The sequence below is a fragment of the Chiloscyllium plagiosum genome, unplaced genomic scaffold (genome assembly GCF_037043375.1).
Source record: "Chiloscyllium plagiosum isolate Xiang-an unplaced genomic scaffold, Cpla_swu_hap1 HiC_scaffold_28, whole genome shotgun sequence".
Taxonomy (NCBI): Eukaryota; Metazoa; Chordata; class Chondrichthyes; order Orectolobiformes; family Hemiscylliidae; genus Chiloscyllium; species Chiloscyllium plagiosum.
In genome coordinates this window covers 51,373,172-51,949,887 of record NW_028270166.1, presented here as the reverse complement: position 1 = coordinate 51,949,887, position 576,716 = coordinate 51,373,172, and the positions used below count along the sequence as shown (strand labels likewise).

The 576,716-nt window shown below is 45.1% G+C and overlaps 4 protein-coding genes and 1 long non-coding RNA gene across 8 annotated transcripts; all 5 read left to right on the top strand.

Moving 5' to 3' along the window:
• The first annotated feature begins 149,450 nt into the window (after positions 1 to 149,450).
• palm1a (paralemmin 1a) lies at positions 149,451 to 454,016 on the top strand. 4 transcript variants are annotated; one of them, XM_087976206.1, is made up of 8 exons: positions 149,451 to 149,617; positions 264,572 to 264,617; positions 303,214 to 303,294; positions 384,115 to 384,245; positions 420,622 to 420,712; positions 423,258 to 423,279; positions 429,225 to 429,293; positions 448,504 to 454,016. In XM_087976206.1, exons 1-8 carry the CDS (start codon positions 149,601 to 149,603, stop codon positions 449,175 to 449,177), a joined length of 1,131 nt encoding a protein of 376 aa, XP_087832332.1. In that variant the 5' UTR covers positions 149,451 to 149,600; the 3' UTR covers positions 449,178 to 454,016. The 4 variants fall into 4 exon arrangements, with proteins under 4 accessions (XP_087832332.1, XP_087832333.1, XP_043539549.2 ...); XM_087976207.1 differs by lacking the exon at positions 149,451 to 149,617 and adding an exon at positions 212,949 to 213,197; XM_043683614.2 differs by lacking the exon at positions 149,451 to 149,617 and adding an exon at positions 231,540 to 231,680.
• A 34,852-nt stretch (positions 454,017 to 488,868) lies between these two features.
• On the top strand, positions 488,869 to 514,571 carry LOC148142751 (uncharacterized). Its single transcript, XR_015751936.1, has 4 exons — positions 488,869 to 489,004; positions 512,158 to 512,305; positions 512,422 to 512,494; positions 514,464 to 514,571. It is a non-coding gene; the product is annotated as an uncharacterized LOC148142751 (long non-coding RNA).
• On the top strand, positions 505,526 to 511,399 carry LOC148142752 (zona pellucida sperm-binding protein 4-like). The gene is made up of 5 exons (XM_087975836.1): positions 505,526 to 505,844; positions 510,318 to 510,496; positions 510,799 to 510,896; positions 510,976 to 511,109; positions 511,206 to 511,399. Exons 1-5 carry the CDS (start codon positions 505,526 to 505,528, stop codon positions 511,397 to 511,399), a joined length of 924 nt encoding a protein of 307 aa, XP_087831962.1.
• A 13,832-nt stretch (positions 514,572 to 528,403) lies between the features above and the next one.
• Positions 528,404 to 534,971, top strand: LOC122547550 (zona pellucida sperm-binding protein 4-like). Its single transcript, XM_087976258.1, has 7 exons — positions 528,404 to 528,644; positions 530,699 to 530,877; positions 531,360 to 531,549; positions 532,381 to 532,528; positions 532,644 to 532,716; positions 534,641 to 534,748; positions 534,834 to 534,971. The coding sequence occupies exons 3-7, from the start codon at positions 531,464 to 531,466 to the stop codon at positions 534,968 to 534,970; spliced, it is 552 nt and encodes a 183-aa protein (XP_087832384.1). The 5' UTR covers positions 528,404 to 528,644; positions 530,699 to 530,877; positions 531,360 to 531,463; the 3' UTR covers position 534,971.
• Positions 534,972 to 571,973: 37,002 nt separating this feature from the next.
• Positions 571,974 to 574,547, top strand: LOC148142750 (zona pellucida sperm-binding protein 4-like). The gene is made up of 7 exons (XM_087975969.1): positions 571,974 to 571,987; positions 572,031 to 572,164; positions 572,255 to 572,444; positions 573,753 to 573,900; positions 574,011 to 574,083; positions 574,225 to 574,335; positions 574,410 to 574,547. The coding sequence occupies exons 1-7, from the start codon at positions 571,974 to 571,976 to the stop codon at positions 574,538 to 574,540; spliced, it is 801 nt and encodes a 266-aa protein (XP_087832095.1). The 3' UTR covers positions 574,541 to 574,547.
• Positions 574,548 to 576,716: the final 2,169 nt, after the last annotated feature.

Genomic DNA, 576,716 nt, shown 5'->3' with positions numbered 1-576,716 from the left:
AGTGATCTAGCAGGGCCTCTGTGATAGGTGAAAAGTATGTGGTAATCTAACAAAAAGACACTCTTGTCTTAGCCACGTTTTTGTTTATTGTATGTTAGCAGCTAACTCCAACTTATTTGACTTGATGGAAGGAATCTGATCGGGTCCTGTGGGCAGAAATGTGGAAGAATTACATGAGAAGTGCAGCTCAGTCTTTTCGATGTCGGGAGCATTCTGTTGCATTTTTCCAAACAGTTATGAAAGAGGTCTCTTTATGTGCACAGGCCTCCTCCCAGAAGCACAGGTGAAAGCTCCTTCCTACCCAGTAAATATGAAAGCACTGTGCAGTCAGTGAATGGGAGCTCACAGATGTTGGAGTTCACACAGTCAATGAACACACTGTAGGTTCTGTTTAGCAAGAGCGTTTTTATCCCCAGACACAAATAGGAACATAGGAACTAACAGCGGGAGTAGGCAATTCAGCCCTTTGAGCCCACTCCACCATTTATCATGATCATGGCTGATCCTATCCTGGTCTCAACTCCACTTTCCTGCCTCCTCTCCATATCCCTTTTATCCTGTTTTTCATCAGAAACATATCTATTTCTTTCTTAAATCTTGATTAATTGATTCTGCCTCCACTGCACTCTTGGGCAGTGAGTTCCACAGATTCACCACCCTCTGAAAGAAGTCGTTTCTCCTCACCTCAGTTTTGAACCTATCTCCCCTTGCTCTGTATCGATGTCCTCCTATTCGAGACTGTCCCATGAGGAAGAAGATCTGTTCAACATCCACCTTATCAATCCCCTTGAGCGTTTTATCTGCTTCAATCAGATTCCCCACGCCCACCAGCAAGTGCGAGCCCAAGATATTCATCGCTCCTTGTTTGTCAGCCCTTTCATGCCTGGAATCAACCCGGTGACCCTCCTCTGAACTGGCTCCAGTGCCATCACATCCTTCCTCAAGTAATTATTTGGAGATGTGTGTGTTTTAGTCTGGGGTACACAAAGTTAAAAACCACACAACACCAGCTTATAGACCAACAGGTTTAATTGGAAGCACTAGCTTTTAGAGCACTTCTCCTTCAACCTGTTGGACTATAACCTGGTGTTGTGTGATTTTTAACTTCCTCAAGTAAGGAGACCAAACCTGGACACAATACTCCAGGTGTGGCCTTACCATTACCCCACAGAATTAAATGATAGAGTAATTGTTCAGTCTCAGCTTATCACTTAGTGGGAATAGTGTGTCTGAGGCTGAGGCATGGTGATGTGGCTGAGGCTGGGATTCGGCTCAATTCCCACCCCCATCCCAGTGACCTGAACTGAGTTGCAAGATATCAGCCACCCCAAAGGATCTTATTGAATTGACAAAAAATGAAAATAAGTTGGACTTACATTTATATAATGCTTTTCATGACCATCGAATGACTCATATGTAAAAATTACACAATTCAGTCCCATTAGTCATCTCAGCCATTCAATAAAACTATGGCGTGGAGGTGCCGGTTTTGGACTGGGGTGGACAAAGTCAGAAGACACATAATATCAAGTTATAGTTCAACAGGTTTATTTGAAATCACAAGCTTTCAGAACATTGCTCCCTCGTCAGGTGAAGTCCCTAAGCTCTGAAAGCTTGAGATTTCATATAAACCTGTTGGACTATAAGGTAGTGTCATGTAACTTCTAACAATAAAATCATGACTAATCTATTTATGTTGCGAATTCCACATTCCCATCTAACCCTGGTTATCTTTGATTTCCCTGACGAACAAGGACCTAGCTTCCAAAGAACGACAGATGCTGAAAATCAGAAAATGCTGGGAAAACAGATTCTTTCTGAAGGGTCACTGGATCTAAAATGTTAACAGTGCTTTCTCTCTGGAGAATCCATCTCCCACTATCTTATGACCCTAGTGAAGAACATTACCTCAGAGTACAATGGGACTTTGATTGGATGGGCCAATGGACCAAGGAATGGCAGATGAAGTTTAATTTAGTTAAACGTGATGTGTTGCATTTTGGAAAGGTAAATCAGGGCAGGATGTAAACACCTAATAGTAGGGTCCTGGGGAGTGTTGCTTTACAAAGAGATCTTGAGGTGCAAATGCATAATTCCTTGAAAGTAGAGTCACAAATAGACAGAATGAAGAAGGTGTTTGGTACACTTGCTTGTATTGATCAATGTATTGAGTGTAGAAGTTAGGAGGACATGTTGTGGCTGTACTGGACATTGGCAAAAGTGAGTACTGCATACGCTGGACATTAGAGACAAGATTAGAGTGGTGCTGGAAAAGCACTTTCGCCTAGCTGATTTTAACCTTAGTGCAAATCCTCTTCCAAGGATGCCTACCTTGAAGAAGTTATCCTCCTCTCTCTACAAAGGCTTTTCCAGCACCACTCTAATCTGCACTGGACATTAGTTAGGCCACTTTTGGAATACTGCATTCAATTCGGGTCTCCCTGCTTTGGAACAATGTTGTTAAACTTGAGAGGATGCAGAAAAGAGTTACAATGATGTTCCTAGTATTAGATGGTTTCAGTTATAAAGGGAGGCTGAATAGGTTGGAGCTATTTTCCCGGAGCAACAGAGACCAAGGAGTGAACTTATCTAGGTTTATAAAATCATGAGGGGACATTGATAGGATGAAAGAACAAGGTCTTTTTTCCATGGTAGGAGAGGCCAAAACTAGAGGGTATAGGTTTAAGGTGAGAGGGGAAAGATTTGCAAGGTACCTACGGGGCAACGTTTGGATGCAAAGGGTAGTGCGTGTATGGAATGAGCTGCCAGAGAAAATGGTGGAAGTGGGTACAATTACAACATTTAAAAGGCATCTGGATGGGTACATGAGGGATATCAGCCAAATGCTGACAAATAGGACTAGATTAGTTTAGGTTATCTGGTCAGCATGGATGTGTTGGACCGAAGGGTCTGTTTCTGTGCTGTACAGTTCCAAGACTCTACCACTCTATGACTCACTTTCCATTGGCTTTATGGGGAATAGTATTCTAAAATCACAAAACTCTCTGAAACAACGGAATCTCCTAATCTCAGCTCTAAAGTGGCTACCCCTAATTTTAAAACAGTGCTCCCTGATTCTGGATGAACTCACAAGATGAAACATCCATCTGGTCCATTCTATTCAGGATTGTATCCACTTCAATCAAGTCACCCCTCACTCTTCTAACCTCTCGTGGAAATAAGCCCAACCTATCATCACGAGAAAAGCTATTCATTCTAAGCACCAACCTCGTGATAGAAAACAAAGAACTTCTGCAGATCTGAAACACACAGAAACAGAAATTGCTGGAGAAACTCAGCAAGTCTAGTAGCACGACAGAGTTAACATTTCCTGTACATTGACCCTTTCCCAACCTGCCTACATTCTTCCTTCAATAAGGAGACCAAAACTGCTCATCATATTCATGACATCGTTTCAACAATGCCCTGTATAATGGAAAAATAATGTTGTTCCTCTTAGGTTTGTTTCACTCCTAATAAGGGATAGCTCAGGGCATGGCACTCGGGCGGCAGCCGACAGCAGCGGGCTCGGTCAACCGAAAACGGCGGCTCGGGCCGGGAGGCAGAGGTGGAGGCGGAGGCGGAGGTGGAGGCGGAGGCGGAGGCGGGGGCGGGGAGACCCCAGGGAGGAAAAAAAAATATACAAAAAAAAGTGGGCGGCACGGTGGCACAGTGGTTAGCACTGCTGCCTCACAGCGCCAGAGACCCGGGTTCAATTCCCGACTCAGGCAACTGACTGTATGGAGTTTGCACATTCTCCCAGTGTCTGCGTGGGTTTCCTCCGGGTGCTCTGGTTTCCTCCCACAGTCCAAAAAATGTGCAGGTTAGGCAAATTGGCCATGCTAAATTGCCCGTAGTGTTAGGTAAGGGGTAAATGTAGGGGAATGGGTCTGGGTGGGTTACGCTTCGGCGGGTCGGTGTGGACTTGTTGGGCCGAAGGGCCTGTTTCCACACTGTAAGTAATCTAAAGTAATCTAATCTAATCCAATGGCCTTCTCAATAACATGCTTTACACGCGTGTTAATGTTTTGTGATGCAGACACTAAAACATTGATGATGTGGAAACTTCAGGGTTGGACTGGGATGGACAAAGTCACAAGTCACCAGATTACAGTTCAACAGGTTTATTTGAAATCACAAGATTTCTGATGAAGGAGCAGCGCTCAGAAGGCTTATGATTTCAAATACACCTGTTGGATTATAACCTGATGTTGTGTGACTTTTGACTTTAAAACTCTCTAAAGCACTCTGCACCTCAGGAATCAGCAGTGTTCTCCATTTAAGTCATACTTGAGAAGTGCTCGTTTTATTGTTATTCTTTAATGGGGTGTGTGCATCACTGTTGAAACTAACAAAAATGTTTGCCTGCTCCTAATCAAATTGAGGTGCTTACCAGACCATTTTCAGTGAGCTATTAAGAGTCAACTGCTGTAGGTTTGGACTCACATATAGGCCAGACCAGGCAAGGATAGCAGATTCCCTTCCTTAAAGGAAATTTGTGAAACATAGAATATAGGAGTAGCACCAGGCCCTTCCTGTCTGCTCTGCCATTCAATATGATCATGGTTGATCATCCCCTTGTTCCTACTTTCTCCCCAATCCCTTTGGCTCTAAGGACTACACCTATCTTCTTCTTGAAATCATTCAATGTTTTGACCTCAACTACTGTCAGTGGCAGAGAATTCAATAGGCTGTCCATTGTCTGGGTCAAGAAATTTCTCCTCATAAGAACTAGGAGCCGCAGTAGGCCATTCAGCCCCTCGAGACAGCTCCGCCATTTTATTAGATCATGGCTGATCTCATCTCGGCCTGAACTCCACTTTCCTACCCACCCTCCATAGCCCTTCAACATACTACTAGTCTATTTCCTCCTCAAATTTACTCAATATTACAGCATCCACACACTCTGGGGTAGCATTGAGGGAAATAATTTTTCTTCATTGCTATTTTAAATCTACTATTCCTCATCCTAAAATGTGGACATCTCCTTCTAGATTGCCCCACATGAGGAAATACCCCCTCTCCATCTACACTGTCAATGCTCTTGGGGAATCTTATACACTTCAATGAGATCTCCTCTCATTCCTCTAAATTCCAGACACTATGGGCCCAAACTGCTCCACTTCTCTTCATGAGACAAGCCACTCATATCTGGAATAAAGCTAATGAACCTCCTCTGAACTGTATCCTATACAACTACATCCCTCCTCAAGTAAGGGGATCAAAAACATAGGCAATACTCTGGGTACCATCAAATAATGCCTCGTACAGTTGCAGCAACATTACCCCTACTTTTCTAATAAGTGCCAAAATTCCATTTGCCTTCCTTATTACCTGCATTCTAATTTTCTGCAATTCATGCACAAGGATGCACTAAAGCACTCAGGAGTGTCTTTCCATCTAGATGACCAATCCCATAGCCTGAGACAATGGCCCCTGGTTCTTGACTCCCCGGTCATTAGGATCAATCTGATTGCATTTGCACCATCTAATCCTGTTAAATTTTAATAGGATTCTATGGGATCCCTCTCAGTTTTAAACTCCAGGAATAACCAATCCAGTCTGTCTTTAAGGGAACTAGGTTGCTTTTTAATAACAACCAGTGTGAGTTGTCATGGTCCCTATTACTGAGTCTAGTTTTCAATTTCAGATTTAGTCATTCTATTGAAATTCCATCAGAAGCACTAGTGGGATTTAAATTATGATTACTTAGGCTGGTAGCTCCAATTACTGATAACCATGTGAATCGTACAAAGAGTAAGAACATTGAAATAATTGTATCCCTATAAGAAAGAGGCACTGAAGTGAAAATAGGCTCACTGGCTATGTTGTACTTTGTGAACTTTTCTAAATCTGATTCAGGAAAATCTCGCCCAATCTTTGTGTCACAGAGGGGCAAACCAGTGATCCTCATGAAAAGCACGGAAAGTTTAAATCTAAGTGATAGAATCACAGAGTAGAGAGATGTACAATATGGAAACAAACCCTTTGATCCGCTCATTCATGTTGACCAGATATCCTAAATTAATCTAGTCCCATCTTCCAGCATTTGGCCCATATCCCTCTAAACCCTTCCTATACATATACCCATCCAGATATGCCTCTTATTGTTGCAATTGTACCAGCCTCCACCACTTCCTCCAGCAGCTCATTCCATACACGCACCACCCCCGTGTGAAAAAGTTGTCCCTTGGGTCCCTCTTAAATCTTTCTCTTCTCACTGCTCACTTCCATATGGTTTTAACATGCTCAAATGTTTACATTTAATAACTGTTGTGCCAAAGGCATCAAGAACGGTCCCCTCCAATCCTCAACAGCCAAGAAATTCCAAGATGTCAAACCGGTGAATGAGAAACAGAATGCAGAGGGTGGTACATGTATGGAATGAGTTGCCAGAGGATGTGGTGGAGGCTGGTACAATTACAACATTTGAAAGGCATCTGGATGGGTATATGAATAGGAAGGGTTTGGAGGGATATGGGTCAAAGGATGGCTGGGATATCTAGTCGACATGGCCGAGTTGGACCGTGCTGTATATCTATTTGACTGTATGACTCTATATCTGCTGTTTCTGTGCTGTATACCTCGATGGTTGTATTTTCAGATTATCTGAGCTGGGTTGTCAGAATTTAGAGAGATACACACTGCTCTCAGACTTCTTTCAGCACAGACTAACATAGCTGCTTGTAATAACAAGAAAAGTATTTAATGCCAACACATTGATGATGACAGAAAAGGGGTCGATATAAAGACCTGTGTGGAATAGAAAAGGAGACTCATGAGGAGTTTCATTTCAAATTATCATCCTTTTTTTCATTAATTAATCTGGGGGGGAATCAGACAGAGGCAATCTATTCTTCATCAGAGCCTCTATGAATGTGATTCTAATGAAAGACATCCTTCTACCACCAGGAAGTGGAAATTGGCTCATTAGGTTTCTGCTTTTTCGGAAGAGCAGATGCTTTGTAATGTCTCCTGCTGGTAATTTCCCTGTAATTACTACAGCCCACCTCCTCCGATGGATTAACATTCAAAAGAAACCCCTATCACAATTAATCCGTCTTCATTATAGGAGCAACTGATCTTAATTGGACAAGATGCCAGTTTTATTCGAACACAATTCTTTGTACCCAGCTCTGTCACCGGTCTGACATACTTACAGCTCATTGTAATTACTTACTCCCCACCTCAGCAAGTTTGTTCTCAATAAACCATATTGAAAAGATCATCTGTAATGGTTGACCATTAAAAGAAAATCAATGCCCTATAAATTCTTTTATCTTGTGTACGCATTTGAAATGCTAAGAAATATTGTGCGATGGAAGTTTAATCTGCTTCCAGAGCACTTGCACCAGTTAGCACTGACAAATCAGGAGCCCCTGATTTTATTGATTCACATATAGTCTCAGTGGCGATAAGCTTTGGCTGATGATCACTGTCTATTCACTAAATGTCAAACTAGGCAGAAGTCAGGAGATGGCCATACCCGAGAGTACAAACGTCATTTGGAAATCAAATAAGAAAATCTGACTTTGCAAACTAGGAGTATGAGTTTATAATGTGATACACTGCAGTCGACAGACAGAGGTGTCATTTTGCTCTGGCCTCAGAACTTTGCACCTCCCAATCCATCACCTCTTGCTGAAAGCTCACCCATGTTGCGATGCATGGCAGGGGGAGTTGAATTTATATAATTGTGAGGTGTTGCATTTTGGAAAGGCAAATCAGGGCAGGACTTAGACAGTTAATGGCAAGGCCTGGGAACTGTTGCTGAACAAAGAGACCTTGGGGAGCAGGTTCTTAGCTCTTTGAAAATAGAGTTGCAGGTAGACAGGATAGTGAAGAAGGCGTTTGGTATGCTTTCCTTTATTGGTCAAGTATAGGAGTTGGGAGGTCATGTTGCAGCTGTACAGGACATCAATTGGGCCACTTTTGGAATATTGCATTCATTCTGGTGTCCCTGCTATAGGAAAGATGTTGTGAAACTTGAAAGAGTTAGAAAATATTTATAAGGATGTTACCAGGATTGGAGGGTTTGAGCTACAGGAAGAAACTGAATAGACTAGAGTTATTTTCCCTGGAGCATCAGAAACTAAGGGGTGACCTTTTTGAGGTTTATTAAACCATGAAGGGCATGGAAAGGATAAGTATTCTGAATAGGCTGGGCTATTTTCACTGGAGCAATGCAATCTGAGGAGGGAACTTACAGAAGTTTATAAGATCATGAGGGGGCATCATAAGGTGAATAGACTAGGTCTTTTCCCTAAGGTAAGGAAGTGCAAAACTAGAGGGCATAGGTTTAGGGTCAGAGAGGGAAAAAGCTTTTAAAAAGAACCTAAGGGGCAACTTTTTCACGCAGACAGTGGTGCATGTATGGAATGAGCTACCAGAGGATGTGGTGGAGGCTGGTACAATTACAAATTTGAAAGGCATCTGGATGGTATATCAGTAAAAAGGATTCATAGGGATATGGGCCAAAGGCTGGCAAATAGGATTAGATTAATGGAGAATATTTGGTCAGCATTGACGTGTTGGATGGAAGGGTTTGTTTCTGTGCTGTACATCTCAATGACCCTCTGACCGAGTTGTCCAGTCATACACAGGACCTGTGAACATGTGTCTTTCCCTCCTTCATTCTCTCTCACTGCTTACTCCTCCCCACTGTCGTCTCCCACCACTCATTTCTCTTTTACCTCAGGCACTGTATTTCCTGAAATCATTTCTCCAGTCTCATACATTCCCAGTCTTATTCTATCATCGGCTCTGTCTTCCAGGTTTGTAATCTGGCCTGAAGAGATTGAAATGATAATACTATTCATCAATTACTAAACTGATGACTATAATTATATCTGAAATACCATGAAATTGTATTGAGATATTAAAGTCAGATTGGCCGCTATTGAATTTGTTAGCTTGGTTTTTGTGCAAACACAATGGTCAATCCACTTCACTTAAAACAGGCAATGAAATGACTAAGAGCCTGTATTTACAAAATCACATTGGGGTTGGGCTTCCCAGCTGTTTTCCTAGTCAACCTGTCCAAAGATGTTATTACACAACTCTGGAACTGGCAAGTCTTGAACCTGGAGTCTCTTGAGCCAGAGGTAGGGACATGCCCAAACCAGGCTTTTGTTGAGGACGGTCGAATAGCGAATGGGGAAGTAGCAGAGGGTAACAAGAAGAAGAGGGAAAGATTAACTCTGTTGTAGTAAAAGTTTGCATTATATTCTGAGTTTCAAGATGGTGCAGGAGTATGGCAACACTTGGCACACATGATATACATGTCACAATAAATCTAATTTGAATACTAATTCAAATGGTCCAATGGCAACCATAAGTGACTCAAACAGCAAATGTTATTCAGAAGTGATGAAAACTTTTATGATGACTGTAGTAAGTGAAAACATTTCAATCAAAACAGAAAACTGACAGTTACGATGGAGTTTTTTTTGGGGGTTGCATGTTATTTGGGTGTTGTCCAGTAGACTGATCCCTGAAAACATTTGGAAGATTAATAATACAAAAGACTGGCAGAAAAGCAACAGCTTGTTTATTGCAGCACTGCCGCGAGTTAAATAATTAATCAAAACAGTCAGCAATTGAAGAAACAATTTTTGCTAAAACAACCACTAAAATGGGATTGAAATTGACAGCACGAAGCACATGTCCCCTATTCTGGACTAAATGGGGGTGAGGAATGGGGAGGCAGTGCAAGAGGAAGTGGTCAAGGCACCACAGGGTATTGGGTGTCACTTTCAAAAACAAATGAAGGTGGAATGAGGACAGGGCAGTCTGTGCATGCACTGGTGCTGACATCATTGCACCTGGAACCTTCAGTACTGCAGCAATGCATACACAGAGGCACCCTCATAAAGGCTGCCAAGGCCAACTGATACCTTCAGTGCCACTGGAGCGCACACACAGGCCATTTTGGAATCCGGAGGATTACTCTGAGTGGTAAAGTGCTTAAACAATCAAGGCACTCGCAGGAAGAATCTTGTTAAAAATCTCACACATCTCCTCTTGCTCCCATGAGGCTACATCATTTTCAGGGAGGTGGGGAGCCCTGGAAGTGCACGTAGATGTGCCTGTGTGATGCTTATAAACATTCCACATTTGGAGTACATCGTTCAATTCTGGCCTCCTTGCTATCCAAAGGTGTTGTGAAACTTGAAAGGGTTCAGAAAAGATTTACAAGGATGTTCAAAGTTAAAAATCACACAACACCAGGTTATAGTCCAACAGGTTTAATTGGAAGCACATAACCTGGTGTTGGGTGATTTTTAACTTTGTACACCCCAGTCCAACACCGGCATCTCCGAATCATGACTACCAGGATGTTGCCAGGGATGGGGGGTTTTGAGTTATAGGGAGAGGCTGAATAGACTGCAGCTGTTTTCTCTGGAGCATCAGAGGCTGAGGGGTGACCTTATAGAGGTTTATAAAATCATGAGGGGCACAGGTAGGGTGAATAGTCAAGGTCTTTTCCCCAGGATAGGGGAGTCAAAAACTGGAAGGCATAGGTTTAAGGTGAGAGGTGAAAGATTTAAAAGGAACCTAAGGGTCAACGTTTTCATGAAGAGGATGATGCATGCTAAAGGAGGTGGTGGAGGCTGGTACAATTACATCTTTTAAAAGGCATTTGGATGGGTAAATGAATAGGAAAGGATGTGGGCCAAATGTTGGCAAATAGGACGAGATTAATTTGGGATATCTGGTTGACATGGGCAGGTTGGACCGAAGGGTCTGTTCCCATGTTGTACAGCTCTATGATCCATGACTCCATGTGGAGGGTTTTTGGAAATCGTGTAGCAGTCAAAAGGGACAGCTTGAAAATGTTTGTAGGCATTGTGTCCCTGAGAGCTGACATCAACTCAGACCCAACCAATCACAGAACTGGGCATGCAGAGAGTAACACATTTCGGATTGCTACATGTCTTGAACAAATGGTGTAAGGGAGATGTACTTTTTCTTTGTGTCCTTATATACAGCCAGACAAAATGTCAGCAGTTGTATCTTTTCTCCTCAGCACAGGATCAGCACTCTCAGAATGGAAAGGAACTGTGAATGTATGTATCAACAATCCTATAGTCTTTTAGCTGAGTTTGAGCAGATAGTTTGAAGGGAGTCTGTGTTCCCATGGATGAACTGAAGAAATTGTAGGCAAGGTTTCAGGCTGGGTTAAAGATTCAGCTCCAGGCAACGGGAGATGTAAAGATAGAAACAACATAGGAAACAGGAGTAGGCTACTCAGCCCACTCAGCTTCTCTCACTGCCATTCAATACAATCATGGCTGTTCAGTTCCAGAAATCTCCCAATCATAAACATGCTCCAAGTCTGAGCTTCTGAAGCCTCTGTGATAGAGAATTCCGCACCCTTAGAGTACATAGAAATTCTCCTCATCTCAGATTTAAGAGGCATTTGTAACAATTCAAGCATTTCTCCTTCAGCCACGGTCCAGGGGGTTACACGATATGTGCTGCTCAGTGCTCCCCATGCATGAACACTGTGGTAAGTCTCCTTGCTGTGATGAGCAGCAAACTGCTGAATATCACAGCCTTTATCTCAATCTTTAATTCAGCTGCCTTTCCAATATAGCACCGCAGCTTCTCCAACAACTCAATAAAGGTTTTAACTACAAGTGGGAAGTGCTTTTCCAACACTGCTTGCGATTGTATTGTTAAAGAGACCACCCAGCCCATTCTATTGACATCATTTTCATGCTAGCCCCTATTAGACTCCCCAGTGATTATTCACCTTCCCCCTCCCCACTCCAGCCTACTCCTCTCGATTCCCTCTTACTGTCTTTACAGGACCTCTGCAATTTTTTTAGGTCCGCCCTGGAACTTAAAGCCTAATTACCCAACAACCTCTAAATCTGGCTGTGGTTACAAAACAGTGTCAAAAGACACTCATTCACAGAAGCTGTTCAACCTTCATTTCCAAAAAAAGCAGCCACTCCAAAATGGCATCTCCATTAATCTACCCTATCTTAACCTCTCATCAGCCCAATATTGCTTTTCTGTTGCAGTGCCTTTATTCTGAGGGCACTTCTCCCTTGCATTGTGTCTGGATGTCTGTAATCCCTAGAAAATGTACTGCTTGAGTGAAAGCGTTGAAGAAGGTTTTTGGTACGTTTACTTTTATTGATCAGAGTATTGTGTATAGGAGTATTGCGTATAGGAGTGGTGTGTATAGGAGTTGAGACATCTTATTGCAGCTGCACATGGCATTGGTAAGGCCGCAATTGGAAAACGTTCAACTACAACATGAAAATGTTTTCCAGCACTGCTGTGGTCCAAGGGAAACAGCTTCACATTGTTACAGGGGCCATTCAGCTCACTGTATCTGAACTATGTGCAGTTCTGGTCACCCTACTATAGGAAGGATGTTAATAATATAAAATGAGTGCAGAAAAGATTTACTAGGATGCTACATGGATTGGAAGGTTTGAGTTGTAAGGAGATGCTGATTAGACTGGGAATTCTTTTTCTTTGGAGCATAGGAGACTGAGGGGTGATCTTATAGAAATCTATAAAATGATGAGAGGCATAAATAAGGTAGATAGCCAACAGCTTTCCCCATGGTAGGGGAGTCTAAAATCAAAAGACATGAGTTTTAGGTGAGAGGGGAGCGATACAAAAGGTTCCATTTATTTCACACAGAATGTGATGAGTGTCTGGAACAGGTTACAGAGGGAGTGGTGGAAATGAGTTCAATTTTGTCATTTGAGAAACATGTAGACAAGTACATGGGTGGGATAGGAATGGAAGGATATGGATCAAACTCACGCAAATGGGACTAGCTTAATTGTGAAAACTGGGCACATGGACATGTTGGGCCAAAGGGCCTGATTCGATGCTGTGGACCTCTCTGAATCTATGACTCTACAAGGAGCAGACTAGAGTGAGGAGAATAGCTGCTTTCAAGAATGCTTTGATATCACAGTTTATTATCACTGTTACTTGGAGAGTAACTTGTTGCCACCCCATTGTAAAGACAGCTGCTGAGATTCGCAATCCAAACAAATTTACTGATAACAATGTCAGTTCGGGGGGGGGGAGGGAATCCAAGATGGCGGCGATCTAAGAAGATCGCATTGCAGAGATCCGCATCGCAGCACAAGCAAGACGATCCTTTAACCTGCCCAACCCAGGCCATCGTGATATCTTGGCGCTCCGGAAAGATTGTGGAGTCCCAAGAAACTTATAAAAATTAACTTAACTGTGTTTCCAGTTGTCCAGAGATGCCGAAAAAGGGAACAGGAGCATCAGAAGCTGGGTCTGCAGTTCAGCCTGCAGGATCCTCAGAGCTGATTACTTTCCAGGCCCTGGTGAACAAGCTCACGAAATCTCGCGAGATGCTGGGGAAACAGATTGAAGAGAAGCTGGCTCCAGTCACTGTCATGCTGCAGAAGCATGAGCAGCAGCTGGGAGACCTGGAGAAAAGGATGGATGAGGTGGAGCACAGAATCACAGTGATGGAAGCTGATGCCAGTTCATTCAAGGATAGGATCCAAGCCCTGGAGACGCAGGTCCATAGTTTGCACCACCAAGTGGATGATCCTGAGAACAGGGGCAGGGGAAAAAACATTTGTATGATTGGTCTGCCTGAGGGCAAGAAAAGTGAGCGGCCTGCAGAATTTGTTGAGGATTGGCTGCTGAAATTCCTTGACTTGGAGGCTGGCATGAGAGGACTGAAGTTAGAGTGGGCTCAGCAGGTCACAGTGTGGAGACCAGGTCTGGGTCAACATCCTCGTCTTCTCCTGGTGCAGTTCCATCATTACCGGGATAAAGAGAGAGTCACGGAGGCTTCCAGAATACAGGCGAATGATTGGAAGGCTCTAATTTATGAGGCCTCTGAGATCATGTTCTTTCAGGACTTCTCAGCAGCGGTGATCCAGAAACGAAAATCTCCCTGAGGTATCCGGCAGTGCTCGGATCACCTTAGATGGATCCATACATCTCTTTGACACATTGGAGAAGGCAAGAGACTTCTAACCTAATTTGAACAATTGTAGTATGTAGAAATAGTGTTGTTTGGGTATGTGTTTATCATTCTGTGAAAGAAACGGAGGAAGTCCGGTTGGAGCTTTATTTTTTTTTCTTCTATTATTAATAATCTGGTTTAAACTATGTTTGGCGGCGTTTGAAATGTACATTTTCAATTTCTAAGTTAGGATATACCAAAGGATGGGTGGGGTATTTATTCCCCATTTTTAAAAAAAAATAATTTTTTATTCATATTGATATTCTAGGGGTTTTTAACTCTTTTATGCTTGTGTTTGCAGTGGGCTCTGGCTATGAGAAATGGAGGTGGCTGGGATGGTTAGATGGCTACTTATGGGCAGTTTGGGATGGGTAGCTGCCCCTCTAGGCAGGGGTGAGTTCTCCTACTCAGCGCTGTTGGCGCTTTATATGTTGGTTTGTTTTTTATCTTTTGTTGTTTTAATTTTCAATATGTTTGTAAGTTTGTTAAACGTAGTGGTTTTAGTTTATGTAGTTTTTATATTTGGTGGATCATGTGACAGTAGTTTGTGGTTCTGGTTCCTTCTCTCTGGAATTTAAATGTTATTGCAGAAGATTATGGCTAATGATTTGATTAAATGGTGTACCTGGAATATCAAAGGAACTCACTCACCAATTAAGAGGAAGAAGGTACTCTTGAGTCTTAGAAAGGAGAATATGGATATTGCTTTGTTACAGGAGACACATTTGGATGACAAGGAGCATCTGAAATTACAGCAGAATGGCTTTGACCGAGTTTATTTTCATCATTTAATACCAGAAGTAGGGGAGTGGATATATTGGTTAGGAAGATTCTCCCATTTGTTGTTAGAGTGTGTTAAAGACACAGACGGGAAGTTTGTAATTCTTAAAGCCTTGATAAATGGAGAAGAATATGGTGTTTTAAATGTTTATTGCCCTCCAGCTCATCCCCTTAAAAATTTTGGTGGACGCTTTTTCTAAACTGATCAGTCTCGAGTCCCGGCACATCATTATAGGGGGAGATTTTAACTGACTCATGGATCCCACAATAGACAGGTTGTCCAAAGGTCCCTCGACACCCTCTGTACAAACTAAACAGTTAATGGGACTGTGTGGGGAGTTAGGGTCGATGGATGTCTGGAGGTGTCTCCACCCTACAGATAGGGATTTTACGTTTTTCTCCAATCGCACAGATGTCACACTAGGATTGCTTTTTTTTTCTGACCCCTGCGGTAACCCTGGATTTGGTGGCATCTTTTATGATTGGCAATATTACCATCTCTGATCATGTTTCAGTGTACTTTATGGTTAAGATTAAGGATGTTACAGTGGGTTTGAGGTACTGGCGAATGGATCCCTTTATCCTCAAGGATAATAAGTTTGTGGAGTATTTCTCTAGAGAATTTCGGACGTCCCTAAACTTCAACATAGGCTCAGTTGATAGTTCATCCGTTTTCTGGGAAACTGCCAAACCAATGTTAGGGGGTTAGTTATTTCAGATTCTGCCAGTAGGAAGAGGCAGAAGGGTGAGCAGCAACGTCTCCTCAAAGCACGGCCAAGAAAGCTTATTTTAACAGGCCCTCGTTGGTCAAGTACAGAGGATTTCGGCACTGTGGTCTGCATTGAATTCTGTGCTCACACAGATGGCAAAGAAGGCACTGGCTTTTGCAAAGCAAAGGTTATATGAGCATGGTGACAGGCCAGGCAAATATTTAGCATATCTCGCCAGAAAATGGAGTGCCCCACAAGCCATCACAGCGATTAGGGAAGGGTCTGGGAATCTAACATGTGACTCCAAAAAGATTAATATGCCATTCCAGAGATTTTACTCTAAGTTATACCAATCTGAGGACTGTGAGGAGGGGCAGGCCAAAATGGAATCCTTTTTTAGGGATCTGAAGCTCCCGGGTATGACTCCCGAACAACAGTCCCGTTTATCAGACCAAGAAGTGCAGGATGTGAGGCAGCTTCAGAATGGAAAGGTGCCCGGTCCTTCCCATTGAATTCTGTAAGGAATTTATAAGTATACTGTCAGGCCCGATGCTCAATATGTTTAATGATTCCTACCGTCATGATTGTCTCCACTATCTCTGAGAGAGGCCAATATTTCACTTATCTTTAAAAAGTGAAGGATCTGGAAGACTGTGCTTCGTACAGACCCATTTTGCTCTTAAATGTGGACTTTAAAATCCTTTTCAAGACTCTCACATTAAGGCTGGAGACTGTGTTACCTTCTATTATTAAAGAGGATCAGACAGGCTACATTAAGGGTCACAGATCCTCCAATAATGTTAGGAGGCTGCTTAATGCAATTCAAGCATGTCAACAATAGTCAATACAGGGATTGGTGATTTCTCTAGATGCAGAGAAGGCATTTGACCGAGTTGAGTGGCTGTACCTTTTCTATACTCTGGAGCGGTTTGGCTTGGGCGAAGTCTTTATAAGATGGGTAAAGGTTCTCTACGGTGGCCCTCTCGCTGCCGTCATCACCAATGTGGTGCATTCAAATAATTTTAATATTTTTAGGGGCAGCTGGCAGAGCTGTTTCCTTTCACTGTTGCTTTTTACCTTGGGGGTGATTGAACCATTGACAGAGGCCATTCGTGGGGATCCCAATATACCAGCTCCAAAAGTGAAATCAAAATTACATAAGATTTTGTTGTATGCAGACGATATCCTAATTTCTTTCACAAATCCAGCAGTTTCAGTGCCTCGCCTGATACAATGCATCTGCGCGTTTGGCGCTTTTTCGGGGTACAAGATATGGTTTCCTCCCACAGTCCAAAGATGTGCAGGTTAGGTTAATTGGCCATGCTAAGTTGTCCATAGTGTTAGGTGCATTAGTCAGGGGTGAATGTAGGGCAATGGGTCTGGGTGGGTTGCTCTTCGGAGGGTCAGTGTGGACTGGTTGGGCCGAAGGGCCTGTTTCGACACTGTAGTGAATCTAAGATTAATTTTGCGAAATCAGAGACTATGGGTGGTTTTACGAAGGAACCAGCTCTTGAAGGTAACTATGGATTCTCATTTAAGTGGTCACAGAGGGGTTTTGTGTATTTGGGCATATTCATTACTCCAGTTCTGGATCGGCTGTTCAAAGCCAATTTTTCACAGCAGAGAGCGGCGCGAGCTGGGCGGAAGTGAGGTTGGAGCGCAGAGCTGGTCGGGAAGGTAAGTGATTGATATATAAAGAACCTACTTCGATGCCAACGGTCTTTTCACAGCAGAGAGTGCCGCGAGCTGGGTGGAAGTGAGGTTGGAGCGCAGAGCTGGTCGGGAAGGTAAGTGATTGATATTTGAGTGGATGTGTTCTAGACCCCAGGCCCTACATAGTAGGGCCTCCCTCCCATCCTCCTCCTCTAACCTAATTTGAAGTCCACAGGTAAGCTACTCAGTGTTCTTGTTTTGGAGACGAGGTGTAGAGTAATGGCAGCGCAGGCAGTGGAATGTTCCTCCTGCAGGATGTTCGAGGTAGGGGTGACCACCGATACTCCTGCCGACTTCATCTGCAGGAAATGCAGTCAGATCCTGCTCCTCACAGAACGAGTTAGGGAACTGGAACTGGAGTTGGATGAACTGAGGATTATTCGAGAGGCTGAGAGGGTGATAGATAGAAGCTACAGGGACATAGCTACGCCAGAGAACAGAGGTAGCTGGGTAACTGTTAGAGCTGGGAAGGGGAGGAAGCAGGCAGTGCAGGGATCCCCTGTGGTCGTTCCCCTAAACAATAAGTATACTGCTTTGGATACTGTTGGATTGATGGCCTAGCAGGGATAAGCTGCAGTGACCGGGTCTGGGGCGCGAGGTCTGGTTCTGAGACTCAGAAGGGAAAGGAGAGGAGGAGGAGGAGAGCCCTAGTAATAGGGACGGACAGGCGGTTCTGTGGACATGGGCAAGACTCTCGGATGGTTTGTTGCCTCCCGGGTGCCAGTGTCCGAGACGTCTCGGACCGTGTCTTCAGAATCCTTAAGGGGGAGGGTGTGCAGCCAGAAGTCGTGGTACACATTGGCACCAACGACATAGGTAGGAAGAGGGGTGGGGAGGTCATTCAAGAGCTCAAGGAGTTAGGCTGGAAGCTAAAAGCTAGGACAGACAGAGTCGTTATCTCTGGGTTGTTGCCGGTGCCACGTGACAGTGAGGCAAGGAATAGGGAGAGAGTGAAGTTGAACATGTGGCTGCAAGGATGGTGTAGGAGGGAGGGCTTCAGGTATTTGGACAATTGGATTGCATTCTGGGGAAGGTGGGACCTGTACAAGCAGGACAGGTTGCACCTGAACCAGAAGGGCACCAATATCCTGGGGGGTAGGTTTGCTAGCACTCTTCGGGGGGGATTAAACTAATTTGGCAGGGGGATGGGATCCGGACTTGTAGTCCAGCAAGTAGGCTAGCTGTTTGTCAGGATGTCCAAGAATGTATGGAGGCTGTGAAGAAGGTAGCACTGACAGGGAATACTTGTGGACACAGAGATGGGTTCAACTGTGTATACTTCAACACAAGGAGTATCAGAAATAAGGTGGGTGAACTTAAGGCGTGGATCGGTACCTGGGATTACGATGTTGTGGCCATCATGGAAACGTGGATAGAAGAGGACAGGAATTGTTGTTGGAGGTTCCTGGTTACAGATGTTTCAGTAAGATTAGGGAGGGTGGTAAAAAAGGAGGGGTTGGGTGGCGTTACTAATTAGAAATGGTATAATGGCTGCAGAAAGGCAGTTCGAGGGGGATCTGCCTTTGGAGGTAGTATGGGCTGAAGTCAGAAATAGGAAAGGTGCAGTCACCTTGTTGGGTGTTTACTATAGGCCCCCCAATAGCAGCAGAGATGTGGAGAAACAGATTAGGAAACAGATTTTGGAAAGGTACAGAAGCCACAGGGTAGTAGTCATGGGCGATTTCAACTTCCCAAATATTGATTGGAAGCTCTTTCGATCAAGTAGATTGGATGGGGCGGTGTTTGTGCAGTGTGTCCAGGAAGCTTTTCTAACTCAGTATGTAGATTGTCCGACCAGAGGGGAGACCATATTGGATTTGGTACTCGGTAATGAACCGGGACAAGTGATGGGCTTGTTAGTGGGTGAACATTTTGGTGATGGTGACCACAATTCTGTGACTTTCACCTTGGTTATGGAGAGAGATAGGTGCGTGCAACAGGGTAGGTTTTACAATTGGGGGAAGGGTAATTACGATGCTGTAAGACAGGATCTGAGGAGCATAAGTTGGGAGCATAGGCTGTCAGGGAAGGATGTCGTGGAAATGTGGAACTTTTTCAAGGAACAGATACGACGTGTCCTTGATATGTATGTACCTGTCAGGCAGGAAAGAAATGGTCGTGTGAGGGAACCTTGGTTGACGAGGGAGGTTGAATGTCTTGTAAAGAGGAAGAATGAGGCTTACATAAGGTTGAGGAAACAGGATTCAGACAGAGCAGTGGAGGGATACAGGATAGCCAGAAGGGACCTGAAGAAAGGGATTAGGAGAGCTAAGAGAGGGCATGAAAAATCTTTGGCGGATAGGATCAAGGATAACCCAAAGGCATTTTATGCGTATGTGAGAAACATGAGAATGACGAGAACGAGGGTAAGTCCGATCAAGGACAGTAGTGGGAGACTGTGTATTGAGTCGGAAGAGATAGGAGAGGTCTTGAATGAGTACTTTTCTTCAGTATTTACGAACGAGAGGGACCGTATTGTTGAAGAGGAGAGTGTGAAACGGACTGGTAAGCTAGAGGAGATACTTGTTAGGACGGAAGATGTGTTGGACATTTTGAACAACTTAAGGATAGACAAGTCCCCCGGGCCTGATGGGATATATCCTAGGATTATGTGGGAAGCAAGAGAGGAAATTGCAGTACCGTTGGCAATGATCTTTTCATCTTCACTGTCAACGGGGTGGTACCAGGGGACTGGAGAGTGGCAAATGTTGTGCCCCTGCTCAAAAAAGGGAATAGGGATAACCCCGGGAATTACAGGCCAGTTAGTCTTACTTCAGTGGTAGGCAAAGTAATGGAAAGGGTACTGAGGGATAGGATTTATGAGTATCTGGAAAGACACTGCTTGATTAGGGACAGCCAGCACGGATTTGTGAAGGGTAGGTCTTGCCTTACAAGTTTTATTGAATTCTTTGAGGAGGTGACCAAGCACGTGGATGATGGTAGAGCAGTGGATGTAGTATATACATGGATTTTAGTAAGGCATTTGATAAGGTTCCCCATGGTAGGCTTATGCGGAAAGTCAGGAGGCATGGGATAGAGGGAAATTTGGCCAATTGGATATTCAGCCTGGAGCCCAGTTACAAGTGGAGTTCCGCAGGGATCAGTTCTGGGTCCTCTGCTGTTTGTAATTTTTATTAATGACTTGGATGAGGGAGTCGAAGGGTGGGTCAGTAAATTTGCAGATGATACGAAGATTGGTGGAGTTGTGGATAGTGAGGAGGGCTGTTGTCGGCTGCAAAGGGACTTAGATATGATGCAGAGCTGGGCTGAGGAGTGGCAGATGGAATTCAACCCTGCCAAGTGTGAGGTTGTCCATTTTGGAAAGACAAATAAGAATGCAGAATACAGGGTTAACGGTAGGGTTCTTAGTGAGGTGGAGGAACAGAGGGATCTTGGGGTCTATGTTCATAGATCTTTGAAAGTTGCCACTCAGGTGGATAGAGCTTGTAAGAAGGCCTATGGTGTATTAGCGTTCATTAGCAGAGGGATTGAATTCAAGAGTCGTGAAGTGATGTTGCAGCTGTACAGGACTTTGGTTAGGCCACATTTGGAGTACTGTGTGCAGTTCTGGTCGCCTCGCTTTAGGAAAGATGTGGAAGCTTTGGAGAGGGTACAGAGAAGATTTACCAGGATGTTGCCTGGAATGGAGAATAGGTCGTACGAGGATAGGTTGAGAGTGCTAGGCCTTTTCTCGTTGGAACGGCGAAGAATGAGGGGTGACTTGATAGAGGTTTATAAGATGATCAGAGGAATAGATAGAGTAGACAGTCAGAAACTTTTTCCCCGGGTGCAACAGAGTGTTAGAAGGGGACATAAATTTAAGGTGAAGGGTGGAAGGTATAGGGGAGATTTCAGGGGTGGGTTCTTTACCCAGAGAGTGGTGGGGGCATGGAATGCGCTGCCTGTGGGAGTGGTAGAGTCAGAATCTTTGGTGACCTTTAAGCGGCAATTGGATAGGTACATGGATGGGTGCATAAGCTAGGACAAATGTTCGGCACGGGGCGGCACGGTCGCACAGTGGTTAGCACTGCTGCCTCACAGCGCCAGAGACCCGGGTTCAATTCCCGCCTCAGGCGACTGACTGTGTGGAGTTTGCACATTCTCCCCGTGTCTGCGTGGGTTTCCTCCGGGTGCTCCGGTTTCCTCCCACAGTCCAAAGATGTGCAGGTCAGGTGAATTGGCCATGCTAAATTGCCCGTAGTGTTAGGTAAGGGGTAAATGTAGGGGTATGGGTGGGTTGCGCTTCGGCTGGTCAGTGTGGACTTGTTGGGCCGAAGGGCCTGTTTCCACGCTGTAATCTAATCTATTCTAATCGTGGGTCGAAGGTCCTGTTCTGTGCTGTATTGTTCTATGTTCTATCTATGTTTATCCAATTATTTGAAAAAATTAAACAAGATCTTCAATGATGGGAGGCACTTCCAGTCTAGTGGTTGGGTCGGATAGTGCTTAATAAGATGAATATTCTCCCCCATTTGCTATACCCAACACAGATGCTGATTTTCAAAAGCAAACACTCAGGAGGCTGCACAGCTGGTTCAGCTCCTTTATTTGGCTTCATAAGCGGCCACTCATTAAATTAGCCAAACTGCAAATGCCTCACAGATGGAGGGAACGGACCGTCCAAACATTTAAAATTACCAATTAAGCTCGCTTTTTACCTACGTGAGTGATTGGGTTTGTGGGGACCCTCTTTCAATATGTCTAGATATCAAAGCCTCCCAGACAAGATGCCTCTTACCAGTTTGCTGTTTTTGGACAAAATGAGGACAGTTAGGGAATATTGCAATAACCGAATAATCATCAATACTGTTAAAGCATGGAGGACAATTTGGCAGAGGGAAGACAATATTGGCAAAACATCTTTGTTTACACCTTTAGTGGGTATGCCGGATTTTCAACTCGGAATGACACATTCAAGATTTAAACGTTGGGCAGCTAGGGGTGTGTCTTGTATGGGCGATTTATTTGAGGGAGATGTAATGATGTCCTTTGATCAGTTAGTACTAAAGTACAAGTTATCTAATAGAGACCTCTTTCATTTTTTCAAATTAGGGATTTTATTCAAAAAAAGACCACACTTTTGACTGATCCCTACAAATCCGACATAGAGAGGAGAGTGCTCAGTGCTAAGAGTACATTTTCTGTCAGTACTTTATATCATCAGTTGGGAGGGGGGTGCCCCCTCTCAGATGAGTTTGATCGACTCTGCAGAATGTGGGAAAGAGAGCTGGGTGTTGAGGCCTTATCAGAGGCATGGGAGGATATTTGGGAGAATGCAAGAAAAATATTAATTTGCAATAGGACCCATGCTTTACAGTTGAAGATTCTCCACAGGGTCCACTTGGCTTCAGACTGTTCATCAAAATGTAAACCAGGGGTATCTTCAGCATGCCCCAAGTGCAAGGTCTGCACGGGCATTCTCACCCATTGTCTTTGGTCTTGCGATAGGCTTCAAACATATTGGAGTGCTGTGGCGGGCACAATGGAGAGGATTTTGGGTGTAAGGGTGGAGAAGAACCCTATCTCTCTCCTTTTGGGCCTGCCCACTGTATTTCCTGCAGGCGCGCATAAGAAAAAACTTTTCAATATTCTCACATTCTGTGCAAGAAAGAATATCCTGCTAGGTTGGAGGTCTGAAACCCCCCAGCCCCCGGACCTGTCGGGTTGGCAGAAGATTGTTATGGAGCATATTCCCCTGAATTTTCTCACAAGTACGGTACACCACAAAACTGAGAATTTTTATAAGACATGGCAACCCTTTTTGGAATACCTTGACACAGATTTATCTGCCACATGAACGAGGGCTTTTATATAGCCGTAACAATTGTGTTTTGCGAGTCCAATATCCAGGGAGGAGGAACTGTGAACGTATGAGCGTTTTGTTTGGCTGGGCTGAGCTATTACTATTTATTAGTTTGCTGTTGGTTTTTATTTATTTAGTTAAATAGCCAGTTTGGGTTTTTTTATTCTATACTTTTCTATATTTGTTTATACATTTGTACATGAGGGTGGGTTTGTTTTTTTATTTGGTTTTTTTTGTACTGTTTTGAATTATGTTGTTTGTACTTGTTGTAATATTAAAAAATCTATTTTTTCAATAGAAATAGATTTTTTAAAAAACAATGTCAGTTCACAGGATCGAGCAGAAAAGTTATACAGAGTCTCTCCTCTCATTGCGCCCCCGCCCCCCCCCCCCAGTGAACAGTTACACTCCCTGTAACGAGTCCAGTTATATGGATTAGAAAATGCGAACACTTAACTATTCAAAGCACCATCTTCAACAAAAAATTGACTTAGGCCTAGCACTGAATTAGGAACAAAACGAGTAATCTGACCGGAATAGTGGGAATGGATGGGAATAGCACAAAGGAGCAAATTACTCCAGATGCTGGAATCAGTCCAAAAAAAAAGTTGGTGGTTCAGTGGTTAGCACTGCTGTCTCACAGCGCCAGGGATCTGGGTTCAATTCTCGCCTCGGGCAACTCTCTGTGTGGAGTTTGCACATTCTCCCTGTGTCTGCGTGGGTTTCCTCCGGGTGCTCCAGTTTCCTCCCACAGTCCAAAGATACGCAGACTAGGTGAATTGGCCATGCTAAATTGCCCGTAGTGTTAGATGCATTAGTCAGGGGTAAACATAGGGGAATGGGTCTGGGTGGGTTGCTCTTCAGAGGGTCGGTGTGGACTTGTTGGGCCGAAGGGCCTGTTTCCACACTGTAGGGAATCGAATTTAATCTAATCACAGTGTGTCAGGCAGCATCCATGGAGAGAGAGCAAGTTCATGTTGCCAGTCTAGCATGAGTGCGAAGCTGGGTTTGGACTCCGAATGAGTTGTCATTGCAGTCAGGGTGAGGTCTGGGGGAACGCACACTGAGCCTGGTGTAAACTAGTCCCATCCAACATACTGCCGAGGAGTGGCAGATGGAGTTAAGTTTAGATAAATGCGAGGTGCTGCATTTTGGAAAGGAAAATCAGGGCAACTTAATGATTAGGTCCTGGGCAGTGTTAACCACTGAGCCACCATGTCACCCAGGTCAATTGATCACTAAGTTTGCTGCATTAGTCTCTGGATTTGCATCAACTTTGGCCAGCTTTCCAACTCTAAATATATTGCCAAGGTGGCGGGAAGGCATTAGATAGAGCCTCTTGGACTCCCACACCCTCCTAGTAATCTTCCTACCTCTTCATCCCGCACCATGGACTGGTACAATTCCGGCCAAGGTTTCAGGTCAATGGCATTTTGTCAGGAATGGAGAAAATTAAGCAAGTAGAGTGATGAGACTAGGGGAATGTGAATAATGTGAAAGAGTGGAAGACAAGAATCTTTAAATGAGGAAAAGGTTAACAATGTTTGACGAAAGGAGATGGTACTGGAACAAGTAACAAAAGTGCAAGTGTAACAACGATCCGGCATCTCCGAATCATAATGATAGAATCAGCATTAGCCCTGAATGGGAGTGGTAGTCACAGTGTGAAGTTGCTGAACCTAGTGTTGAATCCTGACAGCTGCAAAGTGTCTTACTGAATGATAAGGTATTGTTCATTAAAGTCGATTAAATCTGGTTGAAGCAGCTTATGGCATTAATGGGAGACAGGGGGTGGGACAGATAATCAACCAGGCAATGGAAAACTTGGGGGTTGTGCTTTCAGACTCAACCAAGGTGTTCAGCAAAGTGATCGTCCAACCTTGGCTGGTCTCGATTTGACTTGATTTATTTATTGTCACATGTATATCTTGTTACAAAATACAGTGAGAAGCATTGTGGAGTGTCACCACTCTCCAGCACCATCTTAAAACACAGAAAAATACACCAAAACATTGAACATAAAGACAGAAAAACGAAGAAGTAAAGGAAACATGTCCAGCTTTACAGTCTTTCTTGTTAAGTGCTCCATCATGGGCCATGGAGTCCCCTTCACCACTCCGCTGCTGCTGTAGTCAACATGACCAATTTTCAGTGCCTTCTCGCCTCCACTGATGCCCTCGTCACTAAGAATCCTCACTGGTCCTTGCCATTGCAGATGCCACCGGTCCAAAATCTACTTTGCCATCACCACAAGTCCGCTTCGGGCCTGCCTCGCCACTGCCAATCCGCCAGGTCGCATACTGCGTCCAAACACACCTCCACTGCCGCCTCCATGAATCTGCGCTAAACACAGACACTGCTCGGAACCGTAACTCACCTCCACGGCTGCCGCCACAGGACCATAGTGGGCCCACACACTACTGCCAATACCATCACTGCAACCAATCTCTCCAGCAAGAGGTCGCCTTGACGTAAAGAAAAAACATATCGTGAGCAGTCCATACAAAGGCTGAGATAATTGACAAAATGTACAATCAATTGTATGTGTTTCACCCAGGAATAGTGGTTGATACATTGAGTGCTACACTTCCTTTGAAGGTGGTGTGGGATGTGAGTGGCGTTGGGAATAAACCGAGAGATCGCTGAGGGAGTGGTACATGCTGAAAGGGGAGGGCAGAGGAGAGGTGTATGGTGGTGGCACCATGTTGGAGTTGGTGGAAATGGTGCAAAGTTGAAAGAAGGTGAATGGCTGTCCAATTGCCTGGGATTGTTCAAAAAGCACTGAGAGAGGAGGCATGGAGTTTAGAAACGGGCAGTGAGTGAACAGAGGCTTCAGAAGGACTCAGGCAAACTAAATACTTCGAATGAAACCTCATCCCATTAAAGTTAAAATTATTAAAGTTCAACCTATAGATGTAAATAATAATATGTAACCTGAGAATCCCTTCCAAGACACTAAACAAAACTGTTTTATTAAGAGTGCTCTGTGACAGTTAATGAGCGTGAAATATTTTAGATTAATAGCAGCAAAATGGGAAACCTAATTAAAAATGCATTTGTGTTAACGAGTGGGTGCTGTGCGTTCTGATCTCATTAATAAAAATAACAGGGAGGAAACCATGACAAATAATGAATAAAAAGCGTGATGAAATCACAGCACTGGGTAATGCCACAATTAAACAGTTAGAGATTCCAATGAATTGTCAAATGCCTCACTGATGCTGGCACATTGAAGTGATCAAGAGTCAGTCTCAGGGTCAGACCAGGTCAGTGAACATTGTAAGAATGATATAAATAGTCTGTGCATTAGACAGTCTGGATTGAGCTCACAGGGAGGTATGATACCTATTGGTTAGACATAAAAATATGGCTCCATTACAGGATGGGGATGAGTGACCTCCTACACTCCTGAAGGGTAAGTGGCACAATCTACACACTGTAAATTGGCACTCATAAGGACACCATTCAGTCACTGCGCCAGTGCAGAGGGATATCAGATGTAGAGGGATCTGGTGTAAGCCTCAGCACTGAATGGGGACAGCCACCCCACCTGTTGTCAAAATTCTTCCAGGAGCAGGGCAATGGCTCTTCTTTCATCATGGACGACTCCCTCCCATGTGCCCACCAATGCCCTGGAGGGCAGGTCTCCTGAAGAAGGGCCTGTGCCCGAAACGTCGAATCTCCTGTTCCCTGGATGCTGCCTGACCTGCTGTGCTGTTCCAGCAATAAAGTTTCAACTTTGATCTCCAGCATCTGCAGACCTCACTTTCTCCAGGTCTCCATCTACCCTTCTGCCATTTGGAAGAGCTACACCAGAACTCAATCGTGTGCCATTGCTTCAAAAAATGTATCGCTAAAGAAACAAAGCAACAAGAATGTTGCTGTGGTTGGAGGGTGTGAGCTGTAGGGAGAGGCTGAATAAGCTGGAGCTATTTTCCATGGAGTGTCAGAGGCTGAGGAGTGATCTTATAGAGGTTTATAAAGTCATGGGGGGCATGGATAAATCTTTTCCCCAGGTGTGGGAGGCCAAAATTAGAGGGCATAAATTAAAAGTGAGAAGGGAAAGATTTAAAATGGACCAAAGGGGTAGCTTTTTCACGCAGAAGGTGGTGCATGTATGCAATGAGCTGCCAGAGGAAGTGGCAGAGGCTGGTACAATTACAACATTTAAAAGGCATCTGGATGGGCACATGAATAAGAAGGGTTTAGAGGGATATGGGCAAAATGCTGGTAAATATGATTAGATTAATGTAGGATATCTGGTCAGCATGGACGTGTTGGATCGAAGGGTCAGTTTCCGTGCTGAACAACACTATGACTCTATGACACTATAAGGTGGAGCACTGAAGTTCGTGAGCTGGTATTTTAGTGAGAAGTAAATGCATTCAAATAGGCTTCACAACTCTTATGTTGGGAGATTTAATGGAGAGTTTAATTTTAAAAGTTGTAACCCATGAACAGTACTCTGAATCTCAGACTCCTTTGGTGGCATTGTGGCGCAGTGGTTAGCACTGCTGCCTGACAGCACCTGGGACCTGGGTTTCATCCCAGCCTCGGGCGACTGTCTGTGTGGCGTTTGAACATTCACCCTGTGTCTGCGTGGGTTTCCTCCCACAGTCCAAAGATGTGTAGGTTAGGTGAATCGGTCATGCTAAATTGCTCATCGTGTTCAGGAATGTGTATGTTAAGGGAATTAGTCAGGGGTAAATGTAGAGTAATAGGGGAATAATCTGGACGGTTTACTCTTCAGAGGGTCGGTATGGACCTGTTGGGCCCAATGGCCTGTTTCCACACTGTAGGGATTCTATGATTCCTCTGGTTAATTGCAGGACCAGCCATCAGTGGTTTGTGGTTAAACAAGGCTCTTCAATCCTCCTTTTTGATATTTTCTAACCAACCAGTTCAGAGGCACATATCTGGAGTAGGTGGGACTTAATCCAGATCTCCTGGTCCTGAGGTAGGGACCTACCACAGCACTACTCAATCTCCCTTTGCATTCTGGGTCTGAAAGCCTACCTACTTAGTTGTGAGACATGAGAAACCTATATTAAGTGTCAACAAGAAGAGGCACTTATCTGAACAACAGGGAGTAGTTTATTGCACATTATCAATATTTTAAAGGTACATTAGCTTATTATTCATAAATACAAGGATTACCAGGAACCAGAGATGACATGTCTGTCTCCAACAGCATCTTGACTCCTTCACCATCTGTGACTTCATCAGATTGGGTGGAGCTGATGCAGCTTCAACATTATTTTCCTGGTCATCTGGTCATGTGATCAGCTGACAGAGGGTTTGGAGAATGGAGGAACATAATTTCACAATTATTGTTTCACTAACGTATCTTATTGCATTATTCATTTCTAAACTCCTCTCTCTCTCCCTATCGGGCCCACTTGATTGCTTTGATTAGCAATCTATTTTGATTGTGCATTTTCCCCACATCTTACACTGGAGAATCTGCAGTTTATTTACGTCTTTCACAAGCACACAATATCTGTGGAAAGTGTTTATCTGCCACTGAACTGCTTTTGAAGAACAGTCACTGTTGAAATATGTATGAAATGGGATGAAAAATGCATGGAACAGGCAGTTTGCTTACAGCAATGAAACACAAGTGCAAACAGCAAGGGTATAATGACCAGATCATCGGTTTTCAACAACAGAGATCTGAAGATGAATATGGCTGAGGACGCTGGGGAAATTCCTTTTTCCTCTTGAAGTAGCACAGGATGTTTTATGTGAGTAGGCAGGACCCTCCACTTAGCTCAGCGAATGGTCACGAAAGCAGCCCACAGAGAGGAGTGTGGGGAGGCATTGAAGAATCCATTTTGTGAAGTAGAATGGAAAAGTAGAATATTTTATTGAAAGACGAGAAAGTGAGAAATGTTGATATTAGACCAGAAGACCATAAAAAATAGGATCAGAAGGTGGCCATTCGGCCCCTCCAGCCTGCTATGCTATTCAATAGGATCATGGCTGATCTGACATTCTTCACTTCCACTTCCCAACATTTTCCCATAATTTTTGATTCCCCAACAGATCAAGTATCTTTCTATCTCAGCCTTAAATATAAACAAGGACTCTGCCCCCACAGCTCTCTGTGGCAAGGAGTTTCCAAGACTCAAACTCGCTGAAAGAAGAAATTCCTCCCTTTCTCAGTCTTAAATTGGTCCCCCTTTATAATGAGGCTCTCCCCTCTGGGCCTAGATTGTATCATCCTTCCAACATGTACCCTGTTAATCCCCTTAAGAATCCGATACAACAGCATCTGGATCAGATGGACCAATGGGCTAAGAAGTGGCAGATGGAGTTTAACTCAGATAAATGTGAGGTGATGCATTTTGGGAAAGCAAATTTTCGCAGGACTTATACATTTAATGGTAAGGTCCTAGGGCGTGTTGCTGAACAAAGAGACCTTTGAGTGCAGGTTCACAGCTCCTTGAAAGTAGAGTCACAGGTAGATAGGATAGTGAAAAAGGCGTTTGGTATGCTTTCCTTTATTGGTCAGAGTATTGAGTACAGGAGTTGGGAGGTCATGTTGCAGTTGTACAGGATATTGGTTAGGCCACTGTTGGAATATTGTGTGCAATTCTGGTCTCCTTCCTATTGGAAAGATGTTGTGAAGCTTGAAAGGGCTCAGAAAGGATTTACAAGGATATTGCCAGGGTTGGAGGATTTGAGCTACAGGGAGAGGCTGAACAGGCTGGGGCTGTTTTCCCTGGAGCGTCAGAGGCTGAGGGGTGACCTTATAGAGGTTTACAAAATTATGAGGGTCATGGATAGGATAAAGAGACAAAGTCTTTTCCCTGAGGTGGGGGAGTCCAGAACTAGAGGGCATAGGTTAGAGGGAGAGGGGAAAGATATAAGAGGCAACTGTTTCATGCACAGGGTGGTACGTGTATGGAATGAGCTGCCCGAGGAAGTGGTGGAGGCTGGTACAATTGCAACATTTAAAGTCATTTGGATGGGTATATGAATAGGAAGGGTTTGGAGGGATATAGGCTGGATACTGGCAGGTGGGACTAGATTGGGTTAGGATATCTTGTCGGCATGGATGGATTGGACCAAAGGGTCTGTTTCCATGCTGTACATCTCTATGGGTAAGGGGGGGTTCATCCTCCATTCTTCCTGAAGCCAATGATCAGTGCTTCTGTTTTGCTGAAATCGAGCATAGAGATATACAACACATAAACAGACACTTTGGTCCAACTCATCCATGCTGAAGAAATATTCTAAATAAATCTAGTCCCATTTGTCAGCATTTGGCCTGATCTTGAATGGTACAGTTGCCATACCAGGTAGTGATACGTCCAGACAGAATGCTCTCGATGGTGCACCTATAAAAGTTGGCAAGGGTATTCGCCATCATGCCAAATTTCTCAGCTGCCTGAGGAAGAAGAGACTTTGTTGGGCCTTTGTGACCAGTGCGTCCACATGAACAGTCCAAGAAAGCTTGTTGTGGATGACCACTCCCAGGAGCTTGACACTCTCCACTCGTTCCATCTCTGTGCTGTTATTGAGTAGGTAATGAGTAACATCCCACCGAAAGTCAATAATGAGTTCCTTGGTTTTGCTGGCATTGAGAGCTAGTTTGTTCTCAGTGCACCATTTTCCAGGTCTCCCACTTCCCTTCTGTAGTCTGTTTCATTGCCATATGAGATTCAACCGACTGTGGTGGTGTCATCAGTGAACTTGGAAATGGCATTAGTCTGGTATTTGGTGATGCAGTCATGGGTATATAGTGAGTACAGTTGGGGGCTCAGTACGCAGTATTGAGTTTTAGTGAGAATAAAATATTGTCCCCAATCTTCACTGATTATGGCCTGTGGGTCAGGAAACTGAGGATCCAGTTGCAGAGAGTGAGGCTTAGTCCAAGATCACAAAGTTTAGTAATCAATCTCGAGGGGATAATAGTGTTGAAGGCTGAACTGTCGTCAATGAGTAGAATTCTCATGTAGCTGTTCTTGGTGTCAAGATGTTCTAGGAAGGAGTGAAGGTCAAATGATATGGCATCTGACGTGGATCTATTGGTCCGATAGGCAATTTGGTTATGGTCAAGAGCACTAGGGAGGCTGGAGTTAATTAATGCCATAACCAGCCTTTCAAAGCACTTCATGACCACCGAAGTTAGGGCCACTGGGCAGTCGTCATTGAGCCATGCTGCAAGAGCAATCTTATGCACAGGGATGATGTTGGCCCTCCTGAATCAGGGAGGGAAAGTGGCCTGCTGCAGGGAGAGGTTAAAGATGTCCGAGAAGACCTCTGCCAGTTGATCTGTGCAGGCTCTGAGTGCATGGCCTGGTACTCCATCTGTTCCCAAAGCTTTCCTTGGATTGACACGAAGTAAAACTGATCTGACCTCTGATGCAGTGACTGTTGGGATAGCTTCATCAGGACTTGTCGAAAGAGGTGTTACCTCTCGTCCGAAATTCTGCTCAAAGCGAGCGTAGAAGGCTTGAGATGATCTGGGAGGGATATGTTATCATCTGCCATCTTGCACTATCTCTTTTGAGAACCTGCGATGTCATTCAGTCCTTGCCGTAGTCGCTGGGTGTCTGTCTAGGTCTCTAGTTCGGATCGGTATTGGTCCTTGTCTGTTTTAATTGCTATGCGAAGGTCATACTTGGATTCCTTGTATTTGCATGGGTCTCCTGATCTGAAGGCCTCACACCTGGTTATTAGCAGGTTCTGTATGTCCTGATTTATCCAGGATTTCCTGTTGGGGAACACCCGGATTGACTTCCTTGGTATGCAGTCCTCCACACACTTGCTGATAAAGTCTGTGACGGTGGTGATGTACTCGTCCAAGGTACCTGTGGACTGTTTGAACATGGCCCAGTCAGCCGATTCCAGACAGCACTGGAGTTGATCCTTTGCATCCTCCGACCAGCACTGCACCTGTATCCACGAGGGAGTCTCTTACTTGAGCTTTTGCCTGTAAGCCGGGAAAAGAAATCTGGCATTGTGGTCGGAGTTCTTGAAATGAGGGCGGGGGATGGAGTGGTAGGCATCTTTCACAGTGGTGTAGCAGTGTTCAAAAAGGTTCGGGCCCCTGGTGGGGCAGATAATGTTCTGGTGGTACTTGGGCAACACCTTCCTTAGATTGGATTGATTGAAGTCACCAATTACAATGAACTGGGCCTCAGGGTGTTCTGTCTCCAGGGTGTTAGTGGTGGAGTACAGCACATCCAGAGCTTCCTCAACCTTTGCTTGTGGCATTATGTACACAGCAGTTAGAATAGCAGTGGGAAATTCCCGTGGTAGATAGAAATTTGATGGTGAGGAATTCAAGGTTAGCGGAGCAATGGCTGCCCAAGGTTGCATTGATTAGCTAATAAATGTATATAATTTAACCACGGTGTTGTCAACATTATTCTCAGCATAATAATTGAATGCACAAAATCTTACAGTACCACATGCTTTGCTAGCTATTATGCCCATATGGGATTGGCACTATGATTAGCACTGCTGACTCACAGTGCCAGGGGCCCGGGTTCGATTCCACCGCCAGGTGACTGTCTGTGTGGAGTTCGCCTTGTGCCTGTAACTAAGGAGGCTCCAATCAATATTGGGGGTTTCCTCTGGGTGGTCAGGTTTCCTCCCACAGGCCAAAGATGTACAGGTTATGTGGATTAGCCGTGCTAAAGTGTCCAGGGATGTGCAGGCTTCGATGGATTAGCCATGGCAAACAGATGGGTGGGGTGTTCTTTGGAGTATCGACGGACTGAATGGCCTCTTTCCGCACTGTAGTGATTCAATGATCTCCCACCTTCAATTATTGATGCTATGTATCCCCGACCTTTCACTCTCCTTATAACTTTGCCATTGCCAATATTACTCTCGCTATCCCTTTGCCCAAGATGCATTATCACACAACTCTCAACATTAATTTTGATTTTGGTTTCGATTTTTATTTTCACCTGTACTCAAGTACAATAGTGCAGGTGTAGAGTGAAATGTACACAGTATATCAACACAAAGTGTCATTTTATGTACAAGTACCTGGGCACAGAATCTTAAGAAAAAGGTAGAAAGAAAGATCAAAGTTAAACACTGTAATTGCAGTGATTACAGTCATAGAGTCCTACAGCGTGGACACACGTCCTTTGGCCCAAACTCATCCACACCAAGCAAAATATCCATCCACACTAATTCCATTTCCCTGCACATGGCTCGTATCCTGCTAAACCTTTCCGAGCCATGGACTTGTCCAAGCGCCTTTTAAATTACAGGTATACAGGGCAGTGAAGAAGGATTTTGGTATGCCTGCCCTCATTGGTCAGAACATTGAGTATAGGAGTTGGGATGTCATGTGGTGGCTGTACAGACATTGGCAAGGCCATTTTTAGGAGATTGTGTACAATTTTCATCACCGTTCTACAGGAACGATGTTGTTAAGCGTGAGATGGTGCAGGAAAGATTTACAGAATTCAAGTCATACAGCATAGAAACAGGCCCAGGTTGTTGTTAGGGGTGACTTCAACTTCTCCAATATTGATTGGAACCTCCTTACTGGAGATAGTCTGGATGGAGCCGATTTTGTCAGGTGTGTCCAGGAAGGATTCCTGATTCAATCCGCCGACTAGAGAGGAGGCCATATTGGATTTGGTGCTAGGTAACAAGCCAGGCCAGGTGTCAGATCTCTTGGTGGGAGAGCATTTCAGTGACAGTGACCACAACTGCCTCACCTTTACCATAGCCATGGAGAGGGATAGGAACAGACAATATGGGAAGGTTTGGGGGAAGGGAAATTATACTGCTATTAGACAGGAGCTGTGGAGTATAAATTGGGAACAATTGTTCTACGGGAAAGGCACAACAGAAATGTGGAGGCTGTTTAAGGAGCACTTGTTGCATTTGGATAGCTTTATCCCACTGAGACAGATAAGGAATGGTAAGGTGAAGGAGCCTTGGATGACAAGAGAAGAGGAGCTTCTTGTCAAGAGGAAGAAGGAAGCTTAGTTAAGGTTGAGGAGGCAAAGATCTGGCACAGCTTTAGAGGATTACAGGGTAGCTAGGAAAGAACTCAAAAATGGACTGAGGAGAACAGGAGGGGATATGAAAAAGCCTTGGTGGGAAGGATTAGGGAAAACCCAAAGGCATTTTACACATGTGTGAGGAATAAGAGAATAATCAGAGAGAGAGCGAGTAAGGCCGATCAGAGATAGTGGAGGGAACCTGTGCCTGGAGTCTGGTGGGGAGGCTGTAATGGAGTTTTTTGCTTCAGTATTCACGAGAGAGAGGGACCTTATTGATAGTGAGAACACCGTGGACCAGGTTAATAGGCTTGAACAGATTGATATTAAGGAAGTGGATGTGCTGGAAATTCTGGGAAGTATCAAGACAGATAAGTTACCAGGGCCAGACTGGATACATCCAAGGTTACTATGGGAAGTGAGGAATGAGATTGCTGTGCCTCTGGTGAAGATCTTTGCATTCTCACTCTCCATGGGAGTAGTACTGGCTGATTGGAGGGAGGAGAATGTTGTACCTCTGTTCAAGAAAGGGACTAGGGAAATCCCTGGGAATTACAGACCAGTCAATCATAAGTCTGTGGTCAGCAGGATACTGGAAAGGATTCTGAGAGATAGGATTTATGACTATTTGGAAAAGCATAGTCTGATTAAAGATAGTTGGGATGTCTTTCTGAGGGGCAGGTCATGCCTCACAAGCCTTATTGAATTCTTTGAGGATGTGATGAGACAAGTTGATGATGTTTAAGCAGTTGATGATGTTTTAACATTCCCCATGGTAGGCTCATTCAGAAAGTTAGGAGGTATGGGATACAGGGAAATGTGGCTGTCTGGATACAGAATTAGCTGGCTGAAAGAAGTGGACATAAAGTATTCCGTCTGGAGATCGGTGACCTGTGGTGTCCTGCAGGGATATGTTCTGTTTTTATAAATGACTTGGATGAAGAAGTGGAAGGGTGGTTTAGTGAATTTGCCGATGACAGAAAGGTCACTGGTCTTGTAGATAGTGTCAAGGACTATTGTAGGCTACAAGATTACTTGCTTGGCACACCCTCCACATTCCTGAAGAAGGGCTTATGCCCGAAACATCGATTCTCCTGCTCCTTGGATGCTGCCTGACCTGCTGCGCTTTTCCAGCAACACATTTATCAGTACAAGATGACATTGACAGGATGCAGAACTAGGCTGAAAAGTAGCAGATGGAGTTCAATCTGGATAAATGTGGAGTGATTCATTTTGGAAGGTCGAATTTGAATGTTGAATACAGGGTTAAAGAGAGGATTCTTGGCAATGTGGATGAACAGTGGGATCTTGGAGTCCACGTACATAGATCCCTCAAAGTTGCCATCCAAGTTGATAGGGTTATTACGAAGGTGTATGGTGTTTTGCCTTTCATTAACAGGGGGATTGAGTTTAACAGCCACAAGGTTTTGCTGCAGTTCTATAAAACCCTTGGCCACACTTGGCCCAGTTCTGGTTGCCTCATTTTCGGAAGGATGTAGATGCTTTAGAGAGGGTGCAGAGGAGATTTACCAGGAAGCTGCCTGGATTGGAGGGCTTGTCTTATGAAGAGAGGCTGAGTGAGCTAGGGCTTTTCACACTGGACAGAAGAAGGAACAAAGGTGACTTGATAGAGGTGTACAAGGTAATGAGAGGCATAGATAGAGTAGACAGAGTAGATAGCCAGAGACCTTTCCCAGGGCAGAAATGGCTGTCACGAGGGGTCATAATTTTAAGGCGATTGGAGGAAGGTATAGGAGAGATGTCAGAGGTAGGTTCTTTACACAGAGAGTGGTAGGTATGCAGAATGCACTGCCCGTGGTGGTAGTACAGTCAGAGACATTAGGGACAGTTAAGCAACTGCTGCACAAGCACGTGAACAGCAGTAAATTGAGGGGTGTGTAGGTTAGGTTGATATTAGATGAAGATAAATGCTTGGCATAAAATGGTGGGCCGAAGGGCCTGTACTGTGCTGTACTGTTCTATACTCCGTGTTCAAAATGTTGTTAACAAACACTTCTGTTGGCAGCTCATTTCCTATGTGTATCGCCCTCTGTGTAAAAACGTTACCCCTCACGATCCCTTTTATTCTTTCCCCTCTAACCTTCAAGTGACACCCTCGAGTCCTCGATTTCCCAACCCTGGGAAAACGACTGAGTGCATTCATCCTATCCATGCCTCTCATGATCTTATACACTTCTATAAGATCCCTTCTCAGTCTCCTATGATCTCAAGAAAAAGCCCTGGCTTGTCCAACCTCTCCCTTTAACTCAGGCCATTGACTCCTGGCAACATCTTTGTAAATTTCCTCTGCACTCTTTCCACTTTAATAACATCCTTCCAATAGCAAGGTAACCAAAACTAAACACAATTCTCTAAGTGTGGCCTCACCAGCATGCTGTACAATTGCAACATAACTTCCCAACTTTGATACTCAGTGCCCTAACTGATGAAGGCCAGTGTGCCTAAAGCCTTCTTCACTGCCCTGTCTACCTGTGACTCCACTTTCAGAGAACCGTGCACCTGAACTCCAAGTTCTCTCTATTCCACCATACTCTTTTAGGCCCAACCATTCAACATTAAACTCCTGCCTTGATTTGACTTTCCAAAATGCAAGACCTCACACATCTATATTAAACTCCATGTGCCATTGCTCAGCCCACTTCCCCAGCTGATCAAGGTCCTGCTGCAATTTCTGATAGCCTGTTTCACTGTCCACAATGCCGCCTATTTTAGTGTCATCTGCAAACTTGCTAATCATGCCTTGTACATTTTCATCCAAATCATTGATATAAATAACAAATAGCATTGGACCCAGCACTGACCCCTGAGTCACTCCACTAGTCATAGATCTCCAGTCCAACAAGCATCCTCCCACTATTACCCTCTGCTTCCTACCATCAAGCCAATTGTGTATCTAATTTGCCAGCTCTCCCCAGATTCCATGCAATCTAATTTTCCAGACCAACCTACCTTGTCAAAGGCCTTACTGAAATTCATACAGACTACATCTACCACCCCACCCTCATCAACCTTCCTGGTCACTTCATCAAAGAACTCGAACACATTTGTGAAGCATGATCTCCCAAGCACAAAGCCATGCTGACGACTCCTAATCAAGCCTTGTCTTCCCAAATGCATGTATATCTTATGTCTTAGAATGTTCTTGAGTATCTTACCTGTCACAGGTGTTAGGCTGACTGTCTATAGTTCCCATGTTTTTCTTTGCAGCCCTTCTTGAATAGGGGCACAGCATTTTCTACCCTCTGGTCTTCTGGGATCTCACCCATGGCTAACGATGATGCAGATATGTCAGCCAAGGCTCCTGCAATTTCTTCTCTAGCCTGTTGCAGGTTTCTTGGATATACCTGGTCTGGACCAGGAGATTTATCCACCTTCATACATTCTCATATGTCCAGCATCTGCTCTACTGTGATATGGACTGTCCTCAAGATATCGTCACTAGCTTTCCCAAGTTCCCATGTCTTCCTCCACGGTAAACACAGAGGAGAAATATTCATTGAGAACCTCACCCATCTCCTGCGGTCCCAGACATATATGTCCACTTTGGTCCTTGAGGGGTCCTATTGTCTCTCTAGTTATTCTTTTCATTTAATATACTTAAAGAATCTCTTGAAGAGACTAAGTAATTAGTAGATAGGGTGTGGTGTTTATTCTGGATTAGAATAATGTCTGTAATATGTGTGATATCGAAAGCTGAAGAATCTGTGACTCTATTTAATTGTTAGTTGTTAGTTTAACTTCTCAAGCTCCAGAAAGGTCAAATATGAAAACCATGAATTCCAAATTTCATGTTTAATTCAACAAACACAGCTTGTAAACCAGTTTATCCCATTACTAACACACAAGTGGTTGATAATTATCTGCCACTGACATGCTGCTTTATTGTCTAATTATCTGACTCGAATTTGTATTATTCTGTAACCATCTTTCTCCATTTTATTTGCCTTTCCCACTTATTTCATCAATTCCTATTCACTTCTTAACTCAATTTACAAGTCTCTATGCCAGTCTGTTTCCTGATTTGATTATTTCCCCAGCTAGAGCAATGGACCACATTTTAATTAAAATGGAATTGCATCAATAGTTAATAGCATCATATGAAAGGAGGAAGCCTGACCTTTCGGTGCCTGATTCACTGTCACATTTTGATAACATGCTTGATAAATGAATGCAAATGAAGAGCATTTAATGCCTTTGCAGCCTGTAATTTGCAATTCTCCTGGCCTCCCTAAGCAGCCAGCAGCATCTCATACACGGTGTGTTTGCCTGCAATTTATCATTGGGAAGAATGAGTCGAAGAATGCTCCTGTTTGAACTGACCTTGCTCCAGAGAGTCAATCATTTTCCTCTGGATGGTCTTGTGCTACCCTGACCCTGAAAGATATTCAGTTTCGGCAAACCAATCATGTTGATTCGGAATGCAGCCTTGGCAGGGTTAGAGTTATCCCTGGTTCACGGCCGTTAATCACTGTCCCCATTGACCTTCAGGCTCATGAAGCCTCATGGTTTCAGTGTCACTGGCTCCCAGCTGGAGCAATAGATCGAAGCATGGATCAGACTCTGGGGCCCTCCCAACACAATCGAGGCAAGAGAAGAGTCCATCAGCTCAATTGGGTCATTAACTTTGACCATCCAGTTCATAATGCAGGAACCCCAACAACAGGCAGCTGCAGATGGAGAACTGATTGAGACATAGAGACATTGAAATGCACATGCCGGGGTTAATATCTGAAAATAATCCCTACAGCTATTCAGCCCATCAAGTCAACACTGACACCCCAGCTCTATACTGTAACCCTGCATTTCCCATGGCCAATCCACCGAGCCTGCACATCCCTGGACACTGTGGGAAATTTAGAATCATAGAATCATACAGTGTAGAAGCAGATCACTCAGCCCATTGAGGCTGCACTGCTCCAAACAGCATCCCACCCAGATACACCCCTCCCACCCTAATCCCATACCCGTGTATTTCCTATGGCTAATCCACCTAGCATGCACATCCCTGTGGCAAAAGTGAGGACTGTAGATGCTGGAAACCTCATGGTGAAGGGCTTTTGCCCAAAACCTCAATTTTCCTGCTCCTCGGATGCTGCCTGACCTGCTGTGCTTTTCCAGCACCACTCTAATCTAGACCTGTACATCCCTGTGCACTACGGGGCAATTTAGCATGGCCAATCTACCCTAACTCGCCCAGCAATAGACTATGGTGGGAAACTGGACCACCTGAAGGAAACCCACACAGACACGAGGGAACATCTAAACTCCACACAGACAGTCACCCGAGGCTATGAGGCAGCAGTACCGATTACTGAGCCACAAAATGTTCTTGTTATTACAGACATTCTGTCCCCAGAACATAACACCATAAGACATAGCAGCAGAATTAGGCCATTCAGCCCATCGAGTCTCCTCCATCATTCAATCATGGCTGATCCGTTTCTCAACCCCATTCTCCTCTCTTCTCCCTGTATTCCTTGATCCCTTGAACAGGGACAATTGGAGACGAGACCGAATGATAACACTGACTGAGAGCATCGGGAAAATTACTTCTGTGCTGGCTTCCATGTGGAACAGCTGTGGTATTGATCCCCAGGGCTTGAAGAATTTGGAAGCTTGAGAAACAAAGAACCACAGAAATCTGAAAGCAAAACAGATATTCATTCCGCATCCAATGACTGATAATAGGTGGAGAGGATGTCTAAAAAGACAGAGCACAGCGGTGGGACAGACAACGGAATGGATAATGGTGAGCCAGGGAGAAAGAAAAGCTACTAATGGGACCTTTGGTGGTTGAACATGGGCCGGCAGTGGTGAAAGCAACCCATGTGATGGCAAGGTGTGGAGTGGGTATAAGACATAGGAGAAGATGCCTCAGGCCCTAAAATTATTGAACTCACTGTTGAGTTCTGAAAGCTGATGGGCCCCAAGCGGAAATTGAGGTGCTATTCTTCCAGTTTGCACTGAGCTTCACTGGAGCACTGCGGAAAGCCAGAGAGAGTGGTTGGCCAGGGAACAGGGTAATGTGTTAAAGTGGCAGGTAGCTGGAAGCTCAGGGTCTTTTCTGTGGGCAGAATGTAGGTGTTCTGCGAAGTGGTTACCTAGTCTACACATTGTCTCCCCAGTACAGAGGGGACCACATTGTGAGCAGCGAATGCAGTAGACTAGATTGTGTGAAAATGCAGATAAAGCGTTGCTTCACCTGGAAGTTGTGTTTGGCCCCTTGGATACTGAGGAGGGAGGAAATAAACAGGCAAGATGTTACACTTCCTGCAGTTACATGGGAAGGTGCCATGGGGCTGTGTAGAGGGGTTGGGAGACTGACCCCGTGTACTGGAGGGAACAGTCCCCGTGAAAGGTTTATGAAGGATGGGAATATGGTGGCATCCCAATGGAGGTGACAGGAATTATGGCCTCTGACCCTTTGGATGTGGATGCCAGTGGGATGGTAAGTGAGGACCAAGAGCTGCTGTTGTTATGGCCGTGGTAAGAAATCCTCTGGAGTGGGATGTCAGTTTGGGATTTCTTGGAAGACTGAGAGTGACTGGACATTGTGACTCATAAGTGTTGGAAGCTCTGAATGACTTTAAAAGATGGCAATTCAACAGCGTGTTCTACAAATTATATATACATGGGGTTAGTAGTTGAGTTTAGACCACAATAAGGGAAACATTTCTGTACTTTAGCATATTAACTACCTACCAAGTAATGTTTAGTCAATGCTGAATTTGGTTTGTTTGTTATAGTAAAATTCTTAAAAATTAAACTCTTGAGTACCATTCCTTTAGGTTGTTAACTGGGAATCCAAATGAGTTTTTAAAAGTTGCCAGTCTCTACAGTAGTCAGAACAACACAAATGGTTGAAGACAGCAGCACAGGTTCGGGAAATTAGATTAGATTACTTACAGTGTGGAAACAGGCCCTTCGGCCCAACAAGTCCACACCAACCCGCCAAAGCGCACCCACCCAGACTCATTCCCCTACATTTACCCCTGCACCTAACACTACAGGCAATTTAGCGTGGACAATTCACCTGACCTGCACATCTTTGGACTGTGGGAGGAAACCGGAGCACCCGGAGGAAACCCACGCAGACACGGGGAGAATGTGCAAACTCCACACAGCCGGTCGCCTGAGGCGGGAATTGAACCCGGGTCTCTGGCGCTGTGAGGCAGCAGTGCTAACCACTGTGCCACCTTGCCGCCCACAAATGGTTTGCTGGCTTTATAAATGCGAGCACAGAACAGTGAAGCAGGGAAGTTAGAACACACAACAAATTAGTTCAGCCTTAACTGGAAGATTGTATCCAATTCTGGCAGTGTACGTTAGGAGGGAAGATTTTAAAGAAAGCGGTGCATTCAAAGGCAAAAGCTTGAAATGCATGAGAGATTGGAGAAGCTGAACCCCATTCTTCTTATTGAACAGAAATTACAGAGAAGCTGTAGTAAAAAACATTTTCAAGGACAGTGGAATTAACCTGGGTGCTTGGGGTCCCTTCAATGTCTGCAATTCATCAACTCACAGGAAGTAATTGCACGGAGGGAGGTCAGAGTGCCATGGGAATGAGATGTAATTTGCACATTAAAGCTGCAAATCTGAGGCTTCCGATTGCGTGATTACTTCCTGGAGACGGATGTCTCGGTGCAGGGGGATGAGAATGCGATTGCTTGCTCCTTCAGACCTATTATGCCTCTGTTTTGTCCTCCCTCTGCTGGTCCATTCCCCTCAGCAGCACTCTCGCTGCAAACACAGCAATGGCTGCTGACAGGACTTGTGATCCTGTCCACTCAACGTGTATTCATTGCACTTCCTTCTAAACTCCTCAACCCACCAGCAGTCTGTCCTGGTCCATCCACATTGACTCTACAGTCAAGAAAGCACACCAATGCCTCTACTTCCTCAGCAGGCTAAGGAAATTCAGCATTTCCACAGTGACTCATCGATGCACCATAGAAATTATCTTATCTGGATGCATCATAGCTTGGAGTGGCAACTGTTCAGCTCAAGACCATGTGAAATTATAAAGAGGTGTGAATGCATTCTGGATTAGTGGTGCTGGAAGAGCACAGCAGTTCAGGCAGCATCCGAGGAGCAGTAAAATCGACGTTTCGGGCAAAAGCCATTCATCAGGCTTTTGCACGATACATCAATTTTACTGCTCCTCGGATGCTGCCTGAACTGCTGTGCTCTTCCAGCACCACTAATCCAGAATCTGGTTTCCAGCATCTGCAGTCATTGTTTTTACCGAGGTGTGAATGCAACCCAGTCCATCACTAAAACCAGCCTTCCTTCCATTGACTCCATCTACACTTCCTGCTGCCTCAGGAAAGCAGCCTGGAAGCAGCCCAAAGATATGCAGATTAGGGTGGATTGGCCACCTAAATTGACCATAGTGTTCAGGGGTGTGCAGGCTAGGTGGGTTAGCCATGGGGAATGCAGGGTTACAGGCATAAGGGTGTGGGTCTGGCTGGAATGCTCTTCGGAGGGTCAATGTGAATGCGATGGGCCAAATGGCCTGCTTCCACACAGTAGGGGGCATAATCAAAGGCCCCTCCCACCCCAGTTATACTCTCTTCCACCCTCTCCCATTGGACAGAAGATATAAGAGTTTGGAAACATGTACCAACAGATTTAAGAATTCCTGCTCTTATCAGACTTATGAACAGACCGATTATATATTTGCAGAAGCAGTGGGAGCAGTAAGAGCAAGGACCAGGGAGCTGCCGGGAAGGCAAATTAATCCTTTAAAAGCTTACCTCATGAGTAGGTGGAGCACATGCTGAGCAGGAGCAGACATGGGGCCGCTGAGTAAGTGAGGTAATATATTTGGGCAGTTGCTTTACCCAAAACAGGACTAAGGTAGTGTCTCCCACCCATCCTCCTCTAACCAAAACAAACCTCTATGGGCCAATTTGGTAAGATTACTAGTGGGTTTTTTTCAATAGTCTGTTTGGGAATTCAGAACAGTGGGAATGGATATTAGGTCAGTTGAATGCTTCTCTTGTAGAATGTGGGAGGTTAAGGATCACCACTCGTGTCCCTGCTGACTTCATCTGCAGGAAGCACACCCAACTCCAGCTCCTTGGAAACTGTGTCATGAGTAGGTGGAACTGGATGAATTTCAGATCGTTTGGGAGGCTGTTACTGAGAGGAGTTACAGAGTGGCAGTCACACCTCAGGTACAGGAAAAAGGTCAGGGGATGGAAAGGGAACAGACAGGCAGTGCAGGGATCCCCTGTGGCTGGTCCCCTCAATAATAAGTGTACTGTTTTGGATACTGTTGGATACGACCTACCAGGGGAAAGCCAGAGTGGCCAGATCTCTGATACTGAGCCTAGCTCTGTGGTTCAGAAGGGAAGGTAGGGGGGAGAATAAAAAAGCGCTAGTGGTAGGAGACTCAATATTTAGAGGAACAGACAGGAGATTCTGTGGTCATGAAGGGACTCTTGGAAGGTATGTTGCCTCCCAGGTGCCAGGGTCCAGGATGTCTCTGATTGAGTCGACAAGATTCTGAATGGTGAGCAGCTAGAGTTGTGGTGCACTTTGGCACCAATGACATAGCTAGGAAAAGGAATGAGGTTCTAAAAAGTGATTTCAGAGAGTTAGGTTGAAGGACAAGCAGAGTAGTAATCTCAGGATTGCTATCGATGTCATGTACTAGTGAGGCGAGTAACAGGGAGCGAGTGCAGCTAAACACGTGGCTACAGCGCTGGTGTAGGAGGGAGGGCTTCAGATATGTCGATCATTGGGGTACCTTCTGGGGAAGGTGGGACCTGTACATGAAAGACGGGTTGCACTTAAACTGGAGGGGCACCAACATTCTGGGCGGGAGATTTGCAAGAGCACTTCGGGAGGGTTTGGCAGGGGGATGGGAACCAGAGGTTCAGGTCAGAGATGAGGGTAGTTGTTGAACAGACAGAAATAGAATGCAGAGAGTCTGTCAGGAATGATTCACAGTTGTTACAGGAAAGGGATGGGTCAATGTCTGTCTGTTTCAATGCAAGGTGTGTCAGGAATAAGAGTGATGAACTTAGAGCACGGATCAGCACTTGGAACTACGATGTTGTGGTCATAATGGAGACATGGATGTCACAGGGGCAGGAATGGTTGTTGGATGTTCCAGGGTTTAGATCTTTTAAAAAGAACAGAGAGGGGAGCAAAAGAGGAGAGAGAGTAGCATTGTGAGAGAGTGCAAAACAGCTGCAGAAGAGGAGGCTGTTGAGGAGGATTTATCTACTGAGGCAGTATGGGTGGACGTCAGTAACAGGAAAGGAGCAGTCACTTTATTGGGTGTTATCTATAGACCCCCCAATAGTATTCCCAATTCCTCCGCCTCCGCCGTATCTGCTCCCAGGAGGAGCAGTTCCACCACAGAACACACCAGATGGCCTCCTTCTTTCGAGACTGTAATTTCCCTTCCCAAGTGGTTAAAGATGCCCTCCAACGCATATCGTCCACATCTCGCACCTCCGCCCTCAGACCCCACCCCTCCAACCGTAACAAGGACAGAACGCCCCTGGTGCTCACCTTCCACCCTACCAACCTTCGCATAAACCAAATCATCCATCGACATTTCTGCCACCTCCATATGGACCCCACCACCAGGGATATATTTCCCTCCCCACCCCTTTCCGCCTTCCGCAAAGACCGTTCCATGCCCCCCTACAACCCACCCTCCCATCCTGGCACCTTCCCCTACCACCGTAGGAATTGCAAAACCTGCGCCCATGCCTCCTCCCTCACCTCCATCCAAGGCCCTAAAGGAGCTTTCCACATCCAAAGTTTTACCTGCACGTCCACTAATATCATTTATTGTATCCATTGCTCCCGATGCAGTCTCCTCTACATTAGGGAGACTGGACACCTCCTAACAGAGTGCTTTAGGGAACATCTCCGGGACACCCGCACGAATCAACCACACCACCCTGTGGCCCAACATTTCAACTCCCCCTCCCACTCTGCCGAGAACATGGAGGTCCTGGGCCTCCTTCACCGCCTTTCCCTCACCACCTGCAGGAAGAACGCCTCCTCTTCTGCCTCGGAACACTTCAACCCCAGGGCATCAATGTGGACTTCAACAGTTTCCTCATTTCCAATTCCACCACCTCACCCCAGTTCCAAACTTCCAGTTCAGCACTGTCCCCATGACTTGTCCTACCTGCCTATCTTCTTTTCCACCTATCCACTCCACCCCCCCGACCTATCACCTTCATCCCCTCCCCCATTCACCTATTGTACTCTATGCTACTCTCTCCCCACCCTCACCCTCCCCTAGCTTATCTCTCCACCCTTCAGGCTCTCTGCCTGTATTCCGGATGAAGGACTTTTGCCTGAAACATCAATATTCCAGCTCCTCAGATACTGCCTGAACTGCTGTGCTTTTCCAGCATCACTCTAATCTAGAATCTGGTTTCCAGCATCTGCAGTCATTGTTTGACCCCCAGTAGCAGCAGAGAGATGGAAGAACAGATTGGACAGCAGATCTTGGAAAGGTGCCACTGTAACAGAGTTGTTGTTGTTGTGGGTGACTTCAACTTCCCGAATATTGATTGGAACCTCATCAATGCAGATGGTCTGGGTGGAGCTGATTTTGTCAGGTGTGTCCAAGAAGGATTCCTGACTCGATATGTAGATAGGCCGACTAGGGGAGAGGCCATATTGGATTTGGTGTGAGGCAACAAGCCAGACCAGGTGTCAGATCTCCCAGTGGGAGATCATTTCGGTGACAGTGACCACAACTGCTTTTACCATAGCCATGGAGAGGAATAGGAACATAATAAGGGAAGGTATTTAATTGGGGTAGGGGAAGTTATACTGCTGTTAGACAGGAGCTGTGGAGTATAAATTGGGAACAATTCTTCTATGGGAAAGGCACGATAGAAATGTGGATGCACTTTAAGGAGCACTTGGATGGCTTTATCCACTGAATCAGGAAAGGTAAGGTAAGGTGAAGGAGCCTTGGATAACAAGAGAAGAGGAGCTTCCCGTCAAGAGGAAGGAGGGAGCTTACTTAAGATTGAGGAAGCGAGGATCTGGCACAGCTTTAGAGGATTACAGGGTAGCTAGGAAAGATATCAAAAATCGACTGAGGAGAGCTAGGGGGCAAGAAAAGCCTTGGCCACAATCAGACCAATAGATGATATCTCACAGGCATGTCCACAGTCATGCACGTGCTATAAAGCAGAGGTTGACTGCCTCAATTGAGAACTAAAACTGAAACCCCTAAAGAGCAGTGCCTTGCCCTATAATCTGTAAAGAGAGTGTGCAAAGTGATGCACCCTCCTTTTTAGAAACTTCTAAATAAAATAAATCACTTTAAATTCAACTAGTAACAATTTATTTATCCAACATGAACAGTGAACAAATGAACTAAACTATTGACAAACTGAATAAATCCCTTCTAACCACTAACGGTTACTGAACAAAACAAGATTCTAATGGTATGCTGTTCCAATAAGTAAAAGTCCCACTCATATACAGAAAAATCCAGAATTTAGTCTTTTGAAACTGCAGCCAGGTTATGTATCTTCTGGAATGTGCTGTGCTTTCGTATGTTGTTCTTCTGTCAGGAATGCCTTTGATTCTCCATCATTGGTAATGTTATTACTTAGATGGTGCTTTCTCTAATACGTGGATGACTGTGAGAACCAATTTCTCTCTCTTGAGCTGACAGCTGCAAGCTTTGGCAGATGGCAGTTAGCTCTGAGCTCTTTGTCCAACTGACCCCTTCTTTTAAACCCTTGATACATATTGATATTTAGAATATAGAACATAGAACAGTACAGCACAGAACAGGCCCTTCGGCCCACGATGTTGTGCCGAACATTTGTCCTAGCTTAAGCACCCATCCATGTACCTATCCAATTGCCGCTTAAAGGTCACCAAAGATTCTGACTCTACCACTCCCACAGGCAGCGCATTCCATGCTCCCACCACTCTCTGGGTAAAGAACCCACCCCTGACATCTCCCCTATACCTTCCACCCTTCACCTTAAATTTATGTCCCCTTCTAACACTCTGTTGTACCCGGGGAAAAGGTTTCTGACTGTCTACTCTTTATATTCCTCTGATCATCTTATAAACCTCTATCAAGTCACCCCTCATCCTTCGCCGTTCCAACGAGAAAAGGCCTAGCACCCTCAACCTATCCTCGTACGACCTATTCTCCATTCCAGGAAACATCCTGGTAAATCTCCTCTGCACCCTCTCCAAAGCTTCCACATCTTTCCTAAAGTGAGGCGACCAGAACTGCACACAGTACTCCAAATGTGGCCTAACCAAAGTCCTGTACAGTTGCAACATCACTTCACGACTCTTGAATTCAATCCCTCTGCTAATGAACTCTAATACACCATAGGCCTTCTTACAAGCTCTATCCACATGAGTGGCAACTTTCAAAGATCTATGAACATAGACCCCAAGATCCCTCTGTTCCTCCACCTCACTAAGAACTCTACTGTTAACCCTGTATTCCGCATTCTTATTTGTCTTTCCAAAATGGACAACCTCACACTTGACAGGGTTGAACACCATCTGCCACTCCTCAGCCCAGCTCTGCATCATATCTAAGTCCCTTTGCAGCCGACAACAGCCCTCCTCACCATCCACAACTCCATCAACCTTCATATCATCTGCAAATTTACTGATCCACCTTTCGACTCCCTCATCCAAGTCATTAATAAAAATTACAAACAGCAGAGGACCCAGAACTGATCCCTGCGGAACTCCACTTGTAACTGGGCTCCAGGCTGAATATTTACCATCTACCACCACTCTCTGACTTCGACCGGTTAGCCAGTTTTCTATCCAATTGGCCAAATTTCCCTCTATCCCATGCCTCCTGACTTTCCGCATAAGCCTACTATGGGGAACCTTATCAAATGCCTTACTAAAATCCATGTATACCATATCCACTGCTCTACCCTCATCCACATGCTTGGTCACCTCCTCAAAGAATTCAATAAGGCAAGACCTACCCTTCACAAATCCGTGCTGGCTGTCCCTAATCAAGCAGTGTCTTTCCAGATACTCATAAATCCTATCCCTCAGTACCCTTTCCATTACTTTGCCTACCACCGAAGTAAGACTAACTGGCCTGTAATTCCCGGGGTTATCCCTATTCCCTTTTTTGAACAGAGGCACAACATTCGCCACTCTCCAGTCCCCTGGTACCACCCCCGTTGACAGTGAAGACGAAAAGATCATTGCCAACGGTACTGCAATTTCCTCTCTTGCTTCCCACATAATCCTAGGATATATCCCGTCAGGCCCGGGGGACTTGTCTATCCTCAAGTTGTTCAAAATGTCCAACACATCTTCCGTCCTAACAAGTCCTCTAGCTTACCAGTCCGTTTCACACTCTCCTCTTCAACAATACGGTCCCTCTCATTTGTAAATACTGAAGAAAAGTACTCATTCAAGACCTTTCCTATCTCTTCCGACTCAATACACAGTCTCCCACTACTGTCCTTGATCGGACCTACCCTCGTTCTCGTCATTCTCATGTTTCTCACATACGCATAAAATGCCTTTGGGTTATCCTTGATCCTATCTGCCAAAGATTTTTCATGCCCTCTCTTAGCTCACCTAATCCCTTTCTTCAGGTCCCTTCTGGCTATCCTGTATCCCTCCACTGCTCTGTCTGAACCTTGTTTCCTCAACCTTATGTAAGCCTCATTCTTCCTCTTTACAAGACATTCAACCTCCCTCGTCAACCACGGTTCCCTCACACGACCATTTCTTTCCTGCCTGACAGGTACATACATATCAAGGACACGTCGTATCTGTTCCTTGAAAAAGTTCCACATTTCCACGACATCCTTCCCTGACAGCCTATGCTCCCAACTTATGCTCCTCAGATCCTGTCTTACAGCATCGTAATTACCCTTCCCCCAATTGTAAAACCTACCCTGTTGCACGCACCTATCTCTCTCCATAACCAAGGTGAAAGTCACAGAATTGTGGTCACCATCACCAAAATGTTCACCCACGAACAAGCCTATCACTTGTCCCGGTTCATTACCAAGTACCAAATCCAATATGGCCTCCCCTCTGGTCGGACAATCTACATACTGCGTTAGAAAAGCTTCCTGGACACACTGCGCAAACACCGCCCCATCCAATCTACTTGATCTAAAGAGCTTCCAATCAATATTTGGGAAGTTGAAATCGCCCATGACTACTACCCTGTGGCTTCTGCACCTTTCCAAAATCTGTTTCCCAATCTGTTTCTCCACATCTCTGCTGATATTGGGAGGCCTATAGTACACACCCAACAAGGTGACTGCACCTTTCCTATTTCTGACTTCAGCCCATACTACCTCCAAAGGCAGATCCCCCTCGAACTGCCTTTCTGCAGCCGTTATACCATTTCTAATTAGCAACGCCACCCCCCCTCCTTTTTTACCACCCTCCCTAATCTTACTGAAACATCTGTAACCAGGAACCTCCAACAACAATTCCTGTCCCTCTTCTATCCACGTTTCCATGATGGCCACAACATCGTAGTCCCAGGTACCTATCCACACCTTAAGTTCACCCACCTTATTTCTGATACTCCTTGCGTTGAAGTATACGCACTTGAACCCATCTCTGTGTCCGCAAGTATTCCCTGTGAGTGCTACCTTCTTCACAGCCTCCCTACATTCTTGGACATGCTGACAAACAGCTAGCCTACTTGTTGGACTACAAGTCCGGATCCCATCCCCCTGCCAAATTAGTTTAAACCCCCCCCCGAAGAGTGCTAGCAAACCTACGCCCCAGGATATTGGTGCCCTTCTGGTTCAGGTGCAACCCGTCCTGCTTGTACAGGTCCCACCTTCCCCAGAATGCAGTCCAATTGTCCAAATACCTGAAGCCCTCCCTCCTACACCATCCTTGCAGCCACGTGTTCAACTGCACTCTCTCCCTATTCCTTGCCTCACTGTCATGTGGCACCGGCAACAACCCAGAGATGACGACTCTGTCTGTCCTAGTTTTTAGCTTCCAGCCTAACTCCCTGAGCTCTTGAATGACCTCCCACCCCTCTTCCTACCTCTGTCGTTGGTGCCAACGTGCACCACGACTTCTGGCTGCACACCCTCCCCCTTAAGAATTCTGAAGACACGGTCCGAGACGTCTCGGACCCTGGCACCCGGGAGGCAACAAACCATCCGAGAGTCTCGCCCATGTCCACAGAACCGCCTGTCCGTACCGCTAACTAGAGAGTCTCCTATAACTAGCACTCTCCTCCTCTCCCCCTTTCCCTTCTGAGTCTCAGAGCCAGACCTCGCGCCACAGACCCAGTCACTGCAGCTTACCCCTGCTAGGCCGTTCCCCCCAACATTATCCAAAGCGGTATACTTATTGTTTAGGGGAACGACCACAGGGGATCCCTGCACTTCCTGCTTCCTCCCCTTCCCACCTCTAACTGTTACCCAGCTACCTCTGTTCTCTGGCGTAGCTATGTCCCTGTAGCTTCTATCTATCACCCTCTCAGCCTCTCGAATAATCCTCAGTTTATCCAACTCCAGTTCCAGTTCCCTAACTCGTTCTGTGAGGAGCAGGATTTCTTACATAAGATTGATCCTATGTTGTCAAAACCATCAGATTTAAATTTAATAAGTTTGTGGCATCGAAGTGCCTGGTCCAAGTTGATTGGCTAAATTCAAAACTGTTGTCTTGGTAAAAACTGTAGCTTGCCCTACTCACTGTACAGCATTTTGATGCAAATGTTTTAGTTCGTACTCTTTCTGTGTCCTGGCAAACTCAAGCTGCTGCTCACAGACATCCATTTTAATCTCTAATCACCAAAGAAACAACATCTCTTAAAGGGACCACACAATGGTTTCCCTATTTTATAATTTTACAAACACTTAATTCTAACTAGGAGAAATTCTAACGAGGACTGCAGATGCTGGAGATCAGAGTTGAGAGTGGTGCTGGAAAAGCACAGCAGGTCAGGCAGCATCCGAGGAGCAGGAAAATCAATGTTTCGGGCATTAGCCCTTCTTCAGAATGAGGCTTGTGGACCAAGAGCCCCCTTATGTCACACTCTTCGACACTAAATCCTAACTTCCTGGCTCCCGTGCACAATTACGCTACTCAACCTCACAACACAAGCAATTGCGCACACAAATATTTACTGTGCATGTACACAAGTAAACAAGGGCACAAACACATGTGCGACTACATACACACATGCACACACACATACATGTTCATACATACATGCATGTGCACACATGCACACATTTGTGCACACAAACATGCATACACATGGATGCACACCCACAATTCACATTGGCACATGCACGCGCACACATGCACGCTCACAGACACATGAACAGACATATACACAGACACAAGCATATTCACATGCACACACACACATTCACACTCACAGACACATGAACACACCCACACACAAATGCAAACACATGCATTCACAGATGTTACTAAATTCATATACTCGCATAATGTACACATCGCATTTGCAAGCACAGTTATTAAACCCATATAAGTACAATCAAAGTGGCAGGTGTCCACATGGTCAAACCCATCCTGAAAATGATCTGAACAATGATTAGAGAGTTGAACACATAACTGTGAGTATATTGGACCTCTAATGTGAATAAAGCAATCCCATGTGACTTCAGTTTCAATTAGGGATTGATTTCGATGTAATAAACTCTGAGACTGGGTTCAAAGAGAAGCTGTAAAGGGTGATAGTCTCAGATTAGTGATTTGGCTGCTGTGAGCCCTCATACAGACGAAAAGTGATTGACAAATGACACACTTGATCTGTTGGAGGACCATTGATGGTGCTGGGGAAGCTCCTAGGGTCAGATCAAGACAATAGCTGTGCAACGAACCACCTGAGATCAGCTGACTTTCACCTTGTTAAAGAGATTAGGGAGACAATCAGAGGCAAGCTCAGGCCAGTGATGTGATGTATTCAGGGGAAGTGTTCAGTGCAACATTGAGAACATCAGAATTCAACTATCTAACCTGGAGCCCAGGTTAGCAAGCTGTTTTTCAGGAAATGGTTGTGAAGGGAAGTTGAAGATGAAAATCAGAACCTCGAGAAGCTGTCTTATTAGAAACAAGGAAAGTAGGAGCAGGAATAGGCCATTTGGCCCTTCGAACATACTCCACCATTCCACATGAGCTCTGCTGATCATCCAAATCAGTTCCTTGTCCCCTTTTTCTCCCCATACTCTTTGATCCCTTTAACTCTAAGAACTGTATCTATCTCCTTCTTGAAAATGTTCAGTTTTGACTTCAACTGCTTTCATGGCAGAGAATTCCACAGTCTCACCACTCTCTGGGCAAAGACATTTCTCTTCATCTCATTCCGAAAAGGCCTACTTCATAACCTGAGATGGTGATCCCTTGGGTTCCGGATTCCCTGGTCATCAGGAACATCTTTCCTGTGTCTAGTTCTGTTAGAATTTTATAGGTTTCTATGGGATTCCTCCTCATTCTTCTAAATTCCAGTGAATATAGTCCAAACTGATCCTGTCTCTCTTCAGTTGGATTACGTGACCTCGATGTGAGAGAGAGAGCCCTCAAAAAGGACTACACCCAATAACTGTCTGAGTCTACTGGGCAGTGAAATACAGGTTCGATTAGAAGTATAGAGCGCACCAATAGCAAGGACAGAGGTGGAATGGATGGAGACACTGCCGGATTTAGAAATGCCCTAATTCCCACCAGTATCATTGTATGGAGGACTAGGTGTCCTCCTTTTTGGGCAGCTGAATGTTTGGAATGTTTTCAACTGTGAGGTTTTTGGGAAATACCCCGCAGTATTTCTGCAAGTTTATGATGTAAGTTCTTCGATTTGCTGAGGATTGTTACTGTGTCCCCATAGGAAGGGCAGAGCAACCACCTGAAGCAACCACCTGATACAGTGTTGGGGAACTTCGAAGGAGGTGTGGGACCCATGCAGCCTGACCACCTCCAGCTCAGAGACGGTGAACACTCAAGTGATAGTGCCAGTGGTGGCTGGAAACGAACACATTGCCCAGGCCCCTGGGATGATGTTGGAGCAGGAATGGTGAAGTCTACGGGAGGAGGAAAGATGAAACTGTTTCAGTTTTAGCAATTTCAATGTAATCTTAAATTATTCAATATTTTCCCATTTATACAATTCTTCAGTAATCCAGGATGGTGCCAAAATGCCACGGAGTCATACAGCACAGAAACAGACATTTTGGTCCAGTCAAACATAATCCCAAACTAAACTAGCCCCAACTCCCAGCTCCTGGTTCATATCTCGCCAAACCTTCCCTATTTATGTACTTATCCAAATGTCTCTTAAATGTTGTATCCACCATTTCCTCAAGAGGTTCATTCCACATGCGAACCATTCACTGTGTTAAAAAAATGCCCTCACGTGTTTCCTAAATCTCTCTCCTCTCACCTTAAAAATGTGCTCCCTTTTTTTCTTTTTTCTGTTTTTCAGCGGCAGTGGCAACAGCAACTCGAAGGGCGGGAGCTTGCACCAGGGGCCTGCCGGGAGCGGTGAGTCACTGATTTGTGCTTTTAAATTTGAAGTCAGAGAGCAGAGGTTTCTGGGAAACGAGCGACTTCTTATTTTTATTTCCATCCTGCTATATAAGTCAGTGGGAGTTATTTATAGGCCTCCGCAGAGTTCCAGGGAGGTGAAAAAGAGGATTAGCAACATTATCCTGGGAGGGAGTGAAAGGAACAGGGTGGTCATTATGGGGGACTTTAACTTCCCCAGCATTGACTGGAAATGTTATAGCTCTAGTAGGTCGGATGGGTCAGTTTTTGTCCAATGTGTACAGGAGGATTTCCTGACCCAGTATGTCGAAGGGCTGACAAGAGGGGAGGCCACACTGGGTCTGGTGCTTGGTAATGAACCAGGCCAGCTGTTTGATTTAGTTGTTGGTTAGCACTTTGGGGAGAGTGACCATAATTCAGTTACGTTTAGTTTAGCGATGGAAAGGGATAGGTACATGCCACAGGTCAAGAGTTATCGATGGGATAAGGGCAATTATAATGCGATTAGGCAAGAATTAGGATGCAAAGAATCGGGTAGCAAAATGCAGGCAAGGGATGCAGACAATCGAAATGTGGAGCTGGTTTAAGGAACAGATATTGCGTGTTCTTGATAGGTATGTCCCTGTCAGGCAGGGAGGAAGTGATAAGGTAAGGGAACCTTGGTTTACTACAGAAATTGCATCTCTTGTTACGAAGAAGAAGGAGGCTTGTGTGTTGATGAGACAAGATGGTTCAGATGAGGCGATGGAGAGTTACAGATCAGCTAGGAAGGACTTAAAGAGAGAGTTAAGAAGAGCAAAGAGACGACACGAGCAGTCTTTAGCAAATAGAATAAAGGAGAACCCTAAAGCTTTCTATAGGTATGTGAGGAATAAAAGGGCCAGTCAAAGACAGAAGTGGGAAGTTGAATGTGGCCCCTGTAGAGATCGAAGAGGTGCTAAATGAACATTTCTCATCGGTGTTCACTCAGGAAAAGGAGGGTATTGGAGAGGAGAAGAATGAGGTACAAGATATTAGACTGGAAAGGATTGAGGCTTGTTACGAACAGGTGTTATCAATTGTAGGAGTGAAAGTAGGCAAGTCCCCTGGGCCAGATGGGATTTATCCAAGGATTCTCTGGGAAGCTAGGGAAGAGATAGCAGATCCTTTGGCTTTGATATTTGAGTCATCATTGTCTACTGGTTTAGTACCTGAGGACTGGAGGGTTGCAAATGTTGTGCCCTTGTTCAAGAAGGGCAGCAGAGATTACCCAGATGACCAGTGAGCCTTACTTCTGTTGTAGGAAAGGTTTTGGAAAGGATTATGAGAGATAAGATTTATAATCATCTAGCAAACAACAATTTGATTTCAGATAGTCAACATGGTTCTGTCAAGGGCAGGTCGTGTCTCACAAACCTCATTGAGTTTTTTGAAAAGGTGACCAAGCATGTCGATGAGGGTAGGGCAGTTGACGTGGTATACATGGACTTCAGTAAAGCCTTTAATAAAGTTCCACATGGAAGGCTGATGGAGAAAATGCGGAGGCATGGAATTGAGGGTGACTTAGTAGTTTGGATTAGAAACTGGCTTTCTGAAAGAAGGCAGCGAGTGGTGGTTGATGGAAAATATTCAGCTTGGAGTCCGGTTACTAGTCGTGTGCCACAAAGATCTGTTTTGGGACCACTGCTGTTTGTCATTTTTATAAATGACTTAGAAGCTATCATGCATGGATGGATTAGTAAATTTGCAAATGACACTAAAGTCGGTGGAGTAGTGGACAGTTTGGAAGAATGTTACTGGTTGCAGGAAACTTGGCTAAACTGCAGAATTGAGCTGAGATGTGGCAAATAGAGTTCAATGCAGCTAAATGTGAGGTGGTGCATTTTGGGAAGGATAACAGGAAGGCAGACTACTGGGTCAATGGAAATATTCTTGGTAGTGTGGATGTGCAGAGGGATCTTGGAGTTCATGTACATAGATCCCTGAAAGTTGCCACCCAGGTGGATATAGCTGTTAAGAAGGCATACGGTGTGTTAGGTTTCATTGGTAGAGGGATTGAGTTCCGGAGCCTCAATATCATGCTGCAACTATACAAAACGCTGGTGCGGCCACACTTGGAATATTGTGTACAGTTCTGGTCGCCCCAATACAGAAAGCAGCACAGGCTGAGAGACTTGGGCCTGTTCTCATTGGAAAGAAGAAGGCTAAGGGGGGAATTTGATAGAGACATACTAGATGATCAGAGGATTAGATAGGGTAGACAGTGAAAGACTTTTTCCTAGGATGATGACATCAGCTTGTACGAGGGGGCATAACTACAAATTGAGTGGTGATAGATTTAAGACAGATGTCAGAGGCAGTTCTTTACGCAGAGGGTGGTAGGGTGTGGAATGCCCTACCTGCCAATGTAGTCAACTCAGCCACATTAGGGAGATTTAAACAATCCTTAGATAAGCACATGGATGATTTTGGGGTAGTGTGGGGGAGGGGGGGAGCTGAGAATAGTTCACAGGTCGGCGCTACATCGAGGGCCGAAGGGCCTGTTTTGAGTTGTATTGTTCTATGTTCTATGTTCTATTGACTTGAAATCCCCCATTCTGGGGACAAAACAATTAACTCTATCTGTACGCCTCATTATTTTATAAACTTTCAAAAGGTTGCTAATCAACTTCCTACACCCCAGTGAAAGAAGTCCCCAGAGAGATGTACAGCATGGAAACAGATCCTTCGGTCCAACTTGTTTATGTCAACCAGATATCTCAAATTAATCTTGTTCGATTTGCCAGCGTTTGGCCCATGTCCCTCTAAACCCTTTCTATTCATATTGCCATCCAGATGCCTTTTAAATGTTATAATTCTACCAGCCTCCAACACTTTCTCTGGCAGTTGTTTCCATAGAGGCACCACCATCTGCATGAAAAGGTTGCCCCTTAGGTCCCTTTTAAGTTTTTCCCCTCTCACCTTAAATCTACGCCTTCTAGTTCTGGACATCCTTACCCTGAGGAAAAGACCTTGGCTATTCACCCTATCCATGTCCTTCATGATTTTATAAACCTGCCTAAGGTCACCCCTCAGCATCCAACGCTCCAGGGAAAACAGCCCCAGACTATTCAGCCCCTCCCTATAGTTCACATGGCGACATTATCCACTTCTCACTGGTCCGAGGTGCAAGTGACACAATCTTAAATAAATAAATAGAATGTTAACTGTTTATTTGAAAATAATTTTCTGAATTGATGCCAGTCAGACTGTTCAAAGATTGCTTCATCAATGCCCAAATTCCCTGGGAATTCATTTACAATCCAATGCAGAATACCACGGCATTCCCAGCACAGCTCCTGTCATACATCACCGTCACACTCAGAATTAAAGCAATTCTGCAGTAAATTTCATGCTTTCAGCTCACATCCACTTAACAGTCATCAGTGATGGCCTTTGACATCCCCCCTCCAGCCTCTGCCTGACACGGGATTCAAATGAGGTCATGATATCCCAGTTCACATCCCCCTCGTTCCCACGTTCCCTGCAGGAACAACCAAACCATTCTTTCCGGTATGTGAAGATCAATTCTTCAAGTGAAAGGCAACACATTCCATATTCCTTCATCTTGCAATGTTATGCTTCACTTTTACTCATGATCTGAGCCTATAAATGAATCTTCACGAAACTCGATTAATGTCTCTATCCATTGTCAATGTCCTGCTTACCCCACACCACAGACTGCCCCTACCCATTGCCAACCAACTGTACACTCCAGACCACAGACTGTCCCTACCCATTGCCAATATCCTGCATACCCCACACCACAGACTGCCCCAACCCATCGCCAATGTCCTGCATACCCCACACCACAAACTGTCCGTACCCATTGCCAACGTCCTACATACCCCACACCACAGACTGCCCCTACCCATCACCAACCGACTGTAAACTCCAGACCACAGACTGCCCCTACCCATTGCCAACGTCCTGCATACCCCACACCACAGACTGCCCCTACCCATCACCAACCGACTGTAAACTCCAGACCACAGACTGCCCCTACCCATTGCCAACGTCCTGCATACCCCACACCACAGACTGCCCCTACCCATCACCAACGTCCTGCATACCCCACACCACAGACTGTCCCTACCCATTGCAATGTCCTACATACCCCACACCACAGACTGTCCCTACCCATTGCAATGTCCTACATACCCCACACCACAGACTGCCCCTACCCATCACCAACGTCCTGCATACCCCACACCATGGACTGCCCCTAACCATCACCAATGTCCTGCATATCCCACACCACAGACTGTCCCTACCCATTGCCAAAGTGCTGCATACCCCACACCACAGACTGCCCCTACCCATCGCCAACCGACTGTACACTCCAGAGTACATACTGCCTCTACCCATCGCCAACCTACTGCACACCCCAGATTGCCTTGCCTCCCCCCCCAGCCTACCTCCAAGTCAGTTTCCATCCTCAATCCCTGCTCTCTCCCTGACTCACTGCCCATCCCCTGCTCAATCCCCCAGGAGACGATTTGGAATCTAAGCTCGCTAATGTCGTGTCACTAGCAAGACCAAGGGAAATGGGATCTTTGGCTGTTTTCAGAGGAGCACAAAGATGTGGGGAAGAAGGAGGCAGTCTGGATGCAGTGCACATATTGTGTAGCTACAGTATAACATGAGTGTAGTGTGGATGTGAGTATGGGTACTGTATTGCTGCTGACAGAATAGGGTGTGAGTACTCAGTGTAGTATGGGTAAGTGTGAGTATGAGGACACTGAACAAAGCATGGGTGCGATTACAGTGTGAGCTTTCTATGAGTGTGAATACGATGTCAATGTGAGTACAGTTTGAGTGTGAGGAGGGTATAAGTGTGTGTAAAATGCAATGAGAACGTACAGCAGTACAGCACAGAAATGGGCCCTTCAGCCATAAGGTTGTGCCAAACATGATGCCAAATTGATCTAATTTTTTCTGCCTGCCCTTGGCCCATATCCCTCCATTCCCTGCATATCCATGTGCTTATCAAGAAGCTCCTTCAACGCCCTTATCGTATCTGCCACCACCACCACTCCTGGCAGTGTGGTTCAGCCTCCTACCACTCCCCTCACATCGCATTTGAACTTTCTCTCTCTTACTTTAAATGTATGCCCCCTAGATTTCAACTGTGGGAAAAAAATTCTGACTCGGTAAAAACAATGACAGCAGATGCTGGATCCAGATTCTGGATTAGTGGTGCTGGAAGAGCACAGCAGCTCAGGCAGCATCTGAGGAGCAGTAAAATCGACGTTTCGGGCAAAAGCCCTTCATCAGGAATAAAGGCAGAGAGCCTGAAGGGTGTAGAGATAAGAAAGTAGCATAGAGTACAATAGGTGAGTGGGGGAGGGGATGAAGGTGATAGGTCAGGGCGGAGGGTGGAGTGGATAGGTGGAAAAGAAGATAGGCAGGTAGGACAAATCATGGGGACAGTGCTGAGCTGGAAGTTTGGAACTGGGGTGAGGTGGGGAAGGGGAAATGAGGAAACTGTTGAAGTCCACATTGATGCCCTGGGGTTGAAGTGTTCCGAGGCGGAAGATGAGGCGTTCTTCCTCCAAGCGACTGGTGGTGAGGAAGTGGCAGTGAAGGAGGCCCAGGACCTCCATGTCCTCGGCAGAGTGGGAGGGGGAGTTGAAATGTTGGGCCACAGGGCGGTGTGGTTGATTCGTGCTGGTGTCCTGGAGATGTTCCCTAAAGCGCTCTGCTAGGAGGCGTCCTGTCTCCCCAATGTAGAGGAGACCACATCGGGAGCAATGGATACAATAAATGATATTGGTGGATGTGCAGGTAAAACTTTGATGGATGTGGAAGGCTCCTTTAGGGCCTTGGATGGAAGTGAGGGAGGATGTGTGGGCGCAGGTTTTGCAATTCCTGCGTGGCAGGGGAAGGTGCCAGGATGGGAGGGTGGGTTGTAGGGGGGCGTGGACCTGACCTGGTAGTCACGGAGGGAATGGTCTTTGCGGAAGGCGGAAAGGGGTGGGGAGGGAAATATATTCCTGGTGGTGGAGTCTTTTTGGAGGTGGCGAAAATATCGGCGGATGATTTGGTTTATGCGAACGTTGGTAGGGTGGAAGGTGAGCAACAGGGGCGTTCTGTCCTTGTTACGGTTGGAGGGGTGGGGTCTGAGGGCGGAGGTGCAGGATGTGGACGAGATGCGTTGGAGGGCATCTTTAACCACGTGGGAAGGGAAATTGCAGTCTCTAAAGAAGGAGGCCATCTGGTGTGTTCTGTGGTGGAACTGCTCCTCCTGGGAGCAGATACAGCGGAGGCGGAGGAATTGGGAATACGGGATGGCATTTTTGCAAGAGATAGGGTGGGAAGAGGTGTAATCCAGGTAGCTGTGGGAGTCGGTGGGTTTGTAAAAAATGTCAGTGTCAAGTCGGTCGTCATTAATGGAGATGGAGAGGTCCAGAAAGGGGAGGGAGGTGTCAGAGATGGTCCAGGCAAATTTAGGGTCAGGGTGGAATGTGTTGGTGAAGTTGATGAATTGCTCAACCTCCTCATGGGAGCACGAGGTGGGGCCAATGCAGTCATCAATGTAGCGGAGGAAGAGGTGGGGAGTGGTGCCGGCGTAATTACGGAAGATCAACTGTTCTACATAGCCAACAAAGAGACAGGCATAGCTGGGGCCCATACGTATGGCCATGGCTACCCTTTTGGTCTGGAGGGAGTGGGAGGATTCGAAGGAGAAATTGTTAAGGGTGAGGACCAGTTCGGCCAAACAAATGAGAGTGTCGGTGGAAGGGTACTGTTGGGGAGTTCAGGAGAGGAACAAACGGAGGGCTTGGAGGCCCTGGTCATGGTGGATGGATGTGTAGAGGGATTGGATATCCATGGTGAAGATGAGGTGTTGGGAGCCGGGGAAACGGAAGTCTTGGAGGAGGTGGTGGGTGTGGGTGGTGTCTCGAGCATATGTGGGGAGTTCCTGGACTGGGGGGATAGGACTGTGTCGAGGTAGGTAGAAATGAGTTCAGTGGGGCAGGAGCATGCTGAGACAATGGGTCGGCCAGGGTGGTCAGGCTTGTGGATCTTGGGAAGGAGGTAGAACCGGGCAGTGTGGGGTTCCCGGACTATGAGGTTGGAAGCTGTGGGTGGGAGATCTCCTGAGGTGATGAGGTTCTGTATGGTTCTGACTGTCAACTCTATCTATGCATCTCCAAGTTTTACACACTTCTATCAAGTTTCCCCTCAGCCTCTGCCACTCTAGAGAAAACAAGTTGAGTTTTTCTTGCCTCTCCTTATAGCTCATACTCTCTAACCCAGGCAGTGTCTTGGTAAACATCATCTGCACCCTCTCTTAAGCATCCACAGCCTTCCTGTAACACGGCAATCAAAATTAAATACTATACTTTACATGTGGCCTAACCAAAGTCTTATAAAGCTGCAACAGGACATCCTAACTCATGTACTCAATTCACCAACCAATAAAGTATGCCATATAAATGTTTTACCATCTATCTACATGCATGACCACTTTCATGGAGCAATGGACAGAGATCCCAAGATTCCTCTGTACATTGATGCTGTTCAGAATCCTGCCATTAACTGTATACTTTTCCTTAACATTTAATCTTTCAAAATGCAGCACCTCACACTTACATGTGTTAAACTCCATTTGCCAGTTCTTCTCCTATATATACAACGGATCTATTTCCCGCTATATCCTTTGACAACTTTCAACACTATCTACAACTCCACCGATCTTTGTATTGTCTACAAATTTACTAACCCACCCATCCAAATCTTTATGTAACAAACAGCAGAGGTCCCAGTAAGGATTTCTGCAGAATATCACTCATCAGGGACCTCCAGCCTGAAAAACAACCTCTACCACTACCCTCTGTCTTCTTTGGGCAAGCCAATTCTGAATTCACATGACCAGGTCACCATGGATATCGTGCATCTTAATCTTCTGGATGAGCCTACCATCACCTGTCGAAAGCCTGACTAAAATCCATGTAGACAACATCCACTGCTCCACCCTCATTGATCACGTTCATCACCTCCTTGAAAAAGTCAATCAAGTTAGTAAGATATGACCTGCCCTGCACAAAGCCACGCTGCCTGTCCCTAATTAGGACATGCTTTTCCAAATGCATGCAAAAATGTGCTAATGTGCATACAATGTGACTACTATGTGTGAGTAGGTTGATTACAATGTGTGAGTACAGTGTGATTACTATGTGCGCACGCAGCGTGAGTGTGAGTACAGTGTGTTTACTGCGTGCGCATACAGTGTGGGTGTGAGTACAGTGTTGAAACTTTATTGCTGGAACAGCACAGCAGGTCAGGCAGCATCCAGGGAACAGGAGATTCGACGTTTCGGGCACAGGCCCTTCTTCAGGAATGAGCAGAGAGTGTTCAGCAGGAGAAGATAAAAGGTAGGGAGGAGGGACTTGGAGGAGGGGCGTTGGAAATGTGATAGGTGGAAAGAGGTCAAGGTGAGGGTGATAGGTCGGAGTAGGATGGAGGCGGAGAGGTCAAGAAGAAGACTGCAGGTCAGGAAGGCGGTGCCGGGCTGGAGGGATCCGGCTGAGACAAGGTGGGGGGAGGGGGGATGAAGAAACTGGTGAAGTCCAAGTTCATCCCCTGCGGTTGGAGGGTTCCCAGTCGGAAGATAAGACGCTCCTCCTCCGACCGTCGCGTTGTTGTGGTTTGGCGGTGGATGAGTCCAATGACCTGCATATCCTCGGTGGAGTGGGAGGGGGAGTTGAAATGCTGTGCTACAGGTTGGTTGGGTTGGTTCGTCCAGGTGGCCCAGAGGTGCTCTCTGAATCGCTCCGCAAGTAGGCGGCCTGTCTCCCCAATATAGAGGAGGCCACACCGGCTGCAGTGGATGCAGTAGATGATGTGGGTGGAGGTGCAGGTGAATCTGTGGCGGATATGGAAGTTTCCTTTGGGGCCTTGGAGGGAGGTGAGGGGGGAGGTGTGGGCGCAAGTGTTGCACCTCCTACGGTTGCAAGGGAAGGTGCCGGGAGTGGAGGTTGGGTCGGTGGGGGGTGTGGATCTGCCAAGGGAGTCGCGGAGGGAGTGGTCTCTACGGAAAGCTGATAGGGGAGGGGAGGGAAATATATCCTTGGTGCTGGGGTCTGTTTGGAGGTGGCGGAAGTGACGGCGGATGATGCGCTGTACATGGAGATTGGTGGGGTGGTAGGTGAGGGCCAGTGGGGTTCTGTCCTGGTGGCGGTTGGAGGGGCGGGGCTCAAGGGCGGAGGAGCGGGAAGTGGAGGAGATGCGGTGGAGGGCACCGTCGACCACGTCGGGGGGGAAATTGCGGTCCTTGAAGAAGGAGGCCATCTGTGTTGTACGTATTTTGAACTGGTCCTCCTGGGAGCAGATGCGGCGGAGACGAAGGAATTGGGAGAATGGGATGGCGTTTTTACAGGGGGCAGGATGGGAGGAGGTGTAGTCCAGGTAGCTGTGGGAGTCGGTTGGTTTGTAGTAGATGTCCGTGTTGATTCGGTCGCCTGAGATAGAAACAGAAAGGTCTAGGAAGGGGAGGGAGGAGTCCGAGACTGTCCAGGTGAATTTGAGGTCGGGGTGGAAGGTGTTGGTGTAGTGGATGAACTGTTCAACCTCCTCGTGGGAGCACGAGGTCGCGCCGATACAGTCATCAATGTAGCGAAGGAAAAGATGGGGGGTGGGGCCAGTGTAGTTGCGGAAGATGGATTGTTCCACATACCCTACGAAGAGGCAGGCATAGCTGGGGCCCATGCGGGTGCCCATGGCTACTCCTTTTGTTTGGAGAAAGTGGGAGGATTGGAAAGAAAAGTTGTTCAGGGTGAGGACCAGTTCGGTCAGTCGAAGGAGGGTGTCGGTGGAAGGGTACTGGGTGGTACGGCGGGAAAGGAAGAAGCGGAGTGCTTTGAGTCCTTCGTGATGGGGGATGGAGGTGTACAGGGACTGGATGTCCATGGTGAAGATGAGGCGTTGGGGACCGGGGAAGCGGAAATCCTGGAGGAGGTGGAGGGCGTGGGTGGTGTCACGAACGTAGGTGGGGAGTTCTTGGACTAATGGGGACAGGACCGTGTCAAGGTATGCCGAGATGAGTTCGGTTGGGCAGGAGCAGGCTGAGACAATGGGTCGTCCGGGGCAGTCAGGTTTGTGGATTTTGGGCAGGAGGTAGAAACGGGCGGTGCGGGGTTGTGGGACTATGAGGTTGGAGGCGATGGATGGGAGGTCCCCTGAGGTGATGATTGGACTCATCCACCGCCAAACCACAACAACGCGACGGTCGGAGGAGGAGCGTCTTATCTTCCGACTGGGAACCCTCCAACCGCAGGGGATGAACTTGGACTTCACCAGTTTCTTCATCCCCCCTCCCCCCACCTTGTCTCAGCCGGATCCCTCCAGCCCGGCACCGCCTTCCTGACCTGCAGTCTTCTTCTTGACCTCTCCGCCTCCATCCTACTCCGACCTATCACCCTCACCTTGACCTCTTTCCACCTATCACATTTCCAACGCCCCTCCTCCAAGTCCCTCCTCCCTACCTTTTATCTTCTCCTGCTGAACACTCTCTGCTCATTCCTGAAGAAGGGCCTGTGCCCGAAACGTCGAATCTCCTGTTCCCTGGATGCTGCCTGACCTGCTGTGCTGTTCCAGCAATAAAGTTTCAACTTTGATCTCCAGCATCTGCAGACCTCACTTTCTCCTGTGAGTACAGTGTGTTTACTGCGTGCGCATACAGTGTGGGTGTGAGTTCAGTGTGATAACTGTGTGCACATGCAGTCTGAGTGTGGGTACAGTGTGATTGCTGTGTGTGTGCGTACAGTGTGTGTGATACAATTCCCATGACATAGAACATAGAACAATATAGCGCAGAACAGACCCTTCGGCCCTCGATGCTGTGCCGACCTGTGAACTATTCTCAGCTCGTCCCCCTACATTATCCCAACATCATCCATGTGCTTATCCAAGGATTGTTTAAATCTCCCTAATGTGGCTGAGTTGACTACCTTAGCAGGTAGTGCATTCCATGCCCTTACCACTCTCTGCGTAAAGAACTTGCCTCTGACATCTGACTTAAATCTATCACATGGTGTTCTAATTTCTAATCTGCTGTCACTGTAGGCCCCTCCTCCAACGTGTTGTGTATACAGAACAACCTCGGTTATCTGAACAAGAATGGTGGGGAGTATTTTGTTCAGATAACTGATTGTTCGGATAACTGATCTGATCGTAAACAAAGGAAGCATTTATGGAACCTTGACAACTCGTTCAAATAATCCAAAATTCAGATATTGATGTTCGGATAACCAAACTGTACTGAGGAGAGATCTATTGAAACTTTCAAAACTGTGATTGGTTGAATTTGGTTTAATGAAGGTTTTGAGGGATTTGAAATTAAAGATCAGTAAATGGTGTCATTGGTACAGACCACCCAAGTGATTGGTGGAGGCTGTATGTGTTGTGTTAAATGAAGCAGTGTTTGTGGCCCCCAGTCTCTGCTCAGAGACCTGTCACATATAAACACATGTGATGGGTGGCTCAGTGCAGCAGTGAATTCTAATTGATGAATCAATAATAAAGCCTGATTGAGGGCAGAAAGAGGTTATTTCATGCAGTTAATTGAGAAATGTAATTTCACAGTGCTGGGCAGGCTTGGTGAACTGATGCATAGAGGTGGACCATCCCCTAAAGCCATCAGACCCTGTTAGTTAGTCTGGGAATGGGGTACTTTGGACCGTGTTAATAAAGTACAGCAAATTCTTATTCACAGTAGTTTGGCTCCATTTCCAGTAATTCAGGATTGTGTGCACTGCGAATCTTTTGTATCCTTTTATCTATGATCACTCCAGTCTTTACCCACTCACTGAGATTTTCTAGTATTCAGTGAAAATCCTCCCTGCTATCGAATAGTTTCTCGATACAATGACCCACTTGCTCCCCGGATGCTGCCTGATCTTTCAAAAAAAGAACTGGGTGGCACGGTAGCTCAGTGGTTAGCACTGCTGCCTCACAGCACCAGGGTCCCAGGTTTGATTCCAGCCTCGGGTGACTGTGTGATTAGATTTAGATTACATTACAGTGTGGAAACAGGCCCTTTGGCCCAACAAGTCCACACCGACCCGCCAAAGCGCAACCCACCCATACCCCTACATTTACCCCTTACCTAACACTCCGGGCAATTTAGCATGGCCAATTCACCTGACCTGCACATCTTTGGACTGTGGGAGGAAACCGGAGCACCCGGAGGAAACCCTCGCAGACACGGAGAGAACGTGCAAACTCCACACAGTCAGTCGCCTGAGTCGGGAATTGAACTTGCGTCTCTGGCGCTGTGAGGCAGCAGTGCTAACCACTTGCCACCGTGCCGCCCGTGGATTTGCACATTCTCCCCGTGCCCGTGTGGGTTTCCTCTGGGTGCTCCGGTTTCCTCCCACAGTCCAAAGATGTGCAGGTTAGGTGAATTGGCCATGCTCGATTGTCCATAGCATTAGGTGCATTAATCAGAGGGAAATGGGTCTGGGTGGGTTACTCTTCGGAGGGTCGGTATGGACTGGTTGGACCAAAGGGCCTGTTTCCACACTGTAGGGAATCTAATCTAATCTAATCTACAGTTCAGAAAGGACAGCCGCCCTTGACTGTTAAGGTCCTGCTCATGCTGTTGAAACAGCTTGCAACCTCGTGGCTCAGTGGTTAGCACTGCTACCTTACAATGCCAGGGACCCTAGTTCAATTCCACCCGCAGGCAACTATCTATGTAGCATTTGTGCACTCTCCCTGCATCTGCCTGGATTTCCTCTTGGTGCTCTGGTATCCTCCCACAGTCTAAAGATGTGCAGGTTAGGTGGCTTGACCATGGGAAAACTGGGATAAGTAGGGAATGGGTCTGAGTGGACAAAGAACAAAGAAAATTTACAGCCCAGGAACAGGCCCTTCAGCCCTCTAACCCTGAGCCAATCCAAATGTACTGTCTAAACCTGACGGTCAATTCCTAAGCATTTGTATCCCTCTGCTCCCCACCTACTCATGCATCTGTCCAAACACATCGTAAATGAACCTACCGTGCCTGCCTCTACCACCTCTGCTGGCAACGCGTTCCAGATGCCCCACCACCTTCTGTCTGAAGTACTTGCCACGTGTATCCCCCTTAAACTTTCCACCTCTCACCTTGAAAGCATGACCTCTCGTTATTGAATCCTTCACCCGGGGAAAAAGCTTGTCTCTATCCACCCTGTCTATACTCTTCATGATTTTGTAAACCTCAATCAGGTCCCCCCTCAATCTCCTTTTTTCTAGTGAAAACAAACCTAACCTACTCACCCTCTCTTCATAGCTAGCACCTTCCATACCAGGCAACATCCTTGTAAATCTTCTTTTGGAAATGTGACGACCAGAACTGTACACAGTATTCTAAATGTGGCCAAACCAATGTCTTGTACAATTTTAACATGACTTGGCAGCTCTTATACTCAATACCTCATCCAATGAAGGCAAGCATACTATATGCCTTCTTGGAGAAAGGGACTGCAGATGCTGGAGATCAGAGCTGAAAATGTGTTGCTGGAAAAGCGCAGCAGGTCAGGCAGCATCCAAGGAAGCTCTCTTCCTCCCTCTACAAAAAAAAAACCTTGGATGCTGCCTGACCTGCTGCACTTTTCCAGCAACACATTTTCAGCTATATGCCTTCTTGGCCACTCTCTCCACCTGTGCAGCAACCTTCAGGGTACAATGGACCTGCACTCCCAGATCTCTCTGCACATTAATTTTTCCAAGGGTCTTCCGTTCATTATATAATTCACTCTAGAATTAGACTTGCCCAAATGCATCACCTCACATTTGTCTGGATTGAAATCCATCTGCCACATTTCTACCCAACTCTCCAGTCTATCTATATCCTCCTGTATTCTTTGGCAGTCCCTTATGCTTTCTGCTACTCCACCAATCTTCGTGTCATCTGCAAACCTGCTGATCATACCAACAGTGCCCTCTTCTAGATCATTTATGTATATTACAAACAACAGTGGCCCCAATACTGACCCCTGTGGATCACCACTGGTCACCTTTCTCCATTTCTAGAAACTCCCTTCAACTACTACTCTCTGTCTCCTGTTGCTCAACCAGTTCTTTAGCCACCTAGCTAGAACACCCTGCACACCATGTGACTTCACCTTCTCCATTAGTCTACAATGGGACACCTTATCAAATGCCTTACTAAAGTCCATGTATATGACATCAACAGTCCCTCCTTCATCTACCAACTTGGTCACTTCCTCGAAGAACTCTATTAAGTTGGTAAGACATGATCTCCCCTGCACAAAACCATGTTGCCTATCACTGATAAGCCCATTCTTTTCTAAATATAAATAGATCATATCCCTCAGTACTCTCTCCAGCAACTTTTCCACCACTGACGTCAGGCTCACTGGTCTGTAATATCCCTACTACCCAAGATGAGCAACCTTCCAGTCCTCCGGCACCTCACCTGTGTTTAAGGATGCCACAAAGATATCTGTCAGGGCCCCAGCTATTTCCTCTTTGCCTCCCTCAGCAACCTGGGATAGATCCCATCCAGTCCTGGGGATTTATCCACCTTAATAACCTCTAGGCTACCCAACACATCTTCCCTACTTATGTTAACGTGATCCAGATAATCAAACGTCTATCTCCAATCTCAAAATTCATCATGTCCCTCTCCTCAGTGAACACTAATGCAAAGTAATCATTCAGAATCTCACCCATTCTCTCAGGTTCTAGACACAGCCTTCCTTCATTACCCTTTAGTGGACCAATCCTTTCTCTAGTTACCCACTTGCTTCTATATAAGAATAAAATACTTTGGCATTCTCCTTAATTCTGGTTGCTAAAGATATTTCATGACCCCTTTTAGCCCGCTTGATTCCTCGTTTAAGACTTGTCCTACTCTTCCTATATTCCTCTAGGGCCCATTCTGTTCTTAGCTGCTTAGACCTTATGTACGTTTCCCTTTTCCTCTTGGCTAGTTGTACAATTTCTCCTGTCATCCACGGTTCACGAATCTTGCCCTTCAATGGGACATGCTTATCCTGCACTATCTTTAACCTATCTTTGAAAGCCTCCCACATCTCAAATGTGGACTTCCCTTCAAATAGCTGTGTCCAATCCACATTTCCAAGCTCCTGCCTAATTTTGATATAATTGGCCTTGGCCCTGTTTAGTGTCTTCCCTTAGCACCACTCCCATCTTTATCTACGAGTATTCTAAAACTTACAGAATTGTGGTTACTGTTCCCAAAGAAATCCCCCACCACAACTTCTACCACCTGTCCTGGCTCGTTCCCCAGTACCAGGTCCAATATGGCCCCTTCCCTCATCGGACTATTGACAAGCTGCTCTAGAAAACTCTCCTGGGCGCTTCTTACAAATTTTCATAAGAAGAGTGAGATGTTCTTTGGAGGGTTGGTGTGGCTGAATGGCCTGCTTCCACATTATGAACCCTGTCCTCTTGGCAGAAAGCTAGGGTCTCTACCTCAGAGGTCACTACCTCTGATCTCTAAGAACCCTTTGTCCTTCCTGGTACTGAGGTAGTTGAAGTCCGCATAGGAATAGATCATTTGATGGTAATTGAGTCACTGGCAACTGACATCATAAAGGTCTTACGTGCAGGTGGAGATAACCCATCCTCCACTTCATGCCCAGAATTTACTCAGGCCAATGTGGGGATGGGAGGAGTCTCCTGATGCCGCATCTAATTTTCCACACTTCCTGCTTCCTTCTAAATGACTCTGCCACTTGAAGCGTGGATCATTTCAATTCCGAGTAAACCAATCCCTCCAAGAGAGTTACATTCTAGGCTGCAGGTCATGATGGCTTTGTGAATGATATGTGGTGCATGTTGGTGAAGAACATGTGAATTTGGAAATCCAGTTCCTAGCGCTCTCCATGACTGGAGCTCCCCAGCTTCCTGCCTGACTCTGCTGTGGCCTCATTGATTGAGATAGATCATTCTGACCTGTCAGCAAGCCCATTATCATTGTATCACACAATAACCAGAATAGCAGATGATGAAGTGCATGGACCTGGCTCTTTAGTCATTTACCAATTCCCAGGCAGATGGTGTTAGCATCTGCAGTCACAAACATGCACCATTAATGTCCTCTGAGGTAAGGTTAGCTCTTGTGTATGACATCACCAGTAGTGAAGGTATGATTTGGGGTGTCATTCTGTGAAAGTGAGGCATTCTGCCCAATGGCCCGCTTTCTGTCCCATTCCCCCTCTGAAGAAAATCCTGCACACAGCACCCTCCCTTTGGCTTGTGCCAGTCACTCTCCAGCTTTCACTTAGATCAGATTCAGATCTAAATAAGGAACAAGCAAAACATACAAAATCAACTAATAAACATGAGGCAAAGGTAGAGGCGGAGCCAAACAGAGACTGGAACAGGTCCATGTGTACAGCAGATTCCGGTACCGATCCCAGTGGCAGTAAAGAACATGAATTCATCCCAGTATGAGCAAAGGTGGGAATAGGTCCCGATGGGAGTAGAGCCAGGAAGAAGTCTCAGTAGGACATGAGTCAGAAATGGATGCCAGAAGGGGGAGCATAGAGTCATAGAGGCATGGTTTGGTCCAACCAGGTTTCCCAAACTAAACTAGTTCAATTGTCTGTGTTTGGCCCATATCCCTTTAAACCTTTCCTATTCATGTACCTGTCCAAGTGTCTTTTAAATTTTGTAACTGTCCGTGTATCTAGCACTTCCTCTGGCAGTTCGTTCCACAAACAAACCACCACCTGTGTGAAAAAGTTGCTACTCGGGTCCCTATTAAATCTTTCTCCTCTTATCTTAGAAATATGCCCCTCAGTTTGAACTCCCCCAGCTTTGCTATTCCCTTTACCTATGCCCCTCGTGATTTTATAAACATTGACAAAGTCCGTCATCAGCCTCCTATGTTCCAGTGAGAAAACTCCCAACCTATCCTGCCTATCCCTATGACTCAAATCCTCCAATCCTGGCAACATCCTGGTAAATCCTTTCTGAACTCCCTCCACTTTAATAATATCTTTGCTAAAGCAAAGCAACCAGAACTGGACACTGTGCTCCAAAGTGGCCTCACCAATGTCCTGTAAAGCCTCAACATGACATCCCAACTCCTACACTCAGTGGTCTACGCAATGAAGGCAGGAGTACTAAATGCCTTCTTAACCACCTGTCTCCCTATGACACAATATTCAAAGAACTATATATCTAAACCCCGAAGTATCTGTTCCACAACACTACCCAGAGCCTTACTATTAAGAGTACAGATCTTGTCCATGTTTGGTTTGTGTGTATGGAATGAGCTGCCAGAGGAAGTGGTGGAGGCTGGTGCAATTACAACATTTAAAAGGCATCTGGATGGGTATATGAATAGAGGGATATGGGCGAAGTGTTGGAAAATGGGACTAGATTAGTTTAGGATATCTGGTTGGCATGGACGAGTTGGACCAAAGGCGTGTTTCCATGCCTTATATCTCTATGACTCTGTGTCTATGACCTCGCATTTATCCAAATTAAACTCCAGCAGTCTACTCAGAGTGTAATGGAATGGGTGCAGCTCCAATAACATTCAAGAATTTCAACATCACACAGGACAAAGCAACCCCCATTTGATTGGCCTGACATCCACTCCCTCCCCATTGATGCTTAGCAGTAGCAGTGTGCACCATCTCCAAGAAGCACTGCAGAAATTCACCAAGGTTCCTTAAGGAGCACCTTCTAAATCCATGAACTTGAGCACTTTGAAGCACAAGGGCAAAACGTAGATTGAGACACCACCACCTGCAAGTCCCTGTTCGAACCACACACGACCCTGACTTGAAAGTTTTTTGCCATTCCTTCAGTAGTCATTCTTTAAAAATCCTGGGCTTCCTCCATAATGGCACTACACCACAGCCCTCGGACTGCAGAGGCTCAAGAAGGCAGCTCACCACCACCCTCTTCAGGGCAACTTGGAATGAACAACTATTGCTCACCTAGCCAATGACACACCCTGTACAATATATAAAAAGAAGATCGTTACGATTTGGACTGTGGGTTGATGCAGATATCACTTCAAAAATATCCTCAAGAAAAACTACATTAAGGCTTGTGAGGAGAAAGCTGGTTTGAGGGAGGAACTTGAACTATCAGTGATGCGGGAGACAAAATAACCTGTCTCTGTGCTGTGTGATTCTATGATTCAGTATTCCTGCAGTATTCACCACTTTCTGTGTCTACAATACCTAGTCCCTTTGGGCAGCTCAGTGCCTCAGTGGTTAGCGCTGCTGCCTCACAGCGCCAGGGCTCCGCATTTGATTCCACACTCGGGTCTGTGTACAGTTTGTGTACAGTTTGCACATTGCCCCCGTGTCTGTGTAGGTTTCCTCTGGGTGCTTCAGTTTCCTCCCACAATCCAAAGATGTGCAGGTTACATGCATTGGCCATGCTAAATTGCCAGTATGTGCAGGTTATGTGGGTTGGCCATGGGAAATTGACCAAAGTATGCAGGGATATGTAGGTTAGGTGGGTAGGCCATCAGAAATGTGGGGTTACAGGGATGGGGTTCAATTTGGGTGGGATGTTCTTTGGAGGGTCGATGTGGCGTTGATGGGCTGAATGGCCTGTTTCCCTACTTATAAGGATTTTTTGCTGTGGTATTCCTCCCTTAATCTCTGCCTTTCCTGCTTCAATTATGTCAAACATTAAAATTAACTACCTCTTGTTGTGGTTCTGTTCGCTGAGCTGGAAGTTTTTGTTGCAAACGTTTCGTCCCCTGGCTAGGCGACATCATCAGTGCTTGGGAGCCTCCTGCGAAGCGTTTCTTTGATGTTTCCTCCGGTGTTTATAGTGGTCTGTCCCTGCCGTTTCCGGTTGTCAGTTTCAGCTGTCCGCTGTAGTGGTTGGTATATTGGGTCCAGGTCGATGTGTTTGTTGATGGAGTTTGTGGATGAATGCCATGCCTCTAGGAATTCCCTGGCTGTTCTCTGTCTGGCTTGCCCTATGATAGTGGTGTTGTCCCAGTCGAATTCATGTTGCTTGTTGTCTGCGTGTGTGGCTACTAAGGATAGCTGGTCGTGTCGTTTCGTGGCTAGTTGATGTTCATGTATGCGGATTGTTAGCTGTCTTCCTGTTTGTCCTATATAGTGTTTGGTGCAGTCCTTGCATGGTATTTTGTACACTACATTCGTCTTGCTCATGTTGGGTATAGGGTCCTTCGTTCTGGTGAGTTGTTGTGTGAGTGTGGCTGTTGGTTTGTGTGCTGTTATGAGTCCTAGGGGTCGCAGTAGTCTGGCAGTCAGTTCCGAGATGCTCCTGATGTATGGTAGTGTGGCTAGTCCTTTTAGTTGTGGTATGTCCTCGTTCCGTGGTCTTTCTCTTAGGCATCTGCTGATGAAATTGCGCGGGTATCTGTTTTTGGCGAATACCTTGTATAGGTGTTCCTCTTCTTCTTTTTGCAGTCCTGGTGTACTGCAGTGTGTTGTGGCCCTTTTGAATAGTGTCCTGATGCAGCTTCGTTTGTGTGTGTTGCAACCGAGCTACAAATCTTCGCACAAACTTTTAACTACCTCTTGGATGAAGAGGTTAGACATCTGCCCATGTACTTTGGGTGATGGGGTAGGTGGGGTGGGGGGGAAGGTAAGGGGAAAGTGGTACATTGTTTTTTGGCAGGGATCTGGAGCTCCTGGTGAACAGGGTGGGTCAGAGGTGGGCTGTCATCTTCCACAGGGTCTGGCAGATGGCACCACTGCATCAAACCTTGCCAGCCTGGCCTGATTTGCCACCCACAGGAACTGACCAGAGAAATGCCCAGCCCAACCCCCCCCCCCGCCCAGTGCTGCAGGGCAGTCAATGTCTTTCCCCACTCTATCAGGGTAAGGCCAACCATCTTCCTTCTGATACCTCACACGCACTCTACCTCCACCTCTTGCTAAGGTTCATGCTCCACCGCGGTCACTATTGCCTGCAACATCTTCCCTTACCCATCTGTCACCTACCCAATAGCCCTGACTACTGACGCTGCATGGCTCCTGTCCCTCCTCCTCACTCACCCGGGGCACCTCACCACCCTTCCCCCCGCTACACCAGCACTAACTGCTGTACCAGCCACTTTCATCTCACTCAATCCTTGCCTTTGCCTCTTTCCCAGCCCACAGGTAGGGCAGAGAAAGCCAAGACAGATGGTGGGGGGTGGGCCAATATTCAGTCCCTCACCCCCCGAACAAGGAAACAACCCTAAATGCCTGAGTGACTGTAGCCATTGCTCCATGGGCTGTACCAGGACCCCCAGTCCGACGGGAGACCCACTGAGGAGGAATGGGAGCCTGGGTATTAATGAGAATTAGAATTAGAATTAGGTTTTATTGTCACATGTACTCCAGTACAGGAATACAGTGAAAAATGTACAATGTCACCAACACACAGCACCATCTTAGGTACAAAGTACTCAGTTGCAAATCTTAGGTAATAAAATAGAGAAATAAAGAAAAAAGTTAAAAGCTCTATATTACAGTTCTTCATTGTCTAAATTAGAAAAATAAGGAAATAAAGTTAAAACATAGATGAGAATGGGTAGTAATGAGGGTGATAGGGGACAATTATTCTGGCTAATTGGACACCCACAGGCATGAATCTCATCCTGACATGTGAGGCTTTGTTGAAAAACGCCGACATTCTGGTCTCGATGTTGACGGGAGCCTCTCTCGACACCCCGAGTAATTATGCCAACTTCCTCCCTGTCATTCTGGGGCTGGGAAGATCCTGCCCTTTGTGCTAATCAGACAGCTCGATTCCTCTGTCCTGGCATTGTCATGATCCAGAGTGACATGCCTTTCCCTTGTGGGTCAGTCTCTGTATCCCATGAGAATATCCCTCAATCCAAAGTGGACAGCTGGCCAGGCATGGAATCTGGATCGTCATCAGAAAGAAACATCACAACTGATGACTGGAAAATTGCTTCCATTTTTCTGCAGTCTCCTGGAGAAACTATAATTGCCTTTTTTAAAAACTACAGCTCCGTTAGAATCAGATTTAATTCCTCCACCCCATATACAGGCAATCAATCATTCCGTGGCCTATTTAACCTCACAATCTAGCTATGCTGTATCAGCAATGCATTAACACTGAGGTACAGCTGTCAACAGCAGCCAGGTGCATTGCAGGGAAACCTGCAATGCCAGCATATCTGTGGCTAATCTTTCTGATCTAATATTACAACCAGGAGTCACTATTTAAAAATCAGGGGTCTCCCATTCAAAACAGAGAAAAAGTGAGTTAACTTTTAATCAGATGTTCATGAATCTGTTGAACTCACTTCCTCAAAAAGGTGCTACAGTCAGAGCCTTTGAAGGAAAATGTAAATTTTTGCCAAACATGGGGATTAAAGGTTATCAGGGGGTAGGCAAGGTGATAGATTTGAGGTTATAATCTGCACAGTCTCCAAGTTCGAGGGGTGGAATGATCGATCCCTGTGCCTAGTTCTGATTCAATATTAATGCTCATAAGGGGTAAGGAGAGAGGGTGAAAAAATCCAGTCAGAAATCTGACACTAACATGCCTCCTCCATGGTTATTTCTGGTTTTCATGATGGGGCTGGGTGAGAATTTGGGATGACTGACTGTCTCTGTTGAAGAGTGCCATGTTAATAAGACTGAGAGTCTCTAAGTTAACCACAAATTCAATTCTAATACCTCTGGCTTCCCAAAGATCAGGGAATCTGACAACTGAGCAGAGTTGGGAACAGTCAGATCCAGTTGGTATGAGCTTTTCCAGCATGGCTTGTGAACTCGGAGGAACAGAATGACATTCACCAGCTCCGCCCCATCTAAATAGTTTCACCAGTTCCTGTACTTTTGGAGACTGTGCGCAATTCTAGTCGCCCTGCTACAGGATGGGTGATGTTAAACTGGAAAGGGTGCAAATACATTTTACAAGTATATTGCCGAGACTGTAAGGATTGAGTTATAAGGAGAGGCTGGATTGACAAGGACATTATTTCCTGCAACATCGGAGGCTGAGAGGTAACCTTACAGAGGTTTATAAAATCATGACGGACATGGATAAGGTGAATAAGCAACATCTTTTTCCCAGGATAGGGGAGTCGAAAACTAGAGGGAGTAGGTTTAAAGGGGAAAGGGGAAAGATTTAAAAGGGACCTGATGGACAACTTTTTCACACAGAGGATGGCGTGCAAATGGAACAAGCTGCCAGAGGAGATGGTAGATGGTACAACATTTAGAAGGCATTTGGGCAGGTGTATCGATAGGAAATGTTTAGAGCGATATGGGTCAAATGCTGGCAAATGGGGCTCGTTCAGTTTAGAAAATCTGGTCAGCATGGACAAGCTGGGCCAAAGGACCTGCTTCTGTGCTGTATGACTCCATGATTCTATGACTTTATCCCATGATCCCTTTCCCCTTTCAGCATCTTGCCTCATTCCCATCAATCACCCCTTGTCATCCTGACACAAGTCTCTCGCACAATGAATGATGTTCCTTCACCCCATTCCCTATTCCCTGGCTACAGCCAGATTCTGCCACAGATTATCCTGGTGACAAACTCCCATCCTGGCTGGTCAACTGATGTTCAAGTTTCTCATCAGTTTGGATGGCTACCATACATCCCATTCCCAACCCAGCTCCCCATATACATCAGAGCCAATACTTTTCATCATATAGCTGGTAATATTGTGAAATTCAATGGCAGAGGTGAGGTATAGATTCTGGTTGGCAACATTGGCTGTTGTACAACTCCTGAAGAAGGGCTTATGCCCGAAACGTCGATTCTCCTGTTCCCTGGATGCTGCCTGACCTGCTGCGCTTTTCCAGCAACACATTTTCAGCTCTTGGTCAGCTCAATCAATGTTATAGTAGCAGCAAATCAGGTGAGGGTAGACAAGTGCCAATGGAACGCTGACCATTTTATTATCAGAATGAGAGACATAGCCCAGATTATTGAATATTTGTCTTCTTGTGGTTTTTATGGTATCAGTTCACATGGTGGTAATGTTCATGCATAAGTAATCCAAGTTCACCTTCTGGGATATCTGTTCAAATCTCAGATGGAGTTAAATTTAAATAAATGCATTTTGGAAAAGCAAATCAGAGCAGGACTTAATGGTAAGGCCCTGGGGAATGTTGGTAAACAAAGAGACCTTGGAGTGCAGCTTCATAGCTCCTTGAAAGTAGAATTGTAGATAGATAGGATAGTGAAGTTTGGTATGCTTTCCGCCTAAGGGGCAACTTTTTCACACAGAGCGTGATGCGTGTATGAAATGAGCTGCCAGAAGAAATGGTGGAGGCTGGTACAATTACAGCTTTTATAAGGTATCTGGATGGCTATATGAATAGGAAGGATTTAGAAGGATATGGGGTCTAGATTAGAGTGGTGCTGGAAAAGCACAGCAGTTCAGGCAGCATCCGAGGTGCAGTAAAGTCGACGTTTCGGGCAAAAGCCCTTCATCAGGAATACAGGCAGAGAGCCTGAAGGGTGGAGAGATAAATGAGAGGAGGGTGAGGGTGGGGAGAAAGTAGCATAGAGTACAATAGGTGAGTGGGGGAGGGGATGAAGGTAATAGGTCGGTGGGGAGGGGGAGAAGGGTGGAGTGGATAGGTGGAAAAGAAGATAGGCAGGAAGGACAAGTCATGGGGACAGTGCTGAGTTGGAAGTTTGGAACTCGGGTGCTACTTTTAAACTCTCAACCTTGAATAGTTGACCATTTCTACAGTCTATAGTGATGACACTGGAACTGTCAACTTCCCTGTAAATGACAATGAGAGGACAGAACCACCTGCACAACCCCAAGTGCAAGTTGCTATCGGTCCTGTCTCTGAAGCTTTAGTTCAGCTTATTTTTTTGATCACCTTTGAAAAACACACTTTAAGAATGAATCTGCTCCTGAAAGCAACCACAAACAGCACCATTTACAATGTGTCATGTGTCAAATGCAGTGAGGGAAAAAAGTTGTCCCTGAGCCAAAGAAGAAGGGATTAGGACATGTCTAAAAACTTGGAAAAAGAGGGACATTTTAAATTTATTTACAGCAGGGAGTGTGAGGGAGGCAAAACAGCTTAAGGAAAGCATTCCAGAGCTTACCTCAAATGTATAAAAATCCTGAGCAACTGAAGGAGATGAACAGAAGACCAGAATTGGGAAGGGGACGATTTAATTTAAATAAATATGAGTTGTTGTATTTTAGAAAGACAAATCAGGCAGGATTTATATACTTAATGGGAAGGTCCTGGGAGTGTTGCCAAACAAAGAGACCTTGGAGTTCAGGTTCATAGTTCTTTGAAAGTTCCTCATAGGTAGATAAGATGGTAAAGAAGATGTTTGGTATGCTTGCTTATATTGGTCAGTGCATTGAGTATAGGAGTTGGCAGGCCATGTTGTGGTTGCACAGAACTTTGGTTAGGCCACTTTGGAATACTGCATTGAGTTCTGATCTACTTGCTATTGGAAGGTGGGGGTAGAGTTCTTGGATAGGTGTGGAATTGGACTCGGCAATGGGGTGAGAATGTTGGATGTGGCTGTCATTTGAACCCTGGCTTTTCCAAGCTCTCCTTTGTCAGGTTGGGCTCTATTTGAATCATTTAGTTTATCCTTTCATTCTGTCATGAATGTGGTGTCATCGGCCCCCACGTCTGAATGTGCAAATTTCCTGGGTCGCTATCCTGTGGCCACGTGATGAATTGAAGTGAACCATCTGGTTGCCCTGGGCAGTGCAGTCAGGGGAAGGCCTAGCAGCAGTTAGAACACACTCACTGCTCAAGGGCTGGGTTATTTTTATGGCAATCTAACAGTTCAGGGACTTTGTAACCACACATTCTACCCCCTCCCCACAAAACCAAAATCCCAGGGTAATCACTGAAGGAGTTCAGTCTTGTGTTGTGACATATTGTAATTCCTCTTGGGAGCATGAGAAGCAAACTGAGTTTAATTAATGTCATAATTAATCTGCTTACCACATTTTAAAGTTTCCCATTTGAGTTGTTTGCATCAATTGAACCATCGTCAAGGCTGTAATCTTATGTTTAATTAACCACATCCTGTCATTAGGTGGCTCAGGCCACTCAATGTCCTAAAATAGTTTCCAAAGTGTGATACGGCTGTTTATGGTTATAAAGCCCAAAAGGACTGATTCCAAGGACTTGAAGGATCGTTATTATCTGAAGATACAGAGAATCAGAAGCAGAAATAGGCCATTCAGCCCATTGTGTCTGTTTCGCCATTAAATAAGATCATGACTGATCTGATTACCACGTCACTTTCCCACCTACCTCTGCGAATCCCCCAGCCATTGCTTAACAATAACCTACCTACCTCCAGCTTAAGAATGTTCAACAACTTCTACCACCATTTTGGGGACAAAAGTTTCAAAAAAGGAGGAAACATTTGTCCAAACACTCAGGGTGAGGAGTGGCAGATGGGAGTTTAAATTTGATAAATATGAGTTGCTGTATTTTGGAAAGGCAAATCAGGCAGGATTTATATACTTAATGGGAAGGTCCTGGGGAGTGTTGCCAAACAAAGAGACCTTGGAGTGCAGGTTCGTAGTTCTTTGGAAGTTTCTCATAGGTAGCTAACTTAGTAAAGAAGTTGTTTGGTATACTTGCCGTTATTGGTCGGTTCATTGAGTATAGGAATTGGGAGGTCATATTGCGGCTGTATAGAACCGTGGTTGGCCACTTTTGAAATGCTGTATTAAGTTCCTATCTCCTTGCTATAAGAAAGATGTTGGGAACCTTGAAAGGGTTCAGAAAAGATTTGCAAGTATGTTGCCAGCATTAGAGGGTTTGAGCTAGTGGTAGAGGTTGAATAGATTCTAGATTAGAGTTGTGCTGGAAAAGTACAGCAGTTCAGGCAGCATCTGAGGAGCAGGAAAATCGATGTTTCGGGCAAAAGCCTATCATCAGGAATAGAGGCAGAGTGCCTGCAGGGTGGAGAGATTAATGAGAGGACAGAGGGGGTGGGGAGAAAGTAGCATATAGTACAATAGGTGAGTGAGCGTGGGGATGGAGGTGATAGGTCAGAAAGGAGGGTGGAGTGGATAGATGGAAAGGAAGATAGGCAAGTAGGACAGGTCATGGGGACAGTGCTGAGCTGGAAGTTTAGAGCTGCGGTGAGGTGGGGGAAGGGGAAATGAGGAAACTGATGAAGTTCACATTGATGCCCTGGGGTTGAAGTGTTCCGAGGCGGAAGATGAGGCGTTCTTCCTCCAGGTGTTGGGTGGTGAGGGAGCAGCGGTGGAGGAGGCCCAGGACCTGCATGCCCTCAGCTGAATGGGAGGGGGAGTTGAAATGTTGGGCCACAGGGCGGTGTGGTTGATTGGTGTGGGTGTCCCAGAGATGTCCCTGCCACCGCAGGAATTGCAAAACTTCCTTCCTCACCTCCATCCAAGGCCCCAAAGGAGCCTTCCACATCCATCAAAGTGTCACCTGCACATCCACCAATATCATTTATTGTATCCGTTGCTCCCGATGCAATCTCCTCTACATTGGGGAGACTGGACACCTCCTAGCTACGGTATGATAGGGACTAGTATAGCCCAGTGTGGGGACACTCTCTGCGATATGGTATGGGCTAGTATAGCCCAGTGTGGGGACACTCTCTGCGGTATGGTATGGGCTAGTATAGTCCAGAGTGGGGCCACTCTCTGCGGTATGGTATGGGCTAGTATAGCCCAGAGTGGGGTCACTCTCTGCGGTATGGTATGGGCTCGTATAGCTCTGTGTGGGGTCACTCTCTGTGGTATGGTATGGGCTAGTATAGCCAAGAGTGGGGACACTCTCTGCGGTATGGTGTGGGCTAGTATAGACTAGAGTGGGGACACTCTCTGGTATGGTGTGGGTTTGTATACCCCGGAGTGGGGACACCCTCTGCGGTATGGTATGGGCTCGTAAAGCTCAGTGTGGGGTCACTCTCTGTGGTATGGTATGGGCTAGTATAGCCCAGCGTGGGTCACTTTCTGCGACATGGAATGGGCCAGTATAGCCTAGTGTGGTGACACTCTCTACAGTATAGTGTGGGCTGATATAGCCCAGAGTGGGGACACTCTCTGCGGTATGGTGTGGGCTAGTATAGCCTAGATTTGGGACACTCTCTACGGTATGGTATGGGCTAGTATAGACCAGTGTGGGGACACTCTCTGCGGTATGGTGTGGGCTGGTATAGCCCAGCGTGGGGACAGTCTCTGCCTTTTTAGTATGGGCTAGTATAACCCAGAGTGGGGACACTCTCTGCGGTATGAAGTGGGCTAGTATAGCCCAGAGTGGGGACGCTCTCTGCGGTATGGTGTGGGCTGGTATAGCCCAGCATGGGGACAGTCTCTGCCTTTTAGTATGGGCTAGTATAGCCCAGAGAGGGGACACTCACTGCGGTATGGTGTGGGCTAGTATAGCCCAGTCTGGAGTCACTCTCTGTGGTATGGAGTGGGCTAGTATAGCCCAGAGTGGGGACACTCTCTGTGGTATGGTGTGGGCTAGTATAGCCGAATGTGGGGTCACGCTCTGCGGTATGGTGTGGGCTAGTCTAGCCCAGAGTGGGGACACTCTCTGCGGTATGGTGTGGGCTAGTATAGCCCAGAGTGGGGACTCTCTCTGCGGTGTGGAGTGGGCGAGTATAGCCTAGAGTGGGGACACTCACTGCGGTATGCTGTGGGCTAGTATACCCCAGAGTGGGGACACTCTTTACAGTATGATAGGGGCTAGTTCTCGCTCAGTGTGGGGACACTCTCTTTGGTATGGTGTGGGCTAGTAAAGCCCAGAGTGGAGACACTCTCTGTGGTATGGTGTGGGCTAGTATAGCCCAGTGTGGGGACACTGTCTGTGGTATGGTGTGGGTTTGTATTGTCCACTGTGGGTACACTGTCTGCGGTATGGTGTGGGCTTATTAAAGCCCAGAGTGGGGGTATTGTCTTTCGTATGGTATGGATTGGGAATCGGGGAATGGCACCCTGGCAGTGGTATGCTGTCTCAGCAGAGTAGGAGAGGTTGGGCTCTCTTTTAGTTATCATCTTTTGTCCTATTCTGTGAATGGTGCTTATGTATGAGCAGCAGTACACACTGTTCTCTGTATTTTATATTGAATGTATGTGGCAATAAAGGATATTCTCACTGGCAAGGAGACTTTATAATTTGTGAACTAGTCACGCCTGAAAGGAAGTGAGAAACTCCTGAAAAAGAATGAGATCACAGAATAGCATGTCCAGGGAAGCCAAAGGATCATCTGAGTGTGCTCTATGACAATGACCAATGAACTGTCTTCCCAGTCTACCTCTCCACTCAGAATGCCGAGGTTTATTTTATCATTCTGTGTCCTCTTGCATGTGTGCAGCGGAGGTTTCATACAGGGGTTAGAGCTTTAAGTGTAGAATAATTGGTCGACAGTTCAGAGTTGTTGGCCTGTTGCTCGAACCTGTGTGGTTGGAATAACCTCTTGCTGAGATATTTGTATCATCGATAGTCACAGGTGAGGTGCCAGAAGACTGGAGGTTGGCTAACGTGGTGCAGCTGTTTAAGAAGGGTGGTAAAGACAAGCCAGGGAACTATAGACCGGACAGCCTGACCTCGGTAGTGGGCAAGTTGTTGGAGGGAATCCTGAGGGACAGGATGTATATGTATTTGGAAAGGCAAGGACTGATTCGGGATAGTCAACATGACTTTGTGCATGGGAAATCATGTCTCACAAACTTGATTGAGTTTTTTGAAGAAGTAACAAAGAAGATTGATGAGGACAGAACAGTAGATGTGATCTATATGGACTTCAGTAAGGCGTTCGACAAGGTTCCCCATGGGAGACTGATTACCAAGCTTGGATCTCATGGAATACAGGGAGAACTAGCCATTTGGATACAGAACTGGCTCAAAGGTAGAAGACAGAGGGTGGTGGTGGAGGGTTGTTTTTCAGACTGGAGGCCTGTGACCAGTGGAGTGTCACAAGGATCAGTGCTGGGCCCTCTACTTTTTGTCATTTACATCAATGATTTGGATGCGAGCATAAGAGGTACAGTTAGTAAGTTTTCAGATGCCACCAAAATTGGAGGTGTAGTGGACAGTGAAGAGGGTTAACTTAGATTACAACAGGATCTGGACCAGTTGGGCCAATGGGCAGAGAAGTTGCAGATGGAGTTGAATTCAGATAAATGCGAGGTGCTGCATTTTGGGAAAGCAATGGTAAGGTCCTAGGGAGTGTTGCTGAACAAAGAGACCTTGGTGTGCAGGTTCATAGTTCCTTGAAAGTGGAGTCACAGGTAGATAGGACAGTGAAGAAGGCGTTTGGTATGCTTTGCTTTATTGGTCAGAGTATTGAGTACAGGAGTTGGGAGGTCATGTTGCGGCTGTACAGGATATTGGTTAGGCCACTGTTGGAATATTGCCTGCAATTCTGGTCTCCTTCCTATCGGAAAGATGTTGTGAAACTTGAAAGGGTTCAGAAAAGATTTGCAAGGATGTTGCCAGGGTTGGAGGATCTGAGCTACAGGGAGAGGCTGAACAGGCTGGGGCTGTTTTCCCTGGAGCGACGGAGGCTGAGGGGTGACCTTATAGAGGTTTACAAAATTATGAGGGGCATGGATAGGATAAATAGACAAAGTCTTTTCCCTGGGATCAGGGAGTCCAGAACTAGAGGGCATAGGTTTAGGGTGAGAGGGGAAAGATATAAAAGAGACCTAAGGGGCAACTTTTTCACGCAGAGAGTGGTACATGTATGGAATGAGCTGCCAGAGGAAGTAGTGGAGGCTGGTACAATTACAGCATTTAAGAGGCATTTGGATGGGTATATGAATAGGAAGGGTTTGGAGGGATATGGTCCGAGTGCTGGCAGGTGGGACTAGATTGGGTTAAGATATCTGGTCGGCATGGACGGGTTGGACAGAAGGGTCTGTTTCCATGCTGTACATCTCTATGACTCTAAATAATAATTATGGTTAACTACAAAAAAATCTGGTCTGTGCTTTCTGTCAACCGAAATTGTGGGATTCTGTGAATTTTGATAAAATATTTAACTTCCTGAAGAAGGGCTTATGCCCGAAACGTCGATTCTCCTGTTCCTTGGATGCTGCCTGACCTGCTGTGCTTTTCCAGCAACACATTTTCAGCTCTAAAATGTTTAACTTTGTCAACAACTCCTGGAAAAGTGGGTTTGCTTTCCATTGTGCAACCACAATGGGGTGTAGCAAACATAAAATTCAGAGCTAACTAAAAATGGAAAGAACTGCAGATGCTGTAAATCAGAAACAAAATAGAGATTGCTGCAAAAACTCAGCAGGTTTGGCAGTGTCCGAGGAAGGCTCGCCTAACCCGAAATATAAATCAAATTTCTCTCCACACATGCTGCCAGCCCTGCTAAGCTTTTCCAGCAATTTCTGTTTTAGTTTATAAAATTCAGAGCAACCAGTTTTGGCTTTGGAAGATAAAAGAGTCCATTTTTCAGCTGCACTTCATTTTACATGTGAACTCCTTGAACACTGTGTAAATTTGTATTTATATAACTTTCTCTTGATTCTCAAGATCCAACAATCAGCTGTCTTCCTTTTAATCTTGTCCTAATTTTGATGGGTGGCATGGTGGCTCAGTGGTTAGCACTGCAGCCTCACAGCGCCAGGGAACTGTGTTCAATTCCTTGGGCGACTGTCTGTGTGGAGTTTGCACATTCTTCCTGTGTCTGTGGGGATTTCCTCTGTGTACTCCAATTTCCTCCCACAGTCCAAAGATATGCAGGTCAGGTGGATTGGCCATGCTAAATTGCCCGTAGTGTTAAGTGTTTTGTCAGAGGGAAATTGGTCTGGGTGGGTTACTCTTCGGAGGGTCGGTGTGGACTTGTTGGGCCGAAGGGCCTGTTTCCACACTGTAGGGAATCTAATCTAATCTTAGCTCTCATTTCTAAATAACTATCACAAGTCAGTCTGGACCAACATCAGGCTGTAATACTTCATGATGTTGATCACATTAACCTAGCCATGCTCTTGCTCTGACGTGTTTTGATCTATTCCCTTGTTATGATTAAGTTGCTTGAACAGTACAGATAACTTGTTTCTCCTGAGGCAGCTTTGACTTGTTAATATGGTCCATGATTTTATTTTTGATTCTTGTCAAGTTAACAATTGCAGCCTCGAGGTCTTTCTTCAGTTAATATGTCATTACAATAATTGTTTCTTCAGTAGCTTATCGATCCCAAATTAATTTATAGTTTAGTTCTGATTGTGTTGCATTAGTTACCCCTCTTTCAAATTTGATACATGTGACACATTCTGACTGTTTTACCCAGTATTCATTCTGTTAGTGCAGCATTTATGTCAAATTCTTTATTCATCTTACAATTGTCCTTTGAACATCCCTGCTTCATGTGGTCCTTAGTTAGTCTCACTGGAGATCATTTACCATAAAGTCCATCATAACAAGGCTGGAGTCCTTCAGATTACAATTGAAATACTAAATATAATGACACTTTTCTTATTCATAGGATGAGGGCATCACTGGCTAGGTCAGCATTTATTGCCCATCCCTAATTACCCAGAGGGACATTAAGAGTGAACTACATTGATGTTGGTCTAGATTTAAAGGTAGGCCAGACCAGGTAAGGATGGCAGTTTCCTTCCCTAAACAACATTAGTGAACCAGATGGGTTTTTCTGACAATCAACAATGGTTTTGTCGTCATTATTAAATTCTTAATTCCAGATTTATTTTTATTGAATTCAAATTCCATTATCTGCCATTGCAGCATTTGAATCCAAGTCCCCAGAATATTGTCTGGGTCTCTGGATTAACATCAATAAAACCACTGGGCCATCACCTCTTCTTCCCCTCTGATTCAGCTGCATGGCCAAAGAGACATGTGTGGCTTGGCTGAGTTGCTGCATTGTGACAGATCTGGGATTGTGACTTACGGCCACCATCACTAAACATCGTCCATTTACTCAGAACGTTCCTCCCATTTCCCAGCAGCTTGCTAGAGATGTCAGGAGTCTAATAGTTGGATATTATTGCCTCTTCTTCTAATGTGCTGTGTTGTGAGCAACGTCACTCCACACACAATCCTCTCACTCTTTCTGATGGCCTCCTTTCTGTCTCGGAGGCAGTCAGCTCTAGCTGTGATGGAATGGGTTAGACCTCACTGCAGGACACTCTGTACCTCCTGATAGAACACAGAACCTGACCACATTGAAAACATTCCAATCCTTTTGGGACAATTTGGGACTATACAACGTGAAACCCGCTGGGTATATAAAGGACAGAGGGCTTGAAGAACACCGTGATAATCTCAGATGAACAGTGGTTAAAGAAGCTCCTGTGGAATGTAAACAACAGAGTAGACAATTTGCAAGTTTGTGTGCTGCACATTTATGAAGCTTGATGTAATCCCAGGAGAGTGTAACTTCAGGTTGGTAATGCACAGAGCCAATTCACAGTCCTGCAACAGATGTTAACAGTCTGTGTTAGCTTTAGGGAACATCTCAAAGGAAGTGCTTGCTATAGATCAATGTACCTAACCTACACATCCCTGAACACTGTAGGCAATTTAACATGGCCAGTTCACCTAACCTGGACATCTTTTGGAGATGCCGGTGCTGGACTGAGGAAAACAAATCTAAAAATCACACAACACTATAACCTGGTGTTGTGTGACTTTTAACTTTGAACATCTTTGACTGTGAGAGGAAACCAGAGCACCGAGAGGAAGCAAATGCGTACACAGGGCGAATCTGCAAACTTCACACAGATAGTTGCCCGAGGCTGGAATCAAACCCGGGACCCTGGTGCTGTAAGGCAGCAGTGTTAACCACTGAGCCACTGTGCCACCCTCCTGTTGCCATTCGAACAAATGTACATGAAGCATTTCTGGAAACACGGGAACAAATGGAGCAAGATTGTGAATAATGTGCATGCAGATAGGTATTCCAAATTGTACAATGTCAAAGCATCTGAGTTCAAGAACTTCTTGCAAATACATGGGCCTGTGGAAAGATTCAACAACCCAAATTATACCACATTGTCAACAATATTAGTCAAATTCCACAATGACTGAGTTGAGACGTCTGAATTGTGCATGACCAACTATGCAAGACAATGACTCTGAAACTGAATGTGTCACCCCAGGCAGCTGCCCAAGCATGATGCATACGTTATGCACCACTATGACAGATAGACTATCACAGAGTGAAACTATACTTCTGAGTGCTGGTAATCATAAAAGGGCTTGATATATTTGTGGCAAAAGTGAGGACTGCAGTTGCTGGAGATTTGTGGCAAAAGTCGAGAATGTGGTGCTGGAAAAGTACAGCAGGTCAGGCAGCATCCGAGGAGCAGGAGAATCAACATTTCGGGCAAGAGCCCTTCGTCAGGAATTTATGACGAAAGGCTCTTGCCCGAAATTTCGACTTGATACATTTGTGTTGGACATCCACAAAGCTTTATCTTAATGTATAAAGATTAAATACTGATGTGCGTCCTTATATATATTTGTCGGATTTAGCAGGTATTCCATTCTTCAAAGAGAAAAGGGAGATGTCGTATTCTAGAGTCATAACATGGAGACAGGCCCTTTGGGTCAAACTGATCCGTACTGACCAAAATGTCTGTCCATCCTAACCCTATTTCCCTGCACTTGGTCCATATCCTTCCAAACCTTGCCTATCCATGTATTCGTTCAAATGACTTTTAAATGTTGTTAATAAACCCACATCAACCATTTCCTCTGGCAGCTCAGTCGATATGTGTACCACCCTGTGTAAAAAAGTTGTCCCTCAGGTTACCTTTTATTCTTTCCCCTCTAACCTTAAACTGATGCCCTCTAATCCTTGATTCCCCAGCTCTGGGAAAAATATTGAGTGCATTCACCCTATCCATGCCTCTCATGATCTCATTCACTTCTAGAAGGTTCCCCCCTCAGTCTCCTATGCTCTAAAGAAAAAAGTCCTAGCTTGGAGTTGTGGACGGTGCTGAAGAATGTTGCAGGTTACAAAGGGGCATAGATAAGCTGCAGAGCCGGGCTGAGAGGTGGCAAATTAAGTTTAATGTGGAAAAATGTGAGGTGATTCACCCTGGAAGGAGCAACAGGAATAAAGAGTACTGGGCTAATGGTAAGATTCTTGGCAGTGTAGATGAGCAGAGAGATCTCAGTATCCATATACATAGATCCATGAAAGTTGCCACCCAGTTTGATGGGGTTGTTAAGAAGCATGTGGTTTGTTGGCTTTTATAGGTAGATTGATTTTTGGAATCATGAGGTCATATTGCAGCTGTACAAAACTCTGATGCGGCCGTACTTGGAATATTGTGTACAGTTCTGGTCACCGCATTATGGGAAGGATGTGGAAGTTTTGGAAAGGGTTCAAAGGAGGTTTACTAGGATGTTGCCTAGTACGGAGCGAAGGTCTCATGAGGAAAGGCTGAGGGACTTGAGGCTGTTTTCGTTCAAGAGAAGAAGGTTGAGAGATGACTTAATTGAGACATATAAGATAATCAGAGGGTTAGATAGGGTAGCTTCAGATTAGTTCCACAGGTCAGAGAAACATTGAGGGCCAAAGCGCCTGTGCTGCGCTGTAATTTTCTATGTTCTATATTGTCCAAACTCTCCTTATAACTCAACCCATTGAGTCCTGGAAGCATCCTTGTAAATTTCTTCTGCACTCATTCCAGTTTAATAACATCCTTTCCATTGCAAGGTGACCAAAACTGAACGCAATACTCCAAGTGCAGCCTCACCAACATCCTACATAACTGCAACATAACTTCCCAACTTCTATACTCCCTGCCCTGTTTGATGAAGGCCAGTGTGCCAAAAGCCACCTTCACTGTCCTGTCTACCTGTGACTCTACTTTCAGAGAACTGTGCATCTGAACTCCAAGATCCCTCTGTTCCACTGCACCCCTTAAGACCCTACCATTCACCATGAAACTCCTACCTTGATTTGACTTTCCACAATGCAAGACCTCACACTTACATTTATTAAACTCCATTTGCCATTTCTTGGCCCACTTCCCCAGCTGATCGAGGTCCTGCTGCAATTTCTGATAACCTTGCTCACTATCCACGATACTGCCTCGTGTCTTCGGCAAACTTACTAATCATGTCTTGTACATTCTCATCCAAATCATTGATACAGATATTGAACAGTAATGAGCCTAGCACTGAACCCTGAGGCACTCCATTGATCACAGGCCTCCCTGTCTGACAAGCATTCTTCCACTATTACCCTCTGCTTCTTACCATCAAGCCAATTTTGTATTCAATCTGCCAGCTCCCCCAGGATTGCATGTGATCTAAACTTCCAGAGCAGCCCATTATTGTACACTACACCTTAAAGACAGCTGGATGATATCATGACATGTGATGTTCTATATAAGAGCTCCCCATCTCACTTTATTAGTCAGCAAGACAACTATATGGCAATGTAATCATATTCTGAGTGAGCACATTCCTGGGGTTGTACAGTGGCTCAGTGGTTAGCAGCACCAGGGTCCCAGGTTCGATTCTAGCCTTGGGCGACTGTCTGTGTGGAGTTTGCACATTCTCCCCGTGTCTGTGTGGGTTTCCTCCAGGTGCTCCAGTTTCCTCCCACAGTCCAAAGATGTGCAGGCCAGGTGAATTGGCCATGCTAAATTGCCCGTAGTGTTGGGTGCATTAGTCAGAGGGGGGGTGGGTTACTCTTCGGAGGGTCGGTGTGGGCTTGTTGGGCCGAAGGGCCTGTTTCCACACTGTAGGGAATCTAATCTAATCTTAAACTGTATATGTGAGTCTGGTGTGTCATATTAGAGCACACAGCAGTTGATAAACCTCCAGATATCTGACTTAATATGAACTCTCTGTGATGTAGGTTAATGTGTAGAAAATCATGAAGCACACTAATTCAACAGTTGCATTCCCACAGTGCATAGCCTATTGTAGTTAGTAGCTAAAGGTTTTCAAACTGCTGCATTTTAAACAGCGTAATTCACGCATATTTTTACCAATATTGTTTTCTGGTAGACAATCATGTGGATATACATTTTAACATCATTCTATAATCCAGAAAAAAAAAATCAAAATATCTTGGTCTCAAGTATTGTGGACTGGAGAGTTTATGGTCCAATAGTCCAGGTTGTTCTTGTTCACATGTTTATTGATAGTGTAATGATGCCATCTGTTGGCTGAAGCAGACACTTGCACTTTTCATACCTCACTCTGAAACTCAATACATCTCTAATAAAATAAAACAAAAGAATTGTGAAAATGTTGAAGATCTGAAAGAAATAAGGAAATTTCTGAGAAACTGGCAAAATCTCTGGAGGGAAAGCAGATATAACATCTCAAGTCCAGTGACTCTTCTTTGGAAGTCGCCAATGACCCCCTGTAATATTAAAAATATTGTGTGGAATAATTTAAGGCTGGCCTTAGCTTTGCACAGAATACCTCCAGTGTGGAAGCAGACCATTCTGTCCACTGAGTCCATACTGACCCTCCAAAAGAGCATCCCACCCAGACCCACCCCATTACCTTATCCCTATCAACCTGAACTTTCAGTGACTAACCCACCTAGCCTGCACATCTCTGGACATTATGAACAATTTCCCATGACCAATCTACCTATACTGGACATCTTCAGACTGTGGGAGGAAATCAGAGAATCCAGAGGAAATCCTCTTAGACACAGGGAGAACATGCAAACACCACACAGACAGGATGGAACCTCCACACAGGATGGAACCGAATCTGGGTTTGTGGCGCTGTGAGGCAGAAATGCTAACCACTGAGCCACTGCCATACAGAAGGGAGAGTAGCAGATTATCATTGGATGGGAAGGAAGAGTTTAATTTCCTGACAGCATGTTAAAGTTTTGCAATGACCTCAGCTTTCCTGACCTCCACCATCAGGAGCAAAAACTGAAATCACTGGAGAAGCTCAACAGGTCTGTCAGCGTCTGTGGAGAAAAAGCAGACTGAACATTTTGGGGTCAGTGACCCTTCTTTAGAATTATGTCATCACAAATCTGTTTTGCATGAATTGCCATGTTATGAATACTCATTAATACCTGAATTTGTTGGAATTATGTCATGGACACAACCTTATTGGAAAATAGAGAACCACTGTGTACACAAACTTTACTTTGTATGTATGGAACTGACAGAGTAGACATCATCCTCCAGGTTCCAGTGAAAATAACCCTACTCACTAACACTAACATTGCTCCTTTTATAAACAAACTATTCTTTGGTGTAAATCATGACAGTGTAAAGAGCAAACTGCCACATGTTCGCCAGCTAATGAGTAATCCTAGTCAGATGCAGCCTGTTATTTGTAACACTCACAGTGTTAGCAGGGGGTAATGTCTGGCAGGGTCAAACCAGTCCAGGCAAGGTAGCTATATTGGCTGACACCTGTCAATTGCACGTGCAATTTCCCTGGAACAGTGGCTCAACCCAAAAAGCCATCTTACCTGCTTGCATTTTTGCCGCATGCAAGCTTTTAATGAAAAGCTATCAGATGTGTAATGCTCTTGAATGTGTTGAAAATCCAGTGGCCCAGTGGTTAACATGGCTGCCTCACAGTGCCAGGGACCTGGGTTCGATTCCACCCTCAGGTAACTGGCTGTGTGGAGCTTGCACGTTCTCCCTGTGCCTGTGAGGATTTCATCCCACAGTCCAAAGATGTGCAGGTTCGGTGGATTGACCTTGATAAATATGGAGGTGCAGGGTGTGAGTGGGATGCTCTTTGGATGGTCAGCATTGACACAATGGGCTGAATGGTCTCTATCTGTATTGTAAGGATTCTGTGGTGGCACACAAACTGCTGAGTGGTATGAATCTGAGGCAGGTATGTCAGAGACCGTATCACTACATGGATAGGTATTGATTGCACATGAGATAGCTGACAGCAATACCTGGCACTCAATCCTCTTGTGAGCCTCTGCTCTCCAATAGCAACCTTACAATTCTATCTCACACCTATTGGAGCATTAAGCATTGAGCCAAGAGCGTTATCTAACCTGATGGAGCACAATAGATCAATCATCATCTTGCAACACTGGAGACAGGACCTCTTGAAAAGACCATGCCTAGAGCTGTTTATATTCAATGCCTCACTAAATGAAGAAAAGTAGCCCATATCCTTTGATGTAATCACCTTATTTACCTGTCCTGCACATTCATGGACCTGTGGACGAGCAACCAAAGCTCTCTCACTCTCCTGTCACTCAGAAGGTGTTAGAATCCTTACAGTGTTGAAGCAGGCCATTCGGCCTACTCAATCCACTCCGGCCTTCCGAAGAGCATCCCACTCAAACCTATCATATCCCAATCCTGTAACCGTGCATTTCCCATGGCTAATCTACTGAGCTTGCACATCCCTGGATACTATGGGCAATTTAGCATGGCTAACCTGTGTATCTTTGGACTGTGGAATGAATGCGGAGCACCTGGAGGAAATCCATGCAGACAGTGGAATTAAACCTGGATCCCCATGGTGCTGTGAGGCAGCAGTGTTAACCATGGAGCCACTGTTGCCACTCTACTCAATACTCACCCACTTATGGTGCATCCCCTTGTTGCCTTTGCCCTCCTCAAATGCAACACCTCACATTTATCTAAAATAAACTCCATCTGCCACTCCGTGGCCCATCAGCCCATCTGGTCAAGATCCTATTCTACTCTGAGGTAACCTTGTTTCTCCAGATGAATTTCCATGTGTCACCTTTCTGCCCATTTACCAAATCACTGTTACCTTCCTATTGTTGACATCGTCTTCACTGCCAATTACACTTCATACACTTCAAGTTGGCTACAAATTTCCGAAGAATGCCTCTCACATTTAAGTCTAACTCATTAACACATATCCACAAACAGCATGGAACACAACACTCATCTCTGTGGAACACCACTGGAAACTACTTTGTACTCATAAAAAAAATCCACCAACCATTACCCTCATTTACAGTCATAGAATCACAGAGCTGTACAACACAGAAACAGACCCTCAGTCCGATACATCCATGCTGACCACGTATCCAAAATTAATCTAGTACCATTTCCCAGCACTTGGCTCATATCCCTCTAAACCTTTTCTATTCATATACCCCTCCAGATGCCTTTTAAATCCTGTAATTATACCAGCCTCCACCACTTCCTCTGGCAGCTCATTCCATACACGTACTACCCTCTGCATGAAAATGTTGCCCTTCAGTTCTCTTTTAAATCTCTCCCCTCTCACCCTAAACCTATGCCCTCTAGTTCTGAACTCCCCCATCGCAGGAAAAAGATCTTTATTTATCCTATCCAAGCTCCTCATGATTTTATAAACCTATATAAGGTCACCCCTCAGCCTTCAACAGTCCAGGGAAAACAGGGAAAGCCTATTCATCCTCTCCCTATAGCTCAAACTCTCCAACCCCAGCAACTTCCTTCTAAATCTTTCTCAACCCTTTCAAGTTTCACAATATCCTTCCTACAGGAAGGAGACCAGAATTGCATACAATATTCCAACAGAGTCCTAACAATGTCCCATACAGCAGCAACATGACCTCCCAACTCCTGTACTCAATACCCTGACCAATAAAGGAAATCAGACCAAACACCTTCTTCACTATCTTCTCGACCTAAGACTCCACTTTCAAGGAACTATGAATCTGCACTCCAAGATCTCTTTGTTCAGCAACACTCCTCAGGACCTAACTATTAAGTGTATAAGTCCTGCTTTGCTTTGCCTTTCCAAAATGCAGCACCTCACATTTATCTGAATTAAACTCCATCTGCCACTCCTTGGCCAATCAACCCATCTGATCAAGGTCCTCTTCTACTCTGAGGAAATCTTCCTTCTTCAGATTAATTTCCAAGGTCACCTTTCTGCCCATTCACCAAATTACAGCTATCGTCCCATTGTTGACATCCACTTCAATTCCTCTCACGTTTAAGTCTAACTCATTAACATATATCCACAAGCAGTATGGAAGATAACACTGATCCCTGTGGAGTACCGTTGGAAATCATTTTCCACCCATAAAAAATATTCACCGGCAGTTACCCTAATTTGTTGTCAACTTTGTCAATTTTGCATCCAAATAAAAGGAGGGAGAGAAGACAAGTGTTGTTGTTATTGGGGATAGTATAGTTAGATGCACAGACATTGTCCTCTGTGACCAGGGTCGAGAGTCCCGGAGGCTGTGTTGCCTGCCTGGTGCTTGGGTTTGGGATATCTCATCTGGGCTGCAGACGACCTTGGATGGGAGGGTAAAGATCCAGTGGTCGTGGTCCAGGTACATACTAACGCCATCAATAAAACTAGGGCAGAGGTTCTGCTAAGGGAGTATGGAATGTTGGGAGCTAAATTATAAAGTAGAACCAAAAAGATAATAACCTCTGAATGACTACCTGTGCCACAAACTAATTGGCATGAGGTCAATAAGATTAAACAGGTAATGCATGGCTCAGAGATTGCTGTGGTAGAAATGGGTTTGAATTCATGGGACATGGATTGCAAGAAAAGGAATTTGTGGAATGTCTACAAGAATGGCTTTTTGGAGCAGCTTGTGGTAGAGCCCACCAGGGAACAGGCAATACCGGATTTAGTGATGTGCAATGAGGCAAGCTTGATAAGGGAACCTAAGGTGAAGGAACCCTTAGGAATCAGTGATCATAACATGATTGAACTTACTCTGCAATTTGAGAAGGAGAAAATAGAATCTTTGTACCTTAGGGCAACTTATTTACATGCATATGGAATGAACTGCTAGCAGAAGTGGTTGAGGTGGGTAAATTAACAATATTTAATAGGCATTTGGTCAAATACATGGATAGGAAAGGTTTAGAAGGATATAGGCCGAGTGTAGGGTAATGAGGTTAGCGTGGATGGACATTTTGGTCAGCATGGACGAGTTTGTGCCAAACAGCCTGCTGTAGGACTCTATGACTCTATCAATGAACCCTCTCTCATTCAGATTGCAACAGTCCTAGTTGTACAAACTCCCCAAAGACTCCCTTTTTTAAACCCCTTTCAACAATCTGGTGGGTTTTGGCTCATTCTAACAGTAGAAATGGGTATCATCCAGTTGAAAATCCCTTCTCCTTATTGATTCCACTCTCTGCTCTTTCAAACAATATAGCAGACATTGTAACACAAATTCTGCTCTTCTCTGCGAGCATTGCTTCAACAACAGGACACATTTGAAGATTGCTAAAATGACAACTGTTTCATTCGGAAAGAACCTTGCTTTGTTTCCTCACTACATTCATTTTCCAGTGCACTCCCAAATAGAAAATGCTGTCTGGGTCAACCCCAGTGCAAAGGGGTTACTATTTACCTTTTGTTTCCGAGCTACTCATTCTCATGATGACCTGAGATCACATGGCCATTTCTTGGAGCCTGATTATGTCATAATAGGAGACCAATGAACCCTCTTTTTGATTGGCTTCTGTTCACTTTGGTTTTAGAAGGACGGCTCACAAAACTAAAATACAGGCTTCCCATTGCCGTTTGGTCATTGCACATGTGTGCAAGTTTGTGACCCCCAAACTCAATAATTCCTCTGATTTGTAAGTGGTCATTATCTCAGTTAATCTAGCCTGAGGTAAAGATGTTCTCTCAACCAAGTCACCAGGTTAATGAATGGAGACCTTGACCTCTTTCCACCTATCACATTTCCGACACCCCTCCCCCAAGTCCCTCCTCCCTACCTTTTATCTTAGCCTGCTGGACAAACTTTCCTCATTCCTGAAGAAGGGCTTATGCCCGAAACGTCGATTCTCCTGTTCCCTGGATGCTGCCTGACCTGCTGCGCTTTTCCAGCAACACATTTCCAGCTCTGATCTCCAGCATCTGCAGTCCTCACTTTCTCCTTAATGAATGGAGACCCAGCTCCAACAAGGAGGTAACCCCCACCTTTCCCCATATCCACCACTCTCACAATCTCATTATTCCAACAGCATATATAAGTGTCCGATAAATTAATAGTAACACTCTTTAATCTTTGCCTTTTTATTTTACGGCTTTTATGAACCATAACCTGCTCATTTCCTAACAAAGGCTGAATTTTGACTCAAATTTTCACTGAACTGTGTGTGTTGTGGACGAGCCAGGGTTAAACCTTCAGTGATAATCCTTACTCCCATTCTTTATCTAAACAAATCAACTTTATCACATGTTCCAGCAACACATCTTTGAGAATGCTAAAGCTAAACTCTTTAAAATGTATTTATTGCTGTAAACATTAGCCAATGCATTCAGCCCACCAAGACCCTCCAATCTTTGTCTCAGACAGGATTTTCGTGGAAGTGTCCCTGAACCTCTGCTTACTTAATAGCTCCTGAGCAGCATCTATCCCAGTGAAATGCAGCGTGCCCCAGAACTCACAGTCTTCATCTGGCACACTCAGCAGCTCCTTCTTGGAGATGTGAGGATCAGGAATGTGGAAGAAAATATCATACAGAGCCCTGTCATCACGGGTATAGGCGAGGTATGAGCCCTGTCATCACGGGTATAGGTGAGATATGAGCACATTCAGACATGGTCAAAGGCAGTGGGTTCCACGTCTGCTGGCTCCGACATCTCTGCTGGGTTTTGAGGGACTGGAGATTGCCCTGTGCCAATGGGAGTACAGAGGGGGTTATTTTGAATCTGCCAGTAAGGACAGTACCAGAAGTAGTAATTTGGAGGTTTATCAGAAGGTGAGGTGTAGAACTGAATAGGCCTGTTAGCATTGGATGGTATGTAAGATTGCAAGTGCACAGATTGGACATCTTGGATCAGACAAGCTCCATCTGGCTGTTTCATAGGGCTCTGACTGGAGGGGGTCTTCAGATCTGGCATTTTGTACGCTGATAATGAGTCCACAGCAGCTTGGTCAGAGTGGACATTTGTGTAAATGTCACTTTTGGTCACCATATCTGCTGGCATTGTTCTCAAGGATGGATGCACCGTGGTGTGAACAGTAACTGAGGAACTGCTCCCATCCAACCCTGATGCTGGGACAGGCTTTCTCTGAGGAGCCAGTTCCTCAGCATGCCCTCCGTCGTCCCTGTTTGTGACTTGACAATTCTGATTGTCATATCTTTGAGTGAAAAATGCTTTGCTTGACTGTTTGTGGATGAGTCCTTTCCTGGAGGAACGCTTTCAGATCCAGGACCATTAACTGTTTTCTTTACTTGGGAAAAACCGGTAGCCTTCAAAAGAAGAAAACAAATGATCATCACGATTTAATCACGTTAATTAGGAATAACACACATAGATGATTAAAAAAACATATTAAGTAAGCAACATTTAGATTTAACATCTTATCTCTAATCTCAGGACGATAGTATTCCAACTTGTAATTGTACGTGGTTGGTATTAGAGCCCACTGCTAAATTTGGCCTGAAGCTACAGGCAGCACTGCCTTGTCCTCTCTAAGTAGACCGAGCAGGAATTTGTGGTCCGTTATTATTACAAACTTACATCCGTAAAGGTATGGGTGCAATTTCTTGACTCCAAATATGACCACCAAACATTCCATCTTCAACTGGCCGTATTCGCATCCTGCATTAGCCAATGTTCTGCAAGCATATGCTATTGAGCGTTCCTCTCCATTGAGCCGCCTATGAGCTAATGTTACCATAATACTATGTGGAAAGGCATTGTATGTCAATATTAGATCTTGCTTGGGATCATAGTGTGCCAACATCTTAGATGTTGATAGCTGTTCCTTCACTTCCCTCAAAGCTATGGCTTGGCTATGCGACCATTTCCAATGTTGACCCTTTTTAAAGAGTTGATGCAAAGGTACCAGGATAGAGGCTGGGTTATGTATTAACTTTCTGTAATAATTCCCCAGCACAAGGCAAGACCTAAGCTCTAGTACAGGCATGGGAGCTAGGCCACCTTTACTCGTCCTCACTTTATCTTCTAATGGGTGTAACCCGATCTTGTTTACTGGGTAGCTCAAGCAGGTCACTTGGGGTGCCTAGAATATACATTTTTCCCTTCTAAGGCATACAACCACCTGGGAGAAACATCAAAGGACTATGTCCAAGTTGTCTAAGTGCTCCTTATTGGTCTTCCCTTCTATTATCACATCATCTCATAAATAGTGAGCTAGGGTAGACCTTGTAAAATATTCTCTATCATCTGCTGAAAGATTGCACAGATTGATGATACCCGAAGTGGCAGTCTTGTAAATTGGTACAAACCTTTTTGGTATTAATTATCCCATACTTCTGGCAATCCTCATCTAACCACAATCGCAGGTACGCATGGCTCATGTCCAGCTACGTGAAGGACAGTCGCCCTGCCAGCTTTGAGTATAAATCCTCTATGCAAAGGATTGGTATTTATCCAGCCATGAGAAGCAGGTTACCATTTGTTTAAAATCCTTACAAAGGTGAACCAACCCATTAAGCTTCACAATCAGTATGACTGGTGCTGCCCATCTGCAGACTGCTCTGGTTTGATCATTCCTTCTCTTTCCAGTCTTTTAATTTCTGCCTCCACTTTTGTCCATAAAGCAAATGGCACTGGGTGGGCCTTGCAGAATCGTGGAATTGCTTCCTGGTTGACATCTGAGTTGGTCTTAGCTCCTTTGAAAGGCTGGTCATAGCATTAATCAACTCTAGCCTTCCCACTACTCTTGACCCACTTCAATTTGCCTATCAGACCAACTGATCCACGTCAGATGCCATATCACTTGCCCTTCACTCCTGCCTAGAACACTCCTTGGATGCTGCCTGAACTGCTGTCCTCTTCCAGCACCACTAATCCTAGAACATCTTGATACCAAGAACAGCTACGTAAGAATCCTACTCATTTTCTACAGTTCAGCCTTCAACGCTATTATCCCCTTGAGACTGATTATTAAACTTAGTGATCTCGGACTAAGCCCCACTGTCTGCAACTGGATCCTCAGTTTCCTGACCTACAGGCTACAATCAGTAAAGGTTGGGGACAATATTTTATCTTCACTAACACTCAACACTGGAGTCCCCCAGGGGTACATACTCAGCCCCCTATTGGACTCAATGTATACCCAGGACTGCATCACCAAACACCAGACTAATGCCATTTGCAAATTGGCTGATGACACCACCGTAGTCGGTCGAACCTCAGATGGTGATGAACCAGACTACAGACAGGAGGTGGAAGACCTGGAAAAATGGTGCAATGGGAAAAACCTAGATCTCAATGCTGGCAAAACCAAGGAACTCATTATTGACTTTCAACAAGATGTTACACATGCCCCCCTATACATTAACAGCACTGAGGTGGAATGAGTGGACAGTGTCAGGCTCCTGGGAGTGGTCATCCACAACAAGCTTTCTTGGACTCTTCATGTGGACGCACTGGTTACAAAGGCCCAACAACGTCTCTTCTTCCTCAGGCAGCTGAGGAAATTCGGCATGATGGTGAATACTCTTGCCAACTTTTATAGGTACGCCATCATGAGCATTCCGTCTGGATGTATCACTACCTGGTATGGTACCGTACCATTCAAAATTGGAGATGGATACAGAGAGGGGTGAACTCAGCCCGGGCAATCACAAAGGCCAACCTCCCATCTATAGAATCCATCTACCAGGCTCACTGTCAAGGAAAGGCCGCCAGCATTCTCAAAGATCCATCCCACCCTGGCAATGTTTTTCTACAACCTCTACCATCGGGGAGAAGGTACAGAAGCCTGAACACACATACCAGCCACTTTCAAAACAGTTCGACCCTACTGTTGTTAGATTACTGAATGGACTCACAAACTCTGAACATTGGCCTGTACCTATGTTTTTATTTACCTATTATTTACTATTTATGCTACTCAACTCTGTGATCTGCCTGATTGCTCTCAAGACATTGTGCCTCGGTACATGTGACAATAAATTCAATTCAATTCAATTTGATAGTCCCTCGACTTTTTTCTGAAAACTTTATGGTATTTAATTAGGACTTCATTTAGTTAGCCATTTTCTAATTGAATAATTGAGCCAATCAAGTTGAATCTTTCTCAACCAATTTCGTGGTTACTCCAATCAGTGGTAACTGAGCTAGTTGCTTCTCAGACGAGACCGGAACCGAAGTTGTACCCTTCATCTGTAAAGGTTCCCCAGTATAGGTTCTTAGTCTGGTCGGGGTTTTGTACAAATTGAAAGGTTGGAGACCAGACTGATTTTTGTTAAAGACTGGTTCTGCTATCATTGATATGGCTGTGCTGGTATCGACCTCCATTAGAACCGGATGACCATTTAACCAGACATTTATTTTGATTGGTTTTGATTTGGATGTTGCAAAACAATTTAACTGTTCCAAACCAGGTGTAGGGAGACTTCCCAGGGTGTGCAATCTCCTGGGTATTGGTCTATGAGTTCTTTTATTCAATTTATGTCTGGTGGGACTCTGCTGTTGTCTCGTGTCTGCATACAGGCTTACCAGCCTGCTTCCTGAAGAAAATTTGAATGGTTTGGTTGAGGCGTGGTTTTGTTTTGGGTCTTGTTGTACGCTGACCCAGAGTCCCTCTGTTCAGGATATGTCCTGAATAAGGCTAAGCAATTGAGTTCCACAATCTCAGTTGGACTGGTGAAGGTGTCCACTTCCATCAGAATACCGTGCAATGCGTATGCTCCACTTACTGCATTTTCCAATGTCAGAGCCAGTTATCATGCCTCTTTAAGTCCAGGTGGGCTTTTGCATACTTTTGCACGGTTATATCATTAGTCCTACGTACCAAATAGTCTCTCAGCATCTCATTAAAGGTTAAACCAAAGTTACATGCCTCTGCCAGTTGCCTCAACCTAGTCAAAAATCCTGTGTTCTTCTGGTTCTGGAACTGCCAAGTGAAAATGATAGTGGCTCAGAATTAGAGGAAGCTTAGGGTTGTAGTATTCCTTAGCTAAATCTGTCAACTCTTGAATGGTTTTAATATTTGGTGCCTCAGGGAACATTTGGCTCCTAATAACCAAGTAATCCGTGGGACCACAAGCTGTCAGGAGAATTACTCATTACTTTTCATCTATCCCAATGTCATTTGCCTGTAGAAAATATTGCATATTTGCCCCATACTGGGCCCTGTCTTTGACAGTAGAATTGAACGAGTTAAGTTTCTCAAATAACTACATGGTGCTTACCCCAAACTGAAAGACAACAATTATGAGCAAAAGTCTTCAGGAGCATGCTTTTCTCTCGTTGCCACTGAAACAACTCCATGGAGGTCGTATCTCATCACCAAGTGCCCCTTTATTTACAAGTCAGGCCTTCATACCCACAGCTGTCAGAGTGAACAGAATCTCTGACATTCCTGTTCTTATTTTTCAGCCAGGGCTCCCTGATTGGACCAGGTTAACAGTCCCAATCAGGGAACTCATATTCTAAGAGGTCCGGCTGGCTGACACCATTACAATCACTACAGAAAGGTTTAGAAGGTTTATGGGCCAAATTGAGGCAAATGGGACTAGTTTCACAGAATTCCTACAGTGTAGAAATAGGCCATTTGGCCCAACAAGTCCACACCGACCCTTCAAAGAGTAACCCACCCAGACCTATTTTCCTACTATTCTATATTTATCCCTGAACACTATGAGCATGTTAGCATGGCCAATTCACATCTTTGGATTGTGGGAGGAAATCAGAGCACCCAGACACGGGGGGAATATGCAAACTCCACACAGACAGTTGCCCAGGGCTAGAATCGAACCCGGGTCCCTGGTGCTGTGAGGCAGCAGTGCTAACCACTGAGCCATCACACTGATTCGCTTGGGAAAATTGGTCGGTATACACCAGTTGAACCGAAGAATCTATTTCTGTGTTGTATGACTCTATAACTCTATAAATTCCTGTCAACTGAAAACTTCTACTACCTAACAAAAACCGTGCTCTCCCACTTGTGAAAAACATAAAAGATGGAATGAGATGATCCTGACATTGAGATAGGGCTCGCCAGACCTCTTGACTGATTTTGCCACCCATTCTACCATTACCCACATCATTCAGACCCCTGTAAGGATCAGCCCTAAGCCTCAATTTAAAAATAAAGACAAGGATTCCAGCCAGCCCAAATCATCCTGCCTCTCTCAGAGACAAGATACTCCCTGGGCCACTCTGTTCGTGTACATTACATCAGCTCTCCCCATTCCCGATCAAATGGATCACTTCACTCTTGTCAAAATAAATTCAATCTGTTGCATGTCTGCCCATTTTACATGTCTGCCTTAATCCTCTTCAATTTGCTGCTTCTCTTCCTCTTGATCACTATAATTATGAGTTTCATTCCATCTGCAAGCTATGTAAAGAGGTCAGGTCATGATTGTATATTAGAAACAGCAATGGCCCTGGTACTGATCACTGGGCAGTCCTTAATTAACTGTGTCCAAGTGCTCCTTGTTTCTTGTTCCATAGTCTAGTTTACGTTCTTGACGTCACTGTCACTTTAACCCCATTAGAATTTTATTTTGCTAACCAGTTTGTTATATGATACCTGTTCAAATTCTTTTAAAAGTTCCATTTACAAGCCATCAATCACATGATTCTCATCAAAACTATCCAATACTTAATCAAATAACTCAATCACATTGCTTATACAACATTTGCCTAGAAGAAGTTAATATTAACTTTCATTTAGGTGAAAGTGAGGACTGCAGATGCTGGAGATCAGAGTCAAGATTAGAGTGGTGCTGGAAAAGCACAGCAGGTCAGACAGCATCCGAGGAGCAGGAATATCAACGTTTCAGGCAAAAGCCCTTCATCAGGAAACTTTCATTTGTTGACCTATACTTTTCCAAATGCAAATCATTTCCTCCAAGTTTATTTTCTTTAAATCACAGAATTGTTATGGAGCAGATGGAGGCCACTGTGTCTGCACTGGCTCACTGAAGGGCCTTTTCATTTGGTGTCATTTTCCTGCTTTCTCCCTGTAACCCAGAACTGAGAAACTTCAGTGATTGGGATAGATGGAAGAAGCTGTGACTCTTCTCCTTGGAGAGACATGAAGACTGAGAGGAGATTTGGTAGAGGTTTTACAAATCATGAGTGGGCTGGACAAAGTAGATCGCAAGAAGCTGTTCCTGCTCATAAAAGAAACCAGAACAAGAGAGAAAGGATTTAATGTAATATGTAAAAGAAGCAGAGATGATATGAGAAAAAAAGCCTTTTTCTCTCAGTGAGAACCTAGGGCCTGGAACTGTGGTGGAGGCAGGTTCAATCGAACCATTCTGGAGGGTATTGCTGAATGATTGCTCAGATCTGGGGAAAAGGCAGGAGACTGATACTAGAGAATACAGCCAATACAGGGATAAATGGACCGAATGGCCTCCTTCTGCATCATAATGATTCTATGATTCTGTGAAATGATGGCTCTAATTTCAGGACTGTCGACCTTTTAAATACTTCCATATGTATCCTCCTCTATATTGCTAAAATCGCTTCCTGTAATACTGCATTAGCAATATATTTGGGGTCTCTAATCTAATCAGTAGGGATGTACAGTTATGAGTGATCTTTTTAACACAAAATGTTTGACTTACTGCAGGATGTTTTCCAAGTGCCCAGGGGTAAGTGAAGGATCTGTTGGCCGTTTTTGATATCGGGACTCCTCGACGAGTGAGCTGCTTTAAGATTTTGCTTCCCATTGTGTTTCTAGAAATAAGTTTTTGTATCTACTTGTAACTACTTCCCACCTCTGAAGTTTGACATAGAATCCTGGAATTGCTACAGTAAGGAAAGAGGTCATTCAATCCATTGAGTCTGCACTGACCATCTGAAGAGCATCCCACCCAGACCCACCTCCCTAACACTGCATTTTCCGTGGCTAATCCACCTAATATGTACAGCCCTGGACATTTTGGGCAACTTAACGTGGCCAATCCACCTTAACCTGCACATCTCAGGACACGATGGGGAAATTTAACATGGCCCATCCACCTTAACCTGCACATCTCTGGACACCACAGGACAATTTAGCTTGGCCAATCCTCCGAAGGTGCACATCTTTTGTGCTTCAAGCTCCAAATTCAAGACATTTCACTCCACATCCAAAACAGGCTCTCTATTTCGAATCGAATCCAGGAGAAAAATCAAATTAAAAGCATGAAAATCCTGAGAAGTTATTTTGACACCTGGACTGTCTCAGTTGACATTGCCCTTTGCCTGTGTGCCCATCATGAAATCACCATTCATGGCCCATTTCAACCTTGAGAAGAGAGTAATGATATTGTTTTCCCTGGAAGGGAAGACTAAAGAAGACCAAGCCTGTCCAGCCCATGGATCTGCCTTGTAGAATCTAGGAATGAGCCCCATGGAAGCTAGAAAGGATGCCTTAAGGTTTCTTGTATTAAAGCTAAAAGCTGAAGTCTTGTTAGTCTGTGAAATACTCTTCTCCAGTAAACAGTGGAGGCTGGGTCATTGAACTTACGTGAGACTGAGTTAAGTTTTGGGTAGTCAAGGCTGTCTATAGGTTTGGAGATTAGGCCACACCAGATCCCGTTGGGTCTCATTGAATGGCAGAGCAGGCTGGAGTTATAGAGTCATCAAGATATATATCACGGAAACATATCCTTCGGTGCAACTCGTCCATGCCGACCAGATATCCGAAATTAATCCAGTCCCATTTGCCAACGCTTGGCCCATTTCCCTCTAAACCCTTCCTATTCATATACCCATCCAGATGCCTTTTAAATGTTGCAATTATACCATCCTCCACCACCTTCTCTGGCTGTTCATTCCATGCATGCACCATCCGCTGAGTGAAAAGGTTGCCCCTTAGGTCCCTTTAAAACCGTTCCTCCTTCTCCCTAAACCTATGCCTCTAGCTCTGGATTCCCCCACCCTGGGGAAAAGACCTTGGCTATTCCCCCCTATCCATGCCCCTCATGATTTTATGAACCTCTATAAGGTCACCCTTCAGCCTCTGACACTCCAGGGAAAACAGCCCCGGGCTATTTAACCTCTCCCTGTAGCTCAAATCCTCCAACCCTGGCAACATCCTTGTAAATGTTTTCTGAACCCTTTCAAGTTTCACAACATCCTTCCTAGAGCAGGGAGACCAGAATTGCACACAACATTTGCTAACTTGCCCCTAGTGTCCAGGGATGTGCAGTTTCGGGGCCACTGGGCATATCACTGCTCTGAAATGCTTCATTCTTGTGTTTTTATGTTCCAGTCAACACAGGCTGATCATTGAAAGTTACAAAGACACAGGCCGTTCAGTCCAATTAGGCTGTGGCAGTGTTTGCTCTTTATGTGAATAAGTAGTCCTGAACACACTTACCCATGCCATCCTGCATCCGTCTTCCCATTTCCTGCATTCACCAGAATGTGAAGAGTTTCAATATCAACCACTACCCCAGTAATTCTCACCAACTAAACTCTTACTTAAAGGATGTTTCTCTCGCCTTCTGTACAATATCTCTCGCATGCAACCTCAGTACCTTGTTCTTAACTGCTCGATAATCAGCAAAAGATTTATTTATATCTTTTCACAATGTTGACTATCCTTTAGCTCCTTAGTCAGAGCTAAATCATGTTGATTTTTCTTAGTCCTTCTTTGTAATTGTACAAAGTTAAAAATCACACAACACCAGGTTATAGTCCAACAGGTTTAATTGGAAGCACACTAGCTTTCGGAGCGCCACTCCTTCATCAGGTGATAGTGGAGGACATCCCTGGCGCTCCGAAAGCTAGTGTGCTTCCAATTAAACCTGTTGGACTATAACCTGGTGTTGTGTGATTTTTAACTTTGTACACCCTAGTCCAACACCGGAATCTCCAAATCATTTGTAACTGTAAGTCTTCATACCAGACAGTACCAGCTAACCGGTTACTCACTCTCTACAATCATAATATCTTTCCCCTTGTGTGGATCTCAGTGCTGTACTGTGTATTTCAACAGAAGTCCTGTTTTAGGTGCAGGGAAGTGTGTCCCTAGTTTCTGGATTCAGACAGATTTCTCTGTTCCAAATTGCTCTGACAGACTACAATGGTTAGGCATCAGACACCTGATTAATTGACAAAAGCATAGTAGAGATTAACCAGGAATCACAAACATGCTAAATCTCACATCAGAGGTTGGGAATATATTGGACAAAATTCTGCAAGAGAGAATTAATCTCTGTTTGGAGAGGCAGGGTTTAATCAGGGATAATCAGATATCACAAGGAATTAAGGGCTACGGGGAGAATGCGGGTAAGTGGAGTTGAAATGCCCATCAGCCATGATTGAATGGCGGAGTGGACTCGATGGGCCGAATGGCCTTACTTCCGCTCCTATGTCTTATGGTCTTATGGTCTTATGGACTTTTCATATAGAGCTCATACCTGGTTGAATTTCTCGCTGAGGTGACTAAGCAGATCAGGACATTGCAGCAGATGTAAAGTATGTGGATTCAGCAAAGGCTTTGACAAGTTCACTCATGGGAAACTGATACAGAAGTAAAAGCACATAAGATCCAGTGTAACTTGGTGAGATGGATCTGAAATTGGCTTAGCCACTGGAGGCAGAGTGTGGTGGTAGAAGACTGGTTGTGAGGCTTGAGCATGGTGTGCAGTGATGTACAACTGGGATCAGTGCTGGCTGCCTTATTGTTTGTGACCTTCAAAAATGATGTAGATGAGAATGTGGGAGAGATGGTAAGTTAGTATGTCCATGTCAAAAAGATCAGCCGAGTGGTTGACAGGGAGGAGAAAGGTGTGAGGTTAGAGGAGGGTATAAACAGATTGGTCAGGTGGGCGGATGGAATGTAACTTGATAAATGTGAAGTGGTGCACATTGGAAGAAGGAACAAGACAAGGGAGTGCTCAATGAATGAGAGAACACTGGAAGTTTAGAGGAACAGAGGAACCTTGGGATACTTGTCAACGGAACTGGTTAATAGGGTAATTAAGAAAGCATACCAGTTCACAAATGCATTCATTGCACTTAAATTAATAAATACATTCATATAAAGGGTGTAGTTTAAATTGAGAACATGCACCAATTCCCGATGGCCCCAGTGTGCCAGCTCTAAGTGACAATATGTAACCGCTCCAGGCTCTCTGGCCCTCACCTGGCCTCCAAGCAAACCCTTAACTTCACCAGTTTCAGCCTTTAAGACTAATACTGTGATGTCAGCTTCATTGACAAAGCCACCAATCACTCATCACTAAAACTGAAACCATGGCGATAGATTGTTCATTTGTCAGAATAATAGAACTTATCAGAGGATATTTTAGAAGCTCCTGCTGATAATCCCACTGAGGCAAGGAAAGGATGGTAGGATGAAAGAACCTTGGGTGACAAGGGATGTGGAACATCTAGTCAAGAGAAAGAAGGAAGCTTTCTTAAGGTTAAGGAGGCAAGGATCAGGTAGGGCTCTAGAGGGTTACGAGGTAGCCAGGAAGGAACTGAAGAATGGTCTTAGGAAAGCGAGAAAGGGGCATGAAAAAGTTTTAGTGGGAAGGATTAAGGAAAACCCCAAGGTGTTCTACATTTATGTGATGAACAAGAGGATGGCCAGAGTAAGGGTAAGGGGAAGCTTGAGCCTGGAGTCAGAAGAGGTAGGGGAGATCCTTAATGAATGCTTTGCTTCAGTCTTCATGACTGAAAGGGACCTTGACATTTCTCGGTCAGTGAGAAAAAGACTGATATGCTAGAACAGGTTGATATTAGGAAGGATGATATGCTGAATATTTTGAAAAGTATAAGGATAGATAAATCCCCTGTGCCTGATGGGATATACCCAAGGTATATACTACAGGAAGTGAGGGAAGAGATTGCTACACCTTTGGCAATGATCTTTGTGTCCTCACTGTCCACTGGAGTAGTATCAGATGATGGGAGGATGGCAAGTGTTATTCCCTTGTTCAAGAAGTGGAATAGGATAATCCTGGGAATTACAGATCAGTCAGCCTTCTGTCAGTGGTGGGCAAAATATTGGAGAGGATTCTGAGAGACAAGCTTTATGATTACTTGGGAAATCATTGTTTGATTTGACATAGTCAGCATGGCTTTGTGAGGGGCAGGTCATGCCTCACAAACCGTATTGAATTCGTTGATGATGCAACAAAACACATTGATGAAGGTAGAGCAGTGGATGTGATGTACATAGATTTTAGCAAGGCATTTGTTTAGGTTCCCCCTGGTGGGCTCATTCAGAAAGTAAGGAGGGATGGGATACAGGGAAACCTGTCTGTTTGTCTGGATACAGAATTAGTTGGCCCATTGAAGACAGAGGGTGGTAGTAGATGGAAAGTATTCAGCCTGGAGCTTGGTGATCAGTGGTGTTCCGCAGGGAGCATCTGCTCTTTGTGATTTTTTATAAGTGACTTGGATGAGGAGGTGGAAGGGTGGGTGAATAAGTTTGCAGATGATATGAAGGTTGGTGGAGTTGTGGGTAGTGTGAAGTGCTTTGTAGGTTGAAACGAGACATTGACAGGATGCAGAGCTCGTCTGAGAAGTGGCAGATGGAGTTCAACCTGGAAAAGTGTGAAGTCATTCACTTTGGAAGGTCATATCTGAATGCAGAGTACAGGGTTAAAGACAGGATTCTTGGCAGTATGGAGGAACACCAGGAACTTGGAGTCCACATTCATAGATGCCTCAAAGTTGCCACCCAGGTTGACAGGGTTGTTAAGAAAGTAAATGGTGTGTTGGCTTTCATTAGCAGGGGTATTGGGTTTAAGATTGATGAGGTTATGCTGCAGCTCTATAGAGTTCTAATTAGACCATACTTGGAATATTGTGTTCAGTTCTGGTCGCATCATTATAGGAAGGATGTGGAAGCTTTAGAGAGGGTGCAGAGGTGATTTATCAGAATGCTGCCTGGACTGGAGGGCATGTCTGATGACGAAAGGTTGAGTGAGCTAGGGCTTTTATCATTGGAGCAAAGAAGGATGAGAGGTGACTTGATAGGGGTGTACAAGATGTTGAGAGGCATAGAGGCATAGACAGAGACATTTTTCCCATGGCCTGTACTGTGCTGTACTGTTCTATGTTTTATAATCTATGTTCTATGGTCTATGATCTATGCTCTATGTAATCTCACTGATAACTTTACTCCTTCCTGCCTGGGATGAATATTGTCAAAGGCAGTAAAATTTTGTCTGCTTGCTGAAAGAGAGATAGCAGGATTGAGCTCCATGTAACTCAGTGCCAAATCCAATTTTAAAACTCCAGCAGAGGCTATGTGTGATACCAGGTTCTAACAGAGTCTGACCCTCTCCACATTGTCATTTCCTGCATCATCAGCAGCCTTCTCCTACCATTAAATTCCTTATCCAAGGACTTTGTAACAGGACTCGTGTGTAACCTCACTCAGTGATGAGTTGGTCACAAGTTACTTTTTCTCATTGGTCTGATTGTAGCCCTCTAATGCCTGACGACTTCAAGTCATAGAATCATAGAGTCACAGAGATGTACAACACGGAAACAGACCCTTCAGTGAAACTCATCCATGCCGACCAGATATCCTAAACTTATCTCGTCACATTTGCTAGAATTGGCCCAGATCCCTCCAAACGCTTCCTATTCATATACCCATTCAGGTGCCTTTCAAATGTTGTAATTGTACCATCACTTCCTCTGGCAGCTCATTCCATACACGCATCATCCTCTGTGTGAAAAAGTTGCCCCTTAGGTCTCTTTTATATCTTTCCCTTCTCATCCTAAACCTATGGCCTCTATTTCTGGACTCCCCCACCCCAGGGAAAAGACTCTTTCTATTTCTCCTATCCATGCCCCCCATGATTTTATAAAACTCTATAGGGTCACCCCTCAGCCTCTGACGCTCCAGGGAAAACAGCCCCAGTCTATTCAGCCTCTCCCAATAGCTCAAACCCTCAATCCTGGCAACATCCTTGCAAATCTTTTCAGAACCCTTTCAAGTTTCATAACATCCTTCCTATAGCAAAGCATGGCCTAACCAATGTCCTGCACAGCCACAATATGACCTCCCAGCTCCATACTCAATGCTCTGACCAATAAAGGCAAGCATATCAAATGCCTTCTTCACTATCCTAGATTGGAGTGGTGCTGGAAAAGCACAGCAGGTCAGGCAGCATCCGAGGAGCAGGAAAATCGACGTTTTAGGCAAAAGCCCTCTATTCCTGATGAAGGGCTTTTACCTGAAACCAATTTTTCTGCTCCTCGGATGCTGCCTGACCTGCTGTGCTTTTCCAGCACTACTCTAATCTAGACTCTGGTTTCCAGCATCTGCAGTCCTTGTTTTTACCTTCTTCCCTATCCTATCTTCCTGACACTCCACTTTCAAGGAACTATGAACCCGTACTCCAAGGTCTCTTTGTACAGCAACATTTCCCAGAACCTTAATATTAAGTGTAAAAGTCCTGCCCTGAATTGCCTTTCCAAAATGCAACCCCTCACATTTATCTAAATGAAACTCCATCTGCCACTCCTCAGCCCATTGGCTCATCTGATCAAGATCCCATTGTACTCTGAGGTAACCTTCTTCACTGTCCATGACACCAATTTTGATGTCATCTGCAAACTTCCCATGTGTCGATGCCAACTTGATACCAGGCTTCACAATTTACCCATGGCCAATATCTGGGCTGATGGCTCTGATAAAGAGACAATATATCTTTATCACTGGGGTAATGTGATCTTCCTTATATATCCATTCATTCAATCACACTGGCCTGGCTGATGGGAAGACAGTGGCATAGTAGTGTAGTAATGTTCTGGGGACATAGGTTCGCATTTAACTCAATTCATAAATATGGAATGTAAAGCTATAAAGAAATGATTACCAAGGCAAAGTTTTTTTGAGAAGGTGACCAAACAGATGGATGAGGGTAAAGTGGTTGATGTGGTGTATATGGATTTCAGTAAGGTGTTTGATAAAGTTCCACATGGTAGGCTATTGCACAAAATACGGAGGTATGGTATCGAGGATGATTTAACAGTCTGGATCAGAAATTGGCAAGCTGGAAGGAGACAGAGGGTGGTGGTTGATGGGAAATATTCATCCTGGAGCTCAGTTACCAGTGGTGTGCCGCAAGGATCTGTTTTGGGTCTACGGTTGTTTGTCATTTTTATAAACGACCTGGATAAGGGCGTAGAAGAATGGGTGAGTAAATATGCGGATGACACTATGGGTCGGTAGAGTTGTGAGTAGTGATGAAGGATGTTGTAGGTTACAGAGGAACCTAGATAAGCTGCAGAGTTGGCCTGAGAAGTGGCAAATGGAGTTTAATGTGGAAAAGTGTGAGGTGATTCACTTTGGAAGAAGTAACAGGAATGCAGAGTACTGGGCTAATGGGAAGATTCTTGGTAGTGTCGATGAGCAAAGAGATCTTGGTGTCCATGTACATAGATCCTTGAAAGTTGCCACCCAGGTTGATAAGGTTGTTAAGAAGGCAAACAGTGTATTAGCTTTTATTAGTAGAGGGATTGAATTTCAGAATGATTAGATTATGCTGCAGCTGTACAAAACTCTGATGAGGCTACATTTGGAGTATTGCGCACAATTGTGGTCACCACATTATAGGAAAGATGTGGGAGCTTTGGAAAGGATTCAGAGGAGATTTACTAGGATGTTGCCTGGTTTCGAGGGATGGTCTTACGAGGAAAGGCTGAGGAACTTGAGGCTGCTTTTCTTAGAGAGAAGAAGGTTGAGAGGTGACTTAGGTGAGACATATAAGAAAATCAGAGGGTTAGATAAGGTTAGATAAGATATAGTGAAAGCCTTTTTCCTTGGATGGTGATGGCTAGCATGAGGGGACATAGCTTTAAATTGAGGGGTGATAGATATAGGACAGCTGTCAGAGGTAGTTTCTTTACTCAGAGAGTAGTAGGGGCGTGGAACACACTGCCTGCAAAAGTAGTAGACTTGCCAACTTTAAGGGCATTTAGATGGTCATTGGACAGGCATATGGATGAGATTGGAATAGTGTAGGTTAGATGGGCTTCAGATTGGTTTCACAGGTCGGCGCAATATCGAGGACCTGTACTGCGCTGTAATGTTCTATCAGAAATTGTTGCAAAAACATAACTGGTGTACCTAATGGTCTTTCAGGAAGGAAATCTGCCATTCTTATCTGGTCTGGCCTACCTGTGACTCCAAAAACATGGCAACGTAAATGACTCTTAGTCATCCTCTTAGAAGGCCCAGCAATCCATTCCATTCTAGGTAACTAGGGGTGGACAACAAATGCCAGCATTGCCATTGGCGCCCACACGCAGCGATGAAGAAAGAAGAAAACATTCTTCAGTGGTTGAAGGCAGAGGAGGAGGATTGGTATGTGAGGGGTGGGTGAGAGACCGGTGTTGGAGGATTGGTACATGAGGGGTGGGTGAGAGGCCAGTGTTGGAGGATTGGTATATGAGGGGTGGGTGAGAGGCCAGTGTTGGAGGATTGGTATGTGAGGGGTGGGTGAGAGGCCAGTGTTGGAGGATTGGTACGTGAGGGGTGGGTGAGAGGCCGGTGTTGGAGGATTAGTACGTGAAGGGTGGGTGAGAGGCCAGTGTTGGAGGATTGGGACGTGAGGGGTGGGTGAGAGGCCGGTGTTGGAGGATTGGTATGTGAGGGGTGGGTGAGAGGCCGGTGTTGGAGGATTGGTACGTGAAGGGTGGGTGAGAGGCCAGTGTTGGAGGATTGGGACGTGAGGGGTGGGTGAGAGGCCAGTGTTGGTGGATTGGGACGTGCGGGGTGGATGAGAGGCCGGTGTTGGAGGATTGGTACGTGAAGGGTGGGTGAGAGACTGGTGTTGGAGGATTGGTATGTGAGGGGTGGGTGAGAGGCCAGTGTTGGAGGATTGGTATGTGAGGGGTGGGTGAGAGGCCAGTGTTGGAGGATTGGTACGTGAGCGGTGGATGAGAGACCAGTGTTGGAGGATTGGGACGTGAGGGATGGATGAGAGGCCAGTGTTGGAGGATTGGTATGTGAGGGGTGGGTGAGAGGCCAGTGTTGGAGGATTGGTATGTGAGGGGTGGGTGAGAGGCCGGTGTTGGAGGATTGGTATGTGAGGGGTGGGTGAGAGGCCAGTGTTGGAGGATTGGTACGTGAGGGATGGATGAGAGGCCAGTGTTGGAGGATTGGTATGTGAGGGGTGGGTGAGAGGCCAGTGTTGGAGGATTGGTATGTGAGGGGTGGGTGAGAGGCCAGTGTTGGAGGATTGGTACGTGAGGGGTGGGTGTGAGGCCGGTATTGGAGGATTGGTACGTGAGGGGTGTGTGAGAGACTGGTGTTGGAGGATTGGTACGTGAGGGGTGGGTGAGAGGCCAGTGTTGGAGGATTGGTATGTGAGGGGTGGATGAGAGGCCAGTGTTGGAGGATTGGTATGTGAGGGGTGGGTGAGAGGCCAGTGTTGGAGGATTGGTACGTGAGCGGTGGGTGAGAGACCAGTGTTGGAGGATTGGTACGTGAGGGGTGGGTGAGAGGCCAGTGTTGGAGGATTGGTATGTGAGGGGTGGGTGAGAGGCCAGTGTTGGAGGTTTGGGACGTGAGGGATGGGTGAGAGACCGGTGTTGGAGGATTGGAATGTGAGGGGTGGGTGAGAGGCTGGTGTTGGTGGATTGGGATGTGAGGGGTGGGTCAGAGGGATGAGAGGCTAGTGTTGCTAATGTAAAGCATGATCACATCCATGGTCACAACTTCAGCTGGCACTTGGCACGATGTCACAGGTGAGGGGAGCATGAAGCGCAAACCTAACCACCATCTTCGATGGTCTCGGTGAGCCTGGATTTCAGAGTCTCTATCACAGCCAGGTCCTTGACATGGAATTCCATCATGACTCAACTGATAGAGCTCAAGCTCAAGAGTTTCTTAAAAAAAATCTGCTGTGTGCAAAAATAATCGACTTCTGTTCAAAGTATTGCAGATGCCGGAAACCTGAAACAGGCAGAGAGACGTCTGGAGAAACTCAGTAAGCCTGGCAGCATCTACTGAGAGAGGAATGGAGTTATTGTTCTGAGTCTAGTATCACTTTTCTTTAGAACTTCATTTTTGACAAAGTGTTCACACCTGCTGAGTTTCCCTGGCAATTTCTGTTTTTGTTCCGTATCTGTTAATTTAGTTCGAGAAGCTGTTAAAAATAAATCTGTTGCAATCCGATTTTTAGATTAGATTAGATTACATTACAGTGTGGAAACAGGCCCTTCGGCCCAACAAGTCCACACCGACCTGCCGAAGCGCAACCCACCCATACCCCTACATTTACCCCTTACCTAACACTATGGGCAATTTAGTATGGCCAATTCACCTGACCTGCACATCTTTGGACTGTGGGAGGAAACCGGAGCACCCGGAGGAAACCCACACAGACAACGTGCAAACTCCACACAGTCAGTCGCCTGAGGCGGGAATTGAACCCGGGTCTCTGGCGCTGTGAGGCAGCAGTGCTAACCACTGTGCCACTGTGCCGCCCACAATAAATGGCCTTCTTTTAATTTAAAGTTTTTGTCCTGCAAAACGTTGGCCTTGTGGGATCTCGTTAAAAATCACACAACACCTGAAGACGCAGTGCTCCAAAAGTTAGTGCTTCCAAATAAACCTGTTAGAGTATAACTTGGTGTTGTGTGATTTTTAACTTTACCCACCCCAGTCCAACACCGGCTCCTCCACATCATTGAGGATCACATGAGAGCTTCCAGCTGGACAACACCAGATCTAGTGGTGACAATATAGCATTGCACTGTCACATTCCCTCAGCTGAAAATCACACAACACCACGTTATAGTCCAACAGGTTCATTTGAAAATACAAACTTTTGGAATGCTACTCCTTTGTCAAAGCTTGCCAAAGTTCCCTCAGCCAATGGGAACAGATTGCTATCTGAGAGCACTTCCCCAGCATGATTAATTGGAATAGGTTAAAATGTGGCGATCTCGGAGAGCGCGTGCTCCTCAGGGATACGATTGCCCACGTGCAGGACAAAGAGGTGGATGTCTGCCTCATCAGCCTGGACCAGGAGAAGGTCATTCACAGGATTTCACACACATACAAGCAGGATGTGCTCTCCAAAATAGGCTTTGTGAAGGGAATCTGCAATTTGATCCGACTGCTTTACACCAACATTGTTAGCGCAGTCTCAATCAATGGGGTGGGAATCAGAAAGCTTCCCGATCAAAACCGGAGTCAGGCAGGGCTGCCCACTCTCTACGGCTTTGTTTGTGTTTTGTATGTAAAACTTTTGTCGAGTCCATCAGGAAGGATGTGAGCCTGAGAGGGGTGACTATTCCTGGCAGCAGAGGCCGGTACATTGATGACATCAAGTCCGTTGTCAATGCGCAGACTCATGAGCATCTGCGACCGGTTCAAACTGGCCTCGGGAGTCCATGGAAATCGAGGCAAGAGTGAGGTCATCTTCTTTGGGAACTGGGCTGACTGATTCTCTATCCCCTTCACCATCAAGTCAGATTGCCTGAAGGTGCTGGTTACCTAGTTCAGACGGGGCATGGTATGCGCAAAAACTTGGGAAGAGTGTATCACCAAGATGAGGTAGAAACTGGGCTTTTCGGACCTCCATTCCCTCTCCATTGTGGGAAAACTCTGGTTGTCGGGTGTGAGGCACTCTTGGTGTTGTTGTTGTATGTGATGTGTGTCTGTAATATGGGACTCCCTGGTCTACAGGATGCTCCCTGGGATGCACACTAAGACAAACATCAGCCGCGCCTGCACAACCACCAACTTAGTGAAAGACGCTCTTTGATTTGTCTGAAACATATTCGTCTCCCAATGCAAAGAGTCACCCTGACTGAGTGCTGCAGACTGGCATATTCCAGGGCCCAGGACTATGTGCTGAGGGAAGCACCAAAGCTTGAAATGTTTATTAAAAGGTCATTTTCCTTACACTTGGATTAATGCTAAAATGTCATAATTGCACTGGACTTTCTGCAATGTCCCAGCTGAACCATTTCAATTTACCTGTAGATGAATAAAGTAAATTTTTGCAAAACAAAGTCAGTGAGTTATGTCGGATGTGTATTCAATTTTGGAGACTGTCAGAATTCCTGAATATTAATATCATCATCACGCTGGGTTTTTTTTAAAATTCAATAAAATCTGAACAACATTTAAAGATTTCAGATATTTCCTTCAGCTCTGAGCCATGTTCGAATCCTGACAATCACCACAGGACCGTGGGAATGATCTGCAAAGCAAGGCTGTTCAATAGAGGGTGCTGCAACACCAGAGGTGGTGAAACACAGAGTTCAGGCTGTCTGCCTGTTTGTTGCTGACGGTCACAAAGCAGGCACAGACACAACAGCAAAACTTTCAAAGGGTCTAATTTTGTCTTTTTCATGTCTCGTCCATCCAGGATGACAGTTATGAGGGGCTATGAACATAGGATATTGAACATGGCGGCACGGTGGCACAGTGGTCAGCATTGCTGCCTCACAGCACCAGAGACCCAGGTTCAATTCCCACCTCAGGCAACTGTCTGTGTAGAGTTTGCACATTCTCCCTGTGTCTGTGTGGGTTTCCTCCGGGTGCTCCGGTTTCCTCACACAGTCCAAAAATGTGCAGGTTAGGTGAATTGGCCATGCTAAATTGCACCGTTGTGTTAGGTGAAGTGGTAAATGTAAGGGAATGGGTCTGGGTGGGTTGCTCTTCAGAGGGTCGGTGTGGACTTGTTGGGCTGAAGGGCCTGTTTCCACACTGTAAGTAATCTAAAACGTTACAACGCAGTCCAGGCCCTTCGGCCTTTGATGTTGTGCTGACCTGTGAAATTGATCTGATGCCCATCTAACCTACACCATTCCATTATTATCCATATGTATGTCCAATGCCCATTTAAATGCCCTTAACATCAGCAAGTCTACTCCTATTGCATGCAGGCCTTTCAATGCCTCTACTACTCTCTCTGCTCTCTGTGTAAAGAAACTACCCCGATATCTGTCCGAAATCTATCACCCCTCAACTTAAAGCTATGTCCCCTCCATTTAAAGCTATCAGACTTCACCATTCAAAGAAAAAGGCTCTCACTGTCCACGTATCTAACCGTCTGATTATCTTATACATCTCATCTAAATCACCTCTCAACCTTATTATCTCCAACGAAAACAGGCTCGGTTCCATCAGCCTTTCCTCATAAGACCTTCCCTCCATACCAAACAACATCCTAGTAAATCTCCCTGAACATTTTCTAAAGCTTTCACATCCTTCCTATAATACAGTGACCAGAACTGTACGCAGTACTCCAGGTGCGTCCTTACCAGTCTCTTGTACAACTGAAGCTGACCTCGTGGCTTCAAAACTCAATCCCCCTACCAATAAAAGCCAACATACCATATGCCTACTTAACAAACCTATAAACCTGGGTGGCAACTTTCAGGGATTTACGTACCTGGACACCGAGATCTCTCTGTTCATCTACACTGCCAAGAATTTTACCATTAGCCCAGTACTCTGCATTCCTGTTATTTCTTCTGAAGTGAACTACCTCACACTTTTCCACATTAAACTCCATTTGCCACTTCTCAGCCCAGCCATGCATCTTATCTATGTCCCTTTGTAACCCACAACATCCTTCGGTACTATCCACAACTATGCCTACCTGAGGGTCATCTGCAAATTTACTAACTCATCCTTCTACACCCACATCCAGATCATTTATAAAAATGACAAACAACAGTGGCCCCAAAACAGATCCTTGTGGTACACCACTGGTAACTGAGCTCCAGGATGAACATTTCCCATCAACCACCACTCTCTGTATTCTTTCAGCTCGCCAATTCCTGATCCAGTTCACTAAATCCCATGCCTTCGTATTTTGTGCAATAGTCTACTTTGTGGAACCTTATCAAACGCCTTACTGAAATCCATATACACCACATCAACGCTTTACCTCCATCCACCTGTTTGGTCACCTTCTCGAATAACTCAAAAGGGTTAGTGAGGCGTGACCTACCCTTCACAAAACCATGTTGACTATCCCTAATCAATTTATTCCTTTCCAAACGATAATAAATCCTATCTCTTTAACCTTTTCCCGCACCTTACCCACAACCGAAGTAAGGCTCACTAGCCTATAATTACCAGGGTGGTCCCGACTCTCCTTCTTAAACAAGGGAACAACATTTGCTCTCCTCCAGTCTTCTGGCACTACTCCTGTTGACAATGATGACATAAATATCAAAGCCAAAGGCTCTGCAATCTCCTCCTTGTCTTCCCTGAGAATCCGAGGGTAAATCCCATCCAGCCCAGGGTCTTATCTATTTTCAGATCTTCCAAAATTGCTAAAACCTTCTCACTAACATTGCCCTTTTCCAATGTGAATACTGACGAAAAGTATTCATTAAATGCTCCCCCTATGTCCTCAGATTCCACACACAACTTCCCACTTTTATCTTTTATTGGCCTTAATCTTACTCTAGTCATTCCTTTATTCCTGATATACCTATTGAAGGCCTTAGAGTTTTCCTTGATCTTATCCATCAACAGCTTCTCATGTCCCCTCCTGGCTCTTCTTAGCCCTCTCTTTAGATCTTTTCTGGCTAACTTATAACTCAAGGTCCCTAACTAAGCCTTCATGCCTCATCCTCACATAAGCCTTCCTCTTCCTCTTGAAAAAAGCTTCACCTGCTTTTGTAAACCATGGCTCCCTCTCTCGACAACTACCTCCCTGCTTGATTGGTATATACTTATCAATGACCCGTAGTAGCTGTTCCTTGAATAAGCTCCACATTTCAAGTGTGTCCATCCCCTGATGTTTGCTTACCCATCCTCTGCATCCTAAATCTTGCCTAATCTCATTATAATTCCCTTTCCCCCAGTTATACCTCTTTCCCTGCAGTATATACCTATTCCTGCCCATTGCTATTGTAAACATAACCAGATTATGGTCATATATCACCAAAGTGCTCTCCACCTCCAAATCTAACACCTGGCAGGGTTCATTCCCCAGTAGCTGAAAATGTGGTGCTGGAAGAGCGCAGCAGGTCAGGCAGCATCCAGGGAACAGGCGAATCGACGTTTCAGGCATAAGCCCTTCTTCAGGAATTATGCCCGAAACGTCGATTCTCCTGTTCCCTGGATGCTGCCTGACCTGCTGCGCTCTTCCAGCAACACATTTTCAGCTCTGATCTCCAGCACCTGCAGACCTCACTTTCTCCTCCTTCATTCCCCAGTACCAAATCCAATATAGCATTGTTGGCCTGTCTACATACTGTGTCAGGAAACCCTCCTGCGCACATTGAACATAAACTGACATCTAAACTACTTGAACTATAGTATTCCCAGTCAATTTTGGGGAAGTTAAAGGCCCCCATAAAAACTATCCTGCCACACTGGGTCCTATCAAGAATCGTCTTTGCTACACTTTCCTTAACATCCCTGAAACAATTTGGAGGCCTGTAGAAAACTCCCAACAGGGTGACCTCTCCTTTCCTGTTTCTAACCTCAGCCCAAACTACCTCAGTGAATGTGTCCTCAAAGTTATCTCAGCTACTGTAATATTACCCTTGATTAACAATGCCACACCTCCACCACCCCAACTCCACTTTTTATCATCTTCCTTGTTCTTACTGAACCTTCTAAATCCCTGAATCTACAACAATCATTCCTGCTCCTCCTCCAGACATGTCCCTGAAATGGCCACAACATCGAAATCCCAGGTACCAACCCATGCTGCAAGTTCACCCACCTTATTCCGGATCCTCCTGTCATTGAAACACACACATTTCAAACCAACCTCCTGATTGCCAGTGCCCTCTCCTGAGCTTGTAAACCTATCCCTGACCTCAATACCCTCAATCTCCTGTACACTGGAACTACAATTCAGGTTCCCATCCCCCTGCTGCATTGTTTAAAGAGCAGGAACTCCCCCCCCCCCCCCCCCCCCGCACCAAGACATTAGTACCTCTCTGGTTCAGATGAAGTACATCCTGTTTGTAGAGGTCCCACCTTACCCAGAAAGAGCTCCAATTATCCAAAAATCCCAAACCATCCCTCCTGCACCATCTCTGCAGCCATGTGTTCAGCTCCCCTCTCTCCCTGTTCCTCACTTCACCAGCACGCGGCACGGGCAACAAACCAGGGGTGGCACGGTGGCTCAGTGGTTAACACTGCTGTCTCACTACACCAGGGACCCAGGTTCGATTCCAGCCTCGGGTGTCTGTCTGTGTGGAGTTTGCACATTCTCCCCGTGTCTGCATGGGTTTCCTCTGGGTGCTCCGGTCTCCTCCCACAGTCCAAAGATGTGCAGGTTAGGTGAATTGGTCATGCTAAATTGCCCATAATGTTAGGTGCATTAGTTGGAGAGAAATGGGACTGGGTGGGTTGTTCTTTGGAGAGTCGGTGTGGACTTGTTGGGCCGAAGGGCCTGTTTCCACACTGTAGGGAATCTAATAACAATTCTGTTTGTTCTAGCTCTAAGCTTCCACCCTACCTTCCTCAATTTCTGCCTTAGATCCTCATCTTTCTTCCTATCTATGTCACTGGTGCCTATATGGACCACGACTTGGAACTGCTCCCCCTTTCCCTCAAGGATCCCAAAAACATGATCAGTGACATCATGAACCCTGGCACCTGGGAGGCAACACACTAATCGTGAGTCTCCCTCATTCCCACAAAATCTCCTAACTGTCCCCCTAAGTATGGAGTCCCCAATGACTAAAGCTCTGCTCCTCTCCCCCCTTCCCCTCTGAGCAACAGGGACAGACCCTGTGCCAGAGGCCTGTACCCCATTGCTTACCCCTGGTAAATTGTCTCCCCAACAGTATCCAAAACGGTCTCCTTGTTGTTGAGGGGAACCACCACAGGAGATCCCTGCACTGCCTGCAGGTTCCCTTTCCTACCCCTGTCGGTAATCTATCTACCTTCATGTGGCTGTGGAGTAACTACCTCCCTGTAACTTCTCTCAATAACCCCCTCCCCTTCCAGAATGATCCGAAGTTCATCCAGCTCCCGCTCCAGTTCCCTAATGGTTCTCAAGGAGCTGGAGTTGGGTGCACTTCCCAAAAACGAAGTCAGCAGGAACACTAGAGGTGACCCTTACCTCCTACAAACTGCAGGAGGAACTGCCCTAACCTCCATTCCCACTATTCTAAATTCCCAAATAGACCGCTGCAAAAACGAAACACAAAAGAAAACACTTGTCAACTTGTCAACCGACGCACAGAACTTTTTATTTGGTTAGAGGAGGACGATGGGTGGGAGACACTTGGTGTCTTGGATAGTAGTGTCTTGGATAAAGCAACCACCCAAATATGTGAGCTCGTGACCTCTCCGATTGCCTCCAGGAACTGAACACGAGGTCAGGAATTCCCATGATTTTTTTGATTTAACCTATTTTTATTTTCCGAATTAACCTGTTCAGAGATGTTATTGCACAGCTGTAGAGCAGGTGGGACTTGAACCCAGGCCTCTTAGGTCCAGGGGCGGGAGTACCACAAGAGGGCCTCTCCCTGAACAAGCCCTTAGTCCACCTCACCATGTGAAGGAAGCTCAGTGGAGTAGGAGTCCCGGTAACCTGTGTGCTGAGGCTGCACTGTATTATAACTGTAAAGCAGGATTGGGAGAACAGATCTTGTGATTATAAACCAGTTCTCGTGACTTCAGTTCATTTCAAAGTGCTTGAGAGCTATGCCTATATAGTCATGTCTTTGAGAAGCATGAGAGTCAATTTGTGCCTTTCAAGTTCTCACAAAGAGTAAAGCATTAAACATATTGGTCAGTGTGACAATACTGACACTTTAACAAGGTTATTTTGGCCTTGGTTTTTTAAGAGCCCAGTTTAATAATGGCAGCAGACTGGCCAGTTCTCCCAGCTCGGGGTTTTTCTAGTTTGGTTTTGCTGTGTAGTAACCAAAAACTGGAGTCCAGGAAGGTTGCAAGCTTCAGCAAATGACTCCTGACTGACTTTCTCTCTGAAACACTTTGGATGTTGGTCCCTCCTGCCTGTAAGAATCTGTACTTCAATTTACCTTTTGGCCAAGGGGTGTGTCTATGGGATATTACAGGACTGGAACAGCTCCTTAGTTACATTGCTGGTTTGGATTTTTTAATGTTTTCCAATACTTAAGTTATTGTAAATTCTGCTTTCTGTTGTTTGTATATCAACTGCAGTTTCAATACATTTGTTTTGCAGAAAGCCGAGTGGTGTGACCAACTGCATGACACCTGGAATATCCATTTCAACATCTGCCTTTAAAATAAGACAAAGTTAGAGTCTAGGCTACCTTCTAGATGGATGAAGACTCGCCATCTGAGGTAGTTTGGGCTGAGGTTAGGAATAGGAAAGGTGAGCTCACCCTGTTAGGAGTTTTTTACAGGACTCCTAATAGTCCTAGAAACGTAGAAGAAAGGATTGCGAGGATGATTCAAGAGAAGAGTGAAAGTAATAGGGTGGTTGTTATGGGGGACTTTAACTTTCCTGATATTAATTGGGAAAGCTATAGCTCAAGTTCGTTAGATGGGTCAGTGTTTGTTCAATGTGTGCAGGAGAGTTTCCTGACACAATATGTAGATAGGCCAACAAGAGGTGAGGCCATCCTGGATTTGGTTCTGGGTAATGAACCAGGCCAGGTGTTAGAATTAGAGGTAGGTGAGCACTTTGAGGATAGTGACCATAATTCGGTGACCTTTACTCTCGTGATGGAGAGGGATAAGTGTGTACTACAGGGCAAGAGTTATAGCTGGGGGCAGGGAAATTATGATGCTGTGAGGCATGACTTAAGATGTGTGGCCTGGAAAAGTAAGCTTCAAGGCAAGGGTGTAATTGATATGTGGAGCTTGTTCAAGGAGCAACTAGAGAGTGTCCTTGATAAGTATGTGCCCGTCAGGCAGGGAGGAAAGGGTCGTGTGAGGGAGCCTTGGTTTAATAAGGAATTGGAATCCCTTGTTAAATGGAAGAGGGCGGCCTATGTAAAGATGAGGCGTGAAGGTTCAATTGGGGCAATTGAGAGTTATAAGGTAGCCAGGAAGGACCTGAAGAGAGAGCTAAGAGCAGCAAGGAGGGGACATGAAAGGTCCTTAGTTGGTAGGATTAGGGAAAACCCTAAGGCTTTCTATAGGTATGTCAGGAATAAAAGAATGACTAGGGTAGGAATAGGTCCAGTCAAGGATAGTGGTGGGAAGTTGCGTGTGGAGGCTGAAGAGATTGGGGAGACACTGAATGAATACTTTTCGTCAGTATTCAATCAGGAACAGGACATTGTTGTCAATGTGAGTGCTGAGTCACAATTAAGTAGAATGGATGGCTTTGAGGTATGTAGAGAAGAGGTATTGGAAATTCTGGAAAGGGTGAAAATAGATACGTCCCCTGGGCCTGATGGCATTTATCCTAGGATTCTCTGGGAAGCAAGGGAAGAGATTGCAGAGCCATTGGCCTTGATTTTTATGTCCTCGTTGTCTACAGGAGTAGTGCCAGAAGATTGGAGGCTAGCAAATGTGGTTCCCTTGTTCAAGAAGGGGAGTAGGGATAACCCTAGTAACTATAGGCCGGTGAGTCTCACTTCTGTTGTGGGCAAAATCATAGAGAGAATTGTAAGGGATAGGATTAATGAACATCTCGATAGGAATAATGTGATCAAGGATAGTCAGCATGGTTTTGTGAAGGGCAGGTCGTGCCTCACAAACCTTATTGAATTCTTTGAGAAGGTGACTAAGGAGGTGGACGAGGGGAAAGCAGTAGATGTGGTGTATATGGATTTTAGTAAGGCGTTTGATAAGGTTCCCCATGGTAGACTACTGCAAAAAATATGGAGGTATGGCATTGAGGGTGAGTTGGAGGTTTGGATTAGGAGTTGGCTGGCTGGAAGAAGACAGAGGGTAGTAGTTGATGGCAAATGTTCATCTTGGAGTGCCCTCACTAGCGGTGTTCCGCAAGGATCTGTTTTGGGACCATTGCTGTTTGTCATTTTTATAAATGACCTGGAGGAGGGGTTAGAAGGTTGGGTGAGTACGTTTGCGGATGATACGAAAGTCGGAGGAGTTGTAGACAGTGAGGAAGGATGTGGCAGGTTACAGCGGGATATAGATAAGCTGCAGAACTGGGCAGAAAGGTGGCAAATGGAGTTCAATGTAGCTAAGTGTGAGGTGATTCACTTTAGTAAGTGTAATAAAAAGATGGGGTACTGGGCTAACGGTCGGATACTTGGTAGTGTGGATGAGCAGAGGGATCTTGGTGTCCATGTACACAAATCTTTGAAAGTTGCCACCCAGGTAAATAGTGCGGTGAAGAAGGCATATGGCGTACTGGCTTTTATTGATAGAGGAATTGAGTTCCGGAGTACTGAGGTCATGTTGCAGTTGTATAAGACTCTGGTGCGGCCGCATCTGGAGTTTGTGTGCAGTTTTGGTCGCCATACTATAGGAAGGATGTGGAGGCACTGGAACGGGTGCAGAGGAGGTTTACCAGGATGTTGCCTGGTATGGTAGAAAGGTCGTATGAGGAAAGGCTGAGGCACTTGGGGTTGTTTTCATTGGAGAAAAGAAGGTTTAGGGGTGACTTGATAGAGGTGTATAAGATGATTAGGGGTTTAGATAGAGTCGACAGTGAGAATCTTTTTCCACGTATGGAGTCAGCTATTACAAGGGGGCATAGCTTTAAATTAAGGGGGGGTAGGTATAGGACAGATGTTAGGAGTAGGTTCTTTACTCAGCGAGTCGTGAGTTCATGGAATGCCCTGCCAGTAGCAGTGGTGGACTCTCCCTCATTATGGGCATTTAAGCGGGCATTGGATAGGCATATGGAGGATAGTGGGCTAGTGTAGGTTAGGTGGGCTTGGATCGGCGCAACATCGAGGGCCGAAGGGCCTGTACTGCGCTGTATTGTTCTATGTTCTATGTTCTATGTTCTTAAATAGTTTGAGGGAGTCTGGCCTGGTCCATAACAGTCAGCACTTTCAGAAACATTCACATTTTCTCTTCAAGTCCAGCATAAGATGTGATACATTCAACTAAGAGGTAAAACAGAGCCTCATTGAAACATGCCATCCAAAAGATGGACCCTCTAACAGTGCAACATTATTGTGGTAAGTGCCAATCTTTATTAATGTTCTCAATTTATCAAGCAATGTCTGTGCAGTGAGGCTTGGAGCTCAATGACTTTCTAAAATTATTGCACTTGTTGATGTATATTATTTATCCATCTCCTAATTTAACAACAGTTGCTCCATTTGAAAGTGTTTATTTGACTGAAACGTGCTTTAGGACATCCTGTGGCTATATCAGGGTGCTGCATACCATGGTTCAGCCCCACCCACCCAATCCCTCTCTCCACACAGCTCTCTTCCCAACCCTTCCAGCTGATCTTCCTGCCTGGCTCCCTCTGCTTGCTCCAAATTTATCCCTCCCTCCCTCTCTCTGTCCTGCACTATCAAACTTCTCTCTCTTGCCTTTTGAATCCCTTCATGTTTTTCTCATTGTGTGTCTCTCCCTTTCTCTCTCTTGCTCAGTTTCTCCCTCTGTCTTTCTAATTTGTTCTTGCTATCTCTCCCTTTTTGATTGGGCCCCTCTTCCTGTCAGACTCTCTCTGGCTGCATCTCTCTATTTTTCTCCTTTTGTCGCACCCTGTTTATGTCTCCCTTCTTGTCCTTAACTCTCTCTCTTTGTACATCTTGCTCTCTGCCTCTCCCTTTTTCTGGAAAACCTTCCTATCTCAGTCTCTAAGCCTGGGTTCCTCTGTCTGTCTCAGTCTCTCTCTGTCTCTCTCTCTCTATCTCCCTCTCTCCACCTCTCTCTCTCTCTCTCTCCCTCCCTCTCTCTCTCTCTAGTTCATTATTTCTGTTTATCTCTCTCTGGTTCTCTTTGGCTTTCTCCTTCTCTGACTCTGTTCTGCCTCTCTCTATATATCTCTCTATTTCTGTTTTTTTCTATCTCTCTGATTCTCTTTCTCCGTTTTTCTGACTGTCTCTCTCTCTCTCCCTCTCCCTGTCTCTCTCTGATTCTCTCTCTCTCTCTCTCTCTCTCTGTCTTTATCTCTCTTTTCTCTCTGTTCCTCTGTCTGTCTCTGACTCTGATTCTCTCTGTCTCTCTCTTTCTGTTTCTCTGTCTCGCTCTGTCTCTCTGTTTCTCTCTATCTCTCTCTGAATCTCTATCTCTCTCTTTCTGTTTCTCTGTCTATCTCTCTCTCTGTCTCTCTGTTTCTCTCGCTTTCTCTGTCTCTCTCTCTCTCAGAGAAGTTTGAAATGTGCCAGGCTGAGAGCCAGCTAGGTTAGTCTCTTGATTCAATTGCCTAAAGGTTCTCCAGGAAGGTGGAGACAACAGAATGGGAGAGTGAGGAGGAGGCTAGGCCCCCAGACCGAGCAGGCCGGGCTGGAGGTGGTTCAGCCTGTTAACATGGTGCCGCACAAGAGCTGGATGTGATTTCTGGAAAACCTAACCCTCAGGACAGGTGCTGGGTATTCACCCTCCAGAAGCTTGTGAGTCTGTATAACACCTGAATATAGGACCCCAATAGAGACAGACAGACAGACCCAGACAGAGGGATAGAGGTCAGGAAGGGATGGGGAGGTTACAGAGACAGTGGAATTCAGAGAGAGAGAGAGAGAGGGGGGGAGAGAGAGAGAGAAAGAGAGAGAGGAGAAAAACCGAAGGACAAGGAGACTAAAGGTGACAAAGACACAGAGGGAGCCCAACACAGTGGCCTAGAAATAAAGAGAGAGAGAGAGAGAGAGACAGACAGACAGACCAAAAGATTGAGAGTGAGAGACAGATAAAGATGCAGTGAGAGAGAGACAGACAGACAGAGAGGGACGGACGGAGGGACAGACAGAGAGGGAGAGTCTGTATCCCATGTACTGGCCCCACAGCAAGACCAGAACTGAGTGACAGCAATGTCTTCTCTCCCCCCCCCACCCACCACAAGGAGAGGCTGAATGCCTATTTGAGGCTGGGGCTATTTGCCCTGGAGTGTCAGAGGCTGCGGGGTGACCTTATAGATGTTTATAAAATCGTGAGGGGCATGGATAGGGTAAATAGACAAGATCTTTTCCCAGGGGTGGAGGAGTCCAGAACTAGAGGGCATCGGTTTAGGGTAAGGTGGGGGTGGAATTTAAAAGGGACCTAAGGGGCAACGTTTTCAAGCAGAGGGTGGTGTGTGTATGGAATGAGCTGCCAGAAGAAATGGTGGAGGCTGGTACAATTACAGCATTTAAAAAGCATCTGGATGGATATATGAATAGGAACAGAGTGAGGGGGTGGGGTTATGTGCCAAATGATGGCATAAGGGATTAGATTAATTTTGGATATCTGGTCGGCAAGGATGAGTTGGACCAAAGGGTTTGTTTTCATGCTGTACATCTCTATGAGTCTATGTGAACATGTAATGGTATGATCAAATAATATAATCATGTGTATTGGTTTGAATGTGTTTGGATAATATAGTCATGTGTTCAACCTGGTTGCCAGCACTTGGGAGAGATATTGGTCAGTAAATGTGTAACTTTTGGATTGGAATTTTTTATCTGCAGGAACTCTTCTTTGGAAGTTTGTCACCTGTGAAAAAAAAATGTTCTTTTATGATAAAGATTTGAGCAGTGTGCCATTTTTTGTGAATGTGGCAAATATTATTCCCTTGTTTGAGAAAGGAAATAGGAATAATCCTGGGAATTACAGACCAGTCAGCCTTATGTCAGCGGTGGGCAAATTATTGGAGACGATTCTGAGAGACAGGATTTATAATTATTTGGAAAAGCAGGGTTTGATTAGAAATAGTCAGCATGGCTTTGTGAGGGGCAGGTCATGCCTCACAAACCTTATTAAATTATTTGAGGATGTGATAAAACACATTGATGAAGGTAGAGTAGTGGATGTGCTGTATATGGATTTTAGTAAGGCATTTGATAAGGTTCCCCATGGTAAGCTCATTCAGAAAGTAAGGAGGCATGGGATACAGGGAAATTTGGCTGTCTGCATACAGAGTTTGCTGGCCCATAGAAGACAAAGGGTGGTAATAGGTGGAAAGTATTCAGTCTAGAGCTCGTTGACCAACGATGTTCTGCAGGGATCTGTTCTGGGACCTCTGCTGTTTGTAATTTTTATAAATGACTAGGATGAGGAGGTAGAAGGGTGGGATGGTAGGTTTGCCAATGACACAAAGGTTGGCGGAGTTGTGGGTAGTGTGGAGGGCTGTTGTCGGTTGCAACGGGACATTGACAGGCTGCAGAGCTGGGCTGATGGAGTTCAACCTGGAAAAGTGTGAAGTGATTCATTTTGGAAGGTCGAGTTTGAATACAGAATACAGGGTTAAAAGCAGGATTCTTGGCAGTTTGGAAGAACACCAGGATCTTGAAGTCCACATCCATAGCCTTCTCAAAGTTGCCAACCAAGTTGATAAGGTTATTAAGAAGGCATGTGGTGTGTTGGCTTTTATTAGCCGGGGGACGACCACAATTGGAATATTGTGTTCTTTTCTGGTCACCTCATTATAGGAAGGATGAGAAATCTTCAGAGAGGGCTCAAATTTACCCAGCTGTATTTGGGTCAGTGGGCTGTCTTATGAAGAAAGGTTGAGGGATCTGGGGCTTTTCTCTTTGGAGTGAAGAAGGATGCGAGGTGACTTGATAGAGGTGGACAAGATGAAGAGAGGCATAGATAGAGTGGATAGCCAGACACTTTTTCCCAGGGCAAACATGGCTATCACAAGCAGGCATAACTTTAAAATGATTGCAAGAAGGGAGATGTCAGAGGTAGGTTCTTTACACAGAGAGTGGTGGGTGTGTGGAATGCACTACCAGCAGTGCTGGTAGAGTCAGATACATTAGAAGAAAGTGAGGGCTGCAGATGCTGGAGGTCAGAGCTGAAAATGTGTTGCTGGAAAAGCGCAGCAGGTCAGGCAGCATCCAAGGAACAGGAGAATCGACGTTTCAGGCATAAGGCCTTCTTTTCCAGCAACACATTTTCAGCTCAGATACATTAGGGACATTTAAACAACTCTTAGATAGGCACATGGAAGATCGTGAAGTGAAGGGTATGAAGGACCCGTACTGTTCTATGCTCTATGTTCAGGGAACAGGAGAAGCATTCCCTTGAACTTTCTTATCTCTCCGTGTGCTTCTGAGGCTTGTGAGCATCAGAAACATCCAGATTTAACAGTCAATGTTGCAACTGGTGTGCCAACGCTGTCTGCTAAAACAACGGAGCAAGGGGATGTCGAACCTGAGTCTTGTCTTGTCTAAGAGTTCAAATCAACCCAGTCCAGTTGAGCTGGGGCATCAGGATTCACAGGAAATGAAGGTACACTGAGGCCAGATGCAGCAGATGTTGGAGTCCCTGAGGCTGTGGAGACTCATGGAGAATGGATGAGTCCATTTTGTGAGCCCTCAGGCGCTGAGTGCATTAACCTCCGAGGAGAGAGTGGCCAACTTCATTGAGAGGCACCGTGGCAACATTTGCAGTGTATGCAGTTTGTGACAGAGAGGAGATGCAGGATACACTGGGGCCACACCATGGAGATTTTAGAGGGTGCACTGATTCTGCCCCAACTGGTGGTCCCTTTCCAGTCAATGAACATCAGCCAGAAGCTGAGACAGGTCCAGGTGTGGATGAAGGTGCCAGTCCTCATGGGCACTCTCATCATTGGGCTCCATGATCCCTGGGTTGGAAGAAGAATCTTACTGTGGGGCACAATGATAGCGGCTGGCTGCACTGTGATACATGGGCGACTGTCTGTGTGGAGTTTGCACATTAGAACATAGAACATAGAACAATACAGCACAGAACAGGCCCTTCGGCCCACGATGTTGTGCCGAACATTTGTCCTAGCTTAAGCACCCATCCATGTACCTATCCAATTGCCGCTTAAAGGTCACCAAAGATTCTGACTCTACCACTCCCACAGGCAACGCATTCCATGCCCCCACCACTCTCTGGGTAAAGAACCTACCCCTCTCATCTCCCCTATACCTTCCACCCTTCACCTTAAATTTATGTCCCCTTGTAACACTCTGTTGTACCCGGGGAAAAAGTTTCTGACTGTCTACTCTATCTATTCCCCTGATCATATTATAAACCTCTATCAAGTCACCCCTCATCCTTCGCCTTTCCAATGAGAAAACCTATCCTCGTACGACCTATTCTCCATTCCAGGCAACATCCTGGTAAATCTCCTCTGCACCCTCTCCAAAGCTTCCACATCTTTCCTAAAGTGAGGTGACCAGAACAGCACACAGTACTCCAAATGTGGCCTAACCAAGGTCCTGTACAGCTGCAACATCACTTCACGACTCTTGAATTCAATTCCTCTGCTAATGAACGCTAATACACCATAGGCCTTCTTACAAGCTCTATCCACCTGAGTGGCAACTTTCAAAGGTCTATGAACATAGACCCCAAGATCCCTCTGCTCCTCCACCTTACTAAGAACCCTACCGTTAACCCTGTATTCCGCATTCTTATTTGTCTTTCCAAAATGGACAACCTCACACTTGGCAGGGTTGAACTCCATCTGCCACTCTTCAGCCCAGCTCTGCATCATATCTAAGTCTCTTTGCAGCCGACAACAGCCCTCCTCACTATCCACAACTCCACCAATCTTCGTATCATCTGCAAATTTACTGACCCACCCTTCGACTCCCTCTTCCAAGTCATTAATAAAAATTACAAACAGCAGAGGACCCAGAACTGATCCCTGCGGAACTCCACTTGTAACTGGGCTCCAGGCTGAATATTTACCATCTACCACCACTCTCTGACTTTGACCGGTTAGCCAGTTTTCTATCCAACTGGCCAAATTTCCCTCTATCCCATGCCTCCTAACTTTCCGCATAAGCCTACCATGGGGAACCTTATCAAATGCCTTACTAAAATCCATGTACACTACACCCACTGCTCTACCCTCATCCACATGCTTGGTCACCTCCTCAAAGAATTCAATAAGACTTGTAAGGCAAGACCTACCCCTCACAAATCCGTGCTGGCTGTCCCTAATCAAGCAGTGTCTTTCCAGATACTCATAAATCCTATCCCTCAGTACCCTTTCCATTACTTTACCTACCACTGAAGTAAGACTAACTGGCCTGTAATTCCCGGGGTTATCCCTATTCCCGTTTTTGAACAGGGGCACAACATTCGCCATTCTCCAGTCCCCTGGTACCCCCCCCCCCGTTGACAGTGAAGACGAAAAGATCATTGCCAACGGCTCTGCAATTTCCTCTCTTGCTTCCCACATAATCCTAGGATATATCCCGTCAGGCCCGGGGGACTTGTCTATCCTCAAGTTTTTCAAAATGCCCAACACATCTTCCTTCCTAACAAACATCTCTTCTAGCTTACCAGTCCGTTTCACACCCTCCTCTTCAACAATATGGTCTCTCTCATTTGTAAATACTGAAGAAAAGTACTCATTCAAGACCTCTCCTATCTCTTCCGACTCAATACACAGTCTCCCACTACTGTCCTTGATCGGACCTACACTCGTTCTCGTCATTCTCATGTTTCTCACATACGCATAAAAGGCCTTGGGGTTATCCTTGATCCTATCCGCCAAAGATTTTTCATGCCCTCTCTTAGCTCTCCTAATCCCTTTCTTCAGCTCCCTTCTGGCTATCCTGTATCCCTCCAACGCTCTGTCTGAACCTTGTTTCCTGAACCTTATTTTTAGATTAGATTAGATTAGATTACAGTGTGGAAACAGGCCCTTCGGCCCAACAAGTCCACACCTACCCGCCGAAGCGAAACCCACCCATACCCCTACATTTAACCCTTACCTAACACTACGGGAAATTTAGTATGGCCAATTCACCTGACCCTGCACATCTTTGGACTGTGGGAGGAAACCGGAGCACCCGGAGGAAACCCACGCAGACACGGGGAGAACGTGCAAACTCCACACAGTCAGTCGCCTGAGGCGGGAATTGAACCCAGGTCTCAGGCGCTGTGAGGCAGCAGTGCTAACCACTGTGCCACCGTGCCGCCCACAAAAGTCCACACCAACCCACCCAGTCCCATTTCCATCTGACTAATGCACCTAACACTATGGGCAATTTAGCATGGCCAATTCACCTGACCTTCACATCTTTGTGACTGTGCGAGGAAACCAACGCAGACAATGTTCAAACTCCACACAGACAGTCACCCAAGGCTGGAATTGAACCTGGGACCCTGGTGTTGTGAGGCAGCAGTGTTAACTGCTGAGCCACCATACCATACCTTATGTAAGCCTCCTTCCTCTTTACAAGACATTCAACCTCCCTCGTCAACCAAGGTTCCCTCACACGACCATTTCTTTCCTGCCTGACAGGTACATACATATCAAGGACACGTCGTGTCTGTTTCTTGAAAACGTTCCACATTTCCACGACATCCTTCCCCGACAGCCTATGCTCCCAATTTATGCTCCTCAGATCCTGTCTTACAGCATCGTAATTACCCTTCCCCCAATTGTAAAACCTACCCTGTTGCACGCACCTATCTCTCTCCATAACCAAGGTGAAAGTCGCAGAATTGTGGTCACCATCACCAAAATGTTCACCCACTAACAAGCCCATCACTTGTCCCGGTTCATTACCAAGTACCAAATCCAAAATGGCCTCCCCTCTGGTCGGACTTTTGGCTCGGAATATGTGTAGTTTCTGAGGACCAGAGGAAGAGATTCTGCTCGAGTGCTGTCGGTTAGCGCGGCGGACGTGTGCTGGCGGGGGAGAAACCACGGGGATTGTGCTGCGAGTCGTCGGAGCTGCTGGAGACCTTCGCTGGATCATGATTGGACATTGGAGGATCGTTTGGTTGTGCTGACCTGCTCTTGGTGGATCTTTATGTTGGCTTCGGCCTAGCGCCAATTCAGGTACCAGCCAACCTCAGAGCTATGGCCTCAGCAGCCGCTCGCAGCCCTGGCCAGGGCATTCGCAACACAATCAGGGTGACTGTGAAGAAGGTGAAGGATCACACACCGGTCGATCGGATGGTGTTTGTGAAAAAGATTTTGCTGGAGTGCTGCGGGTTCAAAGCAGCGGACGTGTACTGTCTGCAGGATTTCCCTGCGGCAGGCTGTTTCGATGTGACCTTCAGGAGCGTGAAGAATTGCGAGCAGCTCCTGAAGGTCTTCAAGGAGAAGGAAGGGGAACCTCTGTTCTCCATCTTGTCGGTGGTCCCATTGTGTGTGCTTCCTGCGCAGAGGAGTCGGGTCGTAACAATCCAGATGTACAACCCTCACGTCCCAGCAGCAGATGTCCTGACCTTCTTGAGGAGATACGTCCAGGTCGAGGGAGAGAGTACCGATGTGATCGATCCTTTCGGGATCTGGACCAGCAAACGACAGGTCAGGGTAACCCTGAGGGTCAATGCCAGTGGGAACATCCTCCACCCACCCTCCAGCTTTGCCATCGGAGGAAGCAGAGGTTACCTGACATACGCAGGGCAGCCAAAAATGTGCCGAACCTGCGGGAGGTCAGGCCACATGGCGGCGGATTGCAAGGTGACCGTCTGCTGAAACTGCAAGCAGGAAGGCCACCCGACCAAGGACTGTAAGGAGGCCAAGAACTGTAATCTGTGCGGAGAGGCAGGCCACATGTACAAGGCCTGCCCAAGACGAGGGGCCGCCACCTACGCACAGATGGCCGGAGGTGGCAACACGAGCCGTGGACCGCCTAAGACCAGCAAGGTACGAATAAACAGCACGGGAACGTTGTCTGGAGGCACCCAGAAGGAAGGGCAGGCTGTAGCGGAGCAGACGGCAGACAGCGGGGAGGTGCAGCAGCCGATCCAAGCTCCTTCAGGACAGACGGAGGAAATGGAAGAGAAGGGATCAAAGGAGGCAGAGGATTGAATTACTGTGAAAAGCAGGAAGAGGAAACCTCCCAAAGCCACCCAGCGAGGGGGGAAGCGACACCTACGCGACGAGGATACAGGCAGCTCTTCCGACGGTGAGGACGGGCGCAAGGAGAGTCGTCACCAGAGGAAGAGACAGAGCGCCGTGGGGAAGAAGGAGGGCAGCACCGCCCAAGCAGGAAAAGACGATCCCTCTGAAGGGATGGGTAAAGGCCTCCCCCCACCCAGTGAGAACCAAGAGGTACCAACCTCCCCACAGCTCCAGGTAACTGGGAGCAGCGGTCCTGTGACAGCTCTGTTGTCAGATGGAGAACTGGACCATGCGGACCCTGGGCCCGACCCGAAGACACCAGAGTGGGGAAATGGCTCCATCGTGGAGCCGGACAGCTACCTCAGCCCTGGGATGGTCCAGCAGTTTGCCGTCACCACGGGAATGCACACAACTACCCCAGAGGGGCAAGACCAGCAGCAAATGGACAGTGTTAACCTTGTAAACTGTTAAAATGGTGTTAAAAATTGCCAGCATCAATGTGCGTAGCATCAAATCGGCTACGCAATGTGTTTCTACGATGGCCTTCCTGGCCAACGTTAAAGCCGACGTCCTGTTTCTGCAGGAGTGTGGGATACCGCGCCTCAGCAGCTACAGGAGATGGTCGAGCTTGTGGGCCCATGGGCCGTCAGTTTGGTCGGGGGGCAACGATAGCCGCGCCTCCGGCCTGAGTATCCTGTTGAGAGGAGGCAACTTCACCATCTCCGAGGTTAAGGAGGTGGTGGGCGGGCGCCTCCTCGTCGCTGACGTCATGTACAGGAATGCTCCCCTGAGATGATTAATGTGTACGTCCCAGTGGGTAAGAGTGAATGGTTGGCCGTCCTGCAGCAGCTTCCACTGTTGCTGGCTACGTCCAGGCCGGTCATTCTGGCCGGAGACTTCAACTGTATCATTGATGCAGATGGACGATCCGGCGGGGGGGGACAGTAAACTGGACACCACGTCCAGAGCCCTGATGGACACGGTAAAAGATGCCAAGCTGCATGACGTCTTCAGCGCCCCTGCAGACGGAGCGCAGCGTAGATACACCTGGTCACGGGCAGACGGGTCTATCCGCTCAAGGATAGATTACCTGTTTGTGTCCCAAACGCTCTCGGTCAGATCCACCGACGTCAAGCCGGTGTTCTTCTCTGACCACTGCCTCCTGCTGGCCGACTGTCACCTACAGGATGAGCCGCGGGCTGGTAAGGGAACGTGGAAGCTGAACACAAAGCTGTTGACCCCGGGAAACATTGAGGAGCTCAAGAGATACTACGCAGGTTGGAGAACCGTGAAGCCCCTCTTTGAGTCCCCAGCGGACTGGTGGGAAACAGTAAAAGGGAACATCAAGAGGTTCTTCATCCTCAAAGGTGTTCAGGAGGCGAGAGAGAGGCGGGGAAAACTGTCCCAGCTCCAGGAAAGTATGCAGAACCTGCTCCTGGTGCAGCCGATGGGGGTCGATGTCACGGAGGACCTCAAGGAGGTGAAGGGCCAGCAAGCCTCGCTCTTTGCCTCGGAGGCCTCCAAGATAATCTTCCGGTCCAGGGTCCGCTCGGTGGAGCAGGACGAGACGTGCTCACGTTTCTTCTTCCAGAAGGTGCACAAAGAGAGCTCCGTGCTCAGCAGCCTGAAGGAAGAAGATGGCTCGATAACGTCATCTCAGGCTGACGTCATGAGGATCAGTAAATCCTTCTATGCCAGTCTATATGACGCAAAGCCGACCGACAGCGCGGCCTCCCAGTCGTTCCTGTCCTCTATCACGGAGATCTTAGACGACAGAACACGGGAGAGGCTGGACCAGCCGCTATCTCTGGACGAGCTGACCAATGCCCTCGAGTCCTTCGAAAAGAATAAAACTCCCGGAAGCGACGGCTTACCGGTCGAGCTCTATTCCGCTCTGTGGGACTTGATTGGCCAGGACCTGCTGGAGGTGTATGTCAGTATGCTTCGGGCAGGTACCATGAGTGAATCCATGAGGAAAGGCATCATCACCCTCGTCTACAAGCGGAAGGGGGAGAGGGAGGAACTCAAAAATTATCGACCAATCTCACTGTTGAATGCAGATTACAAAATTCTGTCAAAGGTAATCGCCAACCGGGTCAGGTCTGCTCTGGGGTCGGTGATTCACCCTGACCAAACCTGTGCTGTACCGGGCAGGAAGATCGCTGAGAGTCTCGCACTCCTCAGGGATACGATCGCCTACGTGCAGGACAGAGGGTTGGACACCTGCCTGATCAGTCTAGACCAGGAGAAAGCCTTTGACAGGATATCACATACGTATATGAGAGATGTTCTCTCCAAAATGGGCTTTGGGGAGGGAATCTGCAATTGGATCAGACTGCTCTACACCAACATTGTCAGTGCAGTCTCAATCAACGGGTGGGAATCAGATAACTTCCCAGTCAGATCTGGAGTCAGGCAGGGCTGCCCTCTCTCTCCTGCCTTGTTTGTGTGCTGCATAGAGCCATTTGCCGAGTCCATCAGGAAGGATGCGAGCCTGAGAGGGGTGACTATTCCTGGCAGCGGGGGCCTGCAGATTAAGGCCTCCCTGTACGTGGATGACGTTGCCGTTTTCTGCTCGGATCCGCTGTCCGTGCGCAGACTCATGTGCATTTGTGACCAGTTCGAACGGGCCTCGGGGGCCAAGGTAAACCGAGGCAAGAGCGAGGCCATGCCCTTTGGGAACTGGGCTGACAATCCTCGATCCCCTTCACCGTCAGGACCGACCACCTGAAGGTGCTGGGTATTTGGTTCGGAGGGGCTGGGGCGTGCGCCAAGTCTTGGGAAGAGCGTATCAGCAAAGTGAGGCAGAAACTGGGCAGATGGACGCTACGGTCACTCTCCATCGCGGGAAAAAACCTGGTCATCAGGTGTGAGGCACTGTCATTGCTGTTATACGTGGCACAGGTCTGGCCTATTCCCAGAACCTGTGCCGCTGCAGTCACCCGGGCCATCTTCCAGTTTATATGGAGGTCAAAGATGGACCAGGTCCGAAGGGACTCACTGTATAAAGATCTGATCAACGGGGGAAAAAATACACCCAATGCCACCCTCACCCTGATGGCCACCTTTGTGTGTGGCTGCATCAAGCTGTGCGTGGATCCCCGGTACGCAAACACCAAGTGTCACTACGTACTGAGGTTCTACCTGTCCCCGGTGTTGCAAAGGATGGGCCTGGCCTCGCTGCCGCGGAACGCTCCGAGTAGTTGGACCATTCCGTATCACCTGTCCTTCGTGGAGAAATTTATGAAGAAAAACACCTTTGACCACAAGTCCATTAGGAAGTGGTCAGCACGTAGTGTCCTTGAGACCCTTCGGGAAAAGGAGAGGGCGGATCCTATCGAGCGGTTCCCTGAGCAGACTGTCAAAGCCATTTGGCAGAATGCCTCATCGCCAGAACTTTCCAACAAGCACCAAGACATGGCTTGGCTGGTGGTGAGAAGGGCTCTGCCTGTGAGATCCTTTATGCACGCCCGGACTCTCAGCCGCACCGCACGCTGCCCTCGAAGCGGCTGCGGGGGGGACGAGTCTGTCACACACCTCCTTCTGGAATGTGCCTATGCAGAGGAAGTCTGGAGAGGAATGCAGTGGTGTTTGTCGAGGTTCGTCCCGAGCAGCGCCGTGACGTGGGACTCCGTGCTCTACGGCCTGTTCCCCAGGACGCACACCTAGACGAACATCAACTGTGCCTGGAGGATCATCAGCTCGGTGAAGGACGCTCTCTGGGTGGTCCGAAACCTGCTGATCTTCCAGCTGAAGGAGTTGACCCCGACTGAGTGTTGCAGACTGGCACATTCCATGGTCCAGGGCTACGTGTTGAGGGATGCGCTGAAGCTTGGGGCAGTTGCCGCCAAGGTGCGGTGGGGAAAGACCACTGTTTAAAGTCTGCCTGCCTAACGAAGAACAGGGGGCCCATGCAGTCATTTGGGCTCTGCTGACACCTCAGCTAATTATATGGGCATATGATCAAAAAATGTACAGACCCGTATAAAAATGATAAATTCTGATCTCTGTATGTACATCTTTACATATGTATGGCATGACCAACTGTACAGACCATCAAATTATTTTATGAATAAAGTATATTTTTGAAATAAAAAAAAATCTACATACTGAGTTAGAAAAGCTTCCTTGACACACTGCACAAACACCGCCCCATCCAATCTACTTGATCTAAAGAGCTTCCAATCTTTCCATGTCTGTGTGGGTTTCCTCCGGGTGCTCCGGTTTCTTCCCACAGTCCAAAGATGTGCAGGTCAGGTGAACTGGCCATGCTAAATTGCCCATAGTGGTAGGTGCATTATTCAGACGGAAATGGGTCTGGGTGGGTTACTCTTCGGAGGGTCGGTGTGGACTGGTTGGGCTGAAAGGCCTGTTTCCACACTGTAGGGAATCTAATCTAATCTAAACAACCTCAAGAAGACGTTTCCATGGGCACCAGGGCATTTCCAAACACAAGCCAAAAGAACAGTCCTCTTTGTCAGTTAAAAGGGAAACACCACACGGGGCCTGTCAGCAAACGCCTAGACTTCCAGCAGAGCATTGAATGGGAGTCTTCTACCTATAATTGTGCTCTGCTTTTCTGTGTGAGTGTTCTAATATGATGTGTATTCATCTTTAAAGGAACATGTCTAAACCTACATATCCCTCGCCATGATATAATGGGAACACCATCCCCTGTAAGTTCCCCTCCAAACCACTCACCATCCTGACTTGGAAATATATCACCGTTCCTTCACTGTTGCTGAGACAAAATCCTGGTATTCCCTCTGCAGGGATGTTTTGGGTCAACCCACAGCATGTGGACTGCAGTGGTTTAAGAGGGCAGCTCACCACCATCTTCTCAAAGGTAGCTAGAGTCGGGCAACAAATACTGACCCAGACAGCGATGCCCACATCCCACAAGTGAATTAAAAAAGAATATTTATCCCTCAGTAGTCCATAGCATCAGTGACTTAGGTCAGACATGTGCCCCAAAGCCTCCCAGTGAATATTATCTGCATAAAGCCTTATCTTCAAATAAAGGCCCCACATTATTCTTACACCAACCCTTATTGATACATTCAAATTGAAATCTGAGAATACCACAAGAACATGTATAAATTAGAACTCAGACATGTGAGCTTCCATTTATTAACAGAAGGCCAAAATGAAGGGGCAGAGGTTTTGATGAGTAGTAAGGGTCAGTCTATCAGTGAAATCTCTGGGTAGATGTACCACCTCTCCAAGAGGTTCCCTGCTCCAGACTAGACTTTCAATGCATGTGTGAGCACAAGCTGCTCAGAGTATGTTCTAGGACATGTTGTTTCTCCCATGTCACAGGGTCTCCGCTGGAATGAGCCTGAATCAGGTGGTCTGTAGTGTTGATGTCATCTTGAGCAGACTCTCAAAGCTTCCTTCTGGGGTTTGAGCACATCCCTGTGCCACCAAATGCCATTTTCTTCCTCAGCCTCCAAATCCTGCTCCTGCTTTTCCTCTGATGAACTTTGTCTTCCCAGAGCTTTCTAAACTGAATGCAATGAGGGCCATGTGGTGGGAAGCAGATCTGACCACCGGCGGGGGGGGGGGGGGGTGAAGGCAGATCAGGTCTCCTGGAGACTTTGATGATATGGTTACAGAACTGGGAGAGTCCTGGGAGGAGAGCAGAAGGGGGATAAATAATCTCAGAACAGCCTGTCTTGAAGCCTTCCCACAAGCCAGCAATACTCTGAGAGCTAAATGCACAGAATTGGAACACTTCAACAAAGAGAAAGGAAAACTCACACTAAATTGTGTTAGGTGTGGGCAGTCAATAGAGACAGAGATTACCTCAACTACTTTATCACACAGTGAAGCCATGAGTAGGTACTCTGGAAGGGTCAGTTTCAATGCAATGGACAGGGAGCCAGCACCTTGTTATAGTTATTCCAATCAGCCCGTTCAGGATGTTATGACACACCACTGAGCTCTGGGGAGGTGGTGGCCAAGTGATGTTTTTTTTTACACGTGCATAGTACTTGTCAGAGGTCCAGCTTCCTCAGAGCCAGCTCTCAGAATAAGTAGAACTTCCGATATTCTTGTTTTGTTTTTCTTTTTTCTCTTTTCATCACTACCATCTGTGGGGGGGTGAAGGCCAGACAGGTCTCCTGGAGACTTTGATGACACTGCGGTAGTGCTTATTTTTCCCCAGCACCCATGTTGTGTGTGTGTGTGCAGGTGTGAGACACAGTGAAAGACAACAGGTATACCAATCTTTAACCAATTTCCACCACCAGGAACAAAGGAAACACTCAAGTGGCCTTCACATCAAAGGGCAATGCTGCGTGATCAAACAGCGAAGGGGAGGGGAGGGATTAAATCAAAATAAAGTTGGAAATAAGACAATCCACTCCCTGCGGCACCCACCTTTCCCTGGAAACCTCGAGGGTGTTGGTGAACACTGTGTGCTCCTTCTCCAGGGACACCCGGGCACGGACAACATTTTTTAAAATTGTTTTTCTTTTTTCTTTTTTTTTCACAGTGAAAGACACAAGGTGTATAAATCTTTATTCAATTTCCACCACTATGCACAGCCTTTAACATGGCAACTTCACACTTCTGACTGGTGGCCAGAGTGACGTAAATTAATGGTCATCCACCACCATTGGAAGATGTACAAGCTGTGTCTCCAAACAGATGCAATGGCTGTCCAGCAGGGGGTGCTGAGAACTACATGTGGGGCATTTGTGAAAGTAATGTGAATGATCAGAACCTTTATGAGCTCAAAGACAAAATGAAAAATGAAAATTTTCCAGAGTCATGCAATAATTCAACAAGGAAAAAAGTAATATAGAACAAAAGATGAAGGCAACATTCCTCAATGAGACCAAATAGATTCTAAACCTAGTTAAAAATCACACAACACCAGGTTATAGTCCAACAGGTTTATGTGGAAGCATTAGCTTTCGAAGCGACACTCCTTCATCAGGTGGTTGTGATGAAGGTGCAGCGCACTGAAAGCTACTGCTTCCAAATAAACCTGTTGGACTATAACCTGGTGTTGTGTGATTTTTAGCTTTGTAACACCCCAGTCCAAAACTGGCATCTCCAAATCAGATTCTAAACCATGAGCTTGAAGGAACAGGCTTTCAAACAGAATTTAAACCTGATGCAGGAACAGATGTTTCAAAACTGGCCAGGGTTAATGTTGAGGTAAAAATAATGACTGCAGACGCTGGAAACCAGCTTCTGGATTAGTGGTGCTGGAAGAGCACAGCAGTTCAGGCAGCATCCAAGGAGCTTCAAAATCGACGTTTCGGGCAAAAGCCCTTCATCAGGAATAAAGGGAGTGAGCCTGAAGTGTGGAGAGATAAGCTGGAGGAGGGTGGGGGTGTGGAGAAAGTAGCGTAGAGTACAATGGGTGAGTGGGGGAGGGGATGAAGGTGATAGGTCAGGGAGGAGAGGGTGGAGTGGATAGGTGGAAAAGGAGATAGGCAGGTCGGACAAGTCCGGACAAGTCATGATGATAACTACACTAACTAATACAAAACTCCTAGGCCCAGGAGGCACAGATCTTTAGGGCAATGGGTCAAATCACCACGAAGTTTACGGAAAGTGAAATGTCAGTGAAATTTTATATATGCTGAGGGATCATTGAGCAGAAATGCATGTATTTGTCTAGGTCTCTTAGACAGTGGATAAATTACTTCAGGATGAAAATTACTTCAGCAATACTTTCTAAAAATTGATTAGAGGTTTAGGAAAATGGAAGCAGCAAACTTCCATTACTCTGCAAGATAATGCTAAGCATCTCTGTTTGGACACTACCTGGAACATTTCTCGTCTTTCTAATCTCAGTTAGACAGTACAAAAACAGGGTTAATATCACCAGTGACCGAAAGAACTCAGAGTGAGTCACTGTTCCCAAGACAAATAGTAAACGAAGACTGCATGTGGATCCGTTAATCAAAGGAGTCAGAAGGGAAATCCATCCTAGTTTGTCTGTCAATGATAGTTTGGTAAAATTGGCAACAGATAGTTTTCCACAAAACTGTATGCCGGCAACTAGTTTCCATCTATTGAGCCCATGAATCAAGATTGTCATCTGCATTTATGCCATTCTGTTGGCATTCCCTCAAACATCTACCATTTGGAATTTCTTCTGTACCAGAGAATTTCCTAATGGCGATGGTTCACATCCTAGAAAGGGAAACTGGGAATCATTTTCTAAATGGATGACATCCTAGTGAATCACAACTGAAGAAGGAACACAATCAGAGGGACAGGGTTGTGCGAAAGGCACAAGACCTTACACTAAATGAGCAACATTAATTCTGTCGAATGCCAATTACATTTCTAGGACACAGTATCCCAGAGGAAGGAACCACAATTACTTCAGGAAGGCAAAGGGCCATGAGTGAATTTCTGGCTTGGGAATCCAATGGGAAAGTAAATCACCAATTTATCCAGCCTTGTTCAATCTGTAAGGGGATTTTTCACAAAACGGTGATGCATACTGTATGCAGTACTCTGCTTTTGTGCTACCAGTGAGCTGTATCACTAAAGCATAACCTCCTCACCCCTTTATTCAACTCCCTCAAGATAAAAGAGAACATTCTATTAGCATTGCTCTAGAATTATTAACTATAGTTATTGCAAATGTATGTCCTGTCCATGGGACGAGGAACAGTTACCTTGGGGGATGCATTATCCAGGTGGTGTTATCTCTGGATTGTTAATTGTAGTGGGTTTGAATCCCACTACAACAGATAGTGGAATTTGAATTCAATAAAAACCTGAAATGATGACAATGAAGTCATTGTCAATTGTTGGAAATACCCTGCTGGTTCACTAATGTCCTTTAGGGAGGGAAACTGCTGTTCTTAACTGCTGGGCCTGTGGTTGACTCTCAACTGCCCTCTGGCTAATTAAGGATGGGCAACAATTGCTGGCCCAGCCAGTGATGCCCACATCCTCTGAATGAATTGTTCAAAAGCCCACAAAACCTATCTATTTCATTTAATGGAAACTTAAAGAGGTGTAAGACCACAGAGAAGAAAGCATTAGCAGCTATCAGGGCTGTGAAAGGTTCACATGAAATTCTGGTTGAGATGGACCACAAGTTCCTGGGACTGAAAGAAACCTCAAAAATGCCTCAACACGTTATGACTAAGGATGATGAAATAACAATGATGGAATGAAGTTCCAGGCAAGGCACAATTAACAGTAAATACACACTCGAGAGCAGCGAGTGGGTCACATAGAAAAAGATCGTATTGTTGTAGAAGGGCCAGTCTCTTATTCCAATAGCCAGCCATGTCACCTGAGAGAAAACAGACAATCTCATTCAGTTCAAAATCTGACAAAGAGTGCACAAAGGTCAGATGATCCTGCTGGCATGGATGGTCAGAGTATAGTGCATGTGCTGGAAAGCTCCCCCCTCGACAATAGTGAGGGATTTATCAATGTACAACCATCAGTTAGTGATGCCAATGTTGATGTGGAGAGAAATCCTACAGAAACTGCAGAGGAGATAGAGTCATACAGTCATGAGTTGGAGGCAGATAACAAGCAGTTAAGGGAAAGGAGGCTTACAGCTGTAAATAGTTGTTGTTCTAGTGTTCACTTTTAGAGTTAAAGAATAAAATGACATTTTTTCTTTAAATAGGGGAAGTTGGGAGTTCTCTGTCACTCATACTTTAACAGATTACGAGGCGAGGTGAGATTTTTTTGTGCGTTTGATTTAATTAGCAGAAGGGTTCACAGCCGTGTCGTAACAAAAGGCTCATGACAGAGTTGTTCAATTTTACAGGGAAGGTGCATTTAGTTCCTGTCAAGGATGTATTGATGGTATAAGACTTGATCCAAACCCCACAGCAACTTAGTGATTGGAGCATTGAAGGAAATCTTTGCAATGCATGATTTCCTGGAAGAATAAAGTTTGGACAATGGACATCAATTGGTGAAGAAGGATTTCAGGAAACTGACTTGAGAAGGAGGCAATGACCAGGTGACAGGCTCACCACTCCACCCTCAGTGAGAGGAGAGGTGTGAAGAGCAGTCTAGACTCTGAAGATACTGGTGTAGAAAAGGTCAGACTGGGAGACAGTTCTACTCAGTTACCAAGCAACACCATTGAACAATGATAAACACCAGCAGACTCGTGAGTGGAAGGATGTTCAAAATAGATGCTCCAGTTTTAAATCATGTTATGGACCAGACCAGATCCCCTCAAACCATTTTAAGAACGTAGCCCGAACCCTAAATTTTCTTGTTGTTTCAGGCAGATGTAAGGTGGATATCCCAGGGGTGATGCAGCCAGTCAAACAACACGGCTTCAAGTAAAATAGCATTTATTTACACACCACCAAGAAAGTACAAACAAAAGAAATCAGAATTTAAAACAACAATGTTTTGAAAACTCGACTGACACAATATCCCCCACAACTTAACAAAGAGCTGTTCCAATCGCCTGCACCATCCCATAAACACAACCCTCAGCAAAAAGGTAAATACAAACACAGGTTCTTACTAGAAAGATGTCAAAGAAAGTGTGTGTGTGAGAGAGAGAGAGAACCGGCAGAGATCATTTGCTGAGGCATGGAACCCCTTTCCACTGCAGCTGTTTCTCTAGGTCCTCAACTAAAACTAATCCAGACTAGAGTAATCCCTGAACTGGGAGAACTGGCCACTCCCCTTTCATTGTACAACTGTTTTAAAAAATATCTTAAAGCCTTTTCCCTAATTGCTGCCTTAGACAGTATCTGTTAGCCGTTAGCGAAGATCCCAAATCGCAGACAAATGAAATAACCATGGATAACATAACCTTGGAGGTGCCGGTGTTGGACTTGGGTGGACAAAGTTAAAAATCACACAATAGCAGGTTATGGTCCAACAGGTTTATTTGGAAGCACTAGCTTTCAAAGCACTTCTCCTTCATCAGGTGGTTGTGGAACAGGACCATAAGACACAGAATTTATAGCAAAATATTACAGGTGTCATGCAACTGAAATGACGTATTGAACAAACCTGGATTAAGTGAGGACTGCAGATGTTGGAGATCAGAGCTGAAAAATGTGTTGCTGGAAAAGCGCAGCAGGTCAGGCAGCATCCAAGGAGCAGGAGAATCGATGTTTCGGGCATAAGCCCTTCTTCAGGAATGAGGAGGGTGTGCCAAGCAGGCTAAGATAAAAGGTAGGGAGAAGGGACTTGGGGGAGGGGTGTTGGGGATGCAATAGGTGGAAAGAGGTTAAGGTGAGGGTGATAGGCTGGAGAGGGGGTGGGGGCGGAGAGGTCGGGAAGAAGATTGCAGGTCAAGAAGGCGGTGCTGAGTCTGAGGGTTGGGACTGAGATAAGGTGGGGGGAGGGGAAATGAGGAAGCTGGAGAAATCTGTATTCATCCCTTTTGGTTGGAAGGTTCCTAGGCGGAAGCTCTTCCTCCAGGCGTCGTGTTGTCATGGTCTGGCGATGGAGGAGTCTAAGGACCTGCATGTCCTTGGCGGAGTGGGAGGGGGAGTTAAAGTGTTCAGCCACAGGGCAGTTGGGTTGGTTGATGCGGGTGTCCCAGAGGTGTTCTCTGAAATGTTCCGCAAGTAGGCGGCCTGTCTCCCCAATGTATAGGAGGTCACATCAGGTGCAGCGGATGCAGTAAATGATGTGTGTGGAGGTGCAGGTGAATTTGTGGCAGATATGGAAGGATCCCTTGGGGCCTTGGAGGAAAGTGAGGGGGGAGGTGTGGGCGCAAGTTTAGCATTTCTTGTGGTTGCAGGGGAAGGTGCCAGGAGTGGAGGTTGGGTTGGTGAGGGGTGTCGCGGGAGGGAGTCGCGGAGGAAGTGGTCTTTCCGGAACGCTGATAGGGGAGGGGAGGGAAATATATCCTTGGTGGTGGGATCTGTTTGGAGGTGGCGGAAATGACGAAAGATGATATGATGTATCTGGAGGTTGCTGGGTGGTAGGTGAGGACCAGTGGGGTTCTATCCTGGTGGCGATTGGAGGGGTGGGGTTCAAGGGTGGAGGAGCGGGAAGTCAGTCCACCTGGAGGTCAGTGACCAGTGGTGTCCTGCAGGGATCTGTTCTTGGGCCTTTGCTCTTTGTAGTTTTCGTAAATGACTTGGATGAAGAAGTGGAAGGGTAGGTTAGTAAGTTTGCCAATGACTCAAAGGTCAGTGGTGTTGTAGATAGTGTTGGGAGCTGTTGCAGGCTACAACACGACATTGACAGGATGCAGAGCTGGGCTGAGAAGTGGCAGATGGAGTTCAACCTGGATAATTGTGAAGTGATTCATTTTGGAAGGTCGAATTTGAGTGCTGAATACAGGGTTAAAGACAAGATTCTTGGCAGTGTGGAGGAAGATCTTGGTGTCCATGTGCATAGATCCCTCAAAGTTGCCACCCAAGTTGATAGGGTTGTTAAGAAGACATATGTATTTTGTCTTTCATTAACAGGAGGATTGAGTTTAAGAAATGCAACTGCAGCTCTATAAAACCCTGGTTAGACCACACTTGGAAAATTGTGTCCCGTTTTGGTCACCTCATTACAGGAAGGATGTAGATGCTTTAGAGAGGGTGCAGAGGAGATTTACCAGAATGCTGCCTGGATTGGAGGGCTTGTCTTATGAAGAGAGGTTGAGTGATTTCGGGCATTTCACAGTGGAGAGAAGAAGGAAGAGAGGTGACTTGATAGATGTGTACAAGGTAATGAGAGGCATAAATAGATTAGATAGCCAGATACTTTTCCCCAGGGCAGAAATGGCTGTCATGAGGGGTCATAATTTTAAGGTGATTGGAGGAAGCTATAGGAGAGATGTCAGAGGTAGGTTCTTACGCAGAGAGTGGTGGGTGCGTGGAATGCATGGCCAGTGATGGTAGTAGAGTCAGAGACATTAGGGACATTTGAGCGAGTGCTTGACAAGCACATGAACAGCAGTAAATTGAGGGGTGTGTAGGTTAGATTGATATTAGATTAAGATAAATGCTCGGCACAACATCGTTGGCCAAAGGGTCTGTACTGTACTGTTCTGTGTTCTATGCTCTATGTACATCCTCAGAGTTAGTGTCTTTATGGCAGTGCATTAAACTGAGGCCCTGTCTGCCTGTGAGATGGAGAGAGAAGATCTCCTAGCACTGAAGAAGACCATGGTGTTACACTGACTGATCACAACCCCAAGTACTATTACAATTACTTACAATTTCAAAATGTATCATTTGAAGGAGGGCTGATTCAGAGAATAATATTTTCTGATGTAAATTAAGTGACTGCGTGTTGAGGTAGACTGATGAAAGATCTAAAATGTCAAAGGTACTTCAAACATTGGACTTTGAAGAATGTACAAGAACATGGTCCAGGAGCAGACAAATAAGATTAGTCTAGTTTGGGATTATGTTCGGCATGGACTGGTTGGACCGAAGGGTGTGAAACTATGATTCTATGACTCTATAACAGGAGTTAAAATTCATGTTCAACACCATTGAAGTAGACTAGTGGGACTGAAATCTGTCATGTGTAGCAGCTTGTGTTTGAACTATAGCGTGCTGTAGCAGTCAGTGGAAGAACTATCCTCTAGTCATCCCTGAGTTGCAGGTAAAGGGAGACCTTCTCTCATTCTGAGTACAGCAAACTGGTTATAAAGGAAACAGGACAACAAAAGGGCTATTTCTCATTCTGAGTACTCAAATTTAATCACAGCTGAAAGGGATTAGAACTACAGAATCTCAACCAACCTACAAAACTAAGGATCATGGAACAAAGTATTCAACTACCAAAATCAATGCAATCAGTAATCTCCATGCTGACGGCCACAATATTTAACAATCTGCTCTTCACAAACTATTTTAGAGATTGATCTACATATTTGACTTTTTACATTTTATTTATCTTTTTGACTACTTCTGTACGTGTGTTGTGTTACAATTCTTCCCGTGTTTGGAAATAAATAAGCTCATTATTGTTGTTAATTCAAGAAAACCTGATGAAGTTGGCTCCTTTTAAAATGTAGTTTTATTTTTTCTGGAAGAAGTTTATCCACAAGGGAAGGTATGACTTGGAGGTGCCAGTGCTGGACTGGGGTGGACAAGGTTAAAATTCACACGGGTTTATTTGGAAGCACTAGCTTTTAAAGCACCGCTCCTTCATCAGGTGGTTGTGCTCAGGTCTATTTGAATTCACCTTGTTGCAAGCAGGTGAGATGCTTGGTGAACCAAGAAGGGGAGCTCTCCACATTCAGGAGATTAACATTTTTGGGGTATCCATTATGGTCAACAACGATAATGAACGGGGAACCTGAATTAGGACCTGGCCATAACAAGGAATGGTTCCTAGTTCCTCAGTCAATATTGGTTCTTCACCCAATATCACAAAAAGCAAATGAACTCATTGTTTGTGGGATCTTGCTGTGTACAAATTCTCTTGTGTTTCTTATCTTCTCACAGCACACATATGAGGTTGAGGGGAGACTATACAGAGGCTTATAAAATCATGAAGGCTATAGATAAGGTTAATGGCAGGAGTCTTTTCCCCAGGGTGGAGGATTTCAAGACTAGGAATGTACTTTTAAGGTGAAAGGAAACATATTTTAAAAAGACATGAGGAGGCAACATTTTTACACAGAGAATAGTTCATGTATGGAATGAATTTGCAGAGGATTCTGAGATAAGGTATACATGCATTTGGGAAGACAGGGTTTGATTAGGAATAGTCAGCATGGCTTTGCGCGTACAAGATCATGCCTCACAAATTTGTTCAAGGTCTTTGATGAAATGACCAGGAACGTTGATGAAACCAGGGCATTAGACATAGTATATATGGATTTTAGTAAGGCTTTGGTAAGGTTCCACATAGTAAACTGCTCTGGAAGATTAGATTGCATGGAATTCAGGAGGAGCTGGCAAATTAGATACACAATTGGCTTGATGGTAGGAAGCAAAGGGTAATAATGGAAGGATGCTTGTCAGACTGGAGGCCTGTGACTAGTAGAGTGCCTCAGGGGTCAGTACTGGGCCCATTGCTGTTTGTTATCTACATCAATGATTTGCTTGAGGACGTACAAGGTATGGTTAGTGAGTTTGCAGATGACACTAAAATAGACGGTATGATGGACAGTGAGAAAGTTATCAGAAATTATAGCAGGACCTTGATCAGCTGGGGAAGTGGGCTGGGAAATGGCAAATGGAGTTTAATGGAGGTCTTGCATTTTGAAAAGTCAAATTAAGGCAGGAGTTTCACAATGAATAGTACGGCCCTAAGAAATGTAGTGGAACAGAGGGACCTTAGAGTTCAGGTGCATGGTTCTCTGAAAGTGGAATCACAGATAGGGCAGTGAAGATGGCTTTGGCACACTGACCATCATCAGTCAGGGCACTGAGTATAAAGTTGGGAAGTTATGTTGCGGTTGTACAGGACATTGGTGAGGCCGCACTTGGAGTATCGTGTTTATATTTGGTCACCTTGCTGTAGGAAGGATGTTATTAAACTGGCAAGAGTGAAGAAGAGATTTACAAGGATGTTGCCAGGTCTCAACGGTCTGAGTTATAGGGAGAGGTTAGACAGGAAATTACTAGGAGTTTTGTTTTAAGAGTGTAGGACACCAAGGGGGAATCTTATGGAATTGTATATGAGCATGAGAGGCATGAATAGGGTGAATGCACTCAGTCCTTTTCCCAGGGTTGGGGAATCAAGGACTAGAGGGCATCAGTTTAAGGTTAGAGAGGAAAGAATAAGAGGGAACCTGAGGGGAATTTTTTTTAAACAAAGGGTGGTATGCGTATGAAATGAGCTGCCAGTGGAAGTGGTTGAGGCGGGTACATTAACAACATTTAAAAGGCAATTGGATAAACACTTGGATATGGGCCATGTGCAGGGGAATGGGGTTAGCGTTAATGGACATGTTGTTCGGCATGGACCAGTTTGGGGCAAAGGGCCTGACTCCATGCTCAGGACTCTATGACTCTATTAGTAAGTGGTTGATGTGGGTCCAGTTACAACATTTAAATGACATTTGGATAAGTTCATGGTTAGAGAATGTTTGGAGTGATGTGGGCCAAGTGCAGGCAGGTGTGATTGGGATTATTGTAGGCAAAGACAGGATGGATCTAAGGCTCTGTTTCCATGCTGCATGACTCTATAAATCCTGAGATTGTGATGGGGACTCCACTAACATCAGTGTTTCCTTTATTGTTAATTATATTTCTGCTATTTGGGGCATGATTAGTTAGCCTGAACTAAAGAAGGCTTCGGTTCCTTTGTGGTACATATTATCTAAAGTGCTCACTCCCAGAATGGCTCCTGTATTTTAATGTAATTGTATGGAAATCATCTTTGGCAGTTGGTTCTCTCCCTGCCCAGAAGGCAGACGGAGCAATGCAGGCACTGTCCAGTAGGGGTGCAGTGACACCGCTGTATCATGGAGCTGAGTGAACACAGGACAAAGGCAATGAGATGTGAAGCTGCCGCTCGCTAATAGCAGACTGTCAAAGCAGAGGGGGTGCTTTCTGTAGGAAATAAGCACCCACAGGCTGTGGACACACACAGATCCGACTGCACGTCCTTCCAACCAGCATCCCAGACAGGCTGCCCTCTTATAACCAGGAGTACCGCACAGTAAATGGCACTGACAATGGAGTAAGTGAATTAAATCTGATCCTGTGGAATAATCTATTGATCCAGCAGGCTGGTGTGGGAGGGTAGGGGGTGGTGGAGTGGGTATATCACTGTACTGCTGTCTGTGGGCATTTCATTAAGAGAACTGAATATTGCACAGCCATGCATTAGCCTGGGTGTCTGCTTGTGAGGCTGCAGGCTTTTGTGGTTGCTAATTCAGCTGAGATTGCAATGTGCTCGCACCTATGTCTTTGAAGGACGATGGGACGTATTGTCTATTTATTTTGCATTCTGAAATGGGGAATGTAACAGTGCTTCCCAGTGAATCTCAACATGGCTGCACCAGCCTGAAACCCCTTGCAGTTTATACTCAGTATCAGTTGATACCTATGACTCTATCAGAGAAAATTCATTGTGCATCATTAAAAAGCAGAAAATGATTATTGTGATGTACTATCCGTGCTGTATAATATGATGTTGTGACCATGAAGGACAGGGGCAGAAGATAGACAGAAAGTTATTTGGTCCTTACCTCTGAATCCATGCTTCTGAGTGTCCTGAGGTTTTAGATTAACCATTTGTTTGTTGAATTATTTATTCATTGTACCTGAGTTAGCAGAGGATTCTTATTGGGATAGGATTTCTGGCTGTGTTTCTGAACAAGCTTTATTTTGATAAAATCTGCAATTTGCTGAATGCTTGGCATTTTGAGATGGTGCTGTTAGAGATGTGCATTGGCGTTTACAAACCTCCCTTTTCCCCTTCGCTATCCCTCCCATGAAGTGGGGGTCCCTGTGGGCAGTGGGTTTGGGCCCTGTGTGTCGTCAGCTGTCAGAGAAACACTGTGCCCAACCTGGATGAGGATCCTCCATGCCAGCCATTTCTGTCCATGCCAGTGAGCAGACAGTGAACTGGAGACTGGGAGAGATCTGGGTCACTTGGTTCCACAGAGAACCAGTCAGGAACTTGTCATTCTTACTGAGTGAGACCCTCTTCCCAATAAAGAGAATCGTTTTTCAATGTTCGCCCTGCTTTTCCTGCTGGCTGTTTCTGAGATAACAGTGTGACAAGAACACATCTCCTCTTTGTTGCTTTGCCCAACTGCTCAGTCACATGTGAGGCTCGACAGTAAGCAACTACAAACTATTTGGAGATATTATTACAATTAATACTCTCACATACACTCATATTTACTCTCTCACACACACATTCACACTCTAATATTCTCACACACACCCTTATACTCTCATACACACATTTACAGTCACACACACTCAAACTTATATACTCACGCTAGAAGAAAGTAAGGACTGCAGATGCTGGAGATCAGAGTTGAGAGTGTGGCGCTGGAAAAGCACAGCAGGTCAGGCAGCATCTGAGGAACAGGAGAATCGACGTTGCAGGCATAAGCCCTTCATCAGGATGACCTGCTGTATTTTCCAGCTCCACACTCTCGACACTTATATCCTAACACATACACTCTCACTAGTACTCATAACTCACATTTACACTCACACACACTAATATTCTCACACACTCACATTTAGACTCAAACACATACTCACACACACTAATACTCTCTCACACTCACATTTACACCCACACACTCAAACACACACTTATACTCTCACATACACTCACGTTTACACTTGCACATACATTCATACTAATATTTTCACACACACTAATGCTCTCACACACATATTTACACACATGAATACTCACATATATTCACATTTACACTCAAACACGTAATAATACTCACACACTCGCATTTACTCACACACATATTAATATCACACACACTCACATTTACTCACACACATTCACACTAATATTCTCACACATATGCACACTAATACTATCATACACTCACATGTGGTTTCACTACAAATTTACACGCACACAGACACTCCATAAACCTACTCTACATACACACAGTCCAACTTACAAACAAAAAGATAGCCATATGCACTGTCACACACACACTCATGAACACTCAAGTTCCCATAAACACACACACATGTACACACACACACTTGTTCACAGACTTACATGTGCTCTCTGACACACACACCCATGCACACTAACGCACACATAAACACATACAGACATACACACCTACAAGTGCAAATTAACAGAATGGCATAACACGTATGTATGCACATACACACAGATGTATGCACTGTAGTATATACATGTAAATGCATGTTTACATATGAAAATACACATGCACACATACACAAATTCATACACATGTATTCACACACACATATTTTAACAGAAGTTACTATATAGCAAGTCCGAAAGTGAACTGATCTCTGTCTATCTAGCTCCTGGGCCCTAAGGCTAGCTGCCTACCCTGGCCTGCGAATGAATTGGCAGTGATTTGTGAGTGATCCTAGAACATAATGCAGCTGAGGTTCAGCAGTTAATTCGTGAAGCTAGTGGACATCACCCCAAACACTTCTCTCATAAAATGTTTATCTCTCCATTTTAGATAATGTGTAACACAAGCTTATGATCATGTACTCGGGAACAGTAACCCAGATTCCGTAATTGCTGTTATTATGCTACTTGTGACAAGATGGCACCACCTAAATGATGCCAAGTGGAAAATAAGACTCATGTGAAAAGGCACTTAGAAAATACGATTCAAGAAGGCAAAGAGTGGAATAGGGGAGAGACAGAGTGATTCTTGAAATTAGAACTGAGGATCTGGTCAAAACTGTCAACTTTACAGAGCAGTCTGTTCTGATACAATGTGATAATTCCGTTCCCGTGCAATCCTGCGTTATAAGAAAATCACGTAATAGGAGCACCATTTAAACAATGGGATTGGAATTGTGTTATAGCCAATGCAGGCAAAGAAGGTTTGTGTTCTTCAAATAATGGTCTAAATTCTTCAATTATGTTATCGTGAATTAGTGTCAAAGAAATGCACGTTATAGCAGAACCGACTTTACCTTGTTTCACCTTTCCGTAACAATAATTTGTTGCTGTTTTTGGTCTCATTTGGTCCAAAGATTGCATTTGGAATATAGCCATTTGATACTGGTAGAATTCATTCAACACAGGAGACCATTCAGCCTTTGTATCCATGCTGTACATTTGGTGGCTACAGCTTTCCTGACAACTTCAGACCAGAAAGTGGGGCCTTGAATTTCTGACTTCTCCTCTCAGGTCAAGGAGTGACCGCTCTAATAATTGGTTGGACCAAACTTCCAGATCGACCACCAACTTAAACTTACTTTGAGTGAAAAAAACTTGATGTTGGGAAGGGAGAAGCTTTCATATTTCGTGGAGAGAGCATCTATTTTGCCAAGTTGTTTACAGGGCAGGTAGATATTCCACTGAGTGATCAGTAAGGGCTTTGTGCTGGGAGTGACCCCACCCCTTCTGGGCATGATCAAATCTTCGGAGAGAGGAAGTATTGATGATAGAACAAGTAATTAACATTAGAAGGGAAACTGTCAAATGGCAAGTGATTTAATTCTTCTGGATCAAAAGGACAGGTTCATCTATGGTGCAGTGGTAGTGTCCCTACCTCTGATTCAGGAGGCATGTGTTCAAGACCCATATACATTAAAGGTTTGTCATACCATGACCAAGCAGGTTGATTAAAAGCGCCTTCTGTGTAGAAAGGGGCTCTTGCAGTGCAGTGGTTGTGTCCCTACCTCTGAGCCAGGAGCCCAGGTTCAAGTCCTATCTGCTCCAGAGGTGTGTCATAACAGCTGTGAACAGTTTTTTTTAAGAAATATCTTGATGAGATATAAAGGGGGGCTGACCGGGAGAGAGAACCGTTAGGCTGAAATGGTCAATAAACTCTCAACACAATGAAAATTCATGTCCTTTCTTTTCTGTTTGACCAGCCTGGTTAGGATCCACTAACAATGGAATGTGAACAGTCTGTCAGGACTATAGAAATGTTATTACTGTACTTGTTCTATTTTCAGTTTAGCCATCCTTGTTTATGAAGGATATGGTCTCTCCACAGGCAGTAGTCTACTATTGGTTGCCATCTCTTGATACAATTCTCCAGCACTTGGTAGAGTCTCTAATGATTAATGGTGAGTCAGGGTGTCTTGTCAATGTAATCTGAGCATTCTCCAGTGTTCAGACAGCCTTGCAGTACAATACAGTAATGGGTAAGGTATACAAAGATGACCAATAAGGATGAGATCTCACATTAGTCTCAGTTGTAGGTTGAGCTTCAGTGACACTATTGTGATGTTCCCAGCCCTGGCCTTGCTAAATTCTTTGCCATAAAGAACAACATGCTGGAGAAACTCAGCATGTCTGTAGAGAGAGAGAAAAAAAAGTGTTAACGTTTCAGATCAATAACCTTTGCATCATGAATTCTAACAAATAATCATCAATAGGAAACATGAATTGTTTCTCTCTGCACTGATCCTGCCGAATCTGCTGAGTTCTCAAGCACGTATTTGATTTTATTTCAGATTTCCAGCATCTGCAGTTTTTTCTACTTGGCTCCAAGTTGTCTAGGTGTTAGTAAGTGGTGGGTGTCTCCGCAGGGGGCCACTTGTGTAATTAAGTACTGCATTTAACGTCCTGACTGTGAGAAAGAAAAGAACTTTCATTTCTTTAGCACCTTTTGCAGTCTTAAATTATTCCGAAACATGTCAGGAAGCACTTGAGAAGTGTAGTCACCTGTTCCATGACAATATCAAAGCAGGCAGCCAGTGTTCGCAGACTGAGTTCCCACAACACGATGATGTGAAAATGACCAGATATTTTGCTTTTATGATGTTGATTGAGGGGGAAATATTGCACCAGTATGCATGGGAGAGCTCCTTTGCTCCTCTTTGAATAATGCTCTGGGATCGATTATATCGAGGTGAGGGAGCAGATAGAATCATAATCATAGAATCCTGATAGTGCACACAGAGAATATTCAACACACTGAAGAACACGGTTTTAAAAACATTGTTTAAAACAGTGGTTAATCCACCAACACTGCAGATCCCTGGAAACTACAGGGGAATTTCTACCACAGCTAACCCACCTCCCCTGCACATCTATTTTCCCTGGAGTGTTGGAGGCTGAGGTTTATAAAATCATAAGGGGTATACATAAGGCGAATAGCCAAGGTCTTTACCTCAGGGTAGGAGAGCCCAAAATTAGAGGGTATAGGTTTAGGATGAGAGGGGAGAGATTTAAAAGGGACCTAAGGGGCATAGAACATAGAACAGAGAACATTGCAACGCAGTACAGGCCCTTCAGCCCTCGAGGATGCACCGACCTGTGAAACCAATCTGAAGCCCATCTAACCTACACTATTCCATTTTCGTCCATATGTTTATCCAATGACCATTTAAATGCCCTTAAAGTTGGCGAGTCTACACCTGTTGCAGGCATGACATTCCACGCCTCTACTACTCTCTGAGTAACGAAACTACCTCTGACATCTGTCCTCGATCTGTCACCCCTCAATGTAAAGCTATGTCCTCTCATGCTAGCTATCACCATCCGAGGAAAAAGCTCTCCCTGTCCGCCTTATCTAACCCTCTGATTATCTTAAATGTCTCAATTAAGTCACCTCTCAATCTTCTTCTCTCCAACGAAAACAGCCTCTCTAGTCCCTCAGCCTTTCCTCATAAGACCTTCCCTCCATACTAGGCAACATTCTAGTAAATCTGCTCTGAACCCTTTCCAAAGCTTTCACATCCTTCCTATAATGCGGTATCCAGAACTGTACGCAATACTCCAAGTGTGGCCGCACTCCAGTTTTGTACAGCTGCAGCATAACCTCGTAGCTCCAAAACTCAATCCCCCTACCAATAAAAGCAAACACATCTAAGCCTTCTTAACAAGCCCATCAATCTGCGTGGCAACTTTCAGGGATCTGTATACATGGACACTGAGATCTCTCTGCTCATCGAAACTGCCAAGAATCTTACCGTTGCCTAGTACTTCTTATTCCTGTTGTTCCTTCCAAAGTGAATCACCTCACACTTTTCCGCATTAAGCTCTATTTGCCACCTCTCAACCCAGCTCTGCAGCTTATCTATGTCCCTCTGTAACCTACAACATCCTTCGGCACTGTCCAGAACTCCACTGACCTTAGTGTCATCTGCAAATTTACTAACCCATCTTTCTACGCCCTCATCCAGGTCATTTATAAAAATGACAAACAGTAGTGGCCACAAAACAGATCCTTGCGGTACACCACTAGTAACTGAACTCCAGGATGAACATTTCCCATCAACAACCACCCTCTGTCTTCTTTCAGCTAGCCAACTTCTGATCTAAACCACTAAATCACCTTCAATCCCATGCCTCCATATTTTGTGCAATAGCCTACCATGGGGAATCTTATCAAAAGCCTTACTGAAATCAATATACACCACATCAACTGCTTTACCCTCATCCACCTGTTTGGTCACCATCTCAAAGAACTAAATGAGGTTTGTGAGGCACAACATACCCTTCACAAAACCATGTTGACTATCCCTAATCAACTTATTCATATTTAGATGATTATAAATCCTAGCTCTTATAACCTTTTCCAACACTTTACCCACAACCAAAGTAAGGCTCACTAGTCTATAATTGCCAAGGTTGTCTCTACTCCCCTTCTCGAACAAGGGAGCAACATTTGCTATCCTCTAGTCTTCTGGCACTATTCCTATGGACAATGATGACATAAAGATCAAAGCGAAAGGCTCTGTATTCTCCTCCCTGACTTTCCAGGGAATCCTCGGATAAATCCCATCCGTTCCGGGGACTTATCTATTTTCACACTTTCCAGAATTGCTAACAGTCCTGTCCAGTCTCGTAGCCTGTATCTCAGTATTCTTCTCGACAACATTGTCTTTTTCCAGTGTGAATACTGACGAAAAATATTCATTTAGCACTTCCCCTATTTCCTCGGACTCCACGCACAACTTCCCACTACTGGACTTGGGTGGCCCTAATCTTACTTTAGTCATTCTTTTATTCCTGATATACCTATAGAAAGCCTTAGGGTTTTCCATTATCCTATCTGCCAACAATTTCTCATGTCCCCTCCTGGCTCTTCTTATATCTCTCTTTAGGTCTTTCCTGGCTAACGTGTAACTCTCAACCGCGCTGAGCCTTCACATCTCATCCTTATATAAGCCTTCTTCTTCCTCTTGACAAGAGATTCAACTTCTTTAGTAAACCACGGCTCCCTCGCTTGACCCTTCCTCCCTGCCTGACGGGTACATACTTATCAAGGATACGCAGTAGCTGTTCTTTGAATAAGCTCCACATTTCAATCGTGCCCATCCCCTGCAGTTTCCTTCCCCATCCTATGCATCCTAAATCTTACCTAATCGCACCATATTTGCCTTTCCCCCAGCTATGACTCTTGCCTTGCGGTATATACCTATCCCTTTCAATCACTAAAGTAAACATAAACAAATTGTGGTCACTATCACCAAAGTGCTTACCTACCTCCAATTCTAACACCTGGCCTAGTTCATTACCCAGTACCAAATCCAATGTTGCCTCACCCCTTGTTGGCCTGTCTACATACTGTGTCAGGAAACCATCCTGCACGCATTCGACAAAAACTGACCCATCTAAATATACACAGGGACTGCTGCTATGCATTAGTCAGAGGGAAATGGGTCTGGGTGGGTTACTCTTCAGAGGGTCGGTGTTGACTTGTTGGGCCGAAAGGCCTGTTTCCACAATGTAGGGAATCTAATATAAAGTTTGTCAATATTTGGAAAATTAAAGTCCCCTGTAACAACTACCCTGTTACTCTCACTCCTATGCAGAATCATCTTTGCTGTCCTTTCCGTTACATCCCTGGAACAATTTAGAGGCCTCCAGAAAACTCCCACCAGCGTGACTTTTCCTTTCGTGTTTCTAACCTCAGCTCATACTACCTCAGTCGATGAATCCTCAAATGTCCACTCTGCCACCGTAATACTGTCCTTGCCTAACAATGCCACACCTCTCCCTACTTTACCATCTTCCCTGTTCTTACTGAAACATCTAAATCCCAGAACCTGCAACAACTATTCCTGTCCCTGCTCTCCCCATGCCTCCGAAATGGCCACAACATCGAAGTCCCAGGTACCAACCCATGCTGATGTTCATCCACCTTATTCCGGATGCTCCTGGTGTTGAAGCAGACACACTTCAACCCACCTTCCTGCATGCCGGTGTGCACCCTTGCGACATTGAAGCCTTATTTCTGACTCACTACTCTCAACCTCCTGGACAATGGAACTACAATTCAGGTTCCTAATGCCCTGCTGAATTAGTTTAAACCCTCCCAAACAGCATTAGTAAACATCCCCCCACCCACCAGGATATTGGTACCCTTCTGGTTCAGGTAGACTGTCCTGTTTGTAGAGGTCCGACCTACCCCAGAATGAGCCCCAATTAAGCAGGTATCTGAAATCCTCCTTACTGCACCATCCCTGTAGCCATGTGTTCAACTGCTCTCTCTCTCTCTCTCTCTCTCTCTCCCTATTCCTTGCCTCGCTAGCACGTGGCATGGGTAACAAACCAGAGATAACAATTCTGTTTGTTCTAGCTCTAAGATTCCACCCTAGCTCCCTGAATTTCTGCCTTAAATCCCCAACCCTTTTCCTACCTATGTGGACCACAACTTGGGGCTGCTTCCTTTCCCCCTCAACGATCCCCAAAACACAATCCGAGATATCACGATCCCTGGGAGGCAACACACCAACCATGAGTCTCTCTCGTTCCCACAAAACCTCCTATCTGTCCCCTTAACTATGGAGTCCCCCAGTGACTAATGCCCTGCTCCTCTCGCCCCTCTCCCACCTTTCCTTCTGAGCAACAGGAACTGCCTCTGTGCCAGAGACCTGTATCCCATGGCTTACATCTTAAGTACCTCCCCCTCCCCCCAACAGTATCCTACAGAGGGTCCCTGCACTGTCTGCTGAATCCCTTTCCATCCCCTGACTGTAACCCATCTGCCTTTTTCTTGTACCTCCAGGGTGACTACCTCCCTGTAACTCCTCTCAATTACCCCCTCAGCCTCCTGATTGATCCGAAGTTCATCCAGCTCCAGCTCCAGTTCCCTAACGCGGTTTCCGAGGAGCTGGAGTTGCGTGTGCTTCCCGCAGATGCAGTCAGCAGGACACTAGTCATGACCCTTACCTCCCCCACATTCTGCAGGAGGAACATTCAACTTCCCTAACCTTCATTCTCACTATTCTAAATTCCCAAAGAGACTATTGAAAATAAAGAAAAATAACTAGTTACCTTACCAATCCGGCGCATAGAACTCTTTTTTGTCATTCGGTGAGGTGAATGGGTGGGAGACACTACCTAAGTCATGTTTCGGGTAAAGCTACCGCCCCACTTACTCGGCCGTCCTGTGTCCGCTCCTGCTCAGCGTATGCTCCACCTATTCATGAGGTAAGTTTTTAAAGCACTCACTTATCTTCCCAGCAGCACCTTGGTCATCGCTCCTGCTCTTCCCGCTGCTGAACACAAAATGGAAGCTAACTTTTTTCAATGCAGAGGGAGGTGCATGTGTGGAATGAGCTGCCAGAGGAAGTGGTAGAGGGTGGGACAATTACAACGTTGTAAAGCCAACTGGATGGGTATACAAAGTATTTAGAGGGATACTGGAAATGCTGGAAAATGGGACTGGATTAATTTTGGATAAGTGGCCTGCATGGATGAGTTGGATTGAAGGGTCTGTTTCTGTGCTGTACAACTCTAACATTTAGACTGGGAGGAAACCAGAGCACCCGGACGAAACCTACACAGACACGTGGAGAATGTGCAAACTCCACACAGACAGTCGCCTGAAGCTGGAATCAAACCCAGGTCCCTGGCGCTGTGAGGCTGCAATGCTAACCACTGAGCCACCGTGCCACCCTAAGTGTCAGTTTAATATCACACCTGAAAGACAATGCCTCTGGTAGTGTACCACACTCTCAGTACTGCATCCAGCAGTAATGGCAGCCTGGATGTCATGCTGAAGCCTGGGGAGTAATGTTAGAAGTCCCAAGTGAGATTGAGGCAAATCAACACAGCAACCAAATAAACTCTAAACAGCAAGCAGACATTCCACATTAACACAACTTTGGTGTGAGGCTGCCCCCCAGAGAAACAGTTCGGATTTGTAGCGGGAAATGGGGAGGACTCCTCAGGAATTATGGCTGAGCATTGGATCAATTGCACCCACCCCTGACTCCCCCAAAAGTTAAACCCATACTGTTACTGCAAAGATAAAAAGACATGCTCCTGATTCATTCTTTCCACTGTCACTCAGTGGAAAATCCCAATGGAAAACACAGCAGTTATTTCACACCCAATAACATCGCGGTGAACTTAGTCCCTGCTTTCAAGTGAACAACACTGAAGTCAAACATTCCTCACACATCACATTCCATCTGCTCCTTCCTGACCCAAACACTGCATCTGCCAGGGATATCCCTGAATCCCAGATTCTTACACTCACGGCACAATATTTTCCATCATTATTGATGCCACTATTCCACATTAACGCCTTCCAACAAAGGCACTGCAGCTTTTGAAATGCCCTCAGCAGTAACACTGTAGCCATTTTCAATAGAGTCCCAGTAATGTGGAAGTAAAGCCATTCAGCTCATCAAGTCTACACTAACCCTCTGAAGAGTATCCCACCCAAAACCACCATCCCTCCAAACCAATATTTCCCATGGCTAACTCACTCAGACTGTACACAATGGGGAATTTCCCATGCCAAATCCAGCTAACCTGCACATCTTTGGAGTGTGGGAGGAAACTAGAGCACCCAGAGGGGGCCCACACAGATACAGGGAGAATGTGGAAACTCCATATAAACATTCACCCGAGGCTGGAATCAAACCTGGGTCTCTGACACTGTGATGCAGTTATACGAACCACTGAGCCGCTGTGATGCCCACAAGTTCAAGGTAAGTGAGATGGTGTCATTGTTGCACATAATCGCACCAGTGTATCTCTGAAGTTGGAGACGATAATACTAGCTACCTGAAAATTTTAAAGGGGCATTAGATTAGATTAGATTACATTGTGGAAACAGGCCCTTCGGCCCAACATGTCCACACCGACCCGCCGAAGCGAAACCCACCCATACCCCTACATTTACCCCTTACCTAACACTACGGGCAATTTAGTATGGCCAATTCACCTGACCCTGCACATCTTTGGACTGTAGGAGGAAACCGGAGCACCCGGAGGAAACCCACGCAGACACGGGGAGAACGTGCAAACTCCACACAGTCAGTCGTCTGAGGCGGGAATTGAACCCGGGTCTCTGGCGCTGTGAGGCAGCAGTGCTAACCACTGTGCCACTGTGCCGCCCACCATTTTGTGTAACTCAGAGACTGAGATAAGAGAACCTAAAATGTACCACTGAGCACACAGGCATTACGTAGTAAATCAATGTCTTCGGTGTTAGGAACAGTGATTTATAACCATGTGTTTCAGCTCTGCTTGTTGTCGAAGTTTTGAAGCATTGAGTCAAATAAGTCTTTACTATCCAGATGTAGCTTGGCTTGTCAACAGAGATTAATGGACTAATTCCAGTTGAACAGTAGTCTCCATTTCATCTTTGTAAAAGTGAGTTCCATCAGAAAGGCTCAGAGTTTGAGTAGAAACTTTTTTCTTGGAATGTCAGCAAAGCTGGTTAGGCCAAAATTCATTATCCATCCCAAGTTAATTTTGAGACAGTGGCAATCACTTTCCTTCTTGAGCCATTTAAGTCAAACATCTGTACACTGCTGTCATTTAAATAAGGGATTTTCAGAATGTTGGCCCAGTATCTGTGAAGGAATGGAGGTATAGTTCCAAGTCACGATGGTGAGTATCTTGGAGTGAACTTGAACCCTATCAGATAGATGGGAGGAATTTGGTGTCTGCTGTGAAGTGCCAAAAAGCAGATAAAACGCATGTGGAAAAGGACTAAAGGCCCAGCGACTCAGCAGATCAACTTGGAAATCACAATGTTAGAATAGACTTCACTGCAGCAGGAAAAGTCATTCTGAAAATGTTCTTGGCCAACAATGAAAATCTAGGTAAATTGATAAAAAAGCTGCATTTTTTGCAGGAAAAGCATTTCAGTAAGGGCCATTTTTGAAACCGCTGAAAGAATTAAACAATATGGAAGGGAAGCTGTAAAAATTAATGAATGCGTTCATGGATTGAAAGATGTATTTAATATTTCACAATTAGATCAATCTTGCTTAAATTAGACTATATTCAGCTGAAAGCAGATCGAGCAAACTTCTACTGGTATCACAAAGAGAAACTCTTAGGCGTCTTTGTGATGCAGTTGATGGAATTCTTTGAGGAAGAAACAAACAGGTTAGATCAAGGAGAACCAGTTGATGTTATCTACCTGGACTTCAAGAAGGCCTTTGACAAAGTGCCGCACAGGAGGCTGCTGAGTAAGGTAAGAGCCCATGGTGTTAGAGGCAAGGTGCTAGCATGGATAGAAGCCTGGCTGTCTGGCAGAAGGCAGAGAGTGGGGATAAAAGGGTCCTGCTCAGGATGGCAGTGGTGTTCTACAAGGCTCAGTGCTGGGACCACAACTTTTCATTTTATTCATTAATGATCTAAATGAAGGAACTGAGGGCATTCTGGCTAAGTTTGCAGATGTTACATAGATAAGTAGAGGGGCAGGTAGCATTGAGGAGACAGGAGACTGCAGAAGGATTTAGATAGGTTAGGAAAGTGGGCAAAGAAGTGGCAGATGGAGTACAATGTGGGAGAGTGTGAGGTCATACATTTTGGTAGGAAGAATAGAAGCATGGACTGTTTTCGAAATGGGGAGAAAATTCAGAAATCTGAAGTGCAAAGAGACTTGGGAGTTCTATTCCAGGATTCTCTCATGGTAAACTTGCAGGTTGAGTCAGTAGTTAGGAAGACAAATGCAATGATGGCATTTATTTTGAGTGGACTTGAATATAAAAGCAGAGATGTACGTCTGAGGCTCTATAAGGCTCTGGTCAGACCACATTTGGAGTATTATGTGCAGTTTTGGGCCCGATATCTCAGGAAGGATGTACTGGTCTTGGAACATGTTCAGAGGAAGTTTACAAGAATGACCCCAGGAATGAAAAGGTTAACTTGAGAGGACTGTACTCAATGGAATTTAGAGTTGAAAAATGTGGTGCTGGAACAACACAGCAGGCCAGGCAGCATCCAAGGAGCAGGAGAATCGACGTTTCGGGCATAAGCCTTTCTTCAGGAATGAGGCTGGTGTGCCAGGCGGGCTGAGATAAAAGGTAGGGGGGAGGGAATTTGGGGGAGGGATGCTGGGAATACGATAGGTGGAAGGAGGTGAGAGTGAGGGTGATAGGCCGGAGAGGGGGTGAGGGTGGAGAGGTCGGGAAGAAGATTGCAGGTCAAAAGGGCGGTGCTGAATCTGGGGGTTGGGACTGAGATAAGGTGGGGGGAGGGGAAATGAGGAAGCTGGAGAAATCTACATACATGAGCAAAACCAATGTAGTGTACAAAATCCCATGCAAGGACTGCACAAAATACTACATAGGACAAACAGGAAGACAGCTAACGGTCCGCATCCATGAACACCAACTAGCCACGAAACGACATGACCAGCTATCCTTAGTAGTCACACACTCAGATGACAAGCAACATGAGTTTGACTGGGACAACACTGCTATTATAGGACAAGCCAAACAGAGAACAGCCAGGGAATTCCTAGAGGCATGGCACTCATCCACAGATTCAATCAGTAAGCACATCGATCTGGACCCAATATACCGACCACTGCAGCGGACAGCTGGAACTGACAACCGGAAGCGGCAGATACAAACCATTACAAATGCCGGAGGAAAGATCACAGAAGCGCTTCACAGGAGGCTCCCAAGCACTGAGGATGTCACCTAGACAGGGGACGAAATGTCTGCAACACAAATTCCCAGCTCGGCGAACAGAACCACAACAACGAGCACCCGAGCTACAAATCTTCTCCCAAACTTTGAAAATCTACATTCATCCCGTGTGGTTGGAGGGTTCGTAGGCGCTCTTCCTCCAGGCGTCGTGTGGTCAGGATCTGGTGATGGAGGAGGCCAAGGACCTGCATGTCCTTGGCGGAGTGAGTGGGGGAGTTAAAGTTAAACCACGGGACGGTTGGGTTGGTTGGTGCGGGTGTCCCAGAGGTGTTCCCTGAAACGTTCTGCAAGTAGGCGGCCTGTCTCCCCAATGTATAGGAGGTCACATCGGGTGCAGCGGATGCAGTAAATGATGTGCGTGGAGATGCAGGTGAATTTGTGCCGGATATGGAAGGATCCATTGGTGCCTTGGAGGGAGGTGAGGGGGGAGGTGTGGGCGTAAGTTTTGCATTTCTTGCGGTTGCAGGGGAAGGTGCCGGGAGTGGAGGTTGGGTTGGTGGGGGGTGTGAACCTGACGAGGGAGTTGCGGAGGGAGTGGTCTCTCCGGAACGCTGATAGGGGTGGGGAGGGAAATATATCCCTGGTGGTGGGATCTGTTTGGGGGTGGCGGAAATGACGGAGGATGATACGATGTATCTGGAGGTTGATGGGGTGGAAGGTGAGGACCAGTGGGGTTCTGTCCTGGTGGCAATTGGAGGGGGTGGCGGTGCGGGAAGTGGAGGAGATGCGGTGGAGAGCATCGACGACCACGTCTGAGGGGAAATTGCGGTCTTTGAAGAAGGAGGCCATTCGAGTTGTTCAGTATTGGAATTGGTCCTCCTGGGAGCATATCTGGCGGAGGCGAAGGAATTGGGAATATGGGATGGTGTTTTTACAGGGGGCAGGGTGGGAGGAGGTGTAATCTAGGTAGCTGTGGGAGTCGGTCGGTTTGTAGTAAATGTCTGTGTTGAGTCGGTTGCCCGAGATAGAAATTGAGAGGTCTAGGAAGGGGAGGGAGGAGTCTGAGACAGTCCAGGTGAATTTGAGGTCGGGGTGGAAGGTGTTGGTAAAGTGGATGAACTGTTCAACCTCCTCGTGGGAGCACTAGGTAGTGCCAATACAGTCATTGATGTAGGGGAGGAAAAGGTGGGAAGTGGTGCCAGTGTAGCTGCGGAAGATGGACTGTTCCCAAATATCCAACAAAGAGGCAGAAATGTGGTACTTGTGAAAATCGCTGTTTATAAGGTTTTTGAAGAATGTAAGCCGAAAGGGGGTGACTTTATACTGTATAGACAATCACAACCTGCAGAATAATTTACATCTCACAAAAAGGTGTGACAAAGTGGTTAATGATTGCTCATTATAACAGATAGAATCATCGAGATATACAGCACAGGAACAGACCCTTCGGTCCATCTCATCCATATCGACCAGATATCCTGTGTAGATCTAGTCCCATTTGCCAGCACTTGGCCCAAATCCCTCTGAACCCTTTCTATTCATATACCTATCTAGATGCCTTTTAAATGTTGTAACTGTACTAGCCTCCACCACTTCCTCTGGCAGCTCATTCTGTCCACACACCACCCTGTGTGTGGATAAAGTTGCCCTTTAGATTCCTATTCAGTCTTTCCCCTCTCACTCTAAACCAATGCCCTCGAGTTCTGGACTCCCCCACCCTGGGGAAAAGACCTTGTCTCTTTATCCTATTCATGCCCCTTATGTTGTTATAAACCTCTAATAAGGTCACCCCTCAGCCTCTGACATTTCTGCTTAAAAACAAAAGAGATTGCCAAAATAAAATGGGTTAATGCACGCCTGCTTTGCAAAAAGGAATGCTTGTGTTAAGACAATGTTGGAGGCTCTTAAAAAGGAATGTCATGTTTTAGAACATAGAACATAGAACATAGAAGAATACAGCGCAGTACAGGCCCTTTGGCCCTCGATGTTGCGCCGCTCCAAGCCCACCTAACCTATACTAACCCACTATCCTCCATATACCTATCCAATGCCCGTTTAAATGCCCATAAAGAGGGAGAGTCCACCACTGATGGTATAACACGCAAATTCAATATTTGTAAATTGTTTCCAAATATTGTGTGTTATTGATTGATTAACTACTTTGGGCATATATAAGAGTGACTGCTGGAACACTGGTTGTTGATGGTGGAGGTGTAGACCTTTGTACTGTTTATTCTCGAAATAAATGTAGCACTGAGTATGAGATTGGCATTTGGCTTCCTGCTTCACCATCTGGCTGTTAGAGATTGAACACTTCAGGCTGGGAGCAGTCCATGGGTTTGGAAGGAGGCATGGCAACTTTGTATTTGGCAGAGGACACACACTGTGCATAGGTGATAGGGGAGTGAGTGTGCAATGTTGAACCTGGGGTGGAAAGGACTGAATTACTCTCCATTAAATTGCAAATAGTTTGCCAGGTCAGTGAGGTTGGAGAAGGATTGCACTCAATATAAGTCCAAAATTTGCGTTTTTCACCTGTGCAGAGTTTCATTGATGAATGAAATATTTCAGACATGTAGCCATGTATTTCAGACATGTGGCACAGCGCCAGAGACCCGGGTTCAATTCCTGCCTCAGGCGACTGACTGTGTGGAGTTTGCACGTTCTCCCCGTGTCTGCGTGGGTTTCCTCCGGGTGCTCCGGTTTCCTCCCACAGTCCAAAGATGTGCAGGTCAGGTGAATTGACCATGCTAAATTGCCCGTAGTGTTACGTAAGGGGTAAATGTAGGGGTATTGGTGGGTTTCGCTTCGGCGGGTCGGTGTGGACTTGTTGGGCCGAAGGGCCTGTTTCCACACTGTAATGTAATGTAATCTAATCTAATCTAATTGTTTCACTGTAGCTGATGGAAGCCAATTAACGCACAGCAAGATTCCACAAAGAAATCATCATTAGGCTTTATGATTTCCACTGGGCGATTCTCACCTCACACCAGAGTCTGGTGTGGACTAATTGATTGGTGTACCATGTGACTGCCGACATGGTGGAAGGAAACTAAGATGGATCTCAGTCTTTTCTCATCTGACACATCTTAGAATCCCTACAGTTTAGAAACACACCATTCGGCCCAACAAGTCCACACTGACTGTCTGAAGACTATCCCACCCAGACTCACTCCCTACCCTATCCCTGTCACCCTGTATTTCCCATGGCTAATCCACCTAATTTATATATCCCTGCACACAATGGGCAATTTAGCATAGCAGATAGAGCAAAGAACATTACAGTTCAGTACAGACCCTTCGGCCCTCAATGTTTTGCCGACCCCTGAAACCAATCTGAAGCCCATCTAACCTACATTATTCTATTATCATCCACATATTTATCCAATGACTATTTAAATGCGCTTAAAGTTGGCGTGTCTACTGCTGTTGCAAGCAGGGAATTCCACACCCTTACTACTCTCTGAGTAAAGTGCCTACCTCTGACATCTGTCCTATATCTATCACCCCTCAATTTAAAGTGATGTCCCTTCATGCGAGCCATCACCGTTCGAGGAAAAAGGCTCTCCCTGTCCACCCTATCTAACCCTCTTATCATCTTGTATGTATCTGTTAAGTCACCTCTCAATCTTCTTCTCTCTAATGAAAACAGTCTCAAGTCCTTCAGCTTTCCCTCATAAGACCTTCCCTCCACACCAGGCAACGTCCTGGTAAATCCTGTCTGCATTCTTTCCAATGCTTCCACATCTTTCCTATAATGCGGTGACCAGAACTGTACACAATACTCCAAGTGCGGATGCAGCATAGTTTTGTACAGCTGCAACATGACTTCATGCATCCGAAACTCAATCCCTCTACCAAGGAAAGCTAACACACCGTACATCTGGCCAATCCACCTAACCTGCACATCTTCAAGACTATGGGAGGAAACTGGAGCATCCAGTGGAATCTCACACAGACATAGAGAGAATATGCAAATTCCACACAGACGGTTGCCCCAGGCTGGAATTGAACCCCAGGTCCCTAGTGCTGTGAGACAGCATTGCTAACCGCTGAGGCACTGTGCTGCACCACCAGTGACAGTGATCTCTCATCGAAAGGACAGTGTGTCCAGTAGGATAGCACTCTGACTAAATTGTGCTGGAGTTTCAGTTGGGTCATATGCTCAAGCATTTGGAATGGGATTTGAACTCGCAATAAACCATCTCTAGTGCCACACACTGAGCCACCTTGACTGATTTAGGGGGAGATTAAAAGATTAGATTTGACAATGACTCAGCAAGGTTTTAACTACCATTATAGAGTGCTAGCCAAACATTTGATTGGCATTTTCCAGTTTATAAATTTATTGCAACTGTAAATGACATAGAGAAGCCTGTCTCCAGCTTGGAGCATGACACAACTCATGCAAGTTTGGTGACCTTGCCAGCTTTCAACTTCCAGTCAGTATCATTCGAGCAGAGTCTCTGGTCATTATCAATGCAGAAGGCCCTGAAGAAACTCAGTAGATCTGGAATCAACTACAAAAAGATAAATAAGGTTAATGTTGTGTATGCATATGCCACCACTTACAACACTGACCATATCCTCCCTTTCCCTGTCAGCATTTCAAAGGGTCTGTTCACTCCATGATACCCCTGTCTGCTCCTCGATCATTCCCAAACTTCAGGGTACAACACTTGCCCTTTTACCTCTGCCCTCATTCACCACCAAGGCTTGTGTTCCTTTCAATTCAATCTATGGTTTCCTTGCAACTGGGGAGATCAAACAAAGACTGGATAACTGCCTTATGGAACACCTTCACTCAGTCCATAACCTTCTAATCACTCACTATTGTGATGTACCTCCTGGCTCACATTTCAGTCCTCATGCAGTGAAGCCCAACACAGATTGAAAGAACTCTTCGTCCTTTGTGTGGGCATTTTGTAGCCTTCAGGATTCAAATGGAGTTCTGCAGTTTCAGACCAGGGGCTCTGTCCTCCATGTTAATGATGCTTCACTCCCACGTGCCTGCCTGAATCTTGCTTCTCATGTTTTTGCTTTCAGACAGAGTTGTTCATCATTCTTCCATTAGCACTTAATCTAGACCAGTGCTTTGTTTCTTTATTAAAAAATGAAGTGGCCATAATCTGGTGGATGATAGGGCTACTCTCTCATTAGTAGTGTGTGTATGTGTGAGAGAGAGAGAGAGAGAAATGGCAGTGGTTTAACCAGAGGGTCACCACACCTTGCGAAAGAGGGTTGATAAAGAGGGTAACCCTAGCCAATGCAAGCAATGAATGTATGCTGTTGCTGTTATGCTACATTGCCGACCTAACTGAACGAACTAGCCCTCCGTTTCTTTCCTATAATCGGCTCCAATCCCTTTGCCATTTGTACCATGACATCTTCTTTCATTTAATCTCTCTCATTCCCTTTCCTATCCCAATATTCCCTTTCATCGCCTCCTTCCTATCAACAAAAATCCCATCGCATTTCTATCTCCTGTCAAATTTGAAGAAGTCGTATTCGAATGAAAATGTTTAAGAAAGATGGTAAAGACAAGCCAGGGAACTATAGACCAGTGAGCCTGACGTGGGCAAGTTGTTGGAGGGAATCCTGAGGGACAGGATATACCTGTATTTGGAAAGGCAAGGACTGATTCGGGATAGTCAAAATGGCTTTGTGCGTGGGAAATCATGTCTCACAAACTTGATTGAGTTTATTGAGGAAGTAGCAAAGATAATTGATGAGGGCAGAGCAGTAGATGTGATCTATATGGACTTCAGTAAGGCATTCGACAAGGTTCCCCATGGGAGACTGATTAGCAAGGTTAGATCTCATGGAATACAGGGAGAACTAGCCATTTGGATACAGAGCTGGCTCAAAGGTAGAAGACAGAGGGTGGTGGTGGAGGGTTGTTTTTCAGACTGGAGGCCTGTGACCAGTGGAGTGCCACAAGGATCGGTGCTGGGCCCTCTACTTTTTGTCATTTACATAAATGATTTGGATGCAAGGATAAGAGGTACAGTTAGTAAGTTTGCAGATGACACCAAAATTGGAGGTGTAGTGGACAGTGCAGAGGGTTACCTCAGATTACAACAGGATCTTAACCAGATAGGCCAATGGGCTGAGAAGTGGCAGATGGAGTTTCATTCAGATAAATGCGAGGTGCTGCATTTTGGGAAAGCAAATCTTAGCAGGACTTATACACTTAATGGTAAGGTCCTCAGGAGTGTTGCTGAACAAAGAGACCTTACAGTGCAGGTTCATAGCTCCTTGAAAGTGGAGTTGCAGGTAGATAGGATAGTGAAGAAGGCATTTGGTATGCTTTCTTTTATTGGTCAGAGTATTGAGTACAGGAGTTGGGAGGTCATGTTGTGGCTGTACAGGACATTGGCTAGGCCACTGTTGGAATATTGCGTGCAATTCTGGTCTCCTTCCTATCGGAAAGATGTTGTGAAACTTGAAAGGGTTCAGAAAAGATTTGCAAGGATGTTGCCAGGGTTGGAGGATTTGAGCTATAGGGAGAAGCTGAACAGGCTGGGGTTGTTTTCCCTGGAGCGTCAGAGGCTGAGGGGTGACCTTATAGAGGTTTATAAAACCATGAGGGGCATGGATAGGATAAATAGGAAATGTCTTTTCTCTGGGGTCGGGGAGTCCAGAACTAGAGGGCATAGGTTTAGGGTGAGAGGGGAAAGACATAAAAGAGATCTATGCTGCAACTTTTTCACATAGAGGGTGGTACGTGTATGGAATGAGCTGCCAGAGGAAGTGGTGGAGGTTGGTACAATTGCAACATTTAAGAGGCATCTGGATGGGTATATGAATAGGAAGGGTTTGGAGGGATATGGGCTGGGTGCTGACAGTTGGGACTAGATTGGGTTGGGTTATTTGGTTGGCATGGACGGGTTAGACCGAAGGATCTGTTTCCATGCTGTACATCTTTATGACTCTAAAAAAATGTTTTTCTCTCTTTCTCTCTTCGAAGAAGCTGCAGGACCCACTGAAGGTTTCCGGAACTTTCTGTTTTAATTTCAGACCTCCACTATTTGTGGTATTTTTCTTTGAGCCAACTTTATTCTTGTCTGGGAAGTCAGAACTAATCAGGGTGACAAATTCTGATTGAGTTCAGATCTACAGCTCTCTGTTGAGAGTCTAGGTCAATGTTACTATTGCTTCTGGTGACCTTATATTAAACTAAGTGCCTTTAGTTTGAAGAATGTCATCAATGCTCTTAAGGTGGGCCCAAATGAAATACAATTCACCAGCAGCTTAAACAGGAGAGATGGGTCAATATTTGGGAGGAGACACTATCAGAGAGATTCTTTACTTGACTAGACATGGGTAGGCACAGGCGCACGAAGGACGAGTGATACCAAGAGACAGGCCACCACATGATCATGAGAGAATGGCTTTCAATTTTGAACGCAATGTAGGAGACAACTCAATGGTTTCTCATTATTTTTTAACCTCAGTCCTTTCCTACCTTTACTTCATGTATAGTCCCCACTACTCCCTAATGCATGGTTGCCACGTGGTGATGGAGTTGCTGTCAATGAAGTTTTGCTATGTCTTTTCTTGTCCAGTTTTCTCCCTGTTCTGTGCCTGTCTTTTTGTGTTGAGGTACAGTTCCGTGGAAGTCATGTGTCTGTTGGTACCATGGGTGGGTCATTGCCCGTTGTTTATCCACCCCTGTGATGTTTCTGGGATGGCTATGGTGACTTGGTCGTTGAACAATTTTCCGCCTATGCCAACAGGAGGAGAGACCAACCAGTCTCTCTTCCTCACAGGTGGGGATTGCAGTTGATCTGATCTACATCCAATATCTAGAATTAACTTTCTAGAGCAGTGAGCACAGGACTTGGATAACTAGGTTTGGAGATTTCTGGTGTTTTTCTCCATATACTCTGCAGAATTGGCCCTAACTTAAAAATGACAGAAGAGATATAGTAAAGATTGAGACCATTTAAGCCCATCATGATGTATTGGCTATCCCAAAGGAGCAACTTGAGTGTCACTTCCTGCCCTTCTTCCTGCAGCCCTGCACATTCTTCCTTTTCAGACAATATTCCAATCCTTAACACCAAGTGGATCTTCTTCCATCACCCGCTCATGCAGAATCTACATTTGTAAACCACATTCTTCATCCCTGGAGTTATTTTCGGATCAGCATTATTGCAAACCTGGAGGCCTGAGGAAACTCCAACCTCACAGCATTGCCCTGACATTTTCAGAGAGTTGGGAGGGTAACAGTAAGGAGACCCAAAGATAGAGTCATAGAGATGTACAGCATGGAAACAGACCCTTTGGTCCAACCCGTCCATGCCGACCAGTTATGCCAACCCAATCTAGTCCCACCTGTCAGCACCTGGCCCATATCCTTCCAAGCCCTTCCTATTCATATACCCATCCAAGTGCCTTTTAAATGTTGTTACAAAACTCAATCGAGCTAGGTAGGAATCGAACCTACAATCCTCTGACCCGTAGTCAGACGTGTTATCTGTTGCGCCACTAGCCCACACATTAAAAGTCAGTTTAGAAAGGACTGCACCACGACGGCTGAGAATCGAACCCGGGTCAACTGCTTGGAAGGTTGCTATGCTCACCACTATACCGCCATCACCTTGTGGAGACTTGTCAAATTTAATGGCAGGGGGAGCAGACCTCATTGCTTCAATGCCTCTAATTCTCTGCTCGATTTCCCCAACGCTGGGAAACTGGGACCAGCAGATGGTAAATTTAAATCCCCCACCTCCTCACTATAGTGAAAGTGTAGTGATTATAACAAGGTCAGCAGGTGGACCTCTGAGAATATGAGTTCCTGTTAACCCAATGCCGTCAGGGAGCACTGGCTACAGACAGAAAAAGGAGTGTCAGACATCTTATTCCCTCTGAGAGATGGCTCTGAGGAGCCAGTGTCAAGGGCACCACAGGTGCAAATAAAGGGTGAGTTGGTGTCGGGATACAGGTTTCTGTGGAGTTATTTCCGTAAGGTCCTGATTTAATATGGTACTCCTCTCACTGAGCAGGCTGCATGTACGCTGCACAATCCATCATCTCATTAACAGCAGGCTAATTATAGGTGTTGTGGGCATGGGCTCCTGAATTTTAGTCTTTAACCAGCCCCTCAGCACCCACACCTTTTAATGCTGAAAGAGACTGAGTGTTCTACATCACTTTTGAGAGATTGCTGGAGTCTATATTTACTTGATTGAATTTATTATTATCATTGTCACATGAATACAGTGAAAAGTATTGTTTTGCGTGCTAACCAGGCAAATCACATCTTACTTAAGTAGATCGGATAATAGAACAGAATGCAGAATTTGGTGTTACAGCTACAGAGAAAGTGCAGAGAAAGATCAACTCTAATATATTGGGAGTTCATTCAAAAGTCTGCTCACAGCAGGGAAGTAAATGTTCTTGAATCCATTGGTATGTGTTTTTAAACTTTTATATCTTCTGCCTGAGGGAAGAGGGTGGAAGAGAATATATATTATTTTTATGATGACTGTTTATTCTATATTCTGTGAACTCTATACATTCTTGGAGTTCACATGTATTCCATGCAGTACCATGACCCTCCAGAATATCATTATTATGTAATCTCTTCCATCATGACTGACTCACGATTGTCATATTTGCATATTAACCCTTTACATTACACAGCCCACTCCTGCCCATCATTGGGACGAAGGTTAATCTCAACCCACAGCTATCTACTCTTTATTGAGTTTTAAATCTCAAGTGGGAAATTCCTTTCCCCTCCTTCATGTTCGTCAGGGAATCGGCAATTAGTCAAGTTTCATTATTTCTACTGCAATTTCTGCTTTGTTGTAATAATCCCCACAAACAGAAAACATAGCCTCATCAGAGAAAGGAAAAGGAACACTCAAGAAAATTCCACAATAAGCTCCTTCAAGATAACCTCTCAGATCCCAACATTTCTGGATTCCCCATTTGATCCTGCCTTTGGAATGAAGACCCAGGGCTGGAACTTCAGTTTGTGGTATCCTAAAAGGACCTGGGCTGGAGCCAAAACTCTTGTTTAGTAATGGCTTGGATAACCACAACGAAAGACATTATCCAGGCTTGTTTGAGTCTCAAGATGTGAGGTGCAAGAAATAAAGTAGACAGGAGCAAAAAATAACAAAGAGACACTGACAGATGAAGTGAGTGGGTGAAATTATAGCAAATGGATCTCACGTGAGGCCCTTCATTCTTGTGCGGATAGCTCTGATATAGAGATGGTAAAAGTTAGAAATAGTGGAGGTTTAGTGTCCATATAAACAGATTACTGAAGTGTTATCCTCAGGTACTAAGTGTAAATGAAAAAGGTAGACGGGGCAGTGAAGAAGACTTTTGGCACACTGACTTTCATCAGTCAGGGTACTGAGTATAGAAATTGGGAAGATGTGTTGCAGTTATACAGGATGTTGTTGAGGCAGCACTTGGAGTATTGTGTTCAGATTTGGTCCCTTTGTTACACGATGGTTGTAATTAAACTGGAAAGAGTGCACAAGAAAATTACAAAAGTGTTGACTGGACTCAATAGTAAGTTATAGGGTAACATTCAACAAGCTAGGACTTTTTTCTTTAGAGCATAGAAGACTGAGGGGAGACCTTATAGAGGTGTATAAGATCATCAGAGGCATGGAAAGGGTAAATGCACTCAGTCTTTTTCACAGGATTGTGGAATCGAGGATGAGAGGAGATCATAGAGTCATAGTGATATACAGTATGGAAACTGAACCTTCGGTCCAATTCCTCTATGACGACCAGATGTCCTAACCTAATCGAGTCCCATTTGCCAGCATTTGGTCCATATCTCTCTAAACCCTTCCTATTCATATATCCATCCAGATGCCTTTTAAATGTTGTAATTGTACCAGCCTCCACTACTTCTTCTGGCAGCTCATTCCATACACACACCACCCTCTGTGTGAAAAAGCTGCCACTTCAGTCTCTTTTAAATTTTAGCCCTGTCATTTTAAACCTATACCCCCTAGTTCTGGACTCCCTCATCCCAGGGAAAAGACCTTGTCTATTGACCCTATCCATACTCCTCATGATTTCATAAACCTCTATAAGGTCACCCCTCAGCCTCTGATGCTCCAGGGAAAATAGCCCCAGCCTATTCAGCCTCTTCCTATAGCTCAAATCCTCCAACTCTGGAAACTTACTTCTAAATCTTCTCTAACCCCTTTCAAGTTTCACAACATTTTTCCAATAGGAGGGAGACTAGAAGTGCACACAATATTCCAAAAGTGGCTTTACCTATGCTCTGTACAGCCACAACATGACCTCCCAACGTATGTACTCAGTTTAAGGTTAGAGGGGAAACAATAAAAGGGAACCTGAGGGTTTTTACACAGAGGGTGGTACTCATGTGGAATGTACTGCCAACAGAAGTGGTTGAGGTGGGTACATTAATAACATTTAAAAGGCATTTGGACAAATATAAGAATAGGAGGGGATGGAAGGATCTGGCCCAAGTGCAGGGAGATGGGACTTCCGTGGATGGATATTTTGGCCGGCATGAACCAGTTTGGGCCAAAGGGCCTGTCTCTGTGCTGTGGGACACTATGACTCTATGACATAAATTCACTGGAGTCAACTCATTAATTCTGTTTCTCTCTCCACAGATACTGTCAGACCTGCTGAGTTTTTCCAGCAATTTCTGTTTGTGTTTCAGATTTCCAGCAACAGCAGTTCTTTGTGTTTTTGTTGTTGTTGAATATAATTGCAATGTTCAACTCTGTAACCAGGCAATGACCATCTCCAGCATGAGATAATCCAACCATTGTCTCTTGATACTTGATATTACCATCGCTAAATGCCCCACTACCAACACTAGAGGGGTTATTATTAATCAGAAACTGAACTGTGAATATAGAAAACATTAAGATTGATAAGTCCCCAGGGCCAGACCAGATTTCTCCTAGGCTACTCCGGGAAGCGAGAAAGGAGGTTGCTAAGCCGCTGGCGAGGATATTTGCCACCTTACTCTCCACATGAGTCGTACCGGAGGATTGGTAGGAGGCGAATGTTGTTCCACTTTTCAAGTAGGGTACTAGGGAAATCCCTGGCAATTACAGACCAGTCAGTCTTACGCCTGTGGTCAGCAAAGTTTTGGAAAGAATTCTGAGGGATAGGATTTATGACCATTTGGCAAAGCATAGTGTGATTAAAGGTAGTCAGCATGGCTTTGTGAGGGGCAGGTCATGCCTCACAAATCTTACTGAGTTTTTTGAGGAGGTGACAAGACAGGTCGACGACGGTAGAGCAGTGGATGTGGTGTATATGGATTTCAGCAAAGCATTTGATAGGGTTCCCCATGGTAGGCTCATTCATAAAGTCAGGAAGTATGGGATACACGGAGATTTGGCTATCTGGATTCAGAATTGGTTGGCTGACAGAAGGCATAGAGTGGTTGTAGATGGAAAATATTCTGTCTGGAGGACAGTGTTGAGTGGGGTCCCGCAGGGCTCTGTTCTTGGGCCTCTGGCTCTTTGTAGTTTTTATAAATGACTTGAATGAGGAGGTTGAGGGGTGGGTTAGTAAGTTTGCAGATGACACAATGGTTGGAGGTGTCATCGATAGTATAGAGGGCTACTGCAGGCTGCAGTGCGACATAGACAGGATGCAGAGCTGGGCTGAGAAATGGCAGATGGAGTTCAATCTGGATAAATGCAAAGTGATGCATTTTGGAAGGTCAAGCTTGAATGCTGAATAAAGGATTAAAGACAGGATTCTTGGGAGAGTGGAGGAACAGAGGGATCTGGATGTGCAAGTACATAGATCCTTCAAAGTTGCCACTCAAGTGGATAGGGTTGTTAAGAAATCATATGGTGTTTTGGCTTTCATTAACAGGGGGATCATCTTTAAGACCTGCGAGGTTTTGCTGCAGCTCTACAAGTGAGACAACCACTTAGAATATTGTGTCCAGTTCTGGTCGCCCTACTATAGGAAAGATACAGAGGCTTTGGAGAGGGTGCAAAGAAGGTTTACCAGGATGCTGCCTGGACTGGAGGGCTTGCCTTATGAAGAGAGGTTGAATAAGCTCGGATTTTTCTCTCTGGAGAGAAGGAGGAAGAGAAGAGACCTGATTGAGGTGTACAAGATAATGAGTGGAATAGATAGAGTCAATAGCCAGAGATTTTTCCCCAGGGGAGGATTGACTGGTACAAGAAGTCATAGTTTGAAGATATTAGGAGGAAAGTATAGAGGAGGCGTCAGAGGTAGGTTCATTACACAGAGAGTTGTGAATGCATGGAATGTGTTGCCAGTGGTGGTGGTGGAAGCAGAATCATTGGGGACATTTAAGCGATTGCTGGACATGCACATGGATAGCAGTAAGTTGAGGGGTGCGTTGGTTAAGTTACTATATTTTACATTAGGATTAAATCTCAGCACAACATCGTGGGCCAAAGGGCCTGTTCTGTGCTGTACATTTCTATGTTCGATGTTCTAAATACTGTGGCTGCCAGAGCACGTCTGAGGCTAGAAACTTTGAGATGAGTAACCTCCTAGCTCCCCAGTGACTGACCACCATCTACAAGGCACAAGTCAGGAGTGTGATGGAATACTCCCCACTTGCCTGGACGGGTGCAGCTCCAACAACACACAAGAAACTTGATACCATCCAGGACAAAGCAGCCGCTTGATTGGCACCATATCCATCACTTTCATCATTCATTTACATAATGGATGTGCTGTGTCAGCAATTTGTACCATCTGCAAGATATACTGCAGTAACTCACCAAGGCTCCTATCACAGCACTTTCTAAACCTGCAACCTCTACCACCTAGAAGGACAGCAAATATTTAGCAACTCCGCTATATGTACATTCCTGTTATATGGCAGTGGCAGCTCTCTATATTGTATGAGCTGTTGTTCATCATGATGGTTGCTCCCACCAACCTCTTCGCATTTGGCACACTGCAGTGTTAGTGTAGTCAAGGAAGATCACTTACTGGTCTAACTAGAAAGTTTTCTTGTAGGTAACAAGATATAGTTATTGCACATGAACAGCTAGTCACAGTATCTTCTGCCTTAGGACCCTTCAACCACACGGCATCAACATTGACTTCACTAGTTTTCAAATCTCCCCTCCGCCCACCTCATCCCAGATCTAACCCTCCAACTCGGTACACCCTCTTGACCTGTCCTACCTGTCCACCTTCCTTCCCACCTATCTGCACCACCCTCCCCACTGACCTATCACAATCATCCTCCACCTGCATCCACCTATCGCCCTCCCAGCTACCTTCCCCCAGCCCAACCCCCAACCTCCAGTTTATCTCTCATCACCCCCTCCCCTTCCACATTCCTGATGAAGGGCCTGTGTCCAAAACGTCGATTCTCCCGCTGCTCGATGCTGCCTGACCTGCTGTGCTTTTCCAGCACCACACTTTTCAATGGTATTACGGACTTTGAAGATGACCAGATGTTAGGTTTGTTTCAGGCAGATGAGGAGGGATGAATCGGGTTATTAACCCCTTTATTTCTTTTCAGCACACGGACTTCAATCAAAACCTAGTGCTAGTGAAAATTAAGATTACCAGGTTTGCTTGAGTAAAAGAAAGTAGACTTTTGTTACTTACTCAAAGAAAAATAATAAAATATGGCATCAAACTCACACAGGAATACAAATATACAGTGTATAGATGAGAGAATGTCTGATACAAAAGGAAGGTTAACAATGTGCAAAATAAAAACTTTTCAGAGTCCTCAAGGTGTTAGATACCCATAACCATGACTGTTTCATTGTTGTTCTGTATTCTCAGCGGCGGTGAAATCTGTAGGTAAAAACAAGGACTGCAGATGCTGGAAACCAGAGTCTAGATTAGAGTGGTGCTGGAAAAGCACAGCAGGTCAGGCAGCATCCAAGGAGCAGGAAAATTGACGTTTCAGGCAAAAGCCCTTCATCAGGAATAGAGGCAGGGTGCCTGCAGAGTGGAGAGATAAATGAGAGGGGGGTGGGGGTGGGGAGAAAGTAGCATAGAGTACAATAGGTGAATGGGGGTAGGGGTGGAGGTGATAGGTCAGAGAGGAGGGTGGGGAAGGTAGCAAAGAGTGAAATCAGCAGTGAAATGTGTAACTATCTTTCTGTTTTATAAGCATTGAAGGGAAACAGGTAGGAAGAGAGAAAAAGAGTCTTCCAGTTCTGTGTTTCTAATCCAATTCCTTTTTTCACTCTACCCAAAAGCTGCTTTCCTGTAATACAGATCACTTGTATATTCCCCTGTCTGGCATCATTGTCTTCAACATGGGGGATAATCTGCTGACAATTTTCAGTGATACCTCCAGAAAGGTGTGCTTCAAACTTTGGAGCCAAGGCTTTCTCCATTCATGGCTTTGTTTCAGTACCTTTTGATAAAATGTTCATTTTAGTTCAGTCTGGCTTTATTGATCTCGTATTGGTTTCACAAAGTTGACCCAACCTGGCACTATTGTAATCATCTGAAGTCAGTGGTTTCCCAGTTTTTAAAAATTAGTTTTGCCCAAGAATATTTGAATGTTTTCAAGAAGGAGATGGATATAGTTCTTCAGGCAGAAGGGATCAAAGGGTGTGTGGAGAAAGCGGGAAAGCGTATTGAGTTGGATGATCAGCCACAATCATATTAAATGGTGGAGCAGGGACTTCCTCTGTTCCAACATTTGTGTATCTCTATGCTTCTGTTGGTGCCATGAGGTTAGAATGCTTTGTTAAAAAGACAATATTATATATCACATGATTTAAACACATTAAGGGCTATAAAAGAGGCACTTCTTTATGCCACTTAGGGGTCTTAAACATTTTTCATTGTATATTTTTGTAAAAAGTACAAGTGACAATAAATTACTATTCTATTCAAAAAAAAATCTTGATAAACAATAATGTAACTTAGGGAATTAACTATTTAAAATGGACAATTGCCTAATGTTGCAGATTCATCAGGATATTGTTTTAGTGGTTTACTCTTGATATCCAGTCAGCCAAACGGGTTCAACTGGAGAAGTTCCTACCATTAGTTCCTATGAGCGTGTTAACACAGATTACCTTGTCTTCCACACTCAAAGGGAGTCCCCTCTCCTCGTGCCTGTTGAACTCTCATATAGTTTCCTTGTGGCTTTGCCCAGATCTTTTACATTGGTCTATTGCAGCCACTCCCAGATCCCAGCTTTCACATCACCGGGAGTGGCTTTGGTCTGCACTGTTCATGGGCCTGGCGTGTCAATGCTGAGCCATCAGTCTGGAAAACTCTGTTCCAAATCCTGGCTGCTGCTCACTTTTGTCTCTCTCTTTCTCCAACTAAGGAAACCAGCCAGTCATTTTGGCTAGTGGTTTAGAACATAGAAGAATACAGCGCAGTACAGGCCCTTTGGCCCTCGATGTTGCGCCGATCCAAGCCCACCTAACCTATACTAACCCACTATCCTCCATATACCTATCCAATGCCCGCTTAAATGCCCATAAAGAGGGAGAGTCCACCACTGCTACTGGCAGGGCATTCCATGAACTTACGACTCGCTGAGTGAAGAACCTACCCCTAACTTCAGTCCTATATCTACCCCCCCTTAATTTAAAGCTATGCCCCCTTGTAATACCCGACTCCATACGCGGGAAAAGGTTCACTCTGTCAACCCTATCTAACCCCCTAATCATCTTGTACACCTCAATCAAGTCACCCCTAAACCTTCTTTTCTCTAATGAAAACAGCCCCAAGTGTCTCAGTCTTTCCTCATACGATCTTCTCTGATTCCTCTTCCTTAGTCCCCAGCTGGGATTGATGTCCTAACAAACCATTCACTTCCAAACTCAACTGATCAGCTGCTATTCAAGTCCTAACAAACTTTTCCTTTTTGTTGATCTCTATGACTCTGCACCACCACCTACCTCTCCCACTAAAGATCCAGCTTCCTTGCAGGAATGTGCTCTCCACCAGCATCGCCACCTATTGACAGAGGTCCCACTGTATTTATATGGCAGTGTCTTGGTGCATAATTTCTGAAGCCTGGTCCTAATCACAAGTTTTGAAGAACATACTGGGAGCTCTTCCAGCTTCAGCCTGAAGCTTTTGTCATGAGGCTGAGAGCCAGACTTTGGCTGATTATGACTGGATGTTGTGCCAGTCGTTTCTTCCTTAAGGTAGGAAGATCTCTCAAAAATAGTACACTTATCCTTATTGAATTATGGACAAGACCCCTTCTCCACCACCTCGAGATATTTCAGAGGTGCATGAAACTGAGAACAACAAATCAAGGGAGACTTTAGGTAGAACTGCAGATGCTGGAGAGTCAGAGTTGAAAAGGGTGGTGATGGAAAAGCATAGCAGGTAATGAAAAGCTTGTTCAACAAATTGGCCTTTAAGGTTGGTCTTAAGTGGGATGTAGAGGTTGAGAAAAGGAAAGACTCAGGGAGGGAATTCTGAGGTAATGGCAAGACAGAAGAAAAATTAGGGTTTCAGCAGCTGATCAGTTGAGTTTGGAAGTGAATGGTGTCATGTCGATGGATGTCAGTGATGTAGGAGGACTAAAACCAACTGATCAGAATGTACAAACTCAGTATTCCTCAAATGTTTTCCCACAGTGACCCCATTTTGAGGCTTGAACATTGTGGTGGTTCTGAAAGAGAACTGTAAGGTCGGAGTGGAAGGCATCCTGGGATAGCTGTCTGTGTGAGTGTAGAACACGATTGTCTGAATTCAGTCTACCCCAGAATTCCAACTCACAGTCTCAAAATTCCACAAATCCCCAAATTCCAGCTCAAAATTCCAGCTCAAAATTCCAGCTTGTGACTGCAAAATTCCAGATGCAGCCAAAATCTCACTACGGGAAGCCTTGTATGAGCAAAAGGAGTGGGGAAGCAATTCATGTGAGCTCTGAGCTTTGCATCTGTTAGATTAAACCCCCAAGCAAGCAGACTGCAGGAGTTCATCCTTTGTGATACAATACAGAGCCTCATTATAACCAATTTATTAATAATCCAACAATCATTAGTATCGCATGTCACATTCTTGTCTCTGTGTCAAAAGAGTGAAGTTCTAAATCTCACTTCTCACAGCTGAGTAGATAATCTTGTCTGATCCTGTGCTACAAGACTGAGGAAATGCTGCACAAACCCACTATCCTTCTGTGCTCTGAGGAGACACAGAAGACTTGACCGTACAATTTCAAGAGGAACAGGTCAGTTCTCCCTGAAGTCCTGGACAGCATTTATCGCTCAACTGACCTCACTGTAAATAAGATTATCTCTTTGATATCTCATTGCTATTTGTGGAATTTTGCTGTGTAAAAAAAACTGCTGTAATTGCTACATTATGGAATAATGTTGCTAAACTTGAAAGGGTGCAGAAAAGATTTGGTTTGGAGTATATGAGCTATAGAGAGAGGCTGAATGGGCTGGGGCTTTTTTCCCTGGAATGTTGGAGCCTGAGGAGTGATCTTACAGAGGTTTACAAAATCCTAAGGGGCATAAAAAGGGTGAAAAGCCAAGGTCTTTTCCCTGGGTTAGGGGAGTCCAAACCTAGAGGGCATAGGTTTAAGGTGAGAGGAGAAAGATGTAAAAGGGACCTAATGGACAGCTTTTTCATTCAGAGAGGGTGTTGCATGTATGGAATGAGCTGCCAGGGGAAATGGTGGAGGCTGGTATAATTACAACATTTAAAAGTCATCTGATGGGAACATGAATAGGAAGGGTATAGAGGGACATGGGCCAAATGCTGGCAAATGGGTCTGGGTCAGATTAGGATGTCTGATCAATGTGGATAATTTGGACCGAAGGATATTTTTCTGTACTCTATGATTCTATGTCTCTAACTGTACTCCAAAGATATCAGTCATTGGATGGAAAATTCTCTGTGATAGCCAAAGGTTTATTCTTTAAATTATTTATTCAATCAGGGAATGTGAGATTCGCTGACAAGATGAGCTTTTATTTGCCATCCCTAATTGCCCTTGAGTAGGTGAAAGTAAGCTGCTGTCTTGAACCGCTGCAGTCCATGTGGTGTCGGTAGATCCGCAGTGCTATCTGAGTGAATGTTGCAGAATTTTGACCCAGCAAAAGTGAAGGAACGATGATACACTCAGGATGGTGAGTGGCTTGGAGGGGAATTTGCAGATTGTGGTGTCCCGTGTGTCTGTTGACCGAATCCTTAATGGTGGTAGAGTTGTTGAAAGAGCCTTGGTGAGTTGCTGATTGTGAAAGGGGCACTGTAGAAAGACAAATAATTCCTTAAAGTTATTGAAGAGTATTAATAGAAGAGCATTGATATTTACCTGAAGCAAGTGAACCTTATGAGGTTATGTTAGCTTGGCTAATCTCACTGAGCAACCGTTGGAGACAGTATCTGCCTGCGAGCATTCTTCCATTCTGTTATCCCAATCCCAGAGCAGAATAAAGTCAGACAGGAGCTAAAGCAGTTGTGAGTCAGGTAGTCTGATTCACGGTTTCCCTAGGGTTCATATCTTAATGCAATATTAAGCACGACATGATCAAGTGTGATGTTTAGAAGCAGCAAATGACCCGGAAGTGTTCGAAAGCATTGTTTCCATTTTCATGCCAAGAACAAAAAATACTTCATCAAAAATCTTCCGTTGACTGCTGTCATTTTTCTGCCTTTTGTAGTTCCTCATTTTTCAATGCTGTCCTGTGGAAACATGAAATCTGGCAGGATGAAGGGATACCCTTCAGCCATTCAAGCCTGTGCTAGCTCTTTGAGTAATCTACTAGGAGAAAGTGAGGACTGCAGATGCTGGAGATCAGAGCTGAAAATGTGTTGCTGGAGAAGCGCAGCAGGTCAGGCAGCATCCAAGATTGCAGGTTAGGAAGGTGGTGCTGAGTTCGAGGGTTGGGACTGAGACAAGGATATGTGGAACAGTCCATCTTCCGCAGCTACACTGGCACCACCCCCCACCTTTTCCTCCGCTACATCGATGACTGTATCAGCGCTGCCTCGTGCTCCCACGAGGAGGTTGAACAGTTCATCCACTTTACCAACACCTTCCACCCCCACCTCAAATTCACCTGGACCGTCTCAGACTCCTCCCTCCCCTTCCTAGACCTCTCCATTTCTATCTCGGGCGACCGAATCAACACGGACATCTACTATAAACCGACCGACTCCCACAGCTACCTAGACTACACCTCCTCCAACCCTGCCCCCTGTAAAAACGCCATCCCATATTCCCAATTCCTTTGTCTCCGCCGCATCTGCTCCCAGGAGGACCAGTTCCAATACCGAACAACCCAGATGGCCTCCTACTTCAAAGACCGCAATTTCCCCCCAGACGTGATCGACGATGCTCTCCACCACATCTCCTCCACTTCCTGCTCCTCCGCCCTTGAGCTCCGCCCCTCCAATCGCCACCAGGACAGAACCCCACTGGTCCTCACCTACCACCCCACCAACCTCCAGATACATCGTATCATCCGTTGTCATTTCCGCCACATCCAAACGGACCCCACCACCAGGGATATATTTCCCTCCCCTCCCCTATCAGCGTTCCGAAAAGACCACTCCCTCCGTGATTCCCTCGTCAGGTCCACACACCCCACCAACCCAACCCTCCACTCCCGGCACCTTTCCCTGCAACGGCAAGAAATGCAAAACTTGCGCCCACACCTCCCCCCTCACTTCCCTCAAAGGCCCCAAGGGATCCTTCCATATCTACCACAAATTCACCTGCACCTCCACACACATCATTTACTGCATCTGCTGCACCCGATGTGGCCTCCTCTATGTTGGGGAGACAGGCCGCCTACTTGCGGAACGTTTCAGAGAACACCTCTGGGACACCCGCACCAGCCAACCCAACCACCCCGTGGCTCAATACTTCAACTCCCCGTCCCACTCCGCCAAGGACATGCAGGTCCTTGGACTCCTCCATCGACAGACCATAGCAACACGATGGTTGGAGGAAGAACGCCTCATCTTCCGCCTAGGAACCCTCCAACCACAAGGAATGAACTCAGATTTCTCCAGTTTCCTCATTTCCCCTCCCCCCACCTTGTCTCAGTCCCAACCCTCGAACTCAGCACCACCTTCCTAACCTGCAATCTTCTTCCTGACCTCTCCGCCCCCACCCCAGTCTGACCTATCACCCTCACCTTGACCTCCTTCCACCTATCACATTTCCAACGCCCCTCCCCAAAGTCCCTCCTCCCTACCTTTTATCTTAGCCTGCTTGGCACACTTTCCTCATTCCTGAAGAAGGGCTCATGCCCGAAACGACGATTCTCCTGCTCCTTGGATGCTGCCTGACTTGCTGCGCTTTTCCAGCAACACATTTTCAGCTTTGAGTAATCTATCCAATTCTTCTTGCTGTGACCCCTTGGCTGTGCAGTCTTTTCCTCTATTATCTAATTCCTTTTTATAAATCCTTATTGAATCTGATGCCTCTGTCCTATAAAGAAGTGCATTTCAGAACACAATAATTTGCTACACACCAAAATCTTCATTTTCCTTCTGCTGTTTTGCCTAAAACTTTAAAGCAATGTTGTCTGGTTACTAGGCTACCCCTTATTTCCTCGAGCCAAGCCCTTCATCAATCATTCCTTCATCTTCTTAACCTTAGGTTTCACCAACCTCTGATGCCATTTCACATTGAAGATGAGCTCCCTGGTGCTAAATGCAGATTGTCAAGGGTGATTCCACCAGAGGCCTAACACACACAAATCCAGTGCTGTCAAACCAAAAGCATCTGCTCTTGGATACCCATTTGCTCTGCAAACAGGAGAAACTGACGCCCTCTTCCCTTGCTCATTCCCTGTCAAACACTGAAACCCAGTCTCAGACATGCTGTTGCTACATTGATTGAGCTCAGTGGCACTGACCACTGCTCAGTCTATATAGTGGTCCACCACAGTAGGTTTGACCTCTGACACTGCTGGATTACCAACCAGTTTCCATAGCAGATCAAAGGTCCTACCGGGCATAAAACTGCATTTCAAAGAGGCTTCCTGGACTGCGTCATGTGACAGCAACATGAGGCACAGCAAAAGACTTTGGAGAGGGCCATATCTCATTGAAATTAGGCATAGATCTTTACAAATGATGCCTAAAATGTATCTGTGGGAACTCTCAATCCCGCACCAGAGATTTCAACAGAGTACCTTGTCTGACAGTCACAGTGGTACTTAGAGTGCTGCACTACCAGAGGCACTGTCTTTAGAAATAGGTACTACACTGAACTCTCTTGTCTGATTTTAAATGAATCCACCACTCTACTTTTAAATTTAAGAAAGGGAATCTTTCCTGGTGTCATACCTGAATATTGATCCCTCAATCATCATTACAAAAGCAGATCACAGTCACTTTCACGTTGCCATTTGTGGGAGATTGCTGTGTACACATTAGTTACCACTTTTCCTTTATTACAGCAGTAATTACATTTTGAATCTTGTTGAATCCCTGAGATGGTGAAGGGTGTTACACAAATTCATCCTCTGCCTTCATAATGCAAATATATTGAAGTAATGTTTAGATTTCACTCGCTGATATTTTCTTCTCTACTTTCCTGAAATTGGTACCAATTCCCCAGTTGTTGGTCAATCTCCAATATCTTCCAGCAATGTCCGAAATTGATGTGTGAGCCTCATTAAGAAATGGTGGTGAACCAATTGACTATGAAAGCTATCACAGCCGAGTCCTATTCTCATCCATCATCCAGGCACAGCAAATTCAAACAGCAGTTACTCGTCAGTTATCAGAAGCTGGATCTCTGGCTAATGACAAAACATGGGACTCTTTCCAGCCTTAATCAACAGGGTTTTCAAACAAACCTTGGGTTCTCAGAATTACTACTTCCTGATTTGTTTCATTTCCTCTCAGTCTTTTCAGCTGTGGTTGTGTCGTGTTCTTTAATCCTTGACGTCCCTTGGCTTGTCAAACATACATTCTGCTTAATCAACACACAACTAAGTAATGAGTGGCAAATGATTCCAGCTGATTTTCAAAATCTTTGACTGGTCAATGCAGGCCGACTGCTTCCAAATTGATCATGTTCGGTTGTACTTTCTGAACCGAGGGGATTAGCATTTCTGACTGACAGTTACTGCATGGCTCCATTCTGCAAATCACCGTTAGTTTATCTGGAGAGGTCAATTGCTTCACATCAGCAATGTGAGAGTGTCTAGGCTTTCTTTGCACGGAATTAAACTTCAAGTCAGAGAATTCTGCTTTTTGGCACATCAATTCTGCACCAGTCTAATTGAACTAAACTACTTGAAACTTGTCAGAGAAAGTTAATTTTCTGTTAGAATTTGGTTCAGTTGCAACCTCACTGAGTACCTTCGAAGGAAATCTTGCTGCTGCTGTCCTCCCTCTGTAATTCTGGACTCCGGATCCGCCCCGGATGGAGAGGGGAAGATTTTCTTCAAATGTGTTTATGTCGCTACGCTGTTGATCAATCAAATGGCTCTGTTCTGGATGAATTTGATCTTCTTTGTCTGCCCTGCTGACTGCATTTCTTCCTTTTATTTTCAACGCTAACTCTGTAAAATATTGTACAGAAGAGTTTTGAGATCTTGCCTCACAGGGTAAGGTAAGAAGGAACCGATTGTGTTGGGTATCTCCTTCAAGAAATTCTGGAATATCAAGGAATTCAGCAGATTAATCTCCCTGCTTTATGCTTTAAAAAGGAAATGACTGGTGGTTACTTATGAATCATACTGAGTCATAGAGTCATAGAGATGTGTAGCATGGAAACACACCCTTCGGTCCAACCCGTCCATGCCAGCCAGATATCCCAACCCAATCTAGTTCTACCTGCCAGCACCCAGCCCATATCCCTCCAAACCCTTCCAATTCATATACCCATCCAAATACCTTTTAAATGTTGTAATTGTACCAGCCTCCACCACTTCCTCTGGCAGCTCATTCCATACACGCAACACCCTCTGTGTGAAAACATTGCCCCTTAGGTCTCTTTTATATCTTTCCCTTCTCAGCCTAAACCTATGCCCTCTAGTTCTGGACTCACCCACCTCAGGGAAAAGACCTTGTCTATCCATGCCCCTCATGATTTTATAAACCTCCATAAGATCACCCCTCAGCCTCTGATGCTCCAGGGAAAACAGCCCCAGCCTATTCAACCTCTCCCTGTAGCTCAAATTCTCCAACCCTGGCAACATCCTTGTAAATCTTTTCTGAACCCTTTCAGGTTTCACAACATTCTTCTGATAGGAAGGAGACTAGAATTGCACGCAATATTCTCTTTGTGTCTTCCCTGTGTTTATTTGTTTCTAGTGTTGGAACAAATTAGTACAGATGCTGGAATCTGTTCTGAAAACAACAAATGCTGGAGATCACAGTGGGTCAGGCAGCATGTGCGGAGAGGAAGCTGCCTGGTCCACTGTGATCCCCAACACTTTGTTTTCGTATTTATTTCTCATCTTTTGTATTCCTAGTTCCTGTCAGTGATCTCCTTTGATTCTTCCAGTTGGCATTCTCTGCTAATCCTTCCCTTACCCTTTTCCAGTTCACACTGACCCAGTCGCCTCCCATTTCTTCCTCAGACAAAGATTTCAAAGTAACTTCAAGCTCTCGATGTGTAAATCGGCTGGCAGCCACCTATTCTAGAGTGAGGCTCTGAATTTGACAGTAGGCCTTGAAAGGTCAAATGATGAAGACCACAGAGTGTCTGAGGTGCTAACTAATTGAATGAAGTCAGCCCCGAGGCTTATAGAGATTACTTCAGCCCAATTTAATCAACATTAAAGGAAATGTTTACGGGGAGTATGTTGTGGGGGTTTTGACAGGCAATCAGTTCTACCAGAAAAAAATGGGATGGGAAATAAGATGGAAGCAGGGAGGGATAGAACGGTTGATGAATCTACAGTACAAAGACTGTCAGTGAATTCAACCAACTATGACTGATGGAGTGTTATATTAATTCTCTCTCGGCTAAAACTGACCCATCATTTAAATTTAATTCCCTTATAAAAGCTATCCTAGATTTAACTTCCATCATTGCTAGTGGTAGAGAATTCTATTCTCTAAATGTTGAAAAAATGTCTCCTCATCTCCCCGTTATTCTTTTAGCAATGATAGATTTATACATTTCTTCGAAAGGTGAAATTGTTTGTCAAGTTACCTTTGTTGTCATCCGCAAAGAGAGTCAATACCTTGTAAAAAGTAATCCTCACCATAGAAAGAAAATGATTGGACAGGATTTTGTGGATAAAAGTCTTGACTGTAACAAATGAACTAAAATCAGCATAATTAATTAGCTGGCGAAGGTTATTTTGGACAAAAGGGTAAATTTCACTTTGAATTGTTGCTACAACAAAGATATGCTGGATCCAAGAACTTACATTAACTCCAACAGAAGCATTTGCACCCATTTGCAATCTCACAGTTCCCAACCTGGCCTCTGCTATGTAAGATTTCTTACTGCCCATCTAATTGTTTCTGCTGTTAAACCACTTTCGCCAGCAGTCATCAGCCATTCAAAACCCAGGCCAGGGTTACCATCGACAAGGGCACACCTACTAAGTCTCTTCCACTCGGATCACACCAGCCCTGATGGCACAGAGTCCTCAAGGGTCATTTCTCCAACTTCTCTAGACTTGCCAAATTCATAATTTAATTTCTTCCCTATCTTCAACTCTTTCCTGTTTCCAACTCTATCACACACACACACACTCTCTCTCACACACACACACACACTCACACACACACACACACTCCCTGCTGTTTTGTTGGATGCTTTCTTCAATGCCTGTGTCCGTTCATGAGAGTGTCAAGCAAAAATATTTTGAAGAAAATCTTACTTGTTTTCATTTTATGCAAATTACTTGTGTGTTTTTAGTGTCAGTCACTAAAACAGGCAGAAAAATCCAACATCACTGCAATTAGTCTTCTATTTATGCCTTGATTCTTACCTGCTCATTGCCATGGCAACCTCAGCTCACATGGACATTTCTTTGAACCTAACGATTTCATTATCAGAAATTAACCAATTAGCCCTCTTTCAGAATACCCCCAGTCCACTTAGTCTTAAAGGGATGTTAAACAAAAGAAAATACAGGCTTTTCCCAACAACCCAAGTTGTTGGGGTTGTTAAGAAGGCATACAATGTGTTGGCTTTTATTAGCAGGGGGATTGCGTTTAAGGTTATACTGCAGCTCTGTAGAGCCCTGGTTAGACCACACATGGAATATTATGTTCAGTTCTGGTTGCCTCTTATCGGAAGGATGTGGAAGCTTTAGAGGAGATTTACCAGGATGCTGCCTGGGCTGGAGGGCATGTCTTATGAAGAAAGGTTGAAGGAGCCACAGCTTTTCTCATTGGAGCATAGAAGGATGAGAGGTGACTTGATGGAGGTGTACAAGATGATGACAGGCATAGAGAGAGTGAATAGTCAGAGACTTTTTCCCAGGGCAGAAATGGCTATCACAAGGAGAAATAATTTTAAGGTGATTGGAGGAAGTTTTAGGGGAGATGTCAGAGGTAGGTCCTTTACACAGAGTGGTAGGTGTGTGGAATGCACTGCCAGCAGTGGTGGTAGTGTCAGATACATTAGGGCCATTTAAGCGACTCTTGGATAGGCACATGAATGATAGTAAAATTAAGGGTGTATAGATTCGTTTGATCTACAGTGGGATAAAAGGTTGGCACAACATCAAGGGCTGAAGGGCCTGTACTCTGCCATACTGTTCTGATCTATGTTTTTTTATTTGGGCCACCGCACCTTACTAAGACACCTTTTAATTTTGAGTACCTCAGTAAAATTGCACTTATGCAACACTTCCTGTGGCATTTTGCTCCTGAGTAAGAATTCCATTATTCAACTGGGACTGTGACGAATATGGCTGTGGCAACCATCTGTGAATCTGGCACAGTGTTGGCTCATTCAGCATGAACTGATCGAGTCAGCCTTGGTTCAATGAGTACCAATCTCATTTCTGTCTTTCCAGGCCATATCAAATATTAATCCTGTGCACTAAACTGTTGACTTAACCCATAGTTAGTATTGTGCAATTGGAACTTAATCCAGTTTGATCTTCTCTGAATTATGTTAGACCACCAAAAGGCTTTCTGACCGATATTTGCGACAGGTGAATTTGAAACCATGATGATTTGTATTCCCACAACAGCAAAAACACCACAAATATTTACATAGTATTCATCACATGGAAAAAATCCTTCAAAACGTTCAAAGAGGGCATCAAGAGGTCAGTGGAAATGAGATTGAAATGAGAGTCAAAAGTATGATCAAACTTTCAAATTTTGAGAAGGTTTTTAAAGGAACAGAAGGAAGTGATGAAGTCTTGATTTTACTCATGAGGTGATAAGTTATCTGGGATCAGTCGGGGATTAACTTGCTGGATAGTATTTCCTGCTGTATTGACACTGGCACCATTTTAACCCCAGTTTTCAAGGCCTTATATAACAGGCCTCACTGTTTTGGAAATGTTGAGCGTGAATCAAATACTCGAGCCCTGTTGAGATCTTAACTTGAATCAGATACAAAGATCTCTGAGGGTGCTACTGAGAACTACGAAGATCAGACTGTGGTTTTGTGTGATCAACTGGACAAGATAGATGATCAACATTACAGCCACTTATTCAAAAGCGTAATCTATCTTTCTGATCACTGTCAAACTATCCTGGTCTGCTGACCATCCAGCATCGTACCTTCTACAATGTGTCGTCATGCTAGACTCAAGGGTTACACATAGGTACTTCCTGAAGAAGGGCCTGTGCCCGAAACGTCGAATCTCCTGTTCCCTGGATGCTGCCTGACCTGCTGTGCTGTTCCAGCAATAAAGTTTCAACTTACACATAGGTAACAACCTGAGCTGCTTCGATCCTGGTGGAAATGGTGCAGGTTTGTGATAATGTCATTTGAACTCAATCACCAACTCCTCACGTGTTTGTTCCCAGCACCTCCCGTACCTCCTCCCAGCTCCTCCTGTACCTCCTCCCAGCTCCTCCTGTACCTACTCCCAGCTCCTCCTGTACCTACTCCCAGCTCCTCTTGTACCTACTCCCAGCTCCTCCCGTACCTACTCCCAGTTCCTCCTGTACCTCCTCCCAGCTCCTCCCATACCTCCTCCCAGCTCCTCCCGTACCTCCTCCCAGCTCCTCCCGTACCTACTCCCAGCTCCTCCTGTACCTCCTCCCAGCTCCTCCTGTACCTGCTTCCAGCTGCTCCTCTACCCACTCCCAGCTCGCCCCGTACCTGCTCCCAGCTCTTCCCGTACCTACTCCCAGCTCCTCCCGTACCTCCTCCCAGCTCTTCCTGTACCGCCTCCCAGCTCCTCCTGTACCTGCTTCCAGCTGCTCCTCTACCCACTCCCAGCTCGCCCTGTACCTACTCCCAGCTCTTCCCGTACCTACTCCCAGCTCCTCCCGTATATCCTCCCAGCTCCTCCTGTACCTGCTCCCAGCTCCTCCTGTACCGACTCCCAGCTCCTCCTACCTACTCTCAGCTCTTGCTGTACCTACTCCCTTCTCCTGTACCTCCTCCCAGCTCCTCCAATACCTCAACCCAGCTCCTCCTGTACCGACTCCCAGCTCCTCCTACCTACTCTCAGCTCTTGCTGTACCTACTCCCTCCTCCTGGACCTCCTCCCAGCTCCTCCAATACCTCAACCCAGCTGCTCCTGTACCGACTCCCAGCTCCTCCAATACCTCAACCCAGCACCTCCTGTACCGACTCCCAACTCCTCCCGTACCTACTCGAAACTCCTCCCGTACCTACTCCCAGCTCCTCCTGTACCTACTCCCAGCTCCTCTTGTACCTACTCCCAGCTCCTCCAGTACCTACTCCCAGCTCCTCCCGTACCTACTCCCAGCTTCTCTTGTACCTACTCCCAGCTCCTCCAGTACCTACTCCCAGCTCCTCCTGTACCTACTCCCAGCTCCTCTTGTACCTACTCCCAGCTCCTCCAGTACCTACTCCCAGCTCCTCCCGTACCTACTCCCAGCTCCTCCCGTACCTCCTCCCAGCTCCTCCCGTACCTACTCCCAGCTCCTCCCGTACCTACTCCCAGCTCCTCCCGTACCTCCTCCCAGCTCCTCCTGTACCTACTCCCAGCTCCTCTTGTACCTACTCCCAGCTCCTCCCGTACCTCCTCCCAGCTCCTCCAGTACCCACTCCCAGCTCGCCCTGTACCTCCTCCCAGCTCCTCCTGTACCTGCTCCCAGCTCCTCCTGTACCTACTCCCAGCTCCTTCCGTACATCCTCCCAGCTCCTCCTGTACCTGCTCCCAGCTCCTCCTGTACCGACTCCCAGCTCCTCCTGTACCTCCTCCCAACTCCGCCCGTACCTACTCGAAACTCCTCCCGTACCTACTCCCAGCTCCTCCCGTATCTCCTCCCGTACCTCCTCCCAGCTCCTCCCGTACCTCCTCCCAGCTCCTCCTGTACCTGCTCCCAACTCCTCCCGTACCTCCTCCCAACTCCTCCCGTACCTACTCTCAACTCCTCCTGTACCTACTCCCAGCTCCTCCCGTACCTCCTCCCGTACCTCCTCCCAGCTCCTCCCGTACCTCCTCCCAACTCCTCCCGTACCTACTCTCAACTCCTCCTGTACCTACTCCCAGCTCCTCCCGTACCTACGCCCAGCTCCTCCCGTACCTCCTCCCAACTCCTCCTGTACCTGCTCCCAGCTCCTCCTGTACCTACTCCCAGCTCCTTCCGTACATCCTCCCAGCTCCTCCTGTACCTACTCCCAGCTCCTCCCGTACCTCCTCCCAACTCCTCCCGTACCTACTCGCAACTCCTCCCGTACCTCCTCCCATACCTCCTCCCAGCTCCTCCCGTACCTCCTCCCAACTCCTCCCGTACCTCCTCCCAACTCCTCCCGTACCTCCTCCCATACCTACTCCCAGCTCCACCCGTACCTCCTCCCAGCTCCTCCCTTACCTCCTCCCAACTCCTCCCGTACCTCCTCCCAGCTCCTCCTGTACCTCCTCCCAGCTCCTCCTGTACCTCCTCCCGGCTCCTCCTGTACCTCCTCCCAGCTCCTCCCGTACCTCCTCCCGGCTCCTCCTGTACCTACTCCCAGCTCCTCCTGTACCTGCTCCCAACTCCTCCCGTACCTCCTTCCAACTCCTCCTGTACCTACTCTTAACTCCTCCCATACCTCCTCCCAACTCCTCCCGTACCTCCTCCCAGCTTCTCCTGTACCTACTCCCAATTCCTTCCGTACCACCTCCCAGCACCTCCCGTACCTACTCCCAGCTTCTCCTGTACCTATTCCCAATTCCTTCCGTATCACCTCCCAGCACCTCCCGTACCTACTCCCAGCTTCTCCTGTACCTATTCCCAATTCCTTCCGTACCACCTCCCAGCTCCTCCTGTACCTACTCCCAGCTCCTCCTGTACCTCCTCCCAGCTCCTCCTTTACCTCCTCCCAGCTCCTCCCGTACCTCCTCCCAGCTCCTCCTGTACCTCCTCCCAGCTCCTTCTGTACCACCTCCCAGCACCTCCCGTACCTACTCCCAGCTTCTCCTGTACCTCTTCCCAATTCCTTCCGTATCACCTCCCAGCTCCTCCCGTACCTACTCCCAGCTCCTCCTGTACCTCCTCCCAGCTCCTCCTTTACCTCCTCCCAGCTCCTCCTGTACCTCCTCCCAGCTCCTCCCGTACCTCCTCCCAGCTCCTCCCGTACCTACTCCCAGCACCTCCTGTACCTCCTCCCAGCTCCTCCCGTACCTCCTCCAAGCTCCTCCCGTACCTCCTTCCAACTCCTCCTGTACCTACTCCCAGCTCCTCCCGTACCTCCTCCCAGCTCCTCCCGTACCTCCTCCCAGCTCCTCCCGTACCTACTCCCAGCTCCTCCCGTACCTAATCCCAGCACCTCCCAGCTCCTCCCGTACCTACTCCCAGCTTCTCCTGTACCTACTCCCAGCTCCTCCTGTACCTACTCCCAGCTCCTCCTGTACCTCCTCCCAGCTCCTCCCAGCTCCTCCTGTACCTACTCCCAATTCCGTCCGTACCACCTCCCAGCTCCTCCCGTACCTCCTCCCAGCTCCTCCTGTACTTACTCCCAGCTCCTCCTGTACCTCCTCCCAACTCCTCCCGTACCTCCTCCCAGCTCCTCCCGTACCTCCTCCCAGCTCCTCCTGTACCTCCTCCCAGCTCCTCCCGTATCTCCTCCCAGCTCCTCCTGTGTCTTTTGCCAGCTCCATTTCTGTCTCTTCACTTGTCTCAAGACAGTTTTACTCTACATTATCGCTCTGTGATTTATTTTTATTTTTCCCTGACATTCTTACTGGAAAGACCATAAGAAACAGGAGCAGGTGTAGGCCATTCAGCCCTTCGATCCTGCTCCGCCATTCAATAGAATCATTGGTGATGTGACATTCCTCATGTCCACTTTCCTGTATTCTCCCTGTAAATAGGTTAGTGGAGACATTTGAAGTCAGTGGCATGTGACACTTATAAGCCAATCATATGCTCTGCTGGAATCTATCTGGTTTGAGAGTGAGGGTGGATCAATGTGCGTGAAGTAGGAGTGTGATAAGGCAGGAAGGTGTAGTTAAGGTTTATCAGATCAGACTTTACCTCATTGATTGGTGAGTGGACTCATTGGGCTGAATGGCCTATTTCTGCTCTTACGTCTTCTGGAATTGTTGATAGGAATGGATTGTTTGAACATTTTCCCCTCTGATGTACTCTGGTTAACTTGCTCGAGACCACTACTCAATAATCAGATGACTGTGAAAAGTGAAGCAATTTCTAGCCGTATTCTAACTACAACATCAACAACAAGCAAAAAGAACTTTGATTCCTCAGAACAACTTGCCTTCTCCAAAACAATTTGGAAATTCACCCAAGATCCTCAGATAGCACCTTCCAAACCCACTATCTGGAAAGGCAAGAGTGGCTTTTACATGGGAACATCTTCACCTGCAAGTTCCCCTCCAAGTCCCTCACCATCCTGACTTGGAAATATATCGCCGTTCCTTCACTGTCGCTGGGTCAAAATGATGCAGTTCCCTCCCTAAGGTCATTGTGGGTCAACCCATACCAGGTGGACTACAGCAGTTCAAGAAGGCTGCTCACCATCAACTTCTCAAAGACAACTAGGAATGAGCAATAAATGCTGGCCAGCCAGCGATGGCCCACATCCTATCAACTTGGAATGGTTGCTATTGATTTGTTGACCATGGTGTCAGTTGTAAAGGTTCAGGAAATGATTTTAACAGGTTTTTCCAGTTAGTGTGCAAACTACACAATTTCTAATCAATTATTTTATACAGCTGACCACCAGCCTTCTTTATGGGAATATTGTTGATTGTAACAGCACCTAGATGTCCTGCATGGGCAAGGTGCAACACTTTGGTGATGTCTGTTCATGTCCCATAGACAATGCAGTTGTCCTAAGAACATAAGGCATAGGAACAGGAATAGGCCATCTGGCCCATCGAGCTTGCTCTGCCATTCAATAACATCATGGCTGATCTTTTCATGTAGGACAAAGTGTGGACTGCAGATGCTGGAGATCAGAGTCATAAGTGTGGTGCTGGAAAAGCACAGCAGGTCAAGGAGCATTCGAGGAGAGGAGAATCAACGTTTCAGGGCTTATGCCCGAAATATCAATTTTCCTGCTCCTTGGATGCTGTCTGACTGCTGTGCTTTTCTAGCACCACGCTCACGACTCTGATCTTTTCATGTACTTGGCACTACTTCCCCTTCTGCTCAGCATAGCCCTTAATTCCCTTATTGTTCAAGAATCTATTAGATTAGATTACTTACAGTGTGGAAACAGGCCCTTCGGCCCAAAAAGTCCACACTGATCCACCGAAGCGTAACCCACCCAGACCCATTCCCCTACATTTACCCCTTACCTAACACTACCGGCAATTTAGCATGGCCAATTCACCTGACCTGCACATCTTTGGACTGTGGGAGGAAACCGGAGCACCCAGAGCAAACCCATGCAGACACGGGGAGAATGTACAAACTCCACACAGTCAGTCGCCTGAGGCAGGAATTGAACCCGGGTCTCTGGCGCTGTGAGGCAGCAGTGCTAACCATCTTTGCCTTAAAATCATTCAACCAAGTAGCTTCAACTACTTTACTGGGAAGGGAATTCCACAGATTCACAATCCTTTGGGAGAAGAAATTCCTCCTCAATTCAGTCTGAAATCTGCTTCTCCTTTTTTGAGGCTATGCCTCCTAGTCCTAGTTTCACCCACCAGTGGAAATATCCTCTCTGCTTCTATCCTATTTATTCCCTTCATAATGTTAACTGTTTCTGTAACATCCCCCCTCATTCTTCTAAATTCCAATAAGTATAGTCCCAGTCCAGTTAAACCTTCCTCATAAGCCAACCCCTTCGACTCTGGATTCAACATAATGAACCTGCTCTGCACCCCCTCCAGTGCCAGTGCATCCTTCCTCAAGTAAGGAGACCAGAACTGTGTACAGTACTCAGTACTTATCAAATAATGCAAGCTCATTCCTTATTCTGTCACACGGAAACGGCTCGCCATCTATTTCATCGGACCACACAGTTTTTACATACTGTCAGCACACTTTCTGCCCTTGAAAGTGGAGTCTCATGTCGATAGGATAGTAAAGAAGGTGTTTAGTATGCCTTCCTTTATTGGTCAGAGTATTGAGTACAGGAGTTGGGAGGTCATGTTGCGGCTGTACAAGACATTGGTTAGGCCATTTTTGGAATATTGTGTGCAATTCTGGTCCTATAGGAAGGATGTTGTGAAACTTGAAAGGGTTCAGAAAAGATTTACAAGGATGTTGCCAGGGTTGGAGGATTTGCACTATAGGGAGAGGCTGAACAGGCTGGGGCTATTTTCCTTGGAGCATCAGGACCTTATAGAGGTTGATAAAATCATGAGGGGCATGGCTAGGGTAAATAGACAAGATGTTTTTCCCTGGGTTGGAGGAATCTAGAACTAGAGGGTATAGTTTAGGGTCGGTCGGGGGGGGGGGGGTGGGGAGGGGGGGGGGGGGGGGGGGGGAGAGAATTAAAAGGGACCTAAGGGGCAACGTTTTCATGCAGAAGGTGGTGCGTGTATGGAATGAGCTGCCAGTGGAAGTGGTGGAGGTTGGTACAATTGCAGCTTTTAAAAGGCATGTGGATGTGTACATAAGTAGAGGGTTTAGAGGGATTTGGGCCAAATGCAGGCAAATGGTACCAGATTAGTTTAGGATATCTGGTCGGCATAGATGGGTTTGATGGAAGGGTCTGATTTCGTGCTGTACACCTCTATGACTCTGCCTGCAACTCCACCCGTGTGACAGAATTCATAATTCCATCTCACTGGTGAAGTGAACTGCTATTCCCAAATTTAACACAAAAATTAAAGATTTTACCAACTTTGCAAAGTTTCACAGTTTACCTGACTTTCAGATTAACAAAAAGCACAGGCCAGGTTTCTGTACTTAACAAAAGATGCTATTTATTATTCGTAATTAGACTCTAGTTACATGTAAACAGTTAGAAGCTGTTGGCACATAAGAGTACTGATTAAAACATTAATTCCCTTATAAAGTGCACTTTACACACATGCATGCACACGCACACACACGCACACACAGAGACATACATAGACACAAACACAGAAAAACAACAAGCAAGACAGTTCACCGGTCACTTTTGCCCAGTTCAGTTATTGAGATGATCTTTATGACTCTTCTGCTGGCCAATGCCTTGCTTCCGTTGTCTTTCTCAAGATGCATTGGTTCATTGGCAACAGACACAAGTGGCCAGTTCATTTATAACAAATCTCTAAAAGTCACACATTACAATGTGCTTTGACTGCAGAGACAAGTGAGACTATTCCTGAGCAAGGAAGAATAGAATACTTCTCTCTCTGTTCTGTCTTTCTTGTGTCTCTCTGTAACTTGCTCTCTTGGCCCATACCCCTCTCAATTTTTCCTGTCCATATACCTGTCCTAATGACTTTTAAATGTTGTAACTGCACTTCCATCTACCACTTCTTCTGGCAATTCATTTCGTACACACACCACCCTCTGTGTGAAAAGGTTCCTCCACAGGTCCCTTTGAAATCTATCCCCTCTTACCTTAAACTTATGCCCCCTTGTTTTGAATTCCCCTACCCTAGGGAAAAGACCTTGGCTATTCACCTTATCTATGCCCCTCACGATTTCATAAACCTCTATAAGTCACTCCTCAACCTCCTACACTCCAGGGAAAAAAAGTCCCAGCCTATTTCGCCTCTTGTTATAATTCAAATCCTCCAGTCACAGTGACATCTTGGTAAATCTTGGTGAGGTCATTGATTGAAGGTTTGTAGTTTAGAGAGTTTGTGACCTTCTGAAAAGAATGGCCTTGAAACTTGGCAGTGTTTCAGTGGCTGATTGGTGGAACTCTGGACAAATGGTATAAACAGAGACTTTCAGTTCATGAACTAATTTTTCTCAAAGTTACACCATCCTCCCTCTTCAATTTCACAGAACATAGAACAATACAGGACAGTACAGGCCCTTTGGCCCACTGTGTTGTGCCAAGCGTTTATTTTCATCTAAGATCAACTTAACCTACCCACCCCTCAATTTACTGCCGTCCATGTGCTTATTCAGCAGTCGCTTAAATGTCCCGGATGTCTCTGACTCTACCAACACTGCTGCCAGTGCATTCCACACACCCACCACTCTCTGCCTAAAGAACCCACCTCTGACATCTCCCCTATACCTTCCTTCAATCACCTTAAAATTATGTCTCCTCGTGACAGCCATTTCTGCCCTGGGGAAAAGTCTGGCTATTGATCTATCTGTCTCTCATTACCTTGTACAACTCTATCAAGTCACCTCTCTTCCTTCTTCTCTCCAGTGTGACAAGTCCTAGCTCACTCAATCTCTCTTCATAAGACATGCCCTCCAATCCTGGCAGCAACATCCTGGTAAGTCTCCTCTGCACCCTCTCTAAAGTATTTACATACTTGCTATAATGAGGCGACCAGAGCTTGACACAAAATTCTCAAGTATGGTTTAACCAGGGTTTTATAGAGCTGCAGCAAAACCTTGCGGCTCTTAAACTCAATTCTCCTGTTAATGAAAGCCAAAACACCATATGCCTTCTAAACAACCTTATCAAGATGGGTGGCAACTTCGAGGAATCTATGCACATGGACCCCAAGATCCCACTGTTCCTCCACACTGCCAAGAATCCTGTCTTTAACCCTGTATTCAGCACTCAAATTTGACATTCCAAAATGAATCACTTCACATTTATCCAGGTTGAACTCCATCTGCCACTTCTCAGACCAGCTCTGCAGCCTGCCAATATCATCTTGTAGCCTGCAATAGCCCTCAATACTATCTACAACACCAGCAATGTCTGTGTCATTGGCAAACTTACTAACCCACCTTTCCACTGCTTTATTCAAGTCATTTATGAAAACTACAAAGAGCAGAGGTCCAAGAACAGATCCCTGCGGGACACCACTGGTCACTGACCTACAGGCAGAATACTTTCCATCCACCATCACTTGCTGTCTTCTTTGAGTCAGCCAATTCTGTATCCAGACAGCCAAATTTCCCTGTATCCCATACCCTCCTAACTTTCTGAATGAACCTACCTGAGGAACCTATCAAATGTCTTACTAAAATCCATGTACACCACATCGACGCTTGATCTTCGTTCAAGTTGTCTTGTCACATCCTCAAAGAACTCAATAAGGCTTGTGAGGCATGACCTGCCCCTCACAAAGCCATGCTGACTATAGAACATAGAAAGAACATAGATAAGTACAGCACAGAACAAGCCCTTTGGCCCACGATGTTGTGCCGAGGTTTAATCCTAATGTAGAATATAGTAACTGAACCTACGCACCCCTCAACTCACTGCTATCCATGTGCATGTCCAGCAGTCGCTTAAATGTCCCCAATGACTCTGCTTCCACCACCACCGCTGGCAACACATTCCATGCATTCACAACTCTCTGCATAAAGAACCTGTCTCTGACGTCTCCTTTATACCTTCCTCCTAATATCTTCAAACTATGACTCCTTGTACCATTCAATCCTGCCCTCGGGAAATGTCTCTGGCTATTGACTCTATCTATTCCTCTCATTATCTTGTATACATCGATCAGGTCTCCTCTCTTCCTCCTTCTCTCCAGAGAGAAAAGTCCGAGCTTATTCAACCTTTCTTCATAAGACAAGCCCTCCAGTCCAGGCAGCACCCTCTCCAAAATCTCTGTATCTTTCCTATAGTAGGGCAACCAGAACAGGACACAATATTCCAAGTGTTGTCCCACCAGGGACTTGTAGACCTGCAGCAAAACCTCGCAGCTCTTAAACTCTATCCCCCTGTTAATGAAAGCCAAAACACCATATACTTTCTTAACAACCCTATCCACTTTAGTGGCAACTTTGAAGGATCTATGTACTTGCACACCCAGATCCCTCTGTTCCTCCACACTGCCAAGAATCCTGTCTTTAATCCTATATTCAGCATTCAAGCTCGACCTTCCAAAATGCATCACCTCGCATTTAGATTAGATTAGATTAGATTACAGCGTGGAAACAGGCCCTTCGGCCCAACAAGTCCACACCGACCCGCCGAAGCGCAACCCACCCATTTACCCCTTACCTAACACTACGGGCAATTTAGCATGGCCAATTCACCTGACCTGCACATCTTTGGACTGTGGGAGGAAACCGGAGCACCCGGAGGAAACCTCGCAGACACGGGGAGAACGTGCAAACTCCACACAGTCAGTCGCCTGAGGCGGGAATTGAACCCGGGTCTCAGGTGCTGTGAGGCAGCAGTGCTAACCACTGTGCCACCGTGCCGCCCACCAGGTTGAACTCCATCTGCCATTTCTCAGCTCAGCTCTGCATCCTGTCTATGTCGCGCTGCAGCCTGCAGTAGCCCTCTATACTATCGACGACAACTCCAAACTTTGTGTCATCTGCAAATTTACTAACCCACCCCTCAACCTCCTCACCCAAGTCATTTATAAAAACTACAAAGAGCAGAGGCCCAAGAACAGAGCCCTGCGGGACCCCACTCAACACTGACCTCCAGGCAGAATACTTTCCATCCACAACCGCTCTCTGCCTTCTGTCAGCCAGCCAATTCTGAATCCAGACAGCCAAATCTCCCTGTGTCCAATACTTCCTGACTTTATGAATGAGCCTACCATGGGGAACCTTATCTTTAATTTTTCTTTAATCAAGCAATAGCAAGAGGTAGACCAGCTAGTGGGAAGGATTTTCCTGGCAAGGAACCAAGGTATCAGTTAAAATGTGTTTGCTTTAACGCAAGGAGTATCAGGAATAAAAGTGATGAACTTAGAGCATGGATCAGCTATGATGTTGTGGCCATAACAGAGACATGGGTTTCTCAGGGGCAGGAATGGTTACTGGATGTTCCAGGGTTTAGAGCATTTAAAAAGAATAGGGAGGGGGAAAAAGAGGAGGGGGTGTAGCACTACTAATCAGAGAGGGTATCACAGCTACAGAAGCTTCCATTGTCGAGGAAGATCTGCCTACCGAGTCAGTATGGGTGGAAATTAGGAACAGCAGGGGAGCAGTCACCTCTTTAGCGGTTTACTACAGGCCCCCCCAATAGTAGCAGGGAGATGGAAGGAAGCATAGGTCGGCAGATTTTGGAAAAGTGTGGACGTAGTAGGGTTGTTGTAATGGGTGACTTTTAACTTTCCCAATATTGATTGGAACCTCCTTTGAGCAGAAGATTTGAATGGAGCTTTTGTAAGGTGTGTTTAGGAGGGTTTCCTAACTCAGTACGTTGACAGGCCAACGAGGAGAGAGGCCATTCTAGACTTAGTGCTCGGAAACGAGCCGGGGCAGGTATCAGAACTTGTGGTGGGAGAGCATTTTGGTGATAGTGACCATAACGGCCTCACATTTTACATAGCTATGGGGAAGGAGAGGATTAGGCAAAATGGGAGGATATTTAATTGGGGAAGAGGAAACTATGATGCGATTAGACATGAGTTAGGAAGCATGGATTGGGAGCAATTGTTCCATGGTAAAGTACTATAGACATGTGGAGACTGTTTAAGGAACAGTTGTCGCAAGTGACGAATAAATATGTCCCTCTGAGACAGGCAAGAAGTGGTAAGATAAAGGAACCTTGGATGACGAGAGCGGTGGAGCTTCTCGTCAAAAGGAAAAAGGTAGCTTACATAAGGTGAAGGAAGCTAGGGTCAAGCTCAGCTCTAGAGGATTAAAGGCAGGCGAGGAAGGAGCTTAAAAATGTTCAGAGGAGATCCAGGAGGGGGCACGAGAAAGGCTTGGCAGAACAGATTAGGGAGAGCACAAAGGCATTTTACACTTATGTGAGGAATAAGAGAATGGTCAAAGAAAGAGTAGGGCTGATCAGGGATAGCATAGAGAATTTGTGTGTGGGGTCTGAGGAGGTAGGGGAAGCCCTAAATGAGTTTTTTGCTTCTGTCTTTACAAAAGAAACGAACTTTGTAGTGAATGAAACCTTTGAAGAGCAGGTGTGCATGCTGGAATGGATAGAGATAGAGGATGCTGATGTGCTGAAAATTTTGTCAAGCATTAAGATTGACAAGTCGCCAGGCCCGGACCGGATTTGTCCTCGACTGCTTTGGGAAACGAGAAATGCAATTGCTTCGCCACTTGCGAAGATCTTTGCATCCTCACTCTCCACTGGAGTCGTACCTGAGGACTGGAGAGAGGCAAATGTAATTCCTCTCTTCAAGAAAGGAAATAGGGAAATCCCCGGCAATTACAGACCTGTAAGTCTCACGTCTGTCGTCTGCAAGGTGTTAGAAAGGATTCTGAGGGATAGGATTTATGACCATCTGGAAGAGCATGGCTTGATTAAATGCAGTCAACACGGCTTTGTGAGGGGCAGGTCATGTCTCACAAACCTTATCGAATTCTTTGAGGATGTGACTAGAAAAGGTGATGAGGGTCGAGCTGTGGATGTGGGGTATATGGACTTCAGCAAGGCATTTGATAAGGTTCCCCATGATAGGCTCATTCAGAAGGTTAGGAGGAATGGGATACAGGGGAACATAGCTGTCTGAATACAGAATTGGCTGGTCAACAGAAGACAGCGAATGGTAATAGAAGGAGAATATTCTGCCTGGAAGTCAGTGGTGAGTGGTGTTTCACAGGGCTCTGTCCTTGGGCCTCTACTGTTTGTAATTTTTATTAATGACTTGGATGAGGGGATTGAAGGATGGGTTAGCAAGTTTGCAGATGGCACAAAGGTTGGAGGTGTCGTTGACAGTATAGAGGGCTGATGTAGGCTACAGCGGGACATTGACAGGATGCAGAGATGGGCTGAGAGGTGGCAGATGGAGTTCAACCTGGATAAATGCGAGGTGATGCATTTTGGAAGGTCGAATTTGAAAGCTGAGTACAGGATTAAGGATAGGATTCTTGGTAGTGTGGAGGAACAGAGGGATATTGGGGTGCAGGTACATAGATCCCTTAAAATGGCCACCCATGTGGACAGAGTTGTTAAGAAAGCATATGGTGTTTTGGCTTTCATTAACAGGGGTATTGAGTTTAAGAGTCGTGAGATCATGTTGCAGCTCTATAAAACTTTGGTTAGACCGCACTTGGAATACTGCGTCCAGTTCTGGTCGCCCTATTATAAGAAAGATGTGGATGCTTTGGAGAGGGTTCAGAGGAGGTTTACCAGGATGCTGCCTGGACTGGAGAGATTATCTTATGAGGAGAGGTTGACTGAGCTCGGACTTTTTTCATTGGAGAAAAGGAGGAGAAGAGGGGACCTAATTGAGGTATACAAGGTAATGAGAGGCATAGATAGAGTCGATAGCCAGAGACTATTTTCCAGGGCAGAAATGACTAACACGAGAGGTCATAGTTTTAAGCTGGTTGGAGGAAAGTATAGAGGGGATGTCAGAGGCGGGTTCTTTGCACAGAGAGTTGTGAGAGCATGGAATGCGTTGCCAGCAGCAGTTGTGGAGGCAGGGTCATTGGGGACATTTAAGAGACTCCTGGACATGCATATGGTCACAGACATTTGAGGTGCATACATGAGGATCAGTGGTTGGCACAACATCGTGGGCTGAAGGGCCTGTTCTGTGCTGTACTATGTTCTATGTTCTATGTTCAAACTATCTTTTTCCAAATAATCATAAATCCTGTCTCTTAGAATCCTTTTCAGTACAGCAGACATAAGACTGACTGGTCTGTCATTGCCAGGAATTTCCCTATTGCTTTTCTTGAGCAGCGGAACAACATTCACCTCCTTCCAATCAGCCGTCACTACTCCCGTCGAGAATGAGGATGCAAAGATCATCACCAGAGGTGCAGAAATCTCATTCTTCACTTCCCATAGTAACCTTGGATATATCTGGTCCACGCTGGGATCTTGATGCTTCCCAAAATTTTCAGCACGTTCACTTCCTTAATCTGTTCAAGCCTATTAACCTGGTCCATGGTGTTCTCATTATTTCATGACCAGTTCATGAAAATTAGAACACAGAAGGGCTATTTCCCCATCAAATTCATTCACTATGTCTCATCTGTTGTGGACAGATTCAATTGACCAAACATTTCATTGATCTAACTGCAATATTTCAGCTGCAAATGGCAGTAAATGGCTCTTCTTGTTTGAAGATCACCAAGTGGCATTTTGGTTAAGGGTGATGTCTTAAGGGTGATGCCACGTAGCCCAGGGCTAATTTCAGGATCCACTGAGGCCTCACCATTCAGGAGTTTGGATTGTATAACCACCCACAAAACATAAACAAACAGTGCCCTGTGAAAGTTTTCTTGAATTGCTGAAGTGAATCAAAAGCACAGAACATTATTTCAACTCTGTAAAGATTGGGTTCACTTGGGGATGGTCATGCTTGAACAAGCACCCAGCAACATAAGTACAGCTGGCCTCTTTATTTGAAAATAATTTTGGTCCTGGGTGGAATGAACTGGCGATCCCAAGGGCTGAGGAATGTACTTATAGACTCTGTCCTGAGGCAGCAGATATCAAAATAATTATCAGGAATTCGTCAACCAAAAGCAAAAATACAATTGATTTAATGCTTTGTTTATTCAGTCTCAGCTGAACCTGTGGCTGAGTTGTTAGAACCTTGTTGTTTTTACTTTGGATAACTGCATAGAATGAATTGTTTTCTTCTGAAGTGAGCTAGGTTCGGGTACAACAGCAGATTGTGATACTCGGCAGCGTAGGAGGTCTTTTTTGTCTGTGAGTCAGAAGGGTGCGTTTCCAAATCCTGCTCCAAAAGCTTGAATAGCTTCATAGAGTCATGCAATATGGAAATCAACCCTTTGGCCCAACTGGTCCATGCCGACCAAGTTTCCTAAACTGAACTAATCTACTCACAGCTCAGTCGGGAGGGCTGCATAGTTGGAGATGTTGCTTTTCAGGTGAAGCATTACACCAAGACTCCATCTGCTCTCTTGTGTTCCCATAAATGATCCCATGGCATTATTGCTAGAACAGCCGAAGAGTTCCCTTCATCACCTAGTCAATATTTATCTATCAACCAACACGAGAGGTAATTTATTCCATTGTTGTTTATTAGGCCTTTGCACAAAATGGCTGCCAATTTTCGTATATTAAAATGGCAGCCAAATTTCTTAAATTGACAGGAGTAATTGTACGTCACTAGGACTTCATTGGCTGGAAAGGGCTTTGTGACGTTATGAGGTCATGAAGATACAAGGTCTGCATTCCGTTTGTGTTACTTTTTTTGTTGTATTTGGATGAGGTATCCCCGAACTACGTTTTTAGGAAGAAGCACAAACCTGGCAGACAGAAGGGTAAGTCACGCCTTGGTCAGTTCTGAGGCCAAGAGGATGAGGGGATGTCTCTGAAGCCACAATGTGATGGACCTGGGATCTGTGTTGGTATCAGAAGGGGCCAGAGTTCAAACAAACAACAGATTAGTTAAAATTAGCGCTGAGTGCAAATGTCTTAGCTTTCCCTTCAAAACAAATCAATCAGATCTTATGTATTCACAATGATAGCTGATTTATAAACCTTCATTATCAAATGGGGCCTAGCTTCAGAGCAAAGTCCTAATTTCTAGTTGGCAAGTTGTGATAAGATAAGCTTGATGTATGATATGGGTTTTGAGGTGACAACAATCAGTCAGAGACCTTGCTTGCTTTAAGTCAGTTGAGGTCATAGAATCCCTCCAGTGTACAAGCAGGCCACTTGGCCCACACCAATTCTCTGAAGAGCATCCCTCCCAGACCAACCCCACCCCTGTAGCCCTGCCCTGCATTTTCCATGGCTGACCCTCCCAGCCTGCACATTCCTGGGCACTATGGGCAATTTAGCACTGCCAATCCACCTAAATCTGCATTTGTTTGGACTGCGGCAGGAAATTGGAACATCTGGAGGGAACCCACGCAGACATGGAGAGAGTGTGCAAACCCCATACAGGCAGTTGCTAGAGGCAGGAATTGAACCAGGGTTCCCGACACCATGAGGTAGCAGTGCTAACCACTGAGCCGCCATGCCACCCCCAAACCGGATATCAGAGTTAACACATGATAATTATCTGCTTCACTCTAAACAACAGCAAGTTTCACTTTCGCACAGCTCACTGTCAAAAGAATTTCCTTCGAAATGATTTTTTTGAAATATATTTGCTGGTGGGCTGAGGGCATACCCTGGCTAGACCAGTATTTATTACTCATCCCTAATCGCCACTTGAACTGACTGGCTTGATAGGGCTTCCTCAGAGGGCATTTTAAAGTCCACTATCTTGCTGTTGCTCTGGAGTCACATGTAGGCCAGACCAGGTATGGACGGCAGATTTCCTTTCCCATTAATGAACCTGTTGAGGGTGACTATATATTTAATATAATTTGGCCCCAATACGCAGTACGGAGCCTGACAGTGCTGCAGTTCTGCGATCGGCCCAGCATGGATACATGCCGGAAATGTTGTCAGTAGAGGCAAGATGGCGGCGAAGTAGGACGACTGTGTTCCAACAGAGGTGGCATAGTGTTGCTCTCACTGGCAGGGTGAAAGAGTTCTGATCCATACCCACGGCTAAGCACTTAAGGAGGATTGTAATGTTGAATTAATAATGTTATTTCTTTACTTTTCAAGTTTACGCGAAGATTTTGTACCTAGAATCCGTTGCACCTGAGCTGGTGCCAAGAATGGTGACATTGTACATTTTTCAGTGTACTCCTGTATTCCTGTACTCGAGTACACGTGATAATAAAATCTAATTCTAATACTCCGTTTTTCTTAGCTCACTCACAACTGGAAACATTTTTCAAATCCACCCTATAGAATCCTTTCATTATTATAAATATTGTCTCTGTCAATATCATAGGAGTTCAAAGTTTGTGAGAAGATTTGTAGCTCGGGTGCTCGTTGTTGTGGTTCTGTTCGCCGAGCTGGGAATTTGTGTTGCAGACGTTTCGTCCCCTGTCTAGGTGACATCCTCAGTGCTTGGGAGCCTCCTGTGAAGCGCTTCTGTGATCTTTCCTCCGGCATTTATAGTGGTTTGAATCTGCTGCTTCCGGTTGTCAGTTCCAGCTGTCCGCTGCAGTGGCCGGTATATTGGGTCCAGGTTGATGAGTGCTCATCCACAGATTCAATCAATAAGCACATCGGACAGCTGGAACTGACAACCAGAAGCGGCAGGTACAAATGACTATAAATGCCGGAGGAAACATCACAGAAGCGCTTCACAGGAGGCTCCCAAGCGCTGAGGATGTCACCTAGACAGGGGACGAAACATCTGCAACACAAATTCCCAGCTCGGCGAACAGAACCACAACAAAATATTATAGGAGTCATATGGTGACTGTGTTGTGGGGAGGTGACATCCTCGTGGTATTATTGTGGGACTGTTAATCCAGAGACCCAGGTAATATTCTGGGGGTTTGAATCTGGCAACGAAAGATGATGTAATTTGAATTAATTTTAAACAAGCTGGAATTAATACTCCAATGGTGACTTGAAATTGCTGGGGGTAAATCTATCTGTCACCCATGTACTTTAGGGAAGCAAACTGCCATCCTTACCTGATCTGACCCACATATGACCCCACAGCAACTCTTAACTTCCCTAACAGCAATTAGGCATGTCCAATAAGTGCTGGTCTAGCCAGCGATGCTGATGTCCCATGAATAAACTAAAAATAAAATTCCCTCTTGCTTTTCTGTACTCTGCAACCAATACAAAAACATTGACATCAGCAATGTTAGTATAAGTCAGTCATTTTCAATATGGCTGCCTGAAAGGGTGACAAGATGGTGAAATCGCCAACAGTATCTTGAGGTTGTTACATTCTGTTAGCATCAGCAAAGAAACGGTTGCTCACTCTGATTGGAGGTGTTCTGAAGTTTCCATCATGTGACATTTGACCACATGGCCTTTGAATTTGAGATAGGCCTTGTGTTTGTAAAATGTTGTTCCATGTATCTTTGTGTCTTAGTATCACTGTGCCCCAAATAAAATACTGGCAGCGTTTATCACGAGATGGATAACAGCATTTTTAAATCAAAGAGGTAGAAAGATTTAAGGAGAAGTAATTTTTAATTCAAACTACACAATGGCCTTTTAGTGTCAACCACCAGGAGAAACACCAATCTAACAAAATACTTGTTAGAAATAACTTCTGATCAAAGTTTTCGGACAGAATGATGGCTTTTCACAGTGCACAGCAAGTTATAAGTTTATGAATTAAACTGAAAATCAATTCAGTTCGCTGACTGAAACACCACACACTGACTGCTCCAGCTTTAAAGAGGTGAGATTCAGTCCTCAGGAGAAGCAGCATCAAAATCACCCATTCACAAAACAGACACATTGTACAACAAGGCACATCTGAAGTCAGACCTGACTTAGGATTCAGTCTCTCTCCCAATGTGTGTTTCTCTTTTCCTCTTCGATCTGTTTCTCAAAGCTTGTATATCTCTTTCTCAGTCTGTGTTTGTCTCTCTCTCTCCCTCTCCCAGTCCGTTTGTCTCTCTCTCAATTTGTGTTTCTCTCTTTCTCTTCCTCTTCAGACTGTGTTTCTCTCTCTCTCAGTCTGTGTGTATCTCTCTTACAGTCTCTCTCTCTCTCTCTCTCTCTCAGTCTGTGTCTCCCCCTCCCCTAGCCCACACATCTCTTACCAATCCCTCCTTCCCCATGTTAGTTTTGTAAACTACAGCCGGGAGCTGATGGAGACCCCTGATGAGGGAGGGCCTGGATAATCGATGTGAGCATGTGCTGAAATCTGGAGGAAATAGTGGAGTTTTATCCTGGAATTCTTTAAGAAATAATCAGATTGTGCCTTGCAGCCTCATGGTTGTTTCCATCTGTAGTTCAGCACCGAAGGAAAGGGCGAGGCAGTTCCGTCTGCTCTTTCCTTCCTACCTATTGCAGCCGCAGTGGAAGATAAACAGTGGAGGAACTGTTCCTTCACTCAGTACATTTAGTTGTGATCTCTAACTCAGCATTTTGGACCAATTCTCAAATCAATATCACCAATGGCTGCACTAATGGTTCCTGACCTTAGACATTTCCTCTCTTGCATATCAACCACAACAGTTTACATCAGATTGAGGGCTGAGGTCAGAATGATTCAATTTAACTTCTGTTTACAGTTATCTTTTGAATTGGTAAATGGTTCTCACTAATACTCTGCTAATTTTAGCCCTTTGCTTTCTGCTACCAGCCCAGTAGACTCTTTGCTCAATGTTGTAAGCATTTCAAGATTCTGCTTTCCTATAGCAGAGCTAGACATAATAAATCAAGCGCCTTCTGAGCATGTTGAAATCACAGATGAAAGGGATTTTCACATTTAATAGACAGTGAGAGTACACAGCTACTTATCAATATGTGGGCAATATTCAGTTTTCTTCTTGAAACAGAATAGTTTTGAGAATCATTAAGCAATAAGAGGAAAATCAGATGAAGCAATCATCCGCTGATAACAGCAGCTGAAATACTTTCCTGCCCAGTGTTTCCATTGTGTGAGATGATGACCCAATAATTCAGCCAATGCAGAGGACATTTGTTTGGCCTGATTCACCTCCCAAGCCTCCAATGTGGTCAACAGAAAGTACTTGCTGAAAGTCTAGGGAATACAATTTTTCCTCGACCCATTTTTATTGACCCCTCTGAAACAGGCATTTAACCCCTTGTCTATGTGAACAGAGGCCCCGGTGACTGATTCAAACCCCGCTACAAATTTAATTCACTTTGGCAAATTTAATTCACTTTGAGGCTGCTATTCAGACAGCCCAATAGGAATTGCAAACTGTACTTACTGAGCATAAGCATTAATGGAGTGCTGTCCACAGCTCCAGATTAAATCTGAAGGTTGTTATTGGCGTAATCATCACCCTGTGACTTGCAACACTTACCCAGGGTTAGCGACCAGAGCCCATTTAGCATTCGCCCATGGAATGTGGGCATCACTGATTGAGCCAATGTTTAATGCCTGTCCCTAGCTGCCCTTGAGAAGGTGATGGTGAGCATCCTTCTTGAACTGCTACAGTCCACGTGCTGTGGGTTGACCAACAATGCCACTGGGGAAGGAATTCCAGGATGTTAACCCAATGGTGGTGAAGGAATGGTGATATACTTCCAAGTCAAGATGGTGAGTGGCTTGAAGGAAAACTTACAGGGGGTGGTGTTCCCATGTATCTGCTGCCTCTGTCCTTCTAGATGGAAGTAGTCATGGGTTTAGAAGGATCTTTAGTGAACTTCTGCACTGCATCTTGTAGATAGTACACATTGCTGCTACTGAACATCGGTAGTGGAGGGAGTAGGTGTTTGTGGATGTGGTTCCAATCAGAGGGATTGCTTTGTTTTGGATAGTGTCGAGCTTCTTGAGTGTTGTCGGGGCTGCACTCATCCAGGCAAATGGGGAGTATTCCATTAAACTCCTGATTTGTGCCTTGCAGGATAGTGGGCAGGTTTTGGGAAGTCAGGAATTGAGTTACACACTAACCTCTGACCTGCTGTCAGATCCAAACAGCCATTCTGAATCGAGCCTGCTACAAGCTGTGAACTGGCTGGAGCTCACCAGTCTGGTGAGGCAGGTGAGATCCATCATGCATGGTCTTACCAGTAGTCAGTTGAGGCATGATGACAATTTCTATGTCAATGCACTAGTAGTTAATTAAATTATGAAGTAAATGTAGGTCTGCACCCTAGAATTGTTGATCAGCAAGATGGACAATGTCTATATTGTCAGAGATAGCTAATGAAGTAATCAAACTGCTGGGAGATATTGGAATGGCCAGTGGAAAGGTATAGAATAATTGGCATCATGCAGCCTGACAGCATTTCGGGCCTTCTGATCCCAATGAATTGAGGCCTCACCATCTGATGTCTGGGCAGAACGGTGTGAGGAAATAGAACCGAAAACCACTCCACCATCTCCTCAGTCCACGTTGCTATTTCTTCCAAACATTCTGGCTCAATATGATACTGAATAGTTCTGAGATTTGGGCTCGTGCAGGCCCAAGACTTTCACCAAATGTTCTACTCAGTCACAATTAAAAATCAGTAGCTGTTAGAAAATGAGTATCTTGCTGCTGCTGGCCATGTTTTGGGAGGTTGGGAAATCATTGGAACTTCCTGAAGATCATAGCTCACCAGCAGATCAGTGCTGGGATTGCGGTGCAGTGAACTGAGTCAGCAGTGACCGCAGGATGGTAGTTTTCATCTGTGTGTCATGGAGGAGGCCTTCATCCCAGCTCTTCCAAACCACCTCCTCCCTCTCAGAACAGTGACATTTTCTCCTCCTATTGACCCTACACATGTGTTCCTCTTCAGGGTTATAGAACATTACAGTGCATTACAAGCCCTTCGGTCCTTATGTCTTGTCTATTGTTAAAAATCACACAACACCAGGTTATAGTCCAGCAGGTTTATTTGGAAACACTAGCTTTCAAGGCGCTGCCTCTTCATCAGGTGGTTGTGGAACAGGATCATAATACACAGAATATATAGCAAAAGGTTTACAGTATCATGGAGCTGTAATGATATATTAAACAATTTTAGGTTAAGTCTTTCTTCTTTTAGAATGGGATATGCTAGTTTTGATTCTTTAACTAGCATATCCCATTCTAAAAGAAGAAAGACAATCTAAATTTGTTTAATTTATCATTGCAGCTCCATGACACTGTAACCCTTTTGCTATAAAATCTGTGTACGATGGTCCTGTTCCACAACCTCCTGATACAGAGGCAGCACCTCGAAAGCTTGTGTTTCCAAATAAACCTGTTGGACTATAACTTGGTGTTGTGTGATTTTTAACTTTGTCCACCCCAGTCCAACACCGGCATCTCCAAATCTTGTCTGTTGAAAGCATTCCGAGGTTCAGGGTGCTTTGCTGGATTTACATGATTTTACAGTGATGTGCCATATGTTTACTTTTAAATTTTCTCTCAAAAGCTGCAGGGAACATTTGCAAAATGCAACAAGATTAACACTGTCACACACTTCTGAATCAGCCAGCATTAAAGTTCAAGTTGAATGAGCTGGCTGTAGTCTTCCTCTCCTCTCCCCTCACTGATCATCATCCGTGTAGACTGGGCCAGACTCAGGTTGTGAAGAAGTCAAGCATCTCCCACCAGCAGAGAATCCGTGCAAGTTGGGAAAGTGGAAAGGGTCTTCCTACAGCGGGTTCTGCTGCCTAACCCCTGCTGACCTTTGAAATATGCTTCCTGGGAAAGCTTCCTTGTTATGTCGTTGAGCTGTTGAGAGGGAAATGAGTCTCCCCCTCTCCAGACGATCTGAGTGGGGCTGTTTTCTACAAGCATTGTGGCAAGGTTTTGCTGAAAACATTGGTTTTGATGCTCTCTGTGTCAGACCATTGAACTCCAGTGTTGCATATCTTGCACTGAGAGTTTACATCAACCATCAGTAATTAACCTCAGGTAAAGCTGGCGCTGGGTTTGGGCAACAGGTAAGATTTCTCAATCACTGGTTTGCAATGAAATGAGCTGTTCCATTTCTTTGGCAGTGAAATGTTTAATTTACTGCATGACATGTTTCAATTTATGAAGGAGAGGATATTTCTACTTAGGAATGCAAGATTCTGCCTCTTCATTCTAACTAGGATGACTGTTACTCATTCCCACGTTTGGTACAGTTGGTGTTTAGAGCTTAAAAATGTGTTGCTGGAAAAGCGCAGCAGGTCAGGCAGCATCAAAGGAACAGGAGAATCGACGTTTCGGGCTTAAGCCCTTCTTCGGGAATGAGGAGGGTGTGCCAAGCAGGCTAAGATAAAAGGTAGGGAGGAGGGACTTGGGGGAACGGGCGTTGGGAATGCGATAGGTGGAAGGAGGTTAAGGTGAGGTTGATAGGCCAGAGAGGGGCTGGGGGCGGAGAGGTCGGGAAGAAGATTGCAGATCAAGAAGGCGGTGCTGAGTCTGAGGGTTGGGACTGAGAAAAGGTGGGAGGAGGGGAAGTGAGGAAGCTGGAGAAATCTGCATTCATCCCTTGTGGGTTGGAGGGTTCCTAGGCGGAAGATGGTTGGTGTTTGCTGTGACCAGTGGTATCACTTGCCCCTCTGAAGCAGGTGGTTATATGTTCAAATCCTGTTTAAGTACTTTTTGTGAGACTGAACACAAGGACTGCAGAACTCTTGGAGTTGCTGCCTTTTGGGTCTGCAAGATAGCCATAGAAAATCGCATTTCGCTCTGTCAGAGAAAGGAGATAATAATTTGTCTCAGTGGGCATTGGATTGGCCAGCATTATATCCTGCACCTGATGTTTAATTCCATTGGCTGCTATCTAACCATACCATTAGATATGGGTGGCTAATCCACAAGAGTGCAGGGGAGATCTCCCTATCTTGATTAGTTTACTTACAATGTGGAAACAGGCCCTTCAGCCCAACAAGTCCACACCGACCCTCCGAAGCGCAACCCACCCAGACCCATTCCCCTACATTTACCCCTTCACCTAACACTACGGGCAATTTAGCATGGCCAATTCACCTAACCTGCACATTTTTGGACTGTGGGAGGAAACCAGAGCACCTGGAGGAAACCCACGCAGACACGGGGAGAATGTGCAAACTCCACACAGACAGTTGCCTGAGGTGGGAATTAAACCCGGGTCTCTGGTGCTGTGAGGCAGCAGTGCTAACCACTGTGCCACTGTGCCACCCGTCTTTAAGCCAGATAGCTTGGGTTCAAGTCCCACATGCTCCAGAGGTATTTTATAATATATCTAGACAGATTAATTAAAAATATCTCCATTATAGTCCATTCTGCCTGAGATGAATTTATCTATTGTGGGAATAAATACCCATTGGTTAATACTGAACATGTGTTGCTGGAAAAGCACAGCAGGTCAGGCAGCATCCAAGGAACAGGAAAATCAACGTTTCGGGCATAAGCCCTTCTTCAGGAATTGATTCTCCTGTTCCTTGGATGCTGCCTGACCTGCTGCACTTTTCCAGCAACACATTTTCAGCTCTGATCTCCAGCATCTGCAGTCCTCACTTTCTCCCCATTGGTTAATAGTCAGTAATGGAGGCTCTAATGCCCATAATCTTCTGCATTCCCAAATGTGCTCTATCCATTGAATGGTGTTAATTGTTCAACATGCCAAGATCATGTTGCATCCAGAGGTCATGTTGTGACTCTGCTGCTTGTTAAGAGTCTGGCTGTCGGAAAACAAGAGGGAATGTCTCAAAGATTGATTTAATTTTCCGAGATTCTGGGGTGACATGTATTACTTTGCAGCAATCCAGGAACAATAGATTTCCCTACCTGAAACTGCTGCAAGTTAACATACTGGAACTTCCCTGTGTGGTTCAGCTGAGGAATGAGTCTTAAATGCTTCAGTTGAAGTTGATGTTTTTAACAAAGTCAACCATTTTTTGCTTTGATACATTGTGTAGAAATTGCTCCTCACCCACACTGTAAACCTTCTGGTGTAATGGCAAAATTTCCAAGAAAGTCTTTTTGGCTTTCATGATGCCCTGTTGTCATATTCCCATTGTCCCAAATCCTTGAGTCTTCAGACATATCCTACAAGATACACACTGAGACCTCTCGGAAGTCATACGCAATAGTTATCCAAGGTGTTTAAACTTGAGAACGGTCATTACTCTGGATCTAAAAGCCCTCCACAAATGTCTCAAATTTGGAGTTAGAGTCAGAGACATAAGAGGGTTCAAACCGACTCATCTGAATAGATCCCCAGGAAATGGTGGAGCTAACTCCAGGCTAAGTGGCCACCCCTGGCGTCGATCACTCACTGTGACTGCACCCACTGCCCACGCAACCTGGACATGCATCACTCACCCCTCCCCAGCACACAGCCCACCCCTCCACCCTGAAGATTTTGAGACCCTCTCCAACACTTGACCCACCCTGCAACCCCCTTCACACCCTAGACCTCACCCACTCACCATCATACTCCCTCACTTGTCACCTTATTCCATCACCCACTTACTCTAATCCTTTATCTACCCTTTACAGACCTGACATCCTACCTACTTACCCAACTGGTGTGCTATACCTCTCACCCATTTACCAGCCTCACCCTGCACCCACTTGTCATCATATCTCCTCACTCACCATGCAGCCTACACCCAACAATCCAGCCATTCTAATTCCTCATTCACTCACTTGCAAGTCTAAACACTTAATTTCATTCTCAATAGCTGTTGAAGTGGCTTTTGGACTTTGTATTTACTGGAATTTGATTCTTCCTTTACTGATTCATGGGGTGAGGGCATCACTGGTTAGGTCAGCATTAATTTCCCACCCCTCAGTGCCCAGAGGGCAGTAAAGTGTCAACCACATTGCTGTGGGTCTGGAGTCACATGTAGGCCAGACCAGGTAAGGATGGCAGTTTTCTTCCTAAAGGGCATTAATTAACCAAATGCTCCCCTCGCCCTCCAAATAATCGATTTGTGATCATGATTAGACTCTTCATTCTAGATTATTTTTTCAATTGAATTCAAAATCCACCATCTGCCATGGCAGGATTTGAACGTGGATCCCCAGGACATTATCTGGGTCTCTGAATTAATAGTCCCATGATAATGCCGCCAGGCCACCACCTCCCCTCTGGAAGCCAGAATTCGCAGCTAATTCCAAAAAAAAGGACATGTCTTGGCATGTCCTTGGCATCTAACACTAATCCTGTGCTGAGTAGGTTCTGTGGCAATTTCCTCTGTTGGAGACACTCAGAACAGGCGATGTTCAGAAATCTGGCTGGACAATTCACTGACAGGTAAAGGTCATTCTGCTATAATACATGCTTCGTTCACACAAATTCTCTAACACCATTGATGAATTGGAGACACTGTTTCTAAAGCATGAGATTTTAAAGCTGCTATTGGTTGTATTGGTTATATTCTGGCTCCATTATTTTAAATGGTGCCGCTATTATGCGATTTTCTTATAACATGGGATTGCACGAGAACAGAACAGAATAGCATTATGAAAGAACTGACTGTAAGTGGACAATCTCCATCAAGATTACGGTTGGACTTATACCTCTGACCTAAACTCCTAATTTCCAGTCACAAAACAATGCCAGCCAAAAATAACCAGCAGCCGGATATCTCATCCAACCCCGTACTGTGATATTCCATATTTTATGTGTACACTCATTCATGAGATTATTGCATATTTAATGGCGTTAGTATTCAGTTTAATGGAGGATACAACCAAATCACATAAGTGGACTTTGCAATGAAGTGGCATTAACTGCAGCAAAGAATCCTGAGCCAGGACAAACCCTGCAGTAAATCCAACAATGCAGCTGCAGTGAATTTCAGATGCATCTCAATAACAGAATCTTTAGAACGGATGGAATCGCAAGGGTCTGTACAGTGGCTGTGTACAACGTCAGTACAGTGTTTATAGCATTTGTGTACAGTGGGTATGCAGTGTGTATAGTGTGTAATGTGTAAGTATAATGTCTGTATATACATTGTGTATGCAAAGTGTATGTACAGTGTGTGTATATATAGTGCCTGTATAGTGTGTATACAGTGTATTTGTATAGTATGTGTATATACAGTGCATGTGTAGTGTTTATATGTGTATACAGTATGTACAATGTGTGTATACACAGTGCGTATATAGTGTCTGTATATATAGACAGTGTGTTTGTACAGTGTATGTGTATACAGTACATGTATGGTGTGGATGTATATACAGTGTGTTTGTACAGTGTGTGTGTGTACAGTACATATATAGTGTGTTTGTACAGTGTATGTATATACAGTACATGTATGGTGTGGATGTATATACAGTGTGTTTGTACAGTGTGTGTATACAGTACATATATAGTGTGTATATATACAGTGTGTTTGTACAGTGTGTATATATACAGTACATGTATAGTGTGAATGTATATACAGTGTGTTTGTACAGTGTATGTGTATACAGTACATGTATAGTGTGTGTATATATACAGTGTGTTTGTACAGTGATGTGTATACAGTATACATATAGTGTGGATGTATATACAGTGTGTTTGTACAGTGTATGTGTATACAGTAGATGTATGGTGTGGATGTATATACAGCGTGTTGTACAGTGTATGTGTACACAGTAGATGTATGGTGTGGATGTATATACAGTGTGTTTGTGCAGTGTATGTGTATACAGTAGATGGTGTGGATGTATATACAGTGTGTTTGTATAGTGTGTGTATACAGTATACATATAGTGTGGATATATATACAGTGTGTTTGTACAGTGTATGTGTATACAGTAGATGGTGTGGATGTATATACAGTGTGTTTGTACAGTGTATGTGTATACAGTACATGTATGGTATGGATGTATATACAGTGTGTTTGTACAGTGTGTGTGTATACAGAACATGTATAGCGTGTGTATACATACAGTGTTTGTACAGTATGTGTGTATAAAGTAATGTATAGTGTGCATGTATATACAGTGTGTTTGTACAGTGTATGTGTATACAGTACATGTATAGTGTGGATGTACATACAGTGTGTTTGTACAGTGATGTGTATACAGTACATATATAGTGTGTGTATATGGCCCTCAATCGCTAAAGGAATTAACACTGTTAGTTTCACTGTCAGTGACATAGCCTGAGACAGTCAGTAGGAAAAGACACTGCCATTCAAACTCCAACTCAATTCCTTTGGTAACTCCTCTAACACTGCAGCAATCTGTGTCTGCATACAACAAGACGTGGACAACATTCACCTTTGGGCTGATCATTCATGGCACACAAGTATCAGGCACCAACCAGCACAAGAAACCGAATCTGAGCTCTGTTGATATTCAGTAGCATGACTGTGCTATTTTCCCAAATGACCACAGCTGGTACCTTCTGGTATTTTCCATCTCTCTCTAGGTAGATGGCACTGGGTAAGGTCGCCAATCCGCCTTCGTCTTTGAGTCTTGAGTCTATCTCGTGTTACAGCACTTCAGAGAATCTAAAGAACAGGCACTGTTCTTAGATAACAAAAAGGCTTTTTGAATGCTAGCAATGAATACAACTACACATTTGGTCAGGATAGTGATTAAGAGCTGAGGGAGTTGGTACAGATATGTCTGCTCTCTCTGAAAGCTGGAGATGAACTCCTTGACTCTACCCTCAGACTGCATGAACCAATGTAACAATGACCCTTGTAGCAATGTACTTTATATGACAATTACCAGTCATCAATGCCCTCAGCATTACAGGATAGTCTAGAGTGCAGAAAGTGGCCATTCAGCCCATTGAGTCCTCGGCAACACTCCAAAGAGCATCCAACCTAGACTTACCCCCACCCTCACCCTATTCCCGTAACCCCTCATTTACCATTATCAACAACCAGAAAAGTAACTGGATTGTGGGTGCTGTTGTGTCTGAGTGGTAGTGCCCCTACCCCTGAGCCAAGAGGCCAATGTTCAAATCCTACTTGCTCCAGAAGTGTGTCATAACATCTCTATTGGGCTGAGGAAGAGGTTAACTGCGGCTCTAACAGATATTCGAAGCCTGGGAAATCTGTGGCAAGTAATTGTCCTTCTGATTCCCCAAAGCCTCTACAATCTACCACACAGGAAGCAGGAGTGAGATAGAATACTTGTGTAGTTAGTAACACTTCCTACAACCCTCACAAAGCTCGGCACCAATCAGGATGAAGTAACCTATTTGATCAACATCACACCAACAACTTCAACCATCCTCCTCACCTACCTTTTAACAGAGTTCTGAGGAAGGGTCACTGGACCCGAAACGTTAGTTCTGTTTTCTCTCCACCGATGCTGCCGGACCTGTTGAGTTTTTCCAACACTTTCTGTTTTTGTTTTATTTCCAGCATCCTTAGTTCTTTACTTTCTTTTGTCTTTTTTTAACCTTTAAACATCCTTGCAGATACATGGAGGTACATTTGGGTCCATGAGTTAGGAATAGACCTGTCAATCTTGTTCACCGTTCAATAAATAGTGGTTAGCACTGCTGCCTTACAGCGCAGATTCCATTCCAGCCTTGGGCGACTGTCATGTGGAGTTTGCACATTCTCCCCATGTCTGCATGGGTTTCCTCCAGATGCTTTGGTTTCCTCCTACTGTCCCTAGATCTAGGTGAAAGAACTGAGATTATTCTGGCTAAGTTTACAGATGATACAAAGATAGGTAGAGGGACAAATAGCATTGAGGAGGCAGGGAGAATGCAGAAGGATTTGGACATGTTAGGAGAGTGGGCAAAGAAGTGGCAGATGGAGTATAATGTGGGAAACTGTGAGGCCATGCACTTTGGTAGGGAGAATAGAGGTTATTTTCTAAATGGGGAGAAAATTCAGAAATCTAAAGGGCAAAGAGACTTGAGAGTTTTAGTCCAGGAGTCTGTCAAGGTAAACTTGCAGGTTGAGTCAGTAGATAGGAAGGCAAATGCAATGATGGAATTTATTTTGAGAGGACTTGAATATAAAAGCAGAGATGTACTTCTGAGGCTCTATAAGGCTCTGGTTAGACCACATTTGGAGTATTATGCATAGTTTCGGGCCTCATATCTCAGGAAGATGTACTGGCCCTGGATTGTGTTCAGAGGAGGTTCACGAGAATGGTCCCAGGAATGAAAAGCTTAACATAAGAGGAACGTTTGAGGACTCTGGGTTTATACTCAATGGAGTTTAGAAGGATGACGTGGGATCTAATTGAAACATACAGAATACTGAATTGCCTGGACAGAGTAGATGTTGGAAATATGTCTCCATTGGTAGGATAGACTAGGACCTGAGGGCACAGTTTTAGAGTAACAGGAAGAACTTTTAGAACAGAGATAAGGAGAAACGTCTTCAGCCAGAGAGTGGGGAATCTGTGGAATTTATTGCCACAGAAGGCTGCTGAGGCCAGGTCATTGGGTACATTGACTAAGATAGATAGCTTCTTCAGTGTCAAGGGGATCAAAGGGTTACAGGGAGAAAGCAGGAGAATGGTGTTGAGAAACTTGGTGCTTAGGCCTTGAACCCACAGCCCCTGTTCTTAAGGCGAAGGATGTTGTCATTGGCAAGTAGCAAGTCTTCAAATCCTGATCTTAGACTAGGTTCCAGTCCAGCACAGAAAACAGAAACTAATAGGATTATTTCTGCTCACCTATCCTCCCACATATGGGAAACTCCATCAGGAAACCAAGGCTTCTGATATTTATAGAATCCCTACAGTGTAGAAGCAGACCATTCGACCCATCGAATCCATACTAATCCTTCAAAGAGCATCCCACCCACACATCCTATCCATGTAACCCTACATTTCCCTTGGCCTCTCCACCTAACCTGCACATCTTTGGAAACCTGAGCACCTGGAAGAAACCCTTGCAGACACAGGGAGAATGCACAGAGGGGTACTAATATCCTGGGTGGGAAATTTGCTGGTGCTATTCGGATGGGTTTAAACTAGCTCAGCAGGGGGATGGGAACTGGAGATGTAGTTGTAGTGCACAGGAGGATGAGAGTAGGAAGGACAGGGACAAGATTTCAGGGTCACAGGAATGTGCTAGCAGACAGTGAAGTGGTTTGAAGTGTGTCGACTTCAATGCCAGAAGTATCCGGAATAAGGTGGGTGAGCTCGCGGCATGGATAGGTCCCTGGGACTTCGATGTTGTGGCCATTTCAGAGACATGGAGAGAGCAGGGTGAGGAATGGATGTTGTAGGTTCCAGGATTTAGATCTTTCGTTAAAAGCAGGCAAGGCGGTAAAAGAGATGGAGGCATGGCCTTGTTAGTCAAAGATAGTATAACAGTGGCTGAAAGAACTTTTGATGAGGATTCGTCTACTGAGGTAATGTGGGCTGAGGTTAGAAACAGGAGAGGAGAGGTCACACTGCTGGGAGTTTTTTATAGGCCTCCGCAGAGTTCCAGGGAGGTAGGAGAGAGAATTAGCAAAGTTATTCTGAGTAGGAGTGAAAGGAACAGGTCATTATGGGGAACTTTAACTTCCCCAACATTGACTGGAAATGTTATAGCTCTAGTACGTCAAATGGATCAGTTTTTGTCCAATGTATGGAGGAGGGTTTCCTGACACAGTATGTCGAAGGGCCGACAAGAGGGGAGACCACACTGGATCTGGTGCTTGGTAATGAACCAGGCCAGGTGTTTGATTTAGTTGTAGGTGAGCACTTTGGGGAGAGTAACCATAATTCCGTAATGTTTAGTTTAGTGATGGAAAGGGATAGGTCCATGCCACAGTTCAAGAGTTATCGATGGGACAAGGGCAATTATAATGCGATTAGGCAAGAATTAGGATGCATAGAATGGGGTAGCAAAATGCAGGGGATGCAGACAATGGAAATGTGGAGCTGGTTTAAGGAACAGATATTGCGTGTTCTTGATAGGTATGTCCCTGTCAGGCAGGGAGGAAGTGATAAGGTAACAGAACCGATAAGGTAATGGAACCGTGGTTTACAACAGAAATTGTTAAGCAGAAGAAGGAGGTTTATGTGTTGATGAGGCAAGATGGTTCAGATGAGGCAATGGAGAGATACGGATCAGTTGGGAAGGATTTAAAGAGAGAGTTAAGAAGAGCAAAGAGAGGACACGAGCAGTCTTTAGCAAATAGAATAAAGCTTTCTGTAGGTATGTGAGGAATACAAGGATGACTAAGGTAGGAATAGGGCCAGTCAAAGACAGAAGTGGGAAGTTGAGTGTGGACCCTGTAGAGATCGGACAGGTGGTAAACGAACATTTTTCATCGGTTTTCACTCAGGAAAAGGAGAATATTGTAGAGGAGAAGAATGTGGTACGAGATATTAGACTAGAAAGGATTGAGGTTAGTTACAAACAGGTGTTATCAATTCTAGAAGGAGTGAAAGTAGACAAGTTCCCTGGGCTGGATGGGATTTATCCGAGGATTCTCTGGGAGGAGATAGCAGAGCCATTGGCTTTGATACTGGAGTCATCATTTTCAATAGGTTTAGTACCTGGAGGATTGCAAATGTTGTGCCATTGTTCAAGAAGGGCAGTAGAGATGACCCAGGTAATTATAGATCAGTGAGCCTTACTTATGTTGTAGGAAAGGTTTTGGAAAGGTTTATAAGAGATAAGATTTATAATCATCTCGCAAGCAACAATTTGATTTCAGATAGTTAACATGGTTTCGCCAAGGGCAGGTCATGTCTCACAAACCTCATTGAGTTTTTTGAGAAGGCGACCAAGCATGTAGATGAGGACAGGGCAGTTGACATGGTATACATGACTTCAGGAAAGCCTTTGATAAGGTTCCACATGATAGGCTGATGGAGAAAGTGCAGAGGCATGGAATTGAGGGTGATTTAGCAGTTTGGATTAGAAACTGGCTTTCTGAAAGAAGGCAGCAAGTGGTGGTTGATGGAAAATATTCAGCTTGGAGTCCGGTTACTAGTCGTGTGCCACAAGGATCTGTTTTGGGACCACTGCTGTTTGTCATTTTTATAAATGACTTAGACGCAGGCATAGGTGGATGACACTAAAATCGGTGGAGTAGTGGACAATTTAGAAGACTGTTAGAGGTTGCAGGGGGATTTGGATAAACTGCAGAATTGGGCTGAGATGTGGCAAATGGAGTTCAATGCAGGTAAATGTGAGGTGGTGCATTTTGGGAAGAATAACAGGAAGGCAGAGTACTTGGTCAATGGACAGATTCTTGGTCGTGTGGGTGTGCAAAGGGATCGTGGAGTCCATGTACATAGATCCCTGAAAGTTGCCACCCAGGTGGATAATGCTGTGAAGAAGGCATACGGTGTGTTTGGTTTCATTGGTGGAGGGAATGAGTACCAGAACCACAATATCATGTTGCAACTATATAAAACACCCGTGCGGCCACACTTGGAATATTGTGTACAGTTCTGGTTGCCCCATTACAGGAAGGATGTGGGAGCATTGGAAAAGGTGCAGAGGAGATTGATCAGGATGTTGCCTGGTATGGAGGGAAGGTCTCTCATGAGGAAAGGCTGAGAGACTTGGGTCTGTTCTCATTGGAAAGAAGAAGGCTAAGGGGGGATTTGATAGAGACATACAAGGTGATCTGAGAATTATATACTGAAATAATTTTTCCTAGGATGATGATGTCAGCTTGTACGAGAGGGCATAACTTACAAATTGAAGGGTGATAGATTTAAGACAGATGTCAGAGGAAAGTTCTTTACGCAGAGAGTGGTAGGGTGTGGAATGCCCCACTTGCTAATGTAGTCAACTCAGCCACATTAGGGAGATTTAAACAATCCTTAGATAAGCACATGGATGATTTTGGGATAGTGTGGGGGAGGGGGGGGCGAACTGAGAATAGTTCACAGGTCAGCGCAACATTGAGGGCCGAAGGGCCTGTTTTGTGCTGTATTGTTCTATGTTCTATGTTCTAATGTGCAAACTCCACATAGACAGTCACCCAATGCTGGAACTAAACCCTGCTCCCTGGAGCTGTGAGGCAGCAGAGTTAACCACTGAGCCATCATGCTGCCCATTGTCAGATATTATCTATTATCAGATAATTGTTTATGATCTGATGCCATGATAATAATGTAGCTTCCCTTTTTATGATGTTGCTTACAGCACAACAGACATTTCTGACATGCTCTCCATTCCCAAAGATGATAAATATCTGACTATTATTACTTCCCGGTTAAATCTTACAGTCAGATTTATATATGATTACACAAACATCACAATACGAATGTTGAGCTTGTTTGGCATTTTTGATATAGAAAAGCATCCCAATGCATTTTGCAGAGGCAAATAGGCAAATAGATCAAAGAAACAAAGTGTCAGTGCCATGGTAAAAGAGATCGGAGAGGCCACTGATTACTTGGTGAACTAACATTGATTTTAAGAGTTTTGAAACATAGACGGAAAGGCAGACAGCTGAAATTATTTAGATTAGATTCCCTACAGTGTGGAAACAGGCCCTTCAGCCCAACCAGTCTACACCGACCCTCTGAAGAGTAACCCACCCAGACCAATTTCCTCTCTGACTAATGCACTTAACACTATGGGCAATTTAGCATGGCCAATTCACCTGACCTGTATATCTTTGGACTGTGGGAGGAAACCCACGCAGACACAAGGAGGATGTGCAAACTCCCCACAGACTGGAATCGAACCTGGAACCCTGGTGCTGTGAGGCAATAGTGCTAACCACTGAGCCACCGTGCCACCTATTTAGCATAGAGATGAGGAGAAATGACTTGCGATGCCATGGTGACTCAGTGATTAGCACCACTACCTCTTAGTGTCAGGGACCCCGGTTCAATTCCAGCTTTAATCGAGTGTCCGTCTGGAGTTTATACATTTGCTCTGTGTCTGCGTGGGTCTCCTCCGGGTGTTCTGATTTCCTCTCACAGTTCAAAGATGATTGGTTAAGTAGTAAATTCCACATAGTGTCCAGGAATGTGCAGGCTGGGGTGGGTTTGGTTGGGATGTTGTACTAAGGTTCAGTGTGGACTTGATAAGCTAAATGACCTGCCTCCAAATAATAGGAGTTGCATGACTTCACTTGAAGGGCTGTGATCCTTAGCAATTCTATCTCCTGGGAGGTTGTGGATGTGGTTGTTGAATACATTCAAGGCTAGCTTAGATGGATTTTTAGCCTCTGAGGGACTCAAGGGTTCAGTGATTAGGTGCAGGGGTGTGATTAAAGCCCAATATTGGCCATGATCATATTAAATGGAAGACCAAGGTTGAGGGGCCAAATGGCCTGCTTTTGCCTTTTTCTTGTGTTCTTGTGAAGGGATTTTGGTTGAGATTGGCAGAGATAAGACTGTAACAACAGAAGACATCCATCAGTGGGTGTGAAGGGTGGTTAGCATTGCTGCCTCAAAGCGCCAGGGACTGGAGGTCGATTCCACTCCCAGGTATGTTCTCCCTGCATCTGTGTGAGTTTCCTCTAGGTGCCCTGGTTTCCTCCCATAGCCCAGTAATGTGCTGATGGATTGGCCATGGGAGATTGTGGCTGAAAACAATGCCCTTTGACATCTAGTATTCAGCTGTGTGTAAATATCAATGATACAATCTATAACAGTTTATTAATATCTAGCCTCTGCAGGCTTACAAAATGTCATGTTTTTTTCAATACGTTTCAGGATTCACACATTAGGATCACCTCTAATTCATCGTGAACATCTCCCGGGGAGATATAATCACCCTCAGTAAAGAATAAAGGTTGATTCAGCACACAATGAGCTAAAAAAAAAACATATTTTATCATGGTCCAAAAATTTCAGGGAGAAAACAAGACTTTCACAAACTTCACAATGTGATGTTTGTGCATAACAGAGGCAATTTTCAGAGGGTCTGATCATAACTCAACAGAAGACCAGTTAAACAGCAATACGCAAAGCGAGTTAATCAGACTATCAAATAAAGAACTATTCACCAATTAAATAAAAGATACAATGGTGAATCCTTTTGGAAGGATCAGTTGACTAGATTAGTTCAGTTTGTTGATGATCACATGTCCATTAATATTTGACCATAAAAATCAGATTAGTCTGGCTTTTATATCCTGAGGGACCAGTAGATACAAGAGCTTGGGAAGGGTCCATCTCCAGCTTGTGGGTATAAAAATGAACCACTTTGCTTTAACAACGTACTCTCTATAATCACTGCCATATCATAAAGTGCAAGGCTGCTGAAATGTTCCCTGTTTTCTGCAGGATGAGAGCTGTGCTTCCATCGCAAGCTAACTTAAGCATATTAAACTAGAAAGAGTACAGAAAAGATTTACCAGGATGCTACCTGGACTGGAAGTTTTGAGTTATAAGGAGAGCGGCTGGATAGGTTGGGACTTCTTTTCCTGGAGTGCAGGAGATTGAGGGGAGACCTGATAGAGGTCTGTAAAATGAGAGGTATAGGTAAGGTAGATAGCCAACAGCCTTCCCATGGTGGGAGAGTCTAAACTGGAGGGTATAGGTTTAAAGTGAGAGGGGAGAGATACAAAAGGGTCCAGAGGGGAATTTGTTCACACGAGAGTGGTGAGTGTCTAGCGGAAGAGCAAATCTTTTTCAAGGGTGAGCATTCATCAAAGAGACATAGCAGTCGATTAACAAAATGTAAGAGCAAATTGTTGCAGCTGGTGGAATCTATACTAAAAACAAAAAAAAAGTCTGGAACAGGCTGCCAGAGGTAAAGGTGGAGGCAAGTACAGTTTTATTTGACAAGTACATGGAATAGATATGGAGGGATATGGAATAATTGCAGGCAAGTGGGACGAGATTAATTGTGAAAACTGGGTGGCATAGACAAATTGTTCCGAAGGGCTGTAAAACTCTATGACTCCTCCTCCTACTTGCATTGCTAAACTTCCTACAGGAGTTAGCTGCATCTTTCCATTTGAAGAAAGCATTTGTCCACTCAAACTGATTCTCAAACTATTTCTCCTCAGCAGCCAGTGAACATTTGCAGCTGAGGTTAGAGGCAGAATGCCAAGAATATTTAGGGGGTAGGGCACGGAGCTTTCATTCTGCGGAGGCTTGAAGATAAAGTTTCAGTTGGCACTCGCTCAATCTAAACTGGCATGGGTGCTTGGAGGTAGAATAATCTGTCCAGTCTGTAGGGTAGACAATGAAGTTGGTGTTGTTATTAGTTCATGAAAAGATGAAAGGATAATTCAGGTACATTAGTGTGAATACGTAGCACTTGGCATATTCTTTCAGTCCTGTTGCCAGTACAGTTTTGGAGCTTCACAGTTAAGTTTTCAAAACCTGACCTTATTATTTTAACAGACTGAGTGACAGCTCAAACATAGAGCTTCAAGTGAACGCACTGTCCGGATTAATATTAGGAGAGAGAGGAGAATCTCAGGGGGTTTGAACTTCTTGTGTCCTTGCTTTCTCTCTGTAACCACTCTTGGGCAAGCCAGAAGACAATAAAATGACTGGCAGTAATTCAGTAAACTATCAATGCATTTGGTGTGTATCTCAGTGGGCATGCTCCTGAGACTACGTAATGGGGTGATTTCAATCTGACCCATCTAATGGTGGGTTCCAACCATCCACTGTTGGATGTCAATGAGAAAGAAAATTCAGTGTGTTAAAACAGACAGTCGGTCTAATCAAATAAAACCAGAAATTCTTGGCAAAACTCAGCTGGTCTGGCCGCATCCTTGGAGAGGAAACAGAAGAAGGGTCACTGGACTTGAAACGTTTCACCAGCAATTTTTATTTTAGTTTATTTAGATCTCCAGCATCCGCAGTTACGGAGTCATAGAGTCATACAGCACACAAATAAATTCTTTGTTCCAACCAGTCCATGCTGATCATAATCCCATCTAAACTTGTCCCATCTGCTTGCATTGGTCCATATTCCTCTGAACATTTCATATCCATGTATTTATCCAAATGTATTTTAAATGCTGTGACTGTGACTTCCTCTGGAAGTTCACTCCACATACAAACCACTCTCTGTGTAAAAAGGTATATTTTTAAAATCTTCATCCTCTCATCTTAAAAATATGCACCTTAGTCTTGAAATACCCCACAATAGGGAAAAGCTATCTGCAAATCCTCTTACCATACCCCTCATGAGTTTATAAACCTCTATAAGGTCACCCCTCAATCTTCTACTTTCCGGTGAAAAAATGTCCCAGCCTATCCAGTGTCTCCTTTTAACTCAAACCCTCCTGACCTGGCAACATCCTAGTAAATCTCTTCTGTACCCTCTCCAGCTTTATAATTTCCTTTCTATAACAGGGCACAGTACCCCAGAAGAGGCCTCACTTCCTGTAAACCTCAGTATGAGATCCCAACTTCGAACTCAAAGGTCTGAGCGATGAAGTTCTTGGTTTTATTGTAATCAATCTAATCAATGGATAAGTTGAGTCAAGGAGACAGTATTTGAAGGTTCATTCTGCAACCCATCTGTGTCACCAGTTCCTGCAGAGTGAATCATGCCATGGTAAAGAAACAAAGAACTTGTATTTCTGGAGTTCATTTTGTCCAAAGCACCTCAAGTTCAATTAAGTACATTTCGTGGACTGCGGTCACCATTACACTACAGGAGCAAGTTCCCACAAATGCCACTCTGAGAAATCATCAGTTCAACTGCTTTAGATGACGATAGTGATATAAATGAGCTCTCTGTGAAAAGTGCCTTGGGATTTGTTTAAGCCCCTCAGAGCACAGAGCTGAGTAACACCTCACATGAACATTTCGCAAAACTGCATCCTTCTGGCACAGAGACAAGAACACTATGACTGAGCCATAGCTGCCACATGAGGAATAATATGCCTCCACTGGCAGAAGGGTGTAACTAAGAGTGATAAGTTAATATAGACAATTTTCATTTGACATGGGAAGAGTTGCCAGCAGATGTGTAGAAGATTAACAATGCATTTCTTATAGTAGATAGAAGTCTATAAAATTATGAGAGGAATAGTTAGGGTTTTCAGAATCTTTGTCCCAGAGTTGAAATGTCTACTTTGAGGGGGCATGCATTTAAGGTGGGATGGGAGAAATTTAAAGGAGATGTGAGGGGCAAGATTTTGAACAGAGAGTGGTAGGTGCTTGCAATGCTCTGCCAGGGCTGGTGGCAGTGGCAGATATGATAGGGGCTTTTAAGGGGCTTTTAGATAAGCACATGAATAAGCAAGAATGGAGGGATATAGACTGTGAGCAGGCAGAATGAATTAGTTCAATTTGGTGTCAAGTTCAGCACAGCATCATGGGCCAAAGGGCCTGTTCCTGGGCTGTATTATTCTATGTCCAATTATTAGCATGACACCACACAATATCTCACTCCTTTAATACACCCCACAATATCAAAAAGATTTACTCCTCCTCTATAAAGTATTTTGGTTTCTTCTTCAATTCTTTAAATCAATTTCTTCAGCCCAGAATCTAGTATAATAACCAACTAACCACATTGTTAAAGCAGCCAGTCTTTTCCAGCTTATGATCCAAGTCTATTAAGTGAATTTCCAGCACTGCATTCTGCAGTGATAGTTTAATATTGGAATGACTACAAGTGTTTCAAAGCTGCAAGGGAGTACACAGTAGGAATGTAGAATGTTCCTTTCTTTCAGCTTTCCATCCTTTATTCCCAGCTCTAGCCTGTGCAGCTTAAAAGGACTTTGCTTTCATTGACAACACAATGGAAAAGTAAAGACTTGAACTTCACAACCTCAGCATATCTCAAAAAGTGTTTTACAGCCAATTAAGTTCTTTTGTAATGTGTGTACAACAAGATTCCCAATACAGCAGTGTGATAATGATAGAATAACCTGTTTCCATAAGTTGGTTAAGGGACAAATATTGGTCAGAACATCAGATTTAACTCCTTGGCTTCCATTCAAAGTAATGTCATGGGATTATCCATCATGGAGCAGACAGAGCCTCCGTTTGACACTGCCAGTTGCGCCATCCTCCTTCGATTTGTGAGTCAATCATTTCAATGGAACCTGTTACTAAACCTGACGCGCGAAGAATACAGAGCCAAACACAACTAAGTTCACAACTTGTGTTGAAAGACATGACTTGAGCTAACTGTACAATTTCGTCTGACTCTCTTGATTCATTTTCTTCAATATTAAAATACTCATATATTTTCCATAAAAATAATGCAATAAGACCAGAAGAAGTAGGAGCAGAGTAGGCCGTTGAGTTCATCGAGTCTGCTTCACCATTGAATGGCTGATCTGATAAACCTCAACTCCACCTTCATTGATTTTAACAATTTATTTGGCTGCCCATGTCAAATATAGAGATATATACTGACTCATGCATTCACCCTCACACATTCACACTCACACATATACACCTTCACACACACATTGATACATACTCACACATGCACACACACATTGGGCCTGCACACACATTCACATTCGCATTCACACAAACATACATTCACACACACACGTGCACACACATTTACAACTCACACATTCAAACACACTCATACTCACTCACACATAGACATTAACACACATATATTTGTTCTAACAAACATACTTACATTCATAGTCATACTAACTCACATTTAGACTTGTACTCATTGACACACACAGTCACACTAATACACACCCTCACATACACATTGATACACACTCACAGTTACACACACATTCACATTCACACACATAGACAGTTGTACACACACATGCACATACTCACTTCACTCACCACAATGAGACAGTGGTGAATGGAGTACTAATCAAATAGGCTGTTTTATAAAGGATGGTGCTGTGTTGTTGGAACTGCTGTAATCCAGGGAACCGGACGATATCTCACTCCTGACATATAGAAGGTGAACAAGCACTGGGAAGGCAGAAAGTGAGTTACCTATCACAGAAATTACAATCTCTGAATTCCTGTTGACACCACAATACTTACCTGACTGGTCCAGTTCAGTTTCAGCTCACTGCATATGGCACGCCCTCTGATTTGGTGGCAGAGTGTGGGAGACGGAATATAGAGTTAAATCAAATGAGGTCTTGGACAGATTTAAAAGTGAGGATGGAAGAGTTTAAATTGTTCTGTGGGAATGGGAAAAGGGAACAGTACAGGTCAGCACAAGAATGACTGATCCAATCTGTTTTCCACACAATTGGTATTTCGTTGCTAGGTTTTGAGTTAAGAGCATTTATCAACAGGGCTCAAGTTTATCAGTATCCATGAATTTCCTGACATCTGGTCTATGCAGAGAGCCAGAAATCTCATTGCCGGGACTTCGCCAGGAACAGAGTTTGTAGACAAACTCAGTGGTGAGGTTCCAGTATGTCAACATCATGTAAACACAGGCAACCAGTTTAACAAGCAGATTATCAACTGGACTGGATACTATGTTGACAGATTCTTTAACCTTGATGACTAAACAGTAAATAAATCAACTTTTAATGAGAAAGCCAGCCAAAGGTTCAAAGTTCAAATCTTACTCTAGCTGAATTGAGCTGAAGACATGATGGGACTGATCAAAACACTGAGGCTCAGTGACACTAGGTTTGATTTTTAAAAGCTCGTAAAAGTGGAAGAAGAAAAAGCTGAGGAAGGTGAGCAGTTCCACTGTTTTATCACATCATTGTTTCATTGACTAAAGTAAATGATGACCAATTTAGCTGACATAGACTTTGTCCACTGACAGTGACTTCATGTGCTTAACTAATTAGGAAAATAATGTGAAGGAGTATGAGAGGAATTATTTGCTATGCAAAATCAATGGAGTATAGTGTAGTCACTGTTGGGATATTGGAAATTGTGGCAGTCAACTTGCATACAGCAAGATCTACAAAGAGTGATACTCAGATAATCTATTGTCCAAGTAACATGGCTGGCACCATTTTGAAAAGGAGAAAGTGAGGACTGCAGATGCTGGAGATCAGAGCTGAAAAATGTGTTGCTGGAAAAGTGCAGCAGGTCAGGCAGCATCCAAGCATCTCCTGCTCCTAGGATGCTGCCTGACCTGCTGCGCTTTTCCAGCAACACATTTTTCAACCATTTTGAAAAGGCCTAGACAATGGGTGTCCAAAGCATTTGCCTGTTTCAGGCACCTGTCTTACCTGATGTGGTGGTGCTGGTGTTGGACTGAAGTGGACAAAGTCAGAAGTCACATGACACCAGGTTATAGTCCAACCGGTTAATTTCAAATCACACTAGCTTTCAGAGCATTGCCCCTTCCTCAGGCACAGGTTTACACCTGATGAAGGGGCTGCACTCCGAAAGTTTGTGATTTCAGATGAAACTGTTTATTTGAAATCACAACCTGTGTTGTGTGATTTTTGACTTGTAAATAGGACACAGATTGCCATTTTAGGTAGAGGTTTTATAATGCTCATTGTGATTGGCTCCATGGGCAAAAGCCCAACAAAAGGAAGAAATCTTGTGGGCCCCAAAGGAGGAGGGGAGCAATCAGAAACCACACAAATAATTTCACCAAAATCAAACGCTTATTTACAGTTAAAGTGTGACATACATTTGAGAGTAATGTTCAGACACAGTCTGTGCCTTGAGTGTTACATTGCAGAGAGCCTGTGGTCTTGTGACAACATCCTGCTGCCTGGCTCATGTGTACATTGAGTTCTTAAAAGGGCATCAGTTCCAAAGATGATTGTACACAATAACAGGAAGTAGAGAGAAGAATACAGGTGGTATTTCTAACCTGTACTAGTGACATGTCACAAGGATCAGTGCTATAGAATCTGAAGTATTTGCAAGCGATATTCCAGACCTAGACAAAGAGACAAGGAATCCAAGTTTGCTGATGATCCAAAATGAATTAGGGATGTAAACCGTGAGGCAGACACAACGACAGTACAAAATGGTTAAGTGAGTGGTATCAAGGTGACAGTAAGAATATTATTTAGCAAAGTGTGAGCTTATTCACTTTGGTTGGCCTCATAAAAGAAGGACAAAAGGCTCGAACAATGTCTTGGCCAGCAATTAAAAAAGCAAGTTACCTGTGTGTCTTTATTGTGAGGGGTTTCGATTACAAGAGCAAGTAAACCTTGCTACTAATGCACTGCAGCTTGGTAAGAACGTATCAGGAATTTTAGACTGCATATTTAAGGAAAGATATAGGATGGGGCGGTGGGGCAGTAGTTCAGTGGTTAGCACTGCTGCCTCACAGAACCAGGGACCCAGGTTTGATTCCACTCTCAAGTGACTGTCTGTGTGGACATTCTCCCCGTGTCTGCATGGGTTTCCTCTGCGTGCTCCAGTTTTCTCTCTCAGTCCAAAGGTGTGTAGGTGGATTGGCCATGCTAAATTTCCCTCGAGTATCCATGGATGAGCAACCTAGGGGGATTAGCCATGGGAAATGCAGGGTTTCAGGGATGGACTGAGTCTGGATGGGATTCTTTTCAGACAATCAGTTTGGACTTGATGGGCTGAATGGGCTGCTTCTGCACTGTAAGGATTCTATGATCCTATGCTCTTAATTTCCTGAAGAAGGTACTGCACAGGTTCCTGACATTGATTCATGAGTTGACTTATGATGAGCTGCTGAGAAAATTGTGTCTATAATCTCGAGAGTTGCGAAGAATGGAAGGTGAGCTCATTGATACACAAATGATTCTGACAGAGCACACATTATGAGATGCTTCCCCTCTAGCCGGGGAATCAGAAATACAGAGGCACAGACTCAGGATGAGGTGTTGATCATTTATGGCTGAGATGGGGAGAAATATCTTCATCCAACGGGATCTTTGGAATTGTCGACCCCAGGGTTATGGATGCTCCATTGCTGAATAGATTCAAGGCTGGGTCAGGCAATTTGCTCTCTTAGGGAATTGTGGAATATAGAGTCATAGAGATGTACAGCATGGAAACAGGCCCTTCAGTCCAACTTGTCCACGCCGACCAGATATCCCAACCCAATTTAGTCCCATCTACCAGCACCTGCCCCATGTCCCTCCAAACCCTTCCTATTCATATACCCATCCAAATGCCTCTTAAATGCTGCAATTGGGGAACTAAGAGGCAAGCTGGGCTGAAACAGAAGATTCAACATTTCGGGCATTAGCCCTTCTTCAGGAATGCTAATGCCCGAAACGTCGATTCTCCTGTTCCCTAGATGCTGCCTGACCTGCTGCGCTTCTCCAGCAACACATTTCCATCTCTGATCTCCAGCATCTGCAGACCTCATTTTCTCTTGAAACAGACGATTGGTCATTATTGTACTTAATGGCAGAGGGGACGCGACGGATGAATGGTCTATTCCTGCTTCTGGTCCTTTTGTTGGTAGTTCTTGATGACATCTAGAGGTTATAGAGTCATAGAGATATACAGCACAGAAACAGACCCTTCGGTCCAACTCGTTCATGCTGAACAAATATCCTAAATTAATTTGCCAGCATTTGGCCCATATCCCGCTAAACCCTTCCTATTCATATACCCTCCAGATGCCTTTTAATTGTACTGGCATCCACCACTTCCTCTGGCAGCTCATCATGAACACACACCACCCTCTGCATGAAAAATGTTGCCCCTTAGGTTCCTTTTAAATCTTTCCCCTCTCACCTTAAACCTCTGCCTTCTAGTTTTCCCCTATCCTAGGAAAGCGATTGTGGCTATTGACCCTATCCATGCCCCTCATGATTTTATAAACCTCTATAAGGTCACCCCTCAACCTCCGATGCTCAAGGGAAAATATCCCCAGTCTATTCAGCCTCTCCCTATAGCTCAACACTGACAACACTTTTCTGAAACCTTTATGGTAGAGAAAAGGACAATAGAAGGTTTTGAGCCAGCAAAGGCACTTCCTTGGGCCCTTACACACACCCCTGGGTCTACACCAGAGAAAAATGAGAGGATGCCTAAAATCTGAGGCCTCTCTTAAACTTGGACGTTGTGCAGAGTGGACTTGGGGAAGGAAATTAGCCCACCAATATGGGTTGCTGGCGTTATGGCACAACAGACTGGACTTTTTGTGCCCAGCACAGACTTCAATTCCAGAATGGTTTCATTTCCTGAGGCCCCCTGCCCAGTTCATATAATACAAAGATCACTCAATACAAAAGTCAGCCCAGCTGCAAATTGGAGTTGTAACAAAAATAACAGACAAAACAATATTGAAGGAAGAGGAAGCCTCTGCAGTGTTGAGTACTGTGTTGAAAGCTTTAGCAGGCTCACAGTTGGCCACAGCGATGGGATTAGAGCTCGCAGAATAACGTTGCCATAGTCACCGCTTTTGGCTTTCAAAACTGTTTTCTCCACATTCTGAATTCCAAACTTTGGAGTGAGATCAGAATTAATGAAGTTGATTTTGTATGTGTGTGTGTGTGTTTGTGAGTGTGTGTGTGTGTGTGTTTCTGTGTGTATTCTTGTTTGTATGTTTTTGCATGCATGTGTGAGTGTAGGTGTCCGTTTATTGCCAATCCATAAATTATTTGGCAGTCTGGAAAGAGGTTGGGAATTCTGTCTCACTCCCTGCATTGGCTGGGGAAATATTGTTGGTAAATGGATTTGCCAAAACAAATCCTCCTTATCCATTCTGAGCATGTCCTTATCCATGGGATAGTTTAATCTTATCAGTTCTATTTCTAGATTTTGCTCTGGAGTGCTGGATATTTGCTAAAACTGTGAGATATCTCAAAATACCTTTTGTTCCGAAGCCTCCTGCTCCAAAGGTTTCAGCACTTAAGGCAGAGTGCTGCTCCCAGCTCAGCAGCCAAGCATTGCTCCATTGTTGGAGTTGTTTTTCTAAATGAAACCTTACGTGGAGGTTCCATCTGTGCTAACAGGTGGGAGGAGAAAGAGTCTGTTACACTACTGTCGAACAGAGGAGTTCTAGTGCGCCAGCGTCTATCCCTCAATCAGTATTGTTAACAAAAAATAATTTGGATTGTTCCATATTGCTGTCTGCTGGAGCTTCCTTTGTGCAAATTGGCTGTGGTGTTTCTGACAAGAATATCTACATTTTGAAAGTATGCTGTTAATTGTAAAAAGTTTTGAGCCATCACAAAAAGTTGCTGTACAAATATGAGATTTCCTGATCTCCATCTAGTTTCATTAAAGATTAATTTGCCCTGTGGAAGTTCTGATTTACAGTACTTACATCAAAATACTTCGATACTGATTTCTGTCACAAATGATACAAACAGAATCTCCTATTCCCTGATTGGAATGTGCCGGAAATCCTGGCTGTGTCCATTGTTGGTGTACAACCATAAGACCATAAGATGTAGGAGCAGAAGTAGACCATTCAACCCATTGAGTCTGCTCCACCATTCAACGGCTGATCTGATCATCCTAAACTCCTGCCTTTCCCCCATGACTCTTGATTCCCTTCCTGATTAAAAATCTATCATTCTCAGCCTTGAATATTATACTTAATGACCCAACCACGACAGCCCTCAACGGTAAGGAATTCCACGTTTTCACGACCCTTTAAGAGAAGAAATTCCTCCTCATCCCTGTCTTCACTGTGTGATCGCTTACTCTGAGATTATTCCCTGTTGTTCTAGACTCTCCCACAAGGAGAAACACACTCTCCACATTTACTTGGTCAATTCCTATAGGAACCTTGTACGTTTCGATAAGATTACCTCTCATTCTTCTGTACTCCAATGAGTCCATGTCCAACCTCCTCAACTTCTCCTCATAAGACAGTCCCTCCATATCCAGGATCAGCTAAGTGAACCTTCTTTGGATTGCCTCCAATGCCAGTATACCTTTCCTTATATACAGAGCCCAAAACTGTTCACAAGCATTGTACCTGGGGTCTGACTTGTACAGTTTTTGCAAGACCTCCTGACTTTTATACTCCATTTCCTTTGAAACAAAGACCAACATTTTAGTCTTCCCTTTTAATTACTGAACTGAGATACTAGCTTTTTGTGATTTGTGGATGAAGACTCACAAGTCCCTCTGTTCTGTAGCTTTCTGTTTAGATTAGATTTAGATTAGATTACTTACAGTGTGGAAACAGGCCCTTCGGCCCAACAAGTCCACACCGCCCTGCCGAAGCGCAACCCACCCATACCCCTACATTTACCCCTTACCTAACACTACAGGCAATTTAGCATGGCCAATTCACCTGACCTGCACATCTTTGGACTGTGGGAGGAAATCGGAGCACCCGGAGAAAACCCACGCAGACACGGGGAGAACGTGCAAACTCCACACAGTCAGTCGCCTGAGGCGGGAATTGAACCCGGGTCTCTGGCGCTGTGAGGCAGCAGTGCTAACCACTGTGCCACCGTGCCACCCACTGTTGTCTTCCTTCATTTCTCCATTCACTCCGATAAGGACACGGTGGCAGGAACTCAGATTGAACGGACTGCGAGTTGGTATGGTAAAGCAGTTTGGTACCTGTTTAAGATGAGCAGGTTAACTCATCAGCTTTCAGGCAGTCTCACCAGGGCCTTTAGTATTCATATACTAACATCGGGATCATTTCTAGGTCAGAGGCTTTATTTGGTGATTTTTTTACGCTGGTCAAGTCCATGAACATTAGCACAAGTTTCAGAAAAGGAATGTTTTCCCATTGCAGTTCCCCACGCCCTCACTCCCACAATAAGATTATTGTCCAGCTACTAATCCTGCCACCCTCCCAGCCGCTGGCATTCAGCTGAACTTAACTAATGTGATATTGTCAGCTCCCTGCATTCACACTTTAAGAAGTATCACATTGACTGGAAAGAGTTGTGGTGCATCCTGTGATCTATAGTATTGCTTTGGGGTGGAGGGTGGCATTGTGATAATGTCAGTGAGCCAGTAATTCAGGGGCTCAGGCTAATGCATTGCGGACCCTGGTTCAAATCCCATCAGGGCAAGGGTGGAATTTGAAAAATTGATCTGGGAAAACTCATCTCTCTGTTGGTGACTGTCATCTTATTTTTAAAAAGTCTGGTTCACTAATGTCCTTCAGGGAAGGAAGTCTGCCATCCTTACTTGGTCTGGCCTACACGTGACTTCAGACACTTGTAGAAGTGCATAAGATCATGAGAGGCATGGATAGGGTGAATGCACTCAGTCTTTTTCCCAGGGTTGGGGAATCGGGGACGAGAGGGATCAATTTAGATTAGAGGGGAAAGAATAAAAGGGAACTTGAGGGGCAATATTTTTAACACAGAGCTGGAATGTGCTGCCAGTGGAAGTAGTTGAGGCAGGTACATTAACAGCATCTAAAAGGCATTTGGACAAAAACATAGGTAGGAAAAGTTTAGAAGGATATGGGCCAAATGCAAGGAAATGGGGTTAGCATGGATGGACAGTTTGGTTGGCATGGACCAGTTTGGGCCAAAGGGCCAGTCTCCATGCTGTAGGACTCTAGGACTCAATGACTCACAGCACTGTGAGCTTTTATAGAACTGCTGAAGGCCCTTCAGCCCATCTTATCTGCACCAGTTATATCAATCATCCATCTGCTCTCGTCACAATTTTCCAGCACTTGGCCTATAGCCCTGTATGAGATGGCATTTTAACTGCTCATCTAAATACTTCTTATATCTTGATTGTTCATGCCTGTGCCACCCTTTCAGGCATCGAGTTCTCTATATCCACTCACTGCTGGGTGAAGTAATTTTCCTCAATAAACCTCCTACTCCTTGTCTTAAAACTGTAGTTGATCATAACTGCCCTCTGAAATGATTGTGCCAGCCAATCAGGTCAAGGATAATTAGAGATGGACAATAAATGCCGGCCTCGCTAGTAATGTCCACATCCCATGAAAGAATTAAAAAACTACTTTACCATTGAGCACTTGACAATTTAATTAATGCTAAGTCAGTGAGGTCTCATTCCAAATGCTGGAAGTAAGTACTATTGTGAGAATAGGCACCTCCACTTTTCACTGTCGATCACACTGCTGGGAGAAAGTGAGGACTGCAGATGCTGGAGATCAGAGCTGAAAAATGTGTTGCTGGAAAAGCGCAGCATGTCAGGCAGCATCCAAGGAGCAGGAGAATCGACATTTCGGGCATAAGCCCTTCTTCAGGACGATCACACTGCTGGGTCTACCTTGCAGAGTTGCTGCAGCACCCCTCATCTCCAATTACAGCTCTCTCTACCTGTGTTTCCTCTCTTGCGTCCTTTGACCAAGACATGAACTTTAATCAGAACCACATGAAGGGGACAGACAGCAGGCCCTGCCCCCGATGTGCTGGGATAATAAAGATTCAGCTGCTGCAGTGTGTTGCTAAAGCTCCCAGCCCAACCCCAGCTCTGTTGGCTGGAACGTAGAAGAGAGTTGCTCCTTGTTAGCCTGATTGATGGCGTTCAGTAGGGAGTATCCTGGGATCAGGCCAAAAATACTCTGATTCTGTGTCCTCCAGCCTGGTACCAACCAACAGCATCACCCCATGGGCGACCCTATCCTTCACTTTATACCTTCTCACTCTGTGTCCCTTTCAGTCTATATCCCCTTACACAATACCCCCTCTCTTTATAACCCCTCACTGTAAAACCCTTCACTTTATACCTCCTCACTCTGTGTCACCTTCAGTCTATATCCCCTTGCGCAGCTCCCCCACTCTTTATAACCCCTTACTGTATAACCATTCACTTTATACCCTCCTCAATATATACTCCTCTCATTTTATCACTCACTCACTCACTTTATACCACCTTCGCTTTACACACTCTCTCACTATGCCCTCCCTCACTCTCTGCCCCTCAATCAACAGCTCTTTCTCAGTCAGTAACCCCCTGCTACACGATATGCACTGCACTCCATACTCCCCTCACCCATGCCCTGTTGCTCTTACCCAGTCATCTGCCTCCCTAATGCTCCAATTCTCTGTGACCCTGCTTCTCATCTCCCCCAGCTCTCGGCTGTCTCTGCTGGCCAGATGGATTCAGCAAGGGACCAGAGGTAAGACAGTGATTTGCAACCCTTTGTGATGTGAACAGTCTGTCCTGTGAATGTGCATTCGTGCCCAGGGCTGTGTGAAATTAATTTGCCAAAAACAACGTAGCAGCTGCAGTGTGAGACCTTCCTTTATCATCTTTCAGGTTAAAGTCTCGGAAAGAGTGTGTGTCTAAGACACTGAAGTTATGCTGTAATTGTACAGCAAGCTGGTGAGGCCTCACTTGGAGTATTGTGTTCAGTTCTGGTCGCCTTGATATACGAAGGATGTTCTTAAACTGGAAAGAGTGCAGAAGAAATTTACAAAGACTCAATGGTCTGAGTTATGGGGAGAAGTTGGACAAGCTAGGGCTTTCTTCTGCAGAACGTAGGAGCCTGAGAGGGGAGCTTTTGGAGGTGTATAAGATCATGAGAGGCATGGTTAGGGTGAAAGCACTCAGTCTTTTTCCCAGGGTTGGAGTATTGAGGATTAGAGGGCATCAGTTTAAGGTTAGAGGGGAAAGAATAAAAGGGAACCTGAGGGGCAACATTTTTATACACAAAATGGGGTAGCATATGGAATGAGCTGCCAGCGGAAGGAGTTGAGGCGGGTACATTAACAACATTTAAAAGGCAATTGGGACAAATACATGGATAGGAAAGGTTCAGAAAGATTTGGGCCAAGTGCAAGGAAATGGAGTTAGCGTGAATAGACATTTTGGTCAGCAAGGACCAATTTGGGCCAAAAGGCCTATTTCCAGGCTGGAGGACTTTATGACTCTAAGACTCTAACCAATCCTGGTACGAGGTAAAAATTACCAGACAAAGTGATTAGGTCACTTTGTGGCCCTCTAGATCCTTTTTGTGCCTGCACTGCTGACTGACATAGCAGTGACCCCACCTCTGCAGCCAAACACAGGAGTTACAGAATAAAACAGGAAGGGTTTGAAAAACTCAGCAGCTCTGGCAATGTCAAACAGATCTCAACAGGACAATTCATTAGAGCTGTCAGAGCTTACGGTCAGAAAACGTCATGCACAGCCAATTGGAAATGAATAACAGGCCTAAATTAAAAGGCACAGGTAACTTGGAGAGTTGCAAATTTGGAGGATACCACAGAGGGGTCGCACTTTGAGGTGGCATGGTGGCCCAGTGGTTAGTGCTATTGCCTCTGAGCACCAGGGACCTGCATTCAATCCTAGCCTCGGGCAATTGTCTGTGTGGAGTTTGCACATCCTCCTAGTGCCAGCGTGGGTGTGTTCCTTCTGCAGTCCAAAGATGTGCAAGTTAGGTTGATTAGCCATGGGAAATATAGGGTTACAGGGATCGGGTAGGATGGTGGGTCTGGGTGGGATGCTCTTTGGAAGGTCAGTGTGGACTTGATGGAATGAATGTCCTGCTTCCACAATGTAAGGATTCTATGCTACTTCTGAAATGTATTCATGATAAAAACAAATTGGCATGGGGCATCCTTAGGTTACAGAGTGGTATTGATGACTGTTGTAATATGGCCACTATCACCCACTAAGGTCCTGGAAACAGCAAAGAGTCAAATGATAAGCTCATCTTTTTTTTTTGTGATGGTGACTGGGGGATAAACTTTAACCTGAAGTGATGTGAGTTTGCCTCCAGCTGGATGTTTACCTGATCACCCAGAATGTCTGAAACTGAGTGGAGATGGTGACAGTGAAGAATCCAACAGTAATTTAGTACAGCTAACTATTATACACAAACATTACATTCCTAGGAATCCTCAGCAAATAACTCACATCCTAATTCCCAAAGTCTGTCCACCATCTACAAGGCACACGTCAGGAGTCATGATTTGGAGATGCTGGTGTTGGACTGGGGTGTACAAAATTAAAAATCACACACCACCAGGTTATAGTCCAACAGGTTTAATTGGAAGCACACTAGCTTTCGGAGTGACGCTCCTTGTGCTTCCAGTTAAACCTGTTGGACTATAACCTGGTGTTGTGTGATTTTGAACCACGTCAGGAGTGTGATGGTGTACTCCCCACTTGCCTGGATGGGTGCAGCCCCAACAACACTTCAAAATCTTGACACCATCAAGATTGTGTCAAAATGGGAAGAATGACTATGTGGTCCCACAATCAGAATTTAGGGATTTCAGATGTGGTAATCTCAGCATTCCTTCCAGTTTCATGTGCGAGTGAATACGGATTCAAAGGATAACACAGGTGAATGAGTGTCTGGAAAGATGGTGCAGGAGGGAGGTCTTTAGATTCCTGGGACATGAGACTGGATCTGGGGAAGATAGTACCTGGACAAATCAGATGGGCAGAGCTGGGACTGAGTTCCTCGACAGACATTTTATTTGTGTTGTTCAGAGGACATTGAACTAACTTGGTAGGGGAGTGGGAACCAAAGGAAGACAGTAGAGGATATTACTAGGGTTCGCAAAATACTTCGAGATGCAGTTATCATGGGTGTAGAGACAGCAGCAAATTAATCGGTGAAGTCAGACTAAGGAAGTAAGAAATGAAGTGTAAATCAGGGTTCATGTGGATTTTTGTGAATGTGGGGAGTGCAGTAAATAATTTTGAGGAGTTACAGGCACAGATTGCTATGTGGAAAAATGTTGTAGCAATAACAGAAACATGTCTCAAGGAAGGGTAGGGCTGGATGTTAAGTATTCCTGGGTGCAATGTGTTCAGAATAGCTAGAAGGGCAGTACTGGTTAAGGAGACCGTTGCAATTCTGGAGAAAGAGGAAGTCTCAGAGGTTTCAAGGATAGGATCTATTTGGCTGGAGCAAAGGAACAAAAAGATTGCAATGCTGGGTGAAGTCGGCTGTTAACTGAAAGGTTGGTGGCTTGTGCCCACCCAGGGACGCTCCTTTATGTCTATTTAGGAGCAGCACGGTGGCTTAGTGGTTAGCACTGCTGCCCCATAGCACCAGGGTCCCAGGTTCAATTCCAGCCTCAGGTGACTGTGTGGAGTTTGTACATACTCCCTGTGTCTGTATGGGTTTCCTCCGGATGTTCCAGTTTCCTCCCACAGTCCTGCAGGGCAGGTAAATTGGCCATGCTAAATTGCCCGTAGTGTTAGGTGCATTAGTCAGAGGGAAATGGGTCTGGGTGGGTTACTCTTTGGAGGGTCAGTGTGGACTGGTTAGGCTGAAGGATCTGTTTCCACACTGTGGAGAATCTAATCTAATCTAATCTATTAGAGCATCAACTGGTGGCAAGAACTTAGAGGAACAAATCTACAAGAAATTACAGAGACATGCCAGCATTAAAAAGTGGGGAGACTTTAAATATCCATAAAAGACTGAGGTAGTTGTAGTGTAATGGGCAGTGAGGGACATGTGTTTCTAGATTGTGTTCAGAATCCACGACAGCAGTATGCGTCCTGGCCAACAAGGAAGGTTGTCTGTCAGATTTGGTTTTTGGGAATGAAGTGTGCCAAGTAAATCGAACATCAATGGGAGATTGTTTAAGTGACAGTGATCATTGTATCAGAAGGCTCAGGATCATGACAGAGAATAATAATGGTTAATCCAGAGTAAGCAACTCAATTGATGGAGACCTGACTTCAGTGGGGCAAGGACAAAGTTGAACAAGATTAACTGGAATGAGAGGTTGGTGGGAAGAACAATAACTGAAAAACGGGCGCCCTTCAAAGAGGAGACAAATCAGGGGCAGTTGGGGTAAATTGCCTCAAATGGAAAAGGTAAAACAAATAAATCCACATCTCCATGGATAACAAAAGAGACAGAGATCCAGATAAAGAAGCAAAAGTGCGCTTTGTGACAGGCATCATAAGATACAATCCTGAAAGGCATTTGGATAAGTACATCGATAGGAAAGGTTTGGAGGGATACGGGCCAGGAGCAGGCAGGGGGGGCTAGTTTAGTTTAGGATTATGTTCAGCATGGACTGGTCAGACCAAAGGGTCTGTGTTCATGCTGTTTGACTCTATAATGAATACAAAGGTTAAGAGGGAAGGTGAAAAAGCAAATAAGAGAAGTAAAGAGAAATTATGAGAAAAAATGTGCAGTAAACCTAAGCTGGTGTCCCAAAGTCTTCAATAGGCTTATAAATAATAAAAGAGTGATAAAAGAAGGAGTAAAGAAGCAAGATTTACAAATGGATGAGGTATTAAATGAATGCTTGCATTTGTCATTACCAAAGAGAGAGATTCTATCCAGACTAAGGTGACTGAAGAGGAAACTCTGTTGGCAAAAGAGTCCAACACTGATAAGCAAGGAATGTTGGATAGCCTGTTAGTATTTCAAGTTGATGCATTCATGATGTGATGCATTTGGAAGACATGAGTGTGGAAATTGCAGCGGGGCACTGGTCTGAATCTTCCCCAGACTCAGAGAAAGTTCCAGGAGACTGGAGAAAGTGCCAGGAGACTGGAGAAAGTGCCAGGAGACTGGAGAATTATAAACAGTGGTTTCGTTCAAGAAGCATTGCAAGGATAATCCCAGAAATTACAGACCAGTCAGTTTAACTTTTGTTGTGGGGAAAACATTGAGAGACAATTATTTGGGGCAAAATTAATAGGAGAAAGGTTGATTCAGAAGACTCAAAATACATTTCTAAAGGGGGAATCATGTTTAACTAACTTACTGGAGATTTTTGAAGAAGTAATAGAAAGGCTCAATGTGGATGATGCTGTGGATGTGGTGTACATGGATTTCCAGAAGCCATTTGATACAACGCCACACAACAGACTTAGGAGGAAGGTTCTAGATTGTGGTATAAGAGGGACAAGAGCAACATGGATACCAAATTAATTGAGTGATAGAAATCAGAGAGAAATGGATAATGAATATTTTTTGGGTTGGAGGAAGGTTTTTGGAGCAAGGGGTTGGTATTGGGATCTTTTTTCCTGATATATATTAATGACCTGAATGGTCACTGCCCAACCGAAACAAAAACACAAAGCTGCCATGTTATCATAAAAATCCAATAGCACAGAATAGAAGAAGGAAACCTGTCCTTCTTATCTGACCTGAGCCTCCTGTGACTCCAGTTACAATTACACAATTGGCTGTGGGAATTTAGGAATTAGTAGTAAATGATGCTTTGCAAGTCTTTTATCGTGTAGCTTGATGCCACACTGTCAGCTTGGGTTTGTTACAGATTGTTGAGAAGGTAAAGTTTAAGACTGTATTTAGGCTACCACAAAGTAACACTATCTATTATACATTGACACTAAATATTGTTTGGATGTGGTAATCAGATCTATCCCGGTTCTGAGTTACAGTTACATGGATTAAGGACTAAATTATCTTCTTCATGCATGTCCTCTTAAGACTCTCTGTCTCATTCTGCAGTGTGTTGTTGCAGCGTGCAATCACCCTCCAGAGGGCATTAATTCTGCCCATGCTGTGCTATTTATACTCAGTGATATGCAGCTCTGTGACATAATTTCAAGGCTACTCCAGGGTCCTGTTGCCCTCGCACAACAGCTTATGCCACCCATGTCCTAAGAATAACTTTACAAAACTTTAGATGATCACTTCCATTGCATTGGCTATTCTCATGGTCACATGGTGGTAATTAATGATATTTTAAAACAGGAGAAGGAATGAATGGACTCAACAATGAGTTTTCATTGGATTAATGTGAAGCTAGCATCTGTTTCACCACTCATCATAGGTATAGATTCAAATAGTACTGTCACCATCTTTACTGTTTACTCATCGTTTGGGTGAGACGTCACTGAAGGTATGCCTGAGCTTTAAGATTGACGGTGAAGATCATTGGGTCTTTGTCTGACAGTAGCAGGTAATTTGGCCAAAGTCCTGAACAATGATCCTCCCTAAACCAACATCACCAAAAGAAACATATGGGCAAGTCAGTTATTCATCTTAATACCGTTGGTGTGATACTGTTGAATGAGAATCAGTTGCCTCTGTGTTACATGATTCACAGCAGCTCGAGATAGTCATTCACCGCTGACTTTCAAGAATATTAAGTGCTTGCCGAGCCAATGATATACTCATCCCATAAATGAACAAAGGAGAAAAAGATCGCATTTCAAAGCAGTTTATTGTCAGTACTTTGGAAAATTCTTAGGAGAGTTCATAAGTTAAATTCTTTTTCTCTCTGAATCATTAGGCTGATCTTTTTTATCAGGAATGTTCCTTTTAAGAAGAACTTGTGATAGATTTGGCTGCAATAACACCACAAATCAACTTTTCCAGTGTTAGAAGGCTATTTAATATCAACTGATGTTGTTTTTATATAAAAAAGACTCCCAAGTGTGCCTGATAAATGCATCCAAATTGTTTCTGCCAGAAATATCCTTGAGGCTGTTTACAGGAATGTTTTTCCAAGTTGGCTACATGACCTTTGGTAGCTTGCTAGTCAGCTGCTAGAAATAATAAGAACTCGGACTGTCACTGGAGGGGGTGCAGAGGAGGTTGACTAAGTTGATTCTGGAGTTGAGAGAGTTGGTTTATGGAGTCATAGGGTCATACAGCATGGAAACAGACCCTTTGGTTCAACCAGTCTATGCCAACCATTATCCCAAACTAAACTAGTCCCACCTGCCTGCTCCTGGCCAATATCCCTCCAAACCTTTCTTATCCATATTCTTAACCAAATCTCTTTTAAACGTTGTAACTGTACCCACATCCACCATTTCCTCAGAAAGTTCACTCCACACGTGAACACCTCTCTGTGTGAAAAGTTTGCTCCTTGTGTCATTTTTAAGTCTCTCTCCTCTCCCCTTAAAAATGTGCGCCCTGGTCTTGAAATCTCCCATTCTCGGTAAAAGACAACTATCTATACCTCTCATTATTTTATAAACGTCTTAACCTCCTACATTCCAGTCAAAGATGTCTAACCTATCCAGCTTTTCTTTATAACTCAAACCGTGCATTCCCAGCAACATCCTGGTAAATCTGTTCTGAACAATCTCCAGATTAATACTATCCTCTCTATAAGTGGGCAACCAGAACTGGACACAGTACCCCAGAAGAGGCCTCACCAATGTCCCATACAACCTCAACATGATTTCCCAACTCCCATACTCAAAGGTCTGAACAACGAAGGCAAGCGTGCTAAACACCTTCTTAACCACCCTGTCTGTATGTGATGCAAACTTCAAAGAATTATGTACCTGAACCCCTCGGTCTCTCTGTTCTACAACACTACCCAAGGTCCTATCATTGGAATTTAGAAGGATGAGAGGGGATCGTTTAGAAACATATAAAATTATGAAGGGAATAGATAAGGTAGAAGCAGGGAGGTTGTTTCCACTGAAGGGTGAAACTAGAACCACGGGCAGAGCCTCAAAATAGATTTAGGACTGAGTTGAAGAGGAGCATCTTCCAAAGGATTGTGAATCTGTAGAATTCCTGTACGGTGAAGCAGTTGAGGCTACCTGTTTAAATGTTTTTAAGGCAAAGATAGATTTTTGAACAACAAAGGAATTAAGGGTTATGGTGGGAGGGTGGATAAATGGAGCTGAGGCCACAAAAAGATCAGCCATGATCTTATTGAATGATGGAGTGGGCTCAAACGGCCACATGGCCCAATTCTGCTCCTATTTCTTATGTTCTTATGTAGGAGCAGGATTAGGTCATTCAACCCTGCTGCACGATTTAATATGATCATGGCTGATCTCATTTCAGCCTTAACTTCACTTTCCTGCCCACTCTTCATAATCCTTCAACTTATTACTGATTAAAACTCTGTCTGTCTCCTCCTTAAACGTATTCAGGGTCCCAGCGTCCACTGCTGTTCTGGGGTCATGAATTCCAACCCTTCTCAACCCTTTAAGATAAGCCATTCCTCCTTATCTCTGTATTAAGTCTGCCTTAACATTATCCTAAAAATTTGACCTCTCATTCTAGATTGTCCCACAATGTGAAACATCTGCTCTATATATACTTTGTCAATCACCTCTAGTATCCTATATACCTCAAATAAATCACCTCCTATACTTCTACACCCCAGAGAGAATTGGCATAAACTGCTCAATCTCTCTGCATGAGACAAACCTTTCAGCCCTGCAATTAATCTAGTGAACCTCCTCTGAATGAAAGGACACAGAGTGAAAGAGAACACACTTAATGTAATTGGCAAAAGCAGCAAAAGAGATACACCAATGCAATGACTGCTTAAGATCTGGAATGCCCTGCCTGAGAGTGCGGATGCACTGAAAATGAAGTTCGGCTATTATCTTAAAAGGAACAATGTGCGGTGTTAAGGAGAGAAAGCAGGGAAGGGGCATGAAGTGAAATATCTTTTGGAAGAGTTAGGACAGGCATGACAGGCCAAAGGGCTTCTTGTGCATTGTACAAATTCTGTGATTTTGATTTTTAGTACTGACCTCACCCTAATTTGGCAGCTTCTGGAAACTTAAAAATCGCATTGTAAGTTTTCAATGTTCATATTGATGTAAATTGTGAAAAGCAGTAACCCCAGTATTGATCCTTGCGGTACACCACACGCCAAATAACTCACATTTAACCATTTTCTCAGCAGTCAGTCTTGAAACAGGCAGACATTCATTCTGCTGCTTGTCTTTTGACTGTCCATTATTTTATTCATAGCCTGTTTTGTGGAACCCTGTCGTAGGCCTTTTGAAAAGCCAGATAAATGATGTCTACTTTATCTGTGACCACTTCAAAAATTCATAAGGACAGCGAGCGAGCGAGAATTTTCCTTTTGAAATCCGCGGTGCCTAGTCATTGGAATAGCCCTGTCCTCTAGATATTCTCTCATTTAGTAAGGGTTACATTATTTTTCCTACCACTAAAATTAAACTGACAGGTCTATAATTTTATGGAAATGTTCTGCTCCCCCAACTTTGTAAATATAGGAATTACACTGGCTATCTTTCAGGCCTCTGGCACTAAAGCTTTCTAAAATAGATTATTAAAAATGAACAGTTTTAACTTTGTTATCTCCTCCCTGGATTGTTTTTAAACAGACATATGGTTTACTATTTTGTTTTCTGTTCCTTGACAATTTAATTTTGTAGTGTCTCTACCTTCCTAATTGTTATTTTTGGCTTATCTTTTAATTTTTTGTGTTCTCCATGATGCTTACTGTTGTCTGTGCATCTAATGTATATCTGTGTCCTTTCCCACAATTGTACCATTATGTCTTTATTCATGTGTGGTGACTCATTAATGATTAGCTTGGGCTTCTTTGTAACAGCATATATTCCTCCTGCTCTTTGTTGAAACATTGTTTTTAATCTTTCCCATTGGTGTTTTACATCATTGTTTGCCCATCTTTTTGCCCATTTTATTTTTTTTCAGAAAAAGTTTTGGCCCCTCAGATAAAAACCCTCAAAAAAAGCTTTTCTCCAATCTACTAGTTTGGTTTTGTCATATTTCTCCCTCCTTATTATCAACTTCATTTCTGTTCTTTAATGGGATGCGGGTGTCGCTGGCTGGGCCATCCCTAATTACCCAGAGGCAGTTAAGAGTTGTGGGTCTGGACTCACATGTTGTTCAAACCAGGTAAGGATGGCAGTTTCCTTCCCTAAAGGGCATAAGTAAATTAGATGGAGTTTTCCAACAATTGATTCATAGTCATCATTAGACTCTTAATTCAAGATCTTTATTGAATTCAAATTTCACATTTTCTCTGGCCAGATTCGAACCTAGAGGACCTGACTTTACTTGGGTCTCTTGATTCACAGTCCAGCAATAATACCATCATCAGTAGGGGCCATCACCTCCCCTAATTTTATCATGATCAGTATTGCCAGGATGTACCTTATTTTATTACATTTCACTGCTCTGGCCCATTCTTTACTACAATGTCAATTTGTGAAAATTCCTTTTTGACAACTAACCAATTGAGTTAGAACAGAGAAAAGAGAATGAGAAGGAGATCAGTTGCCCCCTCTCAGCTCTACATTCAAATTAATCATAGTGATCTTCTACCGCAATGCCATTTACTCCACCACACCTTAATCCCTGATGTCTTTACTATTTAGAAATCTATCAATATCTGTAAGAATTTTGCTTCAATAGGATCACCTCATTTTATTCATTCAACTGTAGTTAATATATACAGAGGAACCTCGAATATCTGCCATTCGATTGTCCGAATTTCAGATTATCCGAACAAGGTCGTAAGGTCCCGATGCTTTTTAAACTGTGTTATCCGGCATTCAATTATCCCAACAAAATAATCCTTTGCCCTTGTCATTCAGATAATCAAGGTTCCTCTGTATCGTTCTACTGTAGAAAGGATATTATTAAATGAGAAAGAGTGCAGAAAAGATTTACTAAGATGCTACCTGGACTGACAGGTTTGTGTTTCCCTGGAGTGTGGAGACTGAGGGGTGGCCTTATAAAGGTATATAAGAAACATGGAAGGCATAGATAAGGTAAATAGTGAAAAGCTTTTCCCCAAGGGAGTATAAAACTAAAGGGCATAGGTTTAAGGTGAGAGGGGAAAGATACAAAAGAGTCCAGGGGGCAATCTTTTCACATAGTGTGGTGAGTGATTGGAACCAACTGTGAGAGATAGTGGTGGAACATAGACCAAAGAACATTCCAGCGCAGTACAGACCTTTTGGCCCTCGATGTTGTGCCGCCCTTTGAAACCATTCTGAAGCCCATCAATCCTAAACTATTCCATTATCATCCATATGCCTATCCAATGACCATTTAAATGTCCATAAAGTTGGCAAGTCTACAACGGTTGCAGGCAGTGCATTCCACGCCACGACTACTCTCTGAGTAAAGAAATTGCCTCTGACATCTGTCCTATATCTATCACCCTCGATTTGAAGCTATGTCCCCTCATACTAGCCATCACCATCTGAGGAAAAAGACTCTCACTGTCCACTCGATCTAACCCTCTGATTATCTTAAATGTCTCAATTAAGTCACCTTTCAACCTTTTTCTCTCTAATGAAAACAGCCTCAAGTCCCTCAGCCTTTCCTCGTAAGACTTTCCCTCCCGTAGCAGGCAACATCCTAGTAAATCTCCTCTGAACCCTTTCCAAAGCTTCCACATCCTTCTTATAATGTGGTGAGCAGAACAGCATGCAATACTCCAAGTGCAGCCACATGACCTCAGCTGCAGCATGACCTCGTGGTTCAGAAACCCGATCCTTCTACTAATAAAAGCTAACACACCATATGCCTTCTTAACAGCCCTATAAACCTGGGTAACAACTTTGAGGGATCCATGTACACATCTACACTACCAAACATCTTACCATTCGCCCAGTACTCTGCATGCCTGTTGCTCCTTTTCCACATTAAATTCCATTTGCCACCTCTCAGCCCAGCTCTGCAGCTTATATATGTCCCTCTGTAACCTGCAACATCATTCAGCACTATCCAGAGCTGTCCTGACCTTAGTGTCATCGAACCTTAGTTTACGAACCCATCCTTCTAAGCCCTCATTGTTTATAAAAATGACAAACAACAGTGGACCCAGTACGGATCCTTGCGGTACTCCACTAGTAACTGAACTCCAGGATGAATATTTCCCAGCAACCATCACCTTCTTTCAGCTAGCCAATTTCTGATTCAAGCCGCAAAATCACCCTGAATCCCATGCCTCTGTATTTTGTGCAGTAGCCTACCATGGGGAACCTTATCAAACACCTTACTGAAATCAATATACACCACATCAACTGCTTTATCCTCATCCACCTGTTTGGTCACCTTCTCAAAGAACTCAGAGGTCTGTGAGGCACGACGTACCCTTCACAACACCGTGATAACTATTCCTAATCAACTTATTCTTATCTCTTATAACCTTTTCCAATACTTTACCCACAACCACAGTAAGGCTCACTGGTCTGTAATTACCAGGGTTGTCTCTAATCCTCTTCTTGAACAAGGGGACATTTGCTATCCTCCGGTCTTCGGGCACTACTCCTGTCGACAATGATGACATAAAGATCAAAGCCAAAGGCTCGGCAAGCTCCTCCCTGGCTTCCAGAGAATCCTTAGGATAAATCCCATCCGGCCCAGGGGATTTATCTATTTTCACACTTTCCAGAATTGCTAACACCTCCTCCTTGTGAACCTCAATCCCAACTAGTCTGGTAGCCTGTTTCTCAGTATTCTCCTCAACAACATTGTCTTTTTCCAGTGTGACTATTGACGAAAATATTCATTTAGCACTTCCCGTATCTCTTCAGATTCCACGCACAACTTCCCACTACTGTCCTTGTTTGACCTTAATCTTACTCTGGTAATTCTTATATCCCTTATACACCTATAGAATACAGGGGTGAATACAATTTAGTCATTTAAGAAACATTTGGACTAGTATGTAAATGGGATACGAATGGGGGGATATTGACCAAATGCAGGCAAATGGGACTTGTTTAAATTGTGAAAACTGGGCAGCATGGGGACGTTGGACCGAAGGACTCTATAAGCCTCTACCTTGAGAATAGAGTCCTGTACACATGGTAGAAACACTATTCCCTTAACCCTTTTATTTATAATTTCTGGTCAATTTATATCAGGATAATTAAAATCCTTGATGAATATTATTCTACGTTGTTTTACTGAATTCCCCCATTTGTGTTTTTTACCCTCCATGTTTCTGCCAATCCATCTTATTCATCCTTTGAGAAGGAGAGAATTATTGTCATCATGTGGGATGTTTGGGAAGATTCTGCTAGTGGCTGCTGTGAATGATCTGACTTCATGGATTCTGCTGCAAATAGGACAGGATAGGACAGACACTTGGAGAGTTGCTAGCTCAGTATTTTCTCTTCTTGAGTTTTCTCCCTCATTCTGATATGAGCTTGCCTTCAAAGGAGACCAGTCCATTTTATGTCAGTTTGCTCCAGGGACAGCAGTCCTGGGTGAGTTTCTCTCAGCGCAGACGATCGCTATCAAAACTTCGATGCTGAGCCTTTGAAGTGGCCTTTGGAGCACTTCCTTCGTCTGCAATGAGAGTCCACCCAAAACTGAAACACTTCTTCATAAATTCACTTCAGTAAGTGAGTGTCAGACATTCGAATCACACCAAGTCAGTTCTGAGTGTGTCAACGTGGAGTGGATGATTGGCATGCCAGTTGAGGTTGGCACTGCAGTACTTGGTGTTTTATCCTGCCATCTGATCTTTAGAAGCTTTCAAAAGCAGTGCAGATTGGAGCAATTAAACATTGAATCATTTCACTGGAGTGTCACGGAGTCATACATTGCAGAAGAGGCCGTTCAGCCCATTGAATCTGCACTGACCTATCAACAGTAGTTCCACCTTCCAGCATTTGGTCCATAGACATGAATGTTATAACATTTCAAGTGCTCGTCCATATATTCACTCATTCCTGATACAGGGCTTATACCCGGAACATCGATTCACCTGCTCCTCGGATGCTGCCTGACCAGCTGTACTTTTCCAGCGCCACACTTTTCGACTCACATATTGTTTAAAGGTTTATGACTGCCACACTCTGGGTGAAAAATAATTTGCTACCCATCATCCCAAAATGATGTCCCCTTGTTATTCACCTTTAAATGAAGAGGAACAGCTGCTTTGTATCCACCCTATCCATGCCCCTCATAATCTTATACTCCTCAATCATGTCTTTCCTCAGCCTTCCCTGCTCTAAAGAAAACAACCCGAGCTTATCCAGCTTCTCTTCATCGCTGAAATGCTCCATTCCAGACAACATCCTGGTGAGTCTTCTCTGAACATCCTCCATTGCAATCACATCCTTCCTACAGTATGTGGACCAGAACTGGACACAGTACTCCAAGTGTGTTCTAACCAAAGTCCTGTACAACTCCAACATGACCTCCCTGCTCTTATAATCTATGTTACGACTGATAAAAGCACATGTCTTGTATGCCTTCATATTTCCCTTATTAACCAGTCCTTATTAACCAGTCCTTATTAACCAGTCCTTATTAACCAGTCCTGCCACCATCAGTGAGCAGTGGACATGCATCCTAAGATCTGATCATTCCTCGGAGCTTCCTAGGCTCCTGACATCCATTGAGTACTCTCTTGTTTTGTTACTTCTTCCAAAATGCATCACCTCACATTTATCAGGATTAAATTGCATTTGCCCCCTGATCCGCCATCAAAACCAACCCACCTATATCTTTCTATAATCTAAAACCTTCCTCGCTATTAGCCACCTGACCAATCTTCATGTCATCCACAAACTTACTAATCCTGACCCCACATTCTCATCTCCATCGTTCACACACATAATGAACAATAAGGGACCCAGCACAGATCCAATGGCATACCACTGCATACCGGGCTCCAATGACACAGACCACTAATTTTAGGTGATCTTGCCAAGTTACCCTGGATCCCATGTGCTTTTACCTTCTTCATCTCTATCCATTGTCAAAGGCATTGCTGAAATCCATGTAAACTGAATTAACCACACTACTCTCATCTGACCCAAATTTTTAATTCTTCTTCTCTGGCCACAGGGGAGGTGCCAGAGGACTGGAGGAAGCTAATATGGTTCCTCTTTTCAAGAAGGGTGGTAGAGATAGACCAGGGAAAACTATACACCAGTGACTTTCACATCAGTGGTTGAGAAACTATTGGAGGAAGGAGTGAAAGAGAAAATTAATCTTCATTTAGAGAGGCAAGGTTTGATCAGGATTAGTCAGAATGGTTCTGTCAGAGGGAGGTCATGCCGAACAAAGTTTATTCAATTTTTCGTGGAGGTGACCGTGTGTGTAGATGAAGATAACAACTTCACAGTTGTCCTCCCTAACCACACCCTCCCCCGAGTGAAAACTGAAATGAAACACTGATTTAACACCCTTCCAATGTTGTCTGATTCCACTGCTCCTTTCTTCCCTGCTCTTTTCCTGATTATACCCTTCCTCTTCATATATTTATAGAATATCTTGGGAATCTCCCTAGTTTTCCTGCCCTTTCCATACTCCTCTAGAAGCCTCCACTATTTCACTCCCTTTCCTCCTTATATACAACTCTCTTTTCCTTTTTATTCAGTCTTGAATATTTCGGGACACCCAGGGTTCTCTGGGCTTCTTGGTCCTGCACCAATTCACCAGTGATCCTCAGACAGCAACTCCCAAAACCTTCCATCCAGAAGGACAAGGGCAGCAGATATATGGGAACACCATCACCTTCAAATTACCCTTCAGGCCACTCACTATCCTGACTTGGAAATATATCACCGTTCCTTCAGTATCCTGGAATTCACTCTCTAATGACATTGTGGGTCAACTCATAGCAGCGGTTCAAGAAGGCAGCTTACCATCACCTTCCCAAGGGCAACTAGGGATGGCCAATAAATGCTGGCCAGAGGAGTGAAAGAGAAATGAAAATGCCCACATCCCGCAAAATGAATTTAAAAATGCTTTATTCTAAAGGGAATATCTTGGGCCTGTACTTCGCTCAGTACCTTTTTGAAAATCTCCCATTATTCTGTTGTAGATTCACCCTCAAGTTATAGAGTCATAGAGGTGTACAACACTGAAACAGACCCTTCGGTCAAACTCATCCATGCTGACCAGATATCCTAAATTATCTTGTCCCATTTGCCAGCACTTGCCCATATCCCTGTAAACCCTTCCTATTCATACACCCAACCAGTCTCCACCACTTCATCTGGCAGCTCATTCGATAAACACACCACCCTCTGCGTGGAAAAGTTGCCCCTTAGGTCATTTTTAAATCTTTCCCTTCTCACCCTAACCCATACCCTCTAGTTCTGGACTCCCCCATCCCAGGAAAAAGATCTTGTCTATTTACCTTATCCATGTCCTTCATGATTTTATCAACTTCTATAAGGTCACCCCTCAGCGTCCCTCGCTCCATGGAAAACAGTCCCAGACTATTCAGCCTATCCCTATAGTTCAAACTCTCCAACCCTGGCAACATCCTTGTAAATCTTTTCTGAACCCTTTCAAGTTTCACAACGGAGGGAGACCAGAATTGCACACAGTATTCCAAAAGTGGCCTAACCTAAGTTCTGTACACCGCAACATGACCTCCCAACTCCTATACTCAATACTCTGACCAATAAAGGAAAGCATACCAAATGCCTTCTTCACTATCCTATCTACATGCGACTCTACTTTCAAGGAACTATGAACCTGCACTCTCAGTTCAGTTTTGTTCAGCAAAACTCCCCAGTACCTTACTATTAAGTGTACAAGTCCTGCCCTGATTTGCCTTTCCAAAATGCATCAGCTCATATTTATCTAAATTAAACTCCTCAGCCCATTGGCCCATTGGCCCATCTGATAAAGGTCCCGTTGTACTCTGATGTCACCCTTTCCTTGCTGTCCACTACACCTCCACTTTTGATGACATCTGCAAACTTACTAACTATGCCTCCGATGTTCACTTTTATATAAATGACAAAAAACAGTGAACTCGCTGATCCCTGTCTATATTGGCTAGCTATTGCCTTATTTAATGAAATCTACCCCAATCCAAAACCCCTTTTCTGCAGAGCATTCACAAAATCAACCTAGAAGGTACAGTGTTGTTGTTGCTGTCAGTACAATGCTCCCGCACTGTCACCCATCACTGTCATTACCCAGAATTCCATCCAGCACTGTCACCACTATGTGCTTGACCTTCTGTGTGGACATGAACAGCTCTCTGGAATGTATTTCAAGAAATCCTCTCCCTTTAAACCTTTTACACTATGATAACCTGAATTAATGTTAGGAAAGTTGAAATCCTTTAATGTAATTACCCTATTATTGTTACACACTTTAGTGAATGTTTGATACATTAACACTGACTGGGGCCTCCCAGCAATGTGAATGCCACCTTTTTTATTCTTAAGTTCTACCTAGCAAACCTTATGTGAAGACTCCTGCAAGATATTATCCCTTACTGCAGTAACTGACTCCTTAATTAATTAATCATATGACACCACCTCCACTTCGATATCCTCCCTTGACCTGCCTGAAGATCCGATACCCCAGCATGTTCAGCTGCCAGTCCTGTCTCTCCCTCAACCCTGTCTCTGTGTTGGCAACAGTATCACAATTTGATGTGTCAATCCACACTCTTATCTCATCATGTTATGCCAATCATGTCATCCACTAACAACCAGTTCGAGACACAGCTGAAGCCAGACTAAGGGTAAGGACCGATATGGGATTAGCTACTTCGAGAATTAGGTAGGAAGAAATTTATTGCTACTTGTATTTATGAAAATACAGTAAAATGCGTATAGGTCGCCACAAAAAACAGCACCATTTAATTTCACAAACTATTTATTTTAAAAAGGAGACAAAAATCCTTTTTTATTCATTTCACACCCTCTTGGTTTCACAAACCGGCCACTGCCAAAGACCAGCAATATCTATCTATTTCTACACAACATAAAGATTGGGGTATGGTTGAGACAGAATGCCATAATTCACTGTTACGCTGCAATGAAATCCCACACTGACACATGGACTCGGCTCTGAGCGCAGTGAATGTATAAAGAAAAGACAGAGTAACTACAAGCAAAATATTCCTGTGGTTCATATACTGCTACTGATGTTGGAAGTGAAGTTAGGTCCTCTATGTTTAAACATCACACATCATGATATCAATCTAACTGTCTAAAAGGTACACTGCCTTGTGCTAACAGCAAGTCTTAGACTACAGTAATTGGTCTGATTAATCTTTTAGTTTCTCTTTATTCAATTGGAGATTTACGAGAATGGTCACAGGAATGAAAAGCTTAACATATGAGGAACATTTGAGGACTCTGGGTTTATACTCAATGGAGGTTAGAAGGAGGGGGTGGGGGGGGAAATCTAATTGAAAAATACAGAATACTGAATGGCCTGGACAGAGTGGATGATGGGAAGATGTTTCCATTGGTCGGAGAGATGAGGAATGAGGGCACAGTCTTAGAGTCTTTTAGAATGGAGATAAGGAGAAACGTCTTCAGCCAGAGAGTGGTGAATCTATGGAAATCATTGCCACAGAAGGCTTTGGAGGCCAGGTCATTGAGTATATTTAAGACTGAGATAGATAGACTCTTAATTGTCAAGGGGATCAAGGGTTACAGGGAGAAAGCGGGAGAATGGGGTTGAGAAACTTATCAGCCATGATTGAATGGCGGAACAGACATGATGGGCTGAATGGCCTAATTTCTGCTCCTTTGTCTTGTAGTCTAATGGATTTAATGTAGACTTTGCTGACAGCCATCTCACTTTTGATGATAGCCATTCTGTGCACCTGAATAAACACAGCTCCTCCACTTCCCTTTTATCCCTCTCTATCTTTTGAAATGTGTTGTATTCTGCTTTGTTTAAATGTTAAATGTTTAAATCCAAGCACTGATTTTTTTTCTCTAGATTTTTCTCAGTAATCCCTATTAAGTTTGGTTCCTCACAAAATATGATAGCCAAAATATCCCTTAATCATTAAAGACACTGTGTGTTACATGACAGAGAGTTTAAATCTTCTAAATAGCAGTTCTTATTTGATTTTTAACATTTTTTTGCGTTCAAGCTCAAGAAATTAACCCCTCACTTAAGTTTAGTCTTTCTTTAGAATCAGAAAATCCCCACAGTGCAGAAAGAGGCAAATCAGCCCATCGAGTCTGAACCAACCCTCTGAACAGCATCCCACCAGACCCATGCTTCCCTCCACCATCCCACCCCACCCAACCCCTGTAACTCTGCATTTCCCATGGTCAATCCACCTAACCTGCACATCATTGGATTGCCAGAGGAACTCGAAGCATCCGGAGGTAACCCATGCAGACATGGGGAGAACGTGCTTTACCCTAGTATTTTCTGTTTTGTTGATGTTTAGATTAGATTCATCTTCTCTGCATAAACTCCCCCCGCCCTCTGCTCCATGTCACTTTGTTACTAATTTAAAAACCTTGGTCCCCTCCCTATTTATCCTTTTCAATAATGATACAACGACCCTCCTGGCTAATCCCCTTGAACACAGAGAGCCCTGTCTTGTCTCTGCCAGACTTCTCCACATGGTAACTTCCCTGAATAATCTTCTCTCTGCTAATTTGCATGTGACATGTGCAATAAATCTACAATCCTCAATGTCATTGCTTTCAAATATAGTGCCTAACTGACCCTAACCCTAACTCTAATTATCAGTCCTGCCTGTTCCTACACTATGTTCTTGGCTTCCCTATCCTGGATTATCCTCTTTCCTTTCCAATTTTCTCTTCTGGTCACCACAAGATATTCCCTTACCCTGACACCTAACAAGTAACACACCCAGAGGGATTCTCCCTCAAGTCTGCAGTCTGCATAAATGTGGCGCTGTGTTTACAACACTCACCTGTGCCTTGGGATGTCCTAAGGTGGTGCAAAAGGTGCAATACAAATGAAAACACTTTCTGTTTTTCTCGCTCTTGCTTAATCTGGCAGATTCTAGAAGGGAAGCCTAACAGCAATTCCTGTCGGGAGTAATCTCAGTATGGGTCTCATAGTATGGGTCTCACACTGTCAGTCTCACCCATCTTGAATAGTGAGTGGAGAGATGGCAGGGGTGCTCCTGAACACTCCTGTTACTGAGAGACCACAGATCCCATGCCGGAGATTTCTGACATTAGGAAGAAATGCTGTTGACTCCCATTCTGGGCCTCAGCTCCCCTCCGCAATTTCCCCTCTGACGTGGTCGACCACACTCTCCACTGCATCTCCTCCACTTCCCGCACCTCCGCCCTTGAACCCCGCCCCTCCAATCGCCACCAGGACAGAACCCCACTGGTCCTCACCTTCCACCCCACCAACCTCCGGATACATTGTATCATCCGCCGTCATTTCCACCACCTCCAGACAGACCCCACCACCAGGGATATATTTCCCTCTCCACCCCTATCAGCATTCAGGAGAGATCACTCCCTCCATGACTCCCTCGTCAGATCCACACCCCTCACCAACCAAACCTCCACTCCCGGCACCTTCCCCTGCCACCGCAAGAAGTGTAAAACTTGCGCCCACACCTCCCCGCTCACCTCCCTCCAAGGCCCCAATGGATCCTTCTATATCCGTCGCAAATTCACCTGCACCTCCACACACATCATTTACTGTATCCGATGTGGTCTCCTCTACATTGGGGAGACAGGCCGCCTACTTGCGGAACGTTTCAGGGAACACCTCTGGGACACCCGCACCAACCAACCCAACCGCCCCGTGGCTGAACACTTTAGCTCCCCCTCCCACTCCACCAATGACATGCAGGTCTTTGGCCTCCTCCATCGCCAGACCCTGGCCACACGGCGCCTGGAGGAAGAGCGCCTCATTTTCCGCCTAGGGACCCTCCAACCACATGGGATGAATGTAGATTTCTCCAGCTTCCTCATTTCCCCTCCCCCCACCTTATCTCAGTCCCAACGCTCGGATTCAGCACCGCCCTCTTGACCTGCAATCTTCTTCCCGACCTCTCCGCCCCTCTCCGGCCTATCACCCTCACCCTCATCTCCTTCCACCTATCGTATTCCCAGCGCCCCTCCCCCAAATTCCCTTCCCCCTACCTTTTATCTCAGCCCGCTTGGCACACCAGCCTCATTCCTGAAGAAGGGCTTATGCCCGAAACGTCGATTCTCCTGCTCCTCGGATGCTGCCTGGCCTGCTGTGTTTTTCCAGCACCACATTTTTCAACTCTGGTACGCCAGCATCTGGAGTCCTCACTTTCTCAGCTCTGAAGCCTCTGTCTGAGTAAACCACTCACTGTCTGATCACAGACTCTCCCACACAAGCTGGGATGGGAGAAGTGGTGGAATATCTACTGTAAACCCAATCAAGGTGAACTCCGTTTTGGGAACAAGTGACATTTCTTCCGAGGCAGAACCACTTCAGTGGGGAATTCAACTGGACCCCTTTTTCAAATCTGATATTAGGTAGCCTTGACGAATGTGCACAATATATGAAGTTAATATTCTTTTGCAGGGTACTGGTGAACTGCTGCATTGGAGAGCGATCTGAAACACGAGATCATGTCAGTGTTCTGCTACAGAATGGAACTGCTTGCTTTGTAAAAACATTCCTCCCAACATCACTGCCACATTCATATCATGTTCAGATAATTTGATAACTAGCTCATCAGCTCCCAATCACACAGACTGGCAAACCGGTATTAACAAAATATCTAGCTCTCAATCACACACTCCAATAGAACATCAAATAGCGTCACAGAGTCATAAACAGACCCTTCGGTCCAACCCATCTATTCAACCAGGTTTTCCAAACTAATCCAATCCTTTGGCCCATCTCCCTCTAAACCTTTCCTATTCTTGTCCCTGTCCAAATGCCATTTAAATGTTTAAACTGTACCTGCTTCTACCATTTCTCCTGGCAGTTCATTCCACACATGCATCACCCTCTACGTGAAAACGTTGCCCCTCAGGTCCCTTTTAAACCTTTCCCCTCTCACTTTAAACCTCTGTACTCTAGTTTTGGACTTCCCTACCATGGGGAAAGATCTTTGCTAATCATCTTATCTATGCTCCTCATGATTTTATAAACTTTTACAAAATCACCCCTCAACCTCCTACATTCCAGGGAAAAAAGTCCCAGTCTTCCTAGTTCCTCCTTATAACTCAAACCCTTCAGTTCCAGCAACATCCTTGTATATTTTTTCTACACCCTTTATAACTTAATAATACCCTGCCTGCAGTAGGGCAGCCAGAGTACTCTAAAAGTGGCCTCACCAATGTTCTGTACAACCATAACATGATATCCCAATTCCTATAATCAATGCTCTTTGATCAAGTCCTTTCGAAGTATAGTGAACTGTGAGAATCCATTCTCTCATTGATAGGCTCTGGTACCATCCTCCAACCAACTAAATTCTGCTACCAGCCTTGAATCATACAAATCAACCAAGCTGTCTGATGAAGGGGTTGGATTTGGAATAGTGAGACAATTTTCTGAACCAAGTTGCGGTGATTGTAATGAGGTCAGCCAGATGGATCTCATAGAATTTGAGTTCCCTGATTAGTATTGTTAATCAGGACCAATCAGGGAGCCTTGGCTGACAGATATGAACAGGAGTCCAGAGTTTCTGTTCCCTCTGACTGCTGACTCTGAGGAAGCCAGACCAGTGTCAAATACTATGCATGTGCAAAAAAAGAGCGATTTGGTGACGGGATACCAGCCTCTGTGAAGTTATTTCACAAATAAGCAAAGGAACTGAAATAAAAAGAACCAAGAGAAACACAAAGATATTCCCAAGGGAGGAGAGTGTTTACTAATCATGGGTTTTGCACTTTATATTCCCCCTAAGAGGCCTTCCTAAACTCATGGTGCCCTTTGGAAGTTCAGGAGCCAAAATGGAAGGCAGGATTACTGCTACCCAACACTTCCTCTATACGCCTTAGAGACAGGCAGAGGATGGTCATGGTGTATGGAGGTCTCTGTCAAGAAAACATGGTGGAACGTGCTGTTAGAGACCACATGACAGTGCCTTGTATACACCTTCTTTAAAATTCCCTCTTTAGTCCAAAACAGAAAAACAGTATCTCTCTAATAAACAGTACACCAACAAAGTTCTTCTGAGAAATCATCTAGATCTATGCCATTTGGTATTGTTAGTCATAGAAGGGAAGCGATATTCTGGTGTTTTCTGCTGAAAGGAATCTGCTCCTCTGAGTGGTTGGACAATTTCCTAAAAATCTCCATCATTGAGAGACAAGACATTGCCAAAGCTGTCCTTCCATAACCACAAAGATTCACAACCCACTGGCAAAGACTGGCAAGTAGAAGTCATGGTAACTGATGGAAAATGCTGAATGATTCAGTTCGCCACTAACAGCTGAGATATCATCAAGACTTGCACAGGCAACAGAAATCCTAGGATCATTCGCAGGTTTGTGTTGTTTTGCTGGATCCCATTCCCAGCAACGCATCCCAGCACATCCTATGCCTGGGAATTGGGATGGAGGTCAGCTGGGAATCCCACTCCTGATTGTAAAACAAACCTCTCAACATGCTTGGGGGTGACAGGCTGAGGAGAAAAATGGAGGGGAATTAATCAGGAAGCCAGACAAGCATGTGAAACAGTAAGAAGTGGAAAGGGGTGTTGATAGCAGTGAGGTGAAGAGTGATCCCTATAGGGTAATGGGTAACAGGTTGACCTCTGAGCCCGAAACTCCAGGTTCAAGTCCCACTCTCAGACTGGATGGCCTTGAAAGGTGTATTCCTAATGTTGCCAACCAGGTCAATGATCAAACTTCACTTTCTTCTGTTGTGCATGGCAGTGGAGGAGTCTCCTGGTCAGCTCTGTTTGATGTGGAGTGGCACCTCTGAAGCTGTAGTCTCTGATGAGCTGCTCAAGGAATGGTTGCCCCAGGAAGCACACGCTTTGTCTGCCTCATAGAGCATTAAAGCTGGGAGGAGTTCTGCACAGTGAGAGGGAGGAAGCCTGTCCAAAGTCAAACACAGCACTATCCAGTTGAATTTCTCTCTTATGTTTATAACCCAATCTAACTCTGTGTTTGTATGAAGGGTGAAAGTCCCAGCGAGTCTCTCTGTCCAACTGGTAACTACATTGTGTCTGCATGAGTTTCCTCCGGGTGCTCCAGTTTCCTCCCACAGCCCAAAGAAATGCAGGTTAGGTGAATTGGCCATGCTAAATTGCCCATAGTGTTCTGGGATGTGTAGGCTAGGTGGGTTCGTCAAGGGAATGTAGAGTAGTAAGATAGGGAATGGGTCTGGGTGGGTTACTCTTTAGAGGGTTGGTGTGGACTTGTTGGGCCAAATGGCCTGTTTCCACACTGTTGAAAATCTATGATTATCTATGATATGTTGACCCTGCTCCCTGGGTGCAATTTAATCTTCATGGCCCAGTCAAACAAGTTGGAAAGATGTCACTGGTGAACTTTACACGCTGTGATCTCAGCTTCATATCTGTCAATCCCCTCCACTGAACAGGAACTGTTCCTTCACTCGTTACACTGGCTTCTTTGTTACCTTAACGCATCATGGAGTTTACAAATCACTGCTGCTATTGACTGCAGGAGCACATTAAAATCCTACAGCCTTCTCATCGTCAAATTCCTTCAAATCATACTTGTGCTACGTTGTTCAAAACTTGAAGGAGGGTTGACAAATAAGGAGAAACTTAGTGGAGGATTGGCAATCAGAGAATGCACATTGCAGAGGATTTACAAAATAATCAAGGGGTGGGTGAAGCTGAATGTTTTTGCACAGTGAGTTGGTATTACCTGGAATACACTGCTGGCAATCAGGGAGGAGGTAGAGGCAGAGTGAATGCAAACTTTCAAAATGAAATTGGATAAATAGTTTGAAAGGTAAATTTGTGTGAATATATAAGGAAGGAGCAGGTGGCTAATTGAATTGCTTTCATAAAGAGCAAGCATGTGCCAAAAGACTGAAGAGCCTCCTCTGTGCAGTTCGATTCTAAGTATCTACATTTATTTGTTCAGCTTGCAGCTAAAATGGTGGTGTGATTCCCGTGGTGATTGATTGATGTGGCAGTCCTGCAGGTCAGAATGGGCTGCTTCTATTTGAGACTCTACTTCTACTCTGGGTATTATGGTAATGCGAGACACTAGCTGAATAATATTGTCAAGTATTGGTGGTCACTTAGACTGCATTTTACTGCTGGATCATATGCAGGCAGGCATCATGAGGCTGGACCAGAACAGGTTTGAGTGTTTTTTTAAGATTACTGATGAATTATCTCAATATCTCTTTCCTTCTTGCAGCAACACAGTTTTTTTTTGTCATTGTCTCATCGAGTAATCCTTTTCTTTCTTGCTTTCTCAGGATGTCCGAGACTTTGTTTCAACAGGAGAGGCTCCAAGCTATCGCGGTGAGTCTATATATAACTTCTCTTCTTTCTCTGATCCTCACCCCGTTCTGCTAAAGAGGTGTTGTCCAGGGAAAGCCCACTCTAGCCACTTTTCTGGGCTCAAGCTGACCCTGATCCCCAGTGATGGGGCAAATGTGTGAAATTATCACATTTTTTAAAATTGATGGTACCACCCAGCAGCTCATCGGCAACCTCAGGACCAGTGAGGTCCAGAGTCACCTTATCATTGCTTGTTAACCTTGGCTGCATCCTATAGGCCTTAACCTATCACTCAGGTATCTGAGCGGGATTAATCTTTGCATTCATCTTTAGAATAGGATACATTTTTGTAGAAGGCCTTCCCTGTTTAAAAGGGTCCTGACTGAAAACACTTGTTTTTATTGTCTTCCTGCAAACATTGATTGAGATTCTGCACATTCCAGCATTAGGCACTGTTTCCAATCAATTTCTGTAAGGGTTGTGAATGTATTGACATTGACTCTGTGTCGGTCACTATTTCAAAACAACTTTCTTATCAATGTCGAATGAATTTCTCTGTCCATTTTCAGAATTAAAAGCATGCAATGTGAATATTAAATAAAAGGGAAGTTTCAGGATGCAAAAGATTATTTATCCCTTTTACTCGGCAGCAATCATATTCTGAGAGGGGAAGAAGAGCAAGGCGATTTTATTTATAATAATTTAATGCTGATGGAGGGATCTGTTTGATCGATGAGACTGAGGATATTAATATGTCCAAAGTGGCTAAATAAATAATGTACCTTAAAGTCAGGAGTGGGACTGGGTATTGCAACAGCAACAACATAGGGAGTGGAATTGTCGCTGGACTAGAAATCCGGAACCTTAGGTTAATGTTTTGGGGACATAGGGTTCAATCCTACCTGGCAGATGGTGAAATTTGAATTCCATTGAAAATTTGGAATAGAAGCTGGGCAAGCTGGGACTCTTTTCCGTGGAGCACAGGAGGTCAAAGGGTGATTTTACAGAGGTTTATAAAATCATGAGGGATGTAGATAAGGGGAATAGCAAAGTTTTTTTCCCTAGGGTGGAGGAATTCAGAACTAAAGAGCATTTAAAGTGACCGGGTAAAGATTTAAAAGGGAGCGAAGGGGCAACTTTTTCACACAGAGGGTGGTGTGTGTGTGTGGAATGATCAGATTGGGAAATCTGGTCAGCATCGACAAGTTGGACCGAAGGGTTTGTTTCCATGCCATATGACTCAATGACTGACAATTGTCATAAAGACCAATCTGGTTTATTAATGTCCTTTCAGAATAGAAATCTGTGAGTTTTACCCTGGTCCGAGCTCTGAACCTCTGAAGAACAGTCTTATTAGACTTGAAATATCAGTTCTGTTTCTCTCTCCAAAGAGATTACATAACCTGTTGAGTTTCTCCAGCATTTTCTGTTTTTCTTTAATTTCCAGCAGGTGAGTACCTTGCTTTTATTCGAGTGGTTATATAGTTTCCATTAGTCTGATTTTTAGTCCATGTTTTTATTGAATCCAGATTTCAGCATCTGCAATGGGGTGATTTAAATCTAGAGAATTAATAAGGGTTTCCAGATTTCTACTCCAGTGACATTACCATGAGACCGCATCTCCTCTGAGTGAGGTTTCCATGCTATTATTGATAATGGTCCTATAATCAAGCCCTCATCCATCATTAATTCCTCATTGGATATTGATTAACAGTGTGGATTAGTTCATTGAAAACATTAAAACACATTATAAGTAACAAAGCAGAACAGCAAGGCAACTGATTTCTGTGAGCGCATGTTGCACCTTTGCAATATTGTACATTCATTGTTCATGGAGTCCTTAAAGGTGAACTTTATTAAAGATAAGGGAAGTATGCAATAGTGCTAGGATGACAGCCCGTGCAAATTTCTACTGTGTGTCTCAAGTTTCAAAGAGTAAGAAGCAATCTCATTGAGACAAAGGATGCTGAGAAATGGCTCAATTCTTAAAATATCTAGAACACAGGGGCACAGTTTTAGGATGAGAGGCTGATCATTTAGAACTGAGATGAAGAGAAATCAGAAAGTTGTATTATCTCCCCCAAAGGGCTATGGTTGTTCCCCCCATTGAATAATGTAGATTGATTAATTATTTTATTGTTGTCTCATCGAGATACAGCGAAAAGTGTTGTTTTGCATGTACACAGGCAGATCGTACCATTCCAAATGTATCAGAATAGCAAAACACAATACAGTGTAACAGCCACAGAGAAGGTACACAGAGAGAGATCAGAATTAACATTTGAGAGGTCTGTCCTAAACTCTGATAACAGGGGGAAAGAAGCTGGTCTTGAATTTGTTCGCAAGTGTATTCAAACTTTTACACCCTCGGCCCAATGGAAGAGAAAACACAACCAAGGTGGGAGGGGTCTTTGATTGTTCTTTACTTTCCCAAGGCAGCAGGAATTATAGATAGAGTCAGTGGATGGAGTTATAGATGGAGTCAGTGGATGGAGTTATAGATGGAGTCAGTGGATGGAGTTATAGATGGAGTCAATGGCTGGAATTATAGATAGAGTCAGTGGATGGAGTTATAGATGGAGTCAGTGGATGGAGTTATAGCTGGAGTCAGTGGATGGAGTTATAGATGGAGTCAGTGGATGGAGTTATAGATGGAGTCAATGGATGGAATTATAGATGGAGTCAGTGGATGGAGTTATAGATGGAGTCAGTGGATGGAGTTATAGATGGAGCCAGTGGATGGAGTTATAGATGGAGTCAGTGGATGGAATTATAGATGGAGTCAGTGGATGGAGTTATAGATGGAGCCAGTGGATGGAGTTATAGATGGAGTCAATGGATGGAGTTATAGATGGAGCAGTGGATGGAGTTATAGATGGAGCCAGTGGATGGAGTTATAGTTGGAGCCAGTGAATGGAGTTATAGATGAAGTCAGTGGATGGAGTTATACATGGAGTCAGTGGATGGAGTTATAGATGGAGTCAATGGATGGAATTATAGATAGAGTCAGTGGATGGAGTTATAGATGGAGTCAGTGGATGGAGTTATAGATGGAGTCAGTGGATGGAGTTATAGATGGAGCCAGTGGATGGAGTTATAGTTGGAGCCAGTGAATGGAGTTCTAGATGAAGTCATTGGATGGAGTTATACATGGAGTCAATGGATGGAATTATAGATGGAGTCAGTGGATGGAATTATAGATGGAGTCAATGGATGCAGTTATAGATGGAGCAGTGGATGGAGTTATAGATGGAGCCAGTGATTGGAGTTATAGATGGAGTCAATGGATGGAGTTATAGATAGAGTCAGTGGATGGAGTTAAAGATGGAGTCAATGGATGGAATTATAGATGGAGTCAATGGATGGAATTATAGATGGAGTCATTGGATGGAATTATAGATGGAGTCAATGTATGGAGTTATAGATGGAGTCAGTGGATGGGATTATAGATGGAGTCAGTGGATGGAGTTATTGGTGAAGTCATTGGATGGAGTTATAGATAGAGTCAGTGGATAGAGTTATAGGTGGAGTCAATGGATGGAGTTATAGATGGAGTCAATGGATGGAGTTATAGATGGAGTAAGTGGATGGAGGTATAGATGGAGTCAGTGGATGGACTTATAGATGGAGTCAGTGGATGGAGGTCTAGATGGAGTCAGTAGATGGATTTATAGATGGAGTCAGTGGATGGAATTATAGATGGAGTCAGTGAATGAAGTTATAGATGGAGCCAGTGGATGGAATTAAAAATGGAGTCAGTGGATGGAAGGCTGGTTTACATGATGGATAGAATTTTGATACAGGGAATGAAGGGATATGTGGAACAATCAGAGAGGTAGGGTTGAATCCTGAAGTCAACCATGGTCTTACAAATTAGCAGAGGAGGCTCACTGAAGGAGCTGCATGTCGACTCCTGCTCCTAGTTTGTATTCTGGTGGGTGGAGGTGGGGCTGAAACTAGCCTTCTGTGAGGAGTGCCATTATGAATCAGGAAGCTGCTTTACATGGCACCCTGCTGCTTCAATGCACGTCATTGGGTCCAAGTTTTGCCACTAGCAATAACTAACTTTCTCCAGTGAAATCCCCCCGCTCACTATCATCTGTAATTTCAGCCCAATACTTGTAATTAAAGACCTTTAGGTGTAGACCCCTTTATTGTCTGTCTATATCTCTGGCATACAACATTTATTTGTTTTCCTTTGTATAAATAATAAAACTGAAAATAAACATGGTTGAAAATTGAAAATCGATTATCTAACTAATGAACTATCTGTCCAGTGAAGCTCTGTGACTGTGGGAACACTCCAGTTTAGACCATTCACATTGTTCGTGAACCTTGTTTATGTCCAGGTGAAGATTAGGAGCGGAGGTGGGCTAACTAAAATTAGGAGGGTGTTGACAGGCACATCATTAATGCTGACCCATGATGTAGATGTCACAGCATCTGTGCCACCTGCCACACAGGTGCCAACTGTTTAGGTGCCAACTGTTGCTTAGTTGGTCGCACAGCCACCTTCTAATCCTAAGACTCCGGGTTCACGTCCCACTCCTCGTGCTTGAACGTTAAGATGAAGGTAGCACAGTGGCTTCACAGCACCAGGGACCTGGGTTCGATTCCAGTCTCGGGTGACTGTGTGACGTTTGCACATTCTCCCCATGTCTATGTGAGTTTTCACCAGTACTCCAGTTTCCTCCCACAATCCAAAGATCTCCAGGTTCAGTGGATTGGCCATGGGAAGTGCAGGGTCACAGGGATGGGGTGGGATGATCTTTGGAGGGTTGGTGTGGATGTGATGGGCCGATGGGCCTGTTTCCACATCATAGGGAGTCTATGATAGCCCAATACATTGCTGAGAGAGCAGCTCCCCTTCCAGAGGAGATGGTAAACTGAAGCCTCATGTGCCTAGTTGAGTGTATTCCTCTGTCCTAGGCTGAAGAAGGACAGGAGAGCTTTCCCTGGTTCCCTGATCAATACTTGTATCTCAATCAACAGCCTCACAAAAGTTGTAAATCATGGGCATTCTTGTGTTGTTTTGTGGGAGCTTGCTGAATGTAGATTGGTTGCTGTGGTTCCAGTGCATTCAGATGGGGATCACACATGAGAAAATGTGCCCCATTAAACTTTGAAGTGTTGAGAGAGTACTGGTGTTTGTGATGGTTGCTATGTATATGCCTTTCAAGGGAGGTTTCTACTTTACAGTGTGGTGGCTCAGTTGTGGTTAGCAACTGCTGCCTCACAGTGCCTGGAACTCAGGTTCGATTCCAGCCTCAGATGACTGTGTGGAATTTGCACTTTTGCCCTGTGTCTGTGTGGGTTTCCTCCAGATTCTCTAGTTTCCTCCCACAGTCCAAAGATGTGCAAATTAGGTGGATTAGTTCTGTGAAACGTGGTGACAGGAGAGTCTGCATGAGATACTCTTCAGAGGGTCATTGCAGATTTGATGGGCTGTATGGCCTCTGTCTGCACTGTAGGGATTCTGTGTTTCCCTTTCAGAATCTATTTTGTTGTAGATTTTTTCTCTCCTCTTCTGAAGCTGTTAGTTTTTGCAACAATGACTCCAAAGTACAATTGAGATTGGGCATCATGGACTGGGCTGGCATTTATTACCCATCCCTTGTTTGACCATTTCAGGGGTAGGTAGGATTCAACCCCATTGCTGTGGCTCATGTGTAGGCCAGACCAAGCTGACAGATTGTCTTTTTAAAATTGATCAAGTTGAGTTTTTTCTGATAAATAATGGTGACATGTTTGGCATTTTTTTATTCCACATTCTTATGAATTGACATTTCACCAGTACCATGGTGAAGTTTGAACCCGTACGCATAGAAAATTAGCCTGAGGTTACTGGGTTATCATTATCCCAGTGAAGTCACCACTACACCAGTGCTTCCCTGATTTATAAATGATATTTGAAATATTTTCAAGGTATTTTCAATTGCATTGAGTCAATAAAATTATCTGGGCCTAGTGGGAATTATGTTGGTAGTTCAGTGGTAGATTTCTTGCCTGCCACATGGGAGGCCCAGGTTTGATTCCCAGCCAATGTAAGGCACTGCTTTCCTTCCCTTCTAGGGCCCTATTGTAGTGCAGCATCCCTACCCATGGACCCAGAGTCTCAGGTTCAAGACCCATCTGCTTCAGTTTGATTAAAGAACTTTTTTTTTCAAATCTCACCTTGCTGACTTAGAAAGCACAAGTCTGGGGATAAGCATGCTGCAAAATTAATCACTTTTTTGTGAAGGAACCTGCCAGTTAAGTTAACCTTGTGAATTCAGGGATAGCTGTAACATGTGTGCTGAAGCACTGGGGAAAGTGCTGATGTGGGGTGGTAGAGGAAAGCACAAAGCAGGGAGGGATTGAACAACAAGCCTCAATGATTAATTAAAACAGCTAACATATCTGACAGCTTTATAAAGGGAGGAGGTCTGTATCCCAAAGACATAGAGCTGTAGAAATGTACAGCATGGAAACAGACCTTTCAGTCCAACTCGTCCAGGCTGACCAGATTTCCAAAACCTATCCAGTCCCATTTCCCAGCACTTGGCCTATATCCCTCTCAACACTTACTATTCATATACCATTCAGCTGCCTCTTAAATGTTGTAATCATACCGGCCTCCACCACTTCTTCTGGCAGCTCATTCCATACACGCACCACCCTTTGCATGAAAACGTTGCCCATTAGGTCCCTTTTAAATCTTTCCCCTCTCGCCCTAAACCTATTCCCTCTAGTTCTGGACTTCCCCACTCCAGAGAAAAGACCTTGTCGATTTACTCTATCCATGTCCCTCATGATTTTATAAACCTCTATCAGGTCACCCCTCAACCTCTGATGGTCCAGGGAAAACAGCTGCAGCTTGTCCAGCCACTCCCTATAGCTCAAATCCTCCAACCCTGGCAACATCCTTGTAAATCTTTTATAAACCCTTTCAAGTTTCACAACATCCTTCCTATAAACCAGAATTGCACACAATATTCCATTTGAGCAGACTCTTTCCAGATGTTCCTGTAATTGCTGCAGAGATGCAGAATTTTATTTAAGGAGTGCAGAATCGATAATTTGCCACTCAAGCAAGATAAATGTCATCTCCCTTTCCTGGTTGGGTTTTCAGAATGTCAAGATGTACTCAGATTCTGATGGAGGAACATACAAATAGCATCCCAATTCCATTCCATTGTTAGGACACAAGAATTGTCAGAGGATTGAGGCTGTGATTGGCGCTGGGGTGACACAGTGGCTCAGTGGTTAGCCCTTCTAGCACCAGGGATCTGGGTGCGACTCCAGCCTCAGGCAAATGTCAGTATGGAGTTTGCACATTTGCTCCGTGTCTGCATGGATATCCAGGCTAGGTGGATTGGCCATGAGAAATGCAGGATTACAGGGATGGCATGGGCCTGGATGGGGATGCTCTTCTGAGAGTCAGTATGGACTCGAACCAAATGGCCTGCTTCCACACTGTAGGGATTCTATAGTTTTTAAAATTTTGCAGGCCTTCAGAGAATGGTTGTCAGACACTGCGCCATCGAGACCACTTGCCCCACAGCCAATGAACACGAAGGGCCAGAGTTGGTGCGACTTCAGCCCCTCCATTGGAGAGTCAGGTCCTCACTTAGACATATGATTGGCCAGTAGCAGTCTAATCTCAGCCAATCAGAAGCTGCAGTGGGCACATTGGAATCCAGGAGTGGGACAGATATTGGGGGTTGCTCAGGACAGTGAGGGGTGTGGGGGAGTGTGACTGCGGTGGTTAAACAAAAGGGTGATGGACCTATTGGTGGGAATACCAGAAGCGGGAGGGGAAATGAAGGGACATCTGTAAGGGGTGGACATTGTGTCCAGGGGGACTGGATGTTAAAAGGAGGTCATTGATTGGCCTAGGGAAAGAGACTCAGTTGACACTCACTGAGATGAGCAGAAATCAACAGGTTACAAATCCACAGTATTCCTTTCCCCCCTCGAGAGGGGTTACGGCTGTTCCGCCATTGAATGTGTTCAGGGTCAGAATGGACAGCTTTTTGCTGTCTTGGAGAACGAAGGGATATGTGGAGCGGTCAGAAGGTGGAGCCGAAGCCTGGAATTGTTCAAATTGGCAGGATCACTGAGCCATCAAACACCAGCTAGTGAACTTAGGCTCCATTGGAACGTAACCTGGGCACAAGGCATCAACATTTAATAACCAGGAGCGGGGTGGTGTCACTGTGCTTGGGGTAGGGAGGGGGTGAGGCTTGCCAGGCCAAAAGCAGTTCCAGGCTCCATGATGTCAGTCGCTGTCCCTGGATGAAACATCATGGGAACAAAGTCGCTCCCTGAATTGCTTACCAATGAAATGCTATCAAATGACCTGCTGGCTGAGTGATCAATATTGTTTTGGAAACCAGGGAAATGGCCTCTTGAGACAGCAAATAGTGCTTCCATTTCAAATCTCGGTCAACAAAACAGTATCTCCTACACTGCAGCATGCCTTCAGCGCTAGTCTGGTGCATTAACCTAGCTTTGGTGCTGAAGTTGCCGGATTAGGACTCAAACCCACAAGAAAAAGAAGGAAGCATATGTAAGGTATAGACAGGAGAGATCGAATGAATCCTTAGAAGAGTATAAAGGCAGTAGGAGTATACTTAAGAGGTAAATCAGGATGGCAAAAATGGGATATGAGATAACTTTGGCGAATAGAATTAAGGAGAAGCCAAAGGGTTTTTACAAATACACTAAGGACAAAAGGGTAACTAGGGAGAAAATAGGGACCCTCAAAGATCAGCAAGGCGGCCGTTGTGTGGAGCTGCAGAAAATGGGGGAGATACTAAACGAGTATTTTGCATCAGTATTTACTGTGGAAAAGAATATGGAGGATATAGATTGTAGGGAAATAGATGGTGACATCTTGCAAAATGTCCAGATTACAGAGGAGGAAGTGCTGGATGTCTTGAAACGGTTAAAGGTAGATAAATCCCCAGGACCTGATCAGGTGTACCCGAGAACTCTGTGGGAAGCTAGAGAAGTGATTGCTGGGCCTCTTACTGAGATATTTGTATCATTGATAGTCACAGGTGAGGTGCTGGAAGACTGGAGGTTGGTAAACATGGTGCCACTGTTTAAGAAGGGTGGTAAGGACAAGCCAGGGAACTATAGACCAGTGAGCCTGACCTCGGTGGTGGGCAAGTTGTTGGAGGGAATCCTAAGGGACAGGATGTACATGTATTTAGAAAGGCAAGGACTGATTAGGGGTAGTCAACATGGCTTTGTGCGAGGGAAATCATGTCTCACAAACTTGATTGAGTTTTTTGAAGAAGTAACAAAGAGGATTGATGAGGGCAGACTGGTAAATGTGATCTATATGAACTTCAGGAAGGCGTTAGACAAGGTTCCCCATGGGAGACTGATTAGCAAGGTTAGATCTCATGGAATACAGGGAGAACTAACCATTTGGATACATAACTGGCTGAAAGGTAGAAGACAGAGGGTGGTGGTGGAGAGTTGTTTTTCAGACTGGAGGCCTGTGACCAGTGGAGTGCCACAAGGATCAGTGCTGGGTCCTCTACTTTTTGGTAATTTACATAAATGATTTGGATGCAAGCATAAGAGGTACAGTTAGTAAGTTTGCAGATGACACCAAAATTGGAGGTGTATTGGACAGCAAAGAGAGTTACCTCAGATTACAACAGGATCTTGACCAGATGGGCCAATGGGCTGAGAAGTGGCAGATGGAGTTTAATTCAGATCAATGCGAGGTGCTGCATTTTGGGAAAGCAAATCTTAGCAGGACTTACACATTTAATGGTAAGGTCCTAGGGAGTGTTGCAGAACAAAGAGACTTTGGAGTGCGGGTTCATAGCTCCTTGAAAGTGGAGTTGCAGGTAGATAGGATAGTGAAGAAGGCATTTGGTATGCTTTCTTTTATTGGTCAGAGTATTGAGTACAGGAGTTGGGAGGTCATGTTGTGGCTGTACAGGACATTGGTTAGGCCACTGTTGGAATATTGCGTGCAGTTCTGGCCTCCTTCCTATCGGAAAGATGTTGTGAAACTTGAAAGGGTTCAGAAAAAATTTACAAGGATGTTGCCAGAGTTGGAGGATTTGAGTTACAGGGAGAGGCTGAACAGGCTGGGGTTGTTTTCCCTGGAGCTTCGGAGGCTGAGGGGTGACCTTATAGGGATTTACAAAATTATGAGGCGCATGGATAGGGTAAATAGACAAGTATTTTCCCTGGGGTGGGGAGTCCAAATCTAGAGGGCATAGGTTTGGGGTGAGAGGGGAAAGATATAAAAGAGACCTAAGGGGCAACTTTTTCACACAGAGGGTGGTACGTGTATGGAATGAGCTGCCAGAGGAAGTGGTGGAGGCTGGTACAATTACAACATTTAAGAGGCATTTTGATGGGTGTATGAATAGGAAGGGTTTGGAGGGATGTGGGCCGGGTGCTGGAAGGTGGGACTAGATTGGGTTGGGATATCTGGTCGGCATGGACGGGTTGGACTGAAGGGTCTGTTTCCATGCTGTACATCTCTATGACTCTATGACTCTGAGCTTGGTGGGACGACTAACACAGCTGGGAGAATAGAGTCACAGCTAAAAGGGGCTTGTTGCAAGTGTGAGAATGCTACATGCGTGCCGCTGTGCTCCAGGTAGTTTTGTTGGAAGTGTGTACTGATGTCTCCTCAGAATTTGCTGTAGTCTGCAAGTCTCTGTATAGCAATCCATCTGTGGAAGCACAAACTGTGCAAAAAAAACAAAGTGCTGATTCCTTGTCAATTGTCACCCAGTGTAGGGTCATTATTCACTTGTCCCTTATCTTAAGGAATATTAACTTTGAATGGATCTGATACTGAGGAGCCGGATTTTTACAGAGGCTGGAAGGTTCTACAGAACTTCTAAAGATGGTGGACATTGCTTCACTGAGGAGGTTGCATCTCCATTTCCATCAGATGGATATGTGTTAATGACTTAGAAGAAGGCAGTGAATGTACTGTAGCCACATTTGGAGTCAACATTAAAATAGGTGGAAAGTCAGGTCGCAAGAGGAATACAAACAGGCTACAGAGATTTGGAGATGCCGGTGTTGGATTGGGGTGTACAAAGTTAAAAATCACACAACACCAGGTTATAGTCCAACAGGTTTAATTGGAAACACACTAGCTTTCAGAGTGACGCTTCTTCATCAGGTGATTGTGGAGAGCTCGATCGTAACACGGAATTTATAGCAAAAATTTGCAGTGTAGGGGGCTAACACCTTCAACATATTGTCTAGCTATCACCATTGTTAACAGCTAACCCAAGAATGCAACTTTTAAAAAAAAGGTTTTGTGATTTACACATGAAAGAAGTGAAACTATCACTGTATTCTAACAGATGAAAGGCTTAACAGACAATCAATTTTTCAATGTATAATTTCAGTTACATCACACTGCAAATTGTTGCTATAAATTCTGTGTTACGATCGAGCCCTCCACAATCACCTGATGAAGGAGCGTCGCTCTGAAAGCTAGTGTGCTTCCAATTAAACAGGCTACAGAGAGATATTGATAGGTTAAGAGAGTTGGAAGAAAGTTGGCAAATGGAGTATATTGTGGGAAAATGTGAAGCTGTTCATTTTGGAAGTTGTGAAAAGCTATTAGCAAACAGGATTAAGAAAAGCAAAAAGGTAACCAGGGAAAGGGTCGGCCCACTCAAGGACAAAGGAGGGATTGTATGTGTGGAGCCAGAAGACGTTGGTGAGGTCCTCAATGAATACTTTGTATCAATATTCACCAAAGAAAAGAAAATGGTGGAGGATGATCTCAGGGAAGGGAGTTTCGAATTTCTAAGCAAAGTTGCTATTAAAAAGGAAGAGGTGTTGTGCATCTTAAAAAGTATTAAGGTGGATACGGGTTAGCACTTCTGCTTCACAGCACCAGGAACCTGGGTTCAATTCCACCCTCAGGTGACTGCGTACAGTTTGCACATTCTCCCCGTGTCTGCGTGGGTTTCCCCTGGGTGCTCCAGTTTCATCCCACAGTCCAAAGATGTGCAGGTTAGGTGGATTGGCCATGCTTAATTACCCATAGTGTCCAGGGATGTGCAGGCTAGGTGGGTTTGCTGTGGGAAATAGAGGGTTACAGGGATAGGCTAGGGAGGTAGGTATGTTTGGGGTGCTTTTTGCGGGGTCGCTGTGGACTTGATAGGCTGAGTGGCCTGCTTCCACACTGTAGGAAAGAAAAAAGATGACTAAGTTCTGGGGTCCTGATGGAATCTATCCCAGAAGATTGAGGGAGGCAGTTGCTGGAACATTGGCAGGCATCTTTATATCTTCTTTGGCCACAGGTGAGGTCCCAGAGGATGAGCAAATCGCCAATGTTATCCGATTATTTAGGAAGGGTCATAGGGATAATCCTGGAAATTACAGGCCTGTGAGCCTCATCTCAGTGGTAGGAAAATTATTAGAAAAGATTCTCAGGGACAAGACCTACACGCATTTTGAAGCAAATGGATTTATTAATGATAGACAGCGTGGTTTTGTGCAGAGGATGTGGTGCCCCACTAACTTGATCGGGTTTTCTGAGGAGGTGGTGAAGATGATTAAGGGAAAAGCAGTTGATGTTGTGTACGTGAACTTCAGTAAAGTCTTTGACAAGATGCCTTATGGCAGACTGGTACAAAAGGTAAAGTCACATGGTATCAGGGTGAGCTGGCAAGATGGATACAGAACTGGCTTAGTCATAGGAGACAGAGGATAGCAGGGGAAGAATGCTTTTCGGGATGGAGGATGGTGGCTGGTGGTGTTCCATAGAGGACCTCTGGTGTTCGTGGTCCAGAAATGATTTGGTCTAATTAGTAAGTTGGATGATACAAAGATTGCTGGAGTTGCAGATAATGAGATTGTCCAAGGATACAGCAGGATATAGATCAGTTGGAGGCATGGGCAGAAAAATGACAGATGAGTTTAATCCAGACAAATGTGAGGTGATGCATTTTGGAAGGTCAAGTACAGGTGGAAATTATACAGTGAATGGTAAGACTCTTAGGAGTATTTTTATGCGGAGGGATCTGGGTGTTCAGGTCCATAGATCATTCAAGGTGGCAGCGCAGGTAGATAAGGTTGTAAAAAAGGCCTATGGCATGCTTACCTTCATTGGAAGGAGGATTGCATATAAGGAGGGCCAAGTTATGCTGCAGCTTTATAAAACTTTTGTTAGGCCACAATTGGAATATTGTGCACACTACCAGAAGGATGTGGATGCTTTGGAGAGGGTACAGAAAAGGTTTACCAGGATGTTGCCTGGTATGAGGGATTTTAGCAATGAGGAAGGGTTAGGTAGAATGGGATTGTTTTTACTTGAACATAGGAGGTTGAGGGGTGACCAGACAGACGTTTATAAGATTGTGACTGGCACAGTTAGAGTGGAAAGTCTGAGGCTTTTTCCCAGGTTGAGGGGTCAATTACTAGGGGATACAGGTTCAAGGTGCGTGGGGAGGTTCAAGGTGTAGGGGGAGGGGGGAGCGAGTTTAAAAGAGATGTGCAAGGCAAGTTTGTCACACAAAGAATGCTGAGTGCCTGGAACGCGCTGCCAGAGGAGGTGGTGGAAGCAGACACAATAGCAGCCTTCAAGAGGTCCCTGAGTGAATACACGAATAGGAAGGGAATGGAGGGAATGGAGGGATACTGATCCTGTAAGTGAAGACAGTTTTAATATGGAGGGGCAAAATGTGTCGGCACACGCTTGGAGGGCCGGAGGGCCTTATCTTGTGCTGTTTTGTTCTTTGTTCTTTGGAAGGAAGAAGAAAGTATTATTTCAATAGGGAAATTCTGCAGAAAGCTGCAACACCAAGGGAATTGGGGGGGGACTTCGGCACAGAACACAGAAAGCTAGCATGCAGTGGCAGCAGGTAATCAGGAAGGCCAATGGAATGTTGGCCCTTATTTCAACGGGTTTGGAATATGAGAGCAGGGAAGTCTTACTGCAACTGCACATGTGGAGTACTGTGAATAATTTTGGTTCCCTAATTTCAAAGAATATATTATTTCATTGGAAGATTCACTAGGATGACCACTGGCATGGAGAGATTGTCTTTTGCGCAAAGGTTCAACAGATTGAGAGTGTATTCACTGGAGCTTGAAAGAATGAGACACAATCTCTTTTAGTTCCATAAGAATCCTACATATTTCAAAAGGATAAATGCTGAGAGGGTGTTTCCCCTCGTGGGAGAGTCTGGGACCAAAGGGCACAGTCTCTGATTAAAGGAGAGCCAATTTAAAACTGAGATGAGGAGGAATTTCTTCTCTTGGAGGGTTGTGAGTCTTTGGAACTTCTCACCACTGGGAGCTGTGGGGGCAGAGTCCTTGTGTATATTTAAGGCTGAGATTCTTGATGAGGAGGAGAATAGAGAGGGATGGGAAAAGGCAGGAAAGTGGGCGCAGAGAGTGTCAGGTCGGCCGTGATCCCCAGTGAATAATGGAGCAGGCTTGAGGGACTGAATGCTCCTGTTCGTAGTTGTTATGGTCTTGGAGATTCAATTTTTGCTGGTGGGGGAAAAGAGAATGTGTGTGATTCCTACAGGAGAGCCACCCAAACTCTCAGGGTCATTGCAGCTCCATTTTGTCGACTGAATTGTCATAATCTGGCAAATAAGTTCTGTGTAATTGTCATAAAAAGCAGTTTTTTAAAAATACCCCACTCTTTCTTTAATAAAAGCTGCTGTCACTCAGGAGTAAAGTAACATCCTCTGCTGGACTGCTTTTATAGGCATAGGTTAAGAAAGTTCTGCAGTTTCAATAGACGTCTTTCTTGACATTTTCCAAAGGTTGTCATTATGAATGTTTGACTCAATTTCCAAAGTTACAATTATCTCAGCCAGAGTTCTGAATTCATACTTTGTTTGACAGGTTTAAAAGATTATTAAAAGGCTGACTCTGACTCTGATTAGGGCTGTCTTTGATTTGGAGTCAGAATAAAAGTTTTTTTTAAAACCAGAGATGAACAATTTGCTGAGACTTAACGGTTTTGAATGGATTTTATGAAAGGAGGGTTTTATCTCTGCTAGATGTCTAAAAGCAGGAGCTGTATCGGGTAGCCTATTATGTTTAGCTCCACAAGAGTTCTGAGATCTACCCCTGTTGGATCCTGGGTGATTGGTATGGAGGAGGCATGGTGAGTAAGAGGGTGATGTTAGAATGGTATGAGTAGGCTTGGACATTGGGAAGCCATTGAGGTGCGGGTGAGAGGATGAAGGGGTATGGGAGATATGAGTGCTAGAGGGATTAGCAATTATTAAAGCTATTAGGATTAAATGCCTGAAGGCAGAGGTAAGCTTTCTAAAATGGTCTGTATCTACAGTGTAGCTGCTTAGCTGTGCTTCCAGGGTTGGTAATCCCAACGATCACAGACCCAGAGAATGTTTCAGGGTCTTTTCTGCTGAGGCAGCTTCAATAACTTGGGGAATTTTGCAACTTAAGCTAGCTGCCTCTATAGTCAAGCTCCAGCCCTGGGATTTCCATACACCATCGATTGCCATCAATCTACCAAGGATACATACTAGGGGTTGGGATTCAGAACACAGGCGCTGGGGAAGGCCAGTGCTATCACCTAAAGCAATTCTTCAGCATGTTACCTCTGCTTCTGACAGTGTTGAGATAAGAAGGGCCCATCATTTTATGAAGCAATGTCCAAATTGTGACCTTCTTTTTCTCATGGTAGAGTTTACGGTTTGCAGCTAACTTACCAGCTAAGATTGCTGTGAGTAGAGAGGGGGCCACTTTGCTGGAATGCCTCCATTCTGTCTGGGAGAATGACCCTGACCATCCACTTGCTTGACATTTCAATAAGCTACCTTTGCTCCTGTGTTGACATTGCCTGTCCTGGGTCTGTTGTTCCAGTGAAGCCCAATGCAAGCTGGAGGAACAACACCTCATTGTTCACAGTCACATTACAACCTTGAGGATTCAACATTAAGTTAAACAAATTCTGATAGTCCTGCATTTTTATTGCACCCTCTCTCTTTCCATATTGTTTGCATGAGTTTGCTCTTAGTGTAGCATTCCTATTAAAGCCTACCATTAACACCTTTTCTTCATCTATATCGCTCCTGTACTGCCATTAGCAAGCACTTGGCTTTTGCAATGGCACCATTTGTTCCACTTGCTCCTGCTCCACTTTTCTTGACAGCAAGAAAAATTGTTTTCTGGCCCCTTTCAGATCCCAAAAAAGTCAGAGTGGACTCAAAATGTTAACTTTGTTTCTCTCTCCTGCTCAGTGTCTACGACATTTTCAGTTTTTATTTAAAATCTGCGCAGTACTCTGTTATTTAACAAGAGATGGGAGCTGTTTCCAGGTGATTAATCCAACCCCTGGAGCAGCCAATCACTACTCAGATGGTGGGTCACCTTAATGATGATGGGCAGGCTCTTAGAGGTGGTGGCTTGACCAAAGGTCTTGCAGCTTGGAAGGTAAGGGTGCTTCAAAATGGAGATAGATCTCAGCAATATCCTTAAATCCTTAATGACCACATTGGAGGCAGTAGCTGCACCTACACAAGGATAGATGGACGGACAGAAAGGGTCCCTCATTTGGAGCTCTGCCCTGGGCCAACCACTGGGTGCTCATCTCCAAGCCTGAAATGGGCTTCTTCCTGTCCGAACAGGAAGCCTGATTGAAAAATCTGTGAACTACGTCTTCCTTCAATTGCCCTCAGTGACAGTGGCTACAAGAGAAGGTCAGAGGCTGGGAATCCTACGGCAACTAGCTCACCCTGTCCATCATCAATGAGGAGCAAGTCAGGAGTGTGATGAAATACTTCCCATTTGCTCTGGATAAGTGCAGCCCCGACGACACTCAAGCTTGATACCATCCAAGACAAAGCAGCGCCCTTGACTGGCACTGCATCGACAAGCATCCACTCTGTACCTCACCGATGCTCAGTAGCAGCAGTGTGTACTATCTACAAGATGCATGGCAGAAATTCACCAAAGATCCTCAGACCTTCCAAACCCATGACCACTTCCATCTAGAATGACTAGGGCAACAGATACGTGGGAATACCACCCTGTGCAAGGTCCCCTCTGAGCCACTCACCATCTTGACTTGGAAATATATTCTTTCACTGTCACTGGTCGAAATCGTGGAATTCCCTCCCGAAAGCATTATGGGTCAGCCCACACTAGGTAGACTGCAGTGGTTCAAGAAGGCAGCTCACCACCACCTTCTCAAGGGACAACTACCAATGCTGGCCTGGCCAGCAATGCCCACATCCCACAAGTGAATAGAAACTTGCACTGCCAACACACAATACCCTTTTTATAGGCACCCATTAAAGTGCTTCAATGTCTTAATGGAGCCAGGGAGTCAGTAAGGCAGCTGCTGGGATTATTTATCTCCCACCCACCATTCCTCCCCCCACTTTGTCTTCAAATTTAGCTGCAGAATCTTAGTTTAATGTCTCATCTAAAAGTTGGCAGCTCCAGCACTCAGTAGCTCCTCAATTCTGCACAGGAGGATCGACATCCACATTCAGGGATTGGGACCTGCTACACCAGATCTTCAATAATCAGTCTCCCAGACAAAGCTGACTCAAGCCATCAGCTAATACAGGCCTGAGGTCACTAATCCACCATTTACCATAGAATCAGAACCACACACACTCCTTACCACCTGAAACAGGTGTTTGCTTTCCTTTCATAGAGTCCAGAGACAGGACCTTCAGCCAAAACTGGTCCATGCCGAACAAAATATCCATCCACACTAACCCAATTTCCCTGCACTTGGCCCATATCCTTCTAATCCTTTCCTAATCATGTATTTGTCCAAATGCCTTTGAAATGTTGTTAACGTACCCACCTCAACCACTTCCACTGGCAGCTCATTCCCTATGCATACCACCCTCTGTGTAAAAATGTAGCCTCTCAGGTTCCCTTTTATTCTTTCCCCTCTAACCTTAAACTGATGTCCTTCAGTCCTCGATTCCCCAACCCTGGGAAAAAGTCTGAGTGCATTCACCCTATCCTTGCCTCTCATGATCTTCTACATTTCAGCAAGATCCCCCCTCAGTCTCCCACACTCCTAGTTTGACCAATCTCTCCCCATAACTCTGACTCTTGAGTTCTGGCAACGTCCTTGTAAATTTCTTCTGTATTCTTCCCAGTTTAATAACATCTTTCCATTAGCAAAGTGACCAAAACTGAACACAATACTCCAAGTGTGGCCTTATCAATGACCTGTATAACTGCAAAATAACTTCCCAACTTCTGTACTCAATGCCCTGATTGATGAAGGGCAGTTTGCCAAAAGCCTTCTTTACTGCCCTGTCTACCTGTGACTCCACTTTCAATTAAAAAAAAACAAATTGCTCTGGTTAAGGAGGAGCAGGATTGCACCCTCCAACATCCCAATATCTCACTATGCTACCAGCAGTCCCCACTATACATTCCTCCCGTACTTCATGTGTCACCACCCACCTCTGTAGCTACTGGGCAAGCCACATGTGGAGTTGTGACAGACAGCCTCATAATGAGAATCAGTTTGGATTCTTGGATTCGGACCAGCCTTGCTCCTCATTGACACTCTAGGCCTCTATTCAAACCTGGAGCACAATTCCAATCGAGCGAAAGTAGCAACACAAGTAGACAAGCTGGTAAAGGGGGCGTAAGGCATACTTACCTTACAATTGTATAAGGCTTTGGTCAGGCCACACTTGGGAGTATTGTGTGCAGTTCTGGTCACTGCACTCTAGGAAGAATGTGGGGGCTTTGTAGAGGATGTTCTGATGAAGGGTTAACTCTAATTCCTCTCCACAGATGCTGCCAGATCTGCTGAGCTTTTCCTGCAATTTCTGTTTTTGTTTCTCAGGATGTTGCCTGGATCAGAGTGCATTAGGTATAAGGAGCGGCTGGACAAAGTTTGATTGTTGTCGCGAGAGTGTCAGACTCTGAGGGCCAACCTGATAGAAGTTTATAAAATTATGAGGGGCATAGATAGGATGAGTAATCAGAGTCTCTTTCCCAGGGTAGAAATGTTGAGTACGAGAAGGCACAGGTTTAAGGTGAGAGGGGGAACATTCAAAGATGTGCGAGGAAAGGTTTCTTAGACAGAGGGTTGTTAGGTGTCTGAAACACACTGCTGGGGAGGTGGGTAGAAGCAGATACAATAGCAAAGTTCAAGAGGCATTTAGACAGGTACATGAATAGGCAGGGAATACAGGGATATGGGCCATGCGCAGGCAGATAAGACTAGGTGAGAATGGCATTATGGATGGCACAGACATGGTGGGCCAAAGGGCCTGTTCCTGTGCTGGACCGTTCTATATTCTTTGAGGTAAAAACAAGAACTGCAGGTGCTGGAAACCAGAGTCTAGGTTAGAGTGGTGCTGGAAAAGCACAGCAGGTCAGGCAGCATCTGAGGAGCAGGAAAATCGATGTTTCGGGCAAAAGCCCTTCATCGGAACGTAGCCCTCCTATGTTCTTTGAGGGTCTGAAGCAAACAAAAGGCATTCCTTGGAAATGTTTGTTTAATGAGATAGATATATAAAGTATCTTGAAATCCTGAAGGCTTCATTTTCCAAATACAATTGAGGGAATTAATAGTCAGATAAGCAAGAAGTGTTTCAAATTAACAGAAAAAATATCAGTTGGGGAATGTTGCAGGCAGCAGATGATCTTTCTATTTGTTGAGTTAAATGAAAGGATCACAGAGCAAATCCTTTACCTCCTGATTCAAAGGAGTTTGTAAGAGAATTTGGGCTGATTAGTTGACTTTTACTGCTTTGGAGCAGAAAGCAGTCGGGCATTTTAGATCATTATCCCAAACCCAGGCCTAGATTTATCACCACAGCGGAGAGAGGCCTGACCAGAATGGATGAGGCCCAACTTGTAATTCTCATTCCCAAACACAGCATTTCCCAGTTTAGTGGGAGCAGGAAAGTGGTTGGGTTGGGATTTGACATGTCCTTTTTGTGGGCAGCTAGTCATTTAAATTAACATTTACAACCATTGAAATGGGATTTTGTCAGCCTTGGAGTGTGAAACCTAAAGGATTGAAGTGGTGGTGTACCTCTCCGGCCTGATTCCTTGGACACATTTGGGAGCAGCAAGGACCTTTCTGGGTTTATTAAAAGTAGGTATAAATATGTGTATAAAATGCATAAATTTATCAATGAGCCATGCTCAATGGAGCTCTGAACAGACCTGTTAAAACTTTCAGAAGCATCCTGCAAAGGGACCTGTCAAATATGTCAAGAAGTTTTGACAAAAATACTTGTCAAAGAGAGCTGTCAGACTCTTAAAGCAGTTAAAAGTCCTGCCCTTTAAATCTTATCTTGTTAGAATTAGAATTAGAAACAAAAACAGAAATTATTGGAAAAGCTCAGCAAGTCTGGCAGCAGCTGTGAAGAGAAATCAGTTAACGCTTCGGGTCCAGTGACCCTTCCTCAGAATTAGAATGAGCTTGATTGTCACATGTACTCAAGTACAGTGAAAAGTGTATAAGTCACCACTTATGCAGCCATATAAGGTAACAAAGTCCCTAGGTACAGCTTCTTAAGTACAAATTTTCAGTGGCAAAAATTAGAAAAATAAAGAAATAAAAACTCAGTAATAAATTAGTAAAATCGAGAAATAAGAATTCAGAAAATGACAGAGGAAATGAGAAGCAGTAGGGTGACCATCTGTCAGATTGCCACAAAACTTCCACTAATCAGAATTTACTTTTATCTAGCTGCTTTTAAATATAATTTAAAGGGACCGTGACACCCTTAACTAGCAGAAAACTATCATGGGTGCAAGAAGTCCAAAATAAAAACAGAATGCTGGAGAAACTCAGCAGCATCTGTGAAGATAGAAAGAGAACTACCATTTTGAGTGCAATATGACTCTTCTTCAGCACTGAAGGGCACTGGGGAATGATGGTAATGTTGGGGAGTAGGAGTGAGTGGAACATATGATCAGGGTTCCGAGAGTGAACAATGAAGTGAGCGCTAATAATGGAATGGAGAGATAGTAATGATAGCTGTGGACAGTCAAAAATAGATTGGTTTTGCTAACAGCAAATCCACACGAACAGGACACTGGAGGAGGGGAGGGCTGTAATCAACGCAGAGGACAGAGTTCATGCTAAAGTTGTTGAGCTCAATGTTCAGCTCTGAAGGCTGTAGAGTGACAACGTGGAAGATGAGATGTTGTAACTCCAGCTCGCACTGAGATTCGCTGGAACATTGTCACAGGTCCAGGACAGAATGAGAACAAGATGGTGCATTCAAATGGTGAGCAATTGAAAGGTCAGGGTCACTGTCATGGACAAAACAGAGGTATAAAGGAAAGCAGTACCCAGTCTGTGTTTTAGCCCCCTGCTATTAAGGAAACCACCTTGTGAGTAGCGAAACAGAAGACTAGATTAAGAAAAGGTGAAGTGAAATGCTACTTCAGCATGGAACCAGGCTGTTTGGCATATTAAATCACACCAACCCTCTGAACAGCATCCCACCCAGACTCACCCCTCCACTCTACAATTCCCATTGCAAATACATTTAACTTATACACCCCTGAACACTATGGTCAATCCACCTATTCTGCACAGTTTTGGACTGTGGGAAGAAACCGGAGCACCCAGAGGAACTCACACAGACATAGGAAGATCATGCAACCTTCACACAGACAGTCACCCGATGGTGGAATCGAACCCAGGTCCCTGGCACCATGAGGCAGAAGTGCTAACCACTGAGCCACTGTGCCACCCTTCACTGGGCAGGAAGTGAAGAGGGAGGAAGGCAAAGGTCAAGTGTTACACTTCCTGTGACTGGATGGGGAAGTGTGATGGGGGAGTGAGAAAGTGATGGAGGAGGGGACCAGGTAGTCACAGAGGGAACAGTCCCTGCAAAATGCAAACAATGGAGGGGATGGCAAGATGTGTTTGCTAGTGACATCCCCATGGAGGTGGTGAAAATGGAGGAGGGGTATTGTGGAGTCCGGTAGGGTGGAAAGTAAAAACACGGAGAACCCTATTGTTCTGAGAGGAAGAGGAAGGAGGGAGGAGAGGAGTATGAGATGGGTCAGGCAAAGAAAAGGTTCTTTCAGAAACATACTGGTGAACATTGTATCTTGGAGTTCAGAAGTGACAGAGATGGAAAAGCTGGACGGGTGAATGGAGTCCTGACAGAAAGCAGAGTGGGAGGAAATATAGTTAATTATAGTTGGCACTGACGCTACAACAGTGCAGCACTTCCTCAGCACTGACCCTCCAACAGTTCCTGTTCCCTCAGTACTGATCCTCCAACAGTACGGCACTCTCTCAGAACTGACCCTCCAACAGAGCAACACTCCCTCTGCACTGACCCTCCGACAGTGCAGCACTCCCTCAGCACTGACCCTCCGACAGTGCGACTCTCCCTCAGCACTGACCATCCAACAATGTGGCACTCCCTCAGCACTGACCCTCTGGCAGAGCGGTGCTCCCTCAGCACAGACACTCTAACAGTGTGGTACTCCCTCAGCTCTGACCCTCTGACTGTGCAATGCCTCAGCACTGTCCCTCTGACAGAATGGCACTCCCTCAGCACTGACCCTCTGACAGTGCAGCACTCACTCAGCACTGACCCTCTGACATTACAGTGCTCCCTCAGCACTGACCCTCCAACAGTCCAGCACTCCCCCAGCACTGACCTTCTGACAGTGAGGCGCTCCCTCAGCACTGACCCTCTGACAGTATACTGCTCCCTCAGCACTGACCCTGTCACAATACAGCACTCCCTCACCACTGACCCTCTGACAGTGAGGCGCTCCCTCAGCACTGATGCTCTGACAGTACAGTACTCCCTCAGCACTGATGCTTTGACAGTGCAGCTCTCCCTCAGCACTGAGCCTCTGACAGTGCAGCACTCCCTCAGCACTGATGCTCTGACAGTACAGTGCTCCCTCAGCACTGACCCTCTGACAGTGCAGCTCTCCCTCAGCACTGACCCTCTGACAGTGCAGCACTCCCTCAGCACTGACCCTCTGACAGTGCAGCACTCCCTCAGCACTGACCGTCTGACAGTGCGGCACTCCCTCAGCACTGACCTTCCAACACTGCGACACTTCGTCAGCACTGGCCTTCTGACATGCAGCACTCCCTAAGTATTGACTCTCCAAAAATGCAGTGATCTCTCAGCACTGACCTTCTGACAGTGCAGCACTCCCTCAGCACTGACCCTCCAACACTGCGACATTCCCTCAGCACTGACCCTCTGACAGTGAGGCGCACGCTCAGCACTGACCTTCCGACAGCACTGCACTCCCTCAGCACTGACCCTCCAACACTGCGACACTTCGTCAGCACTGACCCTCTGACAGTGCAGCACTCCCTCAGCACTGACCTTCTGACAGTGAGGCGCTCCCTCAGCACTGACCCTCTGACAGTGAGGCGCTCCCTCAGCACTGACCCTCTGATAGTACAGTGTTCCCTCACCACTGACCCTCTGACAGTGAGGCGCTCCCTCAGCACTGATGCTCTGACAGTACAGTCTCCCTCAGCACTGACCCTCCGACAGTGCAGCACTCCCTCAGCACTGACCCTCTGACATTGCAACACTCCTGCAGCACTGACCCTCTGACAGTGTAGCACTCCCTCAGCACTGACCCTTCGACAGTGAGGCACTCCCTCAGCACTGACCCTCTGACAGTGCAGCACTCCCTCAGCACTGACCCTCTGACATTGCAACACTCCCTCAGCACTGACCCTCTAACAGTGCAGCACTCCTTCAGCACTGACCCTTCGACAGTGAGGCACTCCCTCAACACTGACCCTCCGACAGTGAGATGCTACCTCAGCACTGACCCTCTCACAATGCAGCACTCCCTCAACACTGACTGTCTGACAGTGCAGCACTCCCTCAGTACTGACCCTCCGACAGTGTGACTTCCCTCAGCACTGACCCTCGGACAGTGAAGCTCTGCCCCGGCGCTGACCATCCGACAGTGTGGCACTCCGTCAGCAGTGACCATCTGACAGTGCGGCGCTCCTTCAGCACTGACCCTTTGTTAGTGCGGCACTCCCTTAACACTGACCCTCTGACAGTGCGGCAGTCCCTCAGCATTGACCCTCCAACAGTGCAGCGCCCCCACAGCTCTGACCATCCGACAGTGTGACGCCCACACAGCTTTGAACCTCCGAGAGTGCGGTGCTCCCTCAACACTGACCCTCCAACACTGCGACATTCCCTCAGCACTGACCCTCTGTTAGTGAGGTGCACGCTCAGCACTGACCCTCTAACAGTGAGGTGCTCCCTCAGCACTGACCCTCTGATAGTGCAGCACTCCCTCACCACTGACCCTCTGACAGTGAGGCGCTCCCTCAACACTGACCCTCTGACAGTACAGTCTCCCTCAGCACTGACCCTCTGACAGTGCAGCGCTCCCTCAGCACTGACCCTTCAACAGTGAGGCACTCCCTCAGCACTGACCCTCTGACAGTGCAGCACTCCCTCAGCACTGACCCTCTGACAGTGCAGCACTCCCTCAGCCCTGACCCTCTGACATTGCAATACTCCCTCAGCACTGACCCTCTGACAGTGTGGCACTCCCTCAGCACTGACCCTCTGACAGTGTGGCACTCCCTCAGCACTGACCCTCTGACAGTGCGGCACTCCCTCAGCCCTGACCCTCTGACAGTACAGTGCTCCCTCAGGACTGGCCCTGTAACTGTGAGTTGCTCCCTCAGCACTGACCCTCTGACAGTGCAGCACTGTCTCAGCACTGACCCTCTGACAGTACAGTGATCCCTCAGCACTGACCCTCTGATTGTGCGGCACTCCCTCAGCACTGACCCTCTCACAGTGCAGCACTCCCTCAGCCCTGACCCTCTGACAGTGCAGCACTCCCTCAGCACTGACCCTCTGACAGTGCAGCACTCCCTCAGCCCTGACCCTCTGACATTGCAATACTCCCTCAGCACTGACCCTCTGACAGTGCAGCACTCCCTCAGCACTGACCCTCTCACAGTGCGGCGCTTCCTCAGCACTGACCCTCTCACAGTGCGGCACTCCCTCAGCACTGACCCTCCAACATTGCAACACTCCCTCAGCACTGACCTTCTGACAGTGCGACACTTCTTCAGCACGGACCCTCTGACCATTCAGCACTGACCCTCTTACAGTACAGTGCTCCCTCAGGACTGACCCTTTGACAGTACAGCATTCCCTCAACACTGACCCTCTGACAGTGCAGCATTCCCTCAAAACTGACCCTCTGACAGTGCAACACTCCCTCAGCACTGACCCTCTGACAGTGCAGCACTCCCTCAGTACTGACCCTCTGACAACGCAGCACTCCCTCAGCACTGAGCCTCTGACAATGCAGCACTCCCTCAACACTGACCCTACGACAGTGCAACACTCCATCAGCACTGACCCTCTGACAGTGCAGCACTCCCTCAGCACTGACCCTCTGACAGTACGGTGCACCCTCAGCACTGACCCTGACAGTGAGGCATTCACTCAGCACTGACCCTCTGACAGTCAGGTGCTCCCTCAGCACTGTTCCTCCGACAGTGCAATGCTCCCACAGCTCTGACCCTCTGACAGTGCGGTGCTCCCTCAGCACTGACCCTCTGACAGTGCGGTGCTCCCTCAGCACTGGGCCTCCGACAGAGCAGTGCTCCCTCAGCACTGACCCTCCAACAGCGCGGTGCTCCCTCAGCACTGACCCTCTGACAGTGCAGCACTCCCTCAGCACTGATCCTCTGATAGTGCAGCACTCCCTCAGCACTGACCCTCTGACAATATGGTGCTCCCTCAGCACTGACCCTCTGACAGTGCAGCGCTCCCTCAGCACTGACCCTCTGACAGTGCAGCACATCCCTCAGCACTGACCCTCTGACAGTGCAGCACTCCCTCAGCACAGATCCTCTGACAGTGAGGCGCTCCCTCAGCACTGACCATCTGACAGTACAGTGCTCCCTCAGCACTGACCCTCTGACAGTGAGGTGTTCCCTCAGCACTGACAATCTGACAATGCGGCACTCCCTCAGCACTGTCTCTACAAAAATGCAGTGATCTCTCAGTACTGACACTCCGACTGTGTGGCACTCCCTCAGCACTGACCCTCTGGCGGTGCGGTGCTCCATCAGCACTGACCCTCCCACTGTGCTACACTCGCTCTGCATTGACCCTCTGACTGTGCAGCACTGCCTCAGCACTGTCCCTCTGACAGTGAGGCGATCCCTCAGCACTGACCCTCTGACAGTGCTGCACTCCCTCAGCACTGACCCTCTGACTGTGCAGCACTGCCTCAGCACAGATCCTCTGACAGTGAGGCGATCCCTCAGCACTGACCCTCTGACAGTGCAGCACTCCCTTAGCACTGACCCTCTGACAGTACGGTGCTCCCTCAGCACTGACCCTCTGACAGTGCGGTGCTCACTCAGCACTGACCTCCTGATCGTGCAGTGCTCCCTCAGCACTGACCCTCCAGCAGTGCTACACTCCCTCTACACTGACCCTCTGACAGTGCGGTGCTCCCTCAGCACTGACCCTCCAACAGTGTGACACTCCCTCAGTGCAGACCCTCTGACAGTGCAGCAGTCCCTCAGCACCGACCCTCCAACAGTGCCCATTCCCTCAGTACTACCCCTCCAACAATGCAGTGCTTGCTTGACATTGGCCCTCTGATAGTGCAATGCTCCCTTGAGGTTGTCTCTGCAACAGCATTGCACTCGCTCACTACGTTTTACAAGTTATTTTCCAAGATAAGGACATGAGTTGCTGGCCTGGTATTTGCTTCCCTTCTCCAATTGCCTTTGAAAGGGTGGTGGTGAACTGCTGACTTAACCTTTGCTGTCCATTTGGTGTTTGTTGACCCACAATGGAATTCTGGGATTTGAACCCATTTTAACAGCAATATATTTCCAAGTTAGGACAAAGAGTTTTTGTAGGAGGGGTCCTTGCAGGAGGTGTTGTTGCTGCTGCCATGTATCTGCTGCTTTTGACCTTCTAGATGGATGTGGTTGTGGGTTTGGAAGTTGCTGTCTGTGGTAAATGTTTGCACTAGGTCTGTCAGCTGAGATATGGTCCTCAGGTTCCAGAAACAAAACTGAGTGTGAGGTGAGGGTGTAATCACAGAGACAGAAGGCATCTCCTTCGTGGATATAAGCTGCACTGGGAAGGGATACTGCCTTCCTTATCTGGTCTGGCCTGGACGTGATTCCAGTCAAATACCAAGATGAGTGACCCTTCACTTCCCGCTGAGCTGGTACAACCTGAACCACCAGCAGCTGCTCTCCATCCCATGGGACAAGCTACAGATATAGTTTTGCCAGCAATGCCTGAATCCTGAAGCACCTATATTCTTTTGTGGGCGGCACGGTGGCACAGTGGTTAGCACTGCTGCCTCACAGCGCCAGAGACCCGGGTTCAATTCCCGCCTCAGGCGACTGACTGTGTGGAGTTTGCACATTCTCCCCGTGTCTGCGTGGGTTTCCTCCGGGTGCTCCGGTTTCCTCCCACAGTCCAAAGATGTGCAGGCCAGGTGAATTGGCCATGCTAAATTGCCCGTAGTGTTAGGTAAGGGGTAAAGGTAGGGGTATGGGTGGGTTGCGCTTCGGCGGGGCGGTGTGGACTTGTTGGGCCGAAGGGCCTGTTTCCACACTGTAAGTAATCTAATCTAATCTAATCTAATCTAATCTTTTTAAACGATTCCCTCCTCAGCTGACACCCCCCTCCCACCCCACCCACACCCAAAATGCAGCCCAATAAACTGATGCCACAACTGGAAACGATGTTCCTCTCTCTCTTCTCGACAGTTCCCAACATCTGAAATGATTAATCAGGGAATACTGGCCATTGTCAGTTACCCAATGTCCTGAACCGTCTCTCCCACTTCCAAAACCAGTTGTCTCAGTACAGACTGAGGGTGGTTCTGGTTCAGCCCATGGAGAATGGTAATCAATATGAGAACCATTTAATCCTGGCTTTTGGCCAGAGGATGACATGAGTTTGACTGATCACCCCACTCAATGAAAGTACTTTGATCAACAATCTCCATCTCCTCCTATATCTGCTTCCAACAGAACTCCATTTCGAAGATAGAGTGTCCCCTCCAGATGTTGTAATATCTCACCTGTATAAGTAATAGGCTGTGAATGAATAAATGAAACTTGGCTTTAATTGCTGGCTGGGATGTGAGTCTGGATTATCGTTTAAACTGCCTGTGGAATGGGATGGATCAAACTGGTAACTGATACGTTTACTCTCCATGACGACATGGACCTTATCCTACATCTACCCATCCAGCAACATCCCACTCGATTTTGGGACATGCGTCTCCTGATTGGTTGTTACAAGATGCATGATGAGCTGGTCAGTGCATCCCTTTCACCTCTCCTTCCCATCGCTCATTCCCTTCCCCTCCTTTTCAATCTGCTACTGGGCCAAGGTTTGAGAAGAGCTGCACAACCTCACATAAGGGTCCACTTTCACACTTGGGAGAGATAGTGTTGGGCAGTGGAAGAGCACTGGACTCCAGGGAGGGTGGGGGAACTGGGTTTTCTATGGGGTTTTGGGGATATAACCAAGCCCAATGCTGTCCTTCATTGATGTCTATCAGCAAATTCCAGCAGTGATCATTGGATCATTGGAAGTATATTAGTAATTACAATGCATCACAATAATAAGCCCCTACTAAAATATATATGTATTGTTACCATTAATAGAATTGATCTTAATATCCAGGGCATGTGGTGGGAGCAGAGACCTCTGGAATCAGTTTGGAATTCTGCCCAGCCAATGCTACTGCATTTGTACATTAGCAAATCCCAGCAGGACTGGTAATGGACACCTCATAGAACATAGAACATTACAGCGCAGTACAGGCCCTTTGGCCCTCAAATGTTGCACCGCCCTGTGGAACCAATCTCAAGTCTATCTATTCTAAACTGTTCCATTTTCATCCACATGTCTATCCAATGACCATTTAAAAGTCATTAAGGTTGGTGAGTTTACTACTGTTACAGGTAGTGCGTTCCATGCTACTATCTCTGACGTCTGTCATAAATCTAACACCCCTCAATTTAAAGTTATGTTCTATCTTGCTAACCATCACCATCGGAGGAAAAAGGCTCTCCCTGTCCACCTTATCTAACCCTCTGATTATCTTATATGTTTCAATTAATTCACCTCTCAACCTTCTTCTCTCGAATGAAAACAGCTTCAAGTTCCTTAGCCTTTCCTCATAAAACCTTCCCTCCATATCAGATAACATTCCAGTAAATCTCTTCTGGACCCTCTCCAAAGCTTCCACTTTCTTCTTATAATGCAGTGACCAGAACTGTATGCAATACTCCAAGTGCAGCCGCACCAGAGTTTTGTACAGCTGCAGCATGACCTCGTGACTCCGAAACTCAATCCCTCTACCAATAAAAGCTAACACACCATATGCCTTCTTAACAACCCTATCAACCTGAGTGGTAATTTTCAGAGATCTATGTACATGGACAGCAAGACCTCTTTGCTCATCTACACTACCCAGAGTGCTCATTAGTGCTCTTTCCAAAGTGAATCACCTCACACTTTTCCACATTAAACTCCATTTGCCACCTCTTAGCCAGCTCTGCAGTTACCTATGTCCCTCTGTAACCTGCAACATCCTTCCACATTATTCACAACACCACCGACCTTAATGTCATCTGTGAATTTACTTACCCATCCTTCTACACCCTCATCCAGGTTATTTACAAAAATGGCAAACAGCAGTACTCCCAAAACAGATCCTTGCAGCACATCATTTCATAACTGAACTCCAGGATGACCATTTCCCATTTACCATCACCCTCTGTTGTTTGACAACAAACCAATTTCTGATCCAAACTGCTAAGTTGCCCTCAATCCCATGCCTCTGTATTTTGTGCAGTAGCCTACCATGGGGAACCTTATCAAAAGCCTTACTGAAATCAATATACACCATATCAACCGCTTTACCCTCATCCACCTGTTTGGTCACCTTCTCAAAGATCTCAAAAGGTTTGTGAGGCACGAATTACCTTCACAAAACCGTGTTGACTACCCTTAATCAACTTATTCCTCTCTAGATGATTATAAATCCTATCTCTTATAACCTTTTCTAACAGTTTACCCACAACTGAAGTAAGGCTCACTGGTCTATAATTACCAGGGTTGTCTCTACTCCCCTTCTTGAACAAGGGGACAACAGTTGCTATCCTCCGGTCTTCTGGTACTATTCCTGTAGACAATGACAAAATAAAGATCAAAGCCAAAAGCTCTGCAATCTCCTCCCTGGCTTCCCAGAGAATCCTAGGATAAATCCCATCTGGCCCAGCAGACTTATCTATTTTCACACTTTCCAGAATTGCTAACACCTCCTCCTTATGAACTTCAATCCTGTCTTGTCTCGTAGCCTGTATCTCAGTATTCTCCTCAACAACATTGTCTTTTTCCAGTCTGAATATTGATGAAAAATATTCATTTAACACTTTCCACTTTCCACAGACCCCACACACAACTTCCCACTACTACCCTTGATTGGCCCTAATCTTAGAGGAGAAAGTGAGGACTGCAGATGCTGGAGATCAGAGCTGAAAATGTGTTGTTGGAAAAGCGCAGCAGGTCAGGCAGCTGCGTTTCCTGAAGAAGGGCTTATGCCCGAAACGTCGATTCTCCTGCTCCTTGGATGCTGCCTGACCTGCTGCACTTTTCCAACAACACATTTTCAGCGCTTGGCCCTAATCTTACTCTGGTCATTCTTTTATTTCTGATATACCTGTAAAAAACTTCAGGGTTTTCCTTGATCATAGCTGCCAAATACTTCTCATGTCCCCTCCTGGCTCTTAGCTCTTTCTTTAGGTCTTTCCTGGCGAGCACATAACTCTCAAGCACCCTGAATCTTCATACCTCATCCTAATATAAGCCTCTTCTTCCTTTTGACAAGAGATTCAACTTCTTTAGTAAACCACGGCTCCCTCACTTGACCACTTCCTCCCTGTCTGACAGGTACATACTTATCAAGGATACGCAGTAGCTGTTCCTTGAACAAGCTCCACATTTTAATTGTGTCCATCCCCTGCAGTTTCCTTCCCCATCCTATGCAACCTAAACCTTGCCTAATCGCATCATAATTGCCTTTCCCCCAGCAATAACTCTTGCCCTGCATTATATACCTATCCCTTTCCATCACTAAAGTGAACATGACCGAATTGTGATCACTACCTCCAAATCTAACACCTGGCCGGTTTCATTACCCAGTACCAAATCCACTGTGGCCTCACCCCTTGTTGACCTGTTTATGTACCATGTCAAGAAACCATTCTGCACATATTGGACAAAAACTGACACATCTAAAGTACTCGAACTATCATGTTTCTAGTCAATATTTGGAAAATTAAAGTCCCCTATAACAACTGCCCTGTTACTCTCACTCCTATCCATCTTTGCTATTCTTTCTGCTACATCCCTAGAACAATTCAGAGGCCTCCAGAAAACTCCCACAAGGGTGACTTCTCCTTTTCTGTTTCTAACCTCAGCCAATACTACTTAATTAGATGAGTCCTCAAACGTCCTTTCGGCCACCGTAATAATGTCCTTGCCTAACAATGCCACACCCCCACACCCCTTTACCATCTTCACTGTTCTTACTGAAACATCTAAACCCCAGAATCTGCAACAACCATTCCTGTCCCAGTCTATCCATGTCTCTGAAATGGCTACAATATTGCAACATCAAGGTCCCAGGTACAAACCCATGCTGATGTTCATCCACCTTATTCCGGATGCTCCTGGTGTTGAAGTAGACACACTTCAAACCATCTTCCTGCATGCTGGTCAACTCTTGCGACCTTGAAACCTTATTTCTGACCTCACTACTCTCAACCTCCTGAACACTGGAACTACAATTCAGGTTCATACACACTGGCACACTCGCACACAGACATGCACACAGAAACACAAACATGCACATAGGAACATACACACAGACACAGATGTGCACACACACAATGTCCCTGTGGCAACTGCTTGGTACTGCCAATCCTCTGGTCTCAGAGCAGTGTTCCCGTTGAGGTAAATGATAGTCTCAGTGCTTTCCTTCTATCTTGACGGACCCATGAGTATTAGCATGTAGGTAGACTGCCTGATCTCTTGAAAGCTTCTTATTTCAGATTCATCATCTATTACTGTGAATAATTTTAATTTTAGCAGCATGATTTGATCTTTTTCTTCAAAAGTAAAGGCTAATATAAAATATTCATTTGCTATTTCTACTGTACATTGAACATTCCGTCTAAGTCAGTCTTTGCGAATCTCTTAATGATATAACATGTCTGTTGGGTTTCTGGTGTTTAATGCAGTTAGAAAAGTTCTTTTTTCTCAGGCTATCGCTGTTGTGCACGATCCCTTTTCCTGTTAACCTTTTTGCAGATTTAACAGCGACCTTTGTTTCCTTTTATTGTGTGTGGAACCTCCTTGTGTTTTCCTGGGAATTATCTACTTCTAATCTGTGAAAATGTTTTCTTTTGAGAAATAATTGTCTTTGTTCATAACCAGCCAGACAGCTTTGTTAATAATTACCACGCAGCCTATGCAATGGAGGGATGTATATGAGTTCCACGTGCTTCAATTCATACATAACGTCAGAGAGATCTACAGCCAGAATAAAGCCCTTTGGCCCATCAGCCACCTAAGTATTCCAATTCAATACTTAGCCCATAGTCTTGCCTGCCTTGACATTATAAGTGCATATCTAAATACTTATAGTGTCACAGATCCAACCAGTCCATGCTGAACATAATCCCAAACTAAACGAGTCCCACTTGCCTGCTCCAGGCCCATATCCCTCCAAACATTTTCCACTCATTTACTTATCCAAGCGTCTTCAAACATTGTAACTGTGCCTCTGGAATTTCATTCCACACACAAACCACTCCAAAATATTGCCCTCATGTCTTATTTAAATCTTTCTCCTCTCACCTTAGAAATATTCCTCCTAGTCTTGAAATCTCTGACCCAAGGGAAAAGATATCTGCCACTCACCTTATCCATACCCCTCATGATTTTATAAACCTCTGTAAGGTCACCCCTCAACCACATACACGCCAATGAAAAAAGTCCCAACTTATCCAGCCTCTCCTTATAACTCAAATGCTCCATTCCGGCAACATCCTGGTAAATCTCTGCTGAACTCTCTACAGCTTAATAATATCCTTCCTACAACAGGGTGAGCAGAACTAGACGCAGTACTCCAGAAGAGGCCTCAGCAACCTCCTGTATAACCTCAACATGACATCACAACTCCTATACCCAAAAGTCTGACTAATGAAGGTTAGCGTACTAAATGCCTTCTTAACCTGTCTACATGTGACACAATCTTCAAAGAATTGTGTACCTAAACCCCTACCTCTCTCTTTTATACCCAAGGCTCTACTTTTAATTCAAAGTCCTGCCTTTTGTTGTTTTACCAAAATACATTACCTCACATTTATCAAATTGAACTTCATCAGCCATGCCTTAGCCCATTGACCCAACTGATCAATTGTTTTGAAGGTTTCTGCCTTAGTGGCAGTGAGTTCTGGATTCCCACCACCCTCTGAGTGAAAAGGTTTCTCCTCACATCTTCAGGAAACCTCCTGCCCTTTCCCTTACCTCTGTTATTGCCATGAACATTATTTCCAGGTATCTCTCTCGTCTTTCTCCATAACTGAGGCTCCTGGTAAAAGGGATGAATCTTATGGGGTTTCTCTCCTCTGAATACAGAGTTCGGTCACCTGCACCATGTCATGATCACCAGAACCAGACACCGCTCTCAATTAGTGACAAGAGTTTGGGAAGATGGGGCCTGATGGTAATTACTAGTCATCCAGAAACCTCGATTTTACTTAGCCATGGGTTCAAATCCCACAATAGCTGTGGGTTTAATTTGAATTTGGTTAATAAATTTGGAATATTAAGATAACCTCAGTAATGGTGACTGCTTTAAAAAAATGCTCTATCAGTTCACTCATGTTGTTTCTAGAGGGAAACCTACCATCCTGGCCTACATGTAACACCAGAGCCACAACAATATGCTTGACTCTTAACTTCTCATTGAACTGACATAGCGACTGCTCAGTTCAAAGGCAGTTGGGGATGAGCAACAAATCCTGGCACATCTGATGAAAGAATAAAGATGAGGGTTTGATCAGAAACATATTCCCATTTTCAATGGTACAGGAGGACAAGGTCATTGAGTTGGAAATGGCAAAGTGAAAACTGAAATCAGATAAACTATTTGAGTGCTATGTTCTTCTGAAATGTGAAAAGTGCTGGTACGAGCCCTAATATTTCATTCAATGCTGAGAATTTTCTGACATAATGTATATCAATCACCCTTCATAAATGAGTCTTCAAGCAAGCTTTGAAAGATTTGAGACTCTTAAGCTGAAAGGCTTCTTTCAATCTTTTGTTGAGCAGACTGCATTGTAGAAAGAACTGAAATACAGATTAAAGGAGCATGCTCATCACACCAACACACCAGTTTACTCAGTTGCCAAATTGCTAGTGTACGGAACAGAGCAGTGCCAACAGCATTTGGCCAATATCTGATATTGGGACCTGCCCCCTCAGCCTTCCCCCTGAGAGTGGAAGACAATGGTGAACGGCCAAGAGAATTGGCTCAGGGTGAAGCCGACAATAAGTTAATGACCTGAGCTCAAAAGGAATGGTATCATCAAATCAGCTTTGTTTCAAGGTGGGCTAGTGGTCCCACACAGTGAAAGATGCCTCAACATAGGCTGGTACTACTTTTACTTCATGGCCACCAGTGCTGAAACCATTGTCCCACGTTTGTTGCTCTAAAGAAGATTCTCCTCACCAGCATCCTCTCCTCCACCCTGAATAAGCTCCGTAAGTGTCGGAGTCACAATTCAGCCCCTCAATTCTGCTCCGTTCTTCCAGCAGGTCATGGTTAATTGACACCTTGAAACCAATTCACAGATTTGTTGTGATGCAGAAGGAGGCACTAAACCCATCTTTGTGACACCAACTCTTGGGCTGAGTCATTTACTGCTGTTCTTCTGCCTTACCCTCACCCCCAAAACCTTGAATCTTGTTTCTTTTTAAATGTGGGCAGCAAGGTGGCACAATGGTTAGCACTGCTGCCTCACAGCATCAGAGACCCATGTTCGGTTCCCGCCTCAGGTGACTGATTGTGTGGAGTTTGCACATTCTCCCCGTGTCTGCATGGGTTTCCTCCAACAATCCAAAGATGTGCAGGTTAGGTGAATTGGCCATGCTAAACTGCCTGTAGTGTTAGGTGAAGGGGTAAATGTAGGGGAATGGTTCTGGGTGGGTTGCGCGTCGGTGTGGGCTTGTTGGGCCGAAGGGCCTGTTTCCATGCTGTCAATAATCTAATCTAAAAGGCCAATTCCCTTTTGAATGCCTCAGCTGAACACTGTCCACAGGAAAACTTTAACTGTTTAGGAAAATTAGTTTTCATTCATCTGATCTGATATTATTATTCAATATTTTTTTGATTTGATTTTTTAATGTCACATGCACCTGGGTATAGTGAAAACTTTTGTTTTGCATGTAGTACAGGCAGATCATACCATACCAAAGTGCATTAGGGTAATAGAACAGAGCAAGGAATACTGTGTTGCAGCTGCAGAGGAAGAGTGAGTTCATCATTAAATTTAAAATTTGAGAAGTCTGTTCAGAAGTCTAACAACAGTAGGGAAGAAGCTGCTCCTGAATCTGTTGGTACATATCGATGGCCATCATAGTATATCAATGACATTAGGTCTGTGTCCTCTCATTCTTGATCCCTGATCCTATATACTCTGTCCTGACCTACCAAAGATTTTGAACACCTCAATCAGATCTCCTCTCAAACCTTCTTCTCTCCAAGGAAGTTGGTCCTAACTTCTCCAAACCTCTACCTCAGATCCTCATCTCTGAAACCATTTTTGCAAATCCTTTTATAACCTTACACATTTTGGCTCCATGACATTAACTAACCAGCTCCGTTAATCACAGTCTGGAAAGCTCCAGTTATTCCCTAGTATCCAAATACCTTTGGGAGAGTGAGTTCCAGGTTTTTACATCAAGTCAGAAAGTGCTTCTTGTTTTCCAACCCGGATGACCTACCTCTAAAGTTAAGTTGGTGAGCTGGCCGCTGAATTTTCCAACACTGGGCAACCCCACATTGGCACGATGAAATGGGATGTACCCATGGCCTCCAGTTCCACTTTGGTGCCCAGTTGATCATAAAATTGTCAATCAAACACAGCCAATGAGCATCTCACTGAAAAAAAACCTTTAATATTGCTCAAATAAGCAGATAGATATTGAAAACTGACATCATAGAATGTAATAAAACTGTCACTGAAATGCTACCTGTGAAATGGAGAGGTGGCTGTGTAGTGACAAAATCACCGACGAATAATCCAGAATCCCATGCTAATGTTCTGGGGTATGGGTTTGAATCTCACCTTGGTGAAATCTGAGTTCAATAAATTCTGAAATTAAAAACTGAATCTAATGATGACCACTGTTCATTTACATAAAAACCCATCTGGTTTACTAATGTCCTTTAAGGAGGGAAATCTGCCACTCTTAACTAGCCTGACCTACATGTGACTCATAGCATTATGGTTTACTCTTAATTGCCTCTGAAATAGCTTTGCAAACCATTTAGTTTGAGTGCAGTTGGGGATGAGCAATAAATGCTGGCCAAGTCAGTGACAGCCATGTCTCATAAATGAATTATTTCCTAAATTCCATTGAAGAAACTTTGACCTTAGTTAAAACTACACACAACTAATTAAAACAGACTTCAACAGTAATAAACCTGTCAATCAAACAAAGCCAGCAGTCCCCTTTACAATGGTGTCAGCAAACACCTGCCTGACTGAGTCTTTATAGAATCATAGAATCCTTACAGTGTAATTAGAGGCCATTCAGCCCATTGAGTCTGCATTGACCCTCTGAAGGGCAACCCACCCAGACCCACTCCTAAGCTATTAGTCAGTTCACTAAGTATTCACGATGGGGATCATCTTGCATTTTTCTCCTGAATATTGAGAATGATGGATCAAGGAACATAGCACATCAGAGCAGGAGTAGACCACACTGCCTATCGGGCTTCCCTCACCATTCAGTGCAATCCTAGCTAATTGAAGAATTCATTGTATTTTACCCACCCCAGCCCCATAAGCTTGGATACTCTAGTCAGCAGAAATCTATCAGTCTCAACTTTAACCATATTCAACAATTCAGCTTCCATAGATTGCTGGGAGAGAATGGCAAAGATTTACAACACTGAGTAAGAGGAATTCTTCTCATTTCAGACTGAAGTGTCACTCCCCTTATCCTTACCTAGTGTCCTTCGATTTTAGACTCAGCAACCTGGAGTACATAGAACATAGAACAATACAGCACAGAACAGGCCCTTCGGCCCACGATGTTGTGCCGAACTTCTAACCTAGATTAAATACCCATCCATGTACCTATCCAAATGCCGCTTAAAGGTCGCCAATGATTCCGACTCTACCACTCCCACGGGCAGCGCATTCCATGCCCCCACCACTCTCTGGGTAAAGAACCCACCCCTGACATCTCCCCTATACCTTCCACCCTTCACCTTAAATTTATGTCCCCTTGTAACACTCTGTTGTACCCGGGGAAAAAGTTTCTGACTGTCTACTCTATCTATTCCTCTGATCATCTTATAAACCTCTATCAAGTCACCCCTCATCCTTCGCCGTTCCAACGAGAAAAGGCCGAGAACTCTCAACCTATCCTCGTACGACTTCCTCTCCATCCCAGGCAACATCCTGGTAAATCTTCTCTGCACCCTCTCCAAAGCTTCCACATCTTTCCTAAAGTGAGGCGACCAGAACTGCACACAGTACTTCAACTGTGGCCTAACCAAAGTCCTGTACAGCTGCAACATCAATAGTAGTAATACCTTAACTACATGTATCTGATTTCTCCTTCTCTGATTGGGGAAGAGAGTGTGGGAATGGGGGTGGTGAGTGGGGAGGGGAAGGAGTGGATGCGTGGGGGAGTGGGGAGGAGAGGGAGTGGGGTGGTTGGGAGAGTGGGGAGGGGAGGGAGTGGAGCAGTGGGGGAGTGGGTGTTGGGAGAGTGGGGAGGGAAGAGAGTGGGAGGGAGTGAGTGGGAGAGTGGGGAGGAGAGGGAGTGGGGATGGGGGGTGGGAGAGTGGGGCCGGGAGGGAGTGGGGGAGGGGGGTGGGAGAGTGGGGATGGGAGGGAGTGGGGGAGGGTGGGAGAGTGGGAGAGTGGGGAAGGAATGGAGTGGGGAAGGGGGTGTATTGGGACAATGTGGGAGTGAGGAGGGGAGACAGGCGGTTGAAGCAGCAGTTTTGTTTGGAACTATTAAAAGCTGCCATTGTTACTCAGAATTTATTGGAACCTTTTTTAAAAAAAGCGATATTTCACGATAATAATGTTTAACTGAAACCAATCCCTGACGTTAAAAGACTGTGTGAATTCATTCATCACCTTCTGTGTGAAAATCCACAATTAACCAATCACTGAATTTAATGCAACGTAACGCAAATCCAGCAGCAGTTCCCCTTTCAGGATGTTCTATTCAGGAAAACTGAGAGAGACAACAGACTGAGTAAGTGAACGGGGAATTATTTAGCGAGTCTTTTGAACTGATTCCTTCTTGCTCTCTCTCATTCCCAGGAGAAGAGGAAGCGGCAGACAGAGATAGAAAACAAGAAACGACAGCTGGAGGATGAGCGAAGGCAACTCCAGCACCTGAAGGTACACCCCCCTATTGAAGATCGATGCCAACCATTTTATTTAACTAAGTTTACGCTCAGGCAAACGTGTGTAGTACCTTGAATAAATATAAACGGTAATAATCCTATGGGAATGCTCCCATTCTCCTCCTGCGCTATATTGTTCTATGTTCTATATTTACTGCACTTGCCTGGCTGGACTATGTGATCAAGAAACTCCACACTGTTGCAAAAAGCCCAATCTAGTGAGGGTCATTGATGTCAAAGAAAGAAAGACTCCACCATACGGATGCTGAGTAAAAAAACTTTCAGAAACTGAGCCAGGATGACTAAAGAACTGAGACAGGGAGAAATTGGAATATTAGAATAAATGAGCAAGAAGTGTAAAGATAGACAGTAGGAGCTTCTACGCTTTTATGAAAAAGAGGAGAATAGCTCAAGTCAGCACCCCCCCTTTAAAGATTTGAAGGAGCTAGTGTTGGACTGGGGTGCTTAAAGTTAAAAATCACACAACACCAAGTTATAGTCCAACAGGTTTATTTGGAGGTTCAAGCTTTCAAAGCTCTGCAAAACCACCTGATGATGAAGCAGCACTCTGAAAGCTACTCCGTCCAAATAAACCTGTTGGTCTATACCGTGGTATTGTGTGATTTTTTAACTTTGTCCCCTGTAAAGAGTGAGACTTGGAAATTATTAATGGTAAATGAAGCAATGATAAGGACTTTGAACAAGTATTTTGTATCTATCTTCACAGCATAAGATATTCAAATCATCTCAAGAGTAGTACCATCTCAATGAGAAAAATAAAACAATTACATTAACTAGAGGGGCGGTGGCACAGTGGTTAGCACTGCTGCCTCACAGCACAGGGACCCAGGTTTGATTTCAGCCTTGGGCAGCTGTCTGTGTGGAGTTTGCACATTCTCCCCGTGTCTGTGTGGGTTTCCTCCAGGTGCTCTGGTTTCCTCCCACAGTCCAAAGATTGGCAGGTTAGGTGAATTGGCCATGCTAAATTGCCCCTAGTGTTAGGTGAAGGGGTAAATGTAGGGGAATGGGTCTGGGTGGTATACGCTTCGGTGGGTCAGTGTGGACTTGTTGGGCCGAAGGGCCTGTTTCCACACTGTAGGGAATCTAATCTAATCTCAAAACTTGATGTGACAGAAGGCTAACAAGTCTGTAGTTGTCTGCTTCCTAGGGTCTTGAAAGAAGTGGCAGCAAATGTAATGGATGCATTGGTTGTAATCTTCCATAAATCCATAGATTGTGACAGATTCTCAATGTTTTAGAAAATGACAGATTTTCTAAAACAATGTTTAGAAAGGATGGAGAGAGAAAAACGGAACAAGAGGGCAGATAGTCTCTATCTATCGTTGGGATAGTGCTGCAATATAAAATTAATGGCAGAACATTTAGGAAATCATAATTCAATCAAGTAGTGCCAAGTGGTTTTCTAAAAGGATAATCATATCTGACAAATTTATTCAAGCTCTTTGAGTATGTAATAACCAGTGGCAATAAAGGGGAACCAGTAAATGTAATGAATTTGGGTTTCTGAAATGCAAAGAATTACCACATAAAACTTCAGCACACAAGTTAAGAGCTTATGGTGTTGCGGCTGAAGTGTTTACAGTCTGTATTGATGAGGTGAATAAAGGGAGTGAGTATATTGTAGCCACAATAGCTGGTGATATAACATTAGGTGGGAAAGCAACTTGGAAGGATGATACAAACTTATTCCTTATAACTATAAGGATTAGTTACGTTTCTCATAACTATATAAGGAACATAAGTTAAGTGAGTGGGAAAACTTGTTAAATCAAGTATAATGTGAAAACTATGTGAGGCTGTTCACTTTGGTAGCAGGATGAGAAAAACACAATATTTAAATAGAGAACAAACACTGAATGCTGTAGTAAAGAGGGTTTTGAGTGTTCTGGTAACTGAATCACAAAAGTTAGCCTGCCGACACAGCAAATAATTGGGAAGACAAATGGAAATGTGGTAATCTGGAAAAGTCATCTGGTCATCTACTCAAACTACTGCTGCAGATCCAGTTGTTTGGCTAAGCTCCAGGAACAGATACTGCCCTCAGCTCAGCAGGCAACATTCACATGCCTAGCAGGGAATTGTATGGCTTGTTTGATTGACATACGTATTATCTTATAATAAGTAATTATTTCTTTGATGTTGGTTTTTAATGCTTACACAAGATTAAGGGATGTGGGCTTGATGAAAGCTTTTGACATTGAAACGATGAATGACGGTGGCTGTTTGGTACTTTTAAGAGCTCAATAGTTTCTTTTCCCCAAGGGACATTTTCAAATGCATACGATGACTGTTTTGAGGATTGTCCAGATCTGAGTGGGTGATTGGAATTATATAATGTCCATTGGGAGAGTGGGCCTGGAATATGGATGGGTAGTGGTCACAGAAGGGGTATGGAAAGGACATTAGGGATAGAAGACCCCAGGGGTGGTTTGGGCATATGAAAGAAAATGATGGGGACACGTGAGACATGAGGAGGCATTGGCAGCAACTTTCAAACTGACCTGTTAAAGGTTCCTGACTCTTCAGTAGTCCCCTGCCACGGTGCATGAATTCACTTAGCACAAGCTTCGGATCTCACTCAGCTATACGAAATGCCAAAGACAGAGAAATTTTAATTTCCTGCATGTTCCCGCCCCACTTTAAGTGAGTGCAGGTGGTGACCCTGCCCTGACCTAATGGAAATGACAGGAGTCTTTGAGGAAATTCAAAACTCTGGTTCTGAACCCCTCCCAATTCTGATGTGCCAAACCTCGATGGCTTTTTCAGTCTAGTAACTCTACCCTGGTCGGATAGCGGTCAAACCGGCTCTCATCTGGTTAACCACATTGAACCCTATCCTTCAGAAGGCAGTTTCAGAACAGCACAGTGGCTTGCAAATGTCATCAAGAATCATTTGGTGACCCAGCAAATTTGTTTTTGGTGTTGCAATTGCATCAGCAAAGAGTTGGAGTCTCTGATGGCTTAGTGAAGGAATGTCCCATGGTGCATGCTGCAGACTAATGGGGAGCCACACTCCATCTGTTCCCGGTTTGAATTGGTTGATATTAACCAGGAGGGAGAAAGACTGTCATTGTCGAATGCTCAGGGATTGAGTTCAAGTCTCCAGAAATTGACAATTGATCTCCAGGGCAAATCTGGAGAATAATCATCGAGTTATCAATAATTCACATGTGTGTTTTTTTTCTCAATTATCACTGAATACTTTCCGATACGAGTTATAAAAATATCCAGAATGTAGGGTAGACCTGGAAGAAGGTTGTTTTACCAGCTGAGGCAGATAAATGCAGGAGGTCATTGGGCGAAACTGCTCCCCCCTCTGTCATTCATTTAGAGTTTGCAGCCCAAAGTGAGATGCTCAAGTCCAAGAGAAGTAAAAGGATTGTCAGACTGGAGGATTGTCAGTCTACACCTCTATCTCTGGCTCCCCCCCCCCCCCCCCCCCAACAGTAGGAGGCATGACCAAAGGCAGGAGTCCCTTACTCGAGGCAGCCATTACCGTCAAATGTATCATGGTGGCATCATCTAATCTCAACTCATCACGGTTGGCCAGACGAGTGTGGAATCAGTAACTGGTGTTCGAGGATCAAGATCCCAGCTTGATAAGTATCTCTTGGATTCTTACATGAGACGTAGGGGGTGCTGGCAAGGGCAGCGTTTATTGCTCATCTCTAATTGCCCTGGAACTGAAAGGCTTGCTCAGCCATTTCAAAGGGCGATTAAGAATGAAGCACACTGTTTTGGATATGGAGTTAGGATGGCAAGTTTCCACCCCAGAAGGACATTAGAGAACAAGATGGATTTTTACAAATGAATGATAGTTGTTGATATCGACCAGACCAGACCACTTTAAAATATATTAAGAAGGTAACCTAGACCTTAGCATTTTCTTATTTTAAAGATAAATATAAGGTTTTGCATTCCAGATGCAATTCAATTGGTCAAACTAACCAGCGTAAAATAAAACACACTTTATTCATAAACTATGGTCAATATAGACAAAAGAAAGAATAAAGGCAATAATTGGCTTAGCTATGACTCTATTGGACAACTTAACATAATAATCGATCCAGTAGCTATTACTAATTAACAGTTCCAATATAGTAACATTCCATAAACACAGCCTTGGCAGAAGAGAAATTCAAGCAAACAGATTATTTCATGCACAACTGTAGCAGCCCAGGAGGAGAAACTTCAAGACAATTCTGAAAGACTGAAATTCTGAAATACTGCAGCAATGGATCCCAAAACAATTGCTATGTGTGAAAAACTAAGAAACTAAAACTTATTTGATTTGAGATTGACCACACCCATTCAGGCTGCTTCTATTATTCCAACTAAAAAAAAACTCTAAGGCTGCACAAGCTATTTAGGCTACTGGTTTTCCAAACAGACAGCTCAGCACTTCTGTCTTAAAACTTCTCTTAAAAAAAAACAAAATAACCATTGTATCGTCACATTACCATGGTCACAATTAAGAAGACTGGCTTTTTATTTGGATGTACTAACCAGCTGGTGGGGCAAGATTTGAATCCATGTCCCTAAAACCTTAGCCTGGGCCTCAGAATCATCAGTGACAATCTCACTACACCACCTTCATTCCAAATCTACAGCAACAAGGAACAGGAAAAGGTCAGATATACCATCAGAGTCAAGAATGTGTTGCTGGAAAAGCTCAGCAGGTCAGGCAGCATCCGAGGAGCAGGAGAATCGATGTTTCGGACATAAGCCCTTCATCAGGATATCCCATCAGACCTGTTTCACAACTATAATGCCAGACGTATAGACACCTTCCTACCTCCCAGAGTAATCTCCTGGGAGAGACCATTAATGGAAAATAAAAATCTGGAGAATTCCCTTGGGACTGCTATTGGTGATGTAAAGCACTCTGGGTCACCACAGTAATCTACAAGGAATTAGAGGCAAAAAAAACCGGCAAATGCTGGAATCCAAAATTGACAAGCAGGAGGCTGAAAGAACACAGCAAGCAACAGAGCTTCAGGATGTGAAGAAGCCAACGTTTAGGGTGTAATCCTTCTTCAGGAATTCTTGAAGGAAGGTTATACTCGAAATGTTGATTTCTCCATCCCGTGATGCTGCCTGGCTTGCTGTGTTCTTCCAGCGTCCTGCTTGAGTACTATTTACAAAGGATTGTCAGATACCAGTGCATCACGTGGACGAAGTTCCAGAGGGAGAAACAAATAACCCAAAAGCAATATCTCATTTCAAAACACTGATTTGGAGACACCATTGTTGGACTGGGGTGTACAAAGTTAAAAAATCACACAACACCAGGTTATAGTCCAACAGGTGTATTTGGAAGCACTAGCTTTCAAAGCGCTGTTTCTTCATCACCTGGTGAAGGAGCAGTGCTCCGAAAGCTAGTGCTTCCAAATAAACCTGTTGGACTATAACCTGGTGTTGTGTGATTTTTAACTTCAAAATACTGAGCAGCATTCACATCATGTATCCATCACTCCCAGGATTCACAGCAGGAGAGATTTCTAACAGTTATCAAAATTCAAGGTTACAAGTTTACAGTTTTTGGTCAGAATGGGAAGCTCAGTGAGCAAGCAGCTCATGTGCTCATCTCCAAAAAGCTATTGTACCCCCTTCTTCAAGCTTCAGGCCATTACTCTGGTTCAAATGAAACAGAAACAGTGAAATAAAGTAGCTCTGGGAAGTGAACATACAGGTCCAAATTCCCCAAGTTTTACAGTTTCTTTCTTTGAGGCCAGAATTCCTGTCTATCCAGCTGGTGGGAGCTGAGATTGATTCTCTCCATCAAGTAAATAGATCATGGAAGCAAAAGAGAAACTTGACAAGTGAACCACCTTGAGGGATGAGCATGAGAGAGGATTGCTGCTCCCCAGGGCCAATGAACTTGAATAAAATGGTAAAACATTTTCTCTTGGGGAGGTTCTCATGTGCAGCTTGACTGAGCAGGAAACCCCGCCCGACCTTAACCTGCCCAGATCCAGGTTAAACGAGCATGTCCAGTTCCAATGAAGCCATCAACTCCCAGTCCGGATAATAAGGGGACTACCCTAGTCTTAGTCTTGTTGCCTACTGTTTGAAGGCAGAGTGGGTTAGATCAAGAAAGAACTGGGTTAATTTCCCATTTCATTTCAATTGCCCTGGGTAGGGGAGGAATTGGTGGGGGTCAGTGAGTTGGAACTGTGGGCCACATCCAGATCTAAAAAAGGCTGTTGTCCTTGAAGTACCAACATCATCAGATGATTTCAAATTTACAGAATGATTTGCTCTTTGCGAATTTGTGGGCTGAAGGGCCTGTTCCTGTGCTGTGTTGAACTGTTTAGATTACATTACATTACAGTGTGGAAACAGGCCCTTCGGCCCAACAAGTCCACACCGACCCGCCGAAGCGCAACCCACCCATACCCTTACATTTACCCCTTACCTAACACTATGGGCAATTTAGCATGGCCAATTCACTTGGCCTGCACATCTTTGGACTGTGGGAGGAAACTGGAGCACCCGGAGGAAACCCACGCAGACACGGGGAGAACGTGCAGACTCCACACAGTTAGTCGCCTGAGGCGGGAATTGAACCCGGGTCTCAGGCGCTGTGAGGCAGCAGTGCGAACCACTGTGCCACCGTGCCGCCCACTAGGTTTTCTAGTGTTGCTGATGTCTTTTTACCAGTTGCCATGAGAAACAACATGGCATCCAGATGACATTGACTGAGCACTATCACCTAGTGCAGCTGGTGCCCCCTGATATTACGGCTTTGTTCAAACCAATTTGAGCAGCTCTAACTGTGTGGTTTTGCGCAAGCCTGGCTTTTGTGGTTGCTAGTTTTCCCAATGCCTTTTACTGGTGTTTCATTAGTAAAGATAAATGTCTATATTGAACAAAGGGTAACTCTTTACCACAGAAAGTGGTTGAGGCATGAGTATTGAATATTTTCAAGAAGGGGTTTAATATAGTTCTGAAGGCTAAGAAGATCAAAGATACGGGGAGAAAGTGGGAAAAGGGGACTGAGTTGGAAGATCAGCCATGATCATTTTGAATGGTGGAGCAGGCTTAAAGGGCTGATGGCCTACTTATCATCCTATTTCCTATCTTGCTGTGTTTCATACAATGTGGATCCCAGGACTAAAGTTAAAAATCACATAACACCAGGTTATAGTCCAACAGGTTTATTTGGGAGCACTAGCTTTCGGAGCGCTTCATCAGGTAGCTGTGGAGCAGGATCTTAGGACACAGAATTTATAACAAAGGATTACAGTGATACATTGAACAAACCTAGATTGTTAGGTCTTTCATCTTTTAGAATGGATTTGCTGGTTTCGGTCTTTTAATATGTAAATCCCAGAACTACTTTTAAGTCACATTTTCAAGATAATTTAAAGTTATATAACAATAGGTGACATCTCAGCTCAGACAATGCCTTAATGGTGTAAGTCAGACCAATCTTGAGCCAGATTACTTCTACTTCCAAAGTGGAATTTACAAATATTACATGGATTCACTGCCTGCATTGACTTTTTGCAGGTTTTACATTTTTTGAGCAAAAGAGAAAGTACCTGCAAATATCATTCTGCAAATACAAATTCACCCCACAAACAGATCTGTGTGTGTGCATGCAGGAGAGAGACAGAGTGTGTCTATCTGAGTGCGTGTGTATGAATGTGAGTGCACATGAGACAGCGTGTGTTTGCATGTGTGCAAGCTTGGTAAAGTGGGTGTGTGAATGTGATGGAGTATAGGCCTGTGAGAGAATGCGTGCGTGGGTGTGAGTGTGGGAGCTGTATGTGTGTGTGGATGAGAGAGGGTCTGCATGAATGTGTGAGTATATAACTGTGTGGGTGTGTGTGTGAGAGGGAGAGAGAGTGTATATAGTGTAGTGGGGTCACCTGTAATACATATAGATACATAGATACATAGAAGAATACAGCGCAGTACAGGCCCTTCGGCCCTCGATGTTGCACCGATCCAAGCCCACCTAACCTACACTAGCCCACTATCCTCCATATGCCTATCCAATGCCCGCTTAAATGCCCATAATGAGGGAGAGTCCACCACTGCTACTGGCAGGGCATTCTATGAACTCACGACTCGCTGAGTAAAGAATCTACCCCTAACATCTGTCCTATACCTACCCCCCCTTAATTTAAAGCTATGCCCCCTTGTAATAGCTGACTCCATACGTGGAAAAAGATTCTCACTGTCGACCCTATCTAAACCCCTAATCATCTTGTACACTTCGATCAAGTCACCCCTAAACCTTCTTTTCTCCAATGAAAACAACCCCAAGTGCCTCAGCCTTTCCTCATATGATCTTTCTACCATACCAGGCAACATCCTGGTAAACCTCCTCTGCACCCGTTCCAGTGCCTCCACATCCTTCCTATAGTATGGCAACCAAAACTGCACACAATACTCCAGATGCGGCCGCACCAGAGTCTTATACAACTGCAACATGACCTCAGTACTCCGGAACTCAATTCCTCTGCCAATAAAAGCCAGTACGCCATATGCCTTCTTCACCGCCCTATTTACCTGGGTGGCAACTTTCAAAGATCTGTGTACATGGACACCAAGATCCCTCTGCTCATCCACACTACCAAGTATCCGACCATTAGCCCAGTACCCCATCTTTTTGTTACTCTTACCAAAGTGAATCACCTCACACTTAGCTACATTGAACTCCATTTGCCACCTTTCTGCCCAGTTCTGCAGCTTATCTATATCCCGCTATAACCTGCCACATCCTTCCTCACTGTCTACAACTCCTCCGACTTTCGTATCATCCGCAAACTTGCTCACCCAACCTTCTAACCCCTCCTCCAGGTCATTTATAAAAATGACAAACAGCAATGGTCCCAAAACAGATCCTTGCGGAACACCGCTAGTAACTGCACTCCAAGATGAACCTTTGCCATCAACTACTACCCTCTGTCTTCTTCCAGCCAGCCAACTCCTAATCCAAACTTCCAAATCACCCTCAATGCCATACCTCCGTATTTTTTGCAGTAGTCTACCATGGGGAACCTTATCAAACTCCTTACTAAAATCCATATACACCACATCTACCGCTTTCCCCTCGTCCACCTCCTTAGTCACCTTCTCAAAGAATTCAATAAGGTTTGTGAGGCACGACCTGCCCTTCACAAAACCATGCTGACTATCCTTGATCACATTATTCCTATCCAGATGTTCATAAATCCTATCCCTTACAATTCTCTCTAAGATTTTGCCCACAACAGAAGTGAGACTCACCGGCCTATAGTTACTAGGGTTATCCCTACTCCCCTTCTTGAACAAGGGAACCACATTTGCTAGCCTCCAATTTTCTGGCACTACTCCTGTAGACAACGAGGACATAAAAATCAAGGCCAATGGCTCTGCAATCTCCTCCCTTGCTTCCCAGAGAATCCTAGGATAAATGCCATCAGGCCCAGGGGACTTATCTATTTTCACCCTTTCCAGAATTTCCAACACTTCTTCTCTACATACCTCAAAGCCATCCATTCTACTTAATTGTGACTCAGTATTCACATTGACAACAATGTCTTGTTCCTGATTGAATACTGACGAAAAGTATTCATTCAGTGTCTCCCCAATCTCTTCAGCCTCCACACGCAACTTCCCACTACTATCCTTGACTGGACCTATTCCTACCCTAGTCATTCTTTTATTCCTGACATACCTATAGAAAGCCTTAGGGTTTTCCCTAATCCTACCAACTAAAGACCTTTCATGTCCCCTCCTTGCTGCTCTTAGCTCTCTCTTCAGATCCTTCCTGGCTACCTTATAACTCTCAATCGCCCCAATTGAACCTTCACGCCTCATCTTTACATAGGCCGCCCTGTTCCATTTAACAAGGGATTCCAATTCCTTATTAAACCACGGCTCCCTCACACGACCCTTTCCTCCCTGTCTGACGGGTACATACTTATCAAGGACACTCAATAGTTGCTCCTTGAACAAGCTCCACATATCAATTACGCCCTTGCCTTGAAGCTTACTTTTTCAAGCCACACATCCTAAGTCATGCCTCACCGCATCATAATTTCCCTGCCCCCAGCTATAACTCTTGCCCTGTAGTGCACACTTATCCCTCTCCATCACTAGAGTAAAAGTCACCGAATTGTGGTCACTGTCCCCAAAGTGCTCACCTACCTCTAATTCTAACACCTGGCCTGGTTCATTACCCAGAACCAAATCCAGTATGGCCTCACCTCTTGTTGGCCTATCTACATATTGTGTCAGGAAACCCTCCTGCACACATTGGACAAACACTAATCCATCTAACGAACTTGAGCTATAGCTTTCCCAGTCAATATCAGGAAAGTTGAAGTCCCCCATAACAACCACCCTATTACTTTCACTCTTCTCCTGAATCATCCTCGCAATCCTTTCTTCTACGTTTCTAGGACTATTAGGAGGCCTGTAAAAAACTCCTAACAGGGTGAGCTCACCTTTCCTATTCCTAACCTCAGCCCAAACTACCTCAGATGGCGAGTCTTCATCCATCGTCCTTTCCACAGCTGTAATACTATCTTTGACAAGCAATGCCACACCTCCCCCTCTTTTACCCCCACCTCTGACCCTACTAAAACATTTAAACCCTGGGACCTGCAACAGCCAATCCTGTCCCTGTTCTACCCATGTCTCCGTAATAGCCACAACATCGAAGTCCCAGGTACCAACCCACGCTGCAAGTTCACCTACCTTATTTCGTATACTTCTTGCATTGAAGTATACACACTTCAAGCCACTTTCCTGTTTACAGGCACCCTCCTTTGAAATTGATGCCATGTTCCTAACCTCCCTACACTCCAGGTCCTGCACCCTAAAGCTACAGTCTGGGTTCCCATGCCCCTGCAAAGTTAGTTTAAACAACTCTGTGACATGAACCCAAGGTCTCAGTTGAGGTGATCCTCATGAGTCCTGATCTTGGCTATCAGCCTCTGCTCAGCTGCTGTGCATTGTTGCCTATCTCGAAGTCCACCTTGGAGGATGGTCACCTGAAGATCCGAGACCAAATGTCCCAGACCGTCAAAGTGTTTCCCGACTGGAAGGGAACGCTCCTGCCTGGTGATTGTTGTGTGGTGTCCATTCAACCGTTGTGATAGCGTCTGCTCAGTCTCACCAATATACCATGCCTCGGGGCATCCTTACCTGCAGCATATGAAATAGACAACATTGGCCAAGTCACATGAGTACGTACCACGTACACTGTGGGTGGTGTCCCCACATGTAATGGTGTTACCCGTGTTGACACTCTGACACGTCTTGCAGTGGTTGCCATGACAGGGTTGTATGGTGTTGTGGTTGATGTTGTCCTAAAGGCTAGGCAGTTTGCTGCAAACAATGGTCTGTTTAAGGTTTGGTGGTTGTTTACATGCAAGAAGTGGAGGCATAGGGAAGGTCTTCGCGAGGTGCTTATCCTCATCGATAATGTGTACTAGCTGCAAAGAACATGGCATAGTTTTTCAGGTCCCCAAAAGTACTGGACAACGATGTGTACCCTATTGGTTGCAACCCGTGTCTGTCTCCTGAGGGGCTCATTATGGTTTCTCGATGTGGCACATCAGAACTGGTGGACGATGAGTTGAGCATTGTACCCTGTTCTTATGAGGACACCCTTGAGTACCTTCAGGTGTCTGTCACGTTCCTCCTCATCTGAATAGATTCTGTGTATGCGTATTATAGCATTGTGAGGTTATCCATGGGCTTGTGGTAGAGTGAGGTGCTGAGGTGCCCATCCTTGATGCAGATGCAAGTATCTAAGAATGAGACAGATACTAGAGAGTAGTCTATGGTAAGTCTGCACCTGTCCTTTCTTGATTACCACATCCTAGACACATTAGAGCCACCAGTACTATTGCACTATATGGCTGCACTAACATTTCTGGAAACTTCTGTGATATTGTTTGGTTTCCCATTCATGTAGAGGTGAGATTAATAGAGTCAGCCAGCAATGGAGCAGATGTGTTCCCTGGAGTTTATTGTACTGAATCAAATTCCTGAAATCCCCTCAGACTTCTCACTGAAGCAGACTGTGTTTGCTCCATAGCTATCTCCTTCTCTGTAAAGCTCTCTTCGCAAATTAAAAACTTTCAGAACGGTCTTAGTAGCTTTTGAAATGCACACAATAAAGGGAAATGCCTACAAGCAACAACATTTCCGAAATGGAGATTACAACGAGCGACTTCAAATCATGGAAGCTTGAAACAAAGGCAGAAAATACTTCACAGGCCCTGGGAAGAACAGACGGATCTACATTTTGGGTGGAGATCATTTGTTACTCTTATTCCCTGCCGTGTCAGATATCAGTGGATCTGTTATGAACATTTAGCAATTTTCAATCCAAAAATGGTGATGATAACTGGGATTATGCAGTGTCCATAATCACAGAGTTGACAAAAGAATCATTCAAAAGCAACTGAGTCTGCTAGATCCTGCTGAAGGCAGGAATAGAAGCCTAGAATCACCACCGCTCACTGTCTCTGAACTGGTTCTCAATCAGAGTTCCTCCCCCATCTTGTTTGACATTGTTTTTATATAATATTGATCACCGAGGATATCATTCCTATTCCAGCCTGTATCAAAACTTCCCCAGACTAGTTCAACTAACAACAAGACCAACCTTAAAAACACTCCAACGTTTGTACAGCTTACTATAATCCCACAAACTTGCTTCGCTTTATGAGAATTTATATTGTTCACGGATCCGGTATTTTAAACCAGTACTTTACAAGTAAATGAATCAGAAAGAGCATAAGGATTCAAGTCAAAAACCCCATCATTTGCATCATCAGATTTTAACAGGTGACAAGAGCTTTTTCATCGATGGGTTGAAAGGAAATAACTACAGCCATGAAGATCAGGCAGTAGGAAGACATGATGACAGCTGCCTTCTACCTGGAGTCAGAATAGAGGCCTGCCTGGTTTTTTGTGGGAGGATCCTTCAGTCAGGAAGATCTCTGTGGGCAGGGATCCCCTCATGATGCAAGAGATTCCTTGTGCATGAGCAATGCACATTGTGGCTTCTGCCTTTAGCACAGAACTATCACACTGCATGGCAGGAGTAGGTCTTTCAAGTCTGCTCCACCATTCAATAAGATCAAGGCTGTTCTGATTTTACATTGCTGCATATCCCTGAGAATCTTTCAGACCCTTCATCGTCAAGAATCCATCTACCTCTGCTTTAAAAATATTTAAACATTCTGAATCCATTGTCTTTTGAGGAAGAGAATTCCAAAGACTCATGAGAAAAAATATCTTTCTACACCTCTGTCTTAAATAAATGACCCTTTAGTCTGGATTCTCCCAAAGAGGAAAATCATCATTTCCACGTCCACCCGGTTAAGTCCCCTCAGGGATCTTATATGTTTTCATTGAATCACCTCTACCTCTAAATTCAAGAGGATACAAGTCTTGCATATTCAATCTTCCTTCATGAGGCAATTTGCTCATTCCAGGTATTAGTCTAGTAAACCTTCTCTGAACTGTTTCCAGAGCATTAACATATTTCTATAAGTATGGTGACCAATACTGTACACAGCACCCCAGATACAATCTGATCAATGGCCAGTACAACTGAAGCATAACTCCCACACACTTGCACCAATTCCTTTCACAATACAAGACACTTCCCGTATGGTTGAAGACAGCAGATAGACGAGAACACCACCGCCTTCCAGTTCCTTTCCAAGCCACGCACCATCTTGACTTGGAAATATATCACGGTTCCTTCAGCGTTGCAGGGTTAAAATCCTGGAATTCCCTCCCTAACAGGACTGTGATACAGCAGTTCCAGAAAGCACCTCACCAGCATCTTCTCCGGGGCAAACAGGCAATAGGGACAAACACTGGCTTAGCCAGCAATCACTACCTCTCTTAAAAAGAATCTAAAACTCTTAGTTTTTTGAGAATTGAGTATGAATTCTAATAGTGGGATTTGAGATACTACCTGCAGGGACGAAGGATCACACCATTAGAAACAGAAAATGTTGGAACTACATTAAGAGTGGAGAGAGAAATAAATTTAAAGTTTCAGATTGATGAACTCATGGACGGCACGGTGGCACAGTGGTTAGCACTGCTGCCTCACAGCGCCAGAGACCTGGGTTCAATTCCCGCCTCAGGCGACTGACTGTGTGGAGTTTGCACGTTCTCCCTGTGTCTGCGTGGGTTTCCTCCGGGTGCTCCGGTTTCCTCCCACAGTCCGAAGATGTGCAGGTCAGGTGAATTGACCATGCTAAATTGCCCATAGTGTTAGGTAAGGAGTAAATGTAGGGGTATGGGTGGGTTGCGCTTCAGCGGGTCGGTGTGGACTTGTTGGGCCGAAGGGCCTGTTTCCACACTGTAATGTAATGTAATCTAATCTATTGTTCATCTTCTGCCATGAGTAGGTGCTTCCCTCTTCACAGCAGTCTCACCAGAAAACATTGCTTGATAAAGATGTATACATGTGGCTAGGAGAAGGAAGTGTAAATGAAATCCTTGTTGATCTGCAAGGATCACTGCACTTTTCTCCATTTCCCGTAATACCTTTGGTGAGCAAAAGTCTACTTGTCTCAGCTTTAAAGGTCACAATCGCCCAGAACTGATTGTCATTTTCAGATGAAAATTCCAGGCATAGAATCCCTACAGTGTGGTAACAGGCCATTCAGTCCACACCAACCCTCTGAAGGGTATCCCTCCCAGTCCCACCCCCTCACTCTGCATTTCCCATAGCCAACCAACATCATTGGAGGAATCCCATACAGACTTGGGGAGAGTATGCAAACTTCACCCAGACAGTCACCCAAGGATGGAATTGAACCCGAGTTCCTGATGCTGTGAGGCAGCATGATAACCATTAAGTCACCAGCCATCCCATCTTTCAGTCTTCAGGTGTGGATCTGTTTTTTGATTTCACTCCTGAAAGGTCTGACTGTAATGTTTAGATTGAAAGTCCCCAGTGTGTGACCTGCAGTCCCCCACGTACATGAGAGTCCCTTCCAAACCATCTTTTGTAGTGATCGATGATACCCAGCATGGTCACCATGTTATATTCTATCTCTTGCGATCAACCACTGTTGGTCTGTGGTTGGACCGAGTGCATGTTACCACCAATCCACCCCCCTATCCAGGTGTAAGAGGTTCTTCCATAGTCCAGGGTGGAGAATGGATCACAAGCTGAAGCAATACTTGTTTACCATGATAGAATGTAGTTGATTATGTAATGTTAAGTATGTAGGGATTACATTCCCTGTTAGGCACATTAAATATTATTAACAGGAGGTGGAGAAGACAGATTTTAAATTATTCTCCATCCAGATGTTGTGTGACTTCATCAAACTGGGTGGAGCTCCGGATTGCATAGGCATTAACTCTTTCAGAACCCTTATCTTATACAATTATTAATCAACACAAAGCATGTAACAGTCAATCATCTGTAATCAATCAACTGTGACAGTGTCACTGGACAACTGCTTCCAACCCCCCCCCCCCCCCAGGGCTAATTCTCTGGCAATTTGGGTTCAAATCCCCCAGTGGTGAAAGCTGTATTAAATCAGTGTGTGGAGTTAACAGCTGATTTCATGGTGGCCAGGTAACCATTGTTGATTATTGCAAAAAAAAATTGAACCTTTTTGGAAAGTAAATCTGTTCCCCTTTACCTGGTCTGGCCTACACGTGACTCCAGACTCATGGCAAAGCGATGGACAATAATTGCTGGTCAAACCAGCAATGAAGTAAAATAAAAATTCTTGAAATAATTAATAAATGCAACAACACCTTTTTCCACCACAAGACCTAGCAAGCCACAACGAGAGAATTGATCCATTAAATTATATCAATGTTCATTGATCTCTTGCTAAAAACACTGTGGACATATCTGCATCAGATGGAGGTTCACGATGGTATCTCAGCAAAGCTTCTCCTGAACAATTGTAGACAGGCCTGTCTATAAATGCAGGCTTGACCAGCGATGCTCACGTCCCATAGAAGAATTGTAAAACTGTTGGCAAGGACAAAAAACAATCCCTTTCTTGACTTACATAGTTTGTTTTTATAATTAGTAAATGTCTGACAAGGCCAGTGGTCAAATTCAGGAAAGAATTTTTTGAAAACAATGTTGGTCTGTAGAACTTCCTCAAAATATTGTGGATGTTTGACCGAAGTTTTTAAGACAAAAAGGACTATGTTAGTGAACAAGCTCAGTTCAATAGAATTGGGTTGTGGGTCAGTTGGGATCAAATTGGATAGCAGAGAATGCCCAAGGCACTAAGTGGCTCCCTCCTGTTCCAAGGACTTGTCTTAGATGGTACCCATTAGTACCAAACAGAGAGGATCAAATACCCCCTGCCATTTAAAATCACAACATCCCTGTGTTGATCACACCAAAATTGAGTTGAGAACAGATGAACCTCAAAGCCAATCTGAATTGAGAATTGACCACCAACCGTATCTCTCACTCTGCTTTCCAGGTGCCTAGCAACATCTCACTATCCTTGAGTCAGTATGATTTCAGTCCTGGGCATAATACTAACTCTGTCCTTCTTTTTCGGGGCAGGAGTTTTCCAATCTGGGTTGCATTTCGCTATTGGGATATTTCGTTCAAGTCGGGAAATACCCTGATTCAAGACATTTGCCCCAGTTGAAGGATCTCGGTCATGCAGAGTCCCCACTCCTGAGAGCTGGAGGCGATAGAGAGTCAGCCCTGTCAATCTCAGAGACAGATTGTAAGCAGTCACTGGGGTGGACGGTCAGTCTGTTGTCGAGCTCAGTAGATTAGAAAACCCACCTTGGCTCCTTTGAACTCCATACAGGGTATATCAAAAGCAGTTTGGGCCTGTCGCTCTCACTCCTCCCACACTCTCAGCTCCTCTGTCTCAATGAAGCCATTGATGGCCTGGCCAGTGGGTTATTGCTGCGAAGAATCCAGGATGTGGGGTGGGAGACGGTGGACTGTACATTGGCGTAAAACCCAGCCCTATGTATGTAAAATCAGTAACAATCACTCCAGCAGTACAATGTTGGAAGACTGTGGTGTCATTGTATGGAGCCAATAGGAAATGACATTGGAACAATAACTCAGTCCACGTTCCACTATCCATCCCAGCACATTGACATCTCCAACCAGGATTGGAAATCATGCGTGCGTCTCTCTCATCTCATTGTCTTCTTTATTGAGAAGATTGTTCCAAGCTTAATTCCTGAAAAGGGCTTATTTCAACCAATGGCTCCTGATTGCATGTACAGCGCTGCTTCAGATCAACATCGAACATAGGAACAGGAGTAGGCCATTCAGCCCCTTGACCCTGTTCTGCCATTCATTGACATCAAGGTTGATCTGTGGTCTAACTCCACAGACATGCCTTTGACCCATATCCCTGAATACCTTAACTTAATAAAATAATTTATCCGTCTCAAATCTAAAATAAACAATTGATCCTGCATCCCGTGCCATTTGTGGAAGAGAGTTCCAAACTCTGCCTCCTTTTGTATATATGACTCAAAGTGATTGGTTGGGGATCTGCTGAGTTATTTTGGGAGGTACTGCTCTTTCCTGAAAACCTGGGTGTTGAGGATGGAGGTAGAAATAATCTTGAGGTCTCAATTAAAGTTGTGGGCTATGGGTTCAAACTCCATCCCATAACTTGTGTGCAGTCCAAAGGGGCCGAGGTGGGTTTTCTAATCAACTGAGATTGAGTACAGACTGACCATCCACCCCAGTAACTGCTTCCAATCCGTCTCTGAGATCGACAGGGCTGACCTTCTCACCTCCAGCTCCCTGAAGTAGGGACTCTACATGATCGAGACCCTTCAACTGGGGAGCCTCAACAAAACACGCAATTAAAGATTAGTCTCAGTGATGGTGACCATGATAATTATCATCAATCTTTGCAAAAACCCACCTGCTTCACTTATGGGATGAGATCTGTCATCCTTACCCAACCTGGTCCGCATGTGGTACTGCACCCACATACTTTGATGGTAATGCCCACATCCCACACAAGAATAAAGGAAGGAAGATCTCCTGCAGCTGGCTATATGTCAGGCACAGGTCACCACCTTCACAGGAGAAAATTGCTGTGCAGTTTCATGTAGATTGTAACAGTATGGATAAGACCATAAGAGATAGGAGCGGAAATTAGCCCATTCAGCCCATCAAGTCTGCTCCACCATTCAATCATGGCTGATAAGTTTCTCTACCCCATTCTCCTGCTTTCTCCCCATCTCCCTTGATCCACTTAATCTTCAAGAACCTAGCTATCTCAGTCTTAAATACACTCAAATGACCTGGCCTCCACAGCTTTCTGTGGCAATGAATTCCATAGATTCACCACTCTCTGGCTGAAGACGATTTGCCTTACTTCCATTCGTGGGCGGCACGGTGGCACAGTGGTTAGCACTGCTGCCTCACAGCGCCGGAGACCAGCGCCGGAGACCCGGGTTCAATTCCTGCCTCAGGCGACTTCCTCTGTGGAGTTTGCACGTTCTTCCCGTGTCTGCGTGGGTTTCCTCTGGGTGCTCCGGTTTCCTCCCACAGTCCAAAGATATGCAGGTCAGGTGAATTGGCCATGCTAAATTGCCCGTAGTGTTAGGTAAGGGGTAAATGTAGGGGTATGGGTGGGTTGCGCTTCGGCGGGTCGGTGTGGACTTGTTGGGCCAAAGGGCCTGTTTCCATACTGTAATGTAATCTAATCTAATCTAAAAGTTCTTCCTTTTATTCTAAATTGTGCCCTCAGGTCCCCTAGACTCTCCTACCAATGGAAACATCTTCCCAACATACAGTCTGTCCTGGCCATTCAATGTTTCAACTAAATACCCCCTCATCCTTCTAAAATCCATTGTGTATAGACCCAGAGTCCTCAAACATTCCTCAGTTGTTAAGCTTTTCATTCCTGGTACCATTCTTATGAACCTCCTCTGAACACACTCCAGAGTCAGTGCATCCTTCCTGAGATATGGGGCTCAAAACTGTGCACAACACTCCAAATTTGGTCTAACCAGAATCTGACAGCCTCAAAAGTACTTCCCCTTTTAGGACTACCCATGGGCACCCGCATGGGCCCCAGCTATGCCTGCCTCTTTGTAGGATGTGTGGAACAGTCCATCTTCCGCAGCTACACTGGCACCACCCTCCACCTTTTCCTCTGCTACATCGATGACTGTATCGGCACTGCCTCGTGCTCCCATGAGGAGGTTGAACAGTTCATCCACTTTACCAACACCTTCCACCCCCACCTCAAATTTACCTGGACCGTCTCAGACTCCTCCCTCCCCTTCCTAGACCTTTCCATTTCTATCTCAGGCGACCGAATCAACACGGACATTTACTATAAACCGACCGACTCCCACAGCTACCTAGACTACACCTCCTCCCACCCTGCCCCCTGTAAAAACGCCATCCCATATTCCCAATTCCTTTGTCTCCGCCGCATCTGATCCCAGGAGGACCAGTTCCAATACCGTACAACCCAGATGGCCTCCTTCTTCAAAGACCGCAATTTCCCCCCAGACGTGATCGACGATGCCCTCCACCGCATCTCCTCCACTTCCTGGTCCTCTGCCTTTGAGCCCCGCCCCTTCAATCGCCACCAGGACAGAACCCCACTGGTCCTCACCTACCACCCCACCAACCTCCATAATACATCGTATCATCCGTCGTCATTTCCGCCACCTCCAAACGGACCCCACCACCAGGGATATATTTCCCTCCCCTCCCCTCTCAGCGTTCCGAAAAGACCACTCCCTCCATGACTCCCTTGTCAGGACCACACCCTCCACCAACCCAACATCCACTCCCGGCACCTTCCCCTGCAACCGCAAGAAATGCAAAACTTGCGCTCACACCTCCCCACTTACTTCCCTCCAAGGCCCCAAGGGATACATCCATATCTGCCACAAATTCACCTGCACCTCCACACACACCATTTACTGCATCCGCTGCACCCGATGTGGCCTCCTCTATATTGGGGAGACAGGCCGCCTACTTGCGGAACATTTCAGAGAATACCTCTGGGACACCCGGACCAACCAACCCAACTGCCCCGTGGCTCAACACTTCAACTCCCCCTCCCACTCCACCAAGGACATGCAGGTCCTTGGACTCCTCCATCGCCAGACCATAGCAACACGACGGCTGGAGGAAGAGCACCTCATCTTCCGCCTAGGAACCCTGCAACCACAAGGGATGAATTCAGATCTCTCGTTTCCTCATTTCCCCTCCCCACACCTTGTCTCAGTCCCAACCCTCGAACTCAGCACCACCTTCCTAACATGCAATCTTCTTCCTGACGTTGACGCCCCCACCCCCACTCCGGCCTATCACCCTCACCTTGACCTCCTTCCACCTATCGCATTTTCAACGGCCCTCCCCCAAGTCCTTCCTCCCTACCTTTTATCTTAGCCCGCTTGGCACCCCTACCTCATTCCTGAAGAAGACTCATGCCCGAAACGTCGATTCTCCTACTCCTTGGATGTTGCCTGATGCCTGACCTGCTGCACTTTTCCAGCAACACATTTTCAGCTCTCAAAAGAAATGCCAACATGGCATTTGCCTTCCTATCTACTGACTCAACCTGCAAGTTTACCTTAAGAGAATCCTGGACTAGAACTCCCAAGTCCCTTTGCACTTCAGATTTCTGAATTTTCTCCACATTTTGAAAATAGTCCATGCCTCTATTCTTCCTACCAAAGTGCATGACTTCACACTTTTCTACGTTGTACTCCATCTGCCTCTTCTTTGTCCACTCTCCTAACCTGTCCAAATACTTCTGTAGCCTCCCCACCTCCTCAATGCTACCTGTCCCTCTAGTTGTCTTTGTATGGTCTGCAAAACTTAACCAGAATGCCTTCAGTTCCTTCATCTAGATCACTCATGTATAAAGTGAAACGTTGTGATCCCAACACTAAGCCAGCAGAACACCACTTGTTCTGAGAAGTATTCAGAAACCTCATCCTTCACAATGGATACCAAGATTTTACCCACACTTGAGTGTGGAATTTTCCTTCTTTTCAAACAAGGGTGTCACATTATCGATTTTCCAGTCCTCTTGGACCCTCCCTGATTTCAGTGATTCCCGAAAGATCACTACTAATACATCCACTATCTCTTCAGCTGTCTTCCTGAGAACTCTAGGATGTAGTCCATCTGGTCCAGGTGACTTATTCACCTTCAGGGCTCTCAGTTTTTCTGGCACCTTCTCCTTGGTGATGGCCACCATACCCAGCTCTGCCCCCTGACTCTTTTGAATGTTTGGGATATTACTTGTGGCTTCCACCGTGAAGACTGAAACAAAGTAATTATTCAGTTCCTCAGTGATTTCCTTGTTCCCCATGACTATCTCTCTGGCATCATTTTCCAGCAGCCCAATGTCCACTTTTACCTCTCTTTTGCACATTATATATCTAAAAAAACTCTTACAGTTTTCCTAATCGTCAGTTTCCTCAATGTGATGGAACTATAGAATGGTGTGCCCAGAATGGATGCAAACTATGAAGTGCACAATTGGCTCATGGAGTCGGTGTGGCTCCCAGCAGATCTGAAAGGCATAACCACCGTCCACATGAATGGATCTGGAGATGTGGTCTCTGTTCAACATTGAAGAGATCTAATCCTTTCCTGTAAAACATGTCATTCTGGAGGGGATGCAAGGCCAAATCACAGCATGACCTTTTGAATTCAGCAATAACATTGGTGTCTGTTCCCTTCGGTTTCACACACGGGCTTTAGGCTCATCAATCAACAGCATTTTTTATGGTTCCTGGAGCCGTCGTCACAGTCTGACTGTGTACGTGCAGCCAACTGACAGTTCCCAGAGTGGTGAGGAGGTGTTAAAATCGTCTTCCTCTTTCCTGTCCTTTCGGTTAGGACAATGACAAAACACAGCTGCATCAACCAAGGCAGGAACAGCTATCGAGCAGTAATGAAAGTTTGACTCCAGCCCAGCTACACGAACATTGTACAGAGACTTGGAATGTGAAGGGAGGCAAACCTTTCCATTTCCCTCTGGCGTCACACCTTGGCTGGGCTCCAATTTCCAGGAAAGCTTCCACTGATTCCTTCCCACCAGTTTGGGTGTAATTGCTCACAGATCAAGGCAACATTGTGTGCTTCAGGATAGAATGGACTGATTGAGCTGAATGGCAGAGTCTAGTGTGGCATACTTGGTCATTTGTAACTCGGACGTGCCTGACTTGGGTGATATGTAAAAACCAGGGTCTTGCTGACCCCCAGGTTGAGACAAGATGGCATCCTTCAGAGAAGGTCATTGGAGATTTACTCCAGTCTCCTTGCTCAATATTTATCCCTCAATCAACATCACTAAAACTGATTATCCATTTCATTTTGGCTGTTGGGATCTTGCTATGCTGGAAGTCCTCATTGCAGTAGTTGAAAAGCACTTCACAGAATTGAAATGGTACGCCAGAAGGCCATTCAGCCCACCATGTCTGCATCTGTTCTCTCACAGAGGAATGAGAGGAGACCCAACCGAGGTGTAGAAGATACTAAAAGATGTTGGCAAAGTCAGTATGGTACAGATGTTTTCTCATGTGGGACAATCTAGATGGAGAGAGGTCATAGTTTTAGGATAATGGGTAGCAAATTGAAAATAGAGATGAGGGAAAATCACTTCAAGTAAAAGGTCATGAAACTGTGGGATTCACCTCCCCAAGGTGCAGGGGAGTTTGGGACATTGAGTAAATTTAAGGAGGAAATAGGCAGAATTTTAATTAGCAGCAGGTTGAAGGATTATTGGGAGTGGGCAGGATAGTGGAGTTGAAACCGAGTTCAGATCAGCCATGACTGTATTAAATGGCAGACCAGGCTTGACGGGCTAAATAGCCTACTCTGAGTTCTTATGTTTTTGAGCATTTCACTTCATGCCACTGTCCTGTCACAACTCTGTACATAGTTTCTGTTCATATAGTTGTCTAATGCCCTCTTGAATGCCTCAATTAACCCTGCTTTCCTCACAATTCCAGGCAATGAATTCCATTGGGTGGCACAGTGGCTCAGTGTTTAGTACTGCTGCCTCACAGCGCCAGGGACCTAGGTTTAAGTCCTGCCTGAGGCGATTTTTTGTGTGGAGTTTGTAGATTCTCCCCATGTCATGTGAGTTTCCTCCGGGTGCTCTGGCTTCCTCCCACAATCCAAAGATGTGCAGGTCAGGTGAATTGGCCATGCTAACTTGCCCATCATGTTACCTGCATTAGTCAGGGGTAAATATAGGGTAGGGGAGATGGGTTACTCTTCAGAGGGTCGGTGTGGACTTGTTGGGCCAAAGGGCCCGCTCCCATACTGTAGGGAATCTAATCTAATCCATAATTGAGCTAGTTGCTGTGTGAGAATATTTTGTCTCATATCACTTGTAATCCTTTCACCGATTACTTTAAATCTGTGCCCTTTCATTCTCGATTCTTTTACGAGTAGGAGCAGTTTAGAACATAGAACATAGAACAATACAACACAGAACAGGCCCTTCAGCCCTTGATGTTGCGCCGACCTGTGAACTATTCTCAGCTTGTCCCCCTACACTATCCCATCATCATCCATGTGCTTATCCAAGGATTGTTTAAATCTCCCTAATGTGGCTGAGTTAACTACATTGGCAGGTAGGGCATTCCACACCCTACCACCCTCTGCCTCTGACATCTATCTTAAATCTATCACCCCTCAATTTGTAGTTATGCCCCCTTATACAAGCTGACGTCATCATCCTTGGAAAAATACTTTCACTGTCTACCCTATCTAATCCTCCGATCATCTTGTATGTCTCTATCAAATCCCCCCTTAGCCTTCTTCTTTCCAAAGAGAACAGACCCAAATCTCTCAGCCTTTCCTCATAAGACCTTCCCTCCAGACCAGGCAACATCCTGGTAAATCTCCTCTGCACCTTTTCCAATGCTCCCACATCCTTCCCGAAATATGATGACCAGAACTGTACACAATATTCTAAGTGTGGCTGCACCCTATCCATTCTGTCCAGGCTCTTCATGATTTTGAAAACTTTGATTAAACCACCTCTTGCACTCCCCTCTCCAAAGAAAGCAGTCCCAACCTCTTCAGTGTGTTGACATAACTGAAGTTTTTCAATCCTAGGATCATTCTCATAAACCTCTTCTGCACTGTCTCCAATCTCCAATGTCCTTCCTAACTGTAGATGCAGAACTGTACACAATCATTCAGCTGAAGATGAACCACAACGGTCTGCTCTATGGAGAAAGAGGTCGATGAAGGCAGAGCAATAGATGTTTTCTTTATGGACTTTGGCAAGTCAATTGACAAAGTTCTACATGGCAGACTGAACACAGAACATAGAACAGTACAGCACAGCACAGGCCCTTCGGCTGTTGATGTTGTGTCGACCATTTATCCTACTCTAATGTCAAACGAACCTACATTACTTTCATTTTACGATCTTCCATGTGACTATCCTAGTCGCTTAAATGTCCCTAATGTATCTGACTCTACTACCACTGCTGGTAGTGCATTCCACACACCCACCACTCTCTGTGTAAAGAACCTGCCTCTAACATCTCCCCTATACCTTCCTCCAGTCATCTTAAAATTATGTCCCTTTATGATAGCCATTTCTGTCCTGGGAAAAGGTCTCTGGGTATCCACTCTATCTATGCGTCTCATCAGCTTGTACACCTCTATCAAGTCACCTCTCACCCTTGTTCGCTCCAATGAGAAAAGCCCTAACTTCCTCAACATTTCTTCATAAAACATGCCCTCCAGTCCAGGCAGCATCCTGGTAAATCTCCTCTGCACTCTCTCTAAATCTTCCACATTCTTCCTATAATGAGGTGACCAAAACTGAACGCAATTTTCCAAGTGTGGTCTAACCAGGGCTGTATTGAGCTGCAGCATAACCTCACAGCTCTTAAACTCAATAACGCCATTATTGAAAGCCAACATACTCCTTCTTAACAACCCTATGGACTTGAGTGGCAACTTTGAATTCAAATTCAAATTTCCAAAATGAATCACTTCGCACTTTTCCAGGTTGAACTCCATCTGCGATTTATCAGCCCAGCTCTGCATCCTGTCACTGTCCCGTTGCAGCTGACAACAGCCCTCCATACCACTCCCCAAGCTTTGTGTTGTTGGCAAACTTACTAACCCACTCCTCCACTTCCGCATCCAAGCCATTTATAAAAATCACTAACAGCAGAGGTCCCAGGGCAGATCTCTGTGGAACACCACAGGTAACCGAATACCAGACTTTCCATCCACTACCACTCTCTGTCTTCTGTCAGCCAGCTAATTCTGTATACAGTCAGCCACATTTCCCTGTTTCCCATACCTCCTTACTTTCTGAATGAGCCTACCATGGAGATCCTCATCAAACGCCTTGCTAAAATGCATGTACGCCACATCCGCTGCTCTATCTTCATCAATGTGCTTTGTCACATCCTCAAAGAATTCAATAAGTCTTGTGAGGCATGACCTGCCCCTCACAAAGCCATTCTGACTATCTCTAATCAAATTCTGTTTTTCTAAGTATTCATAAATCCTGTCTCTCAGAAACACAGATGTAAGACTGACTGCTCTATAATTCCCAGGATTATCCCTATTCCCTTCTTGAACAAGACTAGTTAGCAAGTTTAGATTACATGGGATCTAGGGGGAGCTAGCCAATTGGATTCAAAATTGGCTTCAAGGTAAGAGACAGAGAACAGTGATCAAGGGTTGTTTTTCGGACTGGAGACCCATGATCAATGGCGTGCCGCAATGTTTGGTGCTGGGTCCAATTTTTGTCATTTATGTAAATGATTTGGATGTGAACATATAGTTAGTAAGTTTGCAGATGACACCAAAATTGGAGGTGTAGTGGACAGCGAAGAATGTTACCTCAGACTACAATGGGATCTTGATCAGATGGGCCAATGGGCTGAGAAGTGGCAGATGGAGTTTAATTTAGATAAATGTGAGGTGCTGCATTTTGGAAAGGCAAAGCAGAGCAGGACTTATACACTTAATGGGGAGTGTTACCAAGCAAAGAGACCTCAGAGTGCGGGCACATAGTTACTTGAAAGTGGAGCGACAGGTGTACAGGTTGGTGAGGAAGTCATTTGGTATGTGTGCCTTCATTGGTCAGAGCATTGATTATAGGAGTTGGGATGTCATACTGTGGCTGTACATGACATTGGTGAGGCCACTTTTAGAATGCTACTTACAATTCTGGTCTCCCTTCTTGAGGAAAGATGTTGTTAAACTTGAGAGGGTGCAGAAAAGATTTACAAAAATGTTGCCTGGACTGGAGAGTTTGAACTACAGACTGGGGCTGTTTTCCCTGGAGTGTCAGAGGCTGAGGAGTGACCTTATAGAGGTTTATAAAATCATGAGGTACATGGATAGGATGAATAGCCAAGATCTTTTTCCTGGGGTGGGGGAGTCCAAAACTAAAGGGCATAGGTTCAAAAGGGACGTGAAGGGTAACTTTTCCGTGCAGAGAGTGGCGCATATGTGGGCTGAGCTGCTAGAGGAAGTGGTGGGAGGCTGGTACAATTTAAAAGGATGGGGTATATGAATAGGAAGGGTTGATGAGGGTATCGGCTACATGCTGGCAAGTGGGACTAGGTCATATTGGGATATCCGTTTGGCATGGATGAGTTGGCCAAAGGGTCAGTTTCCGTGCTGTCTGACTCTAGAACTTATTGATAAAGCCGAGGATACTGTCTGCTGGATTGACTGGTCTCTCCACGCTCCACAACTTGTCAATCTCTTTGAAGCTGTACACTGTCCTGCTCAGTTTACAATGCTTTTAAGTTTTTCTACTATGTGCAAACTTTCAATTGTCCCCTGAGCATTAAGGTTCAGAGCATTAATATATTTAATGAAAACAAAACAGTCTCAATGTTTACTCTGCAGAACCCCAGTACAAACCATCCTCCTCCAGCTCAAATAAATAGTTGTTAATCATTTCTCCCTGTTTGCTATCACTCAGGCAATGTTGTACCCAAATTGGTCATTATAATTCATTGAGTGTAACTTGTTTTGCAATATCCTGAGTTTGTGAAATAATACATAATTGCAGGTTCTTTCCTTTAAATTGATATGCCAAGTATTTCCCAACAAGGCTCGTGGTCCTTTAACAGTTGGACAGGAACAACCATCTCAAAGCCTGAATGTTGTTATAGCAACATTTATCATTCGAAATTCATTTGAAATGATGCTGGCTGCAGGGCAGCACTAAAGCAGTGCTGGGGGTGTCATAGCAGGGAGGGAGGTGAGCTGGAAAGGAAGGAGAATGGGTGGATACGGTTCATTACAGGATATCTCCAGATTGGACAAAAGATCAGAAATTTTAATCTTTGGAGCATTCATGAAACTCAGGATTTCTAAATGACAGAACACAACACATTTTCAAATCATTGGAAGGAAGAATAAACAGCAAATTGATCTCATAGCTCTTTTGAAACCCTGGGCCTTTTAATTATATGAAAGGACTAATTATAAGCAATGTACTGTGGCCAATCAGTTTAATCTTTCCTCTGATTCTGAAAGGATGTGTTATGAAGACTGATTAAGTGGTTTAGGCTTACGCTGTTCAGAATTTAAATGAAGCATAGAATTCTTACAGCATGGAAACAGGCCATTCAGCTTATCGAGTTCACATCAACCCTCTGAAGAATATCTCCCCTAGACCTGACCCCTGTCCCATTCCTGTAACCCTGCATTTCATGTGGCTAATCCACCTACCATGCACATTCCTGGTCACCATGAGCAATGTAGCATGGGCAATCCACCCTAACCTGCACACCTTTGGACTGGGGGAGGGCACCGGACCAACCCCACACAGACATGGGGAGAATGTGCAAACTCCACACAGATTATTGCCCAAAAGAGAGATATATAAAGTGATAAAGGGGATCGACAACCCTAGAACAAGAGGTCATAATTTTAGGATGAGAGGTATCAGATTTAAAACCGATAGAAGGAGGAATTATTTCTGTCAAAGCTTTGTGGATCTGTGAAATTCACTGCCCTAAATTGTGTTAGATGCCAGGAAATTGAATAAATTTAAGGAGGAGATAGATCTTTAGCTAGTAATGGAAAGCGGACAGGAAAATGGAGTTGAGGCTGAGATGAGATCAGCCATGATTGGATTGAATGGTCAAGTGGGCTGAAGGGACTGGAGTATTTTTGCTCCTAGTTCTTATGATGCAGAGGGACAGTGGCTGATCATTGGGTTTAGCCACAGTCTGTACTGTGTGAAAGTGAGCAACTATTGTATTGTCTCCAAAGCTCCTGAAGCACTGCTCCCATGGGGTTCACACAGCAGAATGCCGTCCAGTTGGGGACAGGACAAGGATGCAGATCCCCAGCTGGAACAATGATCAAATTTGGACACCAATCTGATTCACACTGGCCATCTAGCATGGAAAGACAAACCAGTACAATGAAAAATCCTGAAGTGAAAGCAAAATACAGACTGATCTGCTGAAACGCATGTTTCTTCAACACGAATTGCCTTTAACGCGATTGAAGAATTTAGACCGTTATTTGTAGAACACAAATTCCCTTACCTGTTTTGGATATAGTGCAGTTCCAAAACCGTTCGTTTAAATGGTGCTAGTATTGCACAATTTTCCTAAAACGCAAGATCACATGAGAACGGAACTATCGCACTATATCAGAACTGTAGATGTGGGAAATCTGAAACAAACACAGAAGAAGTTGGAGAAACTCAGCATGTTTGGCAGCATCTGTGCAGAGAAAAACAGCCCCAATCAGGGAACTCTTATTCTGTGAGGTCCAGCTAGCTGACCTCGTTACAATCACTACACTAACAATCCAAAAATACAGGCAGCAAGTATGCATGGCAGTTGGAAGTACACTGTTTACTGTATTCAGCAACCAAAAACTGATTTGTGTGCCTTCTCCCTCTCTGAGCCTCCCCGTCCATGACTGGAAAGTGATAAGGTGGAGCTGATCAGCCCACAACAAGAAAAGTCAGGAGCTACATAAAGGGATTCAATCTTCCCCTTCTTCAATGAATTTCCCCAGGTCATCAGAGATTCACACAATCATTAGGGGGTAGAAGGAGACTATTTGGCCCATCATGCCTGTTCTAGCTCTGTTATCTAGTCTGGCCTATGATCTGGTATCAATTCCCTACCTTCTCCCAAATTCCTGCACACTACTATTATCCATAAAAAAAGTTTGATATCCTCTTGAACCTGTCTGCACCACATTTCCAGGCATTGCATTCCATAGTCACTAACTGCTCACTGTGTGAGAAAGCCTCTTGTCACATCACCCTTGTTTGTTTGCATGGACCCCAATCACTCCCCAATCTATAGCAACTCCTGACAGTCACCTCCCTCCCACAAATCCCCCTCCACTCTACAAATTATTCAACCCAAATAGTCATGTAAAGCTACAGGATTGTGTCACAGGAAAGTTACAGTATACACTTATTCGTACAATAACCTTAAATGACTCTCTCATTTAAACGATAGAATTACAAGGAATGCATTACTGTACTTGATCTGTGAAGTTTATTATAATGTTATGCTCCACAATCACCTGATGAAGGAGCAGCGCTCCGAAAGCTAGTGCTTCCAAATAAACCTGTTAGACTATAACCTGGTGTTGTGTGATTTTTAACTTTGTACATCCTAACATAAGCCTTCTTCTTCCTCATTTAGGTAGGTAAAGTCACTCAATTTTCTCACTTAGTGGGATAAAGTTACAGGAATCTATCTCTTTACAATAATTAGTAAAGTTCCAGATGTCTTTATTGTCATTTTATGGTAAGGTTGCAGGACACTTCCCCTTCTGTTGATGTTGCCAAACGACCACCTATGGGTGAAAATGGGACTTCAAGTCAACATTTCATTCAAATAAGTGAACCTTCTGACTGCAGCACTCCTTTCGTACTGCACTGGAGTATTAAACTGTGCTCTGAAGTGGAACATGATCCCATGATCTTTGGAAGCAAGAGTCGTAATACTCAGCTCAGGCTGATAGAAGAGGTATAAGAAATGCATGAGAAATGTATGTTCAGGGAGTTGAATAAATTAATCAAAAACAAACAACATGGGCAATACAGAGTGCTGTTGCAGATGTAATAAGCTTATGGAAGCTATAAAGCAGTTGACCTTTCCCAGTCATTCTGTGATAAATGGGACAGCAGTGAAATTACTGTCAATTTCCCTCTTATTGGAGCATAGTCTGTAAGTGGCATTGAATAGTTGGGCACAGTTCCCTGTTGCCCGTATCCTTGGCTCTGTCATTACTGGCCCTTTGCAGACACTGTGGGTTTGTTTCTTGTCATTGTTTAATTTTACTTTCATCTAAAATGTTCGTTAAGAGGGTATCTGTGGTTTTAGAACTCACTCAGTTCAACAACCCCTGCAGAGAAATCTAACTCTCACCAGCCAAATCCTTTTAAAAGCCTCAGAGTTCCTTTGAAGCACTCACTCAGTCCTTCCCGATAGTGTTTGATGGGCGGATGTGAAATAGGAAGTGACTTCTATCGAACAGCTCTGAGTTAAGTGCTTACTTTAGAGGGATTTGGCTAATAGGCTGAACAGAGAGAAAAAAAAACCTCTTTGCATATTCATAAAGGGAGCCTTCACAGAGCTGAGCTGAATAAACCAAGTTATAATATTCTGTCTGGTCTCTACAGAGTATAGTGAAACAGACAAACACAACACACAAGAACATAATGTGGAGTGCAGCCACAATAAGATAAACTATTCAAAAACATTTCAGAAAAAAATACACTACACACTTCAGCCCTATATTGGTGTCAGCTATAGCTTAATAGGAAATCCTAGAATCCCTACAATGTGGAAACAGGCCCTTCAGCCCATCAAGTCCAAACTAACACTCTAAGAGTATTCCACCCAAACCCATTCCCCATTACTCCTGACTAATGCACTTAACCTGGACATCCCTGAACACTATAGGCAATTTAACATGGCCAATTCACCTAACCTGCACATCTTTTGATTATGGGAGGAAAGCCATGGAGACACGGGAAGAATGTGCAAACACCACACAGATAGTTGCCCGAGGCTGGAATCAAACCCGGGTCCCTGGCACGGTGAGGCAGCAGTGCTAACCACTGAGCCACCATGCCACCCCAACTCCTGAAAGATGCAGAGACAACCAGAATTTTGAGATTATGTGCCAGCCATAGATCTCTGTTACCTTTCAAGCTGGACAAGGATTCCTAAATTCCCTTAGACTGTGAGGCCCCTATCTCACCCCTCATTAAGAGAAACATAGTCAAAGGGATAGACCAGAGTAAACAAACAACAGATATTGTGATGAGCTTGATGCATTCGTTTTAAATTTAAAACTGGATGTCTTTTGGCAAATAAAGTTTTGGATAACTGTTGGTAACTGGAGACGTGACATGACATGAGTTAAACATCACACGGCACCTGTTGGACTATAACCCAGTGTTGTGTGATTTTTAACTTTGTCCATCCCAGTCCAACATTGGCACGTCCACATTATAACATATGAGTGTAGCATGTGTGGGAGGATTGAGTGACTCTGGAGCTAAGATTCAGAAAGGTCTCTGCCACTGGATTTTCCCTCACCTGCTGTCTGGGTCTGTTCTACACTCAGTGAGTGAGATTGATTAGGATTCCATTATCAAGCCACTGCCAGAATGGAGCAAATGAACTGACAGACCGTGGTCTTATGTCAGCATTTCAATTCCACACAGCGAGTGGGTCTGGAATGTTCCACCTACAGTGTACTGGAACCAGGCTAAATCTGGGCTTTTGAAAGGGAATTGGATAACGATCTGATGGGAAAACATTCTGGCAGTTCTTTTTAATGGTATTCCTTAATTTTTCTATTTGATTTGATTTATTAATGTCACATACCTAGATACTGTGAAAAGTTTTGTTTTGCATGCAGTACAGGCAGATCATACCATAAAAAGTGTGTTAGGGTAATCGAACAGAGCGAGGAATAAAATGTTACGGCTGCAGAGAAGGTGCATAAAGAGCAAGATCAATATTAAATGTGAGATTTGAGAGGCCCATTCAGCAGTCTCATAACAGCGGGGAAGAAGTTGTTCTTGAATCTGTTTAAGCTTTAGTATCAGCAAATTATTGCAGCTGCTGGAATCTGATATGAAAACAAAAAATGCTGGAGGTCACAGCAGGTCAGGCAGCATTCATGGAGAGAAAGCAAACTAACGTTTCGATGACTCTGCATCACAGCTCTCTGTGCGGATGCTGCCTGACCTGTTGTAATGTCCCGCATTTATTTTGTTTTAAGCTTTTGCATCTTCAGCTCAGTGGAAGAGGGTAGAAGAGAGTATAACCAGGGTGGGAGAGGTCTTTGATGATGTTGGCTGCCTTCCCTAGGCATTGAGAATTATAGATGGAGTCAATGAATGGCAGGTTGGCTTCCATGATGGACCGGGAGCACCTCAGAAATAAGCGAGAAAACAGGTTCATTCTAACCAGGCCGAATCAGTGCTGTCTCTCTCCTCTCCATTCTATTACAGTCTTAATTGATTGCAACAACTTCTGTTGGGTCAAACCTCAACCTCTAAAAGGAAGGAAAGCCAGCCTTTAGATCCTTTCCTGGAATGTAACCCAATACAATCAGATTTCAGGAAAAGATCCCCAGTCCAGGCAGGAGACACCAAATCATTACATTCCCGGGTGGGGAGCTGGGTCCCAAGGTGATGGGGAATAGGGCCCCTTGTTTGGTCATTGCACGGTTAATCCTAGAAGCATCCTTCCTTTGTGGATGACTTTCTCCCAGACACGAGTAATTTTTTGTTTTACTAGGAGCCAATATAACCCAACTTTCTCAAATGGATAAAAGAATAAGTTTATCATTGACAAAACGCACAAAGAGATAATAATTTACACACAGATTAGAGAAGAGATGCGTCTGAAAAAAGCAAGTTAGAAGATATACAATTCAGTCCCTGAATTGTTCATGAACACTGATAGTTGGAAATTGATTTTAGGATTCTTGGTTTTACAGGTCAATTGAAATTCTTTTGACAGACTAGGTAGCTTCTAGTGCTCAGGACGAGAGAATATTTAACTGCCATACAGATGTGGCTCGTGGTGATTATTCAACTGTGACCTTCACTGCACAGTGGCACACAAATCAAGACTATCACCAGGAGGATCTCAGCTCATTAGCCCACCTTCTCCCACGAGAACACATCAACCAGGGTTGAATATTACTGAAAGGGGAAGAGTCAAAACAGGGCTCTTGCCGGACTTCACAGTTGGAGATAGATTCCTTGCGATTACAGTTCACCTTGTGCTGCGTTTTCTCCCTCTAAAGTTTCTTTGACACCTACAGGTGTGGCATTCCAGAGTTTCTCTTTCCAGACAGCCACTAATTTGCATCTTTTTTGTTGTTTCAGTCACCTTTTAAGGAATATCACATGTTGAAATTTAAAACTTGGATATGTTCTTAGGTGACCTAGGTTTATGATCGCAGTCATGACAAGTGACACTTATTTCTGAAATCATCTTTATAAACCATCTGACCACACGCTCCAGGGCCCTCATGATCCATTTTATAATGTAGGACTACAAACAATGCTCTCTCTGTGATCAGGATAATGGCCCTACTTTTCAATTTTAACCCTTGGGAAATAGAGCCTGTAGTTTGTATTCACTATGGCCTTGTTGACCTATGACCTATCTGCCATCAGCAAACTTTCTGATTATGCAGTCCATGCAAAGCTATTTTCTGGTCATCAAAATTTGCCAATAGGAAGCCATAACGGAGAGCAAGGGAGAACATAGCCCAGTGAACAGGCTCCAAGAGGAATATCCTCACAGCAGGGGGAGAGGAAACTTGGGGAAGCGAAAAAGGCTTCCTTTGAGGCCCAGAGAAAAGTTCATCCTCTGTTATCAATGCTCCTGCTTTAGTGAGTTTGCTGTCTTTTCACATGGCTCAGCTAGGGAACGCTGTAATGTCACTAGGTTATCAGCTCTGTTAAATGGAGGTCATGTCAATGAAAAATTTTCAGCGTATCCCAACTCTTAGTAAACAGCCTCATTGCCACCACCTCAGTTTGGACAGCCTTAGTCCTCAGAGAGTCATAGAGCACAGAAACAGACCCTTCGGCCCTACTCGTTCATGTGACCCAGTTTCCCAACCCGAACAAGTCCCATTTCCTTGTTTTTGGCCCATATCCCTCTAAACCTTTCCTATTCATATACCTGTCCAAATGACTTTTAAATGTTCTAACTGTACCCACATCTCCAACTTCCTCTGGCACTCGTTCCATAAATGCATTACCCTCTGAGTGAAAAAGTTGCCCCTCAGGTCCCTTTGAAATCTTTCCCTTCTCACCCTAAACCCTATGCTGTCTAGTTTTGAATTTCCCAACCCAAGGGAAAAGGCCTTTGGCATTCGCCTTATCCATGCAGTCATGATTTTATAAACCTCTATAAAGACTTAAACCTCCTATACTCAGGGAAAAAGTCCCAACTTATCCAGCCTCTCCTTATAATTCAAACTCTCCATTCACAGTAACATCCCCGTAAATCTATTCTGTACCCTTTCTAGTTTAATAACATCCTTCCTATAGCAGGGAGACCAGAATTGTGGCTGAACCAATGTCGTGTACAGCCCCAACATGACCTCACACTTGTACACTCAGTGGTCTCAGCAAAGGTGGCAAGCATGTCAAATGACGTCTTCACCACCCTGTCTACCTGCAATGCAACTTTTAAGAGGAACTATGTACCTGAATCTCTAGCTCTGTGAATTAATCTTGCCCCATCATTAAAATGAGTTTCAGGATTAACAGCATGCTTGGAGCTGGGTTCACTGGTTTCCTGTAAGATCTGTGTAATGCTCACAGCCAAGACATTTTAAAGCATCTGCTTTCGATTTGAGTCCACAGGACAAACACAAACACATGAGGCTGACTTCCTTTCATTAATCTGTCAATCTGTTGGTAATGGAAATTAATTTAGCCAGGCCAAAACAGTCATTGAAGGATAGGGAAGTATTAGATCAGGATAGAAATAAATTTCATTGTTACACAAGATGAGGTGAGGGAAAGTGAATTGACAAGTGAGTGTTCGTCCACATGAAGTTAGTTTTTGCTTTGGGCGTGTGAGTAATATTGGATGATCTTGATATCACTGCTGTTAAACATCCTTCCCTTGGTTCCATTACCTTCAGTCCTTGCTTGATGACTCCACTAGTTAGAAAATGAGAGAAAAATGACATTGCCAATTTATTTCTCTGCTGCTACCCTTTTGAGTGCAACCAAAATTTCCACACCAATTTACATTTCAATAGTGACTTTAGTGTCACCAATTTCAGAGATGCAATGATCAACTGTAAAGCAGGAGTTAAATTACAACGTGTAAGACTGTCTGTGTGGAGTTTTCAATTTCTCCCCATGTCCACATGGGTCTCCTCCAGGTGCTCTGGTTTCTTCCTGCAGTCCAAAGAGGTGCAGGTTAAATGGGTTGCTAAGTTGTCCCTAATGTCCAGAAATGTGTAGGTTAGGTGGATTTGTCATGGGAAATGCAGGGCTACAAGGTTACGGTTGAGGGTGGGTGATGATGGGATGCTCTTTCGAGAGTCGGTGCAGACACAGTGGGCCAAATGGCCTTTTTCCACACAGCGGGGATTTGAAAAAATGAGATTGAAAATTAAAAACAAGGCATTGGTCAACACATGAACTGATGTTGATCTGTCTATTTCAGGGATGATGTGTGGACCAACGTGATGCAAATTCAGACACATGAAGGAGATGAGCTCTAGTTTAGAAAGGATGGCAAGGACAGTGTTGAAATCAGCAGAGAAACGATCACAAATGCCACCCTGTACTTGCTTTGATTGATTGCCAATGTTGGTCTCTGGTCTCTGATGAAGTATCTGCCCTGTTGCCCTCACATATACTCACTCACACACACACACACTCACACACACACACACTCGTACACATACTCCCTCTCACACACTGGATTTGTAAAGCGGGAGTTAAATTACAACGTGTAAGATGAAATTTCAACTTTGTTTATCAAATGAACTTTAATGAGCTGGTTTGTTGTGAGTAAGTCCACCTCCAAACGTTGAGCATCAAAGCTGATGTGTTTGTGCAGGACTGAGTGCTGTACTGTCGGAGGGATCCCTTGGATGAGTTGTTAAACCCAGGGTCCTTCTGGACTACTCATCATGCCTCAGTCCACCTCCACTCAGCTGCAAGATGGCAATCAAACCTCTTGTGACACTAATTGAAGAAGGAAATTAATATTAATCACTCAAAATCACTGAAACAGATTAGCTGTTTATCATCACCTTGCTGTTTGTGGGAGCTTGCTGTGAGCAAATTGACTGTGATTTTTCCTACATTATGACAGGAACTGAATTTCAGTGTAGTTAATTGATTGGGACACCTCATGAGTGGGAAAGGTGTTATTTAAATGTCATGTTCATTTTGTATTTTATAGTTGGGTTTTCGCCAATCATTTTAGTGTGTGATTGGAAATTGTTTCTGCAATGATGGCAATGAGGTCGGTCAGGTAGACCTCATAGAATATGAGTTCCCTGAGTGGGGCTGTTAATCTTGTCCCAGGGAGCCCTGGCTGACAGATATAAACAGGAGTGTCAGAGGTTCTGTTCACTCTGAGAGCTGGTTTTGAGGGAGCTGGATCATTGTCAAGGATTCTCCTTGTGTAAAGAAAAGGTGACTTGGTGACAGGATACCAGCCTCTGTGGAGTCATTTCAGTGGTGATGAGTGAAAAGCATGCTCCTGAAGAAATTGTCTTTCAATAGTCATCTTTGAGTTGGGGTAAGCATTTCTGGCATCATGTTGCTATTTGGGAAGCTTGATCCCGCCGTTGAAGACTGGGCGCAGGAAGTGAAAGAAGGTGTAACTTGTTCCAGGTTCCTGACAGCTTGTGGACCTGCAGCCTTTTGGTTATTAGGAACCTAAGGCACCAGATACTAAAACCTTTCAAGAGTTGGCAGGTTTAGTTAAGGAATATTATGACGCCAAGCCTCTTCTAATTCTGAGACACTATTAGACTTATTCAGCAATTCGAGAATCAGGGGAATCTGTATCAGGATTTGTGATGAGGTTAAGATGACTGGCAGCTGCAGGTTTGATTTAACCTTAATGAGATGCTGAGAGACCGTTTGGTATGCGGGAGTAATGATGTAAAATGCAAAATTGCCCAATAGTGGTTCCCAACTGGACTTCAACCAGGCACTACAACTGGCTTTATCATTGGAAAGTGCAGCAAGTGGGGCACATGACTTACAATGTATTCCAATGGAGGTGACATGCTCACCAGTCCAACTGAGCTTGAGGAGTACCACTTGAGTAAAGGCAATTGTATAGCCTCACTCAGGACATAACCTGAGCAGAGGGACTCTAGATCAATCCACAGCAAAACTCCCAAAACAAAGCCAAGCCTCGGCCAAATGGTTAAAATTTTCTTCAGGATCCAAGTCAGCAAGTCTTTGTAGTTGCTATCATATGCAGACTTGAGACAGCAAAAGAATCCCACTAGACCTAAATTGAGTAAAAGAACTCATAGACCAGTTTTCATGAGAGTTCACATCCTGGAAAGTCCACCTACACCTGGTTTGGAACAGCTAAATTGCATAGCAACATCCAAATCATAACCAATCAAAATAAATGTTTTAAATGGTCAGCCAGTTCCAATGGAGGTTGATACTGGCACAGCCATTTCAGTGATAGCAGAACAGTCTTTAACAAAATTTACTCTGGACTCCAACCCTTAAGTTTGCACAAAACCTTGACCAGACTGCGAACCTATACTGGGGAACCTTTACAGATTTCCCAGTATCTTCTGGGAAGCAGCTGGTTGGGTTCCCATTGCTTGCAGTAAAAGGCAAAGGCACAAGCTTCATGGGGTGAAATTAGTTGAGAAAGATTCACTTTGATTGGCTCACCATTTTCAATTCGAAAATAGCTGCCTGAGTAAAGTTCTAATGCCCAGAGGTTTTTCAGGAAGGTCTGGGGACTATCAAAGGATCCAAGCAGCAGTGCGTACTCTCTACAAGATGCACTGCGGAAATTCACCGAAGATCGTCAGACAGCACCTTTCAAATCCATGACCACTTCCATCGAGAAGGACGCAGGCAGCAGATACATGGGAATACCAGAACCTTTACGCTCCCCTCCAAGCCACTCACCATCCTGACTTGGAAATATGTTGCCGTTCCTTCACTGTCACTGGGTCAAAATCCTGGAATTCCCTCCCTAAGAGAGTTGTGGGTCAACCCACAGCCAGTAGACTATAGCGGTTCAAGTAGGCAGCTCACCACCACCTTCACAAGGGGCAACTTGGGATGGGCAATAAATGCTGGTCCAGCCAGCAATGCCCACATCAAACAAAATGAATAAATCAGAGGATTGCCACCTTGTCTGTTGACCATAAGGCAAATTTTACAATTCTGCCAGGCCGACCCAGTGCCATTTATCTAACAGGAAAAAGTAGAGGGAGAAATCAGGGGAATTATCAAACCGGTCTAGTTTGTGGAACGGCAGCATCAGTTATATCGATTGTGAAGCCTGACTTGCTGCTGTGGGGATTTTAAACAAATGGCAAATGGCTTCTCGCAGCCAGATACATACCTCACTTTGAGTACTTGTACCCAAAACTGGCACGGGGGAGCTGACCTTCACATTGCTGGACAGGAGCCATGTGTATTTGCAATAGCAGTTACATGAGAATTTCCATAAGTATGCTACAATTAATACCCATAAAGGTTTGTACAAATATATGAGACTGCCATTTTGGGGTATTATTAGCCTGTGCCATTTTCCAGAGGACAATGGAGAACATTTTACAAGGTCTAGCCGAGGTCACCTTTTATATCAATGATGCGCCAGTAACAGGGAGGATCAATAAGGGGCACTCAGAGAATTTGGACTTAGTTCTTAGATGTTTCTTTGTTGGCACCCTGGGCACTGCCACATCAATGCGGCTATGTCTGCATCCAATCCTGGCTACCAGACATAACATCTGGCAGGTGTATGCCTTAGAAGGGAAACATATGTGTTCCAGACACCCGAAGTGACTTACTTGGGCTACAGAGTCGACTAGAACTGGATACATCCATTGGAGGATAAAAGTAAGGGTGATCAAAGGTGCCCTAGCTCCCATGTCTGTACCGGAACTTAGGTCTTTCCTTGAGCTGGCGAATTATTACAGAAAGTTCATACATAACCAGGCCTCCAACCTGGTACCTTTGAATCACCTCTTCAAAAAGGGTCAGCCTTGGAAATGGTCACATGGCCAAGCTATAGCTTTCAGGGAAGTGAAGAAACAGCTCTCATCCTCTAAAGTGCTGGCACACTATGATCACAAGTGAGATCTGGTATTGACATGCAATACCTCCCTGTATGGCATTGGGGTAGTATTAGCTCATATGTAGCCCAATGGAGGGGAGCGCTCAACAGCATGTGCATCCTTGACTTTGGCTAATGAAGAGTGTAAATACATCCAGATCGAGAAGGAAGGTCTGGCAGTCATGTTTTGAATCAGGAGGTTTCACCACTAGCTTTATGGATGTAAATGTGTAACAATAACAGACCACAAACCCCTGCTGAATCTATCTAAAGACAACAGTGCCACCCATAGCTTCGGCCATATTCTGGGTTCTCATCCTAAGTGCATGTAATTACAATTCGGGACAGTACCTGGGAGGCCAGGTCGCAGATGTGGTTGCACTGAGCTGCATCCCCCCTCCCCCCACCTTGTCTCAGCCGAATCCCTCCAGCCCGGCACCGCCTTCCTGACCTGCAGTCTTCTTCTTGACCTCTCCGCCTCCATATTACTCCGACCTATCACCCTCACCTTGACCTCTTTCCACCTATCACGTTTCCAACGCCCCTCCTCCAAGTCCCTCCTCCCTACCTTTTATCTTCTCCTGCTGAACACTCTCTGCTCATTCCTGAAGAAGGGCCTGTGCCCGAAACGTCGAATCTCCTGTTCCCTGGATGCTGCCTGACCTGTGCTGTTCCAGCAATAAAGTTTCAACCTTGCACTGAGCTGCCTCCTCCTGGCAGATACACCCCCGGTGATGCAGCCACATGAAGAGTACATGATGGTTTTAGATTTTCCAGACACTCTTCTAGTCAAAGCTGACAATATCAGACTTTGGATGCAGAAAGATCCAGTCCTTGCAAAACTGAAACAGATGGGTGTGACGGGGGAAACCGTAGGGCAGTCACAACCAGAGTCAAACGCTTTTTGGACCCGGAGAGACCAGATTAATTAAAGGATGGCACATTGCTTTAGAGAACAAGAGTGATTGTCCTGAGCAAAGGACGCTGCCAGATACTGGCTGAACTCCGTTAGGATCATTCAGGGGTCTAGACAATGGAAGATGTTGGTGAGAAGTTATGTCTGGTAGCCAGGATTGGATGCAGACATAGCTGCATTGGTGTGGCAGTGCCAGGGTGCCAACAAAGACAACAATTATCATCAGCAGCTCCCCTACATCCATGGGAATGACCAGGTGAACCCTAGACTTGGTTACACGTTCACTATGCATGTCCTTTCATAGGCTCAATGTTTCAGTTATGTGGACACCCACTCAAAGTGGCTGGACATGCAGAGAGTTCACTTGTCAAACACAGGGAACACAGAAGAAAACCGACATGCATCTTTTGCAATATACGGGCTCGCTGAGGTTTTGGTCACAGATAACATTTACCAGCAGGAAATTTGAGTATTTCCTAAAGCTGAATGGTATTCGACACATAATGTCAGCTCCATACTATCCATTATCCAATAGTCTGACAGAAAGAGCAGTCCAAACTTTGAAGGTAGGCTTAAAGAAACAGCATATAGCTTCAGTCGATACCAGAGTGCCCTGGTCTCTATTTGATTATAGGACCACTCCTTATCCAACTACAGGGATAGCTCCAGTAGCAGGTTAAATCTGATCTTCCTGGACCTGAGGGAGGGGAGGGTGAAATGGCATCAGGAACACCAATGCTGGACACAAGATTCCGCTAAGTGAGAGAGGCAGTTGACTTCAGGAGACGATGTTTGGTGCAGGAACCAAGGGCATGGCCCTCCATCGGTAAGAGACATGGTTGATGCGAAGTCAGGTTCAATGACGTATAAAATCCAGGTCAGTGCTGACCAAACACATGGACCATATGAAAGCTGCAAAATGACAAACGGTGTGGGAGCAAAACGTGCCCGGCTCCTCGACTGCTTTTTCAACTGTTCCTAAACCCGTGAGTTCTCCCTCTCTGTCAAGCGTTGAAGATACCTCAATATCAGAGATGGACACAGCGGATCATTGCGGTCTCAATGCCTTTGCCATCTGAAGAAGAGAATGAATTTCTTCTGAGATGTTCCGGGTGCAAGAGATGAGTTACTGTGTGTTACACGTCACCCGCATCCAAGTCAGAGTCAGAAGAGCCTGACCCAGTGCTAAAATACCCCAGGAGAAGCAACAAAGAAAAAGAAATAGCCTGTGTGCTCGGACTCTGTGTAATGAGGTCAGCAAGGTGGACCTCATAGAATGCAAGTTCCCTGATTGGGGCTGTTAACCTGGTCCAATTAGGGAGCTCTGACTGACAGATAGGATAGGAGTGACAGTGGTTCTGCTCAGTCAGGGAGCTGACTCTGAGGGAGCTGGATTAGTGTCAAGGATTCTCCATGTGTAAATAAAAGGTGACTTGGTGATGGGATCCCGGCCTCTGTGAGTTATTTCAGTGTCAGTAGCAAAACCTTCACTGATAGATAGGAGAAAGGAAGGTAGAAGTATTTGCATTCATATAGCACCCTTCATAGTCTCAGGACATCAATGATTTACACCCACTGAAGAACCTTTGAAGTGTAGTCACTGTTGTGATGTATTTGCATGTAACAGAAGTCCCACAAATAGCGGCACAATAATCGCCTAGCTTATCTCTCTGTGGAGTGCAATTTGAAATGTTAACTTTCTAACTCAGACCAATAGGGATCATAGCCCATGTAGTTGTTCATTTTCACTAGCCTCATGGATTGGTGTAATATATAGAAACATTAAAGGGCAGCGTGTACGTGCCTTCTCACTGTTACAGCTACTATGACATTGCACACAAGGATTTGACAACGCCTGCATGATGTAATGATCAGAACTGCAGCTGCACTTGCCAAGAAACAGTAATGCGAAGTTTGATAAATGAATACTTAAAACGTCACAAGGAATTATTAGATGGATTACAGCGACACATTTCTCTTCTCCTTAACACAAATGTCCTAGAGCTGTCTGAGGACTTAGAGACATGAATGTTGCCCGTCACTTTGATCTTACAAAGTTGTAACATTCTGTCGGGATCCATGTCACCCTAAGGATTTGGAGGTATGAAGACATACATTAATGACACGTAGGCCTCCACTTTGCTTATTGCACAGACTGTTGATTTGGATGTTAAGCTCTAATGGCTTTTTCCAATCAAAGGTGCACGCCAGGAACAAGATTTGATTGACTGGAGGAACTGCAGCGAGACAGACAAAGTTTTGATGATTTCATTCAAGTCAGACTTGCAATAAAACAATGGTTGAGAAATTATCATTGGTTGAATGACCACAGAGAGCTCAGTCAAGGCCACTGATTGAAGGACAGCATAATGAACACAATATCACAGCACATCAAAGACACAATAGTGTTTGGATCAAGTCTAATGCCTAATTACCCATCATCACTCTCGCTGACTGACACTGGCCTCTGGCCGACCATCATCTCTTTTTTAGGATTTGTAATGTCCTGTTCTGTCTCTTCTGTGACGTCCTCATCCCTCCCTCATGCTGTAACCACCTGCAGCCTTCCCAAAATTAATGGTTGCAACAATATCTGCGTGTCCCCACCCTTTGGGAACCCTGTTCTGAGCTATCTTGGTGCAAGGTGAAATAAGGTTGAAATTTTATTGCTGGAACAGCACAGCAGGTCAGGCAGCATCCAGGGTACAGGAGATTCGACGTTTCGGGCACAGGCCCTTCTTCAGGAATGAAGATTCCTGAAGAAGGGCCTGTGCCCGAAACGTCGAATCTCCTGTACCCTAGATGCTGCCTGACCTGCTGTGCTGTTCCAGCAATAAAGTTTCAACTTTGATCTCCAGCATCTGCAGACCTCACTTTCTCCTCGCAAGGTGAAATAACTAAATAACTCCACAGAGGCCACTATCCCGTCACCAAGTCACCCTTTCTTTATACATACATAGCAGTTGGCATTGGTCCAGCTCCCTCAGAGCCAGCTGTCAGAGTGAACAGAACCTCTGACAGTCCTGTTCTTTTCTGTCAGCCAGGGATCCCTGATTGGACCAGATTAACAGCCACAATCAGGGAACTCATATTCTGAGGTCCAGCTCACGACACCAGGTTCTGCAATTCCCTCCCAAAAGAAAACTTTCAGCCTCTTTCTTTCTCAGTGCTTCTGTAATTTCTTTCAAAAAAAACAACCTCTTCAATGAAGCATTTGGCTGTGTCCCTTCATTGACTCAGTGTAACAGTTTGTCTGACTATGCCCACCTTGGGATGGCTCAAAAAAATTAATGGCACTATATAAATGCAATTTGCTGCTTGTGTCAAAAGTTGTGACTTCCTCACCTAGGATGTATTTTTCTACACTCGGTGTCAAACATGACTCACCCTAAGTCAAAAAAAAAATTGCACATCACAGTCCTGCTGTGGGGCAGAATGAGATGGTAGTTTAGGTTGTGATGCTTCCATTGATGTATAATCCAAACCAAGTTGTTTCTCATGAGAACCATAACTCCGCACACAGAATTAGTTCCACAAGAAAGTAAACACCAACATTCATGCAAATAGGCATTTGATCAGGGCTACTAACCCTCTCCATTATTCACCATCTTATATATTCACCATATATTCACCACGCTAGCCTCAAAGACTCAATATCACTTTTCCATGATCTATTCCTACACCAACATTTATAATGTGAGCTTTCTGTGTAAACGTGTCATCATGCTGCTACACCTTTCTGCCACTAGTTGTGCGAACAGCCCTCTGATTTATACCACTCAGACCTTGGTTTTTATTACAGAAAACTAACAGATGGAACAGATGCTGTAGGAATTATAAACTGTGTGAAGGACAGTGTGGAATTCCATAGGACATGAATATGTTGGTAAAGTGGGTGGTTGATAGCAGATGAGTTGCAATGCAGAGAAGGACAAGGTGATGTATTTTGGTAGGAAGAACACTGAAAGACAATATAAGATAGGGGGTGTGACTCGAAAGGAGCAGAGGGACCCATGTGTGTATGTGCACAGATCATTGAAGGTGGCAGGACAGGTAAGGAGGGCAGTTAACAAAGCATTCCGTGTTCTCATCTTTAGGAGTCATAGAGTACAAAAACAAAGTGGTGATGTTGAACTTGTGCAAGACCCTGGCTGGAGTATTGTGTAGAGTTGTAGGCACCATATTATAAGAAAGATGTGAATACATTTGGAGGGAATGCAGGTATGGTTTATAAGAATGGTTCCAGGTTGGAGAAACCTCAGTTACGAAGACTGATTGAAGGAGTTGGGCCTTGACAGAAGTGGCCATGTTGTGGTAATGTCCCTGGACTGGTAGGTTCTGGGCGCATGGGTTTGAATACCTCCGTAGTGAAACCAATTCAATAAAAAAAAGAACTGGCTTCTAATGGTAACCACTATTGATGATTGCAAAAACCCATCTGCTTCACTAATGTCCTTGTAGGGAATCAAATCTGCTGTCTTTACCTAGTCTGGCCCTGAAGAGACTCTAACCCACATCTAATGAGCAAATAAAACATGGATTTGTTTGTATTGAGTACTGAGGGAAGTGTTGTGATAGATGTTGGACCATGTCGGCATTCTTGGATGGATGTGAAAGATACTTTGGTATTATTCAAAGAAAAGAAGGGAGTTTAACTTTTATAATCTGCCAGCATTTGTTCCTTAACCGACATCTAAAAGCCAATTAATTATCTAGCCATTATCTCACTGCTGCTTGTGGGAACTTGCTCTGCAGATGTTGGCTGCCACGTTTCTTACATCTGAACAGTGACGACACTTAGAGTCATAGAGTCATAGAGATGTACAACTGACCAGATTCAATGAATATTTCATTAGACGTCACTTTGGAAGGTCTTGAATGCAAATGTCTCTTACTTTGTATGATGTGGAGGAGCCGGTGTTGGACTGGGGTGTGCAAAGTTAAAAATCCCACAAAACCTGGTGAGAGTCCAACAGGTTTATTTGGAAGTACTAGCTTTCAGAGCACTGCTCCGTCATCAGGTAACTATGGAGCAGGACCATAAGGCTATAAATTCTGTGTCTTAATATCCTGCTCCACAGCTACCTGGTGAAGGAGCAGCGCTCCGAAAACTAGTGCTTCCAAGTAAACCTGTCGGACTATAACCTGGTGTTGTGTGATTTTTAACTTACTTCATATGACGTAGAATCAGACATTGTACTTTCTTTAGAAGTAAAGGATCATTAAATGTGAATTGTGATTGGCTGTGTTTTATTTTCATTTGCATGCCAACTTGTCTCATTGTGATTTAGTTGGTTGTAATGAAGTAGAGTAAGGACCCTTATGTCTGGTGAAGGTTATACTAGAGTGGGAGTGTCCATGTGCCTAAAAACCTGGTTACTGTCCCAGGAATAGCTCAAACAGTCTCAAACAATTTATGACCTTGTGTATTTAAGTATAATCAGGTGATATCAATGCATGAACAGCATTCCAGGGCTTGTGAACAAATACATCATAAAAGTATCTAAAATTAGCAAGACCTGATTAAACTGTAATGGAGAATGCGCATAGCAGATTGTGCAATTCTTCAGGTGAAAACGTTTTGAACAAAATCAAAATGCACCAAAATGGCCTATTGTTAAAAATAATTGGTGGGTGTCACTGGCTAGAGCAACATTTATTGCTTTGGGGAAGGTGTTGGTGAGCTGCAACGTTTTAGCTACTGTCGTGTTTGTGGTATTGCAATGTACTCTACACTGTTAGGAAGGGAATTCCAGGATTTGGAGCCAGACACAGTGAAGGAATGGCCATATGCTTCCAAGTTGTGATGCGGTGGCTCAGCGGTTTGCACTGCTGCCTCATAGCAACAGGGACCTGGGTTTGACCCCATCCTCGGAGGACTGTCTGTGTGGCATTTGCACATTCTCCCCGTAACCCTTTGGGTTTCCTCCAGATATTCAGGTTTCCTCCCACAGTCGGAAAATATGCAGCTTAGGTGAATTGGCGATGCAAATTGCTCATAGTATTCAGGGATGCAGGTTAGGTGGGTTAGCCATGGGAAATGCAGAGTTAGGTCTGCGTGGGATGTTGTTCAGTGGGTCGGTGTGGACTTGATGGGCTGAATGGCCTGTTTCCACGCTGCAGGGATTCAATGATTCTAAGTCAGGCTGTGTAGCTCAGAAGTAATGATGTTGCCGTGCATCTGCTGTCTTCATTCTTCTGGGTGGGCCGAGTCCTGGCAAAATTATAGGGATGAAAAACAGGGGGAAAGCTCTCTGCTGATTGGAGTAATATTTGGCACAAAAGGAAAGGAGCTGCGGTTGTTGGAGGTCAGTTATCTCAGCTCAAAGACATCTTTGCAGGAGTTGCTCAGAATCATAGGATCCCCTACAGTGTGGAAACAGGCCATTCAGCCCATTAAGTCTACACCAACCCTCTGAACAGCATCCCACCCAGACACAGTAACTGTGTATTTCCCATGGCTAACCCACCTAGCCTGCACATCTTTGGATTGTGGGAGGAAACCGGAGCACCCACGCAGACACAGGGAGAATGAGCAAACAACACACAGACAGTGGCCTGAGGGTGGAATCGAACCCAGATACCTGGCACTGTGAGGTAACAGTGTTAACCACGTTCAGGGCAGTGTCCTATGTGCAAACGTCTTCAGCTCCTTCATCAATAACCCTCCCTCCACCATAAGGTCAGAAGTGGGGATGTTCGCTGATGGTTGTACAGTGTTCAACACCATTCATGACTCCTGAAGCAGTATCAAATGCAGCAAGACCTGGACCTCATCCAGGCTTTGGCTGATACATGGCAACTAATACTAACATCACACAAATGGCAGCCTATGACCAGCTGCAATAAGAGAAAATCTAACCATTACACTTGACATTCAATGGTCTTACCATTGATGACTCTCCCCCCTCCCCCCCACTACCATCAGAAGCTTGCATTAACCAGAATCTGAACTGGACTAACCATGAAAATAATGTGCTTATAATAGCAAGTCAAAGGCTTGGAATACTGTGGCGAGTAACCCACCCCCGACTCAAAATCCTGTCCACCATCTGCAAGGCACAAGTCAGGAGTGTGATGGATTACTCCCCACATGCCTGGATGGGTGCAGCTCCAACAAGACTCAAGAAGCTTGGCACCAATCAGGACAAAGCAGCATACTTGATTCGCACCATGTCCATAAATACCCACTCGCTTCACGACCAACGCTCAGTAATAGCAGTGTGTACTATCTACAGGATACACTGCAGAAATTCACCAAAGATCCTTAGACAGCACCTTCCAAACCCACAACTACTTCCATTGAGAAGGATAAGAGCAGCAGATACATGTGAACACCCCCACCTGCAAGTTCCCCTCCAAGCGGGGAGGGCGGCACGGTGGCACAGTGGTTAGCACTGCTGCCTCGCAGCGCCAGAGACCCGGGTTCAATTCCCGCCTCAGGCGACTGACTGTGTGGAGTTTGCACATTCTCCCCGTGTCTGCGTGGGTTTCCTCCGGGTGCTCCGGTTTCCTCCCACACTCCAAAGATGTGCAAGTCAGGTGAATTGGCCATGTTAAATTGCCCGTAGTGTTAGGTAAAGGGGTAAATGTAGGGGTATGGGTGGGTTACGCTTCGGCGGGTCGGTGTGGACTTGTTGGGCCGAAGGGCCTGTTTCCACACTGTAAGTAATCTAATCTAATCTAATCTAATCTAATCTAATCAAGCCACGCACTATCCTGACTTGGAAATATAACACCATTCCTTCAGCATGGCAGTGTCAAAATCCTAGAATTCCGTCCCTAACAGCACTTGGATCTACTACAGCTCATGGACTGCCACAGTTCACCATGAAGAGGAACTAGACAAAGAGGTGAGTGTAAAGGTGTAACAGACTCCATTATATGATGAAGGAACTGAAATCAAACCTGAAGAACTGCTTCAGCGAACTGAAATGAGAGGGCTGAATGGTCTCACCCTGTTCCTTCCAAAAACAAATTCAGCTCATCAAAAATTTTATTGCTTTTCTTGAATATGGGCCAAGTACAGAATAAAAAAAAATGTTTGTCATTGGAGCACATTTGGTTTAACCTTTGGAACAACTTCGGAAGATGCAAATATAGCACTTTCTGCAAATATTAAACAATTGTCTCTGGCTGGGACTCTGTCCAGTGATTGGATAACTCTTGTTCCACATGTTATCACCACACCCAACCACAGGGGCTAGTTAAAATGTGGAAACCCCCGTTGCTACGAACCCTACACAAAACAGAGTCCAAAACCCTTCAGCCAAAAGGAATTAAACAGCTGCTGGAAAAGGAGGAATATTACGGGAACTCAAGAAGGCAAGAGTTGCATTTGGGTAGCTCCAAACCTCAGCACATCCCAAAGTGGTTTACAATCGCTGCATAGTGTTAGTCATCTTTAGAATGTAAAAACACAAGTTGAACACATCAAACACAGTGAGAGGCATGAGCAGTTAATCTGTTGTAATCATAATGGTTGAGGGATAAATATTGGCCTGGACGCCATTTTTTTTTATAGAATGGCAGAATCTTTGAGGTCTGTCTGAGATGAAGTGTCAGTTTAATGTGGGATAAACCTAACATTGGATTAAGAATAGATTTTCAATGGGATTGAAGTTCATCTGCCTTCAAGTAGATGAGGAACGAGCTGACATTGTGATTAAAATGCGAGTCTAGCATTTACATTTCTTTCCCTGCTAGCGTTGCAATCTCATATGATAATGGAACTTGTAAAGGGGGGTTTCAAATATTTAAAAGCACTGTCTTGGGACTGCTGTGCCAAGTGCTGCTCCCAGATTTAATGTGCCCACTCCCTGCCAATGCTCTCATAACCTCCTGCTGTTATACAGGGTGTCCTAGCTAACTCACTGTCTCTGGACCCCGTGCATTCTCAGCTTATAACCAACGCATACCCCTTATTCATCTATCCATCATTAACCAATGTATACTCACAGTCTATCCAACCAAGATATGCTTAACAATTATCACATTTAGACTCTTTCACATTGTTGTTGATTTGATTTGATTTAAAAGTTTGTTTTGCAGGCAGTACAGGCAGATCATAGCAAACAAGGACATACAGATCACAGGGAACTCAGACAGAGCCAGACATACAGGGTTACAGCTGCACAGGAGGGGCACACAGCAGGATCAACATTGGGCTTGAAATTAGAGAGGTCCATTCAGAATTGACGTTTCGGGCATGAGCCCTTCTTCAGGATTTCCTGAAGAAGGGCACATGCCCGAAATGTCGATTCTCCTGCTCCTTGGATTCTGCCTGACCTGCTGCGCTTTTCCAGCAACACATTTTCAGCTCTGATCTCCAGCATCTGCAGTCCTCACTTTCTCCTAGGTCCATTTAGAAGTCTAATAACAGCAGGGAAGAAGCTGTTCTTGAACCTGTTGGAATGTGTGTTTAAGCTTCTGCATCATCTACCCAATGAAAGAATTTGGAAGAGAGTATAACTGGGCTGGGGTGGGGATGCAGGGGGTCTTTGATGATGTTGGCTGCCTTTCCACGGCAATGAGTCCATGGATGGAAGGTTGCCTTCAGTGATGGTCTGGCCTGTGCACACCACCTTCTGTAGTTTCTTACGGTCCTGAGCAGAGCAGTTGCCATACCAGGCCATTATGCACCTGGAAGGTATGCTCTATGGGTCATCTGTAAAGGTTGGTGAGGGTCCTTATAGACATGCCACATTTCCTAAACATCCTGAGGAAGAACTGGCATTGTTGTGCCTTCTTGACTGTTGCATCTTGTATCTTGCTAAAGCAGTCACTGAACAGAGGGTCCTTATACTGAGGTGGGTAATTATTTATTCTTCTGTGGGATGTGGGCGTCACTGCCTGGACCCGCATTTCTTGCCCATTCATAGTAGCCCTTGAGAAGGTGGTGGTAAGCTGCCTTCTTGAATAGCTGCAGTCCATATAGTGTAGGGTCACCCACAGCCCTGTATGGAAAAGAGTTCCATGATTTTTAACCCAGTGATGGGGAAGGAATGATAATACAGTTCCAGAGCAGGATGGTGAATGGATTGAAGGGGAACGTGCATACGATAGTGTTCTCTATCTGCTGCCCTTGTCCTTCTAGATGAAAGTGGTCACAGTTTGAAAGGTGCTGTCTAAGGACCCTTAGCGAATTTCTGCAATGCATCTAAACATTGCTTCTACTGTGTGTCAGTGGTAGTGGGAGTCAATATTTGTGGATTGATGCTGTTTTGTCCTGGATGGTGTCAAACCTCTTGAGTGTTGTTGGAGCTACAGCCATCAGGCAACTGGGGAGTATTTTATTACACTCCTGACTTGTGCCATGTGGATGTTGGATAGGCTTTGGGGAGTCAGGAGGTGAGTTACTCCCTGCAGTATTCCTAGCCTTAACTGCTGTTGTAGCCACTGTGTTTATATGTATCTAGTCCAAATCAGTTAGTTGTCAATAGTAACCCCCAAGATGTTGACATTGAGGGTGGTTATGCCATTGTGATTGTGAAACTTGTATTCCAGAATGGGGCGTGACTGATTGTCACATTTGTTTGCCTTCAGAAAGAATATATCGCAGTTTATTTTCAAAGTGCTGGCAGTAATGAAGGATGATTGATTGGTATGTGGTGGAAATGCTGCTAATGGGACATTTTTACGAGGCCTGATCTGAGCATGACTCAAGATAGGAAGCATTGAGCTAGCTTTAATGACAGTCAGCTGCGGCCCACAACGTGAAGGAAATCAAAACAACAGCAGCCGCTTGGTCCCTCAGAATGTCTCCTGTTGATTCCTGCACAATCTAATCCACATTCTAGTTTTCTTACTGCAGGAAACAGGAAATCTTATTTTCTGACTAAAAAGGTTTCATTTCTTTGATGTATACTGAGGGACAACCCCCCCCACTTTGGGTGAAACAGTGCGGCAGCATTTTCACTCATTTAGTTGTATCGAATGAAAGAGTGAGAAATTTTAAACACAAAGCAAACCACACGAAAACTACCCACTCTTAAGTCTCTGGGCTGTTTTAATATTCAAGATTCAATCTGTCTGGATCAGACCCTGCCTGTTCAATAGACCCTCTCCCCAGGTCAATATTATGAGTTCCCATCAATTGTACTGGAAAAAAGCAACATTTCTCAAATTAAGGTTGAGGCCCATAGACTCTACATGAGAAAGAAATATTTAACTTAGTCAGGAACTGAATAGTGTTCACCACTCAAACTATTAAATTATTCAACATTGTTTATTTAAAGTCAGTCAGTGTGTCTATATTGGAATCCCTACCCTATTATTGGGAGGTCTGGGATGTCTGTCATCGCTGTTGATCTAATTGCAGTTTTTTTTAAAATAACACATAAGAACAAAGTATAGGTCAGCCAGGATCTGTTGAGAAAAAAACTGTTTGTTCTCAGTACAAGCCAATGTTTGGAACAAGTGAGACTTTGAAAAAAGTCTTCCCTCTGTGGACTCTGACTGACCTGGTGTCTGTTTTGGTTTTACTTCAGAATGACCCACTGTTTTGATAACTTGGCTGAAGAAACAAAGAAAGTCTTGTGTTTGTACAACACTTCTTGCAGCCTCACAATGTCCCAAAGCACACTATAGCTGGTGAATTACTTTTGAAGTGTAGTCACTGTTGTTTTGATTCTGGAGTCAGTGAGCCTCTGTCAGCATCTAAAAGGGATTTTGTTAATGGATGTATTTAAAGATATTAGAATTAGAATTAGAATTCCTACAATTTGGCCCAACATGTCCACACTGAATCTCAGAAGAGTATCCCACCCAGACCAATTCCTCTACATCTATTACTGTACATTTCCCCTGACTGATGCATCTAACATACATATCCCTGAACACTACGGGCAATTTAGCATGGCCAATTCACCTAACCTGCACATCCTTGGATTGTGGGAGGAAACCAGAGCACCTGGAGAAAAACACGGGGAAAATGTGCAAACTCCATACAGTCAGTAACCTCACAGACAAACCTTACTTGATTAGTTAATGATGGTTGTTATGATGCACTGGTTCAAAACCTACCTGCTTCCTGAGGTATGGCATAACGTTTCTGAACAGACTGTTTATGTACATAACGGAAAGTCAGACAGCCCAGCCCTTGGCTAGAGTGGAGATACAAACTCTGTGGAAAGCAAGAAATAGTCTCTAGCAAAGTAATCCAGTCTGCGGGTATTCACCACAAAGAGGGCTCCAATGTGTGCATTGGGATTAGTAGCTTGTGGAATTTCCCAGCTTGGGGCTAGCCACCTCTTTGTTGTGATTCACTCATGGAATGGAAGCATCACTGGGCTACTTATTGTCTGTGTGTTGAAAAGTATGGCACTGGAAAAGCACAGCAGATCAGGCAGCATCCAAGGAGCAGGAGAGTCGACATAAGCATTCTTGATGAAGGGCTTATGCCTGAAACATCGAATCTCCTGCTCCTTGGATGCTGCCTGACCTGCTGTGGTTTTCCAGCGCCACACTTTTTGATTCTGACTCTCCAGCATCTGCAGTCCTCACTTTCTCCTACTTATTTCCCGCCCCTTGAGAAGGTGGTGGTGAGCTGCCTTCTTGAACCGCTGCAGTCCATGTGCCACAGCAAGAGCCATAATGCTATTGGTGGGGAGGGAGTTCCAGGATTTTGGAACAATCTGATCCTGGTACCCAGACCTGGGCCCTTCAGTGTTTATGGTCTACATGAAACCGCTCCTGCATCTCTGCACACTTCCCAGTCCTCTATCATACAACATGATTAAGAAAGTCTTCTATTCCCTTCTTCCTCATTGCTCATCTAACTTACCATGTAACTGCCTCAGCACAGTGTGTGCCACACTGTAAGCACGTTCTGTGGGAAGGAGGTTTATTAAAAGGTTGAAGTGTTTAAAACCCTATTTCCGTTGTGGCTAAAGCCTGATTTGAGGCAAACCTTACAATGAATCATTCCTACCCCTAACAAGCGATAAAAAGTAGTAGAAAGAATAATTGGATTTATGAATAACTATTTTAGATTTATAGCCTGGAATATCCACCCCATTTTCAAAGTACGCTGTTCAAAATATCTTTACTTCATAGCAAAGACCATTCACCCTCAGCCCTCTCCAAGCCTGTCCAAGGGGAGGGATTGCCAGTGATTCAGGATTGGCCTGGACTCTCCGGGAATTGAAGATTAATCCCAAATACCTGCTGAGTATGATCTTGCAGAAAGATCACAGGAATATTTTAAAGAATGGGATTTTATTTGCCATTTTATTTGAAAGTTTCTAATGGCCAGATGTAAAAACATTTAAAAAGGAGAAGCAAGTGATTTGGTTGACAGTCAAATATCATATAGTCATTGAGTGATACAGCATGGAAATAGACCGTTCAATCCAACCAGACCACACTGACCATAATCTCAAATTAACTACTCCTACCTGCCTGTGCTTGGTCCATATCCCTCTAAATTTTTCCTATTGGCTCCAGACCAATCCTGGAGCATTGGTAACCCCTCCCCAGGACAGGCTTGGAGAGGGCTGGGGGGAGGACAGTGAAAGGTCTTTGCTATGATGCAGAGTGTACTCTGAAATATGGAGGACCTGATCAGGTGTACCCAACAACTCTGTGGGAAGCTAGAGAAGTGATTGCGGCTCCCTGCTGAGGTATTGTATCATCGATAATCAGAGGTGAGGTGCCGGAAGACTGGAGGCTGGCTAATGTGGAGCCACTGTTTAAGAAGGGTGGTAAGAACAAGCCAGGAACTATAGACCGGTGAGCCTGACGTCGGTGGTGGACAAGTTGTTGGAGCAAATCCTGAGGGATAGGATTTACATGTATTTGGAAAGACAGTAACTGAGTAGGGATACTTGGCATGACTTTGTGCATGGAAAATCATGTCTCACAAACTTGATTGAGTTTTTTGAAAAAGTAACAAAGAGAATTGATGAGGGCAGAGCAGTAGATGTGATCTATATGGACTTCAGGAAGGCTTTCAAAAAGGCTCCCCATGGGAGACTGGTTAGCAATGCTAGATCTCATGGAATACAGAGATAACCAGCCATTTGGATACAGAACCAGCTCAAAGGTAGAAGACAGAGGATGGTGGTGGTGCAGGGTTGTTTTTCAGACTGGAGGCCTGTGACCAGGGGAGTGCCACAGGATCAGTGCTGGGTCCACTACTTTACATAATTTATATAAATGATTTGGATGTGAGCATAAGTTTGCAGATGACAACAAAATTGGAGGTGTAGTGGACAGCGAAGAAGGTTAGCTCAGATTACAACAGGATCTTGATCAGATGGGCCAATGGGCTGAGGAGTGGCAGATGGAGTTTGATTTCGATAAATGTGAGGTGCTGTATTTTGGGAAAGCAAATCTTAGCAGAACTTATACATTTAATAGTAAGGTCCTAGGGAGGGTTGCTGAACAAAGAGACCTTGGAGCAGAGATTCATAGTTCCTTGAAAGTGGAATCTCAAGTAGATAGGATAGTGAAGAAGGTGTTTGGTATGCTTTCCTTTATTGGTCAGAGTATTGAGTACAGGAGTTGGGAGGTCATGTTGTGGCTGTACAGGACATTGGTTAGGCTACTTTTGGAATTCTGATCTCCTTCCTTTTGTAAGGATGTTGTGAAACTTGAAAGGGCTCAGAAAAGATTTGCAAGGAAGCTGCGAGGATTGGAGGATTTGAACTATAGGGAGAGGCTGAACAGGCTGGGGCTGTTGAGGCGTGACCTTATAGAGGTTTAGAAAATCATAAGGGGCATGGATAGGATAAATAGACAAAGTCTTTTCTCTGGGGTGGGGAGCCTAGAACTTGAGGCATAGGTTTAGGGTGAGAGGGGAAAGATATAAAAGAGACCTAAAGGGGAACATTTTCATGCAGAGGGTGGTATGTGTGTGGAATGAGCTGCCAGGGGAAGTGGTGGAGGCTGGTAGAATTACAACATTTAAGAGGCATCTGGATGGGTACTGTATATGAATAGGAAAGATGGGCTGGGTGCTGACAAATGGGACTAGATTAGTTTGGGATAGCTGGTCGTCATGGACAAGTTGGTCTGTTTCTGTGCTGTACATCTCTATGACTCTATGACTGTGTAACTTAACCAAATAATTTTTAACCATTCTAATTGTGCCCACATCCGCCACTTTCTCTTGGAATTCATTCCACATGTCAACCTATTTCTGTGTAAAATAAATTGCCCCTAAGGTCCTTTTCAAATCTTTCTCCTCTCGCCTTTAAAATACGCCCCTTGTTTCTGAACACTGTATGGAAAAGACCCTTGTCATGCACTTTATCAATGCCCCTCATGATCTTATAAACCTCAATAAAGTTACCCGTTAACCTCCTACACTCCTGTGAAAAAAGTCCCAATCTTTCCAGTCTAATTTTATATCTAAAATCCTCCATTCCCGGTAACATCCTGGTAATTTTTTTTCTGAACCTTCCCAGGTTAATAATATCTTTCATATAACGGGGTGACTGGAACTGCACACAGAAGAGATCTCACCAATATCCTGTACAACCTCAACATAATGCCCCATCTCTTATGCTCAAAAGGTTTGAGCAATGTTTTCAAATTAGCATGAGAAGGCCCAGTGTATCACGAGGATGGTAGATTGGCTGACTGTAGAACATGGGAAATATCACATGATGAACCCTCCAGGAATTAATTCATCACAGTCAGCAGCTCAGTCCCAACACTGATTTCAATCTTATTCATGCTGGAGCTCATTTCTCTTTAACATATTTGCTTGTTTCTATTGATTCCATCACCAAGCAAAAGGCAAAAATTGATTGATCATATCTCAAGATTGAAATTTATAATTGCCCCAGAAACTTTTGGATTTCTGCCAGTTTGTGTGAGAAGGTGCTCGAATTTGCTGATTATTCTCAGCTTGAGTGAGGAACAGTTTCTTCCAGTCTAAGCCCTTTCTCAGCAGGTTATGGGTAAGGAGGGATAATTGGGAAATTCTCATCCCACTGTGCAGTACAGTATTCAGGAGTATGTGATCATTCTAATGTGTATCTGTCTCCTTCAAGTGTAATGAAGGAAAGAAATGAAACCTCAGCCTGAGCAGACTAAAAACACAGCAGGAAACAGAGAGAAAAAAAACTCACTGGAATGTGAGGAAATGTCTGTTGTGTAGGTCAGGATTAGAGTGGTGCTGGGAAAGCACAACAGGTCAGGCAGCATCCGAGGAGCAGGAAAATCGACGTTTTGGGCAAAAGCCCTTCATCAGGAATGAAGGCAGGGAGCCTCCGGGGTGGCGAGATAAATGGGAGGGTGGGTGGGGCTGGGAAGAAGGTCGCCTCGAATGCTGCCTGACCCGCTGTGCTGTCCCAGCACCACTCTATTCTAGACTCTGATTTCCAACGTCTGCAGTCCTCACTTTTGCCTTTGAGTAAGGTTAGTAAGGGCACGGATTTCATTACTTCATCCAGAGAATTTAGTCTCCTTCCTTAGCCCCCTCAGCCTGAGCTATCACAGCTTCACAAGTGGGAATTGTGTTGGCAAACTGCAGGGAGGAGAGCAGTGGTGATGAAGTGAAAGTGTCACTGTACTCATAGTCCAGAGGTACAGGCTAAAGCTCTGAGGACATGGTTCCAATCCCACCACTTGGAATTTAAATTCCATTAATTTAATCAGGAATTTGAAAGTTACTATCAGTAATGGTGATCGTGAAATAACTATTGATTGGTATAAGAGCCCATCTAGTTCACCAATGTGCATTAGAGAAAGAAATCTGCCACCCCTACCTGGTCTGGTCACATGTGACTCCAGACCTACAGCAAAGTGGTTCACTCTGAACTGCCCTCTGAAAATGGTCCAAGCAAGCCACTTAGTTCCAGCGAACTTAGGCATGGGCAACAATTATTGGGTGTGCCAACGTGCCCATATTCCATGAAGGAATTAAAAAATAAGTTCCCTCTGGACATTGTGAGCAAGAGGAAGGATAGTGGGAATTCTATCGGAGTAGGCCTAGAGAAATATACAGACTGCAGGTCACTCAGAACTTGACATAACTACCTCTAAAAGTGCGCTAATCCCAATTCACTGCTCTTGTCCCAGATCTCTGAATGTTACAATATTCAAAGTACTCATCCAAATATATTTTAAGGATTGTAAAGTTTCCAGCCTCCACTACCTTCCCAGATTCCCACCACTCACTGAGTGATAAAGTTTTTTTTCCCAAATTCCTTCTGAACCTCCTGCCCCTTACCCTAAAATTATGTCCTCCTGTGATTGACCCCGCAACCAAGGTGAGCAGCTGCTCTCTATCCCCTGTCCATACCTGTCATAAATTTTTATATCTCAATCGTGTTCCCCCTCAGTCATCTCTGTTCTAGAGAAAACAATCTAGTCTCGCCTTATTGCACAATTTCTCTATTCCAGGTAACATCCTGGTGAACCTCCTCTGTACCCCCTCCAGCTTGTCCAACTTATTAACAGTGTTCCCAACCATTCTTCCACCTGAAGTCAGCCATAGCTCATTGGGCAGGGCCGTTTCTAAGACTGGTGCACAGGATCTGGATTATAGCTCAATGCAGTGCTAAGGAACGGCTGCACGATCAAAAGTAATGATTTTCAGATAGCTCACTAAATCATGGCCCTCTCTTGCAGTCAGAATGATCCCAAAATGGTCTGGCATTCTAGACAAGTTTATTACTCAACCAGCATCATTAATACAGGATATCGGCTTGTGTCATATTGCTGTTTGTTGTGTCTTTCTGTGCATAAACTGACTGCTGCATTTATCCTAAACAACAGAGTCTGTGGACAAAATCATCCCCTCCAGAGGAATGACAAGGAAAGTAACAGTGGGGATTGGGTTTGGAATGGGTGGAAGAATGGGAAAGTTGGTTGATATTCGAGAGATAATCCCCTTCCTGACACCATTGCAATTAAGATCCTGGGAGGGGAATGTCCAAGTCTGACTTCCACATCCCAATGTTACATTGCCCACTCCACTTATTTATATGTCAGAAATTCCTGGCCTAGATTTTAAAACAACTTAATTTGCTGTGATCTCCCAAAAGTTTTATATAAACCCAAGGTCTTTTTTTCTCTCTCTCTTAAGTGCTGCCTTCTAGTCCTCCCAGGCGACCACGACTGTTTTTCTCCATAAAGGAAGCACATCTAAAGCTCTACACTCAATATCCAAACCTACACTAAATCCCATTCACCTACTACCCTTATGCATAACTAACTCTTATTCTTACGTGAAAATTCCTTAATTGACTCCACTCCCTGTCTCCATGCACTCCTCTCGTGCTGCATTCCTCCCAGATCTTTGCATTGATCTAATTCTGGCCCCTTGAAAATCCTCAGTTACCTTTATTCCACCATTGACTGCAGTGCCTTCAGCTGCTTAAACCTCAAAGCCTCGGATTCCCTCCCTATCTCTCTCTAGCTCATTAAAAATCACTGCTTTAAAAGCTGCATTTCTTCAGGCTTTCCGCCACCAATCCTAAAATCTCCTGTTGTCAGATTTTGTCTGATAACATTCCTGCAAAGCCTGGTGGGATACATTCATTACATTAATGGTGCTAGATAAACACCAAGTTGTTGTTGAATCGAGATGCTTTGAAACTGGAGTACCCACCAGCCATGCCCCTGTCAGGGGTCAAGAATCAGCCCCTTTGACCCTTAACCTTCAAATTCGACCCGTCTCTCTCCAGTGGGTGTAACCATCACAAAGCAAGATTTATTTTACACTGCTTGTTCATTCATCTTGTAACTGCTGCTCCTCAAAACACAGATCCATGCAATAGCTGGAATGCGTTTAATTAGTGGAAAATGAAACAAGATGTTCAAGGTTGAGGTAGTGTCCAGAATGACTCAGACTTTGTATTCAATTCACTGCATTCAAGGAAGTATCCCTTACTTCCAAGGATTGACTGAGTTATTTAACATATTGGAGTAATTGCCAGTTTTGGGGAAATATAGCCTGTGGAAGTGGGAAGTAGGAGGGTGAATGGGATAGTCTGGGTAGTAATTCCAGATGGAGAATGGTTGCAAGCTGATGGGCCCAGTACTCCCACACTGAGTTACTGTCTGGGGATAGGAAGATTCAAATCCATATCCTGCCATCACGCAAAGATGCTCTCTCTATATTACAAGACCTCTCTGATTTTATCCTATTGTCTGAATTTTGCCAAGTGGGTTAACTAAATCTTTGCTGAGTCAGCTTGGAGTTAAATGGTTTCCCCTGTCAGTGCAGTTAAAAGGGCAACGTAATCTTCAGGGAACAGTGCTTAACCACTGATCCACTGCCACCCCTATCCAAAACATCCTGACTCCAAACCACATCTAGAATATTGCAGAATACCAACAGCTTGATGAATGATCGGGTATTTGTGCAGGTGATTCCCAACCCTATCACCAAGGTAACTGAAGGCGCAGTCACCAGTGCTGAAGCAATGCAAAATGGACATCACGGACTGCAGTGTTGTGACAGTGAAAAAGGAGGCCATTCATCCCATCATGACTGCACCAGCTTTCTGAATGAATGTTAAGACTCAGTGCCATGCTCCTGCCTTTTCCCCATTGCCCAGCTCATTATTTCCATTGAATCCAATGCCTCCATTGAACCTGTCTATGCTACATTTCCAGACAGTGCATTTCATACCTTAAATACTTGCTGAGTGAAAAAAGTATTCTGTCACCTTGTATATTTTGTAAATTACCTGATATTTATGCATTGTTCTTCCTGAGTTTCTCTCTATTTACGCAGTGCAGACTCCTCACGATTCTGAAAAGTTTTGTGAAATTGCCTCTGAGCTGCCCTGACTCTAAAGAAAACAGTCCCAACTGCACCAAGCTATCTTCATAGCTAGCACATGCAGCAGTTTGAGGGACTGGAGGAGATGACAGTGATAGGGAGGGCTGACACCATGAAGAAAATGGAAAACAAGGATAAAAATTTCAAACCGGAAGTGTCGCCAGGCCAGGAGCCAGAGTATAGGAGTAATAGGTGAACAGGAGTTGGCGCAATTGAATTTACAATCAGGGAAGATTTGCTTGAGTTCAAATCTACAAAGAGCAGTATGTAAGAGACTAACCTGGGAACATTTCATTTCACAAGATCTCTCTCAGCAACATCACCGAGTAATACACATAAGGGTCTACATCGACTCTGATGCCATAGTGCCACCTCAATCAACTTCTGTTGCCTCTGGTTTCACACATTGGAAACATTTGAGTAATTGTATAAAAGTTACAATGGAGGTGGAGTTAAACAATGTTATACAGTTGGAAGACTGAATCCTTGGTGCTGGAAAGAAGAGGAGTTGGAAGTACTTATTCAGTGTCAAATCGGACAACTTATTGTGAATGGTCTGTGAAGGAGATGAATGACTATTTTGGAATGGCAACCAAAGATGGTGGTCTTCTCAACCATTAACCGGAGGAGATTTGTACTTGCCCAGTTGTAGAGGTTAGAAACACAAGGTGTAAAACCATAGGCAACAGTTGGATTGAGTTGATTGAACTGGTGAGGTGGTGCTATGTCATCAGAGTGCATGCAGACCCTTGCGTTGTGTTACATAGAAACATAGAAAATAGGTCCAGGAGTAGGGCATTCAGCCCTTCCAGCCTTCACCATCATGCAATATGATCATAGTTGATCATCCAATTTCAGTATCCCATTCCCACTTCCTCTTCATACCTTTTGATTCCTTTAGCTGCAAAGGTCAAGTCCAGCTCCCTCTTGAACATATCTAACAAACTGGCCCCAACAGCTTCCTGAGGTAGAGAGTTCCACAAGTTTATAACTCTCTGAGAGAAGAAATTCTTCCTCATCTCAGTCCTGAATGGCTTACCTTTATTCTTCAATTGTTTTGCTGAGATTTTATGAGATGAGATGTAGAAGAGGGCCAAGGATAGATCCCTGAGAGAATAGGTTCCAGAGATTACAAGGTTGGGGCAGGAAAAGAAACCACGGAGGGTGATCATCTGGAAGCTAACACCTGAGAATGGATTATTACATTGCTGTGTGCTACTTTTATACAATACTGCAGTTTATTTCTGAAGAAGAGTCACTGGACCCGACACAAAAACTCCACTTTCCCTCCACAAATGCTGCCAGACCTGCTGAGTTTCTCCAGCAATTTCTGTTTTTGCTACAGTTTACTTAATTGACTATAAAGTACTTCAGAGAGTCCTGACTTTGCCAAAGGTGCTAAATGAATGCAAAAGCTTTTGGTTTTTTGGCTGTCTTCAATGAGAGAGAGAGAGAGAGAGAGAGAGCTGTCCCTTTAAGATTCTTTTAAATTAAAACAGGCGGCCAAAAGCAATTAAAGGATTGAGAGGCAGATATTCCAGGTTCTGAACTTTCTCTTGTGACTGCCAACTATTTGCTCATTGGCAGGTGTTTCATTTCATTCCAGCTGAGACATGACCCCATGGGAATATGCAGGAAAGTTGCAGATCCTAGTCTCCTCAGTACATCACCGCCCCTTGGCACCGGATCAGGTGATTTCACTTCCACTGCAATAAGACAGCTTTGGTGTGTTTTGTGTGCAAAGACTGCTCCTCCACTGCCACTGAAAGGTTGCCTTCTCCCAAGTCAGAACTTCTCTGAATGGACATAAATAATTGTATTTAAACTCGTTTTAGCTCATTTAGATTCCTGCGTACAATTCTGGTGCTTTAGGAAGGCTGTTGTTAAATTTGAAAAGATTCAGGAAAGATTTATGTGGATGCTGCCTGGGCTGGAGGATTTGAGCTATAGAGACAAGCTGAATAGGCTGGTGTTATTATCCCCGGAGCGTCAGAGGCTGAGGAATGACCTTATCGAGGTTTATAAAATCATGAGGCACATGGATAAGGAGAATAACAAAGGTAGTTTTCCCAGAGATGGGAAATCCAAAACTAGAGGACATAGATTTAAGGTGAGAGGGGCAAGAATTAAAAGAAACCTGAGGGGCAATGTTTTCACACAGAGGGTAATGCGTGAATGGAATGAGCTGCCAGAGGAAGTGGTGGAGGCTGGTACAATTACAGCATTTAAAAGGCACCTGGATAGGAGTGTGAATTGGAAGGGTTTGTGAACCAAATGCTGTCAAATGGGACTAGATTAGTTTGGGTTACCTGGTCAGCATGGAAGGGTAGGATCAAAGCGTCTGTTTCTGTGCTGTACATAGAACATAGAACAATACAGCGCAGAACAGGCCTTTCAGCCTTCGATTTTGTGCCGACCTGTGAACTATTTTCAGCTCGTCCCCCTACACTATCCCAAAATCATCCATGTGCTTATCTAAGGATTGTTTAAATCTCCCTAATGTAGCTGAGTTGATTACATTAGCAGGTAGGGCATTCCACACCCTTACCAATCTCTGCGTAAAGAACCTGCCTCTGACATCTGTCTTAAATCTATCACCCCTCAATTTGTACTAATGTCCCCTCGTACAAGCTGACGTCATCGTCCTAGGAAAAAGACTTTCACTGTCTACCCTATCTGAGCCTCTGATCAAGGGTGGCATGGTGGCTCAGTGGTTAGCACTGTTGCCTCACAGCGCCAGGGACCTGGGTTCGATTCCAGCCTTGGGTGTCTATCTGTGTGGAGTTTGCACATTCTCCCTGTGTCTGTGTGGGTTTCCTCTGGGTGGCCCAGTTTCCTCCCACAGTCCAAAGATGTGCAGGTTAGGTGAATTGGCCATGCTAAATTGTCCATATAGTTAGCTGCATTAGTCAGAGGTAAATATGGGGAATGGTCTGGGTGGGTTACTCTTTGGAGGGTTGGTATGGGCTAGTTGGGCCGAAGGGCCTGTTTCCATACTGTAAGGAATCTAATCTAATCTTGTATGTCTCTATCAAATCCCATCTTAGCCTTCTTGCCAACAAGAACAGGTTCAAGTCTCTCAGCCTTTCCTCATATGACCCTCCCTCCAGACCAGGCAACATCGTGGTAAATCTCCTCTGCACCTTTTCCAATGCTTCCACATCCTTCCCGAAATATGGGGACCAGAACTGTACACAATATTTCAAGTATGGCTTCACCAGCATTTTGTATAGTTGCAGCATGATATTGTGGCTCCGGAACTCAATCCCTCTGCCAATGAAACCTAACACACCGTATGTCTTCTTCAGAGAAGAAATCCTCGGATAAATCCCATCTGGCCCAGGGGACTTGTCTACTTTCACTCCTTCTAGAATTGATAACACCTGTTTGTAACTAACCTCGATCCTTTCTAGCCTAATATCTCGTACCTCATTCTTCTCCTCTACAATACCCTCCTTTTCCTGAGTGAACACCGTTGAGAAATGTTCATTTAGCACCTCTCCGATCTCTACAGGGTCCACACTCAACTTCCCACTTCTGTCTTTGACTGGCCCTATTCCTACCCTAGTCACCCTTTTATTCCTCACAGACCTATAGAAAGCTTTAAGGTTCTCCTTTATTCTATTTGCTAAAGACTGCTCGTGTCCTCTCTTTGCTCTCCTTAACTCTCTCTTTAAATCCTTCTGAGCTGATCTGTAACTCTCCATCGCCTCATCTGAACCATCTTGCCTCATCAACGTATAAGCCTCCTTCTTCTTCATAACAAGAGATGCAATTTCTGTTGTAAACCACGGTTCCCTTACCTTATCACTCCCTCCCTGCCTGACAGGACACACCTATCACGGACATGCAATATTTGTTCCTTAAACCAGCTCCACATTTCCATTGTCGGCATCCCCTGAATTTTGCTACCCCATTCTATTCATCCTAATTCCTGCCTAATTGTATTATAATTGCCTTTGCCCCATTGATAACTCTTGACCTGTGGCATGTACCTATCCCTTTCCATCGTTAAACTAAACGTAAAATCTCTATGACACCATAACTTTGAACAGATTAATAGCTCAGTTCAGAATGGGAATGCTGAAATGCAGGCAAGGAGCAGGTCATTACTTGACGAGGAGGTTTGTGTGGAGTCTAAATTAGTTGGGTCAACTGATCAGTTCCAGCTCCTTAAATCTGGAGGATCCTAAGTTCATACTGAAATGAAGATCTGTATTGTCAGACGTGCCATTTTCACATATAAATATCTTCATGAAATGTAGCAAGGCCAGATTTTTTGCCCAATCCCAAATTGGATTGAGCTGCTTGCTTAGTAACCTCAGAGGACAGTCAAGAGCCAATCATACTGGCTTTAGTCTGGAGTCACATGTTGACCTGAACAAGTGACAACAGCAGATTTCCTTCCCTAAAGAGAATCAGCAAATCAGATTGGTTTTTAAACAGCTCTTGGATAATTGTCAAGATCACCCATCACAAAAGAACCAGCTTCAGTTCCAGAATTATTAATTTAAATTCCAACAATTGCCCTTGAATCTGGGTTTTCGGAGTTCTAGCCCCCATAAAGAGCCTGTACCTGGCTGTGTTAAAGATTTATGACACTCTTCAAAATGGATTACCCAGTCGATATGTAACCTATGGCATCAAATGCATTTACCTCATTTGTGGGATCTTGCTGTGTGCCAGTTACATGTCATGCCTGTCCACAAAGAGTGACTTCACTTCTGCAATAATTCACTGTAAAGCATTTTGGCTGCACTTTCTGAAGAAGTGAAAGGTGTTGCGTAAATCTAACATTTTGTTCATTCTCCTTTTCTTGTCTCCTCCTATCCCAACTCCCTTATTATAGAATCCCTGCAGTGTGGCAGCAGGCCATTTGGCCCATTAAGCCCACATCATCCCTCCAAAGTGCATCCAACCCAGACCCACAGTCCTACAGAACCCCATAACCTCACATTTTCCTTGGCTAACCCACCGAGCCTGCACATCCCTGGATACAATGGGTAATTTAACATGGCCAGTCCACCTAACTTGCACATCTTTGGACTGTGAGAGGAAACTGGAACACCCGGGGGAAACTCACACAGACACAGGGAGAACGTGAGGAAGTGAGAACTGCAGATGCTGAAGATCAGAGTCGAAAAGTGTAGTGCTGGAAAAACACAGCAGGTCAGGCAGCATCCAAGGAGCAAGAGAGTCGCCGTTTCGGGGATAAGCCTTTCATCTGGAATCCCTCCCTTTTATTCCAACAACACTGGTTGACAGTATTTACGATCAGGTATAAAATGGTAAATCAGATGTAAACCAGGAAGAACTTGTCTAAATATTTGAGACATAAATACAGGCCATTGTTGTTCTCTATAGTGTGGCCTGTATCTTAGGAAAATGGGCTCTGATCTGGCATATTCAAAACTGACAAGGGCACTCAGTCTCCACTCTGGGGTATTTCAATGTGTGTGTGTGTGTGTGTGTGTGTGTGTGTGTGTGTGTGTGTGTGTGTGTGTGTGTGTGTGTGTGTGTGTGTGTGTGTGTGTGTGTGTGTGTGTGTGTGTGTGTGTGTGTGTGTGTGTATGAGAGAGAGTGAATATGTGAGTATGTGTATCTTTGTGTGTGAGTGTGAGCATGTTGTTTTTTGTGTGTGTTTATGAGAGTGAGTATGTGTATCTTAGTGTGTGTGTATATACAAGTGTGAATATGTGTATCTTTGTGTGTGTGTGAGAGAGAGAAAGAGAGTGAGTGTGTGAGTATGTGTATCATAGTGTGTATGTGTATTTGTGTATATGTGTAAGAGGGTGGTGTGGGAAATGTATGTGAGTGCCATGAGAGTGTGCGTGTGTTATGTGTTTGAACATGTGAGTGTGTGCCTGTGTATGAGAGTGTGTATATGTGTGCTTGTGTTTGTGTGAGAGTATGAATGTAGGAGATATCATTGTCTAGTCGTATTAGTACAGGATTGACTCTGTAGAAGATCCTTGCATGTCTGAGGCTCCTTTGCCCTAGAAACAACCCTTGAACAATCCTACTTTGAAACAGCTCACTATGAGAATGAGACTCAGCAAGCCTCATAGCCCTTTCTTCTCTCCATTGAAACTTGCTTTACGTTTAGCTTTCAAGGAAAAGTTTACTTTTCGCGATCTAAATATGTTATTATTTAAAAAGGCCATGTATTGTTACTTAACATGGGCCTGATCAGCCTGCAGTGACCAGACTGACTCTCAATCACCCTGTTACACATCCTCTTTTGAGCACGACACTATAGTTCCATTGAGCCTCATATCATTGTGCCTCTACCCTGCAGTGCTCCATCTCATAAATAATAAAGCTGTGCTGACAAGATTACCAGACAATACGGCATCTTTCCCTTCCCTAGGCCCCCTTCAATTTGACGGGCACATAGCATGTCACCAGGACAGTTGGCACTTCAGTGAGCAGCACCTTGGGGTTTCTGTGCCCATGAAATGGATGGACCATATCTCACAGCTGCCCCCGAAACAACAGTGACTGCCCAAAGAGAAGTCACTCTGTTCCTGTCTGTTCCTCCACTATTCCACTGACAGAGTCTCTCTTGAGGCTTTGCTTTAAATACAAATGTTTGTGGGAAGTCTGTGACTGTGAGCAGGAGATTATTACAGAACACATGGCTCACCGCCCAGGAAACAGCCTCTGGCTCAGAGCTTCACTAGAACCAGTTGGTTCCTCTGTTTTGGTTTGGTTTGGTGTGTGTTTTGCCTGCAGCAGGGTATATTTACCAACTGTGGCAATGCTTATGTTATCCCTCATAACTGGGACTTAGGTAACATGAAAGATCCAATAAATGCTCATTACAGTGCATTAGTATGTACAAATGTTATATTTCCCAGCACCACCATGTCTGGGCTGCCATTAAGTATTCAATTACAAAGAACAAGATGCTTCCATCAGTGTGTGGCCAGTTCAAATGGAGTATGAAACCTATACACTAGTGCTTCCCAAACTTTATCCCATTATCTCCTTATTTTGAGGTTGGAAAACTGATGTGAATCCGCTGTGAGCATTGGGGGCAGAAGGAAGCTCAGTTATTGCAACCAGAGAATTCACAATCCCAACATTTCAGCTCAATTTCAGCACTCAGCTTCCTCAGCTCCACATTGGAAAGCCCTGTTTTATCCCCTCAGGTCACAAGCTACAACAGAAGAATGATAGCACAAGGGTGGCTCAGTGGTTAGCACTGCTGCTTCACTACACCAGGGACCCAGGTTTGATTCCAGCCTCGGGTGACTGTCTGTGTAGAGTTTGCACATTCTCCCCGTGTATGCGTGGGTTTCCTCCGGGTGCTCTGGTTTCTGCCCACAGTCCAAAGATGTGCCAGTTAGGTGGATTGGCCATGGGAAATACAGGATTTCAGGGATGGGATGGGTCTGGGTGGGATGCTCTTGACAGAGGCGGTATGGATTTGGTGGGCTGAATGGCCTGCTTCCACACTGTAGAGATTCTATGATTATCAGGTGCATATCTCTTAAATACATACTAACTGTGAGACGTATCACGACTGGATTAGTAAGAGAAGGTATGACTTAAAATCTGAAATAAACCATCAGTAATGAGAATAATCCAAAAGTGCCTGACTCACTCCCAGGGTGAGGCCCAGGTTTATTAGTTATGACTTTGTTTTCCTGAGGATTCATCACCCCATCTCCAGCAACAATCCAAAGTAATAGCTCCAAGTTTGTCATGGCCCCAAATTTGACAGATGCAGCCCCTCCCTGCAACAGATGAGCCTTCAGCCTGTACTATAAGTAATACCATCGAGGGGTCACAGTGTATTGGGTGTGAGTTTACTACATCAGTAACAGTGCAATTTTGCACATGCTGCAAATCAGAAATGAAAACATAAAGTGTTGGAGAAACTGAGCAGATCTGTGGGGAGAGAAAGAGTGAGCGTTTCCGATCTAATACAGTTTCTTCATGTTTTTTATGATGGGCTGAATGGCCTGATTCCACACTGTAGGGATTCTCTGTGATACCTTCACTGGGTCCATGAGGCTGCAAGCAATCCAAACATTGTAATGATTCCTGTGAAGACCCTTTCCAATTCCCATTGGCGTGTTCATCCTTGGGTAAATATCTGCCAGCAGCATTTGGTTAGATCCAAGTTGTTGCGATAATTGGCTTTCCCTAAGCCCTCAACTATCAATTTGGATACCTCATTCTGAAAGTCTTGAAAGAACTGTTTGTTTCATTCAGGTTTTGAAGATCAAACCACGAGGCAACTCCATTGTCATGTGATTCTTTAGTCATCCTGAGTCTCCACGCCCTTGACATCTCCAGGGTAGCCATCTTCCACTGGACTTTGGAAATTTATGCCATCAGTTATTGACTTTCCCTCCCCCTCTCTTTATCTCTCTCTCTCTCTCACTCTCTCTCTCTCTCTCTCTCTTTCCGTAGAGCACTGAGATACCTTCTTAACAGTAAATCTGAGACACAGCTGGAGGGGATCCCAGTTTCATCCATGCTTTGTCTTCAGTTCTTTTCTAACTTTTCGTAGGTCTTGTCGAAAATTTCCACAAGGCCATTGGTTTGAGGAGATAAACTAAAGGTACTTACACCTTTGGACAGTGCAATAGATCAGTCATTAGCACCGCTGCCTCACAGCACCAGGGACACAGCTTTGATTCCAGTCTCAGACATCTGTGCAGAGTTTGCACATTCTCCCCATTTCTGCCGCGTACACTAGTTTCCTCCCACAGTCCAAAGATGTGCAGGAGTAATGCATTGACGTAGAGAGGTCTAGAGTTAACAAAGGCCTGAATGAGGGTTGCAGCTGATTGAACCGAGGCAGGCGTGGATTTGAGTGATGATACAGAGGTGGGAATTGATAGTTTTTCATTGATGCTAGTGTGTGTGGTCAGAACTCATCCCAGAGTCTAGTTTTACACTAAGGTCATGAGCAGTGAGTGGTTTACTCTCAGATAATTCGCAGAAACAGGATGGAGGGGGTAATGATTTAGAAATGGTGTGTGTGACTGGTGTGGAAGGCAATGGTTTCCTCTCCCAAATATCTATTACAGGGTGTATCTGCTCATCCAGTGCTGAATGTCAGAGAACTGCTTGGATGATTTAGGGACATTGAGTGAGATGCAGGTGACTATTTGCTGCCTGTAATATACACTCATACTTTAATACTCTATTGTTCTTTAATTCTAACCTAATATATTCTGTTTTTCACCCCTCAGCAACATAATCTCTGCCCAGTGCTATAATTTCTTAAATGAATACTATCTCCTTTTTTCTGTTTTCTTATTATTCCAGATTATCTTAATGCTGGGAATATTAACTTCCCAAATCTCCTCTTCTTAGAATTGGATCTTTGTCATTGCCACCATATTATCATTCCATTTGGTGACTTGTGTCTACAGCTCACCAACTATATGATGCACATTCCATGTATTTATCTGCCTGAAGTCCAATGGCATATTAATGTGCTTCCCATTAGTCCCTGTCAGATCCCTCCCTCTTCTTGAACTACTCTTTATCCCAGCACGACTCCCAACTTTATATCTGTGTAGTGACTTTAATGTAAAGAAATCTTTGAAGGTGATTCGCAAAAGTGTTCATATAAAATTAAGTATAATACTGAGCCACAATAGGTTTAATGATGTAGTGAAAAATCTCAGCGAACCTACCCTCCCCCATCCCACCCCATCGCCAACGTCCGAAGGAATTCAGTCCCAGGTAAGGTGCTTTGTATCTGCCTTGAACAGGCAGTAGAAATGTTTCTCTAACCCATTAACTTGAAAGCATGCTTCTATTTCTCCATTTCTACAGCCACATCTGGTACCTTCGCTCACAAGTGTATAGGTGAGGGACTGAACCAAGGACTGAGGTTGAAATAACTCCACAGACACTTGTATCCAATCACCAAGTGACCCTTCATTTACATAGGAGATGGAATAGGTGTTGAGGAGTGGTGAGGGCCTGACAATTATTAAAACAAAGGAGAGGAACCTCAGAACTAGCCTTCGAACCAGACTGCCTCAGCATGGTGGCCAAAGTTTGGTTTTCTAGAGACTCATTACTGTACAGGAAGGGACTATTCAACCCAGTAAGGTATCTCTGAGTCCAAAAGGGTATGCTACCTCTCCAAGTACGTGGACTCTGACTGACTAGCTCAGAGCCAATCCCTAGAGAAGGAAAATCCCTAAAACTCCTGTTTATATCTGTCAGCCAGGGCTCCCCGATTGGGGCTGTTACCTTGAGCTAATCAGGGAACTCATATTCATTGAGATCCACCTGCCTACCTCATTCCAATCATTACAGAGGTCCAGCTCTTGTACTTCCTCCCTAATTCCTGAACTGTGAAGGAAATCAACTCAATCCTTTCTATTATTTCCTATGTGTACTGTGACATTCACACACCCCCACCCCTACCCCCACCACCTCCTCAAAAATATTCTGTACTGTCTCCATGGAGACCTTAATGGTGCAATATACGAGGCAAGATTCACATTGACCATTACAAAAACATATGTCTACCTCCACAGTGCTTGAATCACTGTAAATCTTACATTACTACACTGGGCTGTGGCCATTGCAGCAGGGAATTATGTTTATAGATATGGATATGTTATTACTATGATTATTCACGGTGTCTGTATAGGATAACATTGCTCAATGATACTGTGAAGGGGGATTTGCTGTGTTTGTACATTAGTAATAGTGGCCTTGATTTTATGGTCAGTGGTGAAGGAACAGGATTTGTCATTATTTAACGTTGCCCATTGGGATGATTGGCATTTTGAGCAGCAACTGCTGGCATTTCTTTCTAGTAATTTGCTGCCTCATGAGGATCAGAGTTGTGTGGGAGCAAAGCAAAGGGGAGAGTGGCCCCTCAAACAATAAGCTCAAAGAATCCTTCCTGAGACAGATAAAGACCTAAAATATTGTGGCACCAGAGATAGTGACTGACAGCGAGCTCCAGAGGTCCCAGCACCTGACAGTTTTGCTGGGAATGGGAGAGGGTCATCATTTGCACACCTTTACAAAGGCATATGTTAAAATGCAGCTACATTCGGTCAGATCCAACTTTCGTGTCAGATGAATGGCTTATACCCAAAATGTCAACTCTCCCCTCCTCGGATGTTGCCTGACCTCCTGTGCTTTTCCAGCATCACACTTTTTGACTCTAACTTTCATGTTCAAAACATGACTTGAGATCATAGCTGGGGAATATTGAAAGCTTGATGAATTATTTGGATAGGCTCAGAGATACCGCATTGGGCTGAATTTTTCCCTCCTGTACTGTAATGAGTCTCGAGAAAGCCAGATTTCAGCCACCAAGCTGAGGCAGCCTAGTTAAAAGGCTAGTTTTGAGGCATTTCCTTTCAATTGTTCTAATAACTGTTAGGCCCTCACCACTCCTCAGCACTCCCTCCCATTTCCTATGGCCCTTTATATATCCCATGGTCTTTTCATAACCACTTACCCAGTAGCCACCATGTACACATTCCTGATGAAGGGCTCTTGCTCGAAACGTCGATTTTCCTGCTCCTCAGATGCTGCCTGACCTGCTGGGCTTTTCCAGCACCATTCTAATTTAAACTCTGGTTTCCAGCATCTGCAGTCCTCACTTCTGCCTACTATATACAGATCCCCCAGAGTAATGCGGGGATGAAAAATAAACTCATTTTGCTCTCATTTGTGCACACTTGATAATGAAAAAATCTCCCATTCACAAAATCTATCCAATCTCCTCAAATGGTTAATTTCCCATAAAAACAAGTGTCTTTCAGACCCGACATCAAAGACATCTAATCCTTTAATAGCCTCTTGTAGTCGTGTCAATCCGTGAACTTAGATCCATCGCTGAGATAATTGTATCTTTTGAAACTTAGCCAAGCATTCATAATGACATGATGATAGTCTTGGGGAAATGTGAACAAAGAGCTTGTCTGAAACTGAACATTCTCAGTGAAACTGTCAGGTGCTGGGACCTCTGTCAGATGCTGGTGGGTTTTTTTTAACCTACACCTGCTGATCCAGCAGACAGTCTTTCTTCTTAAATTTAAAGAATGGGGCATTTATAAATGTTCCAGATCTCGGCAGTTGTACAGAACTTCCTTGTGATGGCGAAGGAGAAGCTATGCTTGAGCTCCTGCTCTGAGGCTCGCCCACCTCCATCTTCTTTATTTTTTCTTTTGCTTCTATAGTTTCCTTCTCTTTTAAGGCTTTTACCGCATCCTCAAAACAGGGCCCTGTAGTACGGAGCATACAGCAGGAGACCACGGGCCTAGCTATTCAAGATGGCAGCACAGGCATGGTAGGCCCGTCTGCTTAAAGCCAGCCACGGCCTTTTCTTTTCTCTCTCTCCCTTTTCATCCTTTTTTCTTTTCTTCTTTCTTTCACCTTCTTGACATCGCAGGGAGGCTGCAAACGACATCGGTGATGACCTGACCAGGGATTCCTGGCTTCCCAGGCCTGATATGTAGACTCCTGGAATTGGTAGCAAGGCATGAAGGAGCAGGGACCCCTCGCAGCAGTAGGCCCAAAGAGGGGACCTTGCTGTTGTCCTGGAGCCATGTTTGGGAACCCGGCTGATGAAGATGAATTCTGTTTAAGTATTTCCTGTTCACCCTTTTGCACTTCAAAATGGTGCCCTATTGTGGCAACAAAACACTCTTCGCTGTATCTGCCTCGCTATATATGACAATAAATCATTTATTCATTCATTTACATCTACTCCATCAATTCATGATCCTAGAATTGAGGGTTAAGGCCAAATTTGGGTCAGTTTGAACTCAGTATTGAGTTCAAGTTGGCCACAGTGAGTTTAGAATTCCCTCTTGTGTGAATCACAACTTGGCAAAACCTGGATATAGCTGAAATCAGGTTAAGAGACCCACATCTAGGCTCGAACCACCCCGTTTTTAAAGATCTACTTAGAATTCCCAATGCTGTGAAAATCCAACCTATAATTCCTTAACCTCCTGAGAAAAGGTATCTCCAGCAATGATTAATCTCTGAAGTAATTGCAAAAATAAGTGCCTGAGAGGTTGTTTGACTGTCACTAATATAATCAAAAATTTTAAATGAATTAAAACAATTTATATCTGACTACGCCGATGTGTTTAGGAAGTAACTAATGGGTAAATGCAGGAATGTCTTGCCATTTGTATATTTGAATGTCAGTCTCTCAGTGAGGCTCCACTGTAGAAAAGCCTTTAGACAAAGTGGAGAAATCAGACATCTACTTTCAGATTCACCCATCTAACTCTGCAGGTGTACATTCCAGAGGTCACTGAACAATTTACTCCTTACTAAGTGTGAATGCTGGTAGTCTCATAATTATTTCTATCAAAAGATCCAGGCCACTGTATAATGATGTTAACACAGTGAGTGATTGGACCAGTGTGTGGGACAATACTGTGCCACAGGAAATGTGTGTGTACATTGTGTATTGGTGTTACTGTAAGCAATGGCTAAGAATATGAGACTATTATAACACAATGTTAGTACACAGTAGTATTGTAGCATGATGTTCCTACAGGATCCTACAGACCCAGTTTGACATAATATTTCAGCATGATTTTACCATTGGGAATCACTACGTGTGTGTTCATGATCAAACATTAAACACGGTGCCTCTGACAGTACAGCATTGAAAGTTTTGTTCTGACAGCAGTGAAGTTGGACATGAACCCAAAACCTTCTTGACCCAGTGAAAAGAATGTTACCAGCTGACCCACAGTTGGCGTGACATTGTGCTCTTCTGTTTATTAACTCACAGACAATTTTCACCATCTTTCTCAACTTGCTCTGCAGCCTTTCAACATTTCTGCGGCTATGGATAGAATAGCCAGTCATTTATAAGATACAATCTTTGCATGTAACAGGTCTGGCAAAGTGCATTAGCTCACATTTTCTATGTTTCTTTATCTAGTTATCTTAAAGTTGTTTACCATAAGCAATTGCGTGTGGTTACCTGACATTATATATGACATGATAGGATCATGTTACTGTAGGGAGGCACTATCTGTATACTGTAATCTATCATAATATTACTAAAGGTATTTGCTAACTACAATATATGCAATAACATTATAACAGTTAGTGTCTGTACGTAACAATATTGTGCCATTTAGTTACTATAGGAAGTCAACATCTGTATTTAATAACCTGTCGTGATACAGAGTTGCTGACTGTATATAACATTTTATAATGGAGTTACTATAGGGAGTTACCCGTGTATCATAACATTATATAATGTTACTATTGAATGCTGTTAATCTATAGTATATCATCACATTGCTATAAGGTGTCATTGTGTACGTTTATAGATAATGCTATGGTTCAATGCTAGTATGGGAAATTGCAGCATATGTTCTTGACAAAGGTGTGTCATGATGTCAGTATAAGCAATGAGCCCCTTCATCCTGTTATTTTAAACTGTTTGTGTCACCTGACAAGTTATTTGAGACTGAGCAATGGAGAAACTTCAAATTAATATCTTTACTGCTCACATTTCATTTCAGAAGTATCCCTGAGTGATGTCCTGTTTGAAATCCTCTGCCAAGTATCCAGATAGTTCTCAGTTCAGAAATACAGCTGTTCCAAGTCGGTAGCTTATTATTATCACTGCTTCATTGAAAATTCCCCAGTAACTTTAGTGTGGCAGATAGGATCTAACCTTGACTAACTGATACACTGCCCCAATTTTAATACCTGCGATTACCTAATGATAGATCAAAGATTCCTATGTCCAAAGGAGCCTTCTTTCTGATTTACTAATAAACCTCTTCTGAGCTATTGTTACACACCTATGGAGGAGGTTAGACTTGAACCTTGGCCTCTTGGCCCAGAGATAGGAACACAATAACTGTGCCAGAACAGCCTCTCATCTTAAGGAACCAAGCTCCTTCTTTCAATCAACCTGCTGAGGCACATTATAATTAGTTTAAACCCACTGTTCGGGTTGGGGGTTAGCATTGGTAGTCAAGGACAGTATTACAGGGGCAAAAAGGACATTTGACAATTCATCTACTAAGGTAGTATGGGCTGAGGTTAGAAACAGGAAAGGAGAGGTCGCCCTGTTGGGAGTTTTCTGTAGGCACCGAACAAGAGATGTAGAGGAAAGGATAGCAAAGATGATTCTGGATAAGCGTGAGAGTAACAGGGTAGTTGTTAAGGGGGACTTTAACTTTCCAAATATTAACTGGGAATACTATACTTCAAGTACTTTAGATGGGTCAGTTTTTGTCCAATGTATGCAGGAGGGTTTCCTGACACAGTACCGTAGACGGGCCAACAGGGGGAGAGGCCACATTGGATTTGGTACTGGTAATGAACCTGGCCAGGTGTTAGATTTGGAGGTAGGTGAGCACTTTGGTGATAGTGACCACAATTCGGTTATGTTTACTTTAGTGATGGAATGGGATAGGTATATGCCACAGGGCAAGAGTTATAGCTGGGGGAAAGGCAATTAAGGCGATTAGAAAAGATTTAGGATGCACAGGATGGGGAAGGAAACTGCAGGGGATGGGCACGATTGAAATGTGGAGCTTATTCAAAGAACAGCTACTGTGTGTCCTTGATAAGTATGTACCTGTCAGGCAGGGAGGAAGTTGTTGAGCAAGGGAGCCGTGGTTTATTAAGGAAGTTGAATCTCTTGTCAAGAGGAAGAATAAGGCTTATGTTAGGATGAGATGTCATGGCTCAGTTCGGACGCTTGAGAGTTACACGTTAGCCAGGAAAGACCCAAAGAGAGAGATAAGATGAGCCAGGAGGGACATGAGAAGTCATTGGCAGATAGGATCAAGGAAAATCCTAAAGCTTTCTATAGGTATATCAGGAATAAAAGAATGACTAGAGTAAAATTAGGGCCAATCAAGGATAGTAGTGGGAAATTGTGTGAAGTCTGAGGAGATAGGGGAAGCACTAAATGAATATTTTTCCTCAGTATTCAGATTAGTAAAAGACAGTGTTGTCAAGGAGAATACTGAGATAGAGACTACTAGACTAGATGGGATTGAGGTTCACAAGGAGGCGTTGTTAGCAATATCTGAAAAGTGTAAAAATAGTTAAGTCCCCTGGGCTGGATGGGATTTATTCTCAGATTTTCTAGGAAGCTAGAGAGGAGATTGCAGAGCCTTTGGCTTTGATCTTTATGTCATAATTGTCTACAGAAATAGTGCCAGAAGATGGGAGGACAACAAATATTGCCCCCTGTTCAAGAAGGGGAGTAGAGACAACCCTGGTAATTATAGAGCAGTGAGCCTGACTTCGGTTGTGGGTAAAATGTTGGAAATGGCTATGAGAGATTGGATTTAGAATCATCTAGAAAGGAATAAGTTGATTAGGGATAGTCAACACAATTTTGTGAAGGGCAGGTCGTGCCTTTCAAACCTCATTGAGCTCTTTGAGAAGGTAACCAAATGGGTGGATGAGGGTAAAGCAGTTGATGTGGTGTATATGGATTTCATAAGGCATTTGATAAGGTTCCCCATGGTAGGCTATTGCACAAAATACGGAGGGATGGTATTTTGGATCAGAAATTGGCTAACTGAAAGAAGACAGAGGGTGGTGATTGATAGGAAATATTCATCCTGGAGTTCAGATGCTAGTGGTGTACCACAAGGATCTGTTTTGGGTCCACTGCTGTTTGTCATTTTTATAAATGACCTAGATGAAGACGTAGATGGATGGGTTAGTAAATTTGTGGATGACACTAAGGTCGGTAGAGTTGTGGATAGTGCCGAAGGATGTTGTAGGTTACCACGGGATACAGGTAAGCTGCAGAGCTGGGCTGAGAGGTGGCAAATGGAGTTTAATGCGGAAAAGTGTGAGGTGATTCACTTTGGAAAGAGTAACAGGAATACAGAGTGCTGGGCTAATGGTAAGATTCTTGGTAGTAGAGATGAGCAGAGAGATCTTGGTGTCTATGTACTTAGATCCCTGAAAGTTTCCACCTAGGTTGATAGGGTTGTTAAGAGGTCATACGGTGTGCTAGCTTTTATTAGTAGAGAGATTGAGTTTCGGAACTATGAGGTCTTGCTGAGGCTGCACTGGAGTATTGCGTACAGTTCTGGTCACCACATTATAGGAAGGATGTGGAAGTTTTCGAAAGGGTTCCGAGGAGATTTGCTAGGATGTTGCCTAGTATGGAGGGATAGTGTTATGAGGAAAGGCTGAGGGACTTGAGGCTGTTTTCTGTAGAGAGAAGAAGGTCAAAAGGTGACTTAATTGTGGCATATAAGATAATCCGAGGGTTAGATAGGGTGGACAGTGAGAGCCTTTTTCCTCAGTTGGTGATGGCTAGCATGAGGGGATATAGCTTTAAATTGAGGGTTGACAGATATAAGACAGATATCAGAGGTTGATTCTTTACTCAGAGTGTGGAACACACTCCTGCAGCAGTTGTAGACTCACCAACTTGAAGAGCATTTAAATGGTCATTGGATAGGCATGTGGATGAGAGTGGAATATTGTTGGTCAGATGAGCTTCAAATTGGTTTCACAGGTCGGCATAACATCAAGGGCTGAAGGGCATGTACTGCACTGTAATGTTCTGTGTTCTATAACACATCCCCAGGGCAATTAAGACTTGAACCCTTGGGCCAGAGGTAGAGGATACTACCCTTACACCAAAAGAGACTATTTTCTAAAGGAATTCACCAGTGCAACTTATAAAGAGACAGGCATTGAAAAAAGAAGCACCAAAGTTTTACAACTTTAGAATTTTTTTTGTAGAATCCCTACAGTGTGGAAATAGGCTCTTCGGCCCAGCAAGTCCACACCGATCCTCCGGAGGATAACCCACACAGACCAATTCCCCCATTGTATATTTAACCCTGACCAATGCACTATTCCTACACATTCCTGAATGCTATGGGCAATTTAGCATGGCCAATCCACCTGACATGCAAACCTTTGGATTATTGGAGGAAACCAGAGCACCCGTAGGAAAACCACACGGACACGGGGAGAATGTGCAAACTCCACATAGACAGTTGCCCGAGGTTGGAATTGAACCCAGGTCTCTGGTGCTGTGAGGCAGCAGTGCTAACCACTGAGCCACTGTGCTGTATTGAGTCTCTAGATTCTGGAGAGGCAGAAAATTAGCAAGATTACTTCTCTGTTCAAGAAGGGACTAGATACAGAAAAAAATAAACTCGTTAGTTTGACATGGGTCTTAGGAGACATGTCCCAATCAATCACTAAGCAGGTTATTTCAAATAGAAGATTGGCTGGCTGACAGAAAACAGGCAATATCTCATAAATGGTCCAACGCCTGATTGGCAAGGGTCTGTGCCAGGGCCTCAACTTCTTCCAGTTTATTGTATAGGAGAAGCAAATGCATGGGGGTGAAATCTGCAGGTGACCCAAAGATGGTTAGGAAAGTATGAAGAGGATAGAAGAAGGTTGCAGACGGATACAGGTAGATTGAGTGAGTGGGAAGAAGAGCCTGGCAGATGGAGTAAATTGTGGGAAAAAGACAGGTTGTTCGCTTTTACTGGAAGATTATAAAAAAAACAGTTTTACTTAAACAGATAATAACTGCATCAAACGCAAAGATCGAAGTGTTTGAGTGCATGAAGATGCAACAAGTAATTAAGCAAGCTAAAATAATGCTATCCTTATCGAGGAATTGAACATAAAAACAAGGATATTATTCTTCATTTATATAGGGCATTAGTGAGACTGCATCTTGAATACTGTGTGTAGTTTTGGTCTCCTTAAGGTTTAAATGCGTTTGGAGGTGATTGAAAGGGGATTTACTAGATTGGTATCTGACATCAGTGGACAGCTTGAATAGATTGGGCTAGTTGCACTGGAGTTTATTAGAGTAAGGGATGCCTTGACTGAAGAATGTAGAGTATTGAATGGTCTTCACAATGGGAATGTGGGAAAGTTATTTTCCTTTGTTGATGAGACCAGAATTAGGAACAACCATATAGAGATTTAGGAGTAACCCTTTTACAACAGAGATGAGGATTTCTTTTCTTTCTCAGAGGGCTGTAAGACCTTGGAACTCATTGCCCCAGAGGGTAATGGATTAAACACCTTTATGGCAGAAGAAATCAGTAAGTAGGTGGGAATATGGAATTCAAATGCAATCAGCAAAGATCCTGCTAAATGGCAGAGTAGGCTCGACAGGCCAAGTTGTCTAATCCATTTTTTGATGCTATATCTATTATTAAAGAGAGGGGATTGCATAGATGTAAGGTCTTTGGAGGAATTAGGGCCATGCAAGAGGCTGGAAGAGTTCACAACATTAGAATGTGTTGAAGATTTGAAGGGAATGTAGCCCATGAAGATCCATGAATACTGGGAGATGGGTGAGTGGTGGAACTTACTGTGAGACAGGAGTCTTCAACTGGAGGAAGACCTGGCTCAATCCATTGGCTTTGAATTGAACAGGAATTCTGACAGAGATGCTGCGCAGGTAGAGCTGAGTCCATGTGAAAATTGATGTGAAGATGATTTGAAAAACAATGTTATTGTGACTGGCATTTTGACTGCAGTTCATTAGAATCAGCAGTAGAATATAGAACATAGAAAAATACAGCGCAGTACAGGCCCTTTGGCCCTCGATGTTGCGCCAATCCAAGCCCACCTAACCTACACTAGCCCACTATCCTCCATATGCCTATCCAATACCCGTTTAAATGCCCATAAAGAGGGAGAGTCCACCACTGCTACTGGCAGGGCATTCCATGAACTCACGACTCGCTGAGTAAAGAACCTACCCCTAACATCTGTCCTATACCTACCACCCCTTAATTTAAAGCTATGCCCCCTTGTAATAGCTGACTCCATACGTGGAAAAAGGTTCTCATGGTCAACCCTATCTAAACCCCTAATCATCTTGTACACCTCTATCAAGTCACCCCTAAATCTTCTTTTCTCCAATGAAAACAGCCCCAAGTGCCTCAGCCTTTCCTCATATCCTGGCAACATCCTGGTAAACCTCCTCTGCACCCATTCCAGTGCCTCCACATCCTTCCTATAGTATGGCGACCAAAACTGCACACAATACTCCAGATGTGGCCGCACCAGAGTCTTATACAACTGCAACATGACCTCAGGACTCCGGAACTCAATTCCTCTACCAATAAAAGCCAGTACGCCATATGCCTTCTTCACCGCACTATTTACCTGGGTGGCAACTTTCAGAGAGTGTCAAAATATAGCCTACTCTTCAAACACTAAAACGTGCAGAAGAAATATCTATTGAAATTCTGACCCTTCTGACCAATAATGATGTGCAAACCAATCTCTTGTGATACTCTGTATCTTGGGGATGAGTGTGTGCAGCAGGGTTTGATGGCTGGAAATAAATGGATGAAGTTGTGAAGATGTAATACAATCCCCACTTTAAATGTTGTACACCGTGTCCTTGTTTCTGTCTGATACTTTGATATGCGTTATGGTTACCTTTAAATGACAAAAAGCTTGGCATTTGAGGAAGCACAAAAAATTTGAAAGACAAGAGGGACGAGAATATCGACACTGATTGTTGGGTGTAATTGCAGCATGGCATGTTCACAAGGGCAGTCTCCTTGGCAATTACAAATTAGAAATTGAGGCAGAAGTATGACAAAAAAATGAAATGGCCAAGTAAAATGCAGACAGAAAATTGCACAGGTGCAAAGGTTTTATTTCATCATAGATAATAAGAAGTTTCCTAATTTTCTACTGGGAACTTTCTCAGTATAGAATGGGGTTTAAAATCTGCAGGCACACTTTCAAATTTAGAAATTGGAACCGCACTCAAATTGAAAGCTGATGTATCAAACGAGGCAGATGTGGAGGTCAGACAGCACCATGTCCTGTTACTATGAATCCACCTGATTTTCATTTCTTTCCTATCACAGTCCAAGGCTCTGCGGGAACGATGGCTGCTGGAGGGAACTCCGTCATCGGTGGCAGAGGAAGACGAGGGGATGAAGAAACAGCTCCAGGAGGACAATGACAAAACTAAACAGATGGAGGAAACCATCCAGAGGTAACTGGCAGGCAGTCTTATCATTAATTCTTATGTAAGAGAGATAAGGCTGAAAAGACCAAGTTACCGCTATCCTATAATTAGTACCAAGTGGAATGCTTTATCTAAAATAGGGTCTTCTGCTCCTTCAGTGACAGTGCTCAGAGGAGGTTCATGAAAATGGTCCCAGGAATGAAAAGCTAATGAACATTTGAGAACTCTGGGTCTAATCTCAATGGAGTTTAGAAGGATGAGAGAGGGATATAATTGAAACTTACAGAATACTGAATGGCCTGGACAGAACGGACGTTGGGAAGATGTTTCCATGGTAGGAGAGACTAGGACCAAGGGCACAGAATGGAGATAAGGAGAAACCTCTTCAGCCAGAGAGTAATTAATCTATGGAATTCACTGCCACAGAAGGCTGTGAAGGGAAGGTCATTGAATATATTTATGGCTGATCTAGGGGATCAAGAGTTATGTGTAGAAAGCAGGAGAATGGAGTTGAGAAAGTTTTAGCAATGATTGAATGGCAGAGCAGACTCGATGGGCTGAATGGCCTAATTTCTGCTCCTGTGTCTTATGGTCTTATGGTACAACACACGATGCCATCTTAGGTACAAATCCTAGATACAAAAAAAAGAGAAAATAAAGAAACAAAAGTTACGCTACGCTCTAGATATACATCACATAGGTTAGGAAAATTAGAAATAAAGCTAAAAAGATGGACATGTGGTCCTTTGATGTGGTCAGAACCAGATTCTTTAATTCCCTCAACCATGATGGGCCTGTTTCTGTATCAGGAGTGAATGTTTGAAGAATCATTTATCATTAATCACAACTGGTACTGTCTCCTGGTGTCCTCTTAGTTGCCTTGGGTTTTGATGTCTCTCAAGAGATTACATGGCAATGGAGGGATGGAGATGCAGTGTAGGAAACCATCTGAGAGATACAGCTTGCTGATTCACCCATCTATAACAGCACTTAAGATAACTGGCTGGTTAGTCCATTTCAAAGATCCTGATGAAAGCGTTATGCTGCAAGCTTTGACACTCTTTCTCCTCAGATGCTGCCTGACCTGCTGTGCTTTTCCAGCACCAGACTTAATTGACTCTGACTCTCCAACATCTACAGTCCTCACTATCTCTTACTTCATACTACTTTGAGTATGGGTCATGTTCAGTCAGACCAGGTAACGTTGGCAGATTCTTTTTCTCATGCTGGCTGGGCCAATATTTATTGGCAAGATAGCAGTTAAGAGCCAACCATATTGCTGGAGTCACATGGATGCCAGACCACGTAAGGATGGCAGGTTGGCATCAGAGAAGCTTTTTAATATTGAATTCAGATTTTGCCATCTGCTATGATGGGATTTGAACTGTTGTGCCCAGATATTATTCTGAGGTTCTGGATTACTTACCCAATGACATTACTACCATCTCCTCAGTGTTGATTTACAGCCTCTGACTAACACAGAAAAGTGCAGGTTGGAGTAAATTGCACAAGAATTGAGACACATGGCTCACACATACTTGTAACCATGACTAGTAAGGTGGCACTGAACAACAGGGAGCCCTGCATGAGCTGTCAACTCCTGCTGATCCAGTCAGATGTTTTAACTCATTACGTAGCCATGCTCTATCAGCAACCTATGGACTCATCTCAAATCTCCTGCAGTAGTAACACAAATGCTTCTGGAACGCTCAGACATAACACAAAACCAGTCATTTACAGAGATCCTATCACATGCCGAAATTTCTAAATGTGGAAGAATATTGGTCAAATCTTTTTCCAGTCGGGAAAGGAAAGGACAGAGCATGACTGTTGCGTTGTGGCAAATCTAAGCAAGGTTTAAACATTGAACCACTTTTTTTCAAACTTGGGCCTGCAAACATACAGGAGTTGATTTACAGGTTTAGAAATAGGAAGTATGGGAAATATGCAGAAGGCCTGTCATCCTGAAAGTCCTCAGCTGCCTAGGCCTCAGGCTCTCCCCACAGTCCAAAAGGGAAAACTAGCAAATAAGACAATCCGGTCCAACTTGTTTTGAATATTTCAGAATGGACATCCAGTACATTCATTTCCAAATGTCATTATTTTTTCACTAGCTTGTCCCTCTGGGTGCCCATTGCTTCACCATGTTTAGTGCACCTTTAGAACTCTTCTTAATACACATCCTTTTCGATCAAGTCCTCTACATCTTGCACATCATTCCTGATCTCGCCAACTTGTTCTGGCTTCCACTTTATCCTCACGAAGCCCCTCAACTCACTTTGCAACTTCTAAGTTTGGACTGGAGTTTATGAAGTTGAAAGTTAACCACCAGTGCACCACTGAGAGCAGGTCGGGAGACAAGTATGTCGTTGAGTCATTCATGAAAAACAATGTGTCCATTTTCTCATGTTTGTTCCTTAGTGAAAGAAATATTGGTGAAAATTATTTCTGACAAGCAGTCTGTGATTGGGAGGCGGGGTGATGGCGGGGCCGGGGGTTGGGGGGAGGTGGGAGGCATTGGCGACAGAAGATCACATGACAAATTCTGCAGGAATATGGCCAACAAGAGTTAGCAACTCTGGTCAGAAGCACTGGGTAAGTGGCATCTATTCATTTGTTGTTGAAATAGGATTCAGATTTATGTTCCAAATGGAATTCCTTCAGTCTTTAATAGTGGGAACCAAGGAAAGACAGGAGATAAGATAGAAGGATTTCACACCTCACTCATTAGTGGTCCATTAAATATTATCTAGGTGTGCTTCAATTGTTGTAAATAGTTGTATTGAGTGCATTAAAAGGTGCTAATTTAAGACTAAGATGAGGAAGAATTTCTTCTTTCAGAGGGTTAGAACAAAGATAGAACATAGAACAATACAGCACAGAACAGGCCCTTCGGCCCACGATGTTGGGCCGAACATTTGTCCTAGCTTAAGCACCTATCCATGTACCTATCCAATTGCCACTTAAAAGTCACCAATGATTCTGACTCTGCCACTCCCACTGGCAGCGCATTCCATGCCCCCACCACTCTCTGGGTAAAGAACCTACCCCTGACATCCCCCCTATACCTTCCACCCTTCACCTTAAATTTATGTCTTTGGAACTCCTTGCCCCAGACAGCTGTGGGACAGGGCTAGTCCTCCTGTATATTTAAGACTGAGATGGATGGATTCTTGATCAGTCTGGGAATCAACCAATATAGGGAAAGGGCAGGAAAGTGGACATGACACATATCAGATCAGGCATTATCCTTTTGAATGGTGGAGCAGGCTGAATGGGCGGAACAGCCTACTCCTGTTCCTATTTCTCACCGTCTATTAATGACACAACATTAATTTCAAGATCCTATAATGGTCTCTCAGAAATGGTCATTTTTAATTTGTTATCTTCTTTCCTCAATTATACAAGATTTAATACTTCTGTGGAGAAACCTTATTTCCTTTAATGAACAGGTACACTCTTTCTGAATATTTCTGTTCGATATTTCAAAATGATTTCAGAGGTATTTGAGAGCTCTTTGCAAACAGTCAGAAGCAGCCTTGGTGAACTGTCTAACATTAGATTCGCGAGAATGCATTTTATATCTGTACTCATGAGCCATCTCGATCTTTCATTGGGAATCAGTTATTATCTGCAATAACCTCTGAACTATGCACTGCAAAGATGGGCTAGAAGGGACAGGACTAGGAGATTGGGAAGGGTAGGATGTAAGATAGATTTGTTCTCCTCGGCTGCTGCGTTTCAGCTGGTGAAAGAGATTTCCCTGTCCACAGCCGTGAGATGCTGGAAGGGAGACAGATAGGGTTACAGGCTGCTGTGTGAGGAGAGGTGATTAAGGGCAATGGCTTGAACTGCTGTTGAGGGCTTTTGCATAAACAGGCCCTACCAACGTATCATTTTATGACCGGGCTTCAGCCTCTAAGTGTAGAAGGTTGCACAGACTCACACTCTAGGAGAAAAGTATCTAGAAACAAAAGAGTCGGAGGAAAGGACACTGGACCCAAAACGATAAGTTCGTTTTTGTTCCTACAGATGCTGCCAGGTCTGCTGAGTTTTTCCAGCAATTCCTGAATTTGTTTCTGATTCTCAGCCCTCATGGTTGTTTTGGTTTTTTGTTTTGGTCAGAAAAGTATTTATTTTGTGACCATCAGACTTGTCAAAGTTCATTAAGTACTATTAATTGGTTGCAATATAGGAAAGTTGGCAGTCAAGTTCACGCACAGAAAGATCCCACATACCACAATGTGACAATGGTCAAATCATCTGGGACTTTTTATTTGCAAAAATATACTTTATTCATTAAAAATCTTTACACAGTTATTAAAATAGTTCTGTACAGTCTTTGCATATGAAGAATAAGCAAGACACAGTGGTTAACACTGCTGTCTCACAGCACCAGGGTCCCAGGTTCGATTCTAGCCTCGGGTGACTATATGTGTGGAGTTTGCACATTCTCCCTGTGTCTGTGTGGGTTTCCTCCGGGTGCTCCGGTTTCCTCCCATGGTCCAAAGATGTGCAGGTCAGGTGGATTGGCCATGCTAAATTGCCCATAGTGTCCAGGGATGTGAGATTAGTTGGATTAACCCCAGGGTAAATGTGAGGATACAAGTAAATGTGAGGTTACAGGAATAAGGTGGGTCTACATGGGATGCATTTCAGAGAGTTGGTTCAGACCCAATTGGCCAAATGTCCTCTTTTTCTGGAATCCTCTAGGGATTCAGTGATCCCCATGAAACATGGAAATTTCGCATCCCTGCAGTTACCAAAACAAAACCCAAAGTGTTTCTTCCTTATGCAGGACAATATTTACATATATTTGAAGCAGTGAGATGGTCTGATAACTGAACAGGCAGTTTTTCTGGGTTGTAGATTGAGGGATACATGTTGGTCAGGCTTCTGCCATTCTTGAAATAATGTTTTAGGGTATTTTACATTCACCTGAAACAAATCCTCGGTAAAACATCCCTCCCTCCCCAGACAAGAACCAAAACCTCCCTCAGTGGAAGTGGTGACTTTGAATTTTATGTCCAAGGACTGGACCCAGAGCTTTACTGCTGTGACACGAGAATATTAACCAATCAGCAATTGCTGCTACAGCCGTGAAATGGTTACGTCACTGGGTCTATAATCCAGGGCCCTCATCAAGTCAACCCCACCCCGTCCCTCCTGTAAAATGGTTGATCGGCTAAAAATGGCTTTCTCACACCAATAATACACTAAAAGCAGCTTTAACAATGCAACCATCACATTTCCACCACCATTCAGGGCAACAAGAATTAGAGATAATTTTGGGGTTCTTAATCAGCGAGGGATCAGTAAAGGAGGTGGTGAGAGATTTTGGTTTCAGAGATTGAATGGGGCAGTTACAGAATGATGTCTTTAGAGGGGGCACCCCTGAGCACCACAAGAAGTGTCCCTTCTTTCCTTCCTGTAGACATTGGAACAGAGGAAGTAGGAGTAAAGGTAGACCATTCGGCCTTCGAGCCTGCTCCATCATTCATTAGAATCATGGCTGATCACCCAACCCTGTTCCTGCTTTCTCCCTCACATCCTTTGATCCCTTTAGCCATGAGAATTATATATAACTCCTGTTGAAAACATTCAATGTTTTGGCCTCAATGCTTTCTGTAGCAGAGAATTCCACAGGCTCCCCACTCTCTGGGTGAAGGAATTTGTCCTCATCTTAGTCGAGATTGGTCTATCCAATCTCCATGGACGGTGACCTCCTGGTTCTGGACTCCCCTGGGAAGTAGTGACATTGGCCATTGAGTATGACTGGTGTCTAGCCCTCCCACCCAATCCAATTGTCCCCCAGGGCAGCCTGAAATCAGTTTGAATGGCAGACAGCACTCTCCAGTCCTGTTTGAGATCACATTCTAAGCTGTCATTGTTCCGTCTGTGAGACAGGGTGATGTCTGTCCTCAAGGCCCATAGTGAGGCACTCACAATGTGATCCTGACTCCCAAACTCCATTTTATTCTGCAATTCCAGATGAGACAAGGGCAGACTCTGATAGCAAATATCCCTAAGACGTGGACCATTCTGGAACCACAGCTCAGTAAGGCCATTCAGTGCCAGGCCAGCTCTCTGACAGACACACTGGTGTGGGAGGCCTGTGTAATGTGAGGTCTGTACCTGGAGCTCAGAGTATCCATGATCTTATTGATTGGAGGAATAAGCCTGAGAAGTGAATGTTCTGTACTCTCTGCCAACGACGTTAAGTAAACGTCCAGTTCACTTTGACTCATTCTCCTATCCAATGCTTTTCCCCTTCATAAATACTACAAGACCAGTTGATGGGGACCAGCTATTCAGATGGGCATTGTACAAGCTGCTGTGAACACTTATAAGCTATGAGACAGCAGAGCTCAATCCTACACTATTCTCAGCTGCAGTATGTGACTTGACAACATGTGGGGAATGGCCAATACTGGGGACAAATTCACCCATTGTATCACTAAGTCATATGATAGCAAATCCATAGAACAGTACAACAAAGAAAGAAGCCATTCAGACCATCAAATCTGTACTAGCTCTTTTAAGAAGCAATCTGATTAGTCCAATTGCTTCTCAATTTCCCCACATTCTTAGAAATGTTGCTGCATCACTCCAGCAGCCTGTGTAATTCCAATTCTTACTACACACAAAATGCAAATATTTCTCATCATTTTGCCTCTAGTCTTTGGGCCAATCACCTTGTGAGCTGTTGCCGTTGAGAATAGAACCATAGAATCCCTACAGTGTGGAAACAGGCTCTTCAGCCCAACAAATCCACACCAACCTTCTGAAGAATATCCCATCCAGACCCATTCCCCTACCCTATTACTCTACATTTACCCTTGACTAATGCACCTAACCTATACATGCCTGAACACTATGGGCAATTTCCCCATGGCCAATTCACCTAACCTGTAGACCTTTTGGATTGTGGGAGGAATCCCACGCAGAACACAGGGAGAATGTACAAACTCCACACAGACAGTTACCTGAGGCTGGAATCAAATCCTGGTCCCTGGCGCTGTGAGGCAGCAGTGCTAACCACTGAGCTACCATGTCAATTCCTCTTTATTTGCTCTTTCTAAACCCTGTCAGATTTTAACCATCTCAGTTGCATGATTACATTAGATTACATTCCCTACAGTGTGGAAACAGGCCCTTCGGCCCAACAAGTCCACACCTACCCTCTGAAGAGCAACCCACCCAGACCCATTTCCCTCTGACTAATGCGCCGAACACTATGGGGATCACTTTGTGATTGTGGGTGAAAACCGGAGAACCCGGAGGAAACCCACACAGACACAGTTGCCCAAGGCTGGAATCGAACCTGGACCCCTGGCACTGTGAGGCTGCAGTGCTCTCCACTGAGCCACCGTGCTGCCCTAGTGCCACATCTCTTATTTTGAGCTAGAAGGAGAACCCCTGATGTCCAACTGAGTATAATCTTTCTTCACATTAAACTATTCCAGTAAATCTTTTCTGTAACCTTTCCTAAGCCATCAAGTCTGTTCTAAAGTGCAGTTCCCTGAACCTACTGCCTTGATCCAAATATGGCGATGAACTCCAGAGGTGAGTGGAGACTGACAGCCCTTGATGTAAGACTGCATTAGATCAAGGAGCCCTTGCAAAAACTGGAGTCAATGTAAATCAGGAGACAAATTATCTGCTGGTTAGAGTCATACCTGGCACATAGGAAGATGGTTGTGGTTTTTGGAAGTCCATTGTCTCAGCTCCAGGAGCCCCTCAGTGTACATAGAACATAGAACATAGAAGAATACAGCGCAGTACAGGCCCTTTGGCCCTCGATGTTGCGCCAATCCAAGCCCACCTAACCTATACTAACCCACTATCCTCCATATACCTATCCAATGCAGATAGTGTAGTGTCCTCGGTCCAACCATATTCAACAGTTTCATCAATGACCTTCCATCCATCATAAGGTCAGAAATGGGGATGTTCTCTGATGATTGTACAATGTTCAGCACTATTGCCAACTCCTCAGATACTGAAGCAGTCCATGTTCAACTGCACCAAGATCTGGACAATATCCAGGCTTGGGCTGAAAGTGGCAAGTAACATTCACGCCACACAAATGCCAGGCAATGACAATCTCCAGTAAAAGACAGTCTAATCATTCCCCTTGACAATCAATTGCATTACAATTGAATCTCTCAGGTCCAACATCCTTGGGGTTACCATTGACCAGAAACTGAACTGGACTCGCCATTTAAATTCTGTGGTTACAACAGCAGATCATTGGTTAAGAATCCTGCAGTGAGTCACTCACCTCTTGTCTCCCTAAAGCCATCTACAAGGCACAAGTCAGGAGTGTGATGGAATACTCCCCACTTGCCTGGATGGGTGCAACTCCAACAACACTCAAGAAATTTGACACCATTGAGAACAAAGCAGCCGCTTGATTGGCACCACATCCATCACCTTCAGTATTCATGCCCTTCACCACCGATGCTCAGTAGCAGCAGTGTGTCCTGCTTACAAGATGCAATGCAGAAATTCACCAAGTCTCCTTTGTGGGCGGCACGGTGGCAGTGGGCGGCACGGTGGCACAGTGGTTAGCACTGCTGCCTCGCAGCGCCAGAGACCCGGGTTCAATTCCCGACTCAGGCGACTGACTGTGTGGAGTTTGCACGTTCTCCCCGTGTCTGCGTGGGTTTCCTCCGGGTGCTCCGGTTTCCTCCCACAGTCCAAAGATGTGCAGGTTAGGTGAATTGGCCATACTAAATTGCCCGTAGTGTTAGGTAAGGGGTAAATGTAGGGGTATGGGTGGGTTTCGCTTCGGCGGGTCGGTGTGGTCTTGTTGGGCCGAAGGGCCTGTTTCCACACTGTAATCTAATCTAATCTAATCTAATCTAATAACACTGTGACAAAGCAGATAGACAGGAACTCACTATCCAGATTAGGAAATTTATCGCCATTCCATCGGTGTAATTGGTCAAAAATCCTGAAAATCCCTCGCTAACAGCATTGCGAGTGTACCAAAGGACAAGCTCAGCAGCAATTTAAAATGTTGACTCACTGTCACCTTTCTGAGGGAAATTCGGGGTGGGAAATAAATGCTGATCTAACCAATGACACCATCATTTCATACAAATAAATAAAAAACAGGACACTATTGTCCTCATGCATAAGGAAGTTCCCACTTTGTGAGTAGAAGAAAAATTAATGTATAAAAGCAGGGCATTCATTTCGCAAAAGTTATTGTCTGTGGAATATCTGATAACTGAGATCACGGAGTCAGATTGCTCACCTTACTGTTTGTAAACCCACATTGGATCCAACTTACCAAAGTAATGAAACATTCAACAAGGTCACTTTTCCACAGCCATCTGCTCAATTACTGTTTGCAATCACGGAGCACTTTGGAAGATTCATTTGCAATGGAAGCTCTTACTATAAACCAATGTCTTTAACCATCTGTAGTTTATGAGGACAAGTTTTCTTCTCTTTGCCTGACCTTGTGCGGTATATCTTGCATAGATTTTTCTTTAATTGGAAGTTAATATTGCTCTACATTGACGCACAAGGTTGTATGAGATGTTAATGGACCTTCATACTCAGTCACTGGACATCAATTGCATTCCCGACTGTCTGAGCTGACTCTGAGTTGATTTCTGGTGCTGTTTTATCAACAAAGCTCTGAGATGCCTGTTATTTTTATTGGATGAGGGTATTGAACTATGGAGAATATAATAGCATTTAACTCAGCGCTCCCATTTTGGAGATATAATCTGGGCACCATCATGGTTGGATATCCACTGCTTTGACCAGCTTTAGATTAGATTAGATTAGATTAGATTAGATTAAATTACAGTGTGGAAACAGGCCCTTCGGCCCAACAAGTCCACACCGCCCGCCGAAGCGCAACCCACCCATACCCCTACATTTACCCCTTATCTAACACTACGGGCAATTTAGCATGGCCAATTCACCTGACCTGCACATCTTTGGACAGTGGGAGGAAACCGGAGCACCCGGAGGAAACCCACGCAGACACGGGGAGAATGTGCAAACTCCACACAGTCAGTCGCCTGAGTCAGGAATTGAACCCGGGTCTCTGGCGCTGTGAGGCAGCAGTGCTAACCACTGTGCCACCGTGCCGCCCAGCTTGCTCTATTTCTGCCTGAACAAATGAGCAGGAGTGGGCCATGCAGCCCCTCATACCTGCTCTTGGTAAGATCATGGCTGAGCTTAAAAATGTGTTGCTGGAAAAGCACAGCAGGTCAGACAGTATCAAAGGAGAAGGAGAATCGACGTTTCAGGTATAAGCCCTTCTTCAGGAATGAGGAGGGTGTGCCAAGCAGGCTAAGATAAAAGGTACGGAGGAGGGACTTGGGGGAGGGGCATTGGGAATGCGATAGGTGGAAGGAGGTTAAGGTGAGGGTGATAGGCTGGAGTGGGGGTGGGGGTGGGGCGGAGAAGTCGGGAAGAAGATTGCAGGTCAAGAAGGCGGTGCTGAGTCTGAGGGTTGGGACTGAGATAAGGAGGGGGGAGGGGAAATGAGGAAGCTGGAGAAATCTGTATTCATCCCTTGTGGTTGGAGGGTTCCTAGGCGGAAGATGAGTCGCTCTTCCTCCAGGCGTCGTGTTGCCATGGTCTGGTGATGGAGGAGGCCAAGGACCTGCATGTCCTTGGCGGAGTGGGAGGGGGAGTTAAAGTGTTCAGCCACGGGGCGGTTGGGTTGGTTGGTGTGGGTGTCCCAGAGGTGTTCTCTGAAACGTTCCACACCTTCCCCCTCACTTCCCTCCAAGGCCCCAAGGGATCCTTCAATATCCATCAGAGATTCACCTGCACCTCCACACACATCATTTACTGCATCCGCTGCACCCGATATGGCCTCCTATACATTGGGGAGACAGGCCGCCTACTTGCAGAACGTTTCAGAGAACACCTCTGGGACACCCGCACCAACCAACCCAACCGCCCCGTGGCTGAACACCCCCACAACCTCTCCGGCCTATCACCCTCACCTTAACCTCCTTCCACCTATCGCATTCCCAACGCCCCTCCCCCAAGTCTCTCCTCCCTACCTTTTATCTTAGCCTGCTTGACACACCCTCCTCATTCCTGAAGAAGGGCTTATGCCCAAAACATTGATTCTCCTTCTCCTTTGATGCTGCCTGACCTGCTGCGCTTTTCCAGCAACACATTTTTAAGCTCTGATCCCCAGCATCTGCAGTCCTCACTTTCTCCAAGATCATGGCTGAACCAATTATCGCCTCCATCTCACACTGCCACCTTTCGCTCTCACCTCTCGATTCTCTTGTTAGTCAAGAGTTGGTCAACCTCCAATTTAAGAATATTCAGTGGCCCAATCTCTGCCATTGAGAAAAGAATGCTCTACTGACTTATAGAGTCATAGAGATGTCCAACAGAGAAGCAGACCCTTCAGTCCAATTCATCCATGCTGACCAGTTATCCTAAATTAATCTAACCCCATTTGCCAGCATTTGACCCATTTCCCTCTCATGTCCCTTCGTGAGAAAGAAATTCTCCTCCTTTTGGTTTTCTAAAACTGCATCCCCTAGTTTGAATGTCTCCTACACATTGAAGAATCCTCTCAGTAACCACCCTGTCAAGACTCTTATACATTTCAATAAGATCACCTCTCATTCTTCTAAACTCCAATGGATACAGGCCAAACCTATCTAATATTTCTCATAAAGTAACACCTCCATCCCAGATAATGGTGAAATTAATCTTCTGGCCTTGAATGCATTTATATTCTTTCTTAAATAAGCAGACCAAAACTGTGCACAGTACTCCAGATGTGGTCTCACCAATTCCCTGTGTAACTGAAGCAAAGCATCCCTAATTTATTTTCTACTCCAAAGCTTGCATGTTGCACATAGAGTAAATAGAATAATTGCTTCCTTATAGAGGATAATTGATGCAGTGAGACAGCAAGGAGCAGTTGAGCGCCAATGTCATCAGAATCACAAGAGTTAGTTGTTGCTTTGTGCCAAAACCAACTTTGCTTTCATCCTTCTTAACAATCCATATCAAATACCATTCTTGTCAATTGTCTCCCCTCCCCAAAAAGGAGTGGAGTTTCCTCAGAGCTGCCTTGCTGCTGGAGCGATGGAGATAATTAAGTCCTTGAATGAAGCTGTGGCATGGAGAAGGAAGCACCCTTGAGGACTATTCATCATAGTTTCTGGATGCCCTTCTACTCAGGATGAAAAGCTAACAGTGAGAAAAATGAGGAAAGACTGAAGAGGCTTTTCAACCTTGACTGGTTTGTGAGATAGCTGACAAGAAAGAAAGGTAGTTCCAGAACTCAGCCTTAACACGCAAGGGGGGGTGTCATCTCCAATGAGTGAAGGAAAGATTTAGCTCTTGGATTGGCAAGCTCTTTTCAACAAGGGCTGTTTGGGACACGGATCATGGAGATACAGCAGTGAGGGGGGTGTTCTGGAATCCTTTGGGAAATAGCTGGATGCTGTAAATATGAAAGTTGAGCTTCCATAAAAGGATTTTAAGGTGAAGTTAATAGTCTTGCTCACCTGTTTTCAAATCATGAAGCTAGAGCCTTGATCTGAGGATACACATCACGTGACTGCTTTTGTATTCTAAATGGATGATCCACTCATTGTCTCATTGGACAATGGGCATTGCAGTGTCATACAAATGAGAGTAGACCATTTGGCCCTTTGAGCCCGCTCCATCATTAAATCAGATCAGGGCTAGATGTCTTTCCCAGAGAACCAGCACAGCTGAATGATCTCCATCCAAATTCTATGCTACCAACACAAGCAACCATAGAACATAGAACAATACAGCACAGAACAGGCCCTTCGGCCCATGATGTTGTGCCGAACATTTGTCCTAGCTTAAGCACCCACCCATGTACCTATCCAATTGCCGCTTAAAGGTCACCAAAGATTCTGACTCTACCACTCCCACAGGCAGCGCATTCCATGCTCCCACCACTCTCTGGGTAAAGAACCCACCCCTGACATCTCCCCTATACCTTCCACCCTTCACCTTAAATTTATGTCCCCTTGTAACACTCTGTTGTACCCGGGGAAAAAGTTTCTGACTGTCTACTCTATCTATTCCTCTGATCATCTTATAAACCTCTATCAAGTCACCCCTCATCCTTCGCCGTTCCAACGAGAAAAGGCCTAGCACTCTCAACCTATCCTCGTACGACCTATTCTCCATTCCAGGCAACATCCTGGTAAATGTTCTCTGCACCCTCTCCAAAGCTTCCACATCTTTCCTAAAGTGAGGCGACCAGAACTGCACACAGTACTCCAAATGTGGCCTAACCAAAGTCCTGTACAGTTGCAACATCACTTCACGACTCTTGAATACAATCCCTCTGCTAATGAACTCTAATACACCATAGGCCTTCTTACAAGCTCTATCCACCTGAGTGGCAACTTTCAAAGATCTATAAACATAGATCCCAAGATCCTTCTGTTCCTCCACCTCACTAAGAACCCTACCGTTAACCCTGTATTCCGCATTCTTATTTGTCTTTCCAAAATGGACAACCTCACATTTGACAGGGTTGAACTCCATCTGCCACCCCTCAGCCCAGCTCTGCATCATATCTAAGTCTCTTTGCAGCCGACAACAGCCCTCCTCACTATCCACAACTCCACCAATCTTCGTATCATCTGCAAATTTACTGACCCACCCTTCGACTCCCTCATCCAAGTCATTAATAAAAATTACAAACAGCAGAGGACCCAGAACTGATCCCTGCGGAACTCCACTTGTAACTGGGCTCCAGACTGAATATTTGCCATCTACCACCACTCTAACTTCGACCGGTTGGCCAGTTTTCTATCCAATTGGCCAAATGTCCCTCTATCCCATGCCTCCTGACTTTCCGCATAAGCCTACCATGGGGAACCTTATCAAATGCCTTACTAAAATCCATGTATACTACATCCACTGCTCTACCCTCATCCACATGCTTGGTCACCTCCTCAAAGAATTCAACAAGACTTGTAAGGCAAGACCTACCCTTCACAAATCCGTGCTGGCTGTCCCTAATCAAGCAGTGTCTTTCCAGATACTCATAAATCCTATCCCTCAGTCCCTTTCCATTACTTTGCCTACCACCGAAGTAAGACTAACTGGCCTGTAATTCCCGGGGTTATCCCTATTCCCTTTTTTGAACAGGGGCACAACATTCGCCACTCTCCAGTCCCCTGGTACCACCCCCGTTGACAGTGAAGACGAAAAGATCATTGCCAACGGTACTGCAATTTCCGCTCTTGCTTCCCACATAATCCTCGGATATATCCCGTCAGGCCCGGGGGACTTGTCTATCCTCAAGTTGTTCAAAATGTCCAACACATCTTCCATCCTAACAAGTACCTCCTCTAGCTTATCAGTCCGTTTCACACTCTCCTCTTCAACAATACGGTCCCTCTCGTTCGTAAATACTGAAGAAAAGTACTCATTCAAGACCTCTCCTATCTCTTCCGACTCAATACACAGTCTCCCACTACTGTCCTTGATCGGACCTACCCTCGTTCTCATCATTCTCATGTTTCTCACATACGCATAAAATGCCTTTGGGTTATCCTTGATCCTATCCGCCAAAGATTTTTCATGCCCTCTCTTAGCTCTCCTAATCCCTTTCTTCAGGTCCCTTCTGGCTATCCTGTATCCCTCCACTGCTCTGTCTGAACCCTGTTTCCTCAACCTTATGTAAGCCTCCTTCTTCCTCTTTACAAGACATTCAACCTCCCTCATCAACCAAGGTTCCCTCACACGACCATTTCTTTCCTGCCTGACAGGTACATACATATCAAGGACACGTCGTATCTGTTCCTTGAAAAAGTTCCACATTTCCACGACATCCTTCCCCGACAGCCTATGCTCCCAACTTATGCTCCTCAGATCCTGTCTTACAGCATCGTAATTACCCTTCCCCCTATTGTAAAACCTACCCTGTTGCACGCACCTATCTCTCTCCATAACCAAGGTGAAAGTCACAGAATTGTGGTCACCATCACCAAAATGTTCACCCACTAACAAGCCCATCACTTGTCCTGGTTCATTACCGAGTACCAAATCCAATATGGCCTCCCTTCTGGTCGGACAATCTACATACTGAGTTAGAAAAGCTTCCTGGACACACTGCACAAACACCGCCCCATCCAATCTACTTGATCTAAAGAGCTTCCAATCAATATTTGGGAAGTTGAAATCGCCCATGACTACTACCCTGTGGCTTCTGCATCTTTCCAAAATCTGTTTCCCAATCTGTTTCTCCACATCTCTGCTGCTATTGGGGGGCCTATAGTAAACACCCAACAAGGTGACTGCACCTTTCCTGTTTCTGACTTCAGCCCATACTACCTCCAAAGGCAGATCCCCCTCGAACTGCCTTTCTGCAGCCATTATACCATTTCTAATTAGCAACGCCACCCCCCCTCCTTTTTTACCACCCTCCCTAATCTTACTGAAACACCTGTAACCAGGAAGCTCCAACAACCATTCCTATCCCTCTTCTATCCACGTTTCCGTGATGGCCACAACATCGTAGTCCCAGGTACCGATCCACGCCTTAAGTTCACCCACCTTATTTCTGATACATCTTGCGTTGAAATATACGCACTTGAGCCCATCTCTGTGTCCGCAAGTATTCCCTGTCAGTGCTACCTTCTTCACAGCCTCCCTACATTCTTGGACATCCTGACAAACAGCTAGCCTACTTGCTGGACTACAAGTCCGGATCCCATCCCCCTGCCACATTAATTTAAACCCCCCGAAGAGTGCTAGCAAACCTACCCCCCAGGATATTGGTGCCCTTCTGGTTCAGGTGCAACCCGTCCTGCTTGTACAGGTCCCACCTTCCCCAGAATGCAGTCCAATTGTCCAAATACCTGAAGCCCTCCCTCCTACACCATCCTTGCAGCCACGTGTTCAACTGCACTCTCTCCCTATTCCTTGCCTCACTGTCACGTGGCACCGGCAACAACCCAGAGATGACGACTCTGTCTGTCCTAGCTTTTAGCTTCCAGCCTAACTCCCTGAGCTCTTGAATGACCTCCCCACCCCTCTTCCTACCTATGTCGTTGGTGCCAACGTGCACCACGACTTCTGGCTGCACACCCTCCCCCTTAAGGATTCTGAAGACACGGTCCGAGACGTCTTGGACCCTGGCACCCGGGAGGCAACAAACCATTCGAGAGTCTCGCCCATTTCCACAGAACCGCCTGTCCCTCCCTCTAGCTAGAGAGTCTCCTATAACTAGCGCTCTCCTCCTCCTCCTCTCCTTTCCCTTCTGAGTCTCAGAGCCAGACCTCGCGCCACAGACCCAGTCACTGCAGCTTACCCCTGCTAGGCCATTCCCCCCAACATTATCCAAAGCGGTATACTTATTGTTTAGGGGAACGACCACAGGGGATCCCTGCACTTCCTGCTTCCTCCCCTTCCCACCTCTAACTGTTACCCAGCTACCTCTGTTCTCTGGCGTAGCTATGTCCCTGTAGCTTCTATCTATCACCCTCTCAGCCTCTCGAATAATCCTCAGTTCATCCAACTCCAGTTCCAGTTCCCTAACTCGTTCTGTGAGGAGCAGGATCTGACTGCATTTCCTGCAGATGAAGTCGGCAGGAGTATCGGTGGTCACCCCTACCTCGAACATCCTGCAGGAGGAACATTCCACTGCCTGCGCTGCCATTACTCTACACCTTGTCTCCGAAATCAAGAACACTGAGTAGCTTACCTGTGGACTTTAAAATTAGGTTAGAGGAGGAGGATGGGAGGGAGGCCCTATTATGTAGGGCCTAGGGTCTAGAACACACCCACTCAAATATCAATCACCTACCTTCCCGATCAGCTCTGCGCTCCAACCTCACTTCCACCCAGCTCGCGCCGCTCTCTGCTGTGAAAAGGATTCATCAATTCACACCTGGATGTGGAGGGATTTCAAACATGTGATCTTATGGCTCCACTTTGATGAACACTAAGGTGCCATGCCTAATTCCCAATGTGCTGGCACCGTCACAAGGGCAAAGATCTCTTCCCACTGCCATCAGGCTCACCACCTCTGAAATTTTTGTTTTGGCCATTTTGGAATGGCCAGTAAGCCACTGGGAGTACTATCTCGGGATCAGCCTCACTGTTGACACTAGAGGCTGCCTCAGTAATCCCAAGGGAGGGAGGGGGAAATCCACACAGAGTCTGCCGGCAGATGTAGTTAACTGTGTGTTCAAACACTGTGTTCGCTTCAGGTGGCACTCTGCTCCTTCCCCCCATGGCCTACGTTTCTGAATGGAATGATCACTCCGTGGATGGACTGATCCCTCAGTGTTGTAAATGATCCCTCAGTATTGTGAACAGGCTAATCCCTCAGTGTTGTGAATGGACTAATCCCTCAGTGTTGTGAACAGACTGATCCCTCAGTGTTGTAAATGGACTGATCCCTCAATGTTGTGAATGGACTGATCCCTCAGTGTTGTAAATGGACTGATGCCTCAGTGTTGTGAACAGACTGATCCCTCAGTGTTGTGAACAGACTGATCCCTCAGTGTTGTAAATGGACTGATCCCTCAGTGTTGTAAATGGACTGATCCCTCAGTGTTGTAAATGATCCCTCAGTGTTGTGAACAGACTGATCCCTCAGTGTTGTGAATGGACTGATCCCCCAGTTTTGTGAATGGACTAACCCCTCAGTGTTGTAAATGGACCGATCCCTCAGTGTTGTAAATGATCCCTCAGTGTTGTGAACAGACTGATCCCTCAGTGTTGTAAATGATCCCTCAGTGTTGTGAACAGACTGATCCCTCAGTGTTGTGAATGGACTGATCCCTCAGTCTTGTAAATGGACTGATCCCTCAGTGTTGTAAATGATCCCTCAGTCTTGTAAATGATCCCTCAGTGTTGTGAACAGACTGATCCCTCAGTGTAATGAATGGACTGATCCCTCAGTGTTGTGAACAGACTGATCCCTCAGTGTTGTGAATGGACTGATCCCTCAGTGTTGTGAATGGACTGATCCCTCAGTGTTGTGAATGGACTAGTCACTAACTGGGGATAGAGAGTGTCTCCTCTTCAGCGCTTGCTAAAGTACCCAATGGAGTGAAACAGAATAATTGATTTTAATTACAAAAGTACTTGAATACCTCACCATTGTCATAGCCATCAATATTCCCTCACTACACAAAATGAAAAATAGTACAGTCTGCCTGCGTAAAAACACCATTTCTGTGCATGGGGCACTGTTATTGATGTACCCAGACTGAACTCCTGCAATTTAAATGACCAGGCAGTGAGACTGCGTGGTCTACATCAGACCAGGGAACAAGGACTATCTCTGGCATTTCAGATACTAAAGCTGAAAACATGTAATTGACAAACTCCCTAGTTTTCGAGCAGCAACATTATATTTGACTGAAGAAAGTAGTAATTGAACCATTACTGTCTCTGTGTAAATAAAACACAACACATTTTGATCTTATCTCAAAATAGCAATATTGTCTTGTATTTGCTGTTGAGGGGAAGTTGCTGACACTAGTCTTGTCCCATTTATCTATTTCCTCTTGTTTTTTATATTGTTGGACAATCTTCCCACTGCTCCCTTTACAACATCCTTTGATGCCCTGGCAAACATAAGCTTCTGGAATGACACCAGCGTCAGGCTCTCTCCTGGCTTCAGTCTAATTACACTGACACCTATTGGCTATGTATAAGCACAGCATTTTCCTGAGGCAAGGCCTCTACAGGGAATGTAACACACACATTCTCTCTCTCACTCCCTCTCTCACACGCACACATTCTCTCTCTCTCTCTCCCTCTCTCACACCCGCATTCTGTCTCTCTCCCTCTCTCACACAAGCATTCTGTCTCTCTCCCTCTCTCAAACCACATTCATTTTGATAGCACCTTTCAAAAGCCATCCCAAAAATGGTTGATAATCAATTCTTCTTGAAGTGGAGTCAACGGTGCACAATCATGAAACGTGACAACCAGTTTGTATATGTTGAGATCCCGCAACCAGCAATAAAGACAGTGACCAAGACTAAACACCAGGCAGAGGTCACCCAATCTCTTTCAGATTAGTGTCATAAGACCTTTGTAAAGACTTGGCAGAACAAGGGCAGCAGATGTGGTGAACATCGCCTACAGCAATTTCCCCACTAAGCCACACACCATTTCATTTAAAATCCAGGAACCCCCACCCACAGCCTCATCTGGTTGTCCATGTAGCAGTTCAACAAGGTGGTTGACCACCAGTTAAAGGGAGGCAGCAGCAACTGCACTGTGGAGCTGTGTGTGTGTGTGTGTGTGAGTGTGAGAGAGAGAGAGAGAGAGAGTGTGTATGGGGGGGCCCTATGTGTGCGCGTGTGTGGGGCTGTGTGTGTGTATGTATGTATGTGTGTTGGGGGGTTGCTGTGTATGTGTTGGAGTGTGTGTGGGGGGGGCTGTGTGTCATCTGTGTGTGTGTCTGTGTGTTTATGTGTGTGTATCTGTGAGTGTGTGTCTGTGTGTGTGTTTATGTGTTTATGTGTGTGCGTATCTGTGTGTATGGTGGAGTGTGTGTGTGGGGGGGGGGGCTGTGTGTGTGTCTGTGTTTATCTGTGTGTGTTGGAGTGTGTGTGTGTGGGGGGGTGCTGTGTATGTGTCTGTGTGTATCTGTGTGTGTTGGAGTGTGTGTGTGTATCTGTGTGTGTGTCTTTGTGTGTGTCTGTGTGTTTATGTGTGTGTTGGAGTGTGTGTGTTTATGTGTGTGCATATCTGTGTGAGTGTGCGTGTGTGTATCCACATTCTCTCATATTCAAAAGGAAACACTCCCACACATTCAGTGTCTCTCCCTCCCTCACATACACATTTCTATCTCTCTTCCTCTCTCACACACACACTTTCTGTGACCCTCTCTCGCACACATTCTCTCTCTCTCCTTCTCTCAGACTCACATTCTGTCTCTCTCCCTCTCTCAGACTCACATTCTGTCTCTCCCTCTCTCAGACTCACATTCTGTCTGTCTCTCTCTCTCTTTCTCAGACACACATCCTGTCTCTCTACCTCTTTCAGACACTCACATTCTGCTGCTCTCACTCTGATACAAACATGTGGTCCCTGTCTCAGAAATATTCCCTCTTGTAGCCCAGTGACCAGCACTGTTTGCATGCCCTCCCCTAGCCCTGCACATTGAGGATACCCTTCAGTGTATATCCACTGGAAAAAACAGGAATTTCAGGGAAGCTATTGACCTGTTGTCATCCATGATACCTGTTATGGTATAACATCTTTTAGAATCAAAATCTGCAAAAATGTATTTGAGGGGAATTTTTCAAACACACACCTGAATTATAAAGTTTGGCTGGCATTCAATAAAAATTGAATAATTTGACTGACTTGTTTATTAGTAAAGGCGAATTGTTTCCTCATTTGTACTGATTACCAGTGATTGAGTTGAGTAAACAAATCTTCAGAAAACCCCATCTGTGGAACTAATCTACACTTTCTAATAGGGCTTTTGCCCGAAACGTCGATTTTCCTGCTCCTCGGATGCTGCCTGACCTGCTGTGCTTTTCCAGCACCACTCTAATCTAGACTCTGGGTTCCAGCATCTGCAGTCCTTGTTTTTACCTAATAGTCAGGGTAGACAGCTCTCACCAATCCCCTTTCTACTGTTTAAACAAATCAACAATAAAAGCTGCCCATTAGAAACTGTTGATGGCATCTGAATTAAAGTTGGGCCATTGGACGAGAGGAGAAAATCAAGATAAGCCTTTTTGCACAGAGGCTGGTAGACATCTGGAATCCTTACTTGGACCATTCAAGGTGGAGATTGGTGGATTTTTGGTGTAGAGGATGGAATAATAGTAAAGATCAGAGACAACGTAACTGAATGGTAACAGGCGTAAGGGGCTGAATGTTCCCAATTAATCCAAAGTTTTGTGCCTTAGTTAAGGAGGAGAAAGTGAGGACTGCAGATGCTGGAGATCAGAGCTTAAAAATGTGTTACTGGAAAAGCCCTGCAGGTCAGGCAGCATCAGCTTATGCCCGAAACGTCAATTCTCCTGTTCCTTCAATGCTGCCTGACCTGCTGCGCTTTTCCAGCAACACATTTTTAAGCTCTGTGTTAGTTAAGGGCCAAAGAACAAATGATGTCTGTGTTAAACTAGATATGATGGTCTGGTGTCAAAGGATACACAAACTCCCTTTTTTAAAATTATTCATTCATGGGATGAGGGCATCACTGGCTAGGTCAGCATTTATTACCCATCCCTAATTACCCAGAGGGGAGCTAAGAGTCAACCACATTGTTGTGGGTGTTGAGTCACATATAGGCCAGTTCGGGTAAGGATGGCAGTTTCCTTCATTAGTGAACTAGATGGGATTTTCCTGATAATGGATTCATGGTCATCATTAGACTCTTGTTTCCAGATTTTTATTGAATTCAAATTCCACCATCTGAGCCATGGTGGGATTCAAAATGGGTCTGCAGAACATTACCTGGATTAACACACTCCTGATGAAGGGATTACACCCGAAACATTGAGTCTCCTGCTCCTCGGATGCTGCCTGACCTGCTTTTCCAGTGCCACACTTTTTGACAGTGTCAGGCCATCACCTCCCCTCGATTTCCTGAAGGCCATAAGACAAAGTGAATGTTTTGTCAGAAAAAAACCTTTAGCTGCAAGGTCTTCAGATGAGAAATCCACATGGCAACCTGCCCAATCAGAAATGCAATTCCAATCAAAGTCACTGACTCAGCTCAGGGATGCTTGGAATGTAGATTGTCAAAGACAAGGCTGACTGTTTCCATAGTGACATTGAGGCCTGTGTTTTGTGGTGCCAGTTCATTGTACACAGGCTACACATAACAGCGACTGGAATGATTTATAAATTGTTGGCTTGGCTGCATGGAAGCAATTAGCTCTAATAAGCTGCAGGTCCTGTTGATATCTTCCAACAGCGCTTTGAAGCTGGTATTGTGTGGAATCTGATGGTCAGTGTTGCTACCCTTAGCCCTGTTGTCCTTTCCAGAGGGCCTCAGATAAAAACTGGACCTGATGGCAGGCGAATTGGGAGAGGCTGGGATGGGGAGGAGAGGCAGGAGATCTCTAATGTGGGGGGCAACGTTCTACATCCCAACGGAGAGATGGGAATAAGGTGCCAGCTGATGGACCACTTTTGGGGCCACTTAAAGAAGTGGTTCACACATTCATGGGCATGCACTCAAGAGGTCGACCTCATGATGCCTTTCTACAAAGGTTAGTCAAAGTTAGATGATGCAGAGACCGGGCTGTTCTACTCCATTTTAGTTTTTGGCTCATTCTGTGCTCATAAAAGGATTGATGGAACTGGATGCTACCCGTAAAAAAGGTCAGCATTTTCTGTGTCAAAGTGTGAGTCACAGAGTGCTCCATAATGTCACTGCAAGATGCAGCCAAACCCTATTTACACCTATCCCTCTCAGGCACACCCCAATCCCACTCCTCCAACAACGCTCCCCCACCCCATCCCCTCCCTTTCCTGTCCATGCCAACCCAAGGTCATAGAGATATCCAGCACAGAAACAGACCCTTCAGTCCAACTCGTCCACGCCGATCAGATATCCGAAATTAATCCAGTCACATTTATCAACATTTGGCCCAAATCCCCTATAAACCCTTCCAGGACACCCTGGTCCATGCCTCAACCCCTCCCCACATCACCTTCCGAAGCAGTTGCAAAAGGTGTAATACCAGCCCATTTACTTCCTCCCTCCTCATATCCAAGACCCCAAATAAACCTTCAGGTGAAGCAGAGCTTTCTCTGCGCTTCACATAATCGAGTTTACTGTATTCGCTGTTCACAATGTGAACTAAGCTTAGTGCCGCGAGGTTAATATGTCCAGGTTATTGGATGGGTTTGGTGGTTGATGTTAGTGGTTTGTTCAGTGCAGTGGTTGAGCAGTCAAGGTTAAGGTTAGTTGATTGGTTGAGGACAATTGATTTAACTTAATGATTATGGTTATGGTTTACTGGTTAGGATTAGCACTTTGAGGTTAGGGTTAATCTTTCCATTGGATATGAACAGTGCTGGTTGGGTTAGCATTTATTGCCCATCCCTAGTTGCTCCTGAGAAGGTGATGGTGTACTGCCTTCTTGAACCACTGCAGTCCATGTGCTGTACATAGCTTGGTACACACACATAGTCACATACGCACTGTCTCACACACACATGCAGTTACACACACAGCCACACACAAATGCACATAAACATTCACATGCAAACACACACACACAAACGCACTACAGTATGTCATGGCTGCTTGAGGACATTGATTTCCACATTATTACAGTTACTCTAATTCCAAAGTCGCTGATTGGCTGTGATATTGTGAGGCTGTGAAAGACTCCATATAAATGCAGTCATTTTCTCCCTTGACATTTGAAACCAGTCTTGATGGGGGATATTTTCAGAAATGCACAGTTACCCTGGTTACCTTGTAGTCTCCCAAATGAAGCTGCTGCCAAGTCCAGCCTGGAGTGTGAGCCTGGCTGTGTGTTGATCTCACAGTTGTGATTCATGGAGACAAGAGGCAGGATATTCTCAGGGAGAAGACCAGTTTCCACTTCAGCTATATCTGCAAGAAACGTGGAGGATGTAAAGGATGACTTTAACCCCCAACCCATTTGTGAGCTGCTGGTGCCCAAAAAGAGAGAATCAAATGGAATATTCAACCCACTTGGAGAACAGGCAGCAGTTCCTGGAGTTAAAGGGATCAATGGTTACAGTTTTCTTTTGGTCCCATACTCCACAGAAAGGGACACCGAATTTGCTGTTGGGAATGGAGTTTGATGCTGAGGAGGGAGATGAGAGGGGGCAGGCTGGGAGACGGTGCGAGGGGGTGGTGGGTGGATGGATGAATGATCGCACCAGCTCACTGGACTAACATATTCATCCCTACAGTATTACGTTCCCAGCAGTGATAGCTTAATACAAAGGTCAGTGATACTGGATTAATATTTGCATGTTATTAAACTAACAGGCAATAAGAAGGACAGTAGCAATATTGCTCACTCATTACAGTGTGTTGCATTCATGTGCTCGAATATGTGACAGTATTGATACTATGCACTACAGGTATAGAGTTCTGCTTGAACGTAAAGCCAGAAATAGCAATGAGCCTTATGTTGAAGCCTGGAGGTTTGAGAGGTGTGACAGTATGCTGTGGATTATGTTCAGATAACCCAGATTAAATATTCCTCTCACAAACAAAACAGACATTTTTGGGAAAACTCAGCAGGTCCAGCACCATCTGTGGAGAGAAATCAAAATTAACATTTCAGGTCCAGTAACTCTTTTTCAGAACTGATGGCAACTAGGATAATTTTTTTTTAATACAGAAGATAGGTGAGGGTAAGGAGTAAGGAGTAAACGAGAGGTGGAGCTAAGGCCATAAGACCGTAAAACATTGGAGCATAAATTAGGCCATTCGGCCCATCAACTGGGAGCAAGGTGAGAATTGCAGATGCTGGAGATCAGAGTTAAAAAGTGTGGTGCTGGAAAAGCACAGCCGGTCAGACAGCATCTGAGGGGCAGGAGAGTCAACATTTTGGACATAAGCCCTTCATCAGGAATATGAGGGGGAGGCCCAAGGAGGCTGAGATATAAATGGGAAGGGGAGTGTAGGGCTGGAGGGTGTGTAGCTGGTAATGCGATAGGTAGATGAAGGTGCAGTGATGGTGATAGGTCGGAGTCGAGGGTGGAGCGGATAGGTGGGGAAGAAGATGGACAGTTCAAGAGGGCGGTACCAAGTTGGAGGGTTGAATCTGGGATAAGGTGGGGGGGGAGGAGAGATGAGTAAACTGGTGAAATCAACATTGATCTCATGCGGTTGGAAGTTCTCAAGGCAGAAGATGAGGCATTGTTCTTCCCGGCATCGGGTAGCTAGTATCTGGCAGTGGAGGTGGCCAGGACTTACATGTCCTTGGTGGAGTGGGAGGGGGAGTTGAAGTGGTCGGCTATTGGGTAGTGGGGTTGTTTAGTGCGTGTGTCCCAGGGATGTTCTCTGAAACGTTCCACAAGTTGGCGTCCTGTCTCCCCAATGTAGAGGAGACCACATCGGAAGCAACGGACACAGTAGATGACGTGTGGAGGTGCAGGAAAATCACCTCCGTGAGTGATGCAAGAACCACTGACGCCGAAACCACCGCAAAGTCTACCCAGCATGTCACTTCCACCCCTGCAGTTACCACCATCTCAGCAACTTCCAACGTCACTCACTGGAACACCGCCAATGAACACGCAGCCACTGCCGAAGATATCACGAATGTCACACACAACGTCACTTAGGCCCCATGGATGCCACCGAATGTACCGCTTCCACCCACATGATCCCTATGGTGTGTGGCACTTCTGTTGGTGATGACGCCGATGATATCATAAGCACAACCACTTGAGAGACAGTGTCCGCCCCTACTCCCAACTCCAGCCCCACACCAGGTCCCAGCTCCCAGCCCTGCCATGTTTTACCATCCCCCCAGACCTCCCCCTCACTGAGGATAAATGATCAGTCCTCAGTAAAGGCCTCACCTTCATCCCACTGTGCTCCCGGATCAATGAATTCAACACGCGTTGCTACATTGAACGTGCTGGTCTGTTACCTGCCCTCAATCTCTTCATTTCCAATTGCCGCCGTGACATTGACCACCTCAACCTGTCCACACCCTTCCCCCACTCCAACCTCTTGCCCTCACAACGTGCAGCCCTCCACTCCCTCCACTCCAACCCCAACCTCACCATCAAATCAGCAGACAAGGGCGCTGTGGTAGTTTGGCCCACCGACCTCAACACCGCTGGAGAGAGGCGCCAACTCACGAACACGTCCTCCTATTGTGCCCTCCCCCCCCGACCACGACCTCACCACCCATCACCAAACTATCCTCTCCCAGACCATTCACAACCTCATCACCTCAGGGGATCGCCCGCCAACAGCCTCCAACCTCATAATCCGGGATCCCTGCACCACCCAGTTCTACCTCTTACACAAAATGCGCAAACCTGACTGCCCCAGTCAACCAATCGTCTCCACATGCTCCTGCCCCAGCAAACCTATCTCTGCATATCTTGAAACCGTGCTTTCCCGCTTCATCCAGGATAGCCTCACATACATTTGAGACACTACCTACGCCCTCCACCTCCTCCATGACTTTCGGTTCCCCAGCTTCCAATGCCTCATCTTCACCATGGACATCCAGTCCCTATGCACATCCATCTGCCATGACAAAGGCCTCTAAGCCCTCCCTTTCTTCCTCTCCCACCGACCCAACCATTACCCTGCTATCAACATACTCATTCGATTGGCTGAACTGGTCCTCACCCCCAATAATTCCTCCTTTAAATCCTCGTAGCCATGGACACCCACATGGGCCCAGCTATGCCTGCCTCTTCGTCAGGTATGTGGAACAGTCCATCTTCCGCAGCTACACCAGCACCATTCCCCATCTTTTCCTCCACTACATCGATGATTATATTGGTGCACCTCGTGCTCCCACGAGGAGGTTGAACGAATCATCAACCTCACAAACACCTTCCACTCTGACCTCAAGTTCACCTGGACCACCTCAGACACCTCGCTCCCCTTCCTGGACCTCTCCATCTCCATTTCCGGTGATCAACTCAACATGAGCATCTACTTCAAACCCACCAACTCCCACGGCTACATGGATGATACCTCCTCCCGCCCTTCTTCATGTAAAAATGCTATCCCTTATTCCCAATTCCTCCACCTCCACTGCATCTGCTCCCAAGAGGACCAGTTCCACCATAGAAAATCCCAGATGGCTCCCTTCTTCAAGAAACACAATTTCTCCTCCCACGTGGTCAACGATGCCCTCCAGCACATCTCATCCACTTCCCACACCTCCGCCCTTGACCCCCACCCCTCCAATTGCAACAAGGACAGAACCCCTCCCCCCCCACACCCCCAGTCCTCACCTTCCACCTCACCAACCTCCAGATACAACACATCATTCTCCGTCATTCCCACCAGCTACAAACAGACCCCATCACAAGAGATATATTTCTCTCCCCACTCCTATCTGCATTCCTCAGGGAACATTTCTTCTGCGACACCCTTGTTGGATCCACTCCCCACACCTACCCACCATCCCCTCCCGGCACCTTCCCCTGCCACCGCAAGAAGGTCTCTCTACATTGGGAAGACAGGACGCCAACTTGCGGAATGTTTCAGAAAACATCTCTGCGACACGCACACTAAACAACCCCACTGTCCTGTGGCCGAGCACTTTAACTCCCCCTCCCACTCCGCCAAGGACATGTAAGTACTGTGCCTCCTCCACTGCCAGATACTAGCCACCTGACGCCCGGAGGAAGAAAACCTCATAATTCACCTTGGCACCCTCCAACCACACGAGTTCACCAGTTTCCTCATCTCCCCTCCCCCCCACCTTATCTCAGATCTAACCCTCCAACTTGGCACTGCCTTCTTGAACTGTCCTCCCTGTCCATCTCTGTTCCCATGTATCCGCTCCACAATCCTCTCTGACCTATCACCATCACCCCCAGCCTTTATCTGCATTCCCAGCTCCCCCCCCCACCTCCCATTTATCTCTCAGCCCCCTTGGGCCTCCCCCACATTCCTGATGAAGAGCTTATGCCAGAAACGTCGACTCTCCTGCCCCTCGGATGCTGCCTGACCAGCTGTGCATTTCCAGCACCACACTCTTTAACACATTCAGCCCATCAAGTCTGCTCCACATTCAATCATGGCCGATAGGTTTTTCAATCCCATTTTCCCACTTTCTTCAATAACCTTTGATCCCCTTGGCAATCAAGAACTTAACTATCTCAGTTTTAAATATATTCAATGACCTGGCCTCTACAGCCTTTCCACGGCAGTCAATTGTACAGATTCACCACTCTCTGGCTGAAGAAGTTTCTCCTTATGTCCATTCTAAAAGGTCTTCCCTTTATTCTAAGGCTGTGCCCTCGGGTCCTAGTCTCTCCTACCAATGGAAACATCTTCCCCACATCCACTCTGTCCAGGCCTTTCAGTATTCTTTAAATTTTAGTCAGAATGCCTTCATCTAAACTCCATCGAGGATAGACCCAAAGTCCTCGAATGTTCCTCATTTATTAAACATTACATTCCTCAGATCATTCTCCTGTGAACACGCTCCAGGGTCAATACATCCTTCCTGAGGTGTAGGCCCAAACATTGTGCACAATACTCCAAATGTTGTCTGACCCAGTGCCTTATAAAGCCTCACAGATACATCCTTGCTTTTATATTCTAGCCCTTTCAAAATTAATGACAACATTGTATTTGCCTTCTTAACCGCCAACTCAAACTGCAAGTTTACCCTGAGAGAGTCCAGGATTAGGACTGCCAAGTAACTTTGTACTTCAGAGTTATAAATTTTCTCTCCATGTCGAAAATAGTCCCTGCCTCAATTCTTCCTACCAAAGTGTATGACCTCACTCTTTTCCATGTTGTCTGCCATTTCTTTGCCCAATCTCCTAATCTGTCTATCTTTCTGCAGCCTCCCCGCCTCCTCAACACTACTTGTCCCTCCACCTATCTTGGTATCATCTGCAAATTTAGCCAGAATGCCCTGAGTTTGTTCATCCAGATCACTCATGTACAGTATAAAGTGAAAAGTTGTGGTCCTAACACTGATCATTGTAGAACACCCTTGTCACTGCTGCCATCCTGAGAAGGACCCTTTTATCCCCACTCTCTGCCTCCTGCCAGACAGCCAAGCTTCTATCCAGGCTAGCACCTTGCCTCCAACACCATGGGCCCTTATCTTACCCAGCAGCCTCCTGTGCAGCACCTTATCAAAGGCCTTCTGGAAGTCCTGATGGTTAACATCCATTGGTTCTCTTGTGTCTACCAGCTCGTCACCTCCTCACGGAATTCTAATGTATTTGTCGGGCATGGCCTTCCCTTGATGAAACCATGCTGACTTTGCTCTATTTTACTGTGCACTTCCAAGTATTCAGAGATCTCATCCTTCACAATGGACTCCAAAATCTTGCCAACAACTGAGGTCAGGCTAATCGGCCTATAATTTCCCATCTTCCCTTTCCTTTCTTAAACAGCGGGGTTACATTAGCAATTTTCTAGTCCTCTTTACCCTCCTAGACTCCAGTTATTCCTGAAAGATCGTCTAAAGCCTTCACTATCTCTTCAGCTATCTCCTTCAGAACTCATCAGGTCCAGGTGATTTATCCATCTTCAGACCTTTCAGTTTTTCTAGCACCTTCTCCTTGGTGATGACCAGCATACTCAGATCTACCTCCCACCTCTCTTGACATTTTGGGATATTACTCATGATTTCCACTGCGAAGACTGACTCAAAGTATTTGTTCAGTCATAGAGTCATTGAGTCAGAGATGTACAACATGGAAACAGACCCTTCGGTCCAACTTGTGCATTCCGACCCAACATTTTAATTAATCTAGTCCCATTTGCCAGCACTTGGCCCTCTAAAGTTGAAAAGTGTGACAAAGGGCTTATGCCCGAAACGTCAATTCTCCAGCTCCTTGGATGCTCCCTGACCTGCTGTGCTTTTCCAGCAACACATTTTTCGACTCTGATCTCCAGCATCTGCTGTCCTCACTTCCTTCATATCCCTCTAAATACTTCCTATTCATGTACCCATCCAGATGCCTTTTAAATGTTCTAATTGTACCAGCTTCCACCACTTCCTCTGACACCTCATTCCATACATGCACCACCTTCTGTGTCAAAAATTGCCCCTTAGGTCCCTTTTAAATCTTCCCCCCTCACCCTAAACCTATGGCCTCTAGTTCTGGACTCCCCCACCCCAGGGAAAAGACCTTGTCTACTTACCCAATCCATGCCCATCATGATTTTATAAACCTCGATAAGGTCACCCCTCAGCCTCAGCCATTTCTTTGTTCCCCATTACTACTTCTCAAGCATCGTTTTCCAGTTTCCCAATGCATACTTTTACCTCTCTTTTGCTCTTTATATATCGACAGGAAACTCTTGCAATCTTTATTAATATTACTGGCTAGCTTGCCCTCATATTTAATCTTCTCTCTCCTTATTTCTTTCTTTGTTGCTCTCTGTTCATCTTTCTAAGCTTTCCAATCCTCTGGCTTCCCACTGCCCTTCACCACATTATCTGTTTTTCCTTTTGCTTTGATGCTATCCCTGCCTTCCCTAGTCAGCCATGATTGCCTCATCCTCCCTTTCTTTTCCCTCGGGATGAATCCCAGAACCTCCTGCCATTGCTGTTCCACTATCTTTCCTGATACGCTCCTCTCCCAGTCAATTCTACCCAGCTCCTCCCCCATGCCTCTGTAGTTGCCATTTCTCAACTGTCAAATCGCATCATCCGTTGACATTTCCACCACCTACAAACGGACCCCACCACCAGGGATATATTTCCCTCTTCACCCCTTTTCGCTTTCTGCAAAGACCGTTCCCTCCGCGACTACCTGGTCAGGTCCACGTCCTCTAACAACCCACCCTCCCATCCTGGCACCTTCCCCTGCCACCTCAGGAATTGCAAAACCTGCACTGACAACTCCGTCCAAGGCCCCAAAGGAGCCTTTCACATCCATCAAAGTTTCACATGCATTTCCACACATGTCGTTTATTGTATCCGTTGCACCCGATGCGATCTCCTCTACATTGGGGAGACTGGAGACCTTCTCGCAGAGCGCTTTAGAGAACATCTCCAGGACACCCGCACCAATCAACCCCACCGCCCCGTGGCTGAACATTTCAACTCCCCCTCCCACTCTGCCAAGGACATGCAGGTCCTGGGCCTCCTCCATTGTCGCTATCTCACCACCTGATGCCTGGAGGAAGAACACTTTATCTTCTGCCTCAGCACCCTTCAACCACAGGGCATCAATGTGAACTTCAGCAGTTTCCTCATTTCCCCTCCCCCCACCTTACCCCAGTTCCAACCTTCCAGCTCACGACTGTCCTCATGACCTGTCCCACCTGTTAATCTTCCTTCCCACCTATCCACTCCACCCTCCCCTCCGACCTATCACTATTATCCCCACTTCCATTCAACTATTGGATTCTCAGCCACCTTCACCCCAGCCCCAACCCCCTCCCATTTGTCTCTCCACCCCCGAGGCTCCCACCTCATTCCTGATGAAGGGCTTTCACCTGAAACGCCAATTCTCCTGCTCCTTGGATGCTGCCTGACCTGCTGTGCTTTTCCAGCAACACATTCTCAACTGTCATATCTTTACATCTGATTTCACCTTCTCCCCTCAAATTGCAGAGTAAATTCAATATTATGATCACTGTCTCCTAAGGATTCCTTCACCTTAAGCTCCCTGATCAAGTCTGCCACATTGCATGTCACTAAATCCAGTAATGCATGTTCCCCACTGGGCTACACCACAAACTGCTCCAAAAAGCCATCTCATCGATAATCCACAAATACCTTTTCTTACAATCCACTACCAACCTGATTTTCCCAGCCCAGCTGCATATTGAAGTCCCCCGTGATCGTTGTAACCTTGCCTTTCTTACACATCTTTTCTATCTTTTTGTATATCTTGTGCTTGAAATCCTGACCACGGTTTGGTGGCCTGGACATAACTCCCATTATGCTTTTTCTACCTTTGCAGCTCCTCACCTCTCCCCTCAAGGATTCAACATCATCTGACCCTATTTCGCTTATTGTTATTGATTTAGTTTCATTTCTTACTAACAAGACAACCCACCCCCTCTGCCCACCTGCCTCTCTTTTCGATAGGATGTATATTCTGGGATATTTAGCCCCCAGTCCTGATCCCCTTACATCCACCGTGATTCCTAGCCCTTTCCAAACACTGTCCTATTTTGTGTGCTTGAGACTTTAATAATCTCTCCTGAGTTCTCCTTTCGTTCCAATTATATCATGTTTTCCCATGCAGTTGAATCCACCTCCACAGACATTAACCTGCAGCTTTGCTTCCCATTGGTTATTCTGTTTCTTGGAGTTTTACCCTTCCTTTCCCCCCCACTTCCTAGTTTAAAGTCTTGTTGACAACCCTATTTACCCTCTTCACTCGAACTCTGGTCGCAGCTCAGTTCAGGTGCAGATAGAACCCAATGAGAGTGAAGAACAGTTGGACAGACAAAGGAGTAGATAACAATCAGCCGAGGAGAATGAATCAAAAACAGAAATTGTTGGAAAAGCTCAGCAGGTGTGGAAGCATCTGTGGAGAGAAATCAGAGTTCTCAGAAAGGGTCAGTGGTCCCATAATTCCGATTTCTGTCTGCAGATGCTGCCAGACCTGCTGAGCTTTTCCAGCAATTTCTGCTTTTGTTTCTGATTTACAGCATCCGCACTTCTTTCAGTTTTTATTTCGGAGAATGAGTAGCTACAAATGGGGACTATTAGTGGCTAACAATGATTTGTGTGTGTTAGCAGACCCTGTGATAACAAGGAGAAAGTGAGGACTACAGATGCTGGAGATCAGAGCTGAAAATGTGTTGCTGGAAAAGCGCAGCAGGTCAGGCAGCATCCCAGAGGAGATGACCTGGGGTGTGCAGTGAGAGAGGGACTCACTGAAATTCTTGTAGAGGGAGGAAGAGAGCTTCTTCAAGGAAGGCATCCTTGCAAGAGGATTCGAAGTAGATTAAAATCTTCAAGGAAAAAGTGAGGACTGCAGATGCTGGAGAGAGAAGAAGGGCTTAAGAGCCTTTCCTGAAGAAGGGCTCATGCCCGAAACATCGATTCTCTTGCTCCTTGGATGCTGCCTGACCTGCTGCGCTTTTCCAGCAACACATTTTCACCTGTGATAACAAGGCCTGGTGTGGGGGGTAAGGACATGGGAGAAGGTGCCTCCAGTCCTAAAGTTGTTGAACTCGAGCCTGAGTCCAGAAGGCTGTAGAGTTCCCGAGTGGAAAATGACACGTTGTTCTTCCAGCTTGCGCTGAGCTTCACTGGAGCACAGCAGCAAGCCCGAGACAAGGATGCTGGCCAGGGAACAGAGTGGGGTGTTGAAGTGGCAGGCATCTGGAAACTCAGAGTCATTTTTATGGACACAATGTAGGTGTTCTGAAAAGCAGTTACCCAGTCTACATCTTGTTTCCCCAATGGAGGGAGATCACATTGTCTGTCCAGTCTGCTCTGCTTCTGCCAAACATGACAAATTTGTTCAGTCACACTCAGCACGCAGGAATGTGTTAGACTGAGGTTTATGATTGTGAAGGGCAGATGAAGGCATTCAGGATTATTCACAATCTCCCAGTTGCTATGGAGTCGAATGTGGGAAATTTGCTTTTAAGAGAAAATCACCAGGTGTGTAAACCTGTGGAGGGGAATATTCAATCCCCACTGCCCCAGGGGCCTGTTATCGCAATGTGTGCCCAGTGCGGGGCCCGAGCTACGTTCAGCATTGCTCTTTGTTTGGACTCTGATGGTTTAGCTACCAGTCGGATGACTCCCAATTTTGTTCGTCCAGTTATCCAGCTGCAGGTCAGTCCTGGGACAGTGGGAGATGGGGCAGAGAAGGTGGGAGGTACCAAGACCCACAGTGACCTGTGGTCTCTTTGGCCTATTTCGAGGTCCTCCTAGCCTCTCAGGGCTGTTATTGGCTACAACAATGCTGGTTCACTTGGTTCAGCCAATCTAGACCCAATAAAACCAGACAGAACTAACATAGCACAAGCTGAACTCGTTTCTCACCAGCTCTCGGATTATTATTAGATACTCCAGTTGACAAATGCAAAGTGACCAATATCCATTTGGTCAGGCATACCAGCCACTAAGGAAGTGCCCAACCTATTCATAGAATACCTATAGTGTGGAAACAGGCCATTTGGCCCAACAAGTTCACACCGACCCTCCAAAGAGTAACCCACTAAGACCCATTCCCCTACCCCTGACTAATGCACCTAACACGATGGGCAATTTGCCATAGCCAATACACCTGACCTGCGCATCTTTGGATTGTGAGAGAGAACTGGAGCACCCGGAGGAAATCCACACAGACACGTGGAGAGTGTACAAACTCCACACAGACAGTCACCCGAGGCTGGAACCAAACCGGGTCCCTAGCACTGTGAGGCAGCAATGCTAACCACTGAGCTACCGTGCCACCCATTGTGCCATGTATGATGATTTGCGATGTTCCCTGTAAGATCAGCTTTAAGAATTGTAGATCCAGCAACCAGTTAATGTCTGAAAGCCCAGCAAATATGAATTACATTTCTCCATCACAAAACCTGACAACGAAGTGGGAGCCCTCCTATCCCTAAGGCAGTCAGTCACAGGATATACAGCACAGAAAGCAGGCCATTTGGCCCAACCACTCCATGCCAGTGTTAATGCTGCAGTCTGCCTCCTCCCATCTTCTCTCCATTCCCATTGTAATGCTCTATACCCTCCTCCATCATCAGTCCAATTACCATTTGAACTCACACTCTAGACTGACACTGATCTGCAGTACCAAAGGAGTAAGTTATTACAACTAAACTCCCTTCAATAAACACCAGAGATGACATTGTTGGTTAGACAGAGTCCAGGCAATCAGCATTTATTCCAACTCACACACCAGCAACTCCATAATCACCAATTACTTGATCCTCACATGGTACATTCTCACTCAATTAGATATGTTTAATGAATCTGCTCAGGCATGCTGTTACACAGCAATGGAACAGGACAGGCTTGAACCTAAGTATCCTGGTTCAGAGATAGGAACACTACCACTGTGGCACAAGAGCCCGTCACACTACCTTGAATTTCACTTGAACCTATTTTTCTAATCAACCTAGTCAGAGATATTCCACGTCTGGAACAGGGAGGATTGAAACTGGGCGCCTTGGTCCAGGGCAGGGGCACAACCACTGCATCACACTCACTCCCTTACTCTCAAATGACCTATAACCACCAGCCATTGCCTCGTTCCACTTGGCCTCAGTGTAGTGAATGTAACAAGGTCAGCCAGGTAGACCTCATAGAACATGGGTTCCCTGATTGGGGCTGTTAACCTGATCCAATCAAGGAACCCTGGGCTGACAGATATAAACAGGAGTGTCATGGGTTCTGCTCGCTCTGACAGCTGGCTCAGAGCTAGCTGGATCAGCGTCATGTACTACCCATGTGTACATAGAAGGGGACTTGCTGAAAAGATACCAGTCTTCACAGAGATTTTCACCTTCCACGCCCTCCCCCTTCACAGACTGAGCGGTGAGAAGCAACCAAGGGAACTTGGGGGAGATTTGTCTCTGCTTTTGAAAACAAATTACCATGAAGGAAGGGAGGGGTGGTCTGCACGTGCACTGGAGCTGATGTCATTGTGCGAGGTGAGACACCAGCAGTGAATGCGTTGACAATAGTTTGGCGATTGGAGTAACCAGCATCAGACACTTTCCTGATAGAACAAACCCCAGCATCTTTTACAGTCTCAAGATGACCGAGAGAACCTCACGGTTAATACCTTACAGTACGGTCACTCAATTTAGTCAATTTCAGCCAATTCACCGACAGCAAGATCCCAACAAACAGAATAGAGTCATAGAGTCATACAGCACGGTAACAGACCCTTCGCTACAACATGTCTATGCTGACCATGTTTGCAAACTAAACGAGTCCCACTTGCCTGTGTTTGGCCTTTAGCCCTCTAAACATGTCCCATGTTGGATCCATGTACCTGTCCAAATGTCTTTTTCAAGGTGTAACCGTACCTGCATCTACCAGTTCCTTTGACAATTAATTTCATGTACGCATCACCCTCTATGTAAAAAGGTTTCCCCTCAGGTCCCATTTCAAATTTTACCCCTCTCGCCTGAAACACTCTGCAGTTTTGGACTCCCCCACCCGAGGGAAAAGACCTTGGCCTATCTATGCCCCCTTATGATTTTATAAACCTCTATGAGGTTACCCCTCAGCCTCCAACGCTCCATGGAAAATAGACCACGGCTATCCAGCCTCTCCCTATAGCTCCAACCATCCAGTCCTGGTAACACGCTGTTAAATCTTTTCTGATTCGTTTGGCCAATTAAATTGTTTATTCAGAGTGAATATTGCTGTGCAGTAGTAAATGAGACGATTGCCGTTGGAATTCAGCTATGTTCACAGGTGTGTGTGTGTATGTTTATGTGTGTGTTTGTGTCTATGTGTCTGTGTGTGTTTGTGTTTGTGTCTGTCTGTGTGTGTCTGTGTGTGTGTCTGTGTGTGGTGATTTATCATGCAGTATTTTGAGAGTGTAAAAATAAAAGAGAGAAAAATATTACCAGTTGGCATTGAGCCAGATAGCAAGAGGATGAAACCATTAGAAGGTCACTCCGTTAGTGAGGGCAGAAGCCATTCCATGTTCTAATTCATCAAACTAACTAAATAGGTAACCCACAGCAACAGGATCCCTGGGAAGTGCCTGTGTCTTAATGGATTAATGCTTCTGGCATATTGATGTACATTAATCCCTCTGTTAATGAAAGTACATTAATCCCTTTCAGGCTGGAGAGGGAGCTTGAATTACTTGAAAATGGCGAAATTGTCATCTCGAAAGAAAACAGCATTGAGGAGAAGCTGAAAGCTGAGGAGAAGGTGTGTACCGAGGGGGAGGATTCGATAACGGAGGAGGGAATGGGAATGTCTGTTGTGGGTATGACCTCCATCTGAGTGATCAGTGCATTGGAAATGTAGCAATATTTCTCTCTGCTTAAAAACAGCATGGCCTGGTTAGATTGGAGCCACCAAGCTCAGGAATTGGTGATGCAACCCCATGTCGAATAGACTTGAGCTTGGGATTCCTGCTGACCCTCTCGGCCTTTGTATGAAGAGGAGTAAGCAAGAGGAAGTCCTAACCCAATGGAAACTGACTCTCCCCATAAGGAGGGGGAGGGGTTCGGTGGGAAGTGATGAGCCATGGTTGTTAGAAAATGGGATGATCCTGAGGCAGTGAAGAGTTCACTGTGTCTTGAAGTGGCAATTCTTAGAAAGTTTTTATGTTTCTAAACCACTGCGAGTCACCATACTACTTGCAAACACACAATGCATGCTCCAATGCTTTTCCCCAAACAAGTGCAATTTAATGGCGCCAGGAGATTCCCAATGGGAATGACCTGTGGAAAATTAGGAAGACCCTCTGAGAGATGCCAAGCTTGGGGCATTGGTGGCAGATGCCTACCTGCAGGAACCTATATGCCAGCAAACAATGACTAAATTACTTCACATCATGACAATTAAAGGGTTCAAATGTTATTCCTTTCCAAACAAAGTTTTGACGACAGACACAATGGCATCACTACAACAGGCAGATACCTGAAGCAATTGGCGATGTTTCCTCAGGGTTGGGCAGGAGAGATTTACCAACCCCTCCCTCCACCCGCCAACCCCATTCACATTTGGAATCTCCGGACAGGAAGGAGGAAGGGGAGTTCTCTCATCCCCCAGTGACAGTGTGTCAGGTTGTTACAGTTTTCATCGCAGTGATGCGGTTTGGTGGCCAGGAGGTTCTGACTGGGCCTTAGTGCCCCAGATTGGAGGGAACGGAGGGTGGGAGGGTGGAGTTATTAAATTATGAAATGTCACCAGACTTTCATCTCAGTTCCAACAATCCAAATCCTCCCGTGAAATCAGGCTGACCCAAGCATGACAACTCCATCTAACTTCATTCCCAGTCCAGGTACAGACAGGTCCACACTGTGAGCAGTGTACACCGAGTGACTGAACACTCCTGCCCACCCTCCTGAGCCTTGCCTCTGGGTGTTGAGCCTCCCATACAGCCCACTGGCCAGAGATATTCTCCTCGATAAACCAAGCACAGAACCTGTCAACGATGGTGCAGCCTGTTATATAGGCCTGACAAAGAGCTCGCCAAACATTGCCGAGGATCTCCCGTCACATCCCTGACCAAACATGGCACTCTGACAGTCTTAGAAAAGAGCTCAGCGATTCCCTGTGCATGCTGGCTGAGAGTACAGCACTGCGCTCTCTCTGGGCATTAGACAATTTTATAATACACCCCTTTCACACAGGGACCTTTGCAGCTGTGGCACGGTGGCTCAGTGGTTAACACTACTGCCTCACAGTGCCAGGACCAAGGTTCAATTCCAGCCTTGGGCAACTGTCTGTGTGGAGTTTGCACACTCTCCCCGTGTCAGCATGGGTTTCCTCCGGGTGCTCTAGTTTCCTCCCACAGTCCAAAGCTGTGCAGGTTAGGTGAATTGGCCATGCTTAATTGTCCATAGTGTACAGGGATGTGTAGGTTAGGTGTCATGATTTGGAGATGCCGGTGTTGGACTGGGGTGTACAAAGTTAAAGCTAGTGTGCTTCCAATTAAACCTATTGGACTATAACCTGGTGTTGTGTGATTTCCAACTAGGTTAGGTGCATTAGTCAGGGGCAAATGTAGAGTAATAGGGGAATGGGTCTGGATGGGATATCCTTCGGAGGGTTGTTGTGGATTTGTTGGGCTACATGGTCTGTTTCCATGCTGTAGGGATTCTATGATTCAATGAATCAAGTTGTGGGAAGGGATGGTTTTGAAGAGGCCATTCAGTGCTTCAAGGTATACTGTCATTCAGTTGTGTCCTGGCTGATCTTTATCTCCACCTCCATTCCCTGCTTTGATTCTATGCTGTTCCTGAACAGTTTTTCATTTTTCACTGACCTTTCTGTGAGCAATGCTTCCCAATTTCACCCATCACTTCATCAAAATGCTGAAATATTTCAGTTAGATCACTTTGTCACCCCCAACACTCAGGGCAGTACAAACCATGTCAATGCAACCCTCAGAATTTGTGGTGGTCCATATCAGATCATGGCTTGACTTTGGTCCTAATTTCCAGACAGGGTGGCTGCAATACTGACCTCACAAATGGTATAACAGGATGGCACTGAGAGGGGAAGTCCTCCTCACAGTCTTAAAAACCATCACTACCCTCTTCTGCCTCTTTTGGCTCCTTACACTCATACCCCCTGCCTATGTGCACCTGTGTCTCCAGCTTTGGCCATGACTCATATTGGGTCACTGAAAGGTTAATGTTCCACATCTCTGAGAGATGGTCCAGTGAGAGAACAGTGCCATTTGACAAATAAATATAACTTCAAATGTCCATTAACATCCGTCTCATTATTCTCCTCACAGGTTTCTCCAAACAAAGGCAGTGGTGAGTAGTTTTATTCATGATAATTTGAAACAGTTGATGCTAATCGTGCAGAGTGTGGAACGTGTTTATAGGACTTCACATTTACTCTGTGCAGACTTCATTCATAATAAGCAAGAACAAAAGATCCAAACCACTTCCATATAGACTTTGGAGAAAATATAGTGGAATTTGATATTCCTCATTAGAATCCAGTTACAACAAAGAGACCTGAGAAGGACCATTTATACTCCCATTAAAGCAACAACAGGATCCCAGGCCCTCATTATATATTGGCTGAACAACCTGAGAGCATGGTCTTTCTTTCAGGTTAAACACACCGCCTCATTGGGGTTGTTGCATCTGCTTTTGGCAGTTGATGTTGGGCTCAGGGAGATTGAGTATCTGTTACAGTGACCCTCCATCAGCTGGAATAGATGAGAATGCCAAAAAGCTTGGAAACAGCGGCCAATTATCATCACACTCTCTCGCAGCGCACAGAAACTGTAAGGTGCAATCATCTTCAAATTTTTGTAAAGAAGTGTATACAGAGGGTTAATGGAGCCGCAGTTAAACTCTCACCCCAGCTTGAACCTTATTCCCATGAGTAAGCAGATATTAATCATGTTAACTCATTAACTCCAGGCAGAGATGGGTGTAAGTTGATTAATTAGATAAAATTGGATTTGCAATTTCTCTCTTGATTTTCACTTCCAACGGAGTCTCTAGTGGTTCAGCGGCAGTGACCCTACCCCTGGACCGGGACACCCAGCTCCAAGTCCCACATGCTCCAGAGGAGTGTAATGACATCCCTGGTCAGATTGATTCAAAAATGTCTCTCATTTCCTAACTAAACAGAACTTCCATAGTGACAGTCTGGGAAGCACTAGTCTGTTATGAAGTGTGTTGTTGACCAGAAAGTCAAAGGTCATCTAATTAGTGTACGTCTCCCACATCAAATTACTAATACCCTTGATGCCTGTAGAGAGAGGTGGGCACCTTAGGGGGCTGGAGTATATTATTTTCCCCTCCAACTCAGTCTTTATTTAGTCCCTGCCCTCCAGTGGGCAGTGGTTGTGAATTATTAATGTGAAAATGTTACTGTGCATGTGAATGTATTGGTAAGGGCCCAGTGATTTATCATTGTGGTCCCAGGAATTCCAGTTTTGAGGACTGGAGAAGATGGGACTGTTGACCTTGGAGAGGAGAGGTTGATAGGAGGTCTGTTCAATGGTTTCAAAATCAGGACCGAGCTGGATAGAGTAGAAAGGGAGAAACTGTAAAAGGAACAAGAATAAGAGGGTATAAAATGAAAGGGATGTGGAAATGAAGCAAGGCTGAAGCAAAGATATACTTTCTCACTCAGTGAGTAGTTAGTGTGTGGAATGCATTGCCTGGAAATGTGATTCAACTGAGGCATTTGAGAGGACGGTTATTTGGATAGAAATGGGATACAGGGATAGGGGAATCGGCGGGAGATTGGCACAAGGGGATGGAACTGGTGCAGGTCTGATGGACCGAAAGGCCTGCTGTGTGATTCTGCGGTGAATGTTTAGTTGTTTTCAGTTAGCAGTTTTATGATGGGTTTAAAAACTGGATTAGCATCATTGACATGATACAGGTCAGCAAAAGGATCCTTTGCAGAATGGGCTAGGGTTAGATGGTAGAATGTCCAGGTTCACCTGCCGTGGAGTCATAGAGATGTGCAGCACAGAAACAGACCCTTCGGTCCAACTCGTCCATGCCAACCAGATATCCTAACCTAATCTAATCCCATTTGCCAGCACCCGGCCCATATCCCTCCAACCCCTTCCTATTCATATACCCATCCAGATGTCTTTTAAATGTTGTAATTGTACCAGCCTCCACCACTTCCTCTGGCAGTTCATTGCGTACACACACCACCCTCTGCATGAAAAAGTTGCCCCTTTGATCCATTTTATCTCTTTCCCCTCTCACCTTAAACCTATGCCCTCTAGTTCTGGACCCCCCCAGTCCAGGGAAAAGACATTGTCTATTTACCCTATCCATGCCCCTCATGATTTTATAAACCTCTATAAGGTCATCCCTCAGCCTCTGACAGTCCAGGGAAAACAGCCTATTTAGTCTCTCCCTGTAGCTCAAATTTGAGCTAGAGCTGCCATATGCACAGGAGGCTGGGGGAGCTGTTTCCATGGCGCCTCCAGGATATTGAGGCTGTATTTTGAAGATCAGGAATCACCCACTGTGGAAGGCGAGGATATACCTATGAAGCTCGGCTCCACTCCGAGAATCCGGGATCATCCATGAGGAGAGCCGAGTATTGGGAGAATGAGAGGGAGAAATCATGAATACAAACAAGCAACACTCAGAGCAAGCGCACTACAGACAGTGGAGGTCAAAGGTGAGAATAGATGCAGCAATTGAGAGGGAATCAGAGAGGGAGTCTCAGGGAGCGAGGCCAAAGGGGGAGTCGGAATTACACAGGCTGATGGTTAAGGCTGGAGGACTGGGTTAAACTTGTGGAGGCATTTGTGAATGAGACTCAATGTTTTGGATTCGATGTGTTGGGGACAGGAAGAGATGAAAGTCAGAAATACTGGAAATGGTCACGAGGCCAGAGAGGAGAGAGAAATAGAGTGAACATTTTAAGCTAACTGTCTTTTAGAGCCGAGAGTGTGGTGCTGGAAAAGCACAGGAAATTAGGCAGCGTCTGAGGAGCCGAAGAAACGACTTTTCGGGCAAATGCCTTTCATCAGGAATGAGGCTTGTGGGCAAGTGGGCAGAGTGATAAATGGGAAGGGGGTGGGGCTGGGGTAAGGTAGCTGAGAGCGCAATATGTGGATGGAGGTGGGAGTAAAAATGGTAGGTAGGAGGGGAGGGTGGAGTGGATAGGTGGGGAGGAAGATGGGCAGGTAGGACAGGTCATGAGGATGGTGCTGAGCGGGCAAGTTGGAATTGGGGTAAGGTGGGGAGGGGAAATGAGGAAGGTTGTGAAATCCACCTTATCCCAGTTCCAACCTTCCAGCTCAGCACCTTCCTCATGACCTGTCCTACCTGACCATCGTCCTTCCCACCTATCCGTTCCACCTTTACCCCCCACCTCCATCTATTTATCGCACTCTCAGTTACCTTTCCCCTGGCCCCACCTCGCTCCCATTTATCGCTCCACCCCTAAGGCTCCCAACCTCATTCCTGATGAAGAGCCTTTGCCCGAAACATCGATTCTCCTGCTCCTCGGATGCTGCCTGACCTGCTGTGCTTTTCCAGCACCACACTCTCGACTCTAATCTCCAGCATCTGCAGTCCTCACCTTCGCCTAACTGTCTTTTATCAGAGTATCTGAGAGCTTAGAAACAGGCCTAGAGGTTAAAGCTGAACAACACTCTCAGTCAGCAGAGTTTTTGTTGAGTTTAAGTTTGAGATGGTCTCCCTAAGGAGTGACTCTGTGATAATGTGACACTACGCAGTGCCAGTGTCTTTGCAGAATGTGTAATTATACCCTGTGTGCCTGTGTCTGGTCTAGACTATCTGGTGCCAAGGTAGGTTGATACCCAACAATGAACCAACAAGCTGGCTCGATGCACCTGCTGCCCCAGATGAGATCAACACTGCGATCACAACACCAAACTCAACCTCATATCACACCATTCATTTAGCAGCCCATTCCTGGGGGACAAGCAGAGTTTTCACAGTGCTTTCACACAATCTCCATCTCTCTGGGGTTAATCCTTCCTTTAGTAAACCAGGTAATCACAACATAAGGCAAGCTTTATATCCATTGATGACTTCACATGTACTCCTCTCTCACTCACTTAATCAGTCTCATTCTGTCTCTGACTTGCTGTCTTCAGTAATTCTCCCTCATTTTCTCTATCTCCATCAAATCTGTGTCTATCCATGTCTCTCTTCACTAATGCTCTCTCGTTTTCTCTGTCACTCACCCTCTCCATCTATCTCCCACAATCCTGTCTCTCTCTGTCTTTCTTTACTAATTCTCTCTTGCTGTCTCTCTCCTTCTCTCTCTCTTTCTCTATATCTGCATTAATATTACTGTTATCCTTTGGAACGCCGCTCCATCATCAGGTGGTTGATGAAGGAGCAGTGCTCCAAAAGCTAGTGTGCTTCCAATTAAACCTGTTGGACTATAACCTGGTGTTGTGTGATTTTTAATTTTGTACACCCCAGTCCAACACCGTCATCTCCAAATCACGACTGTCATCCTTGTCTGTCTCAGCCTAATTCTCTCCATTTTTCCCTCTCTAGTTCTCTCTATCTTTCCAATGATCTCTCTCTCTGTTCATCTCCCTTCTCTAATCTCTTCAATTAGCAGACAGTGATGAACATTACATCATACTCAATTCAATTATGGAGGCACCACTCACACAGGGAACAAACAAGGGCTGGGAACACTGTACTCCCCATGTGTCTGGGTTCCCACTCCGAGTGCAGAACTAATAATCCCAGACCTCATCCAACAGCTTCATGTTTCCTGCTCTGCAAGCAAACCTGATTGAAACAAACTGGATTGCATGAAATAAACAGGTTAGAAGCTCCATTGAAATAGCAAGTGCAGAAGGAAAAGGTAGCAATTCACCAGTAACACTAGTAAATGAAGGTACTGGTTATTGTGGTTCTGTTCGCCGAGCTGGAAGTTTTTGTTGCAAACGTTTCGTCCCCTGTCTAGGTGACATCCTCATTGCTTGGGAGCTTCCTGTGAAGCGCTTCTGTGGTGTTTCCTCCGGCATTTATAGTGGCCTGTTTCTGCCACTTCCGGTTGTCAGTTTCAGCTGTCCGCGGTGGTGGGCGGTATATTGAGTCCAGGTCGATGTGTTTGTTGATGGAGTTTGTGGATGAGTGCCATGCTTCTAGGAATTCCCTGGCTGGTCTTTGTTTCGCTTGCCCTATAATGGTAGTGTTGTCCCAGTCAAATTCATGTTACTTGTCGTCTGCGTTTGTGGCTACTAGGGATAGCTGGTCATGTCGTTTCGTGGCTAGTTGATGTTCGTGGATGCGGATCGTTAGCTGTCTTCCTGTTTGTCCTATATAGTGTTTTGTGCAGTCCTTGCATGGGATTTTGTACTGGTTATGCTGGAACACTGTTCTGAGGTGGGCAAGGCAGTCTGCATCATTCCCAAGTTTTACAAGTTTTGATTAAGTCATAGGCACATGATAAACAAGCTCTAACACTGCTCACAGTCATTCCTGAGCATCTTCAAACAAATCACTAAGGAAATCATGAGGGGCATAGATAAGGTGAATACGAAAGGTGAGGAGTTCAACAGTAGGGGGCATATTTTTAAGGTGAGAGGACAAAGATTTAAAAAAGGACATGAGGGACAACTTTTTTACACAGACTGGTTCATGTGTGGAACAAGTTTCCAGAGGAAGTGGTGGATACAGGTTCATTTAAAAGACATGAGAATAAGCTCATGAATGGAAAAGGTTTGGAGGGATGTGGGCCAAATAAGGGCAAGTGGGACTCATTTAGTTTGGAAATATGGTCAGCATGGACCGGTTGAACTAGTTTCCATGCTCTATGAGTCTATGAAATGAAATGTGGGAGTCATATAACTCATAACCTGCAGTTAAAACTCAAAATAAAATTGAATGCAACCTGACTGGGCTATCACCTATTCAGAGTCCTTGTATACTCTGCAGACTTTATCATGTATAAACGGGACAATCTCACTGAGGATTAATGTGCACAGTAGATCCTTTTTGCAGTCTTCAAACATATCACAACCTCTGTTCCTATCAAACTTCAGCAAAGTGTAAAGTTCCCTTGTGAAAGGAAACTTTATTTACCAATAACATGTTTTTTTAAGGTGTCCTCAGATTGCAACCTTTGAACCTGGCAGGTTGGTAGATTGAATGCCACGAGTTCAGCTTTAACAAGTTAAGAGCTTGAGATAACCCAGAGATGGCTCTGTCACACCAGGCAACCACCCAGTCCTGTCGGCCTGTCTAATTCCACCTTACTCTTACAGAGTCGGCAAAGCATCACAGCAGCCCATTGGCCAACAAACCTGAAGGAAGCACGGAGAAGCTGAAAGCTGGTAAGAGCATCTAGTAACCAGTAACCAGTGACTAGTAACCAGCTGCACCCTATTGACCAGCTCTGGGGTGTCTATCTTAACATGAGACCAGGGTGACCAACCCTGATAAAGCAAATTAAAAGGGCACCCTGATTGTGGACCAAAAGGGAAGGGGTGATGGTGACTAATTGAGCGCGAGCCGATGGGGATGGAGGATGTTTAATGCAATCAAGACTTTTACAAGGTATCTTGAGGAGTTATTAGTTCCTCATGCTGCTGGCTGGCACACAGACATGCAGCCCCAGGCCCCTGCATACTGTCCAAGAAACACAAGACAGGAACAGGGAAAGGAACACGCTCAATAACAGGGAAAACCTTGAAGAACAGGCATAGGAGCAGGGAAAACCTTAAGGAATACAGAAAGAACAAGTTAAGGAACAGGGGAAACCAGGAAAACCTTAAGGAACTGGGGCAACAGTTTAAGGAACAATTAAGGTGCACTTGTTCATCCTATGTAACTCACTCAACAACATTTGAATGCCTGATTCACAAAATAAAACTGTGTCAGTCTTTTAAATCTCACCAGGCTGGGATTATTGAATGTACACTGGCTGCAACAACAGCTCAATTCCAGGATCAGGAGCCTACGATGCAGAAATATTTACAGAATATCCCCTGGGAAATGAGAGTAAAACATTTCCTGGGCCTCCCTAGCAGCACCCTAAATCCTGCATTAGGTCCATTACAATGGTGTCATCCTCTTCTAGACCCTGTCTCATCCCCCGGCTCAAGTCAATTTGGGAAGCACCAACCACGTAGGCATTGGGCCCACCCAGAGCAGGATCCTTCAGCAGGACCCAATCAAACAACGTGAGACCAGTCCCTTCAGTGCTGCTGGGGGCAGAATGGGTCAAAAGGCCTCTGGATTCATGCCATTTCACCATCTCCATCAGATTAGGTCTTCAACCGTCTCACAACAAAATACCTGAAGGAAACTATTGACAGAAAAGGAGCAGAGGAGAGAGAACATTGTGGATCAGACCAGGATTAAATGCAATAGTACACTGACTGAAGGTCAGAAAGCATAGGGAACAGACTGAGGCACCAGTGTAGCTCTTGCCCCACATTCAGAAACCCGCCACACCCCAACACACACGCATACACACACATTCATGCACACATATATATTCACACACGCACACATATATACATATATATTCACACACATATATACATATATTCACACACATACACATATATATTCACACACATGCACACATATATACATATTTTTCACACACATACACATATATATTCACACACGCACAAATATATACAAAACTATTCACACACATCCACATATATAGTCACATGCACACATATAGACATATATATTCACATATATACACATATATATTCACACGCGCATGTATATACATATATATTCACACACATCCACATATATATTCACACACACATGCACACATATATATATATTCACACACATTCACATATATATTTACACACATTCAATGGACTGAGGAGTGGCAGATGGAGCTTAATTTGTCTAAATGCAAGGTATTGCATTTTGGTAAAAGAAACAAGAGCAGGACTTATACAATTAATGGTACGGCCCTGGGTAGTTTTGTACAACAGAGACACTCAAGCGTTCAGGAATAATTCTTTGAAATTTGCATCATAGGGAGACAGGGTGGTTAAGAAAGAGTTAGCACGATTGCCACCATTGCTCAAACCATTGAGTATAAGAGTTGGGATAGGTCCATGCCACAGGTCAAGAGTTATCAATGGGACAAGGGCAAGGGATTAGGCAAGAATTAGGATGTATAGAATGGGGTAACAAAATGCAGGGGATGCAGACGTTCGAAGCTGGTTTAAGGAACAGATATTGCATGTCCTTGATAGATATGTCCCTGTCAGGCAGAGAGGAAGTGATAAGGTAACGGAACCGTGGTTTAAAACAGAAATTACATCTCTTGTTAAGAAGAAGAAGGAGGTTTATGTGTTGATGAGACAAGATGGTTCAGATGAGGCGATGGAGAGTTACAGATCAGCTAGGAAGGATTTAAAGAGAGAGTTAAGAAGAGCAAAGAGAGGACACGAGCAGTCTATAGCAAATAGAATAAAGGAGAACCCTAAAGCTTTCTGTAGGAATGTGAGGACTACAAGGATGACTAGGATAGGAATAGGAAGTGGGAAGTTAAGTGTCGACCCTGTAGAGATCGGAGAGGTGCTAAATGAACATTTCTTATCAGTGTTCACTCAGGAAAAAGAGAATATTGCAGAGGAGAAGAATGAAGTACAAGATATTAGACTAGAAAGGATCGAGGTTAGTCACACACAGATGTTATCAATTCGCGAAGGAGTGAAAGCAGACAAGTCCCCTGGGCTGGATGGGATTTATCCGAGGATTCTCTGGAAAGCTAGGGAGGGTTTTGGATTAGTGGTGCTGGAAGAGCACAGCAGTTCAGGCAGCATCAGGAATTCCTGATGAAGGGCTTTTGCCCGAAACTTCGATTTTGCTGCTCCTCGGATGCTGCCTGAATTGCTGTGCTCTTCCAGCACCACTAATCCAAAATCTGGTTTCCAGCATCTGCAGTCATTGTTTTTACTTAGAAGCTAGGGAGGAGACAGCAGAGCCTTTGGCTTTGATATTTGAGTCATCATTGTCTACAGGTTTAGTACCTGAGGACTGGAGGATTGAAAATGTTGTGCCCTTGTTCAAGAAGGGCAGCAGAGATGACCCAGGTAATTATAGACCAGTGAGCCTTACTTCTGTTGTAGGAAAGGTTTTGGAAAAGATTATAAGAGATAAGATTTATAATCATCTAGCAAGCAACAATTTGATTTCAGATAGCCAACATAGTTTTGTCAAGGGCAGGTGGTGTCTCACAAACCTCATTGAGTTTTTTGAGAAGGTGACCAAGCATGTAGATGAGGGTAGGGCAGTTGGCATGGTATACATGGACTTCAGTCAAGCTTTTCATAAGGTTCCACATGGTAGGCTGATGGAGAAAATGCAGAGGCATGGAATTAAGGGTGATTTAGCAGTTTGGATTAGAAACTGTCTTTCTGAAAGGAGGTGGCATGTGGTGGTTGATGGAAAATATTCAGCCTGGAGTCCGGTTACTAGTGTGGTGTCACAAGGATCTGTTTTGGGACCACTGCTTTTTGTCATTTTTTAAAAGACTTAGCTGCAGGCATAGGTGGATGGATTAGTAAATTTGCAGACAACACTAAAGTCGGTGGAGTAGTGGACAGTTTGGAAGAATGTTACAGGTTGCAGGGGACTTGGATAAACTGCAGAATTGGGCTGAGAGATGGCAAATGGAGCTCAATGCAGCTAAATGTGAGGTGGTGCATTTTGGGAAGAATAACAGGAAGGCAGACTACTGGGTCAATGGAAAGATTCTTGGTCATGTGGATGTGCAGAGGGATCTTGGAGTCCATGTGCATAGATCCCTGAAAGTTGCCACCCAGGTGGATATAGCTGTTAAGAAGGCATACGGTGTGTTAGGTTTCATTCGTAGAGTGATCGAGTTCTGGAGCCGCAATGTCATGCTGCAACTATACAAAATGCTGGTGCGGCCACACTTGGAATATTGTGCACAGTTCTGGTGTACAGAAAGGATGTAGAAGCATTGGAAAAGGTGCAGAGGAGATTGACCAGGATGTTGCCTGGTCTGGAGGGAAGGTCTTATGAGGAAAGGCTGAGAGACTTGGGTCTGATCTCATTGGAAAGAAGAAGACTAAGGGGGGATTTGATAGAGACATACAAGATGATCAGAGGATTAGACAGAGGAGACAATGAAAGACTTTTTCCTAGGATGATGATGTCAGCGTGTACGAGGGGGCATAACTACAAATTGAGTGGTGATAGATTTAAGACAGATGTCAGAGGCAGGTTCTTTACGCAGAGAGTGGTAAGGGTGTGGAATGCCCTACCTGCCAATGTAGTCAACTCAGCCACATTAGGGAGATTTAAATAATCCTTAGATAAGCACATCGGTGATTTTGGGATAGTGTAGGGGGCGCGAACTGAGAATCGTTCACAGGTCGGAGCAACATCGAGGGCCAAAGGGCCTGTTCTGTGCTGTATTGTTCTATGTTCTATGTTGAGTTTGTACAGGATGTTGGTGAGGCCTTTTCTGGGGTACTGTGTACAGTTCTGGTTGCCCTGCTATGGGAAGGATATTATTAAACTGGAAAGGTTTATTAGAATGCTGCCGGGACTGGATTTGAGTTATAAAAATGGGTTGGGTAGGCTTAGATATTTTTCACTGGAGCACAGGCAGTTGAGGGGCAACCTGATAGTGGTTTATAAAATCATGAGGGGCATACATAAGGTGAATAGCAAAGATCGTTTCCCTAGGGTGAGGAAGTTCAAAACTCGGAGGTGCATTTTTAAGGTTATTTTATACAGAGAATGGTTTGTATGTGGAATGAATTCCCAGAGAAAGTGGTGGATGCAGGTACAGTTAGAACATTTAATAGACCTTTGGAAAAGTTCACGAATAGGAAAGGTTGAGAGAGATATGGGCCAAATGCAGGCAAGTGAGACTAGTTTACTTTGGCAACATGGTTGGTGGGTCTAGTTGGACCAAAGGGTCAGTTTCCATGTATGACTCTATGACTGTATGACACACATACATGTACACACACATATATATATTCTCACACACACATAGATTCATGTATACATATTCACACACATACACCTATTCACACACAGACACATATTCACATGCTTAAACACATGCTTGCACATATAACCATGTTCATATGAACATAGAACACAGAACATAAAGCACAGTACAGGCCCTTTGTCCACGATGTTGTGCCGAGGACTTATCTTAGTCTAAGATCAACCTAACCTACAAACCCCTCAATTTACTGCCGTCCATGTGCTTGTCCAGCAGTCGCTTAAATGTCCCTAATGTCTCTGGCAGTGTATTCCACACATCCGTCGCTCTCTTTGTAAAGAACCTACCTCTGACATCTCTCCTATACCTTCCTTCGATCACCTTAAAACTATGACCCCTCATGACAACCATTGCTGCCCTGGGGAAAAGTCTCTGGCTATCTACTTTATCTATGCCTCTCATTACCTTGTACACCTCTATCAAGTCACCTCTCTTCCTTCTTCCCTCCACTGTGACAAGCCCAAGATCACTCAACCTCTCTTCATAAGACATGTCCTCCAATCCAAGCAGCAGCATCCTGGTAAATCTCCTCTGCACACTCTCTAAAGTATCTACGTCCTTCCTATAATGAGGCACCAGAACTGGACACAATATTCCAAGTGTGGTCTAACCAGGGTTTTATAGAGTTGCAGCAAAACCTCACATCTCTTAAACTCAATCACCATCTGCCTTCTTAACAACCCTATCAACTTGGGTGGCTACTTTGAATGATTTATGTACTTGGACCCTAAGATCCCACTGTTCCTCCACACTGCCAAAAATCCTATCTTGATGCTTCCCAGAATTTCCAGTACATCTACTTCCTTAATATCAATCTGTTCAAGCATATTAACCTGGTCCACGGTGTGTTCACTATCAACAAGGTCCCTCTCTCTAGTGAATACTGAAGCAAAAAACTGATTTAGGGCCTCCACTACCTCTTCAGATTCCAGGCACAGGTTCCCTCCACTGTCCCTGATCATCCCTACTCTCTCTCTGATTATTCTCTTATTCCTCACGTAAGTGTAGAATGATTTGAGTTTTCCCTAATCCTTTCTGAAGGCTTTGAATTCTTTCCTAGCCACCCTGTAACCCTCTAAAGCTGTGCCAGATCCTTGCTTCCTCAAACTTAAGTAAGTTTCCTTCTTCCGCTTGAGGAGAAGCTCCTCTTCTCATCATCCAAGGCTCCTTCACCACAGCAGTATAATTTCCCTTCCCCCAATTAAATACCTTCCCATACTGTCTGTTCTTATCCTATGGTAAAGGTGAGGCAGTTGTGGCCACTGTCACCGAAATGCTCTCACACTGAGAGATCTGACACCTGGCCTGGCTTGTTGCCTCACACCAAATCCAATATGGCCTCTCCCCTAGTCGGCCTATCTACATATTGAGTCAAGAATCCTTCCTGGACACACCTGACAAAATTGGCTCCATCCAGACCATCTGCATTGATGAGGTTCCAATCAATATTGGGTGAGTTGAAGCTACCCATAACAACAACAACTCTGTTACAGCAGCACCTTTCCAAGATCTGCTGTCCAATCTGTTCTTCCATCTCTCTGCTGCTACTGGGGGGTATTTAGATAACACCCAATAAAGTGACTGCTCCTTTCCTGTTACTGATGTCCACCCATACTGGCTCAGTAGACAAACCCTCCTCAACAGCCTCCTCTTCTGCAGCTGTTTTGCACTCTCTCACAATGCTATTCTCTCTCCTCTTTTGCTCCCCTCCCAGTTCTTTTCACAAGATCTAAACCCTGGAACATCCAACAACCATTCCTGCCCCTGTGACATCCATGTCTCCGTTATGACCACAACATCGTAGTTCCAAGTACTGATCCGTGCTCTAAGTTCATCATTCTTATTCCTGACACACCTTGCATTGAAACAGACAGACATTGACCCATCCCTTTCCTGTAACAGCTGTGTATCCTTCCTGACAGACTCACTGCATTCTATTTCTGCCCTTTCAACAACTAGCTTCTCTTCTGATCTGACCTGCACCTCTGGTTCCCATCCCCCTGCCAAACTTGTTTTAACCCTCCTGAAATGCCCAGCAAATCTGCCCAGGACATTGGTGCCCCTCCAGTTTAAGTGCAACCCGTCTTTCATGTACAGGTCCCACCTTCCCCAGAAGGTACCCCAATGATCGACATATCTGAAGCCCTCCCTCCTACACCAGCGCTGTAGCCACGTGTTTAGCTGCACTCGCTCCCTGTACCTCGCCTCACTAGTACATGGCACCAGTAGCAATCCTGAGATTACTACTCTACTCATCCTTCCAACCTAACTCTTTGAAATCACTTTTTGGAACCTCATTCCTTTTCCTAGCTATGTCATTGGTGCCAATGTGTACCCCAACTCTAGCTGCTCATCCTCCCCACCAGAATCTTGTGGATTCAATCAGAGACATCCCGGACCCTGGCACCTGGGAGGCAGCATACCTTCCGAGAGTCCCATTATATGTGCTCACACACGTACTCCCAAACATGGGACATGCATGATGCCCACAACAGACGTTCATGCCAATGCTGTCATGCACCCATATACCCAGAAACCCCCAGCCAAGCACACACTCAAAGAAACATGCAAGCATTTCTCACTCCACCCAGCCAATGACTCCCACTCATAAACAATTACAAAATCTACTGACTAGGCTTGGGTTTCCAGTAACATTATCAGGTGAAAATGCATCTTTCATATGCCAGAGAGACTGTACTTAAACACTGGTATGAAATTTCTGGTGGAACAGCACTGTGGATGCCCTACACCCTCAGAACATTCTAGAAGGCAGCTCCTCACTATCTCCTTCAAGGCATTGAAGATGGACAATAAATGCTGGCCCAGACATTGCTACCCACATCCCATGAAATGATAAACACAAAGACATTCAGACAGCTCAGTCAAAGGCCAGGGCCAATGTAACTTCATTTTTGTGGTTCTGTTCGCCGAGCTGGGAATTTGTGTTGCAGACGTTTCGTCCCCTGTCTGGGTGACATCCTCAGCGCTTGGGAGCCTCCTGTGAAGCGCTTCTGTGATCTTTCCTCCGGTATTTGTAGTGGTTTGAATCTGCCGCTTCCGGTTGTCAGTTCCAGCTGTCCGCTGCAGTGGCCGGTATATTGGGTCCAGGTCGATGTGCTTATTGACTGAATCTGTGGATGAGTGCCACGCCTCTAGGAATTCCCTGGCTGTTCTCTGTTTGTCTTGTCCTATAATAGTAGTGTTGTCCCAGTCAAATTCATGTTGCTTGTCATCTGTGTGTGTGGCTACTAAGGATAGCTGGTTGTGTCGTTTCGTGGCTAGTTGGTGTTCATAGAACTACAAATGCCGGAGGAAAGATCACAGAAGCGCTTCACAGGAGGCTCCCAAGCACTGAGGATGTCACCTAGACAGGGGACGAAACGTCTGCAACACAAATTCCCAGCTCGGCGAACAGAACCACAACAACGAGCACCCGAGCTACAAATCTTCTCACAAACTTTGAATATAACTTCAGTTTTATTTTGTAGTGTATTGGCCCTTTGAATGTTATTATGTGAGTCTCTGTGCGGTCTTGTAAGAATTGTCAGCTCACTACATGGTCTTGCAGTGTCACACAGGTCTGACCCCTGTTAGTTCAAGTCTTGACGACATTTGGGACATCCTGCCTGTCCAGAGCAGAGTCTTCACCCTGTCCAGAGGGTCAAAGGTCAGAGAGTCTTCACCCTGTCCAGAAGGTCAGGAGAGTTGTCACCACATCCACCGGTCACAGTCAGTGGGCAGAGATTATAACCAACAGCAGGAAGTTACGCTCCCTGGTCCTTATGAATAGTACTTGTTAAAATGAAACCTGTTGATTTCCAATTTGTTGTAACAGGGTGTGAGGGCAAACAAGCAGGGAGCAGCCTGGTGGCTGAAGGGGGACAACAGGTGTGGCATATTAGCTGGGGGATATTAGCTGGGGGATATTAGCTGGGGGATATGAGATAGGGGTATTCATGCCTGAGTTCCGACATATTCCATCTCAGTAAATGTCTTGTAGCACTCTGCAGTACGTTTGGGTATTTGCTATAAAGGAGATACCCTCGAGCTGACCCTGGCTCTGAAAGCCCCTGGGACAACAGGATATTTCAGATTTTGTAGCCCAATCTGTTTGCAGAGCAACCAGCCCACCCAGCCCAGACCAGCTCTGCCCAGACCAGCCCCACCCAGACCAGACCAGACCAGACCAGACCAGCGCTGCCCAGACCAGACCAGCCCTGCCCAGACCAGACCAGCCCAGACCAGACCAGTCCAGCCCTGCCCAGACCAGACCAGCCCAGCCCAGACCAGTCCTGCCCAGCCCTGCCCAGTCCAGCCTAGTCCTGTGGTATTTGGCCAGTATCAAGCTGCTGGACTGCTGCTCTCGATGTGGTCTCCTCTACATTGGGGAGACAGGACGCCAACTTGCAGAATGTTTCAGAGAACATCTCTGGGACACATGTACCAAACAACCCCACCACTCCACACTTCAACTCCCCCTCTCACTCTGCCAAGGACATGCAAGCCTTTGGCCTCTTCCACCACCAAATCCAAGCCTATCCCACCTATCCGCTCCACCCTCTGCTCCAACCTATAACCATCAACCTCCCCCCCCCTCCCCACCTCCATCTACCTATTGCATTCCCAAACCCCAGCCCCCTCCTATTTATCTCTCAGCCCCTTTGGGCACCCATCCCCCCACTCCACCCCATCCCCCAATCCCTCCAAGATTCCTAATGAAGTGCTTACGCCCAAAACGTCTTCTCTCCTGGTCCTTGGATGCTGCCTGACCTGTTGTGCTTTTCCAGCAACACACTCTCCACTCTTATCTCCAGCATCTACAATCGTCGCTTTCTATGGATTAGTGGTAATGTCTGCCACCTGCTGGAGCTTTGCTGGTACTGCTGGATGGCTAAACCGCTTGCAAGCTGCAGTGACATATTCCAGGATCAACAGGGAGAGAGAGAGAGCGACCGGAACTGAGAGAGTTACAGGGACTGAGAGAGTTATAGGGAGTAAGGGATCAACAGGGACTGAGGGATCGATAGGAAGTGAGGAGGTTGGGGAAGGATATATGTTTAAAAATTGCCAATGTCATCACATGTTCCTGTGCAGAGTCTCTCTGCAGTAGCTAATTTTGATCATTTCCTTAAGCAGAAAACTATCTCCAATCATATATCAAAGATAAACAACAATCAGGAGGAAGAAGATATCTCTCTGTGAAGTATTGCTCAGATTTGTGATTGGTTCAGTGTATTATGTTTCCTCTGTGCAGCAATAATTACAAACACCATTCTGTTGAAGTAATTCAAGTTACATGACAGAGCCTCAAAATGAAAATACTGACAGCTGATCTTGTACACACCACAAGACCATATGATATTAGCCATTCGGCCCATTTGATCATTGCTGAGACTTTTCTCAATCCCATTCCCCTGCCTTCTCACATATCCCTTGATACCTTTACTCATCAAGAACATGTCCATCCCTCTTGCATACATTCAATGACTTGGTCTCCACAGCTCTCTGCGGCAATGAGTTCCACAGATTCACCACCCTCTGGCTGAAGAATTTCCTCTTCATCTCAGTTCGAAAGGGTTGTCCTTCACTCTAAGGCTGTGCCCTCGGTTCCTAGTCTCAGAGCTCCTTAAGATAAAGGAACAATTTTACAGAATAGAGAAACAAACATAAATCCCTTGGATACCTCCACTACTGCTCTTCAAGTAATGAAATAACTCACAAAACTTCCATAGACTATGCCTTCCAAGTTCCCATCTTCTGTCAACCAGGAGGATAAGGGCAGAAAATCGCCAAGCCCCCTGTCCCCTCAGTCACCATCTTGACTTGGAGCGACATCGCTCTTCCTTCTCTGTCACTGAACAGCGAGGACAAGTCGACCATTCAGCCCTTCGAACCTATTCCACCCTCCCAAGAAGAATATAATTGATTTGATTGTAACCTCAAATCCTCATTCCTAACTTCTCCTACCCCACCCCCACCCCATTCGGAACAAGGATCTGTCTACCTCTGCCTTAAGAAAGATTCACCGATTCTGCTTCCAGTGTCTGGTCAAGGAGAGAGTTCCAAACACTCACAACCCTCTGTGAGGAAAAAAAACTGGATAAAAGCAAATTACTGCAGATGCTGGAATCTGAAACCAAAAAAGAAAATGCTGGAAAATCTCAGCTCAGGCAGACCTGCTGAGATTTTCCAGCATTTTCTCTTTTGGTTTTGGAGAGGTAAAAAACGATTGCCTCATTTTTTTCAAAAGAGATTCCACTTTCATGGGAGGGTCAATTTAAAATCTATGGTCGTAATATCGGAGGCAGAGGGACCTGGACTGTTCGGAGTGATCTAGTGAGAAGGTGGTGAGCAAAGTAATATGGGTTCTTGAGTTTCCAACACTGGGGTATTGAAAACAAAAACAGACAAGTTTCTGTGGTCCTTTATTAAGCTCGAGTGAGGCCTTAATAAGAATTGCACCCAATCCTGTTCACTAATGTTTAGGAAGGATAGAAGGGTCCTTGAGAGATTCATATGAAGATTTACTGGAATAGTTTCAGGGATTGGGGATGTTAGTTACAAAATGTAGTTGGAGATGTGCCTGCAACAAAGGGAAGTTCTAATTGAGGTCTTCAAGATAAGATGCCAGTGAGGAGAGGAATAGGAAGACAGAGGAGTTGAACACGTGGCTACAGGGATGGTGCAGGAGGGAGAGTTTCGGATAATTGGATAATTGAGGCTCATTCTGGTGTGGTTGGGACCTCTACAAACGAGACGGTCTATACCTGAACCAGAGGGGTACCAATATCCTGGGCGTGAGGGGGGGGGGGGGGGGGGGGGGTGGGGGATGTTTGCTAATGCTCTTTGGGAGGGTTTAAACTAATCCAGCAGGGGGTTGGGAACCTGAATAGTAGCTCCAGTGTCCAGGAAGTTGAGAGTAGTGAGATCAGAAGTGACGTTTCAAGGTCACAAGAATGTACCAGCAGGCAGGAAGGTAGTTTGAAGTGTGACTACTTCAACGCCAGAAGCATCTGGAATAAGGTGGATGAACATGCAACATGGGTTGGTCGTTGGGACCTCAATGATGTGACCATTTCGGAGACATGGAGAGAGCAGGGACAGGAATGGTTGTTGCAGGTTCCAGGGTTTAGATGTTTCAGTAAGAACAGGGAAGATGGTAAAAGAGGGGGAGGTGTGGCATTGTTGGTCAAGGACAGTATTACGGTGGCAGAAAGGATGTTTGAGGACTCATCTACTGAGGTAGTCTTGGCTGAGGTTAGAAACAGGAAAGGAGAGGGTCCCTGTTGGGAGTTTTCTATAGGCCTCCAAATTGTTCCAGAGATGTAGAGGAAACGATAGCAAAGATGATTCTGCATAGGATTGAGAGTAACAGGGTACTTGTTATGGGAGACTTCAACTTTCCTTTAGATGGGTCAGTTTTTGTCTGGAGGGTTTCCTGACACGGTATGTAGACAGTCTAATAAGGGGCGAGGCCACATTGGATTTGGTACTGGGTAATGAACTGGGCCAGGTGCTAGATTTGGAGGTAGGTGAGGACTTTGGTGATAGTGACCACAATTTCATTATGTTTACTTTAGTGATGGAAAGGAATAGGTATATAATGCAGAGCAAGAGTTATTGCTGAGGGAAAGACAATTATGATGTGATCAGGCAAGATTTAGGATGCATAAGATGGGGAAGGAAACTGCAGGGGACGGGCACAGTTGAAATATGGAACTTATTCAAGGAACAGCTCTACGTGTCCTTGATAATTATGTAACTGTCAGGCAGGGAGGAAGTGGTTGAGTGAGGGAACTGTGGTTTATGAAAGAAGTTGAATCTCTTGTCAAGAGGAAGAAGAAGGCTTATGTTAGATGAGACCGAAGACTCAGTTCAGGTGCTAGCCAGGTAAGACCTAAAGGGAGAGCTAAGACAAGCAAGGAGAAGACATGAGAAGTCATTAGCAGATAGGATCAAGGAAAGCACTAAAGTTTTCTATCAGTATATCAGGAATAAAAGAATGACTAGAGAAAGATTAGGGCCAATCAGGAATAGTAGTGGAAAGTTGTGCAAGGAGTCAGAGGAGACAGGGGAAGCGCGAAATGAATATTTTTCCTCTAGAAAATTTTTACACTGTAAAAATGTTGTCGAGGAGAACACTGAGATACAGGCTACGAGATTGCGGTTCACAAGACAATTCTGGAGAGTGTGAAAATAGATAAACCCCCTGGGCCGGATGGGATTTGTCCAAGGATTCTCTGGGAAGCCAGGGAAGAGATTGCAGAGCCTTTGGCTTTGATCTTTATGTCATCATTGTCTACAGGAGTATTGCCAGAAGATTGGAGGATAGCAAATGTTGTCCCCTTGTTCAAGAGGGGGAGTAGAGACAACCCTGGAAATTAGAGACCAGTGATCCTTACTTCAGTTGTGAGTAAAGTGTTGGAAAAGGTTAAAAGAGATAGGATTTATGATCAGCTAGAAAGGAATAGCTTGATTAGGGATAGTCAGCATGGTTTTGTGAAGGTAGGTCGTGCTCACAAATCTTTTGGAGTTCTTTGAGAAGGTGACCAAACAGGTGGATGAGGGTAAAGCAGTTGATGTGGTGTATATGGATTTCAGTAAGGCGTTTGATAAGGTTCCCCATGGTAGGCTATTGCACAAAATACAGAGGCATGGGATTGAAGGTGATTTAGTGCTTTGGATCAGAAATTGGCTAGCTGAAAGAAGACAGAGGGTGGTCGTTGTTGGGAAATGTTCATCCTGGAGCTCAGTTACTTGTGGTGTACCACAAGGATCTGTTTTGGGCCCACTGCAGTTTATCATATTTATAAATGACCTAAATGAGGGTGTAGAAGAATGGGTCAGTAAATGTGCGAATAACACAAAGGTCGGTAGAGTTGTGGGTAGTGCCGAAGGATGTTGCAGGTTACAGAGGGACATAGATGAGCTGCAGAGCTGGGCTGAGAGGTGGCAAATGGAGTTTAATGCAACAAAGTGTGAGGTCATTCACTTTGGAAGGGTAACAGGAATGCAGAGTACTGGGCTAATGGTAAGACTCTCGGTAGTGTAGATGAGCAGGGAGATCTCTGTGTCCAGGTACAAAGATCCCTGAAAGTTGCCACCCAGGTTGATTGGGTTGTTCAGAAGGCATACGGTGTGTTAGCTTTTATTGGTAGAGGGATTGAGTTTTGGAGCCACAAGGTCATGCTGCAGCTGTACAGACCTCTGATGCAGCCATACTTGGAGTATTGCGTACAGTTCTGGTTACCGCATTATAGGAAAGATAGAGTCACAGAGTCATAGAGATGTACAGCACGGAAACAGACCCTTCGGTTCAAATCATCCATGCTAACCAGATATCCCAACCTAATCTAGTCTCACCTGCCAGCACCCGGCTCATATCCCTCCAAACCCTTCCTATTCATATATCCATCCAGAAGCCTTTTAAATGTTGCAATTGTACCAGCCTCCACCACTTCCTTTGGCAGCTTATTCCACACATGCACCACCCTCTGCATGAAAAAGTTGCCCCTTAGTTCTCTTTTATATCTTTCCCCTCTCACTCTAAACCTATGCCCTCTAGTTCTGGACTCCCCCACCCCAGGGAAAAGACCTTGGCTATTAATCCTATCCATGCCCCTCATGATTTTATAAAACCCTATAAGATCATCACCTCAGCCTCCAATGCTTCAGGAAAAACAGCCCCAGCCTATTCAGTCTCTCCCTGTAGCTCAAATCCTCCAACCCTGGCGAAATCGTTATAAATCTTTTCTGAACCCTTTCAAGTTTCACAACATCCTTTTGATAGGAAGGAGACCAGAATTGCACGCAATATTCCAACAGTGGTCTAACCAATGTCCTGTACAACCACATGACCTCTCAATTCCTGTACTCAGTACTCAATAAAGAAAAGCATACCATCTTATCTTATCTACCTGCGACTCTACTTTCAAGGAGTTGTGAACCTGCACTCCAAGGTCTCTTTGTTCAGCATCACTCCCTAGGACCTTACCGTTAAGTGTATAAATCCTGCTAAGATTTGCTTTCCCAAAATGCAGCACTTCATATTTATCTGAATTAAACTCTATCTGCCATTCCTCAGTCCATTGGCCCATCTGATCAAGATCCCATTGTAATTCGAGGTAACCTTCTTCACTGTCCACTACATCTCCAATTTTGGTGTCATCTGCAAACTTACAAATTATACCTCTTAAGCTCACATCCAAATCATTAATATAAATGACGAAAATGACCCAGCATTGATCCTTGTGGCATTCCACTGGTCACAGGTCTCCAGTCTGAAAAACACCCCTCCACCACCACCCTCTGTCTTCTACCTTTAAGCCAAATGGTTAGTTCTCCCTGTATTCCATGAGATCTAACCTTGCTAACCAGTCCCCCATGGGAACCTCTCGGATGTTGCCTGGTATGGAGGGAAGGTCTTACGAGGAATGGCTGAGGGACTTGAGGCTGTTTTCGTGAGAAGGTTGAGAGGTGACTTAATTGAGACGTATAAGATAATCAGAGGGTTAGGTAGGGTGGACAGTGAAAGCCTTTTTCCTCAATGGTGATGGGCAGCATGAGGGGACATAGCTTTAAATTGAGGGGTGATCAATATAGGACAGATGTCAGAGGTAGTTTCTTTACTCAGAGATTAGTAGGGGCGTGGAACGCACTGCCTGCAACAGTAGTAGAGTTGTTGCAGGGCATTGAAATGGTCATTGGATAGGCATACGGATGAAAATGGAATAGTGGGGGAGAGATGGACTTCAAATTGGTTTCACAGGTCGGCGCAACATTGAGGGCCGAAGGGCCTGGACTGCACTAGAATGTTCAAAGTTCTGTGTTTAAAATGGTCAAAGAGAAATTGTTCCATTAGCTGATGGTCCAATGACAAGGGGACACAGCTCGAAGATTTTTGGAATGAGACACAGCAATTAATGATGACTGACTGCCTTTGAGAGCAGTGAATTCAGATTAGTGATGTCAGAAGAAAATCGGATGGACATTTGTAACAGGACTGCGTGGATGGAGTGAGGGAATAGGATTAGCAGGTTTACTTCATAGGGTCAGTATAATCTCAAAGGATAGAATGACCTCCTCACTATAATAATGACTCTAAAACTCTATTAATCAGAGTCAACCAGGTTTCAGAAGTCTGGATTAGTGGTGCTGGAAGAGCACAGCAGTTCAGGCAGCATCCAAGGAGCAGCAAAATTGACGTTTCAGCAAAAGCCCTTCATCAGATTCCTGAACTGCTGTGCTCTTCCAGCACCACTAATCCAGAATCAGGTTTCAGAAGTGACAATCTGATCATTAACCCAGCAGGTTCTCGCTATAGGCCCCACTGCAGTCACTTCAGCTTGTAGATTGGGATGAAAATTCTGTGAGTTAAGGTGCTGAGGGAGTGCTGCACTGTTGAAGCTGCAGTTGGTTCAATGAGGACCTAAGCTCAGACCTGATTTTCACTTTCAGGTCAATGTGGAAGACCAAATTGGTTTTACTTTTCTTCACTCATGGAATGTGGGTTTCACTGGTTGGGCTGGTGTTTGTTGCTGTCCTTCATTGGGTGGCTCAGTGGTTAGCACTGCTGCCTCATAGCTCCAGAGACCCGGGTTCGATCCTACCCTTGGGTGACTGTCTGTGTGGAGTTTGGACATTCAGATGTGCAGGTTAGGTAGATTGGCCACGCTGAATTGTTCAGGGATGTGCAGGCTAAGTGGATCAGCCATGGGGAAACAGAGTTATGGGGAGAGGGTAAGGGGTGGGTCTGGGTGGGATGCAGTTCAGAGGGTTGGTGTAGGCCGAATGGCTTTCTTTCTGCACTGTTGGGATTCTATGAATTGCCCTTTGGGGTGAGCCACCTTCTTGAACTGCTACAGTCCATGGGTTGTCGGCGCCCACATGGTTGTGAAGAAGGGAGTTCCAGAAATTTGACCCAGTGACACCGAAGGAACAACACAGGGAGGTGAGTGACTAGGAGGGGAGCTTGCCACAGGGTAGTGTTCCATGCATTAGCTGCATTTGGCCAGCTACCTGATAGATGATATGGGTTTGGAAGGTGTTGTCTATGGAACATTTGAGTTATTACTACAAATATTTTATTAACCAGCACCTGGGGAACAAGCAGTGTAACTGTTGAAGCAATATTCCGGATAATTGAGAGGTACGCCTAATCAATATAAAAACATGCCAAGTAATAAAAACGTAACATATGACCGTTATACTTTATTTACAGCATAAATAATGATCTAACCTTTCCTTAAATATTACCAGTAGAGAGCTTTCTCATTTGCACCCTCATCTGATTACTCAGACATTGGGGAGATCGCAATAATACAATAAATATGCATTTAAGGTTTATATGTATTGCCGAGAAAGTGAGGTCTGCAGATGCTGGAGATCAAAGTTGAAACTTTATTGCTGGAACAGCACAGCAGGTCAGGCAGCATCCAGGGAACAGGAGATTCGACGTTTCGGGCACAGGCCCTTCTTCAGGAATGAGCAGAGAGTGTTCAGCAGGAGAAGATAAAAGGTAGGGAGGAGGGACTTGGAGGAGGGGCGTTGGAAATGTGATAGGTGGAAAGAGGTCAAGGTGAGGGTGATAGGTCGGAGTAGGATGGAGGCGGAGAGGTCAAGAAGAAGACTGCAGGTCAGGAAGGCGGTGCCGGGCTGGAGGGATTCGGCTGAGACAAGGTGGGGGGAGGGGGGATGAAGAAACTGGTGAAGTCCAAGTTCATCCCCTGTGGTTGGAGGGTTCCCAGTCGGAAGATAAGACGCTCCTCCTCCGACCGTCGCGTTGTTGTGGTTTGGCGGTGGATGAGTCCAATGACCTGCATATCCTCGGTGGAGTGGGAGGGGGAGTTGAAATGCTGTGCTACAGGGTGGTTGGGTTGGTTCGTCCGGGTGGCCCAGAGGTGCTCTCTGAATCGCTCCGCAAGTAGGCGGCCTGTCTCCCCAATATAGAGGAGGCCACACCGGCTGCAGCGGATGCAGTAGATGATGTGGGTGGAGGTGCAGGTGAATCTGTGGCGGATATGGAAGTTTCCTTTGGGGCCTTGGAGAGAAGTGAGGGGGGAGGTGTGGGCGCAAGTGTTGCACCTCCTGCGGTTGCAAGGGAAGGTGCCGGGAGTGGAGGTTGGGTCGGTGGGGGGTGTGGATCTGACAAGGGAGTCGCGGAGGGAGTGGTCTCTACGGAAAGCTGATAGGGGAGGGGAGGGAAATATATCCTTGGTGCTGGGGTCTGTTTGGAGGTGGCGGAAGTGACGGCGGATGATGCGCTGTACATGGAGATTGGTGGGGTGGTAGGTGAGGACCAGTGGGGTTCTGTCCTGGTGGTGGTTGGAGGGGCGGGGCTCAAGGGCGGAGGAGCGGGAAGTGGAGGAGATGCGGTGGAGGGCACCGTCGACCACGTCGGGGGGAAAATTGCGGTCCTTGAAGAAGGAGGCCATCTGTGTTGTACGTATTTTGAACTGGTCCTCCTGGGAGCAGATGCGGCGGAGACGAAGGAATTGGGAGAATGGGATGGCGTTTTTACAGGGGGCAGGATGGGAGGAGGTGTAGTCCAGGTAGCTGTGGGAGTCGGTTGGTTTGTAGTAGATGTCCGTGTTGATTCGGTCGCCTGAGATAGAAACAGAAAGGTCTAGGAAGGGGAGGGAGGAGTCCGAGACTGTCCAGGTGAATTTGAGGTCGGGGTGGAAGGTGTTAGTGTAGTGGATGAACTGTTCAACCTCCTCGTGGGAGCACGAGGTAGCGCGATGAACTGTTCAACCTCCTCGTGGGAGCACGAGGTAGCGCGATGAACTGTTCAACCTCCTCGTGGGAGCACGAGGTAGCGCTCTGGGCCACCCGGACGAACCAACCCAACCACCCTGTAGCACAGCATTTCAACTCCCCCTCCCACTCCACCGAGGATATGCAGGTCATCCACTGCCAAACCACAACAACGCGACGGTCGGAGGATGAGCGTCTTATCTTCCGACTGGGAACCCTCCAACCACAGGGGATGAACTTGGACTTCACCAGTTTCTTCATCCCCCCTCCCCCCACCTTGTCTCAGCCGAATCCCTCCAGCCCGGCACCGCCTTCCTGACCTGCAGTCTTCTTCTTGACCTCTCCGCCTCCATCCTACTCCGACCTATCACCCTCACCTTGACCTCTTTCCACCTATCACATTTCCAACGCCCCTCCTCCAAGTCCCTCCTCCCTGCTGAACACTCTCTGCTCATTCCTGAAGAAGGGCCTGTGCCCGAAACGTCGAATCTCCTGTTCCCTGGATGCTGCCTGACCTGCTGTGCTGTTCCAGCAATAAAGTTTCAACTTATATGTTTTGCCGGCTCATGAGATTTCAGGTCATTGGGGAAGGTGTCGGTTCAAACAAAGTTTGCTGTCTTTTGTTATTTGAAGAGCTGTGGTGGGAGAGATTTACCCACCAGATTATGGAACCATTGCCACTAGTCCTTAACATGCAGTGACTGTATTTTTTTGTTACCTATTTGCTGACATTCAGCTCCTTTTGTTGTTTGCAGCGATGTTTGCGGTGGAAATTACGGTGGAGAAGGACAATGTAACAGGGGAGACCAAAGTCCTGTCCACCAGCAGTGTGTCTCCCAAGAACCTCAAGCAACAAGGAGTCAAGGTCTACGAGGATGACCTCAAGGTTATCCATGAGATGCGCAAAGGTGACGGAGCAGTGGAGAACGGAGTCCACCTTCTCACGAGCACCGAGGTGGACGAGCTGATACAGAAGGCTGACAAGGTGACAGACTTCAATAAAGCGCTGGCTCCTGAGGGGAAAGGACCTCATGGTCAGCTCCAGGCCGACGGTCAGACCCCAGAGAAGCTAAAGCCGGACGGGATGGCCGGAGAGAGCCTTAAAATCCTTCAGAAAACTCCGGGGGATGGCGCAGAGCCTAGCAAAGACCAGCCGGTTACCATGATCTTCATGGGTTACCAGGACGTCGAGGACGAGAATGAGACCAAGAAGGTGCTCGGGTATGATGGAACAGGCAAAGCAGAGCTTGTGGTGATTGAAGATGCTGATGGCAAGAGCGAGAGGCCAGGGGAGAGCCAGGCCCCTCCCAATGGCACCACCGCTGCCCAGGGTGCAGAGGAGAAGGCGGCTGGGAAGGGTAAAGAGGCAGTAGACGAGGTGGAGGATTTGAAGGAGAAGCAACGTTGTCAGTGCTGCGTCGTGATGTGATCGCGCCCTGTCTTATCCTTCTTATTGTACAGTCGGAATGTTATATGTTCATAGTCTTCAGATGCACTGTATGTCTTCTAACTTAACACATGCTTTAATTGGGGATGCAAGGATTGCAGCCAATCCATCGCAATTTCGCAAAGACCTGCATTTTCATTGGCATTTGGTCAGGGCCTAAATAAAAGCTGAGAGCTAATTGGCTGCATGGTACCCGAAACATCATCCATTGAGTACAGTAGAGCTTCACTGAGTCGACCTTGGCGATGACATGATGGTGCTGTAATGTCCCATTGCAATCATCCACAAGCAATATGAGAGTTGTCATAAACAAGCCATCTCTCAACACAGAAAGAAAACAAACTCACAATTGATCTCTGTAAAGTGACGCCTGTCCAAGCTGTTGGGCAGGAAGCAGTGCTTGTCAGTGACCAAAGGTTGCCCTGATCACTCTGTAAGTCAGCAGACCCAGAGCTCAGAAATGGCTTAAACTATGTCCTTTAAAAGTAACTGATAGAATCACAGAATCACTATAGTGTGGAAACAAACCATTTGGCCCATCGAGTCCATACTGACCTGCCGAAACACAGCCCACCCAGACCCACCCTATCCCTGTAACCCTACATTCCCCGTTGCTCGCCCACACATATCTGAACTTTATGGGCAATGTCCCACGGCCAATCCAACCTTCGCCTACATTTCTTTAGGACATTTTCTTTCATTGTCTCTCACCAAAAGTGAACAGTTGGGAGGAAGGACTTGAACAGTTTTTAAAGAGGACTTAAACCTCTTTTTAAAAACAAAAAGGTTTTGTTTTTAAGTTCAAACATAAATTAAGTTCAAATTTCAAAAGAGTGAAGGCCTCACGACCGGAGAGAAAAGGGATGGGTGGATTGAATCATTTTAGTTTCTTCAAAATCAGAATTTAATTGTGTCATGTAATAATTGGGTCATAGTGTTACAGTAATAAAGCCAGGCCTACCTTTTGTAAATATGGTTTGTATTGTAACTGATCTCTAGGGGAGGTGATGATCTAGTGATATTATCACAGGACAATTAATCCAGAGACACTGTTCTAGGGTCCCAGGTTCAAATCCTGCCATGGCTGATGGTGGAATTTGATTTCAATAAATATCTGGAATTAGGAATCTAATGATGATCATGAAACCATTGTCAATTGTCACAAAATCCCATCTGGTTCATTAATGTCCTTTAGGGAAGGAAATTGCCATCCTTAACTGATCTGGCCTACACGTGACTCCATACCTACAGATTGACACTTCATTGTCCTCTGGGCAATTAGGGATGGGTAATAAGTGCTGGTCTGGCCAATGCTACTCACATCCTTGAATGAATTTCTAAAACTTCAACCGAAAACAGACTAAGTCAGTCAAAGGAGATGTTTCTGGGAATCTGCTGGTAATGTAAGGGTTAAAAAGTGCATAGTCAAAACTCATAGTAAAACTTTCTCATCAAGTTCATTCTTCTGTCATCTGATCAACCTGGAAACTGTACTGTACACAAATATATGATGCTTGGAATTTCGCTTTAGTACAGTGAGTCCCACCTTTTCTCATCGAAGTCATATCAATGTGAATAAGTTCTGTCCTTTATTGAGCCACAGTGCCATTGAGTTCAATCTCGCTACTTCATGGTGATATATGATGCCTTAAATGATCCGGATAAGCAAAAATAAATTAATGTTAATACTGTTGTTTGGTCATTTTGGATCATAACCAGTTTGCCAAAGGGGTTATGATATCCTGTAGAGAATCTATTGCTGGACAAACATAGTGGGGTACCCTTGCTGTTAAATAATGGGCTAGATCATTCACGAAAACTCCTGAAACTAGATTAATGCTAGTTTTTGTCCAACATGCTTTTTTATTTCTTACTGCTCAAGCTACAGTTTTAGTGAAATGAAACCAGTAATTCCTCCACAGACAGGAATCATTTGACTGGATTCCTTCAGCGCATGTACTGCTTAGTCCATTTCTTCAGACCATACATTGACTGATCTTTAACTGAGCACTGAACTCCTTTCTTAGGCGTACAAGATGGTTGACCACTGAATTTTCATTAACTTTGAAAGACTCTGTTAATGTATATATACAGTCAATGTTAAATCAACTTTGGTTTTTCTACATTGAGATTTCGGTGTTATCAATGTCAAACTGGCAGCTGAGATCTTAGTCAGCCTGAAAATTTGTCTGTACAGTTTGGATTTTCTGAATCATTGCATCCCTAATTTTGAAACACTTTTCTACATCACAGTTAGTCTTGAACCAGATCAACCTATTCTATACACTGCCAGGCACCATGCACTACTCTCAGCGTATATGTATGACGTGATACAATGGGACAATTTTATTTTTCTCTGCATGTTCTATAGCTCCAAGCTGATTACAGATCATTGTAAAAGTAGTTAACTGATGGTGTTTTTTTTTATCCGACTGCAATCTGTCTGCAATTCCTTTTTACATCTATCCAAAGGTTCAATGAGCCTAGAGACCAATTGCAACATTGCTTAATAGGTGAAGATTCTCAGTCCACTTTCTGCTCCAGATTCTAATCAGTTCAAATCTGAATTGACTGATTGTCCAGATTAAAGATTCAGATACAAATGGTGTCATGCAAACTTAGTGATTCTTAAGTCATTCTAAATACAATCCAGATCAAATCTGACTTGTGCAAGTGTCCAAACTTGATTTTAAAAAGTACACCACTTGAAGCTGTGGATCTGATTGTTCCTGAGCTGAGTTGAGTTCACTTGGTTTGAATGTGTTTGCTGAAGTGCCTGCGTGCTTATGTTTTTTTAGAACGTGTGTGTGTGTGTTTGAATGTGTGAGTGCTCCTGTGTTTGAATAAAACTTTGTATACATTTCCCTTTATAAGTTTGCTTGAGTCCATCTGTACTTACCTGTTTGTATGTACGCCTGTACTTGCATAAGTGTGTGCGTGTGCGCATGTGTGTGCATTTGTATGTGAGTTTGCCTGTAGACAGCCTTTCTGTCCGTTTGTGTATACGAGTGTGTATTTATGTGTACGAGTGTCTTTGTGTGTACGGGTGTGTGTTTGTGTGTACGGGTGTGTATTTATGTGTACGAGTGTGTTTGTGTGTACGGTGTGTATTTGTGTGAGAGAGAGTAACTCAGAAATCCTGGGAACTCACTTCATTCCTCTCGTGTTCCTGATCACATTATTTGTTCCATGGTGATTCCAGGCATTACCAAAGATTGCACCAAACGATATCACTACAAAAGTTGTTATTGTTTTTGTTAATGGAAACTTCATTAAAAATGGGAGTAAGCAAGACAATCAAATTTCTCTAAAATGCTTTCCCATTTTGTTGCTCTCCATGAACTATTATTGAAAATTCCCAGCCTGTTATTGGAGAAAGCAGTATATGTATAGATCTATAAACACATATATCTATTTTTGAACACAATGCCTTGGGAATGGCTTTGGATCATGTTTAGATTTCTCTAACCTGGTTAGAGATGGATATGATAGTGCGAGCATGCTCATTAGTTAATAAAGTAGTCCCATTTTATTCAACACATTCCAGAGGCCTGTGGCACGAGTGATCTCACATAAATTCTTCGGTGTAGCACATGTGTAAGTGTGATGTGCACTTCCCTGAAGGTCTGAGCACCATGTCTGTAATGTGCTTCTGGATTTCTGAGACTTTGGGACTCCAGCTCTCTGTAGCTGAGAGGCAAAATCAATCAGAGTGCAGATTCCCTTCATGTGTCAGGCATTAGGCTTTGTAATCGATTTGTGTTCTTTGTTGTTTAGTGCTGGTGTTGTAAAGGGTTGGAAACCCTTAGTAATTTCTTCTGTATTATACCCCTTCCAAAATCCTATCGCATACATTGGTTCTTGAGGGGCTTTTAAACACATTGTCCAAAAGACTATTTTACAACATTCAGCCAGATAAACAGATACCTAGTATTAAAACATATTGGAGCATGGACAATGAGTACTTTGGAATACAAGTTGCAAATGATTGTCTAACTTTTATGTTAAAAATGCTTTGTGTTTTTTTAAAAACAAGAAGAATCAGTTCCCATTGACAACTTTAGTAAAAGAAAATTTAATGCATATATTTTTGTTATGACATCTTATAATTACTGTTAATTTGTGGTGTGTGCAGTACACACAGACACACACACACAGACACACACACAGACACACACACACACACACCTCACAATATGCTTGTCTGAGGTGTCCAAATGCTTATTTGGTGATACATAGTCTCTGGACTCATACGGGACAAAGTATACACGCTGTACAATGTTTGCTCTATATTAAAGAATCCAACACCAACAGAATGTTTTGTTTTGTGTGAGGGAAGTTGTTTGAGGTGTGCATTACAGTCAACCCCCCTTCGAAGCATCTGGCAATAACACTTGCTGTCCTTTCCACCTTGTGCATGCAGAACTGTTCTCCTTAAGGCTCACTTTCACAAGTGGACCATCTTCCAACAACTAACTGAGATGTCATATGGTAATGAAATTGTAGAGTTCTAACTAGAAGATCAAAGAACTTGAACTATCTGTACCACTGATGTGGATAACCTGACAGTTTACTCCCATTGATGGTTAGCAGGAATCCACCAATTTGTAAGAGGGAAAAACAAGTATTAAATGCCAATGTTTCATTAGAGGATTGGGACTGTAAACAAATGGAAGGAAAATTAACAAAGCTAAATTATAGAACTTGAAACTGCTCTTGCCACATGCACCCAAGTGGAGTCGACTGTATTTAACTGTTTGGAACAATGTGAAATTTAATATGCAAAACTGTATAGTAATCAAAAATAAAATTTAGATGTGATTAAATGGAAATGTTATTAATGTGACTAAATCCTAGGAATTGGATTGGGAACATAAAAAAATTTTAAAGTACAATTGATTATTTCTCAACTGGTTTAAGTAAATGTTCTAGTGTTAGTTTTGTAGTTTTAATGATCTCTTTTGCTGTAGGCTTTCCAGATGAGTTGGTCTCCAATTGCAAAGTCTTGTATGTTGAAAAATATGCCTTTTGTTCTTCATGTGATTGAATACATCCAAAGATTTCTTGGAAGCACTCAATTCCTATCCTGGAGATTTCTCAAGATCACTTACACTCTGAATAGTTTCTCTCTTAATCAGATTTGTACCTTGATTCCATGGCTGAAATTTGCACACTTGGTTTTGTTAAGCAACTTGGTTTTTCATGTTGGTTCCACTTTCTGTTTTTTTTGACTGTCCTGGTTGTTCATTTTCATGGTTTTCTGGAAGTTGGATTATACTCATTCAGTGACCTTTTTCTGAATCCCATGCTTAAAAGTAATCTTTTCTTTAACTTTCCAGCCCATTGTATAAGTCTTGTCTCCCATAGGCAAGTAGGAACTTGGGTACTAACCTAGTTGATAGCTTTCCTGAGCTGTGCAGGTAATGTGGAATGGGAAGATGTTGGCTGGGATTCAACCAGCAGCAACAAAGTCCCAAAGCTGGACATGAACAGGCAGAGTTGTTGTGGGAGTGCAATGTTGGTGGAGAGAAGAGGATGTAAAGTTTGCAAAAGTGGTATCCTACAGAAACACAGATTCTGTTGTGCTACTGAGTATCAAAGGTGTCTCCCACCGTGCTCAGAGTCAACTTCTGGCATAGTGGTAGTGTCTCTATCTCTGAGCCAGGAGCCCTGGGTTCATGTCCCACCTGAGCCAGAGGTGTGTAATAACATCTCAGAAGAGGTTGATTAAAAATATTTTGGTATCACTGACAGAACTCTGCAAGCTCATTGACAAGGGAGCCACTCCCAACAAGATGGGCAGCTAGGAACAACCAAGTGACTTTCAGGAGCAAGGTGCTTTTCCAGGTGCTGCACCCTCAGCTTTCTGGCCAGGAAACCCAACCAATACCCGCCAAGAAAAAAGGCTCAATAATGTCTGTCTCTGGTATCTACAGCGACAATTGGAAAGACAAGGCCATCAGACAGTAAGATGTAGGAACAGGCAAGTCAGCGCCACCATTCAATGTGATCCAGGCTGATCTGATAATCCTCAACTCCATTTTCTGCCTTTTCCTCATGATTAAACCTCTGTCTCAACCTTGAATACATTTAACAATAAGACTATCAGACATGGAAGTAGAATTAGGCCATTTGGCCCATCAAGTCTGTTCCGTCATTTGATTATGGCTGACGTATGTCTCAACCCCATTCTCCTGCCTTTTCCCTGTGACCCTTGATTCCCCCTTACTAAACAACAACCTATTTGTCTCTGTCTTAAATACACTCAATGATTTGGCCTCCACAGCCCTCTGCAGCAATAACTTTCATTGATTAACCACCCTCTGGCTGAAGAAATTCCTCCTCCTCCCAGTTCTAAAGAGTCATCCCTTCACCCTGAGGCTATGCCCTCGGCTCCTGGTTCCCTACTGTGGGAAACATCTTCTTCATGTCTATTCTATCCAGGCCTCTCAGTATTCTGTTTCAATCAGAACCCCTCTCATCCTTCTGAACTGCATCGAGTACAGACTTCAACCGGTCTTCATATGACAAACCCTTCATTTCTGGGTTAAAAATCACACAACACCAGGTTATAGTCCAACAGGTTTAATTGGAAGCACACAAGCTTTCGGAGCAACACTCCTAAAGCTAGTGTGCTTCCAATTAAACCTGTTGGACTATAACCTGGTGTTGTGTGATTTTTAACTTTGTACACCCCAGTCCAACACCGGCATCTCCGATTCATTTCTGGGGTCATTCTTGTAAACCTCCTCTGGACCCCCTTCAAGGCCAGCACGTCCTCTCTTTGATACGGGGCTCAAAACTGCTCACAGTATTCGAAATATAGTCTGACCAGAGCCTTACACAACCCTAGCAGTACATCTCTGCTCTTGCATTCTAGCCCTGCAGAACTCTACTAGTCACCAGCTGCCAACCAGAAGAAGACCCCTTTATCCTCACACTCTGCCTTCTGCCAGTCAGCCAATCCGCTATCCATGCAAGTACCTTGCTCTGAACACCAGGAGCTCATATTTAGCAGCCTCCTGTGCAGAACCTTGTCAAAGGCCTTCTTAAAATCCAAATGTAGATGAACCTCAATTATCCAGCATTCAACTATCCGAATTTCAGATTATCTGGACAAGATCGCAAGGTCCTGATGCTGGGCTAAATTGTGTTATCCAGCGTTTGATTATCCGAACATTTGATTATCTGAACAAAATACTCCCCAGCCGTGTTGTTCAGATAATCGAGGCTCCTCTGTAGATCACATCCACTGTCTCTCCTTTGTCTAACTTGCTCATTACCTCCTCAAAACTTCTAAACGATTTGTCAGGCATGGCCTTTCCTTGTCAAAGTCGTGCTGACTCAGCCCTAGTTTCTCATGTACGTCCAAGTACTCCACAATGTTATCTTTAATAACAGACTCAAAAATCTAACCAACAACTAAGGTCAGGCTATAGCTTCCTGGACTAACTGACCTATAGCTTCCTGGGCTATCTGACCTATAGCTTCCTAGGCTAACTGACCTATAGCTTCCTGGGCTATCTGACCTATAGCTTCCTGGGCTAACTGACCTATAGCTTCCTGGGCTATCTGACCTATAGCTTTCTGGGCTAACTGACCAAGCTTCCTGGGCTATCTGACCTATAGCTTCCTATTTTCTGCCTCTATCCCTTTTTAAACATTAGCTATTTTCCAGTTCTCTGAGATCCTTCCTGACACCAGTGATTCCTGAAAGATCACCACCAATTCCTCCACATTTTCTCAGCTATTTCCTTCAGAATCCTGGGATGTAGTCCAGCCTGAGCAGCTGATCTTTCCGTCTTCAGACCTTTCAGCTTCACCAGCACCTTCCCCTTAGTGATGGTTAATGCAGTCACCTCTGTTCCCTGACTCTCTTGAAGTCTGGTGTGCTGCTTGTTTCTTCTCACTGTGAAAACTGATGTGAAAACTTAGTTTCAATGCCATTTCTTTGCTCTCCATCACTGCTCTCCACCCCCATTTCTCAGCAGTCCCACGTCGACACTTGACTCTCCCTTGCTTTTGGGTGACTCAGTCGTGCCTGCTGTCTGCAGTAAAAAAAATTCTATAGATTCACAACCATCTGAGAAAAGGAATTCTTCCCCATCTCTGTCGTAAATGTGTAACCCTCTGATTGTCCTCCCTTTCCCCAGACTCTCCCACAAGGAGAAACAACCTCCCATGTTATGGACTAGGCCAGACCCATCAATACACTTATAAGCAGGTAGGCAAATCCGTAGCTTTGCTCTTTGTTGAGCTAGATGTATAGTGGATATTCCCGGAGTAAATTAGTTCGGTAGACTACCAGCTTTTAAACAAATAAAAGTCATTTACAAAATTGCAGAATGAAAGACAACAGAAAACAGAATGCTGGATAATTTATCCTATCCAAACCTGACTGAATGATACAGTTCCGAAAATACTTGCAACAGCCCCAATACACATCCCTTTGTACAACCAGTAAACAATGACACAGGCAACCTACAGTTCTAAATCATAAGGGCAGAAGGACAGAGAGAAGCTTCCAGTTTCCCCTGTGACTCTTATTCAACTCTCTCCTGAACTGAATTGAACTGCACAGCTAGAGAGCTGGCCCCGCCCCCTTGACTGTACCAGTTTTGTTTTCGAAAGGCTTTTCAAGCTTTTGGCCTGAAGCTCTATCTATTCGGGTAAACAAGGTCCCAATGAACCATTCAAACTTCAGGCACAATGGAGCCTGGCCAATTACTCCCTCTCTTAAAAAAAAACTCAAAAGCAAAGTAACCTTGTACCAGACCAGCGTTGTGACATCTCCCCCCTTAAAAGAAAAATGAACCATCAATATCTAAATATGGCTTCATTTTCAATTGGTTAGTACTTAAACACACTATACATTCACTAACTATAAACATGCAAACGTGCACAACCACATTCGGATTCAGTCTGTGGTTCTCCCACCACTGAATGTCTCTGTTTCACATCCAAGTCTCAACAACGCATCAGTAATCATGTTTTCTCGACCTGCCACATGCACAATTGTCAAATTGAATGGCTGTAATTCCAAGCTCCATCAAAACAATCTGGCATTTTTATCCTTAAATGTCTCCACAAACTCCAATGGGTTATGATCAATGTGTATGATTGTCTCAGATGCGTTATTGGTAGCATAAACACTGAAATGTTGTAGCGCCAACACCAAGCATAAAGTCTCTTTCTCAACTGTTGAATATTTCTGCTGATGAACATTGAATTTCCTGGAGAAATACCCGATAGGTCTTTTTATCTTCTCGTTGTCTTCCTGCAGGAGCACAGCAGGAGCACTGGCATCAATAGCCACCTTGAAAGGCTTTGCATTACTAGGCATGGCTAATACAGTAGGTAACACAGTTTTCAGGATGTCCACTGAAACTTCTTGCCTTTCTTTCGCAATTCAGGGAGTGGAGCAGCCACACTGCTAAAGTTCGGCACAAACTTTTGATAAAATCCACTCAATCTCAGGAACCATAATACAGCTCTTTTTGTCGATGGGGTGGGAATTTCCCCAATTAATCCCATGGGGCCATTTGTCTGTGTCCAATAACATGGTCCAGGAAGGTGACTTGGGCTTTGGCAAATTCACTTTTAGCCAGGTTTACCAACAAGCCTGCCCTCCGAAGTCGATCGAACAAGTCTGATAAATTCTGTAAATGTTCCTTCCATGAGTGATGTGGGATATAGGTAAATTAATGTTACTTCTGCAGTTCTGCAATTCTGCAATTATAATTTCTGATACAAAGTAAATGAACTCACATCGGTGTGGGGTTGTTTCGGCCGAGAGCTGAGTCAACAAGAATGGGAACTATGTGGAGGAAATATATAATTGTTTTTGTATTAGCTAAAGTTGTATGTCAGCATGAAACATGATTGCAAAACAATGGTAGATATTATGGGCAAATAGATAAGATGTTGTGAGGGGATGAAGTTAGGCTAGATACGCCTGTACAAACAGTAGGTATTTTTTTTAGATTAGATTACATTACATTACAGTGTGGAAACAGGCCCTTCGGCCCAACAAGTCCACACCGACCCGCCGAAGCGAAACGCACCCATACCCCTACATTTACCCCTTACCTAACACTACGGGCAATTTAGTATGGCCAATTCACCTGACCCTGCACATCTTTGGACTGTGGGAGGAAACCGGAGCACCCGGAGGAAACCCACGCAGACACAGGGAGAACGTGCAAACTCCACACAGTCAGTCGCCTGAGGTGGGAATTGAACCCAGGTCTCAGGCGCTGTGAGGCAGCAGTGCTAACCACTGTGTCCACGATGAACATCTGTTTCCCACTTTTACAGAGACACAGGAACAAACCCTAATTAAAGAGGTCATAGGGATCAGAGTGGCTTCGGGAGAAGCCCAGATGGAAAGAGTAGATATTGATGAAGAAAGAATATGCCTAACAATGACCTGCAGCGGGATGGGTCAAACGGCCTTGTGAGGCCAGAAATAAGCATTTTGTCACAGACAAGGCTGGATAAGGCAAGAGATAAGCAGGAGTGGTGGGACCAGTCTTAGGGAAGTGGAGGATGTAAACAGGGGGGGAAACAATGAAATAAGAAAAAAAATGTAGGAACCAAATTATATAAATATCGAGAGTTTGTTGAATTTGGTGTGTGTATGTCCTCTGCCTTGCCTGGCACTGGACATCACACCCACTTGCAAGTGTAAAAATAAAGGACACTACTGATTCAGATTTTGTCTCGGACTGCAATTATTGAAGTGTGTGAGCTTTGTTTCTCACAATTGGGGGCTCGTCCGGGATTTTCTTCCATCGCCGGGGGGAGTGGCTGGCCTTGGACACTGGGAAGACGCGTCCCGTTCCCCATTGAGGAGCGGTCTCGTGTCCTGGTTTGGTCTGCTCCCTTGGGCGATTGGTACGGATCCCACAAGAGAGACATCTGAATCAGACAGTGATAGGAGCTCGATAGAACATATGGTGACAAGGGGCCAGGCAACTCTGTGCACAGACCAAGCTAAGAAACCTGACTTTTAAGTATTGCCTTGGTGGCCGGGAAAAGGGGTATTTACTCGCTGAGGGACTAGCGAGGGCCCCGGGAAATGGGGGGTAGGCAGAGTAGCTGTCACAGAGTAAAGGAAGAAGAAAAAGTCCCTGGTAACATTCCTCCTGAAAGTCCGTTGGGGAGGATGTTGCGGGAATGGACAAGTAATACTTGTACAAGGGCAAAAGATAAAAAGAAAATGATTAAATATTGTTGTTTAGTATGGACCAAAGAACCAATCCTTCGTCCGGCTGTCTTCTGGCCAAAGTATGGTTCGGACGAGGATTGGGTCTGTCAGTATTTAGATTTGTATGTGAATAAAAAACAACCCTTTAGCCAAGAGGAGGCGGACTATGCGTCCTGTTGGAAGGGCAGTTTGGGAATGATGGTAGTAAAGACAAAGGGTTCCCCCTCTGCCCCACCTAGTCCCTGGGATCCTCTTGGCTGTTTGTGTCCCCCGTACCATAAAATCAGGTTAGATGAACATGGGGGAGGAGGAGAGACAGACAGACAGGGACAGGGAACAGATGATTCACAAGAGGAGGATGAAGGGGTGGTGGACGGGGATGTTGTTGTTCCTGACCCTCAATCCTCAGCAAAAGAAAGGAAAGCTACAGTAGATGTAGAGGAGGCCTCCGGAGGATCTAAATCAAAGCCTAAGGGGGGAAAACAAAATAAAAAGGGGAAGAACATAACGACTTATCCCCTTCGGGAGGTACCAATAGGAGACAAAGAGATTGGGTTTGTAAGTGCCCCCCTCACCAGTGGGGAGGTCAGAACATTTAAAAAGGAAATGAAGGTCCTGGTTGAGGATCCGGTGGGGTTGTCTGAACAAATTGATCAATTTTTGGGGCCCAGTCTGTATACCTGGGCTGAGTTAATGTCTATTTTGAATATACTATTTACTGGGGAAGAAAGGGGACTTATACGAGGAGCCGCCATTAAAATATGGGACAGGGAACACCCGATTGGAGATGGGGATGCTGGACAGGGAGCGGTGTAGTTTCCCCTCAGAGACCCCCAGTGGGAAAACCAAAACCCGGAGCATAGAGAAGAAATGAGGGAATTGAAAGACCTGGTTCTAAAAGGAATAAGAGAGGCAGTGCCGAAGTCACAGAATTTGACTAGAGCCTTTGAAGTTAGACAGGAGAAAGATGAGACTCCCTCAGCTTTCTTGCAAAGATTAAGAGACTCAATGTGGAAACACTCTGGAATGAACCCTGAGGACCCAGTGGCACAGGGTCTTTTGAAAGTACATTTTGTGACAAAGGCATGGCCAGACATACAGAGAAAGATCCAGAAGATAGAAGGGTGGAGCAAAAAACCATTCGATGAATTGTTAAGAGAGGCACAGAAAGTATTTGTAAAGAGAGAGGATGAGAGACAAAAACAGAAGGTGAAAATGATGGTAGCTACGGTTGATGAGGTAGTTAAGGAAAGAATGGAAGCAATAGTGAGCAACCGGAGCGGCGGGTGGCAGCATGTAGGACAGAGAGGGAGAGGGAGAGGACAAGAGGGAGCATTTGATAGAGGGTTTGAGCGACAGGGGCAGAGATGGAAGTCGCTACAGGCAGGATGCTATTATTGCGGAAAGATGGGCATTTTAAGCGGGACTGTTCTGATCTACAAAGGGAAGAAAGGGCAATTCCGCTTATGAATTTTGATGAAGAATAGGGGTGTCAGGGGATCCTGCCCTCGGGGGCCCACCAGGAACCCTTGATAAACCTGAAGGTGGGACCCTATAGGGGGCAGCACGGTCATCGCTGAATTTTAAACCAAAGAAAGTAGAAATGTCGAAGACATGGTCAATTACTGTTTCGGGGGTAAAAGGGGAAGGATTTACTGTTCCAGTAATTGAACCTATGATGATAGAAGGTCCTAAGGATAGGGTCATAGGGGAACTGCTGTATATCCCTGATATAGGAAGTAACTTACTAGGGAGAGACTTAATTATCCTCTTAGGACTGGAGATTGGAATTCAGGAAAAAGAATTAGTTGTACAAATGGCAATGTTGACAGAGGATGTGGAGAAAGATTTAGACCCTATTGTATGGGCTAGAGAAGGGAATCGTGGAAAAATACAGAACCCTCCTCTTCTAATAAATTTAAAAAGGAAAGGGGACGTTGTCTGTGAGTGACAATATCCCATTTCCATAGAAGGTAAACGGGGACTGCAGCCAGTAATTGAGGGACTGATTAGAGATGGACTGTTGGAGCCATGTATGTCTCCTTATAATACCCCAATTCTACCAGTACGGAAATCCGATGGAACTTATCGATTGGTGCAGGATTTGAGAACATTAAATCAAATATTACAGATCAGGCACCCAGTGGAGCCAAACCCCTATACGTTGTTAAGTAAGATCCCTCGTGACCACAAATGGTTTAGTGAGATAGATTTAAAAGATGCCTTTTGGGCTTGTCCCTTGGCGGAAGAAAGTAGGAATTTGTTTGCCTTTGTATGGGAAGACCCTAAGACAGGATGGAAACAGCAATACCGGTGGACTGTGCTCCCCCAGGGGTTTACGGAATCCCCGAATTTATTTGGACAGATGTTAGAACAAATATTGGAGAAATTTAGCAGTGCTAAGGGAACTACCCTGTTGCAGTATGAAGACAATCTCTTAGTAACAGGAAAAAGAAGAGAAAGAGTAGTAGAAGCCACTAACAAATTATTGAATTTCCTGGGTCAGCAGGGACTGTGAGTATCTAAAAACAAACTACAATATGTGGAGCGAGAAGTGAAATACTTGGGACATTTAGTGAGTGAGGGCAAGCGAAAGATAAGCCCGGAATGGATAGAGGGAATCGTGGGGATGCTGCTGCCCAGCACTAAACGGGAGTTATGTAAACTTTTGGGTCTAACGGGATATTGCAGATTGTGGATAGATTCCTATGCTCAGAAGACTAGGAAATTATATCTCAAACTATTAGAGGGGGAGCTAAAATGTCTAAGTTGGGATGATGAGGAAAAAGAACTAGTTGAGAAACTCAAAAGAGATCTGATCCATGCCCCTGTGTCAGCCTTACCTTCCCTAGATAAACCTTTCCACCTCTTTGCTACCGTAGATAAGGGAATATTAACTCAGAGGTGGGGAGGGATGAGACAGCCAGCAGCACATCTTTTGAAGCTATTGGATCCAGTATCCTGGGGATGGCCTGAGTGTGTGCAGGCCGTGGCTGCCACTGCACTGTTGGTGGAGGAAAGCAGAAAGCTTACATTTGGGGGAGCCCTAATAGTAAGCACCCCACACCAAGTGAGAATGGCCCTAAACCAAAAAGCTGGGCGATGGTTGATAGACTTGCGAATTCTGAAATATGAGGCGATATTAATAGAAAAAGATGATCTAGTGTTGGTCACTGACAATTGTTTAAATCCAGCTGCCTTTCTTTGGAAAGGGGAAGGAGAGTCTCCTCAGAATCCAGGGCACGACTGCCTTGACATTATAGAATACCAAACTAAGGTCCGCATGGACCTGAGAGATGTTCCGCTTCATGCAGGGGCTAGACCTTTTATAGACGGATCATCCCGGGTGACTGAAGGGAAAAGACATAATGGGTATGCAGTCGTAGACGGGACGAAAGGTAGTGTGGTGGAGGCAGGAAGGCTGCCAAATGGGTGGTCAGCTCAGACCTGCGAACTCTATGCATTGGAAAGAGCCCTTAGAGCATTAGAAAATAAAGAGGGAACAGTATACACTGACTCTAAATATACATTTGGTGTTGTGCACACGTTCGGAAAGATATGGCAGGAAAGGGGACTGATCAATAGCCGGGGGAAGGAATTAGTTCATGAAGAATTGATTAAACGGGTCTTGGAATCTCTATTACTCCCCCGAGAGATAGCCATAGTGCACGTAAATGGCCATCAGAAAGGAAATGAACCAGAGGTTAGGGGAAATAGATTAGCCGATGAAGTGGCTAGGGAAGCCGCCCTGAACCCACAAGAAGTGGTGATTCATTCCCTAATACCTACTGTCCCGGGTCCTAGGGAAGCTCCTATATTTACTGAAAGAGAAGAAAAAGAATTGAGAGATTTAGGGGCTACAAAAACAGTCGACGGGCATTGGAGGTTACCTGATGGAAGGGAAATGTTAAACAAAATGATGATGCGAGAGATTATGGCCGTCCTACACCAAGGCAGTCACTGGGAGTCCAAGCAATGTGTGATTTAGTTCTTAGGGAATATGGATGCAAAGAAATATATACAATTGCTAAACAAATATGTGAGGGATGTATAATATGCAGAAAGGTAAATAAGAAAGTCTTGAGAAAACAGGCCGCGGGAGGAAGAGACCCGGGATTGAGACCCTTCCAGAGTATACAAGTAGATTATACTGAACTACCCAGAGTAGGAAGACTAAAATATATGCTGGTCATAGTAGATCATCTAACTGGTTGGGTTGAGGCATACCCCCTAGCTACCGCCACTGCGAGTGGGGTGTCAAATGCAATATTGGAGGACATAATTCCCCGATATGGGCTAGTGAACCGTATAGATTCCGACCAAGGAACTCATTTTACCTCTAAAGTGTTACACGGGGTAATGAAGGGGTAGGGAATTTCCTGGGAGTTCCATACTCCATGGCACCCGCCATTATCGGGAAGGGTTGAGAGAATGAACCAAACACTCAAACGACAGCTCTCTAAATTGATAATAGAAACCAGACTCCCTTGGACCAAATGTTTACCTATAGCTCTCTTGCGAGTACGAACAGCCCCAAGGAAAGATTTGGGACTATCCCCCTATAAAATTTTATTTGGATTACCTTACTTGGGAACGTATGGAGAGTTGCCAATTCCCGAAACTAAAGATTTGTTTTTAAAGAAGTATATACTGGGCTTGTCCTCCTCTTTGTCTTTCCTCAGGAAACAGGGTTTATTGGCGCAGACTCCACCCCTTGAATTCACCGTTCACCCCATCCGGCCGGGCGATTGGATCTTAGTAAAATCATGGACAGAGACTAAATTGCAGCCGGACTGGGAAGGGCCGTACCAGGCTCTTTTGACTACCGAAATGGCAATAAGGACGGCGGAAAAAGGCTGGACTCATTACACTCGGATCAAAGGGCCTGTGGACCCTCCAGTTGAGGAAGAAGTCTGGACAGCCGAATCAACGCAAGACCCGCTGAAACTCAGACTAAAGAGACTTTGAGTAACTGACTATACAGTGGCGGCGCGAGCGCGGGATTATTTCTGTAAGATTGTATATTAAGCCTTTTTGTGCTTCAGCATGATGTTTAGAATACTGGGAATGTTTAGAGTTATGATGTTAGCCCTCTTAGTATTGGGATTTTGTCAAATATCATTTTCATATGTATTATTAACGGTTCCTGAGTCTGATAATCCACAAGTAATAGACACTGATGTATGCAGTTTAGTGAATTGTGGCGATGTAGATAATCAGAGGCAGTATCACAGCTCAGAGATACATCTTAAGTCCTATTGGGATGGCCTTGGGGATGGTACTTGGTATAATGGTCTCGTCACAGTACACCGGGCCCCCTTCCGACCAGCTCACGATTGTCTCGATAAAAAGTGTAACCCAATATACCTAACAATAAGGAAAACCACATGGCATGAACCAATTCTGGGGGGGGGGGGGGGACACCTATGAGATACAATTAAATGAAACATTTGGGATCAAAATGAAAGCAAATGGGAAGGATTTCTTGGGCTGTTGTTTTCGAATTAGCGTAGGACAGGGAGGATGGGCGGAATTACTGGGTAATAAGATACAACCTTTCACCCCTCTCGATGATCCTAAAGTAGTAAAAATTATAGAGGTAAAGGACTTGAAACAGACCATCGAGATAGAGACTGGGTACGGGGATGCAAATGCCTGGGTTGAATGGGTAAAGTATACTGTAAAAAGTCTGAACAAAAGCAATTGCTGTGCATGTGCCTCCGGTAGCCTAGTGGCCCAGGTGGTTCCCTTTCTGCTCAGGTGGAAGCGAGACAGGAAGGGCATGAAATGTATGATAGCCCTGTATCAGGATGAGACTGCATGGAATGATAGGAATTGTACCTCCCTATCTCTGATGTTCCCTCCCTTGGAGAAGAAAGATGCAAAAGTCCCCCCCACATTTTCCGCCGCAGTTGGAAATCACACGTTGTGTGTGCGCAGGCGAGGTACAAGTCAGTCGAGAGATTTGGGGGAGCTGAAATTATGTACAGAGATTAAGAACGTTACCGAAATGGAGAAGGGAGGGAACTACTCAGCACTAAAGGTTCCCCAAGCGGATCTGTGGTGGTACTGTGGAGGCAAAATATTGAGACCCACGCTACCTCCGGATTGGAGAGGGATATGCACAATTGTACAATTGGCAATTCTATTTACCCTGGCATTTGAGAAGGAAAAGATAGTAGGGAAAAAGGGAAGGGGTAAGAGATCACTGTTAGACACTTCTTTCGATGACAGGATTTATCTTGATTCGGTAGGAGTCCCTAGGGGAGTGCCTGATGAATTCAAGGCTCGTAACCAGATTGCAGCAGGCTTTGAGTCAGCTCTCTTTTGGTGGGTAACAATTAATAAAAATGTAGATTGGATAAATTACATTTTCTATAATCAACAGCGATTTATAAATTATACAAGAGATGCGGTTAAAGGAATATCAGAACAGCTTGATGCGACAAGTAGGATGGCATGGGAAAACAGAATAGCCCTTGATATGATTTAGCAGAAAAAGGTTGTGTGTGTGTGTGATGTTAGGAGGAAGCTGTTGTACCTTTATTCCTAATAACGCTGCACCTGATGGTTCAATTACTCGGGCCTTAAGGGGATTGACTACCTTAGCAGAGGAACTGGCTGAGAATTCAGGAGTAGACACATCTCTCACAGGGTGGCTTGAATCATGGTTTGGAAAATGGAAGGGGGTGGTGGTTTCTATCCTTACTTCCCTGATAGTAGTAGTCGGGGTATTGGTGGCCATTGGCTGTTGTATCATACCCTGTATACGAGGGCTCACCCAGAGGCTGATTGAAACAGCCTTGATGAAACAGATGCCCCTAAAAGGGAATCAGACAGAGGAACTTTATCGACTAAATGATGAGGAGATGAGTGAGACCAAGATGGATGAAATCTCCGGAATGATGCTTGTGAATTTCGGGGCGATGTTTAAAAGAAAAAAATGCAGAAGATAACAAATGGTAACAAAAGAAAAAGGGGAAATTGTGGGATATAGGTAAATTAACGTTACTTCTGCAGTTCTGCCATTCTGCACTTATAATTTCTGATACAAAGTAAATGAACTCACATCAGTGTGTGGTTGTTTCGGCCGAGAGCTGAGTCAACAAGAATGGGAACTATGTGGAGGAAATATATAATTGTTTTTGTATTAGCTAAAATTGCATGCCAGCATGAAACGTGATTGCAAAACAATGGTAGATATTATGGGCAAATAGATGTGAGGGGATGAAGTTAGGCTAGATACGCCTGTACAAACAGTAGGTATGAACATCTGTTTCCCACTTTTAAGAGACACAGGAACAAACCCTAATTAAAGAGGTCATAGGGATCAGAGTGGCTTCGGGAGAAGCCCAGATGGAAAGAGTAGATATTGATGAAGAAAGAATATGCCTAACAATGACCTGCAGCGGGATGAGGTCAAACGGCCTTGTGAAGTCAGAAATAAGCATTTTGTCACAGACAAGGCCAGATAAGGCAAGAGATAAGCAGGAGTGGTGGGACCAGTCTTAGGGAAGTGAAGGATGTAAACAAGGGGGGGGAACAATGAAATAAGAAAAAAAATGTAGGAACCAAATTATATAAATATCGAGAGTTTGCTGAATTTGGTGTGTATGTCCTCTGCCTTGCCTGGCACTGGACATCACACCCACTTGCAAGTGTAAAAATAAAGGACACTACTGATTCAGATTTTGTCTCGGACTGCAATTATTGAAGTGTGTGAGCTTTGTTTCTCACAGTGATTTAAAAAATCACCAGGTCACCTGTGTACACCACACAGTTGGGTAATCCAGCAACGACCTTATTTGTTAGTGTCTGAAATGTGGCTGGTGCATTTTTCATACCAAATGGCATGACTTTAAACTGATACAGTCCATTTGGCATTACAAAAGCCAAAATTGCCTTTGCTCTCTCCGACAGGGGTACCTGCCAATAGTTTCTGAGTAAGTCCAACTTAGAAATGTAATTTGCTTGTCCCACTTTTTCAACACAGTCCTCCAACTGCAGAAATGGATGTGCATCAGTATTTGTAATGGCATTGACTTTGCGATAGTCTCCACATAATCATTGGATAACGTCTGGCTTTGGCACCATTACTATGGGTGAGCTCCAGTCACTGTAACTCACTTTGATTATGCCATCTTGGAGCATGCGCTCTATCACCTTCTGAACCTGTGCCAACTTTAGAGGGTTTTGCCTATAAGGATGTTGCTTAATCTGAACAGCATGTCCTGTATCTACATCTTGCCCAATTAGGTTAGTACTTCCCAGTTTATTTCCACATATCTCCCCATGTGATAGTAATAACTCTTTCAGGTCATTTAGATTTTTCTCAGGAAGGTAACTCAATTATTTATCCCAATTTTTGACAATTTCCTCATCGTCCAATTTAATTTGAGGAATGTCCAATTTAGAATCCTCTGAATTTGCTTCATCTTTCTGTGCTGTAATCATTACTACCTTCTCCTCTTGCTTTCCTTCCCTATCAAAATACCTTTTCAGCATATTCACATGACACACTCTCTGAGATTTCTTCCCGTCTGGAATCCTACAAAATCATTCACCTCACTCAATTTACTTTCCTTTTGATAAGGTCCACTAAACCTTGCTTTTTAAGGTTCACCTATTACTGGAAGTAATACTAGTACCTTATCTCCAATTGCAAAATTGCAGATTTTTGATTTCTTATCTGTTTTCTGTTTCATTGCATGTTGTGATACTTTTAAATGCTGTCAAGCCAACTCTCCAGCTCTATTTAATCATTCTCTAAAATGTAATATGTAATCCAAATGGGTGGTCTCTGAATTCTGACTTACTAATTTCTCCTTAATCAATTTTAATGGTCCTCTCACTTCATGCCCCAAACACTAATTAAAATGGACTGAATTTGGTTGATTCATTTGGTGCATCTCTGATGGTAAAAAGCACAATCATCCCAATCATCGGGATAATCCTGACTGTAAGCCCTCAACATGGTCTTTAGTGTTTGATCCCACCTTTCTAGCGCTCCCTCCGATTCTGGATGGTTTGCAGTAGATTTGAATTGTTTTTTGCCTAAGCTCTCCATAAGTGGGCGGCACGGTGGTTAGCACTGCTGCCTCACATCGCCAGAGACCCGGGTTCAATTCCCAGCCTCAGGCGACTGTCTGTGTGGAGTTTGCACATTCTTCCCGTATCTGCATCGGTTTCCTCCGGTTGCTCCGGTTTCCTCCCACAGTCCAAAAAATGTGTAGGTCAGGTGAATTGGCCATGCTAAATTGCCCGTAGTGTTAGGTAAAGGAGTAAATGTAGGGGAATGGGTCTGGGTGGGTTGCGCTTCGGAGGGTCGGTATGGACTTGTTGGGCCGAAGGGCCTGTTTCCACACTGTAAGTAATCTAATCTAAAAAAAAGCTTCCTTGTAAAGTTTGACCTTTGACCTGACTACCTCTGGTCCATATGTTGTAAAAATTTTGATTAATCCCTCTACAATCCTTTGAGCTGTGATATTGTGTAATGGAACAGCCTCTGGAAATCTCGTCAATACATCCATTATTGTTAACAAGTACTGATTCCCACTTTTTGCTTGAGGCAGGGGACCTACACAATCAATTAAGATTCTTGTGAAAGGTTCCTGAAGTGCTGGCATAGGTATTAAAGGTGCAGGTTTTATTACTGCCTGTTGTTTTCCAATTATAGAATCATAGAGATGTACAGCACAGAAACAGATCCTTCGGTCCAACACATCCATGCTGACCAGATATCCCAACCCAATCTAGTCCCACCTGCCCATCTGGCAAAATTCAACTACAGAGGAACCTCGATTATCCAGCATTCGATTATCCGAATATCAGATTATCTGGCAAAATCACAAGGTCCTGATGCTCAGCTAAATGATGTTATCCGGCATTTAACTATCCGGAATTCGATGAACCGAACAAAATACTGCCCGCCCTAGTCCTTCGGATAATCAAGGCTCCTCTGTACATCCTTGTGTAGTCCAGGCCAGTAAAAGTGTCTTTGTATTTTAGCCTGTGTTTTCCTCCCCCCTCAATGACTTCCAAGTGATAGCTCATGTGCCACTCGCAGCACCTCCTTGTTATACCCCACTGACAAGATAATTTGATGAATTTCTACCCATTTCTTATCTGCTTGAATATGTGATGGTCACCAGTTCCTCAATAAGACACCATTTCTCAGGTAATAACACACAGGGATATATTCAGACTCTTTCTCTGTGTATGTCTTTTGATGCAACTCTAAATTTTCATCTTTCTACTGCAACTCAATGAACTTTGCAGAGGTAAAGATATTTGTATGGTTGTTTATTTATCTCAACTAACTGATTGAACACTGTCTCTGCTAAAGCTACTTCAGTTTCCTTATCTGTACCCTTTGATCTCTCCTCCTTCAGCTGTTGACTCTGTGACCTCATTACTACACAGTCAGGGAAGATTCCCAGATAAGAATCCTGCATTGCTTCAGTTGCTTGAGTCTCTACTGGCTTTTCAACTACAGTAGGCAGCATGCCTACTGGTGAATCAGCTATATCATTTGCAAGGACTGATTGTATTCCTGGAGCTGATAGTTTGTCCAGTAATCCTACCACAAATTCTCCACTCCTCTCTGGACACTCTAACCTCACTTTACATAATTGAGTGTTTTTGGTCTCTCTGTGAATTCCCATTACCAATACCTTTTCTGGCAATAGTCCTTCAGGAGTACATATCACCTCATTCTTCAGTATCACAGACTGAACGGATCCTGTGTCCCTTAATATTGTAATCTCTTTACCTGCTACTGCTGGCCTGTGTGAATAAACTTTACCCTTGGATGTATATGTGTTAAGCAGATCTAGCACTTTCTCCTTAACCAACCTCCAATCAGCTTGTACATTCTGGTGCAGCTATCCAGCCTCCACTGTGCTTTTTGTTACCATGCCAACAAACCTCCCAAGCTGATTTTGTCTTCCTACATCTGGTTTCCCAGTGCTTCACCTAGTCCATCAGCACTGTGATTTCATGCAGCCTGCTTTATTATAATGAAAATATTGGAGCTTTTTACCTTCTTTGACCCCCTTCAAGGGTTTCCTTATTACCCCCTGTAAGTTCTTCACTGAGACCTATCATTCCCTTTCTATATGAGGATTTCTCTTTTCCACAACTTCTATCCCTCATGGATTGAAATTGATTCTGGAAGCCAAACTATGTTTTATGGATCAGCTCATAATCATCAGCCATTTCAGCTGCTAACCTTGCTGTTTTAACTCTCTGCTCTTCCACATGAATTCACAGTATGTCAGGCAGTGAGTTTTTGAACTCCTCCAAAATAATCGTTTGCTGTATTTTTAAAGCTCTTATCCATCTATCAAAAGTACTGTTTGATCCCTTCAAGCTCAATGTGGGTTTGACCAGGATCCCTCCTGAGATTCCTGAAACATGGTCTGCAGGCTTCTGGTACAAGCTCATATGGACTTAAGATGGTTTTCTCCCCCTCCTCACACTCCCCAGATACCTCATCAGATAAGTGATGTGAATACCTCACCAGCCCTATCTACAAGTTTGGTTTGGATCAACATAACTTACATGGTCACTGGCTACTGCATTTGTTTAGCCACCTTTTCAAATAAGATGTAAAAGGCGTCCACGTCCTTCTCATCAAATTTAGGCAATGCTTGAATATACTTAAACAATTTCTCACCAGGCTTCTAACTACCAGGGGAACTCTCTTCCTCACTAAGCTTACCCTCAGCCATTATCTCCAGCCTTTTAAGCTGACTTCCCTTTTTAAGTGCTAATTTCTGAAGTTCAAACTCTCTCTCTTTTTCTTTCTCTTCTGCTGAAGCCCTTTGATCTTTTTCTCTGTCTTGTGATTGTAAGCATAACTCGAACTGTTCCATTTCTGCTGCCCTTTCCTCATCTCTCCCCGCCAATCAAAGCTATGCCATTTGCAATTGAATTTTCGCCATCTCGACAGATCCAGATTATGTTTCCAGCAAATTTAAATGCTGAGCTATTGCTGTAACCATCTCATCTTTCCTCATGTTGGGAGGTAAATTTAAATCCAGCTTGTCTATTAATTCCCACAGCTTGGTCTTATTTGTCTTTTGTAAAAAAAACCCCAAGATCACTTCTTCCACCTCCAGAAACCCCTTGATGACTGAAAGAGCCATTGCTATCTGAGCACTGTTTCAACCAACCAAACCAACACCCCAACAAGTCCACACCAACCCTTGTTGGAAGAGTAATCCTCCCAGACCCATTCCCCTACCCTATTACTCACATTTGCCTCTGACTAATGCACCTAACCTACATATTCCTGAACACTGTGGGCAATTTAGGACGGCCAATTCACTTAACCTACACATCTGTGAACACTATGGGCAATTTAGCACGTCCAATTCACCTAACCTACACATCCATGAACACTATGGGCAATTTAGCACGGCCAGTTCACCTAACCTACACATCTGTGAACACCAAGGGCAATTTAGCATGGCCAATTCACCTAACCTACACATCCATGAACACTATGCAATTTAGCATGGCCAATTCACCTAACCTGCGCATCTTTGGATTCTTCTAAGTATCTTGTATATTTCAGTAAGGTTGCCTCTCACTCTTCTAAATTCCAATGAATACAGCTAACTAACCTATAGTTACCTGAAAATAAAAAATGCTGGAGATCACAGCAGGTCAGACAGCATCCATGGAGAGAAAGCAAACTAACATTTTGAGTATAGTTACCTGTTTTTGTCTCCATCTCTTTGCAAATAATGTGATAAATTGGTAGTTTTCCAATCCTCTGGAAATTTTCTAGAGTTAAGGATTCTTGGAAGTGCATCCATTATCTCTGTGGCTACTATTTTCATTATTTCAGCATGTATCCCATCAGGTCCAGGGGGATTGTCGGTCTTTATCCCCATTAGTTTCCCAACACCTTTTCTCCAGTGATAGTTATTATGTTTATTTCTTCTCCTTCATTTGCCCCTTGACTAAGTAGCAATTTCCAAATTTGGAATTTCAGACTGATGCAAAGTATTTATTCAACTCCTCTGGAATTTCCTTGTTCCCCGTTATTATTTCTCCAACTTCATTCCCTAAGGCACCTAGGCTCACTTTGGGTTCCCTCTGCCTTTTTATATCTTTAAAGACAAAACGTAGTGGACCCAGCACCAATACTTGCCATCACAGGCCTCCAGTCTGAAAAACAACCCTCCACCACCACCCTCTATATTCTACCTTTGAGCCAGATCTGTATCCAAGTGGCTAGTTCTCCCTGTATTCCATGAGATCTAACCTTGCTACCAATCTCCCATGGGGAAACTTGTCGAACGCCTTACTGAAGTCCATATAGATCACATCTACCGCTCTGCCCTCATCAATCCTCTTTGTTACTTCTTCAAAACACGCAATCAAGTTTGTGAGACATGATTTCCCATGCACAAAACCATGTTGACTATCTCTAATAAGTCCTTGCCTTTCCAAATACATGTAGATCCTGTCCCTCAGGATTCCTTCCAACAAGTTGCCCACCACCGACATCAGGCTCACTGGTCTATAGTTCCCTGGCTTGTCCTTACCACCCTTCTTAAACAGTGGCACCACGTTAGCCAACCTCCAGTCTTCCAGCACCTCACCTGTGACTATCAATGATACAAATATCTCAGCAAGAGGCCCAGCAATCACTTCTCTAGCTTCCCACAGAGTTCTAGGGTACACCTGATCAGGTCCTGGGGATTTATCTACCTTTACGCATTTCAAGACATACAGCACTTCCTCCTCTGTAATATAGATGTTTTGCAAACTGTCAACATCTATTTCCCTACAGTCTGTACCTTCCATATCCTTTTCCACAGTAAATACTGATGCAAAATACTCGTTTAGTATCTCCCCCATTTTCTGCGGCTCCACACAAAGGCCGCCTTGTTGATCTTTGAGGGACCCTATTCTCTCCCTAGTTACCCTTTTGTCCTTAGTGTATTTGTAAAAACCCTTTGGATTCTCCTTAATTCTATTTGCTAAAGCTATCTCATGTCCCCTTTTTGCCCTCCTGATCTCCCCCTTAAGTATACTCCTACTTCCTTTATACTCTTCTAAGGATTCACTTAATCTATCCCGCATATACCTTACATATGCTTCCTTCTTTTTCTTAACCAAGCCCTCAATTTCTTTAGTCATCCAGCATTCCCTATACCTCTCAGCCTTTCCTTTCACCCTAACAGGAATATACTTTCTCTGGATTCTCGTTATCTCATTCCTAAAGGCTTCCCATTTTCCAGTCATCCCTATACCTGCGAATATCTGCCCCCAATCAGTTTTTGAAAGTTCTTGCCTAATACCGTCAAAATTAGCCTTTCTCCAATTTAGAACTTCTCTCCATGCTCTAAAGAAAAAGGTTCTATCCTGTCCAACCTCTCCTTATAATTCAGTCCCTTGAGTCCTGGCAAAATCCTTGTACATTTCTTCTGCACTCTTTCCAGTTTAATAACAGCCTTCCTACAGCAAGGTGACCAAAACAGAACACAATACTGAATTAGCTGAAGACTGTCATTCGTGATGCTGGGATATACTGCCACCCTCAGTGCTTTTTCCAATTGGTACTCAAAGCTGATTTAACAGCTCCGCAGGGAAAGAAGACACCTCCTTGATCTCTGAGGATGAAAGTACTGAGGCCTCAGAGAAAGCATTAGCATGGCTGCCTCCAGCACCCCGAGTACGTGGGAGCACAATCTGGTGAGCACCTCACTGTGACCAGGCACCCGCTCAACCCCCAGGCAAGAGAGGAGATCTGCCTTCAATGGGATCATGCTGGATTAGCCACTAAAATGAAATTAGACCATTAATGCCCCCATCATTGGGCGATCAAAAATGTCAAAACAAGAATTGAACTTACAAAACACTTATCACACCATTCTCTTTCTCACAAACATCTCCAAACATTTGATATAATATGAACAGCATTGAATGCACTGTCATTCCACATTGTGATCCACTTTGCAGAACTGAGTCTCAAACAGAGTGATGGATTGGCAATGAATATTGCTGGTCAGGACACTCTGCGAACTGACTGTATAAGGAGATACCAGAAACCACTGAAAACAGAAAGATCTCGGGAATAATGTCTCAATGAAAGCTAACCATTGTTACAATGAGTCAATGCCTCAATCTGGCATCAAAAAGTCATTTTAGTGCACGCATGAAACCTACCAGTATCTGACTCAGAGCTGACACTGCCTTAAGGATGAGAACGTGTATACAGCATCCCACTGACATCTGGTGTGAATCAGTAATTAGCTCAATCCCAGAAAACCTGTGAAAAGCAGAACAATCATTAAACATACAAATGGATCACTGCATCGGGCTTAAATATAATTTTGCTGAGAAATTAAGTTGCTGAGTCATTCAAATAAAGTGTTTTGCAATCCTGGTGTGTGGTGTGTAATTGCAAGGTTTTGAAGTTTCAGATACAGTGCCAACCAAATGAAGGGTTTATTATTAATGCTCCTTAAATACTGCTCACTGTCAGCACACAGGTCACCACCACAACCAGGACTAAGACACAGAGAGAGAGGGCCACCAGAACACAGTGATAACATTCAAACACAAAGGTCAATGATTAGTATCACTTTTAAGTTCCCTGCCTGGGTAATAACCTGGCAGAGTTACAGAAACAGAAATTGCTGTATCGTGCAGAGAGAGAAACCGTGTTAAGAGTCCAGTGACCCTTCTTCGGAACTGGAAGAGTTGATTGCTTTTACGGCTGTTCATTGACTGTCCAACAGCTATGATTGTCCTGACAGGGCTAGAGCCAATCCAATTCCTATTACTGGCTCTAACTCTCAGCCTGTGTCTGAAGGGTCAGTTTCTAGACTGGGCAGTTCAAAACACTGCAGTTTCAGCTTTAATTTCAGTTCCTCTCCTGTCACCATATTTTGCTTCATCAGAGTTTATTTATTTGTAAATTGAGAGCAAAACTGGGCCCTTGCATCCATTACAGTATTAATACTTTTTATTCATTCCAACGGCTATCACTGGCAGCGCTTTACCCATCTTGGATATGCTTGAGAAGGGGTGGGGAGAAAGTTTGAACAATTGTGGTGTAAGTATTCCTGCAGTGTTGTTGAGTACGGCTTTCTGGACTATTGACCCAGTGATAGTGAATGAATGGTGATGTGGAAGTGAGTGTGGTATGAATGATGGTATTTGCCTGCTTTCGAAGCCTTTCTTTCTAGTGGCGGAGAGCACAGGTTTGCGAGAGTCTGTCAGAGGAACTTGCTGTGTGGGTGGATGGTACAGAACACAGCTACAGTGGCTGCTCAATCATCATCACAGTCAATGCATCCTCCTTATTCGTACCCCAGATCACTGAATACAATTGGCACCATGGCTCTCATTGTGTAGTCCCGGTACAAAGAAATGTTTAAAAATTGACCAACTGTTCTTTTTCTCAAAGCTCCATGCAACTTGAAGCAATTCTCCACAATCAAACTCATCAGCAAGATCCATAACCCTCAAAGATGCTGGTACTAAAGTCCTCACATCCCTCATGCTAAATATACTCCTGATTACCCCTTCCATCCCAAAAGGTGGCCTTAAAAAGAATCAACCAGAACTTGGGACAACTTTGGAGCTACATGCAGTATGAAACAACAAAGGAAAAAAGAAAGAATTTGCATTTGTATAGCATCTTTCACAACACAAAGCATTTAATAGTCAGTGAAATACTTCAGAAGCACATTCATTGTTATAAAGTGGGAAATATAGTAGCCAATTTGTGCACAGCAAGCTCCCATATTCAGCAGTGATATTGTGATGTGACATTCTATGAGCTGCTGTGGACCAGACCAAACCCTCTTAAAATATATTCAGAAAATAGTCCACGTCTTAACTTCTTCTTGTTTTAAAGGTGTGTGAGGTGTTGAATTCCAGATGCACTACTCAAAACACACTTTATTTATACAGTATAGTTAAAATACAACACAAGAAAGAGAAATTGGAGTAACTCAATTCTATTGGAAAACTTAACAGAATAATAGAACGTTTCAATACTAGCCAGTAACTGTTCCAATTTAGAAACAATCCATAAACACCCCCTTGACAAAAGGCAAGTTCAGTAAAATGGACTGTCTCACAGGTCAGGAAGAAAAACATCAAGTGATAACTATGAGAGAGAGAGAATAGCAGGGAGAGATGTACTGCAGCTTCCACCCAACTTCAAGACCCAGCTAAAACCACTGCGACTGAAAAACTAAAACTAAAAATCCTGGTTCTGTGGGAGTTTGATCCCGCCCATTCAGACTGCTTCTATTGTTCCAACTTTTTTTTAAAAACCAATGCCTCACAAGCTTAACAGGCTTTCAATAGACAGCTTTGCACCTTGGCCTTAAAACCTCTCTTCAAAAAAAAGACAAAATATACCTCTTAGAGCCACATTATCATCATTGAATATACAAATTGGGAACAAGTGCAGGGTACTGTGCCCTTTGACCTTACACTACCATTCAGTGACAAAAGTCGCAATAGCTGGAGACCTGACTGCATCAGCAGAGTTATTGTTTTGGGTCCAATGACCCTTCAGAACTGACTGGACCTGTGGAAAAGATTGGTATAAATGCTGAAGACAAGGGGTTGGAGTGGGCTAGGCAGAGCAGTAAATGATGGGTGGAAATGGAGCCCAAAGAGAGAGAAAAAGGCAACTGGGCAGTGTAGTGATTGGAACAAGGGTCAGGTTGATCTCATCGATGATGAAATCCTTGATTGGGGTTGTTAGCTTGGGCCAATCAGGGAACCCTGGCTGACAGACATAAACAAGGGATTCAGCAAGATACTTAGGTTAGGAACTGGCTCTGAGCTGGCTGGTCAGAGCCCATGTACAGTGCACATGTTAATGAAGAGTGACTTGGTGAAGGAATACCAGCCTCTGTGCTGTCATTTCAGGCAAGAAATGGCTAATGGATGATGGTGAGCCAGGGAGAAAGAAAAACTACTATTAGGGACCTTGGGTGGATGAAAGCAGCCTCTGTGATGACAGGGGTGTGGGCTTTGGGGTAAGGACATGGGAGAAGGTGCTCAGGGCCTAACATTATTGAACTCGATATTGAGTCCTGAAGGCTTCAGGGTCCCCAAGCGGAAAATGAGATGCTGTTTCTAGTTTTTGTTTCAGATTTCCAACAACATCAGATCATTGTTTTTTTTTTGTTTCCTGCCATTGAATAAATTAATGGAGGGCTTGCCTGAGCCCCATTAAACTGCCCCAAAACAAGAGAAGTGTTTCCATTCTCTTTGAACATTTCTCCTGAACAGATATAAAAATATTGGAAATGAGAGTAAAGTTTCTGTTTGACCAAGTGTCATCCAAATGGATACTGATTTTTTCTGTTTTGCATTTGAAGCAGGAAAGCAGGTATGTCACATCAATGGATGAGTTTGTCAATGAATAGTTGGAACATGGGGCCAAGTCATGGGGATGAATGAGTCAATAGGTGTGAATCTGGACAGGCACAGCAGGTCAGACAGCATCCGAGGAGCAGCAAAGTCAATGCTTCAGGGCAAAACCCTTCGTCAGGACTGGGAAGGGGAGCCAGGAAGTAAATTGAAGGAGGGGGCAGGGCTAGGGGAAGGGTAGGTAGGATGGTGGTAGGTGGATACAGGTAGGGGATTATTGTGATTGATCAGTAGGAAGGGTGGAGAAGATAGGTGTGTATGAAGGTGGACAGGTGAAGTCAGGTCAAGGAGGCGGGGAAGAGGGGTGGGGCTAGATATAGGATAACATTGTGGGAGGAGGGACCTTGAACCTGGTGAGGTTGATGTTGAGGCCATTGGGCTGTAAGCTTCCCAAGCGAAGTATAAGGTGCTCTTCCTCCAGTTTCTGTTTGACGTCACTCTGACAGTGGAGGACGCCTGGTAACCTTACAGCCCAATGGCCTCAACATCAACTTCACCATACAACCTTGTCATGGAAATCACTGCAAGATATGTCAGAGCATTGACATAGATACTACCGTTATACGTGAGGATACCACCCACCATGTACACAGCAGGTGACTTGGCCAACGTCATCTATCTCATGTGCTGCAGGCAAAGATGACCAGAGGCATGGTACATTGGCGAGACCAAGCAGACGCTACAACAATGGATGAATGGACACCATGCAACAATCACCTAACAGGGGTGTTCCCTCCCAGTGGGGAAATCACTTCAGCGGTCAAGGACATTCGGCCTCGGATCTTTGGATAAACGTTCTCTATGGTGGACTTTGGGATACACAACAACGTAGAGCAGAGGCTGATAGCCAAGTTCAGTACCCATGAGGACGGACTCAACGGGATCTTGGGTTCATGTCACACCACACTATACACTTACACACATACTCTCACATATACACACACACTCACACATACGCTTATGCACACTCCCTCACACACATACTTCCTCACATGCACATACACTCTCTCTCAAGCACTCACACACTACTCTCTGTCTCACACACACTCACACACACATGCACATAAATCTCTGTGGTGATTTTGTATTTGCAGGTACATGCTATATTGTTCAAAAAGCATACAATGTGTAGACAGTCAGTCAAAATGGCATTTTATAAATTCCTACGTTGGAAATAAAACCAGTCTAACTCCAGGTTAAGACACAGATAGACTCTAATCAAGGCCTCAGACATTAAATGCATTGTCTGATCTGAGACGTCACTCTTTTATACTGATAAAACCTTAAATTATCTCGGGGCTGTGACTTGAAACAAATTCTGAGAGTTACACATTAATCAATTGAAAACTGCCTCTCCATTCCATCTGATTAAAGATTTAACAACCACTTGGGTTTGCTTGTTCCATTCACATCAGTTGCACGAGTCTTTGATCTTTTACTAATAAATTCTGTTTCCGACGCATCCTCTCCCACTAACTACCTGAAGAAGGAGTGACACTCCGAAAGCTTGTGTTTTCAAATAAACCTGTTGAACTATAACCTGGTGTCATGTGATTATTATTATCCATAAGACGCACTACAGAAATTCACCAAAGATCCTCTTACAGCACCTTCCAAACCACGACCACTTCCATCTAGAAGGACAAGGGCAACAGGTACATAGGAACACCACCACCTGCAAATTCCCCTCCAAGCCAGTCATATCCTCACTTAGAAATATATCACCTTCAGTTCCTTCAGTGTCACTGGGTCAAAATCCTGGAATTCCCTCCCTTGGGGCATTGTGAGTCAACCTACAGCACAGGGACTGCAGCAGTTCAACAATGCAACTCACCACCACCTTCTCAAGAGGCAACTAGGGACAGACAATCAATGCTGGGACCAGTCAGTGATGCAATCTCCCACAGATGAAGAAAAAACGGACAACTACTGGCACAGATTCACAGGAAAACTCGCCACTGTGATATGATTACGTTATCTTTCACACACCTATAAACTTTTTATCTCTTCACACATTTCATTACAAGTTAATATTTTAACCAATGGGAAAGATTGGTTTGGGAAAGCAATGGGGTGTAATCTTCACAATGCTTAAGGATTGAAAGATTTCTGAACCTGGCTGTTAGTTGGAAGCTCTTCTGAACTCACTGCCACATGTAGCAGAAGTTGCTGATTACAACTATACCCGTAATTATGTGCATACAGGCAGTTTGTGAGGACTGCAGATGCTGGAGATCAGAGGCAAGAGTGTAGTGCTGGAAAAGCACAACAGGTCAGGCAGCATCAGAGGAACAGGAGAGTCAGTGTTTCGAGCATAAGCTTTTCATCAGGATTCATCATCATTCCTGATGAAGAGCTCTTGCTTGAAATGCCGACTTTCCTGCTTCTCGGATGCTGCCTGACCAGCTGTGCTTTTCCAGCACCACATATTTTGACTTGTGTGCATGCACACACATACATATATATATATATGCATGTACATCATAAAACTGGCCTTTTGGTACATCTGCCCTGTGCTAGCATTTATGCTCCTCTTGAGTTTCTTTCTATTCTGCTTCATCGGTGTCACCTCCATTCGTTTCTCTTTCTTTCCCTAACTTCCTTTTGAATGCCTCTGTCTTATGCCTATCAATCAGTCCATCTAGTAGCCAATTCCACAATTTCACTATCTCTGTGTAAAGATGTTTCTCCAGAGTTCCCTGCTTGATTGGTCGGTGACTATTTTGTATTCATGCTCCTCCTACCCCCCCACTCACCACTTTGGATTCTCCTACAAATGGAAACATCAGGTGGAATCTCATGCCCCAGGCCATCTCCTGAGGCAACACCCTGCTGCCGGCCTCTGATTGGTCACCAGCATTTTTAACCTGATTTGGCACTTCATGCTCAATGGGACATCCCAAAAGGAGACAACGCAGTCTCTCACAGGCTCAAGTAAGACAACCAGTGCTGACATCAATGCTTCCCAAATCTCTTCCTACTATGACCTCATTTCCAATAAACGTTGTTCCAATTCCTTGTTGAGTGTTGTGGAGGGAGAAGGCCAGTGGAAGGGGAGGAAGCAATTTTAGCTCATGATTCCATTTTGGGTCCCAACTTCCACTTTAGGAGTTCTGGCCCATGAAATAATACCAATGTCAAGGCAAAATATTGCAAATGCTACAGTTGGATTTGTTTTGTATTTAGTACTGTACACCCACGTGACTTCCACCTTATCAAAGCCTTTCATAATTGCAAAGATCTTCAAGTCACCGCTCAATCTCTATTTCCTACAGTGAGAGCCCTAGTCTATTTCCAGCTTTCCTGATAGTTGTACCATCTCAGCTGGAGTATTGTCATTGTAAAAAATGACTGGATGCCAGCAGTTGACAGAAAACAAAAAGTGTATTAAACTAATCCCCAGGAGAAGAATGAGACCTGACTCTCATACACTGATTAATTTCCCCAAACCCATTCATCATTCTGAAGCCTTCACTTCTTTACAAAATTCATTAAAAGGACAACCAAAGGACTATTTCTCATTAATTTGTTTTCTTCTGCCAGACCACCAAAGTCTGTGCATGGCAGTAACCTCTGAAACTGGAAATCCAGGCTGGGTATGGCATCGCCATGCCAATTGGTGTGCCTGGACCCTTGGAGTGGCAGCATAACTGCACAGCTAACAGAGGGTGCTGCCAGGTAGACAGTCTTCAGATTAAAAGGCAGGCAATTCGGGTTTGAGATGAGGAAAAGCCTCTTTACCGAGTGGGTGGTGAATCTGTGAAATTCTCTATCCCAGAGGGCTCTTGGAGCTCAGTAAGTTTAAGACAGAGATTGATACATTTCTAGCTATGAACGACATCAAGGAATACGGAGATAGGGCAGGAATATGGTATTGAGGTAGATGAGCAGCTGTGATTCAGAATGGCATAGCAGGTTCAAGGACTGAATGATCTCCACCTATGTTTCTATCACGTGCTCTGAGTACTCTTGAAATAATTCACCCAGGAAGGACTAAGAATTGAACACAACATTCTTTACCCGACAATAAGATCCTGGATCTGGACAGCAGGATTCTCCACTCTGGGTAAAACTACGCCTGATTTAATTTTAAAAATCACACAACACCAGGTTATAGTCCAACAGGTTTAATTGGAAGTAAACCTGTTGGACTATAACCTGGTGTTGTGTGATTTTTAACTTTGTACACCCCAGTCCAACACCGGCATCTCCAAATCATGATTTAATTTTCCCATTTTAGCACTCTAGCTGTCTGATGAAGGAGCAGCGCTCCAAAAGCTTGTACTTTCAAATAAACCTGTTGGACTATAACCTGGAGTCACGTGATTTGTTTTAATTTTGTGCACTTTAGTATAAGAAGACTAATTGAATGTTATGTTTTATTGTGAGGGAAATTGAATGCAAGTGTAGGCTCTGTGTACACCACTGCGTACACCTACTTACAGAAGGATGTTGATGCATTGGAAGCAGTTCAGTGAAGGTTTACTGGACCTGAGTGGATTACGTTATAAAGCAAGGCCTATATCCTCTGGAGTTTAGAAACATAGAAGAGAGGAGCAGGAGAAGGCTATTCAGCCCTTTGAGCCTGCCCCACCATTCATCGTGATCATAGCTGTTCACGAAACTCAATAGCCTAATCCTGCTTTCTCCCCATAACCTTTGACCCCATTTACCCCAAGTGCTGTATCTAGCCACCTCTTGAATATATTCAATGTTTTGGCATCAACTACTTCCTGAGGTAATGAATTCCACAGGCTCACCACTCTTTCGGTGAAGAAATGTCTCCTCATCTCTGTCCTAAATGGTCCACCCTAAATCCTCAGACTGTGACCCCTGGTTATGGATACACCCATCATCAGGAACATCCCCCTGCAATCTACCCTGCCTAGTCCTGTTAGAATTTTATAAATCTCTAAGAGATCTCCCCTCATTTCTCTGAACTCCAGTGAAAATAATCCTAACCTAGTCAATCTCCCCTCATAAGTTAGTCCTGCCATCCCCTGGATCAGCCTGGTAAACGTTCACTGTACTCCCACTGGAGTAAGAGCATCCTTCCTCAGAAAAGGAGACCAAAACTGCGCACAATATTCTAAGTGCGGCCTCACCAAGGCCATGTATAACTACAAGAACACATCCCTGCTCCTGTACTCGAAACCTCGGGCAATGAAGGCCAAAGTACATTTGCCTTTTTTACTGCCTGCTGCATCTGCATGTTTACCTTCAGTGACTGGTGCACAAGGGATACCCAGGTGCCACTGCACACTCCCCCTCCCAATGTACAGACATTCGGTTAGTAATCTGTCTCTTATTTTCAGAAGTGATGTAAGATCCTAATGGGACTTGACTGGGTGGATGTGGTAATGATGCTTCCCCTTGTGGACAAATCTAGAACTAGGAGAATCACTGTCTTAAAATAACGGATCACCCATCTAAGACAGAGATGAGAAAATATATTTTCCCTTCAGAAGGTTGTAAGGATGTTGTCAGCAATGAAAGGCTTGAGTTAAAAAAATAGGTTGGATAGGCTTGGACTTTTTTCACCAGGGCAGAGGGGATTGAGGTTTATAAAATCAAGAAAGGCATAGTCAGAGTGAATAGCGATGGTCTTTTCCCTCGGATGTGGGATTTCAAAACCAGGGAGCACATTTTCAAGCTGAGAGGAGAAACAACATGAGGGGCAGCGTTTTTACTCAGAGTGGTTCGTGTGCAGAATCAACTTGCAGAAGAAGTGGTGGATGCGGGTACATTTACAACGTTAAAATTTGGACAGGCACGAGAATTAGAGGGTTATGGGTCAATTGCAGGCAGGTGGGACTCATTCAGTTTGGGTACATGGTTGGCGTGGACTGGCTGGACTGAAGGGGATGCTTCTGTACTGTCTGACTCCACGAGCCATTGGAATTCCCTTCCTCAAAGGCAGCGTGTGCAGAATCTTTAAATAGTTTTATGGCAAAGGTGGATTCATTCTTGAGTACCAAAGGGATGAGAGACTATCGGGCAATGCAAAAGGCAAATTGAGGTCAAACTCAGATCAGCCACCATGTTACTGAATGGCAGAGCAGACGTAAAGGGCTGATTGGCCTACTCATGCTCCTTGTTTGTGCATCTTCCAGATTCAGGGTCTATGCAGCTTGAGCTGTCCAGTACTGGTCAGACATTTCACCAGACTTTGACCCTGCAACAGGGAGGGAGTTCCAGGACTTTGACCCTGCAACAGTAAATGAATGGTGACACATTTCCAAGTCACATAGTATGCCACTTGGAAAGGAACCCTCAAGTGGTAGCTTTCCCATGTATCTGCTGCCCTTGTCCTTCTGGGTGGAAGTGGTTGTGGGATTGGAAGGTGCTGCCTAAGGATCTTTGGTGAATTCCTGCAGCTCATCTTGCAGATAGTACACCCTGCAGCATCTGAGCGCTGGTGATGGAGGGAATGGATGTGGACCCAAACAAGCGGAACTTCTTTGTCCTGCATGGAGTGAAGCTTTTTGTGTGTTGTTGGAGCTGCACCAATCCAGACAAGTGAGGAGTATTCCATCACACTCCCACTTGTGCCTTGTAGAAGGTGGACAGGCTCTGGGGAGTCAGGAGATGAGTTACTTCCTGAAGCATTCCTAGAGTCTGAACTGTTCTTGTAGCAGCTGTATTTATATGACTAATCCAGTTCAGGTTTTGGTCAAGGCATACCCCAGATGCAAATGTAGGTGGCACGGTGGCTCAGTGGTTAGCTGCCTCACAGCACCAGGGACCTGGGTTCAATTCCAGCCTTGGGTGACTGTCTGTGTGGAGTTTGCACATTCTCCCCGTGTCTGCATGGGTTTCCTCTCACAATCCAAGGATGTGCAGTTTAGGTGAATTGTCCGTGCCATATTGCTCATAGTGTTCAGGGATATGTAGGTTAGTGGTAAATATAGTGTAGTAGGGGAATGGGTGTGTGCGGGTGACTGTTCGGAGGGTCAGTGTGGACTTCTTGGACCTAATGGCCTGTTTCCACACTGTAAGTATGCTAAATGGAGTAGAACAGAATGTGAGTTTAGCAACAATAATACCATTGAATATCCTTTCTTGTTGGAAATGGTCATTGCCTGGCACATCAGTGACATTCATGTTGCATGCCACTAATCATGCTTGACAGCTGTAATCATGTTGTTTGTCACTAATGTGAACAATGTGCAATCATAAGGTAGTTGGCAATCATCCCCACTTCTGATCTTATGATGGAGGGAAGGTCATTGTTGAAGCATCTGAGGATGTTTGAGTCCAGGGCACTACCCTGAGGGGCTCCTGTAGAGATGCCCTAGAGCTGACATGACTGATCTCTAACAACAACAACTAAATCCCTATGTGCCAGGTATAACTCCAACCAGTAGAGAGATTGCCTCTGGATTCCCATTGACTGCAGTTTTGCATGGTCCCCTTCATAGAATCAGAGAATCCCTACAGTGTGGAAGCAGTGCATTTAACCATTCAAGTCCACACCAATCCTCCTAAGAGCAAAGTTAAAAATCACACAACACCAGGTTATAGTCCAACAGGTTTAATTGGAAACACTAGCTTTTGGACCGCTGCTTCTTCATCAGGTGGTTGTCCTTGATCAGCTGCTCTCCGAAAACTCGTGTGTTTCCAATTAAACCTATTGGACTATAACCTGGTGTTGTGTGATTTTTAACTTTATACACCCCAGTCCAACACCGGCATCTCCAAATCATGACTCCTAAGAGCATTGAACCTAGGTCCAACCCCTAGCCTATCGTTTTTAGCCTGCATTTCTGATGGTGAATCCACACAGCCTGCACATCCCTGGACACTATGGGCAATTTTCCCATGTCCAATCCATTTCAGCTGCAACCTTGATAGTACACTCAGTCAAACGCCTTAATGTCAAGGGCTATCACTCTCCCCTCCCCTCTGGAATTCAGTTCTTTTGTCCATGTTCGAATCAAGGCTGTAATAAGGTCAGGAGCTGAATGGTCCTGGTGGAAGACTAGCATGAGGAAACATTAGCTCCATACCAAAGCAAAACTTCTGAAGAGGGACCGTCCAAAATGGACCCGTTTCCCTCATCTTTATTTGCAATTAGCTGCCCACTGATCAAGTCCGAACCGTTAGACCAGGAGTTGAAAACCTAAATTAAAGTAGCCATTATCTGAAAAAGCAAGTTTAAAGAACAACCTATGGATGAGGGAGTCGAAGGGTGGGTCAGTAAATTTGCAGATGATACGAAGATAGGTGGAGTTGTGGATAGTGAGGAGGGCTGTTGTCGGCTGCAAAGAGACTTAGATATGATGCAGAGCTGGGCTGAGGAGTGGCAGATGGAGTTCAACCCTGCCAAGTGTGAGGTTGTCCATTTTAGAAAGACAAATAAGAATGCGGAATACAGGGTTAACGGTAGGGTTCTTGGTGAGGTGGAGGAACAGAGGGATCTTGGGGTCTATGTTCATAGATCGTTGAAAGTTGCCACTCAGGTGGATAGAGCTTGTAAGAAGGCCTATGGTGTATTAGCGTTCATTAGCAGAGGGATTGAATTCAAGAGTCGTGAAGTGATGTTGCAACTGTACAGGACTTTGGTTAGGCCACATTTGGAGTACTGTGTGCAGTTCTGGTCGCCTCACTTTAGGAAAGATGTGGAAGCTTTGGAGAGGGTGCAGAGAACATTTACCAGGATGTTGCCTGGAATGAAGAATAGGTCGTACGAGGATAGGTTGAGAGCGCTAGGCCTTTTCTCATTGGATCGGCGAAGGATGAGGGGTGACTTGATAGAGGTTTATAAGATGATCAGAGGAATAGATAGAGTAGACAGTCAGAAACTTTTTCCCCGGGTACAACAGAGTGTTACAAGGGGACATAAATTTAAGGTGAAGGGTGGAAGGTATAGGGGAGATGTCAGGGGTGGGTTCTTTACCCAGAGAGTGGCTGGGGCATGGAATGCGCTGCCTGTGGGAGTGGTAGAGTCAGAATCTTTGGTGACCTTTAAGCGGCAATTGGATAGGTACATGGATGGGTGCTTAAGCTAGGACAAATGTTCGGCACAACATCGTGAGCCGAAGGACCTGTTCTGTGCTGTATTGTTCTATGTTCTATGTTCTAACAGTGAGGTTTTATCCAAATGAATGAATGAAACACGGAAGGAAAGAATTGCTTAATATGTTGCTTGCTCCCAGGCCAGTCACAGATTGCAATAACCTGGACAGAAAGAATCGATTTATTGCGATATGGGAAACCCCGCCGTGGAGCAGGGAGCTGCTGCACTGCGATTGGTTTCCTCACCAATTAGCGGCTATAAAGGTGCTCAGGGGCGGGCACAGATTCAGGCAGCGCGATGGGACATTGGTTGGTTTGGTGTCTGTACCTTTGGGCCGCTCGGCCCTTCCTGGTCTCTGCTGTGTGCCCTCCGGAGCCGGGCTGGAGGCTGCCGTGTGGCCTGGCCACTATCAACAGCACTGAGTGCATCAAGCAGGGCTGCTGCTTTCAGTCCCCGAGTCTCAGTGGGCAATCCTGTTTCTACAACCTGAGAGACAGCCCAGGTAAGCAGCCCAGCCTCCTCCCGGAGCGGAGCCCACCCCGAATGGGGGGGAAGGAAGCATGAGGACCACCCCAGGCTGGCACTGAGGAAATAACCCGGGACTTGTTGGTGTTTCCTTGTGCAATGGTGAAGGGCTGTTTGTGGGGAGTCAGTGGGAGGGAGAGAGAGAGAGAGAAAGACTTCTTTTCTGTAGGTGAGGAAATAACCCAGGGATTTTTGTTTTTAGTTTTGTTATTTAATAACAAAATGTGGAGTCGTGTTGATATTCACATTCTGTCCTGACATAATGACTGTTGTAAAAGTTAGTGTGATTTTTAGTTTCGTATTAACTTTTAGTTGTAGTGTTGTCTCGTTTAACTTTGAACCCTGCTTTTTCAAAGGGCATGGAGAAGGCTGGAAGTGTCTCTTAATTTGATCTTTGAACAGGCCCCTTATTGTTAAAATTGACTTTTCTCTGGATATAATATTATTTTATATTTGGTTCCATTACCCTGATGTCCTTGTGTAAGGAATGGTTTGTCTGATTAGCATTTAGAACAGTACTTTGCCACAATACATCTAACAATAAAGTCATATCTGAGACTTATGTCTGGGCGCCTGTTCTGAACAGAAGAACGTCAACTGCTACAGAACTGTTTCTAAAGGGAACCTGGACAGGTAACTTCCTTTTCAATGGCTAAATGTCAGGGCAACTTACTACAGATGCTGGAATCTGTACTGAAAACAACAAATGTTGGTGATCATTTGGTCAGACAGCATCCATGGAGAGAGCAAAAATAATGTTTTAATTCGTGGTTATTCTCCCTCCGAACTGAAGTGTGGATGTGCTACCGTTTGGGGGTAATGGGTGCTGGTGGAGGAGAGATGTTAGTTCTAATGAAGTGATTGGAATCTGAGTGGCAGAGCAATGGTGTCTCCTGCTAGTCTTGAAAGGACAGACCCTCTCACTAGGATAGGGCAGAAAGGTCATGATAACAGAATGTAACAAGCTAAAATAAAGGGAAGAACTGGTTCAGTTTGAAGGTGTTGAACTCAATATTAAGTCCAGAAGGCTGTAAAGTGCCTTGTCTGAATCATAAAACCATAGAAACCCTACAGTATGGAAGATGAGATGTTGATCAGTTTGTGTGTTTCACTGGAACAATGCAACACGCTGAGGACAGGCATGTGAGCAGGACACTATGTTAAAATGACCAGTGATAGGAAGGTTGGAGTCCTGCTGCACACAGACCAGAGGTGGTCTGCAAAGTGGTCACCCAGTCGTTGGTTTCTCCAATGTAGAATGCACCATGTTGGGTGCAGTGAATACAATACACAATTGGAAGTGCAGCTTCACCTGGAAAGACTGTTTAGGTCCTTGAATGGTGAGCAGGGAGGAGAGGGGGCAGGTGCCGTACTTTCTGCAGTTCAATGTGGGCAGTGGCGTTGGTGGCTGTGGAATAGACTCGGGTGTCCCAGACGGAACAATCCCTGTGAAATGCGGACGGGGTGAGGGAGGGGAAAGACGTGCTTGGTGTCCTGCTGGAGTTGCCTGAGATGGTGGACAAAAAGTTTAAGATTTGTTGCTGTCCCTATTGTAGAACAAAGAATGGGTAGAGAAACTTCCCTAGAAATGTCCTCTTCTAGTCCGTCCTATGAGTTGTCTATTGAGGAAGCAACTTAACCCGGGGAGGTTGCCTGTTTTTATAGCCATGATTCGGAGATGGTGGTGTTGGACTGGGGTGTACAAAGTTAAAAATCACACAACACCAGGTTATAGTCCAACAGGTTTAATTGGAAGCACACTAGCTTTCGGAGCGACACTAGCTTTCGGATTGTCCACAATCACCTGATGAAGGAGCGTCGCTCCGAAAGCTAGTGTGCTTCCAATTAAACCTGTTGAACTATAACCTGGTGTTGTGTGATTTTTAACTTTGTTTTTATAGCCACTGCAATTTGACGAGTTATGTACACCACCCTCTGAATGTATGGAAATGACCTGCCAGAGGAAGTAGTGGAGGTTGGTACAAATGACATTTAAAAGTTATCTGGATGGGTACATAAATAGGTAGGTTTGGAGGGTAATGGGCCAAATGGGATTAAATTGGAATATCTGGTTGTCATGGATGAGTCGGACTGAAGGGTCTGTTTTTATGCTGTATATCTCCAGGCCTGAGGCACTGCATAAATTCCTACGTTTATAAACCTAAACTGCAAAGAGTGTAGGATGAACAGATTACAAAATGGAGTTGGAAATGGGGACCACATAGTGATGCATTGGACTCCATACAGCCACATAACATGAATCATAGAATCACTACAGCATGGAAACAGGCCCTTAAGCCCAACAAGTCCACACAAACCTTCCAAAGAGTAACCCAGCCAGACACATTGCCCTATCCTATTACTCTACATTTACCCCTAACTAATGCACCTAACCTACACAGCCCTGAACACTATGGGCAATTAGCACGGACAATTCACCACACGAGATCAATGTGGATTTCAGCAGCTTTCTCGTTTGATCTCCCGCCACCTTATCCCAGATCCAAATTTCTAACTCCACACTGCCCTCTTGAACTGTCCTACCTGTCTATCTTCCTGCCTCCGTTCAGACCTATCACCTTCAACCCCACCTTCATCTTCCTATCACATTCCCAGCTATCTTACCTGAGCAGCCCCTCTCTGGACAGGTAACCAAATGGAAGGAATGAAGCCAAGTTCATGAAATCCTCTTGCTGTCTCTGTGCTACAAACTGGGCTATTGATCTATGGGAAGCTCTCCTAACATCTCTCCTTCTTTCTAGGTTTACTTGCACCGCAGTGCTGAGGTTTGCTCTCCCTCTGCTCAGGATGACTGTACGCCCATGTTTGGTCCAAGTGAGTTCCTTGTTTTGTGGAAGACAAATGGTGTTTAAATGGCCTTCAAGAATGTAATGAACCATGTGAATAAAGGAGAATTGGCAGATGGTCGTTTTCTTGAAAGTGCCCCAGATTACAAAAGAACTTTGCAGTGCAGGGGTGTAACATGAAGAAAGGATTCTGTTGGTAATGTAAAACAGAAGCCATGAATGGGTCATCCAAACCGGGAAAGTAATGCTGGGATTCTATTCATTAGATCTCTTTTTATGGTTCCTTCATTCATGTCAATTTCCAATAGCTAAATTTGATTGCAGATAGGTAAAAGGCGTGAAGAGAGAAAGGATGGGTGGTGTGCCTGGACTAGCAATCCAGAATTCCAGGCTAGTGTTCCTGGGATTTGGTTCAAATCTCTCCACAGCAGGTGCTGAAATTTGAATTCCAGAAACGTAGAATAAAAAGCTGTTTAAATAGTTACCATGTAACTGCTGTCAAAGTTTTTATTAAAATTCTCCTCTCCCTCAGGAAGTCTTCTATTCTTGCTGCTTTTGACTCCAGAACCACTGCTGGGCCTCCTGTGAATGAAGGGATGTAATGTCAAGTCAGCAACAACGTTTGGTAGAACTTGATGACAAAATGAGCTCTTCCACTTTGGCAGGAAGAACAGAACAACATTCTTCAGGGAAATAATGGCAGAGAAAGGCTCGTCTCTCAATTTATGGAACATAGTTAGTTTGCAGGTGCAGCAATCACTTGGGAACAAAGTGTGCAGCAAGAGGTTTCCCAACAGTTCCTCAAAACACCAGTGAGATTCCATTCTAAATCTTTTAGTCTGGGTCACTATCTTTCTACAACATTGCACAGAGGATAGCAAATGTGGTTCCCTTGTTCAAGAAGGGGAGTAGGGATAACCCTAGTAACTATAGGCCGGTGAGTCTCACTTCTGTTGTGGGCAAAGTCTTAGAGAATTGTAAGGGATAGGATTTATGAACATCTGGATAGGAATAATGTGATCAAGGATAGTCAGCATGGTTTTGTGAAGGGCAGGTCGTGCCTCACAAACCTTATTAAATTCTTTGAGAAGGTGACTAAGGAGGTAGACGAGGGTAAAGCGGTAGATGTGGTGTATATGGATTTTAGTAAGGCGTATGATAAGGTTCCCCATGGTAGGCTACTGCAAAAAATACGGAGGTATGGCATTGAGAGTGAGTTGGAGGTTTGGATTAGGAATTGGCTGGCTGGAAGAAGACAGAGGGTAGTAGTTGATGGTAAAGGTTCATCCTGGAGTGCAGTTACTAGCGGTGTTCCGCGAGGATCTGTTTTGGGACCATTGCTGTTTGTCATTTTTATAAATGACCTGGAGGAGGGGCTAGAAGGTTGGGTGAGCAAGTTTGTGGATGATACGAAAGTTGGTGGAGTTGTTGACAGTGAGGAAGGATGTGTCAGGTTACAGCGGGATATAGATAAGTTGCAGAGCTGGGCAGAAAGGTGGCAAATGGAGTTCAATGTAGGTAAGTGTGAGGTGATTCACTTTGGTAAGAGTAACAAAAAGATAGGATACTGGGCTAATGGTCGGATACTTGGTAGTGTGGATGAGCAGAGGGATCTTGGTGTCCATGTACACAGATCTCTGAAAGTTGCCACCCAGGTAAATAGTGCGGTGAAGAAGGCCTATGGCGTACTGGCATTTATTGGTAGAGGAATTGAGTTCCGGAGTACTGAGGTCATGATGCAATTGTATAAGACTCTGGTGCGGCTGCATCTGGAGTATTGTGTGCAGTTTTGGTCACCATACTATAGGAAGGATGTGGAGGCACTGGAACGGGTGCAGAGGAGGTTTACCAGGATGTTGCCTGGTATGGTAGGAAGATCGTATGAGGAAAGGCTGAGGCACTTGGGGCTGTTTTCATTGGAGAAAAGATTTAGGGGTGACTTGATAGAGGTGTACAAGATGATTAGGGGTTTAGATAGGGTTGACCGTGAGAACCTTTTTCCACGTATGGAGTCAGCTATTACGAGGGGGCATAGCTTTAAATTAAGGGGTGGTAGGTATAGGACAGATGTTAGGGGTAGGTTCTTTACTCAGCGAGTCGTGAGTTCATGGAATGCCCTGCCAGTAGCAGTGGTGGACTCTCCCTCTTTATGGGCATTTAAACGGGCGTGGGATAGGCATATGGAGGATAGTGGGCTAGTGTAGGTTAGGTGTGCTTGGATCGGCGCAACATCGAGGGCCAAAGGGCCTGTACTGCGCTGTATTTTTCTTCGTTCTATAGAAACCCATTCAGATGCTGACTCCTGGAATGGTGGGTTACTGAACAGTTGAGCCACTTCTGAAAGGTTAGAATGAGGTGATCATAGTGAGTCCCAGGCTGAGGGAGGGGGGGGTTTCTGATAAGGTTGTTGCTAAAAGATGGTCTCCAGAATGGAGCTAGGCTCAGTTGAACAATGAGTTCTCAGGCTGTAGAGTTCTCAGGCTGGACAGGGGGGGGGGAGCGGGGGTGGTAGACACATGTACTGCAGCAGTTCAAGAAGGCAGCCCACTGCCACCTTCAGACACCTAGGGATGGGCAATAAATGGAGGCCCAGCCAGCAATGTCCATGTCCCACAAGTGAATCAAGAGGAGTCGAGATCCCAATCCGATCTTCCAAGTTGCCAAATGGTAGAATACGTTGAGGGGCTGAATGTCCTCCTGTTCACACTCTCTCTCTCTGACTTGGGAAGCTGTCTGCTTCAGATTTGGATTTGAAGTAACTTGCTTGTTGAAGGAATTTCTGTTGTCCTGTGTCTGAGGCTTGATCCCTTTTATACAGACTGTGAAAGGGGTTTTTACATCAATGGGAACTACAAGTCCATGTCTGAAGAACTGACTGATTTGTCCCCCTCAATGCCCATAACTATACAGGCCTAGACTTAATGGTCACAGAAATAGGAATGCTTGCCATTGAGCTGAAGAACATTATTGAAGATGCCAGAGTCTGTGGCAAGAACTTGCACAACTTTATGTAACAGAATTTAACAAGTTCCCAGAGTGGAATTGTGAATTAAGCTCACTTTGCATTCTCTAAACGCTAAGAGCTAGAACAACACATTGGTTGATATTGAGCTTCATTCCAGACACTTGGCATCCCCCAAACACATCAATGTTGAGTTAACAATATATGTTCTCTTTCTTTATCACCTGTCACTGACAAGTGACACAATGCCATTGCATAAAAGGTGTTCTCTCCAACTTCAGCGGTTTGAGTTTCTTGTTTGGGATCCAGTGCCTCCTTAGTGAAAGCGGTGACTACCCACAAGTATCAAGGTTTCCGTTTTTCACTAAAACATCAGATTAGGAGGGGGTAGGTAAGCATTTGCTAACTGCTACCTGTTGCAGAGCTTGATGAAGTACAGATGGTTCTCCACATAGTAACATTTCTGATCTTGGGGCAAGCTCTAGTACTAACTAGTGGGTGACACGTTGGCACAGTGGTTAGCACTGCTGCCTCACAGTGCCAGAGACCCGGGTTCAATTCCTGCCTCAGGCAACTGACTGTGTGGAGTTTGCACGTTCTCCCCGTGTCTGCGTGGGTTTCCTCCTGGTGCTCCGGTTTCCTCCCACAGTCCAAAAATGTGCAGGTTAGGTGAATTGGTCACGCTAAATTGCCCAAAGTGTTAGGGGAATGCGTCCGGTTGGGTTGCTCTTCGGATGGTCGGTGTGGACTTGTTGAGCCGAAGGGCCTGTTTCCACATTGTAAGTAATCTAATCTAACTCCTGGATTGGGTCAAACTATCTAATCTTTGTCTCCAACAGGGCAGCGCAGGAGTACCCATGACCATGAGGGGACAGTGGTGAGTGCACCTGGCCCAATCCTCCTGGGAGGGAGCAGTTACACTGCAAAGAAACAACTTGAAGCAAATGGTGAGTGAAGCCTCTGTAATAGGTCACCTGTGACCTCCAGCTAAAGAAACCATCCTCCGATCTCTCTCTCCCCCCAAAGATGTTGCTGGGACCCCTTGGGTTCTGCATGGAACAGTCATTGGCCTCCAGATGGTGTCTCTATCCCTGCTGGTAGTGATGGTTGCAGTGTACATGAAGAGACCAAGAACTGCTGCTGTTATTCCATGTGGTGAATTGTAAGCTCTGAACAGACATATATCAGATGGGGAAATGTGTGATGAGTCCTTGAGGAACTGTCAAAGCAAGATCAGCAAATCCTGTTGGTAATGAGAGATGGGTGAAATCTGAATCTATGCTGTTAGGTATAGCAACATTCTAATCCATAATCCACCAAACATCAGTCAGTTTCAATCAGTTATTTGAACTATCAGAATTTTGCAAAGCAAATTGCACCCAATTTCATGTTTTACATTGGTTTGCACAATGAGTAGTGAAATTAGGTTCGGTGAATTAGTAAAGCTAAATTGCCCATAGAGTTAGTGCATTAGTCAGGGGGAATGGGTCTGGGTGGGTTACCCTTCGGAGGGTCGGTGTGGATTAGTTGGGCCGAAGGGCCTGTTTCCACATTGTAGAGAATCTAATCTAATCTAATCTAGTGCAGTCAGGCCTGCTTTAACACTGAATACAAAACTGATTATTAATAAACCTTGAATACCCTTCCTGTCTACCCTGAACCTTTCACCCATTGCTTACTTTGAATCTATCCACATCTGCCTTCAACATTGAAGGACTCTACTTCTACCTCTTCAGAGAACATTCCAGAGATTTTTATTTGAATTTTTTAGTTTAAATGACTAATCCTTAATATGAAATCCTTCCTCCCACCCACCCAAGAGGAAATGTGCTGACATCTAACTAGACACAGCCCACCCTCTCAACTTGATTGAGACAACTTGCTCTTCAGATGCATGTCCAGACTTTCCTCATTCAATAGCATTCCTCCATTTCACAGTTTGATCTCAAATCTCCCAACTACACTAATGTACTTCACTACATAGAGTACCTAGATATGTCTTAGTCACTCCTCCAGCCTGTAGTTTCTTTAATTGATTGCATTTCTCTTTCAGTCCCTCTCCCAAATGTATCCAGTATCTTTCCAAAGGATGAATGCTCTCGGGACCTTGATCCTTCTCAGCCTGTAGCCCCAACTGTTTATTTAGTATTAATTTGCTTCTCTTCACTACCACTTCCTAGTTTAGAACCAATTCTGGGATGTTACATTGTATTCTCAGTGAGAACTACAAAATACCCATATCACCCAATATTTGGATCATTCATGATGAGGTACAACACTTTCTAAGGGAAGACTTATGAAACATGTGGCTATTGGTGTTATCATTTTTCTGGTACCGTTTAATCTCAACTTTCCCAAACTTGATTGCTGTTTACCTTTGCACAACCCTCCTTCTCCATCTTCCCTTTCCAAACCAGGGATCCAATATTTGGTAATTTTCCATTCTGGAATGGATGGATCACTGAGATAATGTCTGCCACAGCATTTTATTGACCTACCCCTTAATTTGCTAACTTGGCTTCTATGCCCTCAATTGCCCTTGAGCTTGATGCTAATCTTTGACCACTCCCACCCCTCAGTAATTCTATAACTGCCTACTGAGGAGAGGCTGAATTCATATGATTGATCTTGCCTTATGGCTGCTTGCCAGGTCTACTACACAGCCTGCTCTCTACTTTTCAGAGCATCCTTAGTCTAGGAAGTTAATCCAAAGCTATTCTAAGGACTCCAGTTAGGCCATCATTACTCATGCTGCTTTCTAGGCTTGGTATAGAATAAGGTCACCAGTGATTATCATTCAGTCTGTTGTGAAGTGCTCAGTCTTCCTTTATGCTCCACCTTACTGCAAGGTTACTATGGGTGTGGTGCACATAGACCCTCTAATTATGTCTTTATTACATAATTATATATCCATCCTGGTTTTGAACTGCCAAAGCAACTACTCATGTCAAGCTTCCAACTTTACCCTTAGTGTTACGTACCTGTATGGAGTCCCAATATGGTTACCATTTCCCACTTCATTTTGTGATCAGTTCATCCTACTTTTTGTTGCAATTTAAATGTTTAAATTTGAAAAACCTAGGGATTTATGCAGTGCTTCTATCTGTCAAGGATACAGCACAGAAACAGACCCTTTGGTCCAATTAGTCCATGCCAGCCAGATAGCGTAGATAAATCTAGGCGCTTATTCCCCTCAACCGTTTCTATTCATGTATCCATCCAGATACCTTTTAAATGCAACTGTACCAGTCTATGGCAGCTTATTCCATACATGCACCGCCCCTGAATGTAACTGTAAACACTCTCTGCCAGAAGTTTTTAATCTTTGCTATCCTTCATGGAATCCCTTCCTGTTCACCCTGCATGTCCCTCCATTACATGGAATCCCTTCCTGTTCACCCTGCATGTCCCTCCATTACATGGAATCCCTTCCTGTTCACCCTGCATGTCTCTCCATTACATGGAATCCCTTCCTGTTCACCCTGCATGTCCCTCCATTACATGGAATCCCTTCCTGTTCACCCTGCATGTCCCTCCTTACATGGAGCACCCTTAAAAGCCTGCCTTTTCAAATAGCTTCTCCACCTGTGGCTGACCTTTAATCATATGAACTTCCATCATGAAAGATAGCAATTCATGGAATGCCAGTCTTAACAGTATGCAGAGTTTCTGAGCCAGGTCATTCCCCTAACGACATCCTGAATCAAAGGATGTTCTGGATATAGGCCATTAAGTTGGTGTCCTCATTTGATCTGCCTTTTGGTTATACTAGCACGCTAAACGTTCCCTGTCATTGTACATAATGACTATGGCTTTCTTGCTGAATGTGCCTCTGATCTAGCTGCAGTTCTGTAGGATGAACCTTTACCTTAAGTAAATGACAACAGCTGTTATCTATACTGCTGGCTACCAGACTAATGGGGTGAGGTTGTGCCAATGAGGTCAAGGCTCTAGCCCACATCACCTGCTGCCAGAGTGATAGATGATAGCAAACAGGTGATCCCTTTGACTGTAGCAGGCATCAGGGCGTTACTTTTCAAAACAGGCAGCCTTTGCTTGTGTATCTCTGAACATCAAAAGCAGAATCAAATAGCAGATATTGACAACATGAAGCAAATAATCCTAACAGTGCTATAAGAGAGACACCACAAACTAATTTAACATTTAATTGGGCTCACGGTATGATTTACTTACTTCACAGACCTTGCTCTTTGTAAGCAAAATATCTGCTTATTGTCCACCCAATTTTTGTGAAAAGGGTTGTAGTGCTTACCATAGTAAATATAGCAGGCATTCTCAATGTTGTGACCTATTATGACCAGAACCCCAGTAAGGTTCCCACTATAAGTCCAAGAAGTTAGACCATTCAACCCATCAAGTCTGCTCCACCACTCAATCATGGCTGATAAATTTCTCAACCCCATTCTCCCACTTTCTGCCTGTAATTTTTGATTCCCTTCATATTCAAGAACTTATCTGTCTCCATCTTAGATCTATTCAATGACCTGGCCTCCACAGCTTTCTGTTGCAATGAATTTCATAGATTCACCACTCTCTGGCTGAAGACATTTCTCCTTATCTCCATTCTAAAAGGTCTTCCCTTTAGTCTAAGGCTATGCCTTTGGGTCCTAGACTCTCCTACCAATGGAAACATCTTCCCAACATCCACTCTGAACAGGCCACTCAGTATTCTGTATGTTTCAATTAGATCCCCCCTCATTCTTCTAAACTCCACTGTGTATAGACCCAGAGTCCTCAAACATTCCTCAATTGTTTAGCTTTTCATTCCAGGGACCATTCTTGTGAACCTCCTCTGAACACATGCCAGGGTCAGTACATCCTTCCAGAGATATGGGGCCCAAAACTGTGCACAATTCTCCAAATGTGGTCTAACCAGAGTCTTTTAAGCCTCAGGTATATTATGCTTGTATATAAAAGTCCTCTCAAAATAAATCCAACATTGCATTTCCCTTCCTAACTACTGACTCAACCTGCAAACTTACTTTGAGAGAATCCTGGACTAAAACTCCCAAGTCCCTATGCAATTCGGACTTCTGAATATTCTCACCATTTACAAAATAATCCATGACGTTACCAAATTCTTTGCCCATTCTCCTAACCTGTCTAAATACTTCTGCAGCTTTCCTGCCTCCTCAATGATACCTGTCCCTCCACCTATCTTTGTAATGTCTGCAACCATAGCCAGAATGTCCTCAGTTCCTTCATCTAGATCATTAATGTATAAAGTGAAGAGTTATGGTCCCAACACTGAGCCTTGCAGAACACCACTTGATACCAGCTGCCATCCTGAGAAAGACCTTTTTATCCCCACTTTCTGCTTTCTGTCAGACAACCAATATTCTCTCCTTGCTAGCGCCATGGACCCAGCAGCCTCATGTGCGGCACCTTGTCAAAGGCTTCTTGAAGTCCAGGTAGATAACATCCCTGAGCTCTTCTTGGTTTAACCTGCTCATTGCTTCGTCGAAGAATTCTAACGGATTTGTCAGCCACGACCTCCCCTTGATGAAACCATGCTGACTTTGTCCTATTTTACCATATACTTCCAAGTACAGAGGAACCTCGATTATCCGAAGGAGATGGGTGGACATTTCATTCGGATAATTGATTATTCGGTTAATTGATTCAATCCCTTTCCTCTGGAGCTCAGAGTTTCCTGTTGTCCACTCACCGCTCAGGAGTCAAGGCAGCAGGACACTGCACGCGAGCTCCCGCCCACCCATCCGCCCCACAAACCTGTCCAACATCGCCCCCACTCCCGTCCCCACCTGCCCCCAATCCCATCAATCATTGACCCCATGCTCACCCCCAACCCCGTCCAATACCGCCCTCCACTCCTGCCACCACCAATGCCATCCAACACCACACCTCTGTTCCCCACCCCCCAACCCTGTCCAACTACACCCCCCGCTCCCTACCCTGTCCAACACCACCCCCTGCCCTCCACCACAACCCTGTCCAACACCGCCCCTGCCCACCCCAACCCTGTCCAACAGCGCCCCCGCCCCCACACCCCAACCCTGTCCATCACCACCCCTGCCCACCCCCAATCCTGTCCAACATCACCCCTGCCTGCTCCCCACCCCACCCCCATCCCTCCCCCCAAACCTTTCTCCCCCCACCCCCTACCCTCCCACAAACTCCTGCCATTGCTGTTCCACTGTCATTCTGAGTTGAAACTTTATTGCTGGAACAGCACAGCAGGTCAGGCAGCATCCAGGGAACAGGAGATTCGACGTTTCGGGCACAGGCCCTTCTTCGGCCTGTGCCCGAAACATCGAATCTCCTGTTCCCTGGATGCTGCCTGACCTGCTGTGCTGTTCCAGCAATAAAGTTTCAACTTTGATCTCCAGCATCTGCAGACCTCACTTTCTCCTCCACTGTCATTCTGAGACAGGCTGTTTCCCAGTACATTAAAGCCTGAAGTGAAGCAGGATGAATTGACTTCCCTTATCTATTCAGCTACTCCCTCAGTTGAACACAAGATGGATAATTTAAACAGAACACCTTCCCTCATGGGTACAGATATGCTTTTTTTTTAAACAAGGTGCCGAATTAACTAGGCTTCTGTGAATGAAGTGAGTTTATTAATTACTAAAGTGAGAAGAGTTAGTAACACAATTGATTTCAAAAAATGATTCGGAGATGCCGGTGTTGGACTGGGTTGTACAAACTTAAAAATCACACAACACCAGGTTATAGTCCAACAGGTTTAGTTGAAAGCACACTAGCTTTCGGAGCGACGCTCCTTCATCAGGTCTTTGGCTTTTTGCAGATTGATTGAGATCCTGTAGTTCAGTGCTCAGGGTGTGAGATAAAAATCCTTTATCCTACATTTTTGTGATTTGTAGCATTCCGAGGATCTTTACCTGAAAATCAGGGGGTAAATAGGGGATAGTTCTTTGTCTAGGGTCACTTGGACTGAGTAAGCCAGTCAGTTGTAGTAACACACACCCCAGGCAAAGTGCAAACACAGCAACTGGGTGATGACATCAGCATAATGTAAACGGCAGCAGTTATCCTGGGTGGACATACCCCCACAACTTATCCACTAAACAAAGGAGGGCCAAAACAAAGACATTGGATCCTGCTACACAAAGGAACTAACCGCAGCAAGCCATCCAAATGATTAACTGTTTCAAACTATTAAATGATCTCCCTGATTGGTCAGAACTATAGAAAGTTCTGGAAAACCATCTCAGGTATTAAAAACAGAGTTCACCTGCAAAACTGTGCTGTTGGAATCATCTGAGATCTTCCAAGGAGGCTAGCCCTCCATCCAGAGAGAGAGGAAGGAGGCTTCACAGAGGCAGAGAGAGAGTAACTACATAGATTTACAAGAGACTGATGAAATACTGTAACATTAAGGGGCTAAATAGGATTAGAGATAGTATGTTTAGTATTAAAGATTGTTGTAACTTTGTTCCTAATAAAGTTGGGACTGTTTTACATTGGTAGCGGCTTGTGTTTGTATTGCTTCAGTATGGTTCAGATAGAGTTGTTAAGGCAGCATAAGGTGTGCTAGCTTTTATTGGTAGAGGGATTGAGTTTCAGCCAGGAGGTCATGCTGCAGCTGTACAAAACCCTGGTGCGGCCGCACTTGGAGTATTGCGTACAGTTCTGGTCACTGCATTATAGGAAGGATGTGGAAGCTTTGGAAAGGGTTCAGAAGAGATTTACTAGGATGTTGCCTGGTATGGAGGGAAGGTCTTATGAGGAAAGGCTGAGGGACTCGAGGCTGCCTTTTTTTAGAGAGAAGAAGGTTGAGAGGTGACTTAATTGAGACATATAAGATAATCAGAGGGTTAGATAGAGTGGACTGTGAGAGCCCTTTTGCTCAGATGGTGATGGCTAGCACAAGGGGACATAGCTTTAAATTGAGGGGTGATAGATATAGGACAGATGTCAGAGGTAGTTTCTTTACTCAGAGTAGTAGGGCTGTGGAACGCACTGCCTGCAACAGTAGTAGACTCGCCAACTTTAAGGGCATTTAAATAGGCATTGGATAAATATATGGATGAAAATGAAATAGTATAGGTTAGATGGGCTTCAGATTGGCTCCACAGCGCAACGTCAAGGGCTGAAGGGCCTGTACTGCACTGTAATGTTTTATGCTCTATTGGGGACATCTGGGAAAATTCATTCATAACATTCTGATTGGAGTTCTCCAAATTATTTTTGTTTGATTAGATTATATTAGATTAGATTACTTACAGTGTGGAAACAGGCCCTTCGGCCCAACAAGTCCACACAGCCCCGCCGAAGCGCAACCCACCCATACCCCTACATTTACCCCTTACCTAACACTACGGGCAATTTAGCATGGCCAATTCACCTGACCTGCACATCTTTGGACTGTGGGAGGAAACCGGAGCACCCGGAGGAAACCCACGCAGACACGGGGAGAATGTACAAACTCCACATAGTCAGTCGCCTGAGGCGGGAATTGAACCCGGGTCTCTAGCACTGTGAGGCAGCAGTGCTAACCACTGTGCCACCGTGCCGCCCACTTTAAGGAGAGAAGAGAAACAACAAACTCAGCAACAAAATAAAGAACTCTGGATACTGGAAATCAGAAACCAAACTATAAACTTAGCCCCATTAACCCTGCAAAGTCTTCTTTATCTGGAAGTTGTTGCCAAAATTGGGAAAGTAACTCAGTCAGTCAAGCAACAGCCTAATTGATTCATACACTCAGAATCATACCTCACAATGTTCTAGATGCAACTATCACCAGCTCTGGGCATGTCTGTCTCACTGGCAGCATAGTGGTATACTGTCAGAAGGGAGCTTTCCTGGGACTGCTCATCATTGATTCCAGATTCCACATAGTCTCATGGCATCAGATGGGCAAGGAAATGTCCTCATGATTGCCATGTACTGTGCCCAGCCCTAGGCTGCTGAATCCATATTCCTCGATGTCCAACATTATTTGGAAGAGTCAATGACATGGGCAAAGTTATAGAATGTATTCTGGGTGAGGAATATCAATGTCCACCAGCAAGAGTGGCTTAGCAGCAGCATGTCTGATCAAGTCCAAAAGGACATTACTGCTAGACTGGGTCTGCAGCAAGTGGAGAGGGAAGGAAGAGGCTGTCTTTTTGTTAGACTCCAGGTTTCCCTCTAACATAGAGACCAAGGCAACCCTGTAGGTCCCTCCCAGGAAAGAGAATGATGGCACCAAACCTACCCGATGGATCTTACACCAAGATGAGCTGTGGTGAGGATACCAGCTGCTTCAGGGCAACACTCTGCAGCCAGTTTTGAGTCGAGCATCACCTACTAAATGGGTTAGAGGGAACACAAAAGTAGATAATGTCAAGACAAGCCCTCAATAGGTGTCCAAATACTTTTTTTAAAATAATAGGTTCCTGACCATTGGATGCTCAGTATTGCACATTTTCCAAACAACCATTTGGCTGTTGCCCTATATGGCCTGAAGTTATGAAGGGTACATGTTCATGGCTCAGTGCTGGAGAAACTTGGCAGTGTGTAGAATGAATGTCATTCATGTTAAAATATAAAGCAGCTTACTTTAAGGCATCAGCTTGAATTCCAAATCACCAACTGCTAATTTGTGACCTATGCCATTTTATGCTGAAACTGTAATTTGCCAGTAGCCTTGTGAAATTTCCCCATTTGTACACTAATTTCCCACTGAACGTCCTGGAATGACATTTACTCATTAAGTGGAACTGACAATCAACTTACCTGAGCAATTATAATGATCATATTCCTTCAGAGAGCAAATTGTTCCTGATTTAAAAAAAATGATTGTATCTCTATTGCTATATGTGATCTGTCATTGGCTTCACTTTTAACAATTCACTTATCCAGGGACAAAGTGGCCTAATGTATTGAGAATGGCCACCTTCCAATCCAACCAGAAGACAGTATTGTTGTTCGTAAGACTACCATTTATTACATCTCTGCAACCATTTACTGTACACGTTACAATGATTTGATCTACATTAGAGACTGGTGGGAGGACTTAGATCAGATTCTTCACAATCCATAGTTACTCTCTAAACCAATCATCGTGCCAGCTGCAGCACTTGATCAATATTAATGCTTTCAGATGGAAGTACATTATCATCCTTTGATCTTGTCTCAAGACATTACGAAGACTGAGAGTGTCAGTCAGCTTTCCCTATCTCAGCAAGAGGATTCGCAGTAGGGTTAAAATCAACGAGGTAAAAACAATGACTGCAGATGCTGGAAACCAGATTCTGGATTAGTGGTGCTGGAAGAGCACAGCAATTCAGGCAGCATCCGAGGACAGGCAAAATCGACGTTTCGGGCAAAAGCCCTTCATCAGGAATAAAGGCAGAGAGCCTGAAGCATGGAGAGATAAGCTAGAGGAGGGTGGGGGTGGGGAGAGAGTAGCATAGAGTACAATAGGTAGGTGGGGAAGGAGATGAAGGTGATAGGTCAGGGAAGAGAGGGTGGAGTGGATAGGTGGAAAAGGAGCTGGGCAGGTCGGACAAGTCCGGACAGGTCAAGTTACTGGAGGTTAGAAACTAGGATGAGGTGGGGGAAGGGGAAATGAGGAAACTGTTGAAATCCACATTGATGCCCTGGGGTTGAAGTGTTCCGAGGCGGAAGATGAGGCGTCTTCCTCCAGGCGTCTGGTGGTGAGGGAGCGGCGGTGGAGGAGGCCCAGCACCTCCAGGGTACTGAGTTAGTACTGTCAATTGTTCCTTTACAGGTGGGATGTTAAGTGATGGTGCGTATCTAAGATGAACTGTTGAGAATGACCAGCAGAGAGCTATTGATACTGGATTCTTATATAGCAGGAGACAGATTTTTAATCTGCAAATGATGGGGAACGGCAGGAAAGTGGAGTTGGCAATACAGATTAGCCATAACCTACTTTTTACTTTATATATTAATGTTCTGGATAAAGGAACTGAGACTATTTTGGCTAAGTTTGCAGATGATGGGTGGAGGGGGGGTAGTATTGTGGATATGGTGAGGCTGCTGATTTAGACAGGTTAGGAGATTGGGCAAAGAAATGCAGAAGGAACCACAGAATCCCTGAGTGTTTGGCCCCAACAAGTCCACACCAACCCTCCAATCCTACTGACTAGTACCCCTAACCTACACATCCCAGAAAACAATGGGCAATGTAGTGTCCAATCTCACCCATCTTTGGACAGTGGGAGAAAGCCCAACCAGAGACAAAGAGAATTTACAAATCCCACACAGCCAGTCACCCCAGGCTGCAATCAAACGCGGGTACCTTGTGCTGTGAGGCTACAGGACTAACCACTGAGCCACGGTGCCTCTGAATTGTTTAATAAGCCCCGTGTTCCCAGGCCACTCACAGATTGCAATAACCTGGACAGAAAGAAGCGATTTATTGGGATGGGGAAACCCCCCGTGGGGCAGGGAGCTGCTGCACTGCGATTGGTTTCCTCACCAATTAGCGGCTATAAAGCGGGTTGGTGCTCAGGGGCGGGCACAGATTCAGGCAGCGCGATGGGACATTGGTTGGTTTGGTGTCTGTACCTTTGGGCCGCTCGGCCCTTCCTGGTCTCTGCTGTGTGCCCTCCGGAGCCGGGCTGGAGGCTGCCGTGTGGCCTGGCCACTATCAACAGCACTGAGTGCATCAAGCAGGGCTGCTGCTTTCAGTCCCCGAGTCTCAGTGGGCAATCCTGTTTCTACAACCTGAGAGACAGCCCAGGTAAGCAGCCCAGCCTCCTCCCGGAGCGGGGCCCACCCCGAATGGGGGGGGAAGGAAGCATGAGGACCACCCCAGGCTGGCACTGAGGAAATAACCCGGGACTTGTTGGTGTTTCCTTGTGCAATGGTGAAGGGCTGTTTGTGGGGAGTCAGTGGGAGGGAGGTAAAGGGTCCTGTCCCTGAGGGAATAACCCAGGGACATGACGCTGTCCCTCCCTAGTCAAGTAGGGGCTAATCCCGAGTGAAGCGGCTGGTTGGTTTGATGATGGATAATGTTATCCTGGTCTCATTAGATTGTTGTTTTGGAAGCAGATTTTTAATAACAAATCTCTTTGAAAGAGGTTAATTTGGGATGCTACTGTAAAGGTTTGCTGTGTTGAGGTGGTTATCACTTGCTGTAACTGCTAAGAGGGTATTTTTGTTCACTGTGAGGGTAGAAACTCCACACTTCCTGTTGCTTGGAACACTCGTGTCCTTCCCAAGGAAGAATCTGAAAACCTCCATGTAGAGGCAATGGAGAATGTCAAATAAGGTTGTGCTTTGGTAGATAAATGCCAGGGCCTAGGTAGCCTGCCTGCCCACATTGGTGGGGATAAATTGCTGTAAATCAACCTTCACTGAGCTTGGGTGTCAGAGGGAAGTGCTAGCAGCTATGGGCCAGTTTAACAGTGGGTGTTTCTATAAACACTAAGCAAATCAGATCTTGAACTTCAAGTAGGAACTTGAATGAATTAAACACTAGTTTGTGATTGGCAAACTATTAGTCTAAAATGTTTTTCCATTAAAACAAATGGTGGGTATTCCTTTAATATCTTGTAAAGGGAAAGACTTATTACCTGAGGGGTAATCTCTTTGGGCAGAGTGGTATCTGTATGGAATGGACTGCCAGAGTGATTGAGGCAGGTACAATATCAACAGTTCATGATAAAACCTTGGAAAAGTACATAAATGGGAAGAGTTTGTGGGGATAATACCCAGCTAGTTCCAATAACCCACATTTGGGGCATCACGATCAGCATGGATTCACTTGGGCTGAAGGGTCGGTTTCCATGCTGTACTTTCCTAGCTTTCTAAGAAAGCATGGATAATTATTGCTTGATGAAAGCAAAACTTATGGAATGGGGATTGAGACTTGCAATGGGTCTCATTCTGGAGATATTAACATGAGGCTATAAATAGGACAGGACTTGTCAAACTGGTATCACATTTTTCTAATGATTTACTGTCTCTCTTGTGGGAAAAAATGTAACATGGTTATACTATAGCACTTTTAAGATGGGGGGGAAAAAAAGCAAAACATCACAAGCCAGAAGTGTTCATCTTCAGCCTTTCTGTGATCTGTCATGTCCCTTTGCCATGCTGCACTTAAATTAGATTCTCTACAGTGTGGAAACAGGCTCTTCAGCCCAACCAGTCCACACTTCTCCTCTGAACAGCAACTGACCCAGACCCACTTCCCTCTGGCTAATGCATCTAACACTATGGGCAATTTAGCATGGCCAATCCACCCTAACCTGCACATCTTTGGGCTGTGGGAGGAAACCCATGAGATGGGGAAGAATGTGCAAACTCCACACAGTCGTCCAAGGCTGGAATTGAACTTGGAACCCTGGTGCTGTGAGGCAGTGCTAGCCACTGAGCCACTCTGCTGCCCTTGCTGTGACATAAGTCACCATTCTCTCTGGCACTATCACTCAGTGCAGAGACCACCAGGTACTACACTAAACCAAACCTGCTTCCTGAGTCTGCTTTGGGTTCACTTGTTGTCACCTCCATGAATCTGCACAGGACATAGACACTGCCAGGAACTCAAACATTTTTCACCCCCACCCTGTTTTGAGACCAACTGGTTTGGTTAAGATGGCTGTTTGGCATAAATGTTTCTTTCCTCTTGCTTCTCTCTAAAACCACAGTCAGTAATGTACTGAAACATTCCTATGCTTCCTGAAATCTTTACCTCTTTAGGATTATAATGAAATGTTTCTGCCAGCATTGATTCTTTAGATGTGAATGTCTAACTTGTTTTAATCAAACTGTCTTGAATATCTGTCAGTGCCTGTGACAATGCTAGGTAGTGTTCTGAATTTGGCTTGTTTGGCCCCTAATTGTTGAAATTTCAAACAACACCGTATTAAACTTTTGTCTAAGACAAGGCAGAAGTTTGCTTATTACAAAACTGGTTTTACACTAAGTTATACAGGTACAGCATGGAAAGACTCTTCAGTCCCATTTGTCTAGCCAACCAGATATACCGACTAGTCCCAAATTGCTAGTACTTGGTCTGCATCTCTAAACCCTTCCTATTTATATACCCAGCCAGATGTCTTTTAAATGTAGTTGTACCAGCCTGCACTATGCCTCTGGCAGCTCATTCTATACTTGCACCACCTCCTGGAATAAGCTGTCCCTTTTATACCTCCCCTCTCACCCTAAACCTATGCCCCTCTAGTTCTGGACCCTCCACCCTAAAGAAAAGACCTTGTCTATTTAGCCTATCCATGCCCCTCTTGACTTAGTCTCTAAATGTGCGGTGTTGTATTTTGGAAAGGCAAATCAGGACTTGGACACTGGTAAGGTTCTGGGGAGTGTTGCTCAACAGACCTCATAATGCGGGTTTATAATTAAAAAGTAGAGTCAGATAGCAGAATGAAGGTGGTGTTTGCTATATTTTCCTTTATTACTCAGAGCATTGAGTATAGGAATTGGAAGGTCATGTTGCAGCTGTACAGGACATTGGTTAGGCCACTATTGGAATATTGTATGTAACTGTCCCTTATTGGAAGGGTTTAGTGAAAGTTTGAAAGGGTTCAGAAGTCTTCAAGGCTGTTACTGGGGTTGGAGGGTTTGAGCTAGAGGAGAGGTTGAATAGGCTGGGGCTGTTTTCCCTGGAGTGTCAGGTTGAGGGGTGACCTTAGAGGCTTAACATTATGACTGGTATGGATAGGGTCTCTCTGGGGTGGGGGTATCCAGAACTAAAGATTTGAGGGGCCTGAGGAGCAACTCTTCAGGCAGCAGGTGGTGTATTGAATGAGCTGCCAGAGGCGTGGAGGCTAGTGCCTTTCCAACACTTAAGGCATCTGGATGGGTATATGAATGATGTGGAGGTGTCTGTGTTGGACTGGCTTGGCCAGCCCAAGATAATATAACAGCATGTTATCATCCAACAGCTTTAGTTAAAAACCAGCTTTCAGAGCTCTGCTTTTTTTTCAGGTGTTAGGGAGGAGGATGTATTGGACACTTGCTTGGTAACTAAAAGATGAAAGGGTCATACAGTAGATTCAAATTATTGAACAAACCTAGATGTTGGTGGTTTTGATCAGCTTGAGTGGAGATGCAGGTTTTGATTGAAAGAAACTGGGATTTGTCAGTTACTGCCCCAAGATGACTTGAACTTTTGTCAGCAGAAGACATACCTCTTCAGTCAGATGTTTAAGTGATGCCTTAGTTAGTTTCCATGACTCCTAACATGAAGTCAGACTGGTTTCACTTCCAAAGAAGGAATTGTATAATGCCACACTAGCAGCTCAGTGGTTAGCACGACCTCAGTACCAGGATCTAGATTCAGTGCCAGTCTTGGGTGACTGGAGTTTACACATTTCCCTCATGTCTGCAGGGTTTGCTCCAGATGCTCTAGTTTCCTCCCACAGTCAAGACCTGCAAGTTAGGTGAAGAGGACAGGCTAAATTGCCCATAATGTTTTAGGATATGTTGGCTAGATGCATTAGTCAGGGGAATATGAGCAATAGGGTAGGGAAATGGATTAGTGTGGACTTGTTGGGCCAAATGGCCTGTTTCCACACTGTAGGGGTTATAACTGTCTACAGATTGCTGATTAATTCTATTGTTAAAGAATGGCAAATTGACCCCTAGATTTGTGTAGAAGAGCCACATGTAGTGTGACACAAACCAAGATCTTTGAAGCCATGAAGATCATGGGTACTGAACTCAGTCTCTGCTTGGCAACACTACATTGGATTTCAGGGATACACACCTCAGATATTGACCTAAAGATCTGAGGCTGAATGTCCTTCACTGCTGAAGTGTACCCCTCCAGGAGGGATATGGTGCTAAACTAAATTAGTTTGTGGATGGGGTGGACCAAAAGGTCTCTTTCTGCTGTGCAGATAACTAATGTGTGCCTGTCTCAAATTTGAGACAGTGCAGATGCAGAAATCCAAAATAAACCAGCAGGAGGCTGGAAGAACATAAGCCAGACAGCATCAGGAAGTGAAGTCAGTGCTTCAAGTGGAACACTTCAGGACTCTGTCTCAAATTTAGAATCCTGTGACTGTGTAATAGGTAAATGTAAGATGTTTTGCTTGCATGCAAATGTTAGATTGCTGTCTTTTTAAATCTCTCCAAAGACTCAACCCCCAAAAAAGCCAGAGGTTTTTTGAGGCTTCATCCCTCTGTCAATGATTTGGAGGCCATAAACCACCAATGAGGAAACTGACTTTCCATTCTCTCTCTGCAGTGTGCACAGCAGATGGTCAGTTCATTGTAGCAATCACCAGGAACCTGACCCGTCCTGCCCTCAACCTGTCATCTCTGTACGTGAAGGATGGACATGAAGCTGAGTGCAGGCCTAAGCTCATCACAGCAGAACTTGTAGCCTTCCGCTTCCCAATTACCTCTTGTGGCTCGACCCAGCGGGTGAGTATTGGAGGCTCCAGTATTCTGTCCCTCTGAACGGGCCAGCTCCCTATTAAGGAGAAAGTGAGGTCTGCAGATGCTGGAGATCAAAGTTGAAACTTTATTGCTGGAACAGCACAGCAGGTCAGGCAGCATCCAGGGAACAGGAGATTCGACGTTTCGGGCACAGGCCTCATTCCTGAAGAAGGGCCTGTGCCCGAAACGTCGAATCTCCTGTTCCCTGGATGCTGCCTGACCTGCTGTGCTGTTCCAGCAATAAAGTTTCAACACAGCTCCCTATTAAACAGTGTCTTCCCTTGCAGGAGGAGAATGGGAGCTTTGTGTATGAAACGGATGTCTTGGGGAAGAGGATGATTCAGACGGGGCCACTGGGCTCAATAACCCGGGACAGCACCTTCAGGTGAGGGCAGTGGGATTTGTTGGTATGGAGAGGGAAGTGTTACTGACTGCAACTCCACAACCTATTTCTGTCTCGACAGCCTGCACATCCAGTGCAAGTACAAGGGGGAGCATGAGGCAGGCTTACAAATCAATGTCTCAGTTTACACCCTCCCTCCACCACTAGCTGATTCTGAAGATGGGATCCTGAGGCTGGAGCTGCGAATAGCAACAGGTAGCGCTGCCCTGGTAATAGGAGCACTGGGAATTGTATCCCTTCAGGGGAGTGACTGTTTTGGTTTGTTCTCCTTCTTTTATTTTTGTCTGTTAGATGGCAGCTACAGCTGGTGGTACAGGGACAGTGACTACCCCATTCAGAGAATCCTTCAGGAGTCGGTGTTTGTTGAGGTTCGTGTGAAGGATCGCACTGACCCAATGATAGTCCTGAGATTGCGTGGCTGCTGGGCAACCCCTGTGCCAGCCCCTGACCATGAGGTGCAGTGGAGTCTCCTGGTGGATGGGTAAGTAAATGGATAGGGTAATGCCTTTAGTTCATCAGACCATGATGATCAGCTGTTCCTGCCATGATTATGGATAAATGTTTCCATGGCCTTGGATCAATTGCTTTGAATTTGTTTGACTCCATCTCTAGGTTCTCAATCTAACCTCATATCAGCCCACCTTATTGTTGCTGAAATACTGAACTCCATTAACTTTCCACTGCAAATTAGTACAGGTGATCTTCCACAGATGTACACCACTCAACATGCTGTTTTCTCCTGTAATAAGTCCAATACAATAAGTGCTAGAGAAACACAGGATTTCTGGTTAGATGCTATGTAGTCCTTGTATTAATCCACTTTGTCCATGTTATACCCACTTTTCTGTGAACAGATGCCTCTCCTCTTCAGATCAAGTAGTAACTATATACCACAGCCACAAATGGCCCTGTTTAACCTGTTAACATGGCTAAACCTGCACTAAGGACAAGTTGAAATAATTAAGATCCAAATGATCTTTCCAACTGAAGTGTGCATCAGGGCATGTATTTTGACAATACCACCATTAGACCAATTCTAATTAAGCTATCAAGTTAGAATCTGTTTGTAGTGAGTCTACAATGTTTTTCTTTAACCTGGAGGAACCAACTGGGTTGGAACAAGGGTGAACAGGGAAATATCTCCAACTTTCACTCTAGCCTTGATTACTGCTGCCATAAATGGCCAAGGTATTATTGCAGTGGATCAATCACTCCTGTCAGTGACTACACCATCCTGTTTCAGGTGTCCCTATGAAGGTGATGACTATCTGACCCTCCTACACCCAGTAGGTGGCTCTTCTGGCCTGCAGTTCCCAACCCATCACAAGCGGTTTGAAGTGAAGACATTTGTTTTCTTGGATGGAGTGTCTGAGCAGCCCCTCTCTGGACAGGTAACCAAATGGAAGGAATGAGGCCAAGCTCATGAAATCCTCTTGCTGTGTCTCTGTACTACAACCTGGGCTATTGATCTCCAGGAAGCTCCTCTCACGTATCTCCTCCTTTCTAGGTTTACTTGCACTGCAGTGCTGAGGTTTGCTCTCCCTCTGCTCAGGATGACTGTACACCCATGTGTGGTCCAAGTGAGTTCCTCTTTTGTGGGAGGCAAAGGGTATTTAAGTCTCTTGAATGTAATGAGTCATATGAATAAAGGAGAATTGGCAGATGTCATGTTTACTGAAGCATTTAAAAGTTACAAAACAACTTCCCAGTGCAGACGTATAACATGAAGTAAGGGGGTTTGCTCTCTTCTGAAACAGAAGGCATGAATTGGTCATCTGAGCTCGCACAAAGTGAATGTTGGGATTCAGTTCATTAAGTCCTTTTTGGCTCCTCCACTTCATGTGACTGTGCAATAGCTAAACTTGATTGCAGAGATGGGTAAAGGTTTGAAAAGAGAAATAGATGCTAATGTCACTGACCTAGCAATACACCACTCCAGGGTAAATATTCTGGGGATCTGAGTCAAATCTTCCCCCTGTAGGTAACTTGAATTCCAGAAGTCTCTCGATTTAAAGCTAGTTAAATGGTGACCGTGTAACTGATGTCAGCCTTTTCAAAAACTTCCTTTCAGGAAGTCTCCTGTCCTTGCTGGGTCTGACCTTCATTTGACTACTCCAGAGCCACTGCCAAGTGGCTGGATTTTAATTGCCCTCCAGATGGGTCAGAATTTTGGCTGGACTAGTTAAAGGCATGTAACATCAAGTGGGCAAGAGTTCTTGTAGCTCAAACAATGAGCTTTTCCACTTTAGCAGGAAGACAAGAACAGTATTGAGGGGAAATAACAGCAGTAAAAGACTCTCTCCATATATGGATCATAGCTTGTTCCCAAATGACTGCTGCACCTAGGAGGCTTCCCAACAGTTCCTTCAAGCACCAGTGAGATGACATTCTAAACTACAGTCTGGGTCAATGCCTTTCTCAATACTCCCATAGAAACCCATTTCAGAAGGTTTGTATTGACTGCTGGAATGATGGGTGATCATAGTGGTGCTGAGGGGTCAGATAAAGTGACTGCTGAAGGATGATCTCTGGTTAGAGCTAGGCTCACTCTATCAATAAGTGATCCACTGAAGATTCAGGCCCCCTTGGTTAAACTGTTGCAATTCAATAGCAGGCCCACTAAGGCAGACTTTAGGCATGATTGATAGATTGAGGGGTGGACAATGCTTTGCAGCAGTTCAAGAAGGTTGCTCACCATCTTTGGGCAACTAGGGATTGACAATAAATGAGCATTAATGGCTGGGCCATGTCCCACAAGTGAATGGAGTCAAGAACCCAATCTGATCTACCACCAAATGGTAGAATAAGTTGAGGGGCTGCATGTCCTCCTGGTCACACTGACTTGAAGCCATCTGCTTCAGATTTGGAGTAACTTGCTTGAAGGAATTTCTGCTGTCCTGTCTGAGGCTTGATCCTCTTGTACAGACAGTGAAGGGGGTTTTTATGTCCATAGGAACTGAAATTCATGTCTGAAGCACTAACTTGTCCCCTTCAATGCCAATAAGAAAACAGGCCTGGATTTAATGGCCACAGAATCATGGCCCTTCTCTGAAGAACCAGAGATATAACAATCCACAGCAAGAACTTGCTAAACTGTATGTGAGGGAATAGTTGTTTTGAACCAGCATTGGGAATGCTTGCTTTGATGATCTCACCTGGAGGTTTGTGACCAACAGCAATATTGAGCTTCCTTCCTGGCACTTCCCATTCCCAAATAAACCACTGTTAACAATAACTGAGTATACTTTTCACTGACCAGTGAAATATAGTTGCATAAAAGGAGTTCTTTCCAACTTCAATGGTTTGAATCATCAGTGTCCAGTGCAGCCTGAGTGAAAGCAGTGACTACCAAGTATGAGGGTTTCCGTTTTCACTAAAACATCAGATTGTGGGGGGGGGTTAGATAAGCATTTGCTAACTGCTACCTGTTGCTGAGCAGGATGAAGTACAGATGGTTCTCCACATAGTAAACACTTCTGATCTTAGAGCAAGCTCTCAACTAACTCCCCTAGCTTGGAGTCAGAACTGTCTAATCTTTGTCTCCAACAGGGCAGCGCAGGAGTACCCATCCCCATGAGGGGACAGTGGTGAGTGCACCTGGCCCAATCCTCCTGGGAGGGAGTGGTTACACTGCAAAGAAACAACTTGAAGCAAATGGTGAGTGAAGCCTCTGCAATAGGTCACCTGTGACCTTCAGCAAAAGAAACCACCCTCTGATCTCTCCTTTGCTCACTCCATAGATGTTGCTGGGACCCCTTGGGTTCTGCATGGAGCAGCTATTTGCCTCCTGTTGGTGTCTCTATCACTGCTGGTAGTGATGGTTGCAGTGTACATGAAGAGAGCAGGAGCTGCTGATGTTTCTCCATGTGAATTGTAAGCCCTGAACAGAAATAAATCAGATGGGGAAATGTGTTCGAGTCCTTGAACTCAGTGCAAATATCAGCAAATTCTGTTGCTGGTGAGGGATTGATGGGAACTGTAGCTATGTCGTTAAATCCAATCCAGAATCCACCAAACACCAGACCACTTCAGTCAGCTTGGTTCAGTTACTTGAACTGATTTTTGGAATCTTCCAAAGCAAACTGAACCAATCCAATAGTTTGGCCTCCATTGGAACCAGAGTAGTGTTCTGACCTGCTTAGCCACTGAATACAAAGGTTGATAATGCTCCCCTTGAATATCATTCCTATTTACCCTAAAATGTTTTCATCCACTACTTGGATGACTAATATTGAAGGCAGGTGTGGATAGATTTTGACTAACTCATCAGGGAATGTTCTAGAGATCCTAAAATAGGGAGGGGAAATTTAGGTTTAAATGGCAAGCCCCAATTTGAAATCTCCACCCAAGAGGGAACATCTCCTCAGTCAACTAGACAATACACACCCAATTTCATTGAGATTCCATGCTATTAAATGCATGTCCAGCATTTCCTCATAACACTCCATATCAGGGTTTGATCTTAAACCTCTAGCTGCCCTAATTCTTCCCCACAGGATAATACCTAGATGTGCTTATCGGTCTTCCAGCCTGTAGTTTTTTTGCTTCCTTCCCAATTAATTCCTTCTGAATTAGTTGCATATATTAAACTCTCAAATGAAGGCTATTTCAGAAATTAAAACCAATTCCTCTACATCTCCAGAAGGTGAAGGCTCTCAGGACCTGGACACTTCCCAGCCTGTTTGGTGTTTGCTCATCTTTGCATTTTTCTCCTTACTACCACTTCCTAGTTTAAATCAATTCTGGGATGTCTCACTGTATCCTTAGATCTCAAAGTACTCATCATCCAGTCTCCAGATCATTCCTGATGAGGTATGAGACAAAGGAAACTTGTTGCATCTTCGTGTTTGGTACCCTCTAATCTCCACTCAGTCCAAACCTGATTGCTATGTACCTTTGCACACTATTTTTCTCCTTGCACATCTTTCCCTTCAAAGTGTGGATCCAGCACACTTGTCATCCTAGGATGGCTTACATTGGATATTTTAAATGTCTGCCACAGCACTTTATTGATCTGTCCTGAATTTATCAACCCAGCTTCTATGCATGTATTGGCCCTTAGTGTGAGTAGCCATTAAGCTCATGCATAATACCATGACCACTAAGGAGCAGCAGGAATGGTCTTTCCCAATGGCTCCATGCCCAGTCTAGTATACAGCCTGCTCACTAGTTTTCAATGCATCCTATTTTAATATGAAAGTTAGTTCAGTTATGCTGAGGCTTCAAGTTGGGTGCCCATTACTCTTTCTACATTCCAGGCTTGGTGTAAAGTCACCTCCATCATCCTTGCGCCTTAAATAATCATCCCTTTATGCTTCACCTTGCCACAAGGTCCACTAGAGGGGCACTGTACACTACTCTCATATGTAACTTGTCTCTATTACATAATTATCCCCATCCTGGTTTACAGCTATTTACTACCGCTGCCAAATCAACAAATACCAACTTCTACCTTTTTTCTAGCTTTGCCTTATGTTTGGGAGTTGTATTGAGTCCTAATCAACAAAATGTAGTTACTATTTCCTTTATTTTGTGGACTTCACATCATGGACTTCAGTCAAGTGTTTGACAAGGTTCCTCACGCTTGACTGTTTAGATTCCCTGGAATAGAGCAAACTAGCCAATTGGATAAAACTCTAAGATTCCTGAAGGGCTTATGCCTGAAACGTCAATTCTCCTGTTCCCTGGATGCTGCCTGACCTGCTGCACTTCCAGCAACACATTTTCAGCTCAACTCTATGACACTAATACAGTAGTAGAGGGTTACTCCAGACTAGAGACCTGTGACCAGTGGTGTGCCATGAGGATCTTTGCTAGGTCCACTGATTTTTGTATTTAAATGATTTGGATGTGAACATAAGTTTGCACATGACCTCTCAATTGGAGGTGTAGTGGATAGTGTAGGTTACCTCAGAACAAGATCTTGATCAGATGAGTCTAGGAATGACATGGAGTTTTAAATGAGGTGCTGCATTTTCCTTCTTGGAAAGGCAAATCCATGTAAGACTTGTATACCTTAATGGTAAGGTCTTCAGCAGTGTTGCTGAACAAAGGGACCTGAAGTCCCAGGTAGACAGGATAGTGAAGGTGTTTGGTATGCTTTACTTAATGGTCAGAGCATTGAGTTGGGATGTCCTGTCTGTACAGGACACTGGTTAGGTCACTTCTGGAATATTGGTGCATTCTGGTCTCATTACAAAACTTGAAATGGTTCAGAAGATTAACAAGGATGTTGCCAGGGTTGGAGGATTTCTATAAAGAGAAGCTAAATAGGCTGGGGCTGTTTTTCCCCTGGAGTCAGTCTGAGGGGTGACTTCATAAAGGCTTAAAATTGAGGGGCATGGATAGGATAAATAGTCTTTTCCCTGGGGTGGGGAGTCGGAGGGCATAAGATTAAAAGGCACTTAAATCTTACCCTAATGAGCAACATCTTGCTGAGGGTGTGTATGGCCAAGTGTCAGAGGATATGGTGGAGACTGGTACAATTGCAGCCTTTAGAAGCCATCTTGGATGGGTACATGAATAGGAAGGGTTTAAAGGGATATGGGTTAAGATTATTTTACCACATCTGGTTGGCATGGAGTTGGACCAAAAGGTCTTTGTGCTGTACATCTGACTCTGACCTGCAATCACCAGTTTCCATGCAGAAGATAGCTACTCCATTACAGCCATGTCTTAGTGATATGCATGGTTTCAGAGCTGGGTCACTTTCCACCAAATATCCTGAATCTGTAGATGTCCTGGTTTTGGATCTCAAGCATTAAGTTGGCTGTCATCAATTGATTCCCCCTCTGGTTATACTAGCACACAGCAATCCTGCCATGGCACTTAATCTGAATTTGCATCTATCATTGGGAATGCCATTGTTGGGGGGGAAACACCAGTCTGAGTCAGAATCAGGGCTCAATGACTGGTATTTCCTTGTGCAATAAACTGAGCTCTGGGGAGACACTAAGTGGTTAGCTGCAAGTCTTCTGTCAACCCAGAGCACATGTCAAACTTTTTTATACATCTTGTGAGACAAGATGTATAAAAGTTTACTGACTTGTAACATGGTTTGTTTATGGTAATCCTTGCAGAATCATAGTTTCAATAGTCTTTATCAGTTTCAGTGTAGGCATGGAAATCCATTGTAGTAATGGGTGCTCTTCACTTCCTGAAAAGGACTATACTTTAGCCCTGGCTATTAGCATTTTGTATTGAGTCTGTATCAAACTCTTAGCATTTCTATAAGAGGTGTTGGCTGGGCCCAGACACTTTGGGCAGTGTTCATTATTCATGTGTATTTCCTTTCCCCCACCCCCACACACACACTTTTACACTCAATCCAGTTGATGAGTTTATTGTGCTGGCATTCTGGCCCCAGACACTGTCCATATGTGCTCTGCTGTTTCTCTCCATATTATAATCCAGTGGCCATCTTGTGTCTAATGTGCCTAGTGTCACCCTGCCCCATGCCATCTCCCTGTTCACCATAATCCAGCTGTAGATCTGGTTAGGATGATCCTTCTATGTTGGTGACAACAGCTGCCATCCATGCTGCTGTCAAGGCACCAATGTTACCTACCAGGTGAATGGGGATAGTTTATGACAATGATGTCAGGTCACAATCCCTCATCACCTGCTGACATTTTTATTTCAAAAATATACTTATTCATAAAATTGATCTGTACAATTGGTGCCATTCATAGGTGCACCTTGCATTTCTGTACACAGATTGGAATTAATCATTCATTATATACAGGTCTTTTGCTTGTACATCTCAAGGTCATATTTGCCATGAGATTGTCCAAAAGCAGAATGTATAACTGGGCTCATAGTGAATCACGCTAACAGTTCTTGCTATTGTAGGCAAAAACCACTGTCTGGTTGTTGTCCCCTCAGCCTTTTGTGGCAAGGCTACCATGCTAAATATAGCAGGCATGAGATTCTACCTGTATGATCAGATCCCAGCATGAGGTTCTCCACCTAATGAGTGTCAGGCAGGCTCTTTCCAAATTACTGAAGCTCCAGGTGCAGACAGATGAACCTTATCTACTCGCCAATGGGCTGAGAAGTGGCAGATGGAGTTTAATTCAGATAAATGCAAGGTGCTGCATTTGGGAAAGCAAATCTTAGCAGGACTTATACACTTAATGGTAAGGTCCTAGGGAGTGTGTCTGAACAAAGAGACCTTGGAGTGCAGGTTCATAGCTCCTTGAAAGTGGAGTTGCAGGTAGATAAGATAGTGAAGAAGGCATTTGGTATGCTTTCCTTTATGGGTCACTGTATTGAGTACAGGAGTTGGGAGGTCATGTTGCAGCTGTACAGGACATTGGTTAGGCCACTGTTGGAATATTGTGTGCAATTCTGGTCTCCTTCCTATCGGAAAGATGTTATGAAACTTGAAAGGGTTCAGAAAAGATTTACAAGGATGTTGCCAGGGTTGGAGGATTTGAGCTACAAGGAGAGGCTGAACAGGCTGGGGTTGTTTTTCCCTGGAGTGTCGGAGGCTGAGGGGGTGACCTTTATAGAGGCTTATAAAATTTGAGGGGCATGGATAGAATAGACAATCTTTTCCCTGGGGTTGGGGTCCAGAACTAGAGGGCATAGCTTTGGGGAAAGATGAGACCAAGGGGCAACTTTTTCAGAGGGTGGTATGTGTATGGAATGACTGCCAGAGGATGTGGTGGAGGCTGGTACAATTGCAACATTTAACAGGCATTTGGATTCCTATTTGAATAGGAAGGGTTTGGAGGGATATAGGCCAGGTGCTGGCAGGTGGGACTAGATTGGGTTGGGATATCTGGTCGGCATGGACAGGTTGGACCAAAGGGTCTGTTTCCATGCTGTATATCTCTATGACTCTACCCCCTTTGTTGAACAGAAGATCTTCTTTAACAATAACCCCTTCCCTCATGTGGACATTCTTCCCAAAAACCAGGTAACTTTTTTAAACAAGGTGTCAATTTAACCAGCTTTTGTGAATAGGGGGAGTTGATTGATTTTTGAATGTGAGAATTAGTAGCAATTTATTTCAAGATGGTCTTTGAAAGATAGTTCAGAATGGATAGTTGAATACTGCTGCCATTGCATTTGAGGTTATGAGGAATGTTAATGGGTGGCTTCACAATCCTTCATGTCTACAGATTTGGTTGAGATTCTACAGTTCTGACACTCTCTCCACATCAAAAAAAAAATTTCAGTGCTCAGGGTGAGACAAGAATCCTCTTTGTCCTACTTTTTTGACTTGTAGCACTGAGGATCTGTCCCTGAAAATCAGGAGATAACTAGGGGTTCTCTGGCTGGTGTCACTTGCCAGAGTAAGCTATTCAGCTGTAGTAGCCTCCTACCTAAAGATGCAGATGATTAGCTTGGCCATTCAGCAAGGGATGCTGGGTACACTGGCAAAGTCAAACTCACCAATCACTAATCTCACACAGCAGCCAGATGCTAATGGCATCAATATCATGTAAAAGTTATCAGACAGACATACCCCAATAAGAGCAAAGGAGGGCCCTGATCTAAGGTATTGATTCTTGCTACATCCAGAAACTAACAGCATATCATCGACGTCAAGCCGGTGTTCTTCCCCGACCACTGCCTCCTGCTGGCCAACTTCCCCCTACAGGACGAGCAGTGGGCTGGTAAGGGAACTTGGAAGCTGAACACCAAGCTGTTGACCCCGGGAAACATTGAGGAGCTAAAGAGGGACTACGCAGGTTGGAGAACCGTGAAGCCCCTCTTTGAGTCCCCAGCGGACTGGTGGGAAACAGTAAAAGGGAACATCAGAGGTTCTTCATCCTCAAAGGTGTTCAGGAGGCGAGAGAGAGGTGGGGAAAACTGTCCCAGCTCCAGGAAAGTATGCAGAACCTGCTCCTGCTGCAGACGATGGGGGTGGATGTCACGGAGGACCTCAAGAAGGTGTAGGGCCAGCAAGCCTCGCTCTTTGCCTCGGAGGCCTCCAAGATAATCTTCCGGTCTAGGGTCTGCTCGGGGGAGCAGGATGAGACGTGCTCACGTTTCTTCTTCCAGAAGGTGCACAAAGAGCTCTGTGCTCAGCAGCCTGAAGGAAGAAGATGGCTCGCTAACGTCATCTCAGGCTGATGTCATGAGGATCAGTAAATCCTTCTACGCCAGTCTGTGTGACGCAAAGCCGACCGACAGCGCGGCCTCCCAGTTGTTCCTGTCCTCTATCACGGAGGTCTTAGACGACAGAACACGGGAGAGGCTGGACCAGCCGCTATCTCTGGACGAGCTGTCCAAGGCCTTCGAGTCCTTCGAAAAGAATAAAACTCCCGGAAGCGACAGCTTACCGGTCGAGCTCTATTCCGCTCTGTGGGACTTGATTGGCCAGGACCTGCTGGAGGTGTATGTCAGTATGCTTCGGGCAGGTACCACGAGTGAATCCATGAGGAAAGGCATCATCACCCTCGTCTACAAGCGGAAGGGGGAGAGGGAGGAACTCAAAAATTGGAGACCAATCTCACTGATGGATGCAGATTACAAAATTCTGTCAAAGGTAATCGCCAACCGGGTCAGGTCTGCTCTGGGGTCGGTGATTCACCCTGACCAAACCTGTGCTGTGCCGGGCAGGAAGATCGCTGAGTCTCACACTCCTCAGGGATACGATCGCCTATGTGCAGGACAGAGGGTTGGACACCTGCCTGATCAGCCTGGACCAGGAGAAAGCCTTTGACAGGATATCAGACACGTATATGAGATGTTCTCTCCAAAATGGGCTTTGGGGAGGGAATCTGCAATTGGATCAGACTGCTCTACATCAACATTGTCAGTGCAGTCTCAATCAACGGGTGGGAATCAGATAGCTTCCCAGTCAGATCTGGAGTCAGGCAGGGCTGCCCTCTCTCTCTTCTGCCTTGTTTGTGTGCTGCATAGAGCCACTGGCCGAGTCCATCAGGAAGGATCCGAGCCTGAGAGGGGTGACTATTCCTGGCAGCGGGGGCCTGCAGGTTAAGGCCTCCCTGTACATGGATGATGTTGCCGTTTTCTGCTCGGATCCGATGTCTGTGCGCAGACTCATGTGCATTTGTGACCAGTTCGAACGGGCCTCGGGGGGCCAAGGTAAACCGAGGCAAGAGCGAGGCCATGCTCTTCGGGAACTGGGCCGACCAATCCTCGATCCCCTTCACCGTCAGGACCGACCACCTGAAGGTGCTGGGTATTTGGTTCGGAGGGGCTGGGGCGTGCGCCAAGTCTTGGGAGGAGCGTATCAGCAAAGTGAGACAGAAACTGGGCAGATGGAGCTACGGTCGCTCTCCATCGCGGGAAAAAACCTGAGGCACTGTCATTGCTATTATACGTGGCACAGGTCTGGCCTATTCCGAACCTGTGCCGCTGCAGTCACCCAGGCCATCTTCCAGTTTATATGGAGGTCAAAGATGGACCGGGTCCGAAGGGACTCACTGTATAAAGATCTGGGCAATGGGGGAAAAAATACACCCAATGCCACCCTCACCCTGATGGCCACCTTTGTGTGTGGCTGCATCAAGCTGTGCGTGGATCCCCGGTACGCAAACACCAAGTGTCACTACGTACTGAGGTTCTACCTGTCCCCGGTGTTGCGAAGGATGGGCCTGGCCTCGCTGCCGCGGAACGCTCCGAGTAGTTGGACCATTCCGTATCACCTGTCCTTCGTGGAGAAGTTTATAAAGAAAAACACCTTTGACCACAAGTCCATCAGGAAGTGGTCAGCACGTAGTGTCCTTGAGACCCTTCGGGAAAAGGAGAGGGTGGATCCTATCGAGCGGTTCCCTGAGCAGACTGTCAAAGCCATTTGGCAGAATGCCTCATCGCCAGAACTTTCCAACAAGCACCAAGACATGGCTTGGCTGGTGGTGAGAAGGGCTCTGCCTGTGAGATCCTTTATGCACGCCCGGACTCTCAGCCGCACTGCACGCTGCACTCGAAGCGGCTGCAGGGGGGGGGAACGAGACTGTCACACACCTCCTTCTGGAATGTGCCTACGCAGAGGAAGTCTGGAGAGGAATGCAGTGGTGTTTGTTGAGGTTCGTCCCGTGCAGCGCCGTGACGCGGGACTCCGTGCTCTACGGTCTGTTCCCCGGGACGCACACTGAGACCAACATCAACTGTGCCTGGAGGATCATCAACTCGGTGAAGGACGCTCTCTGGGCGGTCCGAAACCTGCTGATCTTCCAGCTGAAGGTGTTGACCCCGACTGAGTGTTGCAGACTGGCACATTCCATGGTCCAGGACTACGTGTTGAGGGATGCGCTGAAGCTTGGGGCAGTTGCCGCCAAGGCGTGGTGGGGAAAGACCACTGTTTAAAGTCTGCCTGCCTAACGAAGAACAGGGGGCCCATGCAGTCATTTGGGCTCTGCTGACGCCTCAGCTAATTATATGGGCATATGATGGAAAAATGTACAGACCTGTGAAAAAATGATAAATTCTGATCTCTGTATGTACATGTTTACATAAGTATGGCATGACCAACTGTACAGACCATCAAATTATTTTATGAATAAAGTATATTTTTGAAATTAAAAAAAACAGCATATCATCCAAAAAACTGACTACTGTAAATGATTAATCAATCTCCAATTGGCCAGAATTGTAGAAAGTTCCAGAAAATAAAGTCACTAAACAGGGTTCACCTGAAGTTGCTGTTGGAATTGTCTGAGACCTACCAAGGAGACCAACATGACAAGCAGAAGAGATCAGGTGACTGGGGTGGGGAGGAGGGGTGCAGGATGATGGAGAGAAAGAGGAAAGCAGCTTGGCAGAGCCAGGGAGAGAGCAACAGCATAGATCTACAAGAGACTTGGGAAGTATTGCAATCTTCAGGAGCTGATTGCTGATGGTTATTGTAACTCTGTTCCTAATAAAGTTGGGACTCTTCTCTTGGTACTGGTTTGTATTGTTGGATACCTGGGCGAATTCATAACATTCTAGTGAGAGTTCTCTAAATTATTTTAAGGAGCGATGAGACAAAAATAAACTCAGCAACAAAACAAAGAACATTGGTTTCTCATTTCCACTAGCCAATCTACAAACATAGCCCTATTAACCCTGCACAGCCTTTCATAGCTGACAGCTAGTGCTAAAACTGGGAGAAATGCCTGATGGTTGGTCAAGAAACAGCCTAATTGTTTCTCACACTCAGAATCATACCTCAATGTTTTGGATGGCACTATCACCAGCCCTGGGCATATCCTGTCTCCCTGGCAGCACAGTGGTATCCAGTAAAGAGGGAGCTATCCTAGGCATACTCCACACAAAGTCTCATGGCATCAAATCAAGCATAGGCAAGGAAACCACCTCCTGCTGAATAACATGTCCTATGCCCACCTCTAGGCTACTGCATCCATAGTCCTTTATGTTCAACACCATTTGGAAAAATCAAAGATGTTAGCAACGGTATAGAATGTACCCTGGGTGAGGAATATCAATGTCGTCCACAAAGAGTGGCTTGGCAGTAGCACTGCTGATCAAGTCCTAAAGGATATTACTGCTAGACTAGGTCTGCAGTAGGTGGAGCGAGAAAGATATTGTGTTTAAGCCAAGAGTGTCATCTCATTTAGCAGTCAGTTATTAGAAGCGGAATCCTCGCCACAGCTCATTTTGGTGTAGATCCATCAGGTAGATTTTCTGTCACCATCCTCTTTCCTGGGAGGAATCTATAGAGCCATCTTGGTCTCTACATTGGAGGAAAACTTCCTGGAGTTAAATTGGCCAAGGTTATGTTGTCCTTGTTTTTTTTTCAGAGGGGCTGTAAAGACACAAGTTCCGAAATGTCTGGGTTTATCTATCTGAAGAAGTTTTTTTTATTAAAAAAAAACCTTGTACAATGAAAGGGGACTGGTCAGTTCACCCAGCTCAGCTTTTCTCTGGTTAGTTTGGTTTGGCTTTAGCATGCAGTCAGTTTTGAGGCTGCTGGTCGAGGAAACAGCTCCATGGCTGATTTTCTTTCTCTCTCTCTCTCTCTCTCTGATATCTATCTCTCTCTCTCTCTGATATCTATCTATCTCTCTCTCTCTCTCTGATATCTACCTCTCTTTCTCTCTTGATATCTCTCCTGTTGGTACCTGTTTGACTTGACCTTTTTTAGCCAAGGGGGTTTGTATGAGGATGTTGCAGCTAGATAGAACAGCATTAATAAGTTGCAATGGAGCCGATTGGGTTTTTGGATCTAAGGTTAAGTTATTCTGTATTCTGTTCTCTTTTGTTTGTGTTTCATTTGGTACTCTGTAAATAAATTCAGCTTTGTTTAAAACCAAGGGGTTTTGACCAGCTGCATCCCTCCTGGAATATCCACTCTATACCTGTTCAAAGCAAGTAGAAACGTTAGGGTCTGGGCTACCTTCTTGGAATGTTTGAGGGGGTGTGGCCTGGTCCAGAACAAAGGTACTTGTGGGGGAGGTGGGTGCTGAGTGTTTTGGTGGGGAGGGTGTTGTTAAAAAAGGAGTGAAGGAGGGAACAGTCCTTCTGGAAGGCATAGAGGGGTGGGAAGGGGAAAATAGTGGTGGTAGAGTTTAGTTGGAGTTGTGGAAGTGTTTGAGGATGATGCCATGGATGTGTGGAATTTTAGAGTGGAAAGTGAGGACTGGGGGACCCTGTCTTTATTATATTTGTGGGGGAGGGCGGGATTTACAGCAATGGAGCAGGGAATGAAGGAGGTGCGGCGGAAGCTGTCTGGATGGCAGGGGTGGAAAGCACATTATTTAAAATAGGTGAACATCTGGGAGTCTTGGGAGGTGAACCTCTTTTCATCAGAGCAGGCATGATGGAGACCAGGAAATTGGGAAAACAGGTTGGAGCTTTTGCAGGTTATGGTGTGGGAGGAGGTGTAGTCCAGGTATTTATGGGACTCTTGTGGGTTTGTAGGTAATGTTGGTCCGTAAACTGTCACCATAGATAGAAACCGAGAGGTCAAGAAAGGGGAGGGAGGTGTCCAAGATAGACAAGTGAATTTCAAGGCAGGATGGAGTTGTTGGTGAAGTCAATGAACTAGAGCGGTGGATGTGATCTATATGGACTTCAGTGAGGCGTTTAACAAGGTTCCCAATGGGAGACTGGTTAGCAAAATTAGATCTGAGGGAACACAGGGAGAACTATCCATTTGGATACAGAATGTTAGGATATCTGGTCAGCATAGACAAGTTGAACTGAAGGGTCTATTTCCATGCTGTACATCTCTATGGCTCTAACTGCTCCAGTTCCGGCTTGGGTGCAGGATGCAGCACCGATGCAGTCATCAATGCAGAGGAAGAGTTGGGGAACAGTACCTGTGTATGTGCTGAAGGGGAATTGTTCAACGTAGCCTACAAAGAGGCAGGTGTAGCTAGGGTCCATGCAAGTGTCCATGGTCACTTCCTGGATTTGAAGGAAATGGGAAGAGTTAAGAAAACGTTATTGAGGGTGAGGACTAATTTGAAAACTTAGGCAACATTTTGCTGAGCATCTCAACCAGGCCCGCAGGGGCCGACCTGACCTCGCGGTCACCGCCCATTTCAATTCCCTTTCCTACTCTGTCTCCTACATGTCCATCCTCGGCCTCCTCAATTGCCAGAGTGAATCAACTGCAAATTGGAGGAACAACACCTTCTCTTCTGCCTGGACAGCCTACAGCTCGAAGAACCCAGCATTGAGTTCTCCAATTTCAAATAACCTCCCTTCCCATCCCCTGACTCCATTTCCAGCCCTGCCTCCTCCCTTCTATTCCACCTACCGACCCTTCCTTCCAGACACCAACCGGATTCATCCATCCCATCGATTAACCAGGTCGTACCCACCACCTGTATTCATCTATCACTACCTCACCACTATGCCCCTCTTCCCACCCATAATAATTCCACCCCTCTTTATCTGCAGCTTCCCCTACTCCTACCTCCATTCCTGAAGAAGGGTTATACCCAAAACAAGGATTTCTCCACCTCCTGATGCTGCCTGGCTTGCTGTGTTCTTCTAGCCTCCTGCTTGTGTAATTTGTGACCGTTGCCACTTTATGCTGAAACAGTAACTTGCCCACAGCCTCCTTGTGGGATACAGGGGTACTGAGTTAGTGCTGTCAATTTTTCCATTACATGTGACATGTTAAATGGTGGTGTGCATCTAGGATAATAAATGGAAGAATGACTAGCAGAGAGCTGTTGAGGTTGGGTTGTTAAATAGAGAGAGTCAGATTTTTAATCTGTAAATGATGGGGAAATACAGTAAAGTGGAGTCGAGAATTCAGATTAGCCATAATTCCATGATTCAGTGGACTGAAGAGCCAATTTACACCCTTAGATTTTATAGCCTTCACCTTTAAGACATGAAAGGTTCGAGGAAAAGGGATCTCTTGCGGATTGGTGTTACAAACGCAACAGTAACACCATAACAGAGAAAAATCAAGGATAAGCTTCCAGATGAAAATTCAAAAGCTGAAATATCATTCTGAAAAGCAGAGTCTTGATTAGAATAATGAATCATGTTTCCAGTGCGAACTATAGCCATTGCAGAGGGTAAAGCAAGCTGTAGAAACAGTGGGATTAGAAAATTTGCATCTCCAGGAAATAGCTTGCTGACATAACCCTCCCAGGAACGGTTGACAGATTCAGAAGACCATAATGTATGGGAGCAGAAAGAGACCATTTGGCCACTCAGGTGTGCTGCACTATTTGATGCAGCTAATATGTTTCACAACCCCATTCCCCTGCTTTCTGCCTGTAATCCTTACCAAGGACAAGAGCGAGTCCATCCTTCCCGGAGCTTCTGTGAGTCTGTGTCCATACTCAGAATCCTTGATGCCTCACTCAGTCAAAAACAGCCTTATTCTCAAGGGCTGTCACTCTCCCTCTCCCCCCCCCGGAATTCAGCTCTTTTGTCCATGTTTGAACTGAGGCTGTAATGAGGTCAGGAGCTGAGTGGCCCTGGTGGGAGAGTAGCATGGGGAATGCTAGGTCAATACCAAAGGACAAATTCTGAAGAGGGACCCTCCACGTGGACCTGTTTCCCTCATCTTTAATTTGCCTTTCACTGCCCACAGATGCAGCCTAAACTGATAGACCTTGTGTTGAAAATCTGAATTAAATTATGCACTATCTGAAAAAAGCATGTTTAAAGAGTAGTAAGGGTTTGCCCAAACAAATCACAGAACCCCTACGTTGTGGGAACAGACCCAAGTCCACACCAACCCTCCAAAGAGTAACCCACTCCCCTAATCTACACATCAGCAATTTCGCATGTCCAACTCACCAAACCTGCACTTCTTCAGACTGTGGGAGAAAGCCCACCCAGAGATGGGGAGAATGTGCAAATTCCACGCAGCCAAGGCTAGACTAGAACCTTGGGCTGTGAGGCTACAGGACTAACCACTGAGCCACGGTGCCTCTGAATTGTTTAATAAGCCCCGTGTTCCCAGGCCACTCACAGATTGCAATAACCTGGACAGAAAGAAGCGATTTATTGGGATGGGGAAACCCCCCGTGGGGCAGGGAGCTGCTGCACTGCGATTGGTTTCCTCACCAATTAGCGGCTATAAAGCGGGTTGGTGCTCAGGGGCGGGCACAGATTCAGGCAGCGCGATGGGACATTGGTTGGTTTGGTGTCTGTACCTTTGGGCCGCTCGGCCCTTCCTGGTCTCTGCTGTGTGTCCTCCGGAGCCGGGCTGGAGGCTGCCGTGTGGCCTGGCCACTATCAACAGCACTGAGTGCATCAAGCAGGGCTGCTGCTTTCAGTCCCCGAGTCTCAGTGGGCAATCCTGTTTCTACAACCTGAGAGACAGCCCAGGTAAGCAGCCCAGCCTCCTCCCGGAGCGGAGCCAACCCCGAATGGCCGTGTGTGGGGTTCAGGAATTGAGGTGAACAAAGCAACCTAATGCTGAAGAAATAATCCGGGATTTGTTACACTCAGTCTTACTGTTTAATGGAAAAGGGATGTTTGAGTGGGTGAGCGAGGAGTTCCTGTAGATGAAGAAATAACTAAGGGGTTCCCATTATTTCAATGTAACGAAAAGCTGAGTATTGATCACGCATACTGTCCTGGCATAATGGTTAGTTTAAAACTTAGTGAGTTCGGTGTTATACTACCTTTCTTAGCTGTGGAGGTGTCTTGTTTGCCTTTTGTACCCCAGCTCTCTGCTTTTGGGGAGGGGTGGGGGAAAGAGGGAAGATTAGAAATACTGTTAGGCGCTAGTTCCTCATTCAAATTAATCTTTCTCTCTACAGCTGTTTTACTTTTGCATTCTGTTCCCTTTCCATCATATATTTATAACGGTTTGCCTGGATAGTGTGCTGTCATATCTTACATGTGACAACAGTAAACTTTCTAATTTGGATTAGATTATCCCCACACCCTCTGAAGGTGACCTTGTAGAGGTTTACAAAATCAGAAGGGGTATGGATAGGGTAAGTAGGCAGTCTCCTCCCTGGGGTTGGGGAGTCCTGAATTGGAGGGCATAAGTTTAGGGTGAGGGGAAAGATGAAACCTAAGGGGCACCATTTTCTCTCAAGGTGGTGTGTGGAATGAGCTGCCAGAGGAAATGGTGTGGGCTAGTACAATTTTTATGCCTTTTAAAGGCATTTGTATGGGTCATGAATAGAAAGGGTTTGAAGGGATATGTTGGGTGCTGGCAGGTGGGGCTGGATTGGTTTGGGCTATCTAGTCAGCATGTCCAAGTTGGACCAAACTTTTTTGTGCTGTATGTATGACTCTATATGGTGTGCTGTGCCCAGTTGTGTACAATGTTTCATTTTAGATTGTCATACAGCATGGCCCAACTTGTCCAACCTGACATTGCAATTTGGCCTCTAAACCCTTTCATCATACTGCCATTTGGATGGCAGTTAAATATTGTGGAGGTGGGTACAGTTATTACTTCCCCTCGAGCTTGCACAATGCCCTCTGCATGAAAAAGCTACCTCCAGTCCCTTTTTAAGCCTTTGCCCTCAGCTTAGACCTAGGCCCTCTAGTTTTGGACACCAACCTTGACTAATCACCTTATTGATGCCCCTCTGACTTTATAAAGCTAAAGTCTCCCTCTTTGATGTAACACCCTTCAGAATCTCTTCTGGACCTTTTGAAGACTGACTAATCCTTCCTACAGAAGAATGACCAGAATTGTATGCATGTTCCAAAAGTAGCCTCACCAATCCTATACATTCAAACATGGCATCCTAACTCCCTACTCAGTTGTCTGAAGGCAAGCCTACCAAATGCCACCCTGTCTACCTGTGATGCATTTCAAGGAACAGTGTACCTGCATCCTAGGTCTGTTTGACAATACTCTACTGCTTACTGCCCTCATTTGTCTTGCAAAAATGCAGCATCATGCTTTATTAAATTAAACATCACTTCTCTATCCTTGGTCAATGAGATCAAGGTTCTGTTGTATTGAGGGGAATCTTCACTGTCCATGGCACTCTTCTGGTGTCAAACCCAAGTCTCATATATGCATGTCTGGATTAATTATATCAATGACAAAGCAGTGGACCCTGCACTGATCACCACCTTGTCTGAAAAACATACCCTGTCTCTACTTTCAAGCTAATTTAGTATCCAATTGGCTAGCTGCACTGGATCCCATGTAATCTAACTTTGCTAACCAGTCTATCATGTAGAATCTGTACAGACAACATCTGCCACTCTGCCTTTAATCTTTGCCACCTCTTCAAAAAAACTTAGTCAACATGACTGAAATTGTCACTATCCCCAATAGTCATATCTTTCCAGATATGTAAATTTTATCACATAGAATCCCCTTTAACGTATTCTTTGTTCAGTGAGACTACCAGCTTGAATTTGAACAGATTTATTCTCCTAACTTGCATTGTATTTCACTGCAGTGTGCACAGCAGATGGCCAGTTCATTGTAGCAATCACCAGGAACCTGACCCGTCCTGCCCTCAACCTGTCATCTCTGTACGTGAAGGATGGACATGAAGCTGAGTGCAGGCCTAAGCTCATCACAGCAGAACTTGTAGCCTTCCGTTTCCCAATTACCTCTTGTGGCGCGATCCAGCGAGTGAGTATTGGAGGCTCCAGCATTCTGTCCCTCTGAATGGGCCAGCTCCCTATTAAACAGTGTCTTCCCTTGCAGGAGGAGAATGGGAGCTTTGTGTATGAAATGGATGTCTTGGGGAAGAGGATGATTCAGACGGGGCCACTGGGCTCAATAACCCGGGACAGCACCTTCAGGTGAGAGGGCAGTGGGATTTGTTGGTATGGAGGGGCAAGTGTTACTGACTGCAACTTGACCACCTATTTCTGTCTCTCGACAGACTGCACATCCAGTGCAAGTACAAGGGGGAGCATGAGGCAGGCTTACAAATCAATGTCTCAGTTTACACCCTGCCTCCACCACTAGCTGCTTCTGAAGATGGGATCCTGAGGCTGGAGCTGCGAATAGCAACAGGTAGTGCTGCCCTAGTATAGGAGCACTGGGAATTGTATCCCTTCAGGGGAGTGACTGTTTTGGTTTGTTCTCCTTTTATTTTTGTCTGTTAGATGGCAGCTACAGCTGGTGGTACAGGGACAGTGACTACCCCATTCAGAGAATCCTTCAGGAGTCTGTGTTTGTTGAGGTTCGTGTGAAGGATCGCACTGACCCAATGATAGTCCTGAGATTGCGTGACTGCTGGGCAACCCCTGTGCCAGCCCCTGACCATGAGGTGCAGTGGAGTCTCCTGGTGGATGGGTAAGGACTTTGAATAGATAGGGTAATGGCTTCAGTTCATCAGACACAAACATCATGCTACTCCCTGTCAGGGTTACTGGGTAAATGTTTCTATGGCCTCTGTCAAAGCAGCTTACATTAAAGCAATTGATACAGTTTGAGTAATGAGCTAATCTCTAAGTATTAGCCTGCTTAATAGTGGCAGAATTGCAGTAGATCAGCAACAGCAAAACTTTGCACTAAATTGGGTCACATTTTTAAAACCTAGCAATTGCTAATGTGATCTCCTGGAATGCATGTATAGTGCAAGAACAGCTCAACTTGCTGTCTATTCCAATAAAGGCCAGGAACAATAGACACTGGAGAAACTCAATTTGTCTGTAACCTGAGATCCTTTGCAGTTCCTTGTAGTTTTAATTTCACTTTGTCCAAGTAACAATCCTGCCCCACTCTGCACAGCTGCAACTTGGATGCTGACCACCATCCAAGTAGTAAGGACACTACCACTGCCACCTAGAGGCCCTTATAGCTAGCTAAGCCTGTACTCTGGAATGACTAGTCCAATGTACTTTAATTATTAACATTGGGGTCATTTGGAGCACTCACTTCACATCTTTTCACCTGGCTCATGCATCAGGACATAAGTTGTAACAATTCTTAGTTCAGAATTTCCATTTAAAACATCTTGATAGTCCACGTTCTTCGCCCAGAAGAACCAACTGGGTTAGAACAAGGGAAAACTCTGCCTTTCAAAAGCTTCACTCTAGTCTTGGTTGCTGCTGACTAATATTACCAAGATGGTATTGCAGTGGATCAATCACTCCTGTCAGTGACTACACCATCCTGTTTCAGGTGTCCCTATGAAGGTGATGACTATCTGACCCTCCTACACCCAGTAGGTGTCTCTTCTGGCCTGCAGTTCCCAACCCATCACAAGCGGTTTGAAGTGAAGACGTTTGTTTTCTTGGATGGAGTGTCTGAGCAGCCCCTCTCTGGACAGGTAACCAAATGGAAGGAATGAGGCCAAGCTCATGAAATCCTCTTGTGGGGTCTCTGGACTATAAACTGGCTGTTGATCTATGGGAAGCTCCTCTAAAGTCTCTCCTTCTTTCTAGGTTTACTTGCACTGCAGTGCTGAGGTTTGCTCTCCCTCTGCTCTGGATGACTGTACAACCAGATGTGGTCCAAGTGAGTTCCTTGTGTTTTTATTTGAAGACAAATGGTGTTTGGCCTTTGAGAATGTAATGAGCTATGGTTCAAGATGGCATGTAGATGTCATATGACCTGAAGGTGCCCCAATAAAGCTTATCAAACTTCCCAGTGCAGGGGTGTAATATAGGAAAAGGGCCTTTTTAAAACACAAAGCATGAATTGGTCATCTAAGCTAGCACAAAGTAGATGTTGGGATTCAGTTCATTAAATCCCTTGACTCCTCCATTTCAGGTGAAATGTGCAATAGCTAAATTTGAGTTGGGTAAAAGGTGTGAAGAGAGAAATGGTGGCTGGTAATGTCACTGGCCTAGCAATTCAGAACTCTAGGCTAATGTTCTAATCTCAACAGTAATGAAACTGGAATTCAAGGAGTAGCTAGAATAAAAAGCTCCCTAATGGTGACCATCTAACTGCTGTCAACTTTGTTTTTTCAAAAAAAACTCCTCTTGAAGGATGTCTCTCCTTGTTTGACTCTAGACCACTAGGATTAATGAGAAATTCTGGCCCAGCCTGAGATGGCCACATTCTCTAAACTTTCCATTTACAAAAGGATGTAATGTCAAGTGGGTAAGAATTAAGTAGAGCACTGCAAAATGAGCTATCCTCCTTTAGCAGGAGGAGTAGAACTGACTTCTTCTGTCAAGAAATAACAGCAGTGACAGGATCTGTCTCCTATGGACCACGGTTGGTTTGCAGGTAGAGCAACTATTTGAATGTACAGGAGCTTTCCCACCAGGTCTTCAAACCAACAATATAGTCTTCCAGCACCACTGATCCAGAATATAGTCTAGGTGATCAACTTTCTAGACGCTATAGAAACAGGTCAAACTTCCTACTGACTCCTAGGATCGAGTGACCAAAAATAGTTGAGCCTCTCCTGAAAAGTTAGAATGAGATTATCATAGTGGCTCCAAGGCTGGGTGGGGTCTGAAAAGGAGGCTGCTGAAGGATTCTTTCAGACAAGAGCTAGGTTCAGTATAAAAATGAATTCTGAAGGTCAAGATTTCCTCCATGTTCAGTTCTGGGCATGATGGACTACAGCAGCTCACATCACTGTTTTGCCAACTAGGGATGGGTAACAAATGCTGGCCAGCCAGGAGTGCCCATGTGCCATCATGGATTGGATAGTGACTCCACTCCATTCAATCAGCCACCAAGTTGTCAAATGGTAGAATAGGCTGAGGGGCTGAATGTCCTCCTGTTCAGTCCCTCTGAAGCAATGTTCAGATTAGATTTTTGAGTAACTCACTTGTTAAGGAGTTTCTAATAACTGAGGCCTGATCCTGCTATATGTACAAAGGCAACATTAACTATCTGAGCACTGACTTGTCTCCTTCAATACCCATAAATAAAAAGGCCTGCATTTAATTGTCACAAAAATAGGAATGCATGCTACTGATCTGAGGAATCCCATTGGAGATGTAACCATCTGGCAAGAACTTGTTCCTTCACAAAGTTGAACATGAGCTTGAACAAGCTCCCAGCATGGAATTATGAATAAAAGCTAGCTTTGCCTATTTTTTACTAAATTAAATCATGTTAGAACAAACTGAATCGTGCTGAACATGAACCAGTACTTGACCAATGTTGATTTAACAAATGGTTTATGTACACTTTAAGTTTGTCACTTGTCATAATTACTAAAAGGGGTTTTCTCAACATCAATGGCTGAATTTCTTGTTTGGAGTCCTGTGCAGTCTGACTGAAATCAGCAACTTAACCCTGCCAGTATCAGGTTTTTTCACTAAATTCCAATTGGAGGGGGTAGGTAAGCATTTGCTAACTGCTACCTGTTGCAGAGCTTGAAGTACAGATGGTTCTCCACATTTTTTGATCTTAGAGCAAGCTCTCATACTAACTCTAGCTTGGGTCAGAACAGTCTAATCTTTGTCTCCAACAGGGCAGCGCAGGAGTACCCATGACCATGAGGGGACAGTAGTGAATGCGCCTGGCCCAATCCTCCTGGGAGGGAGCAGTTACACTGCAAAGAAACAACTTGAAGCAAATGGTGAGTGAAGTCTCTGCAATAGGTCACCTGTGACCTCCAGCTAAAGAAACCATCCTCTGATCTCTCTTTCTCTCTCTCTCCATAGATGTTGCTGGGACCCCTTGGGTTCTGCATGGAGCAGCTATTGGCCTCCTGATGGTGTCTCTATCCCTGCTGGTAGTGATGGTTGCAATGTACATGAGACCAAGAGCTGTTGCTGTTTCTCCATGTGATGAATTGTAAACCCTGAACAAATAAATCTGATGGGGAAATGTGTTCTGAGTCCTTTATGAACTGTCAAAGCAATCAGCAAATCCTGTTGGTGAGGGATGGGCTGAAACTATATCTCTATATTAGATATTAAAACATTCTATTCCAGTTTTAATTCTAAACATTAAACACCTTCAGTCAGCTTGGATTAGTTATTTGAACTGAGTTTTCCAAACTTGCATCCAGCTTGATTTATTTTCAGCTTGCATTTGAATGTGTTGCATTGTCAGGCCTAATCTGCCACTTGATATCATTCTTGCTTGTCCTGAACCCTTCAGCCACTCCTCAGAATCTATCCACAATAACAGTTCCATTTCAGTTAAATCTTAAATTGCTAAATTACCCAAATGTGCTTCTCCCCACCCCCACCCCTTATTGATCTACCTTAACTTTCTGACTCTACTTCTATGCCCTCAATTACCATTGAGCTCCACACTAATCTTTGACCACTTCCTCCATCCCCCTCAGTGTATGCAGCCATCATGATTTGTATCTAGGAGTCTCATTTGAGATTGATCTTGCTCCCTGCCAAGCCTAGTGTATATGTGGAGGTGCTGGTGTTGGACAAGGTAAGTCATATGACACCAAATTTATAGTCCAACAGGTTTACTTTAATCACTAAGCTTTTGGAGCACTGACTTTTTTCAGCAGGAAGTCCAACTTCTGACCATGTCTAGTGTAGCCTGAAAAGCCTTTATTAGCACTTTCTTATTAGCATAGACTAGCTTTGGGCTCACTTCTGAAGGACTCCCTACCTTGGCTACCCTTCATTCATTCTACTCTGCAATCTAGGTGTAAAATGAAGTCACTTGTGCTTCATTGCCCCTTGCAAAGTGCTCGCTCTTGCTTTCTGCTCCACTTTACCATCAGAATACTGGTGGAATTGGCCCATGCACTACTCAGTAACTTGCCTCTATGTAACATGCATATCCTGGGTTTTTAAGTCCTCCTTAGTCTCCTTTCACTTCAATTATCCTTACACAGGTCACTTCCACCCTGAATTTCCAGCAATCCAAAACAATTAACACTTTTTACACTGCACCACTCCTCAGTCAACATTTATTTGCTTTATTCTAATATTCCTACCCTTTCAAGCTTGTAGCACCAGGAGTAATCCAATAATTACTAACCTCCAGGGCATCCTGCTGGACCCTCTCCCTTTGAGAATATTCTGCACCCTCTCTGGCACCAGGGAGGCAACACAACATTCTGACATCTCTCTAGCTGGCTGCAGAAACCTCTGCACCTCTGACTAGAGTCCCCTGTAACAATTGATTGCTTGGAACCTGATATACCCCTCATTATATTAGGGCCAATCTTGATACCAGAAACTTGGCTGTTCATGCTACATTCCAGAGTCCATCACCCCCTTTATATTGCTTCAGAAAATGTACTTGAGGTTGGGAATCACCAGACTACCTGTCTCCCCTTACCACCTTTCCTGGTGGTAACCCAGCTAATGACTGATCTGTGGCTTTTCTCCCTTCCTATAACTGCCATCCATCAATCCCTAGCTTGTGTAAATTCCTCATGGCCTTAACTGCAAATCCATGGGATCTGAGCCTTTGCAACCAAAGCCACGTCCTGCAGACATAATCAGTAATGTGCAAACTCTCTTCCCTAATCTCCCACCTTAGAGGAAGAGCACGTCCCTGTACTTTGCTCACAATCTAGACTGAAATAGCACCATATTGCTCTTAAAAAGAAAAAATATCACTGCTCTAAGCTAACTTAGTACTTATAGTTTTGATTTTTAAAACTTAATCAATAGACAGATCTCAACATATAATCAAAAACCCACTGTCTACTACTATAGACTGGCAGCAAGGTTACACTTCAACTAGGAACTTCTGTTCCTGTGCTGTTCCTCTAAGGTCAGCAGTTAATTTCACTGTTTATTTTTCCTAGATGCACTCTGATGTCCAGAGATTCATTGCTGTCAGTTACTTTCTCTGAGCATGTGGTCATGATCTTTTTGTCTGAATTCCTCCAGTGTAAAGTCCTGATGTGTATTTTTTTTTTGTCAAAGTTCCAAAACTATGCAATAGTATAAAACAGTAATTCCTCCTGGAATCTGAGGAACTCTCCCAACACCATTTGGATGTAGAACTGGCTCAAAGGGAGAAGACAAAGGAGGATGGTGGTGGGTTGTTTTTAGGCTGGAGGCCTGTGCCCCATGGAGTGCCACAAGGATCAATGCTGAATCCTCCACTGTCATTTACATAAATGATTTGGATGTGAGCATAAGACACCAAAATTGGAAGTTAGTGTTCAGCCACAGGCCAGTGGGGTTGGTTCATGTGTGTGGCTGTCCTGACCTGCCAGCCTGTGGCTGAACACTTTAATTCCCCCTTCCACTCTGCCAAGGACATGTAGGCCCAGGGCCACCTGCACTGCCAAAGCCTGGAGGAAGAATGCCTATCTTCCATCTTGGAATCCTCTATCCACATTGATTCTATGTGGATTTCACTAGTTTTCTCATTCCCTTACCTGCCCTCTTGACCTATCCCACCTGTCTGCTCCACCCTCCTCTCCAACCTATCTCCTTCTCCCCTAACTTCATCTACTTATCGCAGCCTTAGTTACCTCTGCACCCCCCTGGCACCACCCTCCTCCCATTTATCTCTCAGCCTGCTTGGGCCACTCCCTCATTCCTGATGAAGACTTTGTGCTTGAAAAGTTGACTCTCCTGCTCCTCTGATGTGCTTTTCCAGGTACTACACTCTTCAACTCTGATCTCCAGCATCACCAGTCCTCCCTTTCTTCCTGAGAATTATCAATGTCCATCAGCGAGTGGCTTGGCGGCAGCAGTGAAGAAGGTTACCTCCGATTACAACAGGATATTGACCAGATCAGCCACTGGGCTGAGAAGTGGCAGATGGAGTCTAATTCTGATAAATGCGAGGTGGCTGCATTTGGGAAAGCAAATCTTAGCAGGACTTATACACTAAAGGGTAAGGTCCGAGGGAGTGTTGCTGAACAAAGAGACCTTGGAGTGCAGGTTCATAGCTCCTTGAAAGTGGAGTCATAGGTAGATAGGATAGTGAAGAAGGCGTTTGGTATGCTTTCCTTTATTGGTCAGAGTATTGAGTATTCGAGTTGGGAGGTCATGTTGCGGCTGTACAGGACATTGGTTAGGCCACTTTTGGAATATCGTGTGCAATTTTAATCTCCTTTCTATCAGAAAGATGTTGTAAAACTTGAAAGGGTTCAGAAAAGAATTACAAGGATGTTGCCAGGGTTGGAGGAGGTGAGCTATAGGGCTGGGCTGTTTTCCCTGGAGCATTAGAGGCTGAGGGGTGACCTTTCTAGTGGTTTACAAAATTGAGGGATAAATAGACAAAGTTCTGGACTTCCCCACCCCCCGGGGGTGGGGGAGTCCAGAACTAGACGGCATGGTTTATGATGAGAGGGGAAAGACACATGCACACACCAAAGGAAAGGGTGGAGGCTGGTACAACTTCAGCATTTAAAAGGCATTTGGATGGGTATATGAATGGGAAGGGTTTGGAGGGATATGGGCTGGGTGCTGGCAAGTGGGACTAGATTGGGTTGAGATATCTGGTTGGCATGGATGGGTTGGACCAAAGGGTCTGTTTCCATGCTGTACATCTCTATGTCCTGGAATACCTCAAAAAAAGCAGCTCTTATAGCCACAATTTTTTTTCCTGCCTTCCATATCGGATTAGCAATATCTGGTTGTGAACCATAATTGTATCAAATTATACATGTCAGATTAGCAAATAGCTTATCCCTTTGACAGTAACAGGCATTGTGGTGGTACCTTTTTCAGCCAACTGGCATTTGCTTGTACATCTTAAGTCATATTTGCCATGAGATGGTTCTGCTTTTGGACAATATTTAATAAATCCTGACTGTGCTATAAGAGGCAAACCAATTTAAGATTTAATTAGGCTTGCAGAATGATTCACAACATAACAGGCCTTGCTCAATACAGGCAAAGGAGAAATTTTGATAATTCCACTTTGAACCTTTGCCAAATCAGAAGCTGCCTGTTATGATCAGACCCACTGGTGAAGTTCCCAACTAATGGCATTGTCAGACAGGCTGTTCCAAAATTATTAACTCTCTGCATGAAGAGGGGGAAAAACTGGCTTCCTTTATCTACTCATCTATTCTGCTGAGTTGAGTACAATATTATTTGTTTTCAAGAAGAAAAGCCTTTCTCTCATGGGTACATTTCTTTTTAAAAGGTGTCCATTTAAATAGACTTTTGTGAATTAAGTTTATTAATAACTCAATGTTAGAGCTAATAATAAAACAAGTAATTGAATTCAAGTAGGTGATCTTCAAAAAAAAATCTGGATTAGTCTCTGAATTGTTCAGAATGGACAGTTGACTGCTGCAGGGAATGTTTTGTTTTACATTAGATTACTTACAGTGTGGAAACAGGCCCTTTGGCCTAACAAGTCCACACCGACCCACAACCCATCCAGGTCCATTCCCCTACGCCTAACATTACAGGCAATTTAGCAAAGCCAATTCACCTCACCTGCACATTTTTGGACTGTGGGAGGAAACCAAAGCAAACCCACATAGACACTGGGAGAATGTACAAACTCCACACAGTTAGTCACCTGAGGCAGGAATTGAACCCAGCACTGTGAGGCAGCAGTGCTAACCACTGTGCCATCGGGTTGGTGGGTGAATAGGTGGCTTCATAATCCTATGTTTTTGCTGATTGATTCTGTAGTTGTGACACAATCCAATGTGATGAATCAGTACTTAGTGAAACAGAGTCCTTTGTTCTCCATCATTTATGGGATTTGTAGCTCACAGGATCTTTAATTGAAATTTGATAACTAGGGGATAGTTCTTGGCTTGGGGCCATGTGACTGAGTAAGTCATTCAGTTGTTTCAAACCACTGAGGTATCAAAATGAAACTGAACAGACCACTTGCTAATAACGTGACACCAGACATGGCACCAGATAAACTCTGTAAAAAAACAAAATGTGGATACTGGAAATCTGGAACTAAATTATAAACTCAGCCCATTTAAACCTGCAAAGTCTTCCTGTTCTCAGGGCTAGTGTCAACAGTGGGAGAGTTGTCTCATAGTCAAGTAACAGCCTGATATACTCTTGGAATCATACCTTACAATGTTCTGGACAATACTGGGTACATCTTGTCTCGCTGGCAGAACAGGCCTAGCAAAGGTGGCAACACAATTGCATAGAGTCAGGAGGAAGCTATCCTGGGACTCCTCTGCATTGACTCCAGGTCCCACAAAGTCTCAGGGCATCAAGTCAAACATGAGCAAGGAACCTCCTCCTGATTACCATGTACTGTGCCCACACCTAGGCTGCTGAAATCATATTCTTCTGTGTTCAACACCATTTGGGGAAAATCAGTGATGTTGGCACAGGTATACAATGTACTCTGAGTAAGGAATATCAGTGGAGGGGGGGTGGGTGGGTGTGGGGGAAGGTAGCTGAGGATGTGAAAGGTAGATGAAGTTGAGGGAGAAGGTGATAGGTCGGAGAGGAGGGTGGAGCGGGCAGGTGGGAAGGAAGGAGGACAGGATCAGCGTTACTGATCAAGTCCTAAAGGTTATCACTGCTAGACTGGGTCTGCAGCAGATAGAGAGGGAAAAACAGTGTTTAAGATGAGACTGTCTTCTCATTAGTTGCCAGGACTATGCCCTCCAGCACAGAGACCAAGGTGGCTATGTAGGTCACTCCCAGGAAAGAGGATGATGGCAGCAAATCTACCAGATGGATCTTACACCAAGATGAGCTGTGGTGAGGACTCAGCTTACAATAACCTGCTGCTTCAGGACCACGCTCTGCAGTTGAGTTGAGCAGAAAAGTGGCACACTGTTGGTGCATCCCCAGGTACCATTCCTGCATCAAAAAAATAACAGGAAGTGGGAAAACAGCATTATCTTGTAGCAATTGTAAATAGTATGGTGTCTTGGAAATGAATGTTTTCTTTGTGGTGTGGCTTTAAGTCCAGTGGATGTTCATAATTGAGAACGTTGATGAAAAATTCTAATTCTGCTTCAGAGTGAAACCAAACAACCAATTTGTCAATACAAAAACAGAAGGTATCATTATTTTATGTCACTTGCAAAATGAATGTGGGAATGAAACAGTAGAAAAGTCATAAGGAGTCCTCGATATGTGTCCAAATGCGTTTTAAGTAAGAGGTTCTTGACCACTGGGGGATCAGTAATGCATACTTTCCAATCAACCATTTGGCTGCTGCCCTACCTAGCCTGGAGATTATGAAGGGTGCATGTTCATGGCTCGGTGCTAGAGAAACTTGGCAGTGTGTAGGATGAATGTTATTGATGTTAAAAAGTAAAGCAGCTTGCTGTAACACATAGGCTTCAATTGCAAATCACCAATTGCTAATTTGTGACCCCTGCCATTTTATGCTGAAACAGTAGTTTGTCCATAGCCTCCTTGTGATGAGACTGAAATTTCCCCATTTGTACGCTAAATGGACTTCCTGGAATGACATTTTGTCATTAAGTGTAAGTGCTCATTTAATGACAATCGCTAATGACTGACAATCAAACTGTTTGAGTAACTATAATGCCTCACATTCCTTCAGAGTGTGGATTGTTCTGATTTTAAAAACGACATTGTCTCTGTTGCTCTACATCATCTGTCATTGGCTTCACCATTACCAATCCTTTCCAAGACCCAAGTAACCAAGTGTAATGAGAACGGCTACCTCTGATCTAATTAGAAGAGAGAACTGTCATTAGCAAGACTATTTTTTATTAAATCTTTGTAACCACTTACACATGACAATGATTTGATCTACATTAGACACTGATAGGAGGACTTGGATTAGATTCTTCACCATCTTTAGTTAGTCTCTACACCAATTGTCATTGCCAGCTGCAGCATTTGATCAATATTAATGCTTTCAGATGCAAGTACGTCATTCTTTGATCTTGAAGACTGAGTGTCACTCAGCTTTCCCTATCTCACCCTCATCCTTGACTTGCAGTTAAGTATGAACACAAGCTTGGCCTCTTGTTCTGTGATGTTCACATCCTCGATGAATGAATTTATTTTTGTCTTTAGACAGATTAGCCCCAACTTGTGAAACTGGAGGGGCTTAAGGATGGTGTATCATTAAAGTAATAAGTAAAACCTCTTCAGTGCGTGACTTTTCAACGTTTTTAAATTCTTTGTCCTTGTTTGGAGAAATGTGCTGTTCACTGGAATTAAGAATGGGAGGTGACTTTGTTGAATTAAACATAAAATGTTTTGGGAGGAGTCTGACAAGGCATGTGTGGAAAGATTGTTTCCCTGAGAGATTCTAAAGCCAGAAGCCACATTCTCAAAAGAAGAGTGGTCAAATATGTCAGGCAGATGGAGGAGAATTTATGACAATAGGCGCAGGAGTAGGCCATTCGGCCCTTCGAGCCAGCACCACCATTCATTTTGATCATGGCTTATCATCCACAAATAGTATCCTTTTCTTGCCTTAGCCCCATAACCCTCGATTCCTGTGGCAGAGCTTTCCATATATCCACCACTCTCTGGGTGAAGAAGTTTCTCCTCAACTCTGTTCTAAATGGCCTACGCCTTATTTTTAAACTGTGTCCTCTGGTTCTGGACCTACCCATCAGCAGAAACATGCTTCCTGCCTCCAGAGTGTCCAATCCTTTAATAATCTTATACGTCTCAATCAGATCCCCTCTCATCCTTCTAAACTCAAGTGTATACAAGCCCAGTCGCTCCAATCTTTCAACATATGATAGTCCTGCCATTCCAGGAATTGACCTTGTGAACCTATCCTGCAGGAGAAAGTGAGGACTGCAGATGCTGGGGATCAGAGCTGAAAATGTGTTGCTGGAAAAGGTCAGGCAGCATCCAAGGAGCAGGAGAATCGACGTTTCAGAATTCCTGGAGAAGGACTCATGCCCAAAACGTCGATTCTCCTGCTCTTTGGATGCTGTCTGACCTGCTGCACTTTTCCAGCAACACATTTTCAACCTACCCTGCACTCCCTCAATAGCCAGAATGCCCTTCCTCAAATCTGGAGACCAAAACTGCACATAATACTCCAGGTGCAGTCTCACAAGGGCCCTGTACATCTGCAGAACGATATCTTTGCTCCTATATGCAATTCCTTTTGTTCTGAAGGCCAGCATTCCATTAGCTTTCTTCATTTCCTGCTGTACCTGCATGCTTGCTTTCATTGACTGATGTACAAGAACACCTAGATCTCATTGTACTTCTCCTTTACCTAACTTGACTCCATTTAGATAGTAATCTGTCTTCCTGTTCTTGCCACCAAAGAGGATAACATACACTTATCCACATTAAACTGCATCTGCCATTTATCTGTCCACTCACCTAGCCTGTCCAAGTCACCTTGTATTCTCATAACATCCTTCTCACATTTCACCATGCCACCCAGCTTTGTGTCATCAGCAAATTTGCTAATATTACTTTTCATGCCTTCATCTATATCATTAATATATATTGTAAACAGCTGTGGTCAGCACCGATCCTTGTGGTACCCCACTGCTCACCGCCTGCCATTCCAAAAGGGACCCAGTTATCGCTACGCTTTGCTTCCTGTCAGCCAGCCAATTTTCAATCTGAGTCAGTATTTTTCCCCCAATACCACGGTGCCCTAATTTTATCCTATTAGCCTTACATTAGTAAGTCCCACCGATGTGGGACTTTATCAAAGGCTTTCTGAATGTTAAGGTACACTACATCCACTGGCTCTCCTTTGTCCATCTTCATCATTACATCCTCAAAAAATTCCAGAAGATTAGTCAAGCACAATTTCTCCTTCGTAAATCCATGTTGACTCTGACATATCCTGTTACTGCTATCCAAATGAATTGTAATTTCATCTTTTCACCCTACATCTAGACTACTGTTTGGGGGCTTGTAGAGAAGGGTTTTTCTACCCTTAGAATTTCTCAGCTCTATCCATACTGACTCTACATCTCCTGATTCTAAGTCCCCCTTTGCAAGGGACTGAATATCATTCCTCACCAACAGGGCCACCCTGCCCCTTCTGCCCGTCAGTCTGTCCTCTTGATAGCACGCATAGCCTGGAATATTTATTTCCCAGGCCCTATCCACTTGAAGCCACGTCTCAGTTATCCCCACAACATTGTGCCTGCCAATTTCCAACTGAGCCTCAAGCTCAACCACCTTATTTCTTATGCTTCATGCATTCATATATAACATTTTTAATTTGTTACTCCCCTCGCCCTTCCTATCAATCCCTGTTTCACTTGACCATACTATAGGATCCCTTCTTGAGTTTACTACTCCATTGATTCTGTTATCTTTCTTAACTTCTCTTATTCTCACATTCCCTTTAACTTCCTTCTTGAATTTCCTGTATCCCCCCCCCGCCACTACCTGTGTTGCAGTGGGAGATCTGCCTGCCAGAATCATGGTCTCCCACCTATTAAGGTGCAACCTGTCCCTCTTGTATAATTTATCGTTAGCACAAAATGTCTTCACTGTCAAGGGCTACTGAGGTCAGGTTGTTCAATGGAGGGAGACAGATTTTTCATCTGTTAATGATGGGGAAAGGCAGGAAAGTGGAGTTGAAGATATAGATTAGCCATAACAGACTGACTTTTGTTCTTCACGTGTAAGACATGAAATGTTTGAGAAACATGTATCTGTCTATGGATTAGTGTTACAGACTCACCAGTAACACCACAGTGTACAAAGAAAAATTAGGGATAAACTCCCACATGAAAATTCAAAGCTGACGTGTGAACCTGAAAAGCAGAGTCTTGATTAGAATAAAGCATCATGTTTCCAGTGTGAAGTACCATCATTCCAGAGGATAAAGCAATCTGTGGAAACGGTGAGCATAGAAAATTTGCACTCTCCAGGAAAAAACTTGCTGATATATCCCTCCCAAGGAGGGGTTGACAGATTCATAAAACCATAATGGATAGGAGCAGAATCAGGCCATTTAGCCCATCAGATCTGCTTCACCATTTGATTGTAGCTAATATGTACTCCATTCTCTTGCCTTCTCCCTGAAACCCTTTATCAAGGACCAGAGAGCAGTCCATCTTTCCCAGAACTTGAGTCAGTGATTCCGTCCATCTGTCCCTGAGATTGAGTGAGTGCTCAAGGCTCCTTGATGCCTCACTCAGTCAAAAGCAGCCTTATTGTCAAGCTGTCTCTCTTCCCCCCCCCCCCCCCCCCGGAATTCAGCTCTCTTGTCCATGTTTGAACCAAGGCTGTAATGAGGTCAGGAGCTGAGTGGCCCTGGTGGGAAGAGTAGCATGGGGAAACATTAGCTCAATACCAAAAGACAAATTCTGAAGAGGGACCCTTCTCATCGACCTGTTTCCCTCATCTTTAATTTGCCTTTCACTGTCCACAGGTGAAGTTCAAATTGATAGGCCTGGTGTTGAAAACCTGTGAGAGGTAATTTCGGTTTAAACTTTAAGATGTGCCTGGACCACAGACTGGTCTATAATAAAAGACAAAACTTTTGTTTCTTTTCTAGAACATTTTATATACTCAAAAGTAGAATAGTTTAAATTGTGCAGAATGCTGACAATTTGTGAGCAGAGTAAAAACAAACAGGCCCTTGATTGATGAAACCATTAACACAGGCGGGAAGGATGAGTCCTTGACTGATAAGACTCCAGGATGGGGGAACGACTCGAGAGACATCTGTTTCAGATTAAAGCCTTTGACTGATAAGACTACAGGGTGAGAAAAACAACAACTTTGGAGACTCTGGAGCCTTTTGTTGCAGACTTTGTGATAAGAATAATGATGTTTTTAAGAATGTGAACCTCATGGCTTGTTGGAGCCAAGGAGAGGAGGGACTTGTGCTGTACATAATGGGAGACTTTGTAAGCCTCAGCGTGCCTTTTCTTCAAGGGTGCCCGACTCTGCAGACTTGACTTGTTAATAAAACTTTGTTTTCCTGAATTTGTCTAGAGCGATTATTGAGAAGCGATTTTCGTTTCTAACAACTTGGGGGCTCGTCATCCGGGATCAACACTCCGGCCGCAAGGGGAGTTGAGGAAGGATATCGGAGAAGGTGCACCCTGCCGAGTTCGGCAGTCCCTGATTCCTTGCTTGTCGCCCTGCGCGGCTTGAGCGAGTGATATCCGGGAGGCTCAGGAAAACAAAGGAGGGGTGTACCCGAGGCAGTGGGGACGGTTAATGATCGAGTAATTTCGGTGCACCGAACCCAGGTAAGAAAAAACTTGCGGGGACCGTGTTTCCGGAGGACTGGGGACCTACGGGGTGCCTGTGGATTTTTTTTCTACAGAGACGTGGGACTCAGGAATCTAGAGACCGGGGCTCGCCTGTGAGGGATTTTGCAGAGACCGTGTTTGAGGAGGAACGTGTACCTACGGGGTGCCTGTGATTTGTGTCACAGAGACGTAGGACACAGGAATCCAAAGACCGGGGGTGCCTGCAAAGGAACCTGGGCGATCATGGGACTGAAGGTCCGGGAATTGGCTACATTGTGATAGATTATCACGGGAAAAATATGAAGTCCTCGGAAATGGGAAATAAGGGATCTAAGGCGATTAAGTGAAAGGTAGGCTTAAACAGGGACAATGACACATACCCCGGGGTACCTGACGATAGTCCGTTAGGGAGAATGCTAAATAATTGGGATCAGGGTGGAAGAAAGGGAAAATCTAAAAGGAAGATGGTAAAATACTGTCAAAAGTGGTCCCAGAAACCTATTCAGGGCGACTCAGTGTGGTGGCCTAGATTCGGTACTGACGAAGACTGGGTCCGGCAAGCCCTCATTTTATATGTCAATTCAAAACCTGATGTTAATCTGGAAGAAAGTGATTATGCCCTTTGTTGGCTGCCGGTTACGATATCTTGCCAAATGCAGGTGACTAATAAAGACTCGAAAGGGCAGAAAGAATGGGACCCTTTAGATCACTTACCGCCGCCCTACGTGACCCCGTCTGCCCCACAAAATGTTCCTTCGGGTGACGACGATTCAGGGGAAGGGGAAGAAAATGGGGAGGAATCACAAACTACCTCAGGGGTACAGACCAGATCTCAAGCTGAAAAGGGTCACAGACAAAACCCTGTCTCGATTGCAAGAATGAATCCACTCCGGGAAGTGCCCATGGGGGGCGAGGAGGGAAGGACGGGATATGTGAACGTTCCCTTGACGAGTACTGAAGTAAGGAATTTCAGTAGGGAGATGAAGGGTCTACTAGAGGACCCCATGGGACTTGCTGAACAATTGGATCAGTTCCTGGGTCCGAATACTTACACGTGGGAAGAGATGTGTTCCATCATGAAAACATTGTTCTCTAGCCAGGAGCGTCAGATGATACGACAAGCTGCGCTCTTGGTCTGGGAGAGAGAGGGGGGAGAAGGAGGGGAGCAGAAGTTTCCCCTCACCGACCCCGAGTGGGATAAGAACACGGAGGGAGGACGGCGCAACATGAGAGACATGCGGGAATATTGGATAAAAGGAATAAGACACGCAGCCCCGAAGGGGCACAATTTTACCAAGGCCTTTGGTAATCATCAAAACCCGGAGGAAACCCCTACGGACTTCCTAGACAGGATTAGGAAGAATTTGCAGCAGTTTGCTGGGGTGGACCCTGAGACGGACGTGGGGCAACAACTCATACGGGTAGAGTTTGTATCAAAAGCCTGGCCGGACATACGAAAGAAGTTAGAGAAAATGGATGATTGGGATAGTAAATCTTTAAGTGAACTACTACGGGAGGCGCAAAAGGTGTTTGTGAGAAGGGACGATGAGAAGCAAAGGAAGGCGACAAAGATAATGATGCAAACGGTGCAACAAATGACAGCTGGAAGAAAGGAAAAGGGAGAGCCATGGCAGAAACAGGAAAGGGGAGAGTCGTGGCAAGAGCAGAAGAAAAGAGAACCATGGCCGGAACAAAGGAAGAGTGGAGGAATGCGAGACCGCGACAGGGAAACGAAGAGGACACTCAGATGTTACTATTGTAATGAAGAGGGACATTTTAAACGGGAGTGCTCCCGCTACAAACGGGAGGTGAGGTCGTACGCCCTGATGGAGGAAGATTAGGAAGGTCGGGGGTTCCTACCCTTGGGGCAAAAGGACTATCGACAGGAACCCCTGGTAAACTTGAAAGTAGGGCCCCAAGGATCGGAGATCACATTTATGGTGGACTCGGGAGCCGAAAGATCGAGTATAATCCAAATACCCCCCGGCACCCGAGCAGGAGGAAAAGTTATGGGGGTATCTGGAATTGGAGGACAGAAATTACAAGTCCCAGTGGTGGAGGACGTGGAAATTGGGTATGAAAACAGAACTACTAAACGAGACCTCCTTCTACTGCCATCGGCGGGGTTTAATTTGTTAGGAAGAGACTTGCAGGTCAAACTAGGGATCGGAACGGTACCAAATAATGGGGAAATGGTGGTAAGGTTGTTCGCCCTCACCGAAGAAGATCATCAACAAATAGACCCGGAAGTATGGTACCGAGAGGGGAACAGAGGGGGTCTAAACATCAAACCTCTCAAAATCACCATGTTACCAGGAAGAGGCCCGGTAAGAAGGAAACAATACCCGATTGCTATGGAAGGACGGGAGGGGTTACAACCTGTGATGGAAAGATTAATCACAGATGGACTACTGGAGGAATGCATGTCCCCTTTCAATACTCCAATACTCCCTGTGAGGAAGCCGGACGGGACATATAGGCTGGTGCAAGACTTGCGGGGGTTGAATGAAGTAGTCCAGGCTAGATACCCGGTGGTACCTAATCCCTAATGAGTAAAATTCCCCCCGAACATGAATGGTTCAGCGTAATAGATCTGAAGGATGCTTTTTGGAGTTGCCCCCTTGACGAAGAAAGTCGGAACGTTTTTGCCTTTGAATGGGAGAATCCCTTCTCAGGACGAAAGCGACAGTTAAGATGGACGGTCTTGCCGCAGGGATTCACGGAGTCACCCAATTTGTTTGGACAAATACTGGAGCAGATCTTAGAAGGATTTCAGTGTAACGCGGAGAATCAATTGCTCCAATATGTCGATGATCTCTTACTCTCAGGACCAAGAGAAGAGGAGGTACGAGCAGACACCGTTGCCCTGCTGAACTTCCTGGGGAAACAGGGTCTACGCGTCTCCAGGACAAAACTCCAGTTTGTGGAGCGAGAAGTAAGATATCTGGGCCATCAAGTCAGTAAGGGGCACCGCCGTATCACGCCAGAACGAATATCAGGAATTACGGGTATGCCAATACCCAGGACGAAGAAGGAAGTCAGACAATTCCTGGGACTAGTAGGGTATTGCCGGATATGGATTGAAAGTTACACCACTTTAGTAAAATTTTTGTACGACAAACTGGGACAAGAAGGACAAAAGGTGGATTGGTCAGATGAGGAGGAGCAGCGATTTAATATTATTAAAAATAAACTGATTCGAGCTCCGGTATTGGCTTTACCCACCCTGAAGGAACCGTTCCAGTTATATGTCAATAGCGCCGGCGGAATTGCCCAGGGTGTGCTCACTCAGCGGGCAGGGAAACATCAGCCGGTTGCATTTTTGTCAAAAATGTTAGACCCTGTGTCATGTGGATGGCCGACCTGTATACAGGCAGTGGCAGCTACGGCAATGTTAGTAGAAGAGGCCCGAAAACTTACCTTTGGAGGAAGGATCACAGTATACTCCCCACATTCGGTTAGTGCCATACTGGCTCAAAAGGCTCACCGCTGGTTAACAGACTCTCGCATCCTGAAGTATGAGACGATTTTGATGACCGGGAACGATCTCAATTTTGCAAAAGATCTCAGTTGCAACCCAGCCCAGTTTCTGTACGGACGTCCTGCAGACGGGGAATAGGAGCATGATTGTGTGGAATTTGTGGACTTGCAGACCAAAAGCCGAGAGGACCTGCAGGAAGCCCCGCTGGGTGAGGGACAGGAACTGTATATCGACGGGTCCTCCCGGTGCATCAGTGGAGTACGATACAGTGGCTATGCTGTCATAGATGGTGCAACGAAACGGGCGATTGAGTCCGGACGACTGCCCGGGAAGTGGTCAGCCCAATCCTGTGAGTTGTACGCCCTCCAGAGGGCCCTGAAGTTGTTGGAAGGGAAAGTGGGAACCATATATACTGACTCAAAGTATGCATACGGAGTCGTTCATACTTTCGGGAAAATCTGGAAAGAGCGAGGATTGATAACTTCCCGGGGAAAAGAATTAGCTCACGAACAAATGATCAGCCTAACATTGGAAGCCCTGGCGTTACCTACGGAACTTGCAGTAGTCCATGTACCCGGTCACCAGAAGGGGTCGACACCGGAAGCGGTGGGAAACCGGCTGGCAGACGAGGAAGCCAAGCGGGCAGCGGTCGAAAAATCCGTCCAATTGTTAACGTTAATACCGTTGAGGGAAGGGCTCGCTAAACAACCCGTCTTCACCCAGGGGGAGATTGATAAAATGGATCAATTGGGTGCCCGGCTAGATACTAATGGGAAGTGGACGGTTCCTGATGGGAGACAAGTACTGAACAAACAGATCACCCGGGGTATTCTGCACCGATTACACCATCAGACCCACTGGGGGGTGCAAGCCATGTGTGATACAATCCTGAGAGACTATGTATGCAGGGGGATGTACACATTAGCCCAACAAGAGGTAGTCGGATGCCCCACTTGCCGGCGTATTAATCGGAAGGCCATGCGTTCTATGCCAGCTGGTGGTTAGCCCCTAGCGATTAGGCCATTTCAGAGGATCCAAGTCGACTTTACAGAATTACCCCCAGTACAGAGATGGAAATATCTGCTAGTAATAGTAGACCATTTCACTCACTGGGTAGAGGCTTTCCCAACTGCCAAAGACGATGCACCAACCGTGGCCCGACTGTTGTTAGAGAACATAATCCCGAGTTATGGCATAATGGAATCTATCGACTCCGACTGCGGGACGCATTTTATTTCTAAGCTACACTATTTGATCTGTACTACCCTGGGTATCCAATGGAAATTCCACGCACCCTGGCATCCTCAGAGTTCGGGTCGAGTTGAGAGAATGAATGGCACGCTTAAGACCCAATTGACTAAGCTGATGTTAGAAACTAAGTTACCCTGGCCAAAGTGCCTGCCCATTGCCCTATTGAGGATACGTACGGCACCTCGCCGAGATGTCGGGGTTTCCCCCTATGAAATGCTGTTCGGATTACCGTATTGAAGTAAGGTTGATGGATGTCCCACTCTACAAGGGGGGGATGTATTTATCCGAACCTATTTACTGGCCTTATCCCGTTCTTTTGCAGAACTCCGGAGGAAAGGTCTCCTGGCTCAGACTCCGCCGCTTGACTTCCTCCTGCATAAGGTGGAGCCCGGAGATTGGATACTTGTTAAGACCTGGAAGGCCGAAAAGCTCCAGCCGCGGTGGGAAGGACCGTTCCTGGTTCTGTTAACAACTGAGGCAGCTGTTCGGACGAAAGAAAAAGGGTGGGTCCACGCATCAAGGATAAAGGGGCCTGTTCCGCCTGAAGAAGAAAGCACCTGGACATGCGAGCAAGGGGACAAGCCGTTGTCGGTAAAACTGAAAAGACAGCAATAATGAACTCTACTTGGACTGTATTGGTGGGGATATTGATCAGTTTACTCCTGTATGTGGGGGAGGGTGAGGGGAGATGTGACAAATGTCGAACTACAGTAAGACTTGGCATTCGAATCTATTCGGGATCATTTGTGTCCCATTCCTATGTGGACGATAGGTGTTACGATGTGAGTGCACGCCATGAATGTTGGGAGGATGGGAGACCCTATTATCAGATATATAATAAAGGATACGGTGGCAAAATCCATGGATGCCCTATAAATGACCGCTGGGTGTGTATTAGCAAAACTGGGAGGTGGGACCTATCCTCCGTGTTGCTCAGGGAGCAGGTTGACAGAGTCAAGGAGACCAAGATACAGATCCCTGATCGGGGGTTGGGGAAAGAGCAAGACCGTCAGGGAACGGTCGTGCTCCCTAAAGTGCCATCTGTATATGAAGAGGTAGAAGGACAGATTGAACTCCCTGATGTTACACAAAACCTGTTTATTGATCTCACCTCTAGAATAGCCACTGTTTTAAATGTTAGCAATTGCTGGGTCTGTGGGGGGCCGCATATGTCGGAACAATGGCCGTGGACTGGTCAAAGCTTAGACATAGGGGAATTGCTGCAAACCACTTGGACTCATGACAACGACAGAAAAAGCCAGGGGTGGAGACTGACAAACAGCCCTGAGGGCCAGTTCTGTATTGAAGGCAAGGGGACCGTGAAGGTAGGGATTAGCCCCTGTCAGAATATATTGGATGCAACCACGCGAGTATGGTGGCCTGAGAATATTGCTTGGTACATTGCACACCGAGATCATCAAAATTGCATTCGGTTACGTTCTGATTCCTCCTCTTACGAGCTCAGTGTTGACCCTTCCGATGGCATGAAAAGAGTGTGGAGCGGTGGTTGTCAGGGGAATCAATGCTGGAATAATCCTGTCCAGACTCTGCCACGGGGTCAACAATCCGAATACTGGAATTGCAGTGGTCCTGGTCCTTATGAGGGCGTCCCTGGGGTAAAGGAGTTGTGGGATGACGTTGTGAGGCAGGGAGGGCCTGCTCCAGATGGCCTATTTTGGATATGCGGTAATCAGGCATATTCCAAACTGCCCATGGGATGGGCTGGAGTATGCTTCCTGGGTCTAATAAGACCTGAATTCTTCCTATTACCCCGGGAGGAAGGCGATGATTTGGGAGTTAAACTCTTTGACTCCCTGCGTAGGTCGCCAAGGGATATCCAAGTCGGTGATTGGGGGATGAGTGGCCACCAGCCCGGATTATTGAATACTACAGGCCGGCTACGTGGGCACAGGACGGATCATGGGGATATCGTACTCCTATCTATATGCTAAATCGAATTATCAGGCTCCAAGCAGTCGTAGAGGTCATTACTAACCGGACTGCCCTGGCCCTAGAGTTGTTGGCTCAGCAGCAGGATCAGATGAGGGCTGCTATATATCAAAACCGACTTGCCTTGGATTATCTGTTGGCCTCGGAGGGGGTGTGTGCGGGAAATTTAACCTGACAAACTGCTGTCTAGAAATTGACGATAATGGTAAAGCGGTTTTGAAAATTTCCGATGAAATTCGGAGATTGGCCCATGTGCCAGTACAATCTTAGCGTCCTCTTAGTGGCATCGGATGGTGGGATGGTCTCCTAGGTGGTAGCTGGTGGCGCACGGCGTTGCTGGTGGTTGGGGGCGGCATGATTCTTCTTCTCGTATTACCCTGCCTAACTCCCTGTATTCAGTTTTTAATTCAGAAAAATATTTCCCGACTCCAGGCAGTGGTGGTTCCACAACATGGGACGCGGGAACTTAAAGTGATGTTGCTGCGAAAGACCAAGGATTTTCCGGGCCCTTGAGGGAGGGGGGGCTTATCTTGGTCAGGCACATCTTAAAGAAAGAAAAAGGTGGAATTGTGAGAGGTAATTTCGGTTTAAACTTTAAGATGTGCCTGGACCACAGACTGGTCTATAATAAAAGACAAAACTTTTGTTTCTTTTCTAGAACATTTTATATACTCAAAAGTAGAATAGTTTAAATTGTGCAGAATGCTGACAATTTGTGAGCAGAGTAAAAACAAACAGGCCCTTGATTGATGAAACCATTGACACAGGCGGGAAGGATGAGTCCTTGACTGATAAGACTCCAGGATGGGGGAACGACTCGAGAGACATCTGTTTCAGATTAAAGCCTTTGACTGATAAGACTACAGGGTGAGAAAAACAACAACTTTGGAGACTCTGGAGCCTTTTGTTGCAGACTTTGTGATAAGAATAATGATGTTTTTAAGAATGTGAACCTCATGGCTTGTTGGAGCCAAGGAGAGGAGGGACTTGTGCTGTACATAATGGGAGACTTTGTAAGCCTCAGCGTGCCTTTTCTTCAAGGGTGCCCGACTCTGCAGACTTGACTTGTTAATAAAACTTTGTTTTCCTGAATTTGTCTAGAGCGATTATTGAGAAGCGATTTTCGTTTCTAACAACTTGGGGGCTCGTCATCCGGGATCAACACTCCGGCCGCAAGGGGAGTTGAGGAAGGATATCGGAGAAGGTGCACCCTGCCGAGTTCGGCAGTCCCTGATTCCTTGCTTGTCGCCCTGCGCGGCTTGAGCGAGTGATATCCGGGAGGCTCAGGAAAACAAAGGAGGGGTGTACCCGAGGCAGTGGGGACGGTTAACGATCGAGTAATTTCGGTGCACCGAACCCAGGTAAGAAAAAACTTGCGGGGACCGTGTTTCCGGAGGACTGGGGACCTACGGGGTGCCTGTGGATTTTTTTTCTACAGAGACGTGGGACTCAGGAATCTAGAGACCGGGGCTCGCCTGTGAGGGATTTTGCAGAGACCGTGTTTGAGGAGGAACGTGTACCTACGGGGTGCCTGTGATTTGTGTCACAGAGACGTAGGACACAGGAATCCAAAGACCGGGGGTGCCTGCAAAGGAACCTGGGCGATCATGGGACTGAAGGTCCGGGAATTGGCTACATTGTGATAGATTATCACGGGAAAAATATGAAGTCCTCGGAAATGGGAAATAAAGGATCTAAGGCGATTAAGGGAAAGGTAGGCTTAAACAGGGACAATGACACATACCCCGGGGTACCTGACGATAGTCCGTTAGGGAGAATGCTAAATAATTGGGATCAGGGTGGAAGAAAGGGAAAATCTAAAAGGAAGATGGTAAAATACTGTCAAAAGTGGTCCCAGAAACCTATTCAGGGCGACTCAGTGTGGTGGCCTAGATTCGGTACTGACGAAGACTGGGTCCGGCAAGCCCTCATTTTATATGTCAATTCAAAACCTGATGTTAATCTGGAAGAAAGTGATTATGCCCTTTGTTGGCTGCCGGTTACGATATCTTGCCAAATGCAGGTGACTAATAAAGACTCGAAAGGGCAGAAAGAATGGGACCCTTTAGATCACTTACCGCCGCCCTACGTGACCCCGTCTGCCCCACAAAATGTTCCTTCGGGTGACGACGATTCAGGGGAAGGGGAAGAAAATGGGGAGGAATCACAAACTACCTCAGGGGTACAGACCAGATCTCAAGCTGAAAAGGGTCACAGACAAAACCCTGTCTCGATTGCAAGAATGAATCCACTCCGGGAAGTGCCCATGGGGGGCGAGGAGGGAAGGACGGGATATGTGAACGTTCCCTTGACGAGTACTGAAGTAAGGAATTTCAGTAGGGAGATGAAGGGTCTACTAGAGGACCCCATGGGACTTGCTGAACAATTGGATCAGTTCCTGGGTCCGAATACTTACACGTGGGAAGAGATGTGTTCCATCATGAAAACATTGTTCTCTAGCCAGGAGCGTCAGATGATACGACAAGCTGCGCTCTTGGTCTGGGAGAGAGAGGGGGGAGAAGGAGGGGAGCAGAAGTTTCCCCTCACCGACCCCGAGTGGGATAAGAACACGGAGGGAGGACGGCGCAACATGAGAGACATGCGGGAATATTGGATAAAAGGAATAAGACACGCAGCCCCGAAGGGGCACAATTTTACCAAGGCCTTTGGTAATCATCAAAACCCGGAGGAAACCCCTACGGACTTCCTAGACAGGATTAGGAAGAATTTGCAGCAGTTTGCTGGGGTGGACCCTGAGACGGACGTGGGGCAACAACTCATACGGGTAGAGTTTGTATCAAAAGCCTGGCCGGACATACGAAAGAAGTTAGAGAAAATGGATGATTGGGATAGTAAATCTTTAAGTGAACTACTACGGGAGGTGCAAAAGGTGTTTGTGAGAAGGGACGATGAGAAGCAAAGGAAGGCGACAAAGATAATGATGCAAACGGTGCAACAAATGACAGCTGGAAGAAAGGAAAAGGGAGAGCCATGGCAGAAACAGGAAAGGGGAGAGTCGTGGCAAGAGCAGAAGAAAAGAGAACCATGGCCGGAACAAAGGAAGAGTGGAGGAATGCGAGACCGCGACAGGGAAACGAAGAGGACACTCAGATGTTACTATTGTAATGAAGAGGGACATTTTAAGCGAGAGTGCCCCCGCTACAAGCGGGAGGTGAGGTCGTACGCCCTGATGGAGGAAGATTAGGGAGGTCGGGGGTTCCTACCCTTGGGGCAAAAGGACTATCGACAGGAACCCCTGGTAAACTTGAAAGTAGGGCCCCAAGGATCGGAGATCACATTTATGGTGGACTCGGGAGCCGAAAGATCGAGTATAATCCAAATACCCCCCGGCACCCGAGCAGGAGGAAAAGTTATGGGGGTATCTGGAATTGGAGGACAGAAATTACAAGTCCCAGTGGTGGAGGACATGGAAATTGGGTATGAAAACAGAACTACTAAACGAGACCTCCTTCTACTGCCATCGGCGGGGTTTAATTTGTTAGGAAGAGACTTGCAGGTCAAACTAGGGATCGGAACGGTACCAAATAACGGGGAAATGGTGGTAAGGTTGTTCGCCCTCACCGAAGAAGATCATCAACAAATAGACCCGGAAGTATGGTACCGAGAGGGGAACAGAGGGGGTCTAAACATCAAACCTCTCAAAATCACCATGTTACCAGGAAGAGGCCCGGTAAGAAGGAAACAATACCCGATTGCTATGGAAGGACGGGAGGGGTTACAACCTGCGATAGAAAGATTAATCACAGATGGACTACTGGAGGAATGCATGTCCCCTTTCAATACTCCAATACTCCCTGTGAGGAAGCCGGACGGGACATATAGGCTGGTGCAAGACTTGCGGGGGTTGAATGAAGTAGTCCAGGCTAGATACCCGGTGGTACCTAATCCCTAATGAGTAAAATTCCCCCCGAACATGAATGGTTCAGCGTAATAGATCTGAAGGATGCTTTTTGGAGTTGCCCCCTTGACGAAGAAAGTCGGAACCTTTTTGCCTTTGAATGGGAGAATCCCTTCTCAGGACGAAAGCGACAGTTAAGATGGACGGTCTTGCCGCAGGGATTCACGGAGTCACCCAATTTGTTTGGACAAATACTGGAGCAGATCTTAGAAGGATTTCAGTGTAACGCGGAGAATCAATTGCTCCAATATGTCGATGATCTCTTACTCTCAGGACCAAGAGAAGAGGAGGTACGAGCAGACACCGTTGCCCTGCTGAACTTCCTGGGGAAACAGGGTCTACGCGTCTCCAGGACAAAACTCCAGTTTGTGGAGCGAGAAGTAAGATATCTGGGCCATCAAGTCAGTAAGGGGCACCGCCGTATCACGCCAGAACGAATATCAGGAATTACGGGTATGCCAATACCCAGGACGAAGAAGGAAGTCAGACAATTCCTGGGACTAGTAGGGTATTGCCGGATATGGATTGAAAGTTACACCACTTTAGTAAAATTTTTGTACGACAAACTGGGACAAGAAGGACAAAAGGTGGATTGGTCAGATGAGGAGGAGCAGCGATTTAATATTATTAAAAATAAACTGATTCGAGCTCCGGTATTGGCTTTACCCACCCTGAAGGAACCGTTCCAGTTATATGTCAATAGCGCCGGCGGAATTGCCCAGGGTGTGCTCACTCAGCTGCGGGCAGGGAAACATCAGCCGGTTGCATTTTTGTCAAAAATGTTAGACCCTGTGTCATGTGGATGGCCGACCTGTATACAGGCAGTGGCAGCTACGGCAATGTTAGTAGAAGAGGCCCGAAAACTTACCTTTGGAGGAAGGATCACAGTATACTCCCCACATTCGGTTAGTGCCATACTGGCTCAAAAGGCTCACCGCTGGTTAACAGACTCTCGCATCCTGAAGTATGAGACGATTTTGATGACCGGGAACGATCTCAATTTTGCAAAAGATCTCAGTTGCAACCCAGCCCAGTTTCTGTACGGACGTCCTGCAGACGGGGAATAGGAGCATGATTGTGTGGAATTTGTGGACTTGCAGACCAAAAGCCGAGAGGACCTGCAGGAAGCCCCGCTGGGTGAGGGACAGGAACTGTATATCGACGGGTCCTCCCGGTGCATCAGTGGAGTACGATACAGTGGCTATGCTGTCATAGATGGTGCAACGAAACGGGCGATTGAGTCCGGACGACTGCCCGGGAAGTGGTCAGCCCAATCCTGTGAGTTGTACGCCCTCCAGAGGGCCCTGAAGTTGTTGGAAGGGAAAGTGGGAACCATATATACTGACTCAAAGTATGCATACGGAGTCGTTCATACTTTCGGGAAAATCTGGAAAGAGCGAGGATTGATAACTTCCCGGGGAAAAGAATTAGCTCACGAACAAATGATCAGCCTAACATTGGAAGCCCTGGCGTTACCTACGGAACTTGCAGTAGTCCATGTACCCGGTCACCAGAAGGGGTCGACACCGGAAGCGGTGGGAAACCGGCTGGCAGACGAGGAAGCCAAGCGGGCAGCGGTCGAAAAATCCGTCCAATTGTTAACGTTAATACCGTTGAGGGAAGGGCTCGCTAAACAACCCGTCTTCACCCAGGGGGAGATTGATAAAATGGATCAATTGGGTGCCCGGCTAGATACTAACGGGAAGTGGACGGTTCCTGATGGGAGACAAGTACTGAACAAACAGATCACCCGGGGTATTCTGCACCGATTACACCATCAGACCCACTGGGGGGTGCAAGCCATGTGTGATACAATCCTGAGAGACTATGTATGCAGGGGGATGTACACATTAGCCCAACAAGAGGTAGTCGGATGCCCCACTTGCCGGCGTATTAATCGGAAGGCCATGCGTTCTATGCCAGCCGGTGGTCAGCCCCTAGCGATTAGGCCATTTCAGAGGATCCAAGTCGACTTTACAGAATTACCCCCAGTACAGAGATGGAAATATCTGCTAGTAATAGTAGACCATTTCACTCACTGGGTAGAGGCTTTCCCAACTGCCAAAGACGATGCACCAACCGTGGCCCGACTGTTGTTAGAGAACATAATCCCGAGTTATGGCATAATGGAATCTATCGACTCCGACTGCGGGACGCATTTTATTTCTAAGCTACACTATTTGATCTGTACTACCCTGGGTATCCAATGGAAATTCCACGCACCCTGGCATCCTCAGAGTTCGGGTCGAGTTGAGAGAATGAATGGCACGCTTAAGACCCAATTGACTAAGCTGATGTTAGAAACTAAGTTACCCTGGCCAAAGTGCCTGCCCATTGCCCTATTGAGGATACGTACGGCACCTCGCCGAGATGTCGGGGTTTCCCCCTATGAAATGCTGTTCGGATTACCGTATTGAAGTAAGGTTGATGGATGTCCCACTCTACAAGGGGGGGATGTATTTATCCGAACCTATTTACTGGCCTTATCCCGTTCTTTTGCAGAACTCCGGAGGAAAGGTCTCCTGGCTCAGACTCCGCCGCTTGACTTCCTCCTGCATAAGGTGGAGCCCGGAGATTGGATACTTGTTAAGACCTGGAAGGCCGAAAAGCTCCAGCCGCGGTGGGAAGGACCGTTCCTGGTTCTGTTAACAACTGAGGCAGCTGTTCGGACGAAAGAAAAAGGGTGGGTCCACGCATCAAGGATAAAGGGGCCTGTTCCGCCTGAAGAAGAAAGCACCTGGACATGCGAGCAAGGGGACAAGCCGTTGTCGGTAAAACTGAAAAGACAGCAATAATGAACTCTACTTGGACTGTATTGGTGGGGATATTGATCAGTTTACTCCTGTATGTGGGGGAGGGTGAGGGGAGATGTGACAAATGTCGAACTACAGTAAGACTTGGCATTCGAATCTATTCGGGATCATTTGTGTCCCATTCCTATGTGGACGATAGGTGTTACGATGTGAGTGCACGCCATGAATGTTGGGAGGATGGGAGACCCTATTATCAGATATATAATAAAGGATACGGTGGCAAAATCCATGGATGCCCTATAAATGACCGCTGGGTGTGTATTAGCAAAACTGGGAGGTGGGACCTATCCTCCGTGTTGCTCAGGGAGCAGGTTGACAGAGTCAAGGAGACCAAGATACAGATCCCTGATCGGGGGTTGGGGAAAGAGCAAGACCGTCAGGGAACGGTCGTGCTCCCTAAAGTGCCATCTGTATATGAAGAGGTAGAAGGACAGATTGAACTCCCTGATGTTACACAAAACCTGTTTATTGATCTCACCTCTAGAATAGCCACTGTTTTAAATGTTAGCAATTGCTGGGTCTGTGGGGGGCCGCATATGTCGGAACAATGGCCGTGGACTGGTCAAAGCTTAGACATAGGGGAATTGCTGCAAACCACTTGGACTCATGACAACGACAGAAAAAGCCAGGGGTGGAGACTGACAAACAGCCCTGAGGGCCAGTTCTGTATTGAAGGCAAGGGGACCGTGAAGGTAGGGATTAGCCCCTGTCAGAATATATTGGATGCAACCACGCGAGTATGGTGGCCTGAGAATATTGCTTGGTACATTGCACACCGAGATCATCAAAATTGCATTCGGTTACGTTCTGATTCCTCCTCTTACGAGCTCAGTGTTGACCCTTCCGATGGCATGAAAAGAGTGTGGAGCGGTGGTTGTCAGGGGAATCAATGCTGGAATAATCCTGTCCAGACTCTGCCACGGGGTCAACAATCCGAATACTGGAATTGCAGTGGTCCTGGTCCTTATGAGGGCGTCCCTGGGGTAAAGGAGTTGTGGGATGACGTTGTGAGGCAGGGAGGGCCTGCTCCAGATGGCCTATTTTGGATATGCGGTAATCAGGCATATTCCAAACTGCCCATGGGATGGGCTGGAGTATGCTTCCTGGGTCTAATAAGACCTGAATTCTTCCTATTACCCCGGGAGGAAGGCGATGATTTGGGAGTTAAACTCTTTGACTCCCTGCGTAGGTCGCCAAGGGATATCCAAGTCGGTGATTGGGGGGATGAGTGGCCACCAGCCCGGATTATTGAATACTACAGGCCGGCTACGTGGGCACAGGACGGATCATGGGGATATCGTACTCCTATCTATATGCTAAATCGAATTATCAGGCTCCAAGCAGTCGTAGAGGTCATTACTAACCGGACTGCCCTGGCCCTAGAGTTGTTGGCTCAGCAGCAGGATCAGATGAGGGCTGCTATATATCAAAACCGACTTGCCTTGGATTATCTGTTGGCCTCGGAGGGGGGTGTGTGCGGGAAATTTAACCTGACAAACTGCTGTCTAGAAATTGACGATAATGGTAAAGCGGTTTTGAAAATTTCCGATGAAATTCGGAGATTGGCCCATGTGCCAGTACAATCTTAGCGTCCTCTTAGTGGCATCGGATGGTGGGATGGTCTCCTAGGTGGTAGCTGGTGGCGCACGGCGTTGCTGGTGGTTGGGGGCGGCATGATTCTTCTTCTCGTATTACCCTGCCTAACTCCCTGTATTCAGTTTTTAATTCAGAAAAATATTTCCCGACTCCAGGCAGTGGTGGTTCCACAACATGGGACGCGGGAACTTAAAGTGATGTTGCTGCGAAAGACCAAGGATTTTCCGGGCCCTTGAGGGAGGGGGGGCTTATCTTGGTCAGGCACATCTTAAAGAAAGAAAAAGGTGGAATTGTGAGAGGTAATTTCGGTTTAAACTTTAAGATGTGCCTGGACCACAGACTGGTCTATAATAAAAGACAAAACTTTTGTTTCTTTTCTAGAACATTTTATATACTCAAAAGTAGAATAGTTTAAATTGTGCAGAATGCTGACAATTTGTGAGCAGAGTAAAAACAAACAGGCCCTTGATTGATGAAACCATTGACACAGGCGGGAAGGATGAGTCCTTGACTGATAAGACTCCAGGATGGGGGAACGACTCGAGAGACATCTGTTTCAGATTAAAGCCTTTGACTGATAAGACTACAGGGTGAGAAAAACAACAACTTTGGAGACTCTGGAGCCTTTTGTTGCAGACTTTGTGATAAGAATAATGATGTTTTTAAGAATGTGAACCTCATGGCTTATTGGAGCCAAGGAGAGGAGGGACTTGTGCTGTACATAATGGGAGACTTTGTAAGCCTCAGCGTGCCTTTTCTTCAAGGGTGCCCGACTCTGCAGACTTGACTTGTTAATAAAACTTTGTTTTCCTGAATTTGTCTAGAGCGATTATTGAGAAGCGATTTTCGTTTCTAACAACTTGGGGGCTCGTCATCCGGGATCAACACTCCGGCCGCAAGGGGAGTTGAGGAAGGATATCGGAGAAGGTGCACCCTGCCGAGTTCGGCAGTCCCTGATTCCTTGCTTGTCGCCCTGCGCGGCTTGAGCGAGTGATATCCGGGAGGCTCAGGAAAACAAAGGAGGGGTGTACCCGAGGCAGTGGGGACGGTTAACGATCGAGTAATTTCGGTGCACTGAACCCAGGTAAGAAAAAACTTGCGGGGACCGTGTTTCCGGAGGACTGGGGACCTACGGGGTGCCTGTGGATTTTTTTCTACAGAGACGTGGGACTCAGGAATCTAGAGACCGGGGCTCGCCTGTGAGGGATTTTGCAGAGACCGTGTTTGAGGAGGAACGTGTACCTACGGGGTGCCTGTGATTTGTGTCACAGAGACGTAGGACACAGGAATCCAAAGACCGGGGGTGCCTGCAAAGGAACCTGGGCGATCATGGGACTGAAGGTCCGGGAATTGGCTACATTGTGATAGATTATCACGGGAAAAATATGAAGTCCTCGGAAATGGGAAATAAGGGATCTAAGGAGATTAAGGGAAAGGTAGGCTTAAACAGGGACAATGACACATACCCCGGGGTACCTGACGATAGTCCGTTAGGGAGAATGCTAAATAATTGGGATCAGGGTGGAAGAAAGGGAAAATCTAAAAGGAAGATGGTAAAATACTGTCAAAAGTGGTCCCAGAAACCTATTCAGGGCGACTCAGTGTGGTGGCCTAGATTCGGTACTGACGAAGACTGGGTCCGGCAAGCCCTCATTTTATATGTCAATTCAAAACCTGATGTTAATCTGGAAGAAAGTGATTATGCCCTTTGTTGGCTGCCGGTTACGATATCTTGCCAAATGCAGGTGACTAATAAAGACTCGAAAGGGCAGAAAGAATGGGACCCTTTAGATCACTTACCGCCGCCCTACGTGACCCCGTCTGCCCCACAAAATGTTCCTTCGGGTGACGACGATTCAGGGGAAGGGGAAGAAAATGGGGAGGAATCACAAACTACCTCAGGGGTACAGACCAGATCTCAAGCTGAAAAGGGTCACAGACAAAACCCTGTCTCGATTGCAAGAATGAATCCACTCCGGGAAGTGCCCATGGGGGGCGAGGAGGGAAGGACGGGATATGTGAACGTTCCCTTGACGAGTACTGAAGTAAGGAATTTCAGGAGGGAGATGAAGGGTCTACTAGAGGACCCCATGGGACTTGCTGAACAATTGGATCAGTTCCTGGGTCCGAATACTTACACGTGGGAAGAGATGTGTTCCATCATGAAAACATTGTTCTCTAGCCAGGAGCGTCAGATGATACGACAAGCTGCGCTCTTGGTCTGGGAGAGAGAGGGGGGAGAAGGAGGGGAGCAGAAGGTTCCCCTCACCGACCCCGAGTGGGATAAGAACACGGAGGGAGGACGGCGCAACATGAGAGACATGCGGGAATATTGGATAAAAGGAATAAGACACGCAGCCCCGAAGGGGCACAATTTTACCAAGGCCTTTGGTAATCATCAAAACCCGGAGGAAACCCCTACGGACTTCCTAGACAGGATTAGGAAGAATTTGCAGCAGTTTGCTGGGGTGGACCCTGAGACGGACGTGGGGCAACAACTCATACGGGTAGAGTTTGTATCAAAAGCCTGGCCGGACATACGAAAGAAGTTAGAGAAAATGGATGATTGGGATAGTAAATCTTTAAGTGAACTACTACGGGAGGCGCAAAAGGTGTTTGTGAGAAGGGACGATGAGAAGCAAAGGAAGGCGACAAAGATAATGATGCAAACGGTGCAACAAATGACAGCTGGAAGAAAGGAAAAGGGAGAGCCATGGCAGAAACAGGAAAGGGGAGAGTCGTGGCAAGAGCAGAAGAAAAGAGAACCATGGCCGGAACAAAGGAAGAGTGGAGGAATGCGAGACCGCGACAGCGTGCCTTTTCTTCAAGAGTGCCCGACTCTGCAGACTTGACTTGTTAATAAAACTTTGTTTTCCTGAATTTGTCTAGAGCGATTATTGAGAAGCGATTTTCGTTTCTAACAAAACCTGAATTAGATTATGCATTATCTGAAATATCAAGTTTAAAGAGTAGTAGTAATGGTTTGCCTAAACGAATGAGCAAAACAAATCACAGAACCCATATAGTGTGGGAATAGGCCCAACAAGTCCACTACCCTAACCTAGACATCCCTGAACATATGGGCAACTTCGCATGTCCAACTCACCAAACCTGCACATCCTTGGACAGTGGGAGAAAGCTCACCCAGAGATGGGGAGAATGTGCAAATCCCACACAGCCGAGGTGGGAATCGAACCCGGGTATCTTAGGCTATGAGGCTGCAGGACTAACCACTGAGCCACGGTGCCTCTGAATTGTTTAATAAGCCCCGTGTTCCCAGGCCAGTCACAGATTGCAATAACCTGGACAGAAAGAAGCGATTTATTGGGATGGGGAAACCCCCCGTGGGGCAGGGAGCTGCTGCACTGCGATTGGTTTCCTCACCAATTAGCGGCTATAAAGCGGGTTGGTGCTCAGGGGCGGGCACAGATTCAGGCAGCGCGATGGGACATTGGTTGGTTTGGTGTCTGTACCTTTGGGCCGCTCGGCCCTTCCTGGTCTCTGCTGTGTGTCCTCCGGAGCCGGGCTGGAGGCTGCCGTGTGGCCTGGCCACTATCAACAGCACTGAGTGCATCAAGCAGGGCTGCTGCTTTCAGTCCCCGAGTCTCAGTGGGCAATCCTGTTTCTACAATCTGAGAGACAGCCCAGGTAAGCAGCCCAGCCTCCTCCCGGAGCGGAGCCCACCCCGAATGGGGGGGGGGAAGGAAGCATGAGGACCACCCCAGGCTGGCACTGAGGAAATAACCCGGGACTTGTTGGTGTTTCCTTGTGCAATGGTGAAGGGCTGTTTGTGGGGAGTCAGTGGGAGGGAGGTAAAGGGACCTGTCCCTGAGGAAATAACCCAGCAACATGCTGTCCCTCCCTATTCGAGTAGGGGCTAATCCCGAGTGAAGCGGCTGGTTGGTTTGATGGATAATGTTATCCTGGTCTCATTGAGTTTCTCTCCTTTTGTTAGAAGCCAGTGTTTAATAACCAGCTTTATCAGGGGTTTGAATAAAGGCTTAGCTTGGTATAGTATTGCAAAGATTCCCAGTGCCCCTGTAATGTTGAGATGAGTCTCATTTGCTGTAACTGTTAATGGCTTCAGTTAGAAACTGCACAGCTGAAATGATGCTGCTTGGGATTGTGTTCCGAGTTCTCTTATCAAGGAAAAGCTGGTGTCACCATAGGGAGGTGATTGACAGCTTCTACATACTCACTGGTGGAGTGAGTGCTTGGGGTGTGGATAAATCACCTGGTGTATCTGGTATCCTCAAGTTAAAGGAGGTGGAGATAAATTACTACACACTTTTCAGAATCCACCCTCATTGGAATGAGGTGTGAGGTAGAATGAATAGCTATGGGCTTGTGCTTTTCTCATCTGTGGCTGACTTAGTATTGACATCCATTTCAAACCCACAATTCCCACAGCTACCTTGACCACAAAACCTTTCTCTCTTCCCTCCCTGTTCCTACAAAAAATGATTCCCATACTTTCAATTTCTCTGACTCTGCTGTATCTGCTCCCAGGATGAGGATTTCACTCCAGGACACTTGGGGTGGCATGGGGGTACAGTGGCTAACAGTGCTGCCTCAGTGCCAGAGATCTGGGTTCAATTCCTGCCTCTGGCAACTGTGTGGAGTTTGCACATTCTCTCTGTCTGTGTGGGTTTCCTCCAGGTGCTCAGGTTTCCTCCCACAGTCCAAAAATGTGCAGGCTAGCTGAATTGGCCATGCTAAATTGCCCATAGTGTTAGGTGTAGGGGAATAGGTCTGGGTGGGTCACTGTGGATTTGTTGGGCAGAAGGGCCAGCTTTTACACTAATCTAACATCCCAGATCTTTTCCTGTTGGAAAGAAACTGTAGCCACCCTTGTTCCCCATGACTGATAATGCCCTCAACTGCATCTCCCCTTCCTGCACCTCTGTTCTCTAACCTCCTTTTCTTTCTGCCTCACCCCCCTCCAGGATAGTCCCTAGTCCTCACATACCACCTCATCAACCTCCAAAGCAACATATCATCCTCTACCATTTTTGCCACCTGCAGTCAGACTCCATCACCAAATAGATATTTCCTTCCCCACCCCTTTCTGTAGGGACCACTGACTCTGCAAGTCCCTTGACAGCTCCACGCTACCTTCCCCCTCTGCTGCCCCTTCCCCCCCCAAACATCTGGCACCTTTCCCTGCAACTGCAGAAAGTGCAACATCTGCTCTTCCTTTCCATCCAAGTTCCCAAACAATCATTCTAAATTTGGCAGAGATTCACCTGCACCTCTCCCAACCTGGCCTATTGCATCTGTTGCTCCCAGTTTAGAGGAAATAAAGCGCAGACTCAAACTGGTTTGTGGAGTTAGTGCTCTGATGCTCCATCGACACCAACTTCTGGTTGCCAGCCACTTCAACTCCTCCACCCTCTCCCCTGGTGATGGATCCATCCTGGACCTCTCCTCTGTCCAAATAAGGCCATGTACAAACTGGTGAGACAAAGCCTCATGCAATCCTCACACTTTCCATGTTTATGAAAACCAGAGAGAGAGCTGGGCCCTGGGCCCCATCTGCTGCTTATCATCCTCAGAAGGATCCATGCATTCAACTACTGCTCTTTCTGCCCTATTGGACATTACAGATAGTACATCCACTGAACTCTCTCATACTCTCCTCTGACACAGACCACCCTGGCCCCTAACCCTAACTCTATCAGGTATTCACCATCTCTGCTCCCAAACACCCCCTCACTCCCCTACCCCTGGGATGAACAGTCTGACCTCTGCTAAGCGTCTCCCATTCATTCTCCTGCACCTGCATGTCAATGAATCTTGCAAACATCCAGATATTCAACTTTTATCTCCACCTCCTAGACTTTGAATATGACCCTCCCCACCCTCTGTAGACCACCTTCCACTTCTAACAACATATCTGGACACCACTGTCCACCCCACCCTCCCTCGACCTCTTAATCTCCAAATGCTGTCATAACATCTATTGCCTGAATCTCTTGCTCCAACCTCTCACTATCCAAACGTGCAGCCCATTGCTCCAACTCCAACCTCCCCATCAAACCTGCTGACAAGGGAGCTGCATCAGTAGTACGGTGTACTGGCTACTACATTGCTGAGGAGAAAGTGAGGACCGCAGGAAAAGCACAGCAGGTCAGGCAGCATCCGAGGAACAGGAGAATCGATGGGAAGGGCTTATGCCTAAAATGTCGATTCTCCTGTTCCTTGGATGCTGCCTGACCTGCTGTGCTTTTCCAGCAACACATTTGCTACATTGCTGATGCTAGATGCCAACTCTGTGGCATGACCTACTGGTCCCTTGAACATGACTCCATCTTTCATCACCAAGCCATCATTTCCCAGACCATCAACCTCTGCTCCTCAACCTGACAAATGGGCAGTGCAGGGTAAGGGAACCTGAAATCCATAAACCTGACTGCCCTGGTCAACCCACTATCTCTGCGTGCTCCTGCTCCACTGAACTCCTCTCCACCTCTTGGGTCAGGGAGCTCCTCACTACATTTGGGACACAGTCCATGCCCTCCACCTTCTCAGTCATAAAGCAAAGAAACAGATCCTTTGGTCCAACTCATCTGTACTGACTAGGATATCCTAAACAAATCATGTCCTGCTTGCCCATATCCCTCTAAACCCTTCCAATTCACATACCACGCAGATGCCTTGTAAATGTACCAGCCTCCACCACTTCCTGTGGCAGCTCATTCCATCTGTACATGACCCTGTGCATGAAAAAGTGGTCCCTTTTAAATCTTTCCCTTCTCACCCTAAACCTATGCCTTCTACATCTGTACTTTCCACCCAACCTCAGGAAAAGACCTTGTCTATTTGCCCTCTACATGTCCCCTGGTTTTTCAAGCCTTTAAGGTCACCCCTCAGCCTCTGACTTTGGAAAACAGCCCCAGCCAACTCGGCTTTCCCTGTAATTCAAATCCTCCAACCCTGGTACCATCTTTGTAAATCTTTTCTGAACCCTTTTTCAAGTTTTGCAACATCATTCCTAAAAGAGGGAGACCAGAATTGTGCGCACAGGCCAAAATGGCCTAACCAATGTCCTGTATAGCTACGTTTATTCTCTGCTGCTCCAGGAAGTGAGAAAGGAGGCTGCTAAGCCACTGGTGAGGATATTTGCCTCCTCGTTCTCCATGGGGGTCATACCGGAGGATTGGAAGGAGGCAAATGTTTCTTTTTTTTCCCCAAGAAGGGTAGTAGGGACATTGACTGGTCTGTAATTGCCAGCAATCTTACATCAGTGGTCAGCAAAGTATTTTTTTTTTTTTTTTTGAAGAACTGAGGGATTGGATTTGACTTCGGCAAAGCATAGCATGGTTTTGAGGGGAAGGTTATGCCTCAAATCTTATTGAGTTCTTTGAGGTGACACCACAGGTCGAGCAGTGGATGTGGTGTATATGATATCAGCCAGGCCTTCGATCAGGTTTCCCATGGTAGGCTCATTCATAAAGTCAGGAAGTATGGGATACAGGGAGATTTGGCTATCTGGATTCAGCATTGGCTGGCTGACAGAAGGCAGAGAGTGGTTGTTGATGGAAAGTATTCTGCCTGGAGGTCAGTGTTGAGTGGGGTCCTGCAAGGCTCTGTACTTGGGCCTCTGCTTTTTCAAGGTTTTTATAAATGAGGTTGAGGGATAGGTTAGTAAATTTGCAGATGACACAATGGTTGGAGGTGTCATCTATAGTATAGAGGCTGCTGCAGCATGACATAGACAGGATGCAGAGCTGGGCTGAGAAATGGTAGGTGGAGTTCAACCTGGATAAATGCATCACTTTGCATTTTGGAAGGTGGAATGTGAATGCTGAAGACAGGATTCTTGGCAGTGTGGCGGAACAGATCTGGGTGTGCAAGAACATAGATCCCTAAAGTTGCTATCCAAGTGGATAGGGTTGTTTTGGCTTTCATTAACAGGATAGAGTTTAAGAGCCATGAGGTTTTGCTGCAGCTCTGCAACTCCCTGGTGAGGCTGCACTTGGAATATTGTGTCCAGTTCTTGTTGCCCTACTATAGAAAAGAGGCTTTGGCGAGGGTGCAAAGAAGGTCTACCAGGATGCTGCCAGGACTGGAGGGCTTGCCTTATGAAAAGATTGAGAAGGCTATGACTTTCCCCTCTGGAGAGGAGGAGGAAGAGAGGAGACCTGATAGAGGTGTACAAAATAATGACAGATAGTCAATAGCCAGAGACTCTTCCCCAGGGCAGGATTGACTTGTACAAGATTTCATATTTTGAAGGGATTAGGAGGAAGGTATAAAGGAGATGTCAGAGATAGGTTTTAAGAGTTGAATGTATTACCGGTGGTGGTGGTGGAAGCAGTCACTGGGGACACTTGAGCAACTGTTGGACATGCCCATGGATAGCAGTGAGTGAGGGGGTGTGTAGGTGGTTACTATATTTTACATTAGAATTAAATCTCAGCGCACATCATGGGCCAAAGGGCCTGTTCTGTGCTGTATGTTTTGATGTTCTGTTAACATGACCTCTGAACTCCTATAATCCATTCTGAGCAATAAAGAAAAGCTTAGGATAGTGAAGACAGCATTTCATATCTACATGTGACTCTACTTTCAAGGAACTGTGAACCTCACTCCAAGATCTTTGTTCCCAGTAAATGCATATGTCCTGCCCTGATTTGCCTTTCCAAAATGCAGCATCTCAATATCCATTCAATTCAATCTGCCACTCTTAGCCCATTGGCCCATCTGATCAAGGTCCTGCTGTATTGCGGTAACTTTAGCTGTCCACGACATCTCCCATTTTGGTGTCATGTGCACATTTACTAATACCTCCTACGTCCACATGCAACTCATTAATATAAATGATGAAAAGCAATGGATGCAACAGTCCTTGTGGCACACCCCTGGTCATAGGCCTCCAGCCTGAAATGCAATCCTCCACCACCATCATTCTATGTTCTACCTTCAAGCCAGTTCTGTATCCAAATGACTAGCTCTCCTTATATTCCATGTGATCTAACCTTGCTAACTGGCCTACCATGACAAACCTTGTCAAACACCTCTCTGAACTCCCATATAGATCATGTCCACTGCTCTGCCTTCATCAATCCTTTGTTTCTAATAAAACTCAATCAAGTTAGTGAGACATGATTTTCCCCCACAAAGCTGTGATGACTATCCTTAATCAGTCCTTGCCTCTTCAAATACATGTAAATCCTGTCCTTCAGGATTCCCTCCAACACCTTGCTAACCCCCACCCCCTGATGTCAGGCTCACAGGTTGAGGTTCCCTGGCTTTCCTTACCATATTTCTGAAATAGTGGTGCCATGTTAGCCAACCTCCTGTGCCTCATCAATTCTTGGCCCCCCAATTCCCTTCCTAAAGGACATTCAGTGTCTCAATGCACCTGTATCCTCCCTAAGGTGGGTCTAAAAGGCCCCAGTTTCTTCCCCTCCCACTGACCCAACCAGTCCCTCTCCACCTTTGCTCGCTCTCTTGGTGGAACTGGTCCTCTCCCTCAACAACTTTCTTTGACTCCTCCCCTGTCCTATAAACCATTGGTTTTGCCTGCCTTTTCATAGGATGTGGAACAGTCCCTCTTCCACAACTATACTGACATCATCTCTTGTCTCCTTCTCTGCTACATTGACTCCTTGCCTGGACCCAACTTGTCCATCTTCCTCATCAATCCAATCCATCTTTTCCACTAACCAACACAGTCCCCAACACATTACTATTCCACCCCCTCTTTAAGTTTCCTTTCCTTCCTCAGACCTGAAGGGTCCATACCTGAAATGGTAACTTTCCTGCTCCTCCAATGCTGACTGGCCTTTGCCTTCAAGCTCCACATTTTATTGACTCTATTCCCCCACATCCTTTTTGGGAGCAGAGGGTGATGGGAAAGGTTGGTTGTTTGGATGACTTTAATGGCCAGGCTTACCCTATGCTAATGCACAGGACAGTGTAATGTGTCCATATAAACTGACATTCAAGCACCTGCCTCTTCATTTACATCTCTATCTAAACACTTTTTTTTGAGCAGGTCTGCTTTAGCTTTGACTTTCAATTTGGGAATTCCCCTACCATTTATTGTTCTTGGAGCTTTTAATTCTCCCCCTCCTTTTTAGGGTCCATCACTGGCTTTTTTTTTTAAAAAAAAGCACTTGGGGTTCTTTGAGAGAACCCTGCCCCCCACTACCCTGCTGGGTAGTCATATGGCTTCTAGAGTATCTTGTAGGATATTGTGTTCACTTTAGAACAGGTAATCTGCCTTAATTGCTGACCACCTACAAATAAATACCCAGGCTCCAAGTAGTGCAACTGTAAAAGCTATGAATGATTTTAGGGTTTTGAGGCTTCATCCCTCTGTTAATGAATTGGAGGTCACTTCCACAATGGGGAAATTGAACGTTCCCATTCTCTCTGCAGTGTGCACAGCAGATGGCCAGTTCATTGTAGCAATCACCAGGAACCTGACCCGTCCTGCCCTCAACCTGTCATCTCTGTACGTGAAGGATGGACATGAAGCTGAGTGCAGGCCTAAGCTCATCACAGCGGAACTTGTAGCCTTCCGTTTCCCAATTACCTCTTGCGGCTCGACCCAGCGGGTGAGTATTGGAGGCTCCAGCATTCTGTCCCTTTGAATGGGCCAGCTCCCTATTAAACAGTGTCTTCTCTTGCAGGAGGAGAATGGGAGCTTTGTGTATGAAATGGATGTCTTGGGGAAGAGGATGATTCAGACAGGGCCACTGGGCTTAATAACCCGGGACAGCACCTTCAGGTGAGTGGGCAGTGGGATTTGTTGGTATGGAGAGGGAAGTGTTACTGACTGCAACTCCACCACCTATTTCTGTCTCTCCACAGCCTGCACATCCAGTGCAAGTACAAGGGGGAGCATGAGGCAGGCTTACAAATCAATGTCTCAGTTTACACCCTCCCTCCACCACTAGCTGCTTCTGAAGATGGGATCCTGAGGCTGGAGCTGCGAATAGCAACAGGTAGTGCTGCCCTGGTAATAGGAGCACTGGGAATTGTATCCCTTCAGGGGAGTGACTGTTTTGGTTTGTTCTTTTATTTTTGTCTGTTAGATGGCAGCTACAGCTGGTGGTACAGGGACAGTGACTACCCCATTCAGAGAATCCTTCAGGAGTCAGTGTTTGTTGAGGTTCGTGTGAAGGATCGCACTGACCCAATGATAGTCCTGAGATTGCGTGACTGCTGGGCAACCCCTGTGCCAGCCCCTGACCATGAGGTGCAGTGGAGTCTCCTGGTGGATGGGTAAGGACTCTGAATGGAAAGGCTGGATTTGGACTGTGTGGACTGAAGACTACATTCTTACAGTATAGTGTCACAGTAAAATGTGTATAATATATGTACATAGTGCCAATACTTGTGCCTTTTTCTTCCAATCATGGTTCATTTGTGATTTCCACTCATTATTATTTGATCTTCCTTCATGATCCTGGACTTGTCCTTAAGAATGTGCCTTAATGTTGCCAAGGCATTTCCTCTCTGGAAGAGGATTTTAAAATTGACGGGCTACTGAACCTCCCGCCCCACCTTCAATAGAAAACTCCTTGTTACTCCCTTATTTTGGGAACTCTTGAGCAACATCTCTTCAGTGTCCGTGTTGAAGTCTCCTATGATTCTCCAGATCAAATCCTTCTTCCCTCCACTAACTGAAGGCCCTGCTGTTTCAACCTGATGGTCAGCTGACCAAACATTTACCTTGTTAATGTTGCCCTGACACCCTGCTGTCACTGACACCTTGTCAAATAGTTTCTAGAAATCTCCCTCCACAATCACATGTTGGCCTTCATCAGTGCTGTTTGATGTTTTCTCCAACAACCAATCCCAATAGTGTGGATTGCAATTAAGGACTTAACTTTTTACGTTAGGGCCTGGCTGTCCTTGAAGGAGCACGCGGTGTCCACCAACACCCTGGAGTTGTTCAGGGAGAGGTGGGTGCTGCAGGGAGTGGAGTGCATCATTTCTCCCTCCAACTCTATTTTGATTTAGTCCCTACCCTCCCCTTCACTGTTTTGATCACACAGCACTGCCCTTTGATGCCCACTGCGTGCACGCACGCACATTAGATTAGATTACATTAGTGTGGAAACAGGCCCTTCGGCCCAACAAGTCCACACCGACCCGCCGAAGCGAAACCCACCCCATACCCCTACATTTACCCCTTACCTAACACTACGGGCAATTTAGCATGGCCAATTCACCTGACCCTGCACATCTTTTGGACTGTGGGAGGAAACCGGAGCACCCGGAGGAAACCCACGCAGACACATGGAGAACGTGCAAACTCCACACAGTAAGTCGCCTGAGGCGGGAATTGAACCCAGGTCTCAGGCGCTGTGAGGCATCAGTGCTAGCCACCGTGCCGCCCACGTTGCAGAGACTTTGGAAAGTATTAGACCAGGTCCACTACATCCTGGTGCAAGATGGCTTATCATATGTTTGCCCCTTCGCACCCTGCCCCCCCTTCCAGGCAACTCCTGCTTGCTACCTGATTTTTATTTGCAATCTATTTCTGGTTTGGTTTAGAGCTCTTGGTCACTTGACCTTCTGTTTCAGGTGTCCCTATGAAGGTGATGACTATCTGACCCTCCTACACCCAGTAGGTGTCTCTTCTGGCCTGCAGTTCCCAACCCATCACAAGCGGTTTGAAGTGAAGACGTTTGTTTTCTTGGATGGAGTGTCTGAGCAGCCCCTCTCTGGACAGGTAACCAAATGGAAGGAATGAGGCCAAGCTCATAATCCTTTTGCTGTGTCTCTGTACTGCAACCTATTGATCTCTAGGAAACTCCCCTAACATCTCTCCTCCTTTTCTAGATTTACTTGCACTGCAGTGCTGAGGTTTGCTCTCCCTCTGCTCAGGATGACTGTACAACCAGATGTGGTCCAAGTGAGTTCCTTGGTGTTCTAAATCTGAGATCAACTCCTCCATTCCTGATCTGAACATCCCCTATTTCCAATTACCAAGGATACAGCATCCTGGCTGTAGTGTCAACATGGATTCTAACCATCTCCTGTCCCCCTCCAACAGGGACACGCAGGAGTGCTCTCCTCCATGAGGGGACCTTGGTAAGTGCTCCTGGTCCAGTTGTTCTCCTGGAAGTTGAGAACAGCCAGTCTAAGCAGCTGCTTAATGAGAATGGTAAGTGATGTTCCTTGTTTAGTTCACCTGAGCATCTTTTCCAATGTCTGAACCCCCTTCCTCCTTCCCCATAGGTGCTGCCGGATCTCCTGTTTTGATTGGAGTAGCTGTTGGGTTTCTGGTGTTCCTGTTGATGCTGATGGCTGCAGTGTACAGAATGAAGAACCCAGCCCAGTCTGCCCAGTGTCATGAGATTGAACTGTAGACCTTGAATACAAATAAACCAGTCAAACCTGTCCTTGGTGTGTCTAAAACTAAGCTACGCAGTTTTATTGGAAGTGAGTTTGAATTGTGGTTCAATATTTAGGGAAGGGACAACAATTGTCAGACCAAATGGTGAGTGACTTGGAGTTACCCAACTGGAATTCCCAGCCTTGCCATGTTCTTGTAGCAACATGCTTGTGGTTTGTTCTGGTCAATGATACCCTAGAGTGGCTGATATTAGCAATAATGCTAGTACATGCTAAGCTGGCTCAATAGGTTCAGTTTTTTCCTTATTATTGAGGAATTCAAATCAGTTGGTGCCACTGGCAATGACTGTGCCCTTCAGAATGTTTGAAGTTATTCATCATAACCGTATTCCCTCCAGCTAGTTTTATTGTAGTCTTTCTCACTAAAATCAGAATTGGTTATTTTAGGATCAAGATGAGGGGAAATGGCTCCCACCAGAGGAGTGAGCCTAGAGAATTTCTCTCTGCAGTTGAGACCAAAACATTGTCGTACTGAGATGGTTCTGAAGGGTAGAGGAAGAAAGTGGGAACAGGATATTGAGTCATATGGTCACTGAGCCTGTCTGCTGTCCAAGGCTGAATGGCCTATTGGGCTTGTTGGTTGTTCTTGGGCTAATGTCTTTCCTGTTTTCATACACTCCCAAATGATGACTGACAGTGGCTTCACTTGTTTCATGCAGCTGTGTCCTTCAGGATAGCAATTCCTTTCCCAGTTGGTGTGAGGAAATGTCCTCCAAATGAAAAATGAGGAGGCACAGACCTGAACTTGCTGTGGTTTTATTCAGATCTGTCCTTTTTGGGGGGCAGGGCTTGACTGCAGTGTGTATATTCCTAATTTGTTAATGCCTTGTTTCAGCCCTTGTAGTGCCTCATTCAACTTGGTTCAGCAGTTACTAAACTCTGCCCAGTACGTGGTATCCCAGTGGTAAACAGACTAATCCAATCTGTTTTTCTGGGTGTAGGTACAGCATGTCAGGAACTGCATTGTTCTGCTTTTCTTCATACACATTCCTGACTAAGGCTGTGAATTGGTTATGGGCTCCTCTCTCTTCTTTTTTTGAAAGGTAGGAAAATATATTGGCTTTATTTATCCAATGATACAACTTTCTTTGTGCTGGCCTTTTTTTTTTTTTGTCCTACATCATGCAGTGCTGTGGGATGGATGTTCCACAGGAGGAAGCAACAGAATGAGATTAGTTTTACAACCTGCTATCCCTTAGGAAAAGAGATCGCTGGCCTCTAGGATTAGAATCTCTCTCCACCCCAGACTGCAGTGCATGCTGGGATAGTGGGTTGGAGGGTTATGGGAATTGGGCAGAAAAATGAAATGAATATGTACCCCAAGGCTGTCTTGTTCCTCTATGGTACTCTGCATCCTTCTATTTACTGAGTCTCTGTGCCTTGGTGTTTTTTTGCCTCAAACACAGGCACATGTTTTAAGAGCAGGAGTGAACCATTTGGTAAGATTGCTGATGTAATTGTAGCTTGAACTCATGTCCTCCCTAGTCATACATCTCCCTTGGTATTGAAAAAAATCTCTCTCCCAAACACCATCTCTTCTCTTCCCACCCACCCTTGTAAAACTATTCAATGAACATGCCTCCTCCCTTCTGTGAAGATAGCTCCACAGACTCTGCACCTTCCAAGAGAAAAAGCATTGTTCCTCATCTCCTCAAACTAAAAGGGCCCCTTGTTTTTAATATTGTTCCCTCATTCTTCCCTTTCCCATGAAGGAAACATCCTTTCCATAAGACCATAAGACATAGGAGTGGAAGTAAGGCCATTCGGCCCATCGAGTCCACTCTGCCATTCAATCATGGCAGATGCGCATTTTTGCTCCACTTACCAGCGTTCTCCCCGTAGCCCTTAATTCTTCTAGACAACAAGAATCTATCAATCTCGGCCTTGAAGACATTTAGTGTCCCAGCTTCCACTGCATTCCGTGGCAATGGATTCCACAGGTCCACCACTCTCTGGCTGAAGAAATGTCTCCGCATTTCTGTTCTGAAATGACCCCCTCTAATTCTAAGGCTGTGTCCACGGGTCCTAGTCTCCTCGTCTAACGGAAACAATTTCCTAGCATCCACCTTTTCCAAGCCATGTATTTTGTACGTCTCTAAGTCTCCCCTTAATCTTCTAAACTCCAATGAA

Excerpts from the sequence above, each read along its gene's own strand:
- LOC122547550 (XM_087976258.1), top strand. The coding sequence starts at position 531,464 with ATGATAGTCCTGAGATTGCGTGACTGCTGGGCAACCCCTGTGCCAGCC. Across the intron at positions 531,550-532,380 it reads TGGAGTCTCCTGGTGGATGG|GTGTCCCTATGAAGGTGATG; the intron begins GTAAGGACTTTG and ends ATCCTGTTTCAG. Across the intron at positions 532,717-534,640 it reads TACAACCAGATGTGGTCCAA|GGCAGCGCAGGAGTACCCAT; the intron begins GTGAGTTCCTTG and ends TGTCTCCAACAG.
- LOC148142750 (XM_087975969.1), top strand. Across the intron at positions 572,445-573,752 it reads TGGAGTCTCCTGGTGGATGG|GTGTCCCTATGAAGGTGATG; the intron begins GTAAGGACTCTG and ends CTTCTGTTTCAG. Across the intron at positions 574,084-574,224 it reads TACAACCAGATGTGGTCCAA|GGACACGCAGGAGTGCTCTC; the intron begins GTGAGTTCCTTG and ends CCCCTCCAACAG.
- LOC148142752 (XM_087975836.1), top strand. The coding sequence starts at position 505,526 with ATGGGGAAACCCCCCGTGGGGCAGGGAGCTGCTGCACTGCGATTGGTT. Across the intron at positions 510,497-510,798 it reads CTTGTGGCTCGACCCAGCGG|GAGGAGAATGGGAGCTTTGT; the intron begins GTGAGTATTGGA and ends CTTCCCTTGCAG. Across the intron at positions 510,897-510,975 it reads ACCCGGGACAGCACCTTCAG|CCTGCACATCCAGTGCAAGT; the intron begins GTGAGGGCAGTG and ends CTGTCTCGACAG.
- palm1a (XM_087976206.1), top strand. Across the intron at positions 423,280-429,224 it reads TTCTCCAAACAAAGGCAGTG|AGTCGGCAAAGCATCACAGC; the intron begins GTGAGTAGTTTT and ends TTACTCTTACAG. Across the intron at positions 429,294-448,503 it reads CACGGAGAAGCTGAAAGCTG|CGATGTTTGCGGTGGAAATT; the intron begins GTAAGAGCATCT and ends TGTTGTTTGCAG.